At 45.0% G+C, this 576,716-nt stretch overlaps 3 protein-coding genes across 6 annotated transcripts; 2 read left to right on the top strand and 1 right to left on the bottom strand.

Annotated features, from left to right (window-relative positions):
* The first annotated feature begins 5,708 nt into the window (after positions 1-5,708).
* On the top strand, positions 5,709-28,667 carry FBXO7 (F-box protein 7). Of its 3 annotated transcripts, XM_047065877.1 has the most exons (10): positions 5,715-5,894; positions 6,001-6,694; positions 10,316-10,610; positions 15,548-15,775; positions 17,097-17,238; positions 19,366-19,449; positions 22,528-22,623; positions 24,409-24,585; positions 26,687-26,724; positions 27,976-28,667. In XM_047065877.1, the coding sequence occupies exons 2-10, from the start codon at positions 6,573-6,575 to the stop codon at positions 28,363-28,365; spliced, it is 1,572 nt and encodes a 523-aa protein (XP_046921833.1). In that variant the 5' UTR covers positions 5,715-5,894; positions 6,001-6,572; the 3' UTR covers positions 28,366-28,667. The 3 variants fall into 3 exon arrangements, with proteins under 3 accessions (XP_046921832.1, XP_046921833.1, XP_046921834.1); XM_047065876.1 differs by having other exon boundaries at positions 5,709-6,694; XM_047065878.1 differs by lacking the exons at positions 5,715-5,894; positions 6,001-6,694 and adding an exon at positions 6,796-6,884 and having other exon boundaries at positions 10,468-10,610.
* Positions 28,668-34,646: 5,979 nt separating this feature from the next.
* Positions 34,647-455,295, bottom strand: SYN3 (synapsin III). 2 transcript variants are annotated; one of them, XM_047066610.1, is made up of 13 exons: positions 454,970-455,295; positions 436,348-436,405; positions 402,701-402,792; positions 341,158-341,314; positions 337,591-337,680; positions 106,282-106,344; positions 58,656-58,798; positions 53,873-53,947; positions 49,438-49,540; positions 44,943-45,077; positions 44,016-44,103; positions 37,876-38,167; positions 34,647-34,922 (listed from the first exon to the last, which is right to left on the bottom strand). In XM_047066610.1, the coding sequence occupies exons 1-13, from the start codon at positions 455,278-455,280 to the stop codon at positions 34,790-34,792; spliced, it is 1,740 nt and encodes a 579-aa protein (XP_046922566.1). In that variant the 5' UTR covers positions 455,281-455,295; the 3' UTR covers positions 34,647-34,789. The 2 variants fall into 2 exon arrangements, with proteins under 2 accessions (XP_046922566.1, XP_046922564.1); XM_047066608.1 differs by having other exon boundaries at positions 341,158-341,329; positions 454,970-455,280.
* On the top strand, positions 276,355-335,554 carry TIMP3 (TIMP metallopeptidase inhibitor 3). Its single transcript, XM_047066611.1, has 5 exons — positions 276,355-276,735; positions 321,407-321,489; positions 329,609-329,720; positions 330,427-330,548; positions 331,628-335,554. Exons 1-5 carry the CDS (start codon positions 276,615-276,617, stop codon positions 331,823-331,825), a joined length of 636 nt encoding a protein of 211 aa, XP_046922567.1. The 5' UTR covers positions 276,355-276,614; the 3' UTR covers positions 331,826-335,554.
* Positions 455,296-576,716: the final 121,421 nt, after the last annotated feature.

Genomic DNA, 576,716 nt, shown 5'->3' on the forward strand with positions numbered 1-576,716 from the left:
ATGAGAAAGAATGAAATCCTACTATTTGCAATAATGTGGATGGAACTGGAGGGTATTATGCTAAGTGAAATAAGTCAGAGAAAGACAGGTATCATATGTTTTCACTCATATGTGGAAATTGAGAAACTTAACAGAAGACCATGGGGGAAGGCAAGGGGAAAAAACAGTTTCAAACAGAGAGGGAGGGAGGCAAACCATAAGAGACTCTTAAATACAGAGAACAAACTGAGGGTTGATGGCGGGGGGGCAGGGGAGAGGAGAAAATGGGTGATGGGCATTGATGAGAGCACTTGTTGGGATGAGCACTGGGTATTGTATGTAAGAGATGAATCATGGGAATCTACCCCCAAAACCAAGAGCACACTGTATACACTGTATGTTAGCCAACTTGACAATAAATTACATTAAAAAAAGTGGGCAAGAGAGCTGAAAACACCTCACTGAAGATGTATTGATGGCAAATAAACATACAGAAAGATGCTCAGCATTATCAGGAATTGCAAATTCAAGCAACAAGATACCATCTGTTAAAATGGCTAAAATCAAAAACAACCTGACAATACAAATTAATGCAAGTCTCATTCACTGCTAATGGGAATACAAAGTGGTACAGCCACTTTGGGAAACAGTTTGGCACTTTCCTGCAAAATTAAACCTAGTCTTGCCATATGATCCAGCAGTGGTGTTCCTGGGTGTTTATCCAACTGATTTGAAAATTTAGGTCCACATAAAAGCCTGCACAAACACAAATATTTATAGCAGTTTTGTTCACAATTGCTCCAAACTAGAAGCAACCATTTTATCAATAGGTGAATGGATAAAGTATAATACAACCATACAGTGGAATGTTATTCAGCATGAAAAAGAAATAAGCTATGAAGCCAAAAAAGACATGAATTAATCTTAAACACATATTGTTAAGTAAAAGAAGCCAGTCATGAAGCCAGAAAATTCTATCCACATTCCGATTCCAATTACATGTCATTCTGGAAAAGGCAAAAGTAAAGTGATGGTAAAGAGACCCGTAATTGCCAGAGGTTTGGTGGCGGGGGGGAGGGGCACGTAAGAGTGGTGGTGAAGTAAGTTGAAGCACAGGGGATGTTTCAGGTTGGTGAAACAAGACATTACGCATTTGTCAAAACTGATAGAACTTTACGGGTCAAAGAGTAAATCTTAATGTATGTAAACTTAAAAAAAAAAATCATGTAGGAGATTGAGAGGTCCATGACAGAATGCAGAACGTGAGAAAAGAATCTAAATGTATTATAAATGTATGAAACAACCTTGCTGAAGGGGATTGGGGAACAAGATGGTGACCTGGGTCACTTTGGGAAAGAATGGAGTCTGTAAGATGAAGGGCTACAGGCACTGTTGTTGAAGAACTGTACTGCAGTTGACAAGGTTGTTTTTGACAAGGGTATGGGTTAAGAACTGTGAAACTGCTAGATACTGGAAATGAATGCTTAAATAAGTGGATGGTGGATGGGGTGGATCTAGATTTGTCACAGTTGGATTGGGAATTTACAGACAAAGCAAAGAAGGTGACCAGAATGATCATGTGGCAATGGATTAGAGTTGGCAACATGAGAATGAACTCATGCTCAGCTTCATATATAGATATAGATGGTTACGTATGGAAAATGTACATATACATATCTCTCAGATGTGTCAGCTGAGAAGGCTTAGAAGCAATAATACCCCAACAGCAATGAGCACACCTAGCACCCAGATATTGGTTTCTTTTTTTTTTTAATTTAATTTTTTAATGTTTATTTTTGACAGAGAGAGAGAGAGAGAGCGTGAGCGAGCATGAGTGGGGGAGGGGCAAAGAGAGAGAGAGACACACACACAGAACCTGAAACAGGCTCCAGGCTCCCAGCTGTCAGCACAGAGCCTGACGTGGGGCTTGAACTCACAGACAGTGAGATTGTGACCTGAGCTGAAGTCGGACACTCAACTGACTGAGCCACCCAGGCGCCCCCCAGATATTGGTTTCTAATACCACTCTTCAGTAAAAGGAACTGGGGCACCGTGAAAAAATGGCTGATTCTAAGGTTGGGGCAGGATATATACAAAATTGTCCTAAAGCATCTTATAGTAACAGAAAATAAGAAAGTGCTCAAAACCAGAAAAAAAAGAAAACACAGAACAAGTGAACAAAAATCCACAGTGATATCAAATGGATACAGTAGCCAACTGAAAGATGTCCCAGTGGTCAAAGCCGGAACAATTTGAGCAAAAAAAATAAATGAAGTAGTATTAGATTATAAGCCAAAGAATAAAAGAAATGTAACTCCACACTGATATAAATAAAGGACTGAATAAATAGAAAACAGAACAAATCTCCTGTATAGAGGAAATTCAAATAATTTATGTACACACTCCACCCCTAAGGAGGTAGGGCATAACTCCCACTCTAAGTGTGGGCTGCACATAGTGACTTTCTTCCAAAGGATACAATATAAAAAGGAGAAAAAAGGAGTAACTTTACAGTGGAGAAGCCGAGTGATCTGGGTTAACATCAACAGTGAGAAGTCATATTGACAGTATGCACTGTTGACATGAGAATGGAACCTGGACTTCTGCGGTCTACCTCCCAGGAGCACGTTACCTCAGTCTAATCATGAGAAAATATCAGACAAATTGAAGGATGTTCTACAAAATACCTGACCAGTAATTCTTAAAACAGTTAAGGTCATTTAAAAAAAAAAGAAAAAAAGGAAGTCTAAGAAACTGTCACAGTCAAGAGAAGCCCAAGGAGACATGATGACACTAGGTGTAATGTGGTCTCCTAGGTGGGATCCTGGAACAGAAAAAGGAGATTAGGAAAAAACAGAGAGAATCTGAATAAAGTATAGACTTTGGTTAATACAAATGCATCAACCGGGCATCTGGGTGACTCAGTTGGTTAAGGTCATGATCTCATGGTTCGTTCATGAGTTTGAGTCCCACATCAAGCTCTCTGCTGTCAGCACAGAGCCTGCTTTGGATCCCCTGTCTCTCTTTTCTCTTTGCCCCTCCCCTGCACACTGTGCTCTCTCTCTCAAAAATAAACATTAAGAGGTTACTAATAGGGAAAATTGAGTATGTGGTATATAAGTCTTCAGAATCATTCCATAAACCTAAAACCATTTTAAATATAACATTAAAAAAAAAAGGAAGCCTTGTGAGCCAATGTATTCCCACAGAAGACTGACATTATCCCTTTGTAGTATTCTATGAAATGGCTCATTAAAAAAAAAAGAAATTTACATTTCTGAACTCTTTGAAAGTTGCAGTAACTGTTGCTTGCAGACATTAAAGTGGGATCTGTAAGAGAAAAAAATTCTCAAGGAGAGAAATAGTTGAGAGATCACTGTCATGGATCTTTGAGGTTTTGGATGATCATCCTCTAGAGTACCTTAAATCTTGGCAGTGCCTTGGAGATGCTCTGGTTCTCTTCCAGGACCCTGCTAAATCCCTGTGATCGGATTACTTCTGCCATGCCAGTGGTTACACCCTACTGGGCAAATGATTGAGACAAGGATCCCAGGTAGATTAGTTTTCGGTTGTTTTAACAAATGATCTCAAATGTAGTGGCTTAAAACAAAAGACAACCAAAGGTATTCTCTCACTTAACCTTTACAACACGGCTGTCTGATACATTCTTGTTACTATTTTCATTTTTATAGGTAGTAACTTATCCAGGGTTACACAGTACTGAGAGGTGGACTGTGGTAGATGGTCTTTAAAGATGGCCACCATATTAGCCTTGCACTGTTTTCTCCAAGAATGGTATCTCAGAGAGAAACAGACTTCTATCTTTTTTAGGTTACTATTCAGATCTCTGTTAGGGTAGCTGAAGCTGTATCCTAACCAATAAGGCCTCCAAATATAGCCATTTTCCAACTTCTGTTATGTCTACCTCTGTAACATCATCCCTGCTCACCCATCGTCTACATTCTTACTGTCATCCCGCTAATTGCTTTCTTCTTTCAGTTACCAAAAGAGTCTCCTAACTGAGCCAGTCCCTAATTTCAAGACAATTTTGCCTTCTGGGGAACATGGGGCAAAGTTTGAGGACATCTTTTGCTCTTACAACTGAGAGAGAGGTTTCTAGTAGCATTTGTGGATAGACCAGGGATGCTGCTGAACATCTTACAAGGCACAGAATAGTCCTCCACAACTACGACTTACGAGGCCCCAAATGTCAACAGTGCCAAGGTTGAGGAACTCTGATCTAATATATATCCCCTGTACTTGACCAGGGATAGATTCACATTTCAGATCTGACCTATGCCCCTTGTGGTGTATCCCCTGTACTTGACCAGTGATAGATTCACTTTTCAGATCTGACCTATGCCCCTTGTGGTGTACACCTGTCAGACTCATGGCTTCCTATCATCTTTTGAACGGCCTGTCTACACCTGGCAGAAATTCCAATTATTTTAAGTCTTGCCTTCCCAAGGAAGGAGTTCAGACTCCCAATCTCATTCTCCTTTGTAGCCAGGACTCAGACATGGGACTTGATCTCCCTCAAGCAGATGCATCCCTATGAGCCTTTGATTTAGAAGTGAGCAAAGTGAGGAAACAGGTTCTTTTGGAAGCCTGGCATTTTGTTGGTGCAGGAGGCTGCAAAAACATGTGGCATATGAAGGTGGCAGCCATTCCACAGTGGTTCCTGTCAGGGTGACAGTTTCCTCCGGGGCCGGGTGGGGCAGCAGCAGCAATCCCAATCATGATAGTTTCCTCATCAGGCCAGTTCTGCAGCGTGGTTGAGTTCCATTTCTGGAATTATCCAGGAACCACTTCTTTAGTCCTCCCCCAAATTCCCTGAGCTATCCAGAATCCTTTTAAACATGTTCCTTTTCTTCTTAGCCAAAGCTAGTCTCTATTGCTCAGAAGTAAGCAACGTCTGATAAAGAATCCTCTGCTTAAAACTCTTCATTGACTTCCCAAACATTCTAGAATGTGTCCCAAATCCTTTGCTCAGTTCAAGGCTCTTCTTTATCTGAGATGTACACACTGTCTTTCTCTCTGACCACATTTTCTGTCTTTCTCTCAGGACCTGAGCCACTCTGGTCCTGCCACCCTTCCTCAATCTCATATTCCTTGCCAATCAAGAACCCTACTGGCACAACCCTTCTCTAGGTACCCCTGTGCCCAGCATTGTTCTGATCTCTATCATAAACAAAACACTTATTATGCTCTACTACAAGAATTGACTCAGTCAGCTGTTAATTCTGCACCGGTAGGAACATGCCTTTTCCGTTCTCTGAGACCCCAGCACCTGGAATAGTATCTGTCAGAAAGTCGGTGTCCAACACGTGCTTATTTCATGAAGGTCAGGATGTGGACAAGTACTGCCACCTAGTGGAAGAAACTTCATTTGACTCTTTTATTATAGTTTGGACAACCGGCTATCATACAAAGATGAGATTTTAAGATTCTCCAAGGTATCATCATCATCATCATCACTGTCAGACCCTCAACGGTAGCGGGCCTCCCACGTGGGTTCCGATGATCCCTGTCTATTGGTATTCATGCCTTTGGATTGATCCTCCCACACTGACGGGTTGGTTAGAATGACAGAAGTGATGTGTGACTTCCGAGGCTGCATCACAAAAGACATTGTAGCTTCTGATTTGGTCTCTCTGGGATCACGTGTTCTGAGGGAAGCCAGATGCCATATCCTGGGGACACTCAGGAGGTCCGTGCCATGAAAAACAGGCCTCCTGCCAACGGGACTGTGAGTGAGCTTATCCTGCAAGCAGGTTTTCCAGCCTGAGTCAAGACTTCAGACAAATGCAGCCTTGGCCTGCATCTTGACTGCAATGTCACGAGAGACCGAGACAGAACCACCCAGCCACTCCATGCCCAAACTCCTGATGTACAGAATCTACAGGACAATAACTGTTCGTTGTTTTAAGCTGCTAAGCTTTGGGGTGACTGCTATGCAGCAGATTACTACTATACCCTCTGATATAGGTGACGGACTAAAAGCTGTTTCATATTTTGCAGTAACACGAGGAAACTACCAGAGCCTGGGCTCAACCTAAGGCTTCTCGGAACAGATGCCTGCCGCTGGAGCTGGGCGCCACGGAGGAAGTGGGGTAAGAACCAGGCACGCCTGGGCCTTGCGGAGGGGCGAGTCACATACTGTGCAGCCTCTCTCTCGGCGCTAACATTCTCCACGCACGCCCGGAAGGGGTCGGCACGGCCCGGCCGCAGAAGAGCGGCTACCATCGCCTAGCTCGCTCGCCGCGGCAGTCTCGGCGCCTGCGCATTGTGGTCCTCCCGCTCCCAGGCGGCGCCGTTGCGCGCCGAGTCATCGATCGCATGACGCCCAGCGGCCTGGGTTGGCGCAGGCCGCCAGCCGCCCGCTCGCCGGGTGGGCTCCAGGGGGCGCCCTCAAGAGAGGGGCGGGGCGCTCAAGTTCCAGAGACCGGCCGGCAGGGGCCGTGGCGGGGCCTTCACTCCGCTGCTCCTCGGCACCCCTACGGCTCCGGTGGTTGCCGCTCCGGGCCCGCCGCCGCGCCGTCGTCACCGTCGCCGCCACCGCGTCCGGGCCTCTGGGCCCTACCGCCGCCGCCATGAAGCTACGGGTCCGGCTGCAGAAGAGGACCTGGCCGGTGGAGATGCCAGACGCGGAGCCGACGCTGGGGCAGCTGCGCGCGCACCTCAGCCAGGCCCTGCTGCCGTCGTGGGGCTTCAGGTAGGCGGGGGGTGGGGGGGCGCTCCCGCCCCGGGCTGTCACGTGAGGCCGGGCGACAGCGGGGCGTAGCGGGTCTGGGACTGTGACGCGCGCAGGCCGGGCGCGGCGCGGGCGCTGGGGCTGCAGCTCGTCGGCTCCCGGCTCGCGGAGGACATGGCCCGGCGTCCCGGGGGCTCCGTTCCCCTGCAGGGTGAGCCCTCGCTTCGCTTCTGCTGCAGAAGAAACCGGGGACGTGCCGGGGCGCAGACTTCTCGCGCCCTTTTAAAGTGTGAAATTGGAAATGAGGGGTTTGGTGTGGGGTAGACCTCTCCAGGCTCTCTGGGATTTAAGTTCACCGTCCCCAGCTGTCGCAGTATTTCAAGGGAAAAGTCTGGAAAGTTCTAGAAGTTAGAAACCGGCCCTCCGTCGAGGCCACCTGTGAGCGGGCCCTGCTGGGGCCGCGGTAACCTCGAGGCCGCTTTGAGTGCTCACGTGCTGGGCCGCGGCGAGCACTTTGGCTTGCCCTCTGCAGAGTTTTACAGACTGCGGGCGGTCGGCATTTGTCATCTCCTTTTACTTCCCTGGGCGAGATGTTGTGTTTTTGCCAAAACTAAGATAAACGTTGGCCTTGGGATGTCCCTGGAGAGCTTGCAGTTTGGGGACAGTGACATTGAGAAATTAAGGGTCAGATTTTGCTATTATGAGGTTGCAAATGAGATGGCTTTGCTTCCAAGGGAGAATTTTCTGGGGACAGTAAACTGGGAGTAGAGGGACAGAAATAAGGGTAGTCCTTTTCCCTTGCTGAGCTAGCAGATTTGGAATTTGAGTGTGCTAAGAAAAAATAAACGTGTTCGCTGGGGCTTTTTAGGTGAATTGTTCATAAGAAGACCTTTCTCTTAATTAAGTGGATCCTTTTTATAAGACTTACATACTTTCATTTGGGGGGAATTCAGTAAAATGAGGCCATATTATGAACTTCTCACCCTTTCATTTTTCAGGGTAAAACACCATATTAAAAGTAAGGCTGTTTTTCTCCAAATTAAAAATGAGGGTGTTGACATAATAACTTTTGAACATTATGTTAAGTGACATGCCTGCTGTTATTTATTGGTGTTAAAACCTAAGCGTTTTGTATGCTGGTATCATTAGCCCACCAGACAATTTCAAAAGTAACTTCTTTCTAAAAGATTTTTCATATATATGTGTATATTTATTATTATTTTAATTAGGAGAGACCGTCTTGAAAGGACTATTTATCTAAGAGCCCAAGTTAGTTTCTCCTTTGGGTTTGTTTTTACAGTTGAGGCTGGTTAACTGGAAGGAATGTAAGCTTCAGCTTGTGAAAGTAAATTTGTTCTTCTGAAAGTATGTTCATTTTGTAATGTATAGGCAGTTTTAAAATACGTCCATGACATTATTATTTTTAAAATGTCTTCTCTGAGCAAGTGGATCTGGGATTGCTATAAAATATCTTTAAAAGGCTTGGTGTTTCTAGGATGGCTTTTCCTGATGGATTTAAATATTTCTTCAGTTTCAGAACACCAGTTTTTAATTCCTCCCCTGGAAAGCTCTATGTTACTTTAGAAATAGCTCTTCCCTTTTTCTAAAGGTTGGGGTGGGGGGGGAAGGCCAGCATTTTTATTAATGACACAGTTCTTTAGTTTTTCTACAGGGAGATGTTTGAATGAACATTGTATTAGATAGTATTTAAAAAAAAAACACTTTTGCTGTGACAGAAGATCCATAAGAACATAGTTCATTTGAAGTGTGTTTCTTTTTTTCTGCTGAAGTCGGGATGGTGTTTTTTGGGGCATCTGGCAGATGTTCAACATTCTTTGAAAACAGAAACACAGCTACTTATTTTCTGATAAGCAGGAGTAGGTTCTAGAACTTCAGTAATTTCTCTACCAAAGGTGCTTTAATTGGTAAGAAAAAAATGTACTTGTGAAAGAAAAATGAATTGTGAACATTTGTGAAAATGCAGCATTGTAAGAATAAATAGAACATGATTTTCAAAGAAGTTCATCCTTGGTTAACCTCTCAAAAAGTTAATGAAGTCAGCATTGCCGAGTATAAATGTCTTGTAAAAAGTTCTGCAATGGTTTGTTAATTACCCCTCACCACTTTGTGGTGAAATGATGGTTATTCTTTCAAATCAGGTAGTCTGTGATGTGGAAGGGATGAGAGTTCATTGCTTCAGGCTAATTTGAGCTCTTAGCTTGTTTAGCAGTGAGTTTTTAGATTTGTGCTATTCTTACTATAAAAGGTTATCAGTAAGAAAGGTGACCTTGTATTTATCAGCAGGAGGGATGTATTTGTACTCATCTTTTTGTGATTGTGAATATTCATTTAAGACGTGGGTCTAGTATTTTGGAGCAGATATAAGCTGATTGTCCTGTAAGAACACTGACTAGGTAACCCCGATTTCAGTTTCATTTTCATTTTCCCAACTACTCTTTATTGGTTGCGTTTATTCCATTAATACTTTTATTTGTCAAGAGCTGGAGATACAGTTTTGAACTAGATAGATGAGATACCTGATGTTATGAAGCTTAAATTCTGGTGGTGGGGGTGGAGGAGAGATGGTCAGTAAATATGGAATTTTCACATAGTGATGTTACAATAAAAATGAAACATAAAATGGAATAGAGTGGTGGAGGTTAGGCAGAAGGCATCTCTGTAGAGATGGCATTTGAATTGAGACAGAATGATGAGAGTCAGTCCTTTAAAGATCTGGAAGAGTAAATGTAGAGGCCCAGAGGTTGCAATGAGGTTGATCTGTTTTGAGAAACGGGATGGAAAGCTTATGTTAATAGGGAACAGTAAAGAGAAGGCTGGAGGAGATAGGAGAAGTGGGTAGGGGGTCACATGTTGGGCTTTGGAGGCCATGTTAAAGATTCCTTTCCAAGTTCAGACACAAGTCACTGGAGGAGGATTTTGAGCAGAGGAATCATGTGACATAGTTTGTATTTTATTTTTAAATTTTTTTATTTTTAAAATGTTTAGTTTTGAGAGAGTGCAAGCAGAGGAGGTGCAGACAGAGAGGGGAATAGAGGATCTGAAGCGGGCTCTGTGCCGACAGCAGAGAGCCCGTTGCGGGACTTGAGCCCACAAACTACGAGATCATGATCTGAGCCAAAGTTGGATGCTTGACTGACTGAGCCACTCAGGCACCCCTCATAATTTTCAAAAGAGTGTATTTCCTTGACTCTCAGGTACTGTCATTCTTAAGATGCGTATTGTTTTATGTAACACTAAAGGAAAAAAAATGTCAGTTAAGCTGTGATGTGTTATGAGTTTTAAGAAGCATCCCTGTTTCAAAGATATCCAAGTTACAAAGGATGTAAAGTGTGTATCTTAGAATTGATGAAAACATGGATTAATGATAGAGAGTTACCGTATCCTATCACCCAGGCTAGAATTGTAGCCATTAGAAATCTATAACTTAGGCACTTGGTGATAAATAATTTTGATATTTTTTGTAAAACGTTGGCTTCCTTTTTATTTTTGGTTTGTTTTTGTTACTTATTTCTTCTAGGACTATACCATGTATCTTATATATGTTCCTAGTGTATTGAAGGTGATGGTAGCTATGGGTAATGGTAGGTAGCTCTTACTATCCTTATCCATCTTTCTTGGCAGTTCTGATACCCGGTTTGCAATCACATTGAACAACAAGGATGCCCTCACTGGAGATGAAGAGACCTTGGCTTCATATGGGATTGTTTCTGGGGACTTGATATGTTTGATTCTTGAAGATGCCATTCCAGCACCTAACTTACCTTCATCCACAGATTCAGAGCATTCCTCACTCCAGAATAATGACCAACCCTCTTTGGCCGCCAGCTCCAATCAGTCCATCGTACAGGATGAACAACCAAGTGATTCATTCCAAGGACAGGCAGCCCAAACTGATGTCAGGAATGATGAAAATATGGTAGGTATTAACATCAAGATGAGAAAAGGGGTAATTGATAAAGGATACTGAACACCTCGATTGAATTCTGTATCAGGGTAATTATTGTTAGTAGATTGCGGATCGTATTCTTGTAGAAATTTTTAAACTGCTAAATGGTTGGACCATCGAAGAGCCCAGTGTTTACCTATTTATTTTGTTCAGACACTCCTTCAGATGGTTTGTCCTTTGGCTCCTGTTGTTGCCTCTGAGCTCATGATTCCCAGCCTAGCTTCTCTGGTCTGCTCCACCCATTAAGGCTATATAGAGTGCAGTTATTTCCAAATTGTTTGCAGGACATTTATACCTGGATTTTAAACGTTGTTACTTCAGACTCTGTGCCAACATAAATTTGGAAATATGAACTAATGTTCTCTTCCCAAACTAGCTGCCCTTTCTCTCAGTGGCACCACTGTTTTCCTGAGCTTAAAACCCTGGAATGATTTTTGTCTACTTCTATCCAGCCCCTTAACAAGCCCTGTCAGTGTTTCCTTTCCATTCCAGGCTTCCAGTGTCTGTCCTTCAGTCTATTTTCTGCGTTCATCTTTTCCCGACACGGTTTTGACTTCGTTGTTCCCTTGTTCTGTAGTAGCTGTGTGTCCTTGATACACCAGTGCTTACAATTTTTGAGCTGAAAAAGTCCAAATATTTCTAACCCTGACATGCTACAGAGGAAGGAAATGCTGTCCCTAGTCTTTAAGGCTTTTCAGGGCCAATTTCTGTTCTTCCCTCAGTAAACTGTCACCTGCAGTCAGATCAGAGTCCTTATCATTTTCCCTGTGCCAGCCAGCACATTCATGTGTTTGCGCACGTACACACACACACACACACACACACACACACACACACACAGACTGGTGACTGCTTCACGTCTTTGCTCTTGCCATTCACCCAACCTGGAATGCACGGCCTTTCCTACCTCTCTTGTCTCTGCCCATCTTCCAAGGCCCTGCCAGCCACAGCCCCAATGATCATCTTTAATTTCTTTATCGATCATCTGTATTGCCTTGTAAACACCCCCTTAGTGATTACCCTGCCTTTTGATTTCTTGTGTGGCACAAATGATGAAATTTATTACTGAATTTTTTAATACTAATACATATGCAATCATGTTAATTGTTTTTTGTGTGTATACTTACTACTTAAGCTTAGTTGTTATTTTGTTTTTTTTTCAGGCTTTAAACACTTATGAATATAAGTATTCATTGTGCCTGTAACCTCAATAAGTATAGACAGTTACTAAGAAGAAATGCTTTTTAATAGATTGGTAATATGTTGAGATTTTTAGTAATAGTATATAGAGAAATTAAGAAATTTTAACAAGGCTTTATAAAGCTCAGAGTATTTTTATGATTTTTTTTTAGGAAGTATTATGTATCTCTGTGTTTCTGTCTCATGGAGGTAATTTAGGGAATAAGTAAGAATACTTAGCTACATATTTAAATTATATTTCTGAATCATCTTTGCTGTTAGACGCATTCAGAGATTCTGGTGGAAGGGTCCATTCCTTTTATTTCTGTATACTTATAAAATTGTCCAGTAAGATGGAACTTTTCATAATATATGTGATATTTACTTTACTAGTTTCCTTTTGAAAAATTTTGAGAAATTAATATTGCTTCAAGTTAGTAATTCTAGTTCTAAACGCATGTTGTTTTGTATTCTCAGACTTGTATAGGGTGACTAAGCTTGTAATCTTGAAGTAAGTAAGCTTGAAATCTCCTAAGTGTGCTTCAAGTACTTGAAACAGTATGATCTGCTCATTAAATGTAGAATGATGTATTAGAAAAGGAAGATAGACAGGTGCCTGGGTGGCTCAGTCAGTTAAGCCTCAACTTCAGCTCAGGTCATGATCTCGTGGTTTGTGGGTTCGAGCCCCATGTTGAGGAGCCTGGAGCCTACTTCAGATTCTTATTAAAATTCTGTGTTTCCATCTCTCTCTGCCCTCCCCTGCTCATGCCCTGTCTTTCAACAACAACAACAACAACAAAGGAAAATAGATGGGTAAAACTGGAAACAATAGGAAAATTTTACTTGTAAAATTTGAAAATTAAGTGTAATTTTCTTATTTTCATTTATTTGGGAATTCTAGTACCTGTTGAATCTTTAAGGGAAATGGGAATAATGTGGTATCAGACTCTAATATTAGCCCTAAAGTGCATTTTAATCACCTATTGCCATCATTTGTACATGACATGACAAATGATTTATTTAAAGAGGTGGTGTTGTGGGGTGCCTGGGTGGCTCAGTTGGTTAAGCGTCTGACTTCGGCTTAGGTCATGATCTCACAGCTTGTGAGTTCGAGCCCTGCATTGGGCTCTGTGCTGACAGCTCAGAGCCTGGATCCTGCTTTGGATTCTGTGTCTCCCTCTCTCTCTGCCCCACCCCTGCTCATACTCTGTCTCTCTCTCCTTCAAAAATAAATATACATTAAAAAAATAAAGAGGTGGTGCTGAGCATTTTCCTCCTGATTTCCACATGTATGAAGAATATCATAGATATTTCATATCCTATCAGAATGGCTCAGAATGTTAATGGTTGTTATGGAGTGGGAGTTGGGTTTGATAAGCTCACCAGGGAGTTCTGATACCTTCCTCCCATGGCTTTATCAGTTTAGAGTAACTCTTTTTAAAAATATTTTCTCCACATAGATTCTCTCCCACACAACCGTCAATAGTAGCAAACGGCCCAAAGTTAGGTATAGTAGATAAGTAAGATGCAAAGCGCTTATAGGCTTCATAATTTTGGTGATAAGTGGTTTTAATAAGTAGTTTCTGTTTGCCTAGAAGTATTATGGAATCTCCTTTTTTTGGTAGTATGAATTGTCATTGGCCTCTAGGTTTTAACATGTGAATTTGGATCTTTTTCATAAGCCAATAAGGGCTATGTCCTCAGGGATTCTGGAGGAACTGCCTCTTGCTTTCTTATATTTTTCCATCCTTTCATTTATCCTATGTAATTTTAATTTCCTCTGCCCTTTCTTTAATGGAACGATGATCTTGAAGAAACATGTGTTTTGCATTAAGAGTTGAGCACATGCTTAGGAGACAAACTTTCTGAGCAAAATTAATACAAGTAACACAGTCTTATTGAAGCAGTGTATTGTGTCTGAAAGCCTGAACTGTGAGTCTGGAGATCTTGGTTCATTTCAGGTTTTTATTAGCTGGTAACCTTGATTGTGTTACTTAATCTGAGTCAGTTACAGCATGTATGAAAAGGCAACATCATCTGACTTTACTGTTTTATAGACTTTTTTATGGTACAAATGAGAAGACACTGAAAACAAAACCAAATTATGAAATTTTAAGATACTGTTCTTAAGCATTGGTTCAACAAGCATTTGTTGAGCACCTGCTGTGTGCCAGGTACTGTATTGGGATTAGAAAAGTGTGTGACACGTAGTCTGTTCCTTTTTTTTTTTTTTTTTTTAATGTTAATTTATTTTTGAGAAAGAGACAGAGTGTGAGCAGGGGAGGGGCAGAGAGAGGGAGACCCAGAATCTGAGTGCCTGAAGCAGACTCCAGGCTCCGAGGTGTCAGCACAGAGCACAATACGGGGCTCGAACCCACGGACTGTGAGATCATGACCTGAGCTGAAGTTGGACGCTTAACCGACTGAGCCACCCAGGCATCCCTACTCTGTTCCTTTCTAAGCTTGCAGTCCTGGTAGGATATAGGTGTGAAATCAGGAAAGTGAAGTAGTCAAGGCCTTTGCAAGTCAGGGTGGTAGTCTGTCTGTACTGCCTTTTTTGCAGAGGTGGGGAACACTGGTGTGGAGAGGAAGGGGCTGGCAGGAAGTGGGCTTGAGAGTCAGGGATCTGATGAAGTGATGAAGGACCTTGTATGCTAAGGCGTTTAGGAGTTGGGACTTCATTTTCTAGGCCTGCATCTCACAGCATGTCCTCTATGAAACACTTCTTCTCTTAGATTATAAGTAAGTGTTCTGAGGATGCTGGGTACTAAGGAAGGAGAGTAGTGTTTCTTAGCTAAATATTACACACACATTATTATTGTTGGACTTCTCAGAGCTCTGTAATGCCACGATGTATTTTGTGAATGTGGAGGGTGAGGTTCGGTGGCTATAGCATGTAGTATTTTCCAAACTTAATTGATTGTAGACCTCTTTTTTCCTGAGGACATCTAGGGTCACATCCCAAGGCACAATTTAGGGGAATGGTGCGATCTGCACTGGGGAAATACTGGCAAGTTTTAAGCTTGGTTATGGGACATAATTGGATTTTTAAAAAAGATTATGTATGTATGTGTTTTGAGAGGGAGCCCATGTAAGCAGGGTTTGGGGGTGCAGAGAGATTGGGAGGGAGAAAATCCCAAGCAGGCTCTCTGCTCACAGCACAGAGCCCGACACGGGGCTTGATCCCACAAACTGTGAGATCATATATAACCTGAGCTGAAACCAAGAGTCAGATGGTTAACCGACTGAGCCACCCAGGCCCTCCCATAATTGGATTCTTAATTGTCGGAAACTCTCGCAGCAGTGGGTGTCTTGGAAGACGAAACGGAGTCAGGGATCCTTGGGGAAGCTATTGCTGGATGTCAAGAGGTAAATGAGTCTAAAGTACCACTGGAGTAGTAGGGGCAGATTTTAGAGGTATTTTGGACATAGATTCAGTGGAACTTTGATCACGACGAAAGTAGAGTTTAGTGAGGTAGAGGGAGGAGGCTAGGTTGATTTCCGGTTTTTGGCATACTGGCCAGGATGAACGGAGATAAGGAATTCAGGATGGGGGAATAGATTGCCAGCTCATTTATTTAGGAGGGCTCACTTAAAATGTGTCCCATTTCTGAAGCTAATAACATGCTTTGGCTTTGGGCACTAATCTGAGTTCACTTCAGGATACACAATAAACTGTAAAAATAAAAGTCTATTTAATGAATTCATTGATTTGTTATCTTTTTCAGTCGGGGCCTAGCCAGACTTTTGAAACTGAATTAGTTCAAGATGTTGTGGCTATGGAAGAGGGCACAGGTGTCTGTCCCTCAGAACCGATGCTCTGCAGTGAGTCGGTGGAGGGGCAAGTGCCACATTCATTAGAGGTCCTGTATCACTCAGCCGACTGTTCCAGTCCCAGTGATGCCCTGATAGTGTCAATACATCTGCTCATGCTGGAGTCAGGTTACATACCTCAGGTGAGGCTACAAACAGAATACATCGTGTTGGGGTTTCAGCCTCCCATTGGGGATGGGGGTGTACTAACAAACATCACTAGGGTGTTGTGGAACTCTAGATCTCTATATTAAATGCAGTTGAGTGTTAAATGTAAAGTGCTGAATGCAGTGATGGGTATACAGTAGGTGGTCAATAAACGTTCCCTCTCTCTTTTTTTTCCCTTCATTTCTGTTGTCAGTTTTGTCAGTTTGTATTATAGAAGTGGTGGCAATTATGGTAAAAAGATTATGATAATATGAAATGAACTGTGGTCAAGAGTGTAGGGTGGGCATGTCTAGAGGGATGGCTCACTGGATTATTTTTTATGTTAATGGCTTTGAATTGTCAGTAATCTAGTAAAGATTCAGTTAGGAAGAGGGACATTATTCCCTTCATTCATTCATTCATTCATTCATTCTCTGTTTGGTAAGTATCTACCACTGACAGGTACGGTGCTTTGTCCCTGCTCTCAGGTTGCTTCTAGTCCAGGAGTGGGGGAGAGAGACAGTCTACGAACCATCAGTACATTGGTTAAATTCTAGGAGAGACGTATATGTATACGGGATGCCAGAGAGTCCTGGAGAGGAACAATTAGAGTTTCTCAAACCTTTGCCTAAGAGTACCTGGGGATCTTCCTAAAATGCAGATTCTGATTTAGTAAGTCTAGGGTAAAGCCTGAGATTCTGGATACTCCTACACAATAGTAATGCTGCTGGTCTGTGGGCCACATTATAAGTAACAAAGATGTAGAGCAATGCAGTGATCATTGAATACCCGCAGCATGCCATGATCTGAGCCAGGAATTAGGATATAAAGATATTGGGACAAATCCTTGTCCCTAAGGAGTCCATAAGTGGGGGAGAGAAGTAGATAAAAAGAAAATTATAATGTATTACAATAGAAGTGTGTAACAATAGAAATAAGAACAGAATGTTAGGGGATAAAAGGGAATGACAAACGGGAGTTTTTTTTTAAAGGCTTCACAAATGCACTGCTATTTGAGGTATGGTCTTCAATAATGATACTGCTTTGCTAGGCAGAGAAGTAAGTCTTTGAGGAGAGAAACAATCCCTGTCTCTGATGTGACTTTATCCATTTGAACATTTTGATGGAGGAGAATACATTTAAACGTTTTTCTATCAAAATTTTATTACTAGCTGTAGTAATGATGTGACAGATTTTATTAAGGGGACTGTACGGAATGCTTATTTCCAGACAAGTTAGGGGCCTGTTGGATTTTTAATCCTTTTTGAGAGTAGCACTTCTCTTCATTATTTGTTTCTCTTTCCTTTCATTCCCCAGGGGCCTGAGGCCAAAGCCATGTCCATGCCAGAGAACTGGAGGTCGGGCGGTGTGTACAAGCTGCAGTATACACACCCTCTCTGCGAGGGCGGCTCTGCTGCTCTCACCTGTGTGCCTTTGGGAAACCTAATTGTCATAAATGGTAATGGAGGGCTGTTGGTTTACCAACACTGACATGTTTCCAGACTATAGCTGCTTCAGTGATTGGCTCTCGTGATACAGTTGCATCTTTCTCAACTTTGTTGAGTCTCTAGGCCGCTGATACCCCGAGCCTGAAAGGTTGTAGAATGTGTGGGTAGATGTTTAGGCTGGCAGCCTTCTCTCTCCGGGCAGCCGTAGCCTTCAGCTGTCTTAACCTTGCGATATTATTGCTGCGGGGAGTGTTGTGATCTTTGAAGTGAGATGATCTATTACATTCGAGCACTTTGTGCCTGTGGGTGACTTTTTTATGTTTATTTTTTTTAACAGAGATCTCGAACTGAGAGATGGTAAGAGGTGAGATTGAGCTGGGGTCACTTTTTATCCCATTTGGCGTCTCTGAACAGTAATGCATAGAAACATTGCTAAGCACTGCTTTAGTATGTGTGTGCTTGATCCCTCGACCTGCAGGAAAGTCACTCTGACTAGTTTCTTTTTCTAGTTCTCTTTCATATTGGCAGTTTCACAGGGATAGCAGTGCCTGTATTTGTTTGTATTTCATTTTAGCTCAGAGGCCACCCAGAGGTCCGTACATCTACCAGTGGTCTATGGAGTAGTCTCATAATCACGTGTTCTAGAGAGCCATTTGAGTGACTAGAATCTTTCATTTCCGTTCTGTTCTGATTTTTGATTTCTTTATCCTTCAGCTAGCTAAGACAGCATGGTGGGGTTGCAATGGCTGCATTTTTGGTTTTTCAGTGCAGCTCACCTTTTGTGTAGCAAAGGCAGTTACTTTGATGCCTCGTGGTTTCCTGTGCTCTGTGGCACTGGTTCCGCCAGGATGGATGAGTGAGGAGGCTTCACGGAACGTGTATTGCCGCGTGCACCTTGAGCGGCACCATGTTCTTCTGTTGCGTTATCAAGGTCCCTTCTGGAGTTTGTTTGAAACATGTTTGTTCTGCAGAAATTCACTTCGAAAACCACTGGCATACATGGTCATGATCTTTGAAGTGAAAGGTGGTTCCATGTCCCCTGCGATGTAATTTGTGGTATTTCCTTTTAGTCACTAGATTCCTTGGGATGTTCCGTAAAAGTCTCAAATTTCAGCTTTACCAGTATTGGTGGTATTCTGTGCCAGTCAGAATGTGTCTGATGGCAGGTGGACTAGCCACGTGTCTTCAGCGACTCATCACAGTTAGCAAGCACGCCTTTCAGTTGGGTGTTCTTACACAGAGAGCCAGCAGTTTCTGCCTCCTTGCAGGCGTCCTGCCCCGTCACATCCTAATGTGTGAGGTTGAAGCTACCAACTTCATTTTTGCCTCCGTTTCTTACAAAAGCACTTTAACAACGCGTGTGATAATCTCTATTTACTAGTTTCAAGATACATAACATAAAGAGAATGGCTGTTAAATGTCTCAAAGATATCTGAGTTGCTGATATTTTGTTCTTTTATTGCTCCTGGCAGATCAGCTACTTGCAGACTTGTGTGGCAGCCAGCCATTCCAGGCTTGGTTCTTTGAAAAGGAGCAGTGTGTCTTTAAGTCTTTTCCTTCGCCCAAGACCTCCTGCTCAGCGCACATGTGCATGAGCACGTCACTGGCTCTTTCATGGCATGAGATGAAGTGAGCCTTTGTATATATGATTAAAATGGAACCTTCTGGTGATGTCAAGAATATTGGTCCTTTGGGTCTAGAAAGAGATGATGTTGTGAAAACTAGCAGGATTCTTTTAGTAAACAAGGCAAAACTCATTGCCAAGGATTAAATAAAAAAAATAAATGGAGTTTTTGGTGACCTTGTTGGAAATAATGGTTTTATTATGTTTAACTGTCACCTATTAACCTTGCTGCATATCTTTCAATGAGTAATAAGCTGTTGTTGGTAATACCTACTGGATTTTATATAGAAGTGCATACTCTGGTTTTTAGAGGTGTTTGTTTTAGAGTGATTTTACTTGATGTGATGGCAGGTTTCCACTTTGGACTTTGTTGTGAGGGAAGGAAATGAGCGTAGAGCAGTTTGTATAGTGTGTCCTTCGTATGTTGGGACAGGGAAGTGGAAGCCCATGCTAGATAATGAAGGCAATTGAGGAACTGACAAAAATGATTTGTCTCTCTTTTGCTTATTTACAGCTACACTAAAGATTAACAGTGAGCTCAGAAGTGTGAACAGATTGCAGCTGCTGCCAGAGTCATTTATTTGCAAAACAGAACCAGGTAACATAAGTATGGTTGAACTTTTGGGATGAAGCTTTGAGAGGTTTGCTTTAACAAAACTAAATGGTAATGTTTGAGTGACTGAAAATTTCTGAATGAGATTAAAGCAAATTTAAGACAGTGTTGCAGAGTATCTGTTTCTTTCCTGCTTTCCTCTTGGAATGCTGAATTATATTTATGCTGCCATTATGGAACGACACTAGTATGTAATTCATTACTTGTGATGTTGATGCTTCATAATTTATGAATTAATCTTTGGATTTTTCTTGTATTTAATCAGTATGGAGAGGATCTGCATTTTGTGGAAACCATACAGTGCAACTTCATTATTGAAGATTATTGGAGGAAAAACTACTCAGAATGTTAGTTTAAACCAACATAGATTTGGTTGCTGTTTGATCAGATTTACCAAAAGTTTACATTCTAGGCATGGTTTTGCTTGTATTCTGTAAGATTACTAATAGATGCAAAGACAAGTTATCCTTTTTATTTTGTTAGTTAAATTCAAAGTATGAGAAGCAGGTAGGTGGTTGAAGGAGAGGAGATGGGTGGAGAGAGAACTCACATCTCTAAGCGCTTGTTTTGTGCTGGACACGTGCCTTGACAGATGCTATTCCATTTCGTCTTTCTAGTAACTTAGGAGGGTTTTAAAATCCAAATGTGGTGTCATGGGGTGGTGGCATTGGCAGTGATGTCTTTAAGGGAAGGCTACCTACCCAAAGCTAGGTCTTTGCTTTGAAGGCCTAGAGACTGACTCTTGTTAGTTTCCCGGGCAGATCAGGCCGAGTTCTGTGAACGTCCGTGAACCAAAACTGATGGGAAATGGGGACATCTGGATACATATTTATAATGATCTCTGGACATTTAACATCATACTACACCAGTGTTTCTTAACCTTCGTTTTCTTATCCATCCCTTGAGGAACCTTTGTAGAAAATCTGTCCCCCTTCCATTCTCTTCCATGAAATTTTAATACCATAGATGTATAGTGTATTTTCATTTGTGTACTGTGGCCCTTTGGAGGGTCAAAAACCAATGGTGTAGCTAGGGTTTGTTTTGTTTCTGCCTTCCGAGAACCAGTTTTTGTTCCATTGTGGGTGGCACTGCCCCTGTTGAGGAGCATGAACTAGACTGATAAATGTGTAAAGATGTCTTACCATTGGGAACAGGAAAACTTGAAATTCTTGGCCACAACGCTGTTTCTCTCCACACTAGGGAGTACTTTGCTATGGGGGCTAGAAATACACTCCACTCCACAGTAGTGGAGGTTATTTATGCCCATTTTACAGATTAGGAGACAAGTCTAGAGGAGGTTAAAGTGCTTCAAAGTCACAGAGCTAATAAATGGTGGAATCTAGAATTGGAATAGATTTGACTCCTCAGACTATTTTTTAAAAATAACTTATAGGAATGTAGTTTAGATTCATATTCTTTTTTATTTTTTTTTAACCTTTATTTATTTTTGAGTGACAGAGCATGAGTGAGGGAGGGGCAGAGAGAGGGAGGGAGACACAGAATATGAAGCAGGCCCCAGGCTCCAAGTTGTCAGCACAGAGCCCAGTGAGGGGCATGAACCCACGAACTGTGAGACCATGACCTGAGCTGAAGTCGGACGCTTAACTGACTGAGCCACTCAGGCGCCCCCAGATTCATATTCTTTATGTGGTTTTTGTTAAATAAAGAGAAGGGAAGTGAAAGGAAGAAGAAAGTTCATAATGTTCTATTACAGTAAGTTTATGGGCTGTATTAAATATTTTTAATACAGTATTTTTATGTTGGGTAGGGTTATGCTGCCCATTTGACAAGTAATTTTAGTTACTTTATACGGTGGCTTTTATAGTAGAGTACCTAGTATATACTTATTTAAATGCATATTTGTTTTTATTTGTCTTTATACTTGTAAGTTTCTGATTACTTTTGTAATAGATAACCGAAAGAAAAAACTTGTTAAAAAAAATCGTTTTTCACACTGAAAAGCCTTATCCAAATTGACTTTTTAGATATCTTGACATTTGACTTCAAGTCAAGATTGTAGTTAGTGTGACAAGGATTTAAAGTTTAGCTGCACATCTTTTCTTGTTTGTTATCAGTCAGGTGATAGTGTTTTGTTTCTCAGCAGAGTACCTAGTTACAGAATGGGGCATAGGCACTGTGTGTGGTGCTTTACGTTAACCATTCTTTGGTGCAGGGTGGTATGTATCCCCTTGATATAGGTGAGCAAACAGGTGCGGATCCTAGGGTTCAAGGTCATACACCTGGTCACAGTACGGTGGAATTGCAGTGGGAACTTGAGGTCGTATTTGGCAGTGCTTCCCATGCTGCACTGTGCAGGTGAATCATCAGGGGATCTTATGAAATTGCAGGTTCTGATTAAGTAGGTCTGTGGTAGGGCCTGAGATTCAGTATTTCCGAGCAGTTCCCAAATGATGTCAGTTCTGGTGATCTGTGAGCCACACTCTGAGCAGCAGTTTAGTGGCTAAAGTGAGTGCGTTGGAGCCAGACTCAGGTTTGTACCCTGCCCTGCCACTTACTCTGAAGCTTTGGATGGGCTTCCATTATCTTGTCCTGTTTTTAAAATGGGGGTCAGAGTATGTCTCTCTTAGGGAGAACCATTGATGTGAAAGAAAGCTTTGAAGAATGTTTTGAAGAATGTTTAATACACTTGGCGACACTTGGTCGTCATGTGACAAATACTGTTCTACTTCCACTGGGATCCAGAGAGTGGTTCCCCACTGTACCCCCAGTGCCTGGACACTTTGGGCAGGTGCTCAGTAAATCATGCTGTGTGTACAGCTCTCTCACCACAGTTTTTCCTACTATAACTGTAGTCTGTGAATTATATAGGTTGGGTACAGCTCTATTAATTTGAAATCATGAGATTTTTATCTTTATATCTAAGATTGAGTTTTCAGAGCCACACAGCATATAGTACTTCTACTAGAGACTTTGGTTCACGTCTGTCTATATAAGAATTACTTATGAAAATTTACAACTTTGTTTGGCAGAAGTAAAGGTTACCATTTCAGGTTTTGCCACTTGATTTTGTTCTGATTTTTCATTAAAAAAAAAATACTCTAGGGGAAAATGTGGCCAAGATCTACAAAGATCTTCAGAAGCTCTCTCGTCTCTTCAAAGACCAGCTGGTGTATCCTCTTCTGGCTTTTACCCGACAAGGTGAGAGACGATAAATGATCATAGGTCAGATGGCTGGAAAGAATAGTAAAAGTTTATGTCTTATGCTTGTGACCCTGACATATGACTCTTGCCTCTTTTCCCCTAGTGAAGTTATGTTCTTTTAAAACTAAGCTTTAATGTTAATTCCTCAAGTGTTATTTACTTCTTGTGTGTATTTCGACAACATTTTGGGCATGTCTTTGTTGTAACTCTTCTTCCAGTGTATCATAAGTGTTGATATGCATTTTTTCCACCTCCTAAGGTTTTAGATACCTTGGAAGCAGGGACTATGTCTTAGCCACTTTTGTATTCTCATGGCCTAACATAGGGTCTGGTCCATAATAGGTGTTTGACAAATATATAAGTAATGTATAGTCTGTAAATTAGGTCTCAGTTTGTTTTTTTTTTTTTAACATTATTTCTTGGGGTTCTATGCTAGCTCCTTTGGATATTTACATGGATTTTTATTTAGTGCTAACAACTTTGAAGGGGATTTCATCTCATTTTATAGATGATGAAACTAATTCAGTGAGGTGTATATTTCATTCAGAATTGTTATGTTGGCTCTTATTTGTGGTGTAATAAATATGTTAAAATCTCAATGACTTAAAGCACTTATTTCTCATTCATATGCATGCTGTGTTTGTGGGGGGGTGAGTTTTGGCTGAAGGAGTAGTCCTTCTTCAGGACATGCTCTCCTTGGAGCAGAGGGAAAAGAAGGCCCAGTGACCGAGCCACACGGTGGTTCTTACAGCTTTTTTGCTCGGAAATGATACGCTACATGCACTCACATTTTATTGGACGCAACAAAATGGCCAAGCCTGATGGCAGTGTGGCCATCAGGGGAAGCATAATTATAAGTTAGAAAATGAGAATCCTCATCTACCACAATCCCTTAGCTGGAGAAGAACTTCAGGTTTATACATATAGATATGTGGCTTTATTTGCCATTTGTATGTAGGGATCTTGTATTTTAGGTGTCCAATTGCATGTGCCTAGGCTGCTGTCACCATAGTTTTCTTCTTCATGTGCCGGTGATGGAAGGGAAATATGTGAATTTTAAAATGCTTTATTGGATTTTGATGGTCTTAGCTAGTGGAGATTAGTATCACAGATATTTAAAGGAGCTAATAAATCTCATTTGATTATATGTTATTATTTTTCCTTCTTGGCTTGCCTCTGATATTTATCTACCTCCCTTTTTTTTCAGCCTGCTAGACCTCAGAGAATACTAATTGCGAACACTTGAGTGCTTGTTATGTGCCAGGCATTGTTCTAAGCACTCTGTATATATTCACACACTTAATTTTCAACTGCATGAATTAGGTAGTACTCCTAACCCATTTTACAGGTAAGGAAATTGAATGGTAGTTAAGTAATCCAAGTGTCCAAAGGCACACAGCTAATAAGTAGCAGTATTGGGAACCAGTTTTAAAAGCCAACAAAGCATCCATTTTCTGTAATTGAATACAGAAGTTTTTGTTGCATTCATCGAATACTGCTCGAAACAAAAGCCATTGGCTAATATTTGGAAGTTGTCATAGCGATTCATTGGTTTGTATGAAAAAGTATTTGTCTTTCCCCTAAAACATAGAGGGAATAAGGGACTTAGTAGTAGAGCAATATAGCCAACCTGGGGTTAAAATTTTGTTGTAGGTGATGCATATTTGGGTAATTGAAACTACCATCTAATTTGTCACTTAGGAACAAGTTGGTAACTTCCGTTAAATATGTGGGGAAAGCCAGATGTTCTTTACTCACTACCTGTTCTCTTTTTCTTTATAGCGCTGAACCTACCGGATGTATTCGGGTTGGTGGTCCTGCCGTTGGAGCTGAAACTGCGGATCTTCCGACTTTTGGATGTTCGTTCTGTTCTGTCTTTGTCTGCAGTTTGTCGTGATCTCTTTATTGCTTCAAATGACCAACTGCTGTGGAGGTGTTTATATCTGCGGGATTTTCGAGGTAATTGCCACAGTGACATGTTAACAGGAAAAGGACTCGTTCTTACTGAGGTCTGAATTACTCAGCTTGCCAAAAGTTTTTAGTTGTAGGCTCTTTGTCTGTTTAAGAGTTTCAAGTAATCATAACTTGCAGCCTTTTTGGAAGGAGATGCTAAGCCTCATATACTTGTGCCTATATCCCGAAAACTTCGCGTTCATTTCTGTGTACTGTATAATGCAAATATCCCAGTAGACTGAGAATAGTTCAGGATAGAAAAACTTCAGGTTTATTCTCTCTCTTAGACCATCCTCCATATCTGACTCTGCAGTTTGGTGTATTTCTAAACAACGTCCATGGCTGTGACCAGTGTACCAGTTAGGAGCGCCCTGCTTGCTACCCTGTGGTAAATTGCTGGGGAAGCTTTATTTCTGTATAGTCACATTTATGATGACCTGGTGATTGTTGCAGCAGTGATGGCAGTGGGACTTGGGGATGGAGAGAAGTTACCCCAAATGTACAAGCACTTTGCCTTTTGTATCAAGATTTCCGGATAGAAGCCTAGTGCCCGACTGTAGAATTTCTTTTCTGTGTATCAGTGTTTTGTTTTGTTTTTTAAACTGGTTTGACCCTAGAGTGGGTCATGAAATCAATATATTGGGTCATTAAAAAAAAATCAGTATTTTTTTTTACAAAATAGGAGTAAACTTCTATTTTGGTATATGTATATATAAGTATATACTGCATTGCATTGTAAAAAAACACTGTGGTTCACATCAAAAAAAATTGATGTGCTATGTATAACATCTTGGGAACTGTAAAAATCTTGGTAGATCCCCTTCGTTGTTGTTTTTTTTTTTTTAATAAGAATATTAAGTAGAGTCATTAGGATTGTTAAAGACTTTTTTCCTTTAAAACCTCAGATAGAAGCAGTGAATGATCTGGTCTTTCATATTCCTCCTTGATTCCTCTATGCCTCTGCAGAGTTCAAATGTTATTTTGTTCTAGGAGGCAGCAAGTGTCATCTCAAATTAAAAAAAAAAATTATAGTCGAAATGAAAAGACAAAATGACCAAAGTATATAGAAAAACGAACCAAAAAACAGGCTATGATAAAAATAGGCATAAAAACCTTTTTACTTACATACTCAAATTTGGATTTAAAATACAGTCTCTCTCTCATTTCCAGATTATGGTCCACAAGCTCATCTGTAAGCTGTTCAGATCTTATAACGAATCTCCCTATGGATGTAACGTCATAGGCCCGGAGCTTTTATAAAATCTTCCTTCCATGCCCATATAATAGCTTCTAGGGAAGATATCTCTTTTATCTCAACTCTTCTTAGGTTTTAAAATTTTTTTTTTTAACGTTTTTATTTATTTTTGAGACAGAGAGAGACAGAGCATGAATGGGGGAGGGTCAGAGAGAGAGGGAGACACAGAATCCGAAACAGGCTCCAGGTTCTGAGCAGTCAGCACAGAGCCCGACACGGGGCTCGAACTCACATACCGTGAGATCGTGACCTGAGCTGAAGTCGGACGCTTAACCGACTGAGCCACCCAGGCGCCCCTTCTTTAGATTTAAGTTGAAGAGGTTTCTCTTTCCTCATTTCATGTATTTCAAGTAAATGAGTATATTAAAAAATACTTAGTTGTTGCAGTCATACTGATGAAAGTTGGGAGAAAACAACCCAAATAAGAGAACTTCAAGTCAGCTTTACCTCCAGTAACAATGGGCTGCGATACAAAGAGATGGTCACCCAGTGTTGCAGAGATTTGAGGTTAGAAGGAGCTGTCACTCTCAGCTGAGACTGGCGGAGGAGGTGCAGTGCAGCGTGGGGCAGTTGAGGAAGAGATAGCGGCCACTCGGTCCTCCATATTCCTGAGGGCGTCACCAATTGGTGTCCCCACGAGCACAGAATGGCAGCAGCTGCCTTCTGCCAGCAAGAGAGGTCTGCGTCGGTGCAGAGGGTTACAAGGGATGCAGCGTGTTGTGAACAAAGGATTCCTGTTCCTGCGTGTGCGTCATGTGTAAGCTTCAGTTTCCTTAGGTCAGAAGCAGGATTGCTGTTTAACCTGGATGAATGAAGCATTTTAAATTCTTACTTTTTGTTTTTTCTTTGTAGATGGTACTGCGAGAGTTCGAGACACAGATTGGAAAGAAGTAGGTATTTTTATTTTTTATTTATTTATTTATTTTTTTAAATTTTTTTTTTTTTCAACGTTTATTTATTTTTGGGACAGAGAGATACAGAGCATGAACGGGGGAGGGGCAGAGAGAGAGGGAGACACAGAATCGGAAACAGGCTCCAGGCTCTGAGCCATCAGCCCAGAGCCCGACGCGGGGCTCGAACTCACGGACCGTGAGATCGTGACCTGGCTGAAGTCGGACGCTTAACCGACTGCGCCACCCAGGCGCCCCGAAGTAGGTATTTTTAAATATCAAGGCTAATGTTAGTATTAGCGCCGAAGCAACTAGTGAATTAATACATTAAGGCCATATTATCATTTTTGTTATGATGTAATGAAATTTGCTTTCTTTATGATGTAATTAAATTTATTGCTAATTTTCAGTAAGTGAAAATATTTTTAACTTTCATCTTAGACTCAGTCCTTATTTTCTTATGTAATTACACAGGAAAAGAAGTCTTATTAACACAGCGATTGTTTTTTGACTTTACTTAATATAAAACATTCTTTCTTCCTCTGTTGCAAAACAATTTTTCAGCTGAGTTTTTGTGAGAGAGTGGTCTTCAGCTGTCCAGCTAGTTGGAACAGTGCATGCTTGTTTTACGTACAGACGCCTACTCTAAAAGACATTGACAGGACTGAGAAACAGGGTGGACTAGAGAAGGGTCCTCAAATGTGTCCTGAGTGAACAGCATTGTTCCTTAGGAAGATGTTCTGTCCTCTGAAATGGGCTTCTATTTTTTGTTGCTGTTTAGATTGAGATCCTTTAGGAACATGATTCAGGTGAAGAAGTGAATTTAAATGCTGCTCCCCTTCCCCCCAGTACCTTAACTTTATATTATGTGGCCTGATTTTCTCAACAGATATTTAAATTTTCCACTTTCAAGAAAGGTGGGCCTAAAATTGCATATTAGCTCAAGAGCTGTCGATTGCAGCCTTGAAAGCACATTCCACTCAGTTATCCTTCCTTTAGATTGAGTATTTCCCTGAATTGGCACAGTTGTTCAGTTGCACTGTGGTTAAAGAGTACAGTTCATTCGGCATTGTGTTCAGAGCTACTGCCTTAGTCGTGCAGATGGAAACTGGTAAAATTCCTGTTGTGTGCACTGGTGTCTTTGCTCCATAGTGTGGGAAGAGGAAAGTGTAGATAAAGCAGTGGAAGCAAATTGGAACTTTGGGGAAACATCCAGATCGCTTACCATATCTTGTTCTTGTGTTTCTACAGCTGTACAGGAAGAGGTACAAACAAAGAAAAGAAGCTCAGAGAGGGCGGCATGTGATGTTCATTCCATCGTCGCCCCACCCCCTCCCATTCTACCCCAACCCCTTGCACCCCAGGCCTTTTCCTCCCAGCTCGCTCCTTCCTCCAGGAATTATTGGTGGTGAATATGATGAAAGACTAACCCTTCCTTATGTCGGGGACCCGATCAACTCACTCATCCCTGGGCCTGGGGAGACACCCGGCCAGTTCCCTCCACTCAGACCACGTTTTGATCCAGTTGGCCCGCTGCCAGGACCTAATCCCATCTTGCCAGGGCGAGGTGGCCCCGGTGACAGATTTCCCTTAAGACCCAGTAGGGGCTGGCCCACCGACAGCCGGCTGCCATTCATGTGACTGATTTGTAATCTCACTTCTGGGGCTTGTTTGGTTTTTGTTTTTTAAAACTGCAGATGTCATCTTGTTGGGGGTGCTGATCTCTAGTGTGTTCTGAGTGCCATGGTGAGGAACGCACACGGTGGCCTTTCGGTAGATATATCTAAAGCTCCAGGGGTGGTAGGGCCCAGAGGTCACTGTATGACCAGGTTGGCTTTGGAAATAGTTGACTACTGACCTCCCCCCCCCTCTGAATTTCCCTCTAGGATGAAGGTTGTTCACTGATAATGTTCTGCACCAGATTAAAAAAAATTAAGTATAAATTATACGGCAATCTTGACTTTTATTACAGAAAGATAATGGGATAAAATATTCAGAACAGCTTCACAACATTACTTGGCAATTTCAGAATGATAGAGAACCTATTCAGGGTCATCAGATTGTTGCACTTTTTTTTTTTTTTAATTATTTTTTAGTTACACCCTTTCTTCAAACAAAACTGTTTGCGGAAGCATGATTTATAAAATGAAGCCAAGCTAGGGTGGGTGCTTAGACACCCACCTGCTCAACCCACCTCCTTTCTCTGCAGCTCTTTCCTGGGCCCTGTGATGAAACTTCTGGGCTCTGAAGCAGCATTTTTGGACAACTGTGGGGTTATGGGGACTCTTGTTTCTGGCTGCTTCTGGAGTGGAGTTACGATTTTTTTTCCTTGTGTTTGCAACGTTTGGTACCTAATTTGTAATCTAAATAGATGACCTCTTTCAACAAAGTTTTCCTGCTTTGAGTGCTGGTCAAGTACTTGTTCTTCAAAGTCGCCTCTTAACTACTCTATTGGAAGAACATTTTGCTTTTAAGATTTAAAATACACAAAATTCAAGATTTATTCTTCATACAAGAAAAAGGCCAAACACAAATGTCTTATCATACAGTATAGAAACATGCTATCGTGACAAATAAAAATCTGAATCGCAACCCAGGAATAAAACACTATTATATCTGCAGACAATATTTAGGAATATTGCCGATGTCTTCCTCCTTTTTAAAAAATCTGTTTTGCATAAAGGAAATGGCTTGGAATGTTATATGCTGCAAGAATATTTTGAGTCCTACATACACGTGAAGGTATTTTTTTGCTACACATATAGTCTTTATTTCCATCACAGTGAAGAAAATTCAGTCAGTATTAGGATTCTCTAGAGGCCATGTCACCCTTAGTAGCTTACTGTGTATAGGCAAAGGATTGGGGCTTTGACATTTCTTTCTGTGGTATTTTGTAATGTCTGAGCTGCAGGACAGCTTTTTAAACAGTGTCCACTAGATGCTGTGTGGCTTTAACTGGGTCTGGGCTGAAAGAATCACCTGAAGCTTCAGTGGGCCCAAGTCCACCCTTCTCTACTTCTACATCCCTCCGTGGCCATCTGTGCTGTTAGGTTTGCACTGTGTGGGTATGTGTGCAGTGGGAGGATGTAGTGATGACCAGAAGCACCAAATCCTGTAAAACGATGAGTCTGCCAAGTGTCCTTTTTGAATGGTTCTCGAGAGGTCTGGGAACTGCTGGTGTCTCACGGATGTGGGTGCTCCTTTCTGACACCTCACCTGGGACTTCCTGGCCAGTGTGACACATCTCTTAATTGAGAGTGTGTGCCACACGCCTAAATCCTCCAGCAGTTTGTTCTAAATTCTTAAAACAGCCTCAAAGCTTTTCCTCTTGGACACCTAAAGTTATGGTTAGAAACTTGTAAAACCCTACATCCTCTTCATTAGGCTGAGACTGTGGAGCTTTATATATTGCTGGTGCGTCACGAGCATGAAGTCATGGTTTGGCAGCAGCACGTCCCCTGCGCGACTCTGTGACCATCGCTGAGAATGTTGTGGAGGCAAGCTCGTTGAGAGCGCCGCGGTAAGCGTTTTGGGAAGATGCGGTTCTCCATTGGCTTGTAGTCTTAACGGCTTTCTGTGGCCCCGTGTTTTTCCCTTTAGTTATTTTTATTAATGGGAGCTTGCCCTTTTTCTCCCCCTTCTCTTTATAAGTGAAAGCTATGGTTTGGCAAGGCTGGACATCAAATCATGGGAGGTATCCTCTCCTTCCAGTGTAAGGTTTTGGGATTCCTCATGTAAAGGCAGTTGCATTCTGTCCTCTCTCTGTCTGGCTTGGTGCTCCAGTTCCTGTGATCACTGCTTAGCCCCGTATCTCTGTAATTCTTATTCTGATGGAGCTGGACACTCCTCCCTCTGCTCCCTGTGCTGGGGGCCCGGGGCCAAGATCGGCTTTCCTCCTTACCTGGGCAGTAGCTGCCAAGAGCCAACTTGCTTCTGCCCTAGACTCCATAAAGACCGTAGACAGCAAATACTTCAACTATAGGAGTTTGGAAACGGAAATTACAAGCAGGAGGACCAATCAAAACACAAATGATGGGAAACAAAAGGGATTTTAAAAGATTCATGCACACGCACTGTAGAAGGAGCAGTTTTTGATTGGTCTTCCCTTCGAGGGACACCCCCCTGACTCCAAGAACCATGTCCCAGCCATTTTCATCTTTCTCTCAGCCGGGGCCAGTCGAGAAAGAGAGAGCTCTGAACCCAGCATCTAAGAGTCCCAGTCTCATCTAGCTGGGCTGCATATTCTGTCTGCGGAAACACAAGGGAGGCTCTGTGCCCTTTATGCATTGTGTTTGGTTAATGGACCGATCTGACTTGCTTGTTGCCCAAACTTCCAATTTGTCTCCAACCAAACCCCAAGTGGCTGCCTTCTCTTAGAGTCTTAATACTAGACTCAAAGTCTGAATTTTATCAGTGACTGTGTGGGAGTCGGGGATAGCTTTTGACATCTGTCAGTACAGTTAGTAACCAGCCAGCGTGCTCTCCAGGAAAAAGAAAAACATGCGATATGAGAAAAGTGCTCTTAGGCCCTGAGCTACTCCTCCATATAATTCAGCCACTGCTTGGATCTGCCAGGCTGACTTAACCGGCCTAAACCCTGACTCTGACCTTTCACCAGCGCTAAGCACTGAAAGCAGAACGAACCACTGACCTGCTTTATGTAGCTGAATAAAACACCAGCTGTCTGCTCCCCAGACCTGGGAGGGGCCGGGTTCCGAAAGGAGGCGGTGTATCTGCGGGCCAGGGCTGTTTGTGAAGCTCTGGTGTGTGCTGTGTGCCGTGTCTGGAAGGGGCTCCTCGGCCCTGGGTCTTTGCTGTACAAGCCTTGGCATCATCCTGGCCTGCACGCCACAGCCTCTTCTGACTGAGGCTGATGTTTGGCTCCCAGCCGTGGTGGCTCTGAGGCCCCCCACCTCCATGGTCAAGTGCACTACAGGGGATGCCTCATTGGCCCCCCTGATTCTGCTCACCTCCGTTCCTTTTCACACTCAGTTTAGAATCCGAGACCTCTTTCTGAGGCTTAAAAAAACAAAACAAAACAAAAAAACGCCATAGATTTTCTTCGGTTTATCTCATTTTACTATTATATGGGTTCACTTCTGTTCCTGGGCAAGTGACTTCCTCACACTGACACTCTTGTAGACAGCCCTTTTCTCCAGCCTGAACACTTCGTGTACATTTCATTAGTTTCCTAGTTTTCTAGGAAGGCCAACCTAAAACATGTCCTGAACACCTGTGTGCCGAGGAATGTGCCCTCTGCTTGACTCACGTAGCAAATTCACGAGGTACCCACGCCGGCTTGCCTTCCCCGTGAACTCCTTCCACTGCAGACTCCGATGAAAACTTCAGAGGGTAGCTGGTGTTTAGGCTCCTGGGCTGTGCCACTGTATTTGTTACCATGTGAGTGAAGGCCCTTCCTCCCTACCCCACCAGCAGGGACTGAACGTCAGGAGGGAGTGCGGTAACGATGGAGAGAACACAGAGAGGCCATGGAAGAGCGAGGATATGCATATTCAGTGTCCCTGGAAAGCTGACTTCACACCTAATTAAACTACAGCACCATCTTGTCATGGTGAGAGGGGGAAGACCTGGACCGAGTTATTTTCTCTGGCTGGTGGCGGTGTCCCCTGAAGCTGCATCCCTAAATCCCCGTTCATTGTGCTACACCCTTGGCACCCATGGTTCAGCCTCACCAAGTCAGCCTGGAGGGAAAATGCCAGCCTTTCTTTGGGTCAAAGTTGTGCAACAAAGCAAAAACCAAACCACCTGTCAGAATCTCTATAGAGTGACTCCTTTACTCCCTTCTTTTTGCCCTTTCCCATTCAAAAATGTCACAGCTATTAAAGGTTAAGTGTTTGGAAGGAACACGTGTTAGCCTGTGTGGCAACAGTCCATTTTGGGGGTCTATGGTCTCTGCAAGACCATTCCTGTTCTCTACATTCATACTCAGACCAGTGGGGAAATTGACTCAAATGTGCCGATTATAAACTAGTGTTATGTCATGGATCACATGTGTGCACGGTTATAAATATCAGGATGCCTGGTCTGATTAAAAAAAAAAAAAAATCTTGTGCTACTGTAGTGGGAGCATCTGGGAGTTACAGCTTGAATGTTGAGAAGTTTTTAGGGACAAGGGACAGAATATAAGAAAGTGGGAAAATGTAAGCCGCGCAGTCACTGTTGGCGGAGCCACGAATTTTTGCTCAGCGAAGGAGTGGGTGCCTGGCTGTAAAGAGCCCATACCAATACTGATCTCATGCAGGGGGCCTTCCCACTGAGCTCAGCTCAGGGCTGCTGGTCTAACTTCAATTTGCATGCAAAATACTTGGGGAGACTGACAAAGACAAGGGTCTGGGCCTTATGACCAGAATTCTGCCTCCTTTGCTCTGAATTGAAGCTAGCTGTGCCCACGCTTTGAGAAACTTTGTCCAGCCTATGACCACTCTGTTGTGTGTTTCCAGTTGTGTTTTATTACTATGTGAGAATCGGGTGACCTTGACTTTTTCCGACCTTAATCTCCAATGTACAAGAGCAGTGGCTGCCTTAGGTGTTTTCTATGCTCTTGATCTCCCCAAACATGCCTCCATGACGTCACACCTTGCCCTATAAGTTGTCCCTGCTCCTTTATTCAGAATGCAGCTCCACGCCACGGACACGTTCATTGTTACCTCCCTCTCTCCTTCTCTGTGACCAGGGAGGGAGAGACATGTCTCAAGTCGCAATGTAGGCTGTAAGGGGAGAGTGTGGTGGCTACGTTCAAATGTCCTGGGCTCTTTTTGGGACCAGGAGGCTGGTTCTGGCACCTACAATGTTTCTAGCACCAGGCACGTGGTGATTTGGGGGCAGCCCTGCACCCCATCTGGTCATGGGAAGCAGTCCGATGTAGGGAAAAAGCTTTGGAAAGGGAGTCATGGCATTGCCCAGCCCTGTAGCCCACTTGTTCTGTGAAGTAAGCTTGGCTTAAGCAAGGTTCAATCTCGTTTCTTCACTGCAGGAATTCCAAGAGCCTTTGACACGTAATGTGTACTACCCATCTCAAAACAAGAAATACAAAGTATTTCCTAAACATGTTTGACCATGGGACCCTTTCATACCTGAGTCACCTACCAAAGCCTTGCTGTAAACCGTTGGTGAAATGCCAACCTGGAAGTTACCACCACTTCGCTTTCTCGGCCTGTGTTATTGATCTCCTGATTCTCTCCGGTTCCTCATATGTCCTTGAGGAGGGAACATTTCTGGCGGGAATTCGGGGAGTTCTTGGTGGTGTAACGCAGAATGGGTGGAGGAACCCTGACCTGACTCCTTCCTTGGGAAGTTGAGGGCATCTTCTTTTGGGAACTAGGGATGATTCGTAGAACTGTCGTCTGCTCTTGGCTGTCCAATCTGGGGGTGAGCAGCACTTCAGGATTTCTTCTCCATTTCTGTTGAGTTCTGAAAGGCCCCACTTGTTACACAGGATCTGATTTCATTCCACTGTTCTTAAGATCCCACCGGGAGCCACATGTGATGGACCTTTGCCTTTCTGGTCTGAGGGGTGATTGAGCCTGGATGGAGCTAGCATGGGTAGGTAGTATGTTCCCCTGGCTGAGCTTTTCTCCTTTTGTTTGCAAAACATGGTCAAAAGATTATTGCCTCCTATGTTGCTGAGGTCTGACTATAGTGTCTGCATTTGATGGAGGTGAGGCAAGGCCTGGAGGGGACCTTCACCTGAAGGCGAGCAAAACACTAACAAGAAATGTGAAAACTAGCCACACACAGACATTTCACTTGGTTATCTGAGGCAGGGGAGCAAGCATCTGGGTGGGCAGGGTGATGTGATGCCATTAGGGCCTGATTTGATGAACCCGGAGGCTCTCAAAGGCCCACCACTCGGACGATGATGCTGGAATGTCATGGTCAAGGGAGGTGGGAACACATATAGATACTCAGTTCCTGGATCAAAGGCATTTAGAGAGTATATTCTCAGGCCCTCCATTCTGTTCCCATCGGGAACCAAGGCCGAGAAGGAAGAGAGGCAGGGAAAGGGGGAGTGTAACAGCACTCCCCTGTCCCAGCCCGGACAAGGTTAGTCAGAGAACAGGCTGGCAAAGGACTTCCTCAGGTTGCGGATGGTTTCGGCCTTGGCCTCGTCTTCACTTGGGGTCCCGCGCTGAGAGGTGTCAGATGTACTGAGGCTGGTAGTCAGGGACTGGGATTTGCTGAAACAGAAAGGCAAAGGGGGTTGGGGGTGACAAGGCCTGGGAAATGAGTCACAGGGCTTGCCGGGAAGCCAAGCTGGGTGAGCCCAATCATCACGATGATAGGATGACCGGAAACCTGGCATCCCAACGCTTACATGATGCTGAGTGCATCACACACATTCTTTAACCTGCAAGGTGGTTATCAGTATCCTCCAATTTTAGGTACAGAAATTGGGGCTCTCAGTGAGTAGCAGGGGAGTGCCCGAGGATCACATTCGTTCCAGCAAGCCGGGCTGCTCGCTGGCAGGTGTTACCAGATAGCAGCTTGAGCACTCTCGTGCCTCCGCGCACAAGCCTGTGGGGCCGACCGTAAAGTGCTGTATCAGCATCGGGTGGTGGCTGCTCCTCCTGTACTTTCTGGCACGAGTTTGGGAATCAGGAGGCCCGTGTTCTGGACCCCGCCCTGCCATCTGACCCCTCTGGCCTCGGCAGGTGGCGTACTGCTCAGGGCCTCTTTCACCTCATCGGTAAAAAGGAGGGCTGGTCTTGGGGCGCCTGGGTGGCTCAGTCGGTTGAGCGTCCGACTTTGGCTCAGGTCATGATCTCACGGTGTGTGGGTTTGAGCCCCTCGTCAGGCTCTGTGCTGACAGCTCGGAGCCTGGAGCCTGCTTCCGATTCTATACCTCCCTCTCTGTCTCTCTGCCCCTCCCCCGCTCTCACTCTGTGTCTCTCTCTCAAAAATAAACATTAAAAAAATTTTTATTAAAAAGGGAGGGCTGGTCTAGCCCACCCTCAGGCCTCTTCTCTGTCACTCTGGGCTTCACTTCCTGCCTTTCCCATCAAGCCTTTGCTGCAGCCTCTGGCCTGCTTGGGGATTCTCAAGGTGTCCACTATTTGAACCTTTGTGCCAACCTAGTGCTAGGTGACAGGGCTGTGGAGAGGGATGTGATTCGGGCCTTGCCCTCAGGAGGTTCACATTCTAGTGGAGGTGACAGACACAGGAAGAGGTGATACACATAGGCCCCAAGCTTAAGAGATCCACACATGGTCTTGCCATCACCATACAGGTAGAAGCACAGAGAAGTTGCATAATGCTTTTGAGGTCATGCAGCTTTTAAGTGGTAGAGCTGGGACTGGAACCCAGGCAGTCTGACTCGAGTCTGTGCTGTCAACCACGATGCCATATTGCCTGGAGGGACACTTGCTAATATCTATCAAATGGAAAATGCATTCATCCTTTGATCCTACAATATCATCGCTGGTACTTTCTCCACAGCTGAGCCTATACACATGACAAACAGTGTGTGTTCAGGGTTGTTTGCTGCCGGCTTCTCTGTAAGAGCAAACCAAATTTCTCTTTGTGGTGGGTTCGATCACAGTACAACTATACAGTGGCATACGATACAGCTGTGAAAAGGGGAAAATGTCAATGGACGCAGTGGATGAGCTTTAGGATTTACTGTTAAATGTAAAAAGCAAGGAGAATGGTGTGGATAGTAAGTACTGCCGTTTGTAAAAAGTGGGGGAGGGAAGCAACATACATTTTTGTACTTGCATGAGGAATACACAAGGAACTAACAAATGTGGTCACCCCTGGGGAGCAGGGGGCCGGAAAGCACTGGCCGGGAATGAGATGGGAGGAAGGTTTTTCAGTATGTACCTCTGATGTCGTGTAGATCTTTGAACCGTGTGAATGCATCACCCATTCAGGCGCATCCTGGTTAGCCCGATCCATGGGCTGAGTGCCCTGTGTTCAATTCCAGCTCTTCTACTCACCAACAGTGGAGCTTGGGCAATTCATCTCCTTCTCGTTTGTAAAATGCGGATAGTAGTAGTTACTAACCCCTATACTTGTGAGAATTAAAAAACCCCAACCAAGTGAAGTGCTTGGCAGGTGGTAAGCGGACAGTGGGTGCTAGGAGCGAGGCTCTGTTTCTGCACGTTAGTGCTTGGCAGTGAAGGAAGGGAGGGGCTTTCCCAAGAAAACACAGCTGGGACTCTCTGACCTCAAAGCGAGAGATGGGCTTCAGAGGGAAGGGGACGGGTGTGTGTCGTGATGTGTCGTTTACAGACAGTGACGTGATGGCAGTGGTTCCTCCTGGGGTCTAGCCTTTTGCAATGTGCTTTGGAGGCCCTCTTACCAAGAGTCTATATGGCCACATAGGTTGCTTTGACCCAAAACACATGATGGGATAAATGACATTGTGTGGCTTCAAAGCTGGGCCCAGGCCTTTGAGGCTTCTACTTTTGCTCTTCTGGGATGGGATTCTACCATGCGAGGAAGTTGGGTCCAGCCTGCCGGAGCTGGTGGCCCATGGAGAGACAGGCCCCGCTGACAGCAGATGTGTGGTAAGGAAGGCCATCTTGGACCATCCAGCCCCAGTTAAGATGCCAGATAACTGCAGCCACTTGAATGATCCCAGGAGGGTAGTGTCGCTGGATTTAGTAAATAAAAGTCCAGGATACCTAGTTAAATCTGAATTTCAGTTGAAAAACAAATCCTTTTTCCAGTATAAGTATCTCCCATGCTATATTTGAGGGTATACTTATACTCAAAATTATTCATTGCTTATCTGAAATGCAAATCTCACCGTGCCTCCTGTATTTTACCTGGCAACTCCACAGGAGAGACCAGCAGGAGAATCTCCCGGCTGATCCAGTCTCAGAGTCAATTGCTGGACCAAAAACCATGAGCGAAGAAAATGGTCGTTTGCTTGAGCTGCAGTTTTGGGGGAGGTTTGTTATGTGGCAAGAGATAACTGATGAGTATGTATCTGGAGGGTTGTGGTGGGAGCCAAGCTGTACTCTGACCTCCTGGGCCCTGCCTGCCATCCAAGTTCCATCCTCCGACCCACTGAGAGTCTGGGTGAGGCCTCAGTGGGTCCTCCTTGGTCTCTGAGCCCCTGAGTCAGCCCAGCTCTGCCCGCACCCCTACCCCACCCTCTACCCTGCCGGATCCCAGAGCACCTACTTGAGATGAGGGTGGGGTGGTGCTGGCTTCTTGGAGTCTTCCCCCTGTTGGGAGGCACTGCGGCCTTGAACGGGGGGCCGGGGCTGTGAGGCGAGGGGGGCGCCTGGCTTGGCGGCCTGGTTTGGAGAACTCCCGCTGGATGCCCGGGACAGCTGTGGTGAGCCTGGCGATCTCTGCTGCTGTGGAGACCCTGACGGGGAGCTGAGGGGCTGCTGGCCTTGCGGGGAGAGCCTCTGTTGGGAGGGGCTCCCGGTTCGCGGGGGCTGAGGAGACTGAGTTTGGCGAGGGCCCCCTACAGGGAGAAAAATGATTATGTTCAAGTTTTTCTTAAGATAAATATGGCTGTGCACAAATATTGCTTCGAGGATGTTCACTGCAGTTTTTTTTATAACAGCGAAAAGCTGAAGACAGTGTAAGTGCCCAATCGGAGAACTGATCAGGAACATTAAGATACATCCATGTAATGGAATACCCTGTGGCTATCATATATTAAATGATATAGAACAGTGTTGATAATATATGCTAAATACATACTGCTAAACAGAAAAGGCAGTTTACAAAACAACATACGGTTTTATTCCATTTTAGCCATATGTATATAGCTATGTAAAAAATAAAGACTGGAGGGGTGCCTGGGTGGCTCAGTTGGTTAAGCATCTGACTTCGGCTCAGGTCATGATCTCATGATTTGTGGGTTCGAGCCCTGAATCAGGCTGTCTGCTGTCAGCTCAGAGCCTGGAGCCTGCTTCAGATTCTGTGTCTCCCTCTCTCTCTGCCCCTCCCCTGCTAGCACTCTGCCTCTCAAAAATGAATAAAAACGTTAAAAAATTAATAAAATAAAGACTGGAAAGTTGTCCACTCAAACCGTGTGTCTCTAACTTTAACGTGCACATGAATCACTGGGGGGATCTTGTTAAAATAAAGATTAGGATACAGTATGTCCGGGAGAGTGTTGTGGACTGCATTGTGTACCCCCACACCCCCCCCCCCCCCATTCATATTTTGAAGTCCTCATCCCCAACGTGACAGTATTTGGAGACAGGGCCCTACGGAAACTAACTATTGTTAAATGAGGTCATAAGGGTGGGGCCCTCACCCAATAGGACCTGTGTCCTTAGAAGAAGAGACAGAGACCCCAGCGGCCACACAGAGGAAAGGCCATGGGAAGACAGAAAGCATTGTCTGCAAGCTATGGAGAGAACTTTCAACCCTGCTGGCACCTTGATCTTAGACCTCTAGCCTCCAGAACTGCGAGAAGATAAATGTCTTTTGTTGAAACCACTCTGTGGCATTTTGTTATGGCGACCCAGGCAGACTGCTCCAGATGGGGTCTGGGATTCTGCATTTCTAGCAAGTTCCCAGGTGATGCTTCTGCTCACCACGCTTTGAGTAATGAGTCAGTGCTGAATGATTACAAAAGTGGTGGGGTTAATTCTCTTTCTTTTGCTCACGGATGTTTTCCACACTGAAGATGCATTACTCTTGAAACAATAGATTACCCCTTCCCTTTTGATAGCTCTTTAAACTTTTCTAAGAACTTTCAAAGGCAATATGTCATTTGATCTAGAGAGAGGCTGGTAGGGAAGATACCATCCTTCTTGTCACATAGAGCTGGAAACTGAGCCTCCTCAAGGTCTCCTAACGAGAAAAGAGTAGCTGCAAAGAGCGCACAGGGGTCTTGGCTTTTCCCTCTCACCGCACAGAGCATGGAGACTTTCACCTACAAGCAAAGGGGCATCACAGGCTTGGGGACATTTTAGCCGCCCAGAAATGACTTCGAGCAGGGTTCCAAGGCTCCAAGCAAGCAAGGCGCTCTCTCCTCATCTGCGAAGCCTGAGTGTCAGGGCTGCTGTGAATTGCATTTTGCCAAAACAGACTGGGACCTGCTCCTGGGAGAACGGGGTACCCCGTGGCTCTCCCTGCTGTGCTTGTTGAGATCACTGTGGACAGGTTAGGAGACTGGGAGTTCAGAGGGGCTGGAGCCTGTGTCTGTGGCCCTTTGCTCATGCTGATTTCTACAAGTCTTACTGAGCACACCTGAGTCCCCGGCCTTGGGCTCGGCCTCCTCACAGTAGTGCTGTGAGTTAGGCATTATCATCATCCCCACTTGAGTCCCAGATACGCTGCGACTTGCTCAAGGTGTCACTTCCAGTAAGGGGACGAGCCAAGATTCAAACCTACATCTCTCTGACTCAAACGCTCTGTTTCGTTTTCTCTTTTTTCCTTAAACAAAAAAACCCCAAACAAAAATCACAAAACCGTGCCATGCAGGGTGGCCCTGAGTCCTCACATCTTTGTGCAAGTGAAAAAAAGGCACTCTCCTCCAGGGGAGGACATCTCTGAGCCAGGTGCAGGAGGAAGGGGGGACTTGACTTCCGCTGACCTCTGCCCTCAATCATCGCAGCTGGCACATTACACCATACTGGCTCGTGGAGCCCCAGTTCTGAACTCCTGTCTTGCGTTAACTTGACTGAGTTTTCTCTGGCTTCCTGGGCCCTGGCTTGTAAAATGAGGCCCTCGGACCAGCCACCAAACATCCGGCCCCATGTGAACATTCTTGCGAGGCTGATGCGGCACTTTCTACATTGGATTGAACTGAAGTATCAATTTAGCAACTGATTGCACGTGGCCTTGATCTGCTGTTCGTCGCTTTTGTCACTGTATGTCCCAGTGGGTTGGAGAACCCATTGATCTCAAACACCTATAGGGCCAGGCAGGTACATAAATAAATGAAGCAGGCAGGTGTCCAAAAAACCATATGGCTTTAACATTTTTTCCTTGAGATAAAAACACAGTTCAGGGAACTCTAAAGAGGTGCAAGCTGAAGAAAATTGCACTTGATGCTACAGCCCTGTGAAAGAGACAACAGGGAGGAGCAGGGCCGGAGGCGAATGGCCGAGTCCTGTCGTTCACGGGAGCCCAGTGACTGCAAGTCAGCAGGCAGCTGCTGAGGAGGGACACAGGCACATTGTTTCTAGAGCTTCTGCTCTATCTAGAGAACCTGGGAGTGGAAATATTTGTGCAAAACCTCCTGGTTTCTAAATGCTGGCTTACTCTTCTATGTTTGAAACCTGTGTCAGGTTAGGAGTGCCTGGGTGGCTCAGTCGGTTGGGTGTCCGGCTTTGGCTCAGGTCATGATCTCACAGTCTGTAAGTTTGAGCCCCACATCAGGCTCTGTGCCGACAGCTCAGCCTGGGGCCTGCTTCAGATCCTGTGTACCGCCCCCCCCCTCCGCTGCCCCTCCCCGACTCACCCTCTGTCTCTCTCTCAAAAATAAATGAACATTAAAAAAAAAATTGGGGGGGGATGCCTGGGTGGCTCAGTCGGTTAAGTGTCCGACTTCGGCTCAGGTCATGATCTCATGGTTTGTGGGTTCAAGCCCCTCGTCGGGCTCTGTGCTGACAGCTCAGAACCTGGAGCCTGCTTCAGATTCTGTGTCTCCCTCTCTCTCTCTCTCTGCCCCTCCCTCCTTCTCTCTCTCTCTCAAAAATAAGTAAACATAAAAATAACCCCACTGCAGGTCAAAGAAAACATCTGTTTTCTACTTTTATCTTAATTCTCCCTGTCCTCTCTCCTACCCCAGGGCAAGTAATATCTTGGAAAATCTAGATCCTCATTCATTCATTTATTAACTCTTTGTTGAGTCCCTATTATCCACCTGGGATTCCTCAAGAGACACTCTACTTATTTCTTTCAGCTTCTTGGCAAAGCAAACAATTTTGTATTTTTCATTTCACATACAGAAAACCACTGACTTATACAGAGAAAGTATTTGCTGAAGCACAGGATTGGTGCTAAAAAATTATGAGGTTCACTAAAAGAAAAGTTCACTTTTTACGGTGAGTTCAAAAACAAGTTAATTAACTAGCCTTGTTATTTTTAATCTGAGTGTTAATCCAATGAGCGTTTGCTTTAATTATCTTAATTGGCTTTAAATGGATTGTTTTTCAACTCACTAATAGTGTGTTTAGCCTCATGTCCCTTAAAATAATATCTCTTTATCAAGCATGTCTGTACTCTGGGCCGGAGAGGAAACCAGAATACAGTAGCTCTCTGTTTTAAAAGTGCTCTGTTCAAATGTGTTTTAAAAAGTAAGTCCTGGGGCAGAGCAGGAAAGGAGAGGGCAGGGCAGAGGCACAGCCAGGAGCCCGGCAGGGGGATGAATAAATCATTTTTGAACACTTATAATGATAGAATTATCGCCAGGCAGGAGGGCATTGGGGCTGCTTATAAGGATTGTTAATGGTAATGATCATTAAGAGCAGCATGTATATTTTAATTGTTAATAAGACACGTTTTTGATAGTAAGTTTTTAACAGTAAAAGTCACATAGTTATTAATAGTAAACTATTAGTAGTAAGAACTAACACCTACTAAGCATTCCCTTGTGCCAGACACCTTGCTAAGTGCTTCACCTACATTATCTCTTGGACAGCTGCCCATAACTAAACGAGGGAGCTGTTATATCACTGGGGAAACCAAGGCTCAGAGAAAGCATGTAACTTGCCTAAGACTGCAAAGGTACTGAGACGCAGAGGTGGATTCAAAACCACATTTGTTGGGGCGCCTGGGTGGCTCAGTTGGTTAAGTGTCTGACTTCGGCTCAGGTCGTGGTCTCGCAGTTTGTGAGTTCAAGCCCAGCGTCGGGCTCTGTGCTGACAGCTCCGAGCCTGAATCCTGCTTCTGATTCTGTGTCTCCCCCCCTCCCCCCACCCCGCCTGTCTCTCTCTGCCCGTCCCCTGCTCACACTCTGTCTCAAAAATAAATAAACATTAAAAACAAAAACACATTTATCTGCCTAGAGAAGAAACCCCATGTCCATTTACACGGTTATGTAAGTTACACAATTTCCCTTTTCTTAAATACCTTCTGCTTTTCTGGGAAGAGAAGCAGACACAGGAAGGATGGATGGGGTGCTTTAAGACCTGTGGAAGAGGAAGCCATTTAATGCCCAAGGCCGATTTTTCTAAGAAACAATGAATATGTTACTTTAGTAACAGCGACTGGAAAGGCCACAAAATGTGAGAGTAAAGCTTTTTCTTCTGGTAGGTTCCTAGCAGATTCTTAAAGAGATTGCCGTGAAACTGCCTGGCGGGCTTCTTGCTGTAGAGCTGCCCCGGAGATCCAAGCTGGCGCTAGAGCAGTGAACGCGTTTGGCGTCTGGAAGGTTCTGACTGCAAGAGAGGCAGCGGGCAGGTCTTCTCTCCGGGCCCCGCAGGTGAGAACGCCCAGGTCACGACATTTTGTGACACAGTTATTGCCACGGCTTCCTCTCATAAACTCATCAATAGTTCACCCATTCTCTAATAAATGGCAACATTTAGACAGTAATGCTGGAATATTTTTTGAGGAAGAATAATTTCAATAAACAGTTATATATAATATTCCGTTTTTCTTTCTCACTCTGGCTGGTTGCTCATAAATCTACAACCAGGTACCACTCATGGCTAAGAAACAGAAACCTGCAGGGCGCCTGGGTGGTTCAGTCAGTTGAGCGGCCAACTTTGACTCAGGCCATGATTTCACGGTTTGTGGGTTCGAGCCCTGCGTTGGGCTCTGTGCTGACAGCTCAGCGCCTGGAGCCTGCTTCCGATTCCGTCTCTCTCTCTCTCTCTCTCTGCCCCTCCCTTGCTCACACTCTGTCTCTCCCTTTCTCTCGAAAAATAAACATTAAAACATTTTTTTTTTTATAAAAAAGAAACAGATGCTTGTTCAAAGATCTGAAAGGCCATATTTGTAAACCTGCATTTTCTTGTTGTGCTTCCTTGGGCAAAGCCTCAATGTCCACCTCTGCAAAAAGGAAATACTGATGGTTTTCACTGGGGAGTGATTGGGAGATAAAAGAGAAAACAAAAGAAAAAAAAAAAAGGAAAATAGAGGGGAAAGTCCCTTGCACAGTGCCTGGCACCTATGAGGCACTCAGTGACTTCACCTGTCTTTCCCTTCTTCATTCCTGACTTATTGGGGTGACAGACCTCACATTCTCACTCATTCTGCACAGAGTGAGCACACATACTCTGTGGATAAAGTGTTAGGATGGATTTTCCCAGAGTACCTTCTGGAAACCACACATGGATCCCTCAGTGCATTTGGACATCTTCACTACATAATTTCTCTTGCTGACTTGTCATGGGGCTTACCTTGTGTGGGTGGGCGTGGCTGGGGCTGTCCAAGTGGAGGTCCCAGCTGGGCTGGCCCCGGCGATTTTGCTGGTTTCATCTGTGGAGCCTAGAGCAGGAGAGAAGAGAGGCCTGTTGGGATTGCCGCAGCCATTTGCTTCCCGGGTGGGAGGGCAGGATTTATAAAGATCTTTTTATTATTGGAGTAAAACTTACATAAAGTGCACAATTCTTAAGTGCACAGCATAGCGGATTTTTACATGTGTATACATCTGTGTAACCACCACCCGAGTCAGGACAGAACCTCCAGTGGAGACGGCTACCCCATGCCCCTTCCCAGCCAGCAACCCCCTCCGGTAGAACCATCCTTCCCACAGCTATTATCATGGATTTGTTTTCGTGGGGGAGGGGTGGGGGTGGGGGAAAGCAGGTTTTGAGATTTGCTTTTCCAGAAAGCTGAGAGCTAGCAAATTCTTTGGAGAATGAGCGAGGGAGCTTGTCGAGGTTGGGGCACAGAGAAACAGAAGACACAATAGTCTCTATTGACCGGGGCCCTGGGAACACACAAAGGGCACGTGTGTATACACACCCGTGCGTGCACGCACACACCCACACGTGCCCGCTGCTCCCTGTGCAGGCCCAGGAATGAGGGCACAGAAGGGACAACTGGCTTCTTATGTCCATAATCTCTGCCCACCAGTGCGGTTGTGACAAGGCTTTCCTCCCTCTGATGGTGGATGGGGGAAGGTCTCCTCGGAGCCCCCCCAAACTCCCCTGTCCGGGGCAGGGTGCAAGCTGTCCAAGCCCAGCCTCCATCCACACCCCATTCCTTTCTCCCCAGAGTACTTCCATTCTAGGGGATCTCCTTTGGATCCAGGGGCTCCCCATTCCCAGAGAGCCCAGCATTTCTCATGGCCATGATGTCTCCTGCGCTCCCGGAAACCTCACCCAAGGCCTCAGGGGCGAGGGCACTGTGCCCCCTGGTATCAGGAGTTGGCTCATTTTGGAGACCACGAGGTCGGCCATCAGCTGTCTGTCCTCTTCCACGTGCTCTCCAATCAAGGGCATTGAGCTGTCCATCACCTGCAGAGAGAAAGGAGGCTTGGGGCAGTGCGTCCCAGAAGGGCTGGCACGGCTCAGGACAGAAGTGACCACTAGATGGTGATGTTGTCCATGCAAACACCCAGCCCAGTGCCTCCAGCTGGGAATGATTCCTGTGGAGACACCCAGATCCCTGCAGTTCAGTCTAAATCAACTCTCTGGATCCAGTTCAATTCAGCCTGCATTTGTTGGGCTACAGAAATGTGACCAAGGGCCAGGAAGGCTTTGCTGACCTTTTCTGCTCTTTTCTTTGGGGAGCCAGTCTCCGCCCCCTCTTTTCCCACCTTGGCTCCTGCCCAGGCTTGGGGCCGACCTCCTGAACTTTGGCCCAAGGTCAAGGCTTTCACAAGGCCGGAAGCAGTGAAGGTGGGGGCTCAATTATGACCAAAAAATGACATGGGCTGGAGTTGACCCAGGGTTCAGAGAGAAGAGGAATGAGGAAAGGCCTGTTTTCAGAGGCTCTGGGAGGACATATGCCTGGAGGGAATGGCCTTCTTCTCAAAGGAAGCAAAGTGCTTATATTGAGAGAGGTCCTGAGAGATCCTATTTGCTCATCCTGCTTTTTTTGCAGATGGGGAAACTGAGGCCTAGCAATGGGAAGGGACTTGGCCAAAGTCACACAGGCCAACCATCCAGGTGATTCCCTGGGCACAGGCAGCTGTAGAAGGGCTAGAAGGGGAGTGAGGCCTAGGTGGGCTCTCTCTCCCTTCCTCCACTGTAGGAATCTAGCCTGTTCACTCACCCCATGCCCACCAAATGCACTGCATTTGTTTCCCCTCTTCCCAAGCTCTGGACTCACCAGGTTCTCTCTTCTGACCAGGTCCTTGTGTATACCATTCTCTTCTCTCACTCTTTATTTAAGTCCTTCTCATTCTTCAGGGAATAATGAAGGGCAGCTAAGGCCTTCCTCTCTCTGAGTAACTTCTGACCGGCTGCTCATCTGTCCTCCCGCTGTCCTCACTTTGGCTGCCCCGGTGGGGAGCTCACCCACAGTGCTGACATCTCCTGGTTACTTGTGTCTCTCCAACCGGACTGTGAGTCCCTGAGGTCAGGGATGGGCCCTGTGTCCTGTTCCACAGATATGCCCTCAATAAAGACTACAGTGGAGGGATGAAAGATCCTTGCAGTAAGTCCTGCTCATCACGATAAGTATACTAATAAGTACTATGTTTTATTAAGCACTTACTATGTGTCAGGCACTGTTCCAAGCACCGGGTGTGGAGGATCTCATACAAATCTCAGAGTAGCTCTTGGAGGCAAGTACTATTAGTATCTGCATCACAATGATGAGGAAACTGAGGGTCAAAGGAGTACTAAGTTCAAGGACACAGGACTAACAAGCCACAGTCCTTCCCTTTGTCACTGAGCACTGAAATAGCTCTCTGGGGTGAAAATCGGGATGGGAACCTGGAATCCGAGCCTATGTTCTACTACCGACTTGTTGTGTGATCTCAGGCAGGTCACTTTTCCTTGGTGGGCCCATGTTTTCCTCAACTGTAAACTGAGGGGTCTGTGAAGATGCTTCCGGCTGGGACGTTTAGGGCTCTGTGTGTAAAGTACCCACTGTGGTTGGGAAGCTGAAAAGCAAACTCAAGGATGCGTATGTTGATTCTAGCACAGTCCTGAAAACTGTCCTCAAATTGAGCTCCTTGTGGGTTGGGGCCTGAGTTCTTGGCACCCCAGATCTCAGTGCCCGGCACACAGACAGCTTCTCGGTCTATGTGGGCTGAACTGAGTTCTAACTGTGGAGTCTGTCTAAATGTACACAGGCCTGTCTTTTCTCCCCCTGACCCCACCCACCCTTTTCTGTTCTGGTTTCTGTTTCCTACATTCCCTGCAGTGGAAAACAGCCGCCACAAGGAACCTGAGGTCAGAGCATTTTGGAATCCCCATGGTGGACAAAGCCAAAGGAAGTGGACACTCTGGTCTCCCCAGGGAAACATTTTTCCAGCGAGCAATATCATTCCCTGGACAGGCCATGGAGGACAAGTTCAAGGGTCTTTCCCCCGAGTGTTTCACTGTGAGGATCTTCATAAAACATGAAGTACAAACTTCACGTTCTCACCACAGAGGTGGCTGAAGCAAACAGTATTTTGGGTCTCTTCTGCCTTTTTTTTCTCGACTGGGGAAAAATACCTTTTGTCTCCGTGGTAGCAAAGTTCCTCGTCTCCCTTGATCCCACCGTAAACCCAAAAGCAAGGGAAACAACTCTGCAATGTTTCTGAGAGAAAAAACAATCTGAAAAGTCATCTTTTTTTTTTTCCTCCTGGAACATTGTGAGAAGTTGTTTTCTTGTTTTTTAAAGTCCAAACCCACTAATTTTGCTTTAAAAAAAAAAATGTAAGAGGGCTTTCATCCCTGACCCTCTGAATGTCTGGAGGCAGGGAGCCTGGGCCCACGAGTACAGACTTTTGTTTCCTAAGAACAAAAGTTGAGGAAACTCAAGATAGGCAAGAGCTCTCGGGGCAGAGAGAATGCAGGAGAAAAGGGGCTACGCTCACAGGAGAGAGGGGAGGGGAGTCAAGGAGTCCTTCCTCCACGATTGCTGTCGCCTCTCTGGATGGAAGCTCTAGGAGGAAGGGTCCCTGCTACCATGTTCACTGCTCTATCCCCACCACCTGGCTTGGGGTCTCGCGCCCCGCACAGAGGCTCCATAGCGGAGGATGGATGAACGACTGAGTGCCACCGTGAGTTCATGGCTGGTGGTCCCTGTGAGTTGATGCAGAGGCAGGAGCGACAGGAAGGGTCTCAACAGATGCAAATTCTCAGGCTGGGGGTGGGGGGGGGCGCTTCGTCCACCCCTGGTCCAAAGCTCCCAGGGCACCCTCAGGAAGGCGGGGCACTCGTTCCTCCCGGATGCAGCCTGGCTCAGAAGCAAGTCTGCACACCAGTACTGCTCCTGGCTCCTCCAAGGCCTCCTCTGGGAGGGGGCTACTGGAGGAGTTTCAGCTATGGAGGGAAAGCAGTTCCTGTACTTGAGAAGAGCTGTTTTCCGGAGCAGGATGGAACCTGCAAATAGAGACGCAACTCATCCTGGGAGCTTCCTGGCCTCTCTGGGGAGGGTGGAGGGACTGAGTCCATCCTGGACTCCCTCCCCTTCACCTCCAAGGGTGGCCACTCCTTGGGCACGGTGCGGATGCCCTCCTGGCACGGCCGGCAGTAAACAGCGGGACTCCCACCCATGGGGTCACCTGGGCCTGCCGCGCTGCGGGTCCGGGGGAGTGGCAGGCACGTGGGCCCGGAGGACTGGCTGGCTCCTGTGGTCACCCCAGCCATGTGCTTCCCATTAGCCGCCCACAACCCGGGGAGGGGGTGGCCGCAGGGCTCTCCCTCACGTGTCTTGGCCTTGTGTCAGCACCGCCCATCCGCTGTGGTTTGAAGAGAAGGCCATGGAAAGGGAGCCTCGGAAGGGGCCGTGGGGAGTGTGAATGTGGAGATGTTGGGGAGCAGTTGGGGAGAGAAGGGAGAACTCTGAGGCCAGAGGGGCATTTTCAGGGAAAAGCAGTGGAGAGCCACAGCTATGTCGGGGGGGGGGGGGGGGGGAGGCATGACAGGGGAGGGAGGTGGGGTGAAGGGGGAGGCTGTGGGACCCGGAGGGATGGGGCAGGGAGGGTCCTGCATGAGAGAGGGGACTGTGGATTGGGGGAGGCATGGACAGGAAGTCGGAGGTGAAGGAGAGTATGGGGTCAGATGTATGTGGGTAGGTGACAGTCCTGGAGGGCGGCAGGGGTTGTGGGACAGATTCTGGAACCCGCAGCCGGTCTCCAGCCTCTCTCTGACAATGACATTTCCCTACGTCTTTCCTTCACTCACAGCCCCGCAGGGCTGAGTTCCCTTTCCTAACTTCCAACGTCCTCTACTGCTTGTGTCTCATCCTTCTTCCCCACCAGCCTGGACACCGCATGTCGGTCTGGTTCACAGCTCTGTCCCCAGAACCAGACCCATGCCTAGCCCTGGGGAGCCCCTAAGGACATGTTTGTTGAGCGAACAGACGATGGACTCTCTGCATGGTGATGAGGGGAGTGTGTCCTTCTTATATGCTTAGACATAGAGAGTTTAAGAGACCCAATGGGACACAGTCTTGCCGACTCTTGGTAATGCTCTTTCCCTACCCTGAGGCCCATGGGTTGTCAAACTTCATGTCCGGAGCACAGAGACTCTAAACGCTATTGCAGGTGGAGATGGGGAGGGGTGTGAGGCTGGTGGGGGAGAAGCCTCTGGAGCCACATGTGCCCAGGCCATGAGCTGGGACACAGCCAACCATGCTGGAGACCACACTTGGATTTCTTCCCTCTGGCACTCTGGCCCAGGAGCTGGACCAGGCCAGGAGGACATCCCTCACCTCAATGATGTAATCTCTGCCGTCCTTGCTGTGGACGGCCTTGACAGCACAGATGTCCAGGCCGCCAAACATTTCTGAGCAGCTGTCCACCCACAGCCTGTACCTGCAGGGATGGACAGACAGACAGTGAGTGTGGGGGGAGAGGGCAGGAAGAGGGAGCAGAGAGAGAGAGGCGGGGACAGATAGGGAGACACAGAGAGACACATGGACCAACAGGTCCCAGTACAGACAGCGACACATATGTATCCATTCAGAGATGGAGAGAGATGGTCAGAAATAACAAGAGACAGTGATGCAGTAAGAGAGACAAAGGCAGAGACACAGAGGGAGACAGAGAGGCAGTGGGAGAGACAGAATGGGTATAAAAAAAAAAGCAGAGACATAGATGGATAGAGAAAGGGACAGAGAAAGGGAGAGAGAATACAAAGGGAGACAGGAAGCAAGAGAGAGGAAGAATGAGGGTAAGAAGGAATGAGGGGTGGGGGAGATCTCAGAGACCTGCCCCTCGCCCCCACCCCAGGACCTTGCTGGCTCCCCAGTAGTGGAGAGCTTACCCGGTCTCCATCCGGAGCCATCCTGGACACCCAGCTACTCCTGCAGCCCTTTTCCCTTGGGAACGCTGCTTGAAGGGCTCAGCAATCCCTCCCAGGCCGCCCTCCAAGCCCCGGCGACCATGCTAGATGAGAGCCTAGGGGGGACAAAGGGTGCATTCTCCCCGGATCCTGGGGCGGGCAGACAGGGGAGCCTGGCAGGCTGCTCTCGCGGCTGGGGCCTGGCCCTCCGGACCCAGTGCTTTTGTTCCCTTTCCAGCCACTTGATGGCTGCAAGGCCAGTTTGCTTTGCAGGGGAAAGATCTCAACGCTGGACTTTGACCCTGCAACAAGGGGATGGTTGTATCTGGAGAAGTCTTCCCCGGGCTTGCACTTGGCTTCCCTTGTGGTGGCTGGATTTGGGAGTCACAGGGGACTTTGTGTCAATGTTCTTGCTTCTCTCCTCACCCTCCAGGGTCACACGGGGCACTCCTGCTCTGAGATCTATTTGTGTCTCTGAGCCAAAAGGCCTGGAATGAGGAGAGATCATGGCTGAAGCGCTCTTAGAACCAACTCTCTCATCTTAACCGCCAATGCCCATGGAGGCCCAGAGAGGGAGAGTGGCTTGGCCAGGCCACACAGCAAGACAGTAATAGAGCCAGGATTACACGCATCTTCCGGCTCCTAGCTCTCAGTTTTTGCATCCAGCTGTAGCAAGGAGCATGTGAGATCACAGAAAGAAAAGGAAGGATGGAAACTCATGGCTATTGAGCCCCTACAGGCCTTCTGCGGGGGTTGACCCTTCTTTCTCCCTCTAACCCCAAACACAACTCTGTCAGGAAGCTTTAGCCCATTCTTACTGATAAGGAAACTGAGGCTCAGAGAGGTTAATCAGCCACTGTACTGGCTTCCAAACCTAGAGTCTGTCTGATTTCACAGTCCAAGCAAGCCACCCTTCCTCTCCCTTGGGACACATTGCAGCCTGTTCTCCCTTAGCATGGGATACCAGTGACCTGGGGTCTTGCTATTAATTTCCTCAATAGTTTTGGGTCAGCCTCTTCCTCTTGAAACCTCAGTTTCCCTACCTGAAAAATGGGAAGGTCTAGGTATGATTCTAGTTGTGCATCAGAGTCGCCAGGAGAGTTGAGCACACAAACACAGAGTAAACATTCAGATTTGGGGGCCCTGCCCTACGTTAGCATAATCTCTGTACGTTTTTAAAATTTCTCCTGTGATTCTCATGTGCAGCCCCAATTTGAGAATAACCTTTGGTCCTCAGAGCTCTAAGAGCTCCCCGGGCTCTCTGACCAGGGTTCCTGTATCTGGCACCAATGGCTAACTCCAGTTTAGGAAGACCTGTGCCCTAAGACACACTCCCAAATCAGGTGTCTTTTCAAAGGAAGATGGAAGTCTGGACCAAGACCAGTCTGTAGAGACTGGTTTCTAGAGGCTGTTTTCAAATGATGAATTTCTGGAATAGCTATTGGCTTCATCCCATGGGGCACAGCTCTCCCCACTCTCCACCTTCCCAGGTTCAAGGAAGGGACTTCAAGGGTGGAGCAGTGTGGGAGAGCCTGGAGAACATGGGTCCATAGTCCCCTCCAGCCATGTGGGACTAGCACCAACCAAGCCATATTATTGGTTTTGTCAAGGAGTCAGGCTACCTGGCAAACAGGCCAGGTGGAAAGAGGGCCAGGGGAAATTTATGGGCCCCCAGAGATTTTCCCCTGTGGAGGTGGGATTGGGGAGTTCTGTCCCAGGTTCTGGGAGTACTGCCCATGGCTTTACAGAAGGTAAAGTGAATTCAGGCCTAAGTGGACTCATGCCTATTGTAGGCTCTTGAAGGAATAGCTCAAGTGGCTTGGAACTGTGCAGTTAGGGATATGGTGGCCTTCTGGGGTGATTTGTGAGCAGCTCATGAGGCATGGCAAAAGGCTGGGCTCACGATCTGGAAAGGTCACGGAGAAAAGGACCATGATGTCCCATGAATGCTCATTGGGGGAAGGAAATGATTGCCTCAGACCAGATGATTCAGTTGTGCAAAGTAATGAGCACACTCTCCCCTTCCCTGAGACTAGTTGGCACAGGTGGGTTCCAAGATTGAAGGCTGCAACTGCCACCTGGGGCTGCCATGGACCACTTCTGTGTTAGGCACAGAACAACCCCCTCCCATTCAGCACTCTGGCTTATTACCTCCACTGAACAGTTGCAGAAGTTCACAGAGGTTAGTTAACTTACCCTAGGGAACATAAGTTGGCAGGGACAGGACCACTCACTTTTGTTCACATCCTGCTTCTTCTTAGAGCTCCAGAACCATAAGTTCCACGAGGGCAGGGACCATGTCCATCTGTCTGCCACCATTTTCCCAGGGCCTAGCTCAATAATGCTCCCAGCTGGTGCTCAATGGATAACTGACAGAGAAGTGAAGGAAAGCCTCCCAATTCCTACTCATTCTTTACAGGGGATTGTGGTTCCGCCTCTTTCAGGATGCCTTCCCTGATCTCACCCCTTCTTGCACTGGGTGCCCCTTCTCTGTGCTCCCTCTGCAAGCACCTAAAGCTCGCTTCCACCCCGACATACCACACTCTGTCTCTACCTTGACTGGGGAGCCGGGACTGTTGTTTTAGTCTGCATAACATTCATTTTCCCTCCTATCCTTCCTGATGTTCCTTGGCATCATACCCCTTCCGGTCTCCCTCAGTCATTCCTGCTATAGCCACCTGATCCCACCCTAATCTCCAGGGCGCAGAGAGGAGACAGAGGCCTATTGAATCACAGTTTTCTGGGCCATAGGGATTGGTTCAGGGATGGTCACGTGACTCAAGGCAGGCCAATCAGTGAATAAGGCTCAATTTCAGTTTTTGGTTGAAATGTCTGAGAAAGAGGAGTTTTGTCCTGTGGGACTTGACACTCAGGATGGGAGCCTGGAGCCACTATGGGCCACCAAATGAGTGTACTGTCCAGAATGGAGCCAACATAGAACAAAGCTGAACTGAGGTGTGTAGAATGAGCTTTAAAGTCTTACCTAGTGCTGCACCTCTGGAATTTTCATTGCCACAAGTCAACAAATCCCACTTTGTCTCTGACAAATGATGTTTGTGTTCTGACACTTGCCAAGGTCACACAGTCTCTAAAGGGAAGGGCTGGATCTTTTCATCTTGGCCTCCTCAGTGCTTGGCACAACATGGCATGCAGTAGGCACTCAATAAGTGTTCATTCAATGGATCTTTCTGACTCCAAAGCCCACACTCTATCCACTCTCATTGCATGCCTACACGCAGGTCAGCTGGCTTGCAGGAAAGAACGTGTGTGTGCTGCTGGCCCTGGTCGTAGGTGACTGGCCCTTCCTCAGCTGAAGGGAGCTCCCAGCAGTGTTTACAGGCAGAAAGACCTGAGGGACCTTCAGCCAGAGTGCACATACCACATTCATGATTCACTGGAAATACCCTCTCCCTCCTGACACTGAGATGGAGATAAGTCAGAGAGAAGAGTGGACATTCCAGTAGCTCTGGTGCCCTAATAAGGATGCTTTCATGTACCTGTGAGAGCACAGAGGGGACTGGTGAGGACTCCCTGCTATCTCTGCAGTAGCTGGGCAGGGCTGGAAAGACCCTTGGACTTGGGGTTAAGACATCTCAGCTCTGTCATTGATGAGTTCTGTGACCCTGGACAAGTCACTTTCCCTCTCTGAACTGTCTTCTCCCATCTGTAAAGTGGGATTATAAAACATCTACCCTGCAGCTTGTTGTGCAATAAAGAGCTGTTGTGCCCAGGAAAGTGCTCTGTGCATGGCAAGGCACTGCCAGAGGGTGAGGTGGCATTCCTTACAGACTTCCTGTTGTATCCCTCACCCACCTCCTGCTGTGGCTGGTGCGTCGCCCTATTACACCTCCTTCCTCTCTTACCTCTCTGTCATGGCCACCTGCTCCAGCATGGCAGAACCTGTGTTGGCCTTCCAGTTTCCAGAGATGGAGGTTCTCCTGTAGCAGAAAAATAACACTGAGGGCATTAGGACACCTGTCACTGCTCTGCTTTCCATCTTTGTTTTGGCTGTTAGGAGGCACCGATTCATATATGTGGCTCACATGATGGCATGTATTATTAGGTACACATCTTGTCCCCAGCTTTATTTGCCTTTTTAAAATTTTCCTTTATGCTGTTGTTTTCTTTACTTGTTGGACTTTATTTGTCTTATTCTAAGCCACCTCTGATATCTAAGAGTTAAGTTTCAAAAATGCCTACACCATCAAATGAAATCTCCCAAACCTTGGCCTCTTGGTTTTGTAAAGGAGAACTAGGGTAGTAGAGCCATTAGTGATCCTGGAATTTCTTGAGGGCTCCAAAATGTAGGAAAAATGATCCATGGAGAGAAGTGATCACTTTTTCACGGTGAAGGGCAGGAAGGCCTCCTGGCCTCAACACCCTCTCTATTTGTTTGCCTTTTCTTCTTCTTCTTCTTCTTCTTCTTCTTCTTCTTCTTCTTCTTCTTTTAACTTTATTTATTTATTTTGACAAAGAAAGAGAGAGATAGTGTGCATATGTGCGTGTGAGTTGGAGAAGGGAAGAGACAGAGAGGGAGAGAGAGAATCCCAAGCAGGCTCTGTGCTGGCAGCGTGGAGCCTGATGAGACATGGGGCTCAAACCCAGGAACCATGAGATCATGACCCGAGCCAAAATCAAGAGTTGGATGCCCAAACAACTGAGCCACCCAAGTGCCCCTCGTTTGCCTTTTCTTCTCTAGCAACAGCTGACCTCCCTTGCAGTGCTCCAATGCCACAGATTTCTCCTGTCAAGGCTTTTACTCATATTCTTCCCTTTGCCTGATCCAGTCTTTGTCTCCATTTTTGCCTCCCTAAAACCTACTCATCCTTCACGTTTCGTGGTATGTGGCTTCCCAACTATCCACCTCCCTGACAAGAGTGGACATGCCTATACCAATGTTTAGTAATGCTTATCTCACTTGGAATGACTGCTTTCATGTCCAGTCTTCCCTGAGGGCAGGGGCATATTTGACTCATCCCCTTTCCCCCCAGTGTCCAGTGGGACCCGGCATGTAGTAGGTACCCAGTAGCTAACTGCTGGGTGAGGAGCTGTGTATATTGGGGAAGAATCGAGACAAATGATCTCCAGGGGCTGATCTGGACTCAGTAAAGCCTAAATGGGTGCAAGCAAGGTAGCAGAGGTGAAGTTTTCTGTTTTGTGGCCAAGGGAAGGCATGTGGTTAAAGTGAAAGGGTGAACTGGGAGGAGGAATTGCTACACAAATATACCCTTCTAGAAGAGAAAATAAAATGCATCTGAAGACAACAGATGCTGAGAATTTATAATGGCCAACAGGAGCTAGAATTGCTAAGGGGTGCAGTGACATCGATAAGCTTTATGCCAGTTCAGTTCAGCCCATCTTGATTCAATTCAATTTGGCAAACACTCATTGGGCCACCCTATGTCCTGGATACTGGACTAGGCTCAGTGTGCAGAGATGACCCCATCCTAAGGCTGGTCTCTACCTGGAAGGGTGGACTAGTTTGAAACCAGAGTGGAGGTGTGGTAAGGTTAGCAGCGTACCTGAGGAGCGAGCGGGGAGCCCTGGGAAAGCAAAGGAGAAACCAGACTCACTCAATGTGACCCCAGAAGGTAACCACGGAATGTGCCTTGGAGGATGGTAGGGTTGGTATAGTGGGATCTGTATGGTGGTAAGAGAAGGTAAGAACTGACATGGGTCAGACAGATGCAAGTTTGAATCTTGGTTCCAGCATGTTCTAGCTGCATAACCATGCATATCTCTGAGTCTTTAAATGAGAGTGATCTCCATCCCGATATATTGTGTGGGCTAAAGGAAATATTCCCATAAATATCTTAGTACAGTGGGTGCTACTATTGTTTTTTAGTAAGCAGAGACACAAGAAGAAGGCACTGCAATGCCAGAAGGAGCAGAAACACAAGCCAGATTGCTCTCCTTCCAAGAAAATAATGATAGGAAGAGTTGCTATTCAATGAGTGCTTTCTATGTCTGAGACATGGGTCGAAGGTCTCTATAAGCACTAACTTATTTCAGGCTTACAAAACCTCATGAGGAAGACTTACTATTATTATCATTCCCACTTAGTGACAGAAGCCACCAAACCATATATGAGAAACTCCGTGCTCTGCACCATGACTCTCCATGGTGGAACCCATCACAGGCTAGGGGAAAAGAGTCAGTTGGTCCAAATGTGATGCACCTGCTGGAATGTAGGACAGAATGTAGACTTCGACAGGAGAATCTACCTATATTCCAAATGTATGATGTTGACTCCCTTGCTGAAGAGAGTGGGGGTGGGTGGTAAGGTGCGGCCCCAAGTAACCTTGGTTGTGAGTGGAGGCTGTATGACTCGATATAAAAGGAGCCATATATGAACACTGTACTGCACTGGATGAAGCTCTTTCCCACGGGGCTCCAAGTTAATGGTTCTGCAATTGTATTGGGATCAAACAAATAAGTAAATAGATGGCAGATGGTAGGAGCCAGGTATTTCCCTGTTTGGTTGGGAAGTTCTAGATAAGCAATCTGGAAAGGCTGAGATGATTCATGTGGTACTAGATGAGAGTCAGACACATCGATATGAACTCTCTCTAGCTTTAGATAGAGCTGGTTATATATAGAAATAATTACAGATACGTGAGCATACAGGGGTTAAGGGACACATGTATATTTCCTAGCTCTGTCTGCTGAGAGGCCTTGGAAACAATGACAGCCCAGTAGCAACAAGGCAAAGGCCTGTGTGCAGGGCAGGAAGTGGGCCAGAAAGGAGGTTGGGGGCGGAGAGGATGCTGTATGCTGAGGTCTGACATGAACCCCCTCCCTCGGACCGGGGCCAACCCAGGGTCCAGGAAAAGCCATAACTAATGACAAATTGGAGCTGCCAGGGCAGAAAGGCTCAGCATAAAGAATGCGGCAATGAGCTAATCTTCAAGAAGAGAAACTGGGACAAGGTGTCGTCAATGTCAAGTGGAAATGCGAACAATGAGGAGAGGAGGGAAGTGCTATCATGACGGATTGGTTGCAGGCCTCAGGAATGCCCTGGACTGCTGCACTGGAACGTTCCCCAACTCAGAGGGGGCAGGGAAGAGCCGATCTTATCACCCTGAGGGATCTGAGAGCAGTGACGGGTCTGGCCTGGCTCATGGGTGGAAGAAAGAGCAAAAGAATTCCTGGAGAACGGGCTCCATCCCTTCTCTGGGAATCTTTCTTTACCAGGTCAACTGCCAGCATCTCGTGCAGCCCACAAAACCTAAAATTAACATCCGGCCCCTTCACACAGAAAGTTTGCTGACCCCTAGTCTAGGCAACCCAGGTAGTGCCAGAGCAACCCTCGGTAATACATAAATGGATGTGTCTGGCTGTGGTCAATAAAACTTTATTTACAGAAACAGGTGGCAGCTGGATTTAGCCTGTGGGCTGTGGTTTGCTGACCCTGGCCTAGAGCACAAGCTCCACTGTATAGCAGCATACAGAGAGATTTCCAACTGTCCATGGCTAGCCATTGCCGTCCTCACATATGGAGCCATGCACACAGTCAGCGCTCCATTAATGCTTGGCAACCCGGCACTGGTTGGCTCTCTGGGGTCTTGTCATTTTAAGCAGAACCAACAACCACATTCCAAAGTGAGACCCAAAGAGGCCTTGGAGCAGATAAGACCTCCCACCTATTCAAGGACTCATGACTGCAGCAGCTCCAGTGTGAGTCATCCTTTGCCAGAACTACCCCTGGGGTGAACGTGTGCTGGATTTTCTGGCATCCATTCCTCCTTCCTTTGTCATGGCACCTCAGTTTCCCCTGGGGGAATGACCCCACCCAAACGGCATTCATCTTGGTGGGACACTCCATACTGGTTTTCTGCCTTTCTCTAATCAGTAAGCATGTGACCTAAGTTGGATTAATCAGCACTGTTTCCATGGAATCACAACCTTGAGTTAAGCACTGAAAATGATTCGGGCAGATTCATGTCCCAGTGGGGGTGCCATGAAGATTGCCTGTTGCTTCTGGCCACCCAGATTCCTGGAGCTGCCCTGGATCCTTATCTTTCTGAAATTGATAGTTTCGTGGTTTTGTTTTTAGAGTTTCTGATCATTCATGGTTTTCTAATAAAATCCCTTTGAAAAACTCCCTCAGGTTAGTCAGATGTGGTTATTGTTGCCTGCAGCTGGAGAGATCTGGTGTAATCTCCTAATTAGTCTTATTAGTTCCAGAGAACCCCTTTGCAGCCCATGGCTCCAGAACCATCTTTTTATAAATACAGGTCAGATGATGCCACTTCTCTGCTCAGAAGAGAATAGAACAAAAGCCCCAAGCCCTCAGCACGGCATTCAAGACCCTCCTTGATTTGTCCCCAGGTTTCTCTTTCAGCTTGGTCTCCTATGGCTTACATCCCATACATACTCAAAGTTCCCTCAAACATGCCAAATGTCTGACTTGCTCTGGGAGAAACAGCTCTTTTTGGGTAGACAGATGTCTACCCTGGGATGCTTAGCTGTACTGACCAGAGAGGAAGGCAGTAAGGAGACATAAAGGGAGAATAACGATGTGCTGAAGGGTCTCTGCCCTGGGGTGGAGGAGACTGGCCTGAACATGTATCTCTAATCACTGTTCCTCCTACACTCTCCTCCCACCCTTCCTCCCAGCCCCCTAGCCCCCACCCAGGGACTCACATGTAAGCCTTGTAGTTGGATCCAATTTTCTGGATGCGGATGTCGTACTTCGAGTCAATGAAGGCCTCAGTGGTGGCATAGGTTTTGGCCATTGCCACCATGCTGGTGATGTCCTGGTAGTCATGCTGGTTTTCTACTTTGATCTGTGTGGGAAGATGAGGGGGTGAGTGCCACCTGCCCAGCGTTCATGGAGCACCTACCCAACGCCAAGACCCAGGGTTCCGTATATAGTGACCTTCAGAAAGTCACCTGCCTAGCAGAAGAGAAAGACATGGGAAACTAGTCATTCCACTAGAATGTAGAGGAGGAAGGGAACATTCCATCTGGCTGGTCAGGAGAATCTTTATAGAACAGGTGAGCTCTGAACAGAGTTTGAAAGAATAAATACATGTTTCAGGAGGGGCATTTCTCTGGAGGATAGAGAGGGCGGGCAAAGCAGAGGCAGGGGAACCACTGGGGAGCAGGAATGGGCAAGTGGTTCAGACTGGCCGACAGGGCAGGATGGTGAGGGATGGCTGAAGTGGGTTGTCAGGAAGCAGGCCTTGGGGGACTTCAGCCACTTTGGTAAGAGGCTGAAGGGTCTGGAAAACCACTGGAAGAATTGGAGGAGTTGAAACAAGAAAGTAGCCTCACTGTATTTTAGAAAAATCCCTCAAGTAGTTATATAGTGGGTTGAATGGAGGGTTGAATGTGATATGGGATAGAGACCAGTTAGGAAAAAGGGACTGTATGTATATGTGCACATGGTATGTATGTGCTGGGTGTGTGCATGTGGGTTGTATGTATGTGTAGTTTGTGGGAGACATGCATGTAGTGTGTGGGGGACATGTGTGTGGCACACAGGTGCAGTATTTGTGGTGTATTTGCATGTGTAAGATGTGTGTTGTATGTGGTGCTCGTGTGTGCAAGCAGTGTGTGTGCATGTGTGCATGCGTGTGTATACACTGGACAAGGTTAGTTGTGCTTGGCCTAAGGCCTGGGAGAGAAACTCGCACTGTTTACTTAGCTGAGGCCAGGAACACGAATTTGGGCCCTGGGGTCAAGGAGAGATCCCAGGAGAACTTCCAAGGCCAAATGCAGGGGACCAAGCCAAGGCTCTTTGTGCTCTCAAGACAGAACAGAGGCTGACTGCAACTGGCTATGAACAGCTGGGAGGGCCGCCCCCTCCCGTGTCACTTCCGCCTGGACAGCAGAGGGTTCTGATGTTGGGCCAGAGGCAGGGGGAGCCCAAATTCCCTGGTGGGGGTTGGCCAAGTGCCGGGAAGCTTGGGGGGGGGTGCTGTTCTGTCCCTACGGTCTCTCCTCAAGGCTCAACCAGTGCCCTGACAACTCCATCCCTCCAGGACGATGCCCACCTACAGCCCACAACTTACAAAACAGCTTCACAGTTCTCTCCTGGGACACAGAATAGGGTTGCGAGGTGGGCAGCATGGGCATTAGTATGGTCATTTAACAGATACAGAAACATATCTCTTGCCTTGTCTAAGGCTATATGGCAGCTAAGCACAGAGCTGGGAACAAAGCTCGGGACTCCAAGAGCACAACTGTTCTTCAAACCATCTTCAGGGTATCTACAGGTGCATACCTGCTGTTGCACCCCCACAGATGGGAAATAATGACGGGGAGTGAGGCTTGGTGCACCTTCCCTTTTTTGGCTCTCGGAGAGTCCCAGCCTCGCAGCCATGACTCTGAGTCCCACTTTGCAGAGAAGATAAAAGTGGCCAAGCAAGAGTTTCCTATTTTCTATTCCTTTCCAAGCTCACCAGCTTTCTGCTTCTTCCTCCAGGTGGCTGTGTGCCGCCTCCCAAACCTGGCTGAACCTGTCCCTTGTTCTAGGTCTTCCTAGAATGACTGCTCACTGGCCCCTCCTCCTGCAGCAGGAGGACCCTTAAGCTCATCTGGGTATCTAGTCTCTCAGCTAAAGACAGCTTTGTTCCAGTCTCCCTCACAGGTAGATATGGCCAAGTCTCAGAGTCTGGTCAATGAACACGCGAGTGGTAGTTGCTGTGAGCAACCTCTGAGTGCTGCCTTTATGGCAAAGGGAATCTCCCCTTTCTCTTTTCCTTCTTCTACCTGGCATCTCAGACCCCAGGATGGAAGTTGCATGTTGAAGATGGCTGAGTAATAAGGTGGATGGAGCCTGGATTCCCAACACCATGGAGTCCCCAAATCTGCCCTTGACTGAGCATGCTCAGACTCTTACATGAAAAAGTAGACTTTAATCTTGTTTAAGTCGCTGCTATGTTGGTGTTTGCTGAGGCAGTCACACTACATTCCTGCCTTATCTTTATCTTTGACTCTCTGTTGATGCTTTATCCTTTGGGTCGACATGATCATGGGAATCATAGATTCTCTTCGAATTGTTCCTGCTTTTCAATACCCTGGGGTCTCACTGTCCTCGGTGTGTCCCTCCACATTTCCCACTCACCTCTAAACCCACCGTCTTCAGATTTCATTCCCCACCATTCCGCTGAAACCAATTTGGCAAAGGTCACCTGTCACCTCCTCACTGGCAAATCCAATAGCGTTCTTTTGACTGGCATCCCGTTGGGCATTCCATGACATCCAAAATTGCTGAGCTTTTTGAAACTCGGTTCCTACCCCACTATTCTCTTCTGGTTCTCTTTTTTCCCACCAACTTCTTCACTTTATTGCCTCCTCTTCCTCCAACTTCCCCTTTAAGGATCAGAGTGTTTTCTCTTCAGCCGACATTTGTGATCCGGTAGAAAGAATTAAAGTTACCAACATAAAACAATGGGTGGGAAACAGCTTGTTTAATTCAGTTCTATCAATGGGTGGCTCTGGAAAGGACCAGAACTTCTTCTGCTCCTTGGTTTCCTAGACAGCACAGCATACACTGCAGAGTGTCTCGTAGACTTCTAGCTGTCCACAATGTCCCTTCTTTTCTACAGTCATGAAGCACCCAACCTGGGGGCATATGACCTCTCACAGAATAAATATCACACTTCCCCATCTCCCTGGCGCCTGTGTGTGCCCATGTGATCATGTTTTCTGCTTCTGTGAGCAGAAGTGGGGTCCGAACTTCCAGGCCTATCATTAAAGGGAAGGGCAGGGCTTTTCCTCTTCCTGCTGGCTGGAGTGTGGACCATCTATTACCTTGTGGCTGAAAAGCAACAGCTCAGGAGCGCATGATCAACAAGATGGAAGGAGCCTGGGTCCTTAAAACCAGGGAAGCTCCACAGGAACCCTGGGCTGCTCTTGCCCAGACCACTGTGTGAGAAAGTCCTGGATTATTGAGGCCACCTTAGGTCTTTGTTACACAGCTGAGCTTTGTCCCAATTATTACAGGAGCCCTAAGTACATATTTGCTGAATGCTTCAAGCATGCATTTATTTATTCACAGGACAGACAAAAGAGCACAAAGAGAGACAGTGTAGACATAAGGGTTTAATTAATTAATTAGCTAATTAATTAGTAGTCAGCCCAACCTCTTTTTGTGCTCCTTTTTGAGTGTTTCGGGGTGGGGGATGCCCATCCTCCCCTCTCCAGGAGTGAGGATGTAACTCAGGTTTCTTGTATATGGGCTCTTCTAACACCCAAGGACAAGCCCCGACCTGATGTGCCTTGCCATTTTATGGTCTTTTCCTAACAGAGGGCCTCCGAATTGTGTGACGTCTGGGCCCCAAAAAAGCTCAGTTCTACCCCTGGCTCCACCCATGTCTGCCTCCCATCACACTGTCGGCTTCTGAAGGACAGACGATGTGTCTCCCTCCCAGTCATAACACAGGTGCCTGGCACGTTACAGATGTGCCAAACATGTTTGCGGGATCACATTTAAGAAGGCTGGATAAAGATCCACTTGTAACTTGGGAGGGGGCAGGAGAATGGAAGGAAGGATGTGGGAGTTTGGGAAAAGGCCAAGAAAATGTGTCTCAGGAACACGTGTCTTTTTCAAGGTGAATTTTTCTGTAAATGCTCGGCCTGGATCCTGCACTCTCCGAGGTTTGTCCTTCTGTCATGAGAACCTGATTGAGTCAGAACCTCAGGAGAAGTGGGCAGGGGGCCTGGAGCCGGGTGGGTGGGTGCTGGAGGGGACTCTGGCATGGTCCTCAGGCAAGAGTCTAGGCGGGGTCAGAGAGAATTGAGGACGGGCAGCCACAGGGATGGTGAAATGGTTGTTGGCCTGGGGAGGGAGTCTTGGCACTCTGCTTTATTTACTAGCTGGAAACCCCTCCAAATATTCACAGAGACAAGCTGAAAACAGGAAGTCCTAAATGAGCTGTGATTCAAGATTACCCATTTGCTGCTCTGGGAACCTGCAGTGGGGTCACCATGGACTCCCTGACTCTGAAGCCTCACACCCACGTCCCCACCTCCCACTCCCCTCCTCTCCCTTCCCTGTCTTTTCTCTTCTTTCCCTTTTTCTCTGCCTTCCTGGTCTTTGCTCTCTCTCCCCTACACTGCTCTACCTGCTGTTGTGTGTTTGTGTGTATGCATTTGCTTCATCCTGAGGGTGAGCAAAGTGGGAGCATGGAAACAGAGAGGGCGGAAAGGGAGGGAAACTGGAGAGAGGGGGTCAGGGTACAGTTCTGAATCTCCTTGACGGGCTTAACCTCAGAGGTCTCCTATTCCAGCCTAAGATGGGCCAGTCATTTTCTCCATCTTTGGTAGATTGCCTGCATTTGCTTGAACACCTCCAATAACAGGGAGCTCATTACTGAGCAAGGGGGAACTTGTTCTATGGTATATTACAGCCAGAGTGAATGAATGGTCCCAGTTATTGATTACACAGGGTAATTCTCAGCCCTCAGCCTTGTGTCTGCTCTTCATGCACTTGAGGAGAGCCAGTCGGGTATGCCGAAGTCACTCTTCTTTAACTCACCTTCATGTGAGCAGGTTCCAGAGCCTTTTGCTACCTTGAGATGCTCTCATTTGACAATGTCTTAAACTACGTGGTGCCCGGAATCACCAGCCGAGACTGGTTAAGACTGTACCTCCCTCTGTGTGGAACAGATCTGGCATAGTCCTGCCTCAGTGCCTTTGCACCTGCTGTGCCTTGCTTGCATGGCTCACACCCTCACATTCAGGTCTCTGCTGCACATTACCTGTGCAGAGCTATCTTCCCTGACCACCAGATGTGGGGTGACTCCTCCCACCCAGTACTTGTCATCCATCATACCCCGCTTAATTTTTGTCCATGGTGCTTCCACCACACTTCACACCATTATCTATTTATTTGTTTGTTGTCTCTCTTCCCTACTGTTCTACTAGGATGTAAGCCTTGCAAGAGCACTGCTGGATTTCAAGCACCTATAACAGCACTTAGGGAACAACAAGCACCTGATAGATTCAGTTAATGATTGAATAAATACATCTAAGTGTTTACAGATATGTGTGGAGTGCCCATTATATCCAGATCATTACTGACTGTTTTTCCAGATACTATGCTGGAGGCTGGGGGTACAATAGGGAAAAAGAGATTTATGATTTTTATCCAAATGGAGCTTTGAACCTATTCATTAGTTGCTCCTATTAATGTACCTTCATACAATGTTAGTTTTTCTAAGATCCATATGGGGCTTGCTCTAAGCTAATGTCTTGAGGTCATTTTAAAACACAAGATCCTGATCATTCACATCTCTCTGAGCGTGTACTTGAGTGGATTTAGTCCTAGAGCAGGACTTTATATTTCCCGCTGTAAATGTAAGGCTCTCATGTTTTGATCGATCCCGTCATCTTCTAATATTTACTCTGTCATCGAACCTGTTAACTATCTCTCTCAGCTCCATTCATGGTTTTGGTGCACCCTTCCCACACCTAGATCCAGCTGTTTGATCTTATTTAAGTCACTTCTCTGAGCTTTCGTTTCCTTATCTGTTAAATGTGATAACAACTACCTGGCAGGATTATTATGATTTATTATTATTTTTTAAAAATAATTATTTAAATGTTTATTTATTTTTTGAGAGAGAGACACAGAATGCAAGCAGGGAGGGACAGAGAGAGGGGGAGACACAGAATCCAAAGCAGGCTCCAGGTTCTGAGCTGTCAGCACAGAACCCGACGCGGGGCTTGAACTGATGAACCGTGAGATCATGAACTGAGCTGAGGTTGGATGCTTAACTGACTGAGTTGCCCAGGTGCCTCGGATTATGATTTTTCAATGAAAGTATGAATGTCAAAGGACCTATGAAGCATAGTGCCCGGCACCTAGTAGGTACTTAATAAAAGATCATTCTCTTTAATTAAATAATCATTGTGATTCTTTGTTGACATTGAACCATCAATAAATACTTTTTTATATAGTTATTTACATAATTATTCATCTAGCTACAAGATCTATCTCCTGTATAATCACCCAAATTGTGAGGAAAAGTCTTTTTCAGATCAATTCTAGCTAATTGATGCAGAACTAGGACATCATCCTTCTGCAATGATCTCCCTAATGCAATAATGGATCTAGGCAACATTGATCAAGGCAAGACCTTTGGGAAAGGCTGATGGGGAACTTCCTAATGTGTGGATCAGGCAGACAATACCTGAACTCACAGATCAGTGTTAAATCTCAAAAGACAGACATGACTGTCTACAGATAGGAAAGAGACACACCCACTACCAGCTATATTCTTGTCAAAACCCAGACCCTGAATCAGATCAAGTCTCTATATTCAACCACCAGTTTATAGGACATACAGACAATAAGAGAACACCATGGATCTATAATTGGCCAAATTCGGACTGTAGAAAATTCTACAGAGAAAAGAGCTCCCCCCTCCTCCTTATAAATAAGTGACAAACCAACCACAGGAAAAGGAACTGTTACAGATCAAAAGAGACTTCTGTCATACCAACCACATCACGTATGAAGGCCTTGTTTGGATACAATGAGAGTAAATTAGTTAACAGGGAACTGTTGAACACTGACTATGTATTAGATGATATTAAAGAATTATTACTAATTTTTTTGTATCCTAGTGGTATTTGTCTTTGTTAAAGGGGAAAAAAAAGGAGTCCTCATGTGTTGGAAACACATACTAAAATATTTATAGGTGAAGTTATGTGATATCTGAGATTTGTTTTAAAATAATCTGGTGAAAAGCATAAGAGACTCTAAAAAACTGAGAACAAACTGAGGGTTGATGGGGGGGTGGGAGGGAGGGAAGGGTGGGTGATGGGTATTGAGGAGGGCACCTTTTGGGATGAGCACTGGGTGTTGTATGGAAACAAATTTGACAATAAGTTTCATATATTGAAAAAAAATAAAGCTGACTGGGAAAAAAAATAAAATAAAATAAAACTTGAATTCAGATGGAAAAAAAAAATAATCAGGTGATCCATAGAGACAGAAAGTAGATGTGTGGTTGCCAGGAGCTGAGGAGAAGGGAGAATGAGGAATGACTTCTGCTGGATATGGGCTGATAAACACTTCTTAGAACTATGATGGTGATGGTTCCACCTTGTGAATATACTTCAACACCACTGAATCGTACACTTTAGAAGGATGAATTTTATAGAATGAGAATTATATCTCATTTTAAAATAATGAAAAAGTATCGAGTGGCATTTGCGAGGAAGTGTGGAGAGGTATGTAAAACCTAACTGACCATTAGTGAATAATGGTTGAAGTTGGGTGATTGGTACAGGGGGGATACAGTATACCATTTTCTCTTCTGTTATGTGTATTTGAAAATTTCTGCAATGAAGTGTTTAAAAAAAAAGCAGGACTAAAAGAGAAAGACAAAAAGTGAGAACATAAAATTGTGCTTCAAATGAGGTTACAAGCCATATGGTAATACCTGGCTAGGGGTGTGTGACCCCCTTTGGTTGTGTTCATTGTAGGAAACTTTGGTCAGTTACTGAATTCAGTCTCCCTAAGAGGAAACCAGGTGCCTGAGAGAATTACAGCCATTCTTGGAATTAAAGTCCAGGTGAAATCTCCTGGGGCCCTCCTATAGGGGGCGCTGTGATGTGTAACAAACGTCAACAGCGCTCTCTTGATATTTGCTGTTTCTTATGATCCCCCTTAGTGGAGGCTCATGTGCTTATGTCATCTTAAAGTGTGGTTTGAAGAAAGCAGTTGTGCAGATGGCCAATAAGTGCAATCCAATGATCAGTTTGATCCCTTTTTTATAGTTTATTTTTATTTGAAAAACTAGTACATGTATACACACACAGCAAAATAAATAAATAAATAAATAAATAAATAAATAAATAAATAAATGTCAAAGATGTAAAAATGAAATCTGGGAAAAAATAAGTATGTCTTTTACTCTAAACCCCAAGCTCCCTGGTGAAAAGATCTCTTTGTACTCTTCTGGAAATATTCTACGAATAGAATAGTGTACGAGGCTGTAAGATGAGTCTCTTCTTGTCTGTGATGGTTAATTTTATGTGTCAAGTTGGCTGGGCCATGGTGCTCAGATATTTGGTCAAATATTATTCTGGATGTTTCTGCGAGGGGCTTTTGGTTGAGATTTACATTTATTTATTTATTTATTTGTTTATTTTTAATATGAAATTTATTGTCAAATCGGTTTCCATACAACACCCAGTGCTCATCCCAACAGGTGCCCTCCTCAATACCCATCACCTACCCACCCCTCCCTCCCACCCCCCATCAACCCTCAGTTTGTTCTCAATTTTTCTCTTTTTTTTTTTTTTTAATTTTTTTTTTCAACGTTTATTTATTTTTGGGACAGAGAGAGACAGAGCATGAACGGGCGAGGGGCAGAGAGAGAGGGAGACACAGAATCGGAAACAGGCTCCAGGCTCTGAGCCATCAGCCCAGAGCCCGACGCGGGGCTCGAACTCCCGAACCGCGAGATCGTGACCTGGCTGAAGTCGGATGCTTAACCGACTGCGCCACCCAGGCGCCCCTGTTCTCAATTTTTAAGAGTATCTTATGTTTTGGCTGCCTCCTTCTCTAACCTTTTTTTTTCCCCTTTCCCTCCCCCATGGTCTTCTGTTAAGTTTCTCAGGATCCACATAAGAGTGAAAACATATGGTTTATATACACAATGGAATACTATGTGGAGATTTACATTTAAATCGCTGGGCTTTTGAGGTAAGCAGATTGCCCTCCATAACCTGAGTGGGCTTCATCCGATCAGCTGAAGGCCTGAATAGATCAAAACTCAGCGTCTTCAGCCTACCAGTTTACTCTGCAGAGTTTGGACTTACCTGATCCCCCACAATCGTGTGAACAAATTCCTTAAAATAAACCTCTTTGTCTACCTATATACACTTCTTATTGCTTCTGTCTCTCTGGACAAATGCACTGTTTCAGTTACAGCTGAAGCAAGAAGAGACAAAGGTGCCACCTTCCAAAGTAAGCTGGGACAGAGACCTCTGTGGCCAACAATAGGGTAGACTTACACACACTGATATAACAAGGTTGGGTGGGTAGAGAGTCAAGATTGTGAGGTGATGATTTCCTTGGAGAAAGCTGTGTCAGCCTTCTACTCCCCTTGATATGTCTGGTAAGAGCAGCAGTGGGACGCTCAGCAAGCCTGATATGTGTCTTAGCAGCAAGACAGGGCTGGTGCGCTGGAGCTGATGCCCTCCCAGGCCACCTGTGGCTGAGCATCCCAGACGATGCTGTATCCAGGCTAGGAAAATGAGTGCTTCCTGTTAACCACAGGTGAGCTGTGTGGGAGAGAGGCTAGCCCTGAGCCATTTAAAATCCTGCATGGAGGGAGCACTGGCTAAAGAGGAGATACTGCCACCTCCAATGTCACCACCCTGGTCCAAGCCACCATCATACCTCACTGGGCCACTGTAATCATCTTCTTTTAAAATTCCTCTTGCCCAAGCCAAACCTCAGATCGATTGCTTTAGCATCTCTGGGTGTGGGCCAAGGCATCAGTATTTCTGGAAACTCCCCAGGCAGTTGTGTGCAGCCCAGGTTGCAAAGCATGACACTATGTGATCTGGGTCCTGCTTATTTCTCTTTTGCACCCAGCCAAACTTGTCCCTGCCTCACTGCCTCTGTCCTTGCTGTTCCCTCCTCTTGGAACACTTTTCCTGAATACCTTCTAATGGCCTGCCTCTTCAGGTCTCAGTCCAGATGACCCCTTAGTGGAGGCTTTTCCAACTCTCTGACATAAAGCGGCCCCCTTCCTTGCCCACTCTAGGAATTCTCTACCAAATTACCCGGGTTTATTACTATTGCTTCTTTTCTTACCATCTTTGACTATCTGAAATTACTTATCTGCTAATGTGCTTATTGTTTCTCCCCTCTGCAAAAGATGTAAACCAACAAGACCAGGGACCTTCTGTGTCTGGCTAGAGAGACAATATAACAGTGTTCAAGAATGCAAACTCTGGGATGCCTGGGTGGCTGAGTCGGTTGAACAACCAACTCTTGATTTCAGCTCAGGTCATGATCTCATGGTTGTGGGATTGAGCCCTGTGTCGGGCCCTACGCTGGGCGTGAAGCCTGCTTAAGCTTCTCTCTCTCTCAAAAAAACAAACAAACAAACATCCATATATATATATATATAAAATGCAAGCTCAAATCCCAGCATCATCTATTATCTGTGTGACTTTGGGGAAGTAACTTATCCCGTCTGTGTCTCACTTTCCTTATCAGCAAAATGTTGGATAACTTGTTGATATAAAGTAGTCACTCCACCTCAAATGTGGATCACTCGCCAGATTGCTATTGAACATGATTGGATTGTTGTTGTGCATTAAGTAAGATACCACATGTAAATGATTTGGAAGAATGCTTGGTCCCTCACAAGCATTCAATACATGTTAAGCTCTTATGATTATTATCATTCCCTCTTGTACCCTTGACAACCAGTATAGTGCTTGGCACACAGTAGGAACTCAACAAATGTTTGCTGAAAGAGCAAAGGAAGGGCCTGTCATGGTAACAGCTGAGTGAAGGGAGTCTAGGCAGCAGGAAAAAGCAAGTGCAATAGCCCTGAGGCTGATGGTACTTATTGAAAAGAGACTCACAAACAACAGATAATTGGGCCTTAACATCTTCTTGTGGAAGCTGAGAGCTAATAGGGTTTCATGCTTTGAACAGGGGCAATCCCATCTCCCTATACAGATGAACACAAACAATGGGGTCATGATCCTTCCCAGAAAATGGTCTGGAATCGACCCGAGACACATGAGCGACTGAAGTCTACTGCCCTATTTCAATAGCCTAGAAAACATTTCAGGCAAATGTGACCAGGGGCTCACCCCGGCCAGATCCATCTCCATTGAGTTCCCATAGGAGGCCCGGTGTGGAACATGCTTCTTCCTGGTATGATGGCCCAGACCAGCTTGTTTTCTTCAAACAAAGATAAATAACTACATGAGGCAATTTACAGAACCAGGTCATTTATGAATAAGCTAAAAGTTGGAAGGAAAGCTACCAGAAGTAATAACTGTAGCTTCAGAACACTTGCTCTGTGGTCTCTCTTTTTGGCCATGATCAGCTAGCAGGGCCAGCTGGACATTCAGGCCACTCCTAGCTTAAGATAATAAACCGTAACCTGGCGCACAAATGGATGCTTGTTTTTCTGTGTTTATAACAGGAAGACATACATCCAGCTCATTCCAGACTGGCGTTCACTCATTAAGAAACTAGTTAGATGGGGTGAAGAGGGACGGGCTGAATCTCCGTTTTCCCTCCCAGTAAATTTTTACCAGTCTTGCAGCTCCTGGACTCTCGAGGCAGGATTAAGTATAGGTTCTGTGCGTGTATCGCTAATGTCAGGCCATGCTTACAGGTTAGCTCAGAATTAATTCCCGAGGTAGGCACTGAAAGCTCAAAAGAGGTAGGTAAGAGTTGCTATAACCTAGTGGAGAAGTTCCCAGACTTTCTGGGTTCATGGCTTCCATCTTAGGAACTATTTCACGACCTTCCTAGGCCAAAAGAAATACCAAGCACTTTTAATTATTAAGTACTTAGAGATAAATAGCTTACTAAGTACTTATTTCCTAACAACTTGGTAATGGTTCGAAAAAAACACACATAATGTTTTTACTTCCTTTAAAATAACTACAATTACTTATTAATACGACATGTGTGCTTGTTGGGCACTGCACAAATCCTCAAACCTTGGAATTGGATCGGACACCATTACCGTCATTTCCTGTTCCACACTGATGTTCACATGGTACTTGCTTTTTTAGCACAACCACCACCAAAAACCCAGCTTTGCAAAGACGTGATGTCACTGAACAGAACATGTTGTAATCTGATGTTGAAATTGCGAACTACCTCGGCTAGTAATTTGCATGATGTCTGACAAATGTCGAGAATTGATGTTCCCTTGAAAATTCAAAATATACCGTGCTGCCCCAGGGCGTCTGAATGCAGGGTTTGGGATCTGTGGACCTATGTTACTACTTTTGGCATTCTCCCCAGCAGTAAATAACACAAATCTCTGGTGCAATATCCCTGGCGAAAGCCTGCCTGTTTCTCATGGAAAATGGAGGTCTGGGTAACCAATGGGGGTGGAAATATCCAATGAACCAATCTATACTTCAACCCAGTCCACGCTTTAGGAAAATTAAAAGGGTACTACACTTTTTAAGATGGTATGTTGGCTCAAAAGGCCCATGTTCTTAGTGCATAGGTGGTTTAGAGTAAGCTTGTTATTTAGAATAGTCCTTAAACATACCTGATATAAAATAAAATGTCATCCAAGGGCCATATTAAACAGATAATTAAGGCCTAGTCCCTGTCATTGAGGAACTCATTGTCCATGGAAGAGACAGATACACGGACAGTTCAACAGAGGGCTGCCCTGGGCGTGTAGCTGAGGGACCCGGGTACCTTCTGGGGTGAGGGGGGAAGGAAAGGTTTCCCAGATGAGGGGCTGGATACCCACCCGACTTTCTTTGTAATGATCATGGGGAGAAGAATGAGTTTAAGTTCAAAGTTTTATCTTCTTTTGGGTTTAAATTAGAAGTTTTGTCTTCTTGGGGCGCCTGGGTGGCTCAGTCGGTTTAGCGTCCGACTTCAGCTCAGGTCACGATCTCGCGGTCCGCGAGTTCGAGCCCCGCGTCGGGCTCTGGGCTGATGGCTCAGAGCCTGGAGCCTGCCTGCTTCCGATTCTGTGTCTCCCTCTCTCTCTGCCCCTCCCCTGTTCGTGCTCTGTCTCTCTCTGTCTCAAAAATAAATAAACGTTAAAAAAAAAATTAAAAAAAAAAAAGAAGTTTTGTCTTCTTTATTTTATGTATGTATGTATGTATGCATGTATGTATAGAGAGGGGGAGAGAGAAAGAGAGAGAGAGCGAGCGAGCAAGCTGGGGAGAGGGCAGAGGGAGAAAGAGAGAAAATCCCAAGCAGGCTCCATGCTCAGCACAGAGCCCCACACAGGACTTGATCCCATGACCCTGGGGCCAGGACATGAGCCCAAATCAAGATTCAGATGTTCAACTGACTGAGCCACCCAGGTGCCTCTTGTCTTCTTTTTTAAATGGCAAAATAACAGTTCACAGTGATATTGTTATCGGGCTTTATTTATCTCCATATTGTATCGCTCAGTCTTTTGAGAAACCTTACCTATTTTTTAATGAGCACTAACTATGTGCCAGGAACGGTACTGCACAGCTTACATATATTATGTCATTTGCTCTGGAAAAACAACCCTAAGGGCTTCTGGCCATGATGTAGCCACACAAGCCCTGTCTCTGTAAAGACATATAAAGCTAGAAAAAATGTACAAGGCGACTGTTTCGAGGCAGTGGAAATAGGCACTAATGAGGTGCAGTCCCTGAGAGAAGGGCAAGTCAGAGGGGGCACCCATGTTCTCCTGGCCCCTTTTCTAGCCTCATCTGTTACTCTCACTGGCCCGTGACGCTCCAACACAGGGTCTCCTGGCACCTCCTAAACACGACCTGCCTTTGGGCTTTTGCATATGCTGTTCTCCCTCCCCGGAAGGTTCTTTCCTTGTGTTCCTCTCGCAAGGCTGACTTGCTGCCATTCCTCAAGCCCCTGTTTAAATGGCGCCACCTCCATCTTCTCTGAGAGCTCCACCATGCTGGTTTCCTTTTTAACAGCCTGTTCTCCTGCCTTGTACTGAATACAGTTTATAATCAGCTATCATCTGCTCATTTATATACTGTCTGCCTCTTGTTCTAGCTCATGACTTCTATACCTGGCACAGCACCTGGGATGCAGCAGGTGTTCAATAAAGGGAAGAAGGAAGGGAAGGAGGAAGGACACATTAGATCGTCCCCTCCCCTTCCTGGGGGGACATGGGGGATCAGGGAGTTAGGAGGAAGATGATGGAGACACAAGGAACTCCTCCTCTCCTTTTACAAAAGTTCCTGAAAAGTTCGTGAAGGATTTGGAACTTGAAGACTGCATGTGTCCACTGTATACCACCCCCCGCCCCCGCCACCCAGTAACCTTGAGAGGGAGATGTTGTCCTCCCCCTCTTACAGATGAGGCTCAGAGAAGTGAACGACTTGTCCAGGACCCCCCAGCTTGTAAGTGGAAGGATGGACACTCACATCCAGGCCTGCTGAGTTCAGAACCCCATGATCTGTTCATGACACTGCCCTGCCCTGCTTAATGGCAAAGGATTGAAGCGACTTTTCTCTTTTCCTACCTTTTCCTTTCCCCACTTATCCTTGTCTGGCTCTTTTTCAAGTTCTACTGACAGATGGATTTGGGCTGGCAAAGTACAGTTCCTGAGAGCACAGTGGGGCAGATGGCCAGTCTCTTCCTGGAAGGACCCAGGGAGGGCAAGCTCTACCAGCCAAACTCCACAGCCAAGGTATCCCCCAGCTGGAACCATGGTCCTGATGATTCAACCCAAGAGCCCTCTGGCCAAGACAGCCCATGCCAGGGGACCCCGGTGTGGCTGAGGCTCAGGGCTGAGTCACAGGGCAGTCTGCCACCACCTGAATCACCCGCTCCACCTCTGGCTGGAAAGAAGAGTCTGGGGGGCTGGGGTGGGGCCCTGGGCTGGGACTGTGTGTCTCATCCTATGAATAAATAATAATGATGATTGTAGTAACAACAATAATGCACAATGACAGCTACCTTTAGTGAGTGCTTTACGTGCCAGGTGCTATTCTAACAACTATGTATTAACTCACTCAGTCTTTATTACAATCCTATGCAGTAAGTACAATGATTTCCCCATTTCACACATGATAAAACCGTGGCCCAGCAAGGTTATGTAATTGGCTGCAGGACCCAGGGCTGGCACGTGGAAGAGCTGAGATACTAACCAAGGTCTCTCGGACTCCGAAGCCCAGCCATTCATTTGACGAATGTTTTTCGAGCCCTTACTACAAGCCAGGCACTGTTACAATGGTGAGGTTGGGTGAGAAATCAATAGACAAATACATGACATGTTAGGCGGATACAAGTGTTACGGGGAAAAGAAATGAAGCTAAGGTGGGTAGGGCTTACTGGAGGTTAGGGTGGGGATGTTATTTCACACAGAGGTTTTTTGAGCCCTCCTTAAGAAGGTGGCATTGAGCAGAGGCCTGAAGGGAATGAAGGAACGAGTCACAGGCCTACCCTGGGCACAGAAGAGCAAGGGTTGAGACTGTGTGTACTTGACGAGTCATGAGGAGGCAGGTGTGCTTGTAGCCAACGGGCTGAGGCCAGAGGGGTGGATGTAGGTCAGGGCAGTGGGGAAGGGATACAAGTCACATAGGGTCTCAGAGCCAACGTGAGGACTTCAGTTTTTACTCTGAATGCCATGGGGCCCCAGGGAAGGTTTTGGGTAGGGACATGACATGATCTGACTTATGGTTTCAAAGGATCACTTTGCTATGAGGAGACTAACGCAATGGCTAAAAAGGCAGGAGATCTGTTGAAAAGCTAGTTTAATAATACAGTGATGACAGGGCTTAAACCAGGGTGGTAGTTTCTAGAACGGTTTTGAAGGCAGAGAGGAAAGGATTTGCTGCTGGGTAGGATGTGGGGTGCCAGAGGAATGCAGGACTGAAGAATGGCTTCAAGGGTTTCGGTTAGAGCAGTTGGAAGGATGGGTCCCCCTGCCCCCACTCTCTCTTTGCTCCCTCCTCAGATGGGAAAGGCTGTGGAAAACCTGAGGGCCTAGTTGCGTCCACTGTCAGATGTCCTGGTGGACACTTCTACATACAAATCTGGAGTTCACAAGGGAAGACTCAGGAGTCATGGATGTGCAGGTGGTACAGAAAGCTGTGGAACTGAACGAAATAGTCTATGGAGAGGGATGAGATCTGGAGGGGGATCCAGAAGTCAGAGGTTGGGGACATCAGAGGGAACTAGCAGAGGCACGGCAAAGGGGTTAGGAGGAGAACCTTAGGAGCCCTAGTGCTCTCTGCAGCACCATCCTGTTTGGAAAGCCAAGCAGGGCTTAGGGACCCCAGAGCCATTAACTTCTGTCCAGGAGAACGGGTCTGGGTGGCCGTTCAGGGGCCATGCGATCGTTCATCTGCCCCCTTCTCACCCTTTCCTTCTATTCTCTCCCCGCCCCTCACCTTGCTTCACCCTTCATCGTCCCCTGCCTTGCTTCACCAAACACAGGGTTACACCTTCTCTTATGCCCCCTCATGCCTCCTCTGTGATAGGCACCGTGTTAGGCATGGGGGTGAATGTAGTTGAGGAAAGGGGCAGACCAGAAACAATGAACTGAAATCAGTTAGGATAAGAATCCTAACAAAAAGTGGTCCAGAAGCCTAGAATTTCTTGTGCTCGTGTGGTTTACAAAGCACCTTCCTGTACAATTCTCTCCTGAGGTTGCTGAGGACAAGCCAGAGGTGCTCAGAGCAGGACATCAGGGAAGGGCTGCCATGTCATCCCCAGACTCCATCTTGGGTTCCCTCCCGGCAGGGACAGAAGCAAGGCCAAGACAGGTCCTCCACGGTGGTGGCTGCCTTCTGCGCTGGGTGCCATGGTGTGCTACTGGGACCCCCCCTCCAGGATGGAAGTGCTCATTCCCCCAGCTGTCTGGTGTGGCTCGTGGCTGAGTGACTCTCCAGGAAGGGACAAGGTCTTGCCCAAGATTATACCACATTCCCAGGGTAGCCCATGTGCAGTGACTGACTGATGCAGGAGTTCAAAGGCCTGGCTTTCTTGCCACGATTTGTGACCATTCTGAAAACTCTCTGTGGGATTAGCTGAGGTCCCTCTTGTCACCGCCTTGAAGTTCACCCTCCCCTCCCCATCCTACTTCCCTCACTTCTCAAGTTGGGGTTCCCAGGTGCAGACTCATCCCGGAACAGACCCCAATAAACAACCCGTATTCAATTCCCACCTCAGATTCTACCCACCATCCATTTCCCCACTTCCTCCATCCTAAGAGAACTCCAGTTCTGTTTAGGTTTCTACTCTCTCCAGCCAGCCATGGGCTTCAGCAGAACTGACCCTCCTCTTGACACAAAAGGCAGATACTGATTATCTTAAGTCAATCAGAAAACACAGTCCTCCTCTCTCAGTGGCCCAGGGATGGACACGTGAATAACCTGGCCCAATCTGACACAAGAGAACATCCTACTCCATGATGGATGTGAGCAGGGAAGCAGGAAATATATAACTCAGAAGGCCGCAGGCGCCTGCATGGGACGCGGGAAATGTCCAACAAGGAAGTTGAACCTGAGGCCAGCCGGCACAGACAGAAGGAGCCTACGACCTTGATGCCTTCACCGAGATGCTAACCCCAGGCCTTCAGAGTGTTTAAGTCAGATCGAGGTAGAATTTTCTGCTATTTGCTGCCAAAATAATCCTGATACTGGGTGGATGCATTTACTGGCTACTGGCTGCCCAAACCTGCTTTGCTGGCCCGTGGGTGTGTCTGAGGGAAGGTATTCTTACTGAAGCTCCTGTCTGAGGGAGAATTTTTCACTCTGAAGGGACTTGGGGCGCCTGAGTTCTTTTCTTTAGCAGCAGAGTATACTTCTGGTGGGGGAAAGCAGTCGGTGTGTGTGTAAATCTCTTATTTCCAAACTGCGGCTTCCTTCCGTGTGCGGGGAGCAACACCCGTGGCCCCTCTGCCCTGGGTCATTCACCCCTCCTCAGAGGGAGTGACCTACTCTGATCAGAGAGTTTGGAGGAGAAATGGGGCAAACATCGTAGCCCAGCCCATTCTCCTTTCCTTTCTCTTTGGGAGCTGTCTTTCCTACAAACAGCATATTTGCTGCATGTTTCCTAGATCATGTGTTTCAGGCAAGGTCCCTGAAAAACTTCCCCTGTGGGGAAGCCACATTGTGTTTGACAGGTAAGCCCAATTCGGGGGTTCACTAATGAGAAACCCATTTGTCTGCATACCTAAAGCCACATTCTTTGATATCTTTATTCCTCCTAAGGTGTTACATTTTATTTTTCAAATTCCTTACTATACCCCAATGCCTCACACAGAGCCTGCAACATGGCTGACTGGTTGTAGGAGCAAGGTCAAGCATGAGGTGGGCAGATGACCTTTAACGTCTCTTCCAGTCTGACACCCGAAGATTCTGTTATCTGACAAAGGGAAGTGCCCAGTCCTGTGGAAGAGACAACTTTCTTGATTCCGAAAGGCATTTATTTAGTGGTTCCTCAGAAGAGAGCTTGCACAATGAATAACAAATAGAGCTATTACCAGTGGTTTTATAAGTCTCCAAAAGTTCCCCTGGCCCAACTGGAACCTCCTGCCCTTTCCTATCTTCCTTGTTTGCCCTGCTTTTTGGGCTAAGGAGAAGGCAGCGGGGCCCTCTCTCTCAGAACTCTTTAAGGTTTGATTTCTTTTCTTGCCCAACGTGATGCTTAGTAAATCTCCCTTTTGGGGCCTGAGGACTCGACCTTCAGGCAAGGCATCATCTCAGCTGGCTTGGAGGGGCATTACTCACCGTGAAATGATCAGCCCCCTGAGTGACAGGCCCTGACAGGGAGCCTGTCTGCCAGGGTTCTCTGCCCAGCCCCTGCTCCGTCTGGGCTTCCACAGGGAGGGCCCCGACCCTGGACTTGACCCATTCTACCTCCCTGTCAGCACTTCTTAGCTAAGCTGCCCCACCCTACTCTCTTTTCTGCCCGACAGGAGAATAAAGGAAGCCTCTGTGCCTCCCAGGCGGGATCAGATTCCAGACTGTTTGTAATGAAAACACACCAAGCCAAGCAAGCAAAGAAGATGCCCCCTCCGCTGTGCTTACTATTCAGTCTCACTGTGGACACTGCATTGCTTCAGGCCACGTCTGCAGGCAAGCACCCAGGGTCCTTCCTCCTCGTTGTTGGGGTGCATCAGCCTGGGCTTTCCTGGCAAGGACACGTGGCCAATCAAAAAATGAGAATAAGAACACTCAGAACCGCGACGCTCAGACCCCACTTCTGACTGGGAGGGGATCTCCCTGGTGGTCTTGGACAAGTAACCTTCCCTCTCTGGACTCCTGGCTTCAAGAATTAACCATGCTAGCTGAGCTTAGAAAAGCAAGGCGAGGACAGCATTATTTGCAATAGCCAAGTTACAGAAGCAACCTAAGTGTCTGTCCTTGGAGGAAGGGATAAAGATGTTTTGTGCACGTGTGCATGCACACACACACACACACATACACCACACAGCACACACACACACATGCACCACTCACACACATACCCCCCCCCCACCTGGAGAATTATTCAGCTAGGAAAAAGAAGGACATGTTTGCCCTTTGTGACATGGATGGACCTTGAGGGCATTACATTAAGTGACATAAATCAGACACAGAAAGACAAATACCATATGATCTCACTTATATGTAGGATCTTACAAAGCCAAACTCATGGAAATAGAGTGTACAATGGTGGTTATTCGGGCCTGGGGGTGGTATGGGGAACTGGAGAGATGTTCAAGGGTACTGATATGCAACTAGAAGATGAATAATTTCTGGAGATCTAATGCACAGCATAGCGATTATAGACACAGTACTATATCAAGTAGTTCAAAGTTGTTAAGAAAAAAATCTTAAATGTTCTCACCACAAAAAAGAAATGATAATTATGTGATGTGATGGAGGTTTTGGCTACCTCATGGTGGCAGTTATATTGCAATACAAAATATACCAAATCAACACATCATACACCTTAAACTTACACAATGTCAATTATATGTCAATTATATCTCAATTAAAAGAAAGTACACTGAGGTTAAGAGTGTGGTCTCTGCAGTATGGTACTGGCACAAAAACAGATACATAGACCAATGGAATAGAATACAGAACCCAGAATTGGACCCACAAATGTATGGCCAACTAATCTTTGACAAAGCAGGAAAGAGTATCCAATGGAAAAAAGACAGTCTCTGTAGCAAATGGTGCTGGGAGAACTAGACAGCAACATGCAGAAGAATGAAAATAGACCACTTTCTTACACCATACACAAAAATAAAATGGATGAAAGACCTAAATGTGAGACAGGAAACCATCAAAGCCCTAGAGAAGAAAACAGGCAACAACCTCTTTGACCTCAGCCACAGAAATTTCTTACTCGACACATCTCCAAAGGCAAAAGAATTAAAAGCAAAAATGAACTATTGGGACCTCACCAAGATAAAAAGCTTCTGCACTACAAAGGAAACAATCAACAGAACTAAAAGGCAACTGAAGGAATGGGAAAAGATTTTTGCAAATGACATATCGGATAAAGGGTTAGTATCCAAAATCTATAAAGAACTTACCAAACTCAACACCCGAAAAACAAATAATCCGGTGAGGAAATGGGCAGAAGACATGAATAGACACTTTTCCAAAGAAGACATCCAGATGGCCAACAGACACATGAAAAGATGCTCAACGTCACGCCTCATCAGGGAAATATAAATCAAAACCACACTGACATACCACCTCACATTGGTCTGCGTGGCTAAAAGGAACAAATCAGGAGACTGTAGGTGCTGGCGAAGATGTGGAGAAACAGGAACCCTCTTGCACTGTTGGTGGGAATGCAAACTGGTGCAGCCACTGTGGAAAACAGTGTGGAGTTTCCTCAAAAAGTTAAAAAGAGGGGCGCCTGGGTGGCGCAGTCGGTTAAGCGTCCGACTTCAGCCAGGTCATGATCTCGCGGTCCGTGAGTTCGAGCCCTGCGTCAGGCTCTGGGCTGATGGCTCGGAGCCTGGAGCTTGTTTCCGATTCTGTGTCTCCCTCTCTCTCTGCCCCTCCCCCGTTCATGCTCTGTCTCTCTGTCCCAAAAATAAATAAACGTTGAAAAAAAAATATAAAAAAAAAAAAAAGTTAAAAAGAGAACTACCCTATGACCCAGCAATAGAACTATTAGGAATTTATCCAAAGGATACAGGAGTGCTGATTCATAGGGGCACATGTACCCCAATGTTTATAGCAGCACTTTCAACAGTAGCTGAATTATGGAAAGAGCCTAAATGTCCATCAACTGATGAATGGATAAAGAAGATGTGGCATATATATATATATATATATATATATATATATATATATATAGTGGAATACTACTTGGCAATGGGAAAGAATGAAATCCTGCCATTTGCAGCAACATGGATGGAACTGGAGGGTATTATGCTAAGTGAAACAAGTCAGTCAGAGAAAGACAGATATCATATGTTTTCACTCATATGTGGAACTTGAGAAACTTAACAGAAGACCATAGGGAAAGGCAAGGGGAAAAAATATTTACAAACAGAGAGGGTGGGAGGGAAAATGGGTGATGGGCATTGAGGAGGGCATTTGTTGGGATGAGCACTGGGTGTTGTATATAAGCGATGAACCACGGGAATCTACCCCCAAAACCAAGATCACACTGCACACACTGTATGTTAGCCAATTTGATGATAAATTATGTTAAAAAAAAAAAAAGAGTGTGTTCTCTGAAGTGAGGTCACCTGACTTTGAACTCTGACTCACCTAATACTCAGGGGCTTACTCCATCTCTTTGTCTTCCCGTTCCCTGAACTATAAGGTGGTCATTAGTACCCAACTGAGAGGTGCTATAGGTAAGAGAAGTAAGTTAACCATGTCTGGTCCTCAGGCAGAGTGCTGGCACAGAGCATATTGTCAATAAGTTCATGATCATAACCAGTGTTCCTAAGACTCTTACCATCTGTCTATAAGGGAAGTCGGGAATGCCAACTGAAAGTGCATTAGTGGGTTGCAGACAGGGCGGGGCAGAATTCTGCATGAACATGGCATGGGCACAAAGTTGGGGGAGGGCATGTGACATCCACTGAGGGGCTTTGGGAGTTCAGGAAACTCTTGAACTTGAGCTGAGTCTGGTATTGATGGGGCTGACACATGTGAGTGTGAGGCACTCATGGAAGATACAGGAAGAAGGGAAAAGCAGAGAGGCCTGGAACAGCCTGGAATGTTTGGGGATTAGAGAGGGGCTATGTGTGGCCAGAACCCTGGGTGTGAAGGGGTATATGCTGAGAGAGGGCCTGGAGGATCTGGTGGACTCTGGTGGATCTCACAGGCTTTACCTGTGGACAACATGGAGCCACTGTTGGGTTTTAAGCAGAGGAGTGAGGTAGCCAGTTCTAGGATTTAGGACCTGCGCTTTAGCAGCTACAGTGGAAATGGTTGGAAGGGGCCAACCAGGAGGCTGGAGATCATTTAGACAGTGACTGCTGCAGATTAGACAGAAGAGAGGCAGTGGGAAGAGACAGGAGGCGGGGAAATGCAGGAGATGCATTCGGTGGATGTAGGGGCCACGGGGGAGTCAGACCACAGAACCGATTGCTGAATGCTGACCACATGGCAGCTGAGGCTGGGAGTCATTCACACTGGGACTCTTGCCATGTTGCAGATGGGGAACCTGAGGCCCAGGGAGGGTTGAGTAACTTCAAGTTTGCACCGCTGGTAAGCAAGGAAGGATGCCCATCTAGCAGTCTAGTTTTAGAGCTCCCGGCTATAAGTACTGCACAGGGCTGTCTCTCTGTAAGAATAAATAACTTTTATCGAGTGCTTTCCATATGCAGGCATAGCTCCAAGTAACTTGCCCAAGGTTATTAGGTTAGTACGTGGTAGATCTGTGATTCAAACCTAACGGTGGAGCTCTTGGACCACACTTCTTATCACTATGCTGAAATGCCTTGGGCGTCCCTGTGATATAGGTGGGCCCATGGGCATGGACATGATTGTCTAAGGCATTGCTATCCCTACAGCCATGTGTGCAATTCTAAGTTTTCTAGCCACATTAGAAAGGAAAAAATAAAAGCAGATGAAATTAATTTTAAGAACATACTGTATTTAATCTCATATGTAATTTTTTTGATCATTTCCACGTGTAACCTTTATTAAAAATTAGTAATGAGATTCATTATGCTCTCATTTTCTGCACGTAAGTCTTTGAAGTTAGAGGTGTGTGATGGGAATAGTTCTCTCCACACTCTCAGTTGGTTTTTCCCACGGAAGGGAAAGAGAAGTGTTAGGTGTTGGGTCTCAGTGTGATTGGCGTAAGACTGGGATGTACTGAAGTTGAGCAGTTCACATGTGGAGTTGATGTGGCCCACTGTGTGACCGGGGGAGCAGGTGGCTGCTCTGGACAGCGGGTCCTGATCCTGAAGTCATGGAGGCAGGGATTGCCATTGCCTGATCCCCAGATGGGACTGACAAGATACAGAGAGGGCAGGTGACCAGCTTGAGGTCACATAGTCAGTAAGTGGGAAGACTGGGCCCAGAGCCTGCTGCTTTTACTTTTCCATATTCTCAAATTGACAAAGCCCCAGGAAGAACAGGTTTGTTGAGTCCCTTGCTGACATGGGTTCCCTGTTCCCTCTTCCCTCCCTTGTCAACCCTGGTTTGGGCCAGAGCCATGCCATTTTATACACAGATGGAGGTCGGGTGGGGGGAAGCTTGCTAATGAGGATGATCCCCAGTTCCAGAGGGGAGTAGACAGTCAGAGGTGAAGAAACCTTCTGAATGATTCAAGCTTCTCATGGTAAGGGCCAGGCTGTTAGGGTCTTCCTGGGGCTACCAAGGCAGAAGCATGGTCAGACTTTGTTTCTAGCTTCTTGGAGGCACTTCTGTCTCAGGGTCCTGGATGATGCCAGTCTGCTCTCTCTGTGCCTTTGCTCTGGTCTCCTTCCTTCCTGGAATGCTCTCCTTGATCCTCTACCTAATACCTATTCACCCATCAAAGCCCTAAAACCTATTGCCTCCTCCAGGAAGCCTTTCTAGTTCATTCCAATTCATAGGGGTTTCTTCTTCCTTTGAATTCTCACAGGGCTCTATACCATTTGGGGGGTACTTCCTAGTCATTTCATTCTGAGCATGTGCTCATTCACTTAGTCCCCAAATATTTACTGAGGGTCCTGTGCTCGGAGCTGGAAAGATGGTTGTAAATAAGACAGATACAAGGGTATATTTTAGTTGGGGAAGTAGAGAATAAATAAGCAGACAGATAAAGAGATATTAGATAGATGTATAGACAGGTAAGAAGCAAGTAAGAAGCAGTTAGTGTGCAGGTGTTTTGAAAGACACAAGCCAGAAGGTGATAGAAGATGGGTATTGATTGAATTTTTAGGGACCCTCTGAAGCTGATCAATCAGGCTAGGTTTATAGAATTCCATTTAATAGGATCTGGGCTTTACTAAACCACACTTTTATTTTCCTTACATAAGTTACAACGTTGTTAAAAAAAATCAGATGAAATTCTGCAGGTGGTATAGCCAAAGCACAAACTATGGGGTCAGGCTGATCTAGGTTCAGATCCTGGCTTAAGCACTTATAAATGCCATGACCTGGAAAGAGTTTTTCAATCTTTCTGGGGCTCAATTTCCTCATGTGTAAAACGAAGCTGATAATGTCTATCTATATCCTTCCTTGCAGGATCGGGAGGATCAGAAATTATATCTCTCTATATATCTGTCTTAATCTATTAATCTAAAATCCATCAATTTTTCTCAGTGATGGTTACTATTACATGCATAGAGATCTAAAAAAATACAAAATGACTCACAAATGGAAGGAATTGCTTCAAGCATGGGTCTGGGAGTCAGGCTTTACCATTTACTCGCTGTGTGACCCTGGAAAATTTCTTAAATTCCCTACACTTCGATTTTCATGTCTGTAAAATGGGTTTATAACAGTACGTGCTACACAGAGTTGCTACAAAAATTTAGTGAAATAAACTTTGTAAACAATTTCAGCAGAGCCTGGCACAAAGCAATGCGTATAGGCTGCTCATCATTTGACTATAAGGACTTTCATGGATAATAACGTATCTGGAGATTTCGTAAAATCCAATAAACACTAATAGAATTCAAGCTATTTCCTTATATTTTTCTGGACCTGGTGGCTCACATTTTCTGGGCGTGGAGGCCTCTCTCCCAGCTGTCTGTAAAGAGGTTTTAACAGGGGCTATGCTGAGGGCGTGTTAGGTATAGTGATGCCATACCTAATCTTGCTCATGTGCAGATTCTGTGGTCGATTAAACACGGTATTTAATCCCCTTCCCTCCACACACTGCCCTTTTAGGGAGGCTTTGAAATGTGCTGGCTTTTCTGAAGGGCTTGGGGGTGTGTCTGTCTACAGCCAGACAGTGGAGGAGGATGCTGAGTGTAGGGGTCCTGGCTGGGAATGGTTAGACTCCTCGTCTGTCTGGCTCTCTTGTGAAATATTGAGACATTAAAGGTCATTGTAAACATTTTCCAAAAACAATAAGAGGTTTCTTTTGTGTGGGTTGGGATGTGCCTCCCTGGCAAAGGGTGTCATTCACTTCACCAAATTTAAAGGGGTAAGAGGGCTGTGCTGAGGTTTGGAAAATCTGGAGTGTTTTTCTTCTAATTTAACAACTTACTTTTAATTTTGGGGGTTGGCTCTGTGCAGGCTTGTCTCCCATGCAGATCTGCCTTGTAGTAGGGAAAGGGGGTGTGATAGGGTGGTGGGGGGAACCCGAAGAGGGAGGGGGGAGGGCAAGGCGTGCCACCTTCAGTGACTCTACCCTTATAGAGTGAACCACTCAGAGCCTCAGTGAAGGGACCTGAGATAGCATCTGGCCAACTCTTTAATTTTATAGATGAAACAGTGGACACACAGGGGGGAACAGGTGACTTTCCCATGGTTTGCTCATAAATCAAAGACCAAGACTGGCTCCAAGTCTGCAGAGCACCAGGGATGCTGACTTCTTTCTACTAGCTGTGTCACAGGGCACTGTGCATGACACTGGTGGTCCACAGGATGCCTTAGAGGGCACACAGATGAACATTTAAATTTTAACAGGTATTTGTTTCAATATATATTAGGCAAAATTATCTGGCCCATAAAACTCATAATATATGTTAGTCATATAAAATGTCATTCAATATTTTAATTCTTTTTATTTTTAAGTTTATATATTTATTTTGAGCTAGCTAGATACAGAGAGAGAGAGAGAGAGAGAGAGAGAGAGGCAAGGAGAGGCAGAGAAAGAGAGAGGGAGAGAGCGAGAATCCCAAGCAGGCTCCACACTGTCAGCATAGAGCCTGATGTGGGCTTGAACTCATGAACCTTGAGATCGTGACCTGAGCCAAAATCAAGATTTGGACGCTAAGCTGACTGAGCCACCCAGGTGTCCCCATATAAAATGTCATTTAAAAATACATTTATTTGAGGGGCGCCTGGGTGGCGCAGTCGGTTAAGCATCCGACTTCAGCCAGGTCACGATCTCACGGTCCGTGAGTTCGAGCCCCGCGTCGGGCTCTGGGCTGATGGCTCGGAGCCTGGAGCCTGTTTCCGATTCTGTGTCTCTCTCTCTCTCTGCCCCTCCCCCGTTCATGCTCTGTGTCTCTCTGTCCCAAAAATAAATAAACGTTGAAAAAAAAATAAAAAAAAATACATTTATTTGAGTAAAGAGAGAGTATGTGTGTGTGTTGGGGGGGGGGTTGTTTTTAAAAGGTTGGATAAGGAACAGAACAGGAGGTAACCAGTAGGGTTGTTATATATCATGACTATAGTCCACCCTTTCTTTAGAGCTTATGGTACAATAGGGAGAAGACTGGGAGATCCTTTTAGGTTCTCCTAGAATTTGGTAATTTTAGTCTGTGTAGGAGCAAATCCTTGCTCCTGCCCCCACCCCCTATATTCCCTTCTCCACCACCTACCATCCTATCATTATACTTTCACCTTCCTTACTTTGTCTTCTTCCTTCTGATCCCCAACGCCCAGAATTACCAGTGAGCAGTGAGAATGGCTGATCCTGGGCTAATATGTGAGCTTTCCCCATTCCAGGAGCTGGGATTCATACAGGGTCCTGGCTGCTGGGGAGCAGAGCCTGGGGCCTTTTTCTCATCCTGTCTCCAGGAGTTTCAAGGTCACCCCATCTGCTTTCTTGCCAGAGCTGCCTAACCTGTGAAGCAACCCAGCATAAGATATTAAGGGGTTACAGTGGGTAAATATGTAATCAGCAGCTTCCTCCTACAAACCCTGGTCTATGACAATGGTACATTAATAGCCTTCAGATATCCCAAAGTCATAATAAAAAATAAAATCAAAAGACTACAAAGCTAAAATGACATATCATTACCACCCAGAGTCCATAGTTTTTACATTAGAGCTCACTGTTGGTTCACTCTATGGGTTTTGGCAAATGGATAATGACATGTATCCATCATTATAGCATCATACAGAAAACTTCACTGTCCTAAAAAATCCTCTGTGCTCTGCCTTTTCATGCCTTCCTCCCCCTGGCCCCTGACACCACTGATCTTTTTATTGTCTCTATAGCTCTGCCTTTTACAGAATGTCATTGGGTTGGAATCATTTAATATGTAGCCTTTCCAGATTGGTTTCATTCTCTTAGTAATATGCATTTATATTTCCTCCATGTCTTTTTGTGGCTTGATAGCTCATTTCTTTTTAGCACTGAATAAAATTCACCAATTGTGACAAATGTACCACTCCCGTGGGGGATGTTTATTGTGGAGGGAGAGTATACATGTGTGGGGGGAGAGGGTATGTGGGAAATGTACCTTCTGCTCACTTTTGCTGTGAATTTAAAACTGTTGTAAAAAAATCAAGTCTATTTAAAAAAAAGACTGTGATGGGTGGCCCTAATTTATGTGCCAGTTCTCTGCTGGGGTTAAGATAAAATAAACGAAATCCCTCCTCTCCTAGTCTTCCTAAGAGCAGTGATCATAGACGGCTATGAGAAAATAATTTAATGTGTATTGAGTGTCTTCTAGAATCAAAACCCTCATGAAGGCAGGGACTTTTCATTTGTTCTCCACTGAGAGAACAGTGAGAGTGGCCAGAACACTGCTTGGCACATAGAAGGGGCTCAATCAATATTTATTCAGTAAATTAACAAAAAGTCAGGCCCCAGTCATGGTTTCTGCTCCAAGGTCTAGCCTAGAACACTGACAAGGTCTAGCCTAGAACATTTACTGTAGGACTGCAAGATGGCACAATGACAGAGAGCTGTGTTAGGTCTAGATCTGGCTCAAACGAGGGCAGGAGGGCAGGAGGGCAGGAGGGCAGGAGGGCAGAAGTCATCATGCTTGAGCAAGACAGAGAAGGCTTTAAAGAGGAGAAGTTGCTTTCGCCAAGTCTAGAAGCATGAGTCCCAAGGGGGAGAGATCTTAATGTATGATTTCAAATGCATGAAGTGCAAGTGGGTTTGGGAGGACTTGACTTAAGGAAGTGTCCCTCTGCCTGTCCCTGGGGTCATACTTGAGTCATTTCGGACAAAAAACTAGCCTCCTGGGCTTCCCATTCTTTTCTTTCCACCCTATTCTAGCTGCCCCTCCTGGGCTCCAGCCCAAGGCCTCAGGGTCTTGTGTGCCTGCCACTGTAGGTGTTATTTTGGGGTGATGGCATTCAAGGGGGCTCTACTCTACTCAGAAACACCAACTATGTATGAGGGCTGGGAGTGGTGGTGTCCTGGAGCTGACTCATACTGTCTTATGAGAGGCAATTGTTAAATACAAATATTGTGAGCCAGTGATTAAACCATTGCTAGCTTGAAATTGTCCACAGTGGAAGTGTTTACACCCCAGAAATTGGCAGACACTACAAATTAGGGACCTCCCACCCGACCCCCTGAGACAATCAGTTTGCCAGCACGCTGGAAGACAGCTTATGCTGACCATCTTTCAGCGTCCCATGTAAGGATATGAAGTGTTGCAATCAACACTGGATTACTGTTTGGTTAAAGTAAAATATTCAAAAGTATGTTTTTTTTTTTAATTTTATTTTAAAAAAAAATTTTTTTTCAACGTTTATTTATTTTTGGGACAGAGAGAGACAGAGCATGAACGGGGGAGGGGCAGAGAGAGAGGGAGACACAGAATCGGAACCAGGCTCCAGGCTCTGAGCCATCAGCCTAGAGCCCGACGCGGGGCTCGAACCCACAGACCGCGAGATCGTGACCTGGCCGCAGTCGGACGCTTAACCGACTGCGCCACCCAGGCGCCCCTCAAAAGTATGGTTTTAAAGCATGCAAAAAGCACACTCGGATGTTTCGTATACATTTACTTGGGCTGTCTGGGCAGTTGTTTTTTGTGGAGCCCTCAGAGTAAGACTTCTCTTTCTGTCTTGGTCTATTTGGAACGTAACCTGAGATTGCAGAGCAAGCAGGTATGAGGCCGGTGATTTTCTCAAAACTGTGCTCTGTGAGGACACAAAGTATAAAGGTACTTTGGGTGCCGAGGCTGATACAGACTAAGTTCATCGAAAGACCTTCAGTGTTCTCCTGATGGATGTGGTGATAAATGTTTTAAATTAAAATTTATAGAATAAAATTATAGCTAATACAATACTACTTTTGTGTTTGTTATAATTTCAAGCTCTCCATAGGATTTCACCGGAAAGGAGAGTTCTGATGTCACCCAGTCAACTCATGTTACAGAAAAGGAAACTGAAGCCCCCAGAGGGACAGGTTCACTTCTGGTGGTGCAGCTCCTGGAAAGAAAAAGGAAGAGAGGAAAACCTGGAAGGGAGGGAAGGGATTTTCTGAGTTAGGGCTCTTGGATCCCCCATCCAGCATCTTTCCTTTGTGACAAGGGAATGTGTCCCAATCTCAATATCTCGGCAGGGGACGACATCACCATCATGGTGGGTGCCAAAAACATCTGAAGTAAACCCATGTCTGCACCTACAAGGGCCAACATGCCTTGACCCTGCTGACCTCTCTGACCTCATCTCCTGACACCTGCCTCCTGCCTCTTTCAGTTCCTAGAACTTGCTGAACTCAATGCTGCCCCAGGATCTTTGCACTTGTTAGTCCCTCTGTCAGCAAAGCCCTTTTTGCAGTCATATCACTGGCACCTTCTCATTGTGTCTGTTCTGTTGTCACTTACTTGGAGAGGCCTCTTTTGATCATCTGACCAAAAGCAGCTCTTTCACTCCCTGGTCATACTCTATTACATCACCTTGGCTTGTGTTCTCCTTGCACTTATAGTCTCAAATGATCTTGTAGTTGTCTATAACATCTACAAAAATATGAAGCTCCAAGAGAGCAGAGACTTGTCTCTTAGATTCACTACCATATCCCTTGCTCCTTGCACATAGTAGGTGTTTGGGAACTATTATCTGAATGAATACGTGAACAAATGGATGGTCTCTGAACACTCTTTTGACCTAAGGGAGTGGTTTTCAAATTGGACACCACAGAGAAGTTTTGGGGGCCCCTTCTTTGGGGATGGGACCATACAAGGAGACTAGTTGGGTAGGACTCTAGATCTCATCCCTTCATCCTCATGGCCCCACATGGAAATAGTTTATATATTGAGTGTTTTCATCATTCATTGGACAGAAGGCTCAGAGGCCAAAGAGCAAGGCCAGGTCATCTGGGTAGAAGCTTGGGCTCCAGACCTTCAAACTTGATACTTAGGGGTTCATGAACAAGACACGGGGGGGTGATATTGAGGGGTGCTAGCAGGAAGAGCAGGGCATGGCAGACATATCATCTGGGGGTCCCAGGTATGAGGACGGGGGTCTTTGGGAGAGTGGTGACCCGATTCTAAGTTAATTCTTCCATCTGTCTCAGATCTTTGCCCCTGAGTCACAAACTAGTGATAGGCTTTTTGCTGAGGCCACAGCATTTTCCAACCACGACTTTAAACATAATGTTGGCTCCTGCCCTTCCCGAGAAAGCAACAGTCCTGCTCTCGGTGGCCTCATTAAGTGGGATTCTATTTTCACAGCACTCATTTCGAGAACATTCTTATTTGCTGTTCCAGGCTCTCAGAGAGATGCCCAAGGGGCTCTGCTGATAGAATGGCTCTGGGCATGACAGAGATGGGGAGATGCTGAAATGAATAGCAGCTTTGTTTATTTGGCGCTGGAGCAGGCGAGAGGAGCTATATTAAAAAAGTAAATAAAGTTCCCCTTCTCTCCACAAGAAAAAAACAGTCCGGCTGCATGGCCAGCCACACAATTTCCCTCACAGAACAGAACAAATGTGAGTAGATGGAGTTTAACTTTGGGAGAAGAAATTTAAAAAAAAAATGAAATAATTATGGGGTGGGCGTGGGATAGAGCTTGAAAATGAGTAAGATCAAGAAGCATCTGAGATGTCTAATTAAAGAGCCAAAAATAAAAAGCAGCAACAGACTGGGTATGGGTCTAGTGATATATATACACCCACTAAGGCATACACACACACACACACACACACACACACACAGAGGGTTCTAAAATACGACTGGCTCCCCTCTCCGCAGACTTGACCTGCGTTTCCTTCCTATGGGGGAGAGGAGATAGTAATAATTGGTAAGAGTGACGTTTTCTGAGCACTCAGTGTGTGCTCAGCTCAGTGTGGAGTGGAATGTGCGTACAATCACAGACAGCATCACCTTCCCACTGACTTAGCTTTTCTGGGCTTCAGTCTTCCCTCCTGCAAAATGAAGATAATCAGACTGCCCACCTCATGGAGCTGTCGTGATAATCACACAAGACATGCAAATAAAACACAGGGCCTGGCACTCGTGAGGGCTCAATGAATGGTGTGAGGCCATTCTTACCCTTATTCTTTTCCATAGGTACCTCCAACTCAAAATGTTGAAAACTGAGCTCATCCTTCCCGAATTTGCATTTCAGTGGATGGAATCATCATATTCTCCATTATCCTCTCCGGCCCAGCATCCACTCTCTGGACATTCTTCCAAATCTGCTTTCCCATTTCTCTTGCCTACATCCGTATTTCATGCCTCACTGCCTCAGTTCCCGCCTGGGTTCAGCCCCTAATTTCTTCTCTGCACCTGCTACAGTTTATTCCTAATGGATCCCAGGGGCACTGATCTCCCCCTCTTCACCCCCACTCCTCTCTGGTCTCACACTGCTGCCTTACAAATCCAAACATGCCCATTGTCTGCTTACAGCCCACCAGTGGTGCACGCTTTCAGCTGGAAGATAAAGTGCAAATTCTAGAGTGCAGCAGAAAGTACATCTAGGGTCTGGCCCTATCTCCTCCCCAGCCTCACCTACTCTTCCAGCCCAGAGCTCTGGAATACTGGCCTTTGCATTAGCATCACCTGGGATCAAAAATTGCCAGTGCCTGGGCCCTATGCCAGCCAATCATGGCAGAGTCTCTGGGAGTGGGCCCCAAGCAAGGGTATAATTTCAGAGCTTCCTGGGTGCTTCCAAGGCACTGTTAAGCCTGGCGACCACTGTCCCCACCATACCTGGCAGCTTGTGATGCTTTCCTGGGCATCACACCTTTGTGTGTGTGGGTCCTGCTGCCTGGAATGTGTGCGTTTCTCAGCCTTATCCACCTGCTGTATGTGTCCTTATTGTTTGAGACACAACATAGCTCCTGCCTCATGGAAGTTTTCTTGGTACCCCATGAAGGTGCTCCCACTCCCACTGACATTTCCCTCAATCACAACTTAATTATTCATCAGCTGGCTGTCATCTCTATCAGAAAGGGAGATTCCTGAAGGGGGTCCATGTTTATTTGTTGCCTCAGCACAGTGCCTACACACGCCTGGTTTTTAGGACAAATGAGTAGATCAATGAAATTTCCCCCTACATCATTGTTCAGTTTTATCTGGACTCCCTCCTTAGCACTTGGCTGGTATTTCTGCTGTAGGGTTTACTTCATTCAGCTTGGATTGTAGTCAGCTGTCTACATGACCTTCCACCACCTCTCCCCAATTCTCTGGACTTATTTCCTGTCACTTGTCACCTCAAGCACTCACTCCAGCCCCATTAGCCCTCTGCCCATTCTTGGACTACACAGAGGCCCTGCCTCAGGGCTTTTGCACGTGCTCTTCTCTTGCTGTTATGCTCTTCTCTCATACATCCACATAGCTCATTCTTTCCTTCCTCTACATGTCAACTCACAGAAAGGCTTCTCTAATAATACCACCATCATGCTCATCTTGTTTCTTTTGTCTTCAGAGTCCTTCTCATCACCTGATGTGTCTTAGTTTTGTTTCTTCTTTTATTGTCTGCCTCCCACCATAGGATGTAAGCTTCATGAGGACAGGGACTTTGGGATGTTCATTACTGCATCTCCAGTGTCCAGAATAGTCCTAGGCATGTAGAAAGCACTCAATAAATGTTTCTTGAATAAATGAATGAATAAACATGCTGAGCTTTCCAGTGACTGAGGGCTTGTCAAACTGTGGGTTGAAATGGGTTATGAATTTAATGGGTCACAAACAACATTTTAAAAAATGAAATGGGGTGCACCTGGGAGTCTCAATCAGTTGAGTGTCCAACTCCGGCTCAGGTCATGATCTCACAGTGTGTGAGTTTGAGCCCCACATTGGGCTCACTGCTGTCAGCACAGAGCCCGCTTTGGATACTCTGTCCCCTCTCTCTCTGCCCCTTCCCTGCTCACACTCTCTCAAAAAAAAAATTAAAAAATGAAATAGACTGGAACAATATGTATCAGAATGCCTTGCACATAGAGCAAGTTTTATTCTTTCAAATTTATTGCAATATATGTTTAATATCTGGGAATCAGTAGGCAAGACAAAATCTACTACTTACTATGTTTTGCTATACAAATTTTTGGAAAAGCATTGCATTAGACCAGGAATTGGCAAACATTTTCTATGAAGAGTACAATGGGAAATATTTTAGGCTTTGCAGACCATAAAAACTATTCAACTCTGATGTTGTAGTATGAAAGCAGCCATAGACAATATGTACACAAGTAGGCAGGGCTATGTTCCAATAAAACTTTATTGAAAAGACCAGGTCAGGGGTTGGGTTTGGCTTGTGGGTGGTAGTTTGCCAAGCCCTGCATTAGACTGTAGTCTAGTGTGAGCCTATGTGTTTTGTGTATAAATTCCCTACATTCAGAAGCCAAGTCTTTTTCATCTTGGGTCTTTTTTTTTTTTTTTTAAGTTTATTCATTTCATTTTGAGAAAGAAAGAGAGAGAGCAGGGGAGGAGCAGAGAGAGGGAGAGAGAGAGAATCCCAAGCAGGCTCTGCACCATCAGCATGAAGTCCGATGTGGGGCTTGAACTCACAAGCCGTGAGTTCATGACCTAAGCCAAAACCAAGAGTCAGACACTTAACCGACTGAGCTAACCAAGTGCCCCACACCCCAGGGTCTTTTTAAAAAATTTATTTGTTTTAAGATTTTTATTTATTTTATTAAAAAAATTTAATCCCAGTGTAGTTAACATACAAGGTTATTTTAGTTTCATCTCTGGATCTTAACCAAGAGTCGTTCATCCCAGAATCTAGCCCACTCTTTGCACATAACACACGTTCGTAAATATTTGCCAGAATATTCAATAAACATTTATGGAGTCCCCAACTCAGAATGGCTGAGTACCAAATCCATTAGCATTTGTTGAATGAATACAAGAGCCCTTGGCCTCAAGTTTTTGAAAGCCTCTGCCCCTCCTCCAATCCTTCTGAAGGCTGAGACCCAGGGCCCAAAGGATGTCCTCGCCCCAGCTGGCTTGGGTCATGTGTTGCCAGGGGTCAGAAGGAGTGGTGGGAAGTGATGAGAACAAGTGATGGGCTGTTTAGGCAACTGCCTAATTATTCTGCTTATCAGTTGGCTGGTCCCTTTCCTTTACTCTTCCCCGTAATAAATCAAAACTCCTTCTGTTGTTCTCGAGTTCCCAGGTCACTGATTCTTTGGCCTGCATGTTTATAAAGTAACAGTGTGACCGTGAGATTGAGTGGAAGGGAAGGGAGGCAACTGACAAGTGTCAGCTCTGAAGGGCACACCTCAGCTTCCCAGGCTCTCGTGCATTGCACAGGGTGAAGGCAGGGACTTGCCGCTGTCCAGGGCTTCGGCCTCGGCCGGGAGGGGAGGTGGAGTCCGTGGGTGCACCTGGCAAGTTTATAATCCAGCAGGGGAAGCTGATTTGGTTCAGATTTTAAGAGGACCTGGAACAGGAGCCTGCAAACCACAGCCTGAGGGCTACTGCCAATTTTTTGTGCGGCCCCCGAATATAGGACAGTTTTTAAGTGGTTGAGGAAAAAAATCAAAAGAAGTATGATATTCTATGACACGTGAAAATGACATAAAATTGAAATTTCAGTGTCCATAAATAAAGTTGGATTGGAGCACGGCCATGCTCATTCATTTCCGTATTGTTTAGGGCCGGTTTCGTACTACAAGCGCAGAGGGGAGTAGTCACAACGGACCATATGGCCTGAAAGCCTAAAATATTTACCATCTGGCTCTGTATGGAAAAAGTTTGCTGAGCCCTGACTAGCTTGACTAGTTGACACAGACTAGCAGCACTGGTATCACCTGGGAGCTTGTTAGACTCCCGGACAGGCCCCACCCAAGCCTAGTGAATCAGAATCTGCATTTTAGTAAGGTCCCTAAGTGATCTGTAAGCAGCTGGAAATGTAGGAAGCATTTAGGTGCTAGTGGAAGTGAATCGATATCTTAAGTATCTATGCATATTTTTTTTTTCTTGAGAGAGAGAGAAAGAGAGAGAGAAAGTGCAAGTGAGGGAGAGGGGGAGAGAGAATATTAAGTGGGCTCTCTGCCCAGCACAGAGCCTGATGCAGAGCCTGACTCAGAGCCCGACATAGGACTCGATCTCACAACTGTGAGATCATGACCTGAGCTGAAATCAAGAGTCAGATGCTTAACAGACTGAGCCACCCAGGCGCCCCAAGTATCTACAAATTTTACAAGTGCTTTATCTCAAGCAGTCAGCAGGGGAATCCCTCACCCACTAGGGAGATATATATTAAGGTCATTTTACAGAAAAGAAATCAAAGACTCCAAGTGAAGTGTTCAACCAAAGTTATATACCTAGGCTGAACTGGGATGAACTTCTGGGTCCACTGCATAACCTGTGGCCTTAACTATTAGGCTCCATGGCCCCCAGTGAAGAGAGGGCAAGAGCCCACTCACCATCGGAAGTTGGAGGCACCCAACTGGTGCCCCACGGTGTTCAGTGGCCAACTGATAAGTTTTATTTGGCCTACATGGTGTTTCAAATATTTGAAAATTACTTGCCAATATTTTAAAATCAAAGGAATTCATATCAGAGACCCAGAGAATTAGAATCAGATGATCAGGTTGCCCTGGCTGCATGGTATCTCAGGGCTTTCCCGCTGGGGCTGAATTGTGATTGCTCATGCAGGTTGGCCTGGCCTTTCTGGGTCATTACAGTCCCCAGCTGGGCTCTTGACTCATTCTGGTGACTGCCAGTGGGCATCAGAGTTTGCATCCTCTGGGTATACAGAGCTGCACTGACCACTGAGCATCTTGTTAAAATGCTGCATCTGATTCAGCAGGTCTGAGGACAGGCCTGTGTTCTGTTTTTAAGGGGCTCCCAAGTGATGCTGAAGCTGCCAGTCCTTCCAGAGAGTCCACTGTGAGTAGCTGGGCTGTTGAGGAGCTCAGGCCTGACTTCAGGGCTACACTCACTTGGCCTATCAGCCAGAGCATCTGGACAGGTGCTCTCGCTTCTGCTCCCTTGTCCCTTAGGGTGGCAGGAACCCCTCGGCCCTTTTCCTCAGTTGCCAGCAGCCTCTGCTCTTGACTCCACTGATTCCTCTAACGACAATCATTTCCTACAAGTATCACGACACGAAAAGGCATGAAGAGCATTCACAGTCCCACCACGCTGCCTCCTTAGTAGCATCTTCTGGCCTTGATCCTGGAATATGGGGTGTTGGTGTGAAGGTTTCTTGGAACTGGAGGCCAGGAGTTGAGGTAAGAGGATACGGTCTGCCAATAGCATCTCATTTGTCTGCAGGCTGTCAGAGACTGCTGAAAATTGTGTTTAAGATGCCTGCTCACTCTGCCCCAAACACACACACACACACACACACACACACACACACACACACGCACACACACACACACAGGTGCACACTCCAAAATGTACTAAGCTCACTGTTTACACCCTTCGCTTGCTTTCCCTCACAAACAGCCCTGCTATTGCCACCTGTCAGCAGCAATGCCGGCTGCCCCTAAACGGACCTACTTCCAAGAAGGCAGAGGTGTGGCTGGTTTCACCTCCAGGAAGCTGGGTGGGAGACTGCCCTGTGCCACAGCTTCAGGGAGGTAGGCAGCCTCCGCTTGCCTCAAGACATTGCTTGTCTTGCCTGCGATACTAAGAATAGGTTGCACCTGCACATTTTGGCTGAGGGAGGCCTCAGTGGATGCGTAGGCTGTTCTCCCAGTGGAACTGTCTGGAGGCAGTGTCCTCTTGGCCTGGGTGCCAGGAACAGTGGAAAGAATATGCAGCCTTCGCAGCATGCTGGGTGCGACCTTGTGCAAACAATTTTGCCTCCTTGATCTCTGCTTGTCTCATCTGAAAAATGGGTATCATGGTAGCATTATCCACCTCAAAGGACTGCTGGAGCCTGAACAGGCCTCCATTGTGGATGTATTTTATAAATTGTATGTGACCGTCTGATGCTGGGGGAAAAGTAAGGAGCAAGTAATCAGACTGTGGTAAATTATACAGAGCATTCCCCACCTCAACAGGCAGCATGTGCGCCCTCCTCTTTCTGAGGGGCTCCTCAGGTGATGACTTCTCTGATCTTTGTTACATACAATATCAAGATGGGTCAATGGACAATGGTCAATGGACCAGGAAAACAGAGAAGAGAAAAAAAAAGAAATCTTACTGCTTCTCAGTGTTTGCCAGTCCAAAAATATTCTGCTTTTTCATGGAGGAGTTGTATGGTGAGTGCATACGAGAACAGATAATTGATTCTTTCCAGATGAATCTGTTCCTGGGCCTTTGTCCCTCTTGACAAAATGGGTCTTGTAGGTGGTAGGGGTGCACGCTGTCTTTAAAACACAGTCCTGGTAATAGTAATAGTTTTCTTTTTCTCCTTCTCATTGTCTTGCATCAGTGTCCTTGGTCTTGGCTTTGGGCCTGGGGTGAGATCAGTCCACCAGACAAGAGCAGTTCATATGAAAAGGTCAGTGCTGGTCTCCAAGGTACTGACATGTTTTTTGGGTGGAGCCCTGTGAAATTCTTTATAAATCAACTCTCCAATTAAGTTGGCGGGTCGCCTTATCAAAGGGAAGAGATGATTCCACCAGCGTGTTCCCAACTGTCCCAGGCAGCCTGGAGGAAAGGGCTGAAGGGCCTGCTGACCTTGATTCGAATCCTGCTTTCACCACTTAACAGTGACCTTGGGCAAAACAACTCTTGGAAACTCTGCAAAGCTGGGATCAGAAATACTTCTCAGGGTGCCTCTGGGGATCAGAGGAGATGTTAAAGGCACATAACTTGGCTCAGGGGCACTTGGAATTGTTAATACCCCCTCTCTCGTCCTTGTCCATCCTCACGCCTAGTCAGTTATGAGTGATCCCAGAGAAATCGCATAATCTGATCAAGGTCACAATGCTGGCAAATGGCAGAGTCAAGATGAGAACCCAAGGGAGTCCAAGTTCAAAGCCCATACTCTCCCTTGCGTACCTTCCCATCTCATGTTTATATGAGGCTTCTTACTTTTTAATGCTTTTACTCACTAGCTCTTCCAAGTGATGGGGTGAGGAAAATCAGGACTATTTCACGTATTTGACACACAGCACTTATGTGTTTCAACAACTTGCCCAGGTGGATGCTGCTGGCCTCAGAAATGCGGGCTGACTGGAGGACCCAGGCCAACTAAGAGCAATTCAGGGATGTGGGAATTGGCAGGGGAAATGCCACCAGTAGAGATCTAAGCCTTAAGCCCTCATGAGAAAAATGAGTTGATAACCCAGGTGACTTTGCCTTCAACATGACAAACGTCAGGGTAGACAGAGTCATAAAATGGCTGTTTTAGTTTGCTTCTGTTTGTGCTCAGAATCTTGGCATTTTGGCATCCAAAAGAAGAAAGAGACCTTTAGGACTCTACAGAATATATATGTATGTGTGTGTGATACACACACGTATGTACAAATACTATGTGCGCGCACACACACACACACACACACACACACACGGGCACGCAGAGTTGAACCTCATTATTTGTGGTAGTTATGTTCTATAACATTGCAGCAAATACTGATTTAGTGAATACTGAACTATCGCTCCTAGGGGACATACAGGGTTCCTGAAAGCCTCTGGTCACAAGCCTTTTCATCAACTGATCAATACATAGCCTTGTTTTATGTGTGTTTCTGTTTAAAACCATCTTATTTAACATATATTGTGGATTTATTAACACTGAGCTAGTAGCCAACAGCATTATAACTCGTGCCTGAACAAAACTTACCTAACACATACTTTTTCTTTTCCCCCAATAAGAATCATCACAGCTTTCTTGAACTTAGGACTTCTTGCACTAGACAGCACTTCAGCCCTACACTTGTGTGTGTGTGGGGGGGAGGTATTTTAAACAATGAAATCACTATGAAAAAGTGTAAGAATGTGTAAGCGTGGCTCCAAATAGATGGAGAAGAGGACATTTGTGTACAGTACCAGAACTGAAATAAGGCAGAGTGTTGCCTTGTTTGAGCTCATTATTTGCTGCTCTGCACATGTCTGTGAATGACCATGAAAGTGCCATGATAACTGATTTTGGGATTACAAATAAATTTTAGGGAGTGGGTGAATTTGTACACATGGAATGCATGAATAATGAGAATGGCGGTATATATTGTGCTTGTCGAGAGGACAACCTCATGCCGGAGGCTGTGAGAAGGAGCTCAGTGCTTGAGATTTTTATTCATGTGTAAAGGACTGACAGACCCTCTGCTAAGGGCCCATTTTGCTCAAGAGTAGCAGAGAATAAATGAAGCCAGTGGCTGTCTCAAGGGAGTGGCAGGGTAGGTAAGAGAGGACATGGGGGAGGTGGGAGTTGACAGAGAGGACAGTGCAGTGGGTGAGGGTCCCTCCCTGTCCCCCTTCATAGTCAGGCAGGGACCTTGAACACTCCTTCCCTGGAACACCTTGCTGGCTGGCTCCCTTCCCCTGCTCACACCCACTTTGGCTTCTCCTGAGCTCTCTGGCAGTCTCCCAGGTGCTGGGGAACCTTCTGGTTTCTTAACTGTTCCCCTGGGTTCCATTTGTCCATTTGCTCATTTTCTAGCCTCCTTCTCCGGACAGTGTTATTGGCCCACTACTCCTACTTGAAAAGTGGATGGTACTGGGGGAAGCTTACTGAGTGAGTCAGCCCAAGAGATGATACCAGAGTCCTGGTTGTTCAGAGCTGCAGACAGTAGCAGCCGTAGCCAAGAGGGGTGTGCAAGCCGCCTGGCTTCTGGGAGCCTCAAGTTTAGGAGCTGCCACCTCGATCCTCCAGACCAGATAGATGCAGGGACACCTCAACCCTGTCACTCCCCACTCCAGAATGAGAAGGACAGCAAACTCTGTATACACTGGGGAAGTGTTAGAATATCTGGGCTTATTAGCCTATGACCTTGTCAATGTCCTTCACCTCTGTGAACTCAGGTGCTAGAACCAGACTGGGCTTGTACCCCAACTCCACCACTTACTTCCCATGCCTCAGTTTCCTCATCTGTAAAGTGGGGATACCAACTGTACCTACCTCATAGGGTAGTTTTAAAGACTACAGTCAATAAGTGAATATATAAGAAGCACTTAGAACAGTGCCTGCACAGAGTAAACTCTATAAAGCATTAGCTTTTATCATTACTGTGGTTATTAGGTTACTGTTGTTATTACTGTTCTTACCTCTAAAGATAAGGAACAGGCTCAAAGAATCTCAAAGGTCTTTCTTTCCCCTTCCTGTTCTGTTCTTGGGGATGCTCTCTCACTGTGTGGCCTTGAGCAAGAGGCTTCTCCTCTTTGGGGCCCCACATTTGTATCTTCTGGATGAGGTGTCAGGACTCAAGCCGTGGGAGTCTGTGACTTTATGAAATGAGGGTAAGGCAAGTCCCAGGGTGGAGTTAGCTTGTCAGTTTGGCCTCTCCAGGGGATGTTGCCGAGATAAGCAGTTAAGTAATCAGAATAACAGTTTATATTTGTAGTGGGTTTTAAAAGTTCCTATCGCCTGAGTGTTTATCAGGCACCCTCCCAAGGCTTGATTGGTTTATTTTATCCTCATTATAACTCCAGGAGGGCGATATTGTCCCCATACTGGAGATGGGAAAATTGAGGTACAGAGATATTGAACACATCCCCAAGGACACACAGTTAGGAAACGGTAAATCTCGACCCAAACCCAAAACCCTGATTCCAGATTCTATAAACTTTACCCCCACATTATACTGGCAGTTGGCCTTGAAGTTGACTTCTAATCCTCTGACAGTAACCACCGATTCTCATCATTGGAAGGTATGTAGGAATCATCTCAAGGTGTTTTAACCTTTGGAAGGGTGAGAAGCTGAAAGAAACTATGGACCCCTTCCCACCCAGAAAGTTCATACCATATCTGCACACAAACATATACACAGATCTGACTCAATTTCAGGGGTTTCAAACATCTCACATGATGTTTAAATTCTCTTGGAACCTCCCAGTAAGTATTCATCCTTGCTCCGACTCTGCATTGATTGGGACCTCTTACCTAAAGGACCGTCCATTTCATTAATGTTCACAAAGCTGTGTCATCGACACAGTTGACATTTGTTTGTTTCCTCCTAACTTTGATCCCAGTTTCGAATTGGTCCCATCCATCTTCCCATGACAATTCTCCACATTTCTGAAGATGCTGGCGACACTGTCTCTAGTGCTTCCAGGCTAGATGCCCCTTGCCTTCACCGCTGAGTGCATTTCCTCCCAGGACACACTCATTCGTCAGCGGCTCTCTCAAACATCCAGAATGGATGTACAGCCCAGAACCCAATACAATCTTCTGGCCATGGACTGACCAGGGCAGTGCAGGACTCTCCCTTTGTTCTGGGTATCAGGTCTCCATTAATAGGTCCTAAGAGTGGATTACAATGTTTAAACCTTACTTTACTTTGAAATACACCACATATACACAGAACAAAAGCAACAGTTCAACAAGCTATCACAAAGCACACATCCACATAACCATCACTCAAGTCAAGGCCCTGAAGTTTGCCCACTCTTGCCTCATCCCCAATACCACTCATTCATCCTCCACAAAGGTAACTTCTACTCTTTTATGGTAATAATTTTCTTAAAAAATTTAAAATCTAAATATGTGCCCCATTTAACACTACAGTTTAGTTTCCCTGGTTTTTGAATTTTATATAAATGGAAGGATGTAAATAGTCATTCTTTTGTATCTGACTTATTTCACTCAATGAAATAAGCATGTGAGATATATGCGTGCTGTTATATATAGTTGTAGTTCATTCATTCTCATTGCTGGTAGCTTTCTATTTGTCTGAATATACTTTAATTTATTTATCTAATCTATTATGAATGGATGCATGGGCTGTGCCCGGGTTTTGGCAATTATGAACAAGCTGTTGTAAACACTGGTGTATACATGCATGCATTTAAGCTGGCTATCCCTAAAAGAAGAACTTTTACGTAACTTCTCAGTGAGTGATATCAACCCGTACTCCAAAGCAGTTGTACAGATTCACCCTTTCAGTAGCTGTGTGTGTATGCTCCAATTCTCCCATGTCCTTGCCAACACTTAGCATTATTAATCTTTTTAACTTTAGCTATTCTGGTGGTCATTCAATGGCATCTTACTGCGGTTTTAGTTTGCATTTCCCTAATGACTAATGAGGGTGAGCCCGTTTTCATCTATTTATTGTCCATTTATGGATTAGAGGCTTTGGCAACTCCTTACTGATCTGACTCATACCGAAATTACAGCCAAATGAAATAGAGTCCCTGACAGATGATGCTGGTTACTCTTACCTCCTTTATTGACTTCATTTGGATTTTGGGTCCCCAGAGCAGGTCTGAACATTCTTTTTTTTTTTTTTTTTTAATTTTTAATGTTTAAGTAATCTCTACACCCAACATGGGGCTCGAACTCATGATCCTGAGATGAAGAGTTATATGCTTTACTGACTGAACCAGCCAGACACCCCTCAACATTCTTTTTTAAATTTTTAAAAAAATTTTTTTTCAACGTTTTTTATTTATTTTTGGGACAGAGAGAGACAGAGCATGAACGGGGGAGGGGCAGAGAGAGAGGGAGACACAGAATCGGAAACAGGCTCCAGGCTCCGAGCCATCGGCCCAGAGCCTGACGCGGGGCTCGAACTCACGGACCGCGAGATTGTGACCTGGCTGAAGTCGGACGCTTAACCGACTGCGCCACCCAGGCGCCCCACCCCTAAACATTCTTAATACTCATGACAGCTACAATTTATTGAGTCCCACTGTGTTCCAAGGCACTGAGCTGTGTGCTTGACATGCATAACATCTCCTAATCCTCACAACCAGTTTATAAGGTTGCTACTGTTATTATCTTCATTATACATATGAAGAAACTAAGGTGGGGGAGGCTAAGTAACCTACCTAAGGTCTCATAACAAGGTGTGTAACCTAGATTCACATCAATACCCTTAGCCACTATAACATGTGGCCTCCCAAACATGGAAACGTTTGGCTACGTTAAAAAATAACTTAAAAAAATGCTGAAAAACTGAATAATAAAACGGGCATGGAACTGTCAAATGGAGAAGAATAATTGCAAAGTATGAGAAAGATTAAGGTACTGAGTAAGTAAAGAGTTCTTACAAATTAACAAAAGGACACAATACAAAAAATGGTCAAAGGTTTCTGGGGTCAAGTACGTCTGGGAAATTCAGCACGCCTTTCATGTTCTTTTACCACAACAATGTATATAAGCAAATTTATGACTCTTAAGTTCCACACTAAAAACTTACTTTAACACAGCATTTTCCAAGCCTATTTGACCAAAATAGGCTTTAACATCTGAATAATTATAATTCTTTGGAACAGACTTTGAAGCATGTTGAACTCTGTAATAACCACTGCTTCCTCTGGTTTCTGGACTGGTAAAGCTTTCAACAAAGGAAATGAAATTAGTTTTGTCCAGGGTTTCTCAACCTTGACACTATTGACATTTTGGGTTGTGTAATTCTTTGTTGTGGGCTTGTCTTAGGCGTTGTGGGATGTTCAGCAGCATCTCTGGTCTCTACTCAGTAGATGCCAGATGACAGTAGTACCATTCCCCCCCCCCCCCCGCCCCTGCTCCCAGTTGTGACAACCAAAAGTGCCCCTTGGGAGCCAGGATTCCCCTCCCCCATAAGAACCACTGGTCTGGCCTGATTTCTAAAGAATTCAGGGTGCTCCCCATGATTACCTCCTACCTGAGTGCTCCCCAGACTGCATAGCATTTCACTACCTGTTGATTTCTGTGCCTTGTGACAGCCTCTATTCTTTGTAAGAGAGTACCAGTCCATCTCTTGTCTTGTTTGTTAGAACTCCCTATACTTCCGTGCACAGCAAACCACGTACAGTTCCCCAGGCAGGGGACTTCTTTCCACCTTTCCATCCTCTAGGTGGAATTAAGCTCTCTTCTTCAATCTCCATACTCACTGCACACCCTTCTATCAGACTCGCAACACACATTTTACCTATTGAGGTGCCTGTCTCCCCAGTTCCTTGACAGCAGAAACTAGGTCCTGTCCATCTTCCGACTCTCAGCACTGAGGAGGTGCTAATCAATATATACGATCAAAGGAGCAAAATATAATTGAAGATGGGTCAGTGGGGACCTAGGTGGATTTCCAACAACACTGAGTCCATTGGTAACCTCTTTACCAGTTTCCTCTTAGGAACGTTCTCCTTGCTGGTCTCCAGGAAGACAATCTTCTTCCTTGAGAGAAGTCAAACTACCACAGAAGGTACCAATTTTGTGTTTCTCCCTCTCAGACATGAATATGACATCATCTGCTCAGTCGGCATGTCCAGGCCTTTCCCGATAGTTTTCTCATTCCAAACTGAAGGAGAAAAGCCCTTTTCCCTTGATGTCAGCACTTCTGCAAACCCTGGTTTATTCTAGCTGGTGGCACTTTTTATCCTTGGATATGTATGCATCTTCCTTTCCATGTTTTGGGAATCCCTTTGGGCCTGAGTTTCTCAGAGCACCCCTTCCCCCAAGCATTGAATCAGTGTCTTTAAGTATTTCCTGTCTGGGATTATTTGAAGTCTTAGAAACAAAATTTAATTCTTGGGAAGTCTCTAACTCTACCAGAATTGTCCAAGATGGTGGCAGTGGGCAGAAAGAAAGGGACGGGTTTGAGAAACTTTAACAATGGCAAATGACAAGACTTGACAAACGTTTGGAAATGGAGGAGGGAGATGACTCCAAGATTTCTGTTCTGAGACAACAGAGGGGCTGGCAATTCCTGCTGCAGAGACGGCCCCAGGAGGAAGAGGAGGAGGAGGAAGAGGGGAAAGACCAGGACAGGGAGCACACTGCCGGGACAGTTAGAGCCTGAGGTTTCCACGGGAGACAAGGTGGGGATGGAGTGGAGGGAACTGGATATAAGAGCTTGGGCTCTGGCTGGGAAATGGGATGGAGGACTTGGCATACAGGTGGCCGCAGAAGCTGAGAGAGCAGACGAGCACTTAGATCGCGTGTGCTGCGGGCACAGACACATTAAAGATAGTGCAGCAAGAAAACGACATGAAGGAGACTGTGAGGGGTAGTTGGAGATAGAGGGGCATGGGTCAGAGGCCACTGGAGAAGGAGTTTTGGGACAGAAGGGGTGGCCAGCAGCTTTAAGTGATACAGGGAGGTCAGCTCTTATATGGACAGAACAGTGCCCGCTGACTCAGCAGCAGAGGGTCACTGAGCACTATGGTGAGGGCAGTCTCAGTGGAGTGGAGGGGCTCTAGCCAGTGGCAGGGGTGCAGGAGGGCAGGTGTCTAAAGAGGGAGTCACTCATCTATCCACTTGCCCAAAAAGCTGAGGGGCCACTGGGCACCAGGGGCCATGTTGGGCCCTGGGAGATGGTAGTGGACACATAGGCAATATCCCTGCGCTCATGGTGTGTATTTTCAGGAAGATGTAGTATTTTATTTTATTTAAAAATATGTAAAAAATTGTTTTTTACATTTTATTAATTTTTGAGAGAGAGAGAGAGAGAGACAGAGCACAAGTAGGGGAGGGGCAGAGAGAGAGGGAGACACAGAATCCGAAGCAGGCTCCAGGCTCCGAGCTGTCAGCACAGAGCCCGACGCGGGGCCCGAACCCACGAACTGTGAGATCATGACCTGAGCCGATGTCAGTTGCTTAACTGACTGAGCCACCCAGGCGCCCTGGAAGATGTAGTATTTTAGAAGGAGGACTCATTTTAAGGATGGTTGTTAGGATCATTGCCATTTGACAGAGAAGGGCCAAGAGAGGTCAGATGGCAACTGGTACAAGTTCACACCAATGTCAGAGCCGTGGGTCAGGCCCTGACCCATCTGGCCCTTCGCACTCTTTGCTGCCTGAAGGAGGTGGACTTTAGGTGGGAACAGATGGCACAGAAGACATAATAGGGTGGAAAAGAACAAAGGTACCAGGTGCAGGATTATTGATGGCTGGGCCGGGCCCACCCAGACCAAGATTTGTATTTATTTGAGCCAGAGGCTTGAGAGGTGGCCTGTGGTAGCCCCCACACTTCCCCACATTCCCACCCCTCTTATTTAGGAGAACATCTCCCTTTCCTGTGGGAACCCTGATCCACACAGTTCAAGTGGGGCTGCAAACATCTCCGCATGCACTTGTTAGGCTCAGGAACCCAGGCAAAGCTGACCAGTGTCCCTCCATGGGATTTATACAGAGACGCTGGAAAGAGACAAGGTCCTTTTTCCTCTGGGACAGTGAGCTTGGGGACCAGGGTAGGCCGTCCACAGCCACCTTCACTACCTGAAGTAAATACTAGGCAGAGATAAACAGGGTCAAGAAATACAGGAGACTGAGCTCTGATGGTATCCTTTGGGCTCCTGGATCCAGCTCTGCCTGAACCTATCAAGAACTATCCCAGACTTCCTGGTGGCTTGAACCAATTAATTATCCTTTGCCTCTTGATTTTGAGTTTCTATACTTGCAGCTGAAAGAATCTGACCAATATAGTTTGTCATGCTATGTCAGCTGTGACTGTGTCCAATATATGATTTACTGTTGCAGAAGCTAAGTGATTCCAGGGGTTTCCTCCACGGAGCCATACATATTCGCCTCCTTCTAGGTACTAGCCCTGTAAGTGGCAGGGAGATGACTAAGACATGAGCTTAGAGAGTAGCTGTGGAGATGATGACAGAACAAAGGCATCATCGTCTATAATATGCTTCACATCCATTTCCCCAAATGCACCATCACAGGAAACAATTAAGCTGGCAAATCCAGGTAGGGTTCAGCAGGTACAGGCCGAGCTGGAGAGAGGCTCCAAGCTCAGAGGAAGGTGGGGTGGGGAGGAGGGGGTGCATCCTGCATCCTGGGCTCCTCTAACACTGTTCTGGGTGGCTGAGCTAAGGTGGGGCTGGAGGGGGACAGAGGAAGAGGGTAACAAGTAGTCTGGGGAGGCTGTGTGAATATTAGTGTGAGTATTAAGAGCTGCTTCTCATACCTTTCCCATTCCGGCGTGGGCGTGTCCCAGCTTGACCACCACAGGGAAGTGTGGGGCTGTGAGCTGTAAGAGACCAGAGGAAATCGCTCATTAGCATCCCAAAGCAAGACTCTGGGCACCACCTGTTCTAGAGAAAGATTCAGTCATCTGCTATTACCAGGAATCCTCACAAGAATGCTCTGACAGATGGTCATTCTGCTGCTGCTCAAACACCCTACATGCCAGCGAACTGGGCTTCCAAAGGAAGCTCTGAGTATTTAAAGCCAGCCTGCCTGGGGCACCCACCATTCTGGAGAGACGGTAGGAAGCTTTCAGATCCTGGCTTTACCACTTGTGCAACCACAGACAAGCTCTGCAAGGATCTGTGGCTCAGTTTCCTCATCTGTAAAATGGGGATGATAAGTATCCATCCCATAGGGTTACTGTGAGAATCAAACAAGCTATTACATGGAAATCTTTACATTGTAAGTACTCAGCGAATGAAAGCTTCCTTACTCCATCACGGTTCTGCCTTACGTTATCCTTGAAAAAAACCTTCAAGTATCTGGAAACTCATTCCCTCCCCCAGTCCCTATCCAGGCCACCCTAGCGGGTGTCTTACTAATAGTGGTCATGCCCACATGGGCACACACATTTACTGGCCGCACAGTGCTGGGCGCTGTTCTGAGTGACTGTCCTGTATCATCTCCTTTAGAGAGCCACATTACTTGTCTAGTTGGCTCCCTATAGAATCCTCAGTTCCAAGAACACTGCCTGACCCAGGGAAGGTGCCCAGTCTTCTCAGCAAGACCTATTAGAGGCATACATGCTTCTCCTTATGACACAGAGGAAGACAGGGCACTCCAAACATTAGGTGCTCACCTATCCATACCCGTGGTCACTCTACTGGGAAGTGAGGGCACTAGGTTCAAACCCAGGCTAGGCATCTCCTCCTTCATTCTGTTCCTATGTTGCTTGAGATGTGATTGTTTGGTGTCGGGAAGTCTGTTTGGAGGTATTTGAGGGCAAAGGTCATCCCTTTTAGTTATTTAGTAATAATATCACTCCCCCTACTTGGATCAACCCAGCCAGGGGTGATCATGTTACTCTCTGTGCTGTCTGTTCTGGTGCTGGTCATTCTGTCCTGGCTTGTCTCCTGACAGTGCTGTCCATCCTGACCCTCTGGGTGCCTTGAGAGGAGGAACCTGGCTCTTCTCTCTTGGTGCCCAGAGTCTAGTCTGACCTGGAGGTGAGGCTGTAGGTGCCATGGAAGGGTCCGCTGTGGGTCCCAGAGCCATTCGATGGGCCTCGTCTTATTTTACGCACGCAGGGGCTCCATCAGGCAAGCAGGGGAGGTATGTTTTTTTGAATCACCATTTCACAGGTAGGACACTGAGACTCAAGGTAGGTGCTGGGAAAGGGTGGAATTAGGACCTGAACTTGGGCCTGTCAGACCTCTAAGCCTGATGTGAACTGTTTCCCCTAAGATCTGGCTCAGGGCTTCCTGAAGTAGATGTTGAATAAAAAAATTTCCCTCTTAATTTCGGCTACCATTGATCATATCTTGGTGCCTAGAAAGAACAAATGCATGTTTTTTTTTTTTTTTTTAAAGAGCAATATTTGATTTTGAGTCCAAAAGCAATATGTACTCACTATAAAAAGTTTGGAAAATATAATAAAGTGTTATGTTGTTATTACACAGAAGATAATAAAAATCACCCTCAGACATGTATTATCTGCTGATCTTCTTTTTTATAAATCCATATTTTTTTTTCATTTGCTCTACATTGTGAGTATAGTGAATACCCAATTTTGCTTCCTGTTCCTTCCACTTACTGTTCTGTGATAACCATCTTCCCCGTGGTGATTACTTGATAGTTTAATAGTTACTATAAAATATTTCACAGATGAAAAAAGACTTAGGGAGCAATATCATGGACACCCCCTCACTTAAGAAATAAACCACTGCCCACACAGATGAAGCCCGTGATATGCCTTCTTATCACACTCCCTCCCTCCTGCCCAGAGGTTATAATCATTATACAAATTCTATGTTTATCACTGCCTTGCATTTACTCATATTTTAATTACTACATATGATTCTCAAACAACACACACTCCACAATTTTAAACTTTATGTGTAAGTGGCATCAAAAGAATCTATTCTTGACAACCCTTTTCGCACATTATGTTTGTGAGATTCACGTGTGCCCATCTATCTAGTGTGGATTCATTTTTATTGCTATTTTATGAACACGTTACCATTTGTTCACTTCCTGCTGATGAACGTTTAGGCAATTTCTATTTTTCCAATGATAAATAATAATAGTATAAACATTTGTTTTTTAGTGTTTATTTATTTTTGAGAGAGAGAGAGAGAAAGCAGAGACAGAGGGAGAGAGAGAGAGAATCCCAAGCAGGCTCCGTGCTGTCAGCACAGAGCCCGATGCGGGGCTTGAACCCACGCACTCTGAGATTATGACCTGAGCCGAAACCAAGAGTCAGAAGCTTAACCGACTGAATCACCTATGTGCCCCTCGACTATAGTACAAACATTCTTGAACTCGATCCCCTCTGCACCTGCAGGGGAATCTCTCTGGGACAGGGGTAACAGGACTGGAATTGCTGGGGCCGGGCAATGCTCCTCTCGTTTTTGCCAAATATTGCCAAATTTGGTCGCCAAAGTGGCTGTACTGACTATGCTCTCACAGGCAGGGAAAGAGCTCCCAACACTTGAGGTTGGAAAGACCTGCATTTTACCAACCCGAGGGATGTGAAGTAAAATGAATCGATGCATTTTCACCAAGTGGCTTTTGTTCCCCAGTAGAGCTGTCACACCCAGCCATCCACTCACAGACCCTGGAGACCTCCAGCAGTCCAAGAACTGCCCAGGTCACTACTGGGGCTTCATCTCCATGTCATTGTAAGGTGGAACGGGAGGTGAGGGGGAATGGGTGTGCTCTGTCTCCCCCTCCTCTTCTACCGGCCTGATTATCTCCCCACACACTGACGGGTACTGGAAAGAATGTGGATGTTGCAGTTAAACTTACTCTCTCATCTGGGGCTAGATATTTAACCTCTTCAGAACTTAGCTCTCTGATCTGCAAAGTGGGAATGATGATGCCTGACTCATGTGGCTGTGTGGGGGGAAGAAGAAATGAAATGAGGGGTGTAAAACTGCTTAGCGCCAAGGGGAGGTTCGAACTCAAAGTGTAGAACAGGACTGAGCAGAGGAAGGGGCTAACACCTGCTCTGTGGGGTAAGGAGATGAAGGAAGGCTTGATGGAAGAGGAAGGAGAGCTAGAGGCTGCTGCTTGGTAGTATGTGATAGTATGGCAGAGGGGGAAATGAAATCCAACAAAGGAAAATCGGGGGGGCTATGCCAGAGGGAATAATCAGAGATAATTAAAGGCTGTGGCACTTTTAATCTGGAAGAACCTAGCAATCATCTTGTATACCCCCACGTGGCCATGTGGTGGTAGGTAGAATTTCTAGGAATTCTCCCCGAGATGTCCCCCTCTAACCTCTGGAGGCTGATGAGATCATCATATGAAGTCTTACAACGATTGTTTTACATCATATGGCACACATGACCCTAAAGTATAGAGATTATCTCGGAGGAGCTAATCAGATCACATGAGCCCTTAAGAGCGAGAACCATCGCAGGCCGGTGGAAGAGGGAGGCAGACAGATTCAAAGCATGAGAAAGTCTCAGCACACTACTCCTGCTTTGAGATGGAGGTGGTCACTTGAGAAGGAATGTGGGCAGCCTGCCGGAGCTGAAGGTGGCCCCTGGCTGATAGGCAGCCAGGAAGTGGGGACCAGAGGCACACTGTGGCAAAGAACTGGATTCTGCCCTAACAGGAATGAGCTCGGAAGGGAATCTTGAGCTCCTGGAGAAAATGCAGGATGCTGGCACTTTGATTTTGGCTTTATGAGACCCTAAGCAGAGAACCTTGACATGCCATCCCGGACTTCTGATCTACGGATCTGTGAGGTAATAAAGAGGTGTTCTTTTCAGGTGCTTGATTTGTTAGCGTGGCAATAGGAAACTAACACATGTGTGTGTCCTCCCAGAAACTGAAGCCCAAAGAGTAAAAAGTGATTGTTTTCGTGCCATACAACAGAACGAGAAGTCAAGGCCATGAGTTTTGGCTCTCAGTCAAGCACCCTCTCTATCAAGGCACACTTCTCTGGGGACCACGTGCATATCTAGAGTGCAATAAATTCTTTCTTTTAATTATAATGACCGATAAAATAATATCAAATCAAATCAATTCATGAATTGAGTGAGGACGAAGTGGTGACACTATGCGTTATGCTGTGCAGGACACAAGATTGAGACAAGATCTCTTGTTTTAGAGGGTGGGCTGTGCAATGAACGAGCAGAACAGGGTGGCATGGTGGGCAAGTCTGGAGTGGGTGGAGTCATGAGCAAGTCTCCATAAGAAAGGAAGGCTCTCCGGGTGCCTGGATGGCTCAGTGGGCTAAGCATTGGACTCTTAACTCCAGCTCAGGTCATGATTTCCCTGTTTGTGGGTTTGAGGCCCCTGCACTGACAGCATGGAGCCTGCTTGGGATTCTGTCTCTCTGTGTCTCTGCCCCTCCCCTGCTCACACACTCTCTCAAAATAAATAAAAATAAAAATTAAAAATAAATAAAGTGATGCTTTAAAAAGTTGAAATAATAGCCTTCAAATGACCATAGAAATTCAAGATGAGGATGGTCCACAACCTCATCATCTAACCAAATCAATGTTTGTATCGGTCCGTATTCCTTTATAAAGTTCATTTAGAATTCCAATTAAAAAATGGGATATTCTTGAATTTAAATAAATTAAAAAAACAAAAAATGGGATATTCTGCAATCATCTTAGAGATAGAATTTTGCATCTGTCTTCTCTAAGTTTTTTCCTACTTTGCCATAATCTTTTTCATTTTTCTCATATCCCTTCCCCACTCCCCAGCCCAGGTAACTGATCTCACCTGCCTGGTGTATCTAATGTGTTCTCCTGCCCACTGCTTGTCATGCTCAGGTTTGTAAACACATATGGACATACATGGTTGAGGCTGATGTTTGTTTTTTCAAAAATGGCTCTCCTTGCTGAATATCATGCCATGCACACTCCCTCTCCCAGGATGGCAGGTACCCCCTTAACCCAATGGTTTGAAGCTTCACAATATTCTACAGGACACAGTGCCACAATCAGCTGCTTTCCTATTAGTAGACATTTGTGTAACATTCTCTCTCTGTGTGTCTGTTTCTGTCTCTGTGTCTCTGCTACTGCAGGCAAGAACACCAAATATCTTTGTACAGGTGTCCTTACAAACCAGTGTCTTCATTTCTAGAGGCCAGGCCAAGAACTTTTCATGGGGGACCATCAGCAGAATATGGAGACATTCTGATAGGTTTCTCCAGTGGTTTCCAAGAGCTCAGGAAATGAAGGTGGTGCCATGGTACTGCACCCTGGGTGAGACCGCCCACCATATAATCTCCCTGGCTAATGACGACTGCATGCATGGAGTGTCTTGTAACAACAAGGGATGGTGCTGGACACTTTATGTATGGCAGCATCTTTCCCTCCCCACAAGACAGAGAAGAGATGAGAGGCAAGCCATTTGTCCAGGGTCAGACAGGTAAGGACTGGTGGGGCTTCTCCACCGCCTCCCATGCTCCCTCCCCTTTCCATCTTTCCCTTCCCAAGCTGTTCAAATGGGCTTCAGAGGCCATTCCCATTTCCACTCATCTGCAACATGCCAGCCCCTCCCCTGAACACAGACAGGTCACAGAGGACAAAAAACATCTTGTCGGCTATTTTCTCTCTTCCCTTCCCAACAATAGCTTTATTTAGTCCCCTTGGGGACGGGAGGCCGCACCAGCCTCTCACAGGCTCCTTGTCCCGCTCACATGCCCCGGGTGCTCCAGAGTTCAGCACCGTCCAATGGCGTGAGAGGCCCGACATCCTGTTAGAAGGGGCAGATCAATTTTTGAAACCACAGATCCCCACCCTGATAAGGGCCCTATTCAAAAGTCTCCCAAGAAGCCAGAATAAGTGGGGGTGGCCTAGGGCTTATGCTGGCCGTTCTCTTGGGGGGTTGGAGTCAGGGCAGAGTGAGTCCAGATCAGCGCTGTATCAACCTCACTTTCAAGCCACGGGGTTGGAGAGCTGGGGCCTGAGTGGTCTGGTTCAGCTTCCCCCTGAAGGAGGAAATCCCCTCTATATTCATGATGCTCTGGAGATTTCAATGCGTTCAGTGTCTGTTCCTGGTTAAGAGTGGAGACAACGAGTCCTGGAAGAGTCTGGGGGAGGAAATCAAGGGCTAAAGAAGTCTGGGAAGATTTCAGTGAGGAGATGGACCTCCATCCCATGCCTGCAAGGCTCTGCCTGATCTAGCTCTTGCTTACTTCTTCTGTTTCATCTTGTGTTTCTCCCTCCTCCCCACCTCAACCCCTGCCTACCAGTTATGTACCACCCCACAGGCCTTTCAGTTCTTTACTGAATGGGCCACACTCCCTCCAACCACAGGGCCTTTACACATGCTGATCTGCGTCTCCAAAAGACTCTACCTAATGATCAATAAAATAATATTAATTCTAATCAATTCAGTGGGCACTAATTGAGTGAGAACTATGAGGCTGGCACTGTGTTTTGTGCTGTGAAGGACACACATAAGATTAAGACAAGGCCAATCCCTTCTCATACTTGGGGTCTCAATTGAAATTCTCTGTCCCCAGAGTGTTCCCCTGGACACTGGCCTAGAGTAGGTGCTTCCTGTTGTCTTTTCTATCACACCCTAAACTTTCCCTTCATAGTGCTAGGCAGCAACTGTGATTATATGTTTATTTCCTTTGTGTCCCTCTCTCTGCTCCCCTGTAGGTGCTCTGACGAAACAAGGTGCTTAGCTTGTTTTGTTTACCACCGTACCTCCAGGCTCCACACAAGGACTGGCATATAGTAGGTGCTGGGTATGCAGTATATTGTCGGATGGGTGTTAGACAAAGCCTCCCACGACAGGGAGAGATGTCATGTGCAGAAGGGCTGAGTCAGAAAGATTTTGGGCACAAGTTGCTGATGAAGTTGGTTTGAGCAGAGCCTTGTTGGGAAAGCAGTGGGAAAGAGGGTGGAAATATGGGGAGTGGCAAGGTTGGGGGTCCTTACACCAGAAGGAGGAGGTTGGGATGCATTCTGAGGGCACTGGGCAGCCCTTGAGGGTTTGTGTGCAGACGGTAGACATATACATGTTTAGGAAGACTCTTCTGGAGGCTATGGTAACAGCAGCTCCCACTTTTGCAGCACTTAGAATGTAGCCGGCATGGTGCTAAGTACTTTACATATATCACCTCATTTAAGTAATTTGACGCTTCTTTGAGATAGCTCCTATTTTTAGCCCCATTTTACATACCAGGAAATGAGGGCCAACAGAAGTGAAGTTTCTTGACTAGGATTACTCAACAAGAAAGCAGGTGAGCTAGGACTTGGTCAGAACCCATAACCCTGCTTCCACATGGTGCTGCTTCTGGATAATCATTCTATGCACCATCGAGCGCTTGCTTCCCATGTGCCCAGAACTGTCCGCTCATTTGATTTGACCGGGTGGGTGGGCAGGGGCCAGCAGCCTGCTACTGCAGTAAGCAAGCAGTACACAGCATGCAGGGATAGCATGAGCTTTGGCACCAGAGGACCCTAGAGTTCATATCTAGCTCCAGCACCTATGGTCGTGAGACTTTGGGCAAGTCACTGACCACTCTGTGACTCAGTCTGCTCATCCGCCAAGCTGGAAGATCCTCGAGGAACTGACATTATAACAGATGTCAGTCATTAAACAGTCGCTGCCAGTGAAGAGGCTTACACTGAGTTAGGAGATGTCCAAGCTGGAACATAGGACAGCAAACCACACAAGCTCCTATTCCCTTCACAACTGGGACCTTGGGGGGGTCCTTGGGCAGGGGGATGTCAAAGGCTGATCGATAGGACTCAGTCAGTCCTCGGATACAGGAAGGGGAGAAAACAGGGGAGGGAAGCCTGATGCCCAGGTTGTGAGTAGGGGGCATGATGAAGACTTTGACAGAAATGGGGTTTGTTTTGGGCATTAAAAAAAAAAAAAGATTCACTCAAGTGAGAGAGTAGCAATATCCCAACAGCTGCTTGATAATCTTAACCTTGGTATGTAGTATCTGATGGAATCTCCTCGGAGTTTAAGCACTGCACACAAAGACACTCCTGTCTGGAGAGAGGAGAATGGATAAGATGACCTTTGACAGTCCTTTCCAATTTTATAATGTTGTGACAAACCCATAAATTACCACCCAGATGACTGAAACAAGCGGGGATAACAGCTTACAGGGCTCTGAGGATTCTGGTCCCTGTCTTCTTCCCCATCCCCATCTCACCCATGTTCCCCTATCAGCCTCTCTGTCCCAGCCTTGCTGGATTTCTTTCTGACCCTGATACTGGCTTTGCTCCTTCCAGCCACAGGGTCTTTGCACATGCTGTTCTCATTGCCTGGAACACTGTCACTGCTCCTCCGAGCCATGCTTCAGATCTCATCTCTAATGTCACTTACCCAAAAAGTTGGCTCCCACCTCCCTGCTTCAGTCATGGCTGCTCACGTCTTTCTCTTTCTTAGCACTTCTGCCATTTTTAACTTATCTGTGTAATTGTTGGACAAATGCGTAACTCCTTCACTGGACTATAAGCTCCATAAGGAGCTGTGGGTCTGTGTCTGTTGTTGCTTATCATTGAACCCTCAGGCCTCTCCTGGATTATAAACCTGCTTCTTCCTGAACCCAGCCCTGGGATGGTCTCACAGGCATCTCCAACTCAACATTTCCAAGCAACCTCATAAACTTCCCCTCCAAAATACTCTGTTCTCCTAACCTCAGTCAGTGGCCCCACCACCCACCCAGGTGCCCCGCCTGCCTTCTTCATTCTCACAACTGCCCTAGACCCAGGTCTGGCACACAGGAGGGGCCCTGGAAATGTTTGCTGAGTGAGGTCTGTGGTTTCACCGCCCTTGCTTAACGCTCTCTGCCCTTGGAATCCCACCTCTGAACCCTCTGCATCATGTCCTCCTACAGTTAGCGTGTCTTGGAAAAATACTGGTGGCATATTTAGAAGAATTTAACTAAACCTGCCCTACCAAAATACAAACATTCCTTTCTCTTACATTTCCTGTTTCCCTGAGAAACGGAATCGTCAAAAATAAACAAAGCGATAGGATGGCAATATTTGTCCGCAGATAGGCTTTTCTTGTTCTTGCCCTGTGATGTTTATGGCACAGAACAGGCTCTGGCCGCCAGCCTGTCTCCCGTGAGGATTCTCCTGGGCGCTGCTCACCGCTCAGACAGTGTCCCCAGGGAGACTCTGGGATGGTCTGAATGGCTCAAAGTGTCTAAGACCACTCTGAATCCCGTGGACACATGCTGCCACAGCAGCTCCAACCCCCTGGCCTCTCTGTGTAATTTTCTTCCATTCGAGGCTGTTCCAGGTTCCATTTCTAGGTGGGACCGTTACAAGTCTGACGATCCTGAATATTGTTCCTCTTCTTAGTCACTTCAGAAAATAGCTAAATATCATATTTGCACAGCTCTAGTACCTGCATTTCTTTGTTTCAGTTTATGCTCACAATGCAATGTCTTAAGATTAAAGACAAACCTAAAGTTTTGGCTAAAGGTACACTGCTGGTACCCGGAATAAGTACTGCTTACTTGGGGCTATAAGCAAAGGGAGATACTCTCTTCTTCGGTTCAGGGAAGCATAAGGAAGAAGAGCGAACTCAGGCTTTGAAGCCAGACAGACTAGGGTTTAAATACTGTTGGTGTCACTTCCTATAGGTGCACCCTCGAGCAAGTTTCCTAGCCCCTCGGGTCTTGGCTGCTTTGTCTGTAAATGGGAAGAGGCACACCAGCAATTAAATAATTGTGAAGATTTGAGTTTGTATGTCAAATACATGCTACCAACAGCTGGATCCCAGCCAGAAATTCTCCAGGGATCATTTGAACTAGCATTCATTTAAAATCAATTGAAGAAAACAATCCCTAATTACCACTGGATGCAATTATGAAGTTTTTTTTTTTTTAAATTTTTCATTTCTGTACTATTTATTGTAAAAAGTTGCCTTGAAATTACAAATTATCATGAAATTGATTAATGGGTCACTCTGATATTCCTTATATAAAGAATGACTCTATATACTTATTTTCTTGTGCGGAAATAAATTCAACCTCTCATGATTGCATGCTGCCTGTTTTTTATCCTATAAATATTACATAGTTTTCTGTTTAATACAGTGAGATCTGCGGGCACATGGGCGGCTCAGTCGGTTAAGCATCTGACTTCGGCTCAGGTCATGGTCTCATGGTTCGTGGGTTTGAGCCCCGTGTCAGGCTCTGGACTGACAGTTCAGAGCCTGGAGCCTGTTTTAGATTCTGTGTCTCCCTCTCTCTCTGCCCCTCTGCCCCTCCCCTGCTTGTGCTCTGTCTCTGTCTCTCAAAAACAAACAAACAAACAAACAAACAAACAAACAAACAATGAGATCTGACCCATCATAGCTGCAGTGATAGTGCCTGGCTTTTTTTTTTTTTTCCTTAATAACAGCTTTATTGAGGTACAATTTACAGACCATAAAATTCACATTTCATAGTATACAATTCAGTGTAGGATATTCACAGAGCTGTGCAACCATTATCACTATTATCTAATTCCAGAACATTCTTGTCACTCAAAAAGAAACCCCATGCCCATTAGCAGTCACTACCCAGGCATCCTTCCCTTTAGTCCCTGGCAGCCAATGCTTTGTGTCTATAGATTTGCATGATCTGCAAATGTCATATGAATGGAATCATTCAGTATGTGACCTTTTGTGACTGGCTTCTTTCACTTAGCATCATAGTTTTCAGGTTCATCCATCAGGTGTCAGTGCCTGATTTTTATTTATTTATTTTTATTTTTTGAGAGAGAGAGGGAGAGAGAGAGAGAGAGAGAGAGAGGGAGAGCATGGAAGGGGCAGAGATTGAGGGAGAGAGAATCCGAAGCAGGCTTCACGCTCAGCGCCGAGCCCCATGTGGGACTCGATCTCATGACCGTGAGATCATGACCTGAACGGAAATCGAGAGTCAGATGCTTAACCGACTGAGCCACCCAGGCGCCCCCATACATCTTGGAATGGCCTGGATGTGTATTTCCAGGGACTGCAAACCACTAGGGCAAATGAATGTCTTAGCAAGTTTCAATGAACAAGGATAATACTTTGGATCAGAACGAATTATCCAGCTGGGCATCTTATGAATTTATAATTATTTGCAAGGGAAGAGGATTTTTTACTGGCAAACCAACACCAGCTTGCAGGCATCTGCCTCCTGGGTGGATCAAACCTTGTCTGCTTCACCCCCACTCTTTCTTCAGCCCTTGCAAGCACAGGGCCTGAGCCAGATCATTGGAGACAGCAAGACCTCAGCTTGTAGAAAATTTTTACTGACTTTGTTGTCCCACAAACAAGTTGATAAAGACAAGGGCTGAGATAGAGGAATGTTTGGGAGTCAAAGAAAAAAGTTTCAAGAAATGCCAGTATTGGGTATCCTTGAGCAGAATAAGAGAGATTAACCCTGGTTCTCCTTCCCCTTTACCAGACCATTATCACTTCCCTTCTGAAAATGACCTTCTTTTTCCAAATGCTCATGACTAACTTTGAAGCCATTCAGAGAGGAAGCCTTGACGTGTGGATTTTAAAATCCTATCAACAAAGCTAAAACTGTGATTGCCCTTATATGTTTATTTTCATGTTTATTTGTTGAGGTCCATGAGGGCAAGGCCAGTATTCATTTTGTTCATTGTTGGCCCAGCACACAGCAGGTATCCAGCATCTGTTGATAGAATTCACTGCAAGAATGTAGAAACAGAGTGCTGAGAGCTGTGTCAATGATAGGTGCTATCAGTATGACCCACGATCATCGTTATCATCATGTACTGATTGAGCCACTTGTAGAGGTGCCCTCTCCCCTGTACTGAACCACCGTCATTCCGTGCCTAGTATTCTCTTGGTATCTCTGTCTTTGTACAGACCCCACCAGGGCACCCTCCTTTTCACCCTCCTTTTCTCTACCCTGCTTCCTTCCATCTGTGGAGGAGGCTGCATTAGTACAGTTGCCTGGGCTGAGAACTGGGCTCTACCATCACCGAGCTGTGTCCTTGGGCAAGTTGCTTTACTTTTCTGTGCCTCAATTTCTGCATTGGTATATACAGCTAAAAAGATTATGTTCCACATAGATTGCCTCAGAGTTTAAAGTGAGTTAATATATGCAAAGCACTTAGCTGTGAATGTGGGGAGGGGCCAGAACCATGCTGGCTGTTGGTGTTATTATTAACCTCTTGCTGTTCTCCAAGAGCCATTGTGTCTTCCTCTCTCACTGCTCCAGGTTTTCCAAGGTGACACCTACCAAGAGGAATCTAGGTTTCCATGGTAAAGGCTGGCAAGGGTTTCATGAGTTACCCACAATGCCCAAACTCTGCAGTCCATGGATGTATGTTGGCAATGGGGAAGGATGTCCTGAGGTGATGACTCAGCCTGAATACAGAGATGGACAAGTGTCATTCTAGCCCTTTCCTTGCCTATAGTCAGGAGCTCTGCCCTTGAGGGTCACCCCAGCCACCAAGATGCCCACTCTTCTTCATCACGCTATACCACATCTCCTGCCTGATCTGACAGGAACCTTGTCCTACCCAAGAGGGTCAGACGTGGGAAGGGACCAATTCAGCACAACAGAGCTCCTTCATTGTATGAGGAAATAGGTCAGAGAGGCAGAGACCCTGCACAGAGTCACGTCTCTAGCTAACACCCTTCAACCCCCACTTTGCTCTGACCTCCGTGGTTATTAACGGGATGCAAAAGGTGGAGGCAATTGCCTCTGCTTTACAAATAAGGAAGCTGAGGTTTAGAGAGAGGGTGGTTACCCAAGGCTACAAAACCAAGCCTTGAACTCTGGGCTGAGGCCTCTAGCCAATTCAGAGGTATTTCTGCCCCAGCCCCTGTCTTCTCCACTTAAAAAAAAAAAAGTTTCTTCTATGGAACACATGCCGTGCCTGCCGCAGGGAAGCAGCTCCTTGCCTCCAAGGAGCCTTTCATTCTGCAAGTTTCAGACAAATGTTGAAAAAAAAATACTGTTCCACGAGGAAGAATGGTGGGAAGCTTTAAAACTGCGTCTGCATTTTATTGAGGGTTGCCAGAGACAGATACTCCATGCTGATGTGCATTTCCCACTGGAGCCAAACAAAAACCTTTAAGACGTGCAGCCAGACAGGGAAGGGGGTGAGACAACAGAGTCCGTCACAGCCACAGTGATCGCAGGGCCACGGTTCCATCCAGCTCTGCCTGCTCCAGAGGAAGTGAGAACAGCCACCAGGTGGAAATGCTGCTCTGTGTGAGGAGTGCTGGAAGGGGACTCACTCGGATAAAGGAATGATCTTGGTCTCAAACACTGGCCTTTAGGCAGTTTTAAACCCAGATAATGTCACCCCAGTGTTCAGAGAAGATATAAGGTGGACTTTCCACGTCCATTTGCCTGCAGGAGTGGAGATTTGGGGAGGGGAGGGCCCTTCTGGGGCTTGTTCTCACCCTCCCTTTCACACCTCTCAGGGGTGCTGGGAGAAGGGGTGGGTGCCCAGGCAGGACTGGGACAGCATCTCAACGATTTTCGGGAGAGTGCAATAGGGACCGGAAGTCTCCATAAGTCCCTCTGTTGAAGGTGTACAAGAGGATGCAGCTGAAGGCAAAGCTGTGAGAGCCACCCAGGGTCACGACTGGCCTGCAAGATGGCCATTCCTGGGACCTGAGGTTTCCAGGGAATGCTGGATGATGAGAGTCCTGGGCGAGCGGGAGAAGGAGGGAGCACTGGTTTGTACCCAGCTGGGAGGCGGAGGGGACCCTGCGGGAAGGGGCAGGGTTCCCAGGACTTGTTCTTCTGCGTGGAGAGACAGAACGTGAGGGGTGAGCAGGAGCTCAGGGCGGCACTGCAGGGAGCTGTTACGAAGCCCTTTACTGCAGGGCCCGGAGGTCAGGATGAGCAGGGAAATTTCCACCCTCTCTCCCGGAGGGGACCACCATCAGGACCTGAGCCAAAGGGCAAAACATGTCTCTGGATGTAGGGCCCCCTTCAAGGAAGGAGTCAAGCTGGCCACCCGTGATAGAGGCCAACAATTATTCAGTGTCTACACGAGACAGGCTCCACAGCAGCTGAATAGACACATCTCATTTAATCCTTATGAGAGCCCTGTCATGGTGCGACTATTATCTCTGATTTCCAATGAGAAAACCAAGACTGCTGTAAACATCTGGTTGAGGCCAGAGTTCATGATTTGGACCACACTGTCTTTCCCATCAGTTCCAGGTACACAGAGAGCACCTAGGCCCTAGTGGGGTAGGGGTGGGGGGCTCACATGGATCTATAAACAAGTGATTTCAATACAACAGTGTAAACATTCAAGAAAATTATGAGGAAAATTCTGTAGAAGCAAGGAAGAGTGAGTGTCATCTGTGAGGGAGAGGGATTTTTGGAAGAAGTCGGACAATGGGCCATTTGCACAGGGCTTTGCCGGTCAAGCAGAAGTTTTCCAGGTGGAGGAAATGACTTTGTAGGCAGAAGTGTCCACAAGGAAAAAGGCATAAGAGGGCTGGCCAGGGCTTCACATTTAAGATGGACCTCAAATTTGGGATATCTAATGCTTTCTCCAAATGAGGATATACACAGTCATTGTTGTGTGTGTGTGTATCTGTGTGTGTGTATGCACGTGTGTCAAAAACAATGGTTTTTAATTTTTTATTTAAAAAAATTTCTTTAATGTTTTATTTTTGAGAGAGAGAGAGAGCGAGAGAGAGAGAGAGAGAGAGAGAGAGCATAAAGTGGGGGAGGGGCAAAGAGAGAGGGAGACACAGAATCTGAAGCAGGCTCCAAGCTTTGAGCTGTCAGCATGGAGCCCCATACGGGGCTCAAACCCATGAACCATGAGATCATGACTTGAGCTGAAATTGAACACTTAACTGACTGAGCCACTCAGGCACCCCAAAACAATGTTTTTTTAATGTATACATTAAAACTACACCACAAATTTGGTTACCCTGTTCTGGAATTAAAAGAAAAAACCTGGTGTCTCAAAAAAAAAAAAAAAAAAAAGGACTATCTTTGTCTTTCAGAAATACACACTGAAGTATTTTCAGATAAAAGGACACCATATCTTGGCTTTGCTTTAAAATAATCTAATGTGGGAGTCATGGGCATTGAGGAAGACACTTATTGGGATGAGCATTGGGTGATATATGTAAGTTATGAATCATGGGAATCTACCCCCAAAACCAAGAGCACACTGTATACACCATTATGTTAGCTAACTTGATAATAAATTAAAAAAATAAAATAAAATAAAATAAAATAAAATAATCCAACATGGGATGGGGATGTAGAGGTGACAAGATTGGGTGTGTACTAAAGTAGGGTGATGGGTACATGGATGTTCATCATATTTCTCTACTTTGTGTATGCTTGAACATTTCCATAATAAAACCAACATATTTCAGAGAGGCCCCCCTCCCTTACTCTGAGTGGTCTTGGGGACTCCTTGGATGTCCTTTGTCGTGAGAGAGGATGAATGAAGGGGAAGGGCTGAGAAGTAGATTGGAGCCAAATTGTTTAAAGCCTCATAAACTGTTTTGAGAGGTTTGGACTTAATCCTGCAAATGACAGGGAGCCCAGGAAGACATTTGTAACAGGAGACTGACGCCATTAGATTTGCATTTGGGAAAGCTGGTGTCTGGAAGATGGAGAGGTATGAGGTGTTTGGGGAGAAGAGATGGGGGCAGGTGGAGGCCCTAGCCCGAGGCCTATACACAGCAGGTCAGCTTCCCCTTCACACTGTCCCCAGGCCGTGCCACCAGCAAGGACCCAAGCTAAGTCAGTGGCCACGGGACAGAAAGAAGAGATGGATGTGAGCAAGACCTCTTTTAACTTTGTTTCCGCAGCATCGGGCTCTCTTGTGGCTCCTTGTCACAACAAGTAATTACTTATTGCAATCGGCCAATAAGAATTACTTACTGTCTCCCTGGCTAGACTAGGTACAGCCAGACCAAGCCATCTTCCTCCTTATCCCAGAGCTGGCACGATGCCTGGCAATCACCAACTGCTGAGTGAATGGACGACTGTACAGCACGGGCCGGTCTCTGATCACTAAATCTCTGAGGAATGAACGAATAAATCCAGCACAGCACCTGACATACGGTAACCCCTCAGTAAATGTCTGTGGGTTGGTCTGAACTGATGTGAAATTGCAGGACACCGGTGCCCAAGGTGGGTGAGGACAGTTCAGATCTCTTCTTAGGAGAAAGCAATTTCCTCCCAGCACAAGAGCTTCCAAAAAGGCCGTGGTTTCTAAGCTGAAAGGGGATGGGAAAAAACAAGCCGGGCACAGGGTTTGCCCATTAATATGTCAGCCCTTGAAACTTATGTCTCCATCTCTCTCTTGGCTCCTTGATGGGTTGCTTCCTCCATTTCAGATGGATGGTGTTTTTCCCCCTTCTAAAAAAAGCTTCTTGATGCTTTTAAATTAGGCAAATGAGCAAGGGCAATGTTCATTTTTTCCTCCTTTCATTTAGAAAATGCGTGGCGTGCCAAAGGGCCGTTGGACGGAATGTTCACAGGCCACATAATAGAACAACAGAGGCTGCCAAGCTCCTAAATCACTAACCAGACAGGACAATCTCAGCTCTTGGGACTTAGAGATCCCAGGGCCAGCACCATGAGTCCCCAACAAGTGAAAAGATGGCCCACAGCCCGAGGTCTCAGCCGGGAAGAACACCCACCCCTACCTCGAGGAACTGGAAATTCAAAGTGGGCCACACCTCCTTGAGCTCACCTCTCTGACAGCTGCTTATGGATGGAGGAAAGTGGGTCCTCTTCTGCAAAGTGTCAGGGAGATGGTCCAATGCTGATACTTCCTTTCTGAACTTCAGTTTACCCATTGGTAAAATGGGTCTAAGTGAAGGAATGCAAAAGAGTAAAGAGGATCTAAATGCAGGTGTCTACCTATCTCTTTGTGGCTTGCCTCTCTCTGGAATCTGTGATGTGTTGAGCTTTGATGCTCAAGGTGTGGGTCTGGCACCAGCGGCCTCGGAATCATCTGGGCCCTTGTGAGAAATGCTGAACCCCAGCCTCATCCCAGACCTACCGCTCAGAATCTGCATTTTAACAAGATGCTCGGGTGATTTCTCTACATGTTAAGGTTTGGCTCAGGTGATTTGTCTACATGTTAAGGTTTGAGGAACACTGGTTTCTCTGACCATGTGATCTCGGCTAAGTCACTTTACCTCTTGACTTTATTCATTTATAAAATAAAAGGTATTAATCTAAATGGCTTCTAGATCTGAAGTCCTATAAAGTCCAAGTCCTGCTAACAAATACCAGTCTTTGACCCCCAAAAGTTCCATCCCTGTTCTAAAATACCAGGTTTTGAACTGGCCAGGTAACCAGTGAGCATGTGGTTAGGGGAGATTATGGGGCCAGGCTGTGTTTGGGTGATGTGGAGGTGTACGCATGACCATGCCTCCCAGACAGCCCCCTCTGAACTACTGTGTCACATTATCAACCCTTAAATCTCAGATTCAGGTTTAGAAAAGACAGGCTCCAGCAGCATCAGACACAGTCCCAACTCGATGGCAGATCGATTGCATTGATGTTCCCAATTAATGGCTTCCCTGCATCCACATCCTTTACAATGTGACTTTACAGGTCCTTCCAGCAAGAGATGGACTCTTTTTCCACACCCCTTGCATCTGGGATGGTCTTGTGACTTTCTTTGGCCAAGACAGGGCCACAAAATGACGCTGGGTCCTGAGCCATGTGTGCTTGGGCTCAGCATGTGAGAAGAGGGAGGCTTTCCCTTGGGGTGCCCCTGGTGTTCAAGGACAGCTGCTGTCCCTTCAGGATAGTGAGGTGGGCAGCTCTGTCTTGAGGGCCAGGTAAGGCTGGGTTCTGGCTACCTTTGTCTTTTTCTGCCTCCTTCTTAGGGCAGGAAGGAACCAAGAACTCATTCATACAAAGGTGAAAATGCCTTTCTCCATTTTTAACCCTTGCCAGGAATTTTAAAAGGGGATCAGTGACTTAGCTAAAGGCCTGGAGCTCTAATAGAAAAACAATATCTCAGCCCAAGTGCCGCAGGACAGCTGGATTTTGTGGTTGCTGTTCACACACAGTTGTGTGAGTGGTGGTCTGTGGGGGGCTGCGAGGGGCAAGAATGGGGACCCAGTCCAGCCCATGTTCCATTTGCTAAGCCATGTATGCACATGGGGGTGGGGACTGCTTTTCAGCTTGAAGGAATGCAACCTTTTCCAAGTCACCCCCCCCCACCTTGCATAGGGGGTGCCTCTTTCCTAATTCACTCAAGGTCTCCACATATGTTAATCTCTACTCCAGAGAGAAGGATATAGGGGCTACGGGGGTGGTCAAGAGAGGCTTGCAACATCTCCTGGGAACCAACTCTGGGTTGAGCACTTTCACTTTTATTTCCTCATTTATTCTGTCCTGTAACTCTACAAGGTTGGTATTACTATGGCCATTTTGCAGACGGGAAGACTGAGGCTCGGGAAGATTAAGAAGCACACCTAAGTTTACCCAGCTAATGGGTAGGGGAGCAGGCATCTTGACTCAAATCTGTGTGACCATCCTGATGCCCAGGTGAGACCTGCCAGGTTTGAGAGTGGTGACGGATAGGGATGAGTCCTGGACTCAGATTCAACTTTACCTGCGTGACCTTGACACCTCATTGCCTTCCCTGCAGAAAGGATGGAGTGAGCTCTGTAAGTACAAGAAGGGGTGTTCTGAACCTCCACAAAAGGCCCTGTTTACTTATCATCTCACAGCTGGGCTGGATTAGTCCAGCTTCGGAAATAGCTTTCAGAAATCAGTGGGCTGGAAAAGTCCAATTTGTCCTGGAGAATGTGCTGAGGCCCCACCCATTCTCGTCAGTGTCCCCTGCCCTGTATCCCCATGACTGACCTCTCTATTTTGTGGCCCATCTCCACCTCCTTCTCAGGGCCTCAATCAAAAAAAAAAATCTCAGCATTTTTCCCTCCTCCATCCCCATCTCTGTCAAACTCTTGAAAGTCCACATTGGAAGGAGAAGCAGAGAGGAGGAAATTCCTTTTAGGCTGAGCTGCCTGGATTTCCTTTTGCTTCCTGCCTCATTTCTTTGAGGCCTACCTTTATTGATTTGAGGCCTGGGTGTTGAGGAAGTAGAGGTTGTTTTGGGGGCCACTAGTGAAGCCCAAGCTTCTTCGTTCCTGAGGGGCAGCTCAGAGGGAGACTCGAGGTGACCTGGGAGAAGGGCAGCTGGAATGTGTTTTCCCACAGCCACACTTGGGTTAACATTCCAGGGAGTCAGAGCCAGGAGGGACTTACAGCTCAGCAAGTCCAAAAGGCTCTGACCCTGGGCTCCTTCACCAGCTGCAAGGGGGCTGTGGACCTCCAGAAACTAGGTGCAAAAATGTCCCTCTCTAAGTGTGAGAACTGCATTTTTTCAAGGAGAGGCTCCATGGGCTTCTTCTGTTTCTAAAAGGCGGCTGAGACACTGCCTATCTTTAAGTTAAGTACATTGAACACTTCTGCTTTATCTGTATTTCTTGTAGAAGGGGAAACTGAGGCCCAGAAAGAGAAAATGTCATGTTCAAGGTCATTGAAGTGATTGAGCTCAGATTACAGGCCAGAAGAAGTATAATTTGGGACTGGTGGTAGGGGAGACTTGTTCTTCCTGAACATACTTGCCCAAAGTGGGACCTTTTCCACAGTGTTTAACCACAGAGGGTCGACCAGATAGCTATAGAGTGAGCTTAAAGACTCTAGCAGAAGTGCAAAGACAAGATTTATGATCCAGGGGTAAAGGGAGTCAAAGGTTGTGAAAGAATAAATACTTTAAAATATATAACACATACCTGCACTGATCAATGGCAAAACCCCTCCTCCTCAACCTGCCCGCATAAGCCCAGCTGGTGAACCTGGATATGCCCCCGGATGCCTGGAATCCAGAAATGCTACTTCCCAATTCATTGCTCTTTCCTCCTCGCCCTTCATTCAGCCACTACGAATTGATTTCTCAACCCCATACCAGATGCCAGGATATGGTAGTGAACAAGGTCTCTGCCTTCATGGAACTTGTTCAAGTTGAGAAAACCAGTGACATCTTTGTAATAATAAGAGGGGACTCCAGCCCAGGGTACGGTGGCACAGCTCTGTGGAAAGAGGCTCTTCCTTGAGCTTTGAGGTGCCCCCTCCCTCCCCAAGAGAGGGTTCTGACGGGAAGAGATGACACTAATGGTCATTTGTTTAAGATTCAACATCCTCCATCTCAAAAGGGTCCCCGAGGTTTTCCTGACTCCAAGGACACTGCAGATTCCCAGCTCATAATAAATGATGCTCATGAGCATGCCAGCCCTTTCTTTCTATGAGGCAATCCTTGGAGGCCTCTGCCAAGATAAACTGTTTGGCCTTCTGCCTTGAAAGTTGATCCTCTTCCGAGTCTGATTATTGCTTTTCTGAAACACAGGGACAATGACATCATTGCTCCCTCCCTGGCTTGGGGATTTGATGGTCAGCATGAAGTCAGGGTTTGGAATGGTGCCTGCTCTTTGCCAATGCCCAGGGAGGCCTGGGGTGGGGGCCCTGGAGTGAAGCAAGCTTGTGAGGGAGGAGTGGACTCCGTGAGGTCCCCAGAGGCTGGGAGGAGGATTCACTTTCCAATCTGTTGCCGGCATCTGGGTCTGCCTTGCTGTGCAGAGGAAGGGCAGCATTCTGATGAGGGCTGAGTACGTATCAGTAGATACGCACCTGTCTGGCTACACCAGTTGTTAAAATATTGGGAAACTTTCATTCCTGTTGGTAATCATTTGCTGGGGTGTCTCCCTGCCACCCTGATGCCTTGGCTTCTCCCCTGGGCCAACTCCTCACAATTCCTGCCACCGAGCCCCTCCAGGCCCTGGCCAGCAGCCCTCTGATGGCTGATGCCAGTGCCACACTACAGATAAAGTGTGGCTACTACTCCTTGCAAAGGGAGGTGAGGACTTTGGCTGGTTTGTTGGTGGCGAGACACCTGTAGGCACACATGACCACGTGAGTTTGGGGCAGGGCCTGGGCACCACTAACAGGAATTCCCTCTTACCATTGTGGGGCCCGGTCCTCGTGAAATCAAGGGGGAACACTTCCTCTGCCTGAGGCTGGGAGGCACCTTAGAGATGCCCTAGTCCAGTCCATTCTATGTGCAGAAGTCATCTATCTGCAGCTTAGAAGGGGGGGAAGTCATTTGTTCAAGTCATAGCAAGTTGGTGACTGATCCAAGCCTTCTGTCTGACCTTCAGGTTATGATACCCAAGGTAACCCAAAGGGCCTGAACTTGGGGAGAGAGATCACAGGTAGTGAGGTGGTCTATATATTCCATTTAGAGCACAACTTTCTCCCAAACAAAAAGAAAGATGGTGCCATGTTGGAGAAAACTCTGGGGCAGGGACAGCAAACCTGAATGCTCAGAGAAGCCCATCAGAGACCGATGCCAGTGGAAAGGAGGAGGTATCATCGTCCTGACACCCGAGGCGAGCAAATATCTTGGCTTCAAAGAGCCTGAAGACATTCCAAGCATTCTTCTACCCATCATTGGCTCCCTTTCTGCACCCATGGTCAGTTTAGCAGAACAGTAGACATTTTCTCTAGCTTGAGTGGGTGTGAGACTTCGCCTCGGCAGAGAGTCAGTCATAATCACGTTACTCAGCGACTTGGCATGGGCCTCGGCAGTGGTCTCGATTTGGCAGCACATGGGCTGAATGTGGCCTGCAGATCTATTTCATTGGGCCCACTCGGTGTTGTTGATTTTTAAAAATTAAATAAGTTGCCAAAGTGGGAGATTTTGTATAAAAACTTGGATACAAGGCTTTTCTTGAATAATGTTAGGGATTTGGCCATGTATGTGCCCATGTTTCTGCAGGAAGGGCCAGCCCCTTTTAGATAGGGCATGTGTTTCTGTTTGCCACTACCCACTCCCATCTCTCCAGCTGGCTTCCATCATCTGCTGGCCCAGAGGTGCTCAGGGTTGCCACCCTTGGCCCACCATTCTCGGCTCACCACCCCTAGCCCAGAGTCTTCTTGCCACATGACACTCAGTTGCTTTTTGTTCCTTGGAAAAGTTGTGATCTGGATAGAATAATCAGGCCACTTTAGCATTCATGATCTTTCTGTCCAAGTTCAGGCTGTTTTGGGTATGGGAGATGTTCAAGGTCTCAGGCCCGTCACAGAGACAGTCTTTGGTTGACTGTCAGGCTAGGATTTCTGAGGCTCCTATCCTTCCTCTCTGCCCACCCCCTTCCCTAGCAATGCCCTTCTTTCCGTCCAGGATACCCAGCTCCTAATGTTCTGTGGCCAAGTGCCACATCCAGACCACTGCACTGTGTAGACATTTGCTCGACACCTGTGATAAGTACTGTGTGGGGATTCAAGCATGAGACACATGTTCTGACTTTTTGTTTCAAGGATCTGGGTCATGTTGTGAGCAATAGACAGTGACATGGATGACCAAAAGTGAAGGCCAAAAATGCTACATCATAGGAAAGATTTCAAAAAGGACAGCTCCCATCTGCTGGGGAAGGGACAGGAGGGATCAGGAGCTGCCTGATAAAGGATAAAGTGTTTGGGATGGGACTTGAAGGATCACTAGAATCTCAAAAGATGGGAATTGGTTGGAGTGGGGAAGAAGGAGTGTTCTGGGCAAGCAAAGGGACTGGATTGAGAAGAGGTTGGTGGGAGGCGACGTGTGACCTAAGACTGGAAAGATGGCTGGAGCCAGGCCAGACAAGGCCTTGACTGCCCTGGCAGGAGCTTGATTAGAGGAAGGTTGGGAGCCCCATGAAAGCGTAGACAAGGGAGAGGCATCCCAGTAGTTCATACCTCCAAGTGAAGGACTGACAGCTTGTTTTGGAGAGAGAAGGAAGGAAGGGAGGGAGGAAAGCAGATGGGCACCTGGGCAGAGGTGGGAGGGAAGGGGACCAGGGAACGGTGAAGGGAGAAGCAGCATGGGAGCATGGAGTCATCAAGCTGCCATACTAAGAATCATGGCATTTCACATCTGGAAGAGGCTTTGGAGGTGTCTGGCTCAACCTCCTCATTTTACATTGGAGGACGCCGAGGGCCCCGGGGAGGGGGAGTGGGGGACCCAAATCCTGAAAGTGCAAAACTGAGTAGTCTTCTCTTTCACAGTTTCTGACACATAGTAGGTATTTGGTAAATGTCTGTTGGAATGATGAAAATGTTGATTTCGGCCTAGAACTGACCTGGTGAATGGGAAAGTTAGGCCCCTGGACACCTGCTTGGTAAAAATTTCCATGTGTCTCCGCTCCCACCATTCCCAGGGAGCCCTCCTCTTTGGATGAAGACCCCATAGATACTTATGCCTCGACGTGGGCTGTCAGTTCCCATGTGGGCCCTAGTGCTGGCTCAGGAGTTGGGGTACAGGGGAGGTGTGCCCCCTCCCTTCTGCCCACTCTCCTCCCAGGAGGGTTATGTAAGTGGGTGGTGGCAGCCCAGCAGGCTGGTGACTTCCTGCAGCAGCGGCAGGGCTGGGCATCCGAGCTGGCACCGTTTGAGCTCACCGCAGCATTCTGAACATTTGGGAACACAGGAAGGGCTGCGTTTTTTAAGCTCCCTTTGTTTTCAAGTGGGGTCTGGAGCCCACGGGGAGGAGAAAAACAAAACCAGGAAAACAGATGGCTTGCTTTGCAAAGACAGCGTGTACAGTTGCTGTGGCTTCTGTAAGTCCTAATGCACTCCTGTCCTTGTTCACATGTGTGTATCTGCACATCCAGACACACACACATCCCTTGACCTACACCTGCCTCAGGCACACAGAGACACAGACTTCCCAGAAGCTGAGGCTTCTGCACATGTAGACACCACCCAAACCTAACAATGGAGGGACAGCTACACATGCAGACAGCAAACGAAAGCATACACACATCTACCTAGAAACGTGGAGATCCCTATGCACTGAGACACACACCAGACACCCAAGACATCCAGACACACGGACACACAGAGACTCACTGGGAAACTCTGAGCTAGCCATTTTCACAGAGAGATTCACAGACTGAACACACACACACACACACACACACACACACACACACACTCATCTCTTCTTACTCCCTAAGAACCCCTTGTACAAACACGGAGGAATATTTTTCTGAGGGGCAGGGGAGCCTGCTGGCCCCCTGCCCCTGTAAAGACAGGAGATCAGCAGCTCCTGCCCCAGCACCCCTGATGCTCACTCAGCCTTGGGCCTCAGCCCTCTGGAGACAGTGGGCAGGCAAGACAGTTTCCAAAGGCTCCATGGTGCAGAGAGCAAGTCCTTTTGCCTTTCCCCCTTTCCCTGTAGCATTTGTGTTTCTTAGAATGTCCTACTTAGTGTCCTCATTTAATTTATGATTCTTTCACAAAGTGAACTCTTTATGATTAAGGAGAGGTGAGAGGAGATAGGCAGGGAGAGGCCTTGCGAGGAGGAGGTTTCGGGGGCTGGTTGGAGCAGCCAGCTCATGCACATTTCTCATTGTGCTGATCAAGTGTAGCCCCAAAGGGGCTGGAGAAAAGAAGCTTGAAGAGAAGACCTGAGGGGTGGGCTTCACAACCTCTCTGAAGACAAAAGGAGAAAAGAAAATGAAAAGTCACTCGAATCTTTAACTACCAGCTGAGAGATGCCTGACTCTCCCTTCTAAAACCTGTGCTATCACTAGGAATGTTGGCTTTGGTGTGCCCTCCATTCCTCTAATTGAAATGGAAAAGAGGGGGCCTTTCTCTGGAGAAAGAGGCTCCTTTCTCCCTGAAGAGAGGCCCAGGGGAGCTATGGGGCCCTCCAGGGAGGGGATGAGACCCAGATGAGTCATGGCTCTGCCTGTTAGGGAATCTGGAGCTCTCCAGGAAATCTGGGAAGCCTGGGAGGGTGGGGCCTGGGAGATGGAAGATGAAGGCCCCAGGTGTGAGCCTTTCCAGGGTGCCCCTCAAATCTTTGGTGATGGCCAGTATACTCAGGCATCGCTTAGGGTTCCAGTGAGGGCCCTGGCTCAGTGTCAGCAGAGTAGCACCCCTGGTCCTCCAGGGTATAAATCTCCTGGGAGGTTGTGAAGCAGATGGAGGTTCAAGAAAATTACATCTAGATCTCAGAGAGGCAAGGAAAGAGGCCCCACCAACATCTGGGCAACATGTGTCAAAGCATCTACACACTCTAAAGCACTGTGTAATGCAAAGAAGCATTTTCTATCCTGTTTAACACATACAAAAATCATCCTCAAAATGTTTGTGTTGAGTGGTTGACAATAATGAACATTAACTAGGAAAGAGGCTGAACTCTTTGGGTCAGAAAGGCAGACTCTATGGGTCAGATTCCTGGGACAGCCAGCTCTAGCTGGCTTTCCTTCCTCCCTCCCTTCCTTCCTTCCTTCCTTCCTTCCTTCCTTCCTTCCTTCCTCCCTCCCTCCCTCCCTTCCTCCCTCCCCCCTTCCTTTCTCTTCTCTTCCCTTCCCCTTCCTTCCTTCCTTCCTTCCTTCCTTCCTTCCTTCCTTCCTTTCTCCTCGCTTTGCTTCCCTTCCTCTTACCCCTCCTTCCTTCCCTTCCCTTCCCTTCCCTTTCTTTTTTTTTTAAGTTTATCTATTTATTTTGAAAGAGAGAGAGAGCACATGGAAGGGGCAGAAAGAGAGAAAGAGAGAGAGAATCCCAAGCAGGTTCTGAGCTATTAGCACAGAGCCCAATGCGGGCCTTGAACTCACAAACCATGAGGTCATGACCTGAGCCAAAATCAAGAGTCAGATGCTTGACTGAGCCACCCAGGTGCCCCCAGCTTGGGTTTTGTTGAGCATGATGTGGGGGTTGGTTGGGGGGGGGGCACGCGGGAGGTACTGGCCAGTGGAAGTTCACTTGTTCCCTGAGCAGCTAACCTTCCCCTACCAGCCTGGCTCTAAACAGCTCCTCTGCCTCTCATTTTCTTTTCTGTCATCCACAGGTTTATTTAGATACTTTCTAAATGTTTTTCTGTATATTTTGCTCTGTTGCAATCTTCCTTCTTGACCAGCTCCTCAGTCTAAGTATCTCTTGGCATGTTCTTCTTCAAAGTTCCTCCAACCATGATAGTGAGGCTGACCAGGCAAGGGAGGCCACCCGTGGGGTGGCTAAGAACATGCACCCTGGAGAGGGCCAGAGCTGGACCATCAGGGCCTGGACTAGTGTAAGGAGAGTGAGGCACTTGCTTCAGATACAAAGTGTAAGGGGGTGCCCCAAACTCAGCAACCAAAATAAAAATGTAGTGTAATATTTTTAAAAATAAAATTCAATGCAAGTAACTCCTTGACAAACAAAACACTGACATTTTAAATAAAGGCAGAATCTGACCCTGTATTTGTATGACCCTGCCTCCCTTGCCTCACCCTGATCCTGGCCCTTTGTGGATTTGAGTCTTGGCTCTGCCTCTTACTAGCTGGGCACTTTTCTTTCTTAAAAAGTTGATGTATAGTTTGCATTCAGTAAAAGGAATATATCTAAAGAGTGCACATAACATTTACATAGGTGCACAGCTGTGTGACTACCACTTGATCAAGATATGGGGCATTTCTAGCACTCCAGAAAGTTCCCTCTTAGAACTCCCTTTCTTGCTTAAAACCCTTCAATAGGTTTTTACTGGTTCCAGGATAAAGATCAGACCTCTTTGTCCTGGCTCCTTCCTGGGCTGCGGGTATATCCCTTACCTTTCTGTCTGAAGCCAGATACAGGTATGTTTTGCCTAAAAACTCCACTCTGTCTAGCATATCCCACTGCTGAGACTCTTAAGGCAGAACTTGACCTTGAATTCAACAGCAACACTGATCCCAATCCTACCTCTAACCCTAGCTGGAGAGCAATTTCAAATGCCCTCAAAGGCCAGATGATCTTTGTACACCTATTTTGAAATCCCTAGCTTTCTGGGCCCTTAAGTCATCTGAACACATCTTCTGCATAGCTCTGCTTCAGGCTTAAGACTGGAGATCCTGAAGTTCTTCCAGAGGCAAGGAGAAGAGATTTAAAATCTACCTGGAGTCAAGTAAGTCACAGATCCTTAGAGCAGGAAGGACCATTGGAAACCACCTGACACAACCCTAGGCTTTCAAAGATGGGCAATCTTATAGGTACTGAGTCTTTGCTAAGATTCAGTAGTCATTACATTTCTTATTGAACAGCTACTATGTGCCAGGCATCAACATGCTTTATATTCATAAGCTCATTTAATCTTCCTGCCACGCTATGAGGTAGGCACTGTTAAGATTTTTGTTTTATGGAGGAAGACACTGAGGCCCAGAAAGGGTCAGTGACTTGCCTGAGGTCACACAGCAACAAAAGGTGATGTAATATTTGAACCCGGAGTAATCAGTCTCCAGCATCTCCACTCTAAACCCTGCTTTGCCCAAGTCAGAGCCCTTTTTATACCACCAAAGGCAGCGAATTAATAGTCTAGGAAGTGAGGCATTTGCTTTTGGCTCTTGCTTTTACTTCTTACAAAAACAAGTCAGATAGCGAAGGGCCAGGATCATGTCACCCCTTCTGTTCGTTCACCAGGCACCAGAGAGATGTTGCAGATTGGCAGATGGGGGCTGCCCTGGACAGATAAAGGTATTACAGCATCACTTGGATGGATGGGATCATTGCACAGTGTGGGAGCATTGGGGTATGTGAGTGGGAGTGCTCCCATATCATGAGGCACATCATGGGGCTGTGGGTGTTCCAGCGCTGGCTTCTGTGACTTGGGAGGAATAGGGAGTGGTGGCTCTCTCAGGACACTGGAGGCGGCAGTTTGGCATTAAGAGACTTGAAATGGCAACTTGGACGTGCGGTTCTGCTCTGAGTAGTGTGTTACGGTGGCTGGATCCTTTGGATTCCCAGATCTGACATTTCGCAGCTATGTGACCTCAGGCACATTACTTCCTCTTTCAGAGTCTCAGGGTCTCATCTGTAAATGCGACTATATTTATGTGTGTGCAATATTTGGTTAGTCCTAAATTAGTAGGAAACAGCACTGTGACCTTGAGCAAGATACCTTCTCTTTGAGGCCTTAGGTTTTTTTAATCTGTGATCAGGGAAGGGCCAGATGATCTCCAAAGTTCCTTCCTGCGCTAACATTTTATGACTGAATCTGCAGTCCTGTGCTTAGGGGTTTGGGGCAGGAAGCTCAGTGCTGGGGCAAAAGTCTTCTGAAGCCATTCAACAGCTGTCTGGCAAAACAAAACAAAACAAAACAAAACAAAACAACAAAACAACCTTCCTTAACCTTCTTCCTATTTCTCAGTTTGGCTCAAGGGTTGATTATATTACTGATAGAGAAATAAACCAAGAGGCCAGGGCAATCACTGCTTCACTGTGTTTTCTTAATCTCATTTTCTATTTATGTAATGCACGCAGGACTTGCAAGAGTAAGGGACTGCCGTGGATGACTTTGGCACTCACTTCCATTTGTTCGCTGAGTAGTTATGGATAATAATATGAAGCCCGTCCCCCGGCCAGCACTTGACAGTTTATACAGTGGTCAAGAGTGCTGGCTGTGAAGTTACAACCCTCTGGTTCTATCCCAGGTCCTCCACAGAGAGGTGTATGACTTCAGGCCAATTATCTCTTCTGCTCTGTACCTCCATTTCTTTATCTGTGAAATGGGAGCAATCATAGCATATAAGCCTGCTGTGAGGCTTAATTTATAGGATATCATGTGAAGCATTTAGCATCAGGCCCATGGTAATATCTAACGTATTGGGTATTATTTATACAAAACACTTCCTATTCATTTCCTTTCTCTCTCTTTTTTCAAGATTTTATTATTTTTTAAGTAATCTCTACACCCAACGTGGGGCTTGAACTTACAACCCTGAGATCAGGAGTCACATGCTCTACCTACTCAATCAGCCAGGTGCCCTTTAATACTCATTTTTTGATTTCACACACCTATCGACTCTGCCAAGCTGGCAGGGTTTTATTACCCCTGTTTTTGGCTCAGATGGTTAGTAAGTGGCAGAGCCCCTTGGTTTCAATCCCCCAGTTTCTGAAACCAAGGCCATTTTCACTGTCCTCCAAGGCCCTGACCTCTCTGTGGAATAATAAGGCAGTATTGGATGAAGTGTCCCCAAGAACAAGTGCTTAGGCATTAAGAAAAGCAGGGGGATCCTGGTGACTGGGGAAGGCCCTGGGTGGGACTCTGAAGACAGCAGGTTTGGACACCCATGGCGTTAAGAGAGGAAAGAGCATCATGGGAGGGCGCTGACAATACTGAAGGCCTGACTTCGAGAACGACTTAGCCTATTTAGACAGCATGCAAGGTGCTGCTACTTGGGGCAGAGCATTCTTGGAAGAAAGTTGCAGGAGACAAGAATGGAAGCAACACTTGCTAATGTTTACTTAATGTTTATAAGGCGCTGTTCTGAGCAGCCTATAGATAATTACTTATTAAATTCTGACAATCACTTTATCAAATAGGGATCGATATTATCCCTGTTTCACAGATAAGGAAAAAGTAACTTGCCTGAGGCCACATAGCTGATGAATAGAGAGGAGCCGGGGATTTAAACCTGGGTGGGTAGTCTAGCACCAGAATCTATGTTCTTAATCACTATGCTATACAGCCCAACTCAATAGCAGCATGATTATCCAGATAAATTCATGATTCTCAGCATCTGCTACATGCTATGGAATTGAGTAAAAATACTGTGAATCTCTGTTCACAGAGGTGACACAGAAATCCCTGACAGGGATTTTTAGCTAGACTCTGAAATACAAACCAGACCGCTTCACTCCCTTGTTAAATTCACCAGGCAGCATCCAACAACAGAAGCGATGGTGGTTTCCTCTTTACCCCAAGGGGTTTCATGGCTTTTGCTTTTGCTCATCTGTTCTCCTTTTTCCCTTTCCCTCATCTAACTACTACTCATCTTTCAGGACTGCCCCCAGGCATTGCCTTCTCCCCAGGAAGCCCTCCATGGTTTCCCCATGCTGGGTTCTGTGGCTCCTCTTTGATGCCATTGAACTATCTGCCCACCTCTACCCCACACCTTGGGCAGAAATGATGTTTATCAGGAGTGCTCACATATTCTCAACTCTGTGCTCCATATTTATCAATCATCCATCCATCCATCCATCCATCCATCCATCCATCCATCTTCTATCCACCCATCTATTTTCTATCTTCCATCTTCTTTTTCTTCATCCTCAGAATCTGGTACTGTATTTGGCACACATTGGGGGATCCATAGATACTGGCTGAAATAAATGGACCAGAATTCCCAGTGACTCTGATAGAGATATTTAATCATAGGTGATATTGCTTCACCCCACTGACTTTCATCTTCTCAACCCAAATCAGGGCATATCTGTAGACAGTGAAGCCAAATACAGTAAAACCTTGGATTGTGAGTAACTTGTTCTGTGAGTGTTCTGCAAGACAAGAAAACATTTCTAATAACTTGAATTTTAACTTGATGAACGAGCAATGTCTTGCAATACAAATAGTACGCGATGCCGAATGTCACATGATCACAACTAAGCCAATGGTTCTTTCTCTCTTTCTCTCTCTCTCTCTGCAGGATTGTGGGTGATCATCTCCCATGCTTGGGTCTTGGGCCATGGTGTTTGGTAGAAATTTAATCAATGATTTTTCAGAACATTGGAAGGTGCCCACAACTGGCACTAGTGTATATGTTGTCTCTTCAAAGCACCTATGGACAGTCTTTTGCTTTTCCATCCAAGAATAAGCTTAGGAATGCTTTGCTTCATTCTAGGTCAGGCTTTAGACCCTTTCCTCTGCTGCCTTATTGCCAGTTACATTAAGTACAGTGTATGAGAAGAGTTTATTTATACTGTACTGTAGTCAACATCCGCATGAGCATGTACAATGACCCCCAAGTAGAAAAAGATACCATCAAGTGAATAGATAACAGTGATTCTGTTAGTGATAGTGAAAGTCGTCCTACACAATCATCCTCCTCTTTTGTCTCCCTCATACCAGCCACGTAGGTTTTCAAAGGTTAAGCACAGGTTAATTTGTTTCATTTTCTTAATATTTTGTATTTTCTTTATTATTTTATATTATATTACAGTATTGTAATCATTTTTATATGAATATTTTTGGGTTGTGGAACAAATCATCTGAGTTTCCATTATTTCTTACAGGGAAATTTGCTTTGATATACAAGTGCTTTGGATTACAAGCATATTTCCAGAATGAATTATGCTTGCAAACCAAGGTTTTGCTGTACTTGAAATAAAGACATCCAGGAAATCAGAGCACTCTTCTGCATGGTGAAGGACCATTCTGTCTTTGAGTCTCAGTTCAGGCCTCACCTCCTCCAGGAAGCCTTCCCTCTCATCCCCAGGCCACGTTAGCTGCCTCCTCTGCCCATACTCCCAGGTATGAACTTCTGGTATCACAAATTTATCACTTATATTGTTACTTGACCCCCTGCTAGCCCCTTGGGAACTTTTTTTTTTTTTTTTTAATGTGCCCAGAATCTACTACATACAGTGCTTGGCACAAGGCAGCTGTTTAAAAATGTTTAGTAAATTAATAAAATGGTTATCTCATTTAGATTAAAACTTCCTTGAAGGATGATTTAGAATTCCTAGACCAGTGGTTTTCAAACTGTGTTCCTCAGAGCACTAGGGGTTCCATTAAGAGGCTGCAGGGGCCACTGATGGGATAGGGAAGGGGTTGAGCAGGTAGGACTTCTAGCCCCTCACAGTCTCCATAAATATACTCATACCCGTCAGAGCACATGTGTTCATCCTTGGTTTAGAAAACAGAGCCAGAAGAGGTATTATGGATAAGCACGGGACTTCAAGTCAGGAAGCGCTGGTTTGCCACTGTGGCTTTTATAGCTAGCTGTGCCTGGGCATTGGCTCATCTGTCTCTTTACAGCAATCTGGGGGCAATCATACTAGTTTCTCAGACCAGTTGGTTTCATGGCATCATCACATATAAGAAAAGCATAAATAAATTGTGCACAAACATCGGTGAGTGGTGATTCAATTACAGAACGGCAGGCAGGGCAAGCCTCCTTCTGACTTGTGATTCCGAAAGTTATTTTGTTTTATTTTATTTTAAGTTTATTTATTTATTTTGAGAGAGAGAGAGAGAGAGAGAGCAAGAAAGAGCAGGTGAGGGGCAGAGAGTTTAATGGCTATGAGGTTTCTTTTCAGGGTGAGGAAAATGTTCTAAAGTGAAGGTGGTGATGGTTGCACAGATCTGTGAATGTCCTAAAAATCACTGAACGGCATACATTAGATGGATGACTTATCTGGTATGTGAATTACATCCCCATAGAGTTGTTAGAAGAAGAGCCATACAAACACCCTCTGAGGGAGTGTGGGGGGGCCCCCACTGTTTGAGAAACCCTTTTCTGGTTTCCCAAATTAAGCAGCGCTGGATTCAAGGGGTATGGACTGCTCCTCCTTGGTTTCCAAAGATGGGAACCCCTATTTGCAGTGCATTTCCTCTGGAAAGCTTCTCCCTGTGCTTCTAGTTAAGGATTTCCTCCATCTTCTAGAAGGGTAATCTGAGGCACAAAACTGTGAGGTGCCTGGAACCATGGTCAATGTTCCATCCCAAGCTGTTTTGATCAGATGCCTAATGAAAACAATTTGCACATATATCCAATGTATGACATTATTTGTGTTTATGTATTTAAAAATTGTACTTGTATTACTATGCAGATCCATTATGAGCATGATCAAATATGCATGCAATTTACATTTTAAAAGGTGCGTTTGAAAAGGAACAGGGAAATCTTTGAGTTAGCTGCATGAAGTTTATGCTCACACTTTCTTCTTGCCACTTAATCTCGTCCTGGCGATTGGAGGTCCAGAGTGTCTTTGAAACCAACAATCAAGGTGTGTAAGAATACTTAGGAGGGGAATTAAAGATATATGTGTGGGTAGTCAGGTCAGGCTCATAAAGGGAGGACAACTGGAGGGGTGCCTGAGTGGCTCAGTCAGTTGGGTATCCGACTTTGGCTTAGGTTGCGATCTCACAGTTCACGGGTTCAAGCCCCGCGTCAGGCTCTGTGCTGACAGCTCAGAGCCTGGAGCCTGCTTCAGATTCTGTGTATCCTTCTCTCTCTGCCCCTCCCCTGCTTGCTCTCTCTCTCTCTCTCTCTCTCTCTCAAAGATAAATAAATGTTAAAAAAATGTGGGGGGAGGACAACTGGAGATCAGAGGAGGGCCTAAGGGGGAAAGCTCTAGCTGAAGAAATCAGAAGGACTCATGTCCACATCCCAATGTCTCAAAGCTCCAATAGTTCACTAGCTGGGAGAAGTCGACCTTGAGCTTGGCCTTTTCATTTGTAAAATGAGGATAACAGTACCTCACAGGATTGTGCAGAGCATTAACTGGGAGAATGTGATTGAAGAAACAAAAGGAGGCAGGTAGGAAACCAAGTTCAGTTCCTCAAACATATATTGAGTACCCACTGTGTGCCAGAACCTACTGAGTGCCCAGAGTGAGATACGGAGGGGAATTCGACTGAATTACCACCCTTCAGGGAGCCTACAGTTTACAGGGGAGATAAGAGACATAAAGAGAGGGTCAGCATCCAGACGCTGACAGTGGAGGGAAGGAGGCGGGGAGAATGGAGGAGGGGGAGAGAGGTGCTCCTCCACTCCCAGAAGCTATCCATCTCCTGGGTGCCAAGAGGAGCTGTCCTCCAGGTGAGTGTCAGGTACCTGGGGGTTGCCTTTTCAGCAGGTTCTGGCTCCATTTAATGCTCCCAAATGAATCCTTCCTGGCCCAAACAAGCAGGGAGTTTGCCAGGCATGCAAACAGATAGACAGACACATGCACAGGAAGTAGAGCAAACTGCTGGGCAGATTATTTTTGTTTTCCCCTCATCACCACCACGGGGCAATCAATGACATTCCTTTCTCGCCTAAACAAACACGTTTGTGTCCTGGAGCCTGCCAGGAAGTGAAGAAATCCGCTCAGGAATAGCCTCTCTCCACCCCTGGCCTCCTCTCTCCTTCCTTTCTTGGGGAGGCTGCCTGGGGGTCTCCCAGTGACGAAGACTAAGGGAGAACTTGATTCGGGTCTCCAGAATCACTGAGCCTCTGTACCTCTGAGCCTCACAACTTGAGCCCAGCTCGATTCTTGAGAATGATTTCCAATGTCAGGGTGTGAAACCATTAGGGGATAGGAAGATGGCAAAGTGGGGTGGGGAGAAGAGGTTTCCAGTTCTAAGAAAATACAGATGGAGCAGAACCAGGAAAGGGCTCAGGGGTAAAAAGGGGTATTTTGACAGTGACATTCCTTCCTCTAGAACATTTTTATTAGAAATCAAGGAGTCAAGGGGTGCCTCAGTGGGTTAAGTGTCTGACTCTTGGTTCAGTTCAGGTCATAATCTCACGGTTCAAGAGTTCGAGTCCCACATCAGGCTCTATGCTGACACAGCAGAGCCTGCTTAAGATTCTCTCTCCCCCTCTCTCTGCACCTTCCTCTCTCTCTCTCTAAAATAAATTAAAAAAAATAATAAAGACCATTAAAAAAAATTAAGAGTCAAATACAAGGGACTCAGGATTCTTCCTAAAACCAAAGAAGAGTCAAAAGAGAGCAAAGTGTCTAGGAATAGCAGAAAAATACCTCCTTGTATCTTAAACTTGGCTGCTTTAAACTATTTGCTGTAAAAGTAATATGCACTTTCATGTTTGTTTAATGTTTGTGAGGCTGGATGACAGTTCTGAAAAATTAACTGTTTTTTTTTTTTTTCTTTGCTCTGGTTTTTCCTTTTGCTCTTGAGATCCTCCCTGATTTGAGACATTTGGCTGTTCTGTGGTCACTGCCTCAGGAAAGGGATGTGACGGTAAAAAACAGAGGAAAGGAAGTGTCTTCTGGCCTTCAAGTTTCAAAAGCTTAAGTCCTCAGGAAAACCCAAACCACTCTTGGCATAGTAGGCCATAGATGTGGGAGAAATAGGGCGAGTGAGAGCAAAGCATCTCACCCCTAACATGAGAAAAAGAATCCCCCTGTCTGGGGGAAAGGTGAGACGAAGAGGTAAAACCATAAATGTGGATTTTTGTGGGGAGAGAAAAAGGAGCTGTACCCTGTTTCCAGAGCATGGGCCCTGGAGTAGGTGGCAACTCCCAAGGAAGTTTTGTGGGATTCAGGTGCAGAGGGACCTGTATACTCTTTTCTGGCAGAACAATATCACTGGAGAGGCAGCAAGGCTCTAGAGAGGAAATGGTTGCATGAAATGTCTAGGTAGATGGAGCCTCCAGCAGAATTTCTTGTGCCTAATGAGAGGTCTTAGAAGAGCAGAAAGATTCCTGTGCATCCAAAAGGGACACAGAAGCAGCAGAGAGACCTGAAAAAGGACCATAGGGATGGAATTGATTTGGTTCAGCCTGTGTGGACTGTTAACTCAGGAACACAAGGTGATAGACATCTCAGTGGATGCCAGTTGGACCAATGACACTGACACTGACTGTTCCCTCCCAATACTTGGAACTAATTGAAGCTCCAAACTTTGGCACAACTCTAGGAGAATGAGAGGGAACCACAAATTGACTGGGTTTTGTCCATGGCAGGGCTTGAAAGAGAAAATAGAAAATAAGTTGAACCCTAGAAAAATCCAGTTCCCTTTCTTTACATCTGAGTCATCCTGGGATGGTGCAGAAAGGATTCATACTCACATGCTTGCTTAGTGTTGGCAGTTTTAATAAAGGTTTACATCTGAGTTTTAAACATTTCTCGAGTATTTCTCTGTGCTAGATGTTTTTGGGATAATAGATGAATAAAGACAGAGAAGAATGTATTATAAGAGGTGCTTCAGGAGGGTTGCAAATGCAGTGCTACAGAAGCAGGAAGACCTTGAGAAGGTCTCCCCCAGGCTCTGCAAACTCTGGGTAAGGTTTTCCCAGGTTTGAGTGAAAGGCACTCTGATGGGACTGCACTTTGTGAGCAAAGTCTGAGAATCAAAGAATGGAGGTGGATACTGGAGGAAAACAGGGACAGCACATACCTCTGCCCCTTTCCCTTTGTGGTTCCATTTCAGAGATGTGCTAATGGTGGGTATTTCAGCTGGAGTAGGTGGTGCGAGTGGAGACCCTCTGGGCTTTTGGGAGGGATTTTCGGTGAGCAGTTCTGCATGGACAGCAAGAAGCCCTCAGGGTGGAAGACAAGGGCTAACTTCCCTGAAGTCCTTGCCCTGTGTGGCTGGGCAACCAAGTGGACCCCTCTTGGACTTGAATCAGCTCAGGTATGCATAGCCCTGGGACTGCTACAGGCTTGCAGCTGGTCTGGTCACCTGTTTTGTCTGTCTGGGCTTTGTCTCTTCCACTTATTCTCAATGTAATGAGGAAACTGACCTTTGCCTTTGGAAGACCCCATCAAGAATGTCCCTTCTCCAGGTCTATGGAGACCAAACCCAACATCAGCAGGAAAGGGATCAAAGGACCTGTAAGAAGGTTGCTTGGTGGTCTTTTTCTGAACCTGCTGAGGGCTCTTCCTGGAAGGCTGCAGGCATATGAAGCTGAGCTGGGGTTCCTGGTGGCCCCTGCAAGGATATCAGTGATGCTTGGATATAGTAGCTAATAGACTGGAACACATCATGAGAGGGTTGCTCCCTTTCAAAGTAACTGTCCAGCTTTCAGATTCCATCAAAGACAGTCTCAGCTTGGTGCCCTTTATTACCTTCCCACACCTGCCAAATTCTAACTTGCTCTTGGAGCTCATAGCAGACAAAGGTCTCTAGCATGAATTTCCTAATGTTGCTTTGTTTTTGTAAACATTTTTGTGGTTACCTTCTTTTGTTTATGGCATTGGTTTTCCATGTATGGTAGTCATATAGAGTTTCTTTTAAAATACATTTAAGTTAAAATGGATGAGATTTAAAGAAGAACCAGTAATTATGTGAATTATAGTTATAGAAAGTTAATAAATATAGTAAAAATTGTACTGGTTGTAACTGATGATTGAAGTCTGGGGACATCCAGAAGTTGTCCCTAGTAAGAACTCTGCCCTCAAGGGTATATTGGAAGCATTGGTGCAACATATATGCACTTGAGACTTGACTCTTTGAGTCATGCCTCTTTGGGGCATGACCTTGGGGAAGTCTGATTAACTTCTCAAGGCTTGGTTTCTTTAGCTATAAACTCAGAATGTACTATCTCATAGGGTTGCTGAAAGGATCAAATGATATACTACACACAAAGCAGAGGCTGAACACAGAGCCGGCTGCACTAAATACTAAGGTGAGCAATTATGATTTTTGTTGTTGTTAGAAAAGCACCTTTAGGGGGCGCCTCGGTGTCTTAGTTGGTTAAATGTCTGACTCTTCGTTTCGGCTCATGTCATGAGCTCATGATCTCATGGGTTTGAGCCCCGTTTCGGGCTCTGGGCTGGCAGCTCAGAGTCTGCTTGGGATTCTCTCTGTCACTGTCTCTCTGCCCCTCCCCTATTTGTGCTGTCTCTTTCAAAATAACTAACTAACTAAAAACCAAAAAAAAAAAAAAAAAAAAAAAAAGGAAAGCACCTTCAAACACTGAGGTGCTACCCAACCTTTATTGGTTGCTTATGTGATGAGCACAAATTTTGCATTCTTTCCTCAAAGTGAATTTTTTTAAACCTTTTTTTAATGTTTATTTATTTTTGAGAGAGAGAGAGAGAGAGAGAGAGAGAGAGAGAGAGAGAGAGACAGCAGCGTGAGTGGAGGAGGGGCAGAGAGAGAGGGAGACATAGAATCTGACGCAGGCTCCAGGCTCTGAGCTGTCAGCACAGAGCCCGATGTAGGACTCGAACTCATGAACTGTGAGATCATCACCTGAGCCAAAGTCAGATGCTTAACCGACTGAGCCACCAAGGTGCCCCTAAAACCTTTTTTAAAATTGAAGTATAGTTGACATACAGTGTTATATTAGTTTTGGGTATGCAACATAGTGATTGGACAATTCTATACATTACACAATAGTTAGTACAATAAGTGTAGTCACCATACAACATGATTACAATACTATTGCCTATATTGCCTATGCTATACTTTTCATCCCTGTGACTTATTTATTTTATAACTAGATGTTTGTACGGCTCAGTCCCTTTGACCTATTTTGCTCCCCACCGCCTCTCCCTCCCCTGTCCCCCCAGTGAGTTTTGATGAGCATGAAATGAAACCAAGAGGCTTTGGGTGTGGAGGAGAGTGGGAAATAAGGAAACAAACATTTCCTGGCCATATATTGTCAGTGAGGTGATTGCACTGTTGTTAGGAATTCTTCACCCCTCTCTGTATCAATACCTTTTGCCAGGTGCCTTTGTAGTTTCCTCCACTACAGAAGGATGTACACATCCCCTGCCCTTAATTTTGGGCGTGGCCATGTGACTTGCTTTGGCCAATGGGATACTAGCTGGCATGAGGCAAACGGTGGGGTAATATATGCTTGTGCGCTTAGGTGGGGGCTCTTCTGTCGAGGAGACAGGACAGTGGAGGACTGCCTGGCTAGCTCGCTAGTCTCTGTGGAGCCAAACCCTGTTAGGCCCAGTCTGCATCAGCTAACCACCCAATGGTTGTTTTTTAAGCCACTGAGTTTTGGGGTGGCTTTTTAAAATTTTTTATTTATTTTTATTTTTTGAGAGAGAGTGAGTGAGCGCCAGTGAGCACGTGCTAATGGGGGAGGGGTAGAGGGAGAGGGAGAAAGAATCTTAAGCAGGCTGCACACCCTTCGCGGAGCCAGATGCAGGGCTTAATCTCATAACCTTGAGATCGTGACCTGAGCTGAAATTAAGAGTCAGACACTTAACTGACTGAGCCACTCATGCACCCATAGGGTGGCTTTTAATGCACGATAACTGTGTTGGTGTTGGTGACCCCCTACTAAGCACCTGTACGGGAGCTTTTTCTTAGTTGTTTAATTTGATCCTCAAACATCCCCATTTACTAAGGCTTGGAGAAAGCCGAGAAAACTGAGGCTTGGAGAAAACCCTCCTGGTCCACGGCTGCACAGAGAAAAGAGCAGAACTTGGAGGCAACCATGACTTCAAGAATGTGCTCTTTTCACTACTTCATGGAAGACTGGGATGGTGAGAGGTAGAACACAATGTGACTGGTTTCACAGCCTGGTCGAAGGCTGGTCCCATCTATAGTCATCCCTGAGACCATGTTGGCCAACATCATAAATCTAGGACTGTGACATCACAGGATGATTCAGACAGGAGGTGGCAGGACAGGGAAGCCCTGCTGAAGGGCTGGGTGGTTATAAAACCTCAGTCTAAATAGGGACAGGGTGGTAACATTAGTAGACAGGGCTGGGTCGCAAAGTGGGGTGGTTTGGGTCAAATAACGACTAAAATTTATTTTGGAAAATATTTTCCCAAGTGTCTCACGGAGCCTTGTGGGAATGAGAAATTGATGGGGAAAGCCGAGAGGGAAAGCTGACCAGGTTGAGAAGGCATGGCCAGCAGGGCTTGATTTCATAAAATTCAGGCATCACATGTTCCTGGGAGCAAACTCTTGCTCATCCTTTAGAACTCTTCCCTAGTTCCCCTGCCATGAGATCTGTCCCTATCATAGGCCAACTCAATCCCAAATCCCTCTCTCATTCTTCAGTGATTAAATCACAACCATTTACAGAACACGTATTAAGTGCCAGACACTGTTCACTGTTCTCAGCACTTTATACCTTTGTTTACTCTCTCAGTCTCCCCTACAACCCTGATAGGAATAGGAGATATTCCTATTATCCTCATTTTACAAATGAAGAAGAAAAAGGCACAGTGAAGTGAAAAACCCAAGCTCGTACAGCTATTGAGAGGCTGAGAGTTTAATGCTGGAGGGTAGGGTCTGAATTACTATGCTGCGTGTTTACTGCATAGCCTTGTAATGATCTGATTCTATTATTAAATGAGATAATGCACATCAAGCACTTAGCTCATGGTCCAACATTAGGGAGAGATCCCCAAATATTCTTATTAATACCAAGTCCTATATTGATATGAATTTACTTACTACCTTCTAATAGCTGCTTCCATAGTTCTCCTTAGGGGGGAATTTTTTTGTGGGGAAAATACTTCAGTGAGTGGTTGGGATGGAAGATGAACCACCTCAGGAGCTGGCATCAGCTGGAACCAAGGCCTCATGGCAGGAAATGCCCTGCACAGGAAGATGAGAAGAAATCAGGGATTTGGTGAACTGGAGCGAGTTGAGGATGAAGATAGGAGGGCAAGAAAGAGCAACAAGATAGAGGAAGATTCTGTCATGAGATGAGACCCCTTCCTGGGACCTGATTAAGGTCATCAGTGCACTTGTTAAATTTTTTTTTAACGTTTATTTTATTTTTGAGACAGGGAGAGACAGCATGAATGGGGGAGGGTCAGAGAGAGAGGGAGACACAGAATCTGAAACAGGCTCCAGGGTCTGAGCTGTCAGCACAGAGCCTGACGCGGGGCTCGAACTCACGGACCGAGAGATCATGACCTGAGCCGAAGTCGGATGCTTAACCGACTGAGCCACCCAGGCGCCCTGTCAGTGCACTTGTTAAACAGACCATGCCCAGCAGGAGAGATTGTTGTTTGTGGTGGGAGCAGGAGAAGCAGCTGAACTTGATGTTACAGTTGATGTGCTGTGGGATGATGGCCCTGGAGATGCCAGTTTCGCAAAGACTGTGGGTATTAGAGAAGATGAGCCCACTAGGGATTAGCAAAAATCCCAGGGAGGCCAAGGAATTTTCCTTAGATCCTAAAGGATCAGGAGATCTCCATCTGACATCTGGGTGAGGTTGTTATTACCAATGCCATTATTAACATTCCTTTCCCTCTCTATGGAATGCAGGCTTCTGGAAGGCACTGTTCATTTATCTTGGCTTCCCAAGGCCAGTTCAGTGTATGCAACTGAGCAGGCCTTTGACACATGGTTCTTGAATGAATGAATGAAAGGGCTTTGAACAAGGGTCAACAGTGCCTGTGCGGATGTATGCCAACTCAGCCATTCTTTGTGTGTGTATGTGTGTGTTTTAAGGAGGCCCTGTGCCCAATGTGGGACTTGAACTCATGACCCCATGATCAAGAGCTGCATGCCGAGCCAGACAGGTGCTCCATCAACTCAGCCGTTCTTAATATCTTATCACAAGGAGGTGCTCTGGATATCTCAGTTTGTTCATATCTGAAGTTGTGGACCTGCCTGCCCTGTTTTTGACCTGCTTCATGCTTTCTTAACTGCTACTGATGCCACACCCAGCTGTAACTCTGGACTCATTCCTTAGACTTGAATTTGAGCATGGTGCTGTATGGGCCTCATGGCTGCCATTTTCTCCTCCTACCATGGGCTGACATTACAACAGTGGTTCTCACCTTGAGACAGTTTTCCTGTTCAGCAGACATTTAGCAACATCCAGATATATTTTTGGTTGTCACTACTAGGGAGATTGATAACGGCATTTAATGGGTGGAGGCCAAGGATGCTTCTAAACATTCTACAATGCACAGGACAGCCCCCTGTCTTGGTCAGCGGGGGCTACTATAACAAATACCGTAGACTGGGTGGTTTAAGCGACAGGCCATTATTGCTCATAGTTCTGCAGTATGGGAACTCCAAGATCAAGATGCTGGCAGATTCAGTTCCTGGTGAGAGCCTTCTTCCTGCTTGGTAGATAGCTGCTTTCTTGCTGTGTGCTCCTGTGGCCTTTCCCAGGTGTGAGTGTGAACAGAGAGAGAAATCTCTCTTTTTCTCTTCTTATAAGGGCACTAATCCCATCATGAAGGTACCAGCCTCTTGACCTAATTAAACCTAATTATCTCATAGGGTATCTCAAATACCATGTCCAAATACATGTCTAAATACCATCATATTGGAGGTTAGGGCTTCAACATATGAATTTTGGGGAAACACAAACATTGAGCCCATAACACACGACAACAAAGAGTTATTTAGTCTAAAATATACATGATGCTGAGGTTGAGAGACCCGGCATAAGAGTGTTATGGTTAAGAGTATATTTATTGGAATGTAGGAGAACGGTTTGGGTCCAGCCTCTGCCAGTTACTTTAAGACAGAGATGAAAATTTTATCTACCTTCAAGGTCAAGGGGATCAAACTGGGTCTGGCCAACAACTAGCTCCTACCCTCTCTTCCCTGTAGTCCCCAACACACACATTTAAAGTAGTGTGGACAGCCAGATTTCTCCATGGCCCCGGGACAGACCTCGTGTGGGTTCAGATGCCTCCAGGGCCATGTGTTACTAGTTCAGAGGCCAAGGCTGGAGAAACTAGCTCTTTGTCCCATGAGCCATGACATGCTTCAGCCCTTCTATGCACCCAAGTCTGGGATGTGAGCCCCTTTGCTGGAAGTAACTAATTGTTTTGCTTTAATCATCTTATACCCTGGGGAGTTGGTTTTGGGGCATAACATAATTGTGGATGTAAATGGGTACATTCAACTAGGCAAATGAGATTCACATAAAAATCTGGTTTTACTAAACGAAACACATTTTTGGGTGGGTGGGGGGACAGGCAGCTCTATTCTAAGAAGCGGTAGCTCAATCTCAGAATTTATGCTACAAAAATTTATTGCACATTGACAGAATGTCAGAGCAAGAAGTGATGTCAGAGACCATCTTGTCAAACTCCCTCACTTTATATTTGAGAAATGGAGACCCAAACGGGAAGATAAATTTCCTCAGCATCACATCTTAGTGACAGAAAAGTCACAACTGAGGGCTCCTCACACCCTGTCCAGGCTAGTTCTACCCCACCATGACGCCTCTTGTGAAAGGGAGTCCCTATCAGATTAGATGCCAAGGCATAGATGATTTCCGCCTAACTTTTAAGTTCAAGCTTCACACTAAACAAGAATTTGATTTTCAGAATCATCTCCTGCAATGGGGCTTTAACTGAATTTCTTTTTTCTTCTCTTGGCCTGGAGAGAGCATTGAAGCCACTCCTTCTGTGGGTGCCTTGCTCCATACGTAAACACATGTTTACCATATATACACAGGCGCACACATTTGTCATTCCTTCCCAGAATGACTTAATGATTTCCATGTAACCAATATGTTGCAGCTGTTGGTTTCCTTCAGGCTGAAGCACTCAGAAAATCATCAGTTATCAAGTTGCCTTCCCGCCACTGTCTTTTTTCCAAGCCCCATACATGTTCTCCCTCTCTCCTTTAAAAAACAAGGTAAGAAAAAAGTAAGAAGAAGGTAAGAAAACAAGTTATGACACAAATATTGGGACCCTAATTCTAGCCAAATCCAGGCACAGGGTCTGTAGGGAGCAGCTGTGTTTTTATGGGGGTATTCCAGTAGGCGACAATTTTAGTTTGCTCTTACACGGCAGACAGCTTCCAATCAGGAGACACAGGAGAGAAAGGTTAGGGGTCAGGAGGTGGAAAAGTGTGCTTTAGAGAAGACAGTATACTCTGTGGATTTGGTCAGAAAGACTTGGGTGCACACTCTTACACTGCCATTTGCTAGCTTTGTGACCTTGAGAAAATTGCTCAACATCTCTGAGCCTCAATTTTTTTAATCTTCAAATAGTACCCGAAGATTAGAGGGAGTGCTCAATAAACATATGTCTCCACCTCCCTGCTTCCTTTCCCACCCTTTGATGTTTGTTTGTTTGTTTGTTTGTTTGTTTTTGGGAGAGAGACAGACAGAGAGAATCCCAGGCAGGTTGCACCACCCAGTATGGAGCTCAACTCGGAGCTTGATCCCACCACCATGAGATCATGACCTGAGCCAAAATTAAGAGTCAGATGCTCAACCGACTGAGCCACCCAGGTGCCCCACCCCCACCTTTGATCTCTGGCCCATGGAATATAAGAGATAGGTATTTTCTGTGAACGAGTGACATTGAACCTTCAGTACCTGCCCGACCTTGCCCATGACTTCTTCTAGAAACTGCTTGCCTAGACTGTGCAGAGGACCTTTCTGTCCTGGCTTTAATGTCAGCCCCTTGGACCCATACTGGGGGCTACACTGCCCAGATGGCTGCTGCTAGGCCCAGGCCTGAGAGATAAGACTGGTCACAGCAATGAGGTAAGTCTGTGAGGAGCAGCCTGGACCCACCTGGTTGCCTAGAGCTCTTATTGTCTGTTTCATATTCTTCATCCCTCCTTACCATCTATCTATTCCCCTCACCCTACGTTTGGTCTGGACTGTGCTATTAGTCTCAGCTCCATCCTGCTCACTGTGCTGCCTTCTCACCTTCTCAAAGCCTGGCTCCAGTCATACCTGATTTAGAAAATGTATCTGTCAATGGTGACTTCCTCAAGGGACCCCCAGGGGCGCCTGGGTGGCTCAGTCGGTTAAGAGTCTGACTTCAGCTCAGGTCATGATCTCACAGTTCATCAGTTCAAGCCCCGTGTCAGGCTCTGTGCTTACAGCTCGGGGCCTGGAGCCTGCTTTGGATTCTGTGTCTCCCTCTCTCTCTGCCCCTCCCCCACTCCTTGTCTGTCTCTCAAAAATAAATAAATGTTAAAAAAAAGGGACCCCCAATCAAGTTCCTGGACTCCACATTCAAAACCTCCTGTGATCTGGTCCCCATCATGTCCTCCACATGCCATCCAAAAGGAAAACTTGCCTCATGCCTTTCTATGAGCTTTTGCCCTGCTGTGTTGCTCTCAGAAGGGCCTCTGATCATAGGTCAATATCCAGTAAAGCATGCTTCTCCCAAGACCCCGGGCCTAGTTCTCTCCTACTTGTTTGTCTGTTTACTTCTCTGTGCTGGGGTTGGGGTCCACCCCTTGGAACTTCCCAGTGCCTGTCCCTTGTCCTCTCTTGACTTTTATACTTTCTACCTCATACTGTAGTTACTTGTGTATAGGTTGTTTTTGGGGCTGAACCACAAGGGCAAATGCCTGCGGGAGGACGACATGATGTGTTAATTCCAGAGAGGAGGAAGAATAAACTTGGCTTTCTCCACTTCAAGGGTCTGTGAGTGGAGGACAGGGAGAGAGAAAAGCGGAGGGAGGGGCTGGTGAGAAGCTAGGTGCCAACATCGCCTCTGAGCTCAAGTGCCGTCTCACAGGACCTCTCTGGGTTGAGGAGAAAGCTGATGAGGAAGGTAGGGGGCTTCTGCCTGATTCTCGTTTGGACTTCTGGGAAGAGACACCCTCATGGGCATCCTCCCCACCCCCACTCACTCCCACTCTGTCAGCCTCAGCTTGAGAGAGCCTGAGTCTGCATTCTGGAGATACCTTCAGTTCTCCTGTGACGTGGAAAGGAACCAGGGGCTTCCATAAGTACCTGAGGGGCATTTAGAACTTAGTGGAGGCTCTGGCTGGGGCTCTTGCTGAGGAAGATTGCCTCAGTTGCCAACCAAACATGGCCCAAGTTCAGACCCACAGCCCTCCCCCACCCCCCAGTACAGACTAGCCAAAGACCATTATGAGGTCAGAAGACCCCCACCTTCTCTCCCCCCTGCTCCTTCCTTGCCCCAAAGACACAGTAAGCCCCAATATACCCAGACATGTCTTGGGAACGAGGTGGGAATTTGCAAGATTGAGTATTTATCCAAAGGGATCTAGTCATCCCAAAGACACCACTTAGCCCAGCTCTGTTGGAGTTATACCTGTGATAGACTGAGCCCATAAACTGAAAGGAGACTATCCAAACCACAATAGGCCGAGATATTACTAATTGACAAGTCTAAGTTTCTCTACCCACTATCCGTGGGGTGAGGATGCCTATGAAATTCTAGAAAATAAGGAATGAACAATTCCTTTCTACATCTGAGTGTAGCTAAAGCCTGTCAGCCTGATATATAATTGTTAGAAAAGGTGTTTATAGCACCTTGTGTTATAGAAGTAATAAAAAGTCCTTGTGAATGAACGGATGCAAGCATGAGTACATGAAAGAATGTAGGATTCGTTGTAAGACTGTTTCTCAGTTCCTACTAAATACCTGTTTTAATTCTTTCTTCAGGGTCTCAGGAACAAACAAAATACATCCCAGCAGAATATACATGAGGTGTGTTAGAAAACAACATGCTTTAGAGCATTAGCCAATATATAACATTGCACAGCAGACTAATGGTAATATTAAATATGGATTAAACTGCATATTCAGTATAGATAGGCACTATATTTGGGGATAGTCTCTGATAACTCCCTCATATGACATCTAATTTTTAAGCTCATTACTAAACTTTAGAGTCCACCAGCAGTCCTCTGTGATCCTAAGCAACACAATTCAATGCAGAAATAGAAAAAAAGTGTCACAGACTCCTCAGAATTTAGCCACATCTCTTTGCTAGGCACAAAGGAGGATGGTGAAACTAAGGGTATGTGCAGAGGTGAGATAATTAACTTCCCCAGGGCTATGAAAGGCAGCGAAGGGCGACATTGAGCTGGACCTTGAAGAATGAGCCATTGTCCATCTGAGAGAGAAGGTAGGGATGGGCATTCCAGGTATAGGGAACAGCATGTGCAAAGAGATGGAAGCATGAGGAAGCAGGGCATACTTAGTGGTAACACTTGGTGATTCCTGGGAGGAGAGAGTCTTAACTATTAATGACAGTTATTTTACAATGAGTGCTTAGATTACATGTTTTACATTAACCCATTCTACACTGGACGCTGTGAGGTAGATACTATTGTTCCCACTCTATAGATGAAGAAACTGGGGCACAGAGAAGTAACATGCTCAAGGTCACAGAGCTGGGAATTGATGGAATCAGGAATCAAACCTAAGCAGTATGTCACACTAAGGTAACCCATTTCTCCATATTATCTCATTTAATCATTTCCCAGAGTGATGCTCTGAGGTATAGATGCTGACATTATACAGACACAGAGATGTTTGTTAACATGCCCAAAATCACACAGCTGGGAAGTGGAGGAACAGAGATTCTAACTTGGACAGAATTTAGAGCCCACTCCTAACCTTGCACCCCTTGGCATCCAGGACACTGGCAGAACTGTATTGAAGTTGCCAGTTTTATAGCTACCTGGTTCCCTCCTCAGAAGTTGGGCTACTTTAGGGCATGGAGCATGCAAAATTCTTTGCCACTGTGTCCCCTGCATCTAGCATGGTGTCCAGCACACAGCAAGTGCCCTGCCCAGAGGGTATTTGCATTTTAAATCATTGAGAGGCAGTACAGTAAAGTCACTAAGATCCCAAACTCCAAAGCCAGCCTCTGTGGGCTCAAGTCCCAGCTCAGCCATCTCTAGCTGTGTAATCTTAGGCAAGTTCCTTCACTCTCTGTGCCTGTGTCTTTATCACTGAAATGATGATAACAACAGTACTAACTTCATCAGGTTGTGGCAGTGAGTTAGTGCACATAAAGATGAAACTCTCACATGTAACACATTCTTTGTAAGTTTTTGCTATAGCATTCCTTGTGCCACCCAGTCCCCTGGTATCTGGTTTAGGGAACAGGGAGACATCATACAACTCAAATGACAGATTTGTAGTTTACCCCAGCAAGTCTGGGGCTAAAGAACATGGGAGACATTCAGCAATCTTGGGCATGTGTGATGACAGTTGACAAAGATCGTATCTGCCCTGACACTACCTTCAGAATGCTTATCACTGGGCTCTGTATCCCACTTACCAGTGTATTGCATGTGCTGTCTGCTGTATGAGAGCATGGCTTAGGGAAATGAGGCAGGTTTTCAATTTTATCTCTGTCAGTGAGTAGGCAGAGATAAAATTTACTAATTTTAGGTAAATTCCCTAATCTCAGCTGTGTCCACAGTGAAGTGGGGATTATGTAATAAAACCTACCCCAAGCGGTGCAAATTCAGGGGAATAACCTAAGTATCTGACATTGTGCTGGTAAGGAGCAGACCCTCAACACATGTTTGCCATCCCCTTCTGTCCCCCAGCCTGGTGTTTACATCTATTCATTGCTAAATCTCCCACAATTCCTTGCAGAGAGTAAGTGCCTCACACAATGCTTGATGAGTGCACGGAGGAAGGCTTGCTAAAGGCCCTGAGATGGATTTGAGGACATTAAAGCAAGCTGCGGGGGAGGAGGGAGAGCTAGTGGGGACCCAGGAGGTGGCCTTTACATTATTATGGTAAACATGGTAGAATTTACTTTTTAAAGTTAAGGCAGAACCTTACTGGAGAGAGGAGGGCAGTCAGGGTGGCTCCCAGAGTCGGGGAGAAACCAGAGGGGGTAGGTGGGTGAGGAGCATGTTGGGTCCCCAGGGCTCCCCGGCCTATGCCTTCCTTGGAAGGGTGGGCAGGAGCTGCCAGCGCCTGGGAAGCAAGCGTGGGTGAGCAGGAGTGCAGAGGGAGCTGCAGAGGGAGGGGGCACTGCTGGAGGTTGGGGCTTGGGTCACTACAGTGAGCGACTGGTTGGTCCTGCCATGGCAGGTCAGAAGCAGGGCAGCTGACATCCCTTCTGAAATTACAAAAACATACATCTCTCATGCTTGTCAAGGGCTCTGTAATTTGCACAGCCTGTAGGATGACTACGGAGTCACCCATCTGATCCACGAGGCATCATGATCCACAGGTGCCATTACCCCATGTGACTGATGGGGAGTTTCAAGGTGTCAATGGAATTTTTGATGAACATGCAATAGAGTGTATACAATGATGAGGGTGAAGTTAACTTCATCTGTGGCTAACAAAGGGGCCATTAAGCTGGCTCTTGAAGGATGAGCTGTTGTCCATCTGAGGGACAGGGTAGGGAAGGACCTTTCAGGCACAGGGAATAGAATGTGCAAAGGGATGGGAGCATGAGGAAGCATGGTGGATTTAGGGATAATAATAGTAACTATTCCTAACATATACTGACAACACACATGTGCTAAGCACTGGTTAGAGGCTTCACAAGCTGAACTCAATTGATCCTCACAATGACCCAGTCTGGTAGATGCTATTGGGATCTCCATTTTACAGATGAGGAAATGGAGGCACAGAGAGTTAAGTGATTTCCTTAACGTAACAGTGATAATGAGTGGTGAGGCTAGGACTCCACTTAATCCACTCAAGACAGGCAGACAGTGTGATCAAGGTGTCAAGGGCTAGGCAGTTAGGGAGGAAACATATGGCTAGGGGGGTGGAGTGAGGCCAAATGATAAAGCAAGGCAAAGGGATTCGGATTCTATCCTACTGGCAATGGGGGGGGGGCACCAATGGTCTAAGCAGGGAATTGTCAGAAAAATCAGTGTGGCACCAGGCAGAGGGTGAATTTGAGAGAATGAGGTCACTGGGGGTGTGTTGGGGAGACAGTCAGACTCTTTGTTCTTATATGTGGACCAGGCTGCTCTTTCCATCTGGATGACCACCACTTACCCTGAAGTTCAAGTTCACACACCATCAGCACATGGGTTATGTTATTTCACAAGCTCTCCTGGGAGGCAAGGGACACATGTGACCCTAAGATATGGCTGTGGCACCTTCTGCATCACATTCTCTTGTGTCCAGTAACTGTGTTTTAGCTGTTTCTATATTCCTTGGATTGCCAGACATCTTGTATCTCTATATTCAGCACACTATCTTGGATTCCTTATTTCCCCAGAAGCATGGGCCAGTATGAGAGTCCTTGAAAAGGTATTTCAAGAATTCTCCCTGGAAAGCTCTTCCACCAGGTATAACTCTAGACAAGTGCCTGGTCTAGACAAATGGGCTGCTTTGCTTTGTTCCTCATGTAAGCGTGGGCTGAGCCTGCCAGACAACCATAGTTGCAAGTCAGTTGACATGCCCACCAGTCCCAGCTCTGAGACTAGCTGTGTGACCTTGGTCAAGGCATTGCACCTTTCTGTGATGCACCCAAGAAAAAGGGGGTTCTATCAGACAATGTAGACAGTATCTCCATTCTCCAGCAAACAATGTTTGCTGTTTCTGGAACTTTACTTTCACGTGTCTGATTTCGCTCATTTGTTCAACATATTTTTGTAGGGCCAGGCACTGTGCTAGATGCTAGGGACACAGTGGTACAAGACAGACACAGCCCTTGCTATCATTCAGGATGATTGTTTACAGCAATTGTTTCCATTTAACATCTATGTGCTCAGCACCTATTAGTTTCCTGATCTTTTTGTAGAAGCTATGAGAGACATAGAGAAGGTTAAGATACAGTGCCTGTTCTAAAGAAGCTTTTCATCCAAAAGCACCTCCTTAAGGGGAGACCAGCCAGCTAAATACAGACAGAAGGACTACTTAAAAGATCTTGTTTACAATTAGATAAGTAGCCATACTGGACCCTGTTTCATTTGGGTATTGCTTCCAGGGTCAACCCATCTCTAAGTGCCCCAGGAGCAGTAGAGCTGTAAAATGAATATGGCTCAGTGTGCCCACAAGATGGCGGCATTCTAGTAAATTCCCAAACAGCTAAGGCCATTGGGGAACAGTGCCCTCTGTTGACGTGGAGGAGAGAGGTCACTTCATCTCTTAGAAGGATTGAGAGTACGTCTCATCTCCAGTGTTCAGTCAAAGTACTGACCTTCTGGAAAGTCCTGGGGGGGATGGGAAGCAATGGTGGCTGACAAAGGAAAATGACACTAAATGTCACTTTATTCAATCCAGAAGATCTTTCTGGATGCCTTCCCTGGGCTCCCCCATCCCTAAATTTGTGTTTGATGATCTCCTCTGGGCCCTTCCACCAGAGCACCTGCCATATTGAATTTGCATTGTTGATTTATCAGTCTTTATCTTTTGTACAGCTAGGCCCATATCCATTTCCTATCAGAACACCTGATGCCTACACAGAATCTGGCTCAGAATGAAGACAAACCTCTGTTGAATGAATGGAGTTTATCCTAAGCAAGAACTTAAAACAGACTCTCACTTGACTACCATGACCCTTAGTGAGGGCATTCTGGGCCATTAATATCCTTGTCCTCAAAAATGGAAATTAAAAAGATGGGAGACCAAGAGATACAGTCCAAAATATCCTAATGTGAGTTGTTGGGGAAATGGCCAGGATCAACTTTACATCTACCTCTGCCCAAAAGAGATCAGCCTTGTCCACATAGCCAGAAAGTCAAGGTAGAGAAGATGGAAAATCCAGATCTGGTTGACTCTGGTGCCTGTTGGAGAAAAGTGGCCTTTAAACTGGGTTTCTGCCTCACTTACATCTCTACCCAGGGAGGGAGGCATGAGTTTTAGCACTGTAAGAGGGTCCACCAACTGGAACAAGCAGGTTCAACCTGCTTCTCTGCCACCTTCGGTCGAGGCCCTGACCCCTGCTTCCTGGCACCTCTGCCTCTGCTGCTGGAGCTCCAGCAGAGAGGAAAGCAGTCAGAGGCACTCCCAAGGGCCCATTGCATTCCCGCCCTGGCCAACGCCAGCCCGGGAACAAGTGGAGAGCCCCTCTTGGAGGAAGTGATTCAGAAACCGCGATGGCCTGGCGGCCCGCCGTGACTCACAGCACATCAATGGGGGAATTGTCTGTGGAGGCTGTGAATACCAAAGCTCTTTTCTTTCCTTCCTCTTTTTTTTTCCTTTCTTTTTTGCCCTCCCCATGGCGGCACTGTGCAACACGAGGGCTGCCCAGAAACATGTGTTTCTCATCATTGGCTCCAATAGCTGCCTTGGAAGACTGGGGAGAAAATAAGACCGAGAGGGAACAAGTCCCACGAGGGGACTGCAGCGGTTAAGGGTGGGGGGGGGGCTTCTCTTTTCCTGTGCCTGAGTCCTATTTCACCTTCCCTATCAACACCAGCATCCCCAAAGGCCATCTGGAATGGAGGAGAATCAAATTTTGGACCTGGGAGAAAATCTTAGCGTATGTCTCTTCCAATACCTTTGTCTACAGATGAGGAAACTGAGGCCCCAAGAAGGGAAGTGGCTTGCCAAAGATCCCACAGCCAAGTTATATCTGACGTCTTGCTTCAGTGACTGCATTTTCCTGTACCCCAAATCAGGAAATGTAGTTTGACAAAGGATGGATTTTTTTTTCATGAGTAGTGAAAAATGAGAAGTCATACTAAGTTTCATTATAAATCTATCAATTGTCCCTTTGCCCTTATCTACCAGTCTCAGGAAACTGGCCTGCATAGGGTCACTTCTGAGGTCATTTGCAAAATCTACAGGCCGTTTTGCAGTCCTTGACTGACTGGCTGTCTCTGCAGTATGTGACGCTGGTGCCCACTGGCTTCCAGTCAGCACCCCTCTGTTTTGCCTTCCTACCTTTCTAGCTTCTCCTTTTCAGCACCCTTTGCTCCCTATCTGGCTCTCAAACGTCCAAGTTGCAGAAGGTTCTGTCCTAGGCCCATAAACATGTTCATGGTTTCAGTGCCTAAAAATGAGCTGATGACTCCCAGATCTGAGCTACAAACGTATGTACAGCTGCCTTCTCAGCATCTTCGCTGGATGCCCCAAACTGAACTCACCATTTTCCACCAAAGTTCTTTGATCGCTTTGACTTTATTGCCAAGCAAGATGGGAAGACTATAGTTAATGCTTTGAAGCATGTGCCTTGGAATCTCACAGACCTGGGCTCAACTCCCAGATATGCCACTTAACTAGCTATGGGGCCTTGATCAAGTTACCTAACCTTCCAATTTCCCCATCTGTAAAATGGGGATAATAAAAATACCTACTTCATAAGACTACCATTAAGAGGAAATGAGTTAATTCAATTGCATTAGCACGATGCCTGGCACATAGTAAATGCTCAATAAATGTGAGCTGTTATTTTTATTATGCATCTCAGCACCCTCCCCACTTGAGCCACACTGAATCCTTACCATTTCCTAAAGACAAAAGGCCCTTTTGTTATTACTCCAGGCCATTCTCCTCATTTAGGATACTATTCATACTCTTTCTCTCAGGCAAATTCCTACTCACCCATCAGACTGAGTCCAACTGTCATTGCCCTTATGAGAAATTAGCAGCTCATTCTTTTGTTCTTATAGAGCACTTTGTTCCACTGGTACTGCATACACTGAGTCCTAATTAGCTCCCTCTCTACCCTCATCTCGCACTGCCTCTCCCATCACACTCGGCTCGAACAGTATACAAGTGCCCAAGATAGCCACATTCTTACATATCTTGAGGTCTTCCCATGTGCTGCTCGCTCTGCTTGCAAGGCCTTTCTTTTCAGGGCACATTATCCTGTAAGAAGATGCCTCTTCTGAGAAACCTTCTTGGAAGTTGAAGGCTGAGTTAGTTGTCTTTTCCTTGTGTCTCCATGGTGCCTTCAATAAGTTTCTGTAACATAACTCACTGGACTCCATTTTCAATGCTGAATTATCTCCTTTCTCCATTAGACTTTACTGTGTCTTACTCATAACAAGTACTCATTGAACATGTTCTGTGTGCCAGGCACTGTGCTTGGTACTGAATTGCATTAAGGGATGAATGAATTTTCTATTTCAATGTCTATTCTTGCTCCAGACTGAGCTTCTGAAGATGATGAATGAATAACATGAGAGGAGATGGGAACTGTCAAGGAAAAGATCCACTAGTGGTTGTGGGCCAGGGCATTAGAGAATGACTTGTAGTAATATTCATCCCACAAACATTTGATGAGTACCTACTATGTATCATGCACTGTGCTAGATACTGGCACTATAACTGAGCCAAATGCCTTACAGTCTAATGGGGAAGATGGACACAAAAAACAAAAACAAAAAAAAACAAGCCTCTTGGACAATGTGATCAGTGCCATGATGGTGTTTGCAGAGGGAGACTGACAGTAGGGTGAGCTTCCTGGATGCATGACCTAGGCAGGTGCACAGAGCCTCACACTCAAAAGGGCCCCCTGCTTGGTTTAATTCTATGCTATTGCCACCTTGAAGTACTTAATAATCTCACCTTTGAGACTGTGAGATTGTGAGATTGTGTATAGTAAGTGGTGATAATGGAGCATGTACATTAGGAAAGGAGATATGTGCAATGTGTGTGTCCTCTGCTGTTCCTTGCCATCCCATTCACAGACAGCCTCCTACATAGCCCACGAGAATGGAATCCCAGTGGGCCTGTGACACATGAGAGTTCATTGACACTCATAGCAAGCACAAGTTAAGTCTGTAACATCTACAGCTGAATAAGTAGGAAGTGCTGTACTTGCTGTTCGAACCAGCACTTGCCTCAAATGCAGAAAGAAGGCACTGGTGTCCTAAGAAAAACAACCAAGAAGTCCTCTCCTTGTCTTTCCTATTGGCCAAAAACTTATGCTGAAGGAAAGAGAAAGATAAGACAACCCACAGTTCCTCCTTCCAGTCTTTCCCTACCCATCAATAAGCCAAAAGTAGAGAATGTTGGTAGACTGCACACATATTGAGAAGTGGAATAAAATGTTTGGTTTTGTGATGCCTTTCTAATATTCTGGTAAAAAGGAAATACACATGTGTGGGCTATGAAATATGAATTTCATTGATTCTGTATGTGAGTTAAATGCTCTTACATTTTCCTATCAATTTGGCATTGCACAATCTAAAAGCAAGTGGTAAAGTCCATGCTTATGATTTAAAAATTTGTTTATTAACTTTTTGTAGTTAGAATGCTATTAAATAGCAAAATTAAAAAAAATACAAGTTGGGAGAGAGAGAGAGAGAGACCATGGGAAAAAGGAAAAGCTTTATATTTTAGTACCTTTGATGGTACATCTCCCCTGCGTTTTGAACAAGGGACCTTGCAAATTATGTAGTTAGCCTGGATTGAGAGAGAGAGAAGTGTCTTTGAGTTTTGGCTTTGAGTAGTGGATATGAAAAGCATCTCAGTGGTCCCCTGGTCAGGCCTTCTCTGTTCATCACCCACCATATTGCATTTGAAGAAGCTGAGAGCCAGAAGTGGTCTCAAGGTCACTCGAGATGCAAATGGGTAAGCTAGGGCTAGAACTCAGGTCACGTGACCCCATTCTTTTCTTTTTTTTTTTAACGTTTATTTATTTTTGAGACAGAGAGAGACAGAGCCTGAATGGGGGAGGGTCAGAGAGAGAGGGAGACACAGAATCTGAAGCAGGCTCCAGGCTATGAGCTGTCAGCACAGAGCCTGACGTGGGGCTCGAACTCAGGGACCGTGAGATCATGACCTGAGCCGAAGTCAGACGCTTAACTGACTGAGCCACCCAGGCGTCCCAACCCCATTCTTTTCTTAAGTCTAGTGTTCTGCACATGATATGTGCTCTTCCGTCTGTGAGGAATCCTACCTTAGGAGTTGGAAATAAGATACTCCTATGGAGGTCAAACCATCTGCTCAGTACATGGGGATTGATATGCAAACCAATATGGTTTTGATCCAAGGCCAGGGAGGCTGGACTAGCACTTGGTTAAAAGTAAGATGTGTTCTAGGGAAGATCAAGTGGGCAGTGTTTGAGTCCTCATGTTTTTTGACTTAGCAGACACTATTCAATCAAACACTTGCTTTGCTTGGCCTCCCACATTCCACCTCCCTTAGTCTCCACCTTCCTGACTTTGTAACATTAAAGTGTCTCAGGGGTCAGTTCTCTGACCTTTTCTCTTTTTATGTCCATGCTCATTCCTTTAGTGATCTCATCTAGTCTAATGAGCCTTAAAACAATCTACATGCTAATGACTCATCTATTTATATTTCTAGCCCTGACCTCTCCCCGAATTCCTTCCAACATATCTGATGGCCTACTGGACATCTCCACTCCAATGTCTAACAGGAATCACACATTTAAGAAAAAAAAAAATCAACCCTTGGATACCTCTTTGCCCAAAAAGTGCTCCCCACCTCTGTTAATGGCAGCTTAATCATTCCAGTTGCTCAGGTCAAAACCTTTTATATCTCATGTCCAATCCATGGGCAAATCCTAAAGGCTCTGCCTTCAAAATATACTCAGAATTTTACCCTTTCCTACCACCCCACTGCCTTGCTTTGAGGTCCAAGTCACTATCATCACTCACCTGGATTATTCCTATAACTTCTGGACTGGTCTCCCCATTTTGGCCCTCATCTTTCTTTTAGCCAGAATGATCTCCTTAAACCATATGCCAGAATGTGTCACCCCTTTGCTCAAAACCTCCCGATGGTTTCTCATCTAATGCTGAAAAGCAGCCCAACCCTTATAATGGCTGCAGAACCTGCCAGCATCCAGTCCTGGGGCCTCTTGGACCTTAGCCCTCACTTATCCCCCTTAGTCGCTGGCTCTGCTCCAGTCATGTGGCCTCCTTGCTCTTCCTCCAATTCACCTGAGATTCTCCCACCTTCGGGCCTTTCTCCTTTTGTACCCTTTCTGTGGAATGCTCTTTCCCCAGAAATCTGCAAGGTTCACTCCTTCACTCACTACACGTTGTTATTAAATGCCACCTTCTCGCAAGGCCTTCCCTGATCACCTACTGAAGCCTGTAGGCACATTTCTCTGTCCCTTTCTCTGGTCTTTATTCCCTGTAGCACTTATCACCATCTATCATGCCATGTAGTTGGCTTTATATGCTATGGAATTTCTGTTTTCTCTCGTTAGAATGTAGCTGCTTATTTGTCTGTTTTTGTGCACTTTACTCAAGTGTCTGAACCTGCCATGAGAGTTAAATCATAGATGACCAACGGCCAATGATTTACCCAGATATAATGGAGCACTCAGCCATGCCCCATGAGCCTCTCTGACCTCATATTCTCGCCTCCACTTGGAGTGTCCTTTGCCAATTTATCTTGGTTGAAAAATCAGGCCATCTTTCAAGGTTTGGTTTAACAGTCATATCCTCTTAGAAGCCCTCCCTGACCTTCACCTTCCTTCACCTTGATTTAACTACACTCTAACAGAAAAGTAAGCAAAATAAGAAACAGGTGAATAGCCTTTATATGATTGTTTATGGGGAAGAAAGTGAATACACACTGAAGTATACACTGGTGTATATCTGGAAGGCAACTGGCCATTTAACAAATTAAAATGTGCATAGCCTTTGATCCAGCAATGCACTTCAAAACTATCCTACAAAAATCCTCACCAAGTATACAGAGATACGTGTGCAAAGACTTTGTAGCACTTTTGTATGTCAGCAGGGGCTGGTTTAATAAATTTTATTTCTATAGACTACTCCATGCTGATGGAAAAATATGTCAAGATATTTGTGAGGTGAAAACTGCCCAACACTATGCATGACATTATCCCATTGGTATTAAAGAAAGCATGATGGAAGAAAGGAAAGAAGAAAGGAAGGGAGGGCATGAGGATGGATGGAAGGAAGGAAGGAAGGAAGGAGGAAGGGAAGGAGGGAGGGAGGAAAGAAAGAAGGAAGAAAGGACGGACAGGCAGATGGAAGGGAGGAAGGGATTGTTTGTTGGTTCTGTTGTATGTTGTAGAATTTGATTCTAAAGTATAAGACAAAAATGATACATATAGTGAAAATTACCCTAGAAAACCCCTAATATGACCTATAAGAGACAGTATAAAAGTTCTGTCATCTTTCAATGCTTTCCTCCAATACTGGAACAGAGTCCTTGTTTTTCCACTGACCACAGATAAAGTAATTATTAGACTGTATTTTGGGTCTATGCTACATGAGAACTACCCACTGTGTTGTAAAATGCTAAATGCCCTTCAGTCGGTATCAGTTCCTGTGGGAACAAGAGGGATGCATCTCTCTTCCTGGGCCTCCTCTGGAGTGTATGCTCATTGAGGGGAAATGGGGAAGGAACTTCCTGCACTATGTAAAGTGCTTGTCTCTGTCACTCTCCATTTCTGTCTCTTTTCTCTGAGCACATTAAATATGTGTTTGGTGTGACTACTGTATGTATGTGTGTGTCATTTGCTTTACTTTTATTCCTTTTCAGTGTTTGAATTCTATATGAGCACATATTACTTTTATAATTAGTAATGAGATAAATGTTTGAAAAATCACCTTGTAGGTGCAGAAAATAAAGTATATGTCAAGATTCTAATTTAGCTTTTTAAAAAAAGTAATCAATTGTTTACCATGGGGGTAAAAGGGACACTGTTAATTGTTATTGGCTTTTCAATGAAAATGACAATTAGCTTTGTCTCTTCTCCCTCTCTTGTTCCTTCTTTCCTTTCCGTGGCTTTTGTTGTTGCTGGAAGCTGCTAGTATTTCAAGGAGGCAGCAAGACCCTTGCAGAACTGATGTAAAGGGACTTCCTGGGCATGGAATTAAGACCATCCCAACACAACACACAATGCACAAAAATGCTTTAGGTGATCTATTTTGGGAGGAGGGCAGGGAAAAGAAAAAGGAAGTAGGGGTTTTGCTTCCTACGATCCCTCTGCCCTCCAGGATCTTGCTCTCTGCTCTGTTAAAGGTCTCAGTGCTCAGACGCTGCTACCAATTGCTCCCATGGGATCCAGTGGGTCCAAGCTCATGGTACCTGTGTTTCCAGGAACCACATAACTGCAAGGACTCACTCTTGTATTTCCCATACTCTTAACACAGTCCTGGCACATAGTAGGCACTTAATAAAATAGCCAACATTTATTGAGCTCTTACTGTTACATGCCTGACCTGGGTTACCTGTTGTAATTTCTCAAAAATCCTATGAAACAGGTACATAAATCTGTATTTTTAAGGTAAGGGTACCCAGTTATAGAAACATTAAGTAATTTCTCTGAGCCTGTAGATCTGGGATTTGAAGCCAGGTAGATAGACTGTAGGGACAGTCCTTTTAACCACCATCCTGCCTCTGAAAACTATGTGTTGAATAAATAAATGAATGATGAGTGGATCAGACTTGCCCTTACAAAAAGTCTTGTCAGAAGATATTTCTCTAATAAAATGGGGGTGGGAGTAGCATGTGTAGGAACTGAGTCATTCACACTTTCTAGCTTGTCATCTCTTGTGAGCTGGCAGGCTGGCTAGGGTTAGGGCCAAAATTCTTTGGGAAAGAGACAAACTGAACCATAGGTTCTGTTCCAGAATTCTTTAACAGATCCATTTGGCCCCAAACTCCAAGTGAGGTTCACTCTACTTTCCCCATTTCTGCAAACCACTTGGAGTCATAAAGATGCAATATGTGTAAAGAGGACAGTGGGGAGAGAACAGGTTCTAAGAGAACCACGCTTTCCACTTGGCAACAGTTAGAGTAACCTCTAGAAAAATGGCAGAACTCTTAAACGTAAGAATTATAACAATAATGGTGGGCACATTGTTTTCTATATCCAGTCTCTTCTTCCATGGTTAAAGAACTATTAATTTGTAGTTGTATATATGGCTGCCCAGACTCAAGGATATATTTCCCAGGCTCCTTTCAAATGGGATGTGGTCATATGACTATGTTCTGGCAACTGCGATTTAAGTGAAAGAGTCATATGGCAGCCTCTGAGAAACTTCCTTAAGGGGGAGATGACACAAATATTTTTTCCCTCTTCTTCAACCTTTTCTCCTTCCTGTTGGCTGAAATGCAGATGTGATGGTAGAGACAGAAGCAGCCATCTTGGGCCATAATATATCAATATCTACATTTTGCAGATAAGGAAACTTAAGAGTGGAATGAAGGCAGTAAGCTAGAAGGAGATGGGTCCTCAGGTCTTCATGGGGCAGAGCCATCCAGATGTGGACTGCCTACTTTGGGACCTCAATGCACAAGAAAATTAAACCTTCATCATATTTAAGGCATAATGTTTTGGCTCTCTGTTACTCATACCAATTAATAGACATCATCACGGTTTCTTTGAAAGAGTCTACATTGGTAGTCAGAAGACTTGCTTTATTTCCACTTTTCCCTCTGTTTTCTTATATGCTTCTAAGTTCTCCTGTTCCTAACCTGGAAGTTAGAACTAAATATAGCTCTTTCACATGCATTGATTTTTATGGTAAAATATATCTGATTAAAAGAAGAATGGAGATTTGAGAAGTGAATGCCAAAAAGGTTGAGGGGATATGGTTATACTGTTGTTCTTTGGCTTTGGGTAACAAGGGGTAAGAGACCTCCCTTCAATCAATTAATTTAAATGCAAAGGAGAGTGTACTGGTTCACAAAATCCAAGGGAAGGTTAAACATTCAAGCTACAGGATGCCCAGAGATGAAACTGGACCTCAGAAAAGCTGGAAACAGGGTTTGTTCGTGTCTTTTAACCCGACTTCTCTGTATTTCAGATTTAGTCTCTTGCTGCAGACCGACTCTTAACACAAGACAAGTTTCACAAGAAAGGGATGACCCTCTGCATTCTGTTGTCAGTACTATCAGGGAGGAACCCTGATTGGCCCATCTTGGTTCAGCTGCTCTCCCTGGAGACTCATTGTCAGAAAGCATGCTACGCAAGAGAACCACACCTGCAGAATGTGTATATGTGGATTTCATACAACGTGGAGGCTGAATTTTACACAATTTAGTATGTGTTACTCTCATAATGAACGATGAGGCAAATTTTTGGAGCAGTGAGATAAGTGTAGGGAGTGGGGAGTAGGAAGGCATAAATGAGTGGGCACACTTTCTAAAAAGATGAAGCTGGACAGCACACACCTTGGGTGACCACTGCAGATGTTCAAGAATGGGGAGAGTAATTCTGCTGCTAACGGAGCAAAGCATAGTAGACCAACTGGAAGTCAGGAGACCTGATTCGTAGCCCTGACAATATAAAGCTATTTGGCACATCTCTTTCTTCAGTGGGTTGCAGTTTCCACATTTATACAGTGATGAGGTTAAATTAGCTTCAATTTGCTCCCTTGTTTTCAAAGTTTTGTTGTTTTTTTTTTTAATTTACAGAGGTTCTTGGGGGTACTGGTTAGGGTTTTTGGGATCCTCACTAGGCCTTCTTTCCATTCCCTGCAAAAACAAAATCCTCATACCCACACACACATTAACACATTCACTCATGTGTACTTACTCTCGCACACCTTACACCCCCCAACCCCACACATACACTCACATATACACATATGGTGAACCATGAATCATGTTTGTCCTTCAGAGTTTGCTGGATTGGATGACCTCAAGTGTCCCTTACAGGTTCTAAATGTTCATGAGTCTATAAAAGTGGGAACTGTCTGAGGCTTTGAACCTAAAATTCTAGAGAACAGCAGTTGATACAGAGAAAAGTAATAATTATGAAGGTTCAAACACATGTGTAGGACTTTCTACTCTCCTTTGCGTTTGCTTTCCTATTTGCCATAGCCTGTGTCTTCTCACTAGAGGCAGAAGGCAAAGTGTAATCTGTAGATCCCTAAGGAGCTGCACTCACCAAAAAAAAAAAAAAAAAAAAAAAAAAAAAAAAAGGTCTGCATAAGCCCTATTTATACACAGTATCTTGCTCATCTCTGGGTATCTCTATCCTTATTTCTACCTTTAAGTATATATAGATTAGGAACAAAATTAAGATGCATGGTATTTTTTAGTTTGAGGCTATTTTCTGAGTGAACAGTAACTAAAGTAGAGAAACTCTGGTGTGTGGGGTTTTGATTGTCTTGGAGAAGGTTGGGAACAGCTTTTCTCAGAGTTAGGTTTTGGGTCAGGAGTCTTCTTCCCTTAAGCAGGTATGTTTCCAGTTTGTCTGTCGCTTGGGGCAGGGGTGGCCCTGCCATCCTTCACTGATCCTTTTGATCCCTCCACAGGACATGATTCCCCTCTGCCTGGTAAGAAGACAGATTCTCTCAAGCACAAAGCCATGCTGTCTCGAGCTGGCACCTTCCTGCGTGGGAACTCAAAGCCACTCTCAAGGGCCCTTTCTTTCTCTCTGCAGCTTGTGAGCCAGGGAGGCAGCCAGCTGGGTGGTTCCCACATTGAGAAACTGGGTGGGGCCTGGGGAGCCCTTTGGCCTTGGTTGAAGAGCCAGACCTAGGCCCCTCCCTGGGAATTCTATATAATGCAGAAATGGCCAGAGAAAGAGAGCTTTGTGGAGAGAGCCCCCTCCCATCAGGCCAAGACTCATTGGCCCCTGACACTGATGGGGGCAGAGAAAAGTGGCTGGCTGTTTTATCACTTGGCTAGACTGGGGCACAATCCCCTTTTGAGGGCCTTGGGTAGTGTGTAAGTGGGGGCACGAAATGGACCTCCAAGGAGAGTCTGATGTGGCTCCCTGGGTGATGTAAAATAACCAAAAAATACTCCTTTTTCCTCCAGGGATGTAGAGGAAGTTTAGCAAAACAAACAAAATCTCTTGGGATTGAGGGTGGGTGGGATGTTCTTTGGCAAAGTGGGGATCATGTTTTGGAAAGGGGGTTGCTCTATGGAGAGTTGGTGAGGGCAAGACAAGACAGGAGATCTCCATATATAGGACACTGTGTCAGAAATTGAGAGAGAGGAGCCAGGTTGTTTTTCCTTCATCATTGTCCCCTCCTCCTGAAAGGGACCCAGTAACATGAGTCAAGGGTTGTTTGCCAAATTAAGACCTTCACCATCATGGGCCTTGATGCAAAGCACTGGCTGTTTTGTCACTGCAAATGGATGAAATGACTGGGTCTGCCTTCCATGTTCCAGACACAATACATGAGAGAGAGATTTCCTCTGAATTAAGGAGTTCCCCATCCAGTAGGGAAAGCAGATGAGCCAACAGGCAAACATGATATAGCACCATGATAGAGGAGCACAGGGTGCTGTGCAGGTCCTAGCAGGTGAGCCTCCTCAAGACTTGGGGAACCAGGGTGTTTGGGAGGAATCTGAGAGTTCAAGGATGAGGTGGGATTAGTCAAATGAACAAGGGGTGGGTGTGTTCTGGAAAGAAGGAATTGCACATACAAAAGCTTGGTGGTGAGAGAAAGAAGTTGAGCTCCAGGAGTTCAATATGGCTGAAGATTTCACTCTAGGTGAGTCAAGGAAAGATGGTATGATGTTAGAGAAACGAACCTGGGCCTGACCAGGCAGATGTCTTACCGTGCCACTTGAGCTCAGGACTCATCCCAGCATTACATAAACTGTCAGTGGCAGTGGGATTTGGACCCTGGGTAAGGAAGAGTCTGGCTCTGGAGGGTGATGGGGAGGGAGAAAGGGGAGGCAAAGGTGATGCCAGGTTTCTGGCTCAGTAGAGATTGGGATTTCCAAGCTGTGAATTGTACTTTTATAGCTCTGATGAAGCCAAGTCTGCAGCTCATGAGTCCCTGAGGAATGGTTCTGCAGCTGGGGTTGGGGTTGGGAGCAGGGGAAGGGATGTTCCCATAAAGACAGTGGCCCTGACATAAAGACTAGACTATGGTTTACATATTTATCATCTGTCTTCCCCACTAAAATGTTCTCACCATGACTGTAGACTTTGTATTGTTCTCTGTTGTATCCCAGTTGCTGGAATAATGCCTGGCACACAGGAGACTTACAAAAAATATTTGTTCAGTGGAAAAATGGTGGAGGCTACAGACACAGCATCAGGAGATTTGCCATTCCAATTAGTGGGATGAAATTATTGGACTCCTTTGAGATGTCACAGAGATGTCATAAAATGACTCTGGTTTCATCATTCTCTTTAATCAAAGGGTGGCCAGGATGGGGGAAATGAACAAGAGGAGGACAAGGATGGTGGCATTTCTATGTACAAATGAGCATATGCCGTACATAGCCCAGGTATTCAATAAGTAAATATGCACACAGTGATAGCTGAGTAAGAGCATCATTGCCATCAACAACAACCACACCATCCCCAGCTTTGACCGAGACCTTCATGTGCACCAGGAACCAAACTCATAGGCACTTTATATACATGACCTCAATTATTAGAGTAGCTCAAGAGAGTAGATCCTGCTATGAACACAGGTCTCTCTGATTCTAAGGCCACCTTTCCCCTAATCCAAGCTCCCATCTCAGGTAAGAAATAAAAATATACATATGGTTGCAGCAGAGACTACGGGCAGAGAAAAAGCCCTGAAATGTCCCAAGAGAACTCTAGGTTTACTAAAGTCCAACTAGACTGGAGAAATCTGCTTGGGCCCTGGCCCATCTGAGCAGTTAGCGGAAAGTAGCACCTTGTTGGTTGGTTTCTTTATCAAGAAATTACATGCAGGCCTTGTCATACAGTTTCCAAACCTGACAAAACACCAAGAAACCCTCACCTAACACAACACTTAGTTTCTCTATAAAACCACTCTAACTCTGAGTACCCCACTGAGGAGAGCCAGGAGCAGGTGCCTGGGATATTCTCTGCAGGGGTCACAGGGTGACCACTTGGAATTCTTGTCCAGCAGCTGAGGCTGGGGCGACTCTGGAGATGTTATAAACAGTGTGCTTCACATAATTCTCCACCCTCACTCTGGCCCCAGAACATTGAACTTCTTCTCTCACACCCAAGGACACCTTTTGCAGAGATGAGTCACATCTTTGGGGGAAGAGGGTTATTATGGAACCCGAGACTGAAGGTGCCACATTTATGAGTATTAAGCTAAAAGATGGCTAAGTTAAGTGAAGGCTGACACATTCACTTGCCTGCTTGTGTTCTTTTTGTTCTTACTGCAGACTTGATGAAAACTTCCCAGTGACAGTGATGAGGACAGAAGTGAGACCACAGACAGGGAGGGAGGCAGACTGGCACCTCTACCCTGGAAGCCCCATGAGGGGTCAGAAGCTGAATCAGTGTTCAGGTAACCTTATCTTGCTGTCCCATGAGGACCCAGGTACATTGTCCAGCAGAAGGAGACATTTGTCCCCAAGACATTGTTCAGCTCTGATCCAAATTGCCATTGTGTGATCAATCCCTATTCAATGGTCCAGGATACTCTTAAGCCCCCAGAATAGACTCTAAGGAAAATGTGGAGTGAAACAGGAAAAAAACCGGAAAGCCTCATCTGAATCAATACCTGACAGTTATCTTAGATTGCACCAGCCTAAGATCTCCCCGAGGACCCCTCCCCAGCTCCTGCCCCAGTTATGCCTATACCAAAAAAAAATACTGATTGCCCCCTCTTCACAGCTCAGTGTGTTGGCCTGGAGAGAAGTTTTGGGTCATGTCCACAATGTTTGCCCATCAAGGTGTGCCACGGGGATTGGAAGCCAGTCATCTCCACCTAGGTATTTATTGCTTCAGTATTTAGAAGAACGGGTAGAGGCAACAGGTTCCAGACAGCTTGGCACCTGCAAGATTTATCTGGACATTTGTCAGGGAAATGTCAACGTGTTCTAGGGAGGTTCCCTATCTGCAAACCCTGGAGGTTCATGGAAAGGGCCCAGTGCCAACTCAATCTCAATCTGGCTTCCTTCTCAAGGACAATCATAACATCCTTTTTGAAAAAGGTTTATTTATTTATTTTGAGAGAGAGAGAGAGAGAGAACGTGAGCAGGTGAGTAGCAGAGAGAAAGAGGCAGAAAGGATCCCAAGGATCAGTGCAGAGCCTGATGTGGGGCTCGATCTCCTGAACCAAATTGTGAGATCATGACCTGAGCTGAAACCAAGAGTTGGACACCTGACCGACTGAGCCACACAGATGCTCCCCACCCACAAGCACCCATTTTTTAACACCATCCATATGCCAGGCCGAGTGCTACGTGATCTCATTTTATCCTTCCAGCAACTGTACACATTTGGAGATTATTTTTCCCCTTTACACACAGATGATAAAACTAAGCTCAGAGGCTAAGTGACACAGCTAGTGCATGACAGAACCACGGTGATTCAACCTCCAGCCAGTCTGGTTTCAAAAACCCAAATTCTTTGCAATTTAATTCAACAGATACTTATCAGACACGCATCTTGTGCCAGCCTCAGGGGATTCAGAGATAAATAGCACTGTCCTGGCACTCATTTGCTTCCTGTCACATAGACTTTTACTAGAAATGTCAACACACCCCTGAAAACACGATAGAGATGTAAGCATACAGGACTAGGAGCAGAGGAGTGGGGATTCACTCTTCCCAGGTAATCAGTGATGCTTTTTTCAGAAGCAGAGATTCTTGGAATGATTTTTGAACAATGAGTAGAAATGTGCCAGGAGAAGTACCTTCCAAATGCACCAGTGTGTGAAACATACATTCTAGGATGTGTACTGCACCCTTGTTCACAGAAGATTTGGGAGGCTCATTGGTAGCAGAATGGCTAAATGAACTGTGGTCCAATCACACCAAGGAGTATTTTGAAACCATTAAAAAGAGAAGGTTAGAGTTACATCACAATGATGTAAGATTTGTTGGGTGAACAGCAAGTTGCAGAACTGTTTTGAATGTGTGTGTGCGCACACACATATCCGTACACATTCCTTGCAGAAGACAGAGTATGGTCAAAGTCAAGGAGATGTAAACCACTGTTAGGGGAACTACCAAGAGCTCAGTTCTGCTCGAGTGTCATAAGGAAGGCGAGCCCTCAGTGGGAAGCAGGAGGTTCCCAGGAGTTGAAAAGCGGGTGTGGCTGGAGTTTAGGGTTTACTTTGGCAATTGGACAGACATCTTCTGGCATTGGCCTGAGCTGGGGAGACTCAAGGTTCCAACAAGGATTTGGTGTTGCAATGGTCAGTGGTAGAGAGAGGGTTGACACTTAATTTGGACCTAGAATGAGAGAGCGGGTGGTGAAGTAGGGGAAATGTCCAGGAGTCTGGGCATTTGTGGCTCTAGCACAGACTCACTGAGGACTCCCAGAGTTTCTTCTCCTCCCTAGACTTTTCCTATTCCCAAATCTCTCAAAATGTGGGGTGTCAGATCCCACATGATAGTCATGCCATACCCAGGAAAGATCCTTTAACAATTAGCCCAGGCAAGACAATGAGCTACAACCACATCTCCGTCCCTACTGCTCTACTGAAAGAGCTCTTGCTAAGATCATCGATGTCAGCCAAAGACTTTCTCTTTCTTCTTCCTTCTTCCCTCAGAAGTGTTTGATTCAGGGGTCATGCCCTCCTTCATGAAAATGCTTTTCACTCTTGACTTACATAATAGGATATTCTCCCGAATTTTCTTCTCTCACACTGGCCTTGATCTTATTTGCTGGCTTTTCTTTCCTTATCTGAAATCTTAATACTGGCGGCTTTAGATATGATCATGAGCCCTCAACACTCTCCCCAGGCAATCTTATCTAGTCTTTTGTGAGAAAGGCCAAAGAATGTTTCTTCTTTATTCCTGTTGACATAAGGAGGGACATTTCTGAAATATTATGAGCTTCTTGCCCCACTCCTAATTCTGTCCTACATAAATGCTACTTGGAGAGCTTGGGAGAAGAGTTCAGCCTCCACAGTAGTATTCTTGATGCATACTGCTCTCCAAAATTATCTTGTTCATTTGTCCACATCTTTATTTTCTCTCTCCTCTACTAGAATATAAGCTCCATGAGGGCAGAGCCCCAGTCTGTTTTATTTGCCACTTTATCCTCAGTACTTCAGTGCTTACACATAAGAGGGATTTGGTAAATATTTTATAACCGAATAAATGAAAACATGACCCTTGAGCTCTATCTATGTCTGAAGGGAGATGTTAGGATTACCTACTTCTAAACCATAGCTCCCTGTGGTTCCTTGGACAAATCTCTCATCCCAGCCAAGTCCTCAAATATTTCTCCTGCTTTTCTGTGGCTCTAGCTCAAGTGCAACCTTCTCTGTGCAGTCTTATTTAATTCTTTCTGGAAGAATTTTTCATTCCCTTCTCCATGTTCCTGAAAACTTTGCCTCAGCCTGGATTATTGCACTTTTTAAATTCTATGTAACAGTAGAATATGTTACTTCCTTCTTTGTCTCCACTACCAGATGGCAAATGTCTTGACGACAGAGGCCATGTTCTACTTCTCTCTGTATCCTCCAAGCACTGAGCTCATTGTGTATTTCAATTCAATGTACCTTGTTGAATGGGATGGAATATGGTTGACAGCACCCTCACAGCACTGCTTGTGTAGACTGGCCAACTCCTTTACCTACCTTGCCCAACAAAGCCTCCTTTGGTCAAAGTTGACTCCCTGTTCCAGAAGGCAATACTTTCTACTCAACTTGCTAGATGGTTTTCATCCTTTTGGATTTAGATTTTCTTATTTATTCAGAGTTGTAAACTTCAATGTCCAAACCACAAATCCAACTCCATTCATTGCTTTCTCTTGGCTCATGTTACATTTCAAAATCAACATCTAAAGTCAAGAACTGAAGGGTTTCCAAACTTAATTTTCCTCTTTTCAGGTTCCTTCCCCATATCTAGGCTATCAGTAACATCAAATATCCCAGTTCCAGACATAGAGGCTGGGCAAAATAACTCCTTCCCTTTCTAGAAGAAAGTTGTGAAGCTCAGCTAAATATGGTTCCTCTGCTTTTCCATACATCTTCACTCAAATTCTACTTATCCTTTAGGGCTCCACACATTGTAGTCTTTTCCATGTTTCACTTATCACTTTTGTCATAATAATCTTTGCAATAATTGAGCACCTACTATGTGCCTGACCTTGTTGTAAATGCTTTCACCTATACAATCTCTGATCGTCCCAACAGCCATGGAACTTATATAGCATCCCATTTGCCATATGAGAAAACCAAGACTCACAGAAGCAGAAGTGCTTGACCACAACTAGGAGGCAACCAGGGAAAGATTGAAGTTCATCTCTGCCTGACTGGGAAGACTGTGCTACTCCTACTGTATTAAGCTGTCACAGCTGCTGACTCAATTCACCGTTCTCAGTGGCACATCACTTTATTCAACAAATATTTATCGAACACCTCAATATGTGACAGGAACTGTTCTAAGGAGTCAATATACAAGTGAATGTAGCAAAAGGCTCTGCCTTCATGAGAGTTATATTCTAGTGGAGGGAGATACACAAAAATGATGAACAGAATAAAAAAGGTGTAAAATAATAGAAAGTAAAAAGTGGTATGGAAAAAAATACCAGGGGGAGGGAGCTAAAGAGTCCCGAGAGCAAGTGGTAGTAAATCCAGTTTCAAAATACAGTTGTTGAGGAGAAATTACATTGAGACGATGGTTAAGCAAAGACCTGAAAGATGTAAGAGTTAGTCATGGGGGGCTGGTGAAAGAGTCTGAGGAACTCAGGCTGGGGAAAGAGCATTCCAAACAGGCAGATGATACGAAGGTTCTGGGCTGAGAGCCCGCCTGATGGCTCAAGGAATGGCAAGAAGGCCAATGTAGTGTGGTGGAATGAGGAAAAAGTATAGGAGATGAGGCCACAAGGGTTGCAGTTGTGTAGAATGGTGGTTTTCAACCAGGGGTGATACTGACCCTGGAGGGTATTTGGCAATGTCTGGAAACATTTTTGGTTGTCACAACTTTGGAAGGGTAGATGCTACTGGTATTTAGTGAACAAAGGCCAAAGATGCTGTTAAACATCCTACAATGCATGGGAAAGCCCTTTCACCACCCTACAAAAAAGAATTATCCCACCCCAAATATCAATAGGGTTGAGACTGAGAAACTCTGGGGCAGAGCCTTATAGGACTTTGGCTTTTGCTATGAGTCAGATGAAGCATCTGTTGAGGATCTTGAATAGAGGAGTGACATCTGATTTATACTTTGAAAGGAGCTGATGTATTGAGAATAAATAGGCTGTGGGTAAGAGGCAAGGGAGGAAGCAGAGACCAACCTGGAGGTGACCACCATACCCCTGGTGACTACTAGGGAGACCAACCTGGAGGTGACACCATACCAGTATGGTGACAAGGTACCATACTACCACATCCCTGGGGTGACCCATCCCCCTCTAGGGTATCAGGTCTTGGAAGCCAGGTAAAAAAGAAGTAACACTACTGAGCACCTAGAGGGTGCCAACCTTTCATGTTCATTATCACTTTACACTGTATCTGATCTTTCTTAGCCCCAACACTTAGATGGGAGTTAATTAGTTTCACATCCCTGAATGCAAGCAAGGGTTTGAACAGAAAGAAGAGAATGTTTTTATTTCACACTTTCTGACCATTCAGAAGATTTGTTCTGGATGATGTTATTTCTCTACCAAGAGAGTAGAGGCCTGGCTGTAGGTTAGGCACATGCCCTTCCAGAGGCACATGAAAAAACCTCTTGGAGACACCCAGGTGGAACTCTCCTGTGGTCCCCTTATGTTGTCATTCAGCAAACATGCCCTTGGGAGGTGTCTTGATGAGGCTATTACACATTCTGCTAAGAATAGACACTGGCACCAGGCACCTCAAAGAGTTGATGCCATTCTTCCTAGCAGAGCCAAGTACTTGAAAATGTCTATATTAGGGTCTTTCCTCCAAAGACTGGAAGGTCATACATACAAGATCAGACAAGCAGATATAAGCAGGGCGGGGGGGGGGGGGCGGGGGCAGAGCATTGCAGGAGAGCAAGAAGCCGAGCCAATAAAATTCCAGAACAGTGATTCATACTAAGTGGTGATGACAAGTGAACTTGTCTTAGTCATGCCAATGGCATAATCCATGGTCACATCAATACTATGGTCCTGGTCTGCCTCTGCTGGTGAGAGGACTGGTGCTAATGTACCTTTTCCCCATCTTTATCACCTTCCACATCCTAGGGTAGATGATCCGGCTGACTGAGCCCCTACTTCTTGGAGCACTCTCTTCTCAAGGCCTCTATGGCCATACTTTTTATCCCCTCAACCATTACTTAAGTCATTTCTTCTGCTTAGAATGACTATAATATTCTCCTAGTGCTGCTGTAAAGATTAGGTGGCTTAAAAGAGCAGAAATTTATGATCTCACGGTTTTGGGAACTGGAAGTCTGAAATCAAGGTGTTGGCAGGGTCACATTCTCTCTGAAATCTGAGAATGCTTTTTTGCCTCTTCCTAGCTTCCCTGGTTTGTCAGCCATCTTGGGTGTTCTCGGCTTGCAGCTCCATCACTCCAAGCTCTCTGCCTCTGCCACCACGTGGTGTTCTTCCTGTGTCTCTGTTTTCCCATGGCCATCTTTTCTTTAAATTAAAGTAATTAACATGTTTTCAAGTTTAATAGCATTTAGGTCCAAACAACTAATCCATCACACTGATTTCTCTTTTTGTAAAGTTTATGTATTTATTTTGAGAGAGACAGAGACAGTGCAAGTGGGGGAGGGGCAGAGAGACAGGGAGACAGAGAATCCCAAGCAGGCTCTGCACTGTCAGCATGAAGCCTGATGTGGGGCTCGAACCCACAAAACTGTAAGATCATGATCTGAGCCAAAATCAAGAGTCGGTTGCTTAACCAACTCAGCCACCCAGGTGCCTCTTGCACAATAACTTCTGTACATATCTGTGTCCCCAATGAATTGTGAACTTATTTTTTTATTTAAATCCAAGTTAGTTAACATATAGTGTAATAATGATTCCAGGAACAGAACTCAGTGATTCATCACTTACATATAACACCCACTGATCATCCCAACAAGTGCCCTCCTTAATGCCCATCACTCATTTAGCCCATCCCCCCACCCAACACCCACCAGCAACTTTCAGTTTGTTTTCTGTATTTAAGAGTCCCTTATGGTTTATCTCCCTGTTTTAATATTATTTTTGCTTCACTTCCCTTATGTTCATCTGTTTTGTATCTTAAATTCCACATATGAGTGAAGTCATATGATATTTGTCTTTCTCTAACTTATTGCACTTAGCATAATACACTCTAGTTCCATTCATATTGTTGCAAATGGCAAGATTTCATTATTTAAAAAAAATTTTAATGTTTATTTATTTTTGAAGGAGAGAGAGAGAGACAGAGTGAGTGGGGGAAGGACAGAGAGAGAGGGAGATACGGAATCGGAAGCAGGCTGTCAGCACAGAGCCCGATGTGGAGCTCGAACTCACAAACTGCGAGATCATGACCTGAGCTGAAGTCGGATGCTTAACCGACTGAGCCACCCAGGCACCCCTAGATTTCATTCTTTTTGATTGCTGAGTAATATTCCATGGTGTGTGTGTGTGTGTGTGTGTGTGTGTGTGTGTATGTGTGTGTGTGTGTGTGTGTGTGTGTGTGTGTGTGTGTATACGCACACACCACATCTTCTTTATCCACTCATCAGTCGATAGACATTCGGGCTCTTTCCATACTTTGGCTATTGTCAATAGTGCTGTGATAAACATTGGGGTGCATCACATGACCATCATATAATAATGCCAGTCATAGTGCATTAGGGGCTCCCCCTACTCCAGTATGACCTCATCTTAATTAGTTACATCTGCAATGACTCTATTTCCAAATAAAGTCACATTCTGAAGTACTGGGAATTAGGACTTTAACATATCTTTTTGGGAGGACACAATTCAATTCATAATAATGTCCTTCTCTATAGTGGTCTTTTGGTAGCTATTATTCATCCCCAAGGAGAACAAGCCCTTTCCTACCCCATATGATCCTAATGGAGCATCAAGCATGATGGAAGATTTCCTGACAATAGTGGTCAATCAGAGTGTTGTATATCCCTGGGCACAATAATTGATCCAGTGGTGGGCACACGACCCAATAAGGGACAATCAGAGTCCTTCTGTAAAATTTTGAAATAGGGTATCAAAAGGGTATCTCCCTTTTAAAAAAATGTTTTATTTATTTTCGAGAGAGAGCATGAGAAGGGGAGGGGCAGAGAGAGGGGGACAGAGGACCTGAAGTGGGCTCCACGCTGACAGCAGCAAGCCTGATGCCAGGCTCGAACTCACTAACTGAGAGATCGTGACCTGAGCTGAAGTCAGATGCTCAACTGACTAAACCACCCAGGTGCCCCATAAGGGTGTCTCCCTTTTGTTTGAACTCAATTGGGCCTGGCAGAGGACTTTTTGGTCTGCCACATAAAGACTGATGGAGGGACAAGCAGAGTAGAGAGAAGGGAAAGTGACAGCACCCTCGTGACATCGTTTCAGGCCCTAGATCCAGCTGTGCCTGATGCCATTACCCTCTGAGCCTCTGAGATACAGGAACAAGTGAACTTCCTTTTACTCTCAACTACTTGGAGGTGAATATTCTGTTACTTTCTATTGAAAGTGTTTATGAATTCTGCTGCCTTCCATAATCATCAAGCTTTTTTTCAAAAAGAAGAAGCATATCATCTTTAAATATTGCCATTAAGACTCTTATAGCACAAGGCACTTTACAAAGAACTTCCCTGCACTTTAATGCACTGAATTATGATCCCTGAACTCTGAGTCCTGAAGCAGCCTATGCATTTGAGTGAGTGGGACAGGACCTTTGGGCACTGGGTGAGAGGCAGAGCCTAGGCACTCCAAAGTGGTAGCTGCCATTCAGCTCTGGCTCACTGTCACCACATGGGGATTCAGACTCAGTGAAGGGGATCTTCTTTCTTTTTCAAGAAAAGCCAGAAATCTGGATTGTGATGGGAATTTACCAGTGATTAAACTATCTGTGGGCCCAATAAAACACTCCTGTGGCCTGAACCCAGCCCCCAAGCTACCCATTTGAAATGCCTGCTGAAAAACCATGAGACATTAGAACTGGAAAAGACAGTGGCAGGTAATCTAGACCAATTGCTACATATGACTTCAATATTGTGAAATGACTAACCCCAGGCCACCCAGCTAAATCTCGCAGAGCCAGAACCAGAGCAAAGGAGTTCTGATTCTCAGACCATGCTGTTACAGAATGGGATTCTTGCTACCATCCCAGGCCCCCTCTCACTTTTCCCAACTCAGGGAACTGGCGCTAGCATCCCATCGGGTACCAAGGCCAGAAGGCTGGGTGTTATCCTTGGCACGGATTAAGCATGAAGGCCCTAAATTAAGTCTTCCCCTGGAGTACATCTTGTATCCATCCTATTTCTCTCCCTTTCCATTGCTACCATCAGTCTGAGCCCTTCTTATCTCTTGCAGAGCCCACTGCAGTAGCTTCCTAACTATTCTCTAATCTCATCTCTCCTCTGCCTTCCAAGTTTTATAAGACCCAGCATGGCCCCACCTCCCTCTCTGACCCTAATCTGGATCTCTCTCCTCCAGCCTTTCAGCCCCTCTAACCCGCCATTTTCGTCTCCTCTGAGGGCTTCTGTCCACGCCATTCCATATGTCTGGAATTCTTTCTCCATGTTCCTTCTTGGTGTTAATCCCAACTAATCTTCCAGGTCTCTGAACAGTGCTGGCCCACCCTAAGTACTATATAAGTAACAGCTATTATGATTTTCACTATTATCATCTCAGCCAAATGCCACCTTTTCGAGGACTCCTTCCCTGGTCAGCTTGTCCTGTGACTTACCTTCATAGTACAATTATAGTTCTGTAACAAACTGCTTTTGCTTGTTTCTTATCTAACCCCTCCATGAGACTTCAGGCACCCCCACAACAAAGAATGTGTCTGTCTTGTTCACCTCCTTATTGCAGTGACTGTCAGAGTCCATATAGCATTCAATAAATATTTACTCACTGATGCTGAGTAAATACTTGCTTATATTTGTACACCTGTATCCAGCAGAACATCCAGTGGAGCCTTCAATACCACTTCCATGTTGCCCATTTTACAGATGAAGCAACTGAGGATCAATGGGGCCAATAAATGACTCCATGGTCTGTGGCACATGAGAACATAATCCCCCCCTACCCCTAAGTCCTTAGCCTAGTGTCTTTTCCTGTGCTTCTGGCTCTGATGGCTAGATAGATTTTTGACTTCTGCTATGTCCTGATTCAGAATTGGTACATACGTACATACACATTTTTGTTTTCAGTGGCAGGAAGTCTTGCCCTGGGGAAATGCTACTTGGTTAGCATCTGGGGAAAGAGAAATATTTTCCCCTTTGTTAGTTGGCTCTGGGCAGCCTGAAAACTCTTGATCCCCACTGTCTGCTGCTTTGAATGTAATGACCTGTTTTCAATCCTGTTTAATTATGGGATTTCTGATAGGAATTTGGAAAACAACTCCTAAATCCCGAGGCTTGGATGGTAGCCCATGTTTTATCCCCAAATCTCTATACCCAGTTTTTCAGAAAGACTTTTTATACCTGGTCCTCAGGCAGAGGCCTGTCCCCCGTTGCCCCCATTCCTTCTCAATTCCCCACCTGGGGACTGTCTAACCATGCTTGCTTCCCAATTTACTCACTGAGTGGAAGCCTCCCTTTGTTTCCATGCTGGGCTTTGCTTCTGTATTTTCAGTCCTGTGTGTATCCTGAGGCAGTCCTCAGCAGGCAAAGTACCTGGGCTGGTGTCCCAGGGGAGGCAGACTCAGATAATGGCCTGGGAGTGAGCAAAGCCAGCTTTGAGTCTTTGCTCTTCCTGTGTTAATGCTGAGGCCTTGGGCAACTGACCTAAGGCCCTAGGCCTCAATTTCCTTAACTGTAAAGTGGGAATAATAATATCTCCTTTAGGGTTAGTGGTAGAAAAACCCAGCAAATAATAGGCACTAAAAAATGATTTCCTTTCCTCCTCTAGCGTTTGGTAGGGCTGGGGGTGGGGATGGGTGGGTGGTGGACATAAAAGATAGAGACATGGGTTAGGGAGGGGAGGGTCTCTGCTAAGTTCAGGCAGCTGAGACGTCGAGTCTAGAGAAGTAGGGAAGGCACCCTTTTTGGGTGTTGAGTGCCAGTGGGTGGCAGAAAGTTAATGGCCTCTGGGCATTAGAGCTAGACAGACCTGGTTCAATGCCCAGCTCTGCTACCTAATAGCTGAGTGACTGCATGTCAGCTGGTCTGAGTCTCAGTTGATGAATCTGTAAAATAGGAACAATGATCCCCATGTCACAGGGCATCATGAGGACTGGAGCAAACATACAGCTAATATACAGGAAGCCATTCACCCTGCCCAGTGACCCTTGCTCTGGTGTCTTCTCCCGCCCTAAAGGCCTGGGGGCCACCCGGTTCTGAACCTGTTTCAGGGCATCTCCCTGGCAAGGCACAGATAGGAATTGGGATCCATACCTACCTGCATTCCCTGTTTCCTAAAGAACAAACATTACAGCAACTACCTTTTATTGAGTTCCAAGTCTTCTTAGTTCTTTTTTATAGGGGAGAAAACTCAAACTTGGAGACTGTCACTTGCCCAAGGTCACCAAGCAGGTTGATGAGGGAGTGGACTGTCTGGCTTTCCCCCACACCAACCTCCTGTCTGACCCCATTCTCACTGGTCTGGACTTCCTGGATTCCTGGGGCTCAGATGGGCTCACGCCAGCTGCTATGACCTTATTTGGATTCTGGCCACTCACAAAGGGAGCAGCAGTCTCACTATGGTCCTGCACTTGGGAGCCCCTTCCAGCTCTCAGTGTCCTAGATTCACTCTCTGCACTATCCCCAGCATGTCAAGCAGGGATTTGGAGGAGGGGATTCTCTACCTTCCATGCATTCCTCCACCAGGTGGGAGCTCTGGCAAGCAGAGGAAGATCAGGCACTCCCAGGAAGGCAGGGAGTTAGAAGTCATAGATTATCAGCGAAGGGCACCTGGGAAGGGTCTGATTTCAGGACAGAGGCTATGTACCTCCATTTCCTCTGCCCATGTGGGAGGGCTCATGTGGCTGCTCCCTCCAAAGGAGACAGAGACACCCACATGTGCAACTATACAGAGACAGAAGGCTGGACTTCCAGCAAAGGCGACGTGGTACTAAATCTGAGCCCCACCAAATGGGGAAGATGTGTGCTCAGACTGCAGGGAAAGCCAAAATGGTGATGGAGAGGGAGGCTGGGGTTGATGCACCAGTGGAATGAGCCCCTCCTTAACATTTGCCTTCTCAGCCCATGGCTGTGCCCTCTTCTGTCTCCTCCAGAATTTCCCCCCAACTTCCTGCAGTCTCATTGAGTCTGACAAGGGGTGCCTTGCTGGGGGCTCCAGCTCCTTAACCCATATTCTGGACTCTGTGGAACATCAACATGGCTTGATTCAAAATCAGGAAGAAAACTCTTTCCAGGACAGCATTGTGCTTGTCAGACTGGTCAGGAGGAGGCCACTGTGAAGGCAGCACTAGAGGCAGCTAGTGACCCTCTTGAATTACTGGTTAGAAGTGGATGCATCCCAAAATGAGTGGCCATGGGCTGTTCTTTTCTGGGAGACTTTAAAAGGAAGCCAGGTGTTCACATGTCTGGTAAGATATAGGTAAGGTCATGTGTAACACAAGAGAAATAGGTTTTTGCATTTTGGAAAAGTGTGAATATGTCTATATCCACCCTCTCATAATCTTAGGATATCTCAGTGATACCAATGATGGCAGAGCCAGGAACAGGGAGACTTTGCAGGAACACTTGAAACCCTAGGACAAAGAGAGTAGGAGGTAATTATGGGGGAAGAACGCTTGGCTTAAGCTGCCTCCAGAATGCTGTGAGCCAGGCGTGAGTCTGAGAGAGTAAAGGGGTATCTAAACATAAGTGCAGCCAGGGTCAGAGAGCCAGTCCAAATAGGAAGGGATGTAGCCACCTGTGAACATGCCCATCAATAGGGACAGAGTTAGAAGACAGATTTAGGCCCTCACTCCAAAAACCATTCCTCAGTTTCATGTATAAAGAGCCGGTTCCTGGGGCCGTATTTCTATTCCCTGGGCTTTAGGCCCCTGGCTATAGCCAACTGAACCAGATTGGATCCTTGACTCCTACTGGTCCATCAGATAGTCCCTCTTGAGAAGTTGGAACAAAACCAGCAAAACTAGTGGGTAAGAGTGGCCATTTTTTGCCCTTGGTACAGAGAAGCAAAAATAAAATAAAATGAAAATTTAAAAATTAAAATAATAATGAAAAATAGACAAAAATAAGAAAAAGCTGTTGCTGAGAGAAAAGAATGAAGCAGACCTGCAACCAAGAGTTTGACCAAATACACAAGTTAGTGGGTCCTCCCCTTCAGAAACTGCTGCACAGCTCGCCTGCACCTGAGGGTGGCAGGGCGGTGCAGCCAAGGGCACAGGGAGGCCCTGAGAATCCACCTCCACATGCCTGCCCTCCTGCCAGAGCTCAGAGGATGGCTGGCCTCCACCTCCCTGAGTAGCTGCCCCTTCTTTCCGTTGCTCTCTTTTGAGACTTCTACACGGCTTGTCAGTTAGCATGCATTCAGACCCCTGGAGGAGCAGACCCTAGCTCTGACCCACACGCAGTGAGCTCCCACCACCCCAGGAAAATCCCTCATTTGTGAAAAATATGTGCACTTCTCTGACTCGGCAACCTCTGCCTTGTCTGCTTGATCTGTACTCAAAAAATGACGGCCATTCTTTAAGGCCCAGCTCACAGGTCATCCACTTTCTGAAGCCTTTTCCAACACTCCAGGCGTTAACTGGTTCCTCCCTCCTGTCACCTCCCAAAGTCCTCTGTACATTCTGCCATGATGGCATTTCTACTTGCATTCTACTTGCTTGACTTTAAGTTACATTTTAAAACACAGATCTCACACATATTTTCTGTATAAAGTGAAGACTCCCTCCCCCCCCCATCCTTCCAGTACCTTCCCCCAAAGCTAATCCCTATTAGCAATTTCTTTGGAAGGCTTCCAGAAATTTCTAGAAGTAAGCATATATGAGGATCTGGGGATGTATAGTTAGTTATTTGATCCAAAATGGGTCATACATAGTTATTGCTTTGCAACTTGCACCTTTCCCTTATTGGACATCTTTATTTTTGTGGAAAAAACACTATTTACATTAATGGTTTATCAGATATATTTGACCTAAAATCTGTCATCTTATTTTATTTATTTTAATACAATGTTTACTTTGTTTTTTATTTTTTTGCTATGTAATCTCTTCCTTTTTCTTCTTTCCTCCCGTCCTTCCTCTCTCTTTTCTCCTCCTCCCCCTGTTCCTCACTCCTGTTTTTTTTAGTTGTGAGGTTTTTATCCCCTCTATTCTTCGAATGGCTCGGGAAGTTTATAGTCTGTTTTTAATCCTTGAAGTCATCACCCTTATAACTTTAACCAGTATACATAAACATCTGGATTTATCAGTCTTGTTCCATATCCAATCAACACACTCTCCACCACGAAAAGATATAGAAATTGGGACATGTATACATCCTCACATCCTTTCTCTGCCATTGTTGTTGGCTTAACTTTTCCTTGTGTACTGCTGTGGTTTGGAACATTTACATTCTGTGCTGTCACCATAATCTCCACAGCTGTTCAGCCTTAGTTCCATATTTAAACGAATATAATATTCACCACCATCTCATGTATTTCATCTTCTTCATTCCTAACTTGGTGATTTTGATATATTTTGAGGAGGGACTAGGTTTCATTATCAAGTCCCCTACTTCCTGACCTTCCCCATAAAGTTGAGTGCTTTGTGCCATTTTCTGAGTCTATGTGTTGGTGAATGTCTTTCAGCTACTTTTATACATGAAAGACAACCAGACTGGCTACCAAATTTGAGAACATAACTCATTACCTTCAGAATTTTGTACCCATTGCTACCCCGTCTTTTGGGGCTAAAGGATAAAGTCACAGGCCAGCCTGACTTTTCCTTTGGAATATATCCTAATTTTACTATTTTTTCCATCAAAATTCCATTGACATATTAATAACCTTAATTATTCTATAGATTGAGGCATTTCTTTAGTTCAGAAGTTTTCTTTGAATATGTTTGTAGCCCATTGTTCTGTTCTTTGCTTCAAGAATGCCTGGTATGCATATTTGAATATCCTTTGTATTTTGTAGGTATCACCTTCTATTTTATTTTATTGTCTTTATTATTTCCCCCTTTCTTCCATTTTCTTTTATCCCTACCTTCTGTATTATTGGCTCTTCTCTCAATAAATTCCACACCCTACTGATACTAGTTTTTTCCCTTATTTAACAATTTTTTTTTTACATTGGGTCCTATCTGCTTATTTGTAGTTTTTCTTTGGAAATGTTTTAGTGTGGTCTGTTATTTTCTCAGGGATATAATGTGGTGTGATGGGGGAGTGAGCTGGGGCTGCCAGCAGATTACCTTTGAGTTTCTTATCTTAGAATCTGTTACCCAAGTATGCTCTGTCCTGGGAATGCATCTATCCTGGGGTTTCAAGCATCCCTCCATGGATAAGGTCAGTGTGGGTCATGAGGAAGAACCAAAGTTCACTGATCCTCTGGTCATTTTATGTGTATGTATCTCTTCTGGTGATTAGCTGCAAAGTTAATTGTTGCTTCTCTCTTTCTCTTCTACTTCACCTCTAAGACATCTAAGGAATGAGAGTCAGGGATGAAAGGATAATACTAGTTACCTACATAGAGCCTCTTTTGGCCCTATGAATAGAAGTGCTCTATGTCTCCCTTCTGGGCCAAGGTGTTTAAGATCTCTTCTCTTCTCTTTTCTTCTCTCCCTCAATCTCTCTCTCCACCTCCCTCTCTCTCCCCTTCCTCTTCCCTCCCACCTGTGGACCTGAGTCACTATATGGGACCTCACTCTTCCCTGGACCACCCTCACCTCTGTTCTTTTGCTCTCCAGCAAATGATCCTCTTTCTTACTTTCAAGGAAATCTGGCAACATATGTGACTCCTTTTATTGTCTTCCTTTGGTGAAGTCCAAGCTTCACTGAATGTGGGTTTTAGCTTGTTTTATTTAGAATAACATTAGCTTCTGTAACAACAACCTTACCCCCCCATTTTTAATGGTTTAACATAAGTTCATTTCTTTTTAAAAATTTTTTTAATTTTTTTTATTTTGAGGGGGGCAGAGGGAGAGAGAGAATCTCAAGCAGGTTCCATGCTCAGCATGGAGCCTGATGCAGGGCTTGATCCCATGACCTTGGGATTATGAACCAAGCTGAAATCAAGAGTTGGATGCTCAACCGACTGAGCCTCCCAGATATCCCAATTCATTTCTTATTTGTGTAAGAGTCCACTGCAGATGTTCCTGGTCAGTGGGCAGCCTGCCACATGGTGATTCAGGGGCATGGGCTCCTTCTATTCAGTGGGGTCTTAGAGGACCCTCTATCCAGCAAGAGGAAGGGGAGAGAGAGGGAGGTGGAGAGAGAGATTGAGGGAGAGGAGAAAAGAGAAGAGAAGGGATCTTAACCACTTGGCCCAGAAGGGAGACACAGATCACTTCTATTCATATTCTAACTATGAGAACTAGTCACATGGCTCAATGAAACGCAATGGAAAGGATGGGAAATGTGGTCTCTGCCTAGGCAGCCGTTCCCCACCCGCTCTTCTCTATTATGGAAAGACAAGAATGAACTCTGGCAAGCAGATAATCATCTCAGCCCCACAGTGATTTCCTAATTGAAGATGGAATTTTCTTTACTATTTCCATTCTTTGTGTTGTATTCAGTGGGTTTCAGAGAAGGGAGTACAGTAAACATCTTGTAACTTGTTTATACATCCATCTCTCCTACTAATCTGTGGTCTTCTCTAAATAAGGGCCATGACTTAGACTTTTGATATTTTCCAGCACCCAGCATGATGGCTGATACAGAGTAGATGCTCAATAAATGCTTCTTGGATGAAAAATGAATTCCTGTCTGGGTGAAAACTGCTCTTTTTATCTTCCTTATTCTCAACTTAATCTTCCTACGCCCTCTCTGTTCTCAGGGCTGCTCCACTCTCTCTTCTCCACTTTCCCTTCCCCTCATGGTTTGGCTCAAGGCTTGTGTCTCCTGTCTCCCTGCACTGATTCAACCTTCCCCTGGGTGAGGTCTAGTTAGAGCCTGGCCTGTGGCTCAGCAGGCTTCTTTCTGCCAAGGCAATGTTTAACAATGTGTTTCCTTGCAACTTGGCTGTAAGATTTGACGCCGGGGAAAGAAAAGCTCCCTGTCTGGGGAAACATAACTCTCTGGTGAGGACACCAGGTGTGCTACCACTCCAGCTGGTGTTAAAAGTCATGCACATTAAGTGGGGCTAGGGTGTGGATCAAACATATGTGAGGAGAAAAAGACTAACCACAGAAATGACTCTTCCCTGCTTTAAATGCCCTGACCTAAGTGGTCCAATATATTCAAATCCACTTCCTCATAGCAAGTTCTTGTTTTTTAAAGTGGACAGTCCCCAGAAAGGGGCATTAACAGAAAAATAGTAGAATAGAGTAGCTAAGAGCTTGATCATTATAATCCAACACACCTCTATTTAAATCCTGCTCTGCCATTTACAGGCTGTATGTATGAACTTGGACAAATTATTTAAGCAATTTTGAGCTTCAGTTTCTTCATCTATAACATTAATAAAATAATATCTATCTTGCTGGGTTGTTATGAAGATGAATTGAGTTCAATATTAGACAGGAAAGAGAAATTCAATATTGAATGAATAAATACCAAATGCACCTAAACTTAACATAGTACCTGGCACATTATAAGCAATCAATATAAGATGATTATATCAGTAATGATAGGCTAGATTTGGTAGGTTTACTGCAGTAACAAAACCTCAACGTCTCACATGTTTAAAAAATCAAGGCTTATTTCTTGCTCATGCTACATGTTCACAGAGGGTCAGGTGGGGATTCTGCTCCAAGTAATCCTCAGGCCAGTGGAACAGGCACCACCTGGAATGTTGTCAGTCACTATCCATTAATAGGCAAAGTATATTTTCCACTCCTTTATTCTGAGTGTGGTCATCTGACTTACTTTGGCCAATGGGATGTTAAGAACCTTGAAACAAGTAGAGACTTGAACAAGCACTTGTATATTTCTTCTTGAGCTCTTATAACTCTGTCATCAACATGAGAACATGCCTAAACTAGCCTGCTGGAGTAAGAGAGATATGTGAGGCAGAGCCAAGATGCTCTGGTCACTTAATCAAGGCTACTCTAAATCAGCCCACACCTAGTTGACCCAGACATGTGAGCAAGAATAATCAAGATCAAAAGGGCCTCAAAAGCCTAGCTGATGACAGATTGCTAAGCAATAAGCAATTGCTATTGTATATTGAGGTTTGGGGGGGTGGTTTGTTACACACTATTATTGTAGCAATGGATAATTGATATACCTTGTCTTGGCCTCAAGTTGTACCTCTTCACATCTCTCAGAAAAAAAAAAATCATATGGTAGATTTAACTGAGGATTTCAAGGGAAAGTCTAAAGAGAGTTTGACATCACATCACATCACATCACATCACATCACATCACATCACATCACATCACATCACATCATGAATTTCCACTTAATATGGTTTCTTTCCTGTTTCTTTGGCTGAAATGTTAACCAAAGTTTCTCCTTTACTTTCACACAGGACACTATTCTGCCAGGTAATAGCTACTCTTTTCCCCATCTGTTCATCCTTTCCCTAAAATCTCCCACCCTTCCATAGAATAATTTGGATTTGTTCCACATATTCCAGACCTAAGTACCTGGCACAGTTCTTCTGTCTGTGGGAACTATCCTCCTTAGATGCCAGTGGTCTGTAAATAATAATATTCTTTGGAGTGCCTAGGGGGCTCAGTTGGTTAAGCATCGAGCTTTGGCTCAGGTCATGATCTAGCAGTTCATGAGTTCAAGCCCCGTGTCAGGCTCTGTACTGACAGCTCAGAGCCTGGAGCCTGATTCAGATTCTGTGTCTCCCTCTTTCTCTGCCCATCCACTGCTCATGATCTGTCTCTGTCTCTTAAAAATAAATAAACATTAAAAGAAATAAAAAAATAATAATATTGTTTGATTTTCTTCATTATTAGGAAGCCCCTCAAGGGCAGTAATGGTGCATTATTAATTTTGTTATCCTTAGTGGAAGCTAAGCTAAGGTTAGCTAGGCAAGGTTCCTGGATCATTTTAGGCACTTAGTAAATGGGTTTGGAAATACTCAATGTTATTGTTAAAAATTTAGAGCATATCCTCAATACTACTCTTTAATGGGTAACTGAGAGCTAACTATGAAGTGTAAACATTTATCTTCTGTGCACATGAGGAAGATATAGGACATTACACTTACGTAAATACTCTGTGACATAAGATGGAGTAATATGGATAATGTGCTCTAAGATTGCAAGGTGACATTGTATCCATTTTATCCACACATGGTCATGAGGCCCCAACAGGTCATTGAGGTCCAAGGTCAGAAAGCCAATAAGAGGTCAACTGGAGACAAGTATCTGGACCTCTTACTTTCTCCGCTGAACCAGACATTGAGCCTCGGCGCTGGACACTCTGAAACTTGGCCTGCCTTCACACAAAGCTTGGCCCGGGGTCTCCAATGGCTCCACTGAGCTTGGCGGGGCACCCTGACAGAGTTGGCCCAGAAAGGCTCCAGGACAACACCCAAACTCAGCAGTGCCCCCACCACAGAACAGTTGTTTTGGGGGCTTTACCTGACAGAGGGCAGTGCATGGACAGCCTCTGGCATGTGGACTGAAGTTGGTTCTGACAACCCAGGGCTGCACATGGGCTGGTGGCTTCCCCTGAGCCAAGGCCCGCTGGGCTCAGTTCAGGAGAGAAGCTATTGCCAATGGGCAGGGAGATTTAGCATTCCACCCCTGCTCTTTTAATCCCCTATGTGCAGGAATGTTCCACTGCAGAGACAGCAGAGCTTGAAGAGACAGGAGGTGGTGCCAAAAGGGAGGGGGTGGTGGAGAAACAGCTTTGTGGGATTTAGGGGAGGGGAAGGGATGCTGGGTTAGGTTCAATCACAGACTCACTGTGTGACCTTGGACATGTCATATTTCTTCATCTTCAAAAGATGAGTATAGATTATGCATATATATATGTGTGTGTGTGTGTGTGTGTGTGTATATACACACATACATATACATATATACACACACATATATGAATGATATATGAATCATATATATATGTATATGTGCATATACATGCATATATGCATATAGATGCATACACATATGCATAGATATACATATATACACATATGCATATATATACATATATACACATATGCATATATATACATATATACATACACACACACACATATATATATATATATATGTATATATGATTCATTTCAGGATAAAGTTCTAAGATTCTAAGAGCTATTTTGGTTGTGAAGTTTAAGATGAGATTTTTGTTTTTAATGTACAAGTCCTCTCCAGATTTCTATATAAGCATATTTGTAGGAGATAGGATATCTTATTCAGATATCTGAGGGACAGTCCACCTCTCAATTCAATTTTAGGAGTTTAAGCATCTTGAAGCGAGGCCTATGATTCATACTGCCCAGCACACAGGATTATTCTGAATGTCAGAAATGGAGGGTTAGTTAGATGTCATCAAGTCCAATCTTTTCAGTTTTGCCTCTTAGATGAGGAAACTGGAGTTTAGAGACAGGAAGTTATTTTCTCAATATCATACAACAAATCGCAGGCCCAGAATTCAGAATCTCTCATCCCCAAATAAAACTGTTTTTAATAGTTGAAGTTTTCTGCAATTCCAAGGCTGAATTCCAAAGCTTTCAGATATTTTAAAATGAGGTTAGCTCTTTCCTCCGTTGGGCAACTTTCAGGGTTAACTCAGATTGACCAAAGAGACTGACAGTCTTAGGCTTATGTGAAATCTGTGAAACCCAAAGCATAAATGTCCCTTGGGGCTCCAGAAGATTTCCCCCAAGCAGCCCAAACCTTGGACAGCAGCCACCCTGGAAGGAATGTGGCCTTCTGCATAACTGGTCCCAACTTCAGTTCCAAGATAGGACATGAGACCCAAGTTGACATGACACAATCCTTATTATGAACAAGAGAGTCACGACCCTCTACTGATGACTAACATGCTAATTTGAAAAATCTGCCTGCAACCAGGAAAACAAACAGGGACAATGAAACTTCAGGCAACCTTTTAGACAACAAGGAGGCAATGGGAAGCTCAAAGCATGAAAGAAGGAGTCCCTGATTGTCATTGTCCCCTTCACAAACACCAACTAAGCTTCTACCATGTGCAACCAATTTACCAGGGACTTTGGGGGATACAAAGTAGAAAATAAACCAAGCCTGCCCCCTGAAACCTCACAGTTTAAATGGATTGGATAAACACTCATATGGCTAATGTTTCCAGGCACTAAGTGAAAAACGTCTCTGCCATCCTCCAGCAGCTCCTAGATCCCTCTTTTGAACTACAGACTCTAATAGCATCAACTGCTTGAATGTCTCACAGACAACATAACTTTTTCAAACAGAACTCCTGGTCTTTCACCCCAAAATTTTCCTTGTTCTATCAGAGTACATGACACTATAATTTACTGAGTTGCTTTTTCCAGAAATGGGAGTCATTCTTGATAATTGCTTCTCCCTCATCAGCCCCTTGCATTTAACTAATCACTGAGTCCTATCAATTCAAAACATATTAAATATGCACCTATTGTCCCATCTCAATTGCTGCTTCCCTGAGTATAAGTCAACAGAATCTCTTGCCTCAACAGACTCAGAATTGGCCATCTACAATCCACTATTTCTTCCAATTCACTCTCCACAGAGCAGTAAGACTGATTTTTTTTTTTTCAAAACACACATTTGATTTGGTCACACTCCTGCTTAATAAATCTCAGTGGAGACTTGTGATTCCGCCCATGTAAGATTTAAATCAGTATAGGAGTTGCTCTAGCAACTCCACGAACAAGTGGAAAATTGGGAAAAACATATAAAACGATGGTTTTCGGACATTGGACAATAGGCAGCACAGGACCATGCTCCCTGAGAAAAAAGAAGCAAATAGGGTGAGCCATATGATTGTCCCAGTTTACTGCTTGGAGCCAGTTCCTGGGCTGCAGCACAGGGTTTGGGGGACTGGAACAGAACCTGACAGTCTCAGTGAATTAAGGAGACAGAGAGTGAAGTTAGGGGATGCTGAGGCTAGAATTTATGGACAGAATACTTGAAGAAGAGGACACTGTATACACACACACACACACACACACACACAGAGGGAGGGAGGGACAGAGGGAGAGAGAGAGAGAGAGAAACACAGAAAATCCCCAGATCTTCAGAGGAATCTCCTTGAGTCTTTAACTGAATACTGACTTGAGCACACATGAGAGAAAGCTACCAGATACTAGGGGAAAAGACACAGGAAAGCAGTAGGCCAAACAATTCTTAGAGCTCACACACGGATGGGAATATTTTGTGTTCCTGGCAGCCAGAACAGAGAAACCTTGTAATTCAGAGGCATGAATAGAGTCCTCAAAAGTGTAACACCTTAATAATGAGAACTAAATTAGTCCCCAAATAAAGGTTGATCTGGATATGTCATAGCAAAGCTTAAACCCCCTAAAAGACAAAACTGACCCTAAGTTATTTAACTGCTCACCAGCACAAAATCCACTGCTCTTGAAATACATACAACAAAATCCAAGCACCCAATAAAAAAAATTGCAATATCAATTATCCAGTAAAAAAATTACCAGATAAGTAAAGAAGCAGGAAAACATGAACTGTGCCCAGGATAAAAACCAATCAATATAATCAGATAAAGAAATGATAGAGATGTATGAATTAGTAGACAAGGACTACTAAAAAGCTGCTATAAGTCTTCTATATATGTCCAAGGATATTAAAAAGAACCATGAATGTGATGAAGACATAAGGGGAAGATGTAAAAAGGATGTACTTGGAACTTCTAGAGTAAAAAATAAAATATCTGAAATGAAAAAAAAAAATTAAAAAGGATTAAGAGAAGATTGTAACTGCAGAAGAAAAGATTAGTGAACTTGAAGATGTAGCAACAGAGTGTATCCTGTTTAAAGCACCGAGAGAAAAAGAAAACTGCCCCAGCAAGCCACGGAACGGTATCATGCAGTCTAACATATGTGCAATTGGAATCCCAGAAGAAGGGATGAGTACAGGAAAAATTTTGGAAATAAGTAGACAAGTTTTCCAAATTTGATGTTAATTTTAAACACAAGAAACTCAATGAACTTCAAATAGAAGGGAATAAAAAGCAAACAAAATAAAACAGTGACACCTGGGTGGCTCAGTCGGTTTAGCGTCTGACTCTTGGTTTCAGCTCAGGTCATGATCTCACGGTTTGTGGGACTGAGCCCTGCATGTCAGGTTCTGTGCTGAGTGTGGAGCCTGCTTGAGATTCTCTCTCTCCCTCTCTCCCTGCCCCTCCCCCCTCAAAATAAAGACATAAACTTAAAAAAAAGAAAAAAAAACCCACAAAGACAACCATACTGAGGAACTTCTAATCAAAGTGCAGAAAAACCAGTGAAGAAGAGGACATTTAAGAAGCAGAGCAAAAAGACACCTTCAGTACAGAGGGATGAAGAGCTAAATGGGAGCAGAAACCATGTGGGCCAGAAGAATGGAACAATGTCTTTAAAGTGCTGAAACAGAAAATGGTCAAATTAGGATTCAGTGCCTAACAAAAATATATTTAAAAAATTAAAGCAAAACGAAGACTTTTACGCATCAACAAAAGCCGAGGTAATTCATTAATAATTAGCAGATCTGTATGAAAAGAAATGTTAAAGGAAGTTCTTCTGGCAGAAGAGGGAGACTAAGAGATAAAAAAGAGACTGAACGGAAGACTGAAGGATCTGAGCAGGGAGACTGAGAAGGAGTTAATTTGCAGCAAATTGATGTTCATTTATTTCATGGACTTAGAGCCCTTGGTGCTGAGGCTTTCTCTGGCTTCTGATCAGTCATTCTTATCACACCCCCACTGTTTGCTTTTGCCCCTTCTCCAGTTGAGTCCTGCATCTGGTCCCAAACCTGCTCCCTCTTCTCCTCTCCCCTCCAAAATCACTCATTTCATAGCTCTACTGACCCTTGACCTTCTTCCCTGGACTCTGTCATTCCCTGGAGGTCTGCACCCTTCTCCCAACCTCCCTGCCTCACTTCTTCAAGAGACCATCTTCCTCCTGCTGCTTCCTCTGCCATCCACCCATATTGGAATGCTCACTCTCCTTTTAAGACGATCTCCTTCTGTGACTTGTTTTTGCTGTCCTCCCTTCAGTATCTTTTGAATTAAAAAATTTTTTTTAATGTTTATTCATTTCTTTTTTGAGAGAGAGAGAGAGAGAGAGAGAGAGAGAGAGAGAGTGGGGGAGGGACAAAGAGAGAGGAAGACACAGAATCCAAAGCAGGCTCCAGGCTCTGAGCTGTCAGCACAGAGCGAATGTGGGGCTCGAACCCACAAATTGTGAGATAATAACCTGAGCCGAAGTTGGACACATAACTGACTGAGGCACCCAGGCGCCCCAGGTATCTTTTGAACTTTTAACATGAGCATGTATTACTTTAATAATAATAATAGTAACAATAATAATATTGTTGATAAAAACCCATGACGGGTAATGAACTAATGGACAAATGAATGAAGATTCTCAGTCTCAGACTCTCTCAAATGATACAAGTTTAGAATTTGTGAGTGTCAGGTCATGATCTCACAGTTTGTGAGTTGAAGTCCTCTGTTGGCTCAGCACAGACGGCACGGAGGCTGCTTGGGATTCTCTCCCTCTGTCTCTGCTCCTCCTCCCACTTGCATGCTCTGTCTGTTTGTCTCTCTCAAAATAAATAAACATCAGAGAAAAAAGAATCTGTGAGTGGATGCGGACATGAACATCCGCCTCCCTGGGAGCTAGGGGCACTTGCATGCAACTGATCTGGGACCTGTGGTAGTGTAAGGCAGGAAAAACCCAGGCCACATGGAGAAAACCTGAGTCATCCCTTTTGCCCCTAACCCTCATCTCGGAACCACTGATTCTGAGAAGCATGGGACTCAGCATTCCTTTTCCCAGATACTCCTTGCTCAGAAGCTCAGAATCCTCACCTCTTTTCCGGTCAGCCATGCTGTCAGGCCCTTCCTTTGCTCAGGCCCCCCCCCCCCACCCCGGGGCGGGGGGGGGGGATAAGAGGGAGGGGGAAGGAGTTAGTTTTACATTGACCAGGGTTCACTTTTGGGCTCTGACTTTTATTTGTCTGTGCGACCCCAGGGAAGTAAACTTTATCTTCCAGAGATGTGGTATCCTTTCTTGTGAACTGGGGAGACCGGACCTGCCCCTGAGGTTTCTGTGATGCCTAAATGAGATGAATGGGAAAACCCTGTAGGAAACAGCAGTGCTTTCCCTTTCTCTTACCAGTTAGCTCTGAGTGCTGTGGTTGTTCTGTTCTCTCCCTACTGATCATCTCTGGGGACAGTGCTTTAAGCCCTGGGCCCCACAGAGGGCTGGTGGGGAAGGGGCTTGGAGGCACTGTGTCTAATTTCCATAAATGCCCCTGGGCTGGTCTCACCTGTAAAATGGGCACAATTGCACCTACCTCAAAGGGCCATGTGAGCATTAGGAGGGGTTATGCCTTTGAAAACACTCTGTATGTGGCCAGTGTTCTGCGACACAGAGAAACTAACATTTAGGACTATTAGATGATCTTCTCAGGATCTCTTCCATCTATCATATTCTGGCTCAGTACTCATATCTGAAAAAAGGATTATTCTTGCATATGAATGAGAGCCAATTATGTACAGTTGCTCCTAACATCTAATAATACAAGTGTGCCATTCATGGAGGGTGCCCCCTGTGGCAGGCAATGGTGTGCCCGGTTTGGGGGTGACTGAAGCAGTCAACATGCAGAGTATTTCTCATTGGCGTTGTTTAGAAATGTTGATGTGTGGGGATACAAGGCAGACCAGATTTTAGCCAGATTTATAATGGCTTGTGAGTTATCTACAGGCACTGCCAGCCCCTTTTAGCCTGCACCCCAGGTGGACCATTCACCCTGCTCTTTGGGCTGGACGGGTGGCAGGCTGTGGAGCAGGTAATTCCAGGAAGATGATTTCATATAACATTCATGCCAACTGGGAGAGACGTATGCTTCTCTGCTCGTTCACAACTACGGAAACTGAGGTACAGCTGAAGATCCTTTGCCCAAGTCACCTACCTAGTGGCTGCAGGGAATACGGCTCTAAAACCATTCCAGGTGAGGCTTTGATGGTTTCTAGGAAAGCACAAAGGAGCGGGGTCCTACCAGAGCCCTTTGGGGGTGCTTGTCTGGTGGCTGGGTGAGTGTGCCCACTTCATGGAAGTAGTTTGTCATCACCACATTTGTCTCCCTCTGCTTATTCTAAGAGTCCTCCACAGAGCCAGGGTGCCCACCTTTAAAAAAGCATTAAAAAGGAGCAGGATGGAGGTTTTGTTGGTGAGGAGCTCTGGTCACCACTGACACTGTCCTCGAGGAAGCCATGTCCTGGTCTGAGCAGCTCTGGCTGAAGGATGGCTTCATGCTGCAGGAATGTCACCACAGGCTGCACAGCCCAGATCAAGTTGCTCTGGGTGACTGTGCAAGGGCCTGGCCTGGAAGAGGGAAGCCCCTAGGCACTGTTGGGCAGTGGGGCCAGTTCCTGCCTGTTCCTGCCAGTTCCTGCCTCATGGGAGTAAGCAGAGGGTAAGAGCTGCAGTGACACCAAAGTCCTGGGGCAGCACAGCTCTGGCCACATAGTGGTCAGGGCCAACAGACCTCCTGGAAATGTCCCAGCTGTGGCTTTGTTCTGTGCCCTTGGGAAATGGCTGCTTGCAGGCCCTTCCAGGCTGAGAGACACAGCAATTTTCTGGATAATTCAGGCTTCCAAACCTCTCTCTGCCTTCATTCCAATTATTCAAGGTTCTTGTGGGGATTCTGAGGAGTGACTTGAACTACATATACTATAAACCAAGAATAGCAACTAACTACTCGACAGGCTGAATCCTAAACCAAACCCCAATATTAATTTTCTATAAATGCAATTCAGATGGAATCAACATTGTTTTTGTTTTTAAATAAAACCAAACCCAACTGGATCAGTTGGAACCTGAATCAAACCTCTGTGTGTCCTAAAATTAATGGACCAGAACAAAATTGGAAAATAAAAACATCTTTGAATGAAAACACCATTTCATCAGATTTTGTTGGACCAGGATGTTTTATGTTTTTTAAAAAATGGGAAAAAACCCAAATATGGAAATAATAATTACACATTGAAAGGCATTCAGAAAAAGTGAAACAGCTTAAAGATGAATATCATGTGCAATCTCACCACTGGAATATTTCCACATTTTTCAATGTGCTTCCCCCCCACCTTGTTTTACATACATGTGATTATTTATGGAATGATAAATCTCCTTTTTGTTAAGAATAACTCATAGAAAAATTCCACATCAATATTTAGAAAGCCACATCATTATTTTTAATGGTCACAAAGTATTCACTGGACATATCCTGGTTTATTTCACTTAATTGTCTATTTGTAGTTACTTAGGGTACATCCATTATTTTACTTTTACAAATAACACTTTGGTGAATGGCTTTGCTCATGAATCTTTGCACTCTGGTCTGATTACTTTGGAGAAATCATCAAAATGGTTCTAAGTCATGAATATACTTATTTTTTATTTTTCATAAATATTTCTAGATTTTCCCCCAGAAAGGTCATAACAATTTTCACTCCTACAGTCAGTGGGTAAGAAATACTGATTTTCTCATACCCTGTCTACCACTGACATGCTGAAGATGTCTATTACTCTATCTGCCCTTCCAGGAACTCCAAAGGGAACCATCCCACCCACAACCATAGGGTGACTAACTGTCCCAGTTTGTTCAGAACTGAGGAGGGTCCTGAGACGTAACTCAGTTTTGAAGCCTGGAAAGTCCTAAGAAAACTAGGATGAGTAGGTCACCGCACACTGGATAGCTGTGCAGTCAGGATTTTTCTGAGAGCCCACATGGCTCCAGTCATGAGGTTAGCGACAGCTGATTGGGCCAGGAGTGGACACCTGGACCAAGGGCATCTAATCACTTGGCACGAAGAGATGATCTGAGGCCAATCAGACTTCTTTTGGGAATTTGCTTTGGGAATAGAGAAAGAATGTATCAGTGAGCAGTGGGAAATAGGTCTGAAAGTTCATTAACTAAAGAGTGGACAAAAAGGGTGAGTTAGCCAAGCACCAGCCAAAGTAATGTGGGAGGAAAAAGTAGGAGTAAGAAACTAATGGTTGTAGGAGGCAGAGAAGGGAGCAGAGTCATTGTGTGGTGTTAATAAAGAAACAAGATTCTTCAATGTTTTTGTACTTCCCAGGGCTTTCTGGTTCTCCTCTCAGTTCCTGTGCAAATATCCTCACAATAATAGCTTATGCCCTCTTAGAAACTCTCTTGAAGGGATCTCAGTTCTTTGCAAGTCAAAGAGGGGCTGTTCAATACTCCTGGATACTACCCATCATTCTCATCTTCGATCAACCTGACTGACCAAAATGGACTTCTCATTTAATTATGTTAAAACTTGCATATCTTGAATAAGACCAAGTTTGAACACCTTCTTGGAAATTTATGCTTCTAGAAATTAGTTTGTGGGCCAGGGGAAGGTGAAGAATAAGGTACGGGACAAGAATTTCTGGATCCTCTGATGGGTGTTCAATACCGGCTCTTCAGTTTGGCAACCTGCTCCCCTTTCCAGCACGGACTCTGGCCTGGTGACTTGACTGTGGTCATGTGGGCTCCTGTCCTATCTCCTGGTCCTTCTGGCTTTTTAACTCCAGTCTGATAACCTCACTCAGAGTAGCTGAGCAGGAAGGACCTCAGCCTGACCCTCCAGTCAGGGCTGTCTTTGCTCTTCCCTCTGCCGGGAGCACTCTCTACTTACCCCATGGCCAGGGGCTTCTTTTCATTCTGGTTTCAACTCAGATATCAGCTCCTCAGAGAAGCCTACCCTGACCAGCTCACTTGATGTGTCTTCTTCCTCCCCCTACCTCCCCATATACCCTTCATAATATTACTGTTTTATTTTCCCTGCAGAATTTACTACAATTTCATATTATAGGATTAATTTTTATTGTTTGTCTCCCCCACTAGATATAGGCTCCTTGGGATTTCTCTGGTATGGTTTGCTCACCGTATTCCCATTGTTGAGGACAATGCCTCCCAGGTGAGCAGGTACTGATGGACTGAGTGAATTAATTAATTAATGATGGGAAGAAAAGTCACTGCAGCAAAGGTGGGTTGGTCTTACCATGGTCAGTTTGAGGCGGCCAGGTGTGAGCTCCTTTGCTTATGAGGCTGTGATCGGGGGTTCTGATGTATTTCCTCAGGACATCTGGTGTGGTTTGCCAGCTTGAAACCTTTCCGTGGCTTCCCACGGAAGGGTTTGCCCTTGGAACATCCTTAGCTGATAAGGTTAGCTTTTCCTTGGTGGCAAAGTAACCAACCCTCAGTTATCAAAAGTAAGTTTGGGTTTCAGTTGACATATCTCTTTTAGGCAATGAGTTCTGAAGACCTTTGTGCTTAGTGGAAAAGGAATCACCCAGGGGCCAAGAAGCTCAGGCTCTGGTCTAATGTTCTGCAACTGACTGCTGTGTGACTCTGGACAGGCTACTTCCCCTTTGTGGGCTTCAGTTCCCCCATATATAAGATGAGAGTTAATCTGGCTGGTCTCTAAGGGCCTTTCCATGTTAATTTCAGTGTTCTCAATCCTGACTGCAGGTTACAATTCCCTTGAGAGGGTGGAGCTCAGGTACTGGAATTTTTCCTTAAATTCCTTGGAGATTCTGAAATCTGGGATACTCTGCAGTGTCAGCTCATGGCAGATGACAAGTAGGAAGAAGACAAGATGTGGGCCAGCTGAGACTTTGAGTAACTTTTCTCTTATTTTCTAGAAGTGTCTCTGGCAATTCTAGATGACTACATTCTAAGTATAGCTCATGACCTGTCTACTAATCACTTAATAAACCCTTCTAAAATTACTTAAGTCTTGTTGCAAATACTTCCCCATTAGACATTGTGATCCCTGATTGAGATGGGCTTTGTGCTGCCAATTCCTGGCTGTGTGAAGTTGGGAAAATTCTTTGATTTTTCGTTTTCTCATTTTAAAAATGTGGGTCATATTTATAGCTTTCCCAGCGTTGTTGTAAGAATTAAATGAGATAATGTACAAAAAGCACCAACATCTTGCTGAGCACACAGCAGAGGCTTAATTAATATAAGTCCTTCTGAATCATCTCCCTTGGCATTTGGTTAAAGTACTTTTGCATAAGACAACTTCCCCCACAAAATGTTCTGTGGAACATTACTTCCCCCAAGATGTTTCCCACCGGAGGACAAAGGAATGTTATGGTCAAATACATTAGGAAAACCTGCATGAAATAGTCTCTTCCTGAAGTGGTATTTAGTAATGTGCGGGTAAGCCAGCTTTCTGAAACAAAAACAAAACCCCAAACTTGTAGTGTTTGCTGATTTCTGTGGTGCAAATAGTCCCACCATGGCAGATTCAAGTTACCAATGTTACATCATTGATTGTGAAATTGGGAAGAGATGTACAGAACTGGCTCTCTTGAGCTGGTAAGAGCCAGTCCCAAGACACTACTAAAATAATTATTAGCATGTTATAGTCTCTGATATGCCCTATAATAAATAAACCTGTTTAACTTAACTTAGGTCATTGTTTCCCAAATATATTAGACTATGGAATGCTCTTTTCTCATAATACCGCTTGATAGCCCACAGAACTGGTATTCCTTTGGGAACTACTGATGTGTGTGTGTGTGTGTGTGTGTGTGTGTGTGTGTGTGTGCGTGCTCACGTGCACACGTGCTTGTGTGTTTTCGAAAACAAATTCATCAATATGCCATCAGTTAAAAAAAGTATGAGTGAAGTCTGCACAATTAGGTATAGTGTGAAAGCAGAGGAGTGCAGAGAAGAAAAGCCACAGCTCCCATCTTTAAGGAAGACATATACACAAAGTAATTGGTGAACAACAGCTGAGCCAGAGCTGAGAAGTACATTGAGGCTTTGATGCTCAGCACAGAGAATGGGCCCTTAGGAGGGTAGAGAAGTGGGGAGGTGGGGGAGGGGCTCTGCTGGAGGTAGCCATTGGCCAAGGCTGAGAGCATGGGAGGGCTTGGAAGAGTTTGAAGAGGATCAGACTGGCTGCTCCAAGCAGGCAGAGTCTGAACCAAGGCCTGGACAACGTAATGACCATGCGGTTGGTTTCCCCACCTGCACCTCATCCAGTTTCCTTCAGGGTCTTACCTGGAGGACCCATCTCCAGAGACCAAAGTCCTTTCTTAGATTACCTCATCTCTTCGCAGCCCTTCCTGTCTGCCTCCTTGGGCATGTTTCTATGTGTCCATCTCTTTGATATGTCTGTGTGTATGCGTGTCTAACTGTCTGCAATTCAGAGGGCTTCTTAGGTAACCAAGTTCCTTGGTGGAACCCCTGGAGGACTTGAGAGTTTAATTCTGTTCAGTGGGAGAAGGTGCTGGAGCCCAACGAGGAACCTAAACTCCATACTGGAGGAGAATGCTGTTCTTCCTTCCTGGGGGCAAAAATACCATGTTTACCTTAGGTCTGTCTCCATGAGGAGCTGAAGGTAGCCCCATCAAGGAATAATAACAGCTGTTACTTTTTTAAAAAATTATGGTAACACACACATATATAAAATGTACCATCTTAGCTATTTTTAAGTGTATTTATAGTTCAGTGGCATTAAGTACATTCACCTTGTGTGACCATAACCACCATCCATCTTCAGGGGTTTTCATCTCCCCAAATTGAAACTCTGTCCCTGTTAACTACCGACTCCCCCTTTGCCTCTCCTGACATTACTTACTGACGACTCCTTAGATCCTAGGCGCGGTTCTAAGAGATTTACATGTATCAACTCCTTTCATCATAATGGAGCCTTACAAGGTAACTATTGGCACTTTACATAATGAATGAAAACATGAAGAAATGGTTACACAATTTGCCCAAGGCCATAGAGCTAGGAACAGCAAAACCAGTATATGAAGTCAGCAAGACCTGACCTCTGAACCCACGATGTGATACCTCCTAATTTCCCTCAGGGTTAAGACTGCACTCACCCCAGACTCAGCAAGAGAAAAGATCCCTGTAAGGCCCCTTGAGGCTCCTGGGTGCATGAGGGCTAGAACCCCTCAGCCTGTGGGGGACCAGCACCATACACCATCCCTCCCTCCCATATCAGATGATCAAGCCCCCAGCAGAGTAGATTTGGAGTATTCAGACCACCCTGATCAGTGAGAGCTGTGCATATGGCTGGGAGGGATCCTGTCTCTCTGAGATTTGTCGGCTAGAAATGTCTGGGGCAGATTGGGACTGTGTCTGGCAGTCACAGCCTCTGAGGTGGCTCTTTATTCTGGGGGTGGTGGTGGGGGTTAAGGGTGATGTCAGACTTGGACAAGCCGAGGGCCCAGGCCAAGGAAGTGATTGGCAAGACAAGCTCTTGGCAGAGATGGCTCGCTCCGTACTTGAAAACAGCCACCTCTGAGCCGCCTGCAACGCACAAGAATAGTCAAGATGGAGAGTGGGGACAGAGATGAAGGATTCTTGGCTGTGGAGACGGATTTTTGGAATCTGAGTGACAAGGCCTGTCAAACACCCTCCACTGGGGATCTGATTTGAAATTGAATCCTTGGTCTCAGTTCCTGTGCAGAGGCCTCTATGGCCTTACCCCCCTGGTGGCCTCATTTTAAACCTTCCTGTTTGTGCATGCAAACGTGTGTGTGTCGTTGTGGATTCAAAACGTTTAATAAGGAGGCTCTCTGTAGCTATTTCAGACCCAATCACGTCAAGCCCAGACAGAGATCTAAGACGACTAGCTTGTGTTGTTTCCTGTCAAATTCCTTGGCCTTCTTGGAATTAGACTCATAAGGTTAGTTTACACAGCCAGGATGTCTTTCCCAGCTGGAGCAGGGTGGAGGGTAAAGTGATTGATGCTGTACTACTCCCAGTCTGGCTGGTAGGCAATTACTATGGAGGGGGCCCAGGCTGGAGAGTCCACACCCTTGTCACCCACATACTTCCACATCCCCTTTATGGAACCCTCCTTGCTGTCCTACCCTCCCCATAAGAACCTCCCCAGATTCTGCCCCACCAAATATGTCAATCGTGGTATCTGCTATGTCCACCATGCCCTTTGGAGGAATGCTACTCTGCCCTCAAAGGTCTGCCAATGTAAAGACTTTAGGCTGCTTCTTTGAGCAAGAGGTGATTACTGATGGACACCTGACCCGAAGGCAGCCAAGCATTCTAAGAGACAAGACCAAACGACTGAAAAAACAAAGGTAGGCAATATAAACAGATCTATAGGTGATCCATATATTGGTGTTATCAGCCACAGACTGGGAAATAGCTGATGAATATATTAAGAAAATAGAGGAAAAGATGAAAACTTTCTACTGAGAAATGAAACTGACAAAAAATCAACAGGAAATTCTAGAACTGAAAGATGAAATAACCCATTTGAAGCACCCAAAAGATATGCTTAGCATTAGTTTAGACATAGCTGAAGAAAGGATTAGTGATCATGAAGACAGGTAAGTAAATCACGTGTGAGATAGAGAATCCCCTATGACTCTTCACTGTTTACCTGATGGTACCCTAAATTCCTATAATTGTCTCCAGTTTCATTTCTCCCCTGCATTCACCCTCTGCTCTACCTACATAGGAATGTATATTCTGCATTCCCAAACATGCTGTGCATATTTTTGCTTCTATGACTGTCCTTATTCCAGGAAGTATTTCCCTACATTTCTGTCTGGTGAATTCATCCTTGTCTTTCAAGGACAAGCTCAGAGGTTACCTTCTCTGTGAAGCCTTCCTCAGGCTTCTCCTGTTTCTTTCCTCATCTCTTTTGAAAAACTGGGGGAAATTTCTCTAAGACAGTTCTTAGCACCATGTATTGCAATTGTTTAATACTTCAATTTCTCGTTCTAGAATAGACCTTCATCAAAGGCAAGGTACATGTGTTATTCGTCTTTTTTTTTTAAATCTCTGTTCCTAGCATAATGCCTGGAACATAGTCTCTATTAAATATTGTAGTGAATAATGCAAGACCCAAATTATTTCAGGACCCCACAGATGAGTACCTTACTAATCTTTAGTAAACTCATACCAGTGAAACTGTGACTTAATGTTTAATATTTTTATTTGTTCACTTGTTCTTTTTATACTCCACCACCCCTCCAGAATACAAGGTCCATGAAGACAGGGATTTTCTTTTTCTGTTCTGTTTGCTGTTGTGGCTCAAATGCCCAGCATATAACAAGTGTTCAGAAAATTTTTGTTAAAGGAGGGAAACACTCCTTCTAATACCCTGGAGAGGAAGGTGGGCAAAAGAGACCAGCTAGCAATCTGGATTGGGAACTTTGTGCCCACTGAAGACTGGACACAGGTTGGGCCCTCAGAGGGAGGCAGGCACCCAGAGAAGAGGGGAGAAGGCTACAAGGAAGAAACTTTGAAGAAGAGATGTGTGACTTGGCATATATTCTAAAGTCCAACCAACCTTCCTCCTTTCTTTTCTTTTCCTTCCTTCCTTCCTTCCTTCCTTCCTTCCTTCCTTCTCTCCCTCTCTTCTTTCTTTCTTTCTTTCTTTCTTTCTTTCTTTCTTTCTTTCTTTCTTTCATTTTTGAGGGGGGGAGGGGCAGAGGGAGAGGGAAAGAGAGAATCTTATGCCAGCTCTGTACCCAGCATGGAGCCCATCACATGGGGCTTGAACTCACAACTGTGAGATCATGACCTGAGCTGAAATCAAGAGTTGGACGCTTAACCAACTGAGCCACCCAGGCACCCCCAACCTTCTTTCTTTAAGTCCTGGTTCTAGTTCTTTGGGGAAACCAGTAGTACTTGCCCCACATGTTGTTTTGGAGAGACTTAAGATTCTGAGAACAGAGCATGGGACATTGAAATCACTCTACTATTGTTACCTTTATTGTATTGTTTAGCCATGAGGCCAGCCTGGATTTGTCTTCTGATTTGGTCACTGATTTCCCTGTTCCTCCTAAGGTCTTTGGGCAAATAAGTTTCCACCCTTATCCTTAAGCACCTATTTAGTGCTAGTAGTTTGTGTCTCTTCTCTTTTAATCTTGAACCCATGCCCATGTGGTTGATATTATTGGTACTGGTTACAGATGACAAGACAGGTTCAGAGATGCCAAGTGACTTGCCGAAGCACTACTGGCAAAGTGAAAGGAAGAACCAGAATTTGAACTTAGGCCTTCTTTTTTTTTTAATCATCCAAGACTTACTGTCCCAGCCTGCATTGCCCAAAGTCCACACCCAGCAGAACCAAGGCTAGAACCCAGGTCTTCTGGGCCTCAACTTAGTGCTATTTTCACTGTATAATAGATAGCAATGTTGGGATTCTCACTGATCACCATCAGTGTGCTCATTGCGCAGCTGAGAAGACTAAGGCCCAGAGTCCACAAACCAGGTCTTGTGGCCTCCAACCCAATGGCCTTCCTACTGGGCTACCCTGCAGTTGGCACCTTGGCAGCCCCCAGAACAAGAAAGCTATTGTTCTTATTAGGTGTTGCCCAACTTGGCTTCCAGACCTAGAAAGAAAAGAATGATTGGAAGGCCCACAGTTCAAAAGCCCTTCTCCTGAGGGCCCCTCTCAACCACCTATATGTGAATTCTGCTCTTGCCCCAACCCCCACTTATCAACAGCCCCTTTCCTCTGTTGCTGAGACAGCTCCATGGCCCCAGAGAGAGAGAGAGGAAAAAGGCCCTTCAGTACAGATGTTCATAGCCAGGTTCTTGGGGGCTTTCCTTTGCCTCCTGGGTTCTCAGGGCTGTGGCCAGAGCCAGAAAATCTGTTTCTCATTAGCTGTACTTTTGCTGTGAAATGAAGTGCTCTTTGAACCTGTGGGAGCAGGAAAGCCATTTACACCCCTGAGAGGACAGGGACGCCAGCCTTGCCAGCACATTCCTCTGGTTCCTTTTATCTCCTGGGTGGAGCTCTGGGCAGGCGGCTGCTGCCACTGCCATCTTCCCAGGGCAGCCATGAGCAAAGGTGGTCTGTAGGGTGAGCAAGAAAGGAAGGAGGGGATCACGCCCCTCTCTCAATTGGCGTAAAAGAAGCAAAGTCCCACTGGACTTTCCCTCTTTCCCTGTCCCCATCTTCTTCCTGATACTTTCTTTGTCCTGGGTGGCTTTAATAAAACCCCAGAAATCATCCATCTGTCTGTCCATCTGCCTGTTCATTGATCCATCCATCCATCCATCCACTTACCACTCATCATCCATACATCCCAATGGGAACTTGAGAGTCCAGAGTCAGAACCAGGAGAGTCCTTTGAAATGATCTGTCTCAGAGTGCCTGGGTGGCTCAGTCAGTTAACTGTCTGGCTTTTGATTTCAGCTCAGGTCATGATCTCACAGTTCATGGGAAGGAGCCCCATGTCAGGCTCTGCACTGACAGTGTGCAGCTTGCTTGGAATCCTCTCTCTCCTTTCTCTCTGCCCCTCCTGCACACACGCTCTCTTTCACTCTCAAAATAAATAATCTTTTAAGAAAATGAAATGGGGGCACTTGGGTGGCTCAGTCAGTTAAGTGTCTGACCCTTGGCTTTGGCTCAGGTCATGAACCTGCAGTTTGTGAGTTCAAGCCCAATATCAGGCTCTGTGCTAACAGTGCGGAGCCTGCTTGGGATTCTCTCTTTCTCTCTCTCTCTCTCTCTCTCACTCTCTCTCTCTCTCCCCCTAAACTGCTTTCTCTCCCTGTTTCTCTCTCTCAAAATTAATAAACTTAAAAACAATTAAAAAATTTTTTTTAAATTTATTTTTGAAGGAGAGACAGAGCATGAGCGGGGGAGGAGCAGAGACAGAGGGAGACACAGAACTCGAAGCAGGATCCAGGCTCTATGCTGTGAGCACAGAGCCCAACGTGAGGCTCGAACCCATGAACTGTGAGATCAGGACCTGAGCCGAAGTCGGATGCTCAACCGACTGAGCCACCCAGGCACCCTAACTTAAAAACAGTTTTTTAAGAATGTCTCCTTCTCCTTTATTTTACTGATGAGGAAACTGAAGTGGAAAAGTTAACTTGTTCCAGGTCATACAGCAAGCTCCTAGATTCATTCAACAAATAGTTTTTGAGTCCTTTTCACATGCCAGATCCCCATTCCCACTCCTACTAGAGGTTCATTCTGGATACAACTGCAAAAAAAATGCACACGCCTCAGCCTTCATGATCATTCTAGTGATGGGGCAGATGGTAAATGATGAATAAATAAACACAATAATGTCAGATGATGGTAAATGCTCTAACAAAACCAACAGAGGCACCTCTCTGAGAGGAGTAGTTGTGGAGCAGGAAACACATTTAAACAAGGTAGTTGGGGGAGTCTCTGAGAAGGTAGCATTTGAATTGAAATCTAGGCAAAAGGTCAGTCACAGAAACATGTGAGGGCAGAGCATTGTATGCAGAGGAACTGCCTGTGCAAATGTCCTGAGGTGGGAACGGGTTTGGCTTGTTTGAGAAACAGAAGGAAGGACAGTATGGCAGGAGTGAATGAATAAGAAGAGGGAGAGTGGTACAAGATGAGGCCAGATAGTTAAGTACCTCCCAAAGTGCCTAGAAATCATGTCAGAACTTTCGTTTTTGACTATGTAAGCCATGGAGGAGGAAGGTTCTAAGCTAAGGCTGACAGAACGTGTTTTGTGTTCTCAGAAAGATCCCTCTGGCTATGTCAAGAACAGATTCAAAAGAGGCAGGGGCAAGGTGCACACAGGGAAGCCTGTTGGAGGCTACTGGGGTAGACAAAACATGAGATGGAGAGAGGCCACCATGCCTTCCCTGGCCCACGGTGGTGATATCACGATTGACAGGATAGGGCAGAGTCAGGGCACACTGGGGGACACAGTCAAAGAGTCAACAGAATTCTCTTGTGGACTGGATATGGGCTATGAAAGAAGAAAGGGCTGGAAGGTGTTAATTGGCTTGAGCAGTCTGCATAGGCGGTTGGAGCACTTCCTAAGACGGAGACTGGGAGGAGCAATTTCTTTTTTTTTTTTTTTTTTTTTTTTTTTTTTTTTTTATGAAGTTTATTGACAAATTGGTTTCCATACAACACCCAGTGCTCATCCCAAATGGGAGGAGCAATTTCAAGAGGGAAATCAAGAGTTCTGTTTGGGTGGATTAAATTGGAGATGCCTGTTAGACAGAAGGCAGATGGACAGATGTCTGGAGTCAGTGGCCAAGGCTGGTCATACAGGCACCCACACACACAGACGCCTGTGCATAAACTCAGAGGGTTGGGGAAGACGCCCGGCCCTCCCAGGGCTGTAGACTCTGACTCAAGGCTGCTGAGAAGACACTGCTCCCCTCCCACCTCCAGGCTGGGGAGGGGGCTTTGGAACGGACAGGATGTCAACTGGGCCTTCCTCCTGGAGATCCCTCCCCCCGCCCTCCCAAGTAGAGGCAGCCCTACGTGAGGGTGGGGGTGGAGGCACAGGTGGGTAGAGACTTCTATGGGAATAATAACAATGGTAATAACCTCTGCTAACAGACTGCTTATCTTGTTCTTGAGCTTCTTGATGAATAATCATCATCTCAAATTCCTCACAGACTCTGGGAGATTAGCAGTGTGGGGCCAATGGCCCCATTTTACAGATGAGGAAACTGAGGCTTCAAAGAATTCAGCAACACCTCCAAGGCCACCCACATGATGGGTCCAGGACTCAAATCTGGGCCCTCTGAGACTGATGTGACTGCATTCTTCCCAATATTAAGCTGTCTGCCTCCAGAAAGGTCTTATTTTAAGAGAACTAGCAGGATGGGCTTTGGAGCTAAACTGCCAGGGTTCAAATCCTGACTTGTCAACCTTATTTCTATTTCCCATATAAAAAATAAGGATAGTAAAAGTGCCCACTTTGGAGGGTTATTATGAGTGCTAAGAGAAATGATACTTATAAAGTGCTTAGAACAGCACAGAAAATTCCATAGAAGTGCTGACTACTATTGTTAAAATTACCTTAATCTATATTGAACAGTCTAACTGAGAGACCTGGGGGTGCTTAGAACCTAGAGGGAGAACCCAAGCCCCTCATGTAACAGGGAAACTGAGGACCAGAGAAGGGAAGAGGGTAGCCACCTAAGCGAACTGGGCCCATGAACCTGGCTGGTGGAAAAACTCTTTTTACTCTCTGAAAGTCACCACCCACTAGGCTATTTTTTTTTCTTAAGGAGTCAGACTTCCAAGCTTTCTATACCCTTAATTCATGTGGAATTTCTGCTCTGGGCTTGGCTCCCAGGAGGAGCCCCTCCACCCCTTTATGAAAATAGAGTGGAGTCATTCGGCAAAACCTCAGCCTAATGCTTTTAAGGAACTGGCAGGTTGAAATAGGAAACTGTTCTAAGTAGAAACCACAGCAACAGCACATGCTTGCGGCTGCCGGCTGCTGCCTGCATCCTTGCCCGAGGCCCCGGGGATAGGGAAGATGTTGGCCACGCCACGTGAAGGGGCCTCAGGAGCTTGGCCCTGGTGCTGCTGATCGTATGTGGCCATGTGACAGCAAACGCCATGTCTTGTGGGCATGATATTTTCAGGTCAAATCAAGGTGAGATGGTCAGATGGGCTACCAGCATTAGAAACATGGAAGGCTAGTGTTTGAGCAAAATTGCCCTTTTCTTTGCACACCCCTCGTGTTGTTATCTGTTGAAACAGAGGCCCAGAGAGGGGAAGCAACTTTCCTAAGTCACCCAGCAAAGAGTGATGAAGCAGGAAAAGAGCTTACATCTTCTAGTACCTAATTCTCTGCTCTTGTGCAATACTCATTCACCCTTTCTGTTAATAGTGTCCTTGGTTCCAGAGCATAAACTGTGGGTCAGAAGACCAGTGTTCAACCTCAGCTCTGCCTTTTCTTACCCTGGTGATCTTAAGCAAGTTACTTAACCTCTGTGTGCCTCGGTGTTTTTTGCTGTTGTAAATAAAATTGGATATAATAAGACTACTTATCTAATAGGATTGCTGGAAGGATTCAATGTGATAATCCAGGTGAAACTCTTGGTATGGTGCCTGACAAATGGTAAGAGCTTAATAAAGTTTTTATTTTTAATGTATTAAATGCCTAGCAGTAGCCACTTTCCCCCCAAAATGCTCAGTCAAGTGGGAGAAACAGGAAAGTAAATTTTGATATATTACTAAAAATGTGTTGATAGTAGAAAGCAGGATGCCATGACCCAGGTGAAGGTCCTGACCCCACAGAGCAGGCAGACCCCGAGAAGAGAGTGGGCCAATATTTGCCAAACATGTGTTACGTGTATAGATCAGAACCCAGGTCCAGGGGCTTCTTTCCACTGCTGTATGTTTTTGTTGTTGTTGTTGTTGCTTTTGAATATGATGTCTTCGTTTCCCAGGAGAGGGGACATGTTGCACAGACGTATTCTTTTTGCCTGCTACCTTGACTGTCTGGCTAGTGCTGGGATGCCATCTGAGGCCAAAACCAGAATCTATTTCTTATGAAGCACAGCACAAAATTTAGGTTCCAGTTCTACACCTAAAAACACACTTAGTGTGGTGGTAGTCGGAACAATGCCCCTTCCTCCCCACACCAAGATGTCCACATACTAATCCCCAGAGCCTGTGAATACATTCTTCCACCGCTAAATGGATTTCACAGGTGTGATTAAATTAAGGATTTTGAGATGGAGAGATTATTGTGGATTATGGGCCCAATGTAATGATATGGGTCCTCAGATACGGGGAGGATCAGAGTCAGAAGCAGAGACTGATAGATGACAGAAGCAGAGGTTGGAGTAATGTGAGGAAGGGGCCATAAGCCAAGAAATCTAGGTAGCCTCCAGGAGCTGGAAAAGATAAGGAAAGGGATTTTCCCTTAAAGTCTTTAGAAGAAACCAGCCCTGTAGACCTATTTTAGAATTCTGACCACCCAAACTGCAAGACAATAACTTGTGTTGGCTTGAGCCACTAAGTTGGTGGTAATTTGTTATAGCAGCCACAAGAAACTCATACATGTAGTCAACGTTTGCCCTGATTCTGCTTTAATGTGACCTTGGCCACCTCAGCCTTGTCCTTTGTTATATGTGGTTTGGGTCTTATTTTTAGCATAACTCCCCAAAACACAAGTGCTCCTGAGCATGACATAAAAGGCCCTGCATGATCTGGCTCCTCCCTGGCACCTGTCTCCTTTTCACCTCTCTCTTATCCTAGGACAGGGTCTTGGGGGGAAACAGGAATACACAGGTGTGCAATGTGAGCTTTCTTTTCCACCTTTCCCATGAGATATTCAATGAAGTCTAGATTTCTCACTAAGAAGCCCATGTGGATTCTTTTGAGATATCCAGAGGGGCTCTGAAGTCTGTATCCATGTTGACCTTAGTGTCATGTGTCATTTGCCATCACGGGGCCATGAATGGCAGCCATGATAGCAGACTGTGTGACACAGGACTTGGAAGAAAGGTAGGTGACACCCAGGTTAACAATACACGAGACATTGTGGTTTGGCTGTTGTTGATACAGCTCACATTTCCCTCCTCTACCATATACACCTATGTCAGTCTGCATTCTCGTAGATGGGAGCTTATGTCTTGCAAGGTGGAGGGTACTGGGTGGGGGAAGGGCATGGTTAGGAAAACAAAAGATCTAAAGATCCAAGGGGTTGTCTGGTCTCTGTCTGGATTGCATCCTCAAAGGAGAGGGGGTGTTAGAGGCAAACCCCAATGGAACCATTTAAGAGTGATTCTGAGACTCTAGTCACAGCAGAACCAGCCTCTTAAGCAGCTGTGGCTTCCTCTCCTACTATCCTACAACCTCTTCTCAACAACACACCAGGAGGAATCTTCCAAAAATGCAAATCAGGTGGGGTTCCTTCCCTGTTTACTACTCTCCAATGCTTCGATTAAACTTGGAGTGAAATCCAAGCTCCGTGTCATGGCCTGCCCTTACCTACCTCTCTGACTTCATCTCCTACCAGCTCTTATCTGTCCCTGTGCTCAGGCTACACTAGCCTTCTCCGTTCCCCGAGTTTTCCAGCTCCTTCATGTCTTAGGGCTTTGGTTCCTGCTCCTCCCTTTCCCTGGAAAATTCTCTCCTCCAGATCTTGACATCTTGGTTATTTCACATAATTTGGGTCTCAGCTCAAACATCACTTTCTCAGTGAGGCTGTCCTTGAATGTATAGCTCAGTTTGGGTTCCCTACAACCAGACACGAAGACAGACTTGGTGACTTATTTGCAAGGTGATCTTAAGTGAGGGAGTCACGACAGAGATGGGAATGTTGGCAGGGTGTGTTACTGAGTTGGTTACTTCTTCAGGAAACTGAGGATTGGTCCCACTGGAGACCTCTGAGATATCATGGAGAACATGCCTCAGAATTGTCCTGCAAAGAGATGGATAAGTTGGCGTATTTATCCACTGGCTATTGCCCTCCTTGGTTAAAGGTTGGCCTGGGGACAGTCAATCTCTATGTGTGGCTGGGGCACACTCCTACGGCACCAGAAAACGCCCTCAGAAGGAGAGATGGAGAGAGGCATGTGGGACAATGTTTGTGTGCCTGGTAGTTGACCATTGCAGTTGCTAGTGAAGTCAAAGGTGGGCCAAGAAGATGTGGGGTGGGGCTTCAACAGTGTCTTCTATGCCATCCTATCTAGTGCTTCTCTACCCTGGCAGTCTTATTTTCATTGTATTTCTTATATTTATCTAAAATTTTCTTATTTATTCAGCTACCCATTTGTTAATTATTTATTCTTCATACCCCAAACTAGAACTTCAGCTACACAAGAGCAGGGACCTATTAGTCTTATTCACCATTCTTTCCCCAGGTCTGAGAACAGTGCCTGGCACAAAGTAGAGCATCAGTAAATATTAGTTGAATGGATGAATGAATGAATGAATGAATGAATAAATGAAAGTGCTGATACATGACCTTGGTACAAAAGCATGGTCCTGGTTCAGTAGGAAATTGACTCCAGGTCGCCATGTGGATGATGGACATAAACAAGTAGAAGGCAGAGACAGAGAGAAAAAGGTAACTGATACCCACATATGATAACAGTTAATATGCTGTTTTATGGGTAGATGTGAGGTATCTTTGAGGGACACTCTAGAATTATTGGGGACTACACCTATTGGGACTACCAGGTGTTTGGGAACTTTTAAGCCAGCAGTCATATTAGTAAGATTACCAATGTTTGTACAAACACTTCCTCTTTTAATAAATTAAAGTAGGTTCAAGGTTACCCCTATAGTGACATCATTCTCACAGACTTTCAATACAATCTACTTTCTTGAATGGGAGGGAAGAGGCTGAATTTACAGCATGCATTTATTTGCTCAGCAGGCATGCAAAGCATGATCCACTTTATCTGTGTGGCAGAACAGCAGTGTGCTGAAGGCAGTTGGAATTCCTTCTCTTCCATTTGCTTGGTGACTTTGCGCAAACAACAATACCTATTTGAACCTCAGTTTCTTCTTTATTCATCCGCACGTTGAGAGTGAGAACAACTACCCGGTAGGGTTATTGTGAGGATTCAATAGGATAACATCAGTAGCACTTAGTAGTGTGTCCTAAATGTAGGCATCAGTCCCTAGATAATGATCATTCTCCATACTACTACTGATGATGATGATGATGATGATGATGATGATGGTAAAGGCTTATATTGTTCAGGAGGGCAATGTGCTCAGGCTCTGGACTATATCCAGGATAAGTAATAGTTGCCTTTGGAATCACAGCACATTAGCACCATAAGGGAACTTAATGTCCTTAGACAGTGATATTAAGACAAAAAATAGTCATTGTCCTAGTGGCTGGCATTTACTGAGGGTATACCTCCAAAATGTTCCATCCCATTGGCCCAATTGAATCTACTGCAAAGTGGCTGCAACAGGATGTCTTAGTCTGGTTCTATCGAACTAATTCCCTTCACTCATATACTTCTAAGACACTTGGCTAAACAGCCACCTGAGTATGCTATGGCTTCCCATGTGTTTCTGGTTTCAGAGGATGGGCTAGACATGAAGATTCCAGGATTTTTATCATTTCAGCGGATTTTCTCATTATGAATTAATAGATTGGAGTTCTTTTATTTTTATTTTTAATTTTTTAATGTTTATTTTTGAGACAGAGAGAGAGAGAGAGCGAGAGCGATCATGATTAGGGGAGGGTCAGAGAGAGAGAGAGGGAAACACAAAATCCGAAGCAGGCTCCAGGGTCTGAGCTGTCAGCATAGAGCCCGACACAGGGCTTGAACTCATGAACCGTGAGATGGTGACCTGAGCCGAAGCTGGATGCTAAAGCGACTGAGCCACCCAGGTGCCCCAATAGATTGGCATTATGACTGCAATTAAATTTCCTACATATTTTGATGAAAGAAGATGAACTGATGATGTCTTCAAGGGTGTTCCGATCTAAGTGTTAACTATATGGTTCTCATTTCAGTTTTATACAATAATGCTGTGAGTCTGGTTAACATGTTAACCCACACCTAAATAGTGTATTTGTTTAGGGTTTGCTGATAAGTTCTGCAGAACCTGGTTCTGAGAATCAGGAGGTTCTGGTACCTCCTGACCCACATAAACTGTGATGTAATAAGGTGTTGTGTTAAGCTGATAAATGTGTGGTAATTTGTTAGGCAGCACAGAAACTAATACAGACCTCAAAGCCTTCCTCATCTTGCCTGTACCTCCACACCAGTCACATTTCTTGCCACTTTTATTATGTTTCAGTTTCTTCCATGAATCTCTCTCAAGATGCATATTCAAGTACCTGGAGTTCTCTCTCCTCTTCACCTGAAACAATCACCCTCATCCTATGTGTCACCACAAACACCACTTTCGACGATGGTCTCTTCTGATGTCCTGCACAAGGTATGTCACCTAATGTGTGGTCCCAGAGCCCTCTGTGCTGTTCTCTTCATAATATTCATCACAGTTGTAATTACTCGTTAACCAGGTCTATTCCTTGCTGGCCTTTTGAGTTCTGTAAGAGCAGGAATTGCATCGGCCTTATCCACCTTGCTATCCCTAGTGCCTACCGAGGCACATAGTAGGTGATCAATAAATATCTGTGCAGTAAAAGAATGAATGCAACACCATGCAGGGTGAGGGTCTTGGATTAAGAGGCTTCCACAGACTTCCTGTCTGACCTCTGCTGCCCCTAGTGGTGTGATCTGAGGTCTCTGGCCATTAATGCTGTGGATGACATTTGGGGGATTAAGAGTCACATCCCTGTACCCACCTGTACGAGGACACCTTGAAAAGGTCACTTCCTGTTTCTGGAGCCTACTGCTCCACAATCTATAAATCTAGGATGAGGCTGCCAGCCACAGTTTCTGGGGAAGTTGATAGAGGACAAGTGAGGTAATGCCCAGGAAGTTCTCAGCAAGATACAGCTTCATAAAAGCCTATGGTCAGGCTTTTAGATTCAGGACACAACCCAGGCACTTGGCTTGGCCAGCAGTGATGTAAAGGCCAGTGGTGAGGTAACTGCCAAGGCTGGGAGATCTTGCCAATGAATGCCATGGCGCTCTGCTCCCCAGCCCTTCAGCTGAGCATCTGTCTTTATGTCTAAAGTAGGTGCAGGATCAAGGCCAGGCTTGACTAGACGATGGAGGCTTGTGGGCTAAATTCCCCATACTTAACGATAAAGCCCTTTACAAGACTTCCAGATGTTTCTAAATATATTCCTGAGATACAAATAACCAGAAGCAGCAGTAACATGAAGTGGAAGCCACAGGATGTGATATTTAGGACTAGAGGCTCTGAAGGCAGACCACCTATGTTTGTAAACCAGCTCCAGTGCTTAACTGGCTGTTAATTAATAACCTCTCCAGGCCTCAGTTTTTTCCTGTGTAAAATGGGAACCAATTATGATGGCTTCATGCGATATTTTGAGGGGACTGCTGTAGAAGAACCACACAAAGAGCTTAACATAGTGCCTGGTGCAGAGAAAATGCTTCATACATTGTACCTGTTAGGGTTATTGTTGTTTTGTTTCAATCAGAAGAGCTGCAAGCACTTTCCACTTGCTTAACACTAACAACAAACTTGTGTTTAGGACGCACTTCCAAGCACATGATCTTATTCTCTCATTAGACAGCAGGGCAGGGACCTGATCTGAGACCAGCTCCTGTCTCTTGCTCAAGCTTCATCCCCAGCACCTAGGACAGTGTCTGACACACTGCAGGCTTCTGACAACCATGTGTTGAACCAACGGGTCTAATGAGATCTGTGTAGGAACTCTCAGGCATAAGTTGTTATTCGTGTCATTTGCTAATAAGGAAATGGAGTGATCTGCCCACAGCCACCATCATTGTGAAGTCAGATTCCAACCTTCCTGACTGCAAATCCAACTCTCTTTCCACCACCTTCTGCTTCCTGGTGACTCCTCCCATTCACTTAGCTCAGTAAGATGATGCAGGTAGCAGAAAGGAGTGGCAGGAACATGGGCTCTGGAGCCAGAGAGCAGGTTCAAATCCTAGCTCTACTGCTTCCCAGCTCCATGACCACAGATGAGTCACTAAGTCTTTCTGTGCTTCATCATCTTATGGGTAAAGTGGGGGTTAACAGTGTCTATACATCATATGAGGTAGATCTTATTGCCCAATTTACAGATGGGGATGTTTCACACAGGTGGGCCTAATCACTCATATTTATGATAAGGAACCACCTATCTTTATGATAAAGACCCTAAGTTTCTTTTTTTTAATTTAATTTTTTATTTTTTAAAATTTACATCCAGATTAGTTAGCATATAGTACAACGATGATTTCAGGAGTAGATTCCTTAGCACCCCTTACCCATTTAGCCCAGTCAAAAAGAATGAAACCTTGCCATTTGCAACTACATGGATGGAACTGGAGGGTATTATGCTAAGTGAAATTAGTCAGTCAGAGAAAGACAAAAATCATATGACTTCACTCATATGAGGACTTTAAGAGACAAAACAGATGAACATAAGGGAAGGGAAACAAAAATTATATAAACACAGGGAGGGGGACAAAACAGAAGACAGTCATAAATATGGAGAAAAGACCCTACGTTTCTCAAAGGTGGGGACCACGTCTTTCTTTCTTTCTTTCTTTCTTTCTTTCTTTCTTTCTTTCTTTCTTTCTTTCTTTCTCTCTCTCTTTTTTTTTAAGTTTTATTTTTATTTATTTTGATACAGATATAGAGGGCAAGTGGGGGAGGGGCAGAATACCAAGGGAGGGAGACAGAATATCAAGCAGGCTCCATGTTGTCAGCACAGAGCCCAACGTGGGGCTCGATATGTCCATTTATTTCACCAAACCTTCCTAGAACCAATAAATGGCAACTATATTTATTGGGCATCGGCTAGGTGTCAGTAAAGTGCTGGGGATTTTACCTATGCTGTTCCATTTAATCTGGATATCAACTCTATGAAGCTGTTCCATAAGTCTTATTTTCCACATTGGACAAAAACAAGACAAAACAAAATCCTGAGGTTCTGAGGTTAAGAAAATTGTCCAAGCCTTCATGGCTGGTAAGTGATTCAGACTCAGGGCAGTTAAACTTCTGAGGTTGTGCCTTGTCCTCACGTCACAATGCCTTTAAATGGAATCAATCCCTTTACATGGTGGCAGAAAATAGGGGGTGAGATCGATGGAAGGAAGTGGTCCCCAGATTTCCAGCTCTTTGGAAGGCCATATCAAAGACCACTGAAGGAAGTGTGATTGATGGTGGCCACAACAGCTAGCGCATCAACAGAACTTTAACTTGCCTGACCAGGATATGTCAAGGGGTGGGGCGGAAAGAGGGCAGCCATATTACACAATTATGATGACGCACAGACCTTTCTTGGGCCTAAAAGACTTCCCAAGTCCCGAGGGGAATAGCATGAATACCTCATTGTACCCATGAAGGAGGAACTAACAAAGACTTCTTATCTTCCAGCTTCTTATGCCAGAATCAGAATTATCTCTGACATTCTGGGCCTTCGTGAGTTCTCCTTTGGCTGTCTGGGCATAGGGGAGCAGTTCCTTGTAGATGGCTTTTGGTTGCTATTCAATGCTGAACATGGTCAGTGCCTGCTGGAGCTCCACCTTTGCCATATCTGTGATCTTCTTGAAGGCAACAGCCTTATATTCTCTATAAGGCTCTCTATAAGATTCTCTATATCTCTGTGTTCCTTCATCTGGCACAGGGTTTGGTGTAGATTTCAAACTCACAGAATGCTGAACCAAAGCCCAAGAGTTTGGCTAAATACAAATGGCCAAAGCCCATGGATGTTCTTAAGGTCTTCAACCTGGGCATCTCAGACTGGTCCAGCCAGGCTGCTGGACAACAAGAGCTGGAGGTTAGTTTTAAGGTAGTGGGCTATGGCTTTCCTGGAGACACTCTGGACATGGGAGGGACACTATAGGAACACATGGCCAAGCCTAGTCAAAGCCTGGTTGAGAGAACAGAAATGTACAGTCTGGAGACCAAAAACTGACAATTAGTCTAAAGGGCCAGAAGCCAGGATTGAGTTGAGCAAAGCGCCAAGACTCCAGAGATGTCATTTGAATGAGAAAAGGTCCAAAAGTAAACGTAGATTCTCTAGGGTTATTGCTGCCATGGTCTGCGGGTGTATACAGAGTGGCTGAATCTGCTGCCTTAAAGGGCCTGAGCTAGGTAAATAGATATAATCCCTTGTCTGGTGTCTCAATGTCAACAACTTGGGGGCATCTTTTCACATAGGAGTAATCTAAAAAATCCCTGAGCCTTGATTAGGCCAGTGAATGGTGTATAGTGGATATATATATGTAAGATATATTTGGGGGAGTGTTTGTAGCCTATGGACCAAAAACTTCTCCCTCCCCACCATCTTGACTGCCCACCTTTATCTCCAGAAGCAGGGAATAGGTGGGGAGAGGGGAAGGGCAGCTGCTGTTATACACAATATATTCCCAGCTATTCCAGCTTTCATACATATGATCAGGGGCAGGCACTGACCCAAGCTCAACCAAATCAATACTCTAGGCACTTGGAATTGGTAGAGGGAGGGAGGGAGGATGGGAGGGAGGGAGGGAGAGAGAGAGAGAGAGAGAGAGAGAGAGAGAGACTGACAGACAAACAGACAATTACTGTATGAGGCTGGCCTTGCAAGGGCAGGCATGCTTCATGCTGCATGGATCTGAGAAGCAGAGGAAGCCCATCTTCAAGGTAGAAGAAGGATAAAGCAAATGCACAGAGCAGGGATGAGACCAGAGGTGAGAATGTTGCCTGATTCTAGACCATTTCTGAAATTATTGTTGTCTCTGGATTCCATGAGATATTCCCTATGTGTCTTAGGCTAAATCTCTGACTAAGCATGCTTCCTTACATTGGTTTCTGTGTTTTCTTATCCAAGAGTCCCACCTAATACTCCATGCATCCCCTCCGTGGTCTTTGACTCAAAGTTGCACTCAAAGTTGACTCTCAGGGTAGATAGGGTCTTTCGTATCCATTCCACGTCCATTCTAATGTGTTTGCTTGTTCTGAAAGAATCAGGAAAAGCTAAAACTATATCCATAGACATCTTTTTGAGCTAGAGTCTAAGTGTGGTTTAGGTCTCCCTGATTATGTGCACCTGTACAAGATTTGGGAGGCAGAAGCAGGGGAAGGCCACATTCCTGTATCTTTCTGTGGAAGCATTCACAGAGGACTCTGGTTCTGGTTACCTGTTTTGTATGTGCTGAAGGATAGGACATCAAGACATCTGCGTTCTTCAGGCTCTGGCATCAGATGAAGTAGGTTCAAGTCCCAACTCTGCCACTTAAAAGCTGTGAGATGGGCAAGTGCCCTCTCTCTGTGCCCTGACCCAAAACCTGACCCAATTTTTTAACCAGAAAAATGAGGATAACGATGGTATCTATGCCATATAATTGTTACATAAGTTAGCTTGAGATAATGAATATAAAGTCCTTTAAGGAAGGGACTGGCACAAAGTAAATCCTCAATTAATGCTAGCTGTTATTATGATTACTACAATTAGTAGTTCAAACCCATAATGTCACAGTGGGAAGCAAAATAATTTGTGTAAATCACCTAGCACAGGCTGGTACCTTCCCATCTCCTTTCTAGCTTCTCTCCATATCTAGCCCTGGAAGTTCTGATTAGCTACACGGGGCCCTGTCTTATTCCCAACATAGTTGCTAATGATCAGAAAAAGAAGGCCAGATCCTGAAGTGTCACCATCAGCTGACTCCTCTGCTGCCTCCCACGCTGGCTCGTGAATCATGGTCAGCAGACTCTAGCAGCCAGAAGGGTCACTGGGTCCCTCAGCCCACTGGTGAGTAGGGGCTGCAAACATTTTCATCGCCATTATGAGCTAATAGCTGGGTCTCCGACTCATGTCTAAGGCCTCATACTGCTCCAGCCTGCATCCTTATCTTGGTTTACTGAAACAGCAGAGAGCTGTAGTTGGCTGACCTGAGGGCAGGGAATGGGACCGAGATGTGCAGAGGTGGCCCAGAGGAAGGGAGGATGGAGAAAAAGGGCTCCTGGCCTGCAAGTCCTATTTGGAGGATGGAACAGGGGCCATACCTGTCAGGATCTCCGAGAATTGGACTTAGAACTCATCTAGCCCAACTGTTTAAAGTTTTTTGTTATTTTAGTTTTAAAATCTACTTTGCTGAAGTACAATTTACATGTGAAAGAAGCATTGATTTTAAGTATTCAGGTCTGGGAGTGTCCACAAATGGATCCATCCATGTGACTATTCTCACAATCAGAATATAGAACACTTCCATGGCCCCCAAATTCCATTGTGCCCCTTTTACAGTGAGACCCCATATTAGTCAGGATTCTCCAGGGAAACAGAACCAATAGGATATATACAGATAGACATAAAAGGAAATTCATCATAGGAACTGACTCATGCAGTTATGGAGGCAATAACTCTCATAACCTTCCATCTGTAAACTGGAGACCTAGGACAGCCAGTGGTGTAATTTAACCCAAGTCCAAGGGCTTGAGAACATGGGGAGCTGATGGTATAAGTCCCCATCCGATTCTGGATGTCCAAGAGCCAGGAGCGCCAAAGGAGGAGGGCAGGAGAGGAAGGATATCCCAGCTCAGGTAAAGAGAACAAATTCCCCCTTCCTCTGCCTTTTTGCGGGATCTTGCTCACTTAGTCTACCAATTCGAATGCTAATGTCTTCTGGAAAGATCCTCACAGACACACTCTGAAAGAGTGTTTTATCAGCTATCTGGGCATCCCTTGGCCCAGTCAAGTTGACACAAAGCATTAATCATCACAGACCGCATACTCCAGGCCTTCAGCACTTACCTGGTTTTTCTGCCACTGTAGATTAGGCTAGTCTTTTCTAGAGTTTCATAAAAATAGAATTAGTTTGTACTTTTGCATCTGACTTCTTTTGCTCAGCCTAGTTTTTGAAATTCATTTATATTGTTGCTTGTATCAATAGTTAATTCTCTTTTGTTGCTGAATAGTATTCTGTAGTATAGAATACCTCCCCCCCATTCTAATAATATTTCCCAACATTATTGGATACTTATAAAACAATACATGCTAATAATTTGTACAGAATGCTAATAATTTGTACAGACTTTCTTCCCAAATTCCCACAACAATCTTATAAGTACTATTAGTATGCTCTTTTCATGGACAGGAAAACTGAGGCTCAAGAGAGATCATGTAATTGCCCCCAAACACAGTGTAAAAGTTGGAACAAATATTTGAATCAGGGCAGTCTGATTCTAGAATCTATGTCTTGAGAATCATGCTCTACTATCTCCCATTTTACAGATAGAGAAACAGAGGCAGGAATGGAAGCAATTTGGTCAGCATTATGCTGCAAGTCAGAAGCAGAGTATTTAATATTTTGGGAACCCAAGGGCCCAGATTTCCAGCATACCATGTAGCCTCCTTTGAAAGAGGCTCAAAGACCCAGCCAGTCCCTTTCTTACTTGCTTGAAGCCTGTGCATTCTTTAATGCCAAACTCAAACATGTACTGATTACCAGATTAGGGCCAGGCAATGTGCTAGGCCCTGGTCACATCATTATGCAAGCAGACATAGCTCTCTGGAAATAAATCAATGGATCCAAAAAAAACAGCTACAGAAGCATAGGAAGAGAATTGCAAACAACAGTTCAGGGTTTATGTGTATGCTAAATTTAACACATTCAATGATGTTACAGACCCAAAAAGAGCTCCAGACCCAACTGATATTTTTATAGAGCAGTCATTATAGGTCAGCCCCACCCTATATATTGTTATATTCATCACCCAGAACAATCTCTTGAGGTAGGTACTCTTAGTATTTTCCATTTTGCCAAAGAGGAAACTAAGGAATAGTGGGGCTAAGTACTGCGACTGAGTAAAGCCCTTTGAATCTTTTCTATACATGGTCTCATTGTTCCCAAATCGTCCTTGAAATGGGGTGAGGAAACAACCTATTCTAACCCACCTAAATAATTATGGCAGAGATGCTATTAACCATCAAATACCCCAGTGCTTCCCCACATTTCCCATCCTCTCCTGAAGCCAGGCTTGGGCCCTTGGACCAGTTCTGGCCAATAGACTATGCGCAGAGGGTTTGGGACATCACTTCCGGGTGGAAACAGTTAAGAGCTGAGGTACCTCCTCCATCTCTCCCTTCTTTCCTATTGTGGTGACTGTAGAGACTACCTGTTCTACATGGTGTAGTTACCAGATGGGGAGAACTGCCTGACCCACATCAGAGGTCACATGAGCAAGAAATTAGTCTTTATTGTGGTAAGCCACTGAGATTTCAAGAGTTAGTCTGTTGTAGCATTTGAGCATCAATTGTCCTGACTAATACAGTAATGATAACCACAACTAATGCCATTTAATGTTTACTCTGCTCCAGGCACTGTGCACTAAGCACTCTACATCTGACAGTTCCTCAAATTTCTTACCTTTCTAGTTTATCTACATACTTAAGAGATACGCAGGCTCCAGTGGGCTCTGGATTTGTTAATGACCTATGAGCCAAAAAGACTTTCCCTTGGAGGCAGAATTCTCAGGCCTAAGCAATTCTTTTACCAGAGATAATACAAACATTTGAACAAGTCTGAAGAAAGTAGAATCCACACTTCTTTCATCAAGGGGCAAGAAACACAGGGCTCACGTGGGAAATAGAAATCGAAAGGCCTTTAAATGTACTGGATGGGAAAGAAAAGGGGCCCCAAGGAGACTTCTTCTCTCCCTCCCCATTAGTAAATGCAGGGTGCCAAAAGGAAGCTCTTGCTGCATGACGATGAATATGAAGAAAGTTCTTCCTGGAATCTGATCTCCTGTAAAAAACGAATCCCATCAGGTTATTCCGAATAGCTTGCTCCCAATTGCACTCAGGATGAAGTGTGATGTCCAGAGCCCCCAATTTAAGTTTATAGGTAGGCTTAGGCTTTGGAAGAGGGAACATGTAAGCTAGTATTAATAAGTGAATAAGAGGTTGTTAGCCAGAGACATGAAGGACAGAACGTTCCATAAAGAACAGTAGGCAAGGCATGGGGTTATTTAGAGGGCTTGGCATGTTTAGAGACTGTCAGAAAGCTCAGTGTGGCTGGAGCATAAGGTATGACAGAGGCAGAGCTGGAGTCTTAGGTGGTGGCTGCACTGTTGGGGGAGGCCGAACCTGTAGGTGCAGCCTGTAACCTTGAAGGTGAATGGGTCTAATCCTAGGGTCAGTTAGGAGCCCGCTCACCTGCACATACAAGCCCAACCTTCTAGCCATTCTCAGAGTAGTAAAGGTGATATTTTCATTGCTATCTGCTCATTCTTTTTTCTTATTCCTTCATTACTTCTGAATTTTGTCAGAAAAGAGGGGTGTTACTTTTTGTGTCCCTTCAGAGACCCCAAAATAGGTACTGCTTCCCACTCCATATCACAGATGAAGAAACCAAGGCTCAGAGCATTGAAGTAATTTGAATCTGGTGACAGCCAGGACTCACAGCCACCTGGTACACGCAGGTATGGCTGTACTGTTACATTATTTAGGTATTTCTGTAGTGGTTATTAATTAGCTACCACTCTGACTACCTCCTCTTCACTCCCATCCTGTGGTTCAAAAGCTAAAATGATACCATTAGGCACAGCAGGGGCTTTCTGCCTTCTCTATAAAGCTATAGTTGACTGGTGAATTCCTGGGCCATGCCAGATGTTGAATATTTTGAGTTACATCAGCCTGGTTACATGGCTGATGGACACCAATGGCAGAGTCTGAACTCACATCCAACTGTTTCTAATGCCTGTACTCTTTCACACTATAAGCTGCTTCATACCCAGACATGGGAAAACAGTCCTGCCACCCCTGCACATGCCAGGTCACCACAGGGACTAGGGTTCAGCTTTGGAAGACAGACTTGCGAAGGACAGGAAAGACCTGGAATTTGTCCAGAAGAGAGTGACAGGGTTGAAGGGGGACTTGAAACGACATCATATAAAGAAAGGAATGCAGAACTGGGGATGTCAACTTGGAGAAGAGAAGATTTACAGGAACCTGGAGGACTATCTTCATATATTTGAAGGGCAGCTGTGTGAAGAGAGATGGAATTTGCATCAATTGGTGGACTTAACAACCAATTCAGCCCTCATGTGGTCACTGGGTAAATAGTTTCCAGGTACCTCTTCTTTGCAGGTGTTAAATTAGGTCTGGGGACTGGGGGGTACGATGTTGAAAATACATTTAATTTAATTTAATTTTTTAATGTTCATTTGTATTAGAGAGAAACAGTGTGTGAGCAGGGGAGGGGCAGACAAAGACAGAGACAGGATCTGAAGCAGGCTCCAGGCTCTGAGCTGTCAGCACAGAGCCCGACACAGGGCTTGAACTCACAAGCCGTGAAATCATGACCTGAGCCGAAGTTGGACATCCAACTGACTGAGCTACCCAGGCGCCCCAACGATGTTGAAAGTAATTAAGAGGTTGCCACTAATGGAGGAGACAGACAAGTAAACAGCAGTGTTGGAGAAATTTGTAGAATGGAGCTCGGAAACCCTGAAGCCCATTGGGAGACCTGGCAAGGCTCTTGGAGGAGACAGGTTTTGATCAGAGTCAGGGAATGTGTAGGAGGCTGTCAGTCAGAGAATGGAAGAGAGAGGGAATAGCACATTCAAAGTAATGGAGCCAGAAAACAGTGCAACATTTACAATGAGACCAGGACTGTGGCTGGAATATAAGGCTTGTGGGATAGAGGTGCACCTGGAGACAATGTGAGGGGGTCTGAGGAGTAAGGACACAGTCCCAAGGGGAATGAGGAAAGGGCAGGTTGTGACAAATTATTGTCATTGAAAGCACTCAAGGGCCAATGGGAGGGTGGCTTTGAAGGGAGGTTAGCAAACACAACCCAGTAACCAAAGTGGTCAGATGTGATGGCCTTGATAATCCACTACAACCTTGGGCTTTTCTGAGAACTAAAGATAACAGTCCTGGGAGGGGCAGCAAATGATGGAAGGAGAAGGTTTGGACCCACTATGGTGGTTCTGTAGATAAATGTTCCCATTCTGGCTACCGCTAATTTTATTTCCATGTGGCTGAGAACAAGGGAGAGTCTAGTCTTTATTCTGGGAATCAAGAATAGGTTCCAAATGTCTTTCACTGGGGAGGAGGGGCATGGAGAAGAGGTGACAATGACAGGCTGGTACATACATGGTAACTGTTCTCAGCATTTTATGTTGGTTAGCTCATTCAGCCCCCACATTGAAACTGTGCCTATTTTACAGATGAGGAAACTGAGGCAGAGGGCGGTTATGCAACTTGCAGAAAGTGCCAGAGCTTGGATTCAAACCCAAGGGTTCTAACTCTAGAGCTCAGTTCTTAACAACTGTACCACAATAGTGTGAGTTCTGCTCTTGTGGGACAGGCTTCTATTTTTTATTATTAAACAGAACTCTCAGCATTAGTACCGACCTTTATTTGCCCACAGATAAATTAGCAGGAGATGGAATTCACTTTATGGGTGGATTTCTCACAGGGTCTCTTTAGGGAACATCCTCTCTAAGGTATGTTATTTTTATTTTATTTCTTTAATTACAATTTTTTCATCAAGTTTATTTATTTTTGGGGAGAGAGAAAGAGGGAGAGAGAGAGAGAACACATGTAGGGGAGGGTCAGAGAGAGAGTAGGAGAGAGGGAGGGAGGGAGGGAGGGAGGGAGGGAGAGAGAGAATACCAAGCAGGCTCCACACTGTCAGCACAGAGCTGATGCGGGGTTTGAATTCACAAACCGTGAGATCATGACCTGAGCTGAAACCAAGAGTCAGAAACTTAACCGACTGAGCTACCCAGGTGTCCCCTCCAAGGTTTGTAATAACCAGATGATAGTAGTGACCCAAGCCAAGGGTTCCAAACTCTTACTTGATAAATATGATAAAGCAAATATGAAATTAGTTTTTTAAGCCACATAATTATCTTGCTAGTTTAAAACTTCCCATTTTACCAGATAGGAAGTTAAAGCTCTAGGCACCTGACCACACAGCCCACAATGGCTCCTATGCCTCAGCTTGCACTCTCATGGGATCTTCCAGAAACTTTCAGAAAAGCAGTGCACAGAAAGGGCAAAAGACCTGGTCAAAGCAAACTGTCTAGCTAGCTCAGCAGTGAAGGAAAGGGAGAAAGGTCAGGGGGAATGGGAAGTGATGTGATAATCATCACCATGGAAGCTGTTTGAAGGTGTTTGAATGCTATTCTTGGACCAAGCAGAGACATGTTCTATGCCACTTTACAGATAAGGACACAGAGGCTCGGAGCAGAAAAGCAAGCCACTGAAGGTTGCCCAGTGAGGAAACAGGTGAGCTGGGATTAGAATGTAGCTCTACCTGATTTCAAAGCCCATTTCATCTCTTTGGGTTGATTTTCTCATCTGCAAACTGAGCAGTCTACATTATTGACAACTCTCCCACAATGCATAGTGTGCTTTAAGATACTCCATCTACTCATGACATTAACAGCAACACTAACCACAAAAACAGCTAGCAATGGAAAGTTACCAGGTGTCTGGAAGTGATCTAAGCATTTTACAAGTATTAGTTCCTTTAATCCTCACAAAGTCCCTGTGAAGTATGATAACTTCCATTTATAGAGGAGGAATCAGAGACATTAAGTAACTTACCTAAAGTAACATCGAACTGCCTATTAAATAATAATGAATAACTGTAAGTCAATAAAACCTTTTGGGTTAATCAAAGACTTCTACAATCATCTGTCAGTTGATCAATATGAGATAATCAGTATTTTTTTTTTTTTTTTGAGAGAGAGAGAAAGAGGGAAGGGGCACAAGTGAGCAAGGGGCAGAGAGACAGAGAATCCCAGAAGGGACAGAGAGAGAAGGAGAGAGAGATGCATGGCTCACCCAGAGTGGAGCTCGTGTTCGCCTGAAGCAGGGCTCATGTTCACCTGAAGTGGGGCTCGTGCTCACCCAGAGTGGGGCTCGTGCTCACATGATGTGGGGTTCGAACTCCTGAACAACGAGATCATGACCTGAGCTGAAGTCAGATGCTTAAAGACTGAGCCACCCAGGCCCCTGAGATGATCAGTATTTTTAAGGCTATTTCAGTGACCCCCTGCATGAGTATAAAGGTATGACTCACATGTGGCTTTGGGAAATATAGGAAATTGCTGATGGATTCCTATGGGCTGATGGAGGGTGTTGGGTGGGTGGGGCCCATGTTGGAAGTCACAGGGTCTAATGCTTAATAGCCAGCTCTGTTTTGGAAAAATCTCATCAGCAGTACAATCGTTGGCTGGCTTCTGCAGACAACTCTGAGCTATCCTGGTGCCCCAAGCCAGCTAGTAGCCTGGATCCCCTTCTCACCAGGGGCAGAACACACAGGGAAGCATGACTGAAGGCAGAGGAGAGGGAGGGTTAGGGAAAGAGAGGGACGGAAGAGAGAAGCTGATGGCTAAGCCAGCTGTTGCTGGTTGTTGCCAACCTGTTTGGAAAGATGTAAACCTCATGCGTTCCACGAATTTCACCAAAGTCTTCATGTGTTTGAAAATAAGAGCTGCACAGATCAACCACTATCCCACCTCAGGCAGATAGAGGGCTTTCAGCATCCCTGGGTCGCAGGTGACAAGTCTTCAGCTACCTCCTCACCACAGATACCAATTGACACAGGTGAACTTGAATGCCCAGCTGGACTGTCAACCTTTCCCACCTCTGCCCTGTTCCTTCCCTCTTGGACTCCAAGCTACCTGAGGCACCCCTGGGTGTGTGTGGGAGGCAGTGAGTTGGTCTTCCTGGGGTCCAAGCCTCTCCTTTGGGGCCCCTTTCCTACTAGGTGGTATCCAGGGGGAGCAGGTATCATAAAAAACCCAGTTCTGAGGACCGACATACCCAGATTGGAATCCTGACTCACCAGCTGGAATCTTGAATTGTGTGGTTGTGAGCACCCCCAGTTGTGTGATCTTGAGCAAATGAAGACTAGGATATACTTTGCCAGTGTGGCGAAGGGATTATTAATGAGGTGACCCACTTGGGGTCCTCCCAGGCCACTCCCTCTCTTCTGTGCAAACAAGCTGTCAGAGAGTGGCTTGTCCATCACTCCCCTACCCTCAAAAGTTAGGGACCAGCGAAGTCCAGATGCTATGTCCTTTCACTGTAATAGAGAACAAGCAAGTCTATGAACATGTTTATCAGAAGTTTAAGCAAATCTCTTTCCTTCTTTGGGGTCTCATCTTTTCCTTCTAAATGTGGAAATGGGTAGCTGCTTCCTGAAATCCTTCTGAGTTTGAGACTACGAGCACTCCCAGCAGCGCCCCCCCACCAAACTAAACTGTAATAGCAAAGTCACCAATGGAAGTCATTGCTCTTTGACAGCTGTTCCATTCTTTCCATGTCTACTTAGTGAATGCCTAGCACTTTGTACTCAGGACTGTGCTAGGTACCGAGGGAGCTAAAATGCCATGTAATAACAGCTCAAACAGACCCCTGATTCATAGAGGGCTTACTGGGTGCCTGCTGTGCTAAGCTCTTCATCTATTTAATCTTCAGAATCCAATCCTGCTGTCACTATGCCCATTTTATAGGTTCCGTCATTGCCCAGGCACATGACTAAGAAGTAGAGAAGGTCAAATCCCAGCCTGGATCTAGCTGACCCTAAAGCCCACGGTTTCACCCAATACTCTGTGGTGAGTGCCTCCCTTTCAGCACTGTCACCAAGAAGTGATGGCTCCCTGTGTGAGCGAGGAAACAAGGTGTCAGCAGACAACAGTCTGAGGACTAACGATAGCAATGGGAATAGCAGTGACGATGATGGTGTGGCTATTGCCTGTGCTGCAGCAAGGAGGTCTGGCGGGAGACTGCTGGGCCATACAGATCAACAAAGGGCTGGAGGGAGCAGATAGTGGGATTGCAGTGGGACTTGGGCTTGTCCAGGGAGACTTTCTGGAAGGTGGAGGAAGGGACTGGGATGCTCCCAGTGCCCAGTCCCTGCCACACTCTGTGCTAAGTATTTTAGAGAAGTGACTGCTATGGTTGCTCTATGAGGGAAGAAACTTGGTTCCCATCAGATGGGTAAGGAATTAAGAGCCAGAAAAGGACAGTGTGAGGACCCAGGATTGGAACCAGTTAAGTGGGGATAAGAGCGAGACAGAGAAGTACTTCCTCTAAACCCCGAGCTCCCAGCACCCAGCTCCTCATCCAGAGCAGATAGACAGCATGGACTTTGCTTTTTTACTAATCCTGACTCCAGTTTCCCCATCCACACCCTCCGTTCCCCTTGCTTAGGCTGGCTGTGAAGTCACTGCCTATTCCTGCAAACTGCTGCACATCTGGAGGGGTGGACTCCACCCTTCCTCAAACCACAAGTTCGAGGGAGGGACTGTCACTGACTGATGCCTCCTGTTTGTCTCTTCTCTGAAACTTCTCCTTCCTTTCTTGCCAAGAGAATGTGCAGCTTTGGGAAGGGGCTTTGTCAGATTTCTCAGCAGCATCTCCTCCCACTGGCCCAGGAACTGGAGGCTGGGAACCCAGAGAGGTCTGCAAGAGTCAGCTGCTGTGCAGCTCTGGGCTAGTCAGAGCAAAGCTACGTGGTGCCTCTGAGTACCTGCATAGTCTTCTTGCACAGGGGAAGGGGCAAGGAGTGGAGAAAGGAGAGACAGAGACAGAGACAGAGACAGACAGACAGACACAGACAGACATACACGCATCGGAGAGACAGAGCAGAGAGAGAGGGAAAGAAAGAGAGAGAAACAGACACCACACAGAGAAAATAGAGAGACAGAGTAGGGATGGAGAGAGTAGGGGAGAAAGGCAGAGAGGAAGACAGAGATAGAGACAGGGCAGAGAGGGGGAAAGAGAGAAACAGAGAAGGGAAGGAGAAGAGAATAGGGGAGAAAGAGACAGAGACAGAGAGCAAGACAGAGAAGTACTGGAGAGAAAGACTCAGAGAGACATAGAGAGAAGGACAGTAGCTATGGAGAGAGAGACCAGGATGACAGAGGCAGGGCCAAAAGGCAGAAAGGATAGAACCTGTCCAGAGACGACACTCAGCTGCATGCCAACCAGTAATTTCTGCTTCTAGAAGGCAATGTCATAAAAGAAGAAGAGAAAAGAGAAGAGGGCAAGGAAATAGTTACATACTTTTAGTAATAAAATGGACTTAGAAGTCAAATCATGATGTTGACTAAGGGCTCCCTAACTTCTGAAATCAATTTCCCAGCCCCAGAATCACATTTTAGGGATTGTCGTCCAGCCTCAGTTTCCTTATCTGTAAAATATGTTAAACGATAGTGGCTTCACATGGAAGGTTGAGAGGCATATGGTAGGCTGTGTAAACTGTAAAGTGCTGTGGAAAGACAATGGGCAGAAGAAAAGGAAGCTCTAAGAATCCCCCTCTGGATTTTTTTTCAAAACCAGCTGGTGTCCTTTTCCAGGGAGCTGATCTGATTGGAAATGGGTGCTCAAGAGACACGGATCTTCACATAAAAGCTGCCTAATGTGTCTCATAGACCTACCTGGGTGACCTGAGAAAGCCACTCAGCTCTCTGGGCCTCTTAAGAATGACAGCTGAATGAAAGAATATTTTTTTTTAATTTTCTTTTTTTGAACGTTTATTTATTTTTGGGACAGAGAGAGACAGAGCATGAACAGGGGAGGGGCAGAGAGAGAGGGAGACACAGAATCGGAAACAGGCTCCAGGCTCTGAGCCATCAGCCCAGAGCCTGACGCGGGGCTCGAACTCACGGACCGCGAGATCGTGACCTGGCTGAAGTCGGACGCTTAACCGACTGCGCCACCCAGGCGCCCCTGAATGAAAGAATATTTTAAAGCTTCTTCTGGCTTAGAGTGTTGACAAATCTGTGACCACCAAGATGAGGAGGCACTGGTGATGTGAAGGCTTCACTTGTGACCTGGTGGGGGTTGAGCTCCTGTTGGATGCTCCCCCTCCCTCCAGGAAGCCTTCTCTGGTTCTCCCATATCATGCGCAGTGCCTTCCTCTGGGCTTCTGGACACAGTGCTACCCTATCCTATTGTCTTCATCTGTGATGTGACTGTTTCCCCACTAGACTATGAGCTTCTGAGGGCAGAGACCATCTTGCTCTACCACTGGGTCCTCAGTGCCCAGGGCCTGGCACAGAGCAGACACTCCATGGATGCTTGTGGATATGAATGAGACTCAACTGCCAGCCCACATTCCTTCCCATTAGGCCAGACATTTTCAAGGAGGAAGGGCTGGGGCCAGGCTTAGCTGCCGGAGGCTTTGGAAGCAACCTTTGGACAATTTGTGCTGTGCTCTGAATCCTTTCTGGGAGCCAACTGAGATTCCAGGGTAGCTGAGAGCCAGAAAGGGTGGGAGGTAGACTTCCTGGCTGGGGAGAGCCTGGGTGCGGTGGGGGACAAGAAAGAAAAGCCGTCTTAACACAATAGCTAACATTTCTCCAGCATTTTACGCTTTACATAATATTTCCACATCCACTATTTTGTTTAAACCTCACGGGAATCCTAAGGCTAAGTAGGGCAGGTTCTAATACCACTGTTTCTCTTTTTTGGATGAGTAGAACAAGGATGAGAGGTGAGGTGGCTTGCTGGAGGCCACAGAGCCAGATCTGAAGTTGAATCTTTGGACTTTGAATCCAGTGTTCTTCTAAGACCAAGATAAAGGTGGGGGGTGATATCTGAGAGAAGTCTAGATTACTGCTCTGGTTCACTGTGGCTTAATGAATTGTTCAGTTTTTCTTAACCCACGTGTACTAAAAAGTGGTTGTAAGTGGGACTGTCATTGATGGAACCTTGTTAAAGTGCTTTGTTCAAAGCATATTATTCATGTTATCTCATTTAACCCGAACTGTGACCCTATGAGATAGGTCCTACTTCTAACCTCATTCTACAGATGATGGAAGTGAAGCTCAGAATGAATGAAGAACCAAATGAAGACCAGACAGCCAGTGAGTAGCCTATATTTGAACCCAAGAACTTAGATTCTAGAGCCTGAGCTCTTAATCACCCACCATACTGCTAAGATCTAATCCTTAGCACCTAACGAGGAATCATGCAGTAAGTAGCTTCCTGCAGGAGCCATTGTCAGAGGAGAGGCATGGTGCTGGCTCTGTTTCCCCAGACGTGGAAACTGACAGTCCTGGACCTGCCCTGACTACTGATCCTTGTGATTCTTCCTGGGCCCTGGCCAGGGTGAGGGTATAGTGGCCACAGTTTGCAGAGCTCGGACAGCCCCAAGCTAACAGGCACAAGGAAGAAGCAAACTGAAGCCTTTCTCTCAACAACTTGTACCCATCACTAGGAGTCAACCAGCCTGGACACTGCCTTGCATGCTGTGCGCTGTGGCATAGGGGAAAGAGCTTAATGTTGGAGTCAAATCTGGGTTCCAATCCATCTCTTAAACTTGGCAGCTGGATGAGCTTGGGCAAGGTGGGTAAACTTACTGACCCTTGGTTTCCCATTCGTAAAAAATGATAATATGAGTCTCATAATATGGAGACCAAACACAGCAAACCACCTGAGGTGTGTTAAGGCAGTAGCCTGCACACAGTGGACACTCAATAATTCTTTATTCAAGAGAGGGTGGCCCAGGAGAAAGAGCATGGGGCTTGGGGTTAGACAGCTCTGGTTTCAAATGCTCGTTCTTCCAGTGATAAGCTGTGTAACCTTGGGCAGATGACATCTTCTCTGAGCTTCAGTTTTCTCATCAATAAAAGAAGGATGACAGCAACTACCTTCAGAGGGATTGTTGTGAAACAGGAACTGGGGTACAATCAGAGTTCAATGAAGAGCATCTAACACCAACAGTAATAAGGTTGATTCTCCCTTTTCCATTCTTTGGAGTGGGAAATGAGTGTATCTATTCATTCACTCACTGATTCATGCATCCAACATTTAGGAATCTACACTACAGCTCCTGGGCTTATTCCCGGGGATACCAAAATGAGCTCTGAGGATTTCCCTACTTTGAGGAGAAGACTGACTGCCATGTAGATATAATCATGATACAACTTGGAAGGTGCTTAGACTGAACTATGTGCCAAGTGCCCTTGCCAAGCAAGGAACAGAACAGCTGTAGTCAAGCAGACCCATGCCTTATTATCCACCAGCACAGAGGCTTAGATGTCATGGGGCCACCTCAGATTGAACATCAGCAGCCCCTGCTCTTTGGCTCAGATGCTCCCCAGGAATACTCATAGCCCCTGTCTCCCTTGGCCTCCCTGAGCCATTCCATGGGATTGTTCTGGCTTACTGGATGACCAGAATTCTATTAGGATGACACTCTTGGGTTCCCTTTCCTGAGCTTCCATGCACTGTGGTTTATTGAAACCTCTGGAACATTTTGTACCCTCCCCCTAATTCCCTCTCCAAATAGCTATCCCTGCTTATCTCTCTTGGACTGTGTCACTTTGGCATTATGTAAAGATCCTTGCTTTGCAATACTATAGGCCTAAACACCATACTAGCCTCTCTCTGGAAAATGATAAACATTAATTTGGTAGGGTTTCAAATTTAGCTGGAGACAGACACAAAGTGACTGGTCCCAGGTCAAACTTGGGATGTTGAGCTTTTCTTGAGGGTAGCTAGTCAGGGCCAAATAGGCATCTATTTGTTTTTGTTTTTGAGAGAGGGGGAGAGAGAGAGAGAGAGAGAGAGGCAGAGGAAGGGGGAGAGAGAATCCTAAGCAGGCTCTACATCCAGCACAGAGCCCGAAGCACTGGGGGTTTGGAGCAGTGGAAGAGTGAACCCACATATTTTTAATTTAGTTTTTAAATTTACATCCAGGTTGGTTAGCACATAGTGCAATAATGATTTCAGGGGTAGATTCCTTAATGCCCCTTACCCATTTAGCCCATCCCCTCTCCCACAACCCCTCCAGTAACCCCCTTTTGTCCTCCATATTTAAGAGTCTCTTATGTTTTGTCCCCCTCCCTGTTTGTATATTATTTTTGCTTCCCTTCCTTTGTGTTCATCTGAGGGTGAACCCACATTTTGTAGTGCCATTCTGCTCTGCTGAGAATACACTGAAAGTTGGCAAGGGCAGAAGCAGGAAAACCAGTTAGAAGGGGACTGCAATAGCCAAGTGAGAGATGGTAGGATTCTGGATTCTGGATAGATTTTGACAGTAAGGATTATAGATTTCCTGATGGATTGATTAGGAGGGAGAAGGGGTAGTGAAGGAGGGAACACTCAAGGAAGACCCTAAGGTTTGAGGTTGAAAACAGAGCTTCCCAAGTTAAATGGGAGAAGGCTGAGGGGAGGCAAATTTGGGGGAAAGACCAGAGTTCAGTTTTGACATGTGAAATTGAATCACTGTTGGATGTCCTGAGGAGATGTCTAATGCATAGCAGTCTTGGATACATGAGTCTGGAACTCATTTAGAATCATGATACTGAGTGAGGTTGACAAAGGAATAGAGGCGTGGGTTCGGGTAGAGAAAAGAGGAGGTCAGCACTGAGTCCTGACAGACCCCAGACCCCAGACAGCGTGAAAGAGTAGAGGAGACTGAGAAGGAAGAGTCAGGGAGGCAAGTGTCCAAAAGACACATCTGATGAAGGACTGCTATCCCAAACACAGAACTCTTAAAACTCAATAGTAAGAAGAGAGACAACCTGATTAAAAAATGGACCAAAGACCTGAACAGACACTTTTCCAAAAAAGATAGACAGATGGCAAATTAACATGTAAAAAGATGCTCAACACTATATGTCATCAAGGAAATGCAAATTAAAACAACAATAAAATACCATTACACACTTCTTAGAATGGTTGAAATCTGGAATGCTGACACCACCAAATGCTGACAAGGATGTGGAGCTACAGGAACTCTCACAAATTGCTAGCGGGAATGCAGAATGGTACAGCCACTTTGGAAGACACTTTGGTGACTACTTACAAAAGTAAACGTAGTCTTACCATATGATCCAGCAACCATGCTCCTTGGTATTAACCCAAAGGAGTTGAAAACTTACGTTTACTCCAAAACCTGCACAGATTGCAGCTTTATTTACAACTGCCAAAACTTAGAAGCAATCAAGATCTCCCTCAGGAGGTGAACGGACAAATAAATTGTGATACATACAGACAATGGAATATTCAGTGCTAAAAAGAAATGAACTATCAAGCCATGAAAAGATGAGGAGGAACCTTAAATGCATATTACTAAGTGAAAGAAGCCAGTCTGAAAAAGCGACATACAGAATGATTCTGACTATATGATATTCTGGGAAAGGCAAAACTGTGGAGCTACTACTACCACCACCACCACCATCACCGTTACTACTACTACCACCACCACCACTACTGCTACTACTACTACCACCACCATCACTGCTACTACTACTACTACCACCACCACCAACACCATTACTGCTGTGGCTGCCTCTTCTACTATTTCAAATACTACTACTACTATTACTACTACCTGTCTTTTTACTGAGTGCTTGCCATGGGTTAGCTCTCCACTATCTCTTCCCAGTATTTCATTGTCTCACTTAATCCTCACGGCAACCTTCAGAAGTGCTCTATTATTCCTAGCTTACAGACAGCCAAGCAGTCAGTACCTTTGCCTAATAATTTATATTCCTTCTGGAGTCCTGATTCCATTGTCAATCTCTTCTGCATCTAGAACAGGGTCTGAGACAGAGATGACACGGGCATGGCTGATGTGCCAGGGGCAGTGGATGCCATGTTTTGCTGTAGGAAGTGCACGAGCTGGCTTTGCTGACAGAGGGGTAGAGGGGGGAGCAGAGATATGAAGGGAGGTGAGCCAAAGCCCCAGGACTCAAGGGAGAAGTTGCGAACTCTGGGGAAAGTCATGGCCTCCCCCGGAATCAGGGCTGTTTAAGCTCTGAACAACACGGATTTCTTATGGTGGTTGAGCCTAGTCCCAGAACCTCCAGCTGAGGCCAACAGGAGCCTCTGGACCCCTGAGTAAGACATGCTATAGGGGGCAGCACTGCCCTGCTCCATCTCAGCCTAAGCCCTCCCTTCTGCAAAGGAAACCAAACATTAGAGCCAGGCAGGGTCAATAGGTCAGAGTGCATGGAAGGGTCAAAGGTTATGGGTCCTGCCGGTGTGTGACATTCAAGTCAGGCAGCAGGACCAACCCCAGGGGTTAGTATTTGATCACATCCAGAAATTCCCAATCCCTGACTCAGGCTGTCTCCAGAGGAGCTTCTGGAAGACCCTGACCACCCTGTGACAATGAATCATGGAGAGCTTCCCAGGGGAAGGGTCTTGGGAAGGGTTGGCTCCACTTCAGGGAGGGCCTCAGGCACAATCAGACTCCCCAACAGGGGCTTATGACTAGTGACCCTGGGGCCCATCAGATCCTCCATTGCCCCTACTGCTTGCCAAAAAAGTCTGGATCACTGGCATCCAAGGTCCTCACCACCTTACCATTCTTATCTACAACCTTATGCTCTATGACCCCAACTTCAAAGACATCTTTATTCTTGAACATCTATTTTATGCCAGACACTTCACAGGCATTATGTTCTTCATCCATTCAGCAAACACAGACTGAGGGATCATCCTGGTCCAGGCATTGTTCTAGGCCTTGGGCAAACAAGAGCGACAGGGAGCCTGTCTTCATGGACACTCTGATGAGGAATCATCCCCGTTTTACAGGTGAGAAACTGAGGCTCAGAGAGGTGTTGGGCTGCAGAGCAGTGACTTGAACACGGACACGCCTAACTCCAACACAGTTCTTTCCATCCCTATACTTTTCTGTAGCCACCTGAAGCCCCTAGACCGTGGTGGTGAGTCATACCTCCAGGGCTTTGCATGAGCAGCTCCCTCTGCCTGGAATGGCCTCTTCACCTCTTCTCTAACCAGCTGATCCCCTTTTGTTCCTCCAGGCTTTTCTCAACTTCACCTCCTTCTCTTCCTCACCACCTCAACACCCCCTCCTCCCTGGGCTGGCAGAGGTGCCCCTCCTACTCCCAGACACCTCAGGTTCATATCCTTGCCTGGAGTTGCTCATGGCCTTCTTTGATTGTTGGTCTCTACTGAAAGGTGGGCCCCTGTGAGCACCATTGTCTCCTCAGGTCTGAGTCACCAATGTCCAATGTGATTTGGGTCAGAGGATCAGGGCCTGTCGGTTCAACCTCCCCTTTGTCCTGAGATGCTTCCCCAGGGCATGGCATAGTTGGAAAACCAGTCCCCTGGAAGAAAGTTTTGGTGCCTGTTGAAATAAAGTGGCTTCTGGAGGAGCTGGCTTGAATCACTCATACCTCCATGGGAACAAGTTTTCCAGAGCTGGCTTGGGTAAGGAGGAGCTCCTGTCTGAAGGTCTTGCTGCCAAGGATGCCCTCTAGGGAGCACTGTGGGAAAGGGGCTGTCTGGGGAAGGTGGCTGTGTTTCTTTCCCCTTCCATACAGTTCAGTTTCCCCCCAGTCCCAGATGGCCAACTGAGCCATCCTCTGCTGCCACAGGCCTCCCGCCATGTGAAGATTCCAGCTCTGACCAAACAAGGTTCTTCTATATCTGGCCTGTCTCAGCTCTTCCACCTGGATCTCCCTTCCCCCTTTGCATCTACATTATACATTCCAGCAAGTTCTCAAACATTCTCTGAGCATACAATACAGTTTTACACCTCGATGCCTTGCACCTTGAACATTGGCTAAAAGGGAGGTGAGAGTCTCCATTTCTTACCGGCCAACCCCTTGTCCAGAATCTCCAGGCTGAGAAACTACTTTCCTCTGCTTTTCCCAGTGGGTGAGGTCTTGAATCAGGGCCAGAGGGACTCCAGAAATTCTCCCTATCTTAGTCACTTTTCTCCCCATTGACCCCACAGCTGGCCAGAGAGGGAAGTGGAAACTCCCTAGTGTGGGGGGACTTCTAACCTTTGCTCTCTGTGCAGGGACAAGATGGAGACTCAGCACAATTCCACTCTCTTCCCTTCCCAGCCCTATCCTGGGATGGGAGGGACAGAAGAACAGTGCAGGGGGCAGAGGTTGGGAACTGGTCTGGGGAGGCTGAGGAAGGTGTGGAGGTTGGAGGAAGGGAACTGACATCTAACATTTACAGACAACTACTGAGCTCCAGCACCCATTGCAGATTTTATTTGTTACCACCCCAACTGTCATCTTAACCCCCAAAAGGTAAGACCATTCTAATTCCCATTTTACTGAGACTAAAGCTAAGAGAGAAATAAAATACCACAGGTCATTTTGGCATTTCCCAAAGGTGGCATATCCAGGTTCAAACCTGGTAGATGTCTTATCACTTCCACCCCACCTCTGCCCCCAGACCCACTGTACTGATGCACTCTTCCAGAAGCATAAGGAACCTTGAGAGCCCTCAAAGACTGATCCTGGAGCCATGGAATGTTATACCACAAGATACCTTCATCCTGGTTCAAAGTACTCCCTCTATCATGTAGGAACAAAGGCCAGGGAGGTTTTGGTTGGTTTCATTTTCAGGAACTAGCAGAACCAAGATTCAGGTTCATGTCTTTTGACACCAATCTCTGCCCTTTCCATTCAGTTATATACATTAACAACAGACAGCTTTCAAGGCCAGGTAATCATGCCCAAGTCTACTCCAAGTTCTGGAAGCACAGCTGCCATTCTGTCCTTGATGGAATGATGGAGTGACAGAGTGGCAAGGAAGGGCTCATGGCCCTTCTGTTGCAGGTAGTAACCCTTCTCTCACTGTAGCATGCCACCCCCACCTTCTCAGACCCATGCTGTTTCTTTAACAAATGTTGTGTAATGCCCTTTTACTATGTGGAAATGAAATTCCTGGTTAACCTACATGCACAATAAAAAAAAAATTAATAGGGTGCCCTAAATATGAGAAATCAAGTAGAAATAATTCCTAATAAAAATTAAATAAAAATAATTTATAATAAAATAACATGTTTCCATTTATAAACACTCTCCTGTGACTACACTGGAAGACATAATGAAATAGTCTGATGCTTGCATTTATGCATAAAATAGCCATGATCTTAACATCTACAAATGTGGACTGATTTGGATGTTTCATTAGCAACTCAAAGGCCAGGAGTGGGGTTGCCATTGGTGATATGATTTGTTGAAACAACTCTTGGTAAGATTCCAACAACACAAAGTGAAGTCTGCCCTGAATTTACATGGTGGTTGCATTTGCAGGGGAGCATATATTAAAACTGCTCCCTGTTGAAATGCTTTGTGTGCAAAATAATGTGGAGTTCAGTCCTAGGCTTAGATTATTATAAATGGGTTTTCATCTGTGTGGTGTCTGGTGGGATAGTCAATGGCCCTGTGGGGTACAGGACTGTCCCAGGCACATCCCTGCACCCTCCCAGTAAGGGCCAACCCAAAGTTTCCAAACTGCATCCTGAGGGACAGTACTGCCCCCGTGGAGAACCAATGATCATATTTTTAAGCTTTACTCAAAGATTATATCCCAACCTCTTAATATCTTTCTAAGGTATTCAAGCCCTGGAGTTAGCTGTGGCATCTGGATGGAAAAGGCTGCAAGCAAAAGAAGGTGGAAAGATCCAGAATCAGTTAGGAATCCAGGTTACACTGCTTGCTGCTGTGTTTCCAGGTCTATCTGGTACATACTGGCTGATCAACAAATATCTGTGCAATGAAATTATTAGCTGTGTGACTTTGGGAAAATTTTTTAACTTTCCTCAATGCCCTCACAGTGAAATGCTGGTCATACTGTGGGGCTTCAATTTGAGAAGATTAAATGAACAAAGAGGGGAAAGCCTGGAGATGTGTAGAATGAGCTCAACAACAATTAGTTGACAATAAAAATCAAAGTCCTGCTATGATCTGGCTGGGATGAAATTCTGGATCATGGAAAAGGTAACAGATGAGTGTTTTCAAATCAGCATCTGACTAGACTACTTGACCTTTTGGATAGGTGGTTCCTTTCAACCTTGAGACTCAGCAATTCTGAGGCCCTTGTCTAGACAGAGGCGGTGGTGAGGAGCCACGTTGCCACCCACACTTGCCCACCACAGGCCAGTGCCTTGCACATCCCCGAGGCCCTCCAAACATTCCAGGAGAGTGAGCTCCCTCCATTCTACTCCTCCACCCTGTTGTTCAGGTGAAGGAGAGAAGCAAACATTTACTGAGCACATCCTACATACCAGAAGTTGTATTTTCCCCTAAGTTATGCCATTAGATCTTAAGTTGGGATGAGGTGGGGAGCAATGTCCCACGCACGAGGGACCGGGGCTCAGAGATGGTGAGTGACTCGCCCCGCGTCTTAGAGTGAATGTGGGGTGGTGCCTCCTTGAGCTGGCTTTCCTTCTATCACAGTGGGGCAGCTTGACAGAGGCTCATGTAGAGCACCGTGGATATGTCCACCCAGCCTGCCCACTTCCCACTACCCAGCTCCTGGGATTTACCAGGCACAGAGTGCGGTTCCTCTGCTCCCCACCACTGGTTCAGAGGCACAGAGTTAAGATGGACTGGGAGAGAAGATGGGGAACATGTCAGAAGGCCTTGAATGCCAGGGATAATGGGGATGGACTGGGACTAAGGCAATGAAAGATCTCAAGCAGGGCAAAAGATTCTCAGTGAGATGCTCTAAGAAGACTCTATCCACCAGTGATGAACCAGGAGACTTCAAAACTGGTCAGGTGGCTGCGAGGGTTCTCCTTGAGTGTTTCTCTCAATCTCTCACCTCCCTACTCTTTCATTCCAGCAGGAACTCTGGGAGCTCCCAGGGGACAGGGAGGCCCAGCCAGTTCTCCCATCCAGAGTATGGCGGCTCTGCCAGCCTCTAGATGGTGGGGTCCACTGACTCTCTGGCTTCAATTCCTACTTTGACTTTGCACACAAGGTGCTATGTGTCCCAGGGTCAGCTGCTGCTCTCCTGGCCCTGGCCTCCATGGCAGCAAGATGATGCGCTTAGACTAATGGATTATCAAGAACTCTCCTTTTATCTTTATGGGGGTGAGGCGTCCAGAGAAGTAACAAAACATGAGCTAGAGTCTAGGGGTGGATGGTGGAAGCCACATGCACCAGAAGAGGTGGTGACCCCCAAAGGAAAGGCAGCACATTCACAGAATATCAGGCCCTAGGGGCAGTTCACTCCTGGTTCTTCTCCTATGTTGGTGGGGGACAGAGGACAAGAGCAAGGTCAGGCCACCCAGAGGCCTTGGGATGTAGCCAGTTTGCCCTTGAGGGTTGGCATCATTTCTGAGCACTGCTGAGAGGGGCTGGACAAGTTCTTCTCTGGTGGGGGTGCCTCAGAACCCCTAGGATGAAGTCTAGTCCCAGAGAGGCTAGGTCCTACAGATTCCTTTGATGATGACAGATGCTTTGTTTTTTTGGAGAACCAACAGAATTCCTTTTGAGCAAGATTTCCTTCCTCCATTTATTTATTTACTCTTTGCCTAGTGATTCAGCAAAACAACCTCAAAACCAGTCTCCATTGGGAGGCAGGAAGAACCAAACCTTCAAATATCAGTGATCCTGTGAGGTTTTTGCCTTGTGGAACTTTCCTTAAAATAACTGCATCAGGAGATTGTCCAGGGAGGGGTGGTGGAGGAAGGAGACCTGAAGGCAGAGTCCTGGGGGCTCCTGAAGGACTCAGGTAACTGGAGTGAGGACTCTCAACAGCTGCCCGTCCCTTTTCTCCACAGCAAGGGCTTATCATTGGTTTCTCCCACCTTGCAGATTCTAGAGGGGGCCATCTTCCTGAAGAAGGAATGGGTTGGGGTCTGAACTCTACAGTGTAAGATAAGTGACTTGAGTGATAGGCACTACGGTTATAGCAGTGGAATATGAATTGGAACCTTCTTGCCTGTGTCTGTATGTTCTTCACCCATGCTATAATATCCTAATTCTTGATGCAATGCTTTGGTTCCCTTAATTCAGTGGGAAAAACAAAAAAGTCTTTAATGCATCTAAATTGGAATCGGGCCAACAAGATAAAAGGTTGTGGAGGAAATAGTGCCAGACTGGAAATTCAGAAGATGTGGGTTCTATTTCAGCTTTGGTTTATTAAGCCATGGGACCTTGTGTAGGTCACTTCCCGAAGGACACAGAAATGCCCGAGGTCAGGGAAACCTGGTGTTTGTAAGCAGGAAGTCTGCGTAGATCTGAGAACAGAAGTGCTGATGGGCAGAGCAAGGTGGGGTGGAAGTCCTTGCCGAAGAGTCACTCAGACTTGAGTCTCATCTCTCCACTACTGGCTGCATGATCTAGGGCAAGTCAACTCTGTGCCTCTGAGCCTCAGCTTTCCCATCTTTAAAATGGGGGAAAATAGGGGCACATGGGTGGCTTAGTCGGTTAAGCGTCCGGCTTGGGCTCAGGTCATGATCAAGTCCCACATTGGGCTCTGTGCTGACAGCTTGGAGCCTGGAGCCTGCTTCAGATTCTGTGTCTCCTTCTCTCTCTGCTCCTCCCCCACTCATGCTCTGTCTCTCTCGCTCTTTCAAAAATAAATAAACATTAAAAGAAATAAAACAAAATGGGGGGAAATAGCCATCTCAAAGGCTGTTGTGATAACCGGAAGTGAGAGAATGCACAAGGAAGTGCTTCATAAATGGGAAAGCATGGGAAAAATATGAGGTATCATTACTCTAAGTACTTAGGAGGAAGATGGGGTGCCTGGGTGGCTCAGGCGGTTGAGCGTCTGACTTCGGCTCACGTCATGATCTTGCGGTCTGTGAATTCGAGCCCCATGTCGGGCTCTGTGCTGACAGCTCAGAGCCTGGAGCCTGCTTTGGATTCTGTGTCTCCCTCTGTCTCTCTGCTCCTCCCCTGCTCATGCGCTCTCTCTCTCTCTCTCTCTCTCTCTGTGTCAAAAATAAACATTAAAAATTTTTTTAATACTTAGGAGGAAGAAATATTAGTCCTCAGAGAGCCCAAATTTAAATAATAGCAGCTACTATAACAAGTATTATTATGGAGGGTTTACTCTCTGCCACCCTGAGTGCAAATGTATAAACTAATTTAAGTATATAAACTCAATCTTTTTTTTTAAGTATATCACATACACAGCAAATTGATAAAGTGCTCTCATCTTAGGAGTACTGCTTAATGAATTTGTACATTTGTATATATCATGTGAACTCACTGAATCCTCACTAAGAGCCTTACACTGCTTATTCCCATTTTACAGATATGGAAACTGGGGCACACTGAGATGCAAACACTGCATGCTGATAGCCACATGGTACTGACTCAGGGATCTAGTCCGTCAAGAGAGTGGCTGGAGAGGGGCTGGGAGACTGAGAGGTCCCCAAGAGGCCATTGGAAGATTCTGGCTCAGGGGGAATTTAGTATTCACCTGCCCAGGTGAGGAGAGCCCAGGGTCTGAAACAGAGGGCAAGGAAATGAATGCAGCTGAAAGTGGGAGGCAGAACAAGTCTTAGGAAAGCAAGTTCAAGCAGTAGGAGCAGTTCAAGCAGTAGAAGCAATGATTTGAACCAAGGGGATAGTGGCTGCTGATGGCCAGGGAGGGTTTTGGATGACTGATAGCTCTAAAATTTGATGTAGAAAATCCAGTTCTTGGGGCACCTGGGAGGCTCAGTCGGTTGAGTGTCCGACTTCAGCTCAGGTCATGATTTCATGGTTTGTGAATTTGAGCCCCACGTTGGGCTCTGTGCTGACAGCTCGGAGCCTGGAGTCTGTTTCCGATTCTGTGTCTCCCTCTCTCTCTGCCCCTCCCCTGCTCACTCTGTCTCTCTCTCTCTTAAAAATAAATAAACGTTGAAAAAAAAATTAAAAAAAAAATAAATAAATAAACATTAAAAAATTAAAAAAAAAAAAAAGAAAATCCAGTTCTTGATCAACTGTTCTGGTGAAGTGGCAGAGACATAGATCAAGTTCAGAAATGGAATTTGTCCCTTTCTAAGTGGGCATGGTCCCCCCAGCTGGGACCCTGAGCAGGTGGCACTCATTTTCCTGGGGACAGCACTGCTTCCCAGAGCTTCCATTACACCCTCAGTAAAGAGGCAGGCCAAGGCTGGGGTGAGAAAGAAAGTCTGGGAGGCACCCAATTGCCCCACCGCTGATGGTGATGGAGGAATTGGCGACCTGCCCCCAAATGATAGGAAGTGAACAGAACCACAGCAGAAGGCAGCTTGGTGCCCGAAAGAGCTCTGAGCTGGAGGGCAGGAGGCCCTGGTTCAAGTCCTGCTCCCACCTCTGGCTTCACAGAACATGGTACTCATGCCCAACCCTGGGGAAGTGGCATCTCCTCTCTGGGCTGTGGATCCCCCCACTGTGGAATTAGAGCCATGAAGAAGATAACATCTGTGGCTTACACTTTAAAATTCCATGAATGTCTATGTCATGAGTGGAGAACCTGGTGAGACTCTGAACATGGTGACTCCAGGAGGCCCAGGTTCACCTGCTGCACGAATACTGAATGGGCACTGGTGGTGGACGGAGCAATGGCAGGCATCCATCTGTCTGGCCTCATTCGCATTCCTGCTCCTTGGTCCTCTCTCTTAAAGGCTCTCTCTTAGAGGCTCTATAGAAGTCCTGAGCTCATGACTGCGATGAACATCATCTCCTTATTTGGGAGGCAGGAAGCTGCTCCCCACCCCCACCCTCTTCTGTCCACTCCCAGGACTCCCACTCCACGCCCCCCTATTCAGTTTCCTGCTTCCTGAGGGTCTTTCAGCTGGTGGGGGACCAGGACTACAATTGCTCTTCACTGATTCCAGAGCCAGCAAGAGAGCGTGGCTTGTGTGAGCCAGAGGTCCGGAATGAATATGCCGAGCAAAGGGGAAAGGCGGGGGCCAGGGTCACTTAGAACAAGCCAGTCCCAAGAACCTAAAATTAGCTCTGGGAACTGGAATGTTAGGGCTCCAAGGAACTGCAGCTGTGAAAAGAAAGCACGAGACAAGGAAGGAAAATGCACCCTGCCCACACCCACTGCACACTGCTCGCCCACGCCATCTGCCTTGGGGTCTCTAGAGCTTTTAACCCACCCCCAAAATATCTCCAGCCTGGCTCACCAGGCCAATCAGTGGGAATCCCTCCCACTCTCCTCCCATGCTGTCATTCTCCTCTCTGGAGACCGCAGAACAACGTGGCCTAGGATCCCTGATAGGACAAGGTTTAATTGGAAACAGGAAAGAGGAGGACAAGTTCGGGTCTGGGGTGGTGACCATAATGAGAAAATGACAGGCCCACTGAAGTGGGGGGGGGTGACAGTGCAGGAAGGTCACATGGCAAGGAGGGCCCGCGGGAAGGCCCCCTGGGAGAGCTGGGCACGTGTGTGACAGCAGGCACACTGACCAGGGGCAGCAGACTGGAGAAGAGCTTGAGGAAGGGGGGGAAACTGGGGGCTGTGCTGTGTGCACCCCTTTGCATACATACAATTGGGTGGTTTTCTTTGTTGTTTGTTTTTTGTTTTGGAAAAGACCATACACTAGTGAGTGTGTGATCCTGTATTTTTAAGTGACTAGAGCTCATGTACCAATCGCAGGCCATGGGGAAGAATGTCCAGGAGAGGCAACCGGTAGAGTGATCCTTTACAAGCTAGGCTTGAGACTTGGGACCTGGAGTTCCAGGGGATCCAAGCACTAGGCTTCTTCCTCCAGCTCCTTGTCCAAATGGGAGAGCTTGGTTTCCAAGGATTTTTGCTCAAACCCAGGGAATCTTGCATCTTTGTGGTATGGAGACTGGGGGAGGTATTCAGAGCCATGGGGAGAAGGGCTAGGGGTGTGGGTGAGCAATGGAGCCTTTCTGAAAGCCTCTATGGGAAGGGACAGGGTGGAAGTGAGATCTATTGAGCACCTTTTGCCCTTTTCATGCCAAAGGCAGCTTTTCTTGCTCTCCTCCTCACAATCACCTAGAATGGAAACTCTGAGGAGAAATACAGAATGTCTACTTTACTAAAGTATCCCCAGCCTTGGGAATAATGCCTGGCACATGGTTCCAAAGCAAACTGTTGAGTGGATGTGATCTTCCAAAAGCTCTGCAAGGCCTGTATTATCCTCTTTATATATATCTCAAGCTCCCACAGCGAGTAAGAGCCAAGGTTTGAATCCCTGCGGCTCATAAGGTCATGCCCAACGCATCACGTAGCCAGCCTCATCCTTATGCTAGACTGTTTATAAAGTTAAGCGATTTTGTCCTGGGTTCGCATCTCAGCCTCCATGGGGCTCCCACACTTTTGCCATACCACTGAGAACCAAATGTCTTGATGCTTTTCCTCAGGTACCCAACCTAGTCCATGACTTCCAGATATGCTTTAATTAATCCTTCCTCAAACAAACAAACAAACAAACAAACAAACAAACACTGATCAGTCCTTTGTACTCTTCATTCAGAGGTCACCCTAGCTATGTGGCTATGGGTAATAATCCCAGCTGGATGATGCATTAACTGGTCTACACTCCTAGACTGCAGAATTAAATACATGTATACTAAAATACAGTAAAACCTTGGTTCATGAGCATAATTCATTCTGGAAGCATGCTTGCAATCCAAAGCACTTGTGTATCAAAGCGAATTTCAAGAACCATTGTCTCAGTTGTGATCATGTGACATTCAGCATCACATACTCTTCATAAAGTAAGACATCGCTTGTTTATCAAGTTAAAATTTGTTAGAAATGTTTGCTTGTCTTGCAGAACACTCACAGAACAAGTTACTTGCAATCTAAGGTTTTATGTACATGCTTTGTGCATGCAGTTCTGATAGATCTTTGGGTATTTGTAGAAAATGGTTTCTTTCTCCTCTCTCCCCTCCTCCACCCTTTCTTCCTTTTTTCCTTCTTCTGGCCATTCCAGTATTTCTCCCTCCTTCTCAAATGCAAGCTAGTGGAAGGCATGTGCCATCCATAATAGAAGGGATCTTATTTTCAAATCATCAGCAATGACTTAGTCCCTACTATATTTCAGGACTGTCCCACATTTGTGCACTTTCCACCTCTGCCTGCTCACGACTCCTTTTCCTCTGCCTACAAACATACTTGAGCTTTGCTTTTATAAACAAAGTATTCTTTTTATCCCTTAAGTAATCTTCCCTTCTTGTTTTATCTCCATATTTCTTCAATGAGTATTCTCTCACTATTGCTTTTACAACCCCCTGCAACCCAGCTTCTGATCCAACTGCTTTTCTAGGTTTGTGCTCTCAAAGAATTGCTGGTGACTTTTTAAAACACACACACACACACGCACGCACGCACGCATGCATGCACGCATACACATTTATTTGCATGTTTGTTCTTTCCTCATTTTGAGATCTTTGTTCTGGTTAAATTTTCATTTCACTAGAGTACATCCCTAAGTTATTCCCTTTGAAAGAGTATACGGATGGTATGCCTTGAGTCCTTGCATGTTAGAGCCCCTCTAATAGGAATGACATTGTGACCGGGCAAGGGAATCCTGTATAATGCACATTTCTTTCAGTCTGCGAAAACTGTTCCACTGCCTTTGAGATGCCAGCGCTGCAGACGAGTGGTCTATTGTCAGTCTCCTTCCCTTTCCTTCGTAAGTAGCCTGTAATCTCTCTTTCTCTGAATACTCTCAGGTTTTTCTCTTTACTCTGCAGCTCAGACTTATCATCAGATTTTGTCTTTGTATTTATTTTGTCAATCTTTCGAGGACTCAGAGAACCCCTTTGATCAGATGACTCAGGGCTTTCTTTAGTTCAGGAACATTTTCTTCTATTTTATCTTTAAAGTATCCCTTCTCTTCCAGGAACTACTTTTTTCTCTTTCCAAAGCTCCTATTATTTGTATATAATTCTCTTGGGTCTTTTCTTTCATGCCCCTTATATTTTGCTCACAAGTTCCTTTTCTTTGCATTTCTACTAAGTGCTCTGAGGTAATCCAGTACTGGCTTCCTTTTGGGCATACCCAGAAGTATTTCTCCTTCTCCCTCACCTCCCTGAATGATTTTTCCTCCTTTTCACTGAACTGTCTCATTTATAGGCTTCAGGAAGAATATGCTTCATTTGATTTTTCAGCACCTTTCTCTGCCTTTTTTGATGAATACTTTCTTCTTTCCACTCCCTAAAATGGGAGTGTTTCCCAAGTTTATACTTTTCTCTTTATACTTCTTTTCTTGGACTTTACACCTACTTTCTCAGTTTCAATGACTCCCTCTTTGCTGATGACTCTACCTTTATCCCATACCTTCTCCTAAGCTCCAGATCACACACATAATCTGTTTCGTGGCCATTTAAACCCATAGGCACTCAAACATGTGTTCAAAACTGATCTTGCCTTCCTACTACACATGTCATTCTGTTTCATCTGATTTTGGTCTCAGCTGCAAAGGTGATTTGAATATACCACGTCTGAACATGTCTGGAGAGGAATAAGACCATTAGTTTGAGGACTCAGGACTGCTGTCATCCTAGTATACTCCCTAGAACATTCACTGTCCCATTCTTTTAGGCAACTATTTAACATTGTACCCTTTCTTCTCACACCTTTAACATCTTCTCATTCTAGATTCTCAGTAATGAAGACCTTGCTTTGCACGAGAAGCAACCAGAGGAGATCTGCTGAAGTTCTCATCACCACATCTACTCACCTTACACTGTCCTTACACCTGTCACCATACACTGTGCCTTCCCTTAGGTTCCTCTGGATGAACTCTGTGCTCCTACCAACAGGAACTCTTCATTGTGCCCCAGATATCACTTCCTTTCACCAATCTTAGGACACTGCTCCACCAGTTTCTCCTTTCTCTCCTGTTATCTACCTTTCTTTTATGGTTGAAACATTCCGGTTGTCATTCAAACATGCTACTGTAGTATCTCCCTTAAACAGAAAACCCTCTTCTTGACCCTATATTCTCCTCCAATTACCAGCCTATTTTTCTATTCGCTCTATAGCAAAATCTCTACTTCCGCTTCCCCTCTTCTATTTTCTCCTGAACTCTCTCTCATCCCTCCACAGATCAAGGTCTTCAATGACCTCCACATTGCTAAATGTGATGACCAAATTGCAACTCTCATTTTACTTTACAAACAAACTGATCTGACACAGATCTGTTGCATCTGACACAGTCGATCACTCCAGCTCCCTGGAACACTTTCCTCACTTGGCTTCTGGTACATCACTCCTGATTCTCACCCACTGCTTGATCTCCTTTGTTGATTCCTCCTTATCTTCCTGATCTCTAAGTTTTGAAGTCCTCTTGTCTATGCTCTTTTCACTCCACACTCCTTCCCATAGTGATCTCATTCAGTCTTGTGACTTTAACTATCACCTACATACTGAAGACTCCCCCAAATTTGTATCCCCACACAATCCTCTTTCTCTACCCCAGGTTCAACGTCTTCAACATCTCCACTCAGATGCCCAAAAGGCATTGCTAGTGAAATATGGTAGCAGCCAACCTCTCTAACTGCTTGACATGTAGACTTTCCCATCTCAGTGAATGGCAACTCCTTTTATTTGATCAGCCCCAAAGCCTTGGTGTCACCCTTAGCTTTTCTCTTTCTCTTATACCCCACATCAAATTCATTGGCAAACTCCATAAGCCACACCTTCAAAGTAAGATCAGAATTGACCACAGTCTACCATATCTGTTGCAAACCCCTGCTGGACCAAGTCACCACCACTTCTCCTGGATCACTGCAATCACCTCTGTCCACTCTCTCTGTTTCTGCCCTTATCCCACTATTTCTTCTCCTCAGGGCAGACAGAGTGTTGCTTTCAAACATAAGTTGGATGTCATTCTTCTGCTCAAAGCCCTGCAATGACTTCCCATCTCACTCTGAACAAAAGTGAAATTCTTTATCATGAGCTACAAGGTCCCATACAACCTGCCACTCCTCACGCCCATCCTATCTCTGATCTCACCTCCCGACTCTCCCTCTCACTCCCTTTGCTCACTTGCTGCTGCTTGAACACACTAAGAACACCCTCATCTCGGGGCCTTTCCACCTGATAGTCCCTTAGTCTACAAATTCTTCTAGATATTCACACAGCTCTCTCCTGCTTTTATTCATGTGCCCACCTCATCAGAGAGACCTTCCCTCACCTTCCTATACAATACAGCAACTTCCTTATTCCTGACATTTTATATTCCCCAATTATTATGTGTGTGGCCTGAATCAAGGTTCTTAAGTAAGTGTTCTGCATCTCAGTTTTCTCCCCTGGCTATAATAAGAGCATTCATAAGGATGCTGTGAGGATTAGAGCTAATCCATGTAAAACATTAGAACGGTGCCTGGCACATAACGAGGGCTCAATTCAATGATGGCTATTATTATTATTATTATTATTACTGTTATTATTATTATTTTATACAACTAGTCTGGCCTCCTGAAGTTGTTCCCCACATGGATGTTAAAATTCTGAAAACTGAGTACCAGAGAGAAAAAGTTCGCCCACAGAATTAGTGATGGACAAGACACCAGAAGCAGCCTTCTAACTCCCAAGCCAGGCCACCCTCCTGGGACACCCTCCATTCTGCCTGTTATACCATGGACCCTGCCCAGGCCAGCAGAAACCATACTAAGTGGGGAATGGGCTCCAGGACCAATGCCTGCCACCTACTGATGTTAGGCCAGTTACTCGACCTTTCTGAGCTTCAGTTTCCCTTCTGTAAAATGAAGATATCATCTGTCTGCCCTCCTTGCAGGGGAGGATCACATGACATACTGATCTCCAGAACTGATGCCCCTACTCAGGGTACATGATTAGCCATTTCAAATACCCCACGGAAAGATGAACAATGTCCTCTGTTTATTTTCAAACTTGTGGAGTGTGCAAAAAGGATGCCCAGTCCACATGAAGCAGAACCCGTGGGCTTGTGAGGTATTCATTTATTCCCACAGCAAACATTCACTGATCACCATGCTTGTGCTAGTTTTACCAGCCAACGAGGTCACTGGAAACTAACATCTGTTTCCATGACCAGACAATGAAAGGGGAAGTAGAGTACATTTCTTAGCAAGCTGCTGCTTGAGAAAGTTCACCTTGGGAAGGGTAGTTGTTTGCTGGGAAGAATGGACTAGGATGTCTAGAGAGAACTTTCAGCCCAGAGAGGATGGGCAAAATCCTCCTAGGACATCTGGAAAGGCCATCGGGCCTGCAAAATAAGGTAAAGAAAGGGTCCTATGCTAGAAAACAGAACTTGTTTGCTAAAGACCTTTCTCATTCTTTCTGTGCCTGAAGACAGTGTAGGGCCATAGAAGAGATAAAAGTAGGACCCGAAGATCAAAAAATGTTGCAGACGTTGGTGTTGTTTTGTTATTATTTTTTTGCAAAGGGTGGGGGCAGGGGTGAGGAAGACATAGGCAGTCCTTGGAAGTGTTTACAAAATGGCGAACCCTGATGTGGGCCAAATGCAGATGTAGGATGAGATGTGGGGCCTTAGAAGGCAGATCAGGGGGTGGGAGCTGACGAGTCTGGGAGTGGCTTCCCTATCCTTCTAGAACAGGGTCAGCAAACTTTGTAAAGGGCCATGTGATAGGCTGAAAAATGGTCTCCCAAAGATAACCACATCATAATCCCCAAAACTTGTAGTTTCTTATTTGAAAAAAGGGTTTTTGCAGATGTGATTAAGTTATAAGGGTCTTGGGACAGGGAGATTATCCTGGACTAGCTGGGTGAGCCCTAAACGTCATCACATGGATCCTTATTAGTGGAAGGCAGAGGGAGGATTAACACTCACACACGAGCACGTGTGTGCCTGTGTGCAACCTCCCCCGGGGGCCACGTGAAGATGGAAACAGAGGTTGGGCAGATGCGGCCACAAGCCAAGGAATGTTGGCGACAACCAGAAACTGGAAGAGGTGAGGAAGGGATTCTCCCCTAGAGTCTCCAGAGGGAGTTCAACCCTGCAGACACCTTGGTTCCCGTCCAATGACACTGATTTTGGATTTCTGGCCTTCACAAATGTGAGAGAACAAACTTTTGTTGTTTGAAGCCACCAGTTTGTGGCATTTTGTTATGAGAGTTCTAGGAAATGAACATACCCATTATCTTAATAAATCTTAATAAATAATAAATAAATCTTAATAAATCCTCAAAGTAACCAGGAGGTAATAAAATCTGATCACTTATTATGTGCCAGAGAGTTTTTACTCAGTATTCACAACAGCCTTGAGAGGCAGATACTGTTATCTTCCCATTTTATAGATGAGAAACCTGTAGCCCAGAGAAGAGATCTAACTCTTCTAAGGTCACACAGCCGGCACCTGGTTGAGCTGGCCTTTGAACACAGAGGTCTGGCCCCAAGTTCCACGTCCTGGGCCACCTTGTGGTGAGCTCCCTGCCCCCAATGGTGCTCTTTCTACTGAACCACATGGCCTTGAGCATTTGATTCCCACTTTCCTAAGTGGCAGTAAACTAAGTGGCCTCCTCTGGGGTCCTGTGGGGATCAGATGGGACAGCGGACAGGAAAAGTGTTTGGTAAACTACAAAATGCAGTCATGGGGGAAGCATAAGAATTCAAAGGAGAAGCAAATCTGCTTACCGGCTGGGCTTGGCGAGGCTGCCCTGGACACTGCTCTGAGGTAGGTGGGGCCCCCAGAAGTGTAAGCCACCCCCTGCCCCTGGAACATACACAGGGAAGTTTCTAGACCCATGGGCAGAAGTGCCCATGAGTGACCTCACAGATGTCACCCCCAAAGCCCCCATGATGCCGACCCTGCAGGTGATCACTGGACTTCAAGGCATCAGTTTTTCAAGCCTGAGCCCTGCCTTAAGCTTATCAGTATCTCCTCTGACTTGCCTTCTCTGAATTTTTCAAATTGAGACCAACCCCTCCCAGAATCGTACAGTTTCATTCACTGTAATGACTCCTTTAGTCCACAGAGAAGTAGACATTCAGTGACCTATCCAAGGCCACACAGCAAGTGTGTTCTGTCCAAAGTGCCTGTGGATTTTGATGTTCTTGGCTCCTCCTTCATTCCAGGAAGCTGGGAATTCTGTCTGGTGGGGAGAATCCAAGAAGGGGGTAAGCTGGCATTTGGGCACGTTAGCTTTCATTTCATGGCCTGGAGCCAGCCCAACACTCTTCTACCGATCATTATCACACACAAATACTATTGCTCCCAATGCCCCGGGAAGACCCCAACCTCAGTGAATTTGTCACTCGGCCCAAGATGCCAAGCTTGTCCTACCCTTCAGTCATCCATGCATCCCACATTCACTGAATTTGTTGAGCTCCAATGTGTCAGGGACTGTGCTAGTGCTTGAGATGTAAAGAGCAAAAGACAGTCTCTTCCCCCAAAGAAATTCATAAATTAACAGGAAGAGAGGCAAATAAATAAATAACTGCAGCAATCCTGAAACTCATACATTAGCTTTTCACATTTATTTCTGCCATTTCCTTATAACAGTTTACTATTAATATTTACTTAGCATTTTCTTTGAACCGACTCATTTTTTTTTTTCTCATTATGTGCCAGCTCTGGGTTTATTTAAGCAATACCACGAATTTGTGGATTTAATTTGCTAGTTAAATTTTTTATGCCACATAATGTGCTGAAAAGTTAACTGTAAGATAACAAGTTCGTGGGGACACTGCCTAAAACGTGGGAAACAGTAAATTATTGCAAAGGAGGGTGATACGTGCTACATTAGAGGTCTGCAGGCTGCCAGATCAAGAGGAAAATGCTTTTCTCCTATCAGGTCACGGCTAGTCAAGACACATTAGGGTTAACGGTTTGATAAGCAGCATCTCAAGGCAGGAAGTTTTATGGCAGGAAGCAGATAATTCTATGCTTTCACCCCAGGATCTCAGAAGCATTAACTTCTCAATGTTCCCGCCATCTGAGGGAGAGAGAGGCCATTCTTGTCTCCAATTTTCTAGACCAGTTTTCTAGAGACTACAAGTGGAGGGGATCTGTGATGTAAGACCACATTTTTCAACCTTCTGCTTCCATCAGACCCAATGACAAATGACATTCCCGTGGGAGACATTCTCATGGGTTTACGCCGGGTGGAATGTAATCCCCAGGGCTTGCATTTAACTGCAGCCCCACCCGAGAGAAAAACAGGTCAAAAAAAATGCAAAAGAGGATGACACCATTATACAGATAATCTTGAGTATGCTTTAATTATTTCTTAAAAAGGAAATAAGCAGCAAACTGTGGGACTTTCATTATTAACAAAAACTTATTTGTAACACTACCTTGCAAACAAATGGAACACACCAGTCTATTGGGATACTAATAGTATTAATCTACTCTGTAAATATTTACTGAGCACTTATTATGTGCCAAGCCTGTGCTAGACAGTGGGGTTATGGTGAGGGCCTAAGACATAGATACAGTCTCTGCCTCCATGTGGCTAATGAAGGAGGCTGATGTTAATCAAATAATCATCCAAATAAATGCACAGTGTGATGCATACTACAAAGAACTGATATATGGTGCTGGCTTGTAACAGTGGATTGTGATTTGGTGCTGGAGGTAAGAGAAGGCTGCCCTAGGAGCAGGACAATGGTAGAGAACTAGGGATGTGAGGCAAGGAACTACTAGTTACTCTTCATTAAGTTTCTTCCATGAGCTGGGTGCTGTCTTAGCCAATCTTCACAGTGGCTCTTTGAAGTGGGTATTATTATTCCCACTTGGCAAGAGAGGAAACCCTGGCACAGAGACGTGTAATGACTTACCCAAGGGCACAGAGCTGGCTACTGGCAGAACTGGGAATCAAACCCAGGTCTGTGTGACCTTCACGTTGTGCTTCCCCCCTCAAGGCACACTGCCTCTCCAGGAAATGCATTAAATAGGAAAAAAGGCTATTAGCTGTATTACCAGCCATTATTATTTTTTTTTTAATTTTTTTTTCAACGTTTATTTATTTGTGGGACAGAGAGAGACAGAGCATGAACGGGGGAGGGGCAGAGAGAGAGGGAGACACAGAAACGGAAACAGGCTCCAGGCTCTGAGCCATCAGCCCAGAGCCTGACGCGGGGCTCAAACTCACGGACCGCAAGATCGTGACCTGGCTGAAGTCGTACGCTTAACCGACTGCGCCACCCAGCCGCCCCTACCAGCCATTATTTTGCAGCTTAGAGCTGTGGTGTCATCTCTGTCCACCCCTTCAATCCTCAGCAGTGGCAATGATCAGGTTGGGCAAGTACTGGTGGCTCCATTTTGCAATGGGAGAACCAGGGCAGAGGAATGAAACAAGGCAGAGGGAGTCGGAACACAGAGCTCCCTCTTCAGGTAAGACTGCGCATGCCTCAGTGTTCAGCTTCTAACATTGCCGAGTCCAACATGGGAAGGAAATGGCGTGCCATGACTGAACTCCTAAAGCTTTTTGCCCTGAATTCTGTTTTCCTCTGCCTACCTGCCTGGGTGCAAATTAAGCAGCTGCCCGCTCACTAGTGTGGAACACTGCAACTGGTTTGTGCTTTGCTGAACTGGGCTGAAATTGCTTGGGCTGCAGCTGGTCCCGGGGGGGATGAGGAAGCAAACGAGATGGGATCTCAAGAGTGTGTCCTGAAGGGTAAAAACTACAGATGACCAGAGTATTGCTGTGCAAGACGGGCCGGTGCCTGAGTGGACAAGGCCACTAGTGGGCCTCTGAGCAGTGCACCATCGGCTTCTCTGGTTTCTGTTTCACATCTCTGCAAGCCTTGGCATTTTGCACCTGAATGTTAGCTACGAATTGCTGGCTGAGTCTCGCCAGAAGTTGCCGGAAATTTCTGTTCATATCTCCACCCTTGGAAACCTCGCCACAAGAGTTTTGTAATCCACCAAGTACCCTGCAAGTGGGAGGAATGACACCTTGACCTCAAATATTTACTGTTTTCATTACCGGCTAGGAGTCTGGGCACTACAATTACACTGACTGGTCAGAATCCTGGCTCTCCAACTTACCAGCTGCATGACCTTGGACAAGCTACTGAGCTTTCCATGCCTCAGTCTCTTTATCCTTCAAATGGAAGTAATAATATTAACCATAGGAGCGTTATTATGAGAATACAATGAATGATACAATGCGGGTAAAAGCACTTAGCAGTATCTGGCCTAATAAACACTTGATAAGACCTGGCTGCTATTGTTGGTTATTGCTTCTATTTCTTTTCTTTTTCCCTCCCCGCCCCTCCTTTTTCCTCTCTCTTACTCCCTCCTTCCATAAACTGTTTTTTAATTGTATAAGGCACTGAAACTACTAAGACCTGCAAAACCCAGTTGCTCACAGTCTTGCCTGGGTCCCATAGCCAGAAAGTGGACTGCCTCAGAAGACTCAACCAGGGTCTTGCTCTTTCCTCGTGTCTCCCTCCTCCTCCTTCTCACCCCACTGGTACCTAGCATGATGCCTTTCCCATGCACCTGCTCAATCAGTGCTTGAAGGTCCAACCAGGTTGTGGTTAAGAGCGTAAATCTTACAGCAAGACTACAAGGATTGGAATCCTGGCTCTGCCACGGATGGGCTGTGTGGCTTTGGGCAAATTACCTAACCTCTCTGAGTTTCAATTTCCTTACCTATCAAATGGGATTATGATAATGTGTTTGCCCCACAGAGCTGGGCTGAGCTCTAAAGAATCAATAATAAAGTCCTTCTGTTAGTACCCGGCACATAGTAAGGGCTACTTAAGTGTCAGCTATCTTTATTGTTATTGCTGGGTTAAGGTGGACCCAAGGCACAATTGCTATTTAAGGGTTTCCCAGCTCCTTTTCTCATGCATTTTCCTTTCTCCAGGGGCTGCCTTGGGAATCTTGGGCAGAGATTTAAAGTTCTGAATAGATCTGCACCAGAAAATGCTTCTCTCCCTCCTTTCCCTTTTCATTCTCTTGAAGAATAGCTTTCTTTTTTTAAACAGAACAAAAAAGCATCAGCAAAGAACTCCTTACCTCACAGCGAAGTTTTCTCTCTAGGAGTCCTCCCCTTCCTATTTTCTCAAAGGTTGGGTTTTTCCCCCCTTTGTAACTATTTCTGAAGGAAATTTCCAGAATAAGAAGGAAAACAAATGGGTTTTCAGGTCTTGTTGTTCCAACACACAAAAAATCTGGCTTTCCTTAGGCTATGGATCTGGGCCCCAAAGGCTGTTTTAGGAGTTAGTCTTATTCTCCAGGATCTCACTGGATCTTGCCAAGGACCTGTGGGACCAGAACTGTCTCCCATTATACAGGAAAGGAAGCTAAGGACCCAGTGAAGTGAAGAGCTTAGTCTCAGTTCCCAGCAGAGGCTGAGCCCCTGATACTTCTGTATGTTAGCTGAGCTTCTCATAGTCACTAAGGCCTACCTCCTCCTTTGCTTCCTCCTGTGACCACGGTTTAGATTGCCTGAATGCTTAGCCTGGGAGTTTACGGTGCCATCTGGGGTCCTGAAACAGGCCAGGATGAGAAATAACAGACCTGTAGCCTCAGCTGAAGATACAGCAGGGAGCGGTGGGGATTGTGGTGTGCACATTTGCCTAGTTTAACCTGGATAGGTGCTCCTCAGCACCTGCTACTTATGCCCTGGAAATGTGGACCCAGAGCGTCTGGTTTTTCAGGAGAAGCTGAAAATCTGAATTTTTCTGAACATTTGTGGATTACATCAAAAAGAAGAAGAAGATGAAAACAAAAGTGTTGAACTCATAGCTTTACTTGCTCTTTATCATCATAAGTCCCTAATCTACCACCTAATAGCTATTAGCCTTTGGTCCTAGAGTCTTTTGGGGGAAACTCAACCTCATCTTCTAAGGACTGACAGTCCTTGCTAGACATGAACTCTAGAGACAGGCTGCTTGGGTTCAACTCCCAGCAATACTATTCAGTAGCTGTGTCACCTTGAGGTGTTGCTTGAACTACCTGTGCCTCAGTTTTTTAATCTTTAAAATGGGGATGATAATAGTATCTACCTTATAGGGTTGTATGAGGGCTGAGAGAACCAATATGAAAAATCCTCAGTGTTTGTTAATATTATTTTCCTCTTTCTTAGGTTAAACATTTCAAATGCCTCAACTGTTTTCCATACTCCATGATTTCTAGGGCTTTCAACATTCTGATCACTCTGTTTGGAGGGTGAGCCAATGTGGCTCCCATGATCCCCTCCTCCTGGTATTCCCATTCTTGCATAATCCCTCCCCACTCCCGAGTGTGGGCAGGGCCTATGAAAAGCTTTCTGCCAACAGAATATGGCAAAGGTGACAGGATGTACGTGATTATGTCCACGTGGCCACATTGTATAAGACTGCAATGCCCATCTTGGGAGGAGATGCTTTACTGCTGGCTTTGAAGAAGCAAGTTGCCATACAGTAAGCTGCCTGTAGAGTCACATGGCAGGGACCTGAGGGTGAATTCCAGCCCACAGCCTGAAAGAAACTGCGAACTGAATTCTTCCTCAGTGGAGTCCCAGATGAAACTGCAGCCCCAGCTAACATCTTGATTGCTGCCTTGCAGAGGACCCGGCAAAGCCAGGCCTGGACTCCTGACCCACAGAATCCATGAGTGTCATTTTAAACAAGCCACTAAGTGTGGGATAATGTTGTACAGCAACAGACAACTAAAACAGTCAACTAGTCACAACAGTAGTTCTCCCACATTCACCCTACATTGGAAACCTCTAATATGTCAGTGGCCTACTTGAAATAGGGTCCTGAAATAGAACAGCATATCACGGGGGGCATCATTTGCATGCTGCATGAGGTGTGGCCATGAAATAACTTCACGGCTTTTCTAACTGCATAAGAGAACAAAGGTACCTGTTCATACAAGAGCAGGCCTTGAGCCTATACTGTGAAGATACTGGGCTGGATGTCATGAGGTAGAGGAGTCACATGACCCTCCAAGGCAAACCCGCCTTCTGGCTCCACGAGTGATTACCTGGGGCAGGTGATACCTGCAGCTCATCTGTTTTCCTCCTAATTCTCCTCCCTCTTTGTGTAACTTTTCTCCTTTAAAGAGGAGTCAGAGGAACTAAAACAAAACAAAACAAAAAAACAGAAAACAAAACAAAAGAACAAAAGGTGGACTCCCCTGTGACAGCTGGAGGGGACATGAGGGACCAGACAGTGCCTCTTTGTGTTATGGAGGCTTATACCAAGACTCCACTGCTCATAAATAAATAAAAGCCAGGGTTGAATCATGCCTTCCAACATTAGTGCAGCACTCTTTTCTCAAATTAAAACCTTTCATTTTCTCACTTGAGAGTAGTAAGAGGTTGACACTGTGGAGTTTTGGAGCTATGTGCTGTCAGAGGGCCCCTCCTTACTTTCTCTTTGCTTTTGGGCAGATGAACTTGCTTCTCTAAACCTCAGTTTCCTCATCTATTAAATGAGGCTAACAACACCTGCTTCACCAGGAGTTCAGGAAGGCTGAGGGGATAATATATGGAAAGTGCATGGCTCCAAACAAGTGGTAGAGAAGGGCATGCTCCTATCATTATGTTCTTATGGGAATATTTAACTCTCATGCATCCCACCATGAACTTGATCATGAGGAAAACATCTATTGAGCAATTGAATTGTGTCTGACATCTTCCCAGAAGGCACTTTCTTAGATGAAAAGTATCTAGTAGAAGTTTTACCTCATCTGAGAAGTCTTCTCTGGTTATCCTGACCAAAGGAGTTCCCTGGATGCCCCCTGCTCCCACTCAGTTTTTCTCTTCATTGCACTTACAACTGAAATGGTTCATCTATTTGTTTCTATGTCTACTCTCTGTCTCTGCCATAGAGACAGGCTCTAAGGACAGGGACTACATCTGTCTTGTTTCCTGCCCTATCTTAGCACCCAGAACAGGGGTACACCCAGCATGGGTGCTTAGTAAATAAGGGGTGAATGAAATGATAGAACCTGTCTTGCTTTTTCCTATGAGAATTGGCCTGAAGGAGAAGAAGTACAAGAAGAATCCAAACCACTTGAAAGAAGGAAAAAAAAAAAAGAAAGAAAGAAAGAAAGAAAGCATTCTAGCAAAACACAGTCCCATTTACTTACTGTGCACTTTTCATGTTCCAAGTACAGTGCTGAGCCCTCAAAATGGGGTATTTCATTTCATTCTCACATTGGCCTTATGAGTTAGTCGCTCTTAGTGTCCCCAATTTATAGATGAGAAAGCTGAGGTCAAGAGAAGTGAAATCTTCTGCGTAAATGCATACAGTTAGTAACAGGCAGAGTTGGGGTTTGGAATGCAAGCCCTAGGGACTGAGCTGCTCTGCATTTCCAAAGCTGATGGTGGCCTTGCCTTTATGGAATGAAAGCTGAAATATTCAGAGGTAAAAAGGCATCAAGTCTGCAGCTTACTCTTAAGTTGTGTGTGTGTGTGTGTGTGTGTGTGTGTGTGTGAGAGAGAGAGAGAGAGAGAGAGGGAGAAAGAGGAGGGAGAAATGAAGTAGGGAAAGTGGAAATGCAGTATATGTTAATGAATGAGGAATCTGGGTGAAAGGTATCTGGTAATTCTTTGAAGTATTCTTGCAACTTTTCCGTAAATTGTAATTACATCAAAATAAAATGGCTTTTAAAACGCCAATGGTGGGTTGGGGTGCCTGGGTGGCTCAGTTGGTTAGTTGTCCAAATTCGGCTAAGGTCATGATCTCATGGTTCATGAATTTGAGCCCCATGTTGGGTTCTGTTCAGACAGCTCAGAGCCTGGAGCCTGCTTCGGATTCTGTGTCTCCCTCTCTCTCTGCCTTCTTCTGTTTGCATTCTCTCTCTCTCTCTCATTCTCTCTCTCTCTTCCAAAAATAAATAAGGATTAAAAAAATTTTTTAGAGCCAATAGTAGGGGTCCCTGGGTGGTTCAGTCAGTTAAGCGTCTGACTCTTGATTTCAGCTCAGGTCATGATCTCGCGGTTCATGAGATCAATCCCCACATCTGGCTCTGTGCTGAGTATGGAGCCTGCTAGGGATTCTCTCTCTCTCTCCCTGAAAATAAATAAATAAACTTTTAAAAAAGCCAATGGTGGGAAGAAGATGCAATTTGTATCATGATGAGGAAGGTACAGATCCTGCTTAGTGAGAACAAAGTCAGGGTGGGGGTTATGTTGGGGCAGACTTTGGGACCTAAAAGGCCAGGCTGGGCAGTCAGGCTTTCTCAGGGAGACGATGCTTGAACAGTGATAGGAGTGGTGATGACATCGTCATTTAACCCTGCCTGCCCATCCTCTAATACTCCCCAAGGCTTTAAAAGCCAACTTCTCAATCCAGCTGCTTACTCCTGAAGTTACCCCCAGGCCAGCTCATGCCCATGGTCAGGGAAAGCGTCCCTCCCCCAAGGTATGGCTTCTGCTCTAGTGATCCATACAACACACCAGCCTCTCCATCCCAGGACAGGAGAGGGACATTTGAGTGCTGGGGCTTCACACACTGTCATGTAATTGTCCCCTGGGGAAGCAGAAGAACAAATTCTCTGCACATTCCAAAGAAGCACCCAGAGAGGGTAATTAACTCATCTAAGGTCACACAGGTGGCAGAACTGAGATTAGAAGAACACCAGTGTCGTGGGTTTCCATCAAGTGCTTACATTCTTATTTCTTGGTGCCACCTTCATTATACTACTAAAGGGCTAATAGTTAGCCTTGAGTCTTGGTTCCTTCTCTTGAAATACACCATCTTTCCACTATTTTCTAAAGTAGATGTCCATGGGGGAAGGTTGTGCATACTTACCCTAAAACAGGGATTTCAGAGTTAGACCTTAGTGACATCGATTCCTATGGGATAACCTTGGGCAAGTGACTTAACCTCCTGAGCTTCAGTTTTTGCATCTGGAAGATGAGGACAATGACGTCTGGCTTTCTGGGTTGTTGTAAAGATCTACTATCTCGACAGATATTTATTAGACACTGATCTAGGTGTTATAGATACAGAACTGGACAAAATAGATGAGGGCTCTGCCCTCAAGGACCTTCCATTCTAGTTGAAAATGCAGTGAAAACACATAAAAACAAACAAGGGTTTTCCAGATAGTGATAAGTACTGAAAAAAAAATCTGAAAAATTTTCACGATGGGAGCCGGGAGTGACTGGGGATGGGTGTGCTACTGAAGCTATGGCAGAAGTCTCTGAGAAGCTGACAAACATTTAAGCTGGGAGCTGAATAAGAAGAAAGCGGTGTTGGCAAGACATGAGGAAGGTCTAGGGAAGGGTCTAGGGCAGCCCTGGAGAAGGGAGTGAGATCAGCTTGGTGAAAGCATGTTCCCAGCGCGATGGGAACACGGTAAGCTTGAGGGAGAGAGGGGGATATAAGGGCCGTGACGGCAGGGACTGTAGCACACTGAGCGTGCAAGGGTGAGGCATTTAGAATTCATTTTAAATGCACTAGGGATCTTTTAAGCAGAAGAGTGACATGATCTGATTTTGTGTGTGTGTGAAGGCAGATAATGTATGCAATGTTGTTAGTGCAGGACCTGGCACAGTGTAGACATTTAAGAAAGGAAAGCTTTGGGGCGCCTGGGTGGCTCAGTCGGTTAAGCGTCCGACTTCAGCCAGGTCATGATCTCGCGGTCCGTGAGTTCGAGCCCCGCGTCAGGCTCTGGGCTGATAGCTCAGAGCCTGGAGTCTGCTTCCAATTCTGTGTCTCCCTCTCTCTCTGCCCCTCCCTCATTCATGCTCTGTCTCTCTGTGTCCCAAAAAAAAAAAAAAAAAACGTTAAAAAAATTAAAAAAAAAAAAAAGAAGAAGAAGAAAGGAAAGCTTTATCATTGTTTATCATTCCTAGGCAGCATCACTAATCATTATGGACTTCTAGAAGGTGGGTGGCCAGTGAATATCTTCATTCTAGAGGCAGTGCACCTGGATGCACCTGCCAAGGGGAGGGGGAGAGTAGTGGGAGCTACTCCTAAGTGCTTGACTTCCTCCCTCCTCCCTGCCACCCTCTCCACCCCAAGGCAGATGCCAGCCACCTCTGCCAAGCCAAGGGGCAGCCAGGGTAGGATCACTGGGCCCCCCTCCATCTGGCTCTAGCTGCAGGCTTCCGAGCCGCCTTCACGTTGCTGTAAAAATGCAAAGCATTCCAGCCATTTTAATTACTGGGCGTTGCATAAGCCAGCAACCGGTTCACACAAAGGAACAACAGACAAAAAATGATTTTTCAACATGCCTTCAGCCTCTCCCCTCCTTTCCCCCTGAAATTGCCTCCAATCACTGGCTCCCAGGCCTTGAAAAGCACTCCAGGTATGTGCAATCTCTTTCAGAGTTTGTTGATGTGACATCAAGATCTTTTTTTTTCTCCTAAATACTTGAGGCAGAAGCAGTTCCAGCTACCTTCAAGTGCTTTGGAAAGTTACTGGTCATATCCCTACTGACACACTGAGACTGTCATAGGGGCTCCATATCACACACACTGAGAACTTCATTGTAAAACACAGTTCAGTGTGCGGTGGGTCTGGCTGGGCACCAAGTAGGGGGCTTTTAGTTTTGGAAATTCCAAAATGGTCTCATTATAAGGTACTCCAAGGCATGAACCCCAAACAGAATACTACACTGATGCTTGGATATGGAGAACTTCTTAAAAGTTTGTAATGTGATTAGAGAAGCTTCCAAGTTTCCTAATGCTGACTTCAATTTTTTATTATTTATTGTTTTTCAATTTTTTTTAATGTTTATTCACTTTGACAGAGACAGAGAGACAGAGCATGAATGGGGGAGGGGTACAGCAAGGGAGACACAGAATCTGAAGCAGGCTCCAGGCTATGACCTATCAGCAGCACAGAGCCTGACGCGGGTCTCAAGCTCACAAACCGTGAGCTCACAACCTGAGTGAAAGTTGGGTGCTTAACCACCCAGGTGCCTCCCTAATTTTGACTTTTAGTGATCTTTTTTGGCACTACTGAACTCTTTCTTTCCTCAAAATTTAATCTAATAGTTTACTGAGGACCTACTGAGTGTCAGGCATTGTGGTAAGTGCTCAGAAAACTCAATTAGCCTCTGTCATTAGCTCACTTTCTGAAGAGGGAAAATGCTACAGAAACAGACAACCTAATGTAGTGTGGTAACTATCAAGTCAGAGCTCACCCAGCTTGGGTGGAAGGAAAAGCTACGTGTAGGAGATGATACCTCCTAATAACGTTGTCTTAATATTAATACTGACAGTGGCCATGCATTGATGGCTGACTCTATGCCAGGCATTCTGCTAAATCCTTTTCATGTATCGTCTTGTTTGCTCCTCACAACTTTGTGAGATATGCTAATGTACTAATGCTGTCATTACTTTATTAGATAAGAAAATTGAGGCTTGGGAAGATCACTTGTCCAAGATCTCAGTCGAGATGTGGGTGCGTTATTTACCACCTAGCTGTCCAGGAGAAGAAGCCTGATTGGTGCCATCTCCTGAATGCTGTGGTATAAATACTCCCATTATGGCCAACGTTAAGTTACCAGTGTGACGTCACTGAGTGCAGAGTTGGGAAGAATGAGTAGCAGCACACCATGATACAACACCCCCCCACACAGACACAATAGCTGGAAAGACCCTCAAGACCATAGGTGAGAATATGATGTAATGAAGTCACTAGGAAGTGATGAGTTCCACGTATTCATTACCACGTTATTAATACAATTTGATTATATGTTAAAATAATTAAATTCTTAATAATGGCTGTGTTTAATAATGGACTCGAAAATTCCTAGAAAACCTAACAACCAGGCGCTCATAGGCCAGTGTGAGCCAGCTCCAGCAGGCCGGCATCAGAAGCCCTCTCTTTACCCCTCTGTACAAGTAAGAGGCAGCCAGGTGAGAGGAAGAAAGGCACTCCAGGGCAAGGAAACAGCACGGACAAAGACCTAAGACACAGACATGAGAATTGAGCAACAATACCATTTAGTGTTTACAAAATGTTTCTGACCATCCATCAGAGTCCAGAAAGGTGGTGAGAAGCAGAGTCTAACACTGAACTTCGGATTCTGGTTCCACCACTTACTAATTGTGTGGTCTTGGCCAAGTTACTGAACCTCTCTGTGCCTCAGCTTTCCTCTCTGTAAAATGGGCATGATAATAACAGCCCCTGTGTTGTACAGTTGGCACAATTAAATAGATTTATATCCCTAAAGTACATAGAACAGGGCCTGGCACGTAAGAAGTGCTCAATGTTAGTTATTGCTTAATCCTTGAAAATACCTCTGCAAATTAGATGTTTGTCTTCCCTTTTTAGAGAATAACTATAAGCTAGAGAGAAACTTAGTAGATGGACAAGATGGGACTTGAACAAGGGGTCTGATTCACTAGCTTCAGTGCTCTTCCTGAGGGCTGGAAATCACACTGAACCTATTGAGTATTACACTCCAGGAGGGCCCGCAAGGTGCTTGCTGCCCTCACTCTTTCCTCCGATAGGGGCCACATCTGATTCATGTTCTCACATTCCTTGATCTGAGGGCACAAGGTGTTCTGGGAAAGAAGACCCACTGGTGACAGGCATGGGCATCTGCCTTTTGCATCCTTGTTACTTTCGGCGAGTTCCCCTTCTCCGGGACGAGGGAGGCTAGCAGGGTGGTTGAGAGCATGGGCTCTGGCATCGAACCCAGCACTGCAGCATCTTGACCATGTCATCCTGGGCAAGTTACATAAGCTCTCTGTATCTTTGTTTCCAAATCCAAAGAAAACACGGATGGTGAGGATAATTCCATCTACCTCACAGCTTTTGTATGAATTAATATATGCAACCTGCTTAAGATAACATCTGGCACCTAGTAGCTATAAGAATTAACAATTACTATCAATGTTTTGTTTTGTTTTCCTCTTCCTTTTACCCCATCCCTTCTTTGGGTATTACTTACATGGTCAAAGGGGATAAGGGATTATGTTCATCCCTAATCAACACAGATCATTAGACTATAGGCTGCTGGAAGGTAGAGGCCTCATTCACCTCTATACCTATAGGGCCACACCCTGGTACATACAGGTTCTCAGTGAGAATTTATTATGTGCCAGGCACTGAGCCAAGTGCCTCACTCACCATACCTTTGATCCTTAAGAAAATCTAATGAGGTATGAACCTCTCCTCCATTTTACCACTAGACATCTGAGGCTCAGAGAAGATAAGAAACTTGTTCAAGGTCATAGTGAAAAAGTGAAGGATTAAAACCCAGTTTTACTGATGTCACAGGCCTTGGTCCTTGACCCCTTTGTCAGTCTCCTTCCAAAATACTCCACTGGGAAGTTTTGAGAGATCATAAAGTCCAACCCCTTGGTTTTACATTTGAAGAAAAGGGGTTCGTTGCTTTACTCATAGTCACCCAGATATTTTGTGTTGCAGAACTAGAAGAAAAACCTGGTACATTGACTCAATCTCATGCTTGAAATTTCAAGAGGAAACGAAGCCATATTCAACAGCTGTTAAAAATGTACTGATCAGTATTCTATCAGCTTGCTTCTGGATTGTGGTCCCTTTCTTTGTAATACAAATGTAATGCCCCTGTGGCATCCATCCAAATCCTGAGTAAGGAAAGGCACACCTACGCTCCCAGAAATTGCCTGCTCTCTGACAGCTCTTGCCTTCTCTCCACTGCTAACCAGGAAAAACAAGGGATGCATCTCACCTGCCTGCTGATAAAGCTCCCTCTCTGGTCCTTGGTGGGAGGTCCTGTGACTCCCTCTGTTTGGTTCCAACAATGATCAAGAGCTCTGAGCCCTCAAAGAGAACCCAAGAGACAAAGAGGTAATCACTAGCACTTCCAATATCCTGATGACCCTAAGGGTATAGTGACTTTCAGTCTCCAGAAATACTAATGGTTTTGAAAGAGATATCTGGGACTGAATCACATCTCTGCTTCTTCCTTGCTTGAAAGAAATTAGACGTGCAATTTAACTTCTCTGAGTCTCGGATTTCTTTCCTTTTACCTTTTGACCCCTCTTACCCATTTTCCCATCCCCCAATATCTATGTGCCATTACCTGTATCTATGAGCTGTTTTGTTTCGTTTTGTTTGTTTGTTTTTAACTTCCACATATAAGAGAGATCATATGGTTAGGTGTCTTTCTCTGACTTGTTTCACTCAGCATAATACCCTCAAGGTCCATTCGTGTTGTCGCAAATGGCAAGATTTCTTTCTTGTTTACAGCTGAATAATATTCCATCATATACATACACCACAATTAATTTATCCATTCATCCCTCATTGGATACTTAGGTTGTTTACACATCTTGACTATTGTAAATAATGTGGCAATGAACATAGGCGTGCATATTTTTTTTAGTTAATGTTTTTGCCTTAGTTTTCTTAACTATAAAACACATAAAATAAAATAGTACCTATTATTAAGGGTTGTGAAGATTGAAGACAATACTTGATTGGAAATTAATTGTACATGGTTGGTACACAACTAATGTAAGTCCCTTTCCCTTTTTCCTATCTTAGAAATCTTTCTCAGCTTACCAACTCAAGGTTGATGTGTGTTACAGGGCAGGGAAATAATTGTTTACATTAAATTAGAGAAGCCTAGATTGATGGGAGGACGATGAAGTACTAAAGAGTCTGATTTCTTGTCTCGCCTTTGCCAATAATTCCATGTGATCATATAAAAGCCCACCTCTTTGGGCCTTTTTCTATATCTGTAAAACGAGAGGGTTGGATTTGGTGACCTACAGTTCTCTCCTAGCTCTTACCATGATATGGGTTCTCAGACATCCTTCCCACTCCCTCGTTGGGTTACCCAGTGCTATGACCTCCTGGCACCCTTGATCCTCCTGTTGTAGTTTGTACAAGCCACTATTGTTTTCATGTCTTTCTCTCCCACTAGACTGGGAACTCCTTGAGGGCACTCCTTGCTCACTGTCAGATCTCTAGTGCCTACCATGTAGCAGTGGACGCTTAGTCAATATCTGGGGGAATATCTGAAGGAAGCAGGGATGGAAGGGGACAATCTTGTTCCTTTCTTCCAAAGAATTGATAATCACACTGGGACAAACAAGTTGTGAGGCAAATAGAGGCTGTTGGTGGAGCAATGATAATGAAGAGTCCGCCCACAACTTGGAAAGAAGGCTATCTGTCTACTGAGCTCTGAAGCTATAAATTCACACACCACACAAGTTCTTGGACATCTGTGGTAGCAAATTAACACACAGTAAAGGAAGCATTCAAAATCTAGAACCTAAACTAGTTGACCTGAAGGTAATCATTGGTGGTGACTGTAATCTAAAACACAGAAACCAAATGGATTATAATATTCCCAGTGAAGAAAAAAGTCTGGGTGAAAGAAGAGAAGAGTGGCCTGTTTGGAGCAGAGAAATGGGAAGGCCGAAGAGTCCAAAGTTGGCAGTGTGTATCCGGCATTGCTATTAGTGGGGTTCTTGCTAGTGACTGTGAGCAACATTACTCTCTTAGAAAAGCCTTTGCCTCGGTCAGGAGAGTTCTACAGCATTTCAACTGAAAGACTTTACTTATGACGACCTCAGTCCCTGTGTTCTGACTCCATATACACCAAAGCAACATTCTGATGAGAAACTAGCCTCACACAAAGCTCTCTATGGTTCTAAGGAGGAAAACATGGGGGGGGGCACATTGATATAAATGTACTAACCTATGTCACAATTAAATATTTCATTGGAAGCAAAGACAATGGAATTGTGACCGGCTTACTGGTCTCTTATGAATCATAGTATCCCTGGGACTGATCAAGTCTGGGAACTGAATCTAACTGAGTTTCTGTATTTAAGAAGCTACATTCCAGAACCTCTGTAATGGTAAGTTTGTAAAGGAAATATTCTGATCACCTCCCTCTTTCCCTGCCATTCAATGGTTAGTTTATTCTTTCAATATTTAGTAAGTGCTTATGCAGATTCTGTGCTAGGTTTTTGAGAGAAAGACATATTAACCACCAGGGGCAACAGAGTGTGGGAATCATTGGGTAAATCTGGGAAAGGAATGAGGGAGGAGAGGCCAAGGAGGGGTGGTCAATTCTGTTCAGGAAGAGAGACTCATAAAAACATCCATGAGGTGGTGACTCTAGTTGAATCCTGAAAGATAAGAGAATCCTTACAGAAGAGATGGAGAAGGGTGGAGGAAAACATTAGTGGAAGGTGGATTCCAGGCAAAGAGCATAGTGTGAATAAGCTCAGAGGCAGGAAATGGATAGCTGGAACTTCATGTTGGGTTGGAAGATGGGAATGAGGGCATAGGTTTGGAGAGATAAGCTAGCAGGGTCTGCTGTTGCAATCACACTGTGTTCTACAGGAATGGTTTTCCACTCTGGGGCCCTGGGAAGAGCCAGATCACAGCAGAGGGCCTTGTATGCCTTTCTTTTGGAGTTTAAGCCATGGAAACAAATAATCATTTTAAGCAAAGGACATCATGATTTCAGATTTATATTAGAAAAACTTTACACAAGCAGCAGGGCATAAGTTGCATTTGACAGAGAAAGACTCTAGAGAGGGTGACCAATTATGCAACTATTGAAATTGTCAGGAAAGAATCTATATAGGCCTGATCCAAGGCAGAAATGGTGGGCATGGGGAGAAAGAGAGTGTAAGAAGAGATATGTGGAGTGAGAATTTATAGGACTTGGTTAAAGGTGGTGCCCTTAGCAGGGATGGGTAACACTATAGCAGGGGAAAGACAGTGGAGTCTGAGGAGGTGACGGGACCTCCAAATGAAATTATCCAAGGGGGAAGCTGGATATAGACTGGAACTCAGAGGGATATTGCTGCTTGCAGTGTCCACTCCTGTGCACACAGCAGAGTGGTAGCTAAAACCAGGGGGGAGAGTTAGCCAGGGAGAGCGTGGAGGCTAAAAGGGAAGGGAAGGCAGCCAGGGACAGAAAATTGGGAAACACCTACATTTTAGTGACAAAAAGAGTCCAAAGGGTCTGCCAAGAAGACTGAGAAAGGTACAGTTGGAGAGGTGGAAATCGAAAACCCAGAGAGACTGGAGTCTCAGCAGCCAAGTTTGAAGAAGGATGTGGTCAATGGCGTCAAATGCTCTTTGGATCCTCCCCGCCACACAGGATGGGTCGTTTGCAGTTCTAGCAGGTTCTGCTGAGGAGAGCTCAAGTGCCTTTCCAGAAATTGAATCTCCAGCCCCGTCGGACAGAAGACTGGCCATACGTCCACCCCATTCCCTCCAAGCCGTGAGAGAACCCGGCAGAGACACTCACGTGCGTCTTCTCTGTGAAGCTGCACATGCAACCTTCAAAGAAACCACAAAGGAGCTACTCATTTTTAAAGGAAAAACACATGAACTCCACTGGCATAAGGAAGGCATTAAGACAGGGTCGAGGAGGAGAAGGTCTCCCTCCACTTAATATTACCTTTCACAGAAATAATTGACCGAGTAAGCACATAGTCATTTCAAAAAAATAAAAAATAATTTTTAAAAGCAAGAGCTAGAATATTAACTCTGTTCCCCAGCTCTCACCACCAGAAAACATGGGGCACAAAATGTCTCTATAGCACACATGTGTTTTCTGGCTTAAAAATCCCTGGAGTAGCTGGGGGTGGAAAGAAATGTGAAAAGCTGAGGATTCAGGTGAATGCAGTCAGAGACTCTTACTGAGGGGGTCTTCGCTCCATGACAGGACTAGTGGGGAGCGGGGGTAAGAGGCGCTGTGCAACTTTACTGCCATGAAATTGGCTCCAGATGGAAATAAGAAAAGGTGTTTACTCCCGGCCAGTGCCAGACACAGAGAACCAGAAGTGCTTACCATCTCAGGTTCATAATTCCCAGTGCTGGGCAGCAACCCCACTGAGGGTCTGGCCAGGGCTCATGGTGATGGGTGGACCAGGGCTGTCTGTTGCTTGGAAAAGGCTATTTTGAATGTAATGACTTTCAGATGAGGTCTGTGGGTTTGGAGGAAGGCACTGTGGCTAGGGTCTAGAGGGGAAAGGGAAGGGAAGAAAAGAGGTGTTTCCCTATGAGGCAACAGAAACGACACATGTCTTGTCAGCACCTTCTCCCGGTTTAATTTTCAGAGGCTAGCTTTGCCCCGAGAGAGTGGGATCGTGGCATTGTCTGCTGTGTTCCCAGATCTTCCCGATCTCTCCAAACCCATGATTCACAAGTATGTAGCTTTCTGAGAGCACATCTCCCTTGGGTTGACATGTGGTCAGCTCGGGGGTGGAGGAGCAGGGCAGCTGCGGACCCAGACGGGATGCTGACTGACAGCTTTGTGGCCCTTGCAGACGGGAGGGGTTAGCTTCACCCACTCAAAGTGGGTGACTAGTGTGGAACTGCCTCTCCCGCCTTCTCAGAGACTGGCAGAGACTGCGGGCTTATGGAATGGGTGTTCTCTGGCCTACAGCGCCCCCTAGCACTGGCCGGAGGGATAGGGCTCTGTGAACTCTCCAAGGAGCTACCACCTGCCTATCTGAAAAGTGGGAAGGGGTTGGTGGGGCCAAGCATTTTGACTCATTCAACCAATACTTGCTGACGTCTTGGTTACTAACACTGTCTTCAAGGGGCTTCCTCTATCCTGGAAGGGAAACAGATGGTAAACAATAACACTGTAGTCAGCTAAGTGGTGTGAAAGAAAGCATAGGGTGCTGTGGGGATACACTGCACTTGATTGATGAAGACTGGGGAGAGGAGATTACAGAAGGCTTTCTGGAGGAGGTGACATTTCGACTGCAACAGTGGTTCAATGAATTTTGAAAATAAGGTATAGAGACAATAAGAGACATATTTCCTGACCTTTTCATGCTTAACATCTAAGAGGTAAACAGACAGATAAACAAGTAGTTTACATGGGGCCCTGTCAGAAACAAGAGCTTCGGTCTCTCCTATGACTTCACCATCACCATCTTTGTTTTCAGCCTGAGTCTTGAAGGAGAGCACAGAATAGGAACTCAATAAGTGTTGACTGAGAGATTGATGGTTGTGCTTCAGTCTTGGGCACATTTGATTTGTCTCAAACCTGTTTAAATGGCAAGATCTATCTTCCCTTCCTTGCCCTTGAGAGTTTCCCAAGAGATCTTAGACTTTTTGAGCCAAGGGGGACCTTGGGGACCATTAAGTTACAGCTCTCATCCAATAAACACACAAACTGAGGTCTGGACAGGTGACGTGACTTGTCCACACACACACCTGTCCTTCTGTAGTGACTTTTGGAACCAATCTCACATCATTTGCTTTTTTTTTCTTCCACCCAGCCTCTCTTTGTCCCCCAGAAATAAAGTTTCATGCATTTCTTTGCAGTAATATGTTTGGAATGTTTTCAAAAAGTATTAAATAATAATACAGAAAGGGGAAAAAATAAACACACAAGACATAAACCTCTGGGGAGAACAGAGCGGTATGCATTCTGATTGGCTCAGAGATGATTATTATCATAATAGAGAACCATTTAGCCAGTGCACGTGGCAGGAGGTATTCTCCACATGTTACAGACTGTGCAAAGAGTCTCTGAGACTCTGAAAGAAACTCATCTACAGATCTGAAATGCAGATTCAGGACCACGAGTGGTTGGAGTTTCGAATGACTAGGGTGTAAGCATTAGGTCATGTGCTGCAGATTGGGGGAACTGAGACCCATGAGTGTGTGGGAGAGAGCCAGGTAAGGAATTAGGCAGCTGCAACCCAATTCTGGCTGTGCCACTAGCTGACCGTGATAGGTTGGGCGGTTTTTTCACCTGTCTGAATCACCTTACCTTCCCCACCTATAAAATTAGGATGGATAGTCTCTTGGGTCCTTTTATAGGACCTCTAAATGTCTGTGAGAGACTTCTCATAGATTCCAGCATCCTGTAACTTGATATAAAGGGGGTGGACGTGGACCCACCTTCCCTGGAAAAGTTCCAGGAAAGGGGATATCAGGTAAGCTTGGTAAGTTTGAGGATAGGCCAGAGAGATTTCGAGACTTCTGCAGTTCTTTCAAGGTTTACAAATCTATCACTGTTCTTTGCTGTCAAGGGAAAGTAGGTGAGCCGGTATGGTCATTGTTCCCACCAGCCACAGGTCCACTCCATCTAGCTTATAAAACAGTCTTGAAAAAGTAATTCTTACATATTATTATGTAGGTCTATGGACACCATGATATCCAGATTGATGCCTGTGAGGTCTGCTTGCTGACGGGGCTGACCCTAGCAGTAAGGCACCTCTTCCTCGGGGAGAGGACTGAGCTGAATTCTCATGGGTGGGCTGAGGGGAGTCCCCTGGAGTTCGACATTATGGGCAACTTCCTGACTGAAAGGGAAGCTGAACTCCAAAGGCTGTGTGAACCAGCTTAGGATAGGGAGCAGGAGGAAATAAACCAAAAGGCAATTTCATTACCTTTCAGCTGGAAAAACAATCAGATTACTCCTGGTGCTTACATAATTAAGTAGCTGCCATAATCAAATGCTTCAGATTCTTCCTATAAGGAACCTACTGCTTGAAGTTCAACCAAAGTTACCTGCCTGATACTCGTGCTCGAGGGAAGCCTTCCCTTGGAGAAAATATTGGCATTTTGGACAAAACCGTAAAGTGACAAGAAAAAAAAAGAGAAGAGAGGGCCTTTATCACATAAGATGCTTATCCAAAGTGGACTTGGTCTGGAAAGGCTTCTAAAACCTTCCACATGACTGGCATCATGCAAGGTTAAGTAAAACTCTCAAATCCCACCAAGTATGCCCTTATTCAACCTGGATCCTTGGAGTGGACTCTGGAGTGTCCATTGCTCCAGACTCAATGGGCTGCTGGCCATACCCCCACCCAAGTCTCCTGGGACCCTATTGTGTTCAGAGGGCTAAAAAACAGTGTGGCCAAATATCTCAGGTCTCAAAATATTTTAGTGTGCTTGGGGGAAATGATACAATTATATTCCATGAAACTGTAAGCCAAGTGCTGAGGTAAACATTGAAAGGGGGGAAAGATCTATCTGGGCCAGACCATGCTAGAGTTAAGGTGGGAAGGGGCTTAAAAGCTGGGGAGGGGATAAGGCAGAAAAATGTAGAAAACTTAATTCCTTCTTTATAGCTACAATTCTTAAGGGGGAGGGGATGAAGGAGTTTAAAAAATGTTCTTAGAAATACCATTTTCTTTTTTCTTTTTTTAAACTTTTGTTGCATTTTATTTTATTTTTCAACGTTTATTTATTTTTGGGACAGAGAGAGACAGAGCATGAACGGGGGAGGGGCAGAGAGAGAGGGAGACACAGAATCGGAAACAGGCTCCAGGCTCTGAGCCATCAGCCCAGAGCCTGACGCGGGGCTCGAACTCACGGACCGCAAGATCGTGACCTGGCTGAAGTCGGACGCTTAACCGACTGCGCCACCCAGGCACCCCAGAAATACCATTTTCAATGAAATTTTCTGCTTCTGTCATCCCAATATCACTTCTCTGAGATGTAATAGGGTTTCTGAGAAAGAAGTTGAACTTGCATTTCTGAGGAGTATTCCCGGTCCTTATTTTGTTCCAAATTTTCAACATTTCTATAGCCAAAACATTCAAGTGTCTTTCTAAACAGAATGAGTTAGGAGAGAAAGGGAGAGAGGGAGCACGAAGAGAAAGATAGAAGACTCCAGCTGCAAAAGGGCATCTGCGTGGTGACAGCTAGTTACTGCTGAAGTCCAGGGAAATCAAGCCTTTCTTTCGGTGCAAATGAATGAACTGAGTTCCTGGCTGGTTGCCAAGTCATGCCACCGTTCTGTGCCAGTTTCCTCATCTGGAAAGTGTCAATAATACTTTGTGCTTTTCCTATCTAAAAGAAATTTTGTGAGATATAATGAGGTGTGGCATGGAAAATATAAGGCAGAATCAAGATGTTACTCAATAATCAGGATAGTTATAGTATTAGTTACCGGCAATTATCCATTACAGCTAGTAGTCTAGGATCCTGGATAGCTCTCCAGAATCTGGTGTTACTGCAGGGTGGGATCAGTTCACCCCCAAATTCCTTTCTGAAGGATGGAGACTTGTCTGGCCTTGGTGGGGTTACCATTCCTCCTGCCCTTTCTACTCACTGCTTTTCAAATAAACTCAGGGCCTTTGCACTTGCTGTTCTCCCTGACTGGTGTTCTCTCCTCCCAGATTTCCACAGGAGTTCCTCCCACTCCTTTTTCCCTGCTCACATCTCAGCTAGAACGTCACCTCCTTAGAGATACCTTCTCTTACTGGCACATAGAAAGCGGTGCCCTCCCCAGTGATTTCTAACCCATTACTAAGTTTTGTTTCTTCATGGTACTATCACCATAGAACATTACCCAATGCATTCGTGAATTCACTGATGCATTGCCTGCAACTTTCACGCAAGCAAGGAATCTGTTTTGTTCATTACAACATCCAGAACAGTGTTTGTTGAATGCCTTCACGGTTTACTCTGGGTGAGCCTGGAGAAACCACAGTCCATTATAGCCAGCTCCAAAGGGCAGATGGCTTCCTCACATCCAGGAAAGTCGGGGGTGGGGGCGTAGGTCGTCAGCTGGCTCTTTCCCCTCTGACCCTGCTCTCTCCAGAGAAGGCGGAGAATTTGGCCTTTTTCCTTAGCCTTTCCACCAGGGGCAGTCAGGGTCTCCAAGGCCAGGACCGCCTCTGACCCGAGGACGGGTTGGTGGCAGTCGACCGTGGTTTGGATCAGAAGTGCGCAGAGAGAAGGGTGGGTGTGTGGTCAGGGTACCAGAGAGATGGGACACGCGAGCGCCGCTCCGGGGGCCCCTCCGCGAAGCGTAGGTCCCGAGCGCGTTCGGGTTCACCCACTTCTGTGCCCACAGCCGCATTATTCCCTATAAGGATCTGAACGGTCCGGGGCGGCCCCGCCCCGTCGGCCCGCGCCCCCGGCCCCGCCCCCTTCGGAGGGCCGATGAGGTAATGCGGCTCTGCCATTGGTCGGTGGGGGCGGGCCCCGCGTGCCCGAGAGGGGGTGCCCGGGGGACCCGCGCTATATCACTCGGCCGCCCGGCAGCGGCGCAGAGCGGGCAGCGGGCGGGCGCTCGGACGGCTTCTCCTCCTTCTGCTCCGCCCCAGCTCCTGCTCCTTCGCGGAGAGACCGCCGGCCCGCAGAGTCGTGCGCCAGCTCCGAGGCAGCCTCGCTGCACCCCATCCCGTGCGGTGGGCACTCCGAGGGCAGCGCGCCCGAGGTCAAAGTTGCCCCGCACGGCCGGGCAGGCGAGCTCGGGCTGCAGCGGCCCCTCCAGCGGCGCGCGCTTCAACTTTGGAGAGGCGAGCAGCAGCCTCAGCAGCGGCAGCGGCGATGACTCCCTGGCTCGGGCTAGTCGTGCTCCTGGGCAGCTGGAGCCTGGGGCACTGGGGCGCCGAGGCGTGCACATGCTCGCCCAGCCACCCCCAGGACGCCTTCTGCAACTCTGACATCGGTAAGCGCTCCGGGTGTCCCCGCCAGAGCCCCCGCGGTGCCCGCTCTCGCGCTGCAGTCCTGACCCCGGCGCAGCTCCGGGTGGCATGGCGAGCCCGGCTCCTTTTCTCTGCCTCAGCTTGGGGTGGGGTGGCAAAACCCAGTTTCTTCGGTCGGAGGACCTGGCACGGCTGAAGGCGCAGATGCCCTGCAGAGAAAACCCGCGGTGGCTGAGGGAACCCCTTGCAGCCTTTGCTCTCCTGTTGGTCCTTTTGACATCTGGAACATTTCCCTTTTCACTATCACGAGAGGCAGTGCTGGGGGAGAAGGGTGGGAAAGGATTCCTAAAACTTGGAATGCCAACCAACTAAAGTATTGGGATGTTCAATAGTTTGAAAAAAAGTTGCCAGCCATGTGCACAAAGTTGCAGGAGAATCTTGAAGTTTTCTGAGTTTGCATTTTCTCCTGCACCCATGAAGTTCATTCCTTTCACTGAGACCCAACGCAGTCTCCCACTTCCCAAGCAACTGCTAACCGAGCTTCTTGGACTGCCAAGTTTGAGTGGATTTAAGGGGGGAAAATGAGAAGAAAGCTGTGGGGTTGACCCTTCCCTGGAGGAACTGTATTTGAGAGTGTTGATAGCAAGCAGGAGGCGCGTGTGTGAGGGATCACTTATCACATAGCTGTGAGAATTCACAGGAAGGCTATTTTTTTTTCCCCCTTGACTGTGTGTGGGGAGGGGGAGAAGGAGCAGTGGGAAACAGATTTGTCACCAAAAGAACAAAGATGCCAAGGGTCACATCATGGTGATGATTCCAAACTGGAGTTAGTGTCTTGGTTAGAGACTCAGTAAGAAGTAGAACCAGTTTCTATCCAGGGCCTTTCGAGTGTCCTGGGAGAACTTGTTTGGGAGTGTTTTGGGACACTTGTGTTTGGATGGCCAGAGGTGGAGTAGCAGCTGGAAAACATCTCTCCTCTCCTTTCCAGCTCATAAAGCATGCAAGTCCAGTGGCCCCTGCTGTGTGTGTGTGTGTGTGTGTGTGTGTGTGTGTGTACGTACTTGGGCTGGGATGGGGTGGGGCACAGTCTAGCTGCCCTCTGCCTGTGTCAATTCAGAGGTGAAGAATGGAGCGTGTGTGTTTTAAGTCATAAAGAAGAAGGAAAATTTTCCACTGGGTCCTGGGTGAGGGCCTCCACAAGTGTGCTGCAGGGGCGGAGGGGGAGGAGACAGGAGCCTGGCAAGGGAGGCAGCTAGAGTTGGGAGGGGCACTGCTGGTGGGCCCCGCTGAGCCTAGGAGAAGTCAGGGAGGTGGCTGTGGTGACCAGAAGGTCAGTCCAGTTGGCAGGCGTGGGTGTTTATGTGACCTGGGGTCACCCTTGTTAGAGTTTCCTGGGGCCCATGCTGTGCACCCTTCCCATTCCCCGGGGAATCTGGCTGGCCCCTTGGTTTGTGGATTGCCTGAAGGATTCTTTCGGGCTGCCTGAGACCTGGAAGGTTTTCCTCTTTCTCCTCTGACCGCCCCCACCCAAATTCCACTTGGCCTGTCCCTCCTCCATCCTCACCCCTTTGGTGACATTCCCACCTGGGTAGTGTTGGAAGTCACTCTTGCTGCCGCTGGTGGGGTCTGGTTTGGGTTAGTAAGGAGTCCAGGAGGCTGACAGGTGGAGTCAGGGCGTCCTCTTCTGCTTGACAATGGTTTGGGTGTGTTCACTTGGATTTTTTGGTGTGCAGGGAGAGGGGAACCTCATGCCTCCCCCTTGCCCTTGGCTTTTGAGTTTTCACCCTGCAAGTTCACCAGAAAACAGTGGAAAGAGCAGCAAGGAGACCCTGCTTTTAATGGCTGCGCTGATGGACTCTGTTTATTGTTTAGATTTCCTGCTGTGGGTCCGGGCTGATGCAGAAAGTTTCTTGTGATTCCTCTGGATTTCTTCAAGAAATCTCCTCCCTCAAAAAACTGCCCAGAGAAAAGGCTAAGTTGCCAGGAAGTACCCACATACCAGAACATTGTGGTAGCAAAAATAAAAAAGAAACAAAAAATCTTCGATATGCTGGCACCACTCCAAATCGTCCTGCCTAGCTTTGGTGCACTGCACTAGTGGTGGGGATGAGATAATGCTTTTAAAAATGGGAGGTGTGGATGTGGGCTGCTTGCTTGTTGACCTCCACTGCCTTACACTACTCTGCCGGTGTCCAGTAGGTGGCTCCCAGTTTTTTCTTGTTTGTGGCCTTTCTGGTTTCCAGTCTGGGTTGCAGCTCTGCCTGTCCTCTCAGTGAAGGAGATGTGTAGAAGCTCCCCATCCTTCTTGACCCTTACGACCCCACTAATCAACGCTGTAGCCCATTAAAGACGCTCAAGCCAGACCACCAGCTTCCTCTTCCAGAACCTTCCTGGCTGTTTTCTCTTTGTGGCCGGCTGCCATGTTGCCGGGCAAAGGGCGCCGCATGCCTGACTTGGCCCTGTCTAAAGAATCCCCCATGGTCTTCCCTCTCTTTTCTCCTCATCCACAGGTGTCTCTTTTTGCCTTTCTCCCCCCAAACCCTGGGGATTGGCACTGCTTTCTGGGTGGGGAGGAGTTAAAAGGTGTTTCTATGGCAACTCCAGGCCCTGCACCCTAGTGAAGTGTTTAGGAGAAGAATAAACTACATGCTGGCTTATAAAACATACTGTGGGGGAAAGAAAAGGACTTGGCAGCAGCCAGGATGTCTGTGGCCCCCTCCCCACCAGTCATTGCCCCTGAAACTCCTGACAAAACCTTGACTCTGGAGGAGGGAGAGGAGGGGGCTGGGAATGAAGAAGGCAGCCTTGGCTGGCTAGATCCTGCTCCAGCAGCTCGGTCCAGCTCAGGAAGGGGCAGGCAGTGCCAAGAGCCTTCTGAAAATTGGTGTGTGTGTGTGTGTGTGTGTGTGTGTGTGTGTGGTTTCTGCAGGAGGCGGGCAATAGAGAGAGAGAATTTTGCTTCAGAATGCCAAGCCCTCTCTCCAGCCTCCTTTGCATAGAGGAATGGGGCTGTGCCATAGAGTGTTGGGGGCCTGCCTCCTGAGACTGTTGGGAATTCAAGAGTGAGGCTCAGCTTGGGGGCCCGCTGCCAGCCCTGGAGGACAGTCTCTGGATATCTCCAAATTGTTTTGACAGGGACCAATGCCAGCAGATTCTTTTGGTATCAGATCTGAGGTTGTGGTTTTAGCAAAGAAGCCATTTTCAAAGAAGCCAGATCTATTCTCTCTCTCTCTCTCTCTCTCTCTCTCTTTCTCTCTCTCATACACACACACACACACACACACACACACACACACACACACACACACACACAATTACACTCCTCACTGGGCTTTGTGACCTAAGGAAAATAAAAAGGTTCAGACTTCAGAGAGGAGCCAGCCACTTGGGGAGAGGACCCAGGCTTTCTGAATCTCGGGAACTCTAGAAAGAGGAGAACTGCACTACATAGGAAGGAAGAGACATCTCCCAGACCCCTACTAGGTGCAAGCACTTCACAGATCCTGTGTCTTTCATCCACCCAGCAACCTTAAGAGTAGGTATCACACCCATTTTTTCAGATGGAAAACATCAAGTCTGGGAAAGGTTGTGCTTGTCCAAGGTCACCCAGTTACTAAATGCTAAGGCTAATTCCTTCTTAGTCATGCAGTTCTTCAAAACCTTTTCAAATGTCATTTACTCTTGATATTCTAAGGCAAAAGACCCTTCCTTGGACTGAAGTGGAATGAAGGGTTAATATCTGAAGAATGCTTTACTTATTAATTTGGGGAAGTTGTCACTAAAAGTATGTCATATAATTTCACTCATATATGGAATTTAAGAAACAAAACAGATGAACATAAGGGAAGGGAAGGAAAAATAAGATAAAAACAGAGAGGGAGGCAAACCATAAGAGACTCTTAAAGACAGAGAATAAACTGAGGGTTGCTGCAGGGGAGGTGGTTGGGGGATGGGCTAAATGGGTGATGGGTACTAAGGAGGGCACTTGTTGGGATGAGCACTGGGTGTCATATGTAAGTGATGAATCACTGGGTTCTACTCCTGAAACCAGTACAATACTGTGTTTTAACTAACTTGAATTTAAATAATTTTTTAAAAAAGAGAGAAAAGTTTAAAAAAAAAGTATGAAGAGAGCCAGAATGACCTGAGGTTTTAAGTAAACATCATCTTCTAGGAGGGAGAAATTATTATTATTACTGTTGTTATTGTTATTATTGTTATCATTTTAGGGCATAAATAGAGAAAAATAAAGAAAAATTTCTAATGTTCTTTGGCTATGAAAGAGACCCTCAAAACCACCAAGTCAAAGTAAAGTAATGACTCAGTTTATCGCCCTGAGACCCAGGAGAAGTAAAGCTAATGGAGACCAGACATCTTGGGCTTTACGACCCTTCCTCTTCTAGATGGGGATGAGTTGGGGCTGCCCAGGATGAGGTGCCCACTCTATGTAGATGGCTGGTGTGGTGGCAGGAACACCAGAGACTGGGTCCTGGCTGGCTGGAGAAGGTGCCTCTCCCACGGTTCTGTGTCCCTTTCACAGTCCCTGGATAGATAAGGCTAGAAAAGTGGCCACAGAAGTGGCTTGGGTGGAGGGACTTTTGTTTGTTTTGCAGGAACAGCAGGAACTATTCAGCTCCACTGCTGAATGGCACATTCCAACAGGTTCATTAATTAAAAACAAAAACAACAACACAATTCTCCATTGCATTTGGCTTTTACCATTCCAGCCAGTATGGACAAGGAGGCCCCTTCTTCTAGCCTTTGTCATCGTCACCTCCTGGGTGGCCTTGAGAGGCAGCCTGGGGTGGTGGAAAGGCCTTGCGGCGGGCAGAGCTGGGTTTAAATCCTTCCTCTGGGGCTTGTTGGTGGTGTGCACTTAGGCATGTTATTGGACGTCTTTAAGCTTTGGTTTCCTCATTTATAAAAGGGGAATAATAATTTGCAACACCTTGGCCTTTTAATTTTTTTCTCCACATTTTAAAAGTCACAAGTATTATGTAAATACATTCTACACCCATGTATGTATGTATCTGTGTGTACATGTGTATCCCTCCATCTATCCATCCATCCATCGTCCATTCATCGCCAGTCATCCATCCATATCTATCTATCTATCTATCTATCTAATCATCTATCATCTGTCTAAAATTATATAAGGGTAACGTCCTTTTTGAGCACTTTCTCTCATTCTAGCTTCTCTGGATCTTTTCCTCCTGATGCATTTACATATGTAGGTACCCAAGGAAAATGTATAGTAGTTTTTCCCTTAGACACAGGAACAGTAGAATACCATAAATAGTGGAATATTGCATATAGCATTCTGCTTGTTGTAACCGAACAATATGTATTAGGTCTTGTTCTCAGCAAATATACATATAGATCTGCTTCATTCTATGTATAGTATTCCAAGGGATTGCAATTAATTATAATTAAAAAGCTAACAAGCATAGAGTGGTTACTGTATGCTGGGCACCATTCTAAGGAGGTAACGTGCATTAACTCATTTAATTCTCTCGATAATCCTATGAGGCAGGTGTGCTATTCTGTCATCTCCATTTTATGGATGAGGAAACTGAGGCTTAGAAAAATTAGGTAACTTGTTCAAGATAGTAGCAAAGCCTGTATTTAAAATCCAGCAGCCTGGCTCTAAAGTATAATCAACTACTATACTATATGCTAATTGCCTTATATTATATCATTTGTCATACTATATGTTATATATTACTGTATACTATTATATTACTATAATATATATCCCTGTAGGATGTATTTGTTTGGCCATTTCCCTATTGACAGATGTCTAGGTTTCTAACAATGTTTAAAGAATTTTTTTTAAATTATTTTTGAGAGAATGAGACACAGCATGAGTGGGAAAGGGACAGCGAGAGAGGGAGACAGAATCAGAAGTGGGCTCCAGGCTTTGAGCTCTCAGCACAGAGCCTGACGTGGAGCTCAAACTCATGAGCGGGGAGATCATGACCTGAGCTGAAAGTCGGACGCTTAACCAACTGAGCCACACAGGCGCCCCTCTAACAACTTTTCATGTTTACAAAAAGCACTGCAATAGATAGATGTCTCATTCTCTTGTTCACATGTGCAAATATTTCTTCATGGCAGATGTGCAACTGGAATTCTTGGACATAGGTAGGTGCATTTTACATTTTAACAGCACCTGCCAGTTTGCCCTCCAGAGTGGCTTTGTTCACATGGTTCTTTTCAGATGTGCAACACGAAGGGATAGAAGAACTATTACAGCCTTGTGCTGGAGAGACTTCATGCTTCTCTCAAATGGCAACACAGTTTATCATTTTTAGTGATTGTCTGAAGTTTTCCTTTTTGCTTATCCTTTTGTCCCTCTGAAAGGGAGCGAAACTAGGGCCACTTGGACCAAGTTGATGGGAGCATTTTTATAGGGAGAGAAGGGCTTAAGCGCCCCCAAAAGCCATGGCTCTTGACTTGTTGCAGCTTGGGAGTCATTCAGTTGAAGATGGTTTTATTTTTTTGGTTTCACAGTAAGCAAGGGGCCTTTCATCACGTTAAGTTGCTTGGCTTTGGGGTTTGTCATGAGCTCAGGTCTAGACACATGTGGCTGTATGTTGAAGACACGTGCTGCCTCAAAGATGTCCCCTCGTTGCCTGGCCCTGGCCAGACTCGTGGTGACAGTGAGAGAACTCCTCCCTTTGTGTCGCCCTACTGCCCTTGCTGGTGCATTTGGATGGTGCGTGGCTGGGAATGGATGGACTGCGGAGAGGCAAGCATGGTGGGTTCTAGTCAAGAAACATGTTGGGGTCAGTATGGGAGCTTGAAGTGCTGATTTAAGAGACAGTTTCACTGTCTTGCTTAAAACCCTTCATTGAACTCTTGGGATGGAGTGTCATAAATGTTTCCAAAGAGGGCCAGTCTTACCCCTGCCTCCCTCTTCGTCACCCTCTCACCACGCCCTTCTAGCTCCTGCTGTTCAGATTCTGTCTGGGTCTTGCCCCATGCTGTCCCCTCAGCTTTGAACACCCTCAATAACTTCCCGTTCTTGAGGTCTCATTTGGTCCCATTTCCCTGCCCACTCCCTAGCACTGGTGCAAAATAGTCACACCTTGCCCAAATTGTGAACATGCTGAAAACCCATCTTTAGTAAAAATCAAATTCTCCAAAGCTGCATGGGAAATTCCCAGAGTGAGTCATTCTTGAGCTGGGAGAGACCTAAGGGCTGTGTACCACCCAGAGGGACACATCTAACCCCTCTGAGAGGGGAAGGACCTGTTGGGCTGTCTGCACTACTTGCTAAGTCCAGTCCCATCTTCTGACCATGGTGCTCCATCATGCTTCCAGAGGAAAAAAAGCTTGGAGACTCTAAATGTCACTTCAGAAGAGGATCACCAAAAATGACAACTACCTTTCCCTGAGAGGTATGTATTATGCTCCAGGCACTGCACCAAAATCCTTGTGTGTGTATCAGTCACCCTGTGAGGTGGATACCACCCATCCCAGCTGCCTGGGGAGCGATCTGATGCTAGAGGCATGAAATTGCTTGTCCAAGATCATACCTCTAAGAAATGGAGTCTATGCAAAAGTTGTATTCTGAATCGGTGTAGACCAAGGGCTAGGACTCCTTAGCCTTGGAGCTTCTCCTTTTGCAGCTTCCTCCACATGGGTTTTTGGACTCCCTGCTGCCAGGGTTCCCCTCGGGATGCTTCTCTTTGGTTTTCTTCCATAGCCAGCCTCGCCAGCTCTGTCCTCCCCTGCTGCCCCCGATTTTATTGCCGTATGGTCCTAACAAAACCAAGCCTCAGACCCTATGTCTGATCCCTATGCCAGTGCTCCTTCCACTGAACCAGCGATTCCAACCTTGTCAATGCCAAGGACTATTTTTATTACCTTTCCCTCCATGGGTTCCATGTTTGGATAAATTAACCATCCCATTTTTGTGTGTCAATTATTTTTCCACAAAAACCAGTTAAAAGATATTTATAATGGCCGATGCTAGCCAGTCATTTTTCTGACATAATTAGCTAACACACAAACTAATTGCAGCCCAAAGCAAAGAAACCTGGTGTCTTCTTAAGCCTGAGAAGCTTTCTTATTGGATGATTTATTGTATGATTTGGGTTGGCTTACTGAAGTGCTAAAAATAGCTCATGGACCATAGCAGATCACTATTCTTCACTCTTCTGAGAGTGGTTCTTTAGCTTTACACCACTTTACCATCCCTTCTCCACGTGGGCAGGCCCATGCATTCACTACCCTTACCATCTTCCTGGTTACCCACAGTGCTAGGAGTGGGCTGGAAGAGCTGGCAGGTCACTAGCACGTCCTGGGTGAGTTGTATACCCTCTCAGAGGTTACATGGGTTCAGGGATCTGTTTTCCTATGTTAATCTCTGACAGGCTGGAGTAGACCGGTATGTATTGATTCTAGCTAAAGGGACTCATTAAATAGTGTTTGACAGGAGGTTACAAGGTGTCCATCTCAGCCGTGGTGGAACTAAGAGGATGTTTTGCTCGGTGGCTAAAATATTAATGTCTGGAGGAGGGAAGGGGACCTAAAGAACCTCTCCTGATGCACTTATAGCCATCTGTGAGCCCCGGATGGTTTGGCTGCCCCAGAAAGAATGGTCCATGTGGCCCAACACCCAGTTCTGATTTATGTGCATGTAAACCTTATCCCCTAACAGTGGCATTCACGGCACAGAGAGGAGAGACGCTAAGTATTCCCAGGCCTGTGGCCACCTGGCTTTTTGTGGGGGTGGGGAAGCGAAGGAAAGCTGTGAGATTTGTCCTCAGAAAGCCCAAGGTAAAGTTCAGCCAGTGGAAAAACAGAACCCTTGAATGACAGGGGGTGGATGGGCAGCGGGGCAGGGGATGGAGGGAGAGGAAATCCTGAGCAGACCAGAACCATTCTGGAACCAGAGACCTTAAATAGTGCATGACAATTATTCCCTCCCCTCTTCCTCTCCTTCCATCTTTGATCTGTCTCAGAATGGGGGTGTTAGGCATCAGATAGCCCAGTTGCTTGCAGAGAAGGATGGTTTCATTCAGAAATTCAGGGCTTCTGTAATCCCCCAGATTAAAGCGTGGGAAGGTGAGCCTGGCAACCCAAGTCAGACTTCATGAGGACATGGTTTTGTGACTTGAAGGATCACCAGTGTTTGGCTGATCCTTGTGGTTCAGAAGTTAGGAGGGATTCCCTTTTGACTTAGACCTGATCACCATGAATAGACTCATAGCCTTTAAAATTTGGAAACATAGTAGCTCTTGTGAGCTCTGCTGTTCCTGAGCTTGGATAAGTTCTCTGGCCTCAATTTCCTCGTAAGGGGGAATAATAGTACCACACTGGGTTGGTAAATAAGTGAAATAATTCAAGGAGAATGTTTAGCATAGACTAAAAACTCAATAAATATTGGCTTTTAGTTATAGTGTTGTTATATTATATGGCAGAATGCATGTTCTCACTTAATTTTGGTATGGAAAATGGGGCTTGGAGAGATGAGATTTTTTTGGGGTCACATACAGAGAGCTGAGTTTCAAAACCATGGTTGTTTGGCCCCTATTCCTCAGTCTAATGCTTTCCCACTCAACCATACTGACTCCCACAAAACAGAGGAACAACTAAGTTCCCTACTTTAGAGTCTTAAGTCCACCTGATCTTATTTGATGATCATAACACCCCACCCAGGAAAACAGGATGGTGAGGGTCACTGTTCCAATTAAACAGATGTGGATAGTCAGAACTGGTGTGGTTCCAGAACCTGGCCACACAGCCTGCATGTGAAATTGGGAGGCCAAGTCCTATACTCCTAGACTCTGACAGGCACAGGTAGAAGATGCTGGGGTGGCCAATGGGAGGGCCTGGGAAATGGATCAGTGACACTGAAGTTGGATGTAGAGTGCATATCCTGTGCCCCCATCTACCCCCGTCTATCCTGGGGCTGGGAGATGTGCAGTGTACAGGAGTGAGCACTGGAATCAGGACACCTGAGGTCTAGATCTGGGTCACCACCTGATTTTGGAAACACCTTGGTGATGTCAGCATCTCTGGATTTTAGGCTTCTCTCTGTAAAATAGCAGGATTGGCTCTCTGTGGTATGTATGCACCTCTTCCACAAATACTTCTAGTAATGGTATTTTCCTGAATGCTTACTACGTGTCAAGTTCCCTTCGAGGGGGATCTCTAGTCTGGCTGAATAATTGGGCACCTAAATCCATCAACAACACCTTTCAGGAGGTAACTTCTTTAGAAATATGGTCTATTAAGATAAGAGCCAGGATCTCTGTGGTTGTAAAAGCGGATGAGGGCTGCAACTGAACAAAACCGCTAATGAGCTGACATGCTTTATCGGATGACATATTTGGCCATCAAACTTCCTGTTGGAGAAGAGTTGATGTGCCAAACAGATAGCAACCTTGCAGACCTAGTCAGTGGCTGGAATTTAAAATCAAGGTCACTTTGGTGTCTGTCATTGATGGTTGGAAAGCTTGGTAAAAATTCTTTTGATCCCCACTAACACCACCACTGGAGCTGACAGAAAAGAGGTGGGATTTAGATTCAATATACATTAAAATAAGGTCTTCCTGATCCATAGTCTACCTGAGCTCCAGGAAATGTGGCTAATGGCTCAGCTCAAACCTCTGTAGCTGAGAAGAGTTCTCTTGGGAAGGCCTGGCTCAGATGAAGACTTGAGATTCAAATGTGTGCGATCTGATGGAACTTGGTTTACATGAAAGACGAAGGGGTTTAGAAGACCCAGATCAAGGGGCGCCTGGGTGGCTCAGTTGGTTAAGTGTCCAACTTTGGCTCAGGTCATGATCTCACAGCTCATGGGTTCGAGCCCCACATCAGGCCCTCTGCTGCCAAAACAGATCCCACTTCGGATCCTCTGTCTCCCTCTCTCTCTCCCCTTCCCCCTTTTATACACTCTCTCTCTAAATATATAAATAAACATAAAAAAAATAAAGAAGACCCAGATCAAACATGTGCCCTATTGGGCAATCATAGTCCACTCCCCTCCCCAACAATAGGACAGAGACCCCAGGTTCCCATGACTGTAGCTTCTTGCTACAAATGTTTACCAGAAGTACTGAGAGATGCAAGAGAGCCCCAATATCCATATTGCTCTTGGGGTACATTTCTAAGCAAATGAGTACAATGGCAAAAGGCTACCCCCGAAACAGGCAAGTGTAGGTGTGAGTTCCAGTTTGTTTGTTCATTCTCTCTTGGCCTAGGTCTTCCTACCTCTCATCTAGGTCAGATCACAAACCCTAATGCCTAAAGACACCCATCACAGAAGCTTGATGTCTGCCTGGGAAACATGCCTCATTTGTACCAAAAAAATGTACATGGGGTTACCTGGTCTCTTGTTTTCCCACTTTGGTACTAAAAATATTTCTTTATTATAAGCCACAGCAAAAACAGTGGACAAATGTGATGTTAAGTAGCAGTGGTTATCATATGGTTTAGCATTGGTACTGGAGTTGGGAAGGCAATAGAGCACAGTGGTAACTGTGGTGAGCTGAAGTGTCCATGTGCCTTCTCTAAGGGACAGCTGGTGCTCCAGTCTCTCAGAAGGTTGAGCCTAGTATCACCAGATTGCCAGTCTTCTAGGAGAGAAGCTAGATACCCCAAATTAAAAAAAATTTTTTTAATGTTTATTTATTTTTGACAGAGGGAGAGACAGAGCACGAACAGGGGAGGGGCAGAGAGAGAGGGAGACACAGAATCCGAAGCAGGCTGCAAGAACCTGACATGGGGCTCTAACTCACAACCTGAGATCATGACCTGAGCCGAAGTCAGACGCTCAACTGACTGAGCCACCCAGGCACCCCTAGATACCCCAAATTTTAATGTGAAATCTTCTGATTTTTAAATGTTGGCACAATTAAAGAGAAACACACACATGTGTGTGAGGCAAACAAAACGTCCTTGGGCCAGGTTCAGCCCTGTGAGTTACCAGTTGGTGACACTGAGTCTAGATAATCTGAACTGTAGGATCTCTAGGTGAATAAGACCAACTGATTTGTTTTCAGGCAAAATGATGTACCCTGTTCTCTTGTTTTACAGAGAACACTGCTTATATGTTTGTTATCACACTTTCTGCAGCTTCTGAGGAGGTTCAAAGCACAGGTTTGGAGCTGGAATGCCTGGTTCAAACCTTGGCTCCACTGATTGCTCGCTGTGAGTCTGGGGCAAGTCAGTCATCCTCAGCCTCATTGGTCTTAGCTGTAAAATGGACCACACTGGTTGAGTAACAGTACTCAACCTCATAGGGTTATGGGAGGATTCATTGAGATAATGGGAGTCACAGGCTTGGCTCATTGCCTGGCATGTAGTGAGGGTTTGATAAATGTCAACCATCAGATTATTACTACTTGGTGCCTCCCTCCTAGATGGTGAGCCAGCTGGAGTACAGAGAGTCATGTCTTACCAGCTCATTGCCTGATGCGTAGTAGGCATGAGATAAGAGTACCTTGAATGAATGAGGACATCTGAAGAAGATATCATTCCAGCCTTCCCAGGCAATAGTGCACCCAGCTCTGTGGGTGTATCACAGAGAGACAGAGATAAGAGAAATCGGTTTCACGTGTTAAGCGCTGACTGGCTCCGTAAGAAAAAGCCGTCCTACACCGCTATGCGTGTTCAACAGTGGCGACTGTCTTTTAAAAGGAAACCAAAGCTGTTGCCCATCCTTTTCCAACAGAGAAGACAAGAGTTGGGTTGGGCAGCCAGAGTCCAGATGTCAGACCTCAGGTGCTCATAAGTCTGCTAACATCTTGGGATGCTTTGGCGGCTTGGCGGATTTAATATTTATTCAGGGCCCCTTTAAGCAAGGAGATTCCTGGAGGCTCTTAAAATTTAATGCCCCACCTGGATAGTCAACATCTGTGTTTTATTTTGTTTTAAAAAAGTTAACCCCAAATAGTTCAAATTCCTTCTGCGTCCCTTGGAGAAGAATTTCTTATTAGGCGACTCATAAGTAGGGAGACAGAGAAGCTAAGGCTAGACCAGTACCAACCAGGAGAGATAATATCGAGGGCCACAAACACAGGACATGTATGTAATCTTAAATTTTCTCATTAAAATGCCACATTAAAAAAATAGGTGAAATTAATTTTAATGCCATCTTAACACAATATACCGAAAGTATTATCATTTCAACAGGTAGTCAGTTAAAAAAGTATAGTAAGGTTTTAAAATCTTTAAGTTTTTGAGATTCGGTATGTAGTTTACACCCACAGCTCATCTAAGTTTGGCCTAGTCACATTTCGAGTGCTGAACCTGTGGTTAAGGGCCACTGTGTTAATAGGATGGTGCAGGTCAAGATAATACGTGCAAAGGCAAGGCATCTTTTTTTCTCCTTCCAGTTGTTCAATGAGCTATGCACAGAAATGTGGGGGAACTGGAGGTACACTGGGCCAATCAAGGCTCTGAGGCTACTGACTCCGCTTTGCTGCAAGTGACTTTCGTGCTTTTCTGCGAGTGACTTTCAGGCCACATGGGTCCCCAGTTCAGGGGACCCCTGAACCCCCAGTTCAGTGGGCCCCTATGCTCTGATACTGGAGAAGCCATGTGATTTAGTGCTCTCTCTCACTTGACAAAATGGGAAACTGAGGTCCAGAGAGGTGGAGTAGTTTGGCCTAAGAGAGCTGGAAAGACAATAAAAATAATAGTATCTGATAAAATATCTAACACTTATCGAATCACTTTTGTATTACGTGAGCTTTTTCGTGTATTATCTCCTTAAACTTCATAACCACCCAATGAGAAGGCACTCTTATTTCTATTTTGTACATAAAGAGATCTGGGCTCAGAGGAATTAAATATTAAAGCAGCTAATATTTACTGACAGCTATTCTAAGGACTTCATATGCATATACATTAATTCTATTATTTACTATAAACCTACACATTAGGAATTATCATCATTATGGTCACTGTCATTCCACATTACAGATGGGGAAAGAGGCTGAGAGAGGCTATGTAACGTGCCTAAAATGCAGCCAGTACATGATGGAGCCAGGATTTGAGCCCAGAGTCTAAGCTCTCAATTACAAATTGTGCCCAAAGTCAGCCAGCTGTGCAATGGCAAAGCTGATATTTGAGCAGAGAGATCTGTTCCCTGGTCCAGAGTCTTTCTTTCTCACCCTGCTTTACTGCCTGCATCATACTCCTCTTGACTCCTGGCACTTTCTGCCTCATTGTGCTGCCAGTGAGAACCAGAACAGGGAGGATCTGGACTCCAGCACCGATTGAGGGTCCAGCCAAAGCAGGCACATGTTTCCTCTGGCTTGGCTGATTCCCAGCCTGCCTGAGCCCCTAAAGGCCGAATTCCTGGCCCAGGGCATGAGGGTGGGAAGAGGGTGCATGAGGCCACTTGTCCATTCTGCCTTCCCAGTTGGGCGAGGTCAGCGTACCAGGTTGGAAAATGGTATGCGTCTAATTGCAGGGGGGGAGGCAGAGAGGATTAGCGCTCTTTAAATAGACACCAGAAAACTAAGAATAGCCTTGCTGCCGGGAAATTGATGGGTATTCCTGACCACAGGCCATCCCACCTAGTAGGTGCTCAATAAACGCGGGTGAACTACAGGAATAAACAAATACTGAAAACGGGTCATGGTGGGGGGGCCTTGGCCAGTGAGGCTGTGCTCTATATAAAAAGAACTTCAGACTTAGGTTATTTGGGTCTCCCTGCAGGCTGGAGACCTATGTTACTTTTACTTGTCTACTTTTGCTGTCTTGAGGCTAATGTCTTTTATTTTGGGCCAGAAAAACAACAGACAATGAGAATGTCAGAGAAAGACAAATTCACTTTGCTGGTTGCCTACTGTCCCACCAGGCTAGAAAGATGTGAATTCCTTCCTTTTGTTCTATCATCATGACTTTAGTGTTCTCTGGAACACTTTGCAGATTCTAGTTCTTTGGAGCCTCAAGACATGAACCTCCAAATTTGTCATCAGACTGTTATCCATTCTCTGATACCGAGTTCCTAGGTCCTTCCTGAAGGCTAGCTACCTCTTTGTCTGGCTCAGAAGAATTGAGGTTGCCTTCCTGGCAGAAATTCAGCAACGCCACCTCTGGTAATTTATCAGATGAGCTGTGAGGTTAGGGGCAAGGAAGGTTTCCATGTACTGTGGGAAAGCCTACAGCAGTGTTTCCCAGGGTGTGATCTTCTGAACACCAGCCCTAAGAGATGTTCTTTCAGCCAACACATTTAGGAAAGCTGTTTATTGTATCTCCCTTTTGGAGATGCACAATGACCATTAGCATAGTAAAGGCTCCGCGAAGTCTTGCTGTGCGGCAACCTGTTTAGTTCTGTTTCATCCAGTGCTTCTCTGATCAAGAGACCAATTTTTGCCAGAAACATCTCTAAGCCCCACTGGTGAGACCCTGCCCAGGTGAGGACTACTTTTGCTCACTTGAAACTACTTTTGCCCACTTGAAACTACTTTTGCCCACTGAAAACTACTTTTGCCCACTTGCCTGGACTGTGATTGCTGAGGGGGGGAAGTCTCCAGAAAGTGAGACTGTTTGCATTGCACAGGGAAGTGGCTCATCTGGGGATGCCAAACAGAATGGCTGCATCAGTGAGTGGGCCCTTTACAGGTGCTGGAAGAAGGAGGAGGAAGGGAGGAGTGACCTTCAAGGCCAAACATTGGCCAGATTTAAGGATCGATCTTCAGTCCGTGACTTGTGTTACAATCTTACTTGGCTCAGTTCTGGGCATGCTACAGATTTTTAAATCCTGATATCTTGTTTATACCATTAGGGGTTTTATGGAAGGTAACTGTAGCTGGTGTGAATGTGAGGTATTTATGACTTGAAAGTCCAGGGGAAAAGTACTGTGGAGAGAAGGTAATGGGCAGCTGAGGGGCTATACAATGTGTCCCTATCCTTGGTTCCTGCCCCCCTGGTCTTAGCCTGAGTTCTCACTTCCTTGGCCTATGCTTCTCTTAGATGGACATTTTAATTTTTTTTTTAATGTTTATTCATTTTTGAGAGACAGAGAGAGACAGAGTGTGGATGGGGGAGGGGCAGAGAGAGAGGGAGACAGAATCCAAAGCAGGCTACAGGCTCTGAGCTGATGTGAGGCTCGAACCCACGAACCGTGAGATCATGACCTGAGCTGAAGTTGGATGCTTAACTAACTGAGCCACCCAGGCACTCCTCTTAGATGGGCATTTTAATCAGTTTATGGATGGGAGCATCTCTGAGAATCTGATTAAAGCTATACATACAAATTTCTAGGGTTTCTGACACCTTCCTGAAGGCCATCTATAATCATCTCCCATCCACCCAATTCAGAACACTTGTCTTCGAAAATCACTAAGTCAATGATGATGTGTTAAAACAAAGTAACAAAGTAAGAAACAAAACAAAACAAGAATAACCTAACTTAATCCAAAATTGTCTGAAAGTTAGTGGCACCACAAATTCAACAGTTGCTTGGAATGTTTTGGTGCATGAACTCATTGTTGAACATTTTGCCTCAGTCCACACAGGATCTGAGTCCCCCAACCGGGATTCCATCTCCTAGTTCACGGCTCTGGGCTAAGCAAGTATGGACACTCCAGCCTATGCAGCACATAGAGTATGTTCACATTTGTGCCAGAAGAGTCTTGGCTAGGGGTCCTGGGGGCTAGCATAGGGATACAGAAAAAGGGGTTGGTGTCCCCAAGGAATAGGGCCCCAGGCCTGGCTCTGCTCCCTCTGGCTGTGTGATTCTGGGTGAGTCACCTCCACTTTGAGGCCCCTTGATGCAGTTAATGAGAAGTCTTGGGTCCTGAGCCTTGACCATTCATTCAGACTCTAGCTTTCAAGGTATTTAAACAAGAGAGGGAAGGAAAGAGCAGGGTGGGGCTGGGGGAGGCAAAAGGCTGGGTGTTGGCCTAACCCACGCCCAGCTCTGGGTCTCCTGACTGACCCCCCAGCCCCTGCATCCTTAACTCTAGTTGGAAAAGCCCATGGGGCTGTGGCCAGACAGAGAAGCCTCAGGACGAAACTGCTTCCACCTGGGCCTGGAGAGAGGGAAGTGTCTGGCCAGAGAGAAGCAGGTAGGGCCAGGGGAGTGTGGGGAAAATCCCTGTCATGGGGCCATGACGCCACAGGCCAGGCGGGTAGAGGATCCAAGCCAGCGGGGTCACTTGGCCCCTGCCACTCCTCCTCGCCCCCTCCTTCATAATTTCCTATTTCCTGCCTCCTTCTCCTCTGACACAGTTATAAATAACCTCCAAGGCTGGCCTCTGGGCTTAAGCATAGGTGTGCCAGAGGAAAGTGGAGGGGACGAAGGTGGAGCCGGGTCCTGCCACTTAGCCAGAGGGTCACAAGGTTTCAGGTTGCTCCGGGGAATTTTGTTTTCTTGTTTTTTCCACTCATGAGTGAGGTAGTGAAAGAGGAAATAATCTGTGTTGGCTTGAGGAGGCTTGACCTCCCTTGGGCTGGTGCTGGGTTACGCCTGCAAGGAGCTGTCTGTCTGTAGGCTGTAGATGCCGGGGCCACAGGGCTTGGAGAGGCTTAAAGAGAAGGCATCTCAGGATACTCAGAGGGCTGGGTGCCATGTTGGCAGGACCTGTAGCCTCCTTCCCAAGCCCAGCCTGGCCCCATGTGGGAGGCCAAACACGCAGAAATCTGTGTCCCAATTTCTACTTTCTTCCTCAACCATCAGCCACATCATTCATTATGAACACCAGGCACAGGGCCTCCATCACCATCATCTTCCAATCTGGCTGCCTCCTGCCCTGCTGGGCACATGGTTTCCCTGACTGTGTAAAGGTCCCATGAAAACATTTGCTCTGGGCACATCCATTCCTTGAGCAAAGATTTATTGAGTATCTACTATATACCAGGCACAGGGAGAGGTACTAGGGTCACACAGGTGAATAGGCCCATGACCCATCCCAAGGCTGCAGCTTGGCCTGTTTCCTCTTTGCTGTGGCTCTGCCCTCCCTTCCCCGCAGCTCCAGGTTGGACAACTGAAGACATGCAGGACGCATGCTCAAGGGCCCCCATTTCCCACCACATCTTTTGTTTTCAGAAAACAAACAAAAAAAGGGGTTTCTGGAGCAGCCAGTGTATCAACTCTCTTGTAGCCCACTCATTGCCCAACTTTCTCTTCTGCCCACGGGCCCATGGACAGTTCTTGCAACCACGCCACAGTGGTTTTCTGTAGTACCCATCTGACCATGGGGCTTCCTTAGAAACCATAAACTTATTTTTTTTTCTGGATCCCAAGAGCACTGGACCTTAGAGGTATTTTTTTGGGGTGGTGTGGGGTGCAGGCTGCTCACACCTAGAGGGGTGCCTTTTCTTCACTCACATGAGGTACAGGGTACGTGTTGCTCCTGGCTTAACAAGGGCAATGAATCAGACCTCTTTCCTGGCCAGGCCCTCTCTGAGGCTGGCTCTATGCCCAAGGCCGTCCTCATTCCTTCTGAGCATGACCACATGTCATTCCCCAGTCTTCCTTTCTTTCTCCACTGTGTGTGTGTGTGTGTGTGTGTGTGTGTGTGTGTGTATGTGTGCGCGCACACACACACACACACGTGTCTGCTCTGCCTGTAAGTCCCATCCACTGCAGACCCTGGCACTACCTGGTGGCCGGAGAAAGCTGAGCCCAGGGACAAGGCCTGGCATAAGGGACCAATGGCATCTAGCTTGTTGACTTTTTTTTAATCCACCCCATTTACTTTTAGGATAAGAGATGGTCTTCAGAGTCAGCCTGAGATGTCCTGACTCTTATTTCATTGGAACAGGCTTGCTTAGAGATGAAAACAGTCCCCAGAGAGTTCAAGTCCTGGCATCACCAGGACCTGGCTACCTCCAGGTGTCAGGAGGCACCTGGGACCAGGGTAGGAATGGATTTTGGGGTTTGGGTTCTGTTCTGGGGTAGAAATCACAGAAGCTTGCTCACACCTATTTGTAATCCAGGGCTGTAACACCTATTTGTAATCCAGGGCTGTAGATGCTGGTTCTTGGAAGGAGGAAAGGAGGCTTCCTGCTTACTTGGTGGATGAGAAGTACTACATGAAGGTTTAAGAGGCTGAACAGGTTTTGCCAGACACTGCTAATTAATTCTCTCACTGCTCATTTTATGGATGATAAAAGGAAAGGAGAGACACGTTAATTGGCTTGGAGGTCCTGAGCCAAGCATGACCAATCTGAGAAATCCAGGTGACTTCACGCTTTTCCAGCTTTCAGCCCTACACTAGAGAACTTCATATTTCTGAACATGAAGAAACCTTCCGTAGGGCTGGTTGGACAGACAGTGGAAGGCATTAGAAAGAGATGGAAGTTGAAGTCAAATAGACTTGAGGTTGAATCTCAGCTCTGCCTTTTACTCATGGGATAAGTTTAATCACAATGTAAATTCTGAGTCTTGGTTTTCCCAACTGCAAAGGGGAAGAACACCATTTACAATGCAGGGCCTATGGGAAGATGGGTGAGCCCCGTCAGCGGTACCTGGGCTCTCAGCAAATGCTGAGCTAAAGCTGAATTTGAAAAGCATGTTCTTTACTTTTCAATGAAGAGCTGCTCTCTCTCTCCTGCAAACCACTGAGATGTCATCAGTGCTATGCTAATAAAAACTGAAGCCAAAAAACGTTGGTGTGGCTCTTCATGGAGGTAGTTTATATAAATGGGTATAGTGAAGAGATCAAAGAAAGGCAAATGACTTGGTGAATGGAGAGAAAATGGGGTGGAGACCTCTGCTCTAGTCTTAAAGCTAGTTCTGAGATCAAAGAGTTAAGAATGTCAGACAGATCAGATGGAGAAACAGAGGCCCAGAGAGGTGAGGCCCTTCCCAGGGGTCACAGGGCTGATTGAGGAGTGGGAGGCAGCTTCCGGTGATCACATTTCTGAGCCAAGTATCTCACTGCCCCATGGAGTCCCTCCTGTCACTCTATGCCCCACCCAATGGAGGGACACTTTGGGGAGAAAATTGGAGCCTCATGTGGCCCCCCAGCACTTTGGAGCCCCTCCTGCCTGTCCTTTCCTTGACTGCCAGCATCTAGTTGGTTTTGTGTGCTGATGTCTTTAGGGATTTCTGGATAGGGTCCCCGGACTGGGCACAGTGGTGTGGGGAATCCAGGCACTTGTACTGTCTACCCTCATAGAGTTTGGTCTCTCACCTTCACGCTACTGATGAGAAAAGCAACTGGTGTAGCCTCTTTGGTGGAAAATGTGGCCTTGAGAATCAAGAATCTCAGAATTGTGCATACCCTTTAACCTGCAGTCTCATTTCTAGAGATTAAGTCCAAAGGACTAATAAAGCAATAGGGTCCATGGCTGCATTGTTCATCCTGCACACACACAAAGGATTAATCTCAATGTCTATCACAAACGGATTGCTTAAATTACGGTGCCTTCATACAGTGGACAACTGGGTAGCCATAAAATAGCTTGAAGTAGTCCCTAAATATTTATGTGGGAATATTTCCATGCTGCTGGGTAATAGAAGACAGTTTTGGGTAACAGAAGACAGTTAAAAAAAGGTATGAATATGAGTACAGATGTATACAAGAAAGTCTGAATGTCTATATACCAAATATCAGCCCTCATTACCTCTCAGTTGTGGGATCTGGGGTGGTTTTAATTCTGACCATTATTTTCAGGAAAATGAAATTTCACAATGGTGACACATTATTTTTATAATGAGATAAAAAAAAACAATGGTGGGAAAGTAAGGACTCAGCTGAACCCCTCGACTGGGTCTAGAGTACTGCTGTGGGAAGCCAGTAGCAGCCTGCCCCTTTCCTGGGTGCTCACCTTTGGCTCCTGGGGGTGGGGGCCACTCTGTCCTCATGGGTTCCCTGGGAGCCCCTACCGCTCATCTGTCCTGCTTTCGGGGACCTGTGCTGGATTTCCCCATGTCTCTGGGTGACCTGCAGTGGTGGTGGGAGCAGGGCTGCTGGCACTCGCCAAAGGGGATGTGGGAAGGGGGTGTTCCCATTGTGGGCTGTGGGCAGGGTGGGTTTCCTCTACTTCTCTTCTAAATAGATGCGCCAGATCTGCACCTGGGGGTTTGCCAGAGTGTCAACCTCTGAGAAACCAGGATGCAGTGGACCCTCCCTGTCCCAGTCCAGAAACAGCAAGGGTGCCATGGGCTGGCACAGAGCTGGCCAAGCGTGGCAGGGTGGGGTCTGGGACCGGCTGAGCGACCACCAGCAGGAGGAAGAGTTGGAGGGAAGGAGAAGCATCACCAAGAGAAACTTGGGCCATAAGGGCTGGGCTCTGGACATGCAGCCTGGTGACCGGCTGAGGCCAGAAGAGACTTGCTAGGCTTTCAGGGGCAGGGAGTGAATGGTCCACTCAGAGGGAAAAGAAATAATGAAATCCTCCATTGTCTGTGGGATCTTAGGCAAGTCACTTTACCTCAGAGCTCCCATCTCCATACCTAGGAAACTGGTGTCCCTACAGTCCTGTGTGCAAGGTGATGGTAGGGGAAAGTCTTCCGGCACCTGTGGATGTAGAGGTAATGGAGAGATGCCTTAGGAAGTCACCACATAGGCAAAAAGCTACATTTAGGAAGTCTGAGAGCCCTTCAATCCCTCTAAAATACAGTGCTATCTTTCAATAATTCCATCTAGCCAGCTCTTCCTTCAGCATTTGCACGAATCACCATTCAGCCTCGGATAGAGGGGCTGGGTTGTTTCTGGAGGAATGGGAGGGAAGGGCCCAACCTAAGATAATCACTTGTTGTGTCTCTGAATTCCTTGGCCATACAGGGTCTGCCACCACTGAGGCAGAGGATCCCTGGCAGAGCTCACTTAGAAATCAGGGGTGGGAGGAACTGGCCAGACCTTTTAAAACTGAGAATAGGTATTATATATATATTTTTTCCAATAAAATATATTTAAGTTATGCCAAACAGAATCACTGAGTTCAGACTGGTTAAAGGTGTGCATGTATGGTGTAAATTCCCTGTACACATATAGAAGTTACTTTTATTAGTTGAATGTGTTATTCTCATAGCTTTTTTTTTTTTTTTTTTTTTTTTACAAAAAACATTCTGATCTGTTTCCTCTCCTTTCGATGTCATTCTTTTGCTTCAGGACCAGTGTCTGAGGCAAATGCCTTTGATACTAAGCACAGAGAAGGGAAGGCAGTTTGCATTCACTCTTTGACAAAAAGGGATGCCCCCTACCCGTACAGCATACTAAAACTGCCCATTACAAGCGAGACCTTTTATAAGTAGAAAGGGGCACATAGAGGCAGGAAGAGACCTTGTTTGGGGAGGAGGCTTTGACTAGTGACTTTATGACATAAAAGATCGGACTCCTCTTGGTCCTGCCTGTCCTGGGATGTTTACTCAGACCTTGTAAAAACTGAAATAGCAGCCTGGGTCCAGTAAGGCAGAAAAGGGATGGAACTCAGGCAAACAGAATTTCTTTCAGGCTTGATCACCAGCTGGCCTAGGTGGGGTAGGAACAGGGGCTGTGGGTGGGAGGATGTTGGGGGTGGGGGGCGGGTAGGTAGGAGTAAGTTGTAGGAAACTGCCCAATGCTTCACCAGTTATGCTTAGTGCAAAACTTAGGTGTTTCCAGAGTAGCTACCTGGCTCATGAGTGGAAGGGTCTGCTGACTTGGATTCAATTAATATTAAAATGACAGGTTTAAAAAGTGTTGAAAATTCTAGATCCATAGGAAATGATCAGGAAAGTATGCTAAGATGTATGATGGATATGATAATGTGTTTTTGGATGTATGTGTATACGAACATTTATATATGTGTATGCTGTAGGTAAACAAACACACAAGGATGTTTATCACAGAGTTATTTATGAAAAAGTCAAACAAACTGCTATGTACCTATGCAACCGAAAATAATGCAGCTATTCAAGGGAATGAGGCAGAACTATATGAACTAACAAATTAGGAGTGAAAAAACCCAGGATCGCCAACAAGTATGTTCTATACGAATGTGACCCTATTATATATTACAGGGATATGTAAGCACAGAAAAAGGTCTTGAAGGTGACATATGAGTACGAAGCATAGTTATAAGTGGGTAGTAGGAATTTAGGTAATTTAGACAATTTTTTTAAAATGTAGTTTTCTTTTTTTAAGCACTTTTTTCTCCCAACTTACTTTTCTTTTATATATACATTCTTATATGTATGTATTTCTTATATTTACATATATATGTATATATATGCAAATGTTTATTTATTTTTGAAAGACAGTGAGAGAGAGAGCATGTAAGCAGGGGAGGGGCAGAGAGAGAGGGAGACAGAGGATCAGAGCCTGATGCAGGGCTTGAACTCAGAAACGGTGAGATCATGACCTGAGCCAAAGTCGTACACTTAACCTACTGAGCCACCCAGGTGCCCCTCCCAACTTACTTTCCTTAAGTAAAGTTGGATTACTTGTGTAAAAAAGAAATAACACACGAAAATAAAAATCATAGAGAAAGTCCCAGAAAGCAAAAAGGTAGAGTGTGGACCAGGAAGTGCAGTAAAAAAAGACACTTTGATCTCATTTTGTCAAATTCCAGCTGTGAGGCCTTAGATTTCTACATCGTTCCTCTAGAGAGGACAGAGAATTGAGGTTCTGAGAAGTTAACAATTTTTTTTTTTAACTTGACACTTGGTACATGTCACCCTGTTAATTATTCTCTTCTGTGAGCTTCCTGGCACTTTAGATAGTATTACGTTTTAGCTGGAATGCAATTTCCTGTGCATCTTCAGATGCCCCAAACATTTACTAAGCACTGTTCAGTCCCAAACCTGTCACTAGGAAGAAGCCCACGAGTGAATGGAGCCAGGCACTCAGCCAGGCTTTCTCACGTTTGCTGTCCCTACGACAGCCTTCAGAGGCTGCTGCTGCTGCTGGACTTTGTGTCTTAATGATGACTGAGGAAACCTAGAGGCAGAGATGGGATTTGGATCCACACCTCCGGCTTCCAAGCTGGTGCTCCAAACCCCAGCAGAAGGAAGTGGGCTGGAACCCATCCCGCTTTCAAGCCTGTTGCTGTGAGCGCTGGGATGCGTTCTCTCGGGTGCCAGGGCTTGGCTGACCATGGTCCTTGCAAGGGGCCACTCTGAAATAAAAAGTCCCTCAGTGAACGAATCTCCCTTTCTTTTGCTCTTTCCTTCCCGGTCGTGACAAGTGGGGCCAGGAGAGATGAGCTTTTGCCAGGAATTCAGCGAGTGAGTTTGCGTGGAGTGTCAGCTTCTCCACATTGCTGGGTATTAGCTTACCGCCGTCCGGCACCAGCAGCAAGAGCAGAGCCAGGCGTGGCTCCGGGTTTAAATATGTGAATTCATCTGGGCCTGGACAGCTGCATAGCTCAGGCAGGGAAGAATCTGCCGCCCTACCCTGTTTCCTTGAAATCCATACAGGAACACAGTTCCAAATAGCTGGTGCCAGGCTCTGCAAGCTTCTACTTGTAGAAGTGGATTTAAAAACATGTGAGGATACGTACCTCCTCCCGTGCCTCTGGACTTCTCTAGGTGTCAGCATGAATCTCATGGGAACCTTACAGTAACCCTGGGTGGTGGGCAGGGAAGGGGTGATTGTGACTAGTATGAATTCCCTTGCTTTCGCTCCAGCCACCCCCCTGCAGTCCATTCCCAAAAAGCAATCAGAGTGACCTTTTCAAAATGTCATTCAGGTCTCAACAATGCTCTTCTCAATGCCTTTCTCAAAGCTTCCCAGCTCCTTACATGAGTTCTAGAAGGCTCTATGGGATCTGGCCTCTCTCTCCTCTTGCCCTGCTCTGGCTACATTGGCCTTCTACCTGTTCCTTGAATGCTCCAGTCTCCAAGTCTGTCCCTATCTCACAGCCCTTGAACCTGCTGTCCCCCCTCCCTGGAACACACTGTCCCCAGATTTTCACTGGCTAGCTCCTTGTCATCATGATGGTGTCATCTTGACTGTCCCCTTCCCAGAGAGGCTTTCCCTGGCTACCCTATCTTAAATATCACCACCCACTAACACCAATCCTATCATCTTTTTTCTCCTAGCACCTGACATCAAATTGGGTATTTGTTTATTGTTTTGATGTCTTGTACATCATTACTTAAGCACCAAGAGAGTAGAGACATCACTTGTCTTACTGCTTAGAATATGTTTGCAACTCTAATATTTGTTAAATGTATGAATGAATCCCTTTGCTAGACAAGGAAGTTGAGGCTCAGACTGCTGAAGGGTCTTGTCCCAGTTTACCCAGCTAGTGACTAGCAATGCTGGACTCCAACTTAGCTCCTATGTTCCAGCCTACAGTGGGTGAAACCCAAGAAGGAAAGTTCTTCCAGGGCCACTTAGGAGCAGACAGCCTCTCAGGGCAACATTCTTTTATGTTGATGTGAAGCAGCAGATCTTTCCGGGCTACAAGCCTCTGGGAGATTCTGCCATCTGTCGGTTGATGTGTTAGAGAGCCTCAGAAGGAGGTCAGCAATCCAGCCACTTGCCAAATGGTGCCCATCCAGGAAGGAAGGACCAGAATTTAAAGAAACTTTTCCTGCCCATCTAGATAAGTTTTCTTGACCACAGAGAGGGGCATATGGACTCACAGATTTTTTAAGGACCTTTATTCAATCTCTTTGCTTCCCAGTGACAGGGAAGTAACTTGCCCAAAAGGCTACCCCATGACCTAGTGGTCCAGGTGGCCAGAACCAAGGTGTCCTGACTTAGCCAGACTTCTTGTCTACCCGCTTCAGACTTGCTGGGGCTGGCCCTGGGACAGAATACATCACCCTTCCGTACACATTGCTTCCATGTGTTTGGCTCATCAGCACACTGGATTGAGCCTTCCCAGATTGAACACTGGGGCCAACAAAGGGGAGTGGTGTTGGGGCCAAAGTGTCCATTGGCCAAGTTGGAGGGAGATAGTCACATAAGGAAATTCACACTCTTCCTATCTTATTAGGGGTCCCCATGATGGGAAAGTGGAGGAAAAAAATAAGGCTCTCTGAGGCAAATCAGTCCTTACTGGCCCACCGCCCCAGAGGTAGCCTTGGGGATAGGAGGAGACCACTGACTTGCTCCCTATAGTGGACTTGAACTGGCGTAAGGGACCAACTGAAACTGGCACCATTTCCACCTGCCAGAGTGTACTGCTGAAGAAGAGGGGGCAGGGATAAAAAAGGAACTGCTAAATACAGCTTGGCACTGCTTAGCAGCCCCTACCACCAATACTGACTCCAGTCCCAACCCAGAGAGGCACAAGTTATGTTGAACATTAAAACCGGTACCCTCTTTGATATGAACCTTCCTTTCTTGATCATCCCTGGTGGTTCAAAGAATTCCCCCAGCTTACTGTTCCTAGTAGTGCTGAAAGAATACCCATAATCGTTACCAAACAGCGGACGGAGCAAGGAAACATGCCCCCTTTGCCCCACTGGCTCCCAATTGGCACTTCATTATAACAGGATAGGAGGGTGCCCCTGGCACTTCATTTATACACACACGTAGGTTTGCTGCTTGACCTGGGGATTGATGGGTGCTAACGAGATGCTCCCTCTAGCCAGCATGCTCACCATGGCAGGGCTGCCTGCCTCCTGTTTCATGAAAAACAGCCCTGGTTTCCATCATATCCTAATTGCACTGCATCTGGCCTTCACTCTACCATGCCCCCCCTCCCCCCCCCCCCCCCACACACAGAATGCTGGCTTCTGGCTGTTCCCTCCTCCGGCCAGAACAATGCCGGGCTCTGGCCGCTGACCCAGACCCGGGCAGGCCTGCCAACTCCATGGCTCTCAATCCTCACTTTGCACATCAGGGCCGGCTTCCCATACCCATGGCCTCTCTGCAAGGAAGGTTAGGGAGGGTTACCCACACGCTCTGACAGACCACTTTGGGCCCATCCAAACTCTCCTTGTCCCTGGGTAGAACAGGACCAAGATGTGATCCTGAAAGGCTTAATTATTTATTAGCATTTCTAGCAATGTCTTCTCTCCCTGTCTCTTGCACTGCTCTGGGGTGTTCATTCCACTTGGACTGATACCAGTTAATGTCCTTCGCTTCAACCTGACCTGAAATTGCAATGCCCTGAACAAGAGTAAGTGGGGCAGCCGACACTTCACGAGGGGAGAAGGTTGGCAGCCAGGCCGGGAGCTTGCAATGCCCCATATGGGTCCCAGCTAGTACTTTGCATTTTCTTTTCTCTCTTCTTGGAACTGCTTTGTTCTCCTACTGCCCTCTAGCTTCTTCACTGCCTTGGGAAAGGGGTGGGGGCTGTCATGAAATAATAAACATCACCACTGTTTATTGAGAGATTACCGTGGGTGTCTCACGTTTGAGGCAGGGATGATCACATCTCCAGTCTCAAGCCTAATAGGGGTTAAATGATTTGCCTGAGAATCTACAGCTTGGACAAGTCAGAGCTGAGATTCAATCCCAGCTTCTTTGGTGCCCAAGTCCTCATGTTCTTGGCCACTGAATTGTGCATCCCTCTTTCACAGAGAACGTGGCTTGGCTAAACCCTGGAACCCTTGAGAAGCTGCCTTTGACCTTTCTTATTCGGTCCCCTCAGCACCAATCATGCACACTCAGATGGGAGTTGAAGGAACTCCCAGTGGAAAACACCAGAGGGACCTGCAAGGCCCCCCACAGCTGTGTGTTTGCCCTCCCAAGGCCTGGAATCCCACAGCCACTTCCTGTACCCCGGCCTGGAAAGCCAGTCACACGGACCAAGAGTATATCTGCCTTGCACTTCTTGGTAGCCTCTGCTTTCCCCGATGGATTCTGCAAGGTGTTTCCTGTAGATCTTGCTGACAGTCTTTGTTGGCACGTAGCAAAATCCGTCCAGAACATCACGATCTGCTGGCTTCAGCCTGGACCAAGTTTTGTTTTTGCTTGGCCTTAAAAAAATCCTTCCCCCCTTCCCACCCCCCCAACCAGGAGCATGGGGGTAGGAGGGAGGAGAAGGCAAATGAAGGTAAAAATATTGACAGAGTGAAAAATAATGACTATTACTTCTGTTTCAAAGATGGAAACCTCTGGGGCTGGGATGCGTTTTGGCAAGTTCAGGTTGGGCTGTGGTTGAAGTTTGGGATCAAGGTGGCAGCCTTGCCTTTATGCCTCAAAATATACCCTTCAGGAGGTAATGGGGGCCAAGCCTGGGAAGAAAAGAGAGATCCCTCCTGTTTTAAAACTCAGCTTTTTCCGAGGAGCTCAAGGAGCATTTGAGATAAGCCATCCAGGGATGACGGGCGCAGAGGGCGCCCTGTCCCAGAGAAGTGGAGGTGACTGGTTTCGAGTTACTCAGAGCACTGGAGTAGACTGGAGAATCAATGTAGCTCTTCCATCACTGTCTTAGCTGCTGTTAAACTAACTCATCAGGGCAAGGGTGGCTGGATTTTATCTTCAAGCATATGGCATATCCCCACTTGGTATGTGTCAGGTTATTAGAGCATAGTCCCTATGGAGATGCCATTTTTATTACCTCGGATTAATATACAATCGGGGGATTACAGACAGAAGCCCTCTGCTTGGCATTCTTTAGAACTCTCCTGTAGGTAGATACGGGGACATGCCGAGCAGGAGACCCTACCTGGCCAGTAACGTCCAGTGCTCCCATACACTGTGCTATAACCACTGAGATTATCCCAGGTTTGTTTAAATGTGGGAAATGAACTCTTAGCTGGACTGCCAGCCTCAAAAATAGGCTGCTGCTGCTGCTGCAGGAACAACAGCAACAACAGACAGTGGCTGATCAAGAAAACAGATGGCTTGCTCAAGCCGTCCAGCTGATGGACCAGGTGGGGTGACTGAGGAGCCAACTGTGTACTTGCTGCTGTTGCCAGTTTGGGCAACTGCAAATCAGACAGACAGACATCAGGAAGGCGCTTATGACGGAAGACCCTTAAGACAGGGCCAGAGGAGGCACCTGAAGCACCTTAATCACTTATTTAAGTTTGATTAACTTTTCAGAGATGTGATTGGAGACCCAGAACACAGGGAGAACATGACCTCCTGGATCATTGCTGATGAAGAGAAAGTAGAACGTGGGGGAAATATATGAAGGAGAAGGGCACCTTCTGAGACCTGTAGGTTGTAAGGAACCCTAGAACACATCCAGTCCGACTTCTCCATTTTGCAGCATAAAAAACTAGGGCTTGAAGAGGGAAGTGATTTGTCAAACTCCTAGCAAATGGATAGAAAGGAAAACCAGAAAGAAAACCCAGCTCCCACCTCCTGGCCCAGAATAACCTCCTACTAGTCAATACTTTCTATATAATAAGACTCTTTTTCCTAAGAAACCTCTTTTACTTCCAAACCCAAATAAGTACCATTATTTAGTGGAGTAGGTAATTTATTAAATCATGTCAAAGCTGAAAGACAGAATCTGTTTTGAAAATACTAGGGGTTCTCATCGATGGTGGAAGTGTCTTAGACTGCACTGCCAGCAGTAAAAGGATCCAGAGGGAGGACGGTGAATCTCTCTCAACTTTGTATGCTGGGCAGCACCCCCAGGAAACTTGCATTCATGCCCACCGACAGATTAGAGAGCTAAGGGTCCCCAGTGAGACGAAGATGGAAGGAGGCTTGGGACCGTGTGTCACAGTGGGGAAGGAACCATCAACATTGATGAAAATATTTATTCTGCAGATGGTTTAGGGAACATGACCATACTGTTCAAATACCTCATTTTGTGTAAGTCTAAGATGTCAACCGGTTGAGGGAAGGCCACAGAGAGGAAGTATGAAGAATTTTGGTATAGTCAAAATATGGCTCAACATGGAACAAGCTGACCTGGCTCATAGATGTTTGCATAGTTGCCAGATTAATCCTGGGCTGGGACTGTAGAAGAAATTCAGGGGAGGTTATACTGAGTGGCTGTGAAGATCCCACTCCACCTAGATCCTCAAGCCTGCAAACTGAGCCTGTCCCACCGCACTGAAGTCAAATGTGTGCTCTGGAAAGGAGATAGGACCCACTGGGGAAAAGAAGCAGCTCCAGAGACAGGCTCCCTGGACCGGCATGCTGGGCCCAACACTTCCTAGTTACATGATCTTGGAAAGTCACTTACTCTCTACATGCCTCAGTTTCTACGAGATGGGGCTAATGACAGCGTTTACTTTATAAGGTTTTAATGAGGCTCAAATGGAATAATCCATGTAAAGCATTTGGCACTGAATGTGCATAGTAAGTGCTTGCTAGATGATGGCATCTACTATAATTAATGACATCCTTAGAATCAGCATTATAGTCAATGACAGCAGTATTTTTATCAATAGGGAAAGGTGGGCACTGCCCCCAGTGACCATTCCGCTTTTTGTGGCAATGTCTGGCCAAATGTGTTAATCTCTGATATTCTCATTACTTATTCTCTGAGAGCATGGATAACCTGTCCCTGTTGGCTCTGTGTTACTCCAGTTGGGAACATCTATGGGCACTGGTTGAGGCTGTGCTTCAGAGTCTATCTCAGCCCACCTTTCAGTATGAGCTTTCCGTGGACAGACTAAGAAGCTCAGGGTCACAAGCGGTCACTCTGCAAAGCCCTGCCAGCCCTCAGATGTACGGCAGAAGTGGTCACGGGTGGTCGTTTGTGCTGGGAATGCTCTGCAGATGCTCTGTGGCATGGAAACTGGCCTTGCGGTCCCCCCAGCATGCAGCAACAGGGCTAGCTATTGCCAGGCACAAGAACTGTTTATCTGGCCAGACATCTTCAGAGGAGGAGAGCTGTGGAGTGCAGCCGGACCCCTGCTCTGTCGGGAGAGGCTCACTCTGGGTGGTTCTAGAACCAGAAAACATGACTCAAGGCATGTAGATGCAGGGTGCCATCCCAGCAGCTGGATAGGGGTCCCCACGAGATGTGGAAACTGCCTTTGGGGTCATCTATGTTCTTAACAGTGTTAGGAGCATTGGGCTCACGGGCAACTCTGTTAGGAGTGAAGGAGCCTGCACACTGGGGAGTAACTGGGAGGATAAGGGAAATCGGGGCTTGGGTTTATTTTGGAAAACTTGTGCTAGGTTGTTTCCATTTTCATTATTTTTCATCTTCATAAATATAATAATCACCTTTTTTCAGAATGAGGGAAATGAAGCTTGAAGAGTTGAACCATCTTGCCCAGCTGGGATGAGTCAGTGGGCTGGGTTCAGAAGTCCATTCTCTAAGACCCCCATGAGCCTGTGTATGGCCAATGTAAGGTTATCAGAACTGGACCAAGCAGGGTATTGGGGGCTGAGGATCCCGGGTACAGAGAAGCAGCATCTTTGTCTACAGACCCGGATCATGAGACAGTCATGAAAAGTCCCCCCATTGAAGCTCCTATCACCCAGGAAACTTGACATTTGCTTGGGTTAGGATGAGCTAATGGGCCTCTCTGCTCTTGCCAGTTGGGGTCTCCATGGTCCATTAGCTATATGACCTCTCACACTCCAGACTCAGTTTGACTGTTATGGCCTTGCTTAGCTTCTTTCCACTGCTTAGAATATCCCCCTTGTTTTCTTTCCATGTTCAAACCTCAACACATTTCTTCTTGGTCAGATCATGGTAATAGAATTGGCCTTGGACAGCTGCAGCTAGATACAGTGGGTGCAGCAGTTGTGCAGGAAAGGAAGATGGAGTTGGAGGCTCTTGAGAGGCAGTCAGTGGGTGCCAGGGTGGAAAAGACCTCTTTCTTCACCCAACACCTATTTACTGAGCACCTACTACATTCTACGCACTGTGTGAGACAAAACAAGTCATGATCCCAGTCTAGTGTGTAATGCTGGGAAATGACACATTATTCAACTGAATTCACAAACAAACTTACAAACTGGGGAATATGAGACTATCTGGCAGGAGTCCTGTTCTAGTCTGATGTTGAGGGAAGGGCAGGGAAAGCTTCCTCTGAGAAAGTGTCCTTTGACTTGAAATGTGAAGGCTGAATAGGAGTTGCTAGGTAAAGAGGAGCAGAAGAAGCTCTTATGCAGAGGGAATGACATGTTCAAAGGCCCTGAGGCTTTGCACTTGAGCAGAGTTAAACCAGAGCTGCCAATCAGGTGTCCAGTAAAGTTCTCTTGTTTCCTCTTTGTCACTCTCCTTGGTTCTAAGGCCTGTGCTCTCTACCCCTAAACCATGGGGCTTTAGGCTGATTGCTGGACTTCTCAGTTTTGGGGAGTTAACCTCACCTCAAGGGTCTTACCATCTATGGCTTATGTGAGTCCTCGATAATTAAGCCTTGAGAATTTTCCTTTACTCTGCATTTCTGATGCATTGGACTTGGCTAATTGTTTCAGATTTACAAAATGTCAAGTAGTGGGCAGGCTGGCAGGGCATATGTGGATTTAATTTCTGGCTGTGTGACCTGTGACACGTTTCTTACCTATATCCAGAGTCTTGTTTTCTTGGTCAGCCCAATGGAAACAGTGCTTTTGCAAGTTAGTTTTAAGCATTGGCTATAATATTTGGATGCTGTGTCTATTTTGCTTTTACTGTGTGTTTCCACCACCCTGACACAGTGCCTGGCACATAATCGTCACTCAAGAAACATTTACTGAATGTGTGAGAGGCTCAGGCACCATGGACTACGTTAAGAAGGTGTTCCACGGGCAGGCAGTCTTTTCCTTTTTACCACTGACACCATTTCCTATGACACTGTCAGGTCAGGGCAGGCCTTTCGAAAATACCAGACATAAGCTTTGTAATTCTGCTGTTACCCACTTTGACCAAAGAGGGCAGCCGTCAGCATTCTTCACTTTATTTTCTTAAAACAAAGGTTGGCTTCCTTAAAAGGCACTTGTATCTCATCTCCAGCCATCCCTCCACACTCTCAACATTAGCTACCTTTGATAAGTGCCTCGGGGCTTGAAGATCTATAGTCTGGCCTTGTTCTTCTTCATATCTGTTTTTGCTTGAGTGCCCACTGGAAGGTCCTGAGCTGACTGGAAGGTTCTGAGTAAGCGGAGCAGAGGAGAAGCAGCGGAGACTGCTTTCGAAAAGAGCCTCTGAGCTGTGTCCACCTGGTGTCCACAGTCTTCCTAGCTGAAGTTAGGGAAGTTAAAGAGAGAAAGGGGGAGTCTTGACTGTTTTAAAAGCTACCCAAAGGGTAAGTTACAAATGTACCATGTTCCTTTTGGCATCTGTGCTATATAATCCCCGGAGACAGAGAGTGGACATTACTTCTTATTCAAACCACAACAAAGTCCCCCACCCATCCTCGCTGCATTTTGAGAACAGATTTGCTGTCTGTCTGCAAAGACACATCTGCAGGTCTACTGTACAAACGAGTGAAGAAGTCCTTTTGCTTAACAGTTCCTTGGGTTTCCTACTCTTGGACCTATCCTGGAGTCCCTCGGCTCTCCTAGCAAACAAAATCCCAATTAGTAGAAAAATAAAATACTACAGACAGCTCCTGAGATGTTGCCAGCTGTTCTGGTCTCACAAAAATGACCTGACCTGAAAGCTCTAAGTTCTGAGAACCATTCGTCGGCACGGTATTTTTCTGGGCACTGCTTCAAAGGGGCCATGGTTGAAGACCAGGCTGCTATTCTGGTGGCCTCTTGTGTGGGATAAAGTTTCCCATGGGCCCCTGGGGAGGGCTGGAGAGCTCAGCAGGGGGTGTTCTGAGCACCCCTGACCTGTGTGTGCCTGCATGACAGTGAGCAGGTCAGTGCCTCTGAACCAAGTGGAGTAGAGCTTTCTAGAGGTCATCGTGCCTCCTAGGCTCTGGCACATGCTGAGCTGAGCCAGTCAAAACACCCAAGGTAAGACCTCTGGGAGAAGTTAAGGGGCTTGGAGGGGGATGTTGGAGGAGACAGGGATTCCTTAAATCTTAACTCTGAAGATCAGAAACAGGATGTGAACTGGAATTGGACCATTGGTGGGTCTCAGGCAAAGTGGGGCAAACAAGGCCTGGACTTGTTTGTAGGGGTTTCTTGTGGCTTTGGCACCCTCCAATCAGCTGACCAGTCGGGCACCCATTTGGGCAGATATCATCCTAAGGGCTGTTGGCAGGGACAAAGTGATGAGTTTATCCCTGCCCACCTGAGAAATGTCATGTGTTGGGGCAAGACCCAGCCTATATAAAGTTGGGTATCCCTGCCTACTCTTGGCTTCCACTGTTCCCCTGCCCCTTGTCACACACTCTGTTTTCTGTTTCTCTGATGGGCTAGGCTGTCCAGCCCCCAGGCCTTTGCCTCTGCCCCCTCCCCCATCTGAAGACCTTTTCACTCTCTTTCTCTCAGCTGACTTGTGATTTCTCAGATCCCAGCTTAGGCAGGATGTCTCTCTACAACACACATCTATATAGCACCACCAGGGTCTTACCTAGGAAGTAAGCACCAGCTTAGAAGGGAGAGGGTGTTTCTGTGGTCTGGGCTTCTAAATGGCTAGTAAGGCAACTTCTGCTACCAAAGTGCTCACCAAGCTTGATTAAAATGGCTGAGGCTTTGCTCCACAGGGGGTGATCAGGAAGGGAATGTCAGCACCCCAATGCACAGAAAGTGCCTAGCTTGGTTGGGTGTGTCTGATACATGCTCCGGTGGCTCCCTGGGCTATAACCATTTATCTTCTTAAGATAGAAATAAGCTTCTTGAGGGTAGGGCCTTGTCCACCTGCTGACTACTGGATCCCCAAGACATAGCACAGGATCTGAGGCATGTAGTCAAACACTTGTGAAATAATGGTGAATGAGTGAATTAATTCTAAGTACTCATGTTAGAAGGAGGAAAAGGAGGGGGAGGGAGGAGGAGGAAGGAGGAGGGTCAGGGAAGAGAAAGGAGGAGGAGAAGGAGGAAGAAGGAGGAGGAAGGTCAGGGAGGATAGAGGAGGGAGAAGGAGAAAGGAGGAGGAAGAGGAGAGGGAGGAGGGGAGAAGAGAAAGGAGGAGGGTCAGGGAGAAAGAGAAAGGAAGAGAGTCAGGGAGGAGGATAGAGGAGGTACAAGGATAGAGGAGGAGGGTGGAGGAAGGAGGAGGAAGAACAGGAGGAGGGGGAGGAGAATAAGGAGGTGGCACCACTGACCTCCTTTCTGATGCTGAGCCTTGGGTTTGTCATCTGTTGGTGGAGTATGGGTGCTGTCACTCCACAGGCATTTGTGAACTGAGGCCTCTTGTAACAAGACCCCATGACTCACCTTTTTAGACATGAATTTTCAGCATATGGAGATCAGGGTTGCATTTTAGCATCTCAGATCACATTTTACCTGCCTCCCTCTTCTTCTCTGGATGACCTTTAGGAACTCAGACTCCTGACCTGCACTACAAGAGCTAAACAGGAAACCATCTCTGTCTCCTTTTATTGTATTACCTTCGATTCCCTCCTGTAGCCTCATCCTTCATTCAAGAAACATTTTGAGAACCCTTGGCACATTCTAGGCACTGGCCAGGCACTAGGGGTCACAGATGCAGTCCTATTGTCTTGTAAGTCAGGCTGATGAGTGCCAAGGAACTGACCATTAAGGTAGAATGTGTTTGGGAAGAAAGGAAGCCAAGAAGACAGGAAAGATTTAGTGAGGCCTGGGATGGGCAGAAGGCTTCCTGAAGGAGGTGGCATTTTAGCTGGGTGGGTCTTACAGGGAAACAGACACGTAGGCAGATGACTGAGGGGAAAGTCATTCTTACTGAGACAAGGGGCATCACAGGACAGGTCAGTGTAGTGGGGGGGGGGGGCGGAGAGTGATAGTGTAGTGAGGTGGGGGGGGCTTTGCAGTTGTAGGACTTGAGATGAGGCCTGAACTCCAGAGAGCCCTGTATACGTCAATGAGCTATTCAAAATAATCTTATGCTGCAAAACCAAGGGAGGCTTGAGGAGGAGCTGCTGTGGGTAGGGTTGCTGTTTCCATCTCTTCCTGGGAGAATGAGGGGGATATGGGGAAAGGATCTCCCTTCCTACTTCCTGTGCTTTGGGGTGCTGACATTCCCCTTCTGGCCACCCTTTGCAGAACAAAAGCCTCAGCAATTCTAATCATGCTTGGTGAACACTTTGGGGCAGTTGCCTTACCAGCCTTTTAGAAACCTGGACCACAGGAACACCACCTCCCTTCTCAGAAGGTCCTCACTCCCCAAGTTAAGTCAGTCCTGAATCCAGGAACCAGCCAGTCCTACGACTTTTGCCCTGTCCTGGGTCAAATGATCCATACCTCTGTCCCAAGCTGGCTGTGACTACAGGAAGAAATTGAGGGTAGCTGACTCTAAAAGTGGTTATGCTGAGAATGAAATGTAATAATACCAAGTCCAGATGTATGCCTAGGTGGTGACTCTTAAATTTTGTCTTTTAATAGTTTAAAATTGAGATCACCACTTAAAACGGGAAAGCGGGAGTGAGAGGTCGGTTTTGCTTGTGTTCCTTTTGGATAATCTCAAAGTTCCAGGCAACTTGACCTTTCTGGGCCTGTGTTCCCTTTGCTCATCTCTCTGGGCCCCTTCATTTCATACACAACCGACGTCAGCTGGGGCCCCAGCATGTTTCCTAGACTGCTCCAGCAGAAAGCCACACTTGCTTCCAAGGTGAGGGGAGCTAGGAGCTGGCACGTGCCCCTCCTCCCCCTTGGCCAGGAGGTCCAGGACAGGGCATCCCCGGCTGGCCTTGTCTGAGGACCCTAGGGCACAAGGCGGGCACTGAGAAAAGAGGCTCTGTGCAGAGAGAGGTTTTAATATCCTCCTGCCTTTAATAGCTTTCCCTGAGATGGAAACTTGGGTTGAAATGATTTGCAGCTCTCCAGATTTTTCTGAGTGTGTGTGTGTATTTGGGTTTATTTTTAGCCGCAGGGGTTCGTTCCTTGCCAAAAAAACCTGCTTAAATAAAACCAAGATTAATATTTTTACTTAACGGAAAGAGTTAGTCAGGACAGGCTTTGAACTGGAGACTCCCTATCTTGATTGGGAGTGCATCTTAACTGTCTGGCCATGGCTTCCACAGCAAGGAAAAAGCCCTTTGAAACTGACCTAGAGAAGTGCCCTCAGAGTAGGATGCAGGAAGGGCCTATTGTGAGACCTCGCCAAGGGGCATTCTTCCTCGAACAGGCTGCCCCTCCTTGTCCCCCTCATGTTCTCCAGGGCCCTCTTCCTGGAAAGGCGAGGTCCTGGCTCCCATCAGAGCCCCAGGACTCTGCCTCACTCCCAGCTCCTTCCGTAGACCCTCCCCACCAGATCTGGTCCAGGCTTCTGCTTCCTCTGGATTCAGATAAAGCAAATGGAGTCTCTCCTCCGGGATGGGCTGAGGCCGAGATCCGCTTCGGCCTCTAGGGGAGTTCCAGATGCCTCTCCCCATGGACAGACCTCCCCCTTCTTGTGCCATGCCAGCAATTTGTTCTTGCTCATACTGCTGTGTTTGCTATACTTGAATATCATTTACCTGTCTCCTTGCCTGCCTTTTTAAACTTGGCCCCTGAATTCCTCAGGGCCTCATTTATCTCCGCGTCCCTGTGAGCCTAGCATAGTACTCCATAAATGATTGTTGAACAGATGTTTATCTGGCCCTGTGAACTGAGAACTGCTATTATCCCCTTCTGATGGAATAAAGCTCAGAAAGACTTGGTCATAGGCCAGAGCTTACCCAGAGGAGTTATTTATCTATTTTTTTTTTTTTTAAATCACCCTCCACGTATGTGGCACTTCCCACTTCATGTATTCAGCATCTACATATTAGGGACTTGTTTTGTGCCTGGCTCTCTGGTTGCTCAGGCTATAGCTGTTAGTAAAACAAAGAACCTGCCCTCTGGTGAGGCTTGCATTCTAGTGAAAAGCACAGGGACATAGGCTATGTCAGATGATGGCCAGTGCTGTGGAGCACAGTAAGGCTGGCCAGGGGCTATAGGGAATGGATGAGGATGGGATATGGGGGATCGTGGAGGCCTTCTGACCAGGTGATATTCGAAAGAGGTGAGGGAGGGAGCCCTGTGGCCACTGAAGGGTGTTCCAGCGGGGGAACTTTAAGGGCAAAGGGGAGGTGAACAAGGGGTAGGGGGCTGGGGCCCAGAGCAGAGCAAGTTGCCGTTTCCAAAGGGCAGGAGGGTTAATAGGACTGGGGTGAGTGAGGGGCATTTTTAGGAGCTCAGTTTTGGATGGCTTGAGTTGGAAATGTCTTATTAGACCTCCAAGCATAAACGTATACTACGTGTAGACTTGTGTCGCGGATGTTCTGGGATGGAGGTTGCAAAAAGGGCAGCTGCCAGTTGTACAGATGGTATAAAGCCACAAGCTGGGTATAAGTGAGAGGAGGACGAGGAACCACCACTGCCTGGATTGAGCACCGTGGAGGTCATGGGTGGCATTGACGAAAGCTGCTTTGGTGGAGTGGAAGAGGGAGTTGAGGTCATGGCAAGAAGCTTTCAAGGTTGGCAATCATCACCCCAATTTGTAAGCCGGGATGGGAAGTGACTTGCCCAGTGTTACACAGTGACAGGACAGTGACTGCATCCAGGTCTCACGTGCTCCATGCTTGTTCATTCCAGTGTATCATGGCCACTTCTCCAGGGGTTTGCTTGATCTGCCCTTTCAGCCTCGGAATTTTTGTAGAGGGGCTTTTGGGGCTTGAGGTTGTGGTGACAAATGGGGTGGAAACCAGACAGATCCAGTTAGAGCCTTTAGGTCTCTGCCCTCCACCCTTAATCCTTAAGGCCCTTTCCTCAAACGTGGACATCATCAAAGCGTCCCCAAAGAGGCAGCAGGTAATTGAAAAGAACTCGGAAACGGGTCACCGGAGGTAGATATGAAAGATTCCCGAGGGGGGATGCTGAGTCGGGTCTCTTGCTGCCTTCCTCTGATTAGCACATTTAAGAGCCTACAAGTAATCACCGTCAGCAACATAACAGTATAGCATCTGTTTAGCTTCAGGGTTACAGCGTGCCTGTTTATATATACATTGTCTCATCTAATTAATCAGCCTAATTAACCTCAGACTCATGGTGTTGTGAGAAACCTCAGGGATCATCAGGTTTTGTGGTTTCTAAATTATTTTATTTTCTTCCTTAAAAGCTTGCTGAGGAGCATAGTATGCTAAACAGATGATATTCTGTTATATTGCTGACGGTGATTACTTACAGGTTCTTGTTACTAATCAGAGGGCATGTGTGTGACAGTGATTGGGACAGAGTAGTGGTGTGGTCCAAAGGATAGGGGGTCACTGGGGGCTTAGCAGGGGGCCTTCCTCCTAGGGACCAATCCTCCTCTCTGATCCTTAGCAGACCTGACAGGGTGTGGGGAGGTGGAGGAAATTACGAACTGGTTTTCAATCAGTACAAATCCCATGAAAAGGTTTTCAGGCAGTCTGCTTTCCTGGGAGACCCACCAACTTTTGTTCCACTAGGAAGCAAAACCAGCCTCAGGGGACTTGACTTCCTTTTCATAGTTGGAAACGGGGGACAACAATAGCCACTGCATAGAGTTATCATGAGAATAGAGCAGGATTGCATGCATGCACTGCTTGGCACACAGGAGGGGCTTAAAAAATGATGGTTGTTGTTATCAATGTGTTCTAGACCCTCCCTCTCCTCTACACTTACTGGTGTGATGCAACGAAATGCAGGGAGCTAATGGTTAATGAGTGGGTGGGCAGCTGGAGAAGCAAGAGAGCCTGACCCTGCCCTATTTGGACAGGCTAAAATGCAGCATCTCCATGGGGCACAGGACCAGGGAATTGCTTAGTGGGCTGAGCCAGATGGTCTGTGGGCCTGCCTTGCGGTGGGTCCCTTGCTTGTCTTTGTTAGGAGCTCTCGGCCTCAGAAAGGCCCTGTGGATAGCAACCAGGAAATAACCATCAAATGAGTATCAGAGATGTCCTGACCCCTCTTTCCCTGGAAGGAAAGTCCAAGTCTGGGAAGGCAAGTGAGCCCACAGTGCAGGCCTTTCTGCTTTCCTAGACCTTGCCTGCTAGGGTCCTGTCAGAAGAATGTTCCCCTCCCTGGGGTTGACACTAACAGTGACTTCTGCTTTTGGAGAAATTCGTTCTAGCTGCTGGCCAGGTGGGCCTTCCTTAGCCCTGCTATCCTCCTAAAAATCATACCTTAAGCCAGCAAAATCATTCTATAGGGCCTTCAGAGAGACAGGAATGGGAGTGTGTGTGTGTAGGGGGGGGGGTGTGCATGTGTGTGGCACTGGAAGTATCATACTCACTAGATGGCTGAATCACCTCCTCTACCGTGGGGAGGATTTGTAGTGTTCTCAACAGGATCCTAACATGGGTAGAATCCATAGTCTTAAGTTGGTATACATTAATTCAGTTCAGGGATCCTTGATCCAAAATCCAGCCAAACTTTCAGTTTTCCAACTTACTAGTAGGAAACTTCAACTCTCGGATCAGGGTAGAAATGTCTGGATTTGATTGAAGATGGTTGGATGGGGGGTAGTAGGAAAGGGTGAGGCAGGGGGTTTCTCATGGGTGTCTTGTCCCCCTCTGACTATGCTGATGAATAGCGGATGTGCAGTTTCTGGACACAGCAAGCAGTAAGCTGCAATAGAAGCCGAATCTTGTTTGCCACTGGAATTGTTTTTTTGCTCAAAACTTGTGCCACTTGTGGTCTACATTACTATGGATGGAGGTGGGGGCAGAGAGCACACAATTATATTTCTGGAAGGGAGGTGCCTTGTTTCTTTTGTTTTTGCAAGCTCTTACTAGCCCTCCCCACAAAAAAAATATTTAAAGAAAGAATATGATATAGAGATATTACCTTTACCCCGGATCCTTAGGTGTATGATATATTTAAAAGGGCCCTACATATGTTTACAGATCTATGTATCAATTACATAAGCACACATAGCCTGGTCAGTTTCTTGTTATAGACGTTAAGTGAAAATACTGTTTACTCTGTTTTCCTTTGACCTCTATACCTCTGGAAGCCCAGGTTCCTTTCACAAGGGGAAATAAGAGGTTCCAAGACTGAGAGTCAGGCTGTTCGTCATTCCCCCCTTCTCTGACTGATGCCTTCATACCTTGGAGATTAGCCCTCTAGCCATGAACTTTTAAACTTTGTCTTCCCACTAGGTGTGCTCTGTGGAGGTAGGAAATGGGACTTCTATTTCTCGTCATCACCCCGCCAGCACACCAACCCAGCTCACGCCCATGTTGGTTTGGCTGCTGGGGGACGCTGGGTAGACGGTGTGGGGCCATGTTCTAGCCTGAAGGAGCATAAAGAAAACCTGTGTCTAGCTCAGCCCCTCTATAAATCTGGCTTCCAGCCACTACACCAAGGTGGCAGGAACGGCCCACATGCTGCCAGCTCTAAGTTTGGAAACTGTCTTCTGTTGTTGTTGGAGAACTGTGACCTCCCACACCTCCCCTGTCCACTGTGGCCCCCAGGCCAGCGAATGCCTTGGAAGCACCCTTAATGCCAAACAAGAAAGTACAAAATAGCACACATTTGCATTGCAGAGAGAGAAACCGAAGCAAATAAAGACATGTTAATTCATAGACCTAATAGGCAGATTTGAGGTTGGCTGGTGTTTTTACTGTGGAAGAACTTTGTGGATCTCTTTGGGAGAGCAGAAAGTTACTTAATTTTAGTCCAGTTGGGTGCAGTTTTGTTTTTATAAAGAAAACACTAGTGTGGTCTCTGTGCTGGGCCTTTTCTGCTTGTCTTTCTGGACCATAACCATGTGATCTCATTTGGTCCTGGTTGGCTGCTGTTGGATTACATGTGGGTGATGAGATAGGATAGGTACCTGCGATGAGGTGGGTACTCCAGACTTAAAAACGCCTTGTACGTTTGTTCTGACCAGTTTATGTGTGTCCACCCACATCTCCATGAAGTTCTGCATGATATCTTGAGGGGCTTGCCTTTCTTCCCATCCCAGAGAGAACCCCTAGGCCTTTGCTTACAGTGTATGTTAGAAGCTGAAGATGCTTAGATAGACAAAGAACAACAGAAGTCACGGTGGTGGTGGTGGTGGTGGTACTGTAACAGCAGTGACAGCAGACACACTGTTCTCAGTGTTTGTACTTAACCCTCACAGCATGAGGGTTAGGAGGAAGTGTTATAGATTAAGAAATGAAGGCCAGGAAGGGTTTAATGACTTCCCTAAGGCCATGCAGCACCGGTGCTGGGATTTGAACTCAGGGCAGTCAGGCTCCAGAGCCCTGGCTGTTCAGTGCTTTGCCATATTGCTGCTCCACTAGAATTAAGTATATCACTTGTAAGCCACATAATGGGCATTGGGCCAAGACAATCAGAAATATTTAGGCGAAAAGAGGTGGGGAGGGCAGTCCACAGGGGTTTGCCTGAGGCCACACGGTAATGGTGGAATTGAAATGTGGCTTCCTGACTGCAAAAACTTACTCCCTTTTCAAAGAACTATTCTCAGATGAAAATGTTCCAAGCTCAGGCCATTTCAGGGTAAGGAAGGAACTGGCTCACTGTGTGTGCAGAAGCTTCCAGAAGTACCTACCTTTATGGGACAGGTCTGCTTATGACGTGTTATGTCTAAATGAAGTCAAGCCATTTTTGAGCCAGGAAAAGGTAGACGTTACTATTTAAAGGAGCCCCTTTTGCTATTTCTCCTCCCCTAAGGCAAAGACTCACTTGCTAGTTTACCTTCTGTGTTAATGAAGCAGGAGAAGGTGGAGCCAAATCAATTCAGGAAGAATCAATAGTAAAGTCCTGGCAGATACGCTTTCTGCCCAACAGTTAAGCTGTTACAACCTGACTGTGGGAGTTACTGTAGAGGAAATAGTCCCTGGGCCTCTGGGAGGCTGGCTCCCTGCCGAGGATGCTGCAACAAAGTTAGACACAGAGGTGGAAGCAGAATCTTGAGGGAGCTTGGCCTGGGATCTTGCCAACCTCTTATTTTACAGCAGACTTGGAAACAGACACTCGCCTCCTCCCACTGCCTCAGCTAAATTGTTAACTTTGCCAATGGGCTCTGTGTTTTACCCTCCCTGGCAAGAAGGTCTAGAGGGTCTGTTGGTTCATCTGGGTCCTGACATCACGTCTGACTGGGAGAGAAGGATCCAAATTCGTTTGGGGAGGAACAGGACAGAATCCAGTTGAGATGGGGGAGATTGGTCCCTAATAAAGGTGTTTTGTTTTATTTTGTTTTAACTTAAGAGATTAGAGTCCAATGAATTGAGAAACACTGTGGGACATCCAAAATGGAGGATAATGGAACTACCAGAATGGGCAGGGCTGTGTGTGTGTGTGTCTGTGAAAGGTATTCTGCTTAACAGACATTTATTGAGTGCTTATTTTTTGGGGGGCTAAGTACAACTGGAGATAAGAAAGAGTGACAGGATCTTAGGGCTGAAAGGGTTCAATTTGTGGCTCAACGCATGGCTGCTAATGTGTGCAAAATCCATTCCATCCTGGGCAAGGTCCTAGCATGAGAGCATCCAGACTCCCTTGATGGAGACACTCTCTGTCCCTATGGAAGCTTCCCCATCTCTTGTTGCCAGTTTTGTTACTAGAGAACATTTTTGGTTGAGTCAATGAATACAACTTCTCTGCAATTTCTGCAGTGTCTTTAAGATCTCTCCATTTATTCCTCCATGTGCCCATTCTATAAATACTTTAAGACAGCTTTTGGGTACTTCTTCACTTAAAATATAAAGAGCACACACAGCCTCTTATAATCTCAAAGTAAATCCCTTCCCTCTCTGTGTTCTCAGGGCATGTAGTAAATGCCTCTCTTCCAGCCTTCCTCACACTGGGTCTGTCTAATTGTTTTCTTGTTCATAGTCAATTAATATTTACTGAGCAACTCCTTTCTGCCAGACATTGTACTAAGAAATTTCAGAATATCTTTTGTTGAATCCTTATTCCAATTCTTCAATGTAGGTAGAGTCACACCCTCTTTACAGAGGAGAAAATTGGGGTTCAGTAAAGGAGGTGGCTTCCCTTCCCTGTCTTCTTGTCTGTGTAATGTGGATGTTAATAGTGTCCCTGTAAGGCAGTCATGAAGAGTAAATAAATGAGGTGTACTACTGCACATAGTCGGTGTGTGACAAATGGGAGTGACTTCTAATGGCAGCAATCCTTCCATGGTCAGCCCATTCCACTTTTGGTGATGATGATGATGATGATATTAATCATGTTTACGTAGCATACACCAAGTCTGAGACACAGTGCTGAGTTTCATGTGCATCATCTTACCTAATCCTTTCAATTAAAGAGATTGGTACCATTATCATCCTAGCTTTACAGAAGAGGAAATTGGAGGCCAGAAACAAAGTTACTTATCCACAGTCCTAATAGCCATAAAAGCAGAGCTGGGGTTAGAACAGTTCGGTTGGCTCCTGGGCACTCCCTTTTCCCATATGCTCCATCCCTCACCACATCCTAACTGTGCCATGCCATCTAAGTGTTGGGTACCCAGGGCCCGCTCAGAATGCTGACTGGGCATGGAAGGAAGCTGGGTGCACATGCATTGCAACCCTGCAGGCATGTCAGGACATGCAGAGGAAGAGCCCCAAAGGAGACAGCACTCAGAAAGATGCGTTGGTAGTAGAGAATAGGTCTGGGAGACCATGCAATGCTTAGATGGACAGTGGAGGAAAGGCAAGAGACTTTAACAAGAGAAGTAGATTTTCGATTATGGTGAAACCACAGAGTCAAGAAACTCCTCCAGGAGTGAGTGCAGCCTAGGAATTTCCAGGGTCGGCAATTGTGAACATTTGGGATAATTAACTTGAATGATGACTGCCTGCCTTCTTTCCTCCATTCCTCTCCCACCCCCCAGTGTCTCTCATCTGAATTCTTGCTTTTATAAACACAATCATCTATTCAACTTGGCCCAGAGGTAAGAAAGCAATTCCAGGCACCCTGGGGGTTGGATGGCCCAACCTGAGACATGGCCCCTGATGTGGTTCAAGCCTCCCTAACCTCATTCCTGTCTGCGTCTTGCCTTTTTCTGCAGTGATCCGGGCCAAGGTGGTAGGGAAGAAGTTGGTGAAGGAGGGGCCCTTTGGCACGCTGGTCTACACCATCAAACAGATGAAGGTGAGTGACGGAAGCCCGTACCAGGAGAGTTCCTGGGTTGTTGTGTGTTTTTTTTGCCAGAAGAGTCCTGGCCAGGGGAGGCAGGGTGGGTGTATGTAGCCCCTCCCCACTTCTGGAGAGGGTGTTGCTAAGGCAGAAGAAAGGGATGGGTAGGAGGTGAGGGCGGGGATGGGGGGTGGCTGCTTCACCCTAGGGCCAGCACAGGTGGAGTCCCTCAGAGGCCATTGTTAAGAGGCTCCACTCTGGAACCACACGGCAGAAAGCCTTGTTCCCTGGCAACTGTGAGACCTTGGCCAAGTCACTGCCCCTCTCTGGGCATTCGTCTTTCCATCTGTAAAATGAGGGGATGTGACTAGCTTGTCTTATGGGTTCTTCTGAGCTCTGACTTTTGAGTTTCAAAAGTTCCTACCAGTCTTATGCAGTTGCTGAGGTTACAACTTATGTTTAAGTCCTCGAATCTTTACACTGAACTTCTGCTGATCACAGGAACCTTATCCTGGTGTAGGAACTGCCCCCGCTTTCCCTATTTTCCCAGATTGTGCCTCCCAGCTGGTTAGCACTGTTTATTAAGCATCCTCCTATAACTGAACATATTCCTGAGCATATTTGCACCATGAAGCACACTAAGGAGGTCCATCTTAACAAAAAGAACATCAGATTTGAAACCTACAGAACTTGCTTCCTTGTCTCAGCTCCACTCCTGACTAGCCTGCTTCCCTTAGAACCACCCTTTCCTGGGCTTCAGTTTTGCCATCTGTTAACAGTGTGGGGTTGGGCTAGGTTCCCCTAAGAGCTCTTCCAACTCAGGCATTTCAGGATGGATTCTAAGTGCCCTGGGACACTGGTGGTATTACATCTAAGGAGGAGCTGCTTTGGGTGCCAGAAGGGGGTACTTATGTCTGCCTTCGCAGAGAGGGCTGGTGGCACTTACTCACCCTGAAGAGCACAGCTGGTCCACCACCCCACCTTTGTAAGCACCTCCCTATGTGCAGCACTCTGTGTCAGGAGCCTTGGAAGCCACGAGAAAGATGGGGTTCCCATGTTTAGGAAGTATAGTCAGGCTGGGAGAGAAGACACATGTGCGTGACTAAGCAGAAGTTCAAGGTGGGGTGTGCTCAGGTCCAAGGGGACTGCCAGCCCTTTTCCTCACTGCCCATATTTGTGTCCTCAAAAACTAGAGCAGGACCAGACTCGCATCAGGGACTTGGTGGATGTTTATCCATCTAATGGAGAAATGAGGGTGGGACTCTACTGGCCTGAAAACTCCCCAGAGGAGACAAGCCTTTGAGCCCCAGGGTAGAACTGAATGAGAGTAGTGATAGCCTGTGGGTGGTACCCAACCATTCTGGAGGCAGACCTCCAGGCCTCATTATTCCTGCGTCCTGAGGCCTCAGGTTTGATGTACTAAGTTTGTGGAACCTGTTGCTTTCGATTCAACTTTGGAAACATCCACAGCCTTCTGGTTATGTAATGTCCAGAGTCAGCCCTGGCTAGGTGCCCTTGGCTGCCCAAGCCTGGTCATGGGACCAGCTTATGTCTTCAGATGGCCATGGGGAGAGAAGAGTGTGGAGGGGGGGAAACCAACGAGATCAACAACAACCAAAGAAACCCCCACTGTACAGCCCCTGGCAGCCAGTGAGCAAACGCCGAAGCATGTTAGGCAAAGCAGAGGTTCAGGAAACACCCCCCTCCTGCTCTGGAACAATCCATCACATTGTGGACGCTCTGTGGCCAGCAGATCTGAGGGAAAAGCTGGGGGGCAGTGGTTCCTAAGCTTGCCCAGCTTCCCCACTTCCTTCAGGGCCCGGATGCCAGGGTGATGAGAGGCCCTTCCTGTGGGCAAAATGTCCCACTTCCCCCTGGCTGGTGCCAGGCCAGCCTCTGCAGGGTGTTCAGAGGCCAAGTTACATTTGTTCACCCATCAGCTTCAGAGCACACACTCACTCCCGGGCTGGTGGCGTCACACTGTCCGTTCACTATCCTTCACCCAGGTTCATGGAACCAGGGTGCTAGACATGGGAAAGTAAAATTCCTTGTTTTACTTCTGACACAGGCTCAGAGGGGAAATGACTTGCCCAGTCATGCATTTAATTAAAGACAGATCTGGTTCCCAAGCTAAGGTGTTGGGATTCCTTCCCAATCCTGTGTGTTCTTTACATGACTCCTCAAATCTCCCTGCCATGTCGCTTTGATCATTGATCACTGTCTAATGCCTTTTCATTAACTCTGCCCCTCCTACAAGCCCAATATTAGATTACTCCTGGAAGGGTCATTGCCGTTCTATCCTGAGAGGCCACTGAATTCTGCTGGTCTCCAGGTAGCAGTTGGCTAATCAGGTGTGGGATGTAGGAACTGGAGTAGTTCATCCAATTGTCCCTCCCCGCTCCCCTTGCCTTCTCACCTCTCTCTGTGCTGAACACTATGCTTCAGGCCTGGGATAGAAAGATAATGTTTGTTATAACGAAAATAAGACTCTATTCAAATAACATGTTTTGAGCATTTACTATGTACCCGGCATTCTGCTAAGCCTTTGCATGGATCAGTCCTCACAACAGCCCTGTGAAGCAGACACACATTATTCTCTATTTTACAGGTGAGATAACTGAGACTTAGAAAGGTCATGTAATAGTCAAGTTCATACCACTAGAAAGTGGCAGACTGGAGGGAAGCTATAGAGCCTTTGCCAACAAGGAGATTATAGAACAGCTGAGCTGCATTCATCACTCCTGCCCACCCCCACCCCAGTTGTATGTAGTTCCCCCAGGGAACAAAAAGACGTTAGCTTGGCTTTGTCGTTTATCTTCCAGCAGTGTAGCTCTTGACTTGCAACATCCTGCAAAGGGTGTACTGAAAACTCTTTGTAGGAGGGAAGGAGGAGAGGCCAGGGAGGCGAGCCTGCATGAGTTTTGGCACTGGTCCCTGGGTGGCTTTGTTCTAGTGGATTAGAGAGTCTACCCCAGAGAGTCAGACGGGGTGAGCCAGGGCTCCCTTAGAGCAGGACTGAAGGAACTCTGAGAACGTGAGAATTTGAGCCATCCTGTCTAACCTCTCTCTTCTGTCTCAGAGTTCCCACCCCCTCCCCTGGAACTTCTTACACAGATGAAAGGCAGGCAGACCCTCTCTCATATGCTAATTCCAGAACCTCTGGTCCCACTTTGCAGGCCCCTCTTGAGTGTGCAGAGACCCACAGGTGTGTGTGTGTGGGGGGGGCATTTGAATGTTAAGGGGGCTTACTGCAAGCCTAAGGTTGGAGATTAGCTGGAGCAGAGGCACTGAGCTGCAGTGCAAAGGTGGAAGTTTCCAGAATTGGTCGCTCTAATCTATAGGGACCTTATCTCCCATCAGGACCATGAGAAAGCGGTCTGCTTTGCCAGGAGCTGCAGTCTGTACAGTGGAGACATGCTCCCAGGCTGGCGCAGCGGGGGACAACACGTGGGGAACATTATGTCCCAGCTGGTCCCGGGAGGGTCCCATGGGGAGGCCCACTGGGCATGTGCTTTGCATGTCCTGACTCTGGGCAGGACAGATTTGCTGGGCAATTGGAATGCTTGGCCCCTGGGGACTTCCTTCCTTCAGTGGTCTGTCTAATCAAATGAGCACTATAGCAAGGTCTCGCCTTTGAAGCTCCAGCTGGAAGCCTCTCTGACCCTCCAGCCCACAGGGAACTGTTCTCTTCTCAATGCCTGTAACTCTTTCTGGTCTGGGTCTCTCGTCCAGCCCTCAGCAGAGACTGCCTGCGTTGTCATGTGCTCTGCCCCCCACCCCTTGCCAGACAGCCTGTTCTGTAAGAGAAAGGCTGTACACTTGGTATCTCAGTCAAGCATCTAATGTCTCTGAAACTCAGGTTCTTGGTCTGCAAAGGAGAGTAAGTTGTGGGTTAAAAGGAGTTCATGATGTAAGACAGCACCCAGCACAGTTCTCACCTCTGGCAGCCAAGCCAGAATTATTTGACATAGTGATGACATTTCATGCTGTCAATGTAGAGTGAAGAGCAGGCATTCCATAAGAAATACTCCAAGCCCCCCAGATCCAGAAACTTCTTTCTTACATTACTTGTCTCTTTACCCCAAGGGAAGCTAACTTCTTAGAACTTTTGTGTACATACTACCAAGAGGGGAGGCCCAGAGGCTCATAGAGTCCAATGTGGTGTGTGTCTACACACAATAGAACATTATTCAGCCTTAAAAAAGGACATCTTTTCATTTTGACAACATGGATGAACCTGGAGGACATTACGCTAAGTGAAATAAGCCAGACACAGAAAGACAAATAGAGCATAATCTCACTTTTTTTTTTTAATATTTTTTTTTAACGTTTATTTATTTTTGGGACAGAGAGAGACAGAGCATGAACGGGGGAGGGTCAGAGACAGAGGGAGACACAGAATCGGAAACAGGGTCCAGGCTCTGAGCCATCAGCCCAGAGCCCGACGCGGGGCTCGAACTCACGGAACGCAAGATCGTGACCTGGCTGAAGTCGGACGCTTAACCGACTGCGCCACCCAGGCGCCCCTTTTTTTTTTTTAATATATTTTTTTTTTAACGAGCATAATCTCACTTTTATGTGGAATCTAAAAAAGCTGAACTCACAGTTGAACCTATCACAGAAGCAGAGTAGAATGCTGGTCACTAGGGGCTGGGGGTTGGTGGAGATGAGGAAAAATGTTGGTTAAAGGGTACAGACTTTCCGTTCTGCAGGATGAATAAGTTCTGGAGATCTGATGTACAGCATGGTGACTGTAGTTAATAATACCAGATTGAGGGGCACCTGGGTGGCTCAGTCGGTTAAGTGACTGACTCTTAGTTTCAGCTCAGGTCATGATCTCATGCTTTCGTGGGTTCAAGCCCCACATCGGGCTCTGTGTTGGCAGTGTGGAGACTGCTTGGGATTTTCTCTCTCCCCCTTTCTGTCTCACCATCGCTGCCTCTGTCTCTCCCAAAGTAAATAAATGTTAAAAATAATAATAGCAATACCAGACTGAATACTAGAAATTTGCTAAGAAAACAGATCTTAAGTGTTCTCACACACACACAAAAGGTAACTATGGGAGGTGAGGGATGTGTTAATTATCCTGATTGTGGTAACCATTTCACAATGTATACATATATCAAAACAGCCTGTTGTATACCTTAAATATATGCATTTTTATTTGTTGATCATACCTCACTAAAGCTGGAGAGAGAGAGAGAGAAAGAGAGAGAGAGAGAGAGAGAGAGAGAGACAGAAAACAACCTGCCTAGTCTGAAGTTCAATCCAGCTTTAAATCTCTGCTTTAAAAGATAAGGTTGGGCAAAGAGCCATGGAAAGAAGAGAACAAACCTTTCCCTCTGCTGATAGAAATTTCAGTAGAACTAGTTTTAAGCTAACTTTTAGTGAATAATGTGCTCCAAGCACTATTCTAAGTCATTTAATTCTCAAAAACATTTTATGGAGTAATACGTTACCCCATTTTACAGGTGAAGAAACTGAGACCCAAAGAGGTAAAGTAGCTTTCCAAGTGGCTAATAAGTGGCAGAGACAAGAATCAGACTGGCTGTCTGTCTCCAGAACCAGAGTTTACCATTAATCCTCCAGTGCTTTGACTGGATTTGATTACCTTTAACATCTTTTCCAATTCTGAGATTCTCTGATTCTCTGATTGCAGGACACTACAAATGTATTACAGTCTTCCTAAATTTGTCAAACCAATTCTCAGTCTCTATGCATATAGACCTAATGATACTTTCGGGATCGATATTTAGGTCAAGATGGGATCATTATAAAGAAAAGATAACGAAACGAGTACCATCTGCCTTTACCATATTGTCACACTCAAAAGTGACGCTAAGTGGCAGTGCTGTGTCTGTCAGACCCAATCACTTACGATGTATTAAAGTTCTGATACTGCATGCAAGTGCTACAAGCCCTGTTAAAATCAAGATTCCTTCAAATTCCAAAGTAGTGACAACTGAGCAGCTGAAGTCACTGGACCCTAGACAGGGACTGATCCTCACTCATAAAGCAGAAAGCAGATGAAGGGGAAATACCAACAAGGATGTACTGAGGCTCTGATGGCCTTGGGTCTGCAATACCTCAGAGCGAGGACTAAGTTGAAACATTTGCCAGGAACTCAAGGAACATCCACACCAGAGGAGAAGCTGATGGGCACAGAGGGAGTGCAGGGAATGTTCTTGGAAGGCCACACTGGATGGCATGCACACAGCAGTGCTCTTAAGCATGGTTCCTGTTAAAGCCAGAGAGGCACCATCCATCACTGAGGAAGTGGGGGGTACGATCTGACCCGCCCCTGCTCCCCCGCGGCATAATTGAAAACTGAGTGTGGACAGCACTTCTCACAGTGCTTGGCTGCGTTTCCTCGTTCAGCTGGTGAGCCTCTCGGAAGAAGAGGGCTAAAAGAGAGGCCAGGTAAATTAAAACCATCTGCACTGATGGTTGCACACAATTAGGGCAGCGTTCCCCTTAAAAAGGCAGAGGCTCCCAAACTCTGTGGGTCCAACAGACACTCTATGATGGTGGAGGTCCTCCTGGACCACCTACCCCCACCATCCAGTCCCCACTTAATAGAAAGTAAGGAGAAAACCCGGCCCATTAGTACAAATGGGAGGCACTTAGATGAGACACCAATGAGGCGATGTCTAGCTTTTTATTAATTACCATAAGTAAATTAATAACGCATGCCAGGAGCTAAAAGAGAGACGTTGTCCTGTTGTAAACCCCTGGAGACCACCAGCCATCCAGGGCCTGTGTGCTCTGAGAGCTGGGAGGATAATGGGATTGGGCAACACCTCGCTGCCCCCTTCTACCTTCACCCAGTCACACAGTTAACAGAGATTCCTTGACAGATCTGAACCCATGTAAGACTCGTGGCCATGACCTGGAATCACCAAGTGGGTCCAGCCTCGTTATGGTCATACCAGTGGCTCTGAGCACATGCACATAAAGGAGGTGCAACAGCCATAAATAGCATTTGCCTGTATCAGAGGCCCTTGGGCATGACTCTGTGAGGCCACAGGAAGAGAGACCATAGGATAATGGTTAAGAGCATGGGCTCTGGAGCAGATGTGCCCATCTGGAGTCCTGCTTCTGCCATTTGGCAACCATAAGGCCTTAGATTAGCCACTTAACCTGCCTGCGGCCCAGGATCCTCACCTATAAAATGGGCATAAATAGTTCCTGTCTCATGGGGACGTTATGGGGGTTAATATTAGAGTGGGATTTCTCAACTTTGGTACCACTGATATTTGGGGCCAGATAACTCTGCTGCAGGGGCTATCCCATGCATTACAGGATATTTAAGAGCATTCTGGGCCTGTTCCCACAGACGCCGGTAGCAGCCACACCCCCTCCCGTTTGTGACAATCAAAAATGTCTCCAGACACTGTCAGATGTCTCCTGAGGTGGGGATAAAACTGCCTCCAGTTGAGAACCGCCGTCTTAGAGGATGTTGTAGATAAAAATGGCCAAATATCAGCATTTTCATACAGTTCAACTTAACAATTATAAAGTGTTTAAAAATCTAGAAATTTTGTATACATGTTTGTAGGCTTTGCCTGGGGTAAAGGAAACCAGTGCTTTCAACAGATGCTCAGAAAGATACAAGCATGGAGAACCCTGGCCCTGAGTTCAACTTCCACCAACCAAACACAATTTCTGAGTCCTTGTCTGTAAAATGGGTACAAGAATGCCTACCTCTTTGGGTTCTTAGGAGGAGACAGTGAGGGGAATGTAAATGGAATGCTTTTATACACTGAAAAATGTCATGGAGATGTCATCAGAATGCTGGCCATCTGCCTTTTCGGCACGTGGGGGTCAAGGTTGGTGAGGTGGGCAAGGACCCCTTTCACAGCAAATTGCATGGATTTCTAGAAAGGTTTGGGATCTGAGAAAAGCATATGTCTGGTGCCGTGCTGTGGGTGTGTTAAAACGCGAGGTGTGACTGGCTGTATGGGAAGGTTTCTCCAGGATGGCACCACCGTGGCTCAGACAAGAGGAGGAGAAATGGCTGGGGAGGTCAGTGGCCACACGATGGTGGATTAAGGGAGTCAGATTCCCATAGAACAAATGACAGCAGGCTCTCCGAGCCCTGGTCCTGCTCTCATGACGTTCCTTCTGCCCACAGATGTACCGAGGCTTCACCAAGATGCCCCACGTGCAGTACATCCACACAGAAGCTTCTGAAAGTCTCTGTGGCCTCAAGCTAGAAGTCAACAAGTACCAGTACCTGCTGACAGGTAACAGCCAACTCTAGCATTTAGGTCAGGGTTTGGCCAAGGTCCAGCAGTCCTTCACTTCAGAAGGCTAGAGAAGGAGTGATTGACCCAGAGGTGTCCTTAGGACTTTGGCTTTTCACCCAATGAATTATAAGGACTGTCTGGTGTTGAGTGCACTTGGCTTGGCCTATGGTAGGAGCTCAAGGCTCTACACTGAGCTGGGTTTTAGTGTGGATGCCACCACTGGCCCTGTGACGGAAACGGAGTTTTGTCTAGTTTGACACATTCTCAGCTTTACTATATAAATCAAAAGGGATTGCTAGGACCTGTTCCTCTATACCCCCACAGTCAACCTATTTATTAGGTCTGTTTGTGAAAGTTACCCACCTACAGGCAGTCAGTGTAGGAAAGGAAAAAACAAGAACAAAACCAAGAAACCACTGATGGGGACGGGAAGGGTTGATCTCCGTCCCAACTCTAGGGCTTCATGGGTTTAAGAAGCAAGTCATTTAACCTCTCTGAGCTTTGTTTTCCCCACCTGGGAAATGGGGACACAGTTTTCCCTAAAACGTATCAGGAAGGATGAAGTAAAATCACAGGATTGGAAAGTATTTAGCCCAGTACCTGGTCTAAGGTGGGTTCTCCGTAGGTGAGAATTCTTTCTCACCAGCCCTGTGGCTGGGCTCTGGACACAACAACTCTCCTCTTGTCCTCTTTCCTCCTCTAGGCCGTGTCTACGATGGTAAGATGTACACAGGACTGTGCAACTTCGTGGAGAGGTGGGACCAGCTCACCCTCTCCCAGCGCAAGGGGCTCAACTACCGGTATCACCTGGGTTGTAACTGCAAGGTAATCCCTGGAGAGGGCAGGTAGGGGAGGTGCTGGCTCACGGCCCTCAGAAACATCAGTTCCTGCTGTACTGGGCACTGGGCCCTTGTGCTGAGAAGGGTCTGCATGTCGGGCCAGAGCGGAAGGTCGGGTGTGAACAGGGGTGGTGAGGAATGTTGCCCCCTGGCTGAGTGGTGAAGAAGGTGGGGGAAGAATGCCCTTCTGGTATAATCTGCCCATCCGAGGCTGCCCACTTGGCAGCAGCTGGGGCATGAGGACTCTTCAGTGTCCCTGGCCTCTCCTGTGGCTCAAGGTTGTGGCAGGTACCAGATCCTTATAGTGGCAGGTCCTGCAAGCAGTCCCAAGTGAGTTCACCAGGGCAGCTGCCTCACTGATGGGCAAGCTGGCACAGGACTACTGATACCAAATGCTGCGGAAGGTCTAACCAGGGCCAATTCCTTGAGTCAAGCGCAGAGGTCATGGCACACAGCCTGCCTGCTGTGGGAGGGAGCTGGGCAGTTCTCTCACTGAATTCTCACAACTTTGTGTAGTGTTTATTACTACTATGCTCATTTTGCAGATAAGAAAATAGAGGCTCAGGGAGCTTAAGTAATAAGCCCTAGGTCACACAGCTCCCCAATTTCACACAGCTCATGTGATTTCTAGTCGATGGCAGCTAGATGCCCAAAGTTTATGCTTTAATCTTTCTAATTCCTCAATTTCCACAACAGCTGAGATCTCTCATCCTTGCTTGTTACCACTTGAGAAAGAAGAGTTTTCTCAAATGTGTAGTTCCACCACTTTCTGGCTGTGTAAATCAGAGCAAGTTCCTTAACCTCTCTGAGCCTCTGGTTCCTTATCTGTAAAGGGAGATAGATCTGTTATGAGAACTAAAGAGAATAGCATAGAAGCACTTAGCAGGATGTCTGCTACACAGTGGCACTCGGTAGGTGTTAGTGGGTGTTACTTACATTATTTTCACCAAGGGACTGATGTGGCTGGGCTCCACCTGCAGTGCTCTGAATCCAGACTGGAGCAAGCATCAGGACTGGGGCCACCATGGCAGAGCCCACCAACCTTTGGCTGTTATCTAATTGCAGATCAAATCCTGCTACTACCTGCCTTGCTTTGTGACCTCCAAGAACGAGTGCCTCTGGACCGATATGCTCTCCAATTTCGGCTACCCTGGCTACCAGTCCAAACACTATGCCTGCATCCGGCAGAAGGGTGGTTACTGCAGCTGGTACCGAGGATGGGCGCCCCCGGACAAAAGCATCATCAATGCCACAGACCCCTGAGCACCAGACCCTTCCCCACCCTTCCCTCCCTTCCCGCTGAGCTTCCCTCGGACACTAACTCTTCCCAGATGATGACAATGACATTAGTGCCTGTTTTCTTGCAAATTTAGCACTTCGAACACTTAAGGAAAAGTCTATGCTGTCATATGGAGTTTATTTGGAACCATCCTCCTGGCCCCACCCTGCCCCTTCTTTTTGGTTTTGACATCACCCATTTCCACGCGGGAATTTTTGGTGCCATGCCAGAAAGAATGAGGAATGCACACTCCTCTTCTTCGTGATGATATAATCTATTTTTTTAGGAAAACAGAAACCGAAAAACTACCCCATTTGGGCATTGTAACACCTACCCCTCTCTCTTCTCCCCCACCTCACCATCTCCCAGACCTGCTTCCCTCGACCCTTGTCCTCCATCCCAGTACATAAAAGACACAGACAAGGAAGTTGCTGAAAGGTCAACTGTTTCAGGATGAGTCCAGGGCAGCAAGCAGATAGACTCAAGGTACGCAGAAGACCATATACACTGAGGAGATGCTACTGCATTGTCCAACCAGACTATGTCTGTCTGTGTCTGCACGTAAGAGTGAGGGAGGGAAGGAAGAAACTGCAGGAGAGGGTCTGAGAGGGTGCAGCACACTCAATTCCCCCCAGCCCAGTGATGCTGGGGTTGACCAGATGTTTCTGAGTCCGGCAAGCAGCCAGGACAGAATAACAGAACTTTCTTAGTTGATGAAGACTTAAACATCTGCCTGAGGTCAGGAGGCAATTTGCCTGCCTTGTACAAAAGCTCAGGTGAAAGACTGAGATGAATGTCTTTCCTCTCTCTATCTCCCACAAGACTTCCTCCTGGAAAACTCTGGTAGATTTGGCCGGGAGCTTGCCTTTATGTAAATCGGAGGAATACACACATCGTACACTATCCACAGATATAGTCAAGTAGAGCTGGGTAGAGAATACTATTTCCAAAGTAGGGTTTAGCTCACCTAGGGGGATGTGTTTGTATACACATTTGCATATACCCACACGGGGACATAAGCTAATTTTTTACAGGACACAGAATTCTGTTCAATGCTGTTAAATATGCCAGTAGTATAATCTCTTCTATTTTGTTGTCATTGCTTGTTTGAAGAAAATCATGACATTCCAAGTTGACTTTTTTTTTCATTTTAATTAAAATTTGAAATTCTGAACACCCTCGACATCCCTTTAACTGAGGTCATCTGACCTCTGTCCCTCTCCTTTTCTCCTGCTTCATGTTTGGGGCCTTCATTTAACTGCCTTACTGGCTTGGCTCAGATAAGAAATGAGAGTTAGTATGGGTCAGGGGCCTGGGCACAGGAGGGAAAGCTGCCTTGGCTAGACAGCCACTTTCCTGGATTTTGGGACAGCCTGCTCTTCTCCCAGCTCACTGGTGGGCGAACACCATCTCCTGAGGTCCTCACCTCATGGGATTAAAATCGGTGGTCACTAGGGAAGCCTGACTCTGCAATCAGCTGTAGGGTTTTTGTTGTGTTTTTGTTTTTTTTTTTTTTTGAAATAAAACTATAATATAAGTTCTCTGATTAAATAAAATTATTTTCAGTTTAAGTGTTGAAAGTGAGATGCCAAGAGTAGGTGATAATGCATATTTCACAGAGTTGGGGGTGGTAGGATGGTGACATTTAACATGATCACTCTGTCTCTTCTTTCAGATTATGGCTATTTTCCTCTTAGTATTTGTATCTTCAGTTCATTCCACTTTAGGAAACAGAGCTGCCAATTGAAACAGGATTTAAAAAAAGAAGCAGACAACACATTGTGATGTCTTGCACACACACAGACACACACACACACAGACACACACACATGCAAATACCCAGGCAAGGTATTTGGCAGAACTCCTGAGTGGGAAGGCAGTGCAGGCATCCAGTTTCCATGGTACTCATTGGATTATCTTGTACCTTTCACCCTATGGTCATGCCATTTGGCAGGTGGGAAACGGGAGGCTTTGCCCTCTCAACGCGGCTGTGTAAGCAAAAGGAGCTGAGGTCAGCAGACCAGTGGTCTTTAAAGGGTAAGCCCAAGTCCTTGGTGTTCTGAGATTTTCTTGATTTCAACCTCCAAGTCTTACAAGATGGAACCCCTGACCCAACCACACAAGTGCCCTCTCACAATTGGACATCAGCATCCCCTCTATGAAGCATTGGCCATTCTTGGTCCTTCATGGGGTCACCTCCACTCACACAAGGAGGGACCTGGGGTGAGGCCTGAGCATGAATCATCTGAAGTTTCCCTGTAGAAATGTTGGTGGAACCACAGTCCCATCTGTCAGGCCCTGTCAAAGAGAATAGCAGGTCCTGGGCAAAGAAGGGTCCTTTGCAAAGCGATGTTGGCAGAGGGCGGTTTTTGAGCTTTCTATAAGCTATAGCTTTGTTTATTTCACCTGTTCACTTACTGTATAATTTAAAGTCATTTATGTAGCTGAGACACTTCCGTATTTCAATCATATCGTGAACGTTTTATTTTGCTAAATCTTGTGTCATGTGTAGGCTTTAATATGTGTACATTGTGTTTAAGAGAAAAAAAAAATGAAACCCACATGCCGCCATTTTCCTGAATCAAATTCTAAAGTGGAATGGAGGGTAAAATACTTCTACTGTGCAGGCAGCTAGACTGGCGAACTGGAGAAATGAGAAGGAACTACCACTTGACACTAATCCCTCCTCCTCCCTATCAGCATCCCAGTGCTTTCTGGAGTAGGAAGGAGGAGGGAAAACAGCAAGTTCATCCATGTCCTTGCTCTGTATCAACTGGCACTGGGCAGTCTGCTGGTCATTCCCATTCTTTTTCCCCCCTTATTTTTGACCACTCAATTGGGAAGCCATGATTTCTTCTAAAAACCCAGGGCCATGGGAGCTGTGATTCCAAGACCTCTTGGCCTCATCTGGCCATCTCTTCTGCCTCCCTATCCAGAAAGCATTATACCTGGGGCTCTCTCCTCTCAGACCTGTGCCCCATCTGTCTGGGTAGATAATACCAGAGACTCCCATCCTTTACCATCACCCAGCTCCAGACCTACATCATGGCAGTCATGGTACAGCCCATGAATATCATTTTTCATATGATGGTTCTTGAACAGTTAAAGAAACAAATGACTTATTGGAACAGCTCTGTCTCAGAAACACTGTGGCCCCTAGGAGACAAGTACCCTCCCCTGCCCAGCCTTTCATCTTGTGTTTGATGATCATCAATATGGATTACCCCAAGATGGCACCCAAGGGTTTGGCTCCTGGCTACCAAAAGTAAAAATATCACTACAGTAGTTTTACACAAGGAAAACACTTTAAAAATCTGATGATAGAAGCAAAACAAAGTGTGAGAATGTAGGGGAGGTGGATATCAACAGCCTCCAAAAACTAGCATTTGGGAGACATGAGGAGGGAAAGAATTTAAGACCGGTTCGTGCTCTCGGGGGAAGGGCTTCACAGATCCTCCCATGCCCTCACCTTTCCCCTTAGCCAGTCTGCTGTCCTGAGACCCAGAAGTGATGGAGAGAAACCAACCAGAGAAAACCCTGTCTGGAAGGAATGTATTTGTTGCTAAATTTTGTAGCACTGTTTACAGTTTTCCTCCATGTTATTTATGAATTTTATATTCCGTGAATGTATATTGTCTGTAATGTTGCATAATGTTCACTTTTTATAGTGTGTCCTTTATTCTAAACAGTAAAATGGTTTTATTTCTATCACACACCTGTAGTCCCTTGCCTCCTTATATCCTGACTGCCACTGGGGGTAATATAGACAGCAGAGGGCCTTGGAAGCTGGTCCCACCTGTCCTGGCTGCAGGCAAATGAATATTCCCCTCCCTTCATTCACTTCTAGGGCTTGAGCCCACCCTGCCCCAGTCCTTTCCCAAGGTAGGAGCAGGAATTCTAGATTTCCCCCCAACTGCTAATCCAGCACTGACCTTGCTCCCTGTTTCTATGGCCAGGGTTCTCCATAGCTCTACAGAATCTGGATTCCTATCGAATTAACTATTAGTAGTTCAAGTATTCCCAGACTGGAGCCCTGACTTGGCTTTCCATTTTCATCTAAGAATCTCACACCATGAAACTGAGAGGGGAAGGTTGCAAACATCAGTGCCTGATGCCAAACACCTGCCTGAAATTCCAAGTATGGCTTGGCCTAGTTGGAAATGCTAGGAACTCAAGAGGTCCCACTATAGCCGTAAGCCCCTCCTAGAGCTTACAGCTAGACCTGTCATCCTCAATGAGTTGGGTTGGCTGCAGACCCCTCACCCAACTTTCATCCCATTGTTGACAATGTTCCAGGTATAGCTTTTGCCCCTATTTCAAGCTAATCTACTTTGATCACCTATCATATATCAGGCACAGCACTCTACACACATGATTGCATTAAATTTCCACAACCCAATGAGGTTGTCCCACTATCATCCATAGTTTTTAGCTGAGGAAGCCAAGACTCAGGTTAACTCACTGCTCAAGACCTAGTATGCTGGCAGACTAGGATTTAAATTCATTCTGGTTTGATAATAATCCCTGAATTTTCTCTATAGTGTTCATACTTTGTTGGAATATGCCAGGTTCCACTTACCTTTCTTTTTTTTTTAAATTTTATTAATTTATTTTGAAAGAGAGAGAGAGGGGGGCAGAGAGAGAAGGAGAGAGAGAATCCCAAGCAGGCTCCACACTGTCAGCGTGAGCCTAACTCAGGGCTTGGACCCACAAACTGCAAGATGATGACCTGAGCCAAAATTGAACATTTAACTGACTGAGCCACCCAGGCGTCCCTCCACTTACCCTTCTTATTCCAACCAGCATATCTTGGATTCTATTACTCTCATTGGATCAGATATAAGGGAAAGATAATCAATGGAAAAACCTCTCTGCCTGTTTAGACTGCCCCCACCTGGGGCCTGCAGTCCTACAACTCGTGTGGTAGAATTTCCAGGTCAGCAGCCTGAGCGTGGGATTCTACGAACAGGCCAGTCCCCAGCTGGGACATTCGGATACCTTTTTAACTGCACTGTTGCCCAAGATTCACATTCCTTACATGGCAAGCATGGGGACATGGCCCTGCATTCCTTTGACCAGTTTAAGAAGACCACCAAACACACAAGCAGATATATCACAGGCTATTTCCAGCTGCCCAGAACTCTTTCCACCCAACTTCTTTTGGTTGTGGGATAAAGAGCTCTCCACCTCTTCAGGAAGATGTCACCCCTCCCACCCAGCTGTCCTATGAATGGGCTCGACCATGTGCTCCAAGCTAAGCTCCAACCACTTCCCAGAGACAACCTCAGGTACATCCATAAGTCAGAAAGCAAAGGGAACACACAAGGAAAGTGCCCTTCGATGATCAATGCAAACCAAATACAACAGCTTTTATCAAAATAAAAGTTGGAACCAGGTTCTGCCCAGGGCTCAAGGGAAACAACATCCAACCTTTGAAACATCTTTTTATTATCAGCGTTTGGCTCCAAAATGCCAGCTCAAGTTGTCCCCGAATTTGCTGAAAATTCCCAATATCCCAAGGGATGCCATCCACCTTTGTCATTTGTCCTGCTACCTAAAATTTCACCTGAAGACTTTATTCTTTCCCTAAGAAAGCCAGGTATTCTCACAGGACATCACAACTCTTCCTTAGAGCCCAGGCAATCAGGGAGTGGCCCTCAGCCCACTCCTCATCCAACGGGACTGAAAACATGGACATCTGTTTTCATTCCATATCATTAAGATAATCAGAGTCAAAAAGGGCACTCACCATTGGCTTATGGTTGGGGAAAAACGTTTGCTCCACAAGTGGGAACTTCTCAGGACCCAGAGAATGGAAGATCTTAATGAGTTGAGAGAACTAGGAGAGAAGAGGAAAGAACAATGGTCAATCTTTGTTATCCAGTATGGTGGAACTTCCCACTTGATCCCAGACCTCCAGTATCAGACTATTCTGAGCTGAGCAGCAGTAGCTGTTCCCTGTTTGCAGGATGAAGACAGATTCCTTGGCTGGAATCTCATCCTCTCGATTATCTGGTTGCATAAGCCCTTCATTCCTGCCAGGCCGCTGAGTTCAGCTCGCTTACATTTGACGAGCATTTACTACCCCCTCAACATTTCACACAAGCACAACGTGCTGACACTCATGCCATGTCTCCAGCCTGCAAAGTCTTTCTTTCTAGAGAGGTAGTACTACCTAACAGTTTAGGGTGTAGACTCTGGATTCAAATTCTCCACCACTTAACTAGCCCCATAAGCCTGGAAAGTTGCTCCAGGCTTCTGAGCTTCAGTTTCCTCATTTGTAAGTGGAGAAAGCAAGAGATCCAATATTGTAAGGATTAAATATGCAACGTATTAAAAGCTGTGTCTGGTCCCTAGGGGCACTTGAATGTTAGATATTATTATTTGTCATAAATACAGCTGACCCTTGGACAACATGGGTTTGAACTGTGCAGGTCTACTTACATGCAATTTTTTTTTTTTTTTGGATAAATACAGTACAGTACTGTAAATGTATTTTCTCTTCCTTATGATTTTCTTAATAACACTTTCTTTTCCCTCACCTACTTTATTGTAAGAATACAACATATAATACATATAATATATGAAGTATGTGTTAATTGACCATGTATATTATTGGTAAAGCTTCCAGTCAACAGTAGGCTATCAGTAGTTAAGTTTGGGGAGGGGAGTCAAAAGTTATACAGATTTTCAGAGTTGGCATTCCAACTCCTGCATTGTTCTAGGGTCATCTCTGATTTCTCTGTTTTTACAACCACGCTCTTCTCCAGCAGCTCGAGCAGCATCCCTTCCACACCTGGCTCCTTTTGCTTTAGCACTTTCTGGTTTCACCGTAGAGGTTGCTAACATCTCCAGAGCTGGGTGGTAAGCTTCTGAAAGGCAGGCCTTGAGCTTAAATTTTTCTCCATCAGCCCACACCACCCAGCACCCTTGGGAGCTCATTTTGTTCTTGGCACTGTGCTTTGATATTGGGATAACAAGCTAAGCATGGAAGACCAGGCCTTGAGGGGAGACAATGTGGGCAGATGGCTGAGATAACAATGCCTTGCTGGAGGAAAGCAAGGGGATTGAGAAGCCTAGAAGAGGAACAGAGAAGGGGTCAGGATGACTCCCTGGAGCAGATGACACAGAGAAGATGGAAGGGCACTTCAGGTACGCACTGGAGACCCTCAGTGGCTGTCATAGCTGTGGCCCTGGATCCAGGGGACAGTGAGAGAGGAGGACGAAGGGTGATCCATGACAGATCCCTGGGAGCCTTGGAATTTATCCAGAAAGCAAAAGGGAACTCCTGGTGGACATAAGTGGGAAGGGCATGGAAAATTCTGATCAGGATTAAGAATGCTACAATTTGTGGCTTATGGTGGGTGTCCAATGGCTAGAAGGCATGCCAAGTCTTGTACCAGACTTGACTTGGGAGTAAGTCAACACTAATGGCTCAGAGAGTATGGGTAACTTAAGAACCTTCTACAACTAGACTTGGTCTGCAAACTCCTGGGGTATAGTCTGCAGGTGTGATGCAACATGGAGTCCAGTTAGAGGGTTTGAGGGATCTCAGAAATATGGGAAATGATGGATGATCTCTCAGTTTACAGATAAGGATGCTGAAGTCTAGAGAGAATATGTAACTCTATGATCAAGCACACGAATTTTGGAGATGTCCAGCTCCAGTTTCCTTATCTGTACAATAGAGACATTAGCAAAATCTACTCATCAGGGTGGTTCTAAAGATCAAATATAATATGTATGTTAAGAGTTCAGCATAGCACACAGTGCTACTGAATGGTAGCTGCTACCATCACAATGTCTATGTGGAAAAACAAGGTAGGGGGTGTGGGCTAATGCTATCTAGGTCCCTTTCCAGAATCTGGGATGCCATAGGCCAAAAATCTCAGGGTAGAATAAAGAGACCAGAGCCATGATAGCAGTGGTTAAAAACTATCTATATCTACTAAATTAATGTATATATCCATTCAATAAATATTGAGCGCCAACTCTGCAGAGACCTTGATGGCATTCACTATTTACTGAATGAATATAATAATTGTCACCATGTATTGAGTGTGTACTTTGTGGCAGCCACTTGTATTAACTCACAACCTTACCAGGATGACCCTATTATTATCATCATTTTACAAATATGGAAAATAAACTCAGAGAGATTAAACAAGTTGTTCAAGATGATACAGCTCATAAATTGAGGCTCCTGGAACTAAGGCAATCCAGCTCCAGAGCCCATGTTCTCGACCACTGCCCTCCCACCAGGAGGCCAAGCAGAGGGAAATAAAGCAAGAGACAAGATGGCTTAGAGCTTCACAGAGCACACTACAGTACGTACCCCCAGCCTCCACATTTCCTATCTCTCTACCCTGCTTTATTTTCCCTTTTGAAAATTTTTCAAATTTTCAAAATTTCAAAAACTTTCCCTTATGAACTACTTCTATGACATATTACATATTGGGCATATTTATTAATAGACTGCATGTGCCCCTGGTCACTAGAATATAAGATCCATGGGGCAGGGATTTGGGTCTGATCTGCCCACTGCCATGTTCCTAGGACTTAGAACAGTGCCTGGAACATAGTAGGCATTGAATAAATATTTGTTGCATGAATGAATTACTTTGGTAGGGAAAACAGATAATACACAAAAGAATGAATAAATATATCATCCTAGATGGAGCTAAGTATTGGGGGGAAATAAAGCAGGGTAAGGGAATTGAGAGTATTTGGGGGAGCGGTATCCTCGGAGAAGCCTCTTTTACAGGTAACATTTGAATGAAGACTAATAAATCAAGGGACAAATGAAATTAATGAATACAAAGCAGGGAAAATCAGTCTTGGGGGTTGAAGAGACATGGCTTTAAGTTCTGGTTTCACCCCTCCCAGGCTACATGACCCTGGGTGAGTTCCTTAGCTGCTCAGAAACTGAGATTCTTTTTCTGTAAAATGAAGTAATGTCCACTTCACATGATAGCCATAGTTTGAGCACCAGGCAGCACGATTTTCAGATTAATACACAGTAAGTGCTCAACAATGCCTACTGTTAATAAAAGTGATATGATTTAATATAAGTAAGAACAGTAAGGTACCTTAATGTTACCACTAATGTTATTTATAAGATAACACTGTATCGTACCATGTTGTTATATCGTATTCCTTAGGCAACAATTACAAGAAGAGGCCTGCTTATTGAGTTGCTTAAAAAAGACTCATTACTGAGGCCTCCATGCTGAAGGATGGGACGGGCCCGTTTCAGGGCTGGGACGCCACCCACTGCCGCCCACCTCACTCCAGGTCAGCCTGGCCCATCACCTACCACCCAGGGCTTGCTGCAGAAGTTGTAGACAGAGTAGAGGGAGTTGACAGCAGGCAGCCCTCCATACTGGAGGCCGATGACCAGGCTTCGGTAGTCTTCGCCCAGCGCCATGCTGTAGGCATGCTGGCGGACCAGGATGAAGTCTGGCTTGAAGGATCTGCAAAGAGAGGGGCTGGCAGTAGTGTCACCACATTGGGTATTGACGGAAGGCCAGGGCATCAGGCCACAGCCTGCTGGGGATAGCACTGACCTGGCCTGGTTGCTGCCAGCAGGGAGCTCTCAGGTCAGAATGGGGAGGGGGTGGGGGAGTGTTGAGGGGGACAGTTGGATGCAAACACACAGCAGCTACAGAATCAAAGGGCTGAAAACAACTCACATTTTATCCATTTTCTTTTTTAGGTGGTTTTCTAGATTTTCTACGTTGAACAAACGTTCATTTACAGTCAGAGGAAAATGGATCAAATAACTCAGTGAATACACTGCCGTTTTTACTAGGCAGCACGTATTGCCTCACTGAATCCTCATGGCTTCCCAAGGACGCGGGCATTGCTGCCAGCAACTGCATTTTACAGATGAGCACCGATAAAGGGAATTTTCACCTTTACGTTTGTGTGTTTCAGGCTCCCAGGGAAGCTATACTTTAACATTTACCAAGGTCAAAATGACTCAGCAAAACCCTCAACGCATGGGATCTGTTTCTGCCCTGAGTGCACATTGTGTATATCTGCTTTGTTAAAGAAAATAACCAAAAAAAGGAGCATTCTAAACACAAAAGATAGGAAAAGTAAGAAAATTCCCTGGTTTCTGTAAGATTAAAGTCATACAGCCCTGCAATTATTAGAAACTTAAGATAAAGCCTGCAACTTTCTGAAATGTTCTTTGTCTAATAATTTGTAAATTTTATGTAAAAAAAATGCATATAGCTCTCCATCAAATGTTTCCTTACTGGAGCACTCTCCTGTTTCTAAAAACCGTGTGTCCCTGGCAGCTGTCGTAACTGGGGCTCGAACAAAACTCTCTCTTTCTCTCTTTTTTTTAAAGAAATTTCCAAAAGGTTTGTTCATTTTTATGTGCATAGCACCGAGGCTCACAAAGATTAAGTCACTTGCTCAAAAAGACATACTGCAGGTACACAGCAGGGTCAGATACGTGTAACCTCATGGCCCTAGTTCTCAACTACCATGCAGCATGGTATGTATATATATATACCTATATATACGTAATATGTATATATTTATATATACCCTGTATATTTCAAACATGTCCCTTTCAAGTAGCACAAACACACACAGCTACACTGCTTTCCAGCTGCTCTCTGGAAAGCAGCAAGAGTATTAATATGATGGCCAAGAACATGCCAGGCTCTTTGCTGGGCCCCTTTGGAGACATGATCCTGATTAGCACTTACAAGCAGATCTGGGTAAGGTTGGGACTATTTCTCCACTTTATAGATGGGAACACACAGCTCAGAGAAGTCATAAACTTCCCCAAGTCACAAAGCTGGGAAGCAGGGGAGCCATGTGTGAACTCAGCTGATCTCGCTCCAAGTCCATATACTCTTCTTCCCTCCATCACATGGCTCCAGGTGGATTCACACACTGTTTTGCTCACACTGCCAAGGTTCCATCTATTCCTAGATTCCTCACTTCTAGCTCACATGAGATAATCAGCTTCCCAATGGGTGGGTGGTTTACACTCAAAATGGTATGATCTGTTTGTCTCACCCAGAGTTAAGACACTTAGCTTCAAATAAACTGTTTCTCTTTAAAATAATTCAAATGTAAGTTAAAATAACTGTCAAATGGGAAGGACTTGTCCCAGTGGAGACAGAAGGAAAGAATGTGCAGCAGGTGCAGACATTTCCCAAATTGTTCTGAGCTTGGGTCTCGTTGTACACCCCAGGGCCTGGCACCATGGAGCATACATGGGGTGTAGTAAGTATGTGTTGGAGGAATCAATGATGTACATGAATATTATTTCCTCGTCCCTAAAGGAAATGGCAAGGGTCTCGCCCATGAAGTTGTAACTCATCCCAGAGGAGACATGTGGATGCTGACATCTTGGGTATGGCTGACACTGGGCTCATGGAAATGGTCAATCACATCACTCTGTAGTTGGGTTAGAGGCTTGGAATTATTACGCCTATATCCTTATTGCATTCTTAGAGATGAACCAGTCCAACTAATGGATTTTACAGATGGGGAAACTGAGGCCCACAGCAAGGCAGTGATGTGTCCCAGGACACCAGGCAAAACCATGCCAGAGCAGGAGGTCGCACCCAGGTCCCTCCTCTGGCTTTCCTGCTCTTTGTGCTCCACTTCATTGGCTCTTACAGCAACAGAGGGAAGGAAAGAAGGGGCGAGTGGCGGGTCTCTAACAGGGATCTGATGACAATACAGAGCACTGACAAAATATAGCCATATTCTGCTTTCATTTGATTGTAAAAGTAATACATGTTCATTGTGTGAAACAAACAAACAAAAAAAAACCCCTTGAAAACACAAAAATGTCAACAGAATTACTTGTAATTCTCAACTCAGAGAAAATCCCTAATAACCTTGTATGTACTTCCTTATATGTACATTACAATCCAATGATCTATTTTTAATGTATATAATATGCATTCATACTCACAATTGACTTCATGCTTTCTATTAATTATTACTTTCCTATTTTCCACATATTATAGTGTAGGCATTTCTCCTACTAACAAAATATCTTCAAAAATATCCTTTCTAATGGCCACCTAACCGTCTACTGAATGGATATACCATAATTAAGTCAAGTTATCATCCACTATTATCAAGTAGGCTACTTCCAATACTTCACACACGTATATCTTTGCACACAAATCAATGCCTTCCTTTTTAGCGATTTCCTTAAGATAGATTTTAAGAAGTGGGATTACGGGCTCATAGGGTATGAATTATTTCTTTAAAGTACCCAAACGTACCCATATCTTTTAAAGGTGTATACCACCTATTGTATATGACAGTGTCTGTATCACGGCAGCCCCACCAGCACAGCAGTTTTTTTTAAATACATTCAAAAAAATACATGTTTTAAATTTGATAAGCAACTTTCCCCAAGATACTCTGTATCCCCACAGCTGTCTTACCTTGCATATCTCTGACTTAGGTGAGTTTGAGTACTTCCATTAACCATTTGCATTTTCTTTTCTGTAAAATTCTGCCCACATCTCTTTACTGACGTGATTTCTGTGTATAGGATGCTGCCCTTTTTCACACTGTCCTGTGTGGCAAAATTTTTACTAGCTGTTTGCTTGCCTTTTTTCTTTTTAATGGCTGTGCACCTTCAAAAAACCATATAAATTCATTTTCTATTTCCTTTTAGTCAAAACTATGAGTCTCTCTGTTTTTTACTTCTCTGCTTTGATGATCAGAGGGTCTTCTAGGGCCCTGGTTCTCACAATGAGACACCTCTTACACCCAGCAGCATGACTTTCCCCAGAGAAAACAGTGGCAGCAAACTTGGTGTCTTACTAGGGGTAACTCCACTCTGCCCAGGGGGAAATAATTAAAGGTCTCATGCTGGCTAGCCTGCCAGTTTTTCACTGTTTGTGGAGAACTCATAAGAGAGACATAGCCTGGTGGGGCGGAGCTGGGGTTGGGAAGCAGATCTGGCTCTCTAGAAAAAGAGGGTGCCCTTCCAAGATCATCTTCCAGGAGGAGTATCTGAGGGCCTATCTTGGGAGACTCCAATTCCAGTCCCAGATATTATGATGCACTTTCTCTCGAGGACTTCTAGAACTCACCTCTAAATTGGAATCTTTCTGATTCTTTGAAATAAAAGTAGCGGTCACTTCCTCTTTGTCTTTAAGGATTTGGAAACCTACCTCAAGATGTACTCAAAGTGCTCTTTCAAAATTATACAGCCGTTCCTTGCTGAAAGCCCTCTGAAGGCTCCCTCTATCTGACAACAGATCCTAGGCTCTTTACCATGGCAACAAGGCCCCTGCCCACCTCTCCATCCTCACTTTCTACCTTTCTCCCTCCCTCACCTCCCCTGAGCCACACTGACACCTTCTCTTCCTCTAACTCTCTCCCTGTATGCTCCTCCCCAAGTGGTGCCCAGGGGGCCTCGATCTCCTCACTTACTCATCAGCTTGGATGCATTTCCTCAAAGACACCTGTCCTGCTCACTCTATTGAAGTTTGCCCCAAACCCCATATTGCCCTATTTTCCTTTCTTTACAGCTCCTGTGGCAATTTTATTTCTCCTGTTTTATCTGTTTAGTCTTTTATTGCTGTCTCTTCCCTCTAAAGATGACAGCTCAATGAGAACAGAGGACGTGCTTGTCTTGAACAAAATAGACCATACCAATGTTTTTAAATGAATGACTGAATTAATGAACGTATGTATAAATGAGTGAACAAATGAATGAGAATGAGGTGAACTGACCACTGGAAAAGGGCGGGACCTCTTTATTTGTGGTCCTAGTGAAGAGAACTGGGACTGACAGCCAGAATTTCCAGGAGATAGCATGTGGCCCCTAACAACTAGGGACTGCCTTACAAGGTAACATGTTCTATACTTCTGGAGATATGTTAGCATCATCAAGAAAGTTTTAACCCCAGGGAATTCAAGATGGACCCCATGACCTCTTAACATTCTCAAGTATAGTATGTGGAAAAACAAACACTTAATATGAGTGATATATCTGGGCAAACTAGGCACATGTTATGGTTTGAATACTGCCAATCATTGCTACATAGAATGCACAGGGTCCTTCCTGACAGCTTGTGGTATGAGGGATTTGCAAGGAATGCAGAGAAATTAGTGACTTGAGTCAGTAACCTGTGGCATGAAGTTCTGCCCTCCATACCTAGCACCTCAGCCTCTCTATCCAGTCAAGGAATGGCCATGCCCTGATGTCACCCCAACATCCAAGAATGTGGCCACCAGCAGTTCTCAGGCCCTGACAGTGGGCTGAAGTCCTGGTAGAGGCCGGAGACCCTGAGATGACAGGGACATGATCCCTGCTTTCAGGAAACCCACAGTCCAAGAGGAGTTGAGTGCAATTCTAAAGGACTAGGACTCACGAAATGCACCAATGAGTAAGTGAAATAGAGGCGTGTACAAGGTATGAAGGTGGACCAAAGGTGTATTCAACTCTGTCTGGGGGTGGGTGTGGATAAGTGTGTACCGGGAGGCTTGGGTCTTAACAGGAAAGTAGGGGTTTGCCATGTGGGCAGGGGTTTGCAGGTATTCCAGGTAGAGGGAACGGCACCTGTAACCATCTTTTTCTTCTGAGTTATATGAACCATTAAGTTCCCTTTGATGCCTACACTGGCTTGACTTGGGTCTGTTGCCTGCCATCACTCTTGCTCTGACTAATACTGGGAGGAAGTGGCAAAGTTTGCAATTGGTTACATGGCTGGAATATAAGGTCTGAGGAGGTGGTGGCAAGAGATGAGGCTGGGTAAAAAGTCTCAATGGCTCTCATGAGCCCCTTCCTGCCCCCTTGTCTCCACGGTCCCACTGGGTCCAAGCCCTGCATCTTTCATGCCTGGGCAAGGCGGCCTCCTTCAATACCATACAAATCAGCACATCCCAGCTGGAGCCTATGCCTGGGTTTTCTCGTTATTTCAGCTTTAGACTTAATATGAGCTGTATCACTTGGGTCCCTGGTTCCAGAGCTTTCTCAGAAGTGGTTGTCAGTATTGGAGAGGAAAACCAAGGACAACATATAATTAAATGGTAGAGACGGGACAGGTGATGCACTGCTGGGAGATGACTGGGTGCTTCAGGCAATGTCAGGAGGCAGGGGGCAAAGCCTGAGTGACTTTTAACCATCAAAGAAGTGTAATGATTTCCTCGAATATGCAGAAACTGTGGTGGCAAGAACAGATCTTGGCTAGGCTGTGCCTGGGACCTAAGTTAATAAGCAGAAGCCTCATTAATCTCAGCCACTTGACTGCAATTTTGTAACGGTCCCTCATTCCCCGAGGGTCAGGATGACAAAGGGTGATGATGATGCTGATTTCGGCCATGCTGACCCATCACACCCAGATCTGACCTCAACTGTGCCTGGGAAGGCTCTAGACTTTCTGACATAGGTGTTCACCAGCAGAGAGAGGCTTCAGGTTCCCTCTGAAGTGTCTCCACACTCCTTAATCCTTCTCTATCTGAAAACTCAACCTTGGGTACCAAATCTGGAGAAGTGAGACCAACAGAACTGATAAAAACCAGCAGAAACAGGTGTCCAGAGAAAAAGGACAGGGGGAGTTCAAAACACTGAAATGGTCTCCATACCCCTGAGTGTCTATGGACCACCGTGTTGTGACAAGGATAGAACAGAGAGGATGTGCACACTTTGCAGACGGAGAGCCATATGGAAGGACTTTGGGAGTTAGGGATGCTTCCCACCAGCCTGAGGACTGCAAGAAATTAGTCCAGGCTGAAAAGAAATTAGGTGGCAGCCAACCAACAGTCTGGCAAGGAGAGGACAACAGGATGCTGCAGCGAGGCTGTGGGGCCCGCACGGCAGCTGCCAGCGGCGCAGCATAATGATGGAGGGGAAGGGGCCCAGTGGGGCTTATGGACGGCCGGGCTCTCTTATGAATCCCGTGGCCCCCTTTGTGAACCATTAGGAGGTTAATAAAACACAGACGTGAGTTGCTGGAGGAAGTGGGCTTCCTCATCTCCCTTCTCAGACTCAGAATCTCCATCTCTCTGTCCTGGCCTCTCATTTCATTTCAGAGAAGGAGTCCTTGCTGCTCTCTCCTTGCTCCACCCTCCTCTTCCGTCACTCTGGGGAGCCCCACATGTTATGCGTTAAACTGTGTCCCCCCGAAAGGTACACTGAAGTCTTAATCCCTGTTACTGGTGAACGTGACCTTATTTGGAAATAGGTTTTTGCAGATTTAATCAAGCTAAGATGAGGTCATACTGGAGTAGACTGGGCCCTCATCCAATGACTGGTGTCTTTAGAAGAAGAGGGAAATTTGGATACAGACACACAGAGAGGAAGAGTAGAATGCCATGTGATGAAGGAATCAAAGACTGGAACGACAGGTCTACACTCCAAGGAGTACCAAGAATTGGTGGTAACCACGAGAAGCTGGGAAGAGGCCAGGAAGGACCCTCCCTACATCCTTGAGAAGGGAACATGGTGCTGCTGACACCTTGATCACACACTTCCAGCCTCCATCACCATATTGAGGATTCATTTCTCCTGCTGAAGTCACCCAGCCTGTGGTGCTTGGCCACAGCAGCCTCAGGAAATGGGTACACTGCCCATCGCCAGTATTTCCTCCTCCTCGCCACTTTCAGAACTTCCTGGCCTCCTTCGCTCTTGGGTGTGCTTATCCCCTGCTGCCTCCCCACTTCCCAAGACAATAACCCCAACCCCAACCCAACAATAAGAAACTACCACTTAAAATTTTTTTTAAATGTTTATCATTTTTTGAGGGGGGGGAGGGGCAGAGAGAGAGAGGGAGACGCAGATTCCAAAGCAGGCTCCAGGCTCTGAGCTGTCAGCACACAGCACAATGAGGTGGGGAAGTCAGACGCTGAGCCTAAGTCAGACGCTTAACTGACCTGAGCCTAAGTCAGACGCTTAACTGACTGAGCCACCCAGGTGTCCATTATTATTTTTTAAAATAATTTGTCACATTAATTAACACACAGTGTATACACTGTAGTCTTGGCTAGGGAGTAGATTCCCGGGATTCATCGTTTACATACAACAACCCAGTGCTCATCCCAACAAGTGCCCTCCTCAATGCCCATCACCCATTTTCCCTTCTCCCCCAACCCCCCTACCCCACTATCAACCTTCAGTTTGTTCTCTGTATTTGAGTCTCTCATGGTTTGCCTCCCTCTCTGTTTGTAACTTATTTTTCCTTCCCTTCCCCTATGGTCTTGTTAAGTTTCTCAAATCCCACATATGAGTGAAAACATATGATATCTGTCTTTTTCTGACTGGCTTATTCATAATACCCTCCAGTTCCATCCACGTTGTTGCAAATGGCAAGATTTTATTACAGGAGTGCTGATTCATAGGGTCACATGGACCCCAATGTTTATAGCAGCGCTATCAACAATAGCCAAATTATGTAAATAGTCTAAATGTCCATCAACTGATGAATGGATAAAGAAGATGTGGTGTGTATATATATATATATATATATATATATATATATATAATACACACACACACACACACACACACAATGAAATACTACTCAGCAACAAAAAAGAAACTTCCACTTTAAGGCTAAAGATGGACTGACAAGAAATGTTCGTATTTACATAAAAGAATGAACAAATCAACACATCAATAAATGCATGGAGATTTGCTTGGAAGGATGTTTATCAAAATGTTACCCTGGTTATCTCTGAAGAGTGGGATGTAAAACAGGGGTTATCATATTCTTCTTCAGACTTTTTGGTACTCTTGGCATTAAAAAAGACAAAAGGCACAGAGTATTTTTACAACCAGGAAAAAACAATGAGGCTATCTTCATCTTGGAAAAAATGATAAATATAACAATGATGTAACATCATGGAAAATGCTTATAGGACAATTTCATGTGACATAAAACAACAGAAAAGGGAATCTGTGTTATGACCATCATAACACAGTAAAAATTATCGTCCTGGAAGAGGAGATGGAAAATTCCTAATTCGATAAGGTGGTGAGGCTGCAGGTGATTTCTTTTGTTTTGAAATTTTCCACTTTTGTTATACAGTTGACCCTTGAACAACATGGGTTTGAACTGCTCAGGTCCACTTATAAACAGGTTTTTTTTCAGTAACTACAGTACAGCACTGTAAATGTATCTTCTCTTCCTTTCCTAATAACATTTTCTTTTCTCTAGCTTACTGTGTTGTAAGAATACAACATAGAATACGTATAACATACATAATAGGTGTTAATTGACTGTTTATATTATTTTGGTAAGGCTTCCAGTCAACAGAAGGCTATTGGTACTTAAGTTTGGGGGAGCCAACCATTATATACAGATTTTGGACTGTGCAGGGGATCAGCACCTGTAACACCCTCTATGTTCAGGAGTTGACTATAAAACGGTTTGGGCATTAATCAAAACTTTAGGTTGGCATCAACAAATAAATGGATGTGAACCACACTGGCCTGGCAGTCATAATTAGCCCCTTCTTCCTTCCATTGCTACAACTGCTAGACAGGGAAGTCTATACCTGCTAGCCCCAATTCCCATATACCATCTCCAAAACCCTCTGCATCTGGCCCAGCCTCTTTCCACCTCGTGAAACTTCACTGAGGTCACTCCAAAATGCCAAAGTGAGATGAAGCTGCTATGCCCTCCCTTTTCCTGATTTCTAATAATCGCTAATGTACTATGAGTCTCTATTCCAAGCCCTGTGGACATCTTCATTCATGTAAGTCCAACAGCAGTCCCACAAGGTATTATCATCACCCCCATTTTACAGATAAGGACACTGAGGCACAGAGCAGTTAAAAAACTTGCCAGGATCATAAATCTGTTAGTGGTGTACCCATGAGTCAAATCCGATAGCCTCCTGGCTCTAGAGCAGGGCTTCCCGATCTCGGCATTATTGATATTTAGAGCTGGATAATTCTTTGTTGTGGGGGGTTGTCCTGTACAGTGTAGGGTGTTCGGAAATTCCTGGCCACTACCCACTAGATCCAATAGCATCCCCAAGCCCAGTTGTGACAACCACAAATGTCTGGAGACATGTCAAGAGCCCTCTGGGGAGCAAATTTCCTCCAGTGGTGAACCCCTGCTATAAGGCTCCTCCGTGGCCTCTGTAGCATGATCTCGCTCCTCCCTCCCAAACCTTTTCCTCCCTCTCTCCTTTCTCCCAGCTGCTTCTTCCTGGCCCCTCACTTCACCATCTTCTCCCTTCCTGTGCCTCTTCTCCAAGGCTCCACGTTGCTTCTTTGCCCGTGGAATCATCTCCGTTCAGTGGGTTGGCCATCTTGTCCTCACAGGCAAGAGTGAAAATGACTTGGATTTACCTAGAACTTCCTCTGAGCCAGGAGGAAGCTTTTGATTTTTTTTGTTTTAAGCTTTTAATTGTGCTGTCTTTAATCCCCACCAGGATCCTGCTTGGAGGAGAGTATTTTCAAGAAACTAAGGCACAGAGAGATTAAGCACAGCAAGAACAAAGTCCACATGAGACTTGAGTGATTCAAAGACAACGTGCATAAGCACTCCGCAACCAGCACCATCCACTCACCTGAATACTCAGCTCCTCAAGTTATCAGCCTCCCTCAAAATGGGATCTCTCTCTCTCTCTCTCTCTCTCTCTCTCTCTTACCCACCATGCTCCCAGAAGCCCAGGATCTGTCACCCTAAAGTCATCTGCAACTCTTCTGACACCAGCTGTGCAAAGAGCCACCAGTGTTGCTGATTCTCCCCTCCAGAAGAGTTTCCCTCTCCCTCTGGTGTTCCTCTCATTGCCTCATTCCCAGGACATCTCAATAGACCCTCAGTTCCTAGTCCCTGGGGTCACAGTCCCTTACCTTATTCCTCTCTGTAGCACAGGTCCCGGCTCAGAGTCCAAACTGTTGAGTGTTACTCATTTTCCCTGCCTCTACCCCAGGGACTTCCAGGTTAAATGCCACAGGGCCCAAGTGGGTGACCTCAGGGCTGGATGAAGTGCGCTAGCCTGTTCTAGTACGACCTTCGGTGGCATCTAACACTCTCTGTTTCCGTAGTAAACACATAGGATTATTATTAATTTCCACAATGTTGTCTCTGGACTGTTTTGCACACAACTTACTCCATCTTTCATTTTCCCACTTTTCATAATGACTTGAGTTCAAGAAACATTTCATTCTTCTGTAGGCAAAGACAACCCCTTAGATAAATGGCAGCTAACACAGGTCTCTGTAGAGAACCAGGGGGAATGGAGAGGGCTGGTGAATGGTAGAACAGCCTGAGCTCTAGTTGTTATGGCCACGTAGGAATGAGGTCCCAGATGGCCCTAATGACTTTTTTTTAAAGCCCAAATCTGGATATTTAAATGAAATTCTCAAAAACTAAAATTTTGATGACTCATTCAAGAGAAGTTTTAAAAATCACCATGCAGACTGGCACCAAAAATAAATGAAGCAGGATTTCTATGGGAAAATTCTCATGGAACTCAAAGCGGTACCTAAAGGGGCCATGGTGACCCAACTCTAGCAGGTGGTGGCCCTGTAGAAATACTTGGTCCAGTCTTACCAAATCCTGTTTTTCAAATGAAGCTAGAAACCTGCCTTTCATGTGAAATCTTTCACATGAAATCTCCCTTTTTAAAAGTACTTGACCACCTTGAGTAGGCAAACCCAACTTGTCTGGACAGAGCGTGTGGCCTGTAAGTGGTCAGTGCATGACCTCCAACTTGGGGAGGTAGCTCTCCTGCCAGCAATGTCTTCTGCATGCCTCTTCTGGACTGATCTTCAAATCCTGCTTTCCTCGTACTACTCTGCTGCTCAAGACCCTCCAGTGGCTTCTACTGCGTACCGGTGGGAGTTCCTACTTCTTCACCTGGCATTCAGTGCTCCCCCAGAACGTTGCCTGGGCCTCCTCTTAGCTCCATCTCCTCTGCACGAGTCCACTGGCTCGGCTGCCTCCCACACTCATCTTCCATCCATTCATGGTACACTCTGTCCATGCCACTCCCCATGCTCAGGAACTGCCTCCCCAAATTCCTCAGTGATTTCTCCTTACCCTCCATTCCTAGCACCCCCAGGGGGTCTTACTCATGTGGAAATTACCCACATGGTGTCTCCTGGCAGCTCACAAGTTGTGGCCTCCTACCAAACTCTTCACCTGTTTGAGGGTGTCTCCTTCTGGGGACAGAGGTCTCACCTTGCCTCTCAAGTCTCCTCTTCACAGTGCCCAGAGAGATCTTTGTAGGACCCACATCCAAGTGTGTCACTGTCCTCGACAAAGGGTTGTGGAGGCTGCCCGCTATTTGTAGACTGAAGCCCAAATACTTTTGAATGACACAGAAAGTCCTGCATTCGCTGTGGTTTTGGTCTACTTCTTGAGTTCCACTAGGGCCATCCCCTGGGGTACTATATACTCCAATCACATGGGACCACAGTTGCCCCTGAGAAGACACGATCTGTTTCATGTTTGTAACTCTGTAGACTTGGGGAAAAGGAAGGGGATGTCAAAGTGGCATTCAGAGAGAGCACTGTGGAAATTAAGAATATTCCTAAGTGTTTAAAATGGAAACAAAGCAAGTCCAGCAGGCCTACCTGCCTGCTCTTACTGTCTTGCAAAGCTTGCTCTTTTAATAATACCTCCCCTGTAGAATGGGCTGGCATTGGGGCGCCTGGGTGGCGCAGTTGGTTGAACGTCCGACTTCAGCCAGGTCACGATCTCGCGGTCCGTGAGTTCGAGCCCCGCGTCAGGCTCTGGGCTGATGGCTCAGAGCCTGGAGCCTGTTTCCGATTCTGTGTCTCCCTCTCTCTCTGCCCCTCGCCCGTTCATGCTCTGTCTCTCTCTGTCCCAAAAATAAATAAACGTTGAAAAAAAAAAAAGAATGGGCTGGCATTATTCATTTCTTGGGAAAGTTAGAGTTAACCACTACCCCCCCCCCAAATACACATGTGAAAACAGGTGAGCTCTCTGCCACAACCAGCGGTTGGTGTATACATTTGTGGATCCTTCCCTGAGTGCCTGAGGCACATAGTAGGTGCTAAAGAGATCCACAAAAATTGGTGTTCTCTGACTTCACTTCTCAGGGTTCTGGACCATCTAAAGTCAACAACACTTCAGCAACTAGTAGGGGAAAAGGATGTGAAGACGCCAAAATGGCAGGCAGAATGAGGGGAGAAAGTAAGACATCACCTAGTCCGGCTCAGCCCCTGACTTGCTGTGGGTCTCTGAACCTGCTGCTTCTCTCTGGGCCTCAGCGTCCTCACTGGAACAAAGGAAGTTGGGCTGAGCGACCTCTGAGGGCCCTTCCTGGGGTGGCTGCCTCCAATTCCAGACTCAGAACCAAGGCTTTCAACACCCACCCCTCTGTTGTGTCTGTCCGAGTTCTCTTGGGACATTCTGTCACATAGCAGTAGTTGGTAAGAATCGAGATTACCAGCTACTGAGTACTTGCTGAGTGCCGGGCACCTCCAAGGGGCTTTTCAAGCCTTATCTCATCAAATCCTCACATAAAGCCCCTGTGAAGTAGGTACTTATCTAGGGCTGGGTCCCCTAGAAGCCAAGCCCAAAACAAGCTTCCAAAAATCTATGATTCACGGAGGGAGGGTGTGCTCTTGAGGCAAAGCTGTAAGGGAGTGAGGGAAGCAGGAGAGGAAGGGGAAGGGGCCAAGGAGAGGTGTAGTTGTGGGTAAAGTCCAGTCTTGGCCTAATCTCCAGGGCTCTGAAGTTGTCCCACCTTAAGGAGAGAGGCCTGGGTTTTTACGTCCTCAGTATCACTCAGTTACCAAGTCCCCTGACAAAAGGGGGAAGGGTAACAGAGGGAGTCAGCCTTTGGGCTCTCTCAGGGATACAGCTGCCCTCAGCCAAAGGCTCTGAAGAAGCTGGTGGCACAGTTGTTACCATGGCACTCACAGTGCTGGGGGATGGGAGCACTGGCTGGCAAAGCGGGTCGGAGAACCACAGCGTCCACACATCTCTGTCATTAACCCATTCTGCAGATGCGGGAAACTGAGACCTGCAGTGACTAAACATGCTCTCAGGGTCACAGAACTATGCAGTGTAGAGGTTTGTACTGCTAGGTACAAATTGCACCTCCCATAAACAGTCCCCATCCCTGAGGGGCAGGATGCATGTGCCTGTGTTTTTGGTGACTGGGGACTGAGATGTGCTTGGAATGGCGGAGTCTGGGAGCTGCGGCTCGCTGGCGCTGGGGGGCCCCGGGGCGGCATGTGTCTGTGAGGTGGGGGCTCGGCCCTCACCCCATGCAGGGGCCAGGGGGCCGCCCCGCTCTCCCACAGCTGCCTGTGCTCCGACGGCTGTCAGCGGCCTGCTCCATGCGGGGTGGGCCTCCTGCCAGGCTGCTGCTCAGGGAAGGGGAACATTATTCATCAGGGAGATAAGGCAGCTGATGAGAGACGGACCTCAGAGCAGCTGTTCCTCTGCAGCGGCCGGACCGGATGCTGGAGAAGCGGAGGGGAGGGGAAGGTGGGGGCAGCCCATTTTGAGATAAAAAATGATGGTACTTCGGGGAGGTGACGGGAGAACGCATTTGCAACCCGGGCTGGGCGGTAGTGAGTACTTGTACCCGAGGCTTCTCCACAAATATCCATGCCTGACAAGCCACATATGTGCTTCTGTCAGGTTAATGATCCAACAAGTCGGGGCCCTCTTATCAGCTCGTTCGGCACGAAATATCCACCTGGTGGGGCACACGGTTCCCAGGAAGCCTCTTTCCCCAAGCTAATTGCTCAGGGCAAGCGTCTTGGGGCCCAGGGAAGCTAGATGCTCCTGGCTGGGCTACAGCCTTAAATCACTCTTTCCTGCCACTGGGGCACTCAGGTGGCAATGGCTTCAGGAAGGCTAAGTCCCCTTCCTGCTGCTCCCCTGGATCTCCCCTCTTTCCTCAAAGCTAGACCATACATGGCGGAACTTCCCAGATTGGGGAGCAAGAGTGGTGGCTGAGGTTTCTTTATCTTTTGTCTTTTGTTGATGTTTTTTTTTAATTTTTTTTTCAACGTTTATTTATTTTTGGGACAGAGAGAGACAGAGCATGAACGGGGGAGGGGCAGAGAGAGAGGGAGACACAGAATCGGAAACAGGCTCCAGGCTCCGAGCCATCAGCCCAGAGCCTGACGTGGGGCTCGAACTCACGGACCGCGAGATCGTGACCTGGCTGAAGTCGGACGCTTAACCGACTGTGCCACCCAGGCGCCCCAGATGATGTTTTGAAGGGAGCCATTAAAAGGGACCCTGAGGATTTCCCAGCAGGGGAGAGTTGGACGTGAGGTCTGTGAAGGGAAATGGGCTCCCAGGTAGGGTTCATGGACAACACCTGGGCTCTTCATGGTCCTCCGAGCCCCGGCCATCTCTCCGGTCTCCTCCCCTGCCCATAGCCCACCTTCCTTTCTGACCCGACTGGAGGTAGTCCTCAGAAGCCAGGGTCTCCCCTGCCCCGTGCCCTGCCGTGGACTTGCCCACGCTGACCTCCCAGCTAACATTTATTCTACTTTAGCAGTCAGAGCAGGGAGGGGTGTACAGAAGGTTCTTTAAAAGTATCTATGATACTTCTGTTTATATAAAAAAAAATCTAGAACAAATGCAGCAGAATGTTAAGATTCCAACAAGCAGGGTCAAGAACACACAGGTAACTGTGTTTATTAAGCACATAGTGTGTGTGAGGACCTTTTGTCTTTTTAAAAAATTGACCTTAATGTTGACAATTACCTTTTGAGGTAGATGTTTTTAAAAACAAGACAGCAGCACAGAGATATTAAGTAACTTCTCCAATGTCACACTGCAGAGGCAGGTAGCCTGGCTCCAAAATGGGTGTACCTCAGTATATGGGTGTTTGTTATATTATTCTCTGTACTTTTTTAATGCTTGAAATACTTTAGAATTGTTTGTTTTAAATGTTTATTTTTGAGAAAGAGAGAGAGAGAGACAGAGTGCAAGCAGGGGAGGGGCAGAAAGACAGGGAGAGACACAGAATCGGAAGCAGGCTCCAGGCTCTGAGCTGTTGGCCCAGAACCCAACTCAGGGCTTAAACCCACGAACCGTGAGATCATGACCTGAGCTGAAGTCGCACACTTAACCGACTGAGCCATCCAGGCACCCCTAGAATTGTTTTTTTAAAGGATCTGAAGTAGGCATGGCAAAATGTTAATGTTTGTTAGATTGAGGTGTTCAATTATCCATGTTTAAAGTTATTCCAAACTTTAAAAAATATATATGAATATTTCAAAAGAAAAAGAAAAAAACCCCTCAGTGTCGTTACTACTTCTCAGCAGCCTTCGGGAGCCTTCTCCAGCCCCCTCCTAACCCGCCTCCTCTAATCTCTCTTCTCTGTACTATCCCCCCTCATGGCTCTTATCATACCATATCTGAGCTGTAGATTTATTTCCCGTTTCTCCCTCTGGGCTGTGAACTCCACCAGGGAAGGGGTGATGTTGGATTTATATCTGTATTTCCAGGGCCTGGCCTATTGCGGGCAATCTAGACGCTCCACAAAATTGTTAAACTGAATGGAGCTTCTCCAGGGGCCCCCTTGGGTGAGGACTGAGCAGTGGATGAAGGCAACGCTGTGGAGGGTGGAGGGAACAAACGTGGGCCCTGCCCTCCCTGCTGGAGACATATGGCAATGATTTTTAGGACTATCACCCAGTCAGGGTTTCCAGCATAAATGCTTCCAGCTGCACCTTTCGCTGTGCACAGAAACTTCCTAAGACAGGATCTTGGCTGCTTCCAGCCCAGCTCACACGCCCATCAAAGACGTAGAGGGTAGAAGCAGCTTTCGAGGAAGCCATCTGGGCTTTACCCATTGCATCTCAAACTGTGACTCTGCTGGTTTGGCAGCTGCCGGAGGCTTCTTCCTTCTGGCGTAGGGGCCCTCGATCCAGACTGCACATTGGAATCACCTGGGGGAGCTCTCAAAACCATTCACACCTCTTCTTCCCTCTTTTCAGCCCCCCTCCCCCCACCCGCAGAGATTCTGGTGTGTTTGGCTTGGGGCTGGAGGGTTTTAGAAGCTCTCCAGGTTGATATCATGGGCAGCCAGGGCTGAGAACTGTTAGGTGCTCTTTGCAAAAAAGACAGCTGCCACTAGGTGAGCTGTGAAGGCACCTTCATTCAGTGCACCTTAACTCAGCATCTATTATGTGACAGGCATGGAGGAAGGAAGGAGTTTGAGATTTCTGTCCCATGGAGTGGCTAAAAAAAGCAGAAGAATTATTCAGCCAGTTTTGGTGTGCACAGATCACAAAGCCAGACTAGGAATGGTTGGGTCTGAGTACCTCCTGAGACCACATCAGCTACCACTGATTGACCATAGGATAATTCCCTGCTGAGTCCATAGTGATGGTCAGTAAGTGGCAGTGGAACAAGAAAGCAAGGTGGTAACTATATATACAGTTCTTAGGTATGTTTCCTCAAGGTTCAGCGGGGCATGGATTTATTCTTTTCCCCGTTTCTGGGGGGCGGGGGGGCACTTCATATACTCAGTGTTGTTCAGGAGACATGTCGGCATGCAGTGATCACATAAAGCCAAGTCTGGCTGACCTGGGCAATGTATCTAAGTATTTAAATATACTTCCAACAAAATTTTAACACTGCTGTTGCATGGACTACTCTCTGAGAATGTCTGGTTAAGGCAAATGCTGGCTAAGCACACATGAGCTCATTTAATCCCTCCAATAACCCTAGAGGTCAATAAGTGGAATGTTATGGGTATGGACTTTGGGCTTAATTCCTGCTTTTACCACTTAACAACTGTGTGATCCTGAAACAGTAGTTACCATTTTGATGCCTCAGTTTACCCAGCTGTAAAAAAATAGGATTAATAATAGCATGCACCTCACAGTGTTGCTACAAAGATCAAAGAAGCCAATTCAGATAGAGTTGAGGCTGACAGTCCAGCACGTAGAGAGCCCTTGATTAATGTTATGGCAGCCGGGAGTGCCTGAGTGGCCCAGTCGGGTAAGCATCTGACACTTGGTTTGAGTTCAAGTCAGGATTTCACGGTTCCATGAGTTCGAGCCTGGCATTAGCTTGGGATTGTCTCTCTTCCTCTCTCTGTACCTCTCTCTCAAAATAAAGAAACTTCAAAAAAAATTTTTAAAAATGTTATCTTAGCTAAACATTGATGCTGATAGGTAGGTAGCATTTGTGACATTTGGCAGAGTTTCTATGAGTATGACTTGTTAAAAAATTTCTTGAATACCTTAAACATAGAAAACTCATGTACATGAGACACATACAACAGTGCTATGTGCCCGCCCAGTCCCTGAGGCTTGCCTTCCAGAAGCTGATCTTGCCAGCTGTTTCCATGTTATAGCTCCACCCGTGGGTTTCACAGATTTCCTGCTGTTGTTAGTAACATGCTTCTCACAGTGCCATTATCACTTAACACCTCAGGGACCTCGGGGACCTCAGGGTCCCATCCCTGGTGAAAATTCTGCTTAGGGTCATGTCTACCTTCCAAGTTCCTTGCCTGTACCACCAGTCCTGGCAATGAACTTCAGATGCTTTTCCATGGCCAGAGACTTCAGAGTCTTCTCTATACTGCTCTGACTCATTTTTCTACATAGCAGCACACCTTAGAAATCATTTCATATCGGTACAAGTGGATATACTTCTTTAGTTTTAATTGTATCTCATTACATAGCTTTTTGCTAATTTGTTTATCCAATCCACATGGACAGGTTGTTTCTAATCTTTAGCTATCAAAAAACACTTCTGAGAATGAATCTAATTCACACAATGTATGCCATACAACTTTTAAGTTTATTTATTTATTTTGAGAGAGAGAGAGAGAGAGAGAGAGAGCATGAGTGGGGGAGGGACAGAGAGAGAGGGAGAGAGAATCCCAAGGAGGCTCCATGCTGTCAGTGCAGAGTCCAATGCGGGGCTCGAACTCACGAACCATGAGATCATGACCTGAGCCGAAATCGAGTCAGACGCTTAGCCGACTGAGCCACTCAGATGTCCCTCCTGCCATACAACTTTGAATGTAATGTAGTGCCAATCAGTGCTTATAAGAATTTTATGTGCCATGGAGTTGGGTGCAAGAAAAAGATGTTTGACAGTATCTGCTTATATCTTGTGTATGCAAGATGATTTGGGCTACAAATAAGAACGATGACAAAGTCAATAAAGAAAGTGTATTACTTATATCACTGGAATGAGGGAGTCACAGAAGTGAGTAAATCAGGGGCTCAACACCATCCTCAAGGACCTAAATGCTTTGTCCTTTTATTCTCAGGGATGGGCTTTAGTCCTCGTACTGCCCTTTCACGTTACCAGTGAGCACCCAAGCTCTCTGTGCTTGCAGGAAAGGGCCCCTTTCTTGCATTGCTTTTAAAAAGTTTGACAGACTTTCCAGAATCCCCTGGCAGATGCCTCTCAGACCTCACTGGTTGGAACTGCATCTTGGGCTCTTACCTAAACACATCTCTCTCAGTGGGAACAGAATGACCACAACCGGCTTAAAGAAATCAAGATTCATCCCCTGGCACCGGAGAGGGGCCTATGTTTCCTTGAAACATATGGCCACCAACTATCTGAACAGACTCAGGATTTGACAGGGAAGAAAGAAGGTAAGAAACCAATAGCATACAGCATATCTTCTGAAAACTTTATTTTCATGGACGACCATATGTTGTTCTCTCAAGGAATTGGCTCATAGGATTATGTGTTTTCAGAGAACAATATTATTAAGTGTATTTACAATGACACATATGGATAAATTTAAAAATGCATTAATAACCCTTAAAATCTGCTACAAGGCTTTAATGAAGTCTGGCAGACCTAGTGGTACAAAGAACTCTTGACTTGGAATCAGAAAACACAAGTTTGAGACTCTCTGCCACTCTAGGCAAGACCTAGCAAATGTTTCCTCGGCCCCCCAAGCCTCTGCTTTTCTCCTTTGTGAAACTGGCAGCTTGGAGGAAAATAAGATGTTATGGACAGAGGAAAGAGGAATGGATTTTGCAGTTGGACCTGGCTCAGAATTCTAGCTTCATTAGCTGTGTGACTATGGGAAAGTTCTGGATCTCACTTTCCTCATAGGTTAATGGTGATAAAAATGTGAGATTCATAAGGCCATTTAAAACAAGATAGAGGTGGGACCCCTGGGTGGCTCAGTCAGTTAAGCATCTGACTTCAGCTCAGGTCATGATCTCACAGCTCACAAGTTCAAGTTCACAAGCTCGAGGTCCGCATTGGGCTCTGTGCTGACAGCTCAGAGCCTGGAGCCTGCTTCAGATTCTGCGCCTTCCTCTCTCTCTGCCCCTCCCCCAGTCATGCTCGCTCTCTCTCTCTCTGTCTCAAAAATAAATAAAAACATTTTAAAAATTATTTAAAAAAACAAGACAGAGGTATGAGTCGCATAAAATAAAATGTATCTATTTAAAAGGTATAGTTTGATGAGCTTTGACAAATGTATATGCCCATATAACCATCACGCCAGTCAAGATAAATACTTTTATCACTAGAAAACTTGCCTTGTGCCCTCAGTAGTCAACCTCCTCTATTCCCTTGTTCCCTAGGCAAACATTGATCTTTCAGTGACTATAGATTACTTAGACTTGTTCTAGAATTTCATACAGATGGAATTATAAAGTATTTACTCTTTTGTGTCTAGCTTCTGTTGCTCAACATAATATCTTTGAGATTCTGTGTTACGTGTTATGGAGGATGGACCGGAAGATAGCCCAACATGACTCCTGTTTCCTGTGTTCATGCACCTATATGATCCCCTTCTCTAAATATGGGCAGGATCTGGGACTTGTTCCTAGAATACAGCAAAGGTGATGGGCTTTCACTTTCGAGACAGCATTACATTATATAAGTCTCTGTCTTGCCAGCAGATTCACTCTCTTTTTCTCTTGCTTTGAAGGAGCAAGCTGCCATATTGTTCAAGGGCTTATGGAAAGGACCATGTGACAAGAAATTGTGGGCAGCCTCCAGGAGCTGAGGGTGGCCTCAGCTGGTTACCAGCAAAAAGCCTTGGTTTTAAAGCCACGAGGAAAAGAATTCTGCCAACAACCTGCATGAACTTGGAAGTGGTTCCATTGCCAGTCAAACCACCAGATAAGAACCAAGCCCTGGATGATATCTTGATTTCAGTCTTACAGAAGGCATGGCTACACTGTGCCCAGACTTCTGACCTACAGAAACTGTGAGATGATAAATAGGTGTTATCTTAAGTCAACATATTTGTGGGGATTTGCTACTCAGCGTAGAAAACTAATATGTATCTCTCAGTGGTTTGTTCCTTTTTGTCACGGAGAAGCATTCCATTATGTGAATGTATCACATTTTGTTTATCTATCCATCAGTTGATGGACATTTGGATTGTTTCCAATTTGGGGTTATTATGAATACAGTTGCTATGAAAATTCTCGTATGAGTCATTTAGTAGACATGTTTTATTTCTCTTTGGGGAAAAGTCTAGCAGGGGAATGGATGGATTATATGAGACATATAGTTAACTTTACAAGAAACTGGCAAACTGTTCTGCAGAGAGGCAGCACCATTTCACACTCCTACTAGCCATGTACGAGAGTTCTAGTTGTTCTGCATCCTTGACAAAAGTTTTTGCATTGTCAGTCTTTTAAATTTGATATCTCGTTATAGTTTTTATCTGCATTTTCCTGACAGTAAATGTCTGGCCTCATTGCATGGGCTTATTAGCCATTTTTTAATGTATCTTCTTTTGCCAAGTACCTGATTAATTTTTTTTTAATGTTTACTCATTTTTGAGACAGAGAAAGAGAGACGGACAGTGTGAGTAGGGGCAGGGCAGAAAGAGAGGGAGACACAGAATCTGACGCAGGCTCTAGGCTCTGAGCTGTCAGCACAGCACCCGATGCAGGGCTCAAACCCACGAACTGTGAGATCACGACCTGAGTCAACGTCGGAAGCTCAACCGACTGAGCCACTCAGGTGCCCCATGCCAAGTACCTGTTTAAATCTTACGATACTGCCATCCCAACATCTTGTTTTAAGAAAGCAATACATGTATAATGTGATTGGCATTTAATAGACACCAAATAAAAGAAAGCTATTATGACTTATGCTATCTTTAACATCACTTAAGAAATAAAGCTCTATGATTCTATAAAGAGCCCACAAAGTATACTTTTAATAATATATTCTAAATCCTTGTCCTGAAGAAGGGTAAGAGGAGAAAGAGTGAAAGAGGTTACGTAACAGTGGGGGAGGAGCAGAAATGCCAGAGCCCCTAGGATTTGAGCTGGATGACTTTATGGGCAGGAGGTATTGTCCAGTTTAGGGATGGTGGGGGAGCTTTGTCTTAAAGATGTCGGGGATGAAGGGAAAGCTGGCATCGGAGGGGCTTCATTGCAGAGCCTCAAACTGGGGTGAGTGCTGAGGGCCCCCCTGACCTGTCATCCAAAGGGTTCCAAATACCTCTATTTAAGGCAGCAGAGATTTTGATCATTTTGTTGCAAGCTAAAGTGTATTACTTTGTGTGTTGGCCCTGCAGTCACTGGGAAGGGGGCTGGAGGACAGAGCTAAGCACGTGCGAGGGGACATCACAGGAATCCTGGAACAACTCTCTATCAGAGATGCTAAAATTAGCACATCTCCTTCCTCACTGCTCCTCCTGCCCCAGCTCTAATTAATCCCATGGCCCCAAGCTCCAGGCCTCAGATCTAAACATCCTTGCTTCAAGGGGCCTCAGAAGGTTGATTTTCTAAAGCATCTGGAGAAGGCAATAAAGGCAATGACTGTGCCAAATAAGCTTCTCAAAGCCCAAATTTTCTCTCAAAGGGGAGAAAAAAAGTTTTATAGGGATTTTTCTGCTAATAAATGTGACATGTGCTTAAAGAAAAGAAAAAAAAAAAAAAAACCACAGCCCAGCAACATACAAGGAACAGGGTAAGAGAATATAGTAGCCCCAAGATCCAGAGACAATGTTGACATTCCAAAGTATTTCCTCCCATATTTCCAATATGTAAACATGCCTATAAATGCACATATTTCTAACTAAGATGGAAGTATACAAACATGCTATCTTGCAATCTTTCTTTACACTTGCTGTTGCACAGAGATCTTTGCATGCCAAAATGTAAACATCTAAACCTTTTTGTTGACTACACAGTATACTTGCTGCCTATTTAGATTATTAAAAATTATTACAAAAAAATACCCTGGGAAGAATGCCTCTATTACTCTATCTCTTTGGACTTTTAACTTTTTCCTTACCAAAGGTCTTTAGTAGGGAACTTACAGGTCAAAGATCATTTAAATGTATACTGTCCTCCAGAAAACTCATATTAATCTTCACTTACATGAACAGTTAGTTGGAAGGCCAGTTTCCTCTACCCTCAGTAACATGAAATCAATCTTCTTAATCTTTTTAAATCTGAAAAACACGTCTCTGAGTTTCCTTCATGTTTCCTTTGATAATTATTGATATTTAGCATCTTTTTACCTATTTGTTCATAGACCATTCTTTTTAACGAATTAGGTTTATATCCACTGTTTATTTTTATATTCGGATATTCATCTTTAGTAAGTTATAAGAACTATTTAAATATGGGAGTAGTCATCCTTTGTCATAGTTTGCAGTATTTTTTCCGCATCTATCATTTTCTCTGAGCAGGAGGTTTTCTCCCGAGGGAGCTATGGGGTTGAGGGTACAGAGAGGTCCATGGTAGCAGCCAGGAGGCACGTTAGCTTTACTGGCCCTTACTGTCCCACTGGTGTGAGATGTATCAAAGCTTCTCTGTGCCACCAGGGGTGGATGCTCACACAACTTGCAGTCCACCCTCTTGCTAGAGTGTCTTCTTGTCCTGCAGAGGATGAAATGTTGGGAACTCTGTTCTCAGACTCTCTTGTGGCTAAGATTCTGAATACAAATCAGATTTGGCCAACTGGAAGCACTTGCCGAAATTTGGAGAGTAGAAGTGAGGTGGTGATCATTTCCCTGCCCCCTCTGTCTGTTTTCTGCTGGCAGACAAGTTTCTGGAGGCATAAATGTGGTTTCTCCAGGGCCCTTCTCCAGCTTCTTGGGTGCTGAGAGGCCGCTGAGATGGCAGAAGCTTCCAGATTCTGGCTTTCTGAATCCCAGTGACGTCAGAGTGCTCTTGAATGGAAACATCTGGTGGGTCACTTCTGCGGTACTCCAGAAGCTTCTCAGAGGCCCAGCCTGGAGCCTACTTCTCCATTCCTGTCAATGGTAGCCTACATACCTAAATTCCTATAGCCAGCCCCTTTCTGCTTAAAAATTCCTACAATATTTTCTGCTGCCAGCACTGAATTCCAATAGTTTTTCCAGTATCTCCCATGGCTTCTAAATCCTACCACTTCTTTGTACTTGCTTGGTATTTTTCTCACCCCTCCTCTCTGCAGGTGTTTACTACAGTGTCTCTAGCATCCTCTAAGGCTTTATGTAATTCTTTATATGCAGATTTCCTTCCAAGTGATATAACGGAAAAGGATGAGTTTGCCAACATGCTTGGGTTCACATCCTGGCTCAGCCATTCCTGCTTGAGCAAGTTGCTTACACTCTAGATGCCTCAGTTGGCTTATCTGTAAAAATCATACCATAGGGATGACAACACCTGATGCAGGGGACTGTTCTCAGAGCCATGCATGCTCAGATAAGCAGCAGGTACCCAGTACTTTCCTCCATATAATGCATTGAGCTGCCTTTCCTTGTATTAGCATGACTCTGGGCAGGTTATTAAGCTCTCTGAACCTCACTTTTCTTCCATGCAAACTAGGGACTCTAATAACTACCTCTCAGAATTGCTGTGACCATCAGAGGAGACAGTACAATTGGAAGTAAATTCTAGGCCTAAGACCAGGCATTGCTTGAAGACTACTTCTTAGCTAAGAACAAAAGCCACACAATACACAGTCATTTCTTATTCAACAAGGATTTGCTGTATACCTATTATGTGCCAGGTACTGTGCTGGGAGCTGAGGTTATGGAGGTGAACAGGATAGATGTGGTCCCTGCTCTTATGGGAGAGGGGGTGGGCACACCAACCCAGGTGAACACACACATACAATGATAAATAGTGCTGAGTGCTATGAAGGAAATAGTTGGGGGTCTGTAAGAAGTGAAAACCAGATGCTCACATAGGGGTGGGAAAACTTCCTGTTACAAGACAATTAAGTTCTGGGGATGCCATGGACCCCGTGGTGACCATAGCTAACAATATTGTACTATATACTTGAGAGTTACTGAGAGAGTAGATCTTAAGTGTTCTCACCACACACACACACACACACACACACACACACACACACACACAAAATAGTAACCATGTAGGGAGATGGAGGTATTAACTGACCTTACTGTGGTAATCATTTCACAATATACATGCATATCAAATAATTACAATATACACCTTAAACTTGCACGATGCTGTCAATTATATCCCAATAAACCCATCAGGAATGAAAAAAAAAAGAAGTGGTCTAGGAATTCATTTCTGATAACTGGACATTTAGGATCATTTGTCCCAGCCACCCTAAGCCCTCAGAATCATCTCCCCCGCCCATCTCCCATGCCCATCCATATCTATCCTTCTGATGAGAAAGTCAGATCCTCAGAAAGTGGAAATGCAGGTCTTGGCCAGGACAATGATGAGGAGCTCTCTGCCCTCGGGTTGTGGGGGCTTTAGGAATGCCAACTTGTCAGGGACTGGAGACTACCTGGGAAGAGCTGGAGTGGAGTTGGGGTTGGGGGATGACTGGGTGGCAACAACTCAGAGAGGTGAGTTTAAGGAAAAAGGAGAGGAGAAGCTTAGAGAAGTGGAGAAATTGGAATTTAGAGAAACATGTGGGAGGTGCATGTGCTTGGGATACTGGGAAATGGCCAGGAATTCTGATAACCTGGAATCAATTCCTGGTCTTCACAAAATGAAAACTGGGCCCTACTTCCTTCAGGACGCAGCATGGTGAAATAGAACAAAACTGGATCAGCTGAGCTAGGTTCTGGTCCCACTGTGTCACTTACCACCTCTGAGGCCACAGGCCTAATGCTCTGAAGCTCCGCTCCTTCCCCTCTTTGTGGGCATAAGCGTGTCTGCTATGCCCACCTCTAGGGATGCCCATTCTCTTCATTCCTCAGCTACTTATTGGCTCATCTGGTACGAGACGCAGCACCGGGCACTGGGCTACTGAGATGAACGAGGCACAGTCTTTGCTCTCAAGGAGCTCAGGGAGCATTGGAAGAGACCCCCATATACACTGATACTGCTAAAATGATAAAGAAATGGCAGAGAGAACACAGAAGCCCAGAGAAGGGAGCCCTACATCAGCCAGGAACAGTTTCCTGAAGGAGTCAACCCTTGAGCAGAGTCTTAAAAATTGGGTGTGTTGGGTGCTTAAGTGCAGGAGACTGGAAATTAAGGCACTGCGGGGAGAGACTGCAAGTGTAAGCATTTTGTAGCTTCCTGATTATACATGTGTGGGGAGGGGACATTTTCACTCCAGAGTCAAGGGAACCTGACAGGTTCATCCCGTACTACATATGCTGTTGCCTTGGCCTCCTCTGCCTGGCCTGCTGGACAAATACCTACTCATCCTTTCAGATTTGGCTCAAATACTACCTTCCTGGTAATGAAAGCCTTCCCTGAGCCCTGCAGGGGAGCTGGCCTCTCTCTGCTGTGCTCTGCTGTTATCTCATACACTTCTCCCTCATGGCCGTCAGCCCCCCAGTGGCACACATTTATTTCACAACTTGGTTTCCCACCAGTTGGGAACACGTCCAGAGTACGTACAGTACCTTCTCTTTTGCAATATTATCACAGCCCATTATTGTGACAGTCAGATAGTAGGTGCTCAGTAAGTGTTTGTTCAACTGGACGAGTCTTATTCTGGAGTGAGACTAGATCCTGGGCCCCTGTTACTGGCCTGCTTGTGTGTATTTACCCTCTGAAAGTTTCATCTTGTAACACTTACAGGCTGGGAGGTAGGGGCTGGCGAGTCACTGCTGAGAAACAGAAATTGAAACAAGTGTGGAGTGAGGGCTTCAGATGCAAAACTGTAGTCTAGAGAATAGAATGTTACTCTCCTTTACATATTATATAGAAAGGGGGAAATGGTCCAAGGTCCTACTTTGAACTTTTCTGTTATTGATCCTGTGCCCCTGGCACAGGTTGCCATGATAGATGGCCAGTGGATGGCCAGTCGCTACCTCAACAACTCAACCTTCTCTTTTGGCCTTCTACTGTTGAGGCTGAAAAGTCAGATCCTCAATTTTCCCAACCTCCCTTATAGCTAGTTCTAGCCATGTGACCCAATTCTAGCCAACAAGGCAAAAGTGGAAATCTGGGAGGGGCTTCTGGGGTGTTTCTACTTCCCTTAAACAGAAGAGGCATGAGAGGAGAAGGGCCACCTGGGACCTCTTCTTCCTGACCCAAACATTGACACGATTCCTCCAACTACAGGCAGCCAAGTTGGGACAAATTGTGACAGTTACTTTTATGTGTCAACTTGACTGGGCCATGGGTGTCCAGATGTCTGGTTCAATAGTATTTGGGGGGGGGGGGCGTCTGTGTGGGTGTGTGTTTCTGGATGAGATGAACTTTTCAATCTGTAAACTAAGTAAAACAAACTGCCCTCCCCAGTGTGGGGTGGGCCTCATCCAATCTGTTGAAGGCCTGAGTAGAAGAAAAGGCTGAATAAGAAAGAATGCTTTCTCTCAGCTGGACTTTGAGCTGGGACACCAGTCTCCCCCTGGCTTTGGACTTGAACTAGAATTTTTACCATCAGCTCTCCTGCTGCTCAAGCTTTTGGACCTGGGTTAGAACTACCTCATCAGCTCTCTTGGGTCCAGCTTGATGACTGCAGATCTTAGACTTCTTGGACTCCAAAATCATGTGAGTCAACCCTTGTAATCTTTATGTATTTGTACGTAATATTTAATATATGTATTATACATATTTACATATTGCTCCTATTGGTTCTGTTTCTCCAGAGAACCAGGACTAATGCAGACACTGAGGTGTTCCCCCATGAGAATAAAAAGCCAACATGCTAAGTACGGCAGGGTAGAAAAACAAGAAGCACCTGGATCCTTGACAGCAAAATCTCTCGCTGCACCCAATCTGGAAACACCTCCATCTAGACTCTGATTATGTGAGGGAAAAAAAAAAATGTCTTTACTGCCTACGCTGCTACATGTCAAGTTTTCTCTTACATGCAGTGAAAGCATTCCTGACCCACCCAATTATCTCACATCTCTGAGCCTCATTTCCTCAGCTACACAGAGTAAGACAAGGGGGAGGGAATGGCCTTAAATGAAACCCACAGCATTTTCCAGTGCCCTCGAATGCAGGGTTCTGAGCAAGGGGCTTCAGGGAGGCAAAGGCATTAGTGTCAAGGAGTGGGGACTCTGGGGCCAGATCTCCTGGCTTGGAAGCCTAGCTCCACCACCCATTTAAACACATTACTTAGTCTCTATGTGTATCAGTTTCTTCAGGAGTAAAGTAGGGATCATAACAGAACTGTTTAATGGGGTTCTTGGGAGGATTCATTGAATTCACGGAAGGCACCTCAAACAATGCTTGGCATGTAGCTAAGAATTAGACATGGGTCAGACCCTTGGGGGTTTGGAGTTTAGTTTGGAAGTCAAGAAACACACACACATACAAACACGACACAGAAACTTTAAAGATGAACATTCACAATTGAAAAAAAAAAGGGAGAATCCCTTTTCTTCTTCCACTCTAAAGTAAACCTAGCAGCTCATTATCCTGAGAGAGAAGAGGCTAAAACCTTAATGGCCTTCAAGGAAGATTCAGATAAGTTGGTGGATGACAAAACCATAACCATGTGCTAACAAAAGAAGCAAGGCATTTGGGGATAACCTCAGGATTTGACATTAATTGTGACAATATTAAATAGCAAAAGCTAATACTTTATAGCATTTTTTAACAGTTTTTAAAGCACTGTCATGAATTTGAACAATTGTGTTTGGAAAGGGCAATTACTATGTCAAATTCTTCCCAAACCTGGTCTCAAATTTTGATCCTCACTGCATTACATAATGAACATAATTCTGGTTTTACAGATGAGAGACCACAGGGGTACTGTGACGCTCACGTGCGATGTAGCAAGTGAATACACTCTAACTTTTCAAAAACAGGTGTTTAAAAATGTGTGAGGTTATCACACGTGGTAGCTCAGAAATCATACATTCTCCAGTGATGTTTGGGAACTTATACTCCTACCCCCCCCTCCAAGACCCCTGCAAGGGGCCCACAACCCTCCCGAGGGCCCTGTTTGACACACTTCTCTCGCAGAGAACTCTCTCTGGCTCTCTCTGGGCCTCTAGACTCTCTCAGGCAGGTTGTGAAGGAGCTGATCTGACCCCACCTCAGCCAAGCCGCCTGCCCCACCTCTGAGCACCGTGCCCTTCAGGAATGTGAGTGCCTGGGCCTGGCGCCTGCCAGTGTGAGGTAAAGGTGCACTGACGGCATTGCTTTCCTTTCCTCTAAAGTCTCAGATTCCTGAAGCATGAATCTGCCTCTAAACACCTGCGATCTGAGGCCCACCCTTGGGGAGCACCACTTATTCAAGGAGGTGCTTCACCCCAAGGAGGGCCAGGCTGCACTGGAGGATGCTGTTTTGGAGCTGTCTCACCCAGGAAAGGGCATCCTTATTTTCCAGGAGCAGAGCTCTCAGTCATGACAATTACACGGTGACACTTGGACGCCCACAAGGGTGGGGACTCTGAAACTACTTCTAGCTCCCTCCTCCTGCAGAAATGGCAGCAGTAGAGTCCATCAGACCTGGATTTCAAGTAGGCTCTGGAGCCAGACTGCCTGGGTTCAAATTCCCACTTAGCCACTTCCGAGCCCTACGATTTTAGGCAAGTAACTTTCATGCTCTGTGACTCAGAAGAGAGTAACAGTACTTCATAGAGTTGTTAAGAGTGCTTAAGTGAGTTCATGAAAACTTCCTGGCATGTAGTTAGCACATGATGAATTTCAGCAATTTTTGTCCTGTGATTTTGAGCAGGTCTTGAAGCCTCAGTTTCCTCATCTGTATAATGGGGAGTAATAACACGATGCTGAATTCACTCTCTTTTCTCCCTTTGGTAATACTCATCACACTTGTAATTATTCATCTGATGTCTGTCCCCATTCATGCTGCATATGCCCGCAGCAGGGCTGACTAGAGTGCCCAGCACATAGTAGGTGCTCCACATTCATTTGACAGAGGAATGGTATTGCTGTCAGGACTGAATGAAATGATGAGATGCAGTCTGGTCTGACAAGGAATCCTAATTTCACTGTGTGTGTGTGTGTGTGTGTGTGTGTGTGTGTTTAGGTCTCTCTGTGTGTCTTAAAGAGGGATTTGGAATCTCAAGAAACATGGGCTGGTTTCCTAGCCTAGTCCTTACTACCTGTGTGACCACAAGTGAGTACCTGACCTGTCTGAACTTCAGTGCCCTCCACTGTAAAATGTTGACGGTGGAACTGACCTGCTTAGGAAGATCAACCAAGACAGGTATGGTAAGTATCCAGTCCTGCACCCACTTCCTAGCTGGTGGCCCACACACAGCAGCTCCCTTCTCCACTCCTCTGATTTGTATGGATTGAGCCAAATGCACAATAAAAATTATAATAATGAACACTTATTGAGCACTTACTCTGTGCCAGGCACTGCAGTAAGAGCTTTCTCATTAAAACAAGGCACTGGTTTTGAAGTGAGACTTAGGAGAAGGAGTCTTTTTGTAAGCAGGGATGGGGTTAGGGCATCGAGACAGCATTTACATATACCCTCAGAAGACAGAGAAAATGCTGACTGTCTCTTGTGCTTGTAGAAAGGGAAGAGCTGGTCTGTGATGGAGGTTATGGGTCCACCACGGGCCCTCCGTGAGGCTTTGTCCAGGGCAGCTCTGCATTTACCCACATGAGCTTCTACTTAGGAAAAAAAAAGTTCTGTTGCTTAAAATAAAAATAAATAAATAAAATTAAAAGGCCTGGAAATCCTTCACATAATGGAAAGAACACAGGCCTGGAGTTAAAAACCTGGCTTCTGGTCCTGGCCCTGTCACTAACCAGCCCAAGACCTTGAACAAGTCAGTTCCCCTTTTGAGCCTTAGTCCCTTTATAGGTGAAATGAGGAAGTTAGATATGTAACAGTTTCTGAGGCCTTTTTTAGCTAAAATACTCTGAAAGGGTGTGACCTTCTGTCTCTGGCTCTGTCTCTGATGGAACTTTCCAATCAAAACCCGGACCAGTACATAACGATGCACTTGAATCAAGAGAGGGTTGAAATGGAATAGATCTTAAGCAGCCACTCAGCCCAGGGCCATCTTCATAGATCCTTGTTCTGAGAAGATCCTCTTCCATCTTTCAGCCCTGATGGAATCCCTTACATCTTGGTCTTTGCCAAGTTCTAGGCAAATTTCCTCACAAACTTCTATTTATCCTTCAAACCCCAGTGTAGATATCACAGACATTTAGTCATTCAGTGACTATTTATTGAATACCTACTATGTGCCAGGCACTTTTCTAAACGCTATACAGTGAACAAAACACAATCTACGCCCTGTTATTTTAATGTGGAAGGTGTTTTCTATCCAGCCCTTTGCACAGATGTCTGTATTTACACAATTAGGGTTTAAATTACACGTCAGCCTTCCTATTAGACTGTCCACTCTATGAGGACAATGGCTATATATACTCCTTCCTTCATCCCTAGTTCTCCATTGCAATGTCTGGCAGATGGTGTACACTTGATACACTTTTTCCCATGATGATATAAAGAACCAGGAGCACATAATGCCGTCATTAGTACTCCATCCCAAACAACAAACTGGCATTTATTAAGTATTGAGTATCTTTTCTGGACAAGACTCAGTACCTAATACTTTTCTACTTAGATTTTAAGATGGCATGTTTGATTATTTGATTAATATTTTCCCCTTGCTCATTACACTATGAGCTACACGAGAGCAAGAGATAGGTCTGTCTAGTTTACTGATGTAGCAACAGCATCTGATATAGGTATTAAGCACACAGCACTCAAACATGTTGAATGAATGAGTACTGGGGAACGGAGGGGCAAACTCAGGAGATGCAAAATCATGCGAGTTGCAGTCTTCAGTGCGAATCAGTCTAGGCGGGTCCTAGAAGCACAGTAGATACCATGTGCTTATTAGAAGGCACTTATGAACGGGAGCTGGGCTTCCAGTAGAGTAACAAGCACCTGACAGCTAAAATGGTGCGGTGAACGACAAAGGGCTGCATTCTCGCTACTAACAGATTAAACGTTAGACAGTGGGCTTTGGAGCCAATAAGATCTCAGTTCAAATCTCATTTCTGCTACTTACTAGCTGAGTTGAGTCTTCGGGTGATACTTAACCCACCTGAACATCTGTTTCCTCATTGGAAACATGAGCCCTGAATGAGCAAATGCATGTTATGCACATAGTATAGTGTCTGGCTTTTAGTTGAAGGTGCACAAGTGTTAGCTCTTACTGTTTCCTGCCATTAAAGCAGACCCACAACATCCTCCAGCCCTGAGTCAAGTTCCTTTGTCTCAGCAAACCTTTTTTTTTTCTTTTTATCATCACACAGCTCCCATTTAACTGTCCCTACCTTTTGTTTCTCTCACAGGGACTGATCATATACCCTACTTTTCCTGTTTAGATTTTTATTTAACAAGTATTTTTATTATATTCATTATGTACCATATTCTATTCTAAATGCTTGAGATTTTTTTTCCAGTTTTATTGAGATATAATTGGCATCCAGCACTGTATAAGTTTAAGATGTACAGCATAATGACCTGACTCACATATGCCATGAAATGGTAACTACAATAAAGTCATCTCATATAAATACAAATTTTTTTTCCCTCTGATGAGAACTCTTAGGATTTACTCTCTCAACTTTCATATATAGTGTAAAGCAGTGGTGAATAATCATCAGGTTGTACACTACCTCCCTAGTCCTTATTTATCTTGTAACTGGAAGTTTGCAGATTTTAATTCCTTAGTTCCTAGGACAACCCTCTGCAGTCAGTTACCATTTTACAGATGAGGAAATTGAGGCCAGGAGATTTCAGTAACTTGCTGAGGGCACACAGCTGGGAAGTGGTCCTGCCAGGATTCAAACCCAGGCAGTCTGACTGAATGCTGCATTCTGGAACCTGAGGGCCACACTGACTTTCTGCCTCACAAGGTCCACTAATCATTCTCTGAGCCAGGCGCAGCCCTGCCAGCTTGAGCTTAAACTGCTTATGGGAGGGACAAGTGGGCTCCTGCCTCCCAGCATCTCTGTTCTTCTGAAGTGAGCAGAGCCATGTAATAGTGCAGCCCAGCTGTTAGGAGAGGCCCGTAGACCCCTATAAGAACTGGGAGGTTGTATGGCTTAGTCAAAGAGGGTATTCCAGCTCTGCTCTGAATTCCCCAGAATTCCCCACCAATGGGAAGGGAAAGAAGGCACATCCCACGCCACCCTCTGGGTTGTTGCTGTTCCCAACACACATTTCTTTTGCATGAGCATAGGGCGTGGTGCTAGAGATAAATTCTTGAGCAAGACATCTGCTGCCCTTGAGTACAGGATGGTGTTGGGAGACAAACAAGGACACGGGCCATTCAAAACAGTGCTGTGAGGGTAGCCCATGCAGCTCCCAAGTCCCAGGCTGAGCTGACTGAAGGAGAACGTACAGTGAGGCTTCTAAATGCAAGCATTAGAAGGGAATGAGCAAGAAGGGTGGGAGTTGGCCATGCCAAGGGTTCTCTGAAGGTGGCAAAACAGGTTTTTCAGGCAAGAATGGCGGACACCTCGACACCACAGCCTTATTATGGAAAATAGTTTTTATTAGCCCATTTTTCAGGTAAGAAAATGAAGGCTCAGGAAGCACCTTGCTTCAAGTCACTCTGCAAGTAAGTAATTGTTCCAAAGCATCCACACCTGAGAATAGAAGCTTTTATGAAACAGGTGCATCAAAGGGTGAGGGCGCTAGTGGGCAGATTTAGAGACCCTTATAGACCCAGCTTCTAATGGAAGATCTGGTACTGTCACTGACCGTGGTTGGGAAAGGCTACTTGAACTTTCTGAGCTCCAATTTCCACATGTGTTGGCATCTGCCTCAGGGTCAGTTTCACTTCTATTGGCAAACAGAGCAGATCTGACTATGCCTCAAGTCAGAAGTTGCACATCAGTGGCCTGAATTAAATACAGCCCCTGGAGGCAAAAAGAACCAGTGATTTAAAATTTGTTTTTAATGTTTGTTTATTTATTTATTTATTTATTTATTTATTTATTTATTTATTTTTCCAACGTTTATTTATTTTTGGGACAGAGAGAGACAGAGCATGAACGGGGGAGGGGCAGAGAGAGAGGGAGACACAGAATCGGAAACAGGCTCCAGGCTCCGAGCCATCAGCCCAGAGCCCGACGCGGGGCTCGAACTCACGGACCGCGAGATCGTGACCTGGCTGAAGTCGGACGCTTAACCGACTGCGCCACCCAGGCGCCCCTGTTTATTTATTTTTGAGAGAGAAAGAGAGAGCATGAGCAGAAGAGGGGCAGAGAGAGAGGGTGACATGGAATCCGAAGCAGGGTCCAGACTCTGAGCCCTCAGCAACAGAGCCTGACGCGGAGCTTGAACTCACAAACTGTGAGATCATGACCTGAGCCAAGGTCGGACGCTTAACCGACTGAGCCACCCAGGCATCCCAAGAACCAGTGATTTTAGACAAACTCTACAGATGAGGTTTAGAGTGGTTCATTACTTTCTCAAGTTTGCATTGCTAAAATGTGGCAGAGCCAGAATTTAAGCAATGCTGGTCTGGACTCAACGTCCATGGTCTTAAAGCAGCACATTCTCTACTGTTTTTGTACAGAGCAATGGCAACTGACACTCAGCCTCTAGGTCTGGGAGACATTAGGGAGTAGTGGGGACTATGGTGAACTACAGAGTCCATGCCTTAACTAAAGGAATGCTTCTGTGATTGATCCTGGGTAAGGCCGGCAAATGTTATGTGCCTCATTTTTATCTTCTGTATAGTGGGCATGATAATTAAGCCTACTTCATAGGATTATCTTGGAAACTAACATGCCTACCACACAGTAAACATTATATAAGTGTAAGCTGTTACTATTGTTACTATTTGACCAATGACTTTGTCTTAATGCGCACTTAAATATGGTATGGTGAGCTAGGAACACCCTGATGCACAGCATCTCTGCAGCCTCTTCTTCCTCCTTTTGAGTAAAAACAGGGTCCGTGGAGGGATCGGGGAAAAGAACCAACATCTCCAGGCCATAAGCCACGAGCTTCATGCATCAGCAGCAGCCTTCACAGCTGGCTGCAAAAGCCCCTCAGTGAGCTCATGGTTACCACCGGCCGCTAGGCTGAAAAGAATGTGAGGTGCCACGGGCAGTCTTCCAGGGACCCAAGAAGGGAGGCCTCATCCTTTCAGGATGTCTCAAGCTTCAGATAAAACCCTTCCTGTGTTCCAGCTCATAGCTGGCAGAGGCAATCGGCAATGACTGATTGCAATGGGTGAGTTGTCGAAAAGATGTGTGTGTGAATCAAATGCCAGCTAGCGGAGGCAAAGCATACATTCAGGAGGCTGGTGGGAAGACCATCAATTGCACAATGGTTTGTTTTGCACCTACTATATATTCGGCTCTGGGCCAGGCATTTAGGAGGTAATGAAGTTCACCTGTCTGTACTGCTTCTGCACACTATAACAACAATTATCTCTCTTGATCCTTGGCACAACCCTACGGTGCAAGCAGGCCTTATTTCCTGGGTAAAGGCAGGTAACAGCAGAAATTACCAAGCACAGCAGAAACTAGATACCTGTTGGCCAAACTTGTTTCCTTTGCCATCTGAGTACCCAGCTGGACTACATTTCCCAGCAGCCTTTGTGGTTGGGGCTGGATGTGACTGAGTTCTGGCCGCTGGAACACGTGCCATACTGGTGAGAATGATGAAGAAGCCTGGCCCATAAAAACCTTTCCAAGCAATCCTCTTCCCTCTCTTTCTTATCGGCTAGCAGATGCAGACAGCCTGCAGAGGATTCTGAGGACCTAGAGATGATGGAGCCACAAGATGCAAGGGGCCCACCTGGGCTTCTGAGTAACTCATGAAGTTCTGCCACACGGAACTTTAAATGAGTGAGAAATGGGCTTCTTCTGTATTAGGCCACGGAGGCTGTTTTCCCACAATTAGCCTACCCTAACATACACAGTAAAACCAGGACATGGATTTTAGAGGCATTTGGCCTCTACACCTGGTGTTTTCCCACCCTCTTTCCAAACAAGCAGACAAAGCCCCTTATGTTTGTAGGGTCTCTGGATTTTACAAAGCATTTGGACAAGTAATGGGCCGGGCTCTTCCTCCACACCACTAACCACCGGGATGTAACTATCACCCACTGTGGGAAGTTTTCAAATGGGGTAAGGTGTGGGGGCTAGCCACAGCTCTGGCACCCATTACCCAAGAGCAGGTACCCTTCTCAACTAGTTCTGGGACAAAATTAAGCCCCCAAATCCAAAGGCATCCCTTGTATGTAATGAACTAACTTCTCTCTTGTCCATCTATAATGGTACAAGTTATGTACCAGGCCTGGAAGAACTGTGAAAGTACGCATTCACAGAGTTTTCTGTGTGCTGTGGTTCAGAGAAGGATTCCCGCAACTGCAAGGCACTTCCCTTCTCTGAGTCTTGGTTTTCTCATCTGTTAACACCGCAGGGTGGAATTCGATGAACTTGAGAATTTCTGGCCAGCTGTAACTTTCTATAATCTCATTAAAAAAAAAAAAAAAGGCAATATTTTGGTTCTAGGATGGGTCAGACAGGTTTTCCACATTATTTCATTCAGTTGTGAAACCAAGAGGAGTAAGATTTGGGGCAGGGGGAATAAAAGAGCAGCTGGAACTCCTCACTGCCAGCTGCCTTCCACGAAGTTGGTATTCAGTAAGGTCCAGGTGGGTGGCAAACTGACATAGAGTATTATGTGAGCTTGTGACTTCACTGCGCTTACAACCTGGCTGGGAAGACAAGAACCACACATGCAAAACCCAGAAACATGGTAGAGAGTAGGGAGCAGAGTCTAGATGGTCAGGTAGCAGGGGGGGAAAGCTTTACCCCACCTCGCCCCGCCCACCTCCAATCACTGATTCTCTACAGACACAACTGCACTCAGCACTTGCTGCAGGCCAGACGCTGCTTGGGTGCTTTGTCTTCATGTTTCATTTCACGCTCCCAGGAGCTCTGCCAGGAGGGCATGACTGTCCGTGTTCAAAGAGGAGGGACACAGGAGGCACATGCATATTAAGTACAGGCCCAGGGCCCCCACACAGGTCATCTGAACAGGTGTGTGTGGCTGCAGGGCCTGTGTCTCTGCCCTCCCCTGTCCCAACCTTCCAGTTGTTCTGGCTTCTCCAGCTCTTGAAGAAGAGACGCTGGCATCCTGCCCTTTGATGGTCAAGAGTGACAAAGCCAGATCCCTGGGGAGACCTCAGCTTGCAGGGCACCCCTGGCAGAGAGGTCCCATTCTCAGCTGAGGGGTGCAGCAGGGTAGGCATCCTCAGCATAGCCCCCAACACATGCTGAGAAGTCCCTGAGACAAGAGAGCCAGAGGTTTGCACAGCTGGAGGCCTTGGGGAAAGGCCTGGGAGCAGCTGAAATGAACTGACCCCATCTGGAAGCAGAGCCCCCTCCAGGGACAAGGAGGGAGGGAAGGAGACAGGAAGTGGCTGATCTGCTTGTTCTCAGGAAGCCACAAGGCCTGAGAGAAGCCATTCCCTGGAAACCAAAGATCTGGCATTTCTCAATCTGTGCTCCTGGGACCCCCTGCATCATGTGCACCTGGCATTTTGGAAAAAGGGAATTCTCAGGTCACAAACATAATGAATCCAAATCCCTGGGAAGGGGGAACAGGAATCTGCATGTTAGAATAACTCATCAGATGGTTCTGAAGCTCACCAACGTTTAACAACTGAAATCCTCACTTCTCTGAAACAATTACACCCAGTTCTTCCTTAGATGCACTACTCATTTCTGCCAATTTGTCCATCAGTGATCCTTAACCCCAGGAGAAAAATAATAAAAAGGTTAATTTTTACTGAGTGTTCATCATCTGTCCCATATTCTTCTAAGCACTAGATGGACCAACTCATTTAAAATCTTCACAGCCTCCTTATAAGATTAGTACTATCATTAGCTTCATATTGCATATAAAGAAAATGAGGCACAGAAAGGGTAAGAAACTTTAAGAAGTCACACAGTAAGTGGCTGGTCCAAATATGGACCCAGGATCTGACTCTCAAACTTGAGCTCTTAACCTCTATGACACACAAGCATTATGGGAGATTCCATTTATGGAAGACCCACTTGGTGCCAGACGCCTTGCCCAGGCACTTCGGGCATTAAACAGACATTCACTGAATGTCTTCTATGTGCCAGGAACTGTTCAAAGCAAGGTCTGGCCAGGCCGGGACCAGGATGAAGTAAGTGAAGTATTCAACTTGGGCACAAAATTTGAGGGAGAGGTGACCCAAAATTCAGTAACCAAGGTAAATAATATTTAAATTCAATATTTAAAGAACCAAAATCAAGAAACTGTCTATGGGCTGGCCACCTGTCTTTGTAAATAAAGTTTTATTAGAGAGGGATAATATAAAAAAAAACACTCAAACGTTCATACCCTAATGGAGCTCACATGAATGATATCATCCAATCTTTACCACAATGGCCCCAAAGGGCAGGTATTAATATCATTACTGTTTCACCTACACTAACCTCCCCATGGGTGGCTAATGATTATAAAAGTTAATGATTATAAAGGCTGACAACATGCCAGATGCTGTTTTATAAGTACCTTACAAATATTATTTTATTCCTTACAACCTCCTTGTAAAGAAAGGGTCATCATCATCCCATTTTACATATGGTAAAAGTAAAGCACAAATAAGTTTTATAATTTGTCCAAGGTCAATACAACCAGTAAAAGGAAGGGCTAAAATGTGAACCCAGGCAGCCATACTCCAAAGGCTATACTCTTAACCAGAAGAATAAGTATATATGTGAAACTACAACCCACAGGCCAAATCTGGCCAAATCCAGCCCACCATCTGTTTTTATAAATAAAGTTTCATTGGCACACAGCTATACTCACTCATTTATGTACTGTGTAGGTCTACTTTCATGCCACAACGACAAAGTAGAGTAGTGGTGACAGAGACCATATGGGCTGCAAAGCTCAAAATATTTGCTATTTTTACCCTTAACAGAAAAAGTCTGATAACCGCTGCCCTTACCTACTATGGAATAACCTGTGATCAGCACAGAAGCTCAGAGAGTAAAGTTATGTGCACAGTTAGAAGGGAACAGAGATGGGATAGGAGCCCAGTTGTGTCTCTGAGGACCATTACTTTTCAATCTCTGCCTGGCTATGTACTCCCCCATGAATGCCAATGCCTCCTTGTTTCCCAGAGCTTACCACGGTGCCTGGCCCAGGAAAGGTGCTCCACAAATGTTCACTGAATGAGTGAATGGTCGAGTCTTAGGATATCATATTGTGATCAAGCCTAGAGAAACAATTAGACGGATCCTACCCAGGAATATCCAGTCTTCCTATTATCTCCATTAGGAGCCAAGACTCTTGAGGTCTTGTTGCTATGGTAATCTGTCCCAATAGCCTAAATGGATTGGTAGGCTTAAAGTGTTCTGAGGATGTCTTCATTATCTGTACCTAGCATTGCTGTCCATCCCAGATTAGAGAATCTCAATGGTCTCCAATGAAATATAATCGTTAGTCTAAACACTCAACTTAAATTGCTGTGCCCTTGGCACTAGAGTTCAGGGTCCTAGTCTTAGGACCTTGTCTCAATCAAGAGTGGGGATCCGGGAGCTGGAAAAACCTGGCTAAATCCTGGCTCCTTCTCACCCATCAGCGGTGTGACCTTGAGTGCGTTCCTTCACCTCTGTGAACTTCAGCCTCCCAACCTGTGCCACACAATTCATTGCAGGGAAAGAATCTATGCATAGTTAGCAAGCACAGGCCACTGAGTAGGCCTCAGAGGACGGCTGCAATTCTTTGTTGTGATGGAGACAGTTTGGGAGAGCTGTCTGCTAAAAGACCCCAAATCCATTATGCATGTTTTATCTTTGTGCTCCCAAGGTCTTGAATAAACAATGTCTTCATCCAGTTTTTTAAAAGACACTAATTCTGCCTCAGAAAAACTACCCCCTCCCACCCCAACTGAAATTTGGCCGGCTCTGTGCCTGGCTGTTGGCCTGGATTTCCAAACACTGTCGGTTTAGCATTTCTCAAATGTATCCCATTAACACTATGAACCTGTCGGCCCTCCCTCCTCTCTGAGCTCAGGTCTGACCTGCACAGCGAGAGATGGGGCCAGCAGTGTGAAGTCAGCCTCCTGGACTTGCCTTTGAGAAGCAGGGTGGTGCCAGGGTCAGTCTGCTTGGGACTGGGGGGCACCTGTCAGCATTTGCGTGAGTGGGTGCGCCCAGGTCAGACACAGACATGGGAGGTGTACTCAGAGATAGTGAGGAAGCGTATTGGAATGAGGGGCTCTGGGAAATGGGAGCAAAATGCATTCTCCAGGTTGCCACTTGAGGGAAAAAAAACAAGACCCTGAAAGAGGCTCAGCAAAAGGCCACTGCTCTGGGAATCAAGAAAAGCTCTGCCCTGGCACGGTCTTCAACTCACTCACTGTGTATCTTTGAGCAAGATACTTGCCTTCCCTATGGCATATTTACTTAAAAACAAATGGGTTAAGGTGGGCCGTGTGTTTTTAAACTCTTGCTTGGCAGCAGAGCTTTTTTTCAAACAAAGTGTCACTTGGAATTTTGATATATATAAATAGATAAAAGTGGAACTGATTCTCTGGGTGAAGACGGTGGCTGTGGGAAGGGGGGAGATGGAATCGTGTCCACTCAGCCCCCACCCCGGACAATCTGAAAAAGACCAGGAGGTACCTGTGTGGAACAGGGTTCAAAAAATAAGAATAAAAAACACACATGACATGATAGCAGATCTACAGAATCTCATGTCCTGGCAGCCTCTGACCCTGGTAGCTACAGCTGCCACTGCTGATAAAAGTAATGGCTTTTATTTATTGAGAACTTTCTTTGTGCCAGGGGCTGGATGTGCTTTACTTTGAGAGTTCAAAGACAGCCATGACTTAAATCCCAGCTTCAGCAATTTAGGAGCTTCGTGACCTTGGGCAAGTTAGTTCATCTCTCTATGCCTCGGATTCTTCATCTGGAAAACACGTTGTTCAGAGGATTAAATAAACTAATCTCTGTAAGAATACCTAGATCAGCAGCAGGTACATAGTAAGCAATTGATGTTTGCCATTTTATCATTACTACATAAATTATTAAATGTAATCTTTATAAGCACGACTTTGTTTCACTGATGAGGGAACTGAGGCATGGAGAGGTGAAGGGAGTGCTCCTAAGTCACACGGCTAAGAAATGATGGAAGGAGGACCTGAATCCAAGTTTGTTCAACTGCACAGCCTGTGGTCTTAACACAGACGAAACTGCTTTGCTCTTGACCCTAGAGGTCAGGGTCTTGGTTGTAGTAATTTACTTAAGGAGTTCTAAGTGAAAGGGAAGTTAATGATGACTATGGTAATTTATGCTTAGGAGTTTTGGTATCACAGCCTCTGGAGTCTGGGCATCTTAGTGAATGCGAGTCCCAAGCAGAGACTGGGAAGTGTGTGGTTGCCAGAGCCCAAGTCTACTGACAGTCCTTTCTCCAAGTCACATTCTCCAGCCTTTCCTGACACATAAGACATCTTCATGTAAATTAGGAAAAGGGAAGAGGCAGCCCCAAGGTAGACTACAAGTGAACAGAGAATACCAGACTCTCGGCTCCCACTTGGAGGGTACCATCTGCCTTTGAAGCAGTACACAAACTGCACACCCTTACACAACGACCCTCACTCTTAAGTAAATTTGGCTGGGTGAGAAATAAAGAATGGTCTCTTGCCTTGCTCTGATGCATGTGGTAGTCCCGGATGAGAGGAGGGAGCATGGAGGCTGTGTAGTCAGGAATCTCTGTTTGATCGCCCAAAGCAAAGGCAAGCCACACAGTCACTTTATCTCTTTATGTTTCTTTCTCTCAGCATGGAGGGCAGTAATAAAAGATGGCTGTATGGCTCTCTCTGGGGAGCTGAATAGGAGCCAAAGCGTCATATGGTGAACAAATGCTCCAATTGCCCAACTGCAGAGCTGCTGTTGCGTGTTATTAAAATGGCAACAACCTCTCCCCTGACCCCTGACCCATGGAAATGGGTAGTCACCAGCCCACCCACCCAGAGAGCCCCTGTGCCCTGCCACCAACAGAGGGCCAAGCACTGGCTCCAGCATTAAGGAAAAGCAGGGGGTGTGGGATAGTTGTCAGAGCATAGTCTACATTCAGCCAGAGCTGGATTCAAACACCAACTCCACCCCCTGCGAGTTGTTGGACATTGGGTTAGATACTGAACCTCTTCTGAGTCTCAATTTCCCGACTACTAAAATATAGCTTGTCATACTGACCAGGCAGGAAGGATGTAAGAATTGGAAATAACAAATGCAGAGGCACCTGGGCAGCTCAGTCAATTGAGCATCTGACTTTGGCTCAGATCATGATCTCACGGTTTGTGAGTTCGAGCCCTGCATTGGGCTCTGTGCTGACAGCTCGGAGCCTGGAGCCTGCTTCCGATTCTGTGTCTCCCTCTCTGCCCCTCCCCAGCTCGTGCTCTGTCTCTCTCACTCAAAAATAAATGAATATTAAAAAAAAGAAAAAAGAAATAACAAATGCAAAGTGCCCAGCATAGTGCCTGAGGCATAGTAAGTGCTTAAAATAGCTACACAGATCAGTTCTTTCACATAATTAATGAAGATTGCAAGCCCCCTGAGGACCAGGCAGAATGAATATCCTACAGGAGGGTTTAGCTGGTTTCTCTAGGGGAATGGCACGTGAGCAGAGATCTGAAAGATAGGCAGGAATTTTCTAGGTGAAAGAGGGAGGAAACAACTTCACAGGGAGAGAGCACAGAATATGTGGGGACCTGTGGTAGGAAAGAGCGGATTGAAGACCTAAGGAAAAGTGGATGTGGCGGACTCAGAGCAAGGTGCAGGCCAGGGAGGTAGGCAAGGACTGGCACATGCAAGCCACAGGAAGGGTTTGAACTGATGGAGTGACATGATCAAATCAGAGTATTAAAATCTCATTCTAAAAAGAGTACACATTGCATGAGTCTAACTATACAATATTCTGCAAAAGGCAAAACTATAGAGACCATAAAAAGATCAGTGGCTGGCAAGGGTGGAGAGGGGAAGGAAGGAATGGATGGGCAGAGCACAGGGGATTTTTAGGGCAGTGAAACTGTTCTGTAGGATACTGGTAGATACACACCATGATACATTTGTCAAAATCCATTGAATGGGCAACACCGAGAGTAAACTCTAATGTCAACTACGGACTTTGGATGATAATGACATGTCAGTATAGGTTCATCAGTTGTCACAAATATACCACTCTGGGGGGAGGGGGGATGTTGATAGTGGCAGAGGCTGTGTATGTGTGGGGACAGTGGGTATTTCGGACATCTCTGTACCTTCTACTAAATTCTGCTGTGAGCCTAAAACCTCTCTAAAAAAGTAAAGTCTATTAATTACAAAAAAAAAAAAAGAAAGAAGCAAAGGAAGGAAGGGAGGAAGGAAGGAAGGAAGGAAGAAGGGAGGGAGGGATGGAGGAAAGAGAGAGAGAAAGAAAGAAAGGAGGGAGGGAGGAAGGAAGGAAGAAAGAAAAAGAAAAAAAACTGGCTGCTGTGTGGAGAATGGATTGGAGGTGGGCAGGGAGAATGGGGCGGACAAGTTAGGTTTTTCTGTTTTCTTGCTGAGTTCCTTGGGGCAAGTTACATAAGCTCTGAGAACTTCAGGTTTTCATCTGTGATATGGGGACAAACATATAAAGTGACACAGTGTATAGGAAACACCTGACAGAAAACCTGGCACAAGGTGGGCACTCAGTTCACACTGGCTAAATGTGGAAGAATGAGGGTGGCCATGGAAAGAATGCAAAATGTGTAAGGACACAAAAAGTCTCGGTGGGGGCTAGCAGACATCCTGTGACGGTAAAACACAGGTAGCTGCATAGCAGGTAAAAAAATCTCACTGTTTATTAGCAGAGGCAAAAGTATTTATCAGAATGCATGCCCCAGGGCTGACGCTGTGTTCCTGTGCTTTGGGGGCAATCAATAATAGTAACTGCTAAGTTTTATTGAGTGCTAATTATGTGGCAGGTATCGTTGTAACTGCTTTATGTGATTAAGCCCATTTTGTTTTCTCAACCAGGCCTTGTGTTAGGTACTGCTGCTATCTCTGTTTTGTATCTGGGGAAACTGAGTCATGGGAAAGTTCATCAGTCTGCCCAATGTTAGTGACAGCTGGCTTAAAAGAGGATCAAAAGATGCAAACCTGAGTGAACCGGGGAAATAATAGGCTGTGCCAGCAGAAACCAGCTTTAAAATGGCACAAAACAGACTAGCTATGATTAAAGATTAAATCACATGGGAAACAGTACGGTATAGCTATTAAGAGCATGGCACTAGAATTAGCCTGCCTGGGTTTAAATCCTGGCTCGTGCACTTTCTGTGTGACCTTGGGCAAACTATTTAGCTATGCTTTGACTCAGTTTTCACATCTGTAATAGGGGGATAGTAACGGGCCACATCATGTGGAATTGTTTTGATGATTAAATGATAAAATGCATATAACTCACAACTCATCACATTATATGGAAAATAGTTAAGAGCTCAATATATGTTTCAGAGCAAAGGAGGACAATAGGAATTTCTGAAAGAGTAAAGCCTAGGGCTTCAAACAAGGGGTGAGGCTCCAACCCAACCCACACCCAGTTAATGTTTATCAAGTACCATGCTAGGTGCTGCTGGCTGCAAGGATGAAAAAAAAAACATGATGTCTGCCCTTGAGGACCTCTCAGTGTGGTGGGAGGGAGGTAGGCTCAAATGCAGAAAATAAATAAAAGGCAGGATGTAAGAATCAGTCACTCATTCAACCAAAATAGTGCCAGCCACCATTCTATAGGGATATAGTGATTGGCAAAGCAGATGAGATCCCTGTACCCAAAGAACTTAAATATTCATGCTGCAGATGGGCAAGGAACACTTTCCACAGGGGCCTTGCAGACATGGTTAGGACTGTGAATTTCACTCTAAGAAGGATGGGAAGTCCTTGGAGGAGTTTTAACATGGGCTTGGTATCTGATTTAATTTTAGAAGAATCACTCTGGTTGCCGTTCAGAGAATGGATTGAAGGGGGCCATGGTGGATTAACGTGTCCTCAAACTCTCTGCTGCTCCTTTAATTGAGAGGTGTGGTCTCCTTAAATCTAATTTTCCCCTAGGTCTGTCTCTGGCCATTAGAACGTGGCAGAAGTAATGCTGTGTACCTTCTAACTCTGGCCTTAACACACTGACACCTTCCACCCCTCTTGTAACCTGCCCTCTTGAAAACCAGCTGCCATCTGACTCTCCTGAGACCACACTGCTATAAGGAAGTGCAACAGCCGCATGAAGAAAGAGGGATCACGTGGAGGGACACTGAGACACCAGGCATGAGCGTGAAGCCTACCTTCCAGCCCAGCCAAGCCACGAGCTGCACATAGCAGGAAAACTGCCCAGATTCCTGACCCACAGACGGGAAGCAGATAAAACAGTTGTGGTTTTAAGCCACTAACTTTTGGGGAAGTTTGTTACATGGCAATGGAGATGTGAGTAATGGCAGAAGCAAGGAGACCACTGAGGAGGGGACTGCAGAAATCCAGGAGAGAGAGACAGGTGACTTGGCCTATGGAAGAAATGGCAGGGGAGAATCAGAAAATGCAGGCAAGAGAAAGTTACACACACATCATCATCATCACCAGTGGGAGAAACTCTGGGCTGTGGAGACCCTACACCCCCCATGGTGTTGGCACTGGTTCCCTGTCTGAGGCTACTTCTTTCGAGGAAGGACCGATTGTCTGAGGGCTGACTTGGTTGTCAGACACGTCACTTCCATCAGGATAAACACCACAGAAGACACATTCCAGACTGCCAGAAAATAGGGTTACGGGACAGAAATATTATTTATTAGCAAAATGGAAAAATGCCCCGGGAAAAAAAAAAACTGTTCATCTTAATATAACATCTACTGTTTATACACGACTTCGTAATTTATCAGGTATGTGCATACGTATTATCTCTTTTGATTCTACCAATTGTCCATCCTCATGTATAAATGAGGAAACAAACTCACAGAGGAAACAACGTTCTAAAGCCCCACTGGCAGGAAATGGTAGAGCTACACCTTGAACCTGTAACTTCTCTCAGCAAATTTAAATTTTTTTTAGTATATGTCACTAAAATTTCTACATTTATTTTAAAACTACATACTGTGTTTCTACTAGGTATTTATCCAAGGGATACAGGTATGCTGTTCTGAAGGGGCACATGCACCCCCATGTTTATAGCAGCGCTATCAACAATAGCCAAAGTATGGAAAGAGCCCAAAAGTCCATCGATGGATGAATGGATAAAGAAGAAGTGGTATATATACAATGGAGTATTACTCCGCAATCAAAAAGAATGAAATCTTGCCGTTTGCAACTATATGGATGGAACTAGAGGGTATTATGCTAAGCGAAATTAGTCAGCTGGAGAAAGACAAATATCATAGGACTTCACTCATATGAGGACTTTAAGACACAGAACAGATGAACACAAGGGAAGGGAAGCAAAAATAATATAAAAACAGGGGGACAAAACATAAGAGACTCTTAAATATGCAGAACAAATGGTTACTGGAGGGGTTATGGGAGGGGGGATGTGCTAAATGGGTAAGGGGCATTAAGGAATCTACCCCTGAAATCATTGTTGCACTATATGCTAACTAAACAACAAAAAAAAAAAACGCTACATACTGTGTTTTAGTTGCCTGCCTCCTGCTCCTCTCCATAGGCTAGCTGTGCACTGGGTTTTTTTTTTTTTTTTTTTTTTTTAGTTTTTTAATGTTTATTTATTTTTGAGAGAGAGAGAGAGACAGACTTAGTGCAAGCAGGGGAGGGGCACAGAGAGAGGGAGACACAGAATCCGAAGCAGACTCCAGGCTCCGAGCCGCCAGCACAGCCCCGACGTGGGGCTCAAACCCATGAACTGTGAGATTGTGACCTGAGCCGAAGCTGGATGCTCAACCAATTGAGCCACCCAGGCGCCCCTAGTTGTGCAATGGTTTTTAAAGTGGGGTCCAAGAAATTGGCATCAGAATCTTGAAGATAGCGATCGACAAAATGCAGATTCCTGGGCTCCACCCAGAGATTAGGCTTTCTGGTAATGGGGCCTCTGTATTTTAGTAAGTAGGACAGGAGGCTCCTAAATTGTTTGCCTTCATGGAAAAGTTTGAAAGTCACTGAATTGGTGGATCAACACACCCTCAGGAAGCAGATGGACTCGTTTAAATGAAGGGAGGGTCTGAAAACAGTTTAACTGCGAAGTAAATGAATCACTGCATCCCTGCTCTGGGGCTCTTGCTCTACCGTGTCGCGTGGGGTGGGGAAGCGGTCCTAGAGTCTCCTCCTCCCCCTCCCCGTCCCCGTCCCCCTCCCAGGCTTGTCCTGGAGGCCAGGAAGGGAAGACGTGTGCAAGATGAGTGGTGGGGTGGCAGGGTGAGGAAGGGGCAGAGTGGACTTTTGGAGAGCAGACACTGCTCCAGGCACTGGCGGGCTTTCCCTGTTTTTGTCCTGCAAGAAGGCATTATTTCCATTTTACAGTTGAAAGGCCTGGGAATCAGGAGGTGGGGTTACTTGTGTAGTCGCACAAAGGGCAAGTGGGGAGTGAAGATTGGAACCCAGGACTGTGTGACTCCAGCCCTAGAGTTTCTCCCAGTATAGATGTGCCAATCAGGTGGTAGGATAGTGTGATATGAAATCACGGGGAGTTTGCACCCCACTCCTCTACTCGTTAGCTGTGTGGCCTCAGACTAGGCATTCCCCTTCTTGGAAAGTGTCCACGTCTTTCAAAAGGGGATGGAATTACCTACCACTGAGAAGTACTGGGTACCCAGTAGCCTTTTAGTAAAGTGTAATTGGTTAGGAATGAAAAAAGGCCAGGATGCCAAAGTCAAAAGGGTGAAGTGACCATCGGGGCAATTTCTTCCACAGTGGACTGTGTTAGGTCGGGAATGAGTCCCCCGAGGGAATGGGAAATGGAACCCAGCGCTGGAGCTGTTCCCAGGAGTGGTTACAGCACGTGGGAAGGAGCAGAGGGCTGCAGGGCTGGCTGGTGGTCTCACAGGTTTCTCCCAACCCCAATTTCTATGATTCTGGGAATCAGGAGCCACACTGTTTTTCTCTGTCAGAGTGCCGCTCTTTCTCCTGGGGGAGCTGGCAGACCTGTCGCTGGCCCGCTGGCTGGAGACGCATGGGCAGCAGAGCCTGGCATTTCTTTACAGACTCTCACTGTCTCTTTTTTGTACAGCTTTCTTCCCGTTCCCACGCCCCACCTCTGCAAGTCTCCAGGGATCCTGTTTTTTCCTGCAGTGGTGAGGGCAGAGGCCCTGGGCGAAGAGATAGACTGGGGCCTCCCCGCTCCAAGGCTGCTCTGCTGGGACCCTCAATGATTCATTGTCCCTGGCCTCCCAGACCCCATCCCCTCCCAGGGAGAGGAGGCAGTGGGTGGTGTGCCGGTCAGCAAGTCCGCGCCCGGTGCAAGCTACGGCTGGAGTCTTCTCAGTCCTGAGCTTTTTACTTTGCAAAGTTGTGGGGTTCTTATTCATTCGAAGAGTCGGCTGGTCCTGAATGCTTTCAGCAAAGATTTAGGCACTGTGCCAGGCGCTAGGGGTACGATTCAGAAAAACAGTCCTTAACCTGATCCTCAAGGAAGGTCCAGTCCAGTGGGAGACATGGGAAGTAAACAATGATGATGGGTTAAGGGCTGGTTCGTTCCCTCACTCACTGAACAAATAGACATTGAGAACCTGATATATGACAGGCACTGTTCTAGGGCCTGAGAATACAGTGGTAACAAAACAAAGTCCCTGCCTACATAGTCTTCTGTTGTAGAAAACAATACAATAAAATAAACTGCATCATATTTATATTAGTTACCTATTATCTAGCTAGCTAGATAGCTAGGTACCTATCATCCATCCATAATTTCAAGCAGTGATAAATGCTTAAAGAACAAAAAATGCACAGCTGAGCCTCAGGGGCAGAGACAGTATGTTCTGGCAAGTCCCCCTGAGGAGGCAGGATTTGATCAGAAATTTGAAAGGAAGTCAGAGGGTTAAGGCGTGGTAATAACTGCCGAAGCGTTTTAGGACAAAGAAAGCCAGTACAAAGACAGTACGTCAGACACTATACAAATCACTCTTCTTCCCTCTTTACAGATGGGGAAACCAAGAGCTACAAAGGTAGACAGACTTATCAAGGGACTTGAGGCTTGTGGAAGATGGGCCTGGGACCCACCCCAGGTAGTCTGCTCTGCTTCTTATAGGGATAGGTGGGCTCTCCACCAGAAAGCCATGCCATCTACCCAGGCAAGTCCTAGACGCTGTGAGCACAGAGGGCGTTGAATTCAACTGCAGGGCAGAAGGCAGAGAAGAGGATGTGGGAGCATGGCTCTGATGGACATGGGAAGCACACCAAGCCAAGGGAGGCTTCAGCATTTCTTCTCTGCCTCTTCCGGCCCCAAGGCTGTCCCTTACCTGTGCACCTGCCTGCAGTCACGAGAAAAGAGAGGGACGCTCTTCCCCCAAATCCAAAGGGCTCACTCTGTTTGTTTGGATTTCTATTTAAGTCACCTTCCCTGCTCACCCTTCCTCAGATACCAGTCCCTCTGTCTTCTTTTGCTTCCACCATTTCTCATAACCTGCCATTAGAATGCACATTTGTGTGTTTGTTTTCCATTTTCTGCAATTTAGACCTCAGTTCCACAAGGGCTATTGTCTGTTTTGTTCACTGCTGCATCCTCTGTGCCTGGCACATCTTTAGTGAAGAGATGAAAAGAGAGCAGGCAGAGCTCGATGGGTACGTAACCATTCGGGAGGTTAGCACTTTTCCGAACAGACACAGGCACTGGGGTGAGAGCAGAAACTGCATTTCCTAACACATGCTGGAGTGTGCCTGGCACTATGAATTTGCTCAATAAATGTTTGTTGAATGAGTGAATATCTGGAATTTTAAATTCCAGGTTCATGAAGTTCAGAAGACTCTAGGAAACTATGTGTAAAATAAAGAGTAAAGGAACATTATTTTAGAATGTGCTCTGATGGGATGTTTGAGAGTTCCCAGGCCAGAGACAGGGAAGTTGACAGCTGATTGTGACTCAGGAGCTAATGTGCTAGGAGGTTTGAAAAAGTCACCCTCTTCCCTGCCTCCCTGGCCACCATTTTCCCGTCAGAAAAGGGAAGAGGGACTCTTCTAACTCTGAACCTCTAAGATTTTATAAAATATCCTCTCCTCTGGGACAGGTCCACACATCTCCAACTTGCCCCAAACATCTTCCCTGGAAACGGTAAGACTGGGGCGGGTACCAGGGGGAATATCTGAGCCTTTGATGCTTTCCTCAAGGTCTTGTGTTACTTATGCTTTCTGGCTCCCTCTCTTCAACCCACTCTGAGGTCTGACCTTCTAATGAGCGGATGCACATTATCAGCCTCTGTGGTTTGAACGGGTGCCTGTAATTTAGTGTTGCCTAATGCTGGAAACTGAGAGTAGGGCTTGTGTAATTAGGCTGGGGCCTCATTAACGTCTGCCTCCTTGGGTATTTTTCATTCCTGATTTCTCCTGTCCTGTATTTCTAATCCCATCTGTCTGTATAGGCACGACTGCTTTTTTTTTTTTTTTTTTTTTTTATCACTCCATTGTGGAGCCAATGTTGAATTTGGGCCCAGAATGGCCACAGCCATCACAAAGCATGAATCTTAACATGCCCTGGGATGGCCCCTGCTCTGCTTTCTAAATAGAATTTTGCAACTTTACTGAGAACCTGGATGTCTGGGTTGCTCTTAAGCACCTCGAGCTGCCTGGCAGTGCACCCTTAGTTTGGGTGTGTGACAGAAACCAGAGTAAGGGACTCTATCATTTTAATTGCTGCAATTACTGATGATTTAACCAACTTGTGTGCAATACTTTGCTATTTATAAAACACTGCTAGAATCTGACCTTGAGCAGAGACTTGATCTGCTTTGTTCACTGGTAATTTCCTAAGACAGTTAATCTCTTTTTGTGCCTCCTGCCCCCATTCTGTGGGGTATCTGTAGATGGCATCGACTCAGCTCTCTTTCTCCCTGATCTCTACTTGGCTTTGGCCAAAATGAGGCCCCAACAGAAGCCTGGAGGGCAGGGGAGGGAAAGGTAGTGATGTTTCTCGATAGTGCCCACCCTGCTTCAGTACTATGACTCTGGAGGTAGCTGTGTTCCTCCACCACTGCTGGTTCAAGCACGTAACTGTCCTGCTCAAGTCCAGGTGAACCCTACTAGATTAAATCTACTAATTCTATTTCCTCTCCCACCCCTTCATCCCTGGGGATGATAATGGCTTCCTGCTGTTGTTAGACACTGGATGCATCATGTTCCCTTAGCCCCACACACTCCTCTGTTAAGTGGTTCCTTCACAAAAATGTTTATATAAACCATTTGGGGATGAATTCTGTTTTCTGCCTAGCCCCTGTCTGATACAATGCTCCATATCTGGAAAACAGCTTGCAACCTAGCAGGCCCTTAATAAATATTTGTGAAATGAATGAGCAAACTTTTCGCAAAAACAGTGTAAAATAATATGATCATATTTTACAGATAAACAAGTAAAGGCACAGAGAGGTAAGTTCTCAGATCTGAGCAATGATTTTCTAAGGGAGAGCAAAACACACTCATCTTATACCCTGGATGAGCCTGTACCACACTCAGCGCCCTGGAGAAATCTCTGATGCCTGCTGCCCGCTGTACAGACTCTGAGTCCACGCATGCCAGCCTGGGGTGGACTCAAGAGGGACAAATGCCATGGAGTGGACAGGGGTAAAGTGAGGAAGAGATTAACAAAATCTCAGGATTTAAAGACATTTGGAAACTCATTTGGCATAGAACCAGAAACCCGGGTTCAAATCCCCAAATGCTGCCTGCCACTTCCTTTTTTCTCACTCTATTGAGATGTGACTGACCAATAAAAATTGCATATATTTAAGGTGTAAACATGTTTTCATATATGTATACTTTACGGAATCCTTGCCACAATCAAGTTAATTAACATATCCTTCACCTAACAAACATAGTTAACCAGTTTTCTTCCTGCTAAAAGCACTTGAGATCAACGTGCTCAGCAAATTTCAAATACACAATACGTTATTATCAACCACGGTCACTATGCTGTACATTGTCCCCAGAACATACTCACCTTATAACTGAAAGCATGTACCTTTGACCAAAGTCTACCCATTCCCCCAAATCTGCCAGCCCCTAATAACCACCATTTCATTCCTTGTTGCTATAGGTTCAGCTATTTCAGATTCCACATAGAAGTGAAATCATGTGGTATTTGTCTTTGTGTGTCTGGCTTACTTCACTTAGCATAATGTCCTCTAGGTTCATCCATGTTGTTACAGATGGCAGGTTTCCTTCTTTTTTTTAAGGCTGAATAATATTCCATTGTATATATACCACATTTTCTTTACCCATTCACCCACTGACAATTATGTAGGTTGTTTCCACATCTTGGCTACTGTGAATAAGGCTGCAATAAACACGGGAGTGTACATATCTCTTCAAAATAGTGATTTTATTTCCTTTGAATATACACCCAGAAGTGGGATTGCTGAATCATATGATAGCTCTATTTTAATTTTTTTTAATTAAAATTTTGACCTCCATACAGTCTTCCATAGTGGCTGCACCAATGTGCCTTCCCACCAATAGTGCATGAGGGTTCCCTTTTGTTCACATCCTTGCCAACGCTCTCTATCCTTTGCCATCCAAACAGGTGTGAGATGATATCTCACTGTAGTTTTGATTTGAATTTCCCTGATTAGTGATGTTGAACATCTTTTCATATGCTGGTTGGCCATTTGTATGTTTTCTTTAGAAAAATGTCCATTCAGGTCCTTTGGCCATTTAAAAAGATTGGATATTTGGTCTCTTGCTCTGGAGTTGTATGACTTCCTTATATATTTTGGATATTAACCCATTATCAGACAGGTGGTTTGCAAATAGTTTCCCATTCTGTATGTTGTCTTCTGTTTGTTGATTGTTTCCTTTGCTGTGCAAGAAGAGTTTCTTAGTGTTAGTTTAATTTTCCTTCTGTTATATTTTTTTTCTAGTTTCATATAATTGTGGTCTGCAAAGACACTTGATATTATTATTTCAATCTTCTTAAATTTGCTAAGACTCGTTTTGTAATTTATAATCTATCCTGAAGAATGTTCCTTGTGTACTTGAGAAGAATGTATATTTTGTTGCAATTGGATGCAATGTTCTGTGTATGTCTGTTAGGTCCATGTGATCTAAAGTGTAATTCACGTCCAATGTTATCTTACTGATTTTCTGTCTCAATGTAACCAATGTTGAAGGTAGGGTACTGAAGTTCTCTACTATTATTGTATTGCTTTTTTCTTCCTTTAGACTTGTTAATATTTGCTTTATATATTTAGGTACTCTGATGTTGGGTGCACAGATATAGTTACAATTGCTATATCCTCCTGATGAACTGATCCCTTTATCATTATATAATGTCCTTTGTTGTCTCTTGTTACAGTTTTTGACTTAAAGTCTATTTTGTCTGGTGTAAGTATAGTGACCCTGTTCCCTGTTGATTTCTATTAGCATGGAATATCCTTTTCAAACCCTTTACTTTCAGCCTATGCGTGTCTTTAAAGTAAGTGTTTTTAAAGTCTCCTGTAGGTAGCATATTGCTGGATCTTGGGTTTTTTTTTTCTTTCTTGTTTTGTTTTTTAATTCATTGAGCCACTCTGTGCCTTTTGGAGAATTTAATCCATTGACTTTGTTTTTTTTTTTTAATTTGAGAGAGAGAGAGAGAGAGAGAGAGAGAGAACGAGCCTGACACAGGGCTCTATCCTCTGACCCTGGGATCACAACTTTGAGGAGAAATCAAGAGTTGGACACTCAACTGACTGAGCCACCCAGGTGCCCCTAATCCATTTACTTTTAAAGTAGTTATTAATATATAAGGACTAACTATTGCCATTTGTTAATTGTTTTCTGGCTGGTCTGTAGTTCTTTTGTTTGTTTCTTCTCTTGCTGTGTTCCTTAGTGATCTGATGATTTTCTGTAGTGGTATGCTTTGAATCCTTTTCTGTTTCGTGTATCTACTATAGGTTTTTGCTTTACACTTACCATGAGGCTTACATAAAACAAAGTTATAACAGTTCATTTTAAGCTAATACTTATTTAACTTCAATCACATACAGATTCCTTTACTTCCCCCACTACATTTTATGTTTTTGATGTCGCAATTTACATCTTTTTGTATTCATTAGCAAATCATTATAGCCATAGTTATTGCATAGTTCTATAGTTATTTAAAAGATAAAAGTATTTTGTCTTTATACTAGAGTTAAAAGTGATTTACACACCACCATTACACAATTACAGTATTCTACATCTGACCAGATACTTAACCTTTATCAATGAATTTTTATACTTTCGTATGTTTTCAAGTTACTAATTAGTATCCTTCCATTTGCTAAATTCCCACGACTAAAAGTCAGGTGCTTGGATCCCCTCAATATTTTCTACCAAATGGCTGAAGTTTTGCACACCACTCCTAATGAGGAACTTACTGCCTCCTTTTAAGCAGCTCCTACTATGAGACAGTCTCTCCTTTGTTAAAGAGGTGGTCCAGGGCAGTGGTGCCCCACACAGGCTCTGGGGCTAGATTGCCTAGGTTTGAACACTAGCTTTGCCACTTACCGGCTGGAGGCCTTGATTCCATCACCCAACTCATTGGTGCTTCAGCCTTCCTATCTAGAAACTGTGGATTACAATAGTACATACCTTATAGAGTTGTTGAAAGGATGAAATGAGTCAATACATGTTAAGTGCTTGGAGCAGTGCCTGGCACGTAGGAAATGCTATAAAGTGTTTGTTAAATAAATAAAAATTCATGAATTTTGTATGTGCAATTCAAGCTGGCTTAATCAAAAAGGGATTTTTTTTGGCTAAGGTTTGGAGATGAATCTGGATCCAGGGCCTTGAATAACATCATCAGGTCATTCATTCACTGTCTCTCTCTTGGCCATGTTTCCCTTTGCCTCGGCTTCAATCTCAGCAAAGCCTTCCCTCAAGGGGAAAAAGAGATGGCCACCAGCAGCTCCAGGTATGCATCCCACCAGCTCAGTAGCCCCAGCAGAATACACATGTTTCTGCCAGCCAAGGGTTCCAGTAAAAATCTCACAATGGATTCTCCCTGGCTTGGCTTACATCCCACTGCAGTGTTCTGATTCAGTCTGACACCAGCTGGCATCAGCTCCAGACACCACACAGACCGTAAGTTGGGGAGGGGTCACCCAAGTGGAGAATCTAGGTCCCGTTCCCCAAAGTAGAAAAAACGAATGCTGGGGAAGACCAGCAGTGGTCTGCTCTACCACGCATCCTGGTCAACTTTTACGAAGGAACTTCCTATGAACATGACTTCAGAAGACGTAGGCCTTGCTCGTTCTGCAAACTTGGAAATAAATGATCAAGGGCATTGTCAGTGCAACACCTGAGTCTCTTTGAAAGCATATACTGCAAGTCAAGCGCACTGCTCAACATTCCTACTTTGGGAGACCAACAGCTAGGGCTCGAAACAGCACTACCTGCCTGGGGAAGATTCTTACTGACACCCTGTCTGTAGGACACACTGTGAGTTGGGCTGGAACTACGTGGTTTGTGTGCACATTCTCCCAGGTCTGTAACTTGTGGCTTGCCAAAACAAGCTATCTAGTGAGACGGTAAGCACCATTCTGGGCGTGGATACAACAAATCTCAACAGCCTCATGGACCCCTGATGCCAGGTCTCTGGCTAAATTGGCACTGCTCTCATGGCTGTCGCTACTCAAGGTAAGGTCTTCCACCACCACCAGCAGCATCTAGGAGCTCATAGGAAATTCAAAATCTCAGGTCCTACCTGAAGACCTGATGAATGAGAATCTGCAGTGGAACAAGATCTTCAGGGGGTTTATATGCACATTATAATTTGAAAAGCACTACATATTAGTTTTCTAGGGCCGCCTAAACAAAGTAGCACAAACTGGATGGCTTAAAACAACAGAAAAGTATTCTCTCACCATTCTAGAGGACAGAAATCTGAAAGCAAGGTGTTGGCAGGACTGGTTTCTTCTGAGGGCTGAGAGAGAATTTGTTCCATGCCTATCTCCTAGCTTATTGATAGCAATTACTGGCATTCCTTGGCTTGTACACTTATCACTTGAATCTGCTTTCACCATCACTCGGCACTTTCCCTGTGTCTCTGTGTCCAGATCTCTCTCTTCTTTTTTTCTTTTTTTAATGTTTATTTATCTTTGAGAGAGAGAGAGAGAGAAAGGGAGGGAGAGAGAGAGGGAGAGAGACAGCTCAAGTGAGGAAGAGGCAGAGAGAGAGGGAGATACAGAATCTGAAGCAGGCTCCAGGCACTGTGCTATCAGCACAGAGCCTGACACGGGGCTTGAACCAATGGATTGCACGAGATCATGACCTGAGCTGAAGTCGGACGCTTAGCCAACTGAGCCACCCAGGCGTCCCAAATCTCCCTCTTTTTTTTTTTTTTTTTTTGACGTTTATTTATTTTTGGGACAGAGAGAGACAGAGCATGAACGGGGGAGGGGCAGAGAGAGAGGGAGACACAGAATCGGAAGCAGGCTCCAGGCTCTGAGCCATCAGCCCAGAGCCTGACACGGGGCTCTAACTCACAGACAGCAAGATCGTGACCTGAGCCGAAGTCGGACGCTTAACCGACTGAGCCACCCAGGCGCCCTCCAAATCTCCCTCTTTTTATAAGTACACCAGTCATAGTAGATTAAGGGCCCACACTACTCCAGTGTGACCTCATCTTAACTAATTACAACAACTCTATTTCCAAATAAGATCACATTCTAACAAACTAGGGGTTTAAGACTTTTTAATACATCTTCTGAGAAGGGACACAATTCAACCCAAAACAACTGTCTTCAAAGCCTGCCATTCCTAAACACTGGAAGACTAGCTGATTAACAAACACCTGGAACATTTTTGAAAATTTATTTTTGCAAACAATTTTGCAAATTCAGGAAGAAGATGGCATGTCTGGAATGAGGCTTGGGGATATCTATTTTGCAAGGGGATTCTTGCTCAGGCAGCACACCCAGCGAGGTTCTCAGCTTTAGAGCTGATCCAGCCCCAGTGCAGGGATGATGTGATAGCTATCTCGGGAGGTTCTCCATCAGGCTGCCCATTGGAGAATTAAAACTAGAGATGCCCAAATCCTACCTTCAGAGAGTCTAATGAAATTGGTCGTGCATATTTCCTCACCATCAGGATTTTAAAACATTTCCCAGGTGATTCTCATCTGTAGCCAAATTTGAAGACTAATGGGATGGATGTTCTCATTTCTATATATTACAAAATAAGACAATTTGGTTCCTTTTCCAGAAAAAGAAGCAGGACAGAAGCACAAATAAATTTGATAATTTTGAAGTATAGTCTGAGGCAGTTTTGTTTGGTGCTTATAAATTTAGAATCTTTATCTTTTCCTTATATTTATCATAATGAATTATCTTCTTTTCCCTAGTAATGCTTTTTACCTGGAAGTCTATTTTCCCCCTGATATTAGTAAGCTACATAAGCTAGCTTTCTTTTGACCAGTAGCCATATATATATGTATACACATATATACATATGTGTGTATATGTATACATATGGCTTTCAAACTTTCTATATTGTTATGTTTTGGATGAGTATCTTGAATGGAATATAGCTGGATTTTTAAAAATCTACTCTGAAAAATTCAATGTAGATGCTCCACAAAGTAGAGCGTTCAGTCCTTTTACACTTAATGCAAGTAATGATATATATTGGTGATGATAAATACTTAACAACTCATAGCTCTACTTTGTGGAGGTTGTAGTTCTCACAAGTGACCATGAGAGGGCGACTCCACTGGACTCATAAGCATTTACAGCTTTGAAGGGACAGAAGAAACCAGGCACATTCTCTCTGGGGTTCCACCATTGCTTCCCAAGGTGTGTATCCCCTACAATGTTTGGGCACTCTCTGACTACGGGAAGAACAAAGGATATGGGCTGGGGGACAGAAGTCTGGTGAACTGGGGGACAAAAGAGCAATCCAATGGTCATGCCTATCCATGGGTTATGAGTAGCTGAGGGCATTCATTTGCCTCAGGGCAGAAGCTATTTACCAACTTGTATAGAAAATTTTCAACATTTTAATAACCAGTACAACTGTGCAAGTCATTTAGAATGATTATCAGTCTTCGTATACATTTGGATGTAAATCTACCACCTTATTTTATTTGTAATATCCATTCGATGTTGGTTTTTCTCTCCTTTCATGTCTTTTACTATTTTTTTCCCTCTCTTGTAGCTTTTAAGTTTTACTACATTCTTTTTTTTTTATTTTTTTAGTAATTACCCTAGAAATTACCTCATGCATCTCTGACTTTTTAAAGCCTGTTATTAATCAATACATTTACTTACCTCCCTGACAATACAAAAACTTCAGGACACCCTAATTCCATTTCTTCCCAACCACTACTATCTTACTATCATGCATTTTAATTCTTCATGTATTTTTTAAATCTATAAGGTGTTATTATTATTATTTGGAGACAGTGTTTATTAACATTTACCACCTTCTTTGTCTTACATATCTTCTTGCAGCTCTATGTTATTCTGGAATCATTGTCTATTTGCCTAAAGCATGTTCTTTACAATCTTCCTTAGTAAGGGTATTCTTCTCACTAAATGTTTTTATTTTATGTAACTTTATGTAAATGTTTTAAGTAAAAAAAATTTGTAAAAAAAATTATATGTAAAAACATTTTATGTAAATGTTTTTATTTTGCCCTTATTCATAAAAAAAAAAATTTCCCTGAAGATGGAATTAGAGCTTGGCAATTAGTTTCTTCTGGAACCTTGAAGATGTCATTCTACTACTGTGGCCTGTGATCCGTCAGTCTGTTACTCCAATAAAATTAATCAGCCTTTTTCTCTCGCTATTTTAAGGATGTTTTTCTTCATCTTTTTGTACTGACACTATTGCGTGTTCGTGTATAATTCTTTTTATCGATCCTGCTTGAAATCTGTTAAGCTTCTGGTTTTGGTGGTTTGGTATCTTTCTGAAAGATTCACAACCATCGTTTCTTAAAATGCTGCCTCTGTTCCATTCTCTTTTCAAGAGTCTGTTTAAATGTTACTTTCTCACAAAATCTAATCAACTGTTCTGCATTTCTAAGCTTTTTCTCTTTGTGCTTTATTTAGGATAATTTCTTCAGCTCTACCTTTCACTTCATTAGCACCTTTTCAGTCATGTGTAATATGCTGCTAAATAGAATACATCCAATAATTTTAGTGATTGTAGTTTTCATTTCTAGAAGTTCTATTTGGTTTCTTAAAAAAATGGTTGTGTTGGGGCGCCTGGGTGGCTCAGTCGGTTAAGCGTCTGACTTCAGCTCAGGTCACGATCTCGCAGTCCGTGAGTTCAAGCCCCGCGTCGGGCTCTGGGCTAATGGCTCAGAGCCTGGAGGCTGCTTCTGATTCTGTGTCTCCCTCTCTCTCTGCCCCTCCCCTGTTCATGCTCTGTCTCTCTCTGTCTCAAAAATAAATAAACATTAAAAAAAAAAATGGTTGTGTCACTTTTTATTGTTTTCTATTTCTGGAAGATACCTTCAAACCTGATTTTTTTCTACTTAATAAGTATTTTTTTTTTAAGAATTGGTGTCTGATAAGTCCAATATCTGATATCTTTCTGGGTTTTCTCTACTGTCTATTGTTTCTGTTTCTTCTCATTCATGGTGTCTGTGCCTGGTTATCTTTGACTATGTGCTAGCTATTGTAAAAAAAAAATTATTTGAAGCCTAGGATGAAAGTACCTCCCTCTATATATGATTTCCTTTCACTTCTAGCATGTTTGGGATCACCATAAACCAATTTTAATGCTTGAGGCTCCCAGAAGATCAATCAAACTGCAATTCAAGCTGCAAATACTTGTGAGGGCTCATCTACTTATAAAACACATTCACCTTGAAGATGTGGTCCTTTTGGGTCTCAGCTTATTGTGGAGAGAGCCTATCATTATGTTCCCCACCTTGAGTGTCCCTGAACATTCATATCTTTCTCCTTTGCTCCTGCTAGGCTATCAAACCATTTTTAAATTTGCCAGACTTAGCAAATACTCTTAGGAAAAAGGTAACTTTTGTACTCATTCATCTCTCTGGGTTTCCATTTCTGCATCATTCTCTTCTTCGTAATTCCTTACTGTCATGCCAACTCTTTGAAGGCTTTCAAGGTGATCATTATTTAAAATCAGTTTTTAAGTTGTTTTCAGTGGAAAAGATGGTCTAAATCATCTAGGCCATCATTATTAGAAACAGAAAGCTACATATGTCTTGGTACATGGTAGGTACTCAGTAAATAATGGCTGAATAAGGGGTGCTGGGGCAGCTCAGTCAGTTGAGCTTCTGACTCTTCATTTCAACTCAGGTCATGATCCTAGGATTGTGGGATCAAGCCCCACATCAGGCTTCATGCTGAGTGTGGATCCTGTTTAGGATTCTCTCTTTCTGCCTCTGCCCCTCCTCTGCTGTCTCTCTCTTCCTTTCTCTCTCTAAAATTAAAAAAAAAAAATTTTTTTTTTATAAGGCTGGGGTGCCTGGGTGGCTCAGTCAGTTGAGCCTCTGACTTCAGTTCAGGTCATGATCTCACAGTTTGTGAGTTTGAGCCCCACATCAGGCTCTCTGCTGTCAGCATGGAGTCAGCTTCAGATCCCCTGTCTCCCTCTCTCTCTGCCTCTCCCCTGCTCGTACATGTGTGCTCTCTCTCAAAAATAAACATTTTTCAAAAAAAGACAAAAATGGCTCAATAAATTGAATTAACATAATTTCCCAAACATGCTTTTTTTTTTGCCTGTCTGCATTTACAAAGACTGCTTCCTACTCTTACGATGCACAGAATGCCCATATTCCACCGCTGACAAGGCTTAGAAGCAAGGCCACCTCTTCCTCAAAATTCTTCCTGTTTTCTCTACTTCCCCAAATCTGAATCCTATTTCTTCCCCAGCTAAACCCTCACAAGACCTGATCTGTGTTACTCTGGTTGCTTAACTAGATAGAAATATATTAATACAACACTTTATCTCTTCTGTGGATTTGCACTTTCTTGACTTTTCTCAGCTAACGAAGAATTCCCTCACTCCCCCTCAAGCTCAGCATACATTCTAAACAGATTCTTTGGAAAGTGTTATATCCAGTACTTTTAGGTTTGATGTCCTGAGAGGGGAGGCTTTGAACATTTAGGCTGCCATATGCTGGAAGCAAGCAGTAGATCATTCTCATAAACCCTTACATTTTATGGTGCTTTAGAAGAAATAGGGCACTCACTCTCACATACATGGCTCTTACTTGAGTGCTGCAATCATCCCGCTGCAGATGAGAAACAGAGGGTAAGAAGGACTAAATAATACACCCAAATAGAGTCACAAAGACAGAAATGGAACCTGGTCTTTTCTCTGCAAACCCAGGGCTCGTATCGCAACGATACCTAAAACCCTTTGGAAGTAACCCTTGGTATGTAAAAGTACATGGAGTGCAGGAGTTGGGTCAGAGGCAACAGACAGAGGGTAGCTCTGTGAGATATCCCACACACGCCTCTCAAATGACGGTTTTCTGTATCTCAGTGCTCCTTACCTCACAACCTTGGTCCCATTTCTCAGGACTTGCATGTCCACCATACAGCCCCCAGTAACATAGGCAGCTAGGTTCAACTCTGAGAATTCAGCCTGAAGGAGAAAGGAAAACAAAAAAGGATTCATCAAAAACTAACGATGCTAAAAACTGCTAACATTTATTGGGTACTTCTATGTGCCAAGTACACATTTATACTTTGCCCAAAACTTAGGAAGTTGGTGATATTATTTACTTCCTTTTCTGAAACGTGAGTAATCTGAGGTGTAGAGGCATGGTGCCACGTCCCATAATTAATAAAAGGCCAAGTTGGATTGAAACCTACATGTCTCTGATTCAAGCACCTATGCTTTTAACCATTTCTAATTTCTACTTCCTTGAAAGTGGAAGAAGTAACTCTAGCTTCAGCACTGTACAAGGCCAGAGGCTGTTCAGTATGACATTTTCCCTAGATTTCTCCAGCTTCAGGTGTGTGATCACTTATCACTGTTAATGGAGGCTTCCTCGTCTTCTGCTCACTCTTACCTCTTTTGGTCATGGCCCTTCCCCTCACCCCCCTACATGGTTACAGTAGAAGCACCATGTCTGTGCACTGAAATAATGCTCCCTCAGTCACAGCTGATGGGGTTGGCACCTGACCCAGGGTGGAGGAATAAGGTCCCCTTGTATTAGAATTTGGAACTGCTGAGTGATTCATGCAGTTTCCTTCTAGGGGCTGTATTTAATACATAGAACCTGAGTACAACTGAAGACCATGTTTTCTGCCATCTAGATTGGGAAAGTATAGAACATAAGGGGACTGGTGGGGGTGGGTGGATGTCACAGTCACTAAGAGAGGGGCAGAGAGGCAAGAGGTGGGGAGCACTCTTGATGTTTATGTGCCAGCTACAATCCTGTCCTTGGGTGTTATGCAATACCTCCATATCTTTATAAACTCATCTTCTTTTTTTTCTTATTTGCTTAAGCAAGATCTGCTACATTTCTTTTGCTTGTGACCAGAGTCCTATGGAAGATATCCCTCCTGCAAGATTATATACTCCCTGGGGATAGTGATTCCATGGTACTATAACCATCTGTATTAGTTTCCTCAGGTGGCCATAACAAAGTACCAGCACTCGGTGGATTAGACAGCAGAAATTTCTTTTCTCACAGTTCTGGAGGCTAGAAGACCAAACTCAAGGTGTTGGTAGGGTTGGTTCCTTTGAAGGCTATGAGGTAAAATCTGTTTCAGGTTTCTATCCTTGGCTTGCAGATGGCCACCTTCTCCCTATGTCTTATCACACTGTCTTCCTTCTACACGTGTCTCTGTATCCAAAGACCCCCTTTTTATAAGAAAACCAGTCATACTGCACCAGAGCCCACCCTAATGACCTCACTGTAACTCTCTAAAGACCCTCTCTCTAAATAAGTCACATTCGAGGGACTGGAGCTTAACGCTTCAATGTGTGAATCTTGGGGAGGCACAGTTCAACTTGTAACCCCATGTTAGAAAATGCATAGTAACAAACTGTGCCATACACACAGTAAATGCCAAAAACCATTTCTCTGGATTAAATGAATGAAAATAACTTCTCATACATATGAAAAACTCAACTACGTGCCAGATACTGTCCTAAGCTTTTTACATGTATGAATTAATTTAATCCTCACACTTGTCCAGATGAAAAAAAAAACAAAAAAAAAACAAGGCAGAGAGAGACTGAATAACTTGCACAATATCACACAGTAAGTAGCAGAGCCAGGATTTAAACCCAGGCAGTCCGGTTCCAGCCTATGCTTTTGACTGCTACACCCCACTCCTCCCACTGTTTAGCTGAATAAGGCACTGGGTGGATTACAACTGGGAATTTTGGGGACCTAAAAATAGCCCATTTGAAGAGAAAACCAAGTTTATATGGAAAGGAAATATCATTTCATAGTGATTTAAATGTATCCCCTTGGAAACATTTAACAGAATTATGACCAAAGACCTAGTCATCTCCCTAGATGGCATTAAAGGAAACCCAGAGTGCTTATGTCTCTTGCTTTAATTAATAGCCTCATTATGTTGTGGCAAGGTGAAAAGCAAAGAGCTCTGTTAATGAGTCCAGGTTAGTAAATAGTGGTAATGACCTGTTTATTAAGTCTAATGTCTTAAAAATTCAGCCCCATCATGTTTAAGATACTCCACTGGCGAGATTACAAAGAAGAATTAGCAATAAAAGTTGTTGCTTGAGTGTGAGGAGAAAAAGATGTTAGAAGAAAGTTGCAACACAGAACAGTTGGGCACCAAAAACTTGAAGAAAGGGAGCAAATAAGAATCTTGAATCATAGAATCTCCAACTTCGAGGTGGCCAAGCCCCAGGGGCTGTCTTGCTGCCCAAATGGAAAGAGATAATCTGGATAAAAGACACACTCAGCCTTGGATATACAAGTTAGAAGTTCATGGTGTTCAGAGCAAGGTGTCTAGAATTATTTCCTAGTTATGTTTATGAGTAATTATAGGAGGCAAATACCTGGGTTGTTAGGGTAGCCAGCATCTGTTGGATCAAGTACAGAAAGGGTAGTGAAGAAAGGGCTCTCTTCTGTATTTTACTTTTTAAAAACTTCAATAAACAAAACTTGGAAATGAACTCAGAGGTATCCAAGCACTTCTCCTTCAAGGTAGTGATTCTACTGAGAGGAGAATCTCAAAGAGCAGCTGTTTTTGAAGAGCCTCAGAACTCTCACAGAAACTGTAGTAGGTTGAACTATCTCCCCCCAAAGATATGGCCACATCCTAAGCCCTGATACCCACAAATGTGGGTTTGTTGGAAATTGGGTCTTTGCACATTTACATCCATAATCCATCTAGAATTTTAGTTTTTTGTGTAAGATCGGAGGTAAGACCCAAGGTTCAGTTTTTCCATATGGTTATTCAAATACTTTGGCACTATTTATTAAAAGACTCTTCTTTCCCAATAAAGTTGCGCTGGTGTCTTTGTCAAACATCAAGTCACCTCACATGTGATCTATTTGTCTATCCTTGAGTCTGTTCCAAGTTGTCTCAGTTACTGCAGCTTTACAGTGAGTTTTGGTATCAAGTAGTATAATATTCTAAGAGGGAAGCAGCCCAACTAGGTTCCAGTGATAACAGGTTCAAAGACAAGACCACACCTCTTGTCTCCTCAACCTGCTGAAGCAGATCAAAAGTTTTCCTACTAACCCACTCCAAAATACAGTCACTGGGCAACGAGGTGACCTCAAAGGCTCTATCCTGAATAAACCTATTGAATATTTCCCTAGTGATGTGATTGGTTGAACAGAATGTGTTCTATCCTGATTCACACTGCAATCCACCATCGTGGCCAGACCTCTCAAAGAGCTCCTCAGGGGATTCCCACCTCTCTTAAAGGTTTAAAAAAAAAATCAAGATCTCAGCCCCTTCAGCTTTGTCAGTGTGGCAGGCCAGCTGAGAGGCTAATAAATGGAGAAGCAAGCACTTCCATGACTTTGAGTCTTACCTGTACTGAGAAATGGCGCCTGTGGCATTCTATTGCCATATTCACCTGCTCCCATAAATTTCTCTTGGCTTTATAAATGAACTTTAGGGTTTCAGGACAGGTCTAAACATCATCTTTTGTTTGAGCTTCTGTACACCCTATTGAAAGCTCAAGCCCGCTATCTCATCTGCATTACTTTTTCCCTGTCTGCTGCTATGAGGGGGAATTTTAAAGAATTTCTTTCCCTTTTTTTTAACAGAAAAAAATAACACCATAATGAAGAAAGTCTGTGTGTAATTTTGATTGTGAAGATTCTGTTTTGAAAGGGAAAACTGTCATATTACACATTTGTGGGAGATTTTCTCTAGACATCATTAAAGACAGGTAGGTTTTTGCAATATGAGGCACATATAGGGACTTTGGATTTTGTTACTCTTGTTACTTTTGGTACCTGGTATGGGAGGTTTTTGTCACTGACCTCAATGATACCTGAAAGTGCTGGATTATCTGAGTTTTCCTATTTGTGACTTTTTAAAACATGTACATGGAGGAATCAAAGAATAGTGGAAAAGGAATTGGTCTTTAAGTCTGGGGACCAGGGACCTAAACCTTGGATTTGACCTAAACCTTGGATTTGACCCAATAACAATGACTGCAGGCAGACCCCTCACTCTCCACTTGTATTCTCTTTGACTTTAAAATGAAAGAGTTATAAGGGGAGTCTTAGGTGGCTCAGTAGATTGAGCATCTGACTTAGGCTCAGGTCATGATCTTATAGTTCATGAGTTTGAGCCTTGCATCAGGCTGACATTACAGAGCCTGCCTGGGATTCTCTCTCTTCCTCTCTCTCTGCCCCTTGCCCACTCACTATCTCTCTCTCTCTTTCAAGAAAAAAAAAATGAATAAACTTTAAAAAAAAGAAAAAAAAGTAAATGAAAGCGTTATAATCAATAGAGTCAATATCTTTCTTTCTCAACTAGTGTCCCCCAGTTATCACTGAAGGCAAAATCTATCATCACATCTTATGAAAAATGAATCCTATGCATTAATATTTTTATTAGAAAGCTGTTGATTGCTTTATACTCAGCTTCAGGCACATAGCAGGTATCCAAAAATTTTTGTTAAATAAAGTGTTACTTTTATTTTTGGGGTGCCTGGGTGGCTCAGTCTGTTAAGTGTCTGACTCTTGGTTTGGGCTCAGGTCATGATCTCATAGTTGTGAGTTTGAGCCCTGCATTGGGCTCTGTGCTGACAGTGCAGATTCTGCTTGGGATTCTCTCTCTCCCTCTCTCCCTGCCCTTCCCTCCCTCCCTCCCTCCCTCCCTCCCTCCCTCCCTCCCTCTCTCTCTCAAAATAAATTAATTAATTAAAAAAAAAGGAATGCCATGCACTAATATTTTTATTAGAAAGCTGGGCACTGCTTTATACACAGTTCTAGGTACACGGTAGGTATCCAAAAATATTTGTTGAATAAAGTGTTATTTTTATTTTTGATGAGCAGATACCTATGCATGCTATGCAGCATGCCTTATGAAACTCTGTCCATTGCCAGATTCACTAGACCACAAAACTGAGGAGAGTGTTTCCAGGCACAGAGGAGGGGAAAGGCCCAATCTAAGTTGCTAGTAACAAAAGCACAGGTAAAAAATACAGGGCTATCGGGTCAATGGAATGGTGAGATGTCTTTAGTAGCTGGGGCATGGAGTTAATGGAGGAACAGAATAGGAAAAAGAGCTAGAAAGGTAGGTCAGAGACCAGTCCAGGAGGATCCTGAACTTTCTGTGAAGGAACATGAATTTCACTGTATAGTGCATTTTATCTTCTGTTACTCATAGTTCTGTTACTTCATTACAGATTACCACAAGGTAAATAACTTCAAACAACACAAGTGTATTATCTCACTGCTCTGTAGGTCAGAAGTCCACGTGACTTCGGCTGGTTTCTCTGTTCTGGGTTTCACGAGGCCTAAATCAAGGTTGTTAAGCATCTAAGCTTTTACTGGAAGACTCTGGGAAGAAACTGTTTCCATACAGTTTGGCTGTATAGGTGGCTGGCAGACTTCAACTCTTTGTGGTTGTAGGACTGAGGTCCTGTCTTTTCTGGTGTCCCCTGGAAGCCTCCCCCAGCCAGCTATGGGCACCTGCATTCAGCATCACATAGGATTCTCCATCTCCAAACTAGTAATGGCACATTAAATCCTTCTTATTCTTTGGGGCGCCTGGGTGGCGCAGTCGGTTAAGCGTCCGACTTCAGCCAGGTCACGATCTCGCGGTCCGTGAGTTCGAGCCCCGCGTCGGGCTCTGGGCTGATGGCTCGGAGCCTGGAGCCTGTTTCTGATTCTGTGTCTCCCTCTCTCTCTGCCCCTCCCCCGTTCATGCTCTGTCTCTCTCTGTCCCAAAAATAAATAAACATTCAAAAAAAAAAATTTTTAAAAAAAAAAAAAAAAAAAAAAAAAAAAAAATCCTTCTTATTCTTTAAACATTTTTAACTTCCTCTCCTGCCACATTTCTGTCTCCACCCAGAGTAAATTCAGTTTTTAAGGGCTTGTGTGGGCTCACCTGGATAACCAGGGTCACTCTCCCTATCTTAAGGTACATAACTACAGTCGCATCTACAGAGTCCCTTTTGAGTATCACTTTCACAGGCTCTAGGCATTAATGTTTCTGGAGGGCTACTGGGAAACAGGAAAGGCTGCAGATGAGGGGAATGGTTACATATTTAACAACAAATATTTCTGCAGAATTTTCTAATTTCCAAGCTGTTATAGGCACTAGATATGGCTGGAATCATATCCACTAACAAAATGTCCTCTACAGCCCCCTAGATCAGAAGGCAATAGAAGCACCTTTTTATAATTAAACTCACATCCAGTTCCAAAACACAAATGCACGCAGGTGCGTGCATGCATACACACACACACACACACACACACACACACACACAGGATGGAATGCATTCAGTTTCCTGTAGAGTCTTTGGCTGCATTGTCACTGGAACTGGCACCTGGCGAGCATGTGATGCCAAGTAGATAATATTACTGAAAGCATGGGGTATTCATGTTTAGTTACTAGTAATTGCATTTGTGATGATAATGACATCTGATGACAGAATGGAAATGGTGATTGTAATCATAATTACGATAAGCTGAAGAATGCTATTAGGTCAACAGATCAATGGGAAAGAAACTGAAAATGGGGCTTGGATTTGGATGACTGACAAGAATGTACCCAAGAAACCAAGAATGTGTGGGAATGTGAAGGTAGCAGCTATCCGCCTTGACCATGAAGCCTGACTAAAGGAGGATTTCGACACAAAAAGATGTTGTCCGGAGTCCTGAGAAAGGCAAGATGCTGGCAGACAGACTGTTCTGGAATCCGAGGGTGGCTGATAAGATACTAGAAATTCCTGTCAGTTTGTGAAATCTATCTGGCCCAGACTGTACTCTTAAACCCTGAGAGTGTGCCCCCTGTACAGCCTTAGGTATTCCATAGATTTTTCAGGAGAAGAGAGAGAGAGAGAAAGAGACAGACAGACAGATACTGAGTGTATAGGAGAAGGTGGGCAGTCTCCATCCAGTACCTTTTCTAATGCTAGGTCAACTTCTGACACTCAGCCTTGTTCTCCAACCTTTCCCATTACACCCCATAAAGAGGAACTGTTAACCTTCACAATGCTACAGTTGACAGCAGGCAGGGTCACTGCTAGGCTGAAAAGGCAGGCAACGGCGTGGGATTCTGGCTTCTCTGTAGCTGAGTGCCTGCTGGTCTGCACGGTTATCATGTCAACTTCCTCCCTTGCCTGTAGCTCCTCAAAGGGGTTCATCTCAGCACCCATCTTTCCCTCTGCTGCTCTCTCTTCCATGAGTTGGCAACCATCAATTCGGATTCCCAGAAGCCCCAGATGTCCTGCTCTCTCTTTTCATAATCGTGTTTGTTGTACCTTGGAACTGTTTAGTGATAACAGCCACATATTTAGTAAGTAACATCCACAAATCTACAGGACTCACGCCAGCTCTGGCAGAGAGCCCTGCCCTCGGGCTGGGGGACCTAGGCTGGCTAACGCTCAGTGGTGTTTCTACTCTTATTTGCTATTCCTCCCTGTGTATTTGGCTACCTTAGGAACCTAGAACAGGGGTGCTGGTAGTGATTTTCAAGGTAGGATTAGGGCATTCCTGCATCCTCCAGCAAGTTATCATCAAAATTCCACTCTAATCCCTAACAGACTGTTATGTTTACTCTTGGGAACAAAACTGTGTCATTAACAAATTCTTTAAAAAAAAAAAATCAACATTCTGCAAGTGCTGTGATCTTCACGTCTTAAGTTCTTTCACAGAGTCTCTCAGGGTCTAAGAGGCTCATTAGAAGGACAAACAACAACAATACTAATAAAGTAGCACTAAATACAGAAAACCTAAGTCCTGCCTGGCCTCTAATGTCCTGTGTGATTTAGACACTGATGAAGTGATGACCTCTTTGACACCATCCCCTGTGCCCCACACTGGCCTCCTTTCCATTGTCAAACACACTGAGCAAGCTCCGGGCTTGCTCCAGTCCCCAAACCTCTAGAGCTTCCTGGAGATGGCAGCAAGGCCACCTTCCTCACTCCACTCATAGCTTTGCTCAGTGGAGCCCCCAGTAGCACCTCCTCACAGAGCACCTGATGTACTCCCTGCCCTGTTTCCTTGCTTGAACTCATCCCCACTGACAAAACTGTACATTTGTCCGCATATGACATGATTTACATCCATCCCAATTTAATATTTAATGGTCCAGCTCTCTCACCAGAATAGAAGTTCCAGGGGGCAGGGAAGTCTGTTTCGTTCATGGCTCTATCTCAGCATCCAACCAATACCTTGCATTACAGCACAATGCTCAAATACGTGAATGCCTATTGTAGGTGTCCAAGGTGAGCCCAGGGAGGCAAATGACCTTTCCCAAAGTTACAACCTGGTAATTACATCAGCTGGGACCCAAACGCAGGCCGATACCTTCCACATGGCACCAAGTGGCTCGCTGGAGACGATGCGTGTTATAATTCACAGAGCTAGGTCAATTAAAGGGCGACTTGGCCAGCCTTGGGCTTTCCTTGTGCTGCGACCGCCCTTGTTTTCATACCTTCCCACATCAGTGTGCGGCATCCGTCAGCAAAGCCCACGGGCCCCTACCCCTCCTTCACCACTCTGCCTCTTCCAAATACCCCGCTGCTGCAAACACTTGGCAGGTGGCCCAAGGCCTGCTGTCGGCAAGAACTGCTTCCTGTAGATTTCCCGGCACAGGCTGTGTTTTTAGTTCTGAGGGCCCCGTGGGCTCAGTGACTTCCTTGGCTGGCATCTGAAGTCTTTTCCACCGGTTCAGATTCACCTTGTAGACAAAAGAGGCTTTGAGAGTCTGCAGACTCTCTGAGTGGCCCCTTCCAGACAAGGAAATCTCACTCAGGAGCAGTGCTCAGTGAAGGCCCGGGCCACTGGGTCAGGCTGTGCCGAGCACCCAGCTATGACAGGTAGACGCAAAGACATATTCTGCTCATCAAAACATAATACTCGTGTGTGTGTGTGTGTGTGTGTGTGTGCACACACGTGCACGCACGAAGGCAGGGCACGGAGCGATAAATACATAAAAACATGTCAAAACAAATATAAAAATATAGAAAAAGATTGCAATGACAAACCTACATTCTTAAATGTTCAAGTAATGGAAAATCCAAAATTAGGTGGAGTTAGCCACATTTTAAAAACAAAACAAAACAAATCATCAACAGTGATTTGCAGTTTACAAAGAGTTTGGTATAGAGTGGTTTTCAGAACCAGACTACAAGTTTGAATCTGAGCTCTACGTCTTACTTGCTGTACAACTCTAGGCAGGTTAGCCTTTCCACGCCTTACTTCACATCTGTAAAATGAGGCTAAGAATGGTGCCTTCCGAGGGTGGATGTGAGCATTAAATGAATTAATCAGTTTAAAAGCCTGTACTCAATGGGGTGCCTGGGTGGCTCAGTCAGTTAAGTGTGTGACTTGGGCTCAAGTCATGATCTCACAGTTTGTGGGTTCAAGCCCAGTATTGGGCTATCTGATGTCAGCACAGAGACCAATTCAGATCCTCTGTCCCCCTTTCTCTCTGCACCTCCCAAACTGGTTCTCTCTCTCTCTTTCTCTCAAAATAAATAATAAACAATTTTTTTAAAAGGCCTTACTCAAAAATAAATAAATAAAATAAAAGCCCTTAGCAAGGCATGTAAGTGAAAATAAGTACATAATGAATGCTACCTATCACGGTATTTAATTGGATCATTACAACAACTTCTTGATAAGAGGGTTAAGTATTAGCATCTTCATCAGCTGACAAGAAAACTGAAGAGCAGAGAGAACAAATGACTCAGCCCAGATCACAAAACTACTGAGCAAGAGAGCTATGACCCTGACTCTATTCACCCATTCATTCATTCACTTAACAACTACTATGTCAAGGACAGGGACTGATGACATAGCAGCAAATGGAGCAAAATTCCCTGTTCTTATGGGACTTGTATTTAGTAGGGAGACAGACCATTAACAATAAACAATATGTCAGGGGAGGAAACACAGCTTCTGGTAAGAGGACAAAGTGCTGGGAGGTGTTATGTAAAATAAGGGGGCGGAGGGTCAGGGGAAGGTGGCACTTATCAGTGTTATAAGCAAAGTGAGGGAGCAAATCATACAGTAAGAGAGAGAAGGGCTTTGCAGGCAGAGGGAACAGCAAGGAAGAAGGCCCTGAGGCTGGAGTATATGTGCAGAGCTCAAAGAACAGCAAAGAAGGCAGTGTGGCTGTAAAAGAGCTGGTGAGGAGTGAGTGGAAGGAGATGAGGTCAGAGAGGGGACAGTGGATCCATCATGATAAGGATTTTATTCTGGATGAGAGGGTTAAGATGTTAGTACCATCACCATCCTCCTCAGCAACATCATCATCTTCACATGGCCAATGAAGATCATGATGAAGATCTAACATTATCACCCACCACCACCATCACATTTGGCAATGAGAGAACTCAAGAAGCCAAGTTTGCAAAAAATCACCAATAAATGTGGCACTCTCATTTTTAAGGAATTTTTTTAACAGCCAGGTTTTGTTCTCCAGAGCCTAGATGTACATTTGGTAGAGAGTAAGCCAGAGCACGGAGGCATGCCCTAGTTCTGTCCTGACAGTCACCCCTTCCTGCTCAGATTCCCAAGGAAGCTGTACCCACAAGAAACAACAGCAACTGAGAATCAAAGAAAAACATCCTTTGCATCCATTGTCCTTTTCCCTCTGTCAGGTCAGCTTCAAGGGTGAGGAGAGCTTTTGATAATGTCTTGGAGGAAGAAAGGAAATGAGGAAGGAGAGGAGGGAAGGGAAAGGGAAAGGGAAGGGAAAGGCAGAGAAGGGAAGGAGAGGCAGGGGAAGCCTTTAGGGGGACAAAATGGTGGGACCACCATAGCCTCCAAAGCTTTTAAGGTTGAGAGACCTAGGAAAGAATTCTGCCACCTGCAACAAACTTTTCCTACCTACAACAGATTGGGGCAAACATTCAGAAATTTTAAGACCACACCTTAACTACACAGAAAAAAAATGATGGTTAATGTCTGCTAGACATCTACTTCTCTTCCTGGCCGAGCTGGCTCCACACGTTTGAACACTATTTGGCTGAATGTTCAGAAAAGTGTGTTTATAGGATTAAGCAAACCAGGGGTGAAAGTCTCCCCACATTTCTCCAGAGGGACGATGGACAGTTTGGGGACTTGGAGACTGGGATGTGGAAGCAAAGGCCACTGCTGGGCAGCTGCTGTGTCCAGTTGTATCACAGGCATGTGTGAAACTGGATGGCTGGAGCTCCAGGAGGGGCTGTCTGGGGTCAGAAGAGTTGACATGTCATAGCACACATGACCCTGAACAACCCAGGGGAGACACTGAAAGAACTTAAGTAGGCTGATGGCATTTAATTTCTATAGTTTCTTTCTCCAAATTGAAACTTGTAATGTGATGGCAGGAACGTCTTATCCATCAAAGCTCTGAGAAATCCAAATGCTCTTATCCTGCCTTCATGCACTTTTTTTTTTCTTTTGGAAGGTACAAAACCATTTTCAGGGTTATAGAAATTAAAAGAGCATTCAGAGGCGCGTGGGTGACTCAGTCAGTTAAGTGTCCAACTTCAGCTCAGGTCATGATTTCACGGTTCATGAGTTCAAGCCCCACATTGGGCTCTGTGCTGACAGTTTGGAGCCTGGAGCCTACTTTGGGTTCTGTTTCTCCCTCTCTCTCTGCCCCTCCTCCACTTGTGCACACACACTCTCTCTCTCTCTCTCAGAAATAATACATGAATAAACTTTATTAAAAGAAAAGAGCATTCAACCTTCTTTTCCTACCCATTGCTCCCCTTCTCTCCCCAGAGTTGCCTCCCAGCTGTCTCCCTGTGTCTCACCTTCTCTCAATTAATCCAGTCTGCACCCAGAGATGAGGACCTGCCACTTCCTCCTACGGGGTCCCCCGGATACACAGTGACGTTTGAACCCTGGACACAGAGGCCCTGCTGTTCTAAGGCACCTCCAGCTTGGTGCCAGATACTTTGGGAAGATCAGCATTTTAGGACTCAGGGTGCTAAATGCTGTGAAGGAGAATGAAGCCGGTGAAGAGATACAGAGTGACTGAGAAGTGTGCATGGAGGTGGGGGGGAGTGTCACTTTAGGGAGAGTGGCCAAGCATTGCTGAGGAGGTGACACTGGTACAAAGAACCTCAGTGAGGAATACAGTGAGGACACCTTGGGGAAGGGGGTTCCAGGCCAAGAGAACAGTAAGGGCAAAGGCCATGAGGCAGAGTGCGCTCACTTGTTTTTTAAAGTTTGCTTTCATCGTGGTAAAACATACCCAAACATAAAATTTACCATTTTAACTGTTTTTTAAGCGGATAGCTCAGACGCATTAAGTATATTCACATTGTTGTACAACCATCACCACCATCCATCCCCAGAACTTTTTCATCATTCCCAACAAAAGCTGTGTACCCGTGAAACAAGAACTCCCCAGTCCCCTTTCCCCCCCTTTCCCCTGGTAGCTACCATCCTACTTCCTGTGTCTTTGAATCTGACTACTCTAGGGACCTCATATAAGTGGAATCATACAGTATTTGTCTTTTTATGTCTACAAATTTCATGTTGTAGCATTTGTCAGAATTTCCTTCCATTTTAAGGCTGATACTCCATTGTATGGATAGACCACATTCTGTCTACACATTCGTCTGTCAACGAACATTAGGTTACTTCTATCTGTTGGCTGTTGGGAATAATGCCACTGTGAGCATGGATTTAAAAACATCTGTTTGAGTCCCTGCTTTCAGTTCTTTGGGGCATATACCTAGAAGTGGGACTGCTTGGTCATAAGGTAATTCTGTGTTTAACTTGAGGAACTGCCACACTGGTTTCCACAGCGGCTGTGCCATTTTACACTCCACCAGCAAGGCACGCAGGGTTCCAATCTCTCCCCAACCTCCCCAACACTTGTTTTCTGTCACTGGATTTTAGAGAACAGTGAGAAGGTCAGCATGCCTAGCTCAGAGTAAGCAAGGAAGACAAGGCAGGAAAGGGCAGGAAGAATGCCAGAGAAGTCTAACCACGAAGGGCCTATAGCTGTGGGAAGGCCTCTGGCTAATACTTGGAGTGAGCCTGGGAGCCTTCAGAGAGATGTGAACCATGAAAGGTCATCATCCCATTTATAGTAAGGAAGGTAAACCCAAAGCTCCCAGCTCCAGAGGCATGGGGCCTCCAAGGGTAGCCCTATCCTCCTTTCTCCCAAGCTGCCAAAGGGTTAAGTAAATGCAAACACGGGTAAATGCAGTGAAAGGAGAGATTTCCTTCCCCTGGCTGACAGACCTGACGCAGGAAGCAGATTCGTTTTCCCTGTGCAGGAGAGGCCTGGCGGACTTGTGCTTCAAGAAGAAGATGAACGTCGCCTGGACACGAGATGGCTTAGCACTTCCCATGTTCGTTTCTGAGAGCTACTGAACAGCCTGAGGCCCCATCTGTTTTCAATCTTGTTAAAAGGGCCTCGTGTGCTGGCGCCTATTTAAAATAATGCACACATGGAGTTTCTAAAATGAAGAAGAAAAAAGGCCTAAGCTTTCCCTGCCGGCACAGCTTATGTGTTTATTTTGGAGCAGGCTTTGGGAGTTCTGAGACAAGACATAGCTAATTTCTCTTCCCGGGGTTGATTTGCAAGTCCCCATAGGCTTCTGCTCCAAGCATTTAAGGCAGCTTGGTATGAACCAGTCACCCCTTCAAAACTCCACTGTGAAATATCTCCAAATTAAGGCAGGGCTCAGGAAAGGGGGAGCCCAAGGGCCACTTTCTCCTTGCAAAGGAGCTGTTCCTTGATTCCTTTTCCTCAATAGGGACTCTTGTTTCTAGAGGCCAAGTTCATCTTCTCAGATGATCATTGTCTTCCCAAGAGGCCACAGTAGTTCCAAGACAGCATGATCCAGATAAGGCCCAGAGCCAATCTGAACCGAATCCCCAAATGGGGAGTGCAAGGGACAGTGTCAGGGAAAAGAGCCACCTGCAGTCAAGGCATTTCCATGTCAAGAAGCCAAGGCAAGGAGGGTTCTCTGCCCACTTCCAGGGAGCAGAGTGGCCCTCTGAGCTGCTGACTCACAATGGCACTCACACACATGTCAGGCACTACCAAGAATTTTAATGGGTCATTTCTGACTTTGCAGGCTCAGGGAAAACACCTCATAAGCTTAGAATCACACATACAACCTCATCGGTGGCCCACATGACTTCATAAATAACTCCCCCTAAACCAACAGCAAGGAGAATACAGACAAAGGTAGAAGGGAAACAGGATGAGTGTGTCCGTGGTGGCCCAGCAGTGATGGCTCATGTCTTTTTCTACACCTTCACACCTGCTTTAACTCTAAGAACCTGGCTGACACTACTTTCACTTGGCGGTAGTAATGTCCAATGGTTTATGAAAATGGTTTATCCCAGTAGGAACAAAAGTAGGAGAAGCAGCAGCAACAAAGGCTAAAGTAGAAGAATCAGTGATTGTAGTCTTTGGAGAAGCACCAACAAAAGTAACTGTAATAGGACTAGATGAGGTAGCTGTATGAATACAATTGGTATTTCCGGTGGCAATATAATAATGATATTTATGATTTCATATCATTAATTATACTTATATTAGGATTAAAATGTATCATAGTTTTTAAGCACTTCCTATGTGCCAGGCACTGTTCGAAGGGCAGTAACCACTTAAGGGAGGTTGTCTAATTATTATGCCCACTTTATACCTGGGAGCATAGTGGTGCAATGAGATTACATGTAGTTCCCAAGGTCACACAGCTGGGAGGTTACAGACCAGGTGAACACAAGTAGTCTGGCTCCAGGGTCCCTGCTCTTAGCTACTTCACTAGGCTTCTTGCAACCCATAGCAGTACCTGAGACAAGGGGAACAGCAGGCCTGGAGGTCATGGTAGGATGACAGCAGGAGAATTACCTCCAAAGAGGCAGTCTAAGGAGGGGCCTTAGTCACCTTCTGGAGGTTCAAAGGATTCAGGGATTTCCAGCTATGAATCAAACAGAGCAGTAATTTTTATGTTTTAATTTGCTTAAATTTGGGGGTTTTATATAAGATTTAATTGGAAATAAAAGAGTTTGTTTTTAAAAGACTATTAAAAAGGGGCGCCTGGGTGGCTCAGTCAGTTAAGCGTCCGACTTCGGCTCAGGTCATGATCTCATGGTTTGTGAGTTCGAGCCCCGAGTCGGGCTCTGTGCTGATAGCTCAGGGCCTGGAGACTACTTTGGATTCTGTGTCTCCGCCTCTCTCTGCCCCTCTCCTGCTCATGCTCTGTCTCTCTCTCAATAATAAATAAACGTTAAAAATAATTCAAATAAAATAAATACTATGAAAAAAACTACAGTGCGATGAGGCTTGGGACTTAGACAGGTGTATTAGCCATGTCTTATTTTCTATATTCTGATGTTTTCACATCTTGAGGACTTGCTGACCCTGGAAAGACTGCCTCTCCCAGTTAGCCAATTCCTAGAGATGGTAAACAACTCTCTTTCAAATGCAAGCCGAAACCAATCCAGAGCCCGTGGGTTAACTACCTGCTCTACCAGGTTCTCACACTCCAGGCCACTATCCCCCTGCTCTAAGACCAACAAAGGCTAGGTTCCAGACAATCAGGGACAGCCCCCTACACCCTAGAGCCTGCTGAAATTATTCCAACTAGTCAGTCCTAAGGCTGCTTGCCCTGCTAGCCCTTTCCTTCCTGCAAATCCATAATAAAGGCTCTTGCCCACATTTTCGCCTAGCTCCCTCTGCCTCCTGATTGGCCATGGTGCTTCCTCATGTGGTCCCCAAACGTGGCAAGCTATGCCTCCTGCTTTTAGGGGACTATGAACACAATGAACTTCATCTTTCATGTAGGTTATTTCTGTCATCTTTCCATACTTAACTAAAACAAATCCTGAGTACTTTTACAATAGGCTTGGTCTAGCCCTTCAGGATTTCAACAGACTCTAGGCCTCTGCTGGGTTACTGGTACAAGCCAGGGGACACATTTATTATGTGGGGTTGTGTTGCAAAATCACACAGCATGGGCTAAGAGAGACCCAGGTCCAATTCCATTCTTGGAACATTCAGCTGTGCGATCTTGGGGAAATCACAGGAATTTCGGCCTCAGTGTCTTTGTCAGGTAAGAATGGGGGAGAAGATCCCTGCCATGTCCTTGTCCCAATGCTACTGTGCTGACTGAAAGGGAGTGTGAAGGTGAAGCTTCTTTGGAGAGGTCTGGTCTGGGAAACCCACACCATCATACACTACACTGCTATCACCTGTCTTTAGGGAACCATGGGGCTCCCTGCACAAAAGGTCATCTTTGAGTTGTTTCTGTCTAAAACAGGGTTTCTCCACCTTGGCACCTTGACATTTTGAGCTGGATAATTCTTTGTTGCAGGTGGCTGTTTTGTGTTGTAAGATGTCCCTGGCCTTTACCCATACACGTCAGCAGCATTTCCATTTGTGACAACCAAAAATGTCTCCAGGCATTGCTAAATGTCCCTCGCAGGGCAAAATCGCCCCTGGTTGGGAAGTCTTGATAGAGAAGAAGGAATGACTTAAGCTCTCTTCCTTCCCTGCTTGCCTGCCTGCCTTCTTTCCTTCCTTCCTTCTTTCCTTCCTTCTTTCCTTCCTTCCTTCTTTCCTTCCTTCCTTCCTTCCTTCCTTCCTTCCTTCCTTCCCTCCCTCCCTCCCTCCCCCGCCTTTCCAAAGATGCTCAGTAGTTTGCGCCCCCAGGTATTCCTACACTATGGGTCTAAGGGGTATAACCAGAAAACAGTTGTTCCTGTAGACAACTCCAGGTTACAGATCGCCAGAAGAAAATTCAGAGGTCTGTTGTTCAGTATTCTTGGTTTCATTCCCATCGTATATTTATTAACTGAGCTTATCTTTCCAGGATCCAACCATCTTATCCCTAATTTACAATCCTTTTTAAGTAGGCTTGTATCAAACCCACAGAATGTGAGAACTGAAAGTTCCTTTGGGGTCACCCAATGGGTTTCATTTTACTGCCAGCTCTGGTTGCTGTGTGGAGAATAATGAGGCTGCCCTAAGCTCGGCTGGGAAGCATGCCTTCATTGAGCAGTGGTATCTGTTGGGGCTGAGGAGAGCTGGCAGGTAGAAAGCGCTCCAAACATTGGCCAGTTCCTCCTTTTACAAATAATCAACCTAGATCCAGGGTCCCCTCTGATTTAATGAAAATGGACCACATTTTTACAGTGTGCTAAACACAGTAGTGGTGCTATGATCTCTCCATTTGGTGGATAAAGAAACTGAAGTTTAGAACCTTGAGTCACATCCCCCAAGTCCCACAGGTAATAAGAGGCACTGTCAGGACTTGATCCTTTGCTCTTCTGATCTGAGGCATAGCTTCATCCATCACACCAAATTGTCTCAAAATATCTCTTCTTTATTTTTAAAAACATTTTTAAAAATTTATTTATTTTTGAGAGAGAGAGAGAGAGAGAGAGAGAGAGTGTGTGCATGTGCAGGAGTGGGGGAGGGGCAGAGAGAGAATGAGACCCAGAATCTAAAGCAGGTTCGAGACTCTGAGCTGTCAGCACAGAGCCAGGCATGGGGCTCGAACTCATGAACCATGAGATCATGACCTGAGCCGAAGTCGGATGCTTAACCGACTGAACCACCCATGCACCCCAAAATATTTCTTCTTTCTTCTAAGGCAACAAAAAATTTTCCTCCACGTGAGTAAAATACAGAATAGTAATAAGAATTAGTAAAAATGAGCCTGTTTACTTCAGAATCTTAATGTCATTTCCCAATAAATATATAGCGAAGGACAATTAAAGTCAGGGTTAGAAGAAACCAGAAGGGACAGTAGTAGATTCATATCCCCCAAAATGAGGGGTGAGGTTGCAGTGGGAGTTAGGAGAATAGGGTATGGGCTGCTTGGGAACCAGGGGTCGAATCATGACTCTGCCAACTGAAAGCTGCTCTGCTGGGCCTCTCTGAATCCTCATTTCTTCCCCTGTGATAGTAATAGATAACTTACAAGGCCACTGTGAGGATGAAGGGAGGGTATGTATAGCAAATCTTGGTGGAGTGTCAGGCATGCGTGTGTGTATGTGTGTGTATGCAGCAAATGCTTAATATATGGGAGTCCTTATATTATCACTATTATTGGTACTATGAAATACTAAATTTCATGAAGGTGTTTAGGAGAAAGAAGGCTAGTTCTATTAGAGACCACAAAAAAGGAGTGGAGCATGACCTAGGTTTTAGAGAGAAGGTGAACACATAAATAAAAAGGTATAGGAATGGAAGAAGAGACAGATGGATAGATATTCATAGAAATCACATTTTTGGAAAGCGAGATGTGGAACCTAAGAGAAAAGCTGCTGTAAACAAGAGACCATCGAAATTAAATATTGGCTCCTCCAAGGACTCTCGGGGGCACCACTGAGCAGAAAGAGGAAAAGAGAGGTGGTGAGAAAGGCAGGCCGGTGCCTGATTGGGATGAGCCATGGGGCTGCTTAAGGACTCTGGCCTTCATCCCACAGACATGGAGGAGCCTGGACCGAGGAGGGCAAAGGGAGCCAGACAGACCAACGCAGCTGCACGAGAATAAGCAAATTAAGACAAATGATCAAAACCTGGTTCTGTCCAATGAATGCAAAGTTAGGGTTCCTGGTGTGTGGCTGGCCCCGCCAGGGGAGATTCACCCGTCTGTTTCCCTTGCTTTTCCTGGCAGCCAGAGGGGTGGGCTGCCGGTCTCCTCCCTGTCTGGACAGAATATAGGCCCTGAGGTGGGGTGGGTGGGGAGGTCACCTGGTTCAATTCCATCTTAAACAGGCTGAGAACCCACCCAGAAGCCCATGAGGGGAACTTCAGGGTTGTTGCTCAGGGAGCAAAGAAAGGTACCAGCAACACAGATACAGGGAGCTCAGAAAACCCACATGGGCTATCCATGGTCTCCAAGAAAACCAATCTGAAAAACTGCATTAAGCCAGACGTAGCAAGCCCTTTTTTTTTTTTTCCCCAGGGCTGGCTGGGCAATGGGTGAGTTAAGGGGAAAATTATGGGCTTTTGGAACAGGCAGATATAGGTTCCAGTAGCAATTCTGCCACTAACTACACAAATACCTACTTCACTTCTCTTGGCCTCAGTTTCCTCATCAGGACAATAATGAGACTCACACCACAGGCACTGCTGAAGGGCTGAATACAGCAGCATGCAGGAAGCATGAGGCTGACGAGGAGCACACAGCTGACCTGCAGTAACTAATCTTCCTTCTTTCCTTGAATTCGCACTCAGAACCTCCAAAGCGCAACCCTTGATGCCCCCAGATGAGGCTCAGTTCCGCTTCCTCTCTGGTGCTGCCTTCTTATCACTGCCAAGTTCTTCCCCTGGGAACTCCATTCTTTTTTTATTTTTTAAGTTTATTTATTTTGAGAGAGAGAGGCAGAGAGAGAGAGAGAGAGGGAGAATTTCAAGCAGGCTCCATGCTGTCAGCACACAGCCCAACATGGGGCTCAATCTCACGAACCGTGAGATCATGACCTAAGTCAAAATCATGCGTCGGATGCTTAACTGACTGAGCCACCCGGGTGCCCATTCCCCTAGAAACTCCAAAGCCAGACTTGGAAAAGAAGAGACAGGGTGGGCATAGTTTGGCTCTCTATCACCAGCACCACGACCTTGGGTGAGGAAGTGTGCCTGATGAGCCCCAGTTCTACAGAAGGGTGAGAGGCAGTGAGATGTAGGGTCAGCAGTGTGGGCTCCAGGGCATCTTTGGAGCCTCCATATCTCAGCTCTCCTGCCTACCAGCTGTGGGGCCATCAGCAGGATACTTACCCTGTCGGGTCTTATTTCCGTCAGTATTTCCTTGGTGGGGTTGTGGGGAGATTACATGAATTCTCAGACAGTGGCAGGCACGTCGTGCTCACTCAAGCACGTTTTACCTGTATTGTAATGTATCATTGCTTTACATGTATCATTCATGTCAGACTAGTGCTTTACCTGTGTCATTTACCAGACAATAGGGTATTTTGGTAAGTCTATCTCCGGGGAAGTTCTTATGGTGGATCCAATATTTTCCCTGTCACTGTTTGATTTTTCCTTACCACAGAGAAGTTAGAGAGATATGAAATGGGGGCGCCTGGGTGGTGCAGTCGGTTAAGCGTCCGACTTCAGCCAGGTCACGATCTCGCGGTCCGGGAGTTCGAGCCCCGCGTCGGGCTCTGGGCTGATGGCTCAGAGCCTGGAGCCTGTTTCCGATTCTGTGTCTCCCTCTCTCTCTGCCCCTCCCCCGTTCATGCTCTGTCTCTCTCTGTCCCAAAAATAAATAAACATTGAAAAAAAAAAAAAAGAGAGATATGAAATGATGACAAATTATGTATCTGGGTACTTGGAGCACCTACTAAGTACCTGAATAAGTACCCAGTGGTAGCCTACCCACCACATGCTACTGTAACACTGTGTATCTTTCTTTCACAGCTCCTAATCAATTTGTAATTATGGTGCGTGTGTGTGTGTGTGTGTGTGTGTGAGAGAGAGAGAGAGAGAGACTGATTATGCGATTCGTATCTGTCTCCTCCATTAGATTTTAAGCTCTATCCAGTAGAGACCACATCTGTGTTTTTTGTTTTAATTTTTTTAATGTTTATTTATTTTTGAGCAAGATAGAGAGAGTGTGAGAAGGGGAGGGGCAGAGAGAGAGGGAGGGAGACACAGAATCTGAAGCAGGCACTAGGCTCTGAGCTGTCAGCACAGAGTCCAATGTGGGGCTTGAACTCATGAACCACGATATCATGACCTGAGCTGAATTCGGAGGCTTAACTGACTGAGCCAGCCAGGTTCCTCGAGACCACATCTGTTTTCAATCACCACTGTAGCCCTAGCACATAGTAGGCACTCAATACATATTTATAGAATGAATAAACATACTGTCCATGTTCTCTAAAGGGAGTGACAGGCCAGTGGACTAGTAACCTCAAAGCAATCTGGTAAGTGTAATGGTAGAAAATGGTAGAAATGCTTGTGTGAGAGCATGGATAAGGGGCAACTGGTCCTGCCTCCTGTGGGTGGTCAGGGGAAGCAGAACAGAAACAAGGCCAAGGCTAAATCTTGAAGACGTTGCAGCAAAATTTGGGAAAGGATGTCCTAGGAGGAGAGATTTCATAAGCACAGGCATGGATGGGGATGTAGACAGAAGACGGTAGTGTTAGGATGGGTGGGGAGCTACCAGGGGTTTGCCGGGACTACAGCCTAAGTTAGATAATGAAGGGGATGAAGAAAGAAAGGTAGGCAGCGACTAGCTCACAGAGGACCTTGGAGGCCAAGCTTGAGTCCCATGGAACCAGTCTCAGACACAAGCCGGCCCTTTACACATGAGAAGAAATTCACCACGTTTTGCCCAGACTTTACTTCTCTGTAATACACCTTGCCCCTTAAAATAGCATCTGGATAACTGTGAATTCCGCCTCTGCCACTTGTAAGCTGTGCCCCCTTATAACCTCTCTTAGCCTTAGTTTCCTCAGCTAGAGAATGGGGAAACATGTTAATACCTACCTTCACAGGAAGTGATGGGGATTAAATGAACTAATCCATATGAAGTGCTTAGTGTACACATGCCATGTAAGCATGGGATCAGACAGTGGCTATTCCCATCGATCCCTTCCAAGCCCAGAACAGCACCATCCATGGAAATTCGTTCATGTCACTCTCTAAACTTCCTGAGAGAAGTGGTCCCAGATAGGTTCAGCCTGGGCTGAATTCTAAAGTAAGCAGCTCCTTAGAATAGCTCCTATGTGATCTTAAAGGTAGACATGGTAGGACATATGAACTCATTCTCAGGTATCAGCATCCCCTCTTTTACTCAAGGATTGGAAAATGTAGCCAGTCTGGGTAGGATCCAAAAGAATCCATTTCAAAGCAGAAGTCCTGTTTATGTGCGGGCTTGGCTTCTCTCCTCAGGAGATTCTGGTCAGGGCGGGTTGGGAGATTCCTTAGACAATCTAATAGATTAGTTTCCAGTTTAGCATAACAGCTAGACAGATTTTTGTGGTGAAGTCATCCCAGTCAATTAAAAGGCATTTTTCCCTGCTGCGAGTTCAGAAGTCCCTTTGGTCTGTTCCAGCTTTCTGGGATGTTTCATAATAGGCTCCACCCTGGGTTAATTAATAACCCTGGATTCTACTAAAATGCAAGGCTGAAATCCTGTGTGTAAGCACATCCGGGCAGGGGCTGTTGGCAGAGTCAGGGTGAAAAGCCAGGGGGAGGTCCTCTCATCAGGGAGTGGGCCAGACCCCAAATGGTAGACAGGACAGCAGAGCCGGCTCAGTAAATGTAAAGAGTGGCCGAGCAAAAGCTGAAGGTCAAAGCTGGAGAGGGTATGAGGAGGGGCAGAAGTCGGGAGGAGGGGGCAGAGGAGGGAGATCATAAGCCGTCAAAGGCATCACAAGGCCAGAGATTAGGCAGACTGAGAGCAAACTGGAATGTGGGGGTGAAATGGGTCAGGGCAAGTGGCTGACAAAGGTGGTGAATAAGAAGCGGTTGACAGTGCTTGCTTTTATGGGATGCCAGTGCAAACACATCATGTGGTTCTGGTTCCATCCTCTCTGCTTTAAAGAAAAAATAGGTCATCTCTTCCCCTTTCAAATGCAAGTTGCAGGTACAGAATGAAGCTAAAGACCACGTGGCAGGGACTGACATGCATTCACTGGATAGTTACCAAGTCCTTTCCCTGAACCTCAGCCCCAAGCACAATATTCAAGGATAAGATGCCTTTTTCACCCAACCCAGAGCTGAGTTTCTCTGCTTCCAGTCTCAGGCCACCACTCCTACCCAGCTAATCTTCCAAACTACTATCAGCATGTTCATCCTGAAACAAAGACCTGATCACATCACTCCATGACTTAAAAATCTAACAAGTATGTCCTCACTGACTCTAGGACGTGATTTCCAGCGGTAGGCCATGCCACACAAAGCCCATCCTGATGAAACTATTCTCTGTCTTCTTTTCTAGCTTTATTTCCCATTCCCCCTTCTCATGCACCCTATAGTCTGGTCATTTTCCCCATCTGTAACAAACTAAGATTTAAAACATGCCTATTATTATTATTATTATTATTATTATTATTATTTTATTTTAGAGAGAGTGTATAAGTGGGGGAGAGGGACAGAGGGGGAGAGAGAGAGAGAGAGATTGAGAGAGAGAATCTTAAGCAGGCTCTGTGCTCGGGGTGGAGCCTCGATGTAGAGCTTTATCCTATGACCCTGGGATCATGACCTGAGCTGAAATCAAGAGTCAGATGCTCAATTGACTGAGCCTCCCAGGTGCCCCTAAAATGCAGTCTTTAGCTGGCAGGCCTGATATGCACATCTCCCTCCTTTGCAGCCTGACACAAAGCTAATTATTTTCCCCAACCCCCCACAGAGTATTAGCTTCTCTGTGAAACCTTTCCTAAGAATGTTCCAAGGCAAGGGTGGTGATCCCTCTTCTGTGCTCACTAGGCTTTGCAAAGGTCTCTGACACATTACAGTCACTGCCCCCCACTGTCTATCCTTCCACTATGAGAGTGGAAAGCTCTGTCATTAAGGCCAAGGACAGAACAAGTGCTCAGTATGTGTTTCTTGAATTAAGGAGAGGGTTGAGATAAGTCAAGTTGTGTGTATTTGTTTTAATACACAGCCCTCAAGAAATTAAAGGGTTTATTTAGTTCTCCTTCAAAACTGCTCCTTAATTTCCACTGGAGTCTCATTCATCCATGATACTAACAGGGGGCAGAGGAGATATTGATGGAGGGAGGAGGCAGTGAGGAAGGGTAAGTGACCACACATAGTAGGTAGAGGCTACAGAACTATGAGCTGGATTGCCCAGCATGAGAAGATCGACTTGCTTCCATTCTCATGGCTCCTGCCTTCTCATTGTTGATTAAGGAACTGAGTAGTACAGCTAAACCAGGGAGGTGGGCCGCAAAGTGATAAAGCAGTCTGTGTTGTATTTAGAATCAGCAGGGCTCATGCAGCCACAGTCTCAATATCCACCCACCCCCTCAATATCCACTCGCCCCGGCCCTCATTTGGGGCTCGCCTTTGGCCATCCCCTGTGGCTCAGCATCCAACCTAGACATGGCTGCCCCCACAGGAAGGCCTTTTGCAGGTAAATGTGGAAAATATAGACTTCACAACTAGAGAATGAGATTAACTTGTTTGCTACCAAAACCATCAGAAGGGCCTAGTGGCTTCTTAAAAGTGGAAGACAAAAATAACACTGGCAGGTGGAGATGTAATAGGAAAGATGGTGACATGGGAGACGGGAGCCTGCTGTCTCTACACTGGACTCCAGCCATAATGTGATGTGTGTGCTGTGTACAGTTACTTCCCTGCTCTGAAACTCAGATGTTAAACAAGCAGGTTGGATTAGATGATCCCCAAGGTTTCTTTCTAGTCCCACCGTACTATGATTGTACCACACCACCCATTCACTCACACATCTACTCAACATTTATTGAACACCTCTACCAGGATATTTGCTATCAAGGAAAAGTTAGAAGTTTGCACCAGATGCCAGTTGAATGCCATTATGTTTTGGGGAAATATGATTGGACATATATGTAAATAATAAAAAAACACACACATACACATGGACATTTTATATTTCTTATCCCACCCCTCCAACTACACAGCAAACTTCTTTAAGCATGGATTATATACTCTGCATTTCTGAATAATCCCAGAGACTGACACCTAGAAATTATTCTGTTGATGTGTTTAACAATGTAAAGATGATTGTAAGACTAGCTACTAACACTTAGCACTTTCTATATGCCAGGCTCTGCTTTGAGTGCCCTACTCAAATTTACTTTGATCGTAATTTACTTTGATTGTATAACTCTGTAGGTACATCTTGTGATTGCTATTATTACTACTATTACTTTCATCTTACATATGCGGACGTTGAAGCACAGAGAAGTTAAGTTAGTTGCTCAAGGTTGCTCAGGGAGTGGCAGAGTTGGGATTCAAACCCAGGTGGTCTGGCTCCAGTTGGAGCTAATATGCACTTCATGTAGTCCAAAGCGTACAGCTACACTTAGAGACAAATAGTAAACATTTACTCTTGGGGCAGGGGGAACAATGAACAAACAGAACTGTTAACAGGGGAACTATCCAGCAATAAGCCAGAAACATCAAATGATAAGTAAGAGCCACCCAGGTTAGTAAGGAAAGGAAGAGTCTGGCTGGAAGGACATCTCTTAATTTGTAATTTACCCAGCAGATCAAAAGAGTAGGGTGAAATGGGAAAGGACGGTGGGATTACGTGCTCGAGGAACCTGGGTTAGAGAGGAAATACAAAAAAACTCGTTGAAGACAAATTCAAGACCCAACATATACTCTGATAGATCTACTTTGGTTAAGAAGCAGGACCCTGGAGTCAGCTGGACCCAGGTTCAGATCCCAGCTGCAGGACATTCATACAAGCTATGTGACCTGGCTGGGCAATTTATTTAAGCTCCCTGAGTCTCAGCTTCCTCACCAACAGGCACAATGTGTGGAATAAGTTAAGGCACAGGAAGCATTTAACATGACACCCAGCATACAGAAAATGTTCAAAGTTAACCACCATCACCATTCCTATTGTTTCTCCATTTCTCTATGGCCTTCTTAAATTGGTGAGTCTAAATGTAGAGCCAGGATGGTGATAAACTCACCCATGTTAATCAATGCCATGGTTAAAAAGAGAGACACTTGCTCCTCTAATGAGTTATGTTTCAGCTAATACTCCCTAGTGTCCCACCTGCTTTTTTCATTCCCCCAGCTGGTTCTTAGATTTGAAAAGAAAAAGGCCTCCATGGAGACCTGCACGCTTTTAACAATAATACAAAACAGAACGTCTGAGGTCAGGGTAAGCCAAGCCAAACAAATAAATCTTGCAGGATTGTGTTAACAAAACAAGGCTTAGTGGATCAGAGCGGGTAGGGTTCTGCCGGACTCAGGCCCTGCAGAGAAATGCCAAGCTCTGGTGAATTTCAAACACAAGGAGGTCAAATAGGAAGAGCAAAATATGGAGCACTTCAGAGTTCAGCATCAATGCTTGGCTGAAACCAGGAGAGCATTCTGTGCACGAAGGACCCCAGAAACCATGGATCAATCACACTCCTAGAACTCCACACCAGAAGGGTCTTACAGATCATCTATACAGCTTCTATGGAAGGCAACTTGGCAATAGCTATCATAATGGTAAGTGTATACTTATACTGGGAGGTACACTCTGAGACAGACACTAGCCTATGGGAGGTCCATCAGGGAACACTCCGAGGATCACCATCACTGGATGGGCAGTAAGAGGAAGAAAGCAGCACTGGGGGGAAGGAGAAGGCAGTCTGCACTGCCATCTCACCAAAGAGCTCTGAAGCTGGGAGCTTCAACTCCTTCAGAGTTGTCCCAAACTGAGGTAAATGGGCAAGGTCTTCATACTGTCCAGTCACTGAATGTGGCTGCCACCAGGAAAGAGATGTGAGCTTGGACAAGTCAGCTCTCCTCACCTGAGGCACTTCCAAAAGAGGGCTGACTGCTGAGAGCTGGCTTCTGGTAGCAATGCCAGCAGCTGGGGAAAGTCCTTTATTCCTCAAGGTGCATTACAGCACCCACGGCATACAATACTCCTGGGGCTCGTTCTATTTCCAGGAAGGAATCCTATGGATATGCTACCAAATGTTTGAAATGACATAAGTTCGGCATTATTTGTATTAGTAAAATTATGAAATATAAATTATTGGATATCCATATGACAGCACCCTTGGCAATCATTAACAAGAATGAGGCAGCTCTGCACATACTCTTGCGGAATCACAACCGGATACATTAAGTGAGAAAGGGTACGGAACAGTACAGATAAGTATATGTGAACTTTGAACAGCTAAAGGGATAGACTATTGCTCACTGTCTATTGCCACCCAGTCCCACACCCATCCTTGTCTCCTGCACTATGCGGGCTGAAAGCCTAAATCTATACTTCCCAGATTCTTTTGCCACATGGTTCCAGTTAATTTCTACCAATGGGAGCCATTTATGCAAGAGTTGAAGTTAGGAAGGAGGTAGCAATCATTCTGCTTCTGGTGGTAGTTATGAAAGCTTCCCCAACAGCCTCAGCAGATACAGCAGGTTGGTGGCAATTCCTACAGCATCAGTGGGAGCACAGGCTCTGGGTTCTCCACTGGCCATAGTGGTAGTGACAACAGCAGCAGTGAATGTAGGGTTGTTGTGGCTCTAGATATGATTTTCCCTTTTGAACCATTTGGAATCAATCCTCCCATTAAATTTTCTTCTGAAATATCTATAGTGGTTAATGTTTTTTGAACAAACTGCTATTTATGAAAAACAAAGGAAAATACACATATATGTATATTTGATCATTGCATTTAAAATCTCATCTGACTTTGGCTCAGGTTATGATCTCATGGTTTGTGGGTTTAAGCCCCGCATTGGAGGCTATGCTGACAACACGGAGCCTGCTTGGGATTCTCTCTCTCTCCCTCTCTCTCTGTCCCTCCCTAACTCATGCTTTTTCTCTCTCTCAAAATAAAAAAAATACACTTTGGAAAAAAACAGATAGTTGCCCAAGAAACTAGTGGCTAAATGAACTGGTTAATAATGGTTAAAGAAAAAAAAAACAGATTAGTAGGGGCAAGGTTGGAGGTAGACTTTTTATCAGATACCATTTTTTACCTTTTCAATTTTGGGCTATATGTATATACTACCTTTACCCAAAATAAAAATAAAAGAGAAAAATAATAAAGGTTCATCTCCTATTAGGTACATAAATTTCCTGTGAAATATTCCCAACAATAACCACCCAGTTTCTGCTGGAACTCCCCACCTACCCAAGGGGCATGGCCCAGTCATCATTACTCTACTGATTAATAGTTTCTGTTTAAAGCAAGTTGAAATCCATGTTCTTGTAGAATTGTACTATTAGACTGAACTCTAATCCTAGTGAGAGAATCTAGGGTGGTTTTTCAGCACATCTGCACATGAAGCCTGGGTTCAAATTCCTCCTTTATCACTCATTTCAAACAGGGTATTTAACCTTTCTGAGCCTCACTTTCTTCATCTGCCAAATGGGGGAGTCATTCATAGCAGCCATCTCACAGGGTGGTGGTGAGAATGAAATAAGGTTATGCATGTGAAGTGACTTAACCAACATATCTGGTTATTGCCCTTGACATCTGCACACTGGCAGAAAAATGCAATAGACAGTAGGAGGGCTCCGAAGTCAGGCTGCCTGGGTTCAAAGACAGGATCCTGCCAATTAAAAGTCGGGCAACCTTGGGAAAGCTACTTATTCCCTTTGAGCCTCAGTTTCTGTAAGATGGAGGCAATGACAGTGTCATCCCAACAATGAAAAGCATTCAGCCTTACCTTGCAAGTATTCAACATACAGTAACTTACTATCTCACCTACTCCTTCAGATGACAGATACTCTGCACAGAGCAAATGGGATCCTACCAAAGCCTGTTCTGCCTCCACACTAAACGTCTCCAGTTCCTTATGCTGGTCCACTTTGCTCAGGGATGTCAGACTCCACTTACACCAATCACTCTCCTCAGAAGGTATTCCATGGAATACCTCCTTATGGTGTGACATCAAAATGGGATCTGTCACTAGAGTCTGACTAGCATAGTATCTGCGTGTGTGTATGTGTGTGCATGCACGTGTGAGTGTGTCACAGAGTGTATTGTGACAGAGACAGGGTGTGCATGTGCCGTGTGTGAAAGAGCGTGTGCGTATGTGCGCATGTGTGCTTATGTACCATCGCCTTCCTGGGTTCTAAATGCTGTACTTTGATAATGTAGCCTGAAGTAGCATCAGGTTTTGGGGGAGCAGCAACCATTAGCTGTAGTTTATCGAGAACCTAATATATGTGCTAGAAACCATGCTAAGTTTGTAATTTACATGGACTCATTTAATCCACACAAAAACTCTAGGGGGCAGATATTATTATCCTCATTTTTCAGATGAGGAAACATGCATAGAGATGTTATAAATAGAAGGTCAACAACTAAAATACTGTAGAGCTGAGATTCATCTCCAGACAGCTGAGATCCACACTGAAGCCAGTCTTAACCTCCACTCTATACTTCTTCCACAAATATTAAGAATTTGTTCAAGGGGCGCCTGGGTGGCGCAGTCGGTTAAGCGTCCGACTTCAGCCAGGTCACGATCTCGCGGTCCGTGAGTTCGAGCCCCGCGTCAGGCTCTGGGCTGATGGCTCAGAGCCTGGAGCCTGTTTCCGATTCTGTGTCTCCCTCTCTCTCTGCCCCTCCCCCGTTCATGCTCTGTCTCTCTCTGTCCCAAAAATAAATAAACGTTGAAAAAAAATTAAAAAAAAAAAAAAAAAAAAGAATTTGTTCAAATCTTAGGTCTTTCCTTTCCTCATGTGATTTTAGTAAGCTAAGTCTTTCTAGTCTTGCTCTTCTTCCGCTGAGTCTTTCCATAGGGAAAACTCCATGTTTTCAATATGAAATTTGATTGTATCTAATTTAATATAGCATATTCTCTCATTCAGCTTCAAGCCATCAGCAAATGTAATTTGGTAAGTCTCTATTAAGGAACAGAACAAAGCCAAGGGCACAGCCCTTAAGCAAGCCATTACATGTATTTCTCTCAAGGTGTATCTCTACCAAGTAATCATTTCCTAGTCCGAGTACTGTTCAACCTGTTCCCAACTCACCAATCTGAATTAACATTCAACCTTCATTTCTGTATCTTGTTGATAATTATTTCTTGAAATGTCACATGGTCTTTACAGTTAATCTCTACAGCAAAGGTCCATTCGAAGAAAGGTTGTCCCATAAAGAACTGTGGATGGAAGGCTGACGTGGGTATGCAAAATATATACATGATGCTGTTGAGTGTTTAAACTATTTTAAGAGAAAAATCCCACCTTTGCTTCCATAAGACATTTGAGTTGAGGAAATATATGAAGAGCAGAAGATGAACAGGACTTGAATCAAGAGCCTTTTCTGGGATCCACACACATCCACCTAACCCCATCCCAACTCCTACATCACACAAAGGCAGGACTCAAAGGGAGCCACTGGCATTCGTATGTAAATGTGTGGCTTTGTCCAGCTTCCTTCACTAGAGTCAAGGGCAGATTCTTTACCTTCTCTTGCCTTTCTTTCCATCTGCTAGAGCAGACATTGGCATTCCTTATGCCTTGGTACCTCTATTATCATGGAGGAAAGTCTCACCATTGTAATTGCAGCCTTTTTTTATTAGAAAGGAATGAAACCCACGGCTCTGTCCCACCAAGTCCTCGTCTACTAACTTCTCAGAACTGAGTCTGTTTGATATTAATCCATTCATCAACCTCATTGCTTAGTCCCACAGAGGGGTAACTTGTACCTGTGGAGAAAAAGACCCTTTGCCTCAAATATAAATAGAGGAGAATTTGACATGCCGGCACCCTGGCTGGAACGTCTCAGACCTTCTGAGGACACTGCTGTGAGGCCCCACAGAGTCAATAGGGCATTCTGGGTAATAGAATGCAACATGATGCAGTCCCCCCTTTGGCCTCCCCAGAGTTTCTTGATTCGTGGCTCTGTAAGAGCTGAGGCAAGCAGTTTTTGAACTGGGGGGAAGAGGGTGGAGAGAAGGGGCGGAGGCTTCCTCTAGGCCAACCACAACTAACTCATTCGCTCTGTCCAGCAAAACCCAGACAGTGCAATTATCTGGTTAATTTGGCCCTTCGTTGGGAGACAGACTTCCAAAATGTGAGGCCAGCTCAGACTAAACAGTGCCTTCCATCCTAAGACTTTTCCCAAGTGCGAGAGGATACATGTGAGATTCCTGGGGGGTTGCTTATGTGTCCCACCTATTCATCCAGATGGAAAAGGCAAACAATTCGGACTCTAAGATGGGTTTAGGAAGGCATGTCTTTCAGGGAAAAATGCCCAAATAACCTGCTATTTGGTCGCCTGGCTAATTTCCCTTCCGGCTTCTATGGAGGGGGATGGCTGGAAATCAGGATGACTCTAAATTAGCCAACATTTTCCAGAATGATTGTAGCCTTCATTGATTGGCTGAGTGTCCCCAGAGCCCCTGAGTGAGTTATTCTTAGGGCAATTCTCAGTGATGCTCCTGATGACTCCTACTCATAGATTTTGTGCCCATAAGTGGGTCTAGGGGCATCACTGAGATAAGTGGGTAAAATTAAAACATGCCTCTGGGGTTTTCACAAATGGGAGGAGACAGGGCTAGCTGAATTGGCAACTGAGCGTTTACCAGATGGTTTATGGAAAACCCAGATTTTTGAGAGAAGATTAAGAAACAGTGATTTATCTCCCTTGGAAACTGACAAGCAGCCTGGAATCTGTGGAATCTATCAGTTATTCATTCTGCAAATATTTCTTCAGTTCTAGAATGTGCCAGGCCCTGTGCTACTTAACAAAGAGAGTTCCAAATAGTCATTGTCCCTACACTCATGCAAATAATCCCATACCTAAATATATGGATAAGGGCTAGGAAGGCCAAGTTGGATGTTACGATAGGGAATAACCAGGTTGGCTGATCTAGATCCAGGTGTGAGGGCTCAGAGAAGGAGTCTTTGAGGAAGAGATTTAAAAGTGAACACTTTAAAGAATCTATTTGCTTGTTTAGAAAGATCACCCTGGCTTTAGTACTAAAAATAAATGGGAAGTGGGTGAAAAGATAGAATTAGAAGGCTATTGATTAGGCAGACTGGATGAGAGTTGATGATGGTTCAGCCAAGGATCTAGATAGTAAGGATGGAAAGAAGTAGATGGACTGGAGACAGGGTTGTGGAGTCAACAGGTTCTGGTCCCTGAATAGGTGTAGTGACAGGGGGAGGGGAGGCACCAAGGAGAATGTACAGGCTTCTGTCTAATGTGGAAGGTTAGAGGGTGCCACTCTTTATTGAGAGACGGAACTTGGGAGGACAAGTAGGTTGGGGCTATGGGAAGATGATGTGTCCTATTTTGAAGTCAACCAAACTAGACTCCTACCATCCCATAACCTGTACTTCCAGCCTCCTTAAAATTGCTCACACTGCTTCCTTCTCATGTACTCTTCATGTTGCCATCTCCACTTGTGGAAATCCTACCCATCCTTTAAGATGCCCTCCAAATACCACCCTCTCCTCAGAGCCAGCCTGACTCCCTCAATTAGTTGTGGTCTCTGCTGCCCATAGCGCCAAATTTGGACCTCTCTTTCTTGGATTTCACTTGTAATGAGGTTCTGTGAAGACTTATCTTGCCTCCCTTCCTAGACCACAAAATTTTGGGGACAGAGCCTCTGTCTCTATATCCTCATTCCCCATGTTAGCTAGCTAGCGTAGTAGACAGACGCTTGACAAATATTTGTTAAGTGAACAAAAATAACCTGCTCTTTGCCATGGAAGGAAAACCAGTAGACATTGGACTGACTTGAAAGCCACAGGATCAAATTGAAATTCAAGTTTAAGGTGTTTTAATACTAAGCCAACTCAAATTGGATGCTCAGAAAGGCTTTCTGTTCCTCCAACACACCAAACTCATAGAATGCTGAAAATGTCACACCCCTCTATTTTCTTATTGCACTTTTCTGAGTTCATCTTATAGTAGAGACCTTGTCTATCTTATTAACAATTTGTCTTTGATGATGATGATGCTATGACGATGATAAATGAATAACATTTACTAAGTGCCCAGTATGTGCCAGGCGCTGTTCCAAGTACTTTTCATGGACTAACTCATTTGATCCTCATAGTCACCCTATGAAATTGGTGCTATTACACCAATGAGTTACACCAATGAAATTGGTGCTGTACAACAATCAGTTGTATAGATAAACAGAGTTGCAAAGAGCTTAAGTACTGCTCAACCAAGGGGTGGCACCAGGATTCAAACCTCGACTCTGGGTCCAGAGCCCATGCTCTGATGTGCTCTCCTAAGGCTGAGCACCATGCGTGGCATTTAGTAGGCCCCCAACAAGTGCTCACTGAATGAACGGAAGGAGCCCTAGATCTGGAGATCACAAGTTCTAGTCCTAATTCTGCCACTGACTTCCTATATAGCCTTCAACAAGTCTGTATTTCTTTCCCCATAAAATGAGGTACCTGGATGCTGATATTAACAGTAACAACAAGAGTCAGTATTCATAATTCTAGCCTCTTTTGAGGTTTTAAATCATCTAATCCCAACAACAATGATACAAGAAAATTGAGGCACAGAGCGAGTAAGTCACCTGCCCATTACCTATTAAATGAGAGAGCTGGGATTCAAACCCACTGTGTTCCCTAGTCCAACTGGTTCCAAGGAGATGCCTTGGGGGCCATGGGGAGAATAGGGAAGGTGGAGCAGGATGGAGCAGACAGACTTTTGGGTTACCCATGCCCATCTAGTCAGAGAACATCTACTTGTCTCTAGTTTGTAGAATGGGCTCCTACTTGAGATTTCCTCTGAGGAAAGGTTATGATGCTAAAACAAACAAAAAAAACATTAAACTAAAGAAATGTAATAAAATTCCCAGGTATAAGCCTGGATTTTCTAGTAATCTTGGCTCATGGTAGCCACATAAGATGAGGATCAAGGCTGCTCCTGGGAATGGCTCCTGCTGTGGAAAACATCAGGGCGATAGCACGAAAGACCCAGCTCCAACCTACCTGCTCCACTCGGATTTCAATCTCTCCATTCACCTTCTTTCCATGAAAGTATTTGGCCCTGTTAAAGAGAGGAAGAAAACTACTGAGTAAGGATGCAGACTGCTTTATTATTTTCTCCCTTCTCTCAAAATCCTTACCCCCAGGGGCACATGTCAGACACATTTGTAACTTCATGCTCTTTCCTCCCACCTTGACTACTTTTCTAATTATTTTTCTAATTATTTTCTAATTATTTGTATTTTCTAATTATTTGTATATACTATGATTTTCTAATTATTTGTATATACTATGTGCAAGAGGAGAAAGAATACTGGATGGGAAGATTGGAGACTCAGGTTCTGTTTCTACTTGGCAACCCTGTTTCAATTTTATAATCTGTAGAAGGAAGATAATATCTGTGTGACTTACTTCTAAGGGCTATTTTAAAGATCAAATGAGATAAAGAATCCTACAAAAGTAAATAATACAGAATTATTTTATTATTGTATTGAGTTATACTCTACATACTCCATAAATTATCTATCCATCCACCCATTCCTCCATTTGTCCATCTGTCCAATGAAGCAGCCCTCATCTGTCCTTTTATCCATCCATCCATCCATCCATCATCTTTCCTCTATATCCCTACTTCTATCTTCTCATTATCAGTAAATAGCATCCCATCTACCCATTGCTCAAGGTAGAAACATAGACATCATTCTTGTTACCCCTTTCTCTCTCCCTATCTCCATTGATTCTACATTCTAGTTATTTCCCAAATCTATCCAAATGCCCATTTTTCTCAGTAAGCACCATAATCTTGGCCCCCTTCCTCTCTCTTCTCATATAGACTTTCTTTTCATACTCTTCTTTCATAGTACTTATTACAATTATAGTTAGTTATAATTGGTAACTGTGTTTAATGCCTGTGTCTCACTAAACTATAACACAACTACTTAGAGTAAGGCACAAATACTCCCAATACCTACCAGAGTGCTTAACACAGAGTAGGAGCTCAATTAATATTTGCTGGATGAATAAATGAGTGCAGATAGATGGGGGAAAAAAACCTACTTGTTGAGTATTTACTCTGTGCCAGAAACTGTGCTGTAGGCTTGAGCCTATATAGTCTTTCTCATTTAATGCTTACAACCACCACCATGAAGAAGGCATTATTATTTCCATCCTATAAAAAAGAAAACTGAAACCCAGAGAAACGAAATATTTTGCCTGGGGGACTAGAGTCCTGGACTTCTAATTCCACATCTATGTTTTTGCTCAACCCTGAAAAAAAGCAGCAAATGTTGGGGTACTCTGGGTTTAGATGTCCTCCCACACACAAGGCAAAAGTAATAAAAGTTTCCATTTGCTCTTTTGGATTTTTGGTATGGAGAAACTAATAGTTCTTAGTCACTTGCTGTAAACCGAGCACTGTGTTAAGCATTTCCATAAACCATTCTGGGGCAGAGACAGCTTTTTGTTCCAATACCCATTCTCCTCTTCCCCACAATAAGAGAGTTTACAGATTGGGACACACACACACACACAAGAATGAATATCCCAACTCTCCATTCAGCTAGGGGTGGCCATGTGACTGAGTTCTAATCAATAATTTGTAAGTAGTACATCCAAGAATCTTCTTAGTTTCCTCTATTCTTTTTCCTGGAACATCCATGTTACCATCTATTTTTTCAGCCTTCCATTTGTGAAAAAAAGAATCCTTCCTACAGATTTTCTGACCAAGCATCAGTCTGTTTGCTTCCAAAGAGTCTCTATCTACACTTAGGCAATGCCAGTGGAGTTCACCTCTTTCCAAGACTGCCCAAATCGCTGACTGATAGCTCTAATATTAAGATAATTTTTTCTTACTAGATTGACAGGCTTAGACATGCAAAACTTTAGTGGTATAGGAGCTGTTGTTGTGACTTGAAAGGATGGTTTTGTTATCTTTCCCAGACATGGTGTTTGACAAAATGTGCAGTGAGGTTCATACAAAGGGAACCTTTCCACATAGTTTGTGAATTTTATCACGAATCCTTAAAGGTAGTGTCTGCAAACTTCAGACACTGGGATAAGTCCACCTCTCATACCTGTGGGGGCTTGGGGCAAGAGAACAAATGGACACCTGTGCATCATATGTCTAATATTTACAATTGATAAACAAAGCTAGCAAACATTTAAATAAAACATGCCTCTCTTCCTTCCTTGACAAAGACAACTTCATCACGATCTGGAGGGGTCAGAACTTCAACTTCTTGGAATTCTTAGAGTTCTACCCAGAGCCAGGCGGCATGGGGACTGCCTTCTCTTGGTTCCTACAGTCTTCCCTGATTCTCCTCCCACCCTCCTCTCAATCCTGAATCACCTGGGCTTCTTGTGCAGGCTCATGGATAGCTCAGCCCACAGGCCACACTCCATCTCCTCACTCATTCCCCCATCCACCATTCTTCCTTGGCCATGCCTTCCAAGGATGGACCAGGGAACTGGCCTACACAGGGCATGGAATTGGGCCAGGGTCCCTTTGGGCAAAGAATTCTAGGGTTCTTTGTATCCACTGCATGGTATAAGGGTGCAATTTGTGGGGTCCTGGCACAGGGCCCTCCTTTGCTGTCAGAAGGGGTACAGCTAGTCAAGGCTGTGTGGCTCAAGGCAAAGTTCCCCCTAGCTTAGGTTTAAAAGATGTACTAGGTGGGCCTGGGACCTCATAATAGTAACTAATAAGAACAATCACTGGTACACTGGAAAAAGCATGGTTTGGGCAAAGTCTGAGCCATACAACTCACTCACCACATGTTCTAAGCCAAGGTACTTAACCCCTCTAGGACATGGTCTTCTCATTTGTCAAGCGGTCATAACATCTACAGCCAAGCCTGTAGTGATCAATTCACCTCATCCTCTATGCAACAAGGCAATAGAGTGTAGTAGACTCAGGGCAACCACATGGATGGACTCTCAGCTCTACCACTCACTCACTGTGAAACCTTGGGTAACTCTACTCAACCTCCATGTGCCTGAGTTTCCACATTTGGGAAGTAGGGTTAGTAACAGTAACTATCTCACAGCGTTGTTGTAAAGATTAACTGAGACAAGATGTATAAAGCACTGAGAACAGTTCCTGCACATAGTCAGCTCCAATGTATACAGCCCAGGGCCTAAAATTGTTGGTATATAAGGCCTGCTAGTACCTTCATATCCCTCCTCCTATTAGACCCTACTAGGTAGGGCAGGGATCAGTCCCCACACATTCCAGATGGAGAAGTCCCTGTTCAAAGATACATAAAAACTCTAAGTGGCACCAGTGAGTTAGATCTTGTGCTTCAAGATTTTCAGGATTCAGCAGGACCCTGCTGACACTGGCCATTTCTCCTCCAGTTTTCTATCCATCTCACGGACACACTCAACTTCCTGCAACTCCCTAGCCATGTCCCACACTTTACACCACTGAGCCTTTGCACCCGCTGTTCTCTCTGCTTAGGATGGCTTCTTGCTCTTCTCTGCCTGGCTGCCTCCAAGACCCTCGCTCACCTCCTTTATCAAGTTTTCCTTGAAAGTGCCCCCCTAATGAGGCTGGGTTAGGTGTTCCTCCTTGGGGTTCCCACAGCATCCTGTACTTTACAGGATGTATCAGTCCATGTTGTAATGGCACAGTGTTTGTCTGTACCCTGCCCCAATACACCTAGTCTACGAGCTCCTGGAAACCTGATACTGTGTCAGTGCTCAATGAATTCGGTGTCTGGCACAGAGTGCCAGGGCACAAGGCACATGTGTAACGAATGTTTGCTAACTGGGTAAATGAACAGTCTTCCAAGGATAAGCCATAACATATCCTGTCCTCAAGACACTTTACTGTCATCTACTGGCACACTGTTGTAATACACTTACAAATCTGCACTGATTACAGTGTGGGGTCGTTGTACAGTGTCCAACCTGAATGACTGGAAGCCCTCAACTCGATTCTAACCAGAACCCAGAGCACTTTATACCATACGAATACCACCCAAGCAGCTCTAGCCTTCACAAGGCCTCACCTTCCCAGGAAAAACACTTGTTTTGCCCATCTCTGGAATGTTTACTGCAGAGCCTGGCAGACGGACTTGGGCTGAAGCTGAGGGTCAGGCAGTCCATCCCCCTGCCTGGCTGGGAGTCAGAAGTCTGTCTCCTGACAGGCCACACAGACTGCTGCCTCCTTGCCGGGGGCTCATTCAGGCTTGAGCTGCCTCTGAACAGTTCTGTCTGGCAGAGGGAAGGGTAGGGATGGTCTGGAATTCTAGATGCCTTGGGGGCTGGGATTGCTGCCTTTGTAACTGCGTGGCTGTTTGACCTCAGGCAAAACGGACGGCCTCACTGTGCCCGAAGGCTGTCTCCCTAATGCAGACTTCTTCCTAATGCCCCAATATGTTTATTCTTATAATGAGCTCCTGAATATCCCAGCCAATCACTCAAGGCCTTGGCCTTGGGAAGAGGGTGGGGAAACTCTTGATTCCAGGAAGCTTCCTTCTCTGTGGGTGGTCTCATATTTTACTGCCACATCAGAGGCACCAGGAAGGAGAATATTATAAAACCAGCGCTGCCTGGGGTGGGAAATCCCAAGTTTGGGGAGGCGGGATGTGGTGTGTGAATGAGATTTATGAGGAGCGGGTACTCAGTTCTTTCATGGCGACAGCAGGGGCAGAAGGAAAGGAGAATTAGCACAAACAGGATCCACCTGTGTCCAAGCGACACCCTCCTAATAAATGTGTCTGGGATGTAGAGTCAATGTGGCTGGGCCTTGGCTATGTCCTTCCCAGGAAGGAGGGGTCAGGAATGTTCTGTCTCAGGCACAGCCCTCTTCCCACAGGTCCCCCCTGTAGGGGGAGGGAGGGAGGGCAGGGATGCAGGGATCTGGCCCAGGAGAGTCTCATGTTTCTGATGCAACATATTGGTTGCTTATTTGTGGCCTGGACTTAAGCAGGGGGAGATGGGTTATGGATCATGCAGGAAATCATTGAAGGTAGACAGGCTCAGGGCTTTCCCAGTCAGCAAGATGAGAATCACATGGCATGCCGGTTGGATGGAGGTGTGGCAAAAGCAGGACCTTTGAATACAGAGGTCCAATTCAGAGATCCATTCTAGCTCCATTACTTACTTGAAAAAAAATAACTAACCTGCCCGGCCCCTTCCCACGGCCAGCGGGGACCCTCCAATGGTGGGGCAGCCTCTCCATACCACCTTGCAATTAGGGAACTCCAGTGAGTTAGGGAGAGGAGGGATCCTCTGAGGATGACAAGGCCCCTTGCACCCACACAGGGATCTCTAGAGGTAAGAAACTAGAGCCCCAAGTCACTGGATATGACAAATGGCCCCTCATTGGCTTCTGACAGCAATAGAAAAGGAGATTTTCATGAGTAGGTCTGGTCACTATTCACTCCCTTATTTAACCACCATTTGCTGGGCCTCATATAGACCAGGCACCCTATTAGGCATAAGGGGAAAGGTTGCTCCACAAGTGCCAGCTCTTGTGGAGCTCACATGCTCCCAGAAAAGTCAGAAAACTAACTAGGTGAAAAAGAAATGGTAAGAATAAAATGCACAAATGCACAAATGGTATGAATAAAATGCACAATGGATGATAAGATGTGAAGAGCAGGGGAGATCTGACTCAGGTTGGTCAGGAAAGCCTTCTTCAAAAGACACTTAACACATATTTATTGATCAACTACTATGGGCCAGAGCCTATAGGCTCCAGGGAAGTAAGTATGAAGAAAACATAGTCCTTGGCCTCAGGGAGCTTACTACCTAACAGGAGGGAGAGACTCATAAATGGACAATGACCACACAGGGCACCAGCCCAAAGATCAGGTCAGCCCACAGAAGGGACACCCAACCTAGTCTAAGGGTCAGGAGCCACTTCCTTGGTAAAGTAGCCCAGGTCATCCATTAACCAATCCAGTATTTGGAGCCTATTCTTTGCCAAGGCCAAAGGCTACAAAGATGACTGTGAGAGGCTCTGGATGTGTGTGTATGTGTGAAAGGCACAGACAAGAGCAAATGAGTTGGGCAGATGCTGGGGGTACTCAGGGAGGGGACAAATCTTCCTGGGGCATGTCCTAAATGTGCAGGAAAAATGAGTAGCAGGCATGGTACAGAAGACCTAGATTTGAGTTGGCAGCTGGGATACCTGCTACACGATTTTGGACAAGCCGTTACCTTCTCATCTGTAGAACAGGGATAGGAAGATCTACCCACAGGTTAGCATAAGGATGCAGATTTGAAGGACTCTGGGAACCTGCCAAAAACGTGCCCACAAGTGTGCTACTCCCTGGTGGGCTGCGAGGGTGGAACTTCACCTCTCCAGGTAAAGAGGTAGATGGGCACTGCTAGCACTGGAGACAGATCCAGGTCCTGTCTAGCTCTATTTATTTCCTTGTACTGCCTCAGACAGACATCGACCTTCCCAAGCCCCAGTTTCATTTGTAAGTGCCCATGAATGATATCCTGACACATGGCAGATGTTTAATGTCCCTCTCTTTCTCTCCTGACCTTCACCAGGATGGGAAGAGGGCTGAAGTCAGTTGGGTGTGTCCCTGGGGAAGTGACATGTCATTTTCTCTCTCCAAGAGGAGGAGGAAGGTGGCAGTATCTTCCTTGCTCTAAATGAAACTCCTGCTTCATGTCTAGCCTAATGGAAACCTGCCTGGACTTTTCCCTGGGATCTCCTCTTCCTCCCCAGTATAGGCCTTTAGGGTACACAAAGTCATCAGCCACCCACTTATCATGACTGCACAAATCGGGCTAGAATGTCATCTCAGTCCTTACCCCTCTCCTTGCCAAAGACCCTACACTGTGTCACCTTCATTCCTACAGATATTTGAAAGTCCACAATCTTTATTACACAAAGAGAATTAGTTAACATTTAGAAGGCTAAGCCATTCCCCACCCCCATCCCCTGCAAACATTTAATGAGCATCTGCTAAGAGCCCAAGCTGGGGAAATGCCCATGGAAAGGTAATACACTGAAAAATAATTCATACCAAGGTACAAGTGACTAATATCTGATCATTCCAGAAAAGGGTATAAGAAAAGATGGTATAAGGAGGATGAGAAGGGGACCATGAGAATATTGAGTGTTTGATTTAGAAAGGGGGAGCTGGGGGTTAGGGGGCAGCGGTGCCTGGGTGGTTCAGTTGGTTAAGAGTCCAACTCTTGATTTCAGCTCAGGTCATGATCCCATGATCCTGGAGCCCCACATGGGATGGAGCCCCAGGTTGTGGGATGGAGAGATTCTCTCTCTCCCTCTGCCTCTCTCCCCCATATGCACACTCTCTTCCTCTCTAAAACAAATAGAAAAATTTAAGTCCAAAAATAAGACTGTGGACTTCATGAAGTTTACCAGTTGGCAACTTCTGATAAAGAAGATAGGAGTCAGGATAAATATGTATTCTAGCTCTTCTGGGTCTGTTTCCCAGCTAGACTGTATGTACCATAATGGCAGGAGGGCTGTTTAGTGCACAGAGCAATACTGTGCTCTAGCGCAGTGCTGAGCACATAGGGGACCTTGGATAGATGGGTGGATGGATAGAAGCATGCATGCTCATACAAGATATGAGGCCTTTCAAGGTGTGAAGGGCAGGGCACAGAAGGAAAAGGCTGAGAGAAGTTATTTTTCATCCATTCTTCCCTCCTTCACTCCCATCCATCCATTTATTTACCCTTCCTTCCTTCCCATCCATCCATCCATCCATCCAATCACTTACTCATGCATGCATGCTTCTATCCATCCACCCATCTACCCAAGGTCCCCTATGTGCCCAGCACTGCGCTAGACCCGAAGTATTGCACTAAACAAAACAGCCCTCCTGCCATTGTAGTATATACAGTTTATCTGGGAAACAGACCCAGAAGAGGAACTAGAATACATATTTATCCTGACTCCTGTCTTCTTTATCAGAAGTTGCCAACTGGTAAACTTCATGAGGTCCACAGTCTTATTTTTGGACTTAAATTGACTACTTACAATAGAAAATTCATATAACATTCAGATTTCTGGCTGTCCTTGGAAAATCAATGACTTAGCAACACCAGGCCCTTATTCCTGCATGGTGACAACTAGGTGAGTGAACTGAAGCTGCTGCCTTCAGAGGGGACATCAGTTCTTACACCCAACACAGTCCCCATGGTTCTGTCATTTTGTTGAAGCTGAAACCAAGTGGCAGACACCATTTGTCATAAATCATGTGCTGTTGTTTTCCTTACAGCAGGGAAATATTTCTCTATGCCTGTGCCTTTTCTTACCACCTGCCCCTTCACTCACAGACCATCTTGTCTCCTGTGAGCAGCTGCACAGGCAACCCCTAATTTAACTAATTCCATTCTGAAGATGGCAATCAGCTCAGTGCAAATTTTCAGGAAACCCACACCCTTACCCTTCCTGAAGATCCAGGGTGAGTGGTCAGGAAAATGGACACAAAGCACCATCTTCTCTCTTGCCATCACAGATAGCCTCCCTCCCGCCAAGGAAACATGTCCTAGGCAGGCTTCCACAGGCCCCAGGAGAAGAGACGTTCTGTAATGAGGCTGGCATCTGCCCAGTGACCTGCCTCCCCCAGGGCAAGGCTGTAACCAGGTGGGGTGAAGTCTGTAGACTCAAGCACTGGAACAGCTATTGCTAAGAAAGTCATGGCATCTCAGGGACTCCATGAAAGGTCATTCAGAGGACCTGGGTGAGAAAACCACGTTTTGGAGGAAGAGGAGAAACTCACAAGGTAAACAGTTGAATTCTTCAGAGAAAAGCAAGGCAAAGTCAGAGAAGTGACTGAGACATAAAGTCATAGAGTAAAAAACAAAAAGCTTTAAGCTCAAGACTCCTGCGAGGGCTTATAAGCCAACCTCTTTATAGTTGGAGCCTCTTCTGCCTCCTTCCTTCCAAGTGGCCAGCCCAGTTGTGCTCGAACACCTGCAAGTGATGGGGAGATCATTCCCTCACTAGGAAGCCCATTTGATCTTTGGATGACTTTCCATTCTATATATTGAGCTGAAATACCTCTCCTGCTTAGTTGGCCTCACTGTTCCCAGGTGTTGTCTTGTAACTCAATGGTTTCTAAGTTTGGCTCATCATCATTAAAAACAAAAACAAACAAACAAACAAAAACAATTTCCCAAGCTCTACTTTGGATATTCTGAGTCAGTAGTTCTAAGGGCACTCTGCAGTGTGGCCTGTCCTGCACCTATCTGAATTTCCAGTAATAGCACCTCCATTTGCATCTGCACTGATGGAACCAAGCAGCTCTCTTGCACGTGGTCTTGGTGGAACTGTCCCAGGACATACTGTGGAACCAGCCAGGTTTGTGTTTCCCCAAGGTTTGGATTTGTTGGCAAAGAGGCACATGGCTGGGAGGAAACACGAGCTGGCTTCTCTAGAGAAGGCTGCCTACACAAGTCCCAGCCTCCTAGATCCCAGGGGAGCCCTGGGCCCCAGCCTGTCCGAGACTTGAGTCTTCATATTCTCTTTTGATTCTGTGAGCCTCCACATCCAAAACATCCCCATTTTGCCTAAGTCTGCCAAAGTCTACTCCTTTTTCTTGCAAACAAAGAACTCTATCTAACACAGAAGGTGTAGGGTGGTTCCTGGGAATCTGAATGTTGTTCTGATAGAAACGGTCTTTGGGGGAACATGATCTTAATCCATCATCATTTGACTTATGAGAAAAACGAGGCCCAAAGAGAAAAGTGGCTCCACTATGATCCCATAGTATCAACAGAGAAGGAAGGAATCTGGAAGAAACGGCATCTATCAGATTTCTCCCCACATTCCCTTCTGCTCAAAGACATTTCCCCCAGATTTTCTAGCCAGTTTCAGAGGGTGAAGACTCTACCAGGGCGAGAGACAGCTCTTCACTGTTTTCCCCCTCCCTCTCTCTCTCCCTGAAAGAGCTGGGTAGGAAGCAGCAGGGGCACCAGGCCTCAGGATTGGACAGCAGGAAGACCTCACGGAAAGAGGTCAGCACTTGAAAAATTCCTCAAGTCAAAGGGCTTGGGGCTTGGGTGCCACACAAGGCCCTCACTGTGTGCGTACATTGTCTCCCTGATAAAAGGGGCCGGGCCTGGGAAAACGGAGCCTGTCTCCAGGAGACTAGGCAGGCTGCTGGGGAATGCCCAAGGCCCCTCCCCTCCCCCAGGCACCAGGGCCAGGGAAGCAAGGGGGAGGGGCAGGAGTGCAGGGCAGGTGCCCAGAATGGGAGGGGTGAGTCCAGACATCCAGAGCCACTCTAGGTGCTATTGGGTGGCCTGTGTGAATTGGTGAATGAAGTGAGGAGGAAGGTGACATTAGGCCTTTCCTTTCTTCCTCTCCCTTCCATCCCTGTGTTTCCCCATAGGAAACAGCCAAGGCTTGCCTTGTTCAAGGAGAGGTTTGGGGGTAGAGGAAGTGGTGGGGCCAGATGTGAAGATTTTGTTTCCCAGAGCCAAGTCTCTCCAACAGAAAGGTGTGTGTCTCAGTTGGGAGACCCCCGAGCAACTCTAGGAGGAGGGGACCAGTTCAGGCCTCCATCTTGTCATCTTCACAGTAGAGTTCTGCCAGCTTACCAGCATCCAGACACCCCTCCTCCAGGCCTTCTGGAAGACAGCCCTCAAGCATATCCAGCTGAACTGAGAAGCATGCCAAGTGGCTTCCTTCCCCTGGCTTCCAGCACTATTATATTCATCAGCAATTAGTAATTGCAATTAATTGTTAATACAGTTACCATTTCAGTGCCTGTTATGACAAGCTAAGCCCTGTCCCAGCCCCACCCGTGCCATCATCTCTAATCTTGGCAAGGACCCTTCACAAAAGATATACCATGATTCTGCCTCACAGGCTGGAATGTGAGGTTCAGAGGTCAGACCTCCCAAGGTCATGTAAGTGAGAGGGAGAAGAGACCTGGGCAGTCTGCCTTGAGACTGTCTACTAGTTTTATTTCCTCTCTGCTGGTGACTGACAACTCTCAGTCCTTGTCATAGGCAGGGAAAGCAGAGAATGGGGTCAACTGAGGGGCCTATTTTGGTTCTCTGACCAGGAAGCAAGAGTGCAAAGACCAGCCTCTCACTTGGGCCCATGTTAGCAGGCACAGATGGTGGCAACTGTCTCTCGTTGCCATCCTCCATAAGTAGGGTATCTAGATAAAGACGGGTCACCCAGTTCAATTCGAATTTGGGATAAACAACCAACAATTTGATAGTATAAATCTATACCAAATATTGCAGGAGATAAATTGATTGCTTATCCAAGTATTAACTGAGTGGAATCCAGCAACCCTGCCCCAAAGCCACTGCTGGTGAGGGCAGCTCGGCATTCAAATACCCTCTGTAGGTGACAAAGTAGGAAGCAGAATGTCCTGGTCACCATGGGGCCAATTAGGCCCACTGCAAGGCTTTGAGGGGCCTGCCAACATGCCCTGAAGTCCTCATGCCTTCAGTCAAAGCAGCCGGAAGCAGTTCAGCTCCTCAAGTGGAGGCTGGAGCCTCAGAGTTACCAGCTGAACAATGAGGGGTGGGGGGTGGGGAGGGAGCTTGAGCAAAGCATGGGCATCAGGTACTCTTCCTGAATTCCAGGGTAATTGACTATTTTCTGAGAAAGACTCTCCCCGAGGGCATCCTCGATCCTGAACTCTCCCTTAATAATAAGATCAGCCTTTGGCAAGGGCATCTATTTGTTTGTTAATTAAATCATTCGTGTTTCCTATCTTACCTTGTGCCAGGTGCTGTGCTGGCCTCTGAGGATACGGTGTTCAAGCAAATGAGGCCTAAACTCCACCCTCCTGGAGCCTATGCTCTAGCACAGGACCACAGCACAGGCAAAGAAACCATACACATGGAAAAACGCCTGTAAGGGAGAGGAACAGCGTGTTCTCACTGGAGCCTTGGAACATTCCTGTGAGCTCACTGGTATGGTGACAGTGGTGGCATTATGGTCCCCACTTTACAGATGAAGACACTGAGGCTCAGAAAGGTAAGGTGGCTTGGCCAAGAGCTGGTAAGCGGCAGAGCTGGGACTTCAACCCCAACCTGCCACCAGCCAGCCCTGATTCTCTGCATTTTACTTTCCTTCCCATTTTAACTCTCTTAGGAAACATGTCTGACATGTGTTAGGAAATCACATATTTAATATCAAAACACAGGGAGAAAGAGCAGAAAACATCCTGTTGGAGCCTGAAACTGAGGAAAATAGCCCAAAGGCAATTTCTGTGAAGGATCCAATTCCCAAACCTGAGACCAGGAGTGTCTGGATGGCTACAGGAACCCCCTTTCCTCCTGGCATCTTCTCGTTCCAGCTGCCCACAGGGCTCCAGCAGGGTGGGGCCGCCTGGCTTGAGGTGGGGCACTTTCCTCTGAGGGTGAGGTCACTGGGATCCTGTGCTTGGCTGCAGTGCTGTTACATGGAGTCCTGCCACCCTGTCTCCTCCCACTGCTCTCAGACACAGGGTGTGTGCGGGTGTGTGTGCATGTGTGACCCTCTCTTGAGCAGGCTCTGCCGGCCAATGCCCTCACACACAGCACGGGAGGGCTTGTACTCAGGTGGGAAAAATGATGAGAGAACAGGGTGTCCAGAATGGTCTGAGCTGGATTCCCAGATGCCACTGACATCTGTTTTGATTTTGGGCTCGGGGCCTCCGTTTTCCTTACGTATAAAATGAGAGCAGTGAAAGTACTCCATCCAGTTGTTGGGAGGACTGACTTAGAGCATCTATGGAAACCTTTTTGGTGGTACAAAGTACACAAGTGTTTGCCACATGACAATGATGAAGACATGACCCCAACCCCAAAGAGCTCATGGTTTATTCATCTGTGTGTTCATTCGTTTTTTGACCAAGACTTTTCAGCATCTATCTCTTGCCAAACACTGAAGTCCTGTGCAGGGGTCAGCAGGAGCTGTGGCTCCATCAGAAATGCCTTTTAACAAGTACCAACCTAGCCACCCACCTGTTTTTGGTTCCCTGAGCAGGGGCCTGTGTTCTGTGTTCTGCTTCCTCACCTGTACAATTGCCCACCAGGCCAATCAAGAAGTGCCTACGACCAGAGCTATGTTGGCAAGTGATTAGACCAGAGCTGCGTTGGCAAATGACTAATAACCAGCTCTCTGGGGAGAACTGAAAGCCCTATTTTGTAGCATTTGCCAATTTCCATGGTGTAAATGCTCTCATGTGGCCACTGTGACTTTCTGTTGGATTGAGTATGAAAGGGGAAAAAGAGGATTTCAGAATGTCACTCAAGTCCCTCCTTAAGTGTCACTGTCACCATCCTCATCCGTCATTACCAATAACTCATCACCTCCAAAGTTACTCATTCAATCAACAGACATTTCCTAACAAACTACCTGCCCCATTGTAGGTGTTGGGATACAAAGACACCACCTGGGAGTGGGACAGATGGGGTGGTCGTAGGAGGGACACAAATTATTGTACAACATTTCTTGGTGAATCTAGAAATGCACAAGGTGCTTGGATGGGTACCACTGACCATTATTGAGTAGGACAGCGTAGCCTGATACACTCCAGGCTGGAAGGATAGTAGCAGAGGGGTGTTTCAAATCAAGAATACCTTTTCATTTCCTCCCCAACAAATAAAAGAAGAAAGAAACGCAGGGAAGGGTGGAGAATAGAAGGGAAGGTAACAATAGATCATTGTTGAAATGGAATAGCAGACATTCTGGGAACAAGGCCATGGGTGAGGTAAGAGGGGAGGAGAGCCAGAGTTCCACAGGCCATTGGAGGGAGGGATTGGGGGCAAAGGCTTAGCCGCTTCTATCCCCCTCACCCCAACACCCTGCTCCTCAACCCCATCCAGCCTCTGGAGATTTTGTAGGTAAAACCATGAGCAGGGAGGTACACTCAATCCAAGCATGATTATGAGCAATCTTTTTTTGGTCACACTCAATGTTTTGATTTTGAAATCAAACCTGGAATTCTGGTATATTTTGTGGGCAATAATAAAACTTTATGCCAACTTTTTTTTAGACAATCTCAAATAGCAGCCTTACAGTTATCCTCACATACTGGAAAATAAAGAGCCAAGATTTTACACATAGGTGAGTAAAAACAGACACCCCTCGACTGCATGTATTATACTGCTGAGTCCTAAGGTAAGGTGACTTTCAGGCCCCGTTATGCTCATTAAAAGTTATCCTCATTGGACTGGAGTGGGGGCAATGGTATGCTAATTGAACATTTACTGTGTGTTAAGCACCAAGGATATAAGGAAGAACAAGACACAGGCCTTGTTCTGGCACAAGAGACAGCCACCTGCTAGCCAATGATCATACAGTGTGAAATTACTATAGCACCATGAAATACACTTTACGTTATATAAAGGAGGTGGTTGTTAGCAACGTTGGCAGGGTCAAGGGTGTCAGGGAAGACTTCACAAAAGAGGTGACACCTGAGCAGGCTTTTAAGGATGAATGGAAATTGGACAAGTGAATGAGATAGGAAAGGGCATTCCAGGTAGCAGGAAGCAGAATGTGCTAAGGCAAATGTGTTTGAGAACCATAGGTTGTTTTTTTGTAAAGCAGGAAGTGGAGCTGGAGACAGAACTAGAGGGAGGCAGGCAAGCTGATGAATGAATCTGAACTTGAGGACAATGATGCAGCAACAGAGGGTTATAATAGGGGATGAACGGTGGGAGCAAACCAATCAGGTCTGTGTTTCACAAAATGACCCTTTGATGGTAACATGGAAGGTAGCCAGGGGGTCAAGACTAGAGGTCTGGGACCAGTGAGGCTGCTGGAAAATTCTAGGCAAGAGAAAGAGTGGGCAGGCAATAAGGCTGAAGAATACTGAGCCTGAGATTCATTTATTTTATTTCTCCTTTCCCTTGATTCTTGTGGTTCTTCAAGATTGATTGGTTTCCCCTCATCCCAGAGGATAGCACCAACTTGAGTTCAGACCTGTTACTGAACTGGGCTTTATGGAGGCTGGCCCAAAGTTCCCCAAACACCACTGCTGTAGCTGGGCTCACCTCCATGGCCAATCCCAAAAGGTGGTAGGATCTTACAAAGTTCAGCCATGAGTTGTTTTTCCCAGCAAAGGTGGCTTTGGGGCCCTCTATTTCTCCTCAGAGGATGAGAAGTCCTTCTCCCTGGGTCACTCAGCAGGTAACAGATAGTCCTTGGGGGACCCAGGCTGGTTCAGAGAGTCTGCAAGCTGGCCTCTGCCAGGAGGGGGAGCGTGGGGGCTTCCTGCAAACTCCCTCAGCACAAGGAAACTTGATTCTGCAGGAAGGCCCAAGACCCAGAATGGGAAGACAGAGGATGTGGGACTGAGAACAGAGAAAAGGGAGCAGCATTGTTCCTGGTGGGTTCACTCTCAGTCCAGACAGTGGCTATCTCCCCCTTCATTATCATCTCAAAGGGGGGTAAAAAAGGGGCCCTGTGAGCTGGCTTCTCCCCTTTAACAACTTCTTCCTCTCAGGAGACAGTTTGCACAATGGAGGAGGGGCCGGGTGGGGGCTGACCCAGGCAGCCCACACTCTGCCAAAGCTGCCCGGGACAGTGGGGCTGGCCCGCCACCTGCTGGCCACTCCTGGTGGCGGGGAACAAACATCTTTCGGAACTCTGCAGGGGCAGACTGGGATTTCCCAGGCAGCCAGCATCAATCTGGAGAAAGCTGGGAATGTATTAAGATTCAGAGAGGTTAGGAAGCTGAAGAAGAATCTAGGATGGAGTTCTGCAGAAGCTGATGTGTCCGCAGGCAGGAAGTCCCCATCACAAACATCCAGTGGATGCAGAACCAGTTTCCAGGAAAGTTAATGTGCCTCAGTTTCTCCATTCTCCCCTTTTTTACTCACTGAAGGGCAAGAGAAATACTGCTGTTTGGAGACCTAATTAAAGTGTGGGTATAAGAGGCATGATTGACACAGACTGGGAGACACTCCTCTGGCCAAAATCATGCCCCCCATCAGCATACACAGCCTAAAATTCACACATTCACACATGGTCTTCAGATTAGAGAGATGGAAACCAAGTCAAATTTAAATGTTACTTGGATGGGTGAAATATGTGATGGGGATTAAGGAATGCACTTGTCATGATGCACAGGATGATGTACAGAATTGGTGAATCACTATGTTGTACACCTGAAACTAACATAACACGGTATGTTAACTAACTGGAATTAAAATAAAGACTTAAAATAATAAACGTTACTTGGGTGAGGCCATTGCATTTTGGCCTCGTTTGCTGTGCCCACACACCATACTGCTACATACCGCATGGGCACCGGGAGGACAGAGATTAATTAATAAGACCCAACCTTATTACTCAGGAGCTAACAGGCACAAGTGACCAATAGAAAACTGCACAATAGGATAAATCCTAATCCACTCTGCCCATTATTGGGGATGAAGAGACTAAATAAACATGATTATGAGGGACTGCCATCAAGATGATTAATGTCGCATAGGTCACAAAAGTCTGCAATAGCAACACACACGTAAGTAGCATCTACTGTCTACCAGACACATCCTAAGCACTTTTATATTAACTCAGATTTTTAACCCAATTGCATGCATTAACTCTACTAGGTAGGTACTATTTTATTCCCATTTAGGTACAGTAACTTGCAAAGGTCGTTTGGCTACTATGGGGTATACAAATGGGATGTGAACCTAGACAACTTAGCTCTGAAGTCTGTGTTCCTCACCATTGTACGGTGCTATCATTTATCAGCTCACCCTCCAAACAGAAAGTAACTTTCTTGATAAATAGGTTTTTAAATAACCCCTGACCATTGCCATATCATGGCAAACCCTGGCTGAGGCCGAGGAAACATGGTCAGCACGGTACGGTCAAAACCAAGGTCAAGTATGGGGCTGAAAAGAAACAAGAAGACTGCAAAGGCCATGCAGGCATTTTGATTAGTGGGCAGACAAGCAGCAGGGTTGCACAGGCAGCAGTGCCTGGAAGCAAAATCTCTGCAGAAATCAACCACTAAAGTCAGAACCTAAAGATGCTGCTTTACATAAACGCATAGACAGATAAACAAGGCTTCATGATGAGAGGCTTCAAGCAAGCAGCAACACTGAAGATAATGCAGACTGGATCAAAACAGAGGCCATGCCCATGATCTCACCTTGGTTAAGATGAACTAACTTTTTAGCAGGAAAGTAAAGACTGCTGTCTACACCTGCTGAACATGCTTCCATGTTGACTGTACTGAATATCATACACCATAAATATCTCCCATTCCAAAGTACAGGGTCAGTCATTCCCAACCTGAGTTAACTTCTCAAGTGAATGTGAGTGTGCACATGCATGTTAGAATAACAGAGCCTGTGACATGCTCGGTGAACTGAATGCATTAACTTATTCACCTAAGACCTATTTACCAGGTGCCTATGATGTGCCTACTACGTGGCAGCCTTTGAAGACACACGCGTGCAACCTTGCTCTCCAGCCCCATGACCATTTATGAGTCCACTGTCAGAACCGCCCTGGATGGAGTGCTTCCAGGTCTCCACACTTGGCATTATTTTCTAGACTGCAAATTCCATGTCCCCAACTAGGACTGATAATATTTAGCACGCTCTCCACCAAATATTTGGTGTAGAGACCTATCCTCCAACTTCAGATCCATGTGAGCAAGGTCTGCTCACCACTTACCTGAGCACCTAAGGCTGTGACTTGCACTACACTGGTGCTCAGTAACTATTTGTAGAACAGTTTCAATGACCTTGACATGTCCAATCTCTGACTCTGGAGAGCTTACCATGGATCAGCATGCCTAACAAGAGACTGGAAGGCATATCATTTCTGCCCATGTTTGATGTTAAGAGAACAGGTTCTGGACAAACTCAGGCACTCTGGTCTCAGGGGTGTTAGATAAGGACTGTGGGTCTCTGTTCATTTCTTTTACCCTCATAACAACCTTACTGAATGGATGGAGGATGGCTGAGGCTGAAAGAGGCTAAGCAACTTGCCTGAGTTATTTCGGGTTTTTAAAGTTTTCCATTCTTAGGAAGGTAATATGGGATGTATACCATATATTATATAACACTTCTAGTGAGCTCTGAGCAGTACCCCATTGCAAATGTATTAACATGTAAATCAAGGGGGCGCCTGGGTGGCTCAGTTGGTTAAGCATCCGACTTTGGCTCAGGTCATGATCTTCCAGTTCCTGGGGTCAATCCCCGCATCGGGCTCTGTGCTGACTGTTCAAAGACTTGAGACTGCTTCAGATCCTATGTCTCCCTCTCTCCTTGCCCCTCTCCTGCTCACACTGTCTCTGCCTCTCAAAAACAAATAAACATTTAAATTTTTTTTTAAACAAAGATGTTAATCAAGATTGCCATAAATCATTTATGGTCACACACAGTGAATGGTATAACGAAGACTGTTAGAGTCTCACTTTCCCTCAGATCAGGCTTTGATGCCACATGGATTATAAAATATTTTCCAGTTTTCAGAGCTTTTTGGATTTTTGGATTTGCTGGCAAGGGATTGGGATTGTAAACGTAAAGCATGAAACAGGTGCCATGGTGCCTGGCATGCAGTAGCCACATAGTAAATGTAGTTTCCTGCCCTCTGGCCAGTCTCTGATACTCTGATCAAACCTCTCAGCTTTCCCCTCTCTTCCCTCCCCCAGGAGTGAGATAAGCCCCCATCACCTCTCTTGCCCCTAGGCAGATTCTGGCTTACCAATCTGTGTGGGCATCATCAATCACCAATAGGATCCTGGGCCTTTGAACAACGGGAGCAGAGGGACCCGGAGGCTCCATCAGCCCTGAGGGGGCTGCTGAGGTCTGCTTCATGGCACTGGAGAAGGAGCTGAAGAGGCTGGATCCTGGAGAGGAGAAGGAGGCTGCCAGGGGCTGGGGGTGCCTCCTCTCCATGGCTGGGGATGCAGGGGAGCTGGTAGAGCTGTCTGGGCGCTGCAGGTCTGTCATGTAGCCATTAGGCAGGTTGGCCACGAAGCTGCTGTCAGAGAGGCGCCGCCGGAGGAAATTCATGGCTACAGATGGAAGAGGTGGCTTGTTCCCACACAGACTTGTCGAGGTGAGGCCCAGAACACAGGCGGCCAGGGATAGGAGATGGTAGGGTCTTAAGCCGGAAGAGCCAGGGGAATCCTGCCCAAGTAGGCTTCAGCTGTCTTTGCTAACCTGTGGAAACAGGCCAACACACACATTAGTGGAAATGACCTCTGCCCTGTAAGAGCAAACAGATATGGCGCCTTCCTGCCCCACTGCTGGGGGCAGTATAAAGTGGGACATCTTTTTGGAAAAGAATTTGGCAACATGTAAGCAGAGCATAACCTTTTAACCTACAATTTCCATTTTCTGGAATTCTCCCCCAAGAAAGGAATCTCAGTTACAGAAAAAGCCTCCTGCACAAATAATATTTTTCATAGCATTATTTACACTAGCAAAATATTGGAAGGAACTTTAATCTTCAGTCACAAAATAATGAATAAATAAGCTACAGCACACTCAGTGAAAATTTTTGTGGCTATTAAAAGAGGGAACATAAAAAGAGCTTTTAGTACCACAGAAAAAATTTCATGTTGTACTTTGAAAGATCATGCTACAAGTTTATAGGTACAGAATGACTACAACCACATAAAAGATGAAATGACATAACTTTGAATAGAAAATACATTGGAATGTTAGCCACAATTATATTGGGATAATGTAATTACATGGCTTTTTTATTCTTTTCCACTTACCTATCTTTTCAAGACTTTCTAGAATATATATTGCTGTGGACTGAACTGCGTCCCCCAGTTTTCATATGTTGAAGCCCTAACCCTCAATGTGCTGTTAATTGAAGATGGTGAACTTAAGGAGGTAAAGTTGGATGAGGGGGCGCCTGGGTGGTCCAGTAGGTTGAGCGTCTGATGTTGGTTCAGGTCATGGTCTCACAGTTCTTGGCTTTGAGCCCTGTGTTAGGCTCTGTGCTGACACCCCAGAGCCTGGAGCCTACTTCTGATTCTGTGTCTCACTCTCTCTGCCCTTCCCTGGTCACACTCTGTCTCCCTCTCTCTCTGCCCCTCCCCTGCTTGCACTTTTCTCTCTTAAAAATAAACATTAAAAAAAATTAACATTAGATGAAGTCATGGGGGTGGGGCCCTCATGATGAGATTAGTGGCTTTATAAGACGACACACTAGAGAGCTTGCTCTCGCTCCGCCAGGCGAGGACACAGAGAGAAGGAAGCTGTCTGCAGGCCAGGAAGACGCCCTCACCAGAAACCAGCCATGGTAGCACCATGATCTCAGACTTTCAGCCTCCAGAACTGTGAGAAAATAAATTTGTTGTTTAAGTCACACAGTCTGTGGTATTTTATTATGGTAACCCAAGCAGACTAATACACATATATATACCTTTTCTGAACAGAAGAAAATAAGTTTAAAAAAAAACAACAACAGATTATTCATTGGAGATTGAAATATCCCACTGAGAAAAATGATCATTCAAATGATGCAGTTAGATCCCTCATATTTTTTTGAGATTTTATATTTTTATTGAAGTAAAATGTACTTCAACTGAGATGCACAGTCCTCAAGTGTACAATTCTTTGAGTTATGATAAATGAATACACCGGTACAAGATTTATTATACTTACGTCATCTCAGAAAGTTGTCTTGTGCCCCTTTCCAGTTAATCCACACGTCCCCATAGGCAAATGCACTGCTGATGTCTGTCACCATATACTAATCTTGAACTTCATATAAATGTAATCATATGTATGATTCTTTTGTGAAGGGCTTCCTGCCCTCAACACAGTGGTTTTGAGACTTATCTAGACTGTATGTATCAAGAGTCATTCTGTTTTTCATTCCACTGGATGAATAAATGACAAATTTTTATACCCTCTCCTTTTGATAGACATTTGAAATGTTTCCAATTTGGGGGTATTATGAAAAGAATTGTTGTAAGGATTTTTTATTTAAGTGTTTTTATGGAAAAAGAAAGAGTGAGAGGGAAAGAGAGTGAGAGGGAGATTTTTCTTCGGGAAAATATCTAGAAGTGAATTTGTTGGATCATAGCGTAGAAACATGTTTCCCTTTACAAGAAACTGTCATAAAGTTTCCTACAGTGGTTATGCTGTTTTCACATTTTATTTGAAAGTTCCAATTGCTTTACACCCTTATCAACATTTCATTGTCAGTCTTTAATCTTAGCCATTCTGATCATGCTTGAGCAAATGGCTAAAAAAAGAATTCTTGAGACGTCTTTGTTGCAAAAGGTGATTTTATTAAAGCACGGGGACAGGACCCATGGGCAGAAAGAGCTGCACTGGGCTTGTAAGGAGTGACTGATTATATACGTTTAAGTTAGTGGGGGGTGAGGGATATCTTAAGTTTTTAAGGAATTTCAAAGCAAGGCTTGCAGGATTTTGAGGGGCTAGCTGCTATTAAGATACGCTTGCTTTTAGTCTTTAATAAAACAAAAATATTAAGGAAGTAAGGCAGCCATGAGTCACTTGAGGAATGTCACATTATGCATGTTTCAGGTGTCTGTCAGTGGGTTGCCAGCTGTGAGATTTAATCTGAGCTACATTTCTCTTGCCTTTGTTTCCCTCATCAATTCCAGAGGGTGTAAAATAGTGTCTAATTGTGTTTTTAATTTATTTTCTCTGATACCTGATGAGATTGAGCAACTTCCATGGGTTTACTTATCATTAATATATCTTCTTTCATGAAGCGTCTGTTCAGGTCTTTGGCCCATTTTTAAAAAAAATTTTATTTAATTTATTTTTTTAACTTACATCCAAGTTAGTTAGCACATAGTGCAGCAATGATTTCAGGAAATTTCTTAATGCCCATTACCCATTTAGCCCATCCCACCTCCCCAAACCCCTCCAGTACCCCTTGGTTTGTTCTCCATATTTAAGAGGCTCTTCTATTTTTGTCCCCGTTTTTATATTATTTTTGCTTCCCTTCCCCTATGTTCATCTGTTTTGTATCTTAAAGTCCTCAAATGAGTGAAGTCATATGATATTTGTCTTTTGCTAATTTTGCTTGGCATAATACACTCTAGTTCCATCCACGTAGTCACAAATGGCAAGATTTTATTCTTTTTGATTACTGAGTAATACTCCACTGTGTGTGTGTATATATATATACCACATCTTCTTTATCCATTCATCCATCAATGGACATTTGGGCTCTTTCCATACTTTGGCTATTGTTGACAGTGCTGCTATAAACATTGGGGTGCATGCGCCCCTTCGAAACAGCATACCTGTATCCCTTGGATAAATACCTAGTAGTGCAATTACTGGGTTGTAGGGTAGTCTTATTTTTATTTTTGGAGGAACCTCCATACTGTTTTCCAGAGTGGCTGCACCAGCTTGCATTCCCACCAACGATGCAAAAGAGATCTCTTTTTCCGCATCCTCGTCAACCTCTGTCATTGCCTGAGCTGTTAATTTTAGCCATGCTAACTGGTGTGAGATGGTATCTCATTGTGGTTTTGATTTGTATTTCCCTGATGATGGGTGATGTTGAGCATTATTTCATATGTCAGTTGGCCATCTGGATGTCTTCTTTGGAGAAGTGTCTATTCGTGTCTTTTACCCATTTCTTCACTGGATTTTTTGGGTGTTGAGTTTAAGTTCTTTATAGATTTTGGATACTAACCCTTTATCTGACATGTCGTTTGCAAATATCTTCTCCCATTCTGTTGGTTGCCTTTTAGTTTTGCTGATTGTATCCTTTGCTGTCAGAAGCTTTTTATTTTGATGAGGTCCCAATAGATCATTTTTGCTTTTGTTTCCCTTGCCTCCGGAGACGTGTTGAGTAAGAGGTTGCTGTGGCTGAGGTCAAAGAGGTTTTTGCCTGCTTTCTCCTCAAGCATTTTGATGGCTTCCTGTCTTACATTTAGGTCTTTCATTCATTTTGAGTTTATTTTTGTGTATGGTGTAAGAAAGTGGTCCAGTTCATTTTTCTGCATGTCGCAGTCCAGTTTTCCCAGCACCACTTGCTGAAAAGACTATCTTTCTTCCATTGAATATTCTTTCCTTCTTTGTCAAAGATTAGTTGGCCATATGTTTGTGGGTCCATTTCTGGGTTCTCTATTTTGTTCCACTGATCTGAATGTCTGTTCTTGTGCCAGTACCATACTGTCTTGATGATCACAGCTTTGTAATACAGCTTGAAGTACAGGATTGTGATGTCTTAGGCCCATTTTTAAAATGGGAGTTGTTTATATTTTTACTATTGATTTGGATTATCTGACTAGGAGTTCTTCATACATTCTGGATATAAGTCCTTTGTCAGATATGCATACTATGAACATTTTCTCTCAGTGTTTGGTTTGCCACTTCATTTCCTTCATGAACAGAAGTTTGACAGAATAAATAACTCTTACAAAAAGTGTTTGTTGTTTACTTGAAATAAAAACATCCTAATGAGAAAAAAAATTGTATCATAGGATAAGACTATACTTCCATAGCTTGGTTATTAAGAATATTTTCATATACATACAAAAATGTATATATACACATATAAGTATACATATTTATATGTACATATATGAAATCTGTTATATATATCTGCAGATGTTTTGATAAACAAAAATTTAAAATTTTTATGAGGTCCAAGTACCAGATTTTTCTTATGATTAGACCTTTCTGTATCTGCTTTTAAAAATTTTGCCCACCCCAAAATCATGAAGATATTGTCTTTTAATTTCTTAAAGAAACTTTATAGTTTTAGTTTTTCTGTTTAGGTCTATAATCCTTCCAAACTTGATTTTTTTTAATTAATTTATTTTGAGAGAGAGTGAGAGATAAAGAGTATGCATGCACGCACACGTGAGTGGGGGAGGGGCAGAGAGAGGGAGAGAAAGAATTTCAAGCAGGCTCCACGCTGTCAGCCTGGAGCCTGATGCCAGGCTGGAACTCATGAACTGTGAGATCATGACCTGCATGGAAACCAAGAGTCAGATGCTTAACCAACTGAGCTACCCAAGTGCTCCCAAACTTGAATTTGTTGAGTGGTGTGAGGTAAAGTTCATTTATCCAGTTTTCCATCACTATTTATGAAAAGATTTGTTCCCTAATGAATTGCTTTGGTGGCTTTATTGGCACCAATCAACTGTATCTGTATGGGTCTATCTCTGGACTCTTTATTATGCTCCATTGATCTGTCTGTATACAGTCTTCATAACTGTGGCTTTATAGAAAGACCTAAAATCATGGAAAATGAGTCCTCCAACTTAGATTTTCTTTCTCAAGATTGTGTAGGCTAATCTAGGTCCTAAGTTCATACGCATTTTTAAAATCAACTTGTATGAAAAAGTCTGTTTTGGGATATGATTTGGGATTGTATAGAATCTACAGCTCAGTTTGGGTAGAAGTGACATCTTAACACTTGAATTTTCCATTTCATGAACATGGTAGAGCACTCTACTTATTAAATCTTTAGTTTCTCGGGGCACCTGGGTGGCTCAGTTGGTTAAGCGTCTGACTTTGGCTCAGGTCATGGTCTTGCCGTTCATGAGTTCGAGCCCCGCGTTGGGCTCTGTGCTGACAGCTCATAGCCTGGAGGCTGCTTTGGATTCTGTGTCTTCCTCTCTCTCTGCCCGGCTTGCTCTCTGTCTCTGTCTCTCTCTCAAAAATAAGCAAACATTTAAAAAAAGTTTTAAAAATAAGTAAATAAATAAAATAAATCTTCAGTTTCTCTCAGAAATATTTTGCATTTTCAAACTTTGGAGTGTTGTACATATTTTATTTAACTGATTCCTAATAATTTCTTTTGTATTTTTCTTATTGTAGTTTAAAAGACACCATTTTCTAAGTTTCACATTCTATTTATTTGCTGCTAGTATCATGTATTTGCCAATTATTGTCAATATGCTGATGCGATTAATTCAATTTTTGTTTCTAGTGGTTGTTTATAGATTTCCTAAGATTTTCTTTTTAAGTAATCATGTCATCCACAAATAGAGACATCTTTCCAACCTTAGTGCCTTTCTTTCTTTCACCTCTTCTATTACAGTGCCTAAAACCTCCACCACTGAATAGAAATGAATAGAAAGTTGACACCTTTCTTTTCCCAATCTTAGGGAGAAGATGTTTACCATCTCACATTACTAAGATGATAGCTATAGGTTTCTGTAAATGCACTGTATCAGACTGAGACAGCTCCCTGGTAGTCCTAGTTGGTTGAGAGTTTTTATCATGAATGGATGCTGAATTTGCCCAGCGATTTTCTAAATCAATTGAGAAGACTATAGTTTTTGTTTAGTGTGGTGATTTTCCAATGTTAAACCAAACTTGCATTCCTGAGATAAATCCCAGTTGGTTATAGTGAATTACTGGTTTCATGTATTGCTGTATTTAATCTGATAATATTTTGTTGAGGATTTTTGCATCCGTGTTCATGAAAAACATTGGTCTGAAATTTTCTTTTCTGGTACTGTCTTTGCTTGATTTTGGTATCAGTGTAATACTGAGCTCACAAAATATACTGAAAAGTGTTCCTGCCTTTTCTATTTTCTGAAAGAGTTTATGTAATATTTGGTGTTGTCTTTTTTACTTAAATTATTTGAAGAATTCAACAGTGAGGCCATCTGGGGCTCATGTTTTCTTTGTGGAAAAGTTTTTAATAATGAACTCAATCTATTTTATATATCTATTCACAGTCTCTGTTTCTAATTCAGTACTGGCAATATGTGACTTCAAGCAATTTGTCCATTTCATCTTAGTTATGAAATACACTGGCATAAAATTATTCATAATATTTTTTATTATCCTATCAGTTTAGGATATGCAGTGATTTTCTCTGATATTCTTTTTTTTCATGTTTATTTACTTAGTTTTGAGAGAGTGAGAGAGAGAGAGAGAGCGCACAAGCAAGGGAGGGGCAGAGAGAAAGGGAGACACAGAATCTGAAGCAGGCTCCAGACTGAGCTGTCAGCACACAGCCTGACACGGGACTCAAACCCACGAACCACAAGATCATGACCCGAGCTGAAGTCAGATGCTTAACTGACTGAGGCATCCAGGAGCTCCTCCCTGATATTCTTGACACTGAAAATTTGCTATGTCTGTCTTTTGGATTAATCTGTGTTACTAAGAATTTATAAATTTTGTTAATCTTGTGAAGACCCAACTTGCAGACTTTTCAATTTTCTCCATTGTTTGTTTTCCATTTCATTTGTATTGGGGTCTTTACTACTCTCTCTCTTCTTACTTTGGGTTTAAGAATTCGATTGTTCTTCTTTCTAGATTCTTAAAAATGTAAATCATTAACTTTAAACCATTTTTCTTTTCTAATATAATCATTTAAAGCAATGTATTTCCCTCTGTGCACTGCTTTGGCTGCATCTCAGAAATTTGACATTTCATTATTTTCATTATTGTTCGATTCAAATTATTCTTAATTTCTTTGTGATTTATTTTTGATTCATGTATTATTTAAACATGTGTTTAGTTTTCAAATTCCAGTACTCCTTCCGATAATTTATTATTGTTGCTTTTAATATGATTCATTTGTGAATAATAAACATAGTCGATAAGGTTTTAATCCTTTGACATCTCTGACATTCATTGAGATTAATGTTATGGTTCAGTATATATATGGCTCAGCTCCCTCTGCACTTGAAAAGAATGGATATTCTGTAGTTGTTGAGTGTAATGTTCTATAAATATCAATTAGATTGCTGTAAGTCAGGTTCCTCAGCCAGGAAGCTGACTCCCGCTATGGTGATTTGCAAGCAGGAAGTTTATTGGAGAATGCTCCCAAGATTAACAACTCTAGGCAAGTATGAAAAGCAGAAATGAGTTGAGCTGCAATACAGTTTTAACAGAAGTGTCAGTCAATCTCACTGGGAGCAGGGAGCTGGGCATCTCTTTGGATTCCTTCATTTTCCGGCCACTTTGTTAGTCTATACTCTGCTGACTTGTCAAACCAATACAACTGCAGCTTTCTGCTTTGGTTTAGCTGCTCCAAGTCATGTGAATTGGGGATTGCTCTCAGAAAGAGTCACATAAATGTAGATCTCACCTAGTGCTTCTTTCAAGTGTCAAATCCCCTCTAGAGTCTACCTACTTTTTGCTTCTCTCTGGGAACCTAGAGAAACCTAGTTCCTTTTAAATATTTTATCACAAGTTTGTAATTATCATCTATGAGAGCTCAGTCTAACACAAGCTACCAAATCATTACTAAGTCTGAACTCTTCCATTTTTAAAATACTGGATAGAAAGGTTAATAAAATACTAGAGGTGACAGGACTTCAGAGATCATTTAACAACCCTGTCTTAGGAGCTCTGGTCAATCTTTATGCTGGTGGGAATTCCACACCTGCTGGAGAATCACCTCAGTGTCCTTTGACCAACTCCAATGTTAGTCAAAGGCTCTTCCTGTAACTTCTCCCCACTGCAGGCCCCAGTGGGAGCTTACAGTCTGGCAGAGGGAGGCATATCATAAACAAGCGAACACATATTCACGGATTGGGGCAAGTGCTAGTACGGAATACACAGAGTGCGGTTGCAAAGATTAACGTGGCGGTGGGGCAGGGAAGGCAACCTTTAAACTGAGACGTGAAGGATAAGGGGAAAGAGAAGTATGTATGCAAAGGCCCTGAAGTAGGAAAGAGCTAGGTGCATTTGGAGAACAGAAGGAAGGCCAGCGCAACTAGGAAACAAGAAGGATATTTTTGTAAGAAAATGTTTCGAAAAGTAGAGGGATAAGATCAGGAAGGACCATGCTGAGAATAATTTTGATTTTAATCCCAGTGTGAAAGTGAGTGAGAGAGAGACACGATCCAGTCTACCTGGCCACTGAGTGGAAAACAGACTGCAGATGTGGACAGAAGCAGCCAGCCCAGTTAGGAGGCTGTTGCAGTCATTTCGGGTCCTTGGTTATAAAAGAAGAGACATGGATTATGTGATTTGCAAGGTGGTTTCCTATTCTGTAAGTCACTCACTTGTGCTATTAGACAGTGGATATCACTTCAGTGCCCAAAGTATTGTGATAGAGAGACAAAGTGGGGATGAGAGGGATTCAAGGAAGAAAAGAAGAGGGAGCAGGAAGTCTCTCTGGGACAGAATGCAGTAGGCCAGCTTAGTGGGCCATGCTGCCCCAATAGTCGCCACTAGAGGGCAGGAGTGGCCACACAAGAAAGGAAAAATACAACAAAAACATTTTAAAGAAAGCAACTTTGCAAGCTTGCTTCTTGGAGGCTGTGGCAAGACTTTACTGGGAAGGGTAAAAAAAAAAAAAATTGAATAGTTCTCAGAATTGTTGGTTGAGCCACAAGACAGAAGTAAAGTGTGAATCATAGGGACACAGTTTTGCATCAAAACAGGAAAGACTCCATAACAATGAGAGCCGCTCCACAGTAGTTAGTACCAGCTAGCTACTTTGGGAAGAGATGAGCAATTGATCAGCCTGGACAGCAGAGTGAACATCTCTGCTCAGATGTCTCACAGACACCCCAGATTCACTTCCTTGCTCATTCTCAAAAGAGTTTATGCACTTGCCTGCTCCCCCACCCACTTCCTCCCAGAAGTACCACTATCCATCCACTCACTTAGACCAGAAACTGGAGTCTCCTACTTCGCTCCCTTTTGAACCTCACCATGTCAGCCACCCAGGCACCAGACCCTGTCAATGCTGTCTCTCCCAACATCTTTAATATCATCCTCTCTTCTCCACTATTCTTACCATAGTGTTGGTTCACATGCTGCTATATTTAAAAATGGGCCAAAGACCTTAAGAGACACCTCACCAAAGAAGATAAGACGGATGGCAAATATGTATATGAAAAGATGTTCCACAGTGAATATCATCAGGGAAATGCAAATTAAAATAAGATGCTCGTATACACCTATTAGAATGGAACACTGACAACGCCAAATGCTGGCAAGGATGTGGAGCAAGAGAAACTCATTCATGTCTGAGGGGAATGCAAAATGGTAAAGCCACTTTGGAAGGCAGTTTGGTGGTTTCTTACAAAACTAAACACCCTTACTGTACTATCCAGCAGTCATGCTCCTTGGTATTTACCCAGTGGAGTTTAAAACTTAATGTCCATGCAAAAACCTGCCAGGGGCATTTATATTAGGATGTTCACTCATAATTGCCTAAACTTAGAAGCAACCAAGATGTCCTTCAGTAGTGAATGGATAAATAAACTGTGGTAATCCAGACAATGGAGTACTATCCAGTGCTAAGAAGAAATGAGCTATCAAGCCATGCAAAGACATGGAGAACCTGACATGCACATTACTAAGTGAAAGAAGCAAGCTGGAATGCTTCAAACAGTATAATTATAATTTCAACTATATCACGTTCTAGAAAAGGCAAAATTACGGTCAGTGGTTGCCTGGAGTTGCTGGGGCAAGGGGGTGGGTATTGAATAGGCAGAGCACAGAGGATTTTTAGGGCAGCAGAAATATTCTGTATACCATACTGATGGATACATATTACTGTACATTGGTCCAAAACCATAGAATATAAAACACCAAGAGTGAACCATAAAGTAAACTACCAACTTTGGGTGATTATCATGTGTCATGTAGATTCATAATTTGTGACAAATGTACCACTCAGGTGGGGAAGTTGATAGTGGGGAAGGTTATGCATGTGTGTGAGTAGGGGATATATGGGAAATCTCTGTACCTTCCCCTTAATTTGTTGAGAAACTTAAACTAAAAAAAAAAAAAAAAAAAAGTCTTTCTGAAAAAAAAGGGGGGGGGGGGGTCCTTAAGTGCAAGACTGCTACCAAACCCAGGCTAAGAACCGTGATGGCCTCAGCATTCTGGTGCTGGACACAGCAGGACAGAGGGAGTAAAGCCTGAAGGTTAAGCTCACAGACCCTGGAGCCAAATGGCCTGTGTTCTTAATCCCAGCTCTGCTACCTACTACCTATCTAGCCTCAGTTTTCTCACCTGTAAAGTGGGGATTGTAACAGTATCTACCTCATAGGGTTCTTGTGGGTGTTAAGTAACTTTATATTTATATTTAGAACAGTGCCAGCTCTTGATGAGCAATCTGTGTTAGCGGCTGTTACTATTCTGATTGCTTTTTAGACAGTGTATGTGTCCCGTTGCCTGAAGGTCTGAGCAGCGTGGTCAGTGTTAGTTTGGGAGGCAATGTGGAAGGGACTGCAGTATTTATATGAGAACTGGCTTTGGAAAGGATCTGACTCTGAGACCCTTGCAGCTGAGTAACATCCAGGCCACGGTTTTTTGATCTGAAAAGCAGGAGTACACTAATCCCTGCCCTTCCTACTCCACAGGTCTTTGAGCAGATCAAAATAATATGCATTAAGACGCTTTTCAAAATATTTACTTTGTAAGTTAACATAGAGTAAAACAGACTTTTGGGCATAGAGTTCTATGAATTTTAACACATTTATGCAACCATCACCACAACCAGGGTACAGAACAGTTCCATCACCCCCCATGGAATTGCTTTTTAATCTTTAAAGTACTCTGCAAATGTCAATGGCATAATGTTTCATGGGCTAACACGTGGATCTCCTATAGCGGGGAGATGGGCTAAGGAACATTCAAGGCCCAGCACATTTCTTAGAAAATAAATGAAGATGAATTTTAACAACTGAACTTCCTGCTCACCAGCTGCCTTTGCCCTGGCTGTTCCTTCACCTGGAACACTCTTTCTACACAAACCTGCAGGGCTCACACCCTCATGTCTTTCAGATCTTTGCTCAAATGTCACCTTCCCAGCAAGGCCTCCCCTGACCACCCAATGTTAAACCGTCTGGCACTTTGGATCTCTCCTTCCGCCCTTTACTTGTTCTTTTTTTCCATAGCATGCACTACCTTCTATAAAACTGTATACTTATCTACCTGGCTTGTTGATTCTCTGCTCCTTCTGATAGAAAGTCCCCTAAGAACAGAGAGCATTTTCTGACTTGTTTGCTGATGTATCCCAAGCACTTAGAAAAGTGCCTAGCATGTAGGAGGGGCTCAATAAATATTTGTTGAGTGACTCTGTTTAAAATAACATGAATGAGTGGGGTGCCTGGGTGGCTCAGTTCATTAAGCATCTGACTTCAGCTCAGGTCATGATCTCATGGCTCGTGAGTTCCAGCCCCACGTCAGGCTCTGTGCTGACAGCTCAGAGCCTGGAGCCTGCTTTGGATTCTGTGTCTCCTCTCTCTCTCTGCCCCTCCCCTGCTTGTGCTCTGTCTCTCTCTGTCTCTGTCTCTCAAAAATAAATAAACATTAAAATAACATAGAATAAAATGAAATGAAATGAAATGAAATGAAATGAAATGAAATGAAATGAAATGAAATAACACAAAATAGGGATGCTTTGGTGGCTCAGTTGGTTCAGTGACCGACTCTTGATTTTGGCTTAGGCCATGATCTCTCAGTGTGCGAGTTTAAGCCCTGCATCAGCCTCCAGGCTGTCAGTATGGAGACTGCTTGGGATTCTCTCTCTCCCTCTCTCTATCTCTGCCCCCTCCCTGCTTGCTCTCTCTCTCTCTCTCAAAATAAACATTAAAAAATATATAATAACATGAATGAAATTAAACCACACTTACCTTTTGCTTGTGAAGACTAAATGTGTGATTATATACAAGAAGGCAGCTATCACAGCATCTGACACATAAGCCTAAGCTGAATCATAGCTGGAATAATGCAAAGGGATTTCTGACTTAATTTCTAGTGAGCTCCTCCCTCACGGAAACACACCAAGCCTCATAAATTCTCTCTCCATCTTCTGCTCAGTGTGTGTTGAAAGATTTTCCTTTTCCTTACCCATTAGGAACGAGCATTTGAGTAGTTAACAGCTGCTAAAACCCCTTCTGCATGAGCAGAAAGTTTAAAAATTCATGCAGGCAACATGGGCTGGGCCTCATCAATATACTGATAAGCACAGGCAGTGTGGGAGTCAAGGGTGAGCCGAGAAGCGAGAGGCTGTGCCACTCAAGTTGCATAGCTAAGAGACACTTAACTTCCTGAAAAAAAGGTCAAACCCACATCTGCCGAGGGAGCAGCTCTGTCTCCACATACAGACAGACCCGTCAGGCCTTTCATCTGCAGAGCTCTGCTCCAGCCACATCTACATGAAAGTGTGTGCTGTCTTTGATGAGTTCAAATCCACTCACACAGGCCTTGATCTCCTGTGAGTGGCAACGTTCTTGTTCCCACAGGTGGGACACTGTGGGTCCCCAGCCAAGGAGGATTCAGGCTTTAGAGGTAGGATTTGTGGGTGAGACAAGCTTCACCAACAATCCTCTCCCCCTGTTGGAGAGCACCTTGGGGTGTCAGGAAATTTTAGGGGAGAGAGTCTCCCAGGGCTCAAGAGAAGTGAGTATCTTCCATTTATTGGAGACCGACCACCCACCCCAATCCAAAATATATTCAAACAGAGAAATGCCAAAATAGGGTCATAAAAAATATGCATGTACATGAACACTTACATCAAACAAGTTCGTTTTTTTACATTTTTTATGTTTATTTATTTTTTGAGAGAGAGAGAGCACAAGTGGGGGAGGGTCAAAGAAAGAGGGAGACACAGAATCTGAAGCAGGCTCCGGGCTCTGAGCTATCAGCACAGAGCCCGGTGCAGGGCTCCAACTCACCGCAAGATCATGACCTGAGCTGAAGTTTGACACTTAACTTACTGAGCCACCCAGGCGCCCCAAATAAGTTCAAGTTTTTAACCTAAAATTATAAAGCAACTATAACTGTTATCCAGAAAATAACCACAGGGTTTATTTACAGACAATTTATAGAGCTCTCCAGGCAGCACCAGGTAGGATTGGGACATAAGCTTAGTGTTATCTGACAATCACACTGGCTTGTCTCTGATTGATCTAGACCTTCATCTGAAGGTCATGTCAAAAATCTAAACAGAAGCCCTTGATCACCTGAGGTCTGGAGCTAAATGGCCATCTTGGGCTCCTCTGTGATGGCTGCCCATGATAGGCCCTTAAGTAAATACAGGTGATTTTTAGCAATGTTACCTTACTGTAAAACAAACCACATATGGTTTGGGGGGTATGTTTCACAACATTACTTCCAGGGAGTTTCATTCTAAACTGGGGCCAGAAAGGTGCCCACTTTGGTGACCATCTAGAGTACAGGCCCCTCTGGGCAAGCCCCACTGCTGAGGGTGAATAGCTCTGCCTCCCTCCCCACTTCCTATTCACACCAGTCAGGCTCAACCCCCGAAGATACCTCCCCAGTTTTGCTTCTGCTGCTTCTCCAGTGCTCCATGGGTTCAGTCTCTAAATGGCTGTGGCATCCAATTTCATCTCCCAGCAATGCCGGGCCACCCTCCTCTCTCTCGGGTGCAAGAGTGACATCCTACACACCTGCTTCCACCTCTAGTTCCTTGCCCACGTGGCACCAACTGACCTCTTGGGCACTCAGACTAGACGTGATCATGTCACTTCCTGCAGAAAATTTTCCTGTGGTTGCCCATGGTCTCCAAGTTAAGGTCCCTCACATTCAGGCTGGAAACTGCAGCCCTCTCCCCTCCAGCTTGGAATAGACCACTCCCGTCCCCACCCCCATGCTCCTTTCCTTTCTCTGGCTCCATCCTATTTGTCTGTTAACTCACTCTTCAGGATGCCTTCCCTGGTCCTCTGCTCCACATGTACTACATGGGGGGACCCCTGAACATGGCAGGTCCTCTCTCAAGGACAGCTCTTCGATATGCAGTGACCTCTGGTGGGCACAGCCTTCTCCACACATCATGGTTAAGTGTCTCCTTCCTTCAGCACTCAACTCCGACACCCCTCATTCAGGACGGCCTTCCTAACCACCCCCAGCACACTCCAGGCTGGGCAAGGGGGGTGGTTCCAGTATTCTCGGAAACCCCTTTTGGGTTTCTTTCCATCAGAGGCTGAGTGCTCTGTTGGTTTACAAGTCTCAAACTCCAATATGCACCCACCTGCCCTGGAGCTCCTAACAATACAAATTCCCAGACTTCACTCTTAGAGGCTCTGATTTTGTAGGCAGGAAAAGTAGCCCAGAATATGCATTTAACAAGCTCTCCAAATGATCCAAATGATTTGCTCCAGTTGATCTCTGTGTCACATTTTGAGAAATACTTTTCCAGACCAGAGTCTCCAAAGTAGGAAGCACATCCCCGAGGGCTTTTCAAAATGATGCGCTGGAGCGTAGGGAAAAAATTGTTTGAACTTTTATTTCCCTATTTTCAATCTCACCCTTAAATTTCTTTTTTGTGTGTGCATTTTATGGTTACAGTATATTGGTAAAGTATTCATAGTTTATACATAGATGAACACACCTATGTTGGGGTGAGCAGTTCTATAGTTTCAATTCTGTACTCCTCCCAGGATCTACACAGTTCAAAATCAAGTGACTCTGGAGTTGTTTCTTTCCACTAGTAGCTGAGTGACTCCCCTGCCCACTGACTTTGGGCCTGGCCATGTGACCAGTTTGGGCTGATGTGACAGCTCACCAGTTCTGAGCCACAGACCTAAAAGACACCATGTTTCCACTTGCCCTCTTGTACCTCTGCCAGTGCCATGAGAACATGTCCCATGGATCCGAGAAGGATATTTTTGGAGAAGACCTAGACTCAAGCAGTACCTTAGAGCCACCCGGATGAGCCCAGCTAAGATCAGTCAGTTCCCAGTCAACTCGAAGATGCATGAGCCAAACAAATGCTTATCATCTATACCAATGAGTTTGTGATTGTTTGTAACAGTAGTGGCTCCTACTTATAGTGATGAAGGGTTAGATCTGACTCACTGAGGGCAAGGGCTGTATTTCAGCTCTGCATCCATAGCACTTATGCAAACTCAGTAAATAATAGAATTAATTAATTAATTAATAGATTCTCTATTTCCTCAGAAAAATTCTAATAAATACTCTCTGTGGCCCCTTCTGAAAGGATTTAGGATTAACTCACTTCTCTAAAGCCAACTTCAAGGGCTGGGGTTCCTGGGGTCCCCAGATCACCTTTTCTGCCAGTCATATGCAGAGCTTGTCCAAGGGTACCCCAGGCTTCTGTATGAATCCTGAGGTCAAAATACCACTTCCTATTACCCCTAACATTAAATACCTGAGTGGCCCAAGGGCTGACCTTGGTTTAGGCTATTTTCTTTTCTATGACCAGTTGGACTCTCTGGTTCACCAGCCCCCAGAAATCCAACAAGACTCCAGTATCCAGTCTGCCTTGAATGCATGAGTAGAGTTCTGGAGCCCTCCTTCAAAAATTGGCCTTGCTGGGGTCCTGTTACCTCTGGTGGGGAGAGAGGGGAATCCACTTCCCACCTCCTGGGAGAGCATCTCCAACTCCTAGAACTATGGCTGTTATGCCCATCTACCTGGCTGGAAAGCCAAGTCCTAGCCACTTCCAGGATCAGAGCTGAGAATGCTCTGCTCCCTTGATCCCTGCCAGTGAAAACCCAGAAAGCCCCTATGTCCTGATTTTGTTGAGAAAACCAGGTTGTTGTATACATCAGAAAAAATTAGTATCCAAGGGAACATCTGAGTCTCCGAACACATCACTGGTGTCTGTGTTCCCTGGTGATGATGCCCTTGAAGAGGCATCTGCCTGAAGGTCCTCCTGCCCACACCTCACTGTGCAGCAACAGGCCAAGAAACAGAACATTTGGATCATCTCTCTATGAAGTCAGGAAATTCTGAGGTTTGGGTATGCAAGTGGGGAACAGAGTGTGGCTGGGAGCAGGGGAATGCAGTGGGGGATCCTTGCTGATTCCTCCAGCAGAGTTCCTGGTGCCTCATCTTGCATGTGGACCTGCTCTGAGATTGCTCTGATTTGGGCTGCATCAACTCCAACCTTCTTGTCTTTGTCCCACTTACAAAGAGCACTTCCACGGAGGCTCCTTCTTAGAATCTGAGCTGTCTTTCCCTCCCTCTTCCCTCCATCTCTTCTTCCTTCCCTTCCTTCTTTTCCTTCCTAATTCTTTATTTTCCATTTCTCCATTAAATCAGAGCTGCTTTTTCAGAAACTAATTTAGAATATGAAAGGGACTTGGAAGTTGATACTATTTCTTACTCCATACAGAACTTCCTTCTAAGGAGTCTGCAATGTAAAACTAACTGCTATCATTTATTGAGCACCTGTGAAGTGCCAAACACTGTGCAATCGTCTGCAGGATATACCCTGCTCAGAAAGTGCCATCACCCGTAATTTACAGAGGGAAAAAACTGAGGACCAGAGATGACAAGTAATTTTCGTGATCACTCAACTTGTAAATAATCATTACAGCTTCTGTCAGGCATTGTTTTGTTTTGTTCTAAGTTTATTTTATTTATTTTGAGAAAGAGAGAGAGAGAGAGAGAGAGAGAGAGAGAGAGAATCCCAAGCAGGCTCCACAATGTCAGCATGGAGCCCAACCTGGGGCTCGATCTCACAAATCGTGAGATCATGACCTGAGCTGAATCAAGAGTTGGACACGTAACCGACTGAGCCACCCAGGCATTGTTCTAAGCACTGGACACATATTTACTCATGCCATCCTTCCTCTAGCCTTATGAGGTAGGTGTGCTATTATCATCCACACTTCACAGACATGGACACCGAGGCCCAAAGTTAAACTGCTGATTAGTGGGAGAGCTTCAATTCAAACCCAGGCAACCTGGCTCCTATGGGCATGGTCCTAATCACTAGGGAGCACTGCCCCTTCATGGCATTAGGATTCAAACCCAGGTCTTTCTGGGGCCAGGGCCTATTGATTTTCTATCACATCATGGTACCTTGAGCCTCCATGAGCCTGGAATCTGGCTTCTTGGGTGCTGACAATATAGCTTAGCTATACAGAGCTGCTTAGAGTTCCTGGTCACCTACACCCTGGCCCCCATGCAATGGTTTCACGTCTCTGTTCCCTCTGCCTGGCATGACATTCCCTTTGCTCTCCTATGTTCTTTAGCTGGCTACTTCTGACACAGCTCATTCCCTTTTCCCCTACGGAGGCTTCCCTGACTACTTTTACCAACCAACTGGGATTAGAGAGCTGCTCTGTGTCCCTGCAAAGCCCTGTGCACACCTGTCCCTATGGTTTTGGGGGAGGGACCATGTCTGGCGATGGGCTCATTGAGTTGAAACAGTAGCAGACACAACTGGGAACCCAGTCAAGAAAGATGCCAGCATTGCGAAGGTCCAGGCACCAGACATGGTGTTTTCTTCTGCCAGATCAGAAAACACACAGAGCCCAATAAGTAACCTTCTTCCTAGAGACACAGGAGACTTTTGGGAGGCTCCCTCAGGCAAAGGAAGAAGGACTGAAATGATGGACTACCTGGAACATCTGAATGAAGCTATTGACAGGTGAGAGAGGAAGAGATAGAGAGACAGGGAGAGATAGAGAGACAAAGAGGCACACAGAGGGACAGGGAGACATGGAGATCAAGAAGGACACAGAGAGAGACACAGAGAGAGAAAGAGACAGAGAGAGACACACAGAGACATAGAGAGACAAGGAGAGATGAGAGAGACAGGGAATGACAGAGATGCACAAAAAGAGAGACAGAGAGACATGGAGACAGAGAAGGACACACAGAAAGAGATGCACAGAGACAGGGAGACAGAGAGAGACACACAGGAAGAGAGCACACCAATGAGAGCAGATTGAGCGCTGCACAGTCACTCTTATCCCCTTCAGTTGCCCGCAGCCCCCTGCCTGAGCTCAGTGGGCAGACAGCCAGCCTGGCGGTGCTTCTGACGGGCAGGTGCCGCCCTAATGAGGAATTAAGCAAGTGCACTCTGCAGAGCAGCAAAGACACGCTATTAGGCATCTTAAATGTATCCTGTCCAAAACAGAACTCCATTTCCTGTCCTCCCCCATCCCAAACTGCCCCTTTTCATCTTCCCATCTCAGTAAATACTGCACTTGGTTGTTCTTCCCTCTCCAGCAGCACCACCCCCGGGCCGTCAACCCTCCTCCCCAACCCAGCCTCCCAGTGCATCTACTTCTTCCGACTCCATAGCCACTACCAGGGTCCGAGCCACTGATATCCTGACCTGGACCAAGGAGGAAGCTCCCCTCTGGCCTCCCTGCCTCCGCACCCACTCCCCTCCCACAACTCACACCCCTCTGCTCTGGATGGCATTTAAGCTTCCTTCATGGCCTGTGGGGGGACATCACCTGGACTCCCTTTCCGTCACTCGTTTTCTACACCCAAACTGGCCCTTCTGTTTCTCACACAAGCTGACCTCACTCTCCAGTATCCCTGCCCCACCCACCATGGGCCTCAGCCCTTGCTGTTCCCACTGCCCAGAATGTTCTGCCCTCTCTCTTCCCCTTGCCACCTCCTTGTCATTCAGGCCCCACCTCCGATGCTACTTCCTCAGAGATCTTCCTGGCCACTCCATTTAATGTTGACCCTAGTGGCCCCCACCAACTACAGCAGTTCCCCCCTTATCCATGAGGGGTCTGTTCCCAGACATCCCGTGGGTGCCTGAAACCGCGGACGGTACCAAACCCTCTCTACACTAAGTTTTTTCCTATGGTAAAGTTTGATTTATAAATTAGGTGCTATAAGAGATTAACAACAACAGCTAATAATAAAATAGAATTATTACAGTACACTGTAATAAAAGTTTGTGACATGGTCCCTCCCTCTCTCTCTCAAAATATCTTATTGTCCTGTACTCACCCTTCTTGTGATGATGGGAGAGGATAAAACGGCTATGTGGTGAGATGAAGGGAGGGGGATGACACGGGTATTGTGACGCAGCGTAAAGGCTGCGGTGGCCTTCTGACGATTCCTCAGAAAGAGGACCATCTGCTTCCAGATGGAGGTTGACCACAGGTTACTGAAACTGCGGAAAGTAAAACCGCGGGAAGGGGGGCCCAGTGCGCACCTTCTTCCATTATCCTGCAGCAGTTTCTTTATATTGAGAATGGGTTCACTTCCTGCCAGACTCCCCGGTGACCTGCCCACCCAGGCCTCATCCTGGCACCGTGTACAGGACGTGGATGCAAGACTGGCACGCTGGGCACTCACTAATGATCCAGTGAAGAACTCTGGGATTCTGGGGGGTGTGGGCTGTGCCCTGGCAGAGACAGTCACCTGGTGGGGCTGGACCTGGAGAGGACCCCTGGAAACACACGGAACTGTGCACTGTGGCTGCTCTGCTCCCACGACTTTGTTGCCTGATGGGGAGACCAGGCACAGCCCAGGAAGTGGCTTGTCCAAGGTCACTCTGTGAAGTAGAGCTAGGCCAGGCCCAGAACGCAGGTCTCCTGAGTTTGCAGGTAGTGTGTGTTTGTTTTGTCTTGTTTTGTTTCCTGACTCCAAAATTACCACAATTAAAATACAGGATTCTCTGGAAATCAGCACATACTTGCCAGTTGCTCACTTCACCCTGTCCAAATGGGGAGCACTTTTCTCCTAAATAGCAGAAAGTAATAGCCCTCATGCAGCCCACTGCTTACTAGCACTGAGCTCATTACAAGCATTGTCTCATTAATCCTTACAGAATCCTACGAAGCAAGTACTACCATTAACTCCACTTTACAGATGAGAAAACTGAGGCTGAAAGGGGTGAAGCAACCTGCGGAGCATCATGTACCAGGTAAGTGGCAGAATTAAAACCTGCCTCTGTATCAGTCTAGTCCATCCCCAGATGCAGCCCTTCAACCACTGTAACGCCCTGGCTTGCTGGCCCACCCTCCCCTCAGCTCTCCTGGTGCTCAACGTCAGTGGGATACTGCTTGTAACCTGGCACCTACTGGGCAGCACTGTGATGGACTCTGCAGTGCCCTTCGCCTCAGAGAGCCTGAGCCCAGGCACTGGCTCCGAAGGTTCTGGGAACTGCTCAATTATGCGGTCTCAGCTGCAATTATAGGGACACGGTTCCCTCTCCTCGGCTAGGAAAGCTGTCAGCCTCACCACTTGCGTAAAGGGGCAGATGTGGGCAAGACTAGCATGCATTCCCACTAAGGGCGGTCGGTGGCTACCACCACTGGCCCACTGTGTGACCCTAACACCAGTGGTTGTGACAGTGACAGCAATACTAATTACGGTGTTAACAGCACCTAGTATTTATACAATGTTTCCTATGATCTAGGCACGTTTTAAGCTCTGTTCATATATTAAACCAATTAGTCCTAACAGTAATCGTTTGTTATCTTTCACTTGACACACAGAGGAAACTGAGGCCTGGAAAGGGAGAGGAACTTGCACAGTCGCCACCGTGATTCTGTGTGGGATGAGGACTAAACCCAGATGGTTTGGACTCCACACTATCAGCACCCCCTAGGCTGAGTCACCTCTCTATCTACAGGCTTCTTCACTTACCTATAAGACGAGGGGCTCAGATGGGAGGGACTCCATTGCACATCTCCGATTCTCACTTCCACGAGTAAGAACCAAACACAGAAAAGTGGTTTATTTCTCTTCCTTCCTTTGTACTGATGTCTTTTTTTTTCTTTTTTCTTTTTTTTTTTTCCGGTGCAAAAAAGGTGATTTTATTAAACACGGGGACAGAACCCATGGGCAGGAAGAGCACCCTGGGGATTGTGAGGAGAAACTAGTTATATATTTGCGAGCTGGGAGAGATAAAGTCAAAGGGAAGTTTCCGTATCAATTTTCATATGCTAAAGAAGACTCACAAGATACTGAAGGCCTAGCTATTGTCAAGCTAATGTTGTTTTTCCTTCTAACAAAGCATTAACATTAAGACAGTAGGAAGTTCCTGGAGGAATGTCATACTCTGCCTGCCTCAAGTATTTGTCAATGGGCTGCAGGTTATAAGGAAATTTAATTTTACCAGATGTCTAATAATATTTGTCAGACTATATATTTTTTTAAGTTTATTTATTTATTTTGAGAGAGACAGCGCACGAGCAGGGGAGGGGCAGAGAGAAAGGGAGACAGAATCCCAAGCAGGCTCCTCACTGCCAGTGCAGAGCCTGATGTGGGGCTCGGTCCCACAAAATGAACTGTGAGATCACAACCTGAGCCAAAATCAAGAGTCGGACGCTTAACTGACTGGGCCACCCAGGCGCCCCTTAGACTGTATTCATAACAACATTGCCTGAATTCTTGTTACATGCCAGGCTAAGTATGTTACCTATACTGCCTCCTATACTCCTAGTGATGAGGGAGCATGAGGCAGGCAGAGGGGCAAAGCACAAGCTAGCACCCAACCCCCACCCCAGGTGGGATCTGTGTGATATTCCTTGGACTCTCCCAGCTACCCAAGAACAAAGAAAGGGGGTTTAAGTGCTTGCCGTGGTGATGTGGGAAACTAAGACAAACGAAAAATTAAATTCCTTTACTGCCTACAGCCCATTGACAAGTCCTTGAAACCAGCAGAGTGACCTCCCTCTAGGAGCTCAGCTCCCTTGATGATGACACTTTGCTGGGGGCAAAGGAGAACATTGGCTTAACATTGTTCCAACCTCAAGGATCCTAGAAGTCTACTTCCTTTATGTCAACTGCCCCAGGATATATGCTGGCAATCATGCTCCAAGCTTATGCCCCCCCCCATATGCATCTGAGGGGGGGTCTCATGACTGAGGTTTTATTAAATGGTGATAAATGGTGTTTCCCTAGCAACAGCTAGCCCCTCAAGGTCCTGGAAAACTTGCTTACAAAATTCCTTAGAAACATACTCTATCCCTGTCCCCCTCCCAACCTGAGGGTATATAATTAGGTACCCATCAGGACTCCAGCACAGCTCTTCCTGCCCACGGATCCTGTCCCTATGCTTTAATAAAATCACCTTTTTGCACCAAACACATCTACCAGAATTCTTTTTTGGCCATCATCTCTGGACACCACGAACCCCACATCACCCCAAAACTTCATCACTAGCAATCCTAGGAAGAAGGTTCTAGTACTCTGATTGAAAGCTGAAGCATCTGAGGCTCACTTGAAAGGTTCAGTAACTTGCCCAAGGTAACACATTGAGGATGTGGCCAAACTCTAACCAGGTTTGTCTGACTCCAGAGATTAGACCACTTACTACAGACTTTGCCTGTGTATTTCTCCTCTTCTGGCAGCAACTAAGCTTCTGAGTGCAGGGAAGGTGTTATCTGTGCCCTGGGCTAAGTGCTGCACAGAGAACATGCTTGATGGATGGATGATGAATTAACAAATGAGTGAGTAGATGAAAAGAAGGAAAGAAGGGAGAAGAAAAAGAAAGATCTAAGAAAAAAATGAGGATAGATGGAAGAAGAAAAAAAAGAATGGGGGTGGATGAATTAAATAATGAAACTGAATACACACACACACACACACACACACACACACACACACACACACAAGAAAACAGAAGACTCAGACAAGGAAAAAAGGGAAAAGGAACGTCTTACAGGAATCCCAATCAATGCTGTGCTCTCACTCACTCCCCTGCTGGGCAGCGGCTTGCTGCCCCCAGACCCTCCCCCAAAAGCAGCCTTGGGAAGTGGTTGGCCTTAGCCAGGCGGCAGTAATGCCCCCTCAGGCAGGCACCATGACACCAATGGCTGATGACACATGACAGGAAAGAGAAGCAACATGGGCAGCAGAGCTGTGTTCCACCCAGGGAGCCCCAGCAGCTGCTGCTGACTCCTTCCAGAGAGCAGCCCTCTCCTCTGTCACTTGCAGGCATGGAAGGGCTTTTTCACAGCCAGGACTGGAATGGCAGCCTTGGCAGCTGCCTCCTCCAGCCCCTGCAGAAAAGAGCCATTTCTGTTGGGCTCACAGGTAAAACTGCTCACCTTCAGAGAAGGTGAGAAGCCAGACTCACCTTCACACCCACCAATTTTCACCTCCATTATTTTTTTAAATCACAAAAAGCTTTTTCTCACATCCTTTCCCAGGGGGTTAAGACCTGCCTAAGGACAGAATTCTTCCCAAGATGCATGGAGACTTTCAAGGACCACAGTACCGAGGCATGACACTGGGTCCCATGGCTCTCCTGTCCTCTTTATCAAAGAGGCTGTTTGGGGACTTTTGCCTCTCTGCCCCTAAGGCCCCCTGACTTGGTTCTGCAGGGCCTGCAAAGGCACAGTAGAGATTCCTGGTCAGGAAATCTGTTTCAAACCCCCCTGCTGTACCTCCCAGGGCCCCTTTCCTGTAAAGCCCTGGTGATGCCCTGCCAGAATCATCCCCACCATTATGAATATGTACCATATAGTGAGCATTTTCAGCGTGCCAGGCCTGTATCCCATTTTAGAGATCAGAAAAGCCATGTTCAAGGAGGCGAGGTAAAATGATGTGTCTAAGGTCACCCAGCCAGTATGGCATGGAACCAGGATTCAGATTTAAGTCTGCCTTTCCCCAAAGGTCATGTTCAAAGTTGCTATACTGTGATGCCTCCATGTAGGTAGTTTTGTCTCTATATGTGTATACTTAGGATAATGTTCCTTTTCCCCCCTTTAGCTCTTTATTCAAAAGTTGCCTTTTAAAAACTGGCAGCCCCTCCTCCAACACCCCTCTCCTCCTTCCCTCCTTTGTCTGCAATGCCCACTACCATCTAACACATTATCTATCTTACCTTTGCAGTGTCTCCCTTCTGTGCTCCCTCCAACTTGAATGGGAACCCCACGAGGACAAGAATTTTGTTGATTTTTTTCACTCTCGTATCTTGAGCACCGACCAGAAAGGGCTGGCACACAGCAAGCATTCAAAAGATATTTGTGAATCAAAGAAACTTGATGAACCCATCTCTCGTACTGCCAATGGTTTCTGAGATGTCTCTATATTATAAACTTTTTGAGGACAGGGATCATATCAAATTCACCTTCACAGGGAAAAGGGGGTTATTCTGGGCATGGGACTCAATAAAGGAAAGCTTTGACACTCGCTTCACCTCTCTCAGCCTGTAGCTCAGAAAAGCATAATGTCTTGAATGGACCACTGCAGAACCTTCCCTCCTGGCCTCCCTGCATCCAGCTAGGTGTCCTCCAAATCCACTTCCACAGCATAGGCTGTCAGAGACATTTTTTAAAAAACAAAAATCTGACCATGTCACTACCTTACTTAAACGAGGCAGCTGCTCCTTAATGTAAGCCCAAGCCCTTCCATGCAGCACGGGGGCCCTTTCTGATCGGTGCCAGCTTGGGCTGCAGCCTCATCGGCACCATTACACTCACTGACACGTATCTGCTTCCCTGCCATGTGGTCATATGCCTTTGCACATGCTCTTCCTGCTTCTTGGAATGGCATCCTGTTTTATCCTTCTCTAAGCACCTCCCCACCCCCGCCGGATTAGTGAACTCCATCTTTCAAAACTGAGCTCTAGGCTCCAAAAACCTCCTTAGAGCTCCCTCTCTACCTCTGCCAAAAGAAACTTCAAAACTCTTCTAGATCACATTGTATTCGTTCTGCGCTGTCTGGAGGTCTCTTGCATAGCACACTCAGCTACCCACATGCTATGGGCTGAGGGTTTGTGCATCCCCCCCACCCCCACCCCACCAATTCCTATATTGAAGCCCTAATCCCCAGCCTTTGGAGATGAGGCCTTTGGGAGATAATCCGGTCATGAGGGAGGAGCCCTCCTCACGGGGATGGGATTAGTGCCCTTCTAAGAAGAGACATTCAGAGAGCTTACTTCCTCTCTCCCTGTTTTCCAGATGCTGGGACACAGCAGAAAGATGGCCATCTGCGTACCAGGAAGAAGGCCCTCACCACAACCCAGTACACTGACACCCTGATTATGGACTTTCCCGCCTCCGGAACTGTGAGAAGTAAATGCCTGTTGTTTAAGCACCCAGTCTACAGTAATTGGTTACAGCAGCCTGAAGTTACAAATGCCAGCACAGTTGAGAACCTTGAAATAAGGGGAAGAGGCCTCCAGACCCATCAGTCTGCAACACCTCTCTCTGAACTTTACAGAAAAGGAGAAAAGCCCTTTAGTCAGAGCCTGTTGACTCTTCCTTAGGAAGCAATCCACATATATTTGGTCATTTGCTTTCTTTGACTTCAGCCAACTAGATGTGGTAAATCAGAAAGAATTCTGCTAGAGGAAAGTACACTACCTGCTTGAAGCAGGGGAAGTTAAGGAGAAAGACAGAATTAGAAGAGCTCTAAAAACTTAATACCCTAGGGCCATTTCAGCATAAGGTCGAAAAGTTCCACACATAACAACAACTTTTAGGGGCATCATGATACCACAACACCTTATGTTGCTATTTCATACCTCACAAAAGATATACCGTATTGTTATGAACCTGGCAAGAAAGAATAAAAATAGTAAGTTTTAACCCAAAAGCTAAAATCAAAAAAGAAAAATCTTCCAACATAAAAGTGTATTATTGACATAGTCCCCAGGGGCACCTGGGCAGCTCAGTCAGTTAAGCATCCAACTTCGGCTCAGGTCATGATCTTGCGGCTTGTGAGTTCGGCCCCATGTAGGGCTCTGTACTGACAGCACAGAGCCTAGAGCCTGCCTCGGATTCTGTGTCTCCCTCTCTCTCCTGGTTGCACCCTGTCTGTCTGTCTGTCTGTCTGTCTCTCTCTCCCTCTCTCAAAAATAAATAAACATTAAAAAATATATAAGAAAAAAAAAAAAAGAAATAGTCTCTACAGGGAATAACCCCAGGAAGGCCGCAAAACAGTGACGGGGCTGCAGTAAGTTCAGTGCTTGTGTTATTGCAGCCACTCATCCTCTAAAGATGCCCCTAGAGGGCGGATGCAGCATAACAATTCAAAGTGTGGGCTCAAGTCAAAACCACCTGGGTTAATATGCCAGCTCTTCTATTTTGTAGCACTGAGCCCTTGAGCCAGTCTGTGACTCGCCTGCTCATCGTAACACAGAAATAACTGTTCTATCTCATCCATAGGCTGTTGGGAGAATTAAATGGGTTAATCCACGTAAAGTGCTTTGAACTACGCGTGGCACACAGTGAGTAGTAATTATGCCACAGGAAGATGTGGCTCAGCATCCTTGGGAAGTAGGCATGATGAGGTATGAAAAGGAGAGGCAGAGTCTGTGAACTTCAAGGAAGGCCCAAAGTGGTCCTGGGGACAGGGCATCCTTCTGCAAACCTCTGCACACAGCACCCCCAACCAGCTTGTTCCCCAGGCAGTGGCTCTCCTCAAAGGCACGTGGTCACATGAGACTTCGAAAGCCAGCCACTCTGCACACCCAGCATTGGACTGCCTGGTCCATTTCACCACGGCAGACTCCTTGTTAGTACCGGGGAGCTGCTAGGTTGTGGTAATCACATTAGACTCATTGAGCACAGGAAGTCACATGACTCCCACTCATCACCTATGCTACTCTAGGATCCAGCCAGTCTCCATCATTCTTCCAACCCTTTGCTTTCGCTCTTCCCTCACAAAACTGTACCGTGCCTGGCTGCCCTTCCCACAGCCTTCTCCAAGTCAGAATTCCCACTAAACGCTGAAAGTCGACCGCAGACATCACCTCTTCTCTGAAGTCCTCTCAGTTCCTCCAAGGGTTTCTCACATTGGTCAACCAATCACCTGCACAGAATGATCTGTGGTGTTGCTAACCACAGGCCTCTCACTCTTGGGGCAGGAGCCTAACCAGCTGCATTTTTAATAACCTCCTCACCTGATTCTTACACACATGAAAGTTTGAGAGTGGCTGCCAAGAGCACAGGCCTTGCAAACCTTACACTCAGTCATTTTTCCATCAGCTGAGCTCCCCCAGTTCTTTCTACAAGACCTCTGAGAGCACACCCGGATGTATTCCAGGTGAACTGTGTATAGTAAATCTCCTCTCACTAGATGGTGAGCTTCTTGAGGGCAGATGCCATGCCTAAATTACATTTAAATTCTCAGCCCCTCCAGCACTATAGCACTATGGCTATCTTATCTGTGACTCTTCTTTTCCCCCATATTCCAGTTCCACCCATCACCAAGTTCTAATGGCTCTACTTTTAAATTTTTCATTGATTTTGACCACTTCTCACCGCTTTCACCCCAATGAATTCCATTCAAACTGCCATCATCTCTCCCCATGGACTACTGCAATGGTCTACTCACTGACCCTTCTGCTTCCACCCCTCCACACTAGAGCTTCCCTCCCACACAGCATTCAGAATGATGTCTTAAAAACAAGTTCAATATTTATAGATCACATGTTCAAGAAAACACCGATATCCAGAAGATACAAAGAATACTCAAAACTTAACAGTTAGGAACACAAAAGCAATTTTAAAAATGGGTAATAGACTTGAACAAACACCTCTCTAAAGAGGATATAAGGATGGCAAAGAAACATGTGAAAAGATAGTCAATATCACTGGCCACTAGGTAAATGCAAATTAAAACCATGGCAAGATATAATTAAACGATTAGAGTGGCTAAAATAAAAAGTACTAAAATGACAAGTGCTGACAAGAATGCAGAGTAACTGGAACTTTCACACCCTGCTGGTGGGAATGCAAAATGGTACAGTCACGTGGGAAATCATTTGGCAGTTTCTTATAAAGTTGAGTGTAAATTTGTTGTATGTCCCAGCAATCCAACGGTTGGGTATTTACCCTAGAGGTCCAAAAAATGTGTGTTCATACAAAAACCTGAACACAAATGTTTATATCAGCTCTTTTCATAACTGCCCAAACCTGGAAACAACCCAAGTGTCTTTCAAGGGTGAGGGAATGGACACACAGCGGTATGTTCACACAGTGGGATGCTAGCCAGCAATAAAAACGAACAAACTATTGATACAACATGGACAAATCTCAAAGGCATCATGCTCAGGGAAAGAAGCTAGCCTCAGAAAGCTACATACTGTATGATTCTACTGGTATCATGTCCTCAGAAAGATAAAATGGTAGCAATGGAAAGTAGAGTTGTGGTTGCCAAACGTTACAAGTGGGGAGTCTGTGACTACACAGGGACATTAGGAAGGAGGTTTCTGGGTGATGAAACTGTTCTGTGCCCCCATTGTTATGTTGGTACTTCCATGAGTCTATACGTGTGCTGAGTCATAGAACTGAACACCAAAACAAAGTCAACTTTACCACATGGCAGTTTAAAAAATAAAACCAATTAAAAGAATAAGCCAAACCATGTAAACTCTTTGCTCAAAACCTCCAGCTAAGAGTAGAGTCCAAACCTCACTCCACCGTCCATGAATCCCAACCAGACCTGGTTTTGGGTACCTCTCTAGTTCTACCTTCTCAAACTCCCCTCCTCCTCCCCACTCTGCTGAAATAGCAACTCCTTAGAGCCCTTTGATGGACTTTTCTATAATGGCATCTTCTTATGCCCTTATACTGTTTTTCTTATGGCCCTCACCACTGACATCTCACAATGTAATTGTTCTGTGGTTATTTTCTATTTCCCCAGAATACAAGATCCACGAGGGTAGGGATCTTGTCCACACTGTTCATTGATATATCCCCAGCACCTAGGATGCTGCCTATCACAGCATAAGCACTCCATAAATATTTATTAAATGGATGAATAAATAAACCCAAGGGATGAAAATTCAATGATGAAATTTCTAATGCTTTGAATGCAGAGCCATACTTTGGCTTCTGAAGCACGCTTCAAATTACCTGTCCACTTGACCCCTGAGTAAAACATATTTAAATCAGCTACTGGGGTTTTAAAAATGGGGGCACCTGGGTGGCTCAGTCGGTTAAGTGTCTGACTCCTGATCTCAGCTTAGGTCGTGATCTCCTGGTGCCGTGGGCTTGAGCCCTGCATTGGACTCTGTGCTGATAGTGTAGAGTCTGCTTGGGATTCTCTCTCTCCCTCTCTCTCTGCCCCTCCACCACTCATGCACTCTCCCTCTCTCTTTCTCAAAATAAATAAATAAACTTAAAAAATGGATTAAGCGCAACATCTCCCTTCTGAGCGCAGCTTTCTGGTGTTTGGTTAGGTGACTGCCGTGAACATGAGCTAGAAGGGGACAAGGCTGCAAGACAATGCATTCTTAGAGCAATGTCAAGAGGTTTCCTGAAGGTTTGTACAAAATTCTCTAGAAACAGAGGTGCCTGGGTGGCTCAGTTGGTTAAATGTTCAAATTTGGTCCTGGTCATGATCTCGTGGTTTGTGGGTTCGAGCCCTGCACTGACAGCTCAGAGCCTAGAGCCTGCTTTGGATTCTGTGTCTCCCTCACTCTGCCTCTCCCCTGCTTGGGCTCTCTCTCTCTCTCTCAAAAATAAATAAACATTTAGAAAAAAGTATCTAGAAATACTACTAATGTGGGCAAATAAGTTTGAGGTGAGAGTGAAAGAGGAAAAAAAACCACCTTTCTGTAACACGTTTCGGTGGAGAAGAAAGAAAGTAGCCATTTATAGAACACCTACCCTATGTATGTTCCAGTCCCTTTCTAAAGGTTCTAAATTAAGCCCCCATCCACCCTTCAGGGTGAGCCTACCGATCCAATTTTCAGAAGTGAAAAAAACAAACACAGAGATGTTAAGTAACATGGCCAATGTCACAGAATGATAGGTAAGGGCTGGTGTCTTGAATTCAGGTCTGTGAAGTTTCCGATCTCATTACTCAGGGACAAGAGGGCGAGCACTGTGTGGAGGAGCCAAACAGGACATGCCAATCTCAAATAGGAAATGCCAGCCTGGACACAGGTGGCCAGGTTCTTCTCCAAAACTTTTCAAAGACCAGCAGAGACAAGTATGCTAAAGCAAGACGCTGATTTCCTTCCGGTACAAATGTACTAAGCATCTACTCTGTCTGTAACAGTTCCTGGGTTCGGGATTTCCACATACATTATCTCATTTAATTTTTAATATCACTTAAAAAACCTGTTAATGGTATTATTATAAACAATACCATATTTAATGGTATTAGAGATTGTTTATCAAACAGAATAGCATAATACAAGGAAGCAAGGACACTTGAGAATTCTCCATCCCCTACCCCATGCAAGTGAGAAATTTTAGTTACCTTAAAGATAGAACAGTAGAAAGACCCAAATAACAGCATATAGGCTTTATGTTGCTACTTCTCTTAGCCTAAATCAGTGTTTTACACACTAATTAGCATACGAATTACTGTTCAGGATTGCATACACAAAAAAACATACGTAATGTAATTTTTTGGCAATTAAAATATTTTAAACGGTTGTTTGGACTGTGAATGATTTCCACCCCATACTAAGACTAAGAGGCAGCTCTGTTATACTCTAGGCCTCCTCTCATTTACTCCTGCTTGGTAGATAGATTATCAACAAATCTTATGTCTAGAAGGGGCATTAGAGGCTACCAAGTGCTACTCTTGGCCAGGGCAGTAATCCCCAAGGGTTACCACCCTCTTCTGAAGACAAGAGTGTGGAAGGTGGACTTACCCATTGCAAAGCCCCCACCATCAGTACACTCTACCTCTATTTATCTATCTGTTCCCCTCCAATTTCCACCCATTGCTGCTAGCTTTGCTCTTCAGTCCTGCAGAATAATGATAACTCCTCTTTCCTATAACCGTTAGGATGTTTGAAGCCTGGTATTAAGATGATTCCTTTTTAATGTTACAGTGATCAAGGAGGGAGTCAAGTATCTGCATTGTGCTTTTTAATCATTATTTGATGGAGTTTATTTCTGAGTGTACATCTCTGCACATCCAAGATACTGACACCCACCTCCCCATTAAGCAGCTCCACCGATTAAGTTCCACATTTTGGGAAACATGCAGCTTAGTGGGAAAGAAAAAGAACAGAGACCACATGCTGTGTAGCAGGTATTCCTATAGTGGCATAAATTAGGTGCCAGTCACACACAGAGAAAAAGGGTCAGAGTCCCAGCTCATCCACTAAGAAAGACTGCTGACCTGTGAGTTAGATTCTCAGGAAATACAATTTTCATCCTGAGTCTCCTGAAGGAGACTGACCATGTCTCACATCTCATACTCAGCTTGCCTACCACCCCCACCCTCCTTTCATGTTTCAGACACCTGCCACAACACCAAGCATGGGTGAAGTGTCCAATGATTCTTACTTCAACCCTTTGGCATTTCAAAGGGGCCTGGTGAGAACAGACAAAGGTTATGTTCAGAACAGTTAAATTCAAATGATCCCAAATTTCTCAGATGAAGGTATTTTTTTTTTAAACTCATTAATAATAATATACCTTCAAACACCTAAATCAGAGTCTTGGACTCCATCCCCTGCCATCTATTGACTCACTGAGTGACAGAAAACAAGTCACCTAACTTCTCTGGACCTCCATTTTCTCAGCTATAAATTGAGGGGCCTGGTCCACAGGACTGTAAGGTCCCTTTTAGATCCAGAGTCCCCCAATCTTCTGCTGTCTCAGATATTAATGTGGAGAGTTTACATCAATCTGGCTGAACTAGTCAATTTTAAAATCAGTGCTTGATTTATAGTAGAAAGAAGAGCATGCATGGAAGCAAGGGTAGGTAAGGACCCCAGCTCCAGCCATTCCATTCTCCTGACACATACCGCTATCCCAGTATGATCACCTGCACAAATACCAGTATCAACATTTACTGTATGATGATTTGGGGTAATTTCCTATCTGGAGAGTGGGGTAAACACCACCTACTTCCAGAGCTATTGAGGGGGCAAAATGTTAAAATGTTTACAGCCTCACGCCTAGTGGGCACATGCGGCATATTCCTTTATTCAAAGATTCTTTATCCAGCCCACTTAATCAACAACCTAAGATTCCAAAGACTTTTTACAATCCAAAGTACAGAGAGCCAGAGCTAGGAGAGCTCTAAAAGTCAGCTAAGTCCAACTCCCTCCAGCCCTGTGATTGACAAATGAAGAAAACAAGCTCAGAGAGACTCAGTAACTTGCCTATACATATATTCTTCAGCAGCAAAGCCTGACCCAGAACACAGGGCAGCAGGCACCAAGGGTCATACAAGACACAGAGAGAACACTGCAGGCTCCACTCTACCTAAAGAAATTGGTAACTCCCCATACATCACTAAATACTGAAAAATAAAAGAACTTTTTAGTTATATATTTTTTGGAGTGTTGCAAGAGAGAAGTAGCATCATAGCTTGTCTGTGAAACGCAGGCTTTCAAACTGAATTACCTATGAATTGAAGGTGAGACTTCTTTGCTCTCAGCCTTTCCCAGTTATTCTGCTCCAATCTCCCTCACCCCACCCCATTTGTCCTTTTTTCAGTTTACACCTGGAGGCTAATACACTTGCATTAGGACCCTGTTTGGACAAGGTGAGATGTTTCAGGCTGGGGCAATAATGCATGCCCCACTAAACACACACAAGAAAACTGTCACAGCTAAGTTACTCGATAAAGCAAAAATAATTCTCCTCTGCTTAGAAGCTCCAGCATGGGACAACTAGGAATTAATCAATTCGATTAATCAATTAATCGAATTGATTAAGGCACACTGATAACTCAAGGGTCGGGGGCCCTAAGGTCCTCCCAAAGGGCATGATCAAAATCCCTGAGACCGTTCAGGTGTTTCTGGAGAAACCTTAGCCCAGAGTCTACCAAGGGCTTCTTGGCCACGTGGGAGCACTGAAGAGGGAGTCCAGACAATATAAGGAGGAGCCTGGGTTACAGCTAGCTCCAAGGAGACCGCCCTCACCTGACACTCCCCTGCTGCCCAAGATTCCCAGAGCAAAGCATGTATCTACACAGATCATTTGACAGAAAGCTACACCAACAGTATGCTTGTTTACAGCTTCAGGTCAGCACACTCCCCAGTCAGTGTCTCCCAGAATTCAGAGGGCCCTAATCTAAGCCTCACATTGTGCACTTGAGCAAATAGACCCAAAGAGGGAAACCATCCTGCCTGAGCTCATACCATGTGCCAGGGCTATGGGATGGAGCCTATGCTTGACCTTCAGTCTAGAGCTTTTCCCTCCCTTTAGACCTCCAGTCTAGAGCTCCTCTCTGCTAGGCCCACTCCCTCTTCCAAAACCCTGGGCTCACCTCCTGGTTCTGAGGATCCTGCCAGGTTGAACAATGCTCAGAAGCAGGTGGCAATTTAGCAATGCATCCAGTGGGACATTTGTAGGCCAGAGCAGCGGGGGGCTGTGTCCGTCCCCAGTGGCAAGGAGAGACTGCAGCGTGGAACTTTGAAAGGGCTCTCTCTTCCCTAAACGATCCTGATCCTCCTCCTCCTCCTCCTCCTCCTCCTCCACCTCCTCCTCCTCCCCCACTCCCTCTCCCCCTTCCTCCTCCTCTGTAGTACTACGGAGACATGTGCTCTGCTTGGGAGGAGGTAAGGAGGAAGATGCAGCTGTTTATTGGAAGAAGGGCAGCAATCTGCTGAGCTGGGCTATATACTCACACCTAGCAGAAGAGGAATGGGGAAAAAAAAGAGATCTGTTGCCACAGAATTATTAACCCTTGGGCTCCAGCTTTGCTCCTCACACAGCTGAAGCAGCGAGAGAAACAATACACTTAACCAATGGAGTGCCAGCCAAAGACATTACATCATCGGTCAGCACTGTCATTGGCTAATAATTCCTAGAAGGCAAAATTCTGCTTCTAGGTGCTTAACCCTTTCATGTTCACCATAGCAATGACTCAAGTATTTGGTCAAACCAATGGTTCCTGGACTTCCTTTTATCAGGATCATGTGGGCTGCTTTCTAAACATACAGATCTCTGTGCTTCATCCAGAACCATGAAAGCCTTCAGAGGGAAGACGAATATCTGTATTTTAAATAGTGTACAGAATGTGAGGACTACTGGTCTATTCAGAAACTCTTCCTCTCCAAAAGATAAAAGAGATAATCGGTTGTCTGAGCATTTATTATGTACCTAATATTTACTGCATCATTTAATTTATTTACTATACTAAGCAATGAACACTACTGGATCCATTTCATAGGTATAAAAAGTAAGGTTCAGAGAGAATAAGTCACTTGCTCAAGAGATGGGACCTGGCTTTAAAAACCAGGCTGTTTGGGGCACCTGGGTGGCTCAGTCAGTCGAGCATCCAACTTTCGCTCAGGTCATGATCTTGCAGTTCTTGAGTTCGAGCCCCACATCAGGCTCGATGCTATCAGCATGGAGCCCGCTTCAGATCCTCTGTCCCCCTCTCACTGCCTTTCCCCCACTTGCACTCTCTCAAAAATAAATCAAATATTAAAAAAAAAATTAAGAGCTCGGCTGTTTGCACCCTACCTCATTCCCCCTCTGAAGCTCCCACTTGAAATCAAACTAAGCCATTTGCCTGCTTATTGCCTCCAGGGTTATAGAAAATGTAGAAAACCCTCTCAATGAGTTGGAAAATGCCAGTAACCTATGAAGAATGGTGGAATGAAGAGAATGGTGAATTCCCATAGTAGGTGTTCGGGGATCATGAACCCTCCAGAGAATCCTTTTTTTCTCAGGCTCCATTCTTCTGCTTCTGCTGCAAATCTCAGCTTCACTGTCACTTTCTCTAGGAAGCCTCCTCCCACTCCCAAATCTGGGGCAGATTCTCCTGCTCCAGGCTCCTAAGGTCCCCTGTATCAGTGGACTGCAGCTGCTTGCTTAGTGGGTAAACTCCATAAAATTAGAGCCATTTCCACTTTCTCCACCAACATACGCCCAGCACAGTGCTTGCCACATGTGAGTACTCCATCAGGACGAGGAGGGATGGGGAGGGAAGGCCCTTGCTGAAGGTCTAAATGGCATCATGCTGAGATGGGAATGGCAAAGCACTGGAGGCCAAGGGATACACATGAACAAAGTGTCTGACCTTGGGCAAGTTCATGTCCTGGGGGTCGAGGGGGTGGGGAGGGCTTGGTTTCCTCATCTGAAAATGAAGACAACAGCACCTCCCTCATAGGTAGATATGAGGATCAAATTAAAGAATGATCCAGGCTGTGATGTGCTCCTTTACACTGTCTCTCCCTAGATCTCATCCATTTTGTTGGCTGACATCTAAGTGCTGACAACTCCCATATTTATAGCTCTAGCCCAGACTTCCTCCCCACCCCAGGCTCCACGTGGATATCTCACAGGCATCTCTAACACAGCACGTGAATTTCCTCTCCGAACCACAACCTGCTCCCCACCTAGTCTCCTCCACTCTGTTATTGGTGCTCCCATCCAGCCAAGCTTTTATCTATTTTTGTTTTTGTAATTGAAATGAAACTCGTATCACATAAAACGAACCATTTTGAAGTGTCCAACTAAGTGGCATTTACTACATTCATAATGTTGTGCAACCACCACCTCGATCTAGTTCCAAAACATTTTCATCAACCCAAAAAGGAAACTATTTACCCTTTAAGCAGTTATGCTTCATTTACTCTTCTTCCCCAAGTCACTGGCAAACACCGGTATGCTTTATGTCTCTATGGATTGATCTACTCTGGACATTTTATGTAAATGAAATCAGACACCATGTGAACTTTTGTGTCTGTCTTCTTCCACTTAGCATGTTTTTAAGGTTCATTCACATTGCAGCATGTATCAGTACTTCATTTCTTTTTATGGCTGAGTAATATCCTATTGTAAGTATATACCACATTTTGTTTATCCATTCACCTGTTGATGGCCATTTGGCTCCACCTAATCTTAAACCATAAACCCATGGGTCATCTTTGGTTCTTCCGTTTACTGTATTCCCAACATCTAATCTATCAGCAAGTCCTTGTCCATTTTGTAACCAAATATAACTCTAATCCTTCTACTTTCCTCCAATACCATTGCTATTCTGCAGCCAAGACACCAACATCCCTCTCACCTAACTCTTAATTGGTGACAAAATTCCATTCCTCTCCCTCCTCCATTTTTCACCAGGTAGCTACATAAACCAGATCATTCATCAACTCTAGCAATATTTACTGAACACTTTGCATCATGGAGCTTGCATCCTAGAGGCATGACAGACAACAAACAAATATATAGTATAACCTCAAGTCATTACTAGGCTTAAAATCCCTCAATGACCTTTCAATGCACTTCAAATAAAATCCAAGCTCAGCATGGCCTTCCAAGGACCCGTCTACTTCTCCAAACTCATCTCAGGCTGTTCCCCAATCACACTGGGCTCCATTCCTCCACCTCCTGGTCCTTGAACAAGCTGTTCTTTCTGCCTCTTGATCCTGGCATTGTTTAGCATTGCTGGATCCTTCTCATCCCTCAGATCTCAGGATAAATATCACTCCTCAACATGACCTTCCCTGGCCACTCTTGTTAAGCAGATCCACACCTCATTCATTTCACTCATTCAAGAAGTATGTGCTAATCACTGTGCTGGGCTCTTGGGATAAAGCAATATGTGACCTCCTGGAGCCATCAGTCTAATGGGGGGGGGGGCGGCAAACAACAAGGAAATAGATGGTCCAAAAGGCCTTGCTGTGGAGATTATACTAAAAGATTCAGTTGGGAAAAGGGCCTATTACTCTCTATCACTTCCTGGCTAGGCAATGGATTTTTTTTTTATATGAAATTTATTGCCAAATTGGTTTCCATACAACACCCAGTGCTCATCCCAAAAGGTGCCCTCCTCAATACCCATCACCCATCCTCCCCTCCCTCCCACCCCCCATCAACCCTCAGTTTGTTCTCAGTTTTTAACAGTCTCTTATGCTTTGGCTGTCTCCCACTCTAACCTCTTTTTTTTTTTTTTCCTTCCCCTCCCCCATGGGTTTCTGTTAAGTTTCTCAGGATCCACATAAGAGTGAAACCATATGGTATCTGTCTTTCTCTGTATGGCTTATTTCACTTAGCATCACACTCTCCAGTTCCATCCACGTTGCTACAAAGGGCCATATTTCATTCTTTCTCATTGCCAAGTAGTATTCCATTGTGTATATAAACCACAATTTCTTTATCCATTCATCAGTTGATGGACATTTAGGCTCTTTCCACAATTTGGCTATTGTTGAGAGTGCTGCTATAAACATTGGGGTACAAGTGCCCCTAGGCATCAGCACTCCTGTATCCCTTGGGTAAATTCCTAGCAGTGCTATTGCTGGGTCATAGGGTAGGTCTATTTTTAATTTTCTGAGGAACCTCCACACTGCTTTCCAGAGTGGCTGCACCAATTTGCATTCCCACCAACAGTGCAAGAGGGTTTGGCAATGGGATGTTCTATCATTCAATGTTTGCTCTTGAAGAATCAAAGCATTTAATGTCTGTCTCTCTCTCCCCCCTAACAGACTGCACTGTATCCCCAGCACCTAGGACAGTGCCCTATCATTTAGGAAGCACTCAATGCACATTGTTGAATTAATAATTGGTAAATAAATTAATTAATTAATCAGACCACCAAAGAAATCACCTCATAGACTATAAAAAATCATATCATTTTGATTGCTGCTTTTGTTGTTATTGCTATTATTTTATGGCAAAAGGACACATACTCTGTTGGGTTTTAGAAAAAAGACTGGGTTGACTGTAAAACAAGAGTTAAAGTACTTGACTCAGAATACCACTAGACAACTAGGAGAGAATGCATATAGATAATAGGCACTCAATAACAGGAAGTGGTAGTCATTGTAGCTATTATTATTAAAGATCCTTTCCTCTAAAGCCTATTTACCCAACTCTAATTCCCAAATCTACTTTCAGATGCAGTCAAGAAGGTTAAAGGCAAAAGAAATGAACACTTTTTAAATACCTGCTCTGCACCAGATTCAGTGCAAACCAGTTTCTGTCAAGTTATCACATTTACTTCCCAAACCCATCCTGCAGAGGTAGCTGCTGTGGGACAGCTCTCAATCCCTCTCCAAGACAGAGGCACCCCTTCCTCCCCTGGACCCTACTGACAGTTCCGTTGGCTGAGTCCCTCTTCAGGAACTGTCTTGCTGAAGGGACAACCAAAGTTATGCCCTTCCCTGCATCCACTGGCTGGCCAACATGGGGCTTCCAAGGCCTGGCCCCCAGGCCTCAGGGGATCAACTAAGGCCTCTTTTGCATTGCATCACAGATCTACCTTCCCTCTGCCCAATCCTGTTTTCCTCACCTGTCACCCCCTTGGACAGTGAGACGACTCCCCCCAAGTCCCCCTACACACAAACCTCAGAATCTTTTACCAGGGAATTTGATCTTCTAAAGGTAGTTACGATATTTCCTTTTAAATCAGAAAAGTGACATTCAGAAACATTGATTAATGTCCCCAAAGCACACAGCTAAAGTGACTTTCTGGCCTGACTCCCCAGTGACACCTTGCTTTTTATTACAGCCTCTAACTGCCAAGACTGTGCCTCTGCAAGGCAGAAAGAGGAGGAGAGAGGTACCCTTCCCAATCCTCCAGGGTCCATGCCTGATGACAAGGTTGAGGTCAAAGCCTCCTGAAACAATACAAAAATGACCTGCAGGTTGCAGAAGCAAGTATCACAGAGGCAACATTTCCTGGCCCAAATCTTTGTCCAGAGGCCAGGGAGCAGGGCTCCTGGGCAGTTGGGGCTGCTTTCCGGGCCCAGAGCATTTGCAGCCAAGTCCGAATAGCAACTACAACTTACCGGCTCTCTGATGCTCCAGTCTCCATCCATTTTCCAGAGAGATGCCAGAGTTACCTGGTCACTGATCAGAATTCCTCCACTGCACTCCACCCCAGGACAAAATTCAAGACAGTCAAAGCCTGCATTTTAAGGTCTGCGCATGGTTTAGCCCCCCGCCATGCCGACAGCTCATTTCCTATCCACAGTAAGCCCTGGTCCTTCGTGATTATCTAATGGGATACTAGACTTTTTCAGCTTCCTTACCTCTCTCTGGAATTCCCGCTATCCCAGCAGCCCTCCCCCTTGGCCCCCTCCCCCCAGCTCTCAGCGGGGCAAACCCTCCGCCTCCTCCAGTCCCCACTCAAAGGTCGCCTCCGCTCCAAAGCCGTCCTGGCTGCCTCACGCCTCCTCTACACCTCGTGTCCCCTGTACTACGGTGCTCGGAAACTGTTCCTCCTACTGTCCTTCTTGGCCCCAGGAGCCCCTCCAAGGCCCGTCTTCGTGCCACCAGGGCTCAGCACAGTGCCTGGCACACGGCGGGGGAGCCGATAAATGCTGAATAAACACGGGGCGCGGCATCAAGGCTAGTCCCCGCTGCGAGCTCGGCCAGGGAGCCGCTCGGAGGTTTCTTCCTGCGCCTCAGAAAGACTGGAAAAAGGCAATGGCGTGACAAATCTGACCCCTAGCCCCAGGCCAACAGGTCCTGAGGGGTCTGAAGACCTGGGTCGAGCGCATGTCCGGCCGGGGGCTCCCGGGCCCCCGGCATTTCCCGCGCGCCGACCTGTCCGTCGCAGGGTCGGGCCGGGGCCGGGCTGCGGCAGCCTGTGGAGGGAGAGTGGCGCGGCGGCTCGTCGCCTCCCTCCCGGGCCCTCCGCGCGCCCGCACCCCACGGGCACAGGGCCGGCGCGCCGGGGACGAGGACGCCACCGGCAGCCCCGTCTGAGGGGCCGCGGGCGGGGACGGGGGGGGGGCTCCCAGCTTCCGGAAACCCCACAAAGTCTACTTCGCGGCGGCGCTCCCCTTACCGTGCGAGCCGCCAGGAAACCCGCGCCAGGGGAGTGCCTCGGCCGCGGCGCCCGCCTGCGGATACGCTCCGGGTCCCCGAGCTCAGCCTCCGCACCCGGCCGCGCTCCAGCGTCTCCCCTCCGCCGCCCGGCCTCCCCGCCGCGCCGCACCGCCCCATTGGCTCGGACGGCCAGGCCCCGCCCCCTGGGGCCCCGCCCCGCGCCTCCCACCACGGCGCCCCTCACGTCTCCACGCGGGAAAGTTGCTTCCTGAGTCTGAGCTCTCCCCCGGCTCGGGCAGCCGAGTGCAGTGATCATTCCCGATCCCAAAAGCGTCTCTACGCCCCTTGGGGAGTGCGAAGAGTGCAGCGTCCTTGGAAGCCAGCTTTGAGCAAGGCACCTGACCTTCCAGGATTTCAGGAGGCGCCTCAGAGAAACCCTGCCTCACTGTCTGCTCGCGTCTCAGGTACTGTGCCGGTCACTCGGCGCGGGGGGTGCAACAGGAACCAGACAAAGTCTGTCGCCCTCCTGTAGTTTGCGTGGAGTCGGGATGGGGGCAGGTTTAGTGAAGGTACACGAAGAAGATATGTCAGATTGTTATGGGAGGGAGAGGTGATTTTAAATAAGAAAGGGGCCTTGGGACGTTGTAAATAGGAGGGTTTCTTGCGGCCACTTGGGGAGGTGATAGTTGAACAGAGTTGAAAGAGAAAAGGGATTCCAGGACTGGAAGGAGAGCATCGCCGGCAGGGGGCAGTAGATGCACCGTGATTCTGAGGCCACAAGTGGAGACTAGGATAGCCCAGAGTGCTGAGCAAGGAAGAGGTGCGCTAGGCTGGAGAGAGTGCGTGGGGCCGATTTCCCCAGAACCCGGAGGGGTGGGGGTGGGGGGGCAGCCTGAATAGCTTCGGTTCGTTATAAGGACAAAACAAAAATAAGCCATCGAAGGGAGGCTACGGCATGTTTAAAAGACCACTGTTGCTTGTGTGGAGAATAGATTTTGGAAGAGAGAATGAAATAGCAGCGAGACCAGTTAGGAGGTGACTTGTCGGCTCACGCTGCCATAACCAAATACCATAGACTGGTTGGCTTAAACAATAGACATTTATTTTCTCATAGTTCTAGACGTGAAGGACAAGGTGCCAGCGTGGCCTGCTTCTGGTGGGAGCTCTCTTCCTGGCTTGTAGATGACTGCCTTCTCCCCGTGTCCTCATAAGGCAGGGAGAAAGAGAGCAAGTTCTCTCCTGTCTCTTCTTAGAAGGACACGAGCCCCATCATGAGGTCCCCACCTGCAGAACTTCACCTAAATCACCAAAGGCTCTGTCTCCAAATACCATCTTGTCGTGGGTTAGGGCTTCAACATATGGGGGGGGGGGGGATGCATAGTTCAGTGTGTAACTTGAGTCTACTGCAGGAGTCCAGGCAAGAGATGATGGTGACTTAGACCAAGGTGGTGACAGTGGAGATAGGGAGAGTGGACCAACTGAAATACATTTTTAGAATATCATGGAAAGCCTTGGTGATGAGTTGGTTTTAAGAAATGTGGAAAACAGAGGAATAAAGAATGACTCCCAGGTGCTCACCTTGAGCCATCCTTGAGATAATGGTGCCCTTACCAACATGGGGAAAGACTAGGAAGGGACAGGTTGGAAGCAGAATGGAAATAAAGGCTCCACCATGGACATTTGAGAAACCCATTAGGCAAGCTACAACAACTGTACCAGGTTCTCTTCAAATTGTTTTACATATATTAACCAATTGTATACATAATTCTTATAGTGACTGTGTGGTGGAAAAGGACTCTCATTGTCCCCGTATCACAGTGGAGGAAATGAAGGCACTAAAAGATTGAGCAACTTGCCCAAAGTGAGGGCTGGTTACCCAAGTAGAAAGCACAGATGTGAGCCTGGGGCTGGAGATATGCACTGGGGAGTGTTCTGACCTGGGACCATATGAGACCACCTAATGTGAGAAGAAAGCGGAGCCAAGGACTGAGAGCCCTTGGAAGTTTGTCTTCCAACATCTCTGCTTACTGCATGGCCCTTACTAAGTGACTTCAGTCAATAAGAGGGAGTAACCTGACTTCAGTAACCAAGGGAGGAAAACTGGCTCAGGAGTCACAAACTTTAATACTGTTGGGGACGGGCAATAATGTAATAAGTGAAGTTGGCAGGGTGTGATAGAACAGGGCGGGGTAGAGACTGTGGTGTACTGAGGTGTGTGTAGACCTGCCTAAGGGGCAGGCAGGCTGTTACTTAACAACTCATGTTTGCCGTATAGCAGTAGGGACCCTGAGTTGCCAGATGATCTGATTTTCATTAAATTTTCATTAAGAAAAATTCAGATTATGTTACATCTGCAAGTGTTTAAATGTTGGCGATTAATTTAAAAAAAAATGTAAAGGACTGTGTGAACCAAGATTGTTGAGCAAAATCAAACCCATGCATAGACAGGATTTGCCCCTTTGGCTACTACTTTCCACCTCTGGATCAGGCAGTACCTCAGATCCTTCCTGAGTTTCTATTCAGACATGGATAATGACAGTAGTGGACATAAGAAGATGAAGAAGATCAAGGAAATCTCAGCTCATAAACCCTGCATGGATTTTTGCCCCATCGCTGCCTCTACCCACCCTGGAATATCCTTTCTAAGCTTCCGTCTCCCCTACCTGTGAAATGAGGTCAGAGAACAGCTCTGACTTCTCTCAACTCTAAGATTTGGACTTATATGTAGTTTTTTTTGTTGTTGTTGTTGTTTTTAAGAATATTGGCCTTCAAATGTGCACAGGAGAGTTGCTTGGAGAAAAATGGAAAGGTTGTTCTTGTCTAGGCCTATAAATTCAAAAACCTTCACTAGTATCAGTTTTAAACAAAGAAAGAAAAGAGGAAATGGTTAGTGGGATAAAAGTGTAGATGAGAAACCAGGCAAATTATGGCATGGAAAATTATTTTTTATTGCACTGTGAATAAGGGGGATAAAAGGCAGTTAGATGCAGAAGTGCTTAGTGGTTTCTATTGAAAATTCAATGTATCATAGCCAGTTCTCTATATTTATCATCAAGGGTTTAGCAATAATGAGATTCTCCCGTCATGTATTGGAGGTCAGCTGCATTCCAGAATTATTTATTCTTATGTGCTGAGCTTATGCAATGAAAAGAGCCTGGAAACAGATAATGACTCTCCATAGTCAGTCCCTTTTGTCCCCGCCCTGAGATAGTGTTTAAAGCTGGAGAAACAGCTCACGACTTTATAAATTTCTGACTTTTATGTGAGAGTGAATGTGGGGTTGCAAGTCAGAAGACTTGACACCTGGTCATGGGATAACCTCTCTGAACCTTCTTCATCAATGAAATGAGAGCTGGACCAAAGATGGCTTCCTAAAAGATATTTGTATTTATGCCTCCACATTTCTTTGGGGGGAGTTTTTCACGGTGGGGAGACCTGGAAATTCCCAGGACCAGATCCTTCAAAAACTTGCTAACTCCTAGTCCCCAAAAATACTTGAGGGAGGGATGTCACCTGAGTTGGGCCAGTTAGATCTTCACTCCTGGGACTTTGTCTCTCCAGAAAGTGATAAGGATGGAGAGAGATTGACCACGAGATTGATCAGACTAATGATGACAGCAGCAGCAGCAGCAGCAGCAGCAGCCTAAGGAGGCTGGACCAGTGATTCCTGTTTAGTCCTGAATCTTGTTGGCACACCTCTAAGATTCCTTTGATTTCTGCCCATTTCGCAAACTTGATCCTTCATGCCATCTCTGTCCCCCATCTAATTTTATTTTGTGAATCGTCCATCTCTGCTAAATTCCCTTCTTGTGTTAAATAGCCTACATTATTTCTCTTGCTTTTAACCAAGAATCCTCCCAATGGGTCCAGAAAGGAAAGAAATATATTGGCATAGGATCTTTTCCCTGGGGAACAATTCAGCTCAGGAATTTGCGTGCATATGGATGCACCCACAGTGACAGGTGTACACATTGTCTTACAACTCAGTAAGAAATCCAAACCCACAGAGTGGTGGTGGTGGAGGCTAAAAAATATATTTATTTTTGATAAGAAGAACTCAGATCTGCTATTCTTATCTAAAAAAAGATGAGCAAGTTCTTATAATAACAAAACAACTGTAGCAATAAGTCCTTTTTATGTAAATTCTATAGTTTGCAAAGTCCCTCATTTCATATACCCTCCTGTGAGGTAGGCAGATTAGATAGTATTCATGGATTAGAGTAATAGTAGCTATCATTTATTGAATACTTTTTGTGACCAGGCACTGTGCTAAATGCTTTTCATACCCACGGGCCTACACTGTTAAAGAGATGTTATTCCCGGGGCGCCTGGGTGGCTCAGTTGGTTAAGCCGCTGAATTCAGCTCAGGTCATGATCTTGCACTCTCTGAGTTCAAGCCCCACATCGGGCTCTGTGCTGACAGCTCGGAGCCTGGAGCCTGCTTCAGATTCTGTGTCTCCTCCTCTCTCTGCCCCTCTGCCTCTTGTGCTGTCTCTCTGTCTCTCTCAAAAATAAATAAATATTAAAAAAAAATTTTTTTTAAAAAGAGATGTTATTCCCATTTCATAGGGAAAGAAACAGACTTGTACAAAGTCACTTAGATGATACATAGTTGAGGTGGGAACTCAAAATTCTGTCTGACAACGAAAGCCATATTTGCTTTTAACACGCACAGCTTCGTGTCACATAACACAGCTGGTGAATGACAGAGCTGCCGTGGGAACCTAGGTCCTGAGTCAGGAAAGTTTCACAGTTGCCAACAAGGGCAAAGTTAATTTTGTTATCCATCCATGGCAAGAGTTTTAAGCTCACAAGAAAGATCTTGCAATATTTCCTCCTCTCTACCTATCAGGGAGCCTAAAATCTGCACAAAGATGAATTGCTATAATTAAAGATTGATTAGGGGGTACAAGGGCAAATTAGCCTGCGAGGGTTAAGACACAAAGTCTTATCATGTGCAAGAATAAAAGGGCTCTGGAATCTATCCAAAAAGGGTTGATGTAGTAATCATTTCACTATGTATATGCAAATAATCGTGTTCTATGCCTTAAATAGATACAATTTTTATTTTTAAATAAATTAATTAAAAAGCATTAAAAAATAAATTTGAATTATAAGAAATTTTAAAAAAGTAAAAGTGAGAGAACTTTTTTGTTTCATAAATTTCATCTTTGGATTAAAAAACATCTTAGAAAGATGAGGAGGTGGGGTATAGAATAAAAGAAAAGCTGAAAATATTAATCTACTTCCTGACATGAGGCAATTCAGTTCATCTCTGAGCCCTACCTAGTAAAATGAGGGGAGTGCTTAGAATGCTGTAACATCTACAGTTCTTTTCTAGAATCCCTAGGTAAATGCTCAGAAGGGGCATGGCATAGTCTGGAGCTGAAGTGGATTCTGAGCTAAAGATTTTGAGTGGTTTTATGGTTGCTTGTTTGTAGCACAGAACATTTTTGCTGATGTTGCAAAAAATTGTCATGGTAACCAGAAAAATAAGTTTCCAAATCCTTGGAGTACCCCTTAAGGGGAGGCAGATGTCAGTGGGTGTTCCTTTGCAATTAAGGGTGCTTGAAGGTTTTAGCTGATCAAGTCACTTTCAAGGTAGTGTTCTAATACATTTGCCCTCACCACAACTCACTGGGAAGCAGCTGTAGTAGGGCAGAAAGAGTGCCAGGTCCACTGGAGTGGGCAATGAAAACACTGAGGCAGTAGTTCTCACTGCTGGTATATATTTTGGCATATATTCTCACTAGTAGGTATGTATTTTGTCAGCATCCCAGGTGACACCATTGTGTAGTCAAGGTTGAGCACTGCTGAGCTGATTTTGAGTCCTGCATCCACAGCTTCCTGTCTGGCTGTGAGGTCTTGGACTGGCCTCTTCACTTCTCCAAGCTTTGGGTACTTCCGCTATAAAATAAGGTAATAGAACTAGCTTTGCAGGACAGTTGTGAGGCTTAAACATGAAAGTGCCTGACCATCACCATAACTTCAATATTAGTTGCATTTGACTTAGAACCAGCATGGAATTCGGAAACCCACTTTTTATTTTTTCTTATTTTTTTATTTTTTAGATTAAAATTGCCCTTGCTCTCCATTTCTACCACTTTGAGGGTCTGGATTCTGTCTGACCTGCACCCCTTCCAGGTCATTTTCCTTCCATCTTAAATGCCACATAATAATGACGCTGCATCGGTTGGCCTCTAAACAGACCCTGGTCATTTCAGCCGAGCTCAATCACCAGAGGAATAGCCAGGCCACACTGAGAATGGATTTTTTTCCCCTTTAACTACATGGGAAGGCAATAACTTCAGCTGTTGAGAACATGAAAGCTGTAACTATACCGTGTTTGAATCCTTGTTCTGCTACTTCTTAGTTTTTGACTTTGGGCAAGCTGTTTGCCTAGGTTCCTTATCTACCCAAGGAGGGTAATAATAATAATTACTTTCGGGAGTTGCATGAGGATGAAATCTATTCAAACATATAAATTAGGGCAGTACCTGGTATATAATAAGTGTTCTTCAAGTGTTCCCCATTTTATTTGGATTGAAATGATCAACTCTTAGATTTCCCAAAAAAGAAACACATAAATCTTACCACTTAGAGCTCAGACAATGAGCAGACCCCTTGATCCCCGAGTTATGAGGGAGTGTGCCCCGGAGGTGTGGAGCCCAGCCTTAAGCACTACTGGTCTCTATCTTATTTGTCCCAGACTACAACTGCTTTATTGGACCATGGGTTTTACAACAGCATCCACCGTGTGTGGCATCCGCCTCTGTCCCTGTCTTCTCAAAGTCAGCTATAAAGACAGTAAAGTGTGGTCCTTTTCTCCACCCTCTTTCACTTTCTTCTCTTTCCTCTGACCCTTAGAGATTAGGGGCTGGCTGTGGCATTCCACCTAGGCCCATCTTCCCCGGCAGGTACCCATGGTACAGGCAGGCCTCTGGATGGCATAGTGATCGCCATCATCATTGTGGCAGCTGCCATGGGGAGCACTGGGCTGAGCATTCTGCAGTCATCCGCTTACTGAATTATCCCAACAACTCTGAGAAGTAAGCATAATAAACACATTCCCATTTTACAGATTATTAAAACTGAGGCCTACAGTGGTACATGAACCTGCTAAGATCCCATATCTCATACATACGGGATCAGGGACCTAAGCTGGTAACTCATTGCCCTTTGCCAGCATGCCCTTGGGCTGGCTCCACTGCCCTGGGGGATGGGGCTCCCCCTCCTGGCTTTCGAGCTCCTGAGAAAAGAGTAGAGTTTAACTTCTACCATTGACAGACCATTGCCTTCTCCAAAACGATCTCCATCCAGACATCAGGGAAATGACCATCATATTAAGTGAAAGGATCCATGCAAAAACACAGCTTGATCTAAAAACTGCTGTGTAAGAGTTAGGTATCATTTTCAGCACCATCACATAGGGGCTCATAAGTATTTGCTGAAAGAATGCATGTTTATGGCTTTTCCTTTCAGGGAAGGAATGAAGTAATAATAACAAAAGTTGGCCTTGGCATTACCAGAGACCTGTATTCAAACCCCAGCTTTATCATTTAAGTGGTGTGTGACCCTAAACAGTAACAATAATAATGGTAAAAATTGTGTGCACATGTACCAGCATCTGGTCTGGTGCTTCAACCTCTAATATCTTACTTAGTTCTTTCAATGACACTTTGAGATAGGTATTAATATCCCCAATTTACAGATGGAGAAACTAAGGCTCAGAGGAGCTAAGAAACTAACTCAAAGTTGCACAGTTTATTGTAACAAAACCAGGAATTAAACCCAGATCTACATTATTTCAGAAGCATTGCTCTTAAGTTTTTTGAAGGATTCCCTATCTGCTGAACTTCAGTTCTGTCTGTTTTTCAGAGTGATCATGGGGATCAGTTCTACTGTATACAACCTGTCCAGTAATCCAGAACCTAGATGTACATTTAAAGGCAGGTGGAGCACAGGAAACAGTAGTTTTTTACATGGAAGAGAGCAGAGGGAGATCTTTTATTAGTGATACTAAAATACACTTCTGTGCTTATGATTTATGTGATAGGGTCACGTCCTTATGGGCAGATAGGACCATGCATAAGGATTTTTGCCACCTCCAGATTCCCCATGAGGCTGCTGTATCAGCATTATATGAAAAGCACATTCCAGACAGGTGGAGTTATGAAATCTACAATGTGCTTCTCTGGCTGTGGCCACTGCTCCTGGTGTGAATATCTCTAATCATTCATTCATTTCTCCTCTGGGAACTGGCAATCTCCATCATCATGTTACCAGGCAACCAAAGCACCTGCATCAGGAGGTGAGCAAACCAATCAGGACGGTCAGGGGAGTTTTACCTGGTTGCCCTCGGTGATGGAAAGAGGGCTCTCTGGGTTCACTCAGGACTATGGCTGCTGGAATCAGCATCAGAGCTGAAGGGAACTCCGGAAATTTGAAACCTCTCATTTTAGGTAGCTAAGTGGGGGCCTGGTTGTGTAGGAGTCAAGTCTTCAAGGTCGCACAGCAACTCCAAGGCAGAATCAGGACAAGTCAGATCTGATCCCTAACCAAGTGTTCCATCCCTTATACTTTACTGTCCTCATTTAAAAATCATTAATGAGGCACCATCTATATATTAGGCTCTCTGTGTAGTGGTGTGGGGATGCAGAAGGCATGTAGACCTTTCCTCAGTCATCTAACAGTTATGCTTATTATGCTTCCATATTTAGGGCAGTATAGCATAGTGGTTAAGGGCACAGGTCCCACAGTCAGAGCATAAAAGTCAGCTCAGGCACTTACCATTTATGGGAAAATTCAGGTTACTTAACCTTTCTGTGCTTCAAGTTTTCTCAAAATGGTGCTAAGGATGAGATAAAAGAAATAACTCGATTGTGTTGTTGTTAAGCCTGTCCAAAGGAAGTTTCCATCAGTATTGGTCATCCTTGGTAAAAACATGTGGGGCACTTGAGCTTGGACTCTGGAACCAGGCACCTTGCCAGAGTTCAAGCCTTGACCCTGCCTTGCACTCATTACATGATCATTGCCAAGTGATTTAAAGTGTCTATGCTTTAGTTTGCTTATCTATAAATGAGTATAGTAATAGACCCTCATAGGCTCATTATAGAGCTAAAATAACTTAATATACATAAAATGTTTAGAACAGTTTCTGGCACATAATAAGTGCTCTATAAATTTTAGGTAATAGGATTCATCAACAAATATTTATTTGAGCTCTCAGGATGTACTAGGTACTGTCCTAGGAGCTGGGAGGTATAAAAACGAACAGAATAGACAAGTCTTTCTCAGCCATCATAGAACTATGTTTATTATTACAATTGTAATCACGTCCGTTTACTTCTCGACTCCTGCAGCTTAAAGGTGGGGCAGGTGTTTTGTTCACAGTTGTATTATTACCTGTGTCTGGAAAAGGCCTGACAAGAGGTACATGTTCAGTAAATATTTGTTTCATGAGTGCCAGGCACTGCACTAGATATAGAACAGTCGTTCTCAGCTAGGGATGGTTTTGTTCTTCCAGGAAATATCGGACAATGTCTGGAGACATCTTTGATTCTTGTGACTTGGGGGAAGAGGGTAAGGTGACAGCGAGGCTACTGGCATCTAATAGATAGAGGCAAAGGATGACACTAAACATCCTACAGTGTCCAGGACAGCCTCTCACAACAAAGAATTACCCAGCTCCAATGTCCAGTGTGCCAAGGTTGAGAAATTCTGGTATAGGAGAGAAACAAAACCTTATAAAGACTCCTTCCCTTCAGAAACTCATGGTCTAGCAGGATCATGATCACATAGCACACTGAGTGCTGTGTGGGAATCATGAGAGAGGACTCTGAGGACATACAGAAGAAGCAGCTGAACAGCAGAAACTTCTGGTGGAACTGATGTCTGAGCTGACTCTTCAAGGACATGTATTGTCTTCAGGCAAATTCTGTGTGCCCTGAAGGATGTTCCAGGGCTTGAAGAATGTGTGTGTGTGTGTGTGTGTGTGTGTGTGGTGTGTGTGTGTGTGTGTGTGTGCGCGTGTGTGTGTGTGTGCGTGTGTGTGTGTTGGGGGGCAGGCAACATGCATAAAGTCTTAGAAGTAAGAGGGAGTTTGGTTTTAGTAAAGTGCAGGAACCAGAGCAGGAAGCAGAGGCTTGTGCAGGAGGTCATGGGGAACCCTATGACCCATAATGCGAATGTTGGGCATGATGTGGCCAGCCGGAATTTCCCAAAGTCTGTTCTCTAAGCACCAGTTATTTAAGATGTGCCCAAAAAGGGCCACAGTCAACTAAGAATGATAATGTGCTGAATATTACTTCCCCCCCTTTTTTTTACTTATCCCCTCTTTTAGAGATTTAGAAGACTCATTAGTATCATAATCTTTTATTAAAAAAATTTGATTCAGGGACGCCAGGGTGGCTTAGTCAGTTGAATGTCAGACTCTTGGTTTAGGCTCAGGTCATGATCTCATGGTTCGTGGGTTCAAGCCCTGCATTGGGCTCCGTGCTGTCAGTGTGGAGCCTGCTTGGGATTCCCTCTCTCTCTGCCCCTCCCCAGTTATGCGAGCTCTCTCTCTCTCTCTCTCTCTCTCAAAATAAATAAATAAACTTAAAAAAATAAACTTGATTCATTTAACTTAATTTATCCCAGAGTCTTCCACAGTTATTTGACCATGAAAACTTCCTTTCTAGACATCTGTCTACATGGAGTCTACAGACCTTCTTTGGGAAGAGGAATCGTAGGAGAACTATTGACTTTCTTCAAGCAGTATCATGGCTGGATTTGTGTTTTAGGATAATCTCCTTGGCTCCTGTGTGGGGTAGATTCAGAAGGTAAGAAATATCGATGTGTATTGTTCAAGCACTTGTCAAGTTGATGTGACTTATTGACCACTGGGCTGTCTACCCCACTGGACCTGGTATAGCGAGCATACTTATTAATCATTGTGGCCCAGTGCCTAGCTCAGCTTGGCAGATAGTAAGCACTTCCATGCATTTTTTTGAATGAACGGATGTTGTTTTTAGTGAGGCACTGTACTAGCCATGGAGGCTGAGCAAATCAGATGCATTTCCTGTTGTCATGCAGTTAGCAGACTAGTGAGCATGTAGTAGGCACTTTATACATGTTTATGGACTGAGCAGATGATTACCATAAATAAGACAGAAAGTGGCAAGGATCATAATGGGGTGAGGCCTGGGAATCTGTATTTTAAGCTAGTTCCTTGGCTACTTCTGATGTCCAGGGGCTGGTATTTGGGAAGCACTGTGCTGTCAATCACAGATGATGTGTCTTTGATTGGCCAGCTGACATCAAGGCCCCAACCTTTGGACACTGGCTGTTTCTGATTCTTGCCACTTGGGTCCTCGAAGCCCCTGGTCTCATTGCCCCTGAGCCACCACCTTGCCTTTCCTGATCCTGCTAGAATCCTCTGAATTGAGCTTGGAGTGCTATGGGTCCTTTATAGCCCAAATCCTAATGGGAACCATCTCTAAACACTGAGTGAGATGTTTGCTTCTTGTTTCCGCCTCTCAGTACTCTTTCTGAAGCACTCATGACTCCCTCATGCATTCCTGAGTCTACCTGATTGTCTCTCAAAAGCTGCTTGAAGACAGCTATGTGGCAAAACCTATTTATGTTTTGATGTAGGTTGTGTACACGTTATAGCTCTATTTTGTTTTTGGTGTGAAATTAAAAAGAAGGAGGAGGAGGATGGGAGGCAGCAGAAGGAGGAGGAGGAAGAAGAAGGGAGGAGGAAGAGAAGTTGCATGGTCTTTTAGGAGAGATTGTGAGACTTTTCTTCATTTTGTCCTGAAAAGAGTTTACTATGGAAATGAAAACAAAAAAAAAAGTCCCTGATTGACTAGTTTGTGACAAGTGGAATCATTGCTTTAATGGTCTGGTTAGAAAGGGAATAGTTGTGGTTGCCTTAACTGGCAGTTCTGAAATTTTGGCATATGAGTAAGTTTCACCAGAATTATGTGAAAATGAAAAATCATGCCCAGGCCTCATCTGAGATCTTCTTAATCAGGGTCTCCACAGGTAAGGTGCAGGAATGTGCATTTCTAAAGATAGTCCCTAGAGATTCTGATATGTAATCTGACTAGCAGGTGCTGGGCTAAGGTTTGCTGGGTGATGGACTGCTTCCTAGCCAAGCACAGCCTTCTCCTCTCAGGAAGTCAGCTCTGATTCTCTCTGCCCAGCTCTAAGTTCACCATCCCAGACCACAATTTGTAACCCCAGATCCTTTTTCATTCTTTTGGGCCCTGCTTGTGCCAGTGAAGGCTGCTCACTATCCTGGCTGTCACACACTGGTCTAGGAAACTCCGGGTCTGGTTTTTGTTCCAGCTGCACTCCCATGAGTCCCCAGCACAGACATTTCTGAGCAATTTTTCTTGCAACTGTCTCAAGGGATATGCGTTTCCTATTCTTCGAGTTGTTAATTTCCCTGATGATGTAAGCATCATGTCAACTCTCATCCAATTTAAACAGGTCATCTATTGACTGGCTTTTCTTCCCCTTAGGAGTTAAAGGTGGTAGCAAAATGCCTCCTCCTTCTGCTCAAGAAAAGACTGAGGATTTGTTTTATTCCCTTTAAACGTTATTCCCAAAGTTTAAATAAAACTTGCTGATATTTTCTCACTTGCCTTCACCAACAATTTTTTTTTCAAAATTTTGAATGTATATTTATTTTTGAGAGGGAGAGAGACAGAGTGCAAGCAGGGGAGGGGCAGAGAGAGGGGGAGACATAGAATCTGAAGCAGGCTCCAGGCTCTGAGCTGTCAGCACAGAGCCTGACATGGGGCTCGAACCCACGAACCCTGAGATCATGACCTGAGCCGAAGTCGGACACTCAACTGACTGAGCCACCCTGGTGCCCCCACCAACAAGTCTTTCTTTAGAAGAGCAAAGTGGTTTGCCTTTAATGGAATAAAGGGGCTTGCGTGTCCTAACGCACATCTTTAGTGAGTGGGAGTGAAGTTCTAGACTGAAGTTTGCCCGTAAATAACCCTGATTACTGGACCGTGGGTTAATCTCTAAATAAAGTCATATTTTTGAAAGTCCAATCTAGCAATCAGAAGGAATTTTAAAGGAATTTTAAATGATACTTGGCCCTCTTGAGGACCAATAAAAGGAGTCCATTTTACAACCTAGAGCAACTCTCTAAGATCCCCTTCAATCCTCCTTTCCATTCTGTCTCATCCCCATGGGTGCTCCAGAATCCATTCTCATGAAATGCCTCAGACCCTAACACCCAGCCCCTATAGCTTTTATAGTTTTTTTTTTCTCTTTTCCTTCCTTTTGGATCTCTAGACCTGTCTCTCCATTCACATTCTTTCAATTCTTCTGAACTTATGTCATAAAACCCTAATAACAGGAATAGTAGGCCAAAACTCAACTAATTGCTGAAGAGTAAAAAAAAAAAAAAAAACAAAAGGGTTTGAATGGGGGTGATGTAGAGCATATGGAGGCTGGGAACCTAGACATGCTGATAAATCTTGTGTCTTTCACATGTGTGTTTGGGGGTATCATCTGTACTACAGATCATAGTCCCATAGACAGCCACTGTAATGATATTCCTATGGTATTCCTATAATTGTCCCACAGAGCTTGAGGACGTTTGGACCTCCTGTCTCTCCTAACTAGAGGCTTCCTTACTGTGTCTCTCTCCCCTTCTCATCATAAACAAGCTCATTCAAGCTATTCCTATTATGTTTCTGTGCTGTGAACTCCTGTCAACAAGAAGGCATGGTGAGCTGGCTGAATCAACCAAGGTTGAGGTTAGCATTTGTAAACGTTAGGAGGAGAGGACAAAGCTTTGTTTCAAGCCTTCTTCCTCACTTTTCTTTAATGCCTGGGTCTCTTGCTCCTTCATTCGGACCGCCTCCCACCTTTCCTTTCCTTCCATAGAATTCACTCCTTCACACATCCTTGTGATGTAGAATAAAATATCTCTGATGAGATCTCCCCCATACTGATGATCACAGTTATCAACTGCACAAAATGGCCTTAAGAAAAATATGTAAATGAAAAATAAGATATGGTTTCATAATAAGCAGATCTACAGAAGAGAAAAAAAATCCTGTCTTTAGTCTTCTGTCTGGGAAGTTAGTAAAGGGGGTACCTACTCGAAGGGCCTAGCTACTTTATGTCTGGTTGGCATGTTCTCTATCTTGTGACATTTATTGAGCCCCTATTATGTGTCAGATACTGTTCTAAATGCTTTATACCTATTAAAATTTTCAATGTCATAACATCCTCATAAGATGGTTGTTGATATTATCCACGTTTTACTGATGTGTAAATCCAGGATCAGAGAGATTTAGATACTTGCCCAAAGTCGCTCAGCTTGTGACTGGTAGAGTCAGAATTTAAGCCAAACCACTGCTAGACCCTGAATTATTATCCATCTTTTAATCCAGGTAACTAGATTGATTCTTTTTGCTTTAATTTTTTTAAAAGATTTTATTTTTAAATAATCTCTACACCCAACATGAGGCTTGAACTCACAACCCCAAGATCAAGAGTTGTATGCTCTACCGGCCTAGCTGGCTCAGCTAGCTATATTCCAGCACAATAATTATGTTTTTGTAGCCTGAGGAAGTAAAAGTTGGGAAAGAAGGGAGGAATAGTAGCTAATCTATGCTAGATATGAGGTTTGAGGCCAATTCTGACTTCAGATCTCATGGCTTTTTAACATTTGGGCGGTTGAAGAAATTCATTGGCAGTGACAAGGAAAATCTTTATGCCAGTGTTTATGGAGATTTCCTTCATGCTTTTTCTATTAAAAAAATGTATTTCAGCCCCCTTAGGGGAGTAAGTCACCTGTGCCCCATTTCCTCTGCTTCTGCCTGCCACTGTTTTATACCATGTGGTGGCAAATTATCTCATTATTCCTCACAGTGCCCTAGTGAGGAATCACAAGTCAGACAGTCCTCATTATACAAAAGAGGTGACCGAGACTCAGAGGACTTGAGTAACTTTCCATGATTACATAGCTAGTACTTGAATAATTGTTGGAAGCATCTTGGAGGAGAAAGATTTAGGGTGATCCTTATTTATATCAATAGAGACTCCCTGAAGACCTTTACACTGACTATTATAATAAATGTAGTCTTCAGTGATTAAATTTATAATTCTGTATTCCTTCACAGAGGCACATTCTTTTCCCTTTCAGCCTCTCATAGCTGCTTTAATGGAATGGGATTAGTGAAGCATGCAAATGGAAAGTTTTCCTTTCATGAGCTCTGAGAACTATCTACCTAAAATGTATCTTCCAGACAAGATGATGTCATCCAGATTAGACATGTCCTTAGAGACTGATAACATGCTTACTGGGAGTGAGTCACCTTCCTCTGGGACGTCAGAATTAGGCAGCATCAAATCTAATAAACACTGATAGGCCGGAAAGAATTCTAATGTACTCAATGATGTCAAAGAAATGCAGTGTCTGAATCAGGGTCGGTAGTAACTTGGATCTGTTTCTCCTCTAATGAACCTTGAAACTTGTTTCCACCCATGCTTTCAAATTCAAATATATTAGGAAGGATATAGGGGATAGGAGATAGTAAATAACAATATTAGGAAATGAATCTTGCTAACTGACTAAATAAGGATTCTTTTGGAACTAAAACCAGAGTACCTGACTTCTTTCTTGATTCCTGTTTAAGGAATTGTCACTGCATGCCATACGCATGTCACTAAATATATACACAATTCTTCTGCTTGGTGATACCAATACACTTGAGATGAATTATAACTAGATTAGTTCTAGGAACTTAGTTCTTGGCTTCAGATGTGTGGCCTCGTGGATGCAAATTTCCCTCTCTGTTCCAGGGACTTGTATTTGGTAATTTCTAGGATTCTTCCTAAGATCTTTCTGGATATTTAATTTGTGTGTGTGTGTGTGTGTGTTCTGAAATATCAAATCTTTATGAATTCTGAGAGGAAGGATGTTCCTAATTCTAATAGGTTTTGTCTGCTGTCCCTGGTGCTGAATTGTATAAGACATTAGGGTTCCAAATGTGTATATTTTCAGCTAGTAGGGGAAAGGTAAAAGAAATAAAACCAAATGTTTAGACTTCATAAAGACTTATAGACCTGGAAATAGTATTATCCATATGAACAAAATGAACATGTACAAACTTAAAAGAAACAAATATATATTAAGTATATTAAATATTTGTGAGGGAAAGACTCTGTGTCTCTATTTTTTAGCAATATATCTCAAAGTGGGTTGGTACTTAGCCCAGAGTAGATTCTCAGTGAATATATTTTGAGTGAATAGTGAATAAATTCAGGCATAGTGCTCAAAAGAAGTGAAGATAGAGTTAATGCTCAAAAATGGGAGCTCTACTTCCAAATATATAAAACAATTAATCACAAACATAAGCAAACTTATTGATAAGAATGTGGTAATTTTAGGGGACATTAATACCCCACTGACAGCAATGGATTGATCGTCTAGACACAGAATCAATAAAGAAACAAGGGCCCCGAACGACACATTGGATCAGATGGGCTTGACAGATATATTTAGAACTCTGCATCCCAAAGGAACAGAATATACTTTCTTCTTGAGTGCACATGGAACATTCTCCAAGATAGATCACATACTGGGTCACAAAACAGCCCTTCATAAGTATCAAAGAATTGAGATCGTACCATGCACACTTTCAGACCACAATGCTATGAAACTTGAAATCAACCACAGGAAAAAGTCTGGAAAACCTCCAAAAGCATTGAGGTTAAAGAACACCCTACTAAAGAATGAATGGGTCAACCAGGCAATTAGAGAAGAAATTTAAAAATATATGGAAACAAATAAAAATGAAAATACAACAATCTAAAAGCTTTGGGATGCAGCGAAGGCCGTCCTGAGAGGAAAATACATTGCAATCCAGGCCTATCTCAAGAAACAGGAAAAATCCCAAATACAAAATCTAATAGCACTCCTAAAGGAAGTAGAAGCAGAACAACAAAGATGCCATAAACCCAGCAGAAGAAGAGAAATAATAAAGATCAGAGCAGAAATAAACAATATAGAATCTAAAAAGACTGTAGAGCAGATCAATGAAACCAAGAGTTGGTTTTTTGAAAAAATAGACAAAATTGATAAACCTCTAGCCAGGCTTCTCAAAAAAAAAGGGGAGAGGACGCAAATAGATAAAATCATGAATGAAAATGGAATTATTACAACCAATCCCTCAGAAATACAAGCAATTATCAGGGAATACTATGAAACATTATATGCCAACAAACTGGACAACCTGGAAGAAATGGATAAATTGCTAAGTACCCACACACTTCCAAAACTCAAACAGGAAGAAATAGAAAGTTTGAACAGACCCATAACCAGAGAAGAAATTTAATCAGTTATCAAAAATCTCCCAACAAGTAAGAGTCCAGGACCAGATGGCTTCCCTGGGGAATTCTACCAGACATTTAAAGCAGAGATAATACCTATCCTTCTCAAGCTGTTCCAAAAAATAGAAAGGGAAGGAAAACTTCCAGACTCATTCTATGAAGCCAGCATTACTTTGATTCCCAAACCAGACAGAGACCCAGCAAAAAAAGAGAACTACAGGCCAATATCCCTGATGAATATGGATGCAAAAATTTTCAACAAGATACTAGCAAATCCAATTCAACAGCATATAAAAAGAATTATTCACCATGATCAAACGGGGTTCATTCCTGGGCTGTAGGGCTGGTTCAATGTTCGCAAATCAACCAATGTGATACATCACATTAATAAAAGAGAAGATAAGACCCATATGATCCTGTCAATTGATGCAGAAAAAGCATTTGACAAAATTCAGCATCCTTTCTTGATAAAAACCCTCGAGAAAGTCGGGATAGAAGGAACATACTTAAACATCATAAAAGCCATTTATGAAAAGCCCACAGCTAATATCATCCTCAATGGGGAAAAACTGAGAGCTTTCCCCCTGAGATCAGGAACACGACAGGGATGTCCACTCTCACCGCTGTTGTTTAACGTAGTGTTGGAAGTTCTAGCATCACAGACAACAAAAGGAAATCAAAGGCATCAAAATTGGCTATGATGAAGTCAAGCTTTCACTTTTTGCAGATGACATGATACTATACATGGAAAACCCAAGAGACTCCACCAAAAGTCTGCTGGAACTGATACATGAATTCAGCAAAGTCGCAGGATACAAAATTAATGTACAGAAATCAGTTGCATTCTTATACATTAATAACGAAGCAACAGAGAGACAAATAAAGAAACTGATCCCATTCACAATTGCACCAAGATTCATAAAACACCTAGGAATACACCTAACCAAAGATGTAAAAGATCTGTATGCTGAAAACTATAGAAAGCTTATGAAGGAAATTGAAGAAGATGCAAAGAAATGGAAAAACATTCCATGCTCATGGATTGGAAGAATAAATATTGTTAAAATGTCGATCCTACCCAAAGCAATCTACACATTCAATGCAATCCCAATCAAAATTGCACAAGCATTCTTCTCGAAGCTAGAACAAGCAATCCTAAAATTTGTATGGAACCACACAAGACCCCAAGGAGCCAAAGTAATATTGAAGAAGACCAAAGCTGGAGGCATCACAATCCCAGACTTTCGCCTCTACTACAAAGCTGTAATCATTAAGACAGCATGGTATTGGCGCAAAAACAGACACATAGACCAATGGAATAGAATAGAGACTCCAGAAGTGGACCCACAAAAGTATGGCCAACTAATCTTTGACAAAGCAGGAAAGAATATCCGATGGAAAAAAGACAGTCTCTTTAACAAATGGTGCTGGAAGAGCTGGACAGCAACATGCAGAAGAATGAAACTAGACCACTTTCTTACACCATTCACAAAAGTAAACTCAAAATGGATGAAGGACCTGAATGTGAGACAGGAAACCATCAAAACCCTAGAGTAGAAAGCAGGAAAAAACCTCTCTGACCTCAGCCACAGCAATTCCTTACTTGACACATCTCCAAAGGCAAGGGAAGTAAAAGCAAAAGTGAACTATTGGGACCTCATGAAGATAAAAAGCTTCTGCACTGCAAAGGAAACAATCCACAAAACTAAAAGGCAACCGACAGAATGGGAAAAGATATTTGCAAATGACATATCAGACAAAGGGCTAGTATCCAAAATCTATAAAGAACTCACCAAACTCGACACCCAAAAAAGAAATAATCCAGCGAAGAAATGGGCAGAAGACATGAATAGACACTTCTCTAAAGAAGACATCCAGATGGCCAACAGGCACATGAAAAGATGCTCAACGTCACTCCTCATCAGGGAAATACAAATCAAAACCACACTGAGATATCACCTCATGCTGGTCAGGGTGGCCAAAATGAACAAATCAGGAGACTATAGATGCTGGAGAGGATGTGGAGAAACGGGAACCCTCTTGCACTGTTGGTGGGAATGCAAACTGGTGCAGCTGCTCTGGAAATCAGTGTGGAGGTTCCTCAAAAAATTAAAACTAGATCTACCCTATGACCCAGCAATAGCACTGCTAGGAATTTACCCAAGGGATACAGGAGTGCTGATGCATAGGAGCCCTTGTACCCCAATGTTTATAGCAGCACTTTCAACAATAGCCAAATGATGGAAAGAGCCTAAGTGTCCATCAACTGATGAATGGATAAAGAAGTTGTGGTTTATATACACAATGGAATACTACTTGGCAATGAGAAAGAATGAAATATGGCCTTTGGTAGCAACGTGGATGGAACTGGAGAGTGTTATGCTAAGTGAAATAAGTCATACAGAGAAAGACAGATACCATATGTTTTCACTCTTACGTGCATCCTGAGAAACTTAACAGAAGACCACAGGGCAGGGAAGAGGGAAAAAAAAGTTACAGAGAGGGAAGGAGGCAAACCATAAGAAACTCTTAGGAACTGAGAATAGACTGAGGGTTGATGGGGGGTGGGAGGGAGGGGAAAGTGGGTGATGGGCATTGAGGAGGGCACCTGTTGGGATGAGCACTGGGTGTTGTATGGAAACCAATTTGACAATACATTTCATATTAAAAAGTAAAAATAAAAAAATAAAACTCCTTGATAGAAGTAAGGAAAGTAATGGGAGCTCTATAGTGAGACTGTCAGAGTTCACATCCTGGTATGCTACTCACTAGCTGTGTGACCCTGGACAAGTTGTTTCACCACTACCTGATAATACTACCTCAAAGGCTATTAGGAGGACAAAAGAGTTAATATACAGGGGTCCCTGGGTTGCTTAGCCGGTTGAGCATCCAACTCTTGATTTCGGCTAAGGTCATGATCCCAGAGTAGTGGGATCAAGCCCTGTGTCAGGCTCCATTTTTAGCATGGAGCCTGCTTAAGATTTTCTCTCTCTCCCTCTGCCCCTCTTCTTTGCTTGTATGCTTTCTCTCTCTTTCTCAAATTAAAAAAACAAAAAGAGTTAATATACAAAAGCTGTTCAAAACTGAACCTGTAACATTGAAAGTGCTCTGCATTATTATTTTTTTAATTTTTTAATGTTTATGTTTGAGGGAGAGAGACAGAGACAGAGAGACAGAGTACAAGCAGGGGAGGGGCAGAGAGAGGGAGATACAGAATCTGAAACAGACTCCAGGCTCTGAGCTGTCAGCACAGAGCGCAACGTGGGGCTCGAACTCAGGAACCATGAGATCATGACCTGAGCCGAAGTCGGATGCTTAACCGACTGAGCCACCCAGGCTCTCCTTTATTTTTTTGTAAATATTTAAAAAATGTTTGTTTATTTGAAATTGCTATGCGTTATTATTGTTATTATACTTCTTTTCATTCCTTTTGTTGAGGATATTTATGAATAATATATTCTAGACACATAATAATAATTAAAATTTATTGTGAGATTATTATGCAAGAAACATTTTAATTTACTAATTCCTTACGACAGTACCATGATCTAAGCGCTATTATTATCTCCATTATAAAGTGAGGAACCTAAGTAACTTTCCCATGGCCCATAGTTTTTTAAAACTAAGATTTGAGGGGCGCCTGGGTGGCGCATTCGGTTAAGCGTCCGACTTCAGCCAGGTCACGATCTCACGGTCCGTGAATTCAAGCCCCGCGTCGGGCTCTGGGCTGATGGCTCAGAGCCTGGAGCCTGTTTCCGATTCTGTGTCTCCCTCTCTCTCTGCCCCTCCCCCGTTCATGCTCTGTCTCTCTCTGTCCCAAAAATAAATAAACGTTGAAAAAAAAAAAAACTCAGAAGGTTGAATGTTAAAAACAAAAACAAAAACAAAAACAAAAAACACTAAGATTTGAACCTAGGCTATCTAGACCCAAAATCTGAACCCTTAAACACAACGCTTTACTGCTTCTCAATATTTTTTTTTTCAACGTTTATTTATTTTTGGGACAGAGAGAGACAGAGCATGAACGGGGGAGGGGCAGAGAGAGAGGGAGACACAGAATCAGAAACAGGCTCTGAACCATCAGCCCAGAGCCTGACGCGGGGCTCGAACTCACGGAGTGCGAGATCGTGACCTGGCTGAAGTCGGACGCTTAACCGACTGCGCCACCCAGGCGCCCCTCTTCTCAATATTTTTGATATCCCAAGTTGGTGATATGGAGGGCAGTCTGTGTCTGGAAGCAGCATTTTCTGTAGATGAGAAGGTAATGGCTCAAAGAGAGTTCGCAGGCTCAAAGATTTTTTTAAGCTAAAAATCTTCCTTCAGTATTGAGCCATACTACTAACCTCACAGAAAACATGATGAATTTCCAACATTTCTGTCTTTTTTCCTTGAGGAGATAGGAAGGAAAGGGGTATTTTTTCCATTCCTTTTCCAATGAACACAATTAGCATGTCGATCCTAAACATATGCTGTGTATATCTTATCAGCTAATCTTGACTCAGAGATTAGAACATGTTATGCTTTTTGGCTGACTGTCTTCACCTCTAGTCCAGTTATTAAAATAATTTCAATGACCCATTTTTAGTTTATTGGGTCAATATTGTAAACTTGAATACTGAATATTCTTCACCTGAAATTCTGCTTGCGTGCTGAGTATAATAAATTGTAGTTCACGTCCAGTGAGGATGGATGTGCTTTTACACCATTGTTTTGTTTCCATTTCTTTTCAAAACGAGGTTCTTTTTCAGAGATATCTGAATTGCATGTACTATTTTCAATTTGCAGTAGGAGACTGGCATATAAAAGAAATAATGAAAGCTACATTATTATGGTCCCAGAAGATAACTGGTAATGGTGTAATCAATTTTCTCAGGGTTATTTCTTTTTTCCCCATTTTTGACTGCGCAACCTCCATCCATCTGAATGGAAAATGTTAAGCATGTGCTGATTGCTGTTGGGCATGTACTAAATTACTAGAGTATAGCGGCTTTACAGATAGATTGGTTTATACCCCTTAGTCTGCCAAGTTGTCATCATTTAGCCTTGTTCATCTGAGCTATTTTCTTTGTAGTCAGTGATAGGCATGGCTATAATGCACCTTCACTGTGGCATGTACCAGGATGCTCAGGCAGAAGGAGCTAACATTTATTAAGCATACACTCATTAACTTATTACATTCCAGGACCCAGGTTAAGTTCTTTGCTACATCATTTCATTTAATCCATGCAGTGACCCATTAAGGTTTATATTGTTATTGTTCCCATTGTATAGACACACAAACTGAGGCACAAAAAAAACCCCACAAACATTCCCATGGTCATACCTGTGAGTTATGAAAATTGATAGCTGGTGTTTGAGGCTAAGTGGTCTGACTCCAGAGTCTATACTCTCCATTGGTATGTTCTACTGTCTTCTATGTGCTCATGGTTTTCAAATCCTTGCACGTCAACTCATTAACAATAAATTAGCTTTTATTTTGTGCCAGGGACTGTGCCAGATACCAAAGATGCTAAGATTATTAAGATGTAGTCTCTAAGGCACTCATGGCTTAATGTGAAATTTATTGTAATCAAGGCATAGAGTTCACAGAAGAGAAAGTAAAGAAAGAAAACCTCCCTCAAATGGGAGGATGGGATTAGAACTCAGAGCCAGCTCCACAGTGAGATGGTCCCGGATGTAAGTTTTAAAAATTCACAGGAAACAGCACATGCAAAGGCATGGAAGTATGAGACAGGTGAGAGTAACTCATAGTGATTGGAAGCACAGACCCTGCAGCCCAACTGCTTGGATTTGAATCCTGGCTCTACCTCGTGACTGGTGGCAAACTCCTTAGCTTCTCTGTGCCTCAGTTTCTCATCTATACAAGAAGGATGACAAAACTAGTAACTCCCTGATAGTGCAGTGGGATTAAATGGGTTAAGGTCCACAAATCACTCAGAGAAGGGCCTGGCGTATTTATTTAAAAAGCACACCATAGTAGTTAGTTATCACTCTTATTACCCACAACCTTTATTATTTTTGGTGCCTGTTCCTCCTTGTTATATGAAAGATCATACCAACTAGACTGGACCACACACTGTCATCTCCTTTCAAGCCTGTCCCAGCTTTCCAGAGGCATCAACTGTTACCAAACCAAGTTTCCTCACAAAACAGATTGGCAAGAAGTGGCCTTACTCTCCTTTCAAACCTTGAACTGTCTGTTCTGCTGAGGATATCCCAGGCAATTAGTGCTTCTTGGAAATTTCCATTCAAGGCACAGTTTCACTCTGGGCCACAAGGAAAGAAGGAGAGGAAAGGATGGATGCTCTGCTGGAGGAAAAATCCATCGAAACGGGTCACTGCCCTTCTCCCCAAACTGTAATCATTGGCCAGAGTGACCCACTCTGGCCAATGCTCAGGAACTTGTCTTCAGGAGAAGCCATCCTCCTAGTACTAGGTTTCTTAGGACCAGAGGCAGCTGGCAGGTAGGGATAAGACTTCTGCTTATCTCTTCTCCTTCTCAAATGTTCTTTTGTAGATTGTAGAGTAACATTTTCATAGGTGAAAATCCTGTCATAATCCTACTCAGAAAACCTGAGTTCCAGTCCTAGGTTTAATCTTAACTAAGTAATAATAATTATAAGCACTTATGTCGTGCTTACCATGTGCCAGACAGCGTTCTACACATGATACTTTCATCAACTCATTTTTTGAAGGTTTTTTTTATGTAAAAAAATTTTTTTTAATGTTTATTTATTTTTGGGAGACAGAGAGACAGAGTAAGGGAGGGTCAGAAAGAGAGGGAGACACAGAATCTGAAGCAGGCTTCAGGCTCTGATCCTTAGCACAGAGCCCGACGCAGGGCTTGAACCCACGAAGCACAGGATCATGACCTGGGCTGAAGTCAGACGCTCAACTGACTGAGCCACCCAGGCACCCCAAAGATATCTTTTTTTTAAGTTTATGTTTCAGAGAGAGAGAGAGATTGAGAGAGAGAGAGAGAGAGAGAGAGAGAGAGAGAGAGAGAGAGAGAATGAGCTGAGAGGGGCAGAGAGAGGGAAGCACAATCCAAAGCAGGCTCCAGGTTCTAAGCTGTCAGCATGGAGCCCGATGTGGAGCTTGAACTCACAAACTGTGAGATCATGACCTGAACCAAAGTCAGATGCTCAACAGACTGAGCCACCCAGGTGCCCATCATCAACTCATTTAATCCTCACAAGAGCTTAGTGATTTGGTATATATATTGGTCAGGGTAAACTAGTTATGCTGTGATAACAAACAAATCTCAGTGGTTTGTTTCTAACTCATGTATGTTTGTTGTAGGTCCATGGGAATTTTGTTCCACACTATGTTTACCCCAGGATTCATGCTAATAGAGAAATCTCCATCTGGAATGTTTCACATTTCATGTCAGGGAGAAGAAAAGGACAGGTTACGCATTGGCTCTTAAAAACTCTCATATGGAAACGACAGTTACTCAATACACAATTCATGGCCATACCTAACTTCAACTGGGTATGGAAGAGATATCTTACCATGTGTCTGAAAGAAGAGAACCAGAATGTTGATGAACAGTTCTAGGGTTACCATAATATAGTATTTTTATCAGCATTTCATAAATGAGAAAACTGAAAAACAGAGAGGTTAAGTAAGTTGCCTCAAATTACCTAGTTTTTAAGTGGTAAAGCTGGGATTTCAACTCTAGTGGTCAGCTCCAGAGACTGCTCTTAATAACTGTGCATAGACCTTTTCCAAGGCACTGAATCTGTCTAAATTTGTTTCTTCATCTGCAAAAATGGGGAGAAAAATGCTTTCTTCCGTATCTCACAAGGGTACACTCAGAAGTCATCCATCCAGGCATCTGTCCAAGCATCCATCCATCCATTCTTGCAGTAATTGACATGCCTATTGTCATGCCAATTGACATGCCAATTATTGCTCTAATTGATGTGAATCAGTAGTGAATAAGACTAAGTTCCTATGCTTGTGGAGGGTACATTCCTCTATACCGTATGAAACATTGGGTAAAAATAAAATAAGGGAATGGATCAATGAACGAGGCAAGGATAAATGCTGTGAGGTAAATAAAACACAATGATATTGTATGGTCTGGATTTTGTCCCCCTAAAACTCATATATTGAAGCCTTAACCCACAATGTGATAATATTTGCAGATGGGGCCTTTGGGAAATAATTAGGTTTGATGAGGTCATGAGGATGAATCCTTCATGATGGAATTAGTAGCTTTATAACAAGAGGAAAAGAGGGATCACTCTTTCTTCATCATGTGAGGACACAGTGAGAAGGCAGCCATCAGCAAACCATGGGTTCTCACCAGAAACTGAATCAGCCAGCACCTTGATCTTCGACTTACCCAGCTCCAGAACTGTGAGAAATAAATGGCTGTTGTTTAAGCCTCCCAGTCTATGCAGCAGTCTATATCCTGCATAGACTGATTATATATATGATAGAAAGGCACAGGGTGGGAGAGGTGCTCTTTAGAGTGGGAGATCAGGGAAGGACCATCTCAAGAAGTAATATTTGAGCTGAGTTTATCATGTGCACATCTAGGGAGCAGAGAGAATAGTAAGCAAAATGCTCTGAGTCAGGAATGAGCATGGCATGTGTAAAGAACAGAGAGCGGGTTAGAGTAGTTTGAGTATAATGAATGAGGAGGAAAATGGCAGGTAATGAAGGTGCAGAGGGAGGCAGGAATGAGACCATAAAAGAAAGATATGGACCAGTGAGTTTTAAACCTTGTTTTTGGGTTAAAAATCCCTTTGGTAATCTGCTGAAAACCACAGACATGCTCACCGGAAAAGACAACACTCACAGAACATTTTACATATAGTATCAGGAGTTTCACAGTCCCCAACTCTCCTGTCCATCTAGACCACAGTTTGGAAACTTGTGGAAGATGTAAAGATGTTTTGAATAGTACATAGGGAAAGAGAAGGGAGAAAGAAACTGACATTGTTTGCAAGCTTTCTCTGTGCCAGAAGCTTTGCCAGTTGTGATAAATTATTTATCATATTTTTCAAAATCTTATTTGATAAATGATGAAGCCAGGTATCAGGTAGGCTAAGCAATAGGCTTTAGGCTAGCCAGGTAGTAAAGGACAGACAAAGGATTTGAATTGAGGTTGGCTTCACAACAGAGATACTATTATTAGATGTAGGGTCCAGTTTCATTCTGCCAAGGGTATTTTTATTATTAGGTGAAGGGTCTGTATTTTCAACCAGCGGAGGCAGTATCCATTTCCTTTTCAGCTCGCTCTAGTTGAATAGCAGAGCAGCTCAGATTCTGTTTCTATTTCTTTACAGCCACACTGATTATAACGTCAGTCTTTATTACTCCCAGCAGAGCAGTGAAATATAATCCCTACACCACTACCAATTAAGGCAGCACCAACTCTATCCACATATGTTCTCTCTGTGTGAATGCCAGAAGACCTGCTCCAAGAGTTTTCCAGTGGTTTAGTATTCTGCTCAAAAAGCTCATTTGCCAAGCATCATCTTTCTTAATTAGGAACCTAATGTATTACAGCCAATCCTTTAAACAAGAGGAGGATGGTGACCTGAAAAGGAAGCATGACCATTCATTTCAAGATAATCAGCTTTGAAGCTGCTTGACAATAGATATTGATTTCTAGTGCCTGAAAAACCTCCTGAGAGACGTTTCTGGTCTCAGCAGCCTGAGCAATCTGTTTGTCTCCTTATTCACTTACCATATGAGGCCAGGAAATGACCTATAATGTGATGAGCAAAGAAACTACCTTCTCTGAAAAACCACATGCATGAGAATGAGTGGAAGGATCCTCCTAGACTAACGTGAAGGAGGATAAGCAAACCATTCATTCCATTTTCTTACCTCTTACAGCCTTCTATTAAAGCTAATATTAGCTATCCTTTAAAGAACACACTCTATGTTATTTCCAATGTCAAAACACTATTGGTGTTATCACCCAGTTTTCAGGATGAAGAAACTGAGCGCAGAGATGTGAGTTTCTTTTCACAGTGTCACACAGCAAGTAAAAGCCTGAGCTGAGAGTTGAAATCTGTCAGAGTCTAAAGTTTTTTTTCTTCCACAACACTAGGCTGCCTCATTTTTCTAGATATGCATTTTCCTCCTTTGACTTTCTACTTGCTGAAATTAATTTTTTGAGCCAGTAAAGTCATCATCGTTCAGAAATAATGGCACCATATTGGTGGAATTTGGCTTCTTTAGTGTCTTACACAAGTACCTACATATGCAATAGAGCTAGGTTGCAATACTACATGTTGCCAGTAGGTGCCACTATCGTATCTAATGCACTACATATTCAAAAATATTTACTGAATACCTAGTATATGAAAGGCTCTGTTATAGGTGCTAGGGATATAGTCATGAACAAGACAGAGTCTCTGCTTCATGACATTTCCATTCCATTGGGGAAATCTGAGCCACAAGCAAATATATAATATATCAGACAGTGATCAGTGGAATAAGTAAATGCTGAAATTTGAGGCTTCAGGCTCTGAAATACATCAGCTGTTTGAGTTTGAAATATGTTATATTCTAGTGACATGAAACCAGCTGCCCTATAAGAGTTCATCTCTCAGGAAATGTCCCTGCAACTAACTCTGTTCGGTGAACCAGTAAAAATGATCAGCGTTCCCATGTCCGCATTGAAACAGATTAGGAAAGAAAAACCTCCTGGGACTAGAGTCTACATAGTTTACTGGCTGAATGTACCATCACCTACAAAATAAGTCCCAATCCAAGCATGCTCTATTAGGCCCGTTATGATCCAGCTGACCTCTCTAGTCCGGATCTCTGGCCACACCCTTTTCACATTTTACACCCTTATAAGCCATATTGCTTTTCATTCCCCACATGAGTATACTGTTTTACCCCTTCAGGCTTTTGCTAATAATAACTACTACATTGGGAAGCCATTTTAATTTTTTCTCACTTATATAATCCCTAATCCTCTGGTTAGGGACCAGATAGACCTGGTGTGGTCATATCCAGCTATCACCACCTCTAAGAAGCCTTCCTTGTTTTCCTCAGTCTAAGTTAGATTCCTGTTAGATTCCTAAGTAATCCTTGTTACTTCTTCCACATCTTTTGGATCCTATCACTTGACTTCCATACTGTTTTACCATGAGATATCTTTGTGCTTCATTTTCTTTTTGAGGCAAGGAACTAGATCGTATTCACCTCTATATCCTCTTTGCCTAATTCAGCACTGTCCAATAGAAATATATATGTATATTGCATATACATATATGCAAGCCATATATGTAATTTAAAATTTACTAGTAGCCACATTAAAAAGTAAAAAGAAACAGATGAGATTCATTTTCATAATGTGTTTTACTTTACCCAATATATTCAAAACATTACCATTTCAACACATAATTGATGTAGAAAATAATCAACGAGATGTTTCAGAATCTTTTTATCACATTAAGTCTTCAAAATCTGGCGAGTATTTTGTGCTTACAGCCATGTCAACGCAGAAACTAAATTTCCATCAGAAATACTTGGTCTATGTTTAGATTTTACAAAATTTATTCTCAAAGTATAACCACATGCTCAAACTGTTCCAAACATACTTAAAAGTTTTCTAAAAACTGAAATAAATACAAAAATATCATCTTCCTTTAATATTCAAGTCCACATTGACAAAACTGGCTTATTACTTTTAGAACAATTAGACTTTCAAGCTGAAGCATATCCATTTCAAAACTATGTCCACAATAGATTCACCAACTCTTCTGTCAATTCAATGTTAGCAGTGGGTTCAAAGGGTATTGCATAAATTGAAAAGCAGTTCTAAATTTACCAGTAACAGAAAAATTCTTCAAATTTTTCTTGCCATTTTTATAGCCAATGTACATAATTTTGTTAATTGCAATGACGATCTTCTGCATATTGACTCCCATTAGAAAAATACATAAAATTATTATTGATCTGTATATTGGAATTTTTAATTCCAGCAAATTCTCATACTAGTCATGCCGGGTCAGAAATAAGCTTTTCCTTTTCACTAAAATTCAAAGTTAGCCTGTTCTTTTGTAGTGTCATATTGGCTAGGAAAGTTAAGTCAGATTGACATTTTTGTCTTTGACTTACTGAATTTTGTTTCAAAAAAATCTTGAATTAGAGTTAACAATAGAGTCGATTTTTACAAAACAACTCAACTGATAAGTATTGGCAAACCCCCCCCCACCAGATAATTGACTTCATTGTCTTCTGTTTTGTTCAACAGATGTATAAACTGGCAATGATTCACAACATTTACATACATGCACTAAAGAATTTTAACAACTAAACAATAACACTTTTCATAGAGTATGCTTTAGAAGCTTAATTTTTTAATGTATGTTTTTAATGTATATCATACAGTGAAAAATGTATATCATTTTTTGTATGTTTTTTATGTATGTTTTTAATGTATATCATACAGTGAAAAAAAATAAAGTATCAGGACACCTGGATGGCTCAGTCTGTTGAGCGTCTGACTCTTGGTTTTGGCTCAGGTCACAATCCTAGGATCATGGGATGGAGCCTGCTTAAGGTTCTCTCTCTCTCCCTCCCTGCCCCTCTACCCCACTCATGCTCTCTCTCTAAAAACTTAAAAGTTAAAAAAATAAAGTGTTTTAAATTAAAAAACACTTTAAAGCTAGAGCATCATCCATCATAATAGGAACTTTTATTACATCTAAGTAAAATTCTTCTTTGACAGATACAAAAGATTTAAAATGATCTATGCCATAAGTTCCATATTTTCAGTTCTGTATTAACAACATTTATTGTAAATCTGAGACAACATGTACCCAAAGTATTAATTAGGCGGTATCTCACATTTACCAACTCATTGAAAGATGAAAACAATACTTTAAATTTTACAAATTTTGGATTAAATGATTTTGATACCGTTAGAATGATCTTACAGTCCTTAGGCAATTGTTTGCTGGCTTAATTGAAGATCTTCCACTTTTTGTGAAGTATCATTTTTAGTATTTTCCTCATAATTTTCTGAAAAAATTTTCATAAGTATAATAGTTCATTTTACTATCTATCAAAAAACAGTTCTGTGTATGTATGTGTAAGAATTTGTCTTATGGCCAGCATTACAAGCTCAGATTCTGTTAAAAATCTTTAAAAATTTTTGATTAATGCTTAATTCTGATATTAGGTGACTAATTTAGTCAGTTATTTTTTGACTGTTGAGAAGAAACATCAAATTCATCGTATTGCTGTAAATTTTCCTAATATTGTCTATTATTTTTATTAATTAAATAGAGATCTTTTTTTATTCTACTGCAATAAATTGCAATTGCCATTCATTGTAAACTTTTCTTCCAATCTTTTCTTTTCTTTTCTATTCTGATCATAGTGTTAGCTTTTGCATTTCCACTTAATTCTGCATCAGTAGTCTGCTTTTGTTTTAAAATTTTTAAATTTGTCCATACCTGTTTTTTTATATTGAAAAATCTAATTGTATTACAATTAAAATAATAGCAAGATTTCAATTTAATTATCAATGAAATTTATAGTGGCTGGAGCTGTCAGCATAAAATATTCTAAGAAACACATTACCATATTGCATGTATAGAAAAAGAATCATTCAAGCTGAATCAACCCATCAACTTTAACTAGACCAGTGATACGTTTGTATATATTAGTGGAAACAATCCATGTACCCAATAAATACATTACTATACAACAGTACTGTCTTATGCAATACAAAAGCTAAAGTGAAGTGTTCTTTTACTGAAACAAAGCTGTGTTTAATAGAAAGTATTTTACAGTATTTCCATTTTAAAATTAAAATTTTAAGTAATACAAATTAAACAATATTAAAAATTCAGTACCTCAGTACTGACATTAGTCCCGTATCAACTGCTCAAAAATCACATGTGGCCAAGAGCTACTGCCCTGGACAGCACAGACCTAACACATTGTATCCAGTCAACAACTATCTTTTGAATTAATGGACCCAGGTATATAACTTTCCCCAACTTTACATTTGAACCTTGGCAGTTAAGACCTACACAGAGTTGCATCATACTCAACTCCTCTCTAAGATCAATGGCACGGAGACACTGTTCAAGTTTTAACGGACCAGTGGAGATCCTAGAGGTTGGAGTAGTATAGACAACCATGTGTAGTTGAAGGCAGCATGGTGCAATGGAGAAAATCATCAGACTTAAGGTCAAATGACTGGGATTGTAGTTTCCACTCCCTAGCTCATTAGTTGGGTGTGTTAGATTTCTTCCTTCCTGCCCTGCCCAATGCAGGGCTTGAACTCATGACCCTGAGATCAAGAATTGGTTGCTTAACTGACTGAGCCACCCAGGCACCCCTAGATTACTCCTCTTTAAAAGAGACTGCTTTCAATACTTCACATATTTGCTGTGAGGATCAAATAAAAATATTTCTATTTATAAATGTTAAAACACTGTCCAAATGTTAGTGTTTTTGTCTTGTCTGTGCCAGTGGGAAATCTGTCTCAGGCTGAATGCCACACCAATCAGAAAATATCTGTGTCAATAGAAAGCTCTGTTAAGCAGCTAGGGAAACCCATTCTGCTGGCAGAATATGTGTAGGCACAGTGGATACCACAGAGGTGTCTTACTATTAGCCAAGCACAGGGACACATACAATTCAGAGACTAATGCTTAAATTGTTAATTTTTTTTTTCCAAGCAGTGGAAAATAGTTAAGAGTCCAGGCTCCTGCTAGCTCCTAGCAGACTACCCGGCTGCTAGGGGATTTAAAGATTTAGGATTTAGGATTTGGCAGCTGTATGACTTTGGGCACATAAATTAACTTGCCATGCCTCAGTTTTGTCATCTATAAAATGGGGGTTATATTAGGGCCTATCTCCTAGAGTTGATTACAGCATGAGATAACCCATATAAATTGTTTTAAAGAATGACTGACGTATATTAAGTTCTCAGTAAATAGTTAATGATAGTTATCATGCATGCCAAGTGTACTGTGGATGAACACGTAGGAATTTTCTTCTTATTCTTTTTTATTGAAGTAATATTAGTTTCAGGTGTACAACATATTGATTCAACAATTCCATATAAGGGGCGCCTGGGTGGCTCAGTCGGTTAAGCGGCCGACTTCGGCTCGGGTCACGATCTCGCGGTCCGTGAGTTCGAGCCCCGCGTCGGGCTCTGTGCTGACAGCTCAGAGCCTAGAGCCTGTTTCAGATTCTGTGTCTCCCTTTCTCTGACCCTCCCCTGTTCATGCTCTGTCTCTCTCTGTCTCAAAAATAAATAAAAACGTTAAAAAATTAAAAAAAAAAAACAATTCCATATAATACTCAGTGCTCCCAGGGTAATTGTAGTCACCATGTGCAGCTATAGAACATTATTACAATATTAATGACGTATACCCTATGCTGTACTTTCCGTGTCCATGACTTCTTTATTTGATAGCTGGAAGTTTGTACCTTTTAATCTCCTTTATCTATTTCACCCATCTCCCCCGTCACCTTCCCTCTGGTGACCACCAGTTTGTTCTCTGTGTTCAAGAGTCCATTTTTTGGTTGGTTTGTTTATTCATTTGTTTTGTTTTTTAGGTTCCATATATAAGTGAAAACATAGGGTGTTTGTCTTTCTCTAACTTATTTCACTTCGCCTAATTAATGCCCTCTACATCTATCCATGTTGTTGCCAATGACAATATCTCATTGTTTTTTATGGCTGAGTAATAATCCACTGTGCACATACCACATCTTCTTTATTCATTCATCTATTGATGGACTCTTGGGCTGCTTCCAAACTTACCTATTATAAATAATGCTGCTCTAAACACAGGCGTGCATATATCTTTTCAAATTAGTATTTTTTCTTTTGTGTAAATACCCAGTAGTGGGATTACTGAATCATAGGGTATTTCTATTTTTATTTTGTTGAGGAACCTCCATACTGTTTTCCACACTGGTTTCACCAATTTTACATTCACACCAACAGTGCACAAGTTTCCTTTTTCTCCACATCCTCACCAACACTTGATATTTCTTGTCCTTTTGATTCTAGCCATTGTGACAGGTGAGACGTGATGTCTCATTGTGGTTTTGATTTGCATTTCCCTGATTAGTGATGTGAGCACCTTTTCATGTGTCTGTTGGCCATCTGAATGTCTGCTTTAGAAAAATGTTCAGGTCCTCTGCCCATTTTTAATCAGATTATTTGGTTTTTTTGGTGTTGAGTTATATAACTTCTTTATATATTTTAGATATTAACCCCTTATTGGATATGTCATTTGCAAATACCTTCTTCCATTTGGTAGGTTTTGTTGATGGTTTCCTTTGCTATGCAAAAGCTTTTTTTTTTTTTTTTTTTTTTTTTTTTTTTTTTGGTGTAGTGCCAGTAGTTTAATTTTGCTTTTGTTTCCCTTTCCCTGGGAGACATATCTAGAAAATTGTTGCTAAGGCCAATGTCAAAGAGATTACTGCCTTTGTTTTCTTCTAGAAGTTTTATGGTTTCTGGACTCAATTTAAGTCTTTAATCCATTTTGAGTTTATTTTTGCATATGGTGTAAGAAAGTGGGCCAGTTTCATTCTTTTCCATGTAGCTGACCAGCTTTCCCAATATTGAAGAGACTGTCTTTTCCAGGAATTTCCTTCTTTTTCTGATTTCTGTCTCTCTACCTCCTCCCTAATCTCTCTGTCCTTCACACAGTGTCCTGGTTCTAACTTAAGAAATCGCAAGTCCTGGGACACCTGGGTGGCTCCGTTGGTTGAGAGTCCTACTCTTGATTTCAGTTCAGGTGAAATGATCTCACAGTTCGTGGGTTTGAGCCCCTCATCGGGGTCTGTGCTGACAGCATGGAGCCTGCTTGGGATTCTCTCTCTGTCCCTACCCACCTCCTCCTTAAAAATAAAGTAAACATTAAAAAAAAAAAAAGAGGGGGCGCCTGAGTGGCTCAGTTAAGCATCCATCAGACTTTGGTTCAGGTTATGATCTCACCGTCCGTGACTTTGAACCCCGTGTCGGGCTCTGTGCTGACAGCTCAGAGCCTGGTTCCTGCTTCAGATTCTATGTCTCCCTCTCTGCCCCTCCCTCATTCATACTCTGTCTCTGTCTCTCTCTCTCTCTCTCTCTCTCAAAAATAAATAAACGTTAAAAAGTAAAAGATTTAAAAAAAAATCACAAGTCCTTAAGATCCAGCTCATCATTAGAGGAGACAATAAGTCTTCCATTTTCTGCAGAATGAAATATCTGTTAAGTCTTCCTGCTGATGTTGACTATATTTTATAGCTGAATTTAGCTGTGTTATCTCATTAGGCAGTTTCTACCTCTTTACTAAGGCTTACCAAAGAATCTCTTCCAAAGAAGGACAAAATAAGAATGAAAGGAAAATCTCATTCATTCATTCATTCCAAAAATATTTATTGAATACTTACTTTGTGTACAGACATTTAAATGTGCTTGGGAGTCAACTGTAAACAAAATGATTTTTTAAAAAATCCTGCCCCCCTGGAGCTTGCATCCTAGTGAAAGGAGACTGGCAATAAATACTAACATAATAAATAAGCAAAGTATTCAGTATGTTAGAAAATTATGAACACTATGAAAAAAAAATTGAACAGTCTCGGGAGGATTGGAACTGTAGGATATAGAGGTGAAAAATAACTTTAAGAAGAATTCTCAGGTTGAACCTCATTGAGAATAGAGTTTGGGGGCAAATAACTTGACGGAGGTCAGGGAAAGAAGCACAGAGTTATTTGGGGGAAGAGAATGCTAGGAAATGGAGCAGCCACTAGAACAGACCTAAGGAGTGCACTTGGCCTGTTCAAAGCACATTAAGGAGGCCAATGTGTCTGGAATGGACTGACAGAGGTGGGACCATAACACATAGGGCCTTGTAGGACATTGTGAAGAGTGTGGCCTGGCCTTGCTAATTGCATAGTGATTTCAAGTCAGTTTGGGCACTGAGAGTATAAATAGACTGCAGATTCTTTGAGCTATTAGAGACCTTTAAGGGAATTGAGTTTTCTTGCTCATCAATCTATGAATTCCTTCCACAGTATTGCCACCATAGAGTCATCTTGCCTTTTCATGGGGACCCTGGTGACAGAGAGCTCCCATCTTCCCAAGGCAATCCATCTTTCTAGTTTTGCCTGGTGGAAGATTTTCTCTTTGATCGAGCTGACATCTGACTGTCTGTCACTGCCATCCATAACCTTTATTTCTACCCTCTGTAGGCCTTTCAGAATAGAAGTCTAATTTTTCTTCATCATGACAGCCCTTCAAATATTTGAAGACAGCTGCCACATCCTTAGAGTTTTCTCTTCCCCATGCCAATACCCAGTTCCTCCTGTCATTTCTCATATGACAAATGTATGCAATTTCTGCTCTTTCTCCTCTGATTCTGCTCTGGCTCTATTTATTCAATGGCCAGAAGGGAGCCCAGATGTGCCTGGCTGGAGAATAACAGTCCAGAGCCATCCCATCCTTGGCTTAGGGCTTGGCCTTGCATCCTGGCAGTCATGTAATGAAGGAGAAAGACTTTGAAATCAATAGACAGGGGTTCAGATCCCAGCACTGCCCCTTCATTGTTGTGTGGCTCTGGAGAGGGTTTCGTCTCTCTGAACTTTGTTTCCATATATGTAAGGTGAAGATAGTAATTCCAACCTTGGAGATGTGTTGCAAGAATTAGTAGTTTGATGAGTTTATGGTTGCCTGGCACCTTGTAAGGGTGTGAAGTTGATTTTTTTGAAAATCTCTTCTGTGCCTTTGACAACATTTTTCTCTCCACATCCGTTGTAGCATTTTATTCCCAGAGCCAGATCTTGTACAATACGGCCTCCTAAGTCCCTAGTAGAAATACTCTTGATGCTCTTTTTCTAGTTCTTTAATAAGAGATATGTAGAGTCTTTAAGGTTTTTTCCCCTTCTTTCCTTCCAAAATTAATAAATACAACAGTTTCATTGGCCCAAAGCCCAGCTCCTCAGAGGCTGTAGAGGTGGTTTGGGGAGTTATTCAAGGGGGTCATGGGCAAGTACTATAAGAAAGAGTAGATGGAGTGATCACCTACATTCTGGCTGCCTAACCTTGTAACAAATAAAATGTGCTTTTATTCTAAATCCAGGAGAGCAGACTCTTTCTTTGTAATATGATATAAAGAATGTAACTAGAACTCTCTCTCTCTCATCACCACGAACACAGCTCTGCAATGAATATGACTTTCATTGCCCATCTGAGGCTGAGGGATAAGGACAGACACTGCCCCTGAAGGGTTGTAGCCATTCTGGTGTGGGAGGTGGGGCATTGGGGAAAAGGCTGCAGCATGTCTGGGCCAACATGAGGACTGGTATTTAGCCAAACTGAGCCTTTCTCTCTGCCATCCTGGTTGAGAGGCTCCTCATCACTTGCTTGGACTATTGTACTTAGCAATCTCCTAACCAGGGCCCTGCCTCCATTCTCCACTTCAGTTGTCTCTGTGATCTGATTATGACGTCACTCTCAACAGCTCCCCTGGTGATCAGGAGGCTCCTGTGCACTTAACTGTGTGGTTTCAGGGGAACTTCCCAACCTCATATCCAGCCCACTCTTAGCTGTGGTCTTTCAAAATTATTTGCCATTCCCTAAAAATACTGTTTAAGTCCCAGCCAACCCTCTGTATGTGCTATTCTGCCTGAAATAAACTTCTCCACTTTTTTTTTTTCTTACTGAATTCTCATCCATTTTTCGAGATCCTACTCAAATATCACTTTATTTAGGAGGACTTCCTGGTTCCTTCAGGAAGAGTTTATTACTCCCTCCCCCATGCTCTTAAAACACTTTTCAAATAGCTGCATTGCGTTATAATTGGTGTATTGTATTACAATGATGTGTTCACCTTCTCCTCCACTAGAGTGTGAATAGAAAGACTGAGATTATGGGGCGCCTGGGTGGCTCAGTCGGTTGAACGTCTGACTTCAGCTCAGGTCATGATCTCGCAGTTCGTGAGTTCGAGCCCCGTGTCGGGCTCTGTGCTGACAGCCCAGAGCCTGGAGCCTGCTTCAGATTCTGTGTCTCCCTCTCTCTCTGCCCCTCCCCTGCTCACGCTCTATCTCTCTCTGTCTCAAAAATGAATAAAAAACATTAAAAAAAATTAAAAAAAAAAAGACTGAGATTACTTTCCTAGGGCTACCGTAACACAGTACCACATACTGGCTTAAAACAACAGATATTTATTCTGTCACAGTTCTGGAGGCTCCAAGTCTGAATGTCTGCAGGGCTGTACTCCCTCTGAAGGCTCTGGAGAAGGATCCTTCCTTGTCTCTGCCTAGCTCCTGGCAATTGCTGGCAATCCTTAGCCATTCCTTGGTTTACAGGTGCATCTCTCCAGTCTCTGCCTCTGTTGTCATATAACCTTCTTCCCTGTGCCTCTGTCCAAATCTCTCTCTCCTTTCTCTTATAACGATGGCAGTCACAGGATTAGGGCCCACTGTATGCAATATGGCCTCATTTTAACTTCACTACATCTGCAAAGACCCTATTTCCAAATAAGGTCACATTTGCAGGTTGAGGACGGTTTGGACTTAAAAATACCTTGTTTGAGGGATACAATTCAACCTACAATGCTAGGTTTTATGTATTTGTGTATTGTCACTGCCTGGCATATAAGAGATACATAAAAATGTTCATTAAATGATGAGGGCATAAATGATAAAGGAAAAATAAGCCATCTCAATACACACTCATTCCCTGTGTGCCTTCATCCAGGCTAGGTCCTATGCTAAGTGCTGAGGTTACAGAGGAGAGTAAGATGTGGCCCCTGCCATCACTTCCTTCCTGTGAAGTGCCTGAGCTCCCCGGCCATGTCTTTTACAGTCCTCAGCTCACCCCAAGTAAGGACTTTAAATAGATCTACCAGTGTTTCTGATGCCAGAGTGCTCATGAATAATTGAGGACCTTCCTGGCAGTAAGTTCAGGGGTGTGGGCATCCAGCTGGGACCCCCATTACCCGAGGATCACTGGGTCCTGCTCCCATTCAGCAGCAGTGAGGGTTTTACTCTCTGCCTCTATACAGAGAATAAACCTGTAGACTCTTTTGAAGCAAGTCCCCAATTCTCACCCCTATTTTGCTCTGAGTTTTATTCCTTCACTTATGAAGTGGAGATAATACCCAATCTTGAGGTAGCTGAGATAGTGGATGTGGAAGTAATTTTTTAGTTATTTAGTTTTCAAAATGTATTTTGACACATATTCTTCCTATCCCTGTGTCCTCACTTCTTTGCACAGTGATCTCATCAAGAGGCAGAGACCATTTGCTCCTTAAACATCACTTTGACCATGTGATTCACATTGACCAATAAGGCAGTAGCAAATACGATGCCAGCACTTGGTTGAAAAGCATTTGAATATTGGTGCTTGTTCTTGTGGCTCTACCAAGAGTAGGCTTTAAAATATTCCCTTAGGACTCTGAAAGAATGGCAGACCCCACTTTCCTTCTAGACAGGCCCCAGAGTTTAGACATACTGGAGTCCAGTAACTTCAGATATCCTAAACCTCATCATTAGTACCATACTCACTTATTAATGAGTCTCTTTCTTCAGACTATGCTACTGAGCAAATAAAACACTGGCCTTGGCTTCTGGGAACTCTCTAAGACACTTTGCAGAATCTGTAGAAAGAGCCTGAAGCAGTGCTGAATATGTATATTAATTAAATATATCAAAATAGGGGCATCTGGGTGGCTCAGTTGATTAAGTGTCCGACTTTGGCTCAGGTCATGATCTCATGGTTCATGGGTTCGAGCCCCTCATTGTGCTTTGTGCTGACAGCTCAGAGCTTGGAGCTTGCTTCAGATTGTGTCTCCCTCTCTCTCTGCCCCTCCCCCACTCGTGCTCTGTCTCTCTCTCAAAAATAAACTATTAAACAAACAAATAAATAAATAAAATATATCAAAATAATTGCTAGCCTTATAAATTGATCCTAACTTGGAAAGGGATTTTAAAATCATATGTCAGCTGACCCTCACAGCAGTCCTGTGAGCCAGGATGGTGATGCTGTGCCCTTTTATTTATAAAGAATCTTGGGTTTGGAGAGTAACATGACTTCCTCAAGTCACATGGCTAGTTTATCAGTTAGTGTTTGCTGTATAACAGCCCTTGCAACAGTTAGTGGTTTAGGACAACACTCATTTATTAGCTGATGTTCCTGCAGGTTGACAGTCTAACTTAAGATCCTTTGGGCAGTTCTTCTTCTGGTCTTGCTTGGGCTCATTCATGGAGTTGAGAACTGGTTGTTTTAGGGTAGTCTCATTCAGATGCCTGGTTGTTAACTGGGGTTGGTGCTGGTTGTTGGCTGGAGTGATAATGATTGGGCCATGTCTCCAGTAGATCAACCTGGGCTTATTCATATAGCAGCTCTCACAGAATTTCCAAGAGCCACAAGGGAAGAACTAATGTTCAAGTGTTTTACAACCTGTGCTTGCACTGATTGTATTTACTACTATTTCATTGGTCAATGCAAATCATAAGGTCAAAGTTAGATTCAAGGAGTTGGGAAATTGCATCCACCTTTTGATGGGAGGAGCTTTAAGGTCACTTTACAACGGGGCAAGAATATAGTGATAGGAAGATTGGTGTTTATCTTTGTAATCTACTACAGCTAGTAAATGGTAGATATGGTACAGGAACTAAATATTATTTAGTATTCCTTCTGCTCTGTCAGGGCCTGAGAGTGTGATCAAACACTCAGGTGATCAATGTTCTTTTTTTGTTTTGCTTAATAAGTTATAATTATGATTCTGCCCTAAATGTATAGCACATTACGATTTTTCAAATAGGTATATGTCCTAATACAAAGACAGGCAAATACATGAGGGCTGGTTGTGAATAGGGAACAGGAGAGGCTGAGAGCAGATGTCAGTGGCACCCTCAATTTCAATTTAAGTCAGTATTTTTCATTGAGCATCTATTATGTCTGACACTGTGTTAAGTTCATGAATACAAAAGTGGTTAAGTCCTGGTCCAGTTGCTCAAGGAACTCCCAGAAGTCTAGTGAAAGAGATAAACATAGGACAGAAATTAATTATAATCCAGTGGGGAAAGTTCCATTAAAGAAGTTTCACATATAGTTCTTTGGGGAGCACAAAAGGAACAATTAATTCTGTCTCAGAGATTTAGAGATGTAGTCAGAGATGCCTGCAGAGAGAAGGTACTGGTGACAGGTGCAATTTTACCTGTGCAAAGGCACAGAGGTGCCAACTTGCATGGAATATTCTGGGAACAGCGAGACCACAAAGCATGGAGGGGATGGGTGGGTGCAGTAGCCAGAGATGGAGACTGGAAAGGTTATGAGTGACTTTGAATGCCAGGCTAAAGGGTTTTAGATTCATCCTGAGAGTTACAGGGTGACATGGAACACTTCTAAAGTTGTGGGGTGAGGTCAGAGAAACACAGTTTAATATCTGCAGAGTAAGATAATTGCAGGCTACACTTAGGAAGGAAAAACCATGGGGCTCCTGGGTGGCTCAGTCAGTTAAGTGGCCGACTTTGGCTCAGGTTATGATCTCACGGTCCGTGAGTTCGAGCCTGGCGTCGGGCTCTGTGCTGACAGCTCAGAGCCTGGAGCCTGTTTCAGATTCTGTGTCTCCCTCTCTCTGGCCCTCCCCTGTGCTCTGTCTCTCCCTGTCTCAAAAATAAATAAAACGTTAAAAAAAAATTAAAAAAAAAAAAAGGAAGGAAAAACCGGAGAGTGCAGACCAACTCAGAAGCTTTTGCCAAGTAAGAGGTGATGATAGACTGACTCACGGAACTATGAGTAGGATTGAAGAGGACAGGATGAATTCTAAAACCAATGAATGGTTGTGTGTGGGAGATGAAAATGGGCAACGAAATGAACAGAAGCTGGGGCAATAAATGACACAGAAGCAGGTGATGGGGAGTGAGGGACTGAAAGACAAAAGGACAGGGGAGAAGGGATGGCAGATTCAACTGGTGCCATGTACAGCTGAGAGACCTGTAAGGATCTCCAGAGAAGTATCCAGATAAGTAGGTCACTGAATACCCAGGTCTGAAGCTCCAGAAACAGACATAGGTAGATGTCCATTTGGAGATCATCTACATACAGATGAAAAATTTGTTACAATTCATTTGATGGTAATGGATAGAAAGTTCAATCCAAAGCACCTTAAAACCAAACAGTAAAAACAAAAAGATGGAGTTTTGAATTTTACTAACAATATCACTAGAAAGTCCTAGGTAAGTCTTTTTCAAGCATGGCTAGATCAAGGGTCCCAGTGATGCTGTTATTGCGACTCTCCTTGCTCTGCTTCCTTCTGTATGTTGGCTTTATTCCAAGCACGTTTTTTTCTTTCTAGATGGTGGCAGCATGCTGTCCATCCATCACTTATTCGTGATATTTTATCAGTTCATCCAGACTCGGAGGACAAAGTTTTAGAACCTATGCTGGGCAAGACCAGGGCATCCCCAAGAACTGTCCGGATTTTAGACTCATTTGGTTTGTAGCCTTCTGGAAGTTCTGCAGGGTTTTGAAAGTATCTGAGTCCATTCAGTGGGATGACTGGCCATATTCAGATCGCAGTTCTTTTTCTGGAGTCAAGTGATTCTAGTTCTGTTTTGGGCAAGGCTGGGGCACCCCCAAAGAACTCTCTTAAGGTTAATAATTTTGGAATTCCTGGATTTCCTACATGAAAGATAAGGGGAGGGGAGGGGAGAGGAGGGGAAGGGAGGGGAGGGGAGGGGGAGGGGATGGGAGGGGAGGAAGGGAAGGGAAAGGAAGGGAAGGGAAGGGAAGGAAAGGGTGGAGGAGAGGAGGAGGGAAAGGGAGGGAAGGGGAGGGGAAGGAAGAGGAAATGAATGGAAGATAAAGGGAAGGGAAGGGAGGGGAAGGAGAGGAAAGGAAAGGAAAGGAAAGGAAAGGAAAGGAAAGGAAAGGAAAGGAAAGGAAAGAAAAGGAAAGGGTGGAGGGGAGGAGGAGGGAAAGGGAGGGGAGGGGAGGGGAAGGAAGGGGAAATGAACAGAAGAGGAAGGGAAGGGAAGGGAAGGGAAGGGAAGGGAAGGAAAGGAAAGGAAAGGAAAGGAAAGGAAAGGAAAGGAAAGGGAGAGAAGGGGAGGGAAGTGTGTCTTTAAATGCCACCCCATGTGTCTAGGGTTCTTTATGCTCTTTACCTGAGCCTCCTAACCTTGCCTCCTGAGACACTGGGTAGATGAGAAGGCCCATGGAGAGAACGCAGCACTGGAAGAAGGGGTGTCTGGACATAAACCTTGGGAACATCCACATTTAAGAGGTCAACAAAGAAAGAAATAATAGTGAAAGAAAATGAAAGAGGTCAGTGAGTTTGGAGGAGAACCAGGAGAAAGCTACTTCATTTATCCTCGTAACAGAAGGACACCAGCATTATCAGACATCCTGTCTTTCTGTCTCTTGCTCTTCTGTCTCTGGAGTCCTCTTCACCAGACAGTTAATTTCTTTAGAATGTTAAGTACTTCACCAGTTGCTGTAAACAGCCCCCTGGTGCACATCCAACACTTATCATGCAGATTAAACTACTAATATAGAGGAAGGGGGTAGCAAAAGAGATAATCAAATTTAACTTGATTCTTTTTCCCAAAAAAAGCGTAAGTCAGGACAGAGTACGGTATCTTAATGACCTCTAAAGACACCTCTATCCAAGAGAATTAACTCATTTTCTTTGAACCTTAGCATAAGGAGCTTCAGTGCCTCCTACAGGAAGATATTTTGGTATCTTTTGCATAACTAACTCAAGAATTAAAGAGGTGGGGCACCTGGGTAGCTCAGTTGGTTGAGCCTCTTCGGCTCAGGTTGTGATCTCTCGGTGTGTGAGTTAGAGCCCCTCGTCGGGCTCTGTGCTGACAGCTCAGAGCCTGGAGCCTGCTTCGGATTCTGTGTCTCCCTGTCTCTCTGCCCCTCCCCCACTCGTGCTCTGTCTCTCTCTCAGAAATAAATAAACATTAAAAAAATTAAAAAAAAAAGAATTAAAGAGGTTAGGTCAAAGAAGAGGAAGGTGGGTGCACTTACTCTGACTGTTTCTTCATCTAAAATAATACCACTGCTCTTGGGGCGCCTGGGTGGCTCAGTCGGTTAAGCGGCCAACTTCGGCTCGGGTCATGATCTCACGGTCCATGAGTTCGAGCCCCACGTCGGGCTCTGTGCTGACAGCTCAGAGCCTGGAGCCTGTTTCGGATTCTGTGTCTCCCTCTCTCTGACCCTCCCCCGTTCATGCTCTGTCTCTCTGTCTCAAAAATAAATAAACGTTAAAAAAATAAAATAAAATAAAATAATACCACTGCTCTCTCAGAGTTACTATAAAATTATCATATGATGTAATGTTTGTCAAGTACTTCAAATGGTCATGGGATATAGTGGCAAACTTAATTATATGATAGCTATTAATAGATAACTAGGTACAAGAAATCCATGGAATGTATGTTTTGTTTTTCTATCCCTAGCACTTAGTATTTGCCTTCATGAAGCTTTTTTGAAGTGAGACCATACAAATTAGCAAGTAAAATATAAAGCATGTGTAGGGGATTAAAATATGCCGCCCCCAAATATGCCACTTTGGCATAAGGATTATTTTTTTAAGTTCATTTATTTGTTTTTGAGAGCGAGAGAGTATGAGCAGGGAAGGGACATATTGAGAGAGAGAGAGAGAGAGAGAGAATCAGAGAATCCCAAGCAGGCTTGGTGCTGTTAGCATGGAGCCTGATGTGGGGCTTGAACTCACTAACCATGAGATCATGACTGGAGCTGAAACCAAGAGTCAAATGCTTAACCAAATGAGCCACTCAGGCGCCCCAACACAAGGCTCTTTTAAAGAGACTTCACAAAGGGTTATGAGATCACAGGGAAATAAACTTAGGGGAACAACAAGTCTAGAATCTGTGCTGCTCAAAAAGGTAACCACTAGCCACGTGTGGCTATTTAAATGTAAATGTATCAAACTTACATAAAAATAAAAATTCATGGGGTGCCTGGGTGGCTCAGTCCTTTAAGCATCCCACTCTTGATTTTTAGCTCAGGTCATACCTCTTGGTTCCTGAGATCGAGCTCCACATCTGGCTCTGCACTTGACAGTGTGGAACCTGCTTGGGATTCTCTCTCTGCTCCTCCCCTGCTCTCTCTCTCTCTCTCTCTCTCAAAATAAATAAACATTTTTTTTAAAGCAGTAAAAAAATTCACTTCTTTGTTCATACTAGCCACATGTAGCCAGTTCTTATTACATTGGAGAGTGCAGATATAGGACTTTCCCATCATTGCAGAAAATATGCTCTGACTGCACTGGCCTAGGTAATGTGGCTCAAATGCTACTCAAACTTGAATGTGCATATAAATTGCCTAGGGATCTTATTAAAAAGCAGATTTTGATTTATTAGGTCTGGCGGTGGCACCTAAGAATGTGCATTTCTTTCTATTAAGCTCCCTAGTGATGCTGAGGCTGTTGGTTCACCAGCCACCTTTGGTAGCAGGGACTTAGAAGTCAGGGAATGTTCTCCAGTACTCATAAGAAAGAGAGGTGCCCAGGGAGCTTCTACAGTAACTCCTCACACACCCATCCTGGGTCTTATTTCTCCCTCCAACGTAAAAGATGTAGAGGCATATTAGTCCCACTGTCCCTTACTAGAAATTCATGTCTTACAGACAAGTGCATGGGTTAAAGAATCAGAATGCCTATGTTAAATTCCTGGCTTTAGAATCTACTAGCTGTGTGAACCTAAGCAAGTTACTTAACCTCTCTGTGCCTCAGTTTCTGACTATCATCAAAATAGAATAATATCTTACGATGTCTGAAACTCTGGAAGTGTCTTGTAAGTGTTAGTGATTATATTTATAAATCAAATAGGTTTTGCTGCAAGGCATATTTCCCCATGTATTTATGCTAGGGACTAGGAGATACAGTAGTGATCCTTATCTTGAAGGGTTCCCAGGTAAAACTGCAGATGTCTGGCATTTGTATAGGTCTTTGGGAATGAGATGTTATGTCCTTTGTTTAATAAGAAAAAGATGTCTCATGATGTTAGATGGCACATTTCTATGAAGATCTATGCTTCTCTTTTATTCCGCTGCTTGGTATTTTCATTGACATTGTAGGGCAACCTTGCTTGTAGCTTAACCAGTAAGATAAGGTACCTACATATGCAATTGGCAGATATGTCACCAGGCCCAGTCTCTGCACAGAGTCATAGTCAAGGAAAGACAGTCCAGTACTAACAATATTAAAAACAAATGCATGTTTTTATTGGCTCCTCTTAAAGCGTGTCTCAGAGGAGGTAATTTATAACAGTGCTTCTTAGGATCTTTTTTCCCCTGTTCCTCCCAATGCCCTTTCTCATTCTCATCTCCCACCAAATCTTTACCTGAAATCAAGTCCATGATTCTTTCCTGCCTCCTTCTCGCTGTTCCCCCCTCACACAGAGGACCCAAACCTTGCCTCTCTCACCTGCCCATCCCTCACTCATCAGTGGTTTCCTATGACTTCCTCCTCCTCCTGTCTTGATGTCCACAGGCCCACTTTCTTCCAGAAAGCCTGCACTCCTGGCCATCTCCACATCTTGCTGGGAGAGGAAGTGTGGCTGTAGCTCTCACTGCTTCTGGGTAGACATCTGTCCAGTTCTCGGGTTACAGAGGAGAGCTTAGAAACTGACCCTGAAGGCAAAACTCCTTCCTCCATAGAAAAGAGACCATGGAATGTATGGGGGCAGAATTCTGAGGTGTTCCCAAAGATCCTCACCTCCTGGGGTACACACCCTCCATTATGTCCAGGACTATAATATGTTAGATTCAAACTCTTGTGGTGAGTGTTACATGCTTACTGATTTCAAGAAAGGGAGATCACTCAGGGGTAGCTTGATATAATCAAGTGAGTGCTTTAAAAGCAGAGGGTTTTCAGGGTGCCTGGGTGGCTCAGTCGGTTGAGTGTCTGCTCTTGATTTTGGTTCAGGTCATGATCCCAGAGTCATGGGATTGAACTCCACATCAGGCTCTACACTGGGTGTGGAACCTGCTTGGGATTCCCTCTCTTTCTCTCTCTCTCTCTCTCTCTCTCTCTCAAATAAACTTTTAAAAATTAAAAATAAAAATAAAAGCAGAAGGTTTTCACATATATGACATTGATGGACTAACTTATCAGTCCATAGAACAGAATTTAGAATCCTGAAGCAGATCCTCACATATATGATCATTTAATATTTGACTAAAGTTGTGATTTTATAAAATCAAAAAGTGTGGGTAATTTAATACATGGTCCTAACAACTAGCTATCCAAACGGAAGAAAATAAAATTGGATCCTGCCCTCAAACCATTAAAAGAAACCTTCTAGATATATCACATACATAAATGTAGTAATAATAAAATTGTTTCACAGTATAATCTAAGAGACTATGTGTATAATCTCATGCAGGGGAGATATTAACCAAGATTGGAAACCCAGAAGTTGTTAAAAACATGTAGATATGTTTGATGCCAACAAAACCAAAGATCAGTTGAAAAAAATGATCACATAATGAGACTTCAGTGATTAATATCTACAGTTAAAAAATGAGCTCTAGCAAGTGGACAAGAAAAGATAAATAACCCGAAAGAAAAATGAGTAAAAAAGATGAATGGGCAATTTAAATAAGTGCAAATAACCAAGAAACATGTGAAAATGATAAATTTCACAGTAAAATGAAAATATGTAATAAAATAATAATACAGTCACTTTTCTCCAAACAAAACATTTAAAACCCTTGTCTTCAGTAGTTAGTGTGGATGTGGGGAGACACACGTTCTCAAACACTGCAGGGACACCTGGGTGGCTCAATCACTTAAATGGTTGACTTCGGCTCAGGTCATGATCTCACAGTTCATGAGTTCGAGCCCTGCATCGGGCTCTGTGCCGACAGCTCAGAGCCTGGAGCCTGCTTCAGATTCTGTGTTTCCCTCTCTCTGCTCCTCCCCTGCTTGCACTCTCTCTCTCCCATTCAAAAATAAATAAATATTAAAAAAATTTTTAAAAAAGCATTGCAAATGGTAATAGGGATTGGTATAACCTTCTTAGACACAAATCACTGAATAAAGATTAAAATTAATATATATGTATATATATCTCATTTTTAATTTTCAAATTATAATCTATATAGTGTACAATGTGTATTTGTATACAATTATACAATGTGTATAATTATAATGTGCTTTACTAAAAAAATAATAAACTATATGGCAAAGTAAACAAAAGCAGAGAGTTTTCTCTGCTTGGTCACTAAGAAAGAAGTGAGAGAGATGTGCTCCCTCTGGCCCTAAGGAAGAAACAACAGCCATCTTGTAAACCAAACAATGTTGGAGGCCAAATGGCGAGGAATGGGGGTGACCTCTAGGAGCTCAGAGAAGCCCTTGATGAGGAAAACCTCAGGCTTACAACCGCAAGGACCAACAACTCCAATGAGTTTGGAAGTGAATTCTTGCCCCAGAGCATCCAAAAAGGAACACAGCCTGGCTGACCCCTTGATTTTGGCCATGTGAGACCCTAAGAAGAGACCCAACCGTGCCATGGATGGTAGGATGTGGCGGTTGGAGAGATCAGAGAAAGCGTCCAGGTGAAGGGGTTGACTGAAGGAAACATGTAAGAGCATGTTGGGGAGAAGGAGAAGGGTCCGGATGGTTCCCTGCACAGGTCAAGTACTTTCATACCTCTGGGAATTTTCCATGTGCCCTTCCGCCTGCTGTGCCTCCCTCTCCTCCTTCACTATACTTGTCTTTCAAGACCAGCCCAAGGCTCCTCCCTGCGCACCCCCCACCTTCCCAGTCTCAGAAAGGCTAATCCCCAGCCCGGAAGCAGAAACTCCAGCAGCCTTGCTCATTCTACTGTTCCATGTTCAGTGAAGAAAGAAAAGAAACTCTTTGCTAGGTCAACGACCAACCTCACATTCATCCCTTTTGCCTAATTCTCATTTCCAGATGGCAGATTTTCTTAAAGCAGGGACACTGTGACCTGGCCAGGCTGGCAGCCCTAATTCTATAGGAGCCTCTGGCTGTTGGATTTCTAATGGAGCTGGAGCTGCCAAGTTGCTGCTGGAGGTTCCCAATAAGAACTGGAGGGCCCCGGGCTCTTCCCACAGGATCCTTGATCATGTTCTCATTTCCTCCTCCAGAAAGTGGGGCTAAAATAAGCCCAGGGGCTGAGGAAGGGGTGAGTCAGAGCTTTCAGAGTGGCACAATCGCTGCATTGCAGCTCCTTGTAAGAAACGTCCCCCGTGGGCCCAGGGTTGTTTATGCCAAGAGCTGTAAGTCTGAGAAATGAGCTCTCCTAAGACAGGGTGGCAGCAAGCTCCCCTTCCTGGAGATAGCAGGGTGCTTCATAGCATGGAAACTTTCTGTGCTAGTATAAAGGAGGGGCGGGCATCCATCTGAGCTGGGGAAGCCTGGTGACAAGGGAGGAGGAGCCTGGGCTGGAAGCCAGGTGACATGAGGATTAGTCCCAGCTTCACTGCTGAGGAGCTATGTCAAATCAGGTAATATACCCTTCACCCCTCCGGGTCTCCTTTTAGTCAGATGCAAGATAAAAATGTAAGTCCAGATGATTTTCAAGTTTCCCTCTGACTCGAATTCTTTCAGTTTATCTGAGCAGCTTCCCAAGTGTCAGGTCTCCTGGACCGGCGTGAGATGTTAAATGTGGAGAAAGGAACGCCCACATGGCCAATGGCTGACGTTGTTCATGTGAAGCAGGCTCAATCAGCATGCACTGATTGGGTACCTCCACTGTGCCAGGCATCTGGGAGACGGCTGGGGATGAGAGGTGAAAGAGAAAGTCTCCCTGATGAGCTACCCGTCCGGCAGATAAGGGTGTGCACAGAGATATGGACAAGAAGGTTGTCAGCAGCACACAGCTTTGCTAAGCCCTGATTGTATGATATATACAAAGTGCTCAGAATGAGGAACAGTCCATGGTAGTCCCAGTGGAAGGGGGCTTTAATCTGTTACTAGATTTTCCCCACCTCAACTAAAGGTTTTAATGAGAGACAGGTCAGTATGAAATGACCAGAGAGGTCAAAATTCATTTTCTTCAGATTATCTAACATTTTAATATCCATATAGTGTTCTCCAGACAGGAAAAATAGTTCAGGATGGTTTCCATCCCAAAGAGATAATTCTCCAAAATTGAGAGAAAAATCATTCACATGCAGTGATGGGGGCCCCTCAGCTGAGAAAACTTTTAAGCCCAAGAGTAGGAGACTTCATAATGCCTAGGAGTTAAGATTCTAGTCCTACTGTGCTCATCATCCAATACACTTACCACAACCAGGACTTCCAATATGCCTTTCAGTCATCTTAAAACATTTATTTAAGACATTGAATCTTAAACCACGTTTAAAACATGTATTAAAATTTAATTACATATTTTAATATTCCAAATATTGCGAGGCTTCTTTTAATTTTGTGGTTTTCTCATTAGATTATTTTTGCTTTCAAGTTTTTGTTTTGATGCTTTCAAAATTAAATAAGAAAAATTTGATATATACTTATGGACAATGAATAAAATATCAGGCATACAGAAGATTGAATAAAACATGTATGTATCCATATATAATATATATAACCATATATATGTGTGTGTATGTATATATATAACCGTATATGTGTATGTATACTTATAAAACCACGAGTCAGGTTATATCATCCTATAGATTCCCCTCCTTTTCCTGAGCGTCTCTGAATCACATGTTTCTTGTCTGTAACCACAGCTGTAATGCAGCTCGTGAAGCACCTAGGGAGGTACCTCATACACAGTCAGAGCTCAGTAGGTATTCATCCTAATTGTGATTAGCGATTCATTCAACAAACATCCACGAGTTTGTGTCACGTGCCAGCTCTGTATCAAGCACTGAAGAAGGAAGCTGGCTGGCACATGGTGTCCCTTTCCAGGACTAAGAGGGAGACAGACATGAAAATAGATGAAACAAATAAATTACAGTCTCTGCTAACGGACAGCTCTTTGCCCTGGTTCCAGGACCTAGGGGAAGGAGTGATTCATCTGAAGAAGCAGACAGAGTTCATCAGTCAGCATGGGGGAGGGGAGCTGATCGTTCCACCACAGGGAACACCAGGAGTGGAGTGTGGAGGCCCTGGTGAGCAGGCTTGTGGTGCACTGTGGTGAGGGCAGAATCCAAGAAGGAGCGGGACATTTTCCTTGAGGGACAGGAGAATCATCAGAGTCCTATAAGCTCATCAAATTTAGAGGGATGATTGTGACAGTGGAGTGGAAGTTTTGGGCTTACATAGAGGTATATTTCATCACTGGATGTGACAAATAATAATAGTTCATGATATTTATAGAGCCTTCTGAGCACTGTATGTGCACTGTATCATTTAACCACCCCAAAAGTCTGCTAAGATACATACTATTATTACTGAGAAGCCATAGAATTTCATTATCATGAAGCCATGCTTTGAAGCTAAACCATTTGGGTTAAAATCTTGACTCCACACTTAATTAAATGTGTACTTTTAGGCAGGTAACTTTCCATAATGCAGTTTTCTTCCTTTTATAATGGGGTAATAAAAGTGCCAGGATGATGGGGTTGTAGAAAGGATTAAATGAGATTCTACCTGTACATTGTTTAGAACAATGCCTGTCCAAACCATGATGTTTAATGGGTGTTGACCCACTATTGACCCATTTCACCTAGAAGGAAACTGAGGCTTCAGGTGAGAGAGTCACGTTTCCAAGGTCACACTATGAATAAGTTGCAAATTTTAGTTTCAAATGGGAATGTGAATCTACTTTGCCATTGTCATCTTCAAGACCCTGGTTAATTAATTAATGGATTGATCGAACATTTATTCACTTATTAAGCCCCTAGTAAGGGCCAAGCATGGTGAATTATCTCAGGTGCTCTCTACCATACAATGTGCATGACTCTTCCAGTTCTATGAGTGACAGTGTCCATGTTCAGAGGAGTTGAGTAACTTGTCCAAGACCACAGAATTGCTGTTGACTTCCCAACGTCCAGTCCACACCATCTGCAGGGGCAGCACTTGATTCATCTCTGCTAATCATGGAAATCATATCCTAGTTTCCAGAGGGAGAACCCGGTCCTAAGCCAATTAGTGCAGAGCATTCTCTTGGCCACAGGATTAGCTTAGAAATGAGTGTAATTTGGATCAAAAAGGAGTGAGGGAAAATTTTCTGCAGCTTCTGCAAATGTTGTCTCCACTCTTTCGAGAAATCCTCAGCAGGAGACAATCTCGTCCTCTGACGTTGTGTGTGGGTCTGAGGTCTGGGGGTCGTGTAGCCTTCTCACTGTCAGCCTGAGGATGACCATGGCAGGGGGTGGGCATGGCCAAGAGAATCACAGAGACCACCAGATGAAGCTAACCCTGAAACTACCATCTATGTGGGCCAATGGATGTCCTTATTGTTCCAACCAGTCCAACTAAGAATTTCTGCACAGCCAGCAAAACAGAGAGCTGGGCTCCAAGTGCAAGTCCAAACCAGGGCGACTCCCCGATCCATGCCTTCCTACAGTGCTTGGCTGCAGGCATGGCTCTTCTACCCAAGTTGTTTACCATCTGGCAGAAGGCTTTTGGCATTCTGCTGTAGTGGCAGATTTGATCATCAGTCACAATGCCAAAGTAATGGTGGTTTGAGTCATTGTTTATCTGTTGGTCTAATTCTCCCATAATAAATATGCATTGCTTAGATAATAAAAAACAACAAAGGGGAAAATTCCATGTGAGGCAGAGATAAAAAAGCTCGGCTAAAAAAGAAGGCTTATATAAAGATAAAGCTGTATGATGTGCGTCTGGCATGTTTTAAAAAATGCTAAACTGAATTGGGCCAAAGACAGAGCAAGGCGCTGAGCCTTTTATCACGCACTAGTGTGTGATAGGTTCCCTTGGAGACCTGATTATTAATTAGGAGGAGCTTGTTGTAGCTATTATCAAACTTCCCTGATTTCCCCCTGTCAATAGAGGACCTTACAGAGAAATGTCCTAATCAAGACAGCTTCTGAAGACAATGGGTCCAACTAAGAGAGATTCTAGACCTACTTTTTTTTAAATGTTTATTTATTTTTGAGAGAGAGAGCATGCGCAAGCTGGGGAGGGGCAGAGAGATAGGGGGACAGAAGTTCCGAAGCAGGCTCCATGCTAAGAACAGAGAGTGGGGCTTGCACTCATGAATGGTGAGATCATGACCTGAGCCAAAGTCAGAGGCTTAGCTGACTCAGCCACCCAGGCACTTCAATTTTAGAACTTTAATGAGAGGTCCTAAAAGTTCATGTAATTTTCAGACCGAGAAAGCCTGAGAGGATACCTGCCATCCATTAGAAGTTTGGTTTAATGCTGTGTTTTTGTGTGGATTTGTCCACTTCCCTCACCCATCAGTGAGATCTTCAGGGATAGAGAAGCTCTGCATGAGGAAAGAGAGCCCCTAACACCCAGGGGTAGGCTCAGTATTTGTGAGGTTGTACCATATTGGCAGAGTGATGGAGGGGTGTTGAAGCCAAGAGAGGTCAGCCTTCTGAGGAGGGGAGGAGGTCACTGGCCTTGCCCAGTGTCAATCAGCACTAACTGCAAAGTGGGGAGCAGTCATTTCTGGAAAGAAAAACCAAATGTGCGAAGGCTTATCAGGAAATGGAGTTGTTTGTCCACTGTGGGATCCTAATGCAACTGTTCTAAGGCCTTCTTTAACTTTAGGCCTTCTGACTTTGGTTCCTTACCTCAAACATATTAAATTGCCCCCACACCCCACATTAGATGGAATTTATATATGATAAATTATAAAACTATAAAAATTGATATAATGCATTTCAGACACACTAATCAAAACATGTATTAATTTAAATTATACCGCTTTCATATTTCAGAGCCATTAATTTTTCTTTCTAGTTTTTAAAACATTTTTTAATATGAAATTTATTGTCAAATTAGTTTCCATACAACACCCAGTGCTCATCCCAACAGGTGCCCTCCTCAATGCCCATCACCCACTTTCCCCTCCCTCCCACCCCCCATCAACCCTCAGTCTATTCTCAGTTTTTAAGAGTCTCTTATGGTTTGCCTTCTTCCCTCTCTGTAACTTTTTTTCCCTCTTCCCCTCCCCCATAGTCTTCTGTTAAGTTTCTCAGGATACACGTAAGAGTGAAAACATATGGTATCTTTCTCTGTATGACTTATTTCACTTAGCATAACACTCTCCAGTTCCATCCACGTTGCTACCAAAGGCCATATTTCATTCTTTCTCATTGCCAAGTAGTATTCCATTGTGTATATAAACCACAACTTCTTTATCCATTCATCAGTTGATGGACACTTAGGCTCTTTCCATCATTTGGCTATTGTTGAAAGTGCTGCTATAAACATTGGGGTACAAGGGCTCCTATGCATCAGCACTCCTGTATCCCTTGGGTAAATTCCTAGCAGTGCTATTGCTGGGTCATAGGGTAGATCTAGTTTTAATTTTTTGAGGAACCTCCACACTGATTTCCAGAGCAGCTGCACCAGTTTGCATTCCCACCAACAGTGCAAGAGGGTTCCCGTTTCTCCACATCCTCTCCAGCATCTATAGTCTCCTGATTTGTTCATTTTGGCCACCCTGACCAGCATGAGGTGATATCTCAGTGTGGTTTTGATTTGTATTTCCCTGATGAGGAGTGACGTTGAGCATCTTTTCATGTGCCTGTTGGCCATCTGGATGTCTTCTTTAGAGAAGTGTCTATTCATGTCTTCTGCCCATTTCTTCGCTGGATTATTTCTTTTTTGGGTGTGGAGTTTGGTGAGTTCTTTATAGATTTTGGATACTAGCCCTTTGTCTGATATGTCATTTGCAAATATCTTTTCCCATTCTGTCGGTTGCCTTTTAGTTTTGTGGATTGTTTCCTTTGCAGTGAAGAAGCTTTTTATCTTCATGAGGTCCCAATAGTTCACTTTTGCTTTTACTTCCCTTGCCTTTGGAGATGTGTCAAGTAAGGAATTGCTGCGGCTGAGGTCAGAGAGGTTTTTTCCTGCTTTCTCCTCTAGGGCTTTGATGGTTTCCTGTCTCACATTCAGGTCCTTCATCCATTTTGAGTTTATTTTTGTGAATGGTGTAAGAAAGTGGTCTAGTTTCATTCTTCTGCATGTTGCTGTCCAGCTCTCCCAGCACCATTTGTTAAAGAGACTGTCTTTTTTCCATCGGATATTCTTTCCTGCTTTGTCAAAGATTAGTTGGCCATACTTTTGTGGGTCCACTTCTGGAGTCTCTATTCTATTCCATTGGTCTATGTGTCTGTTTTTGTGCCAATACCATGCTGTCTTAATGATTACAGCTTTGTAGTAGAGGTGAAAGTCTGGGATTGTGATGCCTCCAGCTTTGGTCTTCTTCAATATTACTTTGGCTCCTTGGGGTCTTGTGTGGTTCCATACAAATTTTAGGATTGCTTGTTCTAGCTTCGAGAAGAGTGCTGGTGAAATTTTGATTGGGATTGCATTGAATGTGTAGATTGCTTTGGGTAGGATCGACATTTTAACAATATTTATTCTTCCAATCCATGAGCATGGAATGTTTTTCCATTTCTTTGCATTTTCTTCAATTTCCTTCATAAGCTTTCTATAGTTTTCAGCATACAGATCTTTTACATCTTTGGTTAGGTGTATTCCTAGGTGTTTTATGAATCTTGGTGCAATTGTGAATGGGATCAGTTTCTTTATTTGTCTTTCTGTTGCTTCGTTATTAGTGTATAAGAATGCAACTGATTTCTGTACATTAATTTTGTATCCTGCGACTTTGCTGAATTCATGTATCAGTTCCAGCAGACTTTTGGTGGAGTCTCTTGGGTTTTCCATGTATAGTATCATGTCATCTGCAAAAAGTGAAAGCTTGACTTCATCATAGCCAATTTTGATGCCTTTGATTTCCTTTTGTTGTCTGTGATGCTAGAACTTCCAACACTACGTTAAACAACAGCGGTGAGAGTGGACATCCCTGTCGTGTTCCTGATCTCAGGGGGAAAGCTCTCAGTTTTTCCCAATTGAGGATGATATTAGCTGTGGGCTTTTCATAAATGGCTTTTATGATGTTTAAGTATGTTCCTTCTATCCCGACTTTCTCGAGGGTTTTTATCAAGAAAGGATGCTGAATTTTGTCAAATGCTTTTTCTGCATCGATTGACAGGATCATATGGGTCTTATCTTCTCTTTTATTAATGTGATGTATCACATTGGTTGATTTGCGAACATTGAACCAGCCCTACAGCCCAGGAATGAACCCCGCTTGATCATGGTGAATAATTCTTTTTATATGCTGTTGAATTGGATTTGCTAGTATCTTGTTGAGAATTTTTGCATCCATATTCATCAGGGATATTGGCCTGTAGTTCTCTTTTTTTGCTGGGTCTCTGTCTGGTTTGGGAATCAAAGTAATGCTGGCTTCATAGAATGAGTCTGGAAGTTTTCCTTCCCTTTCTATTTTTTGGAACAGCTTGAGAAGGATAGGTATTATCTCTGCTTTAAATGTCTGGTAGAATTCCCCAGGGAAGCCATCTGGTCCTGGACTCTTACTTGTTGGGAGATTTTTGATAACTGATTCAATTTCTTCTCTGGTTATGGGTCTGTTCAAATTTTCTATTTCTTCCTGTTCAAGTTTTGGAAGTGTGTGGGTGCTTAGCAATTTGTCCATTTCTTCCAGGTTGTCCAGTTTGTTGGCATATAGTGTTTCATAGTATTCCCTGGTAATTGCTTGTATTTCTGAGGGACTGGTTGCAATAATTCCATTTTCTTTCATGATATTATCTATTTGGGTCCTCTGCCTTTCTTTCTTTTTTTTTTTTATGAGAAGTCTAGCTAGAGGTTTATCAATTTTGTCTATTTTTTCAAAAAAACCAACTCTTGGTTCCATTGATCTGCTCTACAGTCTTTTTAGATTCTATATTGTTTATTTCTGCTCTGATCTTTATTATTTCTCTTCTTCTGCTGGGCTTGGGGTGTCTTTGCTGTTCTGCTTCTATTTCCCTTAAGTGTGCTGTTAGATTTTGTATTTGGGATTTTTCTTTTTTCTTGAGATAGGCCTGGATTGCAATGTATTTTCTCTCAGGACTGCCTTTGCTGCATCCCAAAGCATTTATATTGTTGTATTTTCATTTTCATTTGTTTCCGTATATTTTTAAATTTCTTCTCTAATTGCCTGGTTGACCCATTCATTCTTTAGTAAGGTGTTCTTTAACCTCCATGCTTTTGGAGGTTTTCCAGACTTTTCCCTGTGGTTGATTGCAAGTTTCACAGCATTGTGGTCTGAAAGTGTGCATGGTATGATCTCAATTCTTTGATACTTATGAAGCGCTGTTTTGTGACCCGGTATGTGATCTATCTTGGAGAATGTTCCATGTGCACTCAAGAAGAAAGTATATTCTGTTGCTTTGGAATGCAGAGTTCTAAATATATCTGTCAAGTCCATCTGATCCAATGTATTATTCAGGGCCCTTGTTTCTTTATTGACCATGTGTCTAGATGATCTATCCATTTCTGTAAGTGGAGTGTTAAAGTCCCCTGCAATTACCACATTCTTATCAATAAGGTTGCTTATGTTTGTGATTAATTGTTTTATATATTTGGGGGCTCCTGTATTCACTGTATAGACATTTATAATTGTTAGCTCTTCTTGATGGATAGACCCTGTAATTATTATATAATGCCCTTCTTCATCTCTTGTTACATACTTTAATTTAAAGTCTAGTTTGTCTGATATAAGTATGGCTACTCCAGCTTTCTTTTGACTTCCAGTAGCATGATAGATAGTTCTCCATCCCCTCACTTTCAATCTGAAAGTGTCCTCAGGTCTAAAATGAGTCTCTTGTAGACAGCAAATAGATGGGTCTTGTTTTTTTTTATCCATTCTGATACCCTGTGTCTTTTGGTTGGAGCATTTAGTCCATTTACATTCAGTGTTATCATTGAAAGATACGGGTTTAGAGTCACTGTGATTCTAGGTTTCATGCTTGTAGTGATGTCTCTGGTACTTTGTGGTCCTTGCAACATTTCACTTACAGAGTCCCCCTTAGGATCTCTTGTAGGGCTGGTTTAGTGGTGATGAATTCCTTCAGTTTTTATGTGTTTGGGAAAACCTTTATGTCTCCTTCTATTGTGAATGACAGACTTGCTGGGTAAAGGATTCTTGACTGCATATTTTTTCGTTCATCACATTGAATATTTCCTGTCATTCCTTTCTGGCCTGCCAAGTTTCAGTAGACAGGCCTGCTACTACCCTTATGTGTCTACCTTTGTATGTTAGGGCCTGTTTATCCCTAGCTGCTTTCAGAATTCTCTTTAGCCTTGTATTTTGCCAGTTTCATTATGATATGTCGTGCAGAGGATGGATTCAAGTTAAGTCTGGAGGGAGTTCTCTGTACCTCTTGGATTTCAATGCCTGTTTCCTTCCCCAGACCAGGGAAGTTCTCAGCTATGATTAGTTCAAGTACACCTTCAGCCCCTTTCTCTCTCTTCTTCTTCTTCTTCTGGAATTCCTATGATGTGGATATTGTTCTGTTTGATTGCATCACTTAGTTGTCTAATTCTCCCCTCATACTCCTGGATTTTTATCTCTCTTTTTCTCAGCTTCCTCTTTTTCCATTATTTTATCTTCTTTTTTTTTTTTTAATTTTTTTTCAACGTTTATTTATTTTTGGGACAGAGAGAGACAGAGCATGAACGGGGGAGGGGCAGACAGAGAGGGAGACACAGAATCGGAAACAGGCTCCAGGCTCTGAGCCATCAGCCCAGAGCCTGACACTGGGCTCGAACTCACGGACCGCAAGATCGTGACCTGGCTGAAGTCAGACGCTTAACCGACTGCGCCACCCAGGCGCCCCCATTATTTTATCTTCTAATTCACCTATTATCTTCTCTGCCTCTTCAATCCGTGCTATGGCTGCCTCCATTTTATTTTGCACCTCATTTATAGCATTTTTTAATTCCTCATGACTATTTTTTAGTCCCTTGATCTCTGTAGCAATAGATTCTCTGCTGTCCTCTATGCTTTTTTCAAGACCAGCGATTAATTTTATGACCATATCCTAAATTCTTGTTCTGTTATATTGCTTAAATTGGTTTTGATCAATTTGTTAGCTGTTGCTACTTCCTGGAGTTTCTTTTGAGGAGAATGCTTCCGTTTCATCATTTCAGGTAATCCCTGTGGTAGCTCCAAACTACAGGGCACTTCCCTGGTGTTGTCCGGAGAAACTTGTGTTGGTGGGTGGGGCCGCAGTCAGGCTCGATGTCTGCCTCCAGCCCACCACTGGTGCCACGGTCAGACTGGTGTGTACCTTCCCCTTTCCCAGGGGCAGGACTCACTGTGGAGTGGTGTGGCCCCTGTCTGGCCTGCTTGCACACTGCCAGGCTTGTGGTGCTGCTTCAATGGGATCTGTCTGGCCAAGGGCATATTAGAAGGGGTGGATCCGCAAGGTGCACAGGGGCGGGAGGGGCAAGCTTAGCTAGCTTTGCCTTCAGTGGTCCCCTGCAGGAGAGGCCCTGCAGCACCGGGAGGGAGGCAGGCCTGTCAGAGGGTTAGATCCACAGAAGCACAGCATTGGGCATTTGCATGGTGCAAGCAAGGTCGGTGACGGGAACTGGTTCCCTTCGGAATTTTGACTGGGGGATGGGAGAGGGAGATGGCGCTGGCCAGCGCTTTTGTTCCCCCGCCGAGCTCTGTCCTTCTGGGACTTAACAACTCTCCCTCCTGGCATCCTCTTGCCCTCCCTGCTCTCCGAGAGCAGAGCTGTTGACTTTTAACATTCCAGATGTTAGGTCCCGCTGGCTGTCAGAACTCTCCACTTTTGCAAGCCAGACTTCGGGGGCTCTGTCTTGTGGGGCAGGCTGCCCCTCCACCGCCTGGCTCCCTCCCACCAGTCTGTGTAGCACCCACCACCTCTCCACCCTTCCTACCCTCTTCTGTGGGCCTCTTGTCTATGCTTGGCTCCGGAGAGTCCATTCTGCTCTTTTAAAAATATTTTTAATGTTTATTTATTTTTGAAAGAGAGAAGAGACCATGTGAGCAAGGGAGGGGCAGAGAGAGAGGGAGATACAGAATCTGAAGCAGGCTTCAGGCTCTGAGTTGTCAGCACAGAGTGCAATGTGGGGCTCGAACTCACAGACTGCAATATCATGACCTGAGTGGAAGTCAGACATTTAACTGACTGAGCCACCCAGGCGCCCTACATATACACACACACACACACACACACACATATATATGTATGTGTATATATATGTATGTATATATATACATATATATTATAAAATTTTTTTGAGACAGAGAGAGAGCACACGTGAGGAAGAGGGACAGAGGGAGAGGGAGAGAGAGAGTCCCAAACAGTCTCTGCGCTGTCAGCACAGAGCCTGACACAAGGCTCAATCTCAGGACCGTGAGATCATGACCTGATCTGAAACCGAGTGGGACACGTAACCGACTGAGGTTATTGGTGCCCCTAGAGCCAATAATTTTGTATTTGAGATCTCAAGGATTTCCCTAGACACTTGGGAAGCTCGTCCCCCCACCCAGCTCCTGTTTCCATGGAACCTAATAGATTCAAGAGCCCTAGCAGATGAGAAGGACAATTGTCCATCTGCTGGGCTGGTAGGCAATGAGCAGTTACATGCATCTCTGTTTTTCTCGGTGCATGGCAAATAGTGGACACTCAGTGGTTGTGAGTAAACTGACACTTGGATAGGAGAGGAGGGAGCTCAGATCAGCGCTGGTCTTTCAGGCAAGTTAGATGGAGGTTTAGGCCCAAAGCTCTGGGCATCCCATCCTACACAGGAATCTCATGCATTTTCTTAATTCCATTTCTGTAGGTGTAGGACAGTGGCAACATATAGATAAGTTAAAGAAAAAAACAAAAGCCTGTCCATGTTCCAGCACTGTGATAGTCCCTTTTAATATAATGATTTCAAGGAAATCACAAGAACCCTCTACAGTAGCAGCACTTTTATTAATATTTTACAGATGAGGAAACTGAAGCTGGCGGGATGGGGCATGAGAGCCCCATAGCATAGCAAGAACTCAGAAGAGTTTTGTGACATACTGAGGACCCACCCTTCCTAGAGGGTTTTCAAGTGAGTAAGTGAGTGCAGGGTGAAAGAGTGATGAAGGAGAGGTGATAAGAACTCTTTGGAGCCGATTTCTGGAACCCTGGCTTCTCAGGATCCCTGCCTCCCTGGCAAATTTCCTTTCTGCTCTCTCGCAAGTTCTCTGCTGAGCCTCTGACTCCCTAGAACCGACCTCAGCTACCCCTTCGTTGCTAAGGACAGATAATCTTGCTGGGCTTTGCCAACGGCATTAATAAATCAGCTCCTGTCATTGTAGCCACACAAAGGTAGACAAGGAAATTACTCTCAGTCAAAAAGCAAGACCCCACTCTCCAGCTACGGCTCAATTCCTGACCTTCCCACCCCTAAGGGCATAGGTTAAGATGCCTTTTCTCTCCATTTATTAGATTAGTTCCAGCCTCACAGACAATCCCTCCCTCCAGTTGTGTTTACCTGCCCTTGTTTCTAACCTCCACAAACGTCATGGCAACAAAGCTCAGAGGAAAGATCAGTGTCTGGAGACAGACCGACATGAGCTGGCACACTTACCCTACTGCTTGCTCCCACTCTGATTTTGAGGAGATCACTCGAGGTCAGTTTCCTCATCTGTAGAGGGTTGAGGATGAATTAAATGATGCAATAGAAATCTGGCAAATGCATTAAGTTGCCTGGGAATTCATGTGCTTTTGGAGGAAGTTTGAAGCAGAGAAGCGAATGAGATGCCTTTATCTTCTCCCAGAGATGAAGGCAGAAGGCAAGGGACACTTTTTGAGCTGAGGGCACAGACCGTGCAAAGCCTAGGAACAAACAAAGTCTGGTAGAGCTGGATCATAGACTAAGAATGAGGGCGGTAAATTAAGTCTGGAGAGCTCAAGGGAATCCAGATAGTTCAAAGCCATATAAGGATTTAGCACATTATCATAAAAATGTGGAGCCACTGAAGGATTTGAAACTAGGGAGCAACGTGGCTTATGTATGTTTGTATAGCTTCACCTTGCTGAGGTAGAGAATAGACTGTAGAGTGTCAAGGCTGGAGACAGACAGCCCAGTTAGGAGGCTGAGGAACCAGTCAAGTGATGGAGTGGTAGGCTTGACTGGGGAGGTGCAGGTGGGTCTAGAGAAAAGTGGACAACTCAGTGCTGCTTGCTCGATCTGTGACTTTGGGCAGGCTACCGAACCTCTCTAAGCCTTCATTTTTCTTATGCTTTGATTTTCAACCATTTTGGAGGATAGTAAAAGTAGCCTTGTCCCAGAGCTATTAGGGGATTAAATGAGATCATGCATGCAGAGGACACAACACAGTGCCACATAGTGAGTGGAAGGGGTAATTGTCATCATTAGCAGTGGCAGCTCTGGTCACAGGATGCACTCAGAGAATGTAACTGATGAAACCAATGAATGAGTACAAGAAGAAGCCCTTTAGAAAATGAAATCCTGGTTAAAAGGTACAAATGGTTCTGGTGTGAAGGAAGTCGAGAGGTGGAGAGAGCTGTTGTCTAAGGAGGTCAACGTACCTGGGTGGTGAGCTTTCCTGAGAAGTAGGACACAGATAGGAGGTGTCCAAAAGGTGGCAAGTGGGGTGGGCAGGCTCGAGCCCCTTTGAAGAGGGTCTGGAAAAAGAAACACCCAGGTTGGTAGGAAGGCTATTCTTAGTTTGGCACAAGAAGTCCACAGAAGAGGGGCACCTGGATGGCTCAGTTGGTTAACCATCTGACTCTTGGTTTTAGCTCAGGTCATGATCTCACAGTTTCATGAGTTCAAGCCCTGCATCAGGCTTTGTGCCAACAGAGTGGAGCCTGCTTGGGATTCTCTCTCTCCCTCTCTCTGCCCCTCCCCTATTCTTGCTGTGTCTGTCTCTCTCAAAATAAATAAATTAAGAAAAAAAAAGTCCACAGAAAAAGCATAACTGTTACCAGAGCCCTCTTTGCCCCTGTCCTCCCCGTCAGGAAAATTAATCATTGAGTCAGGTGAGTGGGAGCTAAAATTGGTTGGAGGAAATAGAAAATGTTGAGAGAGGGTCTTGTTCTGTTAAATGCATACAAGTCTTATGGTTTAGACATTCATTTCAACATGGGATTGTTTTTATTGTTTCTGCTAATTCTGAAGGAATGTATGTTCATTATAAAACTCTCAAAATATCCATAGGGACTATTTGAGCACTAATTCTGTGGCAGGAAGTTGGCATAGAGCTTTATATGTATTTGTGTCATTTCATTATCACCCCAAACTTATCATACAGGTAGTGTTTACCCATTTTACAGTTATTTCACCTCCTCCCTAAGCCTTGTTTGTTTCCACTTGTTGAGGAAGGGTAACAACCAATCTGTGCATTCAAACAATGGGACCATGCTCTGGTTTGAAACCTGATTCTCCAATAACATTACATCTTTGGGACAGTCCCATAACCATGTGCCCTACTGACTCCTCTGTAAAATGGTAATACCATTTTAGTACTCACAGTTGCCATGAGGATCCAATTAGCTAATACACATTAAGGGCTTAGAACAGTACCTGGTACATAGTGACTGTTAACTGATATTAATATTATTGATTGTAGCAGTGTTCCTAGGCTATTTTGCTAGGAGAATGTCAGTTATCCAGGCAAGGTTCATTAGAGGGAAAAGAATGGGATTTTAAGGGCAGGCAGATCTATTTTGAAGAATGAAAGGGCTAACACCTGTAAAACACTCAGCTGTGAAAAATAGTTAAGTGCTGATGTCCATTATTTATTATCTATAAATTCCAGAGCATATGCTCTCTTTTAAAACAATATTTTTTTTTTACATTTATTTGTTTTTGAGAGACAGAGCATGAGCAGGGGAGGGGCAGAGAGAGAAGGAGATGTAGAATCTGAAACAGGCTCCAGGTTCTGAGCAAGCATTCAGCATGGAGCCCAGTGCAGGGCTCGAACTCAGGAACGGTGAGACCATGACCTGAGCCGAAGCTGGACACTTAACTGAGCCACCCAGGTGCCCCAGAACATGTGCTTTTAACTGCTGTTTATAGCTTCTTCACACTACATTATGGTGGCTAACACAGAGGTAGAAATTGTTAACAGCTTCTCTTGCATTCTTCTGTACTTTTTTTTTTTATTATTCTACGTTTATTTTTGAGAGAGAGAGCGAGAGAGTGCATGAGCGGGGGGAGGCCACAGAGAGAGAAGAGTGAGAATCCAAAGCAGTCTCCATGCTATCAGCGCAAAACCTGACATGGGGCTGTAACTCATGGACCATGAGATTAAGACCTGAGCCAAAGTTGGGCGCTCAACCAACTGAGCCACCCATGTGCCCCATTCTGTATTTTTGAAACAAGCATATAAACTTGTTTCTGTGTGATTTTCACTTTTAACTATGGGTAAATGTAGTGGGTGTGATTTCTGGTTGTAGTATATAGACTACATGACGTTAGGTAGGCTATTTGCCTCCATCTTAGTTTCTTCATCTGCAAAAATGAAGCTAATAGCATCCATCTCATAGAGTAGTAGTAAGGACAAAATACAATAATTTAAGAGACTTATAACTGAGCTTTGTCACATAGGTTTAAAAAAGACTTAGTGGTTTAAAATAGATATTCCACACAATAGCCAGAGTAATCCTTATAAATCAGATTGTGTTGTTTTCCTGCTGAAACTCTGAAGTGTTCCACTGCATGAAATGTTCCTGTTCTTATGCCTTACCTTGGTCTATGTGAGGGTTTTTGGTGGTCTGGAAAATGTTATTTTCATTCTCCACTTGAATTCAGAACTGATGAAGCTATAGGTAAATATTTTTCGTACATTTGTTTGGAGTATATGGCATTAGTATGTGGAAAAATAAGTTGAAATCTGAGGGAATTATAGACTGAGTTGTGTTCCCCAAATTCATATGTTGAAGCCCTGACTCTCAGTGTGACTGTATTTGGAGACAGGGTTGTTAAAGGCTAAATCAGGTTAAGTGAATTCATAAGGGCAGGACCCTTCCTTATAAAGAATAAAAAGAGACTGGGACATGAACACACACAGAGGAAAGACTGTAAACACACTCAAACAGATGGCTATCTGCAAACCAAGGGTTTACCAGAATGTGACCATACTGATCTAGAATTTCCAGCTTCCAGAACTGTGAGAAAATACATTTCTGTTGTTTAAGCCATCCAATATGTGGTATTTTGTTATGGTGGCACTAATACAGGAGGCTTACTAAGACAGCACCCAAGAAATAGTTTGATTATAGGCTCATGGGCAGATGTAGACAACCTCAGGCTTCCTCCCTAAGGGTTTAACTGTATAAGATCTATGGCAAGGAGGAACCGAGAATAGCTCTCCCCTGGAGATACTTTAGATGCTAAAGAGGAGAGAGGAAAGGCTGGGGTTCATTTTCTAAAAGTCACACATTGGATAAATCACTCCTCCTGCTAAGGAAGAGTGGGGGAAGGACGAAGAGTCCAGAACTATTACTCCAGGTGCATCCTGTGGAGACACAGGGGTGGAAGATGGAATGTGCCTACTGAGAACCTACAAGACCTGCCATAATTGGCCTCTTGACTCTTTCTCTTATTTGCCCTCCCCTCCTTCTTGCTCCCCATACTCCCTCCAGGCATGTGAATCTCCTTTCTGTCCCTCCTGAGTTCTTCCCAGTGCTTTGCCCACTCCAGGGACTTTTCATTTACTATTCCGTTTGCCTGAAACATCTCCCTCATTCTCATGCTTCATGTCTCAGTCCATACGTCACCTTCCCAATGAGTCTTTCCCTAACCATCTTACTTAAAGTGGCCACTGGAAGTTACTTGCTAATTGAAGGTCCCGCTATTTAGTTCCTTCCTGTATAGAACCTAACCAAATCTGTAATTACTTATTACATTTTATTTGTGTACATATTATATGTCTCTCTCAGAGAATGTCGATATCCAGGAGTATCTGTAATATAGTTGGCATTCAGTAAACATCATGTGTTACTGGAGTGCATGTTGAGAAAAAGAAAAGCAATCCTGATGTCTATGAGTTGGCCAGGTGCTGGCAGAGAGGTCTTGATGTTCTAGGAGCCAACTTGAAACTCACAGCTAGGCCTGTTGAACTCATTCAATTTCATAGAAATGCCAATAGTAGGTGAAGTCACTCTGTAACTATCATGGAACAAGATAAAAGCATCACTACAAAAATAACCAAACATCCTGAGTAATGTGAGTAACTTCTGCTTCTTTTCCAATTACCCCTTAAATCTTGCTCTTGTCTCCCCTTCCTATAGATAAGATTTATTAAGATATCCAAGCAGAAAATAACCCCTGCTTCTTGATTCTCTAATTCAGAGCAAAACCTACTTCCTTATAACCCTCCCAAATCACCCAACCAAAGCCAAATCTTTTAAGTCCTTCCTAAGTCCTTTTACTGAAAAGGTCCACTGTTCCTCCTGTCCCTCATTTTCTACCACAATCATCAGTAACCCCAACTTGTTCAATTACAGGTATGTCACTGGGGATCTTTGGCCGGAGGGCATTGACAATATAAACTGGAAGTCCCAGGACACATCTGGCTTCAGAATCATCTGGATTTAGGGCTTCCATGATGTCAGGACACTTTTCTTTCTATATTTTAGATCCACCTTCCTCTTGTGTTGGCTTCATCTTCTGGTAGGATCTTTCTGTGAAGCAGGTCAGATACCCATGGGCACTCCCAGCCCTACATCCATACAGTCCATTATGCAGGTGAGAGGAAATCTGTTTTCCAATGACCTAACAGCAAAACTTAAAATACTCTTGATTTTCTCTGCTTGGTTTAGATACTTCTCTCTAGATCAATCATTGTACTAGAGGATGGGGTACATTGGCAAGTCTGAGGCACATACCTCTTCTTGGGGTAGGAAAAAAAAAGATTCCTTGCTTGTCAATTCCATGAGTATCACATAGAGTGGGGGTGGATTGCTTCCTATATCAGAATTTGGTTAGAAGAACAGGAAACACTCCCTGTTTTGTGGGCAGTAAGGGGTTTTAAATGTTTATTTACTTTTGGGGGCGGGCAGAGGGAGAGTAGACAGAGGATCCGAAGTGGGCTCTGCATTAACAGCATAGAGCCCAACGTGGGGCTCAAACTCAAGAAATACGAGATTATGACCCGAGCCTAAGTCTGACGCTTAATCTACTGAGCCACCCAGGCGCTCCAGCAGTAAGGGATTTTATATAGAAAATTAGATGCTTATAAAACTACAGTAAGAGCCAGAGGGGAAGAAAGCCAAGGAAGATGGCAGCTAGTTTTCAGTTAAGCTGCTAGTTTTCAAGCAATCAGGAAGGCGCAGGACCTCAGCAGGAAGCTGCTGGCGGTGACTACAAACATCTTCAGTGCAGTGGTGGGTGAGTGGCAAGAAAATGCCTGGAGGCTACTCAAAATCTCACATCTGCTGCAACCCACAGATCTTCTGTTTCCAAAGGAGCAGTGACTATCTATGATCTATCTATCTATCTATCTATCATCTATCTTTCTATTCTTTCCAGTCTTCCAAATTTTGTGAAAATTCCTCACATTGGCAAACTAGTTGTCAGGGACTCTGGGATATGTGGTCTGCCTTCACATTTTCTGGCCCCTGTGACACAGAGCACAGAGGGGAAATGGCAGGTGATGGCACTGAGTTGCCAGCAGATAGTCTGATGCAGATTATCAAAGGAGAGGATGTTGGACAAATGATACAAACAGTGCCCTCAGTCATGGATATTATAAATACTTTTCTCAGGTTATACCCCTCCCCTCCTTTTTTATTGACATGTAAAGGTTCAAAGGAAGCTTAATTTGTTTGAACAGCTTTAGGAATCATGGGGGTATTGAGACTGGATTCCCGGAGATACAGGAAAATGTCTCCATTTTCAAATACAGGAGGAAAATGGATGTCATGAACTACCACTGATGAGCTTGATGGAAATTTTAGGAGAGTTTCTAGGTAAGAATACCAAGAAGATAGTACACAAGGGCTCAGAAAATAAAACTGTGATTACAAAGAAACATCAGAGGTTTACTAAGAACAAATCATACCAAACTTGCCTTATTTGTTTGTTTGCTCCTAAGTGAATTACTGAGGGGGATTACTAGAGTCACAGGGCATGTGGGTTTTAGTGTGGCATTTACTAAAATCTCATTATGCCTCTGTGAACAAATGACCAAATATTGATGGCATCATCGTTGAGTGGAATGAAAGCTGAATGGCTGTGTCCTGACAATGCTCACTAGTGGATCAATGTCAATGTAGAAAAATGATCTCTGTGAAGGAGCTCCAGGTTTGTCTGGTCTTGTCCCATTCAAGATTTTTATCAGTGTCTCATATGACAGCATTGATGGCCCTCTAATCAAATCTGAGGATGCACCAAGGCTGAGGGAAAAACAAATGGATTGTATAATAGAATTGGGATTGACAAAACTACCAATAGCCTGGCATGAAGGGAAGAAAAGAGCAAGTTCAATTGTGCTGGAAATAAATTTGAAACATTGCCTCTAGACCTCCACACACTGTTGTGAAGGTAAGTGAGAGGGATGGCTTAACCGAGGACTCTTGGGAAAAAAAAAAAGACTAATACCTTGTCTTTATTGTAAACAACATAGACTGTTGAACATATTGAACAGTGAAAATAATGGAATGCCGTGTTAGGTTGCATTTATAGAATTATTTTGAATTGAATAATGCTACACATATAGTATATGCTCAGCAGATATCACTTGAATAATTTATGATTTAATGTTTTTTTTTTCTTTCTGGAACACTATGTTGAGTTATCCACACAGTCATTCAGCAAATATTTTTTGAGAACCAGAGCCAGGCTCTGGTTAGGTGCTGAGAACACATCAGTGAACAAAATAGACAAAATCTCTGCCATAAGACAGCTGAAACATTCACTGAGCACCCAATATGTTCCAGATACAGTGTTAAGGCTGTAAAGATGAATAGAGTTCCTGCCTTCAAATTCTTGTTAAGGAAACAGATGTGAAATTATAATCACAACCCAGACGTGCTACAATGCCGTTTTAGCTCTAGAAAGAGGAGTTGTTCTGAGAAAGGCACAAGGAACTTATAGAGGGGTGTCTGGGAAGGGGTTGCAATGAGTGGGACACAGAAGAGTTGTTTTATGTGTGTATTTAATAGATATTTGCCCATTCTTGGTGCCACCTTTATGAATGTGTTTTGAGTAAGACAACTAGAATAGTGGGAAAACCTCAAACCTGAACCATAAAGGGCAATAGAAAAGGAACTTGGATTTTGTTTTTTAACCTAGAGATGAGAAATTCCAGGAGTAGGGCCAGCTTCATAGGCATGCAGCCTGTGAAATGTTGCTATAGAAAATGAAGATTGGGGGTGCCTGGGTGACTCAGTTAAGCATCTAACTCTTTATTTTGGCTCAGGCCATGATCTCACGGTTTGCTAGATCAAGCCCTGCATCAGGCTCTGAGCAGACAGTGCAGAGCCTACTTGGAGTTCTCTCTCTCTCTCTCTCTCTCTCTCTCTCTCTCTCTCTCTCTTCTCTCTGCCCCTTCTCCACTCATGCTCATGAGCACGCTGTCTCTAAACAAACAAACAAACAAACAAACAAACATGTTTTTAAAATGAAGAATAGTCTCGTACTGTGTGGCTACAAAGGATGGCTTTAGGATATTGCTGGGTGTTTCAGAGCAGCAGATTTGGGTTCACAGGAGGCAAATTTTTCTGGCAGAGTAGTTCATCAGTGGAAGGATAATATTTGTGAAGTAGTGGATTCCTTCTCATTAGAGTCATTCAAACAGAAGCTGGGGAGGCCCCTCACAATACGCGATGAAAATCGACTCCTTGATTTGTGTTGTGGACTGAATGGCCTCTGAGGTCAGGTAGCCCTGAAATTCTCTACTTTTAGATCTTCCATATGCTGCATTTAAATATTTGTATCATGTATTGCTATTTTGCATCATGTCTGTAAATCATTACCTACTTCACTCAATTATGGACTTCCTGAGACCTTGAGAAAAGGGCTGAGTGGTGTATTGGAGAGGCTGTAGATTTGAAGTTTGTTCCGGTACCAAAACACTGTGTTCCTTTGGGGCAGGCTGTTCACCTTCTCTGCAACTGAATTTCCATGTCTCTAAAATGAATGTAATAAAACTCATCCCGCCTTGTTGCTGTGAGGATAAGAAATAGTGTGTGGGTAAAGCATCTTGAAGAGAGTAACACACAAAATGGATGTACATTTAATGGTAGTTATATTTATTCCATTCTTACATACTGCTGTCCCGCTGGCGTCTGGCACTGAAGAATGTAGAGATCCTTTCTGTCTACAAAGCTCCTTGCTGGGTGAAGGCCAAGTGCTCACTGAAATACTGTGGACCAACAAACCAGAGAACCAATGGTCGTGGATTCTTTCCTCAGAAGGAGGAGGATTTTGCTCTATATTCTGGTTTTTGGTCTTTTTTTGTTTTTTGAGGGTTTTTTTGTTGGTGGTGGTGTGAGTTTTTTTTGGGCGGGGGGGAGGGGCTCCCTCAGCTTCTTCTTTGTGTTATTCCTGCTCTGGCTCTTCAGTGTTCTTTACGTCATGTTCTGAAGCTGCTTGAGTCTAGATCAGTGGATTCTGAGCACCCTCTAGAGACAGAAGAGGGATTTGTCTCTTCTTGAAAGAAGATAGATTTTCCTCATTATGCAGCTGCCGGGGCAAAGTGAATGTGCCAGGAGCAAGTGAGATGTGGAGGGAGGGAACACACAAGGGAGAATCCAGCTTTTCTCAACCCACCCTTCCCTAGTAATGCGCTTTTCTGATTGCGTTCTCTTATATGTCCAAATCCCCAGGTGTATCTGAAGATAGGGAGCCACGCAGGATGCACAAAAAGATTCACTTCTATTCTTGAGTACAGGTAGTCAGTTGACAGTGTTCCAGTGGGGCCATCAATGAATCTCTAGTGAATTCCAGACATGTGAGTGACTCAGATCTAGGACCAAGTATGTGCCTGAATTCCCTCCTCTGACCAGGCAACATGTCCTGCTCAATCATCAGAAGGGAGGGAAAAACTCATTCAAGCGCAGTGGACCACAGAGAGCAATTTTAATTCTAAAATCTATCTCCAAGTATTTAATCTTCAGGTTTTTTTCGTACCCAACTCTTAAATTTCCACAGCACTCCTGTCCCTCAGTAGACTTAAAGAACAACCACTTTCCTGCCACGAATGTAGAGGGGACTAGGGTGATCATAAGGGGGAGGGTATGATAAGACCCACTTCAAGACTGTTACATCTTGGATAATTAGCAAAAGTTATCAACTAACTGAAAACTCAGAACACTTATACAGGCCTCCCTTGGAGATATTGCAGGTTCTGTTCCAGACAATTGCAATAAAACGGATATTGCAATAAGTGAATGTTGCAATGAAACATGTTGATGAATTTTTTGGTTTCCGAGTACATACAAAAGTTATGTTTACACTATACTATAGTCTTTTAAGTGCAAGTTAGCATTGTGTTTAAAAATACAATATACATACCTTAACTGAAACATGCTTTATTGCTTAAAAAAAATGCTAACCATCATCTGAGCTTTCAATGAGTTGTCATCTTTTTGCTGGTGGGAGACCTTGCCTTGATGTTGATGGCTGCTGACCAATCAGAGTGGTGGTTGCTAAAGGCTAAGGTGGCTGTGGAAGTTCCTTAAAATAAGACAACAGTGAAGTTCATTGCATCAACTGACTCTCCCTTTCATGAATGATTTCTCTGTAGCATGTGATGATGTTTGATAGGATTGTAGAACTTCTTTCAAAGTTGGAGTCAATCCTCTCAAACCCTGCTACTGTTTTATCAACTTAGTCTACATAATATTTTATATATTTTTTTATTTTTTATTTAAAAAAATTTTTTTAATGTTTTTTTTATTTTTAGTTTTGAGACAGAGAGAGACAGAGCATGAACAGGGGAGGGGAAGAGAGAAGGAGGCACAGAATCTGAAGCAGGCTCCAGGCTCTGAGCTGTCAGCACAGAGCCTGATGCGGGGCTCGAACTCACAGACTGTGAGATCATGACCTGAGCTAAAGTCAAACACTTAACCAACTGAGCCACCCAGGTGCCCCAGTATTTTATATTTTTAAATGTTCTTTATATGTTTTTGGAGAAAGAGGGAGTACAAGCCGGGGAGGGGCAGAGAGAGAGGGAGGGAGAGAGAGAATCCCAAGCAGGCTCTACACTCAGTGCAGAGCCCGACACAGGGCTTAATCTCACGACTGTGAAATCATGACCTGAGCTGAAATCAAGAGTTGGACACTCAACTGACTGAGCTACCCAGGTGCCCCTATGTCATATTTTAAATTCTTTGTTGTCATTTCAACAATCTTCGTAGCATCTTCACCAGGAATAGAATCTGTCTCAAGAAACCACTTTCCTTGCTCATTCGTAAGAAACAACTTTCCATCCATTAAAGTTTTATCAAGAAATGGCAGCAATGAAGTCGTATCTTCAGGCTCCACTTCTAATCTTAGTTCTCTTGCTGTTCCCACCACATCTGCAGTTACTTCCTCCACTGAAATCTTGAACTCCTCGAAATCATCCATGAGGCCTGGAATCAACTTCTTTCAAACTCCTGTTTACATCGGTCACATGTATCACAAGTGTTTTTAATGACATCTAGAACGGTGAAAACTTTCCAGAAGGTTTTCAGTTTTCTTTGCTTAGATCCATCAGAAGAATCACTATCTATGGCAGCTACAACCTTGCGAAATGTATTTCTTAAATACTAAGACTTAAAAGTCAAAATTACTCCATGAACCATGAGTTGTAGGATGGGTGTTGTGTTAGCAGTCATGAAAACAACATTAATCCCATTGTATATCTCCATTAGGGCTGTTGAATGACTAGGTCTAATGTCAACAAGTGGTACTAATTTGAAAGGAATCTTTCTTTCTGAACAGTAAGTCTCAACAGTGAGTTTAAAATACTTAGGAAACCATGTTGTAAACATATGTGCTGCCATCCAGGCTTTGTTGTTCCATTTCTAGAGCACAGGCAGAGCAGATTTAGTGTCATTCTGAAGGCTCTAGAATGTTCAGAATGGTAGATGAGCATTGGCTTCAACCTGAAGTCACCAGTTGCTGTAGCTCTGAATGAGATTCAGCCTGTCCTTTGAAACATCAAAGCCGGGCATTGACTTCTCCTCTCTAACTATGAATGTCCTAGATGGGATATTCTTCCAATATAAGGCTGTTTTATCTACACTAAAATCTATAGTTTAGTGTGGCCACCTTAATGATCTTAGCTAGACCTTCTAGATAACTTGCTGCAACTTCTATATCAGACTTGCTCTTCACCCTGCACTTTTATATCATGGAGACAGCTTCTTTCCTTAAACTTCATAAACCAACCCTTCTAGCTTCAGAGTTTTCTTCTGCAGCTTCCTTACCTCTTTCCATCTTCACAGGATTGAAGAAAATTAGGGCCTTTCTCTGGGTTAGGCTTTGGCTTAAGGGAATGTTGTGGCTGGTTTGATCTTAAACCCAGACCACTCAAACTTTCTCCATATCACCAATACACTCTTCCATTTTCTTATCATTTGTGAGTTCACTGGGATAACATTTTTAATTTCCTTCAAAATCTTTTCCTTTGCATTCACATCTTGGCTAACTGTTTGGCTCAAGAGGCCTAGCTTTCAGTCTGTCTCAGCTTTCAACATGTCTTCCTCACTAAGCATAACCATTTCAAGCTTTTGATTTAAAGCCAGAGACATGCAACTCCTCCTTTCCCTCGAACACTTAGAGGCCTTTGTGGGGTTATTTATTGGCATAAATTATATTGACATAAACATAAATAAAGTAAGTTATTAATTTCAATGCTGTTATGTCTCAGAGAACAAGGAGGCCCAAGGGGAGGCAGACAGAAGGGGGAACAGACACTTGGACTAGTCAGAACATAACATTTATTAAGTTCACTGTTGTATATTTGCACACTTCATGGTGGTGCCCCTAAACAATTACAATAATAAAATCAAAGATTATTGATCACAGATCACCATAACAAATATAATGATGATGAAAAAAAGTTTAAAGTAAAAGTTTGAAATTTTGGGAGAATTATCAAAACGTGACTGAGAGACACAAAAGTAAGCAAATGTTATTGGAAAAATGGTACCAGTAGACTTGCTTGATGAAGGGTTGTCACAAACCTTCAATTTACAAAAAAAAAAAAAAAAAATGCAGTATCTGTGAAGCACAATACAATGAGATATGCCTGTGCTTGGTGGGGTACAAGAGAAAAATTTTTATTATCTTTTGCCCATCAGTCTTCAAACAAGTGCTGTTGGCTCTTCCTTTTCTGCTCCTTTGTGGCATACTGGGCAGATGTCACAGCTTTCCAGACACTTGCCCATGTTAAAATGTCCAGGCCAGCTAGGCCAGTCTAAAATCTTATTCTTATATCCAACTCAAAGTATCTCCTCTCTCCATCAGCCAAGACCTGCTTTGCTCATTGGGGACTGGACCCTTTTGTTTTTGCTTCTCCTTCATGCCTCTTCTCTCTTCCTTCTGATGCTTCAGACCTCTCCAAGATCAGGATCTGAAAGGAGGAATTCGAGGAAAGTGGTAAAATCATTTTTTCTTCACAGGTCTGGTTGATGGTTCTTCCCTGGCTATGGTGGACTTCCATATGAGGTGCAAATTTCAGAGCTTCTGGAAGTCCATGGGGCTCCTCCCTGCATGGTTTCTTGATGTGGGAGAACCTTGTGACTTGACCTTCTCCAAACAAGCACTTCCTTCCTGCCCCAGGGGATACATACTCCGGAGTACCTTATTACTATGGTAGCCTCACCTGTTGGCCAGGATCCATGCAGATGCGAAGGAGGGTTGCTGGCAAGACAGTCTCACCTGTGGCCAACTCTTGATTTCCAAGAGACCCACACCAGGTAGTGAGGATGCAGGCTGCTCTGCTACCAGCTCTTCTCTTCCCCCTGCCACCAGTCCATTTCTTCCTTTTTCCCTTACTCAAATATACACAGAGGAGGGAAACAGGGAGATGCTGGTCAAGAGGACAGAGTTTCACTTCTGTAGGGTGAATAACTTCTGGAGATCTAATGCATAGCACGGTGACAATAGTTAACAATTCTGTGTTATGCACTCATTTGCTAAGAGGGTAGATCTTAAGCGTTCTCACCACACACACACAAACAAAAGGAAGGAAGGAAGGAAGGAAGGAAGGAAGGAAGGAAGGAAGGAAGGAAGGAAGGAAGGAAGGAGGAAGGAAATGATAACTATGTACAGTGATGGATGTGTTAATTACCTTGGTTGTGGTCATCATTTCACAATGTATACATATATCAAAATATCAAGTTATAGGGGCGCCTGGGTGGCGCAGTCGGTTAAGCTTCCGACTTCAGCCAGGTCACCATCTCGCGGTCCGGGAGTTCGAGCCCCGCATCGGGCTCTGGGCTGATGGCTCAGAGCCTGGAGCCTGTTTCCAATTCTGTGTCTCCCTCTCTCTCTGCCCCTCCCCCGTTCATGCTCTGTCTCTCTCTGTCCCAAAAATAAATAAACGTTGAAAAAAAAAATTAAAAAAAAAATCAAGTTATATACCTTAAATGTATATAATTCCTACTTGTCAATTAAAGCTCAATAAAGATGGGAGGAAAAACAGATGTGGAGGGAAGATGGCAAAGCCACTACTCCAACAGATGTCCACAGGGCAAAGGGATGCTGGGCTTTATCTTTCAGGTACACACAGGCTTTACAAGTGGTCCTTTCAGAGCACCCCCCCACCCAGTTTGACTTGGGTGGGAGTGAATACCATAAAGAGTAGAGGGGAGAAGGAAAAAAACAGCTTTTCTCCCCCTGAAAGCAATGACTCCATATTCTAACAAATTCCATTTAGTTGAGGCAATCATTGTCAAATTTTTAGTCTTTTCTCTCTATAGACAGGAGAGAGCATGGATGGGTGTTGATCATAGTACTGGAGGGGCCTCATCATAATAAGCCTGAAGAGGAGTGTGGTGCTCACAATGCAGGATGCTCAGGGCTGATTCCACTCAGTTTCAGGGCATCAGCTTGTGGTTTCTGTTATACCTGTATAGATGCAGATGGTCTAGAAAAAAAGAAATTAAATGTGAGGATCTTAGAAATGGAAGACCAAGAAAATGAGATCTAAGGAAATTTTGCAAACCATGTAGAACAGGCTGGAAGATGTCTCTTGATATTTAGCTCCAGGAAAATAAGGATGTGTCTGTCCCTTCCCCCTGCATGTGTGTCTTAAGTATCAAGCAATCCAGCATTTTGAAGCTGTGTGGGCTCCTTAGTTAGCAGGTAACAGGAGGAGTACATGGTGACTACATCATTATTCTTCCTCGTTATTCTTTGTAGTAGTTCTTTGTAACCTTTACTCTTTGTAGTCACTGCATTCCAAACTTTCCTAGTGTGATGGCCATTGGAAGCCTATGAGTGTCCTTCTGGAAAAATAATGGCAAGAGAACATATGCCCAAAAAAGACCACTGTGTATCTAGTCACCTCTTTTCTTTACAGTTCCCAGTTTGAAGTGCCTTTCTATGGTTCTTGTCCACAACCCCAGCTTTCCAGAGCTGACGACTGCATAGGTAGCAGATGGAAATCTATAGTAATTTGCCTCCTCCACTGGTACTCTTCAGAGCCGTAGTGTGTTGTGTAACCCATACACAATGTGACCTAAAACAAGCACTTACTAGATATCTTTCAAGTGGAATTCAGACATAGGAAGATGTGATAGTGTGAAGGTCAGTTCTACTGACTTTCCTCTATTCTGTTTTGCTCATGAAAGCAAGTTCCTAGAGTGCATTTCAGCGATGATTCAACTGATGGATATTTGCTTTACATACAATATCTGGATTCACAATAATAGCCTGCAGCTGTGATTCCCCATCTTAACCTTGGTTGTACATTAAAAATGCCTAGGGTGAGGCGCCTGGGTGGCTCAGTCGGTTAAGTGACCGACTTCAGCTCAGGTCATGATCTCACAGCTGGTGAGTTCACCCCGCATTGGGCTCTAGGCTGACAACTCAGAGCCTGGAACCTGCTTCAGATTCCGTGTCTCCATCTCTCTCTGTCCCTCCCCCACTCATGCTCTGTCTCTCTTTTCTTCAAAAATAAACAGTTAAAAATATTTTTTGAAAAATGCCTAGGGAGCTTTCAAAGCTCCCCATGCCCACACACCCAACCCATTTACACAGAGGATCTTGAGAGTGGGACTCAGACCTCAGGTTTTGTTTTGTTTTGTTTTAAGGCTTTCCAGAAGTTTCTGGTATGCAGCCAAAGTTGAGAAACACTGCTGTAAAGTAATCCAGAACTGTGTGCTCCAAATCCAGGAGTCTGTCTTTTTCCCATTAACTCCTTCTCATCCTTGGTCCTTGACCCTGCCCCCACCCCACCCCACCCCACCCCACCTCAAGCCTCCGTAGGCCTCTGGGACCCTGATCTTTGCCCCTCTGTTTAACACAGCCATAGTGAAGACGGAAGCCTGGGTGGCACAAGGGTGACATCTAGTGGTGAAAATAAATTTGTCAATTGTCCCATTTCCTGGAAAATTACAAGAGAAAGTCACCAGTGGAACCTGATCTGTGTGCATCCTTGCATTGGCTAACCCGTGCTTTTCTGTCCCATGTAACTGATGACATTCTGGGAAGATCACCAGGCTGAACTGCATTTTTGGAAACCACAGAGGAGAGGTTTTGGTCTCTGCTGAACTCAGTCTTCATTTTCAGGGTGCTTTGCCCACCCTGCCAAGAGGTCTACTGTTCATGGCCCTTTTATCACTCACAGGCACAGCCTGATAGCCCCTTGCCTCAAGCCTGGCAAGCATGCCAAGCTTTCCCTGTTTCACTCCCATTGGCACTAAGTGCTTGTGTGCACATGGGCTCACCTGGCCAGGCCCCTCAGGTGGCAGGCAGACAGGGGGTGTGGGTGGGGGTGGTCTCTGATTTTCAAGTGCTCAAAGGCCCCCCTCATGCTCTGTGCCTCCCTCCATCGATACCTCTGCTGCTCCCAGCAAATGTAGGGGAGTTGATGCCTGTGGGCATTATATTGGATTACTAGGGCCGCCATAGCAAGGGACCACAGACTGTGTGGCTGAAACAACATAAATTTACTTTCTCACAGTTCTGGAGGCTGGAAGTCTTGATCATAGTGTTGTCCAGTTGATTCTTTTGAGTCTTCTCTTCTTGGCTTATAGATGGTTGACTTCTTCCCGTGTCTTTATATGGTCTTCACTCTGTGTGTGTCTGTGTCCCCATCTCTTCTTATAAGGACACCAGTCATATTGGATGAAGGCCCACCCTAATGACCTCATCTTAACTTGATCACCTTTTAAAGGCCTCATCTCCAAATACAGTCATTTTGAGGTACTTGGGGTCAGGGCTACACCAGATGAATTTAAGGAGGCAGGGACACAATTCAGCCAGTGACCAGCATGTTTAGCTAATATGCGAGATGGAATCCAGTAGATAAATTCTTCTCCCTTTTTCCCTGTTGACTATTTGGAGACACAGTAATTTTAGGCAGCCTCTCTGAGCTTGACCTTGGAGACCAAGTAACCTTTTGGCCCCTTAAAAAGCTGTGGCCAGCTCAGTAATGCATTCTGTTCTTTGTCACACAACCCCGTTTCCTTCCTACTTCCTTCAGATAGTGCTCCCTACTGAAGTGTTTGCGTGTAAGATTTTCTTTCTAGAGTCTAGTGGTGCCCATCTTTCATATGAATTTCTCTGGTTTCACCAAGCTTAGGCACAATGAGAAGTTGCTGGACATTGATTTGGCTTCCTTGTGTTGTGTCAGATCAGTTCCACATAGCCAATCCTAAGTATTTAGTATATACAAGAGGATATAGAAGTATAAAACCGAGTGAGGCCTGGTACTTGATATAGATAATACAGGGCTTTTATAAGAGGCATAAGTAAAAATGGCTTTAACACAATAGGAAATTATTGTTAAATTTTTAATAGTTTCTTAAAAACTCAAAATGGTAAGAGTTGTGAAAGGGATAACGTCTGAGGTGTCTGTAACAGGTGTAAGCTCAGGACCTCACCCAAGTTTCTCTGAATTAAAGTCTCTAGTATTTGTGACAAGGAACCTGCATCATTAATAATCTCCCTCCCACCCAGGAGGGGCACCTGGGTGGTTCAGTCGATTAAGTGTCCGACTCTTGATTTACGGTTCGTGGGTTCAAGCCCCATGTTGGGCTCTATACTGACAGTGTGGAGCCTGCTTGGGAGTCTCTCTCCCTCTCTATCTGCCACTCCCCCCACCTCTCCCTCTCTCTCAAAAATAAACATTAAAAAAATAACCTTGGGGTGCCTAGGTGGCTCAGTTGGTTAAGCGTTCGACTTTGACTCAGGTCACGATCTTACAGCCTGTGGGTTGGAGCCCCACGTTAGGCTCTGTGCTGACAGCTTAGAGCCTGGAGCTCGCTTCGGATTCTGTGTCTCCATCTCTTTCTGCCCTCCCCACCCCCCTTCCAGCTCATGCTCTGTCTCTCTCAAAGATCAATAAACATTTAAAAAAAAAATTAAAAGCAAGTCTCCTCAGGAGAATTTGGTATGTGATAATATTGAGAGCTTTTTTTTAAAGTTATGCTGTCCAAATAGTTAGAATAGTGCTTTGCACAGAATGGGGATCCAAAAGCATTGACTGCATCGGTGAACAAAAGTATGAGCCAATAAGGCATTTATTTGGAAAGGGACCCCACATCTTCCATATCTTCTAGATTCCAAATCCAGTGCTGTTTCCCTAAACCCCCTTGGAGAGCACCATTTGGGATTCCTTAAGTTAGGAAGGCATTAAGCCGTTGTTGGAAATGGGCCTCTGCTGTTCTCAGTTCTGGAGGCTTTTCTGCAAGCTGCCAGAACTCAGACGCCACGCCGGCTGGACTCGTTGCCCAGCCTGTCCACGGAGCAGGTGGTTGGCCTGAAGCTTCGAGAGGCAGTTAAGGTCAAACTCCCCACTGTCACCAGGGACAGTTGTTCTCAAGAACAGCTTTCATAAAAGAGTGAAATCCTCCTACTCAAATAGCCTTTGTCCTGAGAAGAGAGACAACTTTATGATTACTTTCTAATAAAAGTCTGTGCTAAGCTTGATTTCTGTGGAGCGTTCTGCAAGGGCTGATAACCCCTGGGATCATCCAGCTGATGGTGGATTGAATTCAATCCTGAATTCTACTACCGTGGGCTCTTGGGGGGTAACTTCTAACCTCTCTTAATGGAAAGGGACGAAGAGAGGCCAGTTCTGGATTTGTGAGGTCAGGCACAGCTCAGGCAGCATGGAATTTACAGAGTTTGCTGCCAGCTCAAGCTGTTTTCTCAAAATGACTGTCTCTCAAGGGAGAGATATTATGCTAATATTGTTAGAAGCTCAGAGGTTAGGTTATAAAACAATATTTATCTGCTCTTTTGTCAGCTTTATTTTTCGTTTTGGTTTAATGGTTGTTGAAAATGTGGGGAAATCAAGGGAGATGAAAAATTGCACCAAATAAAAAAGACTAAAGAAAGAAAAGGAGGGGAGTAGAGAGTCAGCAAAGAGCAGGTGAGCAGAGTATATTCACACATGAGAGAATGTGGTAGAGTGAAAGGGGAAGAGAATTTAGGTCCTGCCTCCCTCCTTTTTCCTTTGAAGAGAGTACGGTGTAAGCTTCGCATTGTCCTGACCCCACCCCAAATTGTCAGTGACCCTGTTTTTTCTTTCCTCTAAGCCTGAAACAGGTATTGAGGGATAATCTTAGAAAGTTGTAAATTGCCTGAGCACAACACTGAGACCCCCCAGAGACTACTGTAAGTCTAATGCTGTCTAGCAGAGGGTGCAGCCACAGAAGAATAAATCTCTGGACTTGTGCCTTTGTCCGGCCCATGCCGGCTGCCCTCCTCTGTGTCTCACCATCTCCTGGAAAAGCTTTCAGCTGAATCCTTCATGCTCGCTCTCTCAGAAATACAGCCTCATGGGGCTCCTGGGTGGTTCAGTCGGTTAAGTGTCCGACTTCGGCTCAGGTCCTGATCTCACGGTTTGTGAGTTTGAGCCCTCGAGCCCAGCATTGGGCTCTCTGCTGTCAGCACAGAGCCTGCTTTGGATCCTCTGTACCCTGCCTCTCTCTGCATCTCCCCCGCTAGTGCTTTCTCCCTCTCTCAAAAATAAATAAACATTAAAAAGGAAAAAAAGGAAACACCGCTGCGTGTAATCCCTTTGCTATTTAGGGGCAGAGGTACCCAGGCTTGTGAGGGAAGAACAAGGATTCTGGACTCTGATCTGCCCCATTCTCCTTTCTCTCTCTCCCATACGAGGGTGAGACACTGAAAAATTGGAAGGTCAGGGAGGACGTTGTCCCATGGGACCTCTGGGTTTCCGCTCCCCACCACAAACCCCTAGAAGTAGAAGTATGGGACATCCTCCCACTGTTAGGAAACGTATTACAACGTATTCTCTTCTGCTCAGCGCTTTGCCCTTGTTGAAAAGAGAGAGGGGAGAGCAAGAAGGAATTAAGTGAAAAGGTTATTTCAACATACGATTCTGGTTGCGAATATTATGTTGTTCACATCGTTAGGAGGGTCAATTATGAATGTCCAGGGGAAATGACTGTGCCCTCTCTTCTTCTCTTATGTTCTCTCTTTCTCTCCCCTGCCAGTCTTGATACTCTCCTGCAAGGAGCTACCTGCGAGTGGAGGTCAGGACATAATTTTGAGGTAAAAATGTTGCTTCTTCTCTGTATGAAAAAAGATGTTAATTATAAAAGAGGAGTATCATTCAAGGTAGTCCTGCTTGTTTATTTTTGCTTTTGTTGCCCTTACTTTTGATGTCAAATTCAAAAAATCATTGCCCACAGCAACATCAAGGAGCTGACCCCCCTCTGTGTTCTTCTAGGAGTTTTATGGTTTCAGGTCTTACATTCAGGACTTTAATCCATTTTGAGCTGATTTTTATGTATGGTATAACATTGGAGTCCTGTTTCATTCT

The sequence above is a fragment of the Lynx rufus genome, unplaced genomic scaffold, assembly GCF_022079265.1.
Source record: "Lynx rufus isolate CCGP_SWC_20201006 ecotype Redwood Valley unplaced genomic scaffold, mLynRuf1.p SCAF_7, whole genome shotgun sequence".
Lineage (NCBI taxonomy): Eukaryota > Metazoa > Chordata > Mammalia > Carnivora > Felidae > Lynx > Lynx rufus.

Excerpts from the sequence above, each read along its gene's own strand:
- FBXO7 (XM_047065876.1), top strand. The coding sequence starts at position 6,573 with ATGAAGCTACGGGTCCGGCTGCAGAAGAGGACCTGGCCGGTGGAGATG. Across the intron at positions 22,624-24,408 it reads TCTGGCTTTTACCCGACAAG|CGCTGAACCTACCGGATGTA; the intron begins GTGAGAGACGAT and ends TTTTCTTTATAG. Across the intron at positions 24,586-26,686 it reads ATATCTGCGGGATTTTCGAG|ATGGTACTGCGAGAGTTCGA; the intron begins GTAATTGCCACA and ends TTTTCTTTGTAG.
- TIMP3 (XM_047066611.1), top strand. The coding sequence starts at position 276,615 with ATGACTCCCTGGCTCGGGCTAGTCGTGCTCCTGGGCAGCTGGAGCCTG. Across the intron at positions 276,736-321,406 it reads CTTCTGCAACTCTGACATCG|TGATCCGGGCCAAGGTGGTA; the intron begins GTAAGCGCTCCG and ends CTTTTTCTGCAG. Across the intron at positions 330,549-331,627 it reads ACCTGGGTTGTAACTGCAAG|ATCAAATCCTGCTACTACCT; the intron begins GTAATCCCTGGA and ends ATCTAATTGCAG.
- SYN3 (XM_047066608.1), bottom strand. The coding sequence starts at position 455,280 with ATGAATTTCCTCCGGCGGCGCCTCTCTGACAGCAGCTTCGTGGCCAAC. Across the intron at positions 436,406-454,969 it reads GATGATGCCCACACAGATTG|GGCCAAATACTTTCATGGAA; the intron begins GTAAGCCAGAAT and ends TCTCTTTAACAG. Across the intron at positions 106,345-337,590 it reads TCCCCAACCATAAGCCAATG|CTCACAGCCCCACACTTCCC; the intron begins GTGAGTGCCCTT and ends GGTCTCTTACAG.